General features: G+C 56.8%; 3 protein-coding genes, 1 long non-coding RNA gene, 1 other non-coding gene and 1 pseudogene across 11 annotated transcripts; 1 reads left to right on the top strand and 5 right to left on the bottom strand.

Annotated features, from left to right (window-relative positions):
- Nucleotides 1–84,489: 84,489 nt before the first annotated feature.
- LOC122094946 lies at nt 84,490–96,342 on the bottom strand. The gene is made up of 6 exons (XR_006144974.1): nt 96,303–96,342; nt 93,633–93,785; nt 93,448–93,546; nt 91,329–91,537; nt 90,929–91,086; nt 84,490–84,530 (listed from the first exon to the last, which is right to left on the bottom strand). It is a non-coding gene; the product is annotated as an uncharacterized LOC122094946 (long non-coding RNA).
- Nucleotides 96,343–110,339: 13,997 nt separating this feature from the next.
- Septin9 (septin 9) lies at nt 110,340–249,515 on the bottom strand. Of its 7 annotated transcripts, XM_042702655.1 has the most exons (12): nt 249,455–249,515; nt 235,108–235,164; nt 175,910–176,515; nt 119,744–119,935; nt 118,777–118,905; nt 118,270–118,351; nt 117,862–117,999; nt 115,480–115,597; nt 114,727–114,822; nt 114,478–114,574; nt 112,214–112,265; nt 110,340–112,035 (listed from the first exon to the last, which is right to left on the bottom strand). In XM_042702655.1, exons 1-12 carry the CDS (start codon nt 249,471–249,473, stop codon nt 111,900–111,902), a joined length of 1,722 nt encoding a protein of 573 aa, XP_042558589.1. In that variant the 5' UTR covers nt 249,474–249,515; the 3' UTR covers nt 110,340–111,899. The 7 variants fall into 7 exon arrangements, with proteins under 7 accessions (XP_042558589.1, XP_042558593.1, XP_042558592.1 ...); XM_042702659.1 differs by lacking the exon at nt 235,108–235,164 and having other exon boundaries at nt 249,455–249,501; XM_042702658.1 differs by lacking the exons at nt 235,108–235,164; nt 249,455–249,515 and adding an exon at nt 223,986–224,056.
- Nucleotides 249,516–281,986: 32,471 nt separating this feature from the next.
- Sec14l1 (SEC14 like lipid binding 1) lies at nt 281,987–319,168 on the bottom strand. Its single transcript, XM_042702662.1, has 17 exons — nt 319,042–319,168; nt 317,389–317,471; nt 298,771–298,920; nt 298,553–298,684; nt 297,253–297,381; nt 295,489–295,720; nt 294,171–294,280; nt 292,663–292,852; nt 290,669–290,757; nt 289,968–290,038; nt 289,173–289,344; nt 288,876–289,010; nt 286,999–287,133; nt 285,214–285,465; nt 283,914–284,092; nt 283,602–283,703; nt 281,987–282,227 (listed from the first exon to the last, which is right to left on the bottom strand). Exons 2-17 carry the CDS (start codon nt 317,449–317,451, stop codon nt 282,212–282,214), a joined length of 2,157 nt encoding a protein of 718 aa, XP_042558596.1. The 5' UTR covers nt 317,452–317,471; nt 319,042–319,168; the 3' UTR covers nt 281,987–282,211.
- A 31,704-nt stretch (nt 319,169–350,872) lies between these two features.
- LOC122094930 lies at nt 350,873–351,348 on the top strand (annotated as a pseudogene).
- A 3,681-nt stretch (nt 351,349–355,029) lies between these two features.
- Nucleotides 355,030–355,194, bottom strand: LOC122094978. Its single transcript, XR_006144982.1, has one exon.
- A 48,718-nt stretch (nt 355,195–403,912) lies between these two features.
- Nucleotides 403,913–451,320, bottom strand: Mgat5b (alpha-1,6-mannosylglycoprotein 6-beta-N-acetylglucosaminyltransferase B). Its single transcript, XM_042665449.1, has 18 exons — nt 451,253–451,320; nt 448,042–448,154; nt 440,351–440,495; nt 435,012–435,127; nt 434,353–434,426; nt 433,205–433,375; nt 432,191–432,355; nt 430,884–431,053; nt 420,159–420,290; nt 418,753–418,886; nt 413,909–414,039; nt 413,246–413,251; nt 408,657–408,812; nt 408,186–408,332; nt 407,930–408,046; nt 405,951–406,025; nt 404,597–404,853; nt 403,913–404,177 (listed from the first exon to the last, which is right to left on the bottom strand). The coding sequence occupies exons 1-18, from the start codon at nt 451,318–451,320 to the stop codon at nt 403,979–403,981; spliced, it is 2,376 nt and encodes a 791-aa protein (XP_042521383.1). The 3' UTR covers nt 403,913–403,978.
- Nucleotides 451,321–470,466: the final 19,146 nt, after the last annotated feature.

The following is a 470,466-nucleotide window of genomic DNA, read 5'->3' as shown; positions in this document are numbered from 1 at the left end:
GTGGAGGTGGAGGTGGAGGAGGTGGAGGTGGAGGTGGAGGAGGTGGAGGTGGAGGAGGTGGAGGTGGTGGAGGAGGTGGAGGAGGTGGAGGAGGTGGAGGTGGAGGAGGTGGAGGTGGAGGAGGTGGAGGTGGAGGTGGCGGAGGTGGAGGAGGTGGTGGAGGTGGTGGAAGAGGTGGAGGTGGAGGTGGAGGTGGAGGAGGTGGAGGAGGCGGAGGTGGAGGAGGTGCAGGTGGAGGAGGTGGAGGAGGTGGAGGTGGAGGAGGTGGAGGTGGAGGTGGAGGAGGTGGAGGTGGAGGAGGTGGAGGTGGAGGTGGAGATGGAGGAGGTGGAGGTGGAGGACGTGGAGGTGGAGGTGGAGGAGGTGGAGGATGTGGTGGTGGAGGAGGTGGAGGTGGAGGAGGTGGAGGTGGAGGAGGTGGAGGTGGAGGAGGTGGAGGTGGAGGTGGAGGTGGAGGAGGTGGAGGTGGAGGTGGAGGTGGAGGAGGTGGAGGTGGAGGAGGTGGAGGTGGAGGTGGAGGAGGTGGAGGAGGTGGAGGAGGTGGAGGTGGAGGTGGAGGAGGTGTAGGAGGTGGAGGTGGAGGTGGAGGAGGTGGAGGAGGTGGAGGATGTGGAGGTGGAGGAGGTGGAGGAGGGTGGGGTGGAGGAGGTGGTGGTGGAGGTGGTGGAGGTGGAGGTGGTGGTGGTGGAGGAGGTGGAGGTGGTGGAGGTGGAGGTGGAGGTGGTGGTGGAGGTGGAGGTGGAGGAGGGTGGAGGGGTGGAGGGGTGGGGAGGTGGAGGTGGAGGTGGGGTGGAGGAGGTGGAGGAGTGGAGGATGTGGGGTGGAGGGGTGGAGGGGTGGAGGTGGAGGTGGAGGTGGGGGGTGGAGGAGGTGGTGGGGTGGTGGGGTGGAGGAGGTGGTGGGGTGGTGGAGGTGGTGGGTGGGGTGGTGGGTGGGGGTGGGGTGGGGAGGGGGTGGAGGTGGAGGTGGGGGTGGTGGGGGAGGTGGGGGGGTGGTGGAGGTGGAGGAGGTGGACATGGAGGGGAGGTGGAGGTGGAGGAGGTGGAGGAGGGGGACATGGAGGGGACGTGGAGGTGCTGTTTGTGTCCAGATGTCTTCAAAGGGGCGGGGCCAGCAGCTCCTGGCTAGCTCCAGTCCTCTCTGCATGTTGCCTTGGCAACAGGAGGCAGGAAAACAGAACCTGTCAGATCGAAAATGTCAGTTATGGCCTTGCTGGAGAGCAGGAAGAGTGGGGAGAGGAGAGCAGGGAGACTGGACCTGGGGGCTCGAGGTGCTGCCCCACACCCCATGGAGGCTAGCCTCCTTTCATAAGGGGGGGCTGTCTCCAGAGAAGGGGGCTTCTGAGAAGTGGGGAGGGAGGGGGAGTGTGAGGAAGCCACACGTGGTTAGCAGCAGCTGCAGGCAGACCCCTTTTGCGGAGGCTCCTGTGGGGCATCCTGTGGGGCTGGACAGCAGGGAGACGTGTCCCCTGGAAACCACCAATGCCACGTCCTGGCTCCTGAGATTCTAGAATGTGTGCCTCCCACCCCGCTTGCTGATCAACGGCCCCTCCCCACCGAAAAGAAGGATTGCCCTGTAGAACGGAAGGAAGGAACGTTAATATTCATCAAAACAGGCCCCTCTCTGGAAGATGGGGAAGAGGGAACAAAGAAGGAGGCTACAGAACAGTCTGGAATATTGTAGCTAGACAAGCCGTCAGATCAGAGCAGTGATGCAGGGAGGAGGGGTGGCGAGCTCCGAGAGGAGGGCGGCGGGGCGAGCTGGCGTTGAGTGTGAGGATGTGTGTGTGAGAATGTGAGTGTGAGGATGTGTGTGTGAGGATGTGTGTGTGAGGATGTGTGTGTAAGGATGTGTGTGTGAGGATGAGTGCGCGTGGTGTGTGAGGATGTGTGTGTGAGAATGTGTGTGTGAGGATGTGTGTGTGAGAATGTGTGTGTGAGGATGTGTGTGTGAGAATGTGTGAGTTCGCGTGTGTGTGTGAGGATGTGTGTGTGAGGATGTGTGTGTGAGAATGTGTGTGTGAGGATGTGTGTGTGAGAATGTGTGTGTGAGGATGTGTGTGTGAGGATGTGTGTGTGAGGATGTGTGTGTGAGGATGTGAGTGTGAGGATGTGTGTGTGAGAATGTGTGTGAGGATGTGTGTGTGAGAATGTGTGAGTGCGCGTGTGTGTGTGAGAATGTGTGTGTGAGGATGTGTGTGTGAGGATGTGTGTGTGAGAATGTGTGTGTGAGAATGTGTGTGTGAGGATGTGTGTGAGGATGTGTGTGAGGATGTGAGTGTGAGGATGTGTGTGTGAGAATGTGTGTGAGGATGTGTGAGTGCACGTGTGTGTGAGGATGTGTGTGAGGATGTGTGTGAGGATGTGTGTGAGGATGTGTGTGAGGATGTGTGTGTGAGGATGTGTGTGTGAGGATGTGTGTGTGAGGATGTGTGTGAGGATGTGGTGTGGTGAGCGTGTGTGTGTGAGGATGTGTGTGTGAGAATGTGTGAGTGCGCGTGTGTGTGTGAGGATGTGAGTGGAGGATGTGTGTGTGAGGATGTGTGTGTGGATGTGTGAGAATGTGTGTGTGAGGATGTGTGTGTGAGAATGTGTGTGTGAGGATGTGTGTGAGGATGTGTGAGAATGTGTGTGAGGATGTGTGTGTGAGGATGGTGTGTGAGGATGTGTGTGTCGAGGAAGTGTGTGTGAGAATGTGTGTGTGGATGGGTGTGTGTGGATGTGTGTGTGGAGGTGTGTGGGAGTGTGGGTGTGTGTGTGGATGTGTGTGTGAGGATGTGTGTGTGAGAATGTGAGTGCGCGTGTGTGTGTGAGGATGTGTGTATGAGGATGTGTGTGAGGATGTGTGGTGAGGATATGTGTGTGAGGATGTGTGTGTGAGGATGTGTGTGTGAGCGTGTGTGTGTGAGGATGTGTGTGTGAGAATGTGTGAGAATGTGTGTGTGAGGCTGTGTGTGTGAGAATGGTGTGTGTGCGCGTGTGTGTGGGAGGATGTGAGTGTGAGGATGTGTGTGAGGATGTGAGTGTGAGGATGTTGTGTGTGAGGATGTGTGTGTGAGGATGTGGTGTGAGGTTGTGTGGGAGATGATGTGTGGTGTGGAGGGGTGGTGTGGGTGGTGATGTGGTGTGAGGATGTGTGTGTGAGGATGGTGTGAGGAATGTGTGTGTGAGGATGTGTGTGGAAGGTGTGTGGGTGTGGTGTGAGGAATGTGTGGGTGAGGATGTGTGTGGAGGGTGTGTGAGGTGGGTGGTGTGAGGATGTGTGTGTGAGGATGTGGGTGAGGAGTGGTGTGGATGTGTGTGTGGGATGTGTGGGGGGTGTGAGGATGTGTGTGTGAGGATGTGTGTGTGGGGGGATGTGTGTGTGGGTGGTGTGTGGGGGTGTGTGTGTGGGAGGGTGTGTGAGGGTGTGTGGGTGGGTGTGTGTGGGGATGTGGTGGTGTGAGGATGTGTGTGTGGGGATGTGTGGTGTGGGGTGTGTGTGAGGATGGTGTGGGATGTGGGGTGTGGGTGTGTGTTGAGGGGTGGTGTGTGTGGGATGTGTGTGTGGGGGTGTGTGGGTGGGGGTGTGAGGTGTGTGTGGTGGGGGTGTGTGGTGTGGGGGGGTGTGGGGGTGTGGGGTGGGTGGTGTGTGAGGTGTGAGGTGTGGGTGTGGGTGTGGGTGGGTGTGGTGTGGGGATGTGTGTGTGAGGATGTGTGTGTGAGGATGTGGTGTGGGGTGGTGTGATGTGGGTGAGGATGTGTGGTGTGGGAGGATGTGTGTGTGAGGATGTGTGTGAGCGTGTGTGTGTGTGCCTGTTGGGACACCGGCTCCCCAATCTCCTCTTGTCCTCAGAAATGTCTGCCAACGCTGCCCCCACCCTGATTTCCCCAGGGAACCCCAGCCCGTCCCTTGTCCCAGTGGACCTGAGAGAGCATGGGGGGAGGGAGGGGAGGGGGGAGGAGGGGAGGGGAGGGGGGAGGGGGAGGAGGGGAGGGGAGGAGGGTAGAGGGAGGAGGGGGAGGGGAGGGGGAGGAGGGGGACGGGGGAGGGGAGGGGGAGGGGGAGGAGAGGAGGGAGGAGGGGGAGGGGAGGGGGAGGGGGAGGGGGAGGAGGGGAGGGGGAGGGGGAGGAGGGGAGGGGGTGGGAGGAGGGGGTGGAGGGGGAGGGGGAGGAGGGGAGGGGGAGGGAGGAGGTGAGGGGGAGGGGGGAGGGGAGGGGGAGGGGGAAGGGGGGAGGGGAACGGGAGGGGGGAGGGGAGGGGAGGGGGGAGGGGAGGGGGAGGGGAGGGGGAGGGGGAAGGGGGGAGGGGAACGGGAGGGGGGAGGGGAGGGGAGGGGGGAGGGGAGGGGGAGGGGAGGGGCGAGGGGAGGGGGAGGGGGAGGAGGGGAGGGAGGAGGGGAGGGGGAGGGGGAGGAGAGGAGGGGGGAGGGGAGGAGGGGAGGGGAGGAGGGGAGGGGGAGGGGAGGAGGGGAGGGGGAGGGGAGGGAGGTGGGGGAGGGGAGGGGGAGGGGGAAGGGAAGGAGGGGAGGGGGAGGGGAGGGGGAGGGGGAGGGGCCGGCAACTGTCTGCACTCAGCAGCGCCACCTCCTTGCCCTTGAGTGCTAGTCAGATGGAGATGATCCCAAAGGCAGCGAGTGTGTGCACACAAGTGCTCACCTCTGTGTGTGTGTGTGTGTGTGTGTGTGTGTGTCCTGCTTCCTGTTCAGGCCTCCAGGGAGGCCCCGGGCCAGGATCCAGGGATCCAGGAGGCAGCGGTGCAGGTCATCTTGAGGTTGGTGCAGGAAGGGCCACTGAGGCACGCGGGGGACGGTGGGGGGGGGGGGTGTGCGCGGATCCTTGGCTGGCGGGTCTGAACAGGGCGCCCGGCTTCCCAGCTGGGGTGATGTTCCAGGGGCGGGGCGTGTAGAGGATCCTCAAGCCAGGGAGCGCCAGGTTTTGGGGCGTCCCCTGTGCCCTGGTTTCCCTGGCAACCTCAGGAACACACCTTCACACCCACTGCCCCCCCCCAGCCCCCAGGTCTTCCCAGGGGCCTGAGGTCTCAGGTGAAGGCAGCCAAGGGAGGGGCGGGGGGAGTGGAATCCAAACTCAGCTCCTCCTCTGCCTCTTGGCTGTAAGCCCATGACTCCCCCCTCTGTGCCTTTTCTTCCAGAATGTTCTGACAGGAACCCTTTCCCTCTTTTTTGTTTCCTGGGCCATGCTGCTTGGCCCGAAGGAAGACCCCAGATGGGGAGGGGATAAGGGGGGGCTTTCCAGAACCCCATGGGCTGTGGCACGGCCGGGCAGGAGCTCTGTAGCTGAGCGTGGAGTGGACCCAGGGGTTCAGCCGCTGCCCCCGACCCTGGTGTGAGGAGGAGGCAGCTCAGCCAGGGCCGTGGTACCATAAATCACCATAAATCACCACGCCTCCGCCACCGGGCGGCACACACCACACCGGCCTGCGCGGCAGGCTGGCCGCACCTTTGTTCTTGATTGACAATCACCTTGCCCGGGAAGTTCAGTGACAACCTGGCTACAATTACATCTCAGGCCGTGAGACGAGGGAGATAAAAAAGAAGAGTCATTATTTTATGACTAGGGTCTCTGGCAGTCGCGCAGGAGGTAATCTTCATTCCCACGACTCCTGAATTTTATTATTGTGTGAAGAGTCAACTCTCCATCATCCACGTGTGAGACCCAGAGAGGATTTTTATTCCCACAGCTGCTCAGTCTTATTATTTTATTATCACTGGTTTGATTTGTTCCTCTACCCACCCGCCCACCCACCCAAGCATATATAGATCTATATCTGTAACCACTCTTTTGAATTTGGGGAGTAAATGTCTATCTTCGCAATGCCGTTTCTCCCTTCTTCTGGGGGGAGGGTGGGGTCTCTGTTTTTCTTTAACACTTGAAAGAGCTACTTCAGTACATTCACTGCCCCTCCCTGCCCGTCCCCCCCCCCCCACCACCAACCTCATAGTTCCAGAACATTCTCATCACTCCTTTTGGAAACCTGTACTGAGGAAGCAGTTATAATGCATCTAGTCGGCCCCATTCTGCCTTCTGCTTCTAGATGTGGCTAGGCATTTGAGATGCACAGGATCATTCTGCATATGGCCTTTTGTGTCTTTCTCTCAGTGTAATGTTTCCACATTGTGGCATGTGACAATGTGATGGTCCCTTTTATGGCTGCATAATACTTCATTGATGGCTACAACACACTTTGTGTATCTACATCTGTTTGCAGGCATCTCTCGATTTGGGGGATGCTGCTGCTATGCACACCTATATACTTATTTTTCTACTTCCATTTTTGGAGGGAAGGAGCATCTATAGCTAGGAGTAGAGTTATTGAGTCATTTGTCAGACCAGTGGTGTTTGTTTGTTTGTTTTGTCAGTGGTGGGGCTTGAACTCAGGACCTGGGCACTGTTCCTGAGCTTCACTCAAGGCTAGCACTCTACCGCTTTGAACCACAGCTCTACTTCTTGTTTTCTGGTGGTTAATTGAAGATAGGAGTCTTATGGCATCTGATAATACAAAATAATATTTATCAAAATGAACTCCAGGAAATGGAAACGTGTGTGTGTGTGTGTGTGTGTGTGTGTGTGTGTGTGTGCGTGTGTGCGTGCTGTTTTTGTTTTCTTTCCGTTTTTGTTCTGTTTGTATGTCTTTGGGAGTGCAAGGGGAAGCACAGAAATAGAAAGACATAGGGTGAACAAATGTACACAGTACTCACTATGTTGAAAGGAACACAGCTTATGGGTGGGATGGGAGGGAAAAATTAGGAGAGAGCAGGGGAAGGGTGCCACTGCCCAAAAAGAAATGCATCTTCCCCTGACAACGGAATGGCCACCCTCTGTCCATCACCTTTATAACAGCAATAAGAAAAAGCTTTAAGAAGCCAACGAAGAAAAAAAGTTACAAAACAAAGTCTCGCAGACTTTCCTGCCCGGGCTGGCTTTGAACCATGATCCTCAGATCTCAGCCTCCTGAGCAGCTAGGATGACAGGGGCGAGCCGCCACCGCCCGCTAGTGTTCTGCTTTGTTTTAAATTGGGAGGAATGAATATCACTGAGGCACGCAGGCTGTTTCTCCTTTCACTGTCTGGTTGGCTTCTGGGTTCCAGTCCCTGGCGGCAGTGGACATGGGGTCCCAGCCACGGTCCGCCGCGCTCCGCTCTGCAGCCCCCGCCCCTCACCATCCATCCGCTCATCCGCCCTGTTTTTGCATCTAACCCAGTGAGACAGATAACAGGAGGTCCCAAAGGAGGAGGCCTGGCCTCCAGTTGCCGTGGCCCAGCCCTGAGCCCTGCTCAGACTTGATTGAACTGGGAATTTTGGGGTGGCCATCTCCCCTCTTTCTCCTTGGATTAGAATAATGTCCCTCTGGGCGCCGGTGGCTCACGCCTGTCATCCTAGCTACTCAGGAGGCTGAAATCTGAGGATCAAGGTTCAAAGCCAGCCTGGGCAGGAAAGTCTGTGAGACTTTTATCTCCAATGAACCACCAGAAAACCAGAAGTGGCGCTGTGGCTCACGTGGTAGAGTGCTCGCCTTGAGCTGAGGAGCCAAGGGACAGCGCCCAGGCCCAGAGTTCAAGGCCCACAACCGACAAAAAGAAAAAAAAAGTAATGTCCTGTTCTCAGTATCCCCAGTGACCCAGGCTTGGGTCTGGCTGCTGCCAGGTGGGGTCAACAGTGGGAGAGGCTTAGTCTTGCCCCGTGCCAGGGCGAGCGGGCGGAGCCTGGGCTGTCGCAGCTCTGGGCCCACTCACCCTTCTGTATTTCTGTGTGGCAGGTTGAGCTGAACTGTGCTTTTTATTTTATTCCCCCCTCCCCTTCTCTCCCTCTTTCTTTCTCTCTCTTTTGTTGTTGGTTGTGGGGCCTGAACTCTGGGCCTGGGCGCTGTCCCTCAGCTCTTCAGCTCAAGGTGAGCGCTCTACCACTTGAGTCACAGCGCCACTTCCAGCTTTCTCTGGTTATGTGGTGCTGAGGCATCGGACCCAGGGCCTCATGCATGCGAGGCGAGCGCTCTACCACTGAGCCACCTTCCCAGCCCTCTCTTTTATTTTTGTGCTGGTCCTGGGGCTTGAACTTAGGGCCTCACATTCTTGTTTGTTTGTTTTTTTGTTGTTGTTGTTCAAGCCTGATGCTTGACCACTTGAGGCAAACCTCTACTGCCTGCATTTTGTTGACTAATTGGAGATAAAGGTCTCACAGGCTTTTCTACCTGGGCTGGCTTTGAACCAGGATCCTCAGATCTCGGTTTCCTGAGTAGCTCGGATTACAGCTGTGAGCCACAGTGCCTGGCCTTGTCACATATTTTAAACTCAGGGAACAAAGCACTGGGTCTCCTGCCCTGTGGGCCTCCAGAGGGGCCCTGCTACACAGGACCTGGGTGTCTCTCCAAGGGCTGGGACACTGTCCTGGCTACATGGTGTTGGGTCTGCACTTGCTCCCTGGAAATGAGCTGTCCTGGGCCATGAGGCCCAATTCCTCCACACTTTCGGCTCCGCGGCTGTCACCTTCTCCCTCCTAGGGACCCAGGGAGCGAAGCAGCCAAGCCCGTAAATTACTGCACAAACCACTCCAAACAATAAAGGCAATTTTACTTATTGAACCATTAAATTTACATACTTAAATTAGACCCAACCAGGCTGTCTCCTGGGGATGTCTTTGGGGCCAGGCAAACAATGAGTTTTGGGGGAAGTGTCTCCACCTCTCCCATGAAATTAATGAGGTGCATGGACTTAATTACCATTACAACCATGTGTCTATTTAGCTAGTTAGCTCGGGATGCTTGGGAAGCTGGGCCCTTGGCCCTGGGCTGCCCTGCCAGCCACAGGGAGTCGGTGGGCATGGAAGGGCACGTGGCATTGTCACCCATGGACTCTCTCTACCTGGGGACGGGGCATTGAGGCCCCTCTGCGGGGTCCTTCGGCCTGGTGATCAGAGCTGACATCTGGAAGACACACAGAGCCCCCCTTCCTTGACCTCCACGTGGAGTGTGACACCCGCAGTGCTCTCCCAGGGCTGGCCCTGGGGTCCCACACAGCCCCTCCTCTACAGTTTGATGCTCAGCTCTGTCCTGGCCTCGAGTCTTCAATGTGCACCGGAGGAAGGGTGGCTGTGGTGGCACCCAGGAAGTTCCTGGCATGTGATGGATGGGCCGAGTGCAAACAGAACAGAATCCCCACCCCATCTCCAAACACGGGGGAGAAGTGCGGGACAATGACAGCGTTCGGGGACAGCCCGCAGCCTCCCTACCCCTTAGCAGGGCTAATCCTTCCCCTCCACATCCCCCGTACATTTCCTCTCGTTCATCCAGTCAACCAACCAAGTGAGGTGAATCAGGTCTCCTTTGTAGGTTGCCCATGTCCGGGTGTAAATTCCCCTCTAAGAGCCAAGTTCAGATGAGCAAGCGCAGATCTGGAAAGGAACACGAAGGAGCCACCTTTACCTCTTCCCGTATGCAAACAGGAGAACTGTGAACCCATGAATGGTCCCAGGCAGACACATCGCTAATAAGAAAAGGCACAATAGTAAAACGCTATAACAATAACAATAAACCAATAGCAAAAGAAGTAGGAAGTGAAGAGGTTTGAGTTTTTGTATTGATGTGTGTGTGTGTGTGTGTGTGCGTGTGTGCGCGTGTGCGCGTGCGTGCGCTGGTGTGTTGCTCGGTCCTGGGGCTTGAACTCAGAGCCTGAGCACTGTCCCTGAGTTCTTTGCCTTCCCTTTGCTTTTTTCTCAAGGCTAATTCTCTACCACTTCAACCACAGCTCCACTTCCAAGGTTTGAGTTTTTATTGCCGTTGTCTTGAATAAGGTTTATTTGGTCGTATGCTGATACAAATTCATTTGAAAAGTGGCAGGTTTCACCAGCAGTTTATGAAACTCGTGGACATTTATAATCAGATCTCACGGCAGGCTGGGCCGGTGGGAAAGGGGGGGGGGGGCAGGAATGCTCTGGCCCAGCCAGGAGAGCTTAGCAATGGTTCCACACCAACAGTTTTCTGGTTTGGATTGCTTTGTTGGTACTGGGGCTTGAACTTGAACTTAAGGCCTCAGGCCCACTAGGTCAGCTGAGCCATGCATCCAGCTATGCAGAGGTTTGTCTAACACCCAACAGCTCTATTTCCACACTGGAACATGAAGAGGAAGCCGCCACTCCACAGAGGTGCTGATGGCCGGGAGAGGGTCTTTGTCTCTGAGCCACCTGCCAGCCCCGCCCTTCTTCCTCCAGCCCTGGCACACTGGCGGAGTGAACATGGCCAGGTAGATGGTGGGCACACCCACCTTAGCGGGGTGCCAGCGAGAGGAGGGGGGACCCCATCTGGTCCTGGGATGGGCCAGCGGGCTGGGCCGAGGGCACTGGATGTTTACATTCTGGTTCAGCACCCTATTCTCAGTCCCCCTCCCCCCACCCCTGTGCCCCAGTGGCGGTGTCATTTCCGCAGACCCAGGTGGGAAGGAGAAGCTTCTAGAAGCCAGGCTGTCAACTCCACCTGATTTTTCTCATTTCATCGCTTACAAGCTTGTAGGATGCTGACATGATTAAGTTCTTCACCTGATTTATTAGCTCGGCGTGGGAGAGCCGCCGTATTATACTGTCGGACTAATCCAATTAGCAAAAATGTATTTATTTAATGGAATATTAGCTACGTGCCATCCCGCACCAAGCAGCGTCCCAGCCCTCTCGGCTCCCCAGGGCCCCCGGAGCCCTCTCCCCCCACAAGGGCTTCTGTGGACATGGAAGGGGCGTGGGCAGCGTGCGGGGCCCCGCCAGGGCTGGGGGAGGCCCAGCCCAGCCGGCGCCTGGGGTTCGGTCGGTCCTGAGGCCGGATGAGAAGCCAGGCCGGTTCGCCAGGCCCCGTTTCCACCGCTGCCGTTTGCTCCTTGCTCTGTAGATCTCAGGCAGGCTCCTGTACTATGTGTGCACCCCGATTTCTGTGTTATAAGAACCCGGGAGGAACCCAGTTGGGCGCTGGACCGAGGGGAGGCTGGTGCCTTTGCTCGGAGCGTCCCACCTCTGCTGCTAAGGACGGGCCCGCGTGGGCCCTGGCTTCCTGGAGCCTTTCGAGTCGTGCCCACGCCCCTCCCTTCCCTTCTGTCTTCTTATGCCCCGCTGCATGAGGGGGTCTCCCTCCCCTAGCCCATCTCAGCTCCTCCATGGGAGCCAGTGCACCCCCAATGGCTGTTCTTCTCCCCTGGTTCAGTGTGGGCGCTTGGAGCAAAGATCCACTGAGAGGAGCTGACGTCTCTGCTGCGGGGGGGAGGGTGTGATTTAGATGAAGAAGTGTCCAGAAGAGCAGGAACTCCATGGAGGGCGCCCAGGCCTGGCTTCAGAGAAGGAGAGGAAGACGCTGTGATCTCAGCTCTAAATGCAAGGGCCCTGAGGAGACCTGGCCCATCCCGTCGTCATGGTTGCCAGCCTCCATCCTGTATTTCACACACCCTGGCTGCGGGCGCCCAGCCCCCCACCCCTGTGGCAGGCAGGGTGGAAGTTATGTTTTTATTTATTTATATTTGTGATACTGGGGGTGGAACTCACACCTCTCAGTCCTCTGACTTTTAGTTTGTTTTTCAGATAGGGTCTCAAGATACCTTTGTCCAGGCTAGTCTTGAACTGTGATCCCCTCCTTTTTTTTTTTTTTTTTTTGCCAGTCGTGGGGCCTGAACTCTGGGCCTGGGCGTTGTCCCTCAGCTCTTCAGCTCAAGGCTAGCGCTCTACCACTTGTGCCACAGAGCCACTTCCGGTTTTTTTCCTTTTGCTTATGTGGTGTTGAGGAATCGAACCCAGGGCCTCATGCATGCAAGGCAAGCGCTCTACCACTGAGCCACCTTCCCAGTCCCGTGGTCCACTCTCTCTGCCTCCCTGGTAGATGGGGTTACAGTGTACACCATCACACCTGACCGGATTTTGAGATTGGGCTCTGGTTATTCTCTCCCCTCTCCCTAGGCTGCCCTCAGAGTAGGATCCTCCCACCTCCGCCCCCAAGTAACTGGGATTATAGGCATGACCTAATATGCCCAGACCCTCTTTTGAGAGATTTAACAGCAATAATCCCAGCACAAACTCTCCGTTTCCTAGTCACAAAAGCCTGCATTGTTTTTTACACTGGGCCTGCAGATTCCAGGTCTATCTCAGCCCCAGAGAGCAGTTGTGAGCTCCCCATTTCACAGATGAAGAAATGAGGGACGGGGTCAGGAAGACCCCAGGATTAGTGAGTCCATCAGTCCAGGCGTCATTGCTGGGCTGGAATGCTCCCCCTCCCCCGCCCTGTCCCCCAGTGTCACCCTCTCCCCAGGGAGGGTGAGAGCCGGTGGGTGTCCACGCCGTCATTCACGTCATCCCCTCTCCGTGTGGAGTTCATAAAGGACATCTCAGGCCAAGTGACAAGGGTCCTTGCTCCTGGCGTCCTCCTCTCCCTCGATTTCTCTCTCTTCCCAGGTACCTGGGAGCCAGCACAGCTCAGGAGGGGGGCGCACACACCTGTCTCCCCAGATTGCCAATTTGGGGTGCCCAGATCCCGGTGGACCCCCCTTCTTTCCCACTAGAGCTCTCGGTCCCCCTATGGGACTGAGCTGTCTGCGCTCCCCGCCCACACTAATAGCTGCTGCTGTGTTGCCTTCCGGTGAATGGCAGGTGCGCAGCCGCCGGCAGCCGGTGGCCCCGGGCCTCCCCCTCCCCCCCCCCAGCCTGCCAAGCAGCCGCCCCAGGCGACTGAAATCCTAATAGGTTCCTCTGCCTGCATGGGTTCTGACACCAGCTTTCTTCTTCCTCCCCATGGCTCCCCTTATAACTCTGTTATTGTCATTGATTTTGACTAAAAGGGGGAGAAAATCATCCTGCTGGGACGATTAGCATTGTGGCGATTAGCGCTCCGGCAGCAGAGCTGGGCAGAGCTGGGCTGAGGGCCTAGCGTGGGGGCGGGGCCGGGGTCCCCAGGGGCGACCTGCATCTCCTGCCCCCCTCTCTGTCTAGTCTTGGGGGCAGGGGGGGGGCAGAGGGCTTCCCTTCCCACTCTGGAGGGAGCGGTGAGGTCCTAGGGCCAGTCTTGAACCGTCATCTCCTCTTTCTGCCTCCCTGGTAGATGAGGTTACAGGTGTACACCATCACACCTGACCCGATTTTGAGACTGGGGTCTGGTTAATTCTCTCCCCTCTCCCTAGGCTGCCCTCAGAGCAAGAACCTCCCACCTCCGCCTCCCAAGTAGCTGGGATTATAGGCATGACTTAATATGCCCAGCCCCTCTTTTGAGAGACTTAACAGCAGTAATCCTGCCTTCTCCTTCTTCCCACCCTTTTTGCCAGGTTGTCTCAGGACAGCTGCCCAGAGGCCGGCACTTCCTGACACCCTAGGGTGCTGTTACAGCCTCAGCCAGGACGCACACCCCAAGTGCAAGTCTAGGCCGGCAGAGCGGGGGGGGGGGGGGGGGGGCGTGCTCTGGGCTCTTGCTCTGGGCCATTGCTCTGGGCATCCATAGCTGTGCTGAGGCCTTGAGCCTGGGTGGCGGTGCCCTGGCCCCGGGGCTGAGAGCAGACGCTCAGGTTTAGCTACTTCAAAACCTGCCTTTATACTTTATGGACATGCTAGTTCTATGCTTTTTTGGGTGTGTTGTGGTACTTGTACTGGGGCTTGAACTCAGGGTCTGGGGGTGTGGTACTTGTACTGGGGCTTGAACTCAGGGTCTGGGGGTGTGGTACTTGTACTGGGGCTTGAACTCAGGGTCTGGGGGTGTGGTACTTGTACTGCGGCTTGAACTCAGGGCCTGAACACTCTCACTTGGCTTTTTCGCTCAAGCAGACTCTACCACTTGGGTCACAGCTCCATTTCTAGCATTTTGCTGGTTAATTGAAGTTGAGTCTCACTGACTTTTTTACCTGGCCTGACTTCAAACCTCAAACCTCAGATCTCAGCCTCCTGAGTAGCTAGGATCACAGGTGGGGGCACTGGCACCACACTTGTTTTATTCTTGAATTCCAGCGGTATCCTCTCCCTTCCCCTACTCTCCCCTTCCCTCCTTTCTTCCCTCTCTGCCCCCCTCCTCCCACCCCTCTCATTTGGCCTGTGGGTTCTGGGTTCGGCCCAGGCCTTGGTCTGGAATCCATCAGTAGCGCCCAGGTGGGCTCTGGTCAGATCTCCGCCCCTCCCCTGCAGGCACTGGTGTGGCCTCCCCTGGCTGGCAACTCAGAGCGAAGCGTGGCTCTTCTTGCAGGGTTTGCCCTGGAGCCAGGCAAAGCAGGTGAATTCCTGCATTTGCAATGCCCGACATGCGGGGGGGGGGGGGGGACTGGCAGGAGCGGCAGCTTCTGGCAGCTTCCCGGCCGTTGCCAGGCAGGACTGCATGCCCGCCCCTTCCTAGCAACAGGAGCCATGCCAGCACCCAGGGCCTGGTCCATTCCATCGCTGCCGGGGGAGGCAGCGCCTTGGGCCCAGTGCCATCCTGGCCAACCAGAAGCAGCTGCAGCTACTGAGCCTTGGCTCTCAGGTGGCGGCCGCTGCCTGCTGGGCAGTGCTCAGGGCATGGCGCTTGCTGCCTGCTGCGCCTAGGCCTCCCCTCCCCCAGGCCTGCTCTTGCTGCTCCTGACTCCTGCTGGCGCTGGGCTGGAGCCCTGACAGCAAATGTGCAGGAAACTGAGCACTGGAGAAATGGCCGCTCACCCAAGGACCTGGCTTGTTCAGTGCCCAGGACACCCAGCCCCTGGTTCAGAGCTAGGACATCCAGAACTGGGCACAGAACCTGGGACACACAGCACCCAGCACAGCACCTGGGTCACTCAGCACACGGCACAGCACCTGGCACCCAGGGGGGAAAAGAGCCCCTAGGGACACTGATGCCGGCTCTCCTGACGCCGCCTCTCACAGCACCGACAGCCTCCGATCTGCACCTTCCCATGGCAATTGGAACTTGGCTCTGCGGGGCTTTGCTGTGGGAAACAGCAGCAGCTGGTTGGTGGGGTGCAGGGAGTAAGGGCAGAATTCCAGAAAGTTCTGATGAACCATGGCCCAGGAAGCCCCATCCAACCAAGGCCTGGGGCTGGGGATGGAGGTGTCCCGGGGCAACGGCAGGAGCCCAGGTTCGGTGGGGTCACAGGCTTGGTCCAAACAGCTGTGTGCCCCGGGGCAGGCACTGGCCTCGGGCCGGGCAGCCTGGCCGCCGGAGCCCTGACTTGGTTGGGGACTCCGCTGCTGCAGGCGCTGTGCGGGGCCATCACACTCAGCCTCCCTCGCTCATTGTCGTTTCTGGTGAAACCCAAGCCCAGAGACCACGTGGCGTGGACACGGTGGCGTCTTCCTGGCCCCAGAGGGCCGAGGCCCTGGTGACCACCGAGCCCCAGGGCTGTCACACGAGGCTGGGAGAGGAGGGGGGCGTGGGCGTTGAATGAATGGCTATCAACACTGTCAGAAACTGAGGGTCAACACTGCCATGGACAAGGCCATTCTAGGGAGTGTTCTGGAACATACTACAACCTTGTGTCATGGGTACCTTGTGCCAAGTACCTGAGAATTTGCAAAAATGCTTTCGCATACATGATTATGATAATCATTACTAGTATTATGTGTGCTGGTAGTAGGACTTCAGTTCAGGGCCTCACATTCTTGCTCTGATTTTTCACTTAGGGCTGGTACTCTACCACTTGGGCCACACCTCCAGTCTGGCTTTTTGCTGGTTAATTGAAGACAAGATCTTTTGGATTTTCCTGCCTGGACCTTACCACTTCTGCTCTCAGCCTTTGGAGTAGCTAGGATTACAGCCACCAGAACCTGGCTACGTATTTTATTTGTTCTTTTCAACAGCCTGAGACTCTTTATCCCATTTTACAGTGCAAGTGAGTCTGGGAGGCAGGGCTTTGTCCAAACTCCCGGAACCAACAAGCGCGGTAAAGGTAAGGCTTGAACCTGAATCTGTGAGTTTGGAGGCCACAGGAACCCTCTCTGGGTCTTTTAGCATCCTATCCCCTGGCCAGGTGCCCATTGACAGTGAACTTGTAGCCTCCCAGGGAGAAACGGCAGGCAGAACTCACACCTTGACTTCTGGGGAGAATGATGCCCCTACCATCCATCCCTCACAGCCCCGGGGCGTGCTGGGAAAAGCCCCAGGTGTGGAGACTCTCCCCCACCCCCTACTCCCCATGGTGGCTCTAAAAAGAGAGCTATCCACCCTGGGAACATTCCCCAGGACTAATCGCTAAAAGGTCTAATTTTGGAGATAACCGCAGTTATAAACGTCTCATTACGTTAATTAAAGTCCCATCGATCACTGCCGGCGCTTTCCGGAAGCCAGGGGTTACCTCTGTGGCCAGCGAGGCAGGCACGCGCACACGCACCTCGGTTGCCAAGGAGAGATGGGAGGCTGGGGGACCTGAGCCGGGCTGGACTGGGGACAGCCAGACGCCATCAGGCAGGAGGTGACAGGGAAGCGGGGGATCAGAGCAGCCTCTGGAGAGGAGGCAGGATCAGGTACGGCCGCTGGGCAGGACCCAGCCAGAAGGCGGCCTTCCCGGGACCAGTTTGCTGTGCCCGAAAGGTCTCAAAACCACTAAGCAGGACTCCAGAGCCTCCCAGGTTGGGACAAGGCCAGCACAGAGGCACGTGACACTGGGAGGCGGGGAAGAACCTGCATCTGAGATCTGAGTCTGAGATCCCAGCAAACCAGGACGTCGCGGCTACTGACCCTGCCCAGAGGGCTGGGCTGCAGCCGGTCAGCCGGGGCGAACAGCGGCCTCTGCTGGACAGTCTTGAAATAGGGGAAAGGGCAGGTGGCTGAGGGCTCCAGTAGGAAGACCTGGACAGGGTGGGGTGGGCACAGATGTCAGCTGGGTTGGCCAACACCAAAACAAAACAAAACCAAAACCCACAAGTGGAGCTGTGGCTCAAGTGGTAGAGCGCTAGCCTTAAGCAAAAAAGTTCAGGGACAGAGCCCAGGCCCTGAGTTCAAGCCCCGGAACCAGGGCTGGGAAGGTGGCTCAGTGGTAGAGCGCTTGCCTTGCATGCCTGAGGCCCTGGGTTCAACTCCTCAGCACCCCATAAGCAGAAAAGAGCCAGAAGTGGCTCTGCGGCTCAAGTGCTAGTCTTGAGCTGAAGAGCTCAGGGACAATGCCCAGGCACAGAGTTCAGGCCCCATGACTGGCAAAGAAATAAATAAAAAAAAAAGAAAAGCCCTGGGACCAGCGTGTGAGCGCACACACACGCGCACACACACACACACACACACACACACACACACACGCACGCACGCAGGCACGCACGCACGCACGCATGTGCGCAGGCTGGAGAAGCGGGAGCCAGCGGGCTCTGTAGTACTGCTCCAGCCGGTCTAGTCCTCCGCCAGTCAGCCCCGGCCGCGTGGCACGGACACAGTTGCATGAAAGATTCAGGAGATAAATTTGAACAAGGATTAGTCTTTCCGAGCGGGCGCCCCTCCCCACTGGGCCATCCAAGTGCAAATAGACACCGGCATCTGCCGTTTCCAGTTTCCTCCTGAAATCAGCTCTGAGAGCAGAGGGCAGGGCTGGCGGAGCTCTGCTTCAGCGAGGTGGCTGGTGAAAGCGCACAGTCCACATCAGTTTGACCGGGCTCAGGGGTGTCCGGGTCCCTGGACACATCATTTCTGGGTGTGTCTAGAAGACATGCGTGTGTGTGTGTGTGTGTGTGTGTTGTGTGTGCGCGCGCGTGCGCATGTGCACGCGTGCATGCCAGTGCCAGGGTTTGAATTCCAGGCCTAGACTCTGTCCCTTAGCCTTTTCACTCAAGGCTGGTGCTCTACCACTTGAGCCACAGCTCCACTTCTGGATATTACTTGGAGATAAGAGTCTCATAGATTTTTCTGCCTAGGCTGGCTTTGAGCCTCAATCCTCAGCCTCCTGAGTAGCTGGATTATAGATGTGAGCCACCAGTGCCTGGCAGAGATTGGCTTTTGGGTAGAAAAAAATGAGTAAAGATCTATCCCTACCAAATCTCCTGAGGAGATTTGGAGGCAAAAGGGGAAGAAAGGACGAGTCTCCCCCCACCACCCCCCAGCCTTCCTCCCGCCTTGTCTCCGCCCTGGCACATGGGAGCTACTGATTTCAGGCCTCTGGACTCAGCTAGAACCTCACTGCCGGCGTCCAGGTTCTCATAGCACAGCATGCATAGCTGCGGCCTTTATCTCTATAAGCCCTGGAGCCAATTCCCAGAAGGTGGTCTGTCTGTCCATCCTCCATCTACCTCTCTCTTCCCTCTGTCCATCCTATCAGACAATATGGGGGCCGGAGTGTGGAGGGGACGGCAGAGGACGTGGGCTTTCCTGTTGCCGTTGGTAGCAGCCCAGGTAAGTCCTTATCTGTTTTTCCTCCGTGCCTCCATAGAAAGAGGCCCAGGTTGGCCCTAGGTAACCCTGACTCAACGTCAGGGATCCAGGAGCTGAGAACTGGCCAGGCTGACCCTCCCTGACCCCATCGGGTCTCCTCCCTTTTAGACAGATACATCAGCGAGATGAACGCGTTGATTCTGGACTAAGGTTTCCGGAGAAAGGCCAGGGAGATCCTCCTAACCCGAGACTCTAGAGAGCATGTATGTATGTATGTTGGGGAGACAGAATGCTTTATGAACAGAAATGTAGTACGTGTGTCTGCCTTTGGGGACCAGGCGGGCACAGGTGGGTGGGCCTGGGGTCATCTGGAGCCAGCTCTGTCAGGGACATCTGTAATCTTAGCACTCAGGAGGCAGAGGGAGGAGGATCTTGAGGTGAGGCCAGCCTGGACCACATGGTAAAGACTCTGTCTCTAACACAAAAACAAAACAAATAACAAAAGGCGACCTTGGGGCTCTGGGAGCTGTTGTCACACGGGGTGGGAGCCTGCTCAACTCCAGTTTCCCTAGAAGAGCCAGACATCCAGATTTGCACATGAAAGCTCTTGAGTTTTTTTTAATGTGAACATCCACTTTTGTTGTTGTTGGTGGTGGTGGTCATGGGGCTTGAACTCTGGGCCTGGGCACTGTCCTTCAGCTCTTCAGCTCAAGGCTAGCGCTCTACTACTTGAGCCACAGCACCACTTCTGGCCTTTTCTGTGTATGTGGTGCTGAGGAATTGAACCCAGGGCTTCATGCATGCGAGGCAAGCACTCTACCACTGAGCCACCTTCCCAGCCCTGAGCCATGATCTTCAGATCTCAGCCTGCTGAGTAGCTAGGATTACAGGTGTGAGCCACCGGCCCCCGGCCTGAATATCCACTTTTTAAAGTTTAAAAGCCCAGTACAGAGCAGCCAGAAGCATTTGTGAGCTGGTGTGAGCTGGCATCTCCTTTCTCACACGGTGTGCTCTAAATCGTGGCGGGAGGTGGGTGACGTTTGGGCGGTGGGAGGCGGTTGGGAGGTGGGCTCCAGCCTCTGCTTTCAGTGGATTCAGCCGTGGTTTCTCAGGGACCGCTGCCGTCCAGAGGAATTGGATTTCACTGTTCTGTTGCCTTTGATCCTCCGAAGTTGCCAGGCATCGCTACTATTTTATTTGCAGGCTCTGATGATGGGAGATTGGTTTTGAAAGCTGCGGTCTGAAGAGAGATGCTCCCTCTGGGTTGTTGTCAAGTCAATTTCCATGGTCTCCAGGACTGAAATGGAAAATACTGCACAGGGACCAAGCCACCGGGGAGGGAGAGGTCCCTGCGTTCCCAGGGCCTCGTAGGCTAGGGCGATCTGCTTACATTTGCTACACTAGGCTATAAGGCCATGAATTAGCTCTTTCAAGTGGGTGCTGTCACTCACCCACCATCTATCAATCTATCTAACCATCATCTATCCATCAATTTACCTAACTACCTAGAGATTCATCCATCTGCCTATCCAATCACCTATCCATCCATCCATCCATCCAACTACCCATCCATCTATCCATCCATCCATCCATCCATCCAACTACCCATCCATCTATCCATCCATCCATCCATCCATCCATCTGCCTATCCAATCACCCATCCATCTATCCATCCATCCATCCATCCATCATCCATCTACTTACCCACCCAGCTATTCACTTACCTATCTATCTACAGATCTACCCACCTACCCATCCATCTATCTACTCAACCATCCAACCAGCCAGCCATCCATCCATCCATCCATCTGCCTATCCAATCACCCATCCATCTATCCATCCATCCATCCATCCATCATCCATCTACTTACCCACCCAGCTATTCACTTACCTATCTATCTACAGATCTACCCACCTACCCATCCATCTATCTACTCAACCATCCAACCAGCCAGCCAGCCAGCCAGCCAGCCAGCCAGCCAGCCAGCCAGCCAGCCAGCCAGCCAGCCAGCCACGCATCTACCTAGTCATCTATACTCCACCTATTCATATGTGGATGCCATAAATGTTTATTTGGTCTTGGTCATGTGCCAGGGCTATGCTGGGTGGCAAAGGTGACTGTCCCCAGAGTCTGCATTCTTGCTCCCATTATTACATAATCATTACATAATCACCAATGGGCTATAGGGGATTGGCTTAGCAATTCATTTTTCGTCTTTTCTTTCCTTTTCTCTGCTTTTCTTTTTTTTGGGGGGGGTGGGGCTGGTCCTGGGGGCTTGAACTCAGGGCCTGGGTGCTCTCCTGAGCAGTTTTGCTCAAGGCTAACACTCTACCACTTAAGCCACATCTCTACTTCTGGCTTTTTCATGGTTAATTGGAGCTAAGAGTCTCAAGGACTTTCCTGCTTTCCTGGCTTTGAACCATGATCCTCAGAGCTCAGCCTCCTGAGTAGCTAGGATTCTAGGTGTGAACCACTAGTGCCAGGCTATAATTGGTATTTGAAACAAGCAGAAATAACAGCATTGCACCCCGTGCATCTGGGCCAGGGTTGGGGGCATGGTGCAGATACGTGGCTCTGGGATTTATTTACCCCAGAAGACCCGGTTTACAGACTGCTGTCTGAGCAGGAGCAATGCTTCCTGTCCAGTATCTGGAGAAATGCATCCTACTCAGACTGGCTTTGGCCCCTACCAGGGTTCTGTGTCCTCACCACCCTGGTCCAGCAGTGTCCCCAGAACCCCCCGTCCCATACACATAAACACCCAGAGCCCTGCTCTCAGGGAGCCCCAGGCCTCCGGTCCACTCTCAGAACATATTTGGACAGCAGTTCAGTGACTTGACTGGTTCTAAAGGGGAACTGGGGCTAGAGAGGAACCAGTCGCTCACCTCGGACGGGCCCGGCCAGCTCAAGCTCCCATGAGATGCCTCTGGACACAGTGCCCGGTGCAAATGTAGACCCAAGAAGCATGTCAGGATACACGAATGGTCATTGAGAGGAATTAGGGACGCCAAGGGATAAAGCTCTAATCTTTTAAAGAGCATGCCAGGCATTTCCACAGAGTACCCGGGATGTGATAGACGGGCCCACAGTATTGGGGGGGGTGCAGATTCACCCCCTTACCACCATCACCGGCCGGCTCTGAGCCAGTACCATATCTCTATGTCCTCCACCTTTGGTGTCTGTACCCATAGTCCCCTCACCCGGCCCATCTTGGCTCCCCAGCCTTGACCCAGGGCCTCCGCCCTCTCAAACCGGCCAACAGGCTTCAGGCTGTCCCTTTGAGCTGTGAAACATGGCATCCAGGGGGCTTTGACCTTCAGTCTCTGGCCACGGAGTGCTGCGGTGTGCCCCCTATTGGCCAACTGCAGCGTTACAAGGAGTCATTCTAACAGGAAACCCTTAGGAGGTTAGCTTCCCCAATGTGGCTCAGCGGGGGCTCAAGGGTGGGAGATAAAACCCCAGAGCAATAGCATGCCGCAGGGCCCTCCGGGAAACACCTCACCCTGTCCCGTGCTCACATGGAGATAGAATTCTCATGTCACCAGTTCATCATTTTAAAGTGTGTAGATGTATATTGAAGTTGGGTGTGGATGGCTCACACTTTTAATCCTAGCTCCTCAGGAGGCGGAGATCTGAGGATCGCAGTTCAAAGCCAGCCCAGGCAGGAAAATCTGTGAGACTCTTGTCTAACAATTAACCACTACAAAAGCTAAAAGCAGAGCTGTGGTTCAAGCGGTACTGCACCAGCCTCGGGCAAAGAAAACCTCAGGGACAGCGCCTAGGCTCTGAGTTCAAGCTCCAGCATGGGCAAGTGTGCGTGTGTACACACACACACACACACAAAGCGCGTTCAAGTATGTAAAGTCTGGTATAAGTTATAGTAGTCACAATGTAGTAGAGCCAGCACCCTGATTTCCAGAACATTCTTATCACCTCAAAGGGAAACCTGTTATCAATCACTCTCCGCCCCCCTCCCTAGCCTCTAGCATCAACCGTCCACGTTCTGTTCCCGTGGGTTTTTCCACTCCGGATGTCTCACATGAGTGGGTCCTGAGTCTCCGATGTCCTCTGTGACTGGCTCCTTTGTCCCCTGTCGTACACCCCCTTTCCCTGTGTCACAGAGCCCCGGGATGCGAGGGGACAGGTTCAAACTCACCCAGCCCGTCGGGGGGGAGGCACAGGACACAGAGCCACAACGTCACCTAGAAACAAAGACTGCAACAGACAAAACCTGTGGACCGACGCAGCCATCTTCTCGTTCGGTGGGCATTTACTGAGCCACTGCTGGGTGCACAGGCCGCCTGCGTGATGCTTCCTTTCTCTGGGCCTCTGGTCTGGTTGTTTCTAGGCTGAGGCCTGCGCACAAGGGCGAAGGCACCCTGGGAGGGCGGGCCTCAGCGGGCTGTAACCCTGGTGCTTTCTCCCATTCCCAAGGAAGGGGGGCGGGGACTGTAGCTCGGTCGCGGTCACCCGCCCTTTGTGGCTATGAGGTCTTGACTGCCATTTCCCGCATCTCCACTAACGCTACCAGGGACTGGCGCCTGGTGCCTGGAAGCCTAGCTACTTTTAAAGCTCAGGCCTGAGCCTCGTGGTTCAAAGCCTCCCTGGGCAGAGAAGACTGGGCAACAAAAACCAGAAGCGGAGGTGTGGCTCTAGTGGTAGAGCACCTACCCTGAGCCAAAAAAAAAAAAAAAAAAGCCCAGTAAGAGTGAAAGGCCCAGAGTTCTAGCCCCCTACCAGCACAAAACCAAACCAAACAGACGGGCGTGTGTTCCTGAATCCTGGTCCTGTGGGGTGCCCTGCGATGGACCAGCTCAGCCGGAGCACTGGGACTGACGGGACAGGGATCTCAGGATCTCAGGATAGGTGGGCAAGGAGTCAGCGAAGTGACAAACAGACACAGATTCAAAAGAGTTGCATCTGAGTGTGTCTTTATTGAGGAGAATTAACATTTTTATACAGTGTGTGATTGTGATATGGATTTTTTGTTTATTTAAGCACGTAAGCAATTTTTAAGAAAAGCAAAGCACTGATGGATTACATGAAAATTGATGACTATCCCACCAACTGTTTGAGCTAAGTGGTGGGAAACAAGTCTAGCATATAGTTTAATAGAATGCGTCATCTATTCAGCCTTTTTATGTTTAATAATTAACAAACCTAAGACAGGGCTGTACTTATACTGTACTCTTTTTATTTTTTCCATATATTTTCAAGTCCCTTTGAAACCATCCTAAAAACCACTTCCAGCTTGAGTCAGGCATTCTCTGTTTCCTATGGTTTTAATCCCAATATTTGTTCACATAAATTTCTAATTGTTATTTTAAATTATCTTATTGTTGCTTAAATAATAAACACCATAATGGTCTAGATCTACCTAATCTTTGCATAAAATCTAATAAGTTCCAAAATACGCTTTTTTTCTTTTACATTAATCCGTCTATTTTCATCTTTATAAGCTCCTGTATAAGGCAATGGTTCATCGGTCGGCTCAGGAAATGCAATGTCACTAACTTTATATTTTGTGGGAAACCACCATCTATTCCCTATACCGTAGGCTGGACCAAACTTAGTCATAACTGTTGGGGGAATCTTTCTTTTCCTTTTATTATCAGGTGTCCCTTTTTCTAGAACTCTCTGAGCTTCTGGAATAACTCCTTCTAACTTAGTTTAATTCATTAATTCTGCCTGTTGTAACATATCTGGAAATTTTAAGTTTCTATATTTACTATGAATGAGCTGCAAAATGGCTTGTGAAGTTGTAGGAGTTTCTGGAGGCAGCGTCACATCAGATGATAGATTGATTGGGGGCATTGCCCACATTTAGTCTTTATTATTTAGAGAAGCCGTCTCTATTGGACTGGAAAGATACAACGTGCTCTGTTCGCGGATCAATAGAAAAATAGCCAAAATGAGAATAAAGGCAACGAATGTACAGCCAAGAAGAACATAGTAAGCATAAAGGTCGAGGCTATAAAGGTGCAGCCAGGTGTATGGGAAGCCTTGAACCAACACCCCCTTCCTGCAGGCATGCTTCCTGGAAGCTCTTTGTCCAACGCCATCTCTCACACAGACTCCGCAGGCGGTGGCGTGGCAGTGTCCCACCCCACCACCCACTTACCTGTTTCCCCCTCCATGCCCTCCCCCCTCCGCATCCTCGCCCTCTGTGTCCTTCCTGCCTCCATGTCCCAGACTGGAGCGCTTGGGTCTCCGGCTTCCTCGGGGGACCCATTCTTCCAGATGCTCACGAACGCTGCTACCTGACAGCTCCTGGTTACAGCTGCATCTGCTGGTGGGGATAAATCACAGGCGCCATCAGACCAGCCGCAAGCAGCGCCCAGCCCGGAGCGGAGCGCGCGGCCGGCTGGGCCGGCCCACGTGGGCTCAGCAGCGCCGAGAGGCCCTACCTTGATGTTTGGAAGGGACGGGATAGTCTCGTTTTATTTATTTTTAATCAGCCATTTCAGCGGGTTCCCTCCACGGAGGCAGAGCCGGCGGACGCAGGCACAGTATTTATATTTAGCTTTTATTTGCCCAGGGAAGTCTTGGGAGATGCGGTATCTCGTTTGTAGAGACATCCCAGTGGCAACACTCCATTAGTCAGAGTGGAAATGAGCTCTGCGCAGACAATGAGAGGGGAGGGGAGGGGCGGGGAGGGCAGGGCCACCCTCAGGACTGGGGCGTCAGTTGCCTGCTGCAGGGCCCCGTCTCCAGCCTGCCCCCTGGACTCTGGAAGGCACAGCCAGGCTCTTCTGCAGCCCGCAGGGGCTGTCTGCTGGACTCCGCCAGGCTGCCCAGGCCTGCCCAGCGGCCCTCACCTGGCGTCTGGGAGCCACGGCTCCCTTCCCTGTCATCGACCCTGAATCTGACTGCTCCTCCTTTGTGCTGGTCTTTGAGCTTGAACTCAGGGCCAAGGCATTCTCCCTTAGTTTTTTCTCCTCAGGTCTGGCTTTCTACCACTTGAGCCACAGCAACTACTTCTAGCTTTTTTGGTGGTTAATTGGAGATAAGAGTCTCAAGAACCTTCCTGTCTGGGCTGGCTTCAAACTGCCATCCTGGGATCTCAATTTCTGAGTAGCTGGGATTGCAGGCATGAGCCACCACGCCCAGCCTGGCTGCTCCTTGGGGGAGGTTGCCTATGTCCAGGACACTCTGTGCTCTGTGTGCCCTAGGCAGGTTTCTGAGCAGGACTGGAGGCTTTACCTGCTCTCCTTGCCCACCTCTGCCCGCCACGCCGTGGCACCACCTCCCAGCCGGGACTTGGGGAGACCGTGGCCATTTGACCGCCATTTTCTTTTGAGCCTTCAAGCAGGCAGAGAACGGTTTCTGGGCGTCCAGCCGCAGCGGGGCAAGCCTGGCGGGGGGAGGGGGTGATGTGCAGACAAACACCGTCCCTGGTGCCCGCCGAGGCCAGTGTGCCACCCCTGCCCGTGGCCTGGCCGAGCGTGGAGAGACCTGGAGTTTGCTGGGGAAACAAGGGGAGAAGAGCGCACATGGAGGCGGCTCCTGAACGCCCAGCAAATGACAAGCTCTGGGGTTCACAAGTGTTCCCCCAAAGCCGCAGAGAGCATCATGGGGGGTTCACGTCCACCCACAGTGTCATTTACATATGGCCTGGCCTCGGGCTTAGCCCTCATTAACAAACACGCAGGCAAACACTGAGGCAGCCGATGTCATTTCTAACTACATACTGTTACCCAGGCGACGGCTTTGGCTCACTCAGTAAAGAAGGCTCACCGGCTTCCTGCGGCCATTAGGAACTAGAAGTGGGGGGGGGGGGGAGGAGGGAGGGCGCCCTCTGGAAAGCACACCTCTCCATTTAAGTTGGGGTTCAACATTCAACTGGTTTGCCCGTCTAGGTTCTGGGAGCCAAGGTGAGGCACCTCAGAGCAATTTAGTTCTTTTTGTGAAATTATTTGTTTATTATGCCAGTACTTGGGGCTTGGGTCCTGTCTTTCTTTTTTTTTTTTCCCATTCCTGGGGCCTGAACTCTGGCCCTGGGTGCTGTCCCTGAGCTTCTTTTGCCCAGGCTAGCACTCTACCACTTGAGCCACAGTGCCACTTTTGACTTTTTCTGCTTATGTGGTACTAAGGAATCGAACCCAGGGCTTCATGCATGTGAAGCAAGCACTCTATCACTGAGCCACCTTCCCAGCCACATTCTTTTTTTCTTTCACTCAAGGCTAGCACTCTAACACTTGAGCCCAGCTCCACCTTTAGCTTATTTTTTTTTTGGGGTCCAGTCGTGGGGCCTGAACTCTGGGCCTGGGCGCTGTCCCTCAGCTCTTCAGCTCAAGGCTAGGCTCTTCCACTTGATCCACAGCGCCACTTCCGGCTTTTTTCTTTTTGATTATGTGGTGCTGAAGAATTGAACCCAGGGCCTCAGGCATGCAAGGCAAGCGCTCTACCACTGAGCCACCTTCCCAGCCCCAGCTTATTTTTTTTTTTTAAGTGGTTAATTGGAGTTAAAAAGTGTCCCAGGGACTTTTCTGCTCAGGTTGGCTTTGAACCATGATCCTCAGATCTCATCCTCCTGAATAGTGAGAATGACAGGCACCGGCGCCCAGCTCGGGGCAATTTCTGAAGCTCTTGCTGGCAGAATGAATCTCTCTACTCCGCTCCAGCCATGGGATTGGGGATGGGTAATTTCCTTCTGGAAGTTACGCATCTCTTGAGGTTAGGGGCAGAGCCCCGTCCTGGCCTACGCAGTCTTCCTGCTGTGGGGGCCTCTTTCTAGGCATACAGGCAGGGCAGAGGGGGGTTATGCCTGCTCCGAGGGATGGAGGTCCGGGAATGGCACCTGGGAAGACTTGTGGGCTCTGGGCTCCCTCCTGCCTTGGGCACAGGCTCCTCCCTGAGTCCTCAGAGCACACACATCTTATCGCTTTCTATAGTTGTAAAGGGAGAAGGTCACTCTAGCAGGGAGGGACAGTGGGGGAGCTCTCCAGGGGTACCCCAAAGTCCAGGCCTTGCTTGCAAGGTGCCAGCGTGGGAGACCTTGAATCTTCTTCCCCTGCGCATGACATCTGGAGAGGGACCTGCGGGCGCCCGCTGAGCTGGACCCCTGGCCTGCCTCTCTCTGCCTGCGGCTCTGAAAGCCGGATTTGGAGTAGCATCCTGGACAAGCCAGGTGGTTCTAGCCCAGGGTCAGGGTGGTTTGCTCTGCTGCTGACAACAACACTGGTGTGTGGTGTTTTGCAGGTGTGGGTGGCCCTTCAGATGCAGGTGTGCAGGGCAGGGGGAGGGTGCTGTCCACAGGGAAGGAGCCAGTCCCAGCCCCTGAGGCTGATAACCTGTTGTCGGGCTGGCACCGACCAAGGCCCTCTCATGGCAATTGCTTGTATTCCAAGTGCCCACTTCGAATGCTTTCCTCTGCATCTTGTCTCCAGAATGACTCACTGGGTGCTTTCATTCCATTTTTCAAGTGAGCCAAAGGAGGCTTGGGATGGTTAGCCACCGGGCCAGGACCAGCAGGGCAGAATTCAGCTCCACCTCGGACCCGGAAGCTCTTTCTTTCCCACCTCTGACCCGGAAGTTCTTTCTCATCCCTGGCCTGGAAGCCCTCTCTTTCCCATTTCCTATCCCTGAATCTCCTTCTTTCTTCTTCTGGGCAGAGGAATGGGAAGGGGTGGTGCCAGATGCTCTGGGCGGGGCCTGCCCTGCCCAGCCCCTGGGGGGTGGGGAGGAAGAGGGCTGGATGGAGGATGAATGGGACGTTTTCTGGCACTGTCGAGTCTGTAGGCAACGCCACCCAATCACGGCGCTGAGATGTGCTCTCTGCTTCCATCCATGCCCTCACCGGGTTCCTAGGGCCACCAAGGGGAAAGGAGACACATTATTTGACCTTAATTCCCCAGAAGCCCTTCTAGCTATTTGCTGGGTGTGAGTTTGCAGAGCGGCCGACACGTTGGTTCCACAGCAGGAACTCCCATCCGTCACAGCGCCAGGCTGAGGATGCTGTGATTTAGCAAAGGAGAGAAAAAGCAGATAAGGCTGTTTAGCCCGGAAGAGACCGAAGGCAATCACAAACATCCCTTGAGCGAGAGAGTGTCTTCGGTTTAGAGGCCATGTGCTGGTTCCTTGCCGTAATTGGATATTAGAGCTGCTTTCCCTTACAGGGAGTCAGGTCGGGGGAGACAGGAGACGCTGTTACTTGGCTGGGTTGTTCTCTGCTGGGAGCCCTGATGGAGCGCCATTGAACTGAGCTGCATCGGGAAGGTCTTTCAAGTGGGCCAGCATGAGGCAGGGCCCACGAAGTGGCCAGGGCTTTACCGCTTCAGGACTGGCTTGTCCGCATGGCTGGCCAGGGGTGGAAAGCCAGACATTCCGGATTCCTCCTTGGGCTGTAGGTCTCCAGCTGGCTGTCTGCTCTGGCCCAGTTCCTGCTCTTCCAAACTGGGGCTCCCCTCCCCCTTCCCCCTGGACCTTTCTGTGGTGTCTCCAGCTTGGACTTAAGGGCCAGTAGGAGGCAGGTCCCGAGATCCTGGTGGGAGTGGAGGCCGGAGCCTGGTGTGGGCGTGGGAAGGCAGAGTTGACCGTCGCCTGGTGCGTCCGGCTGGGGTCTCCCGAGTGGCCTCTCCCCCGCTCCCGAATGGAAACCACGGAAGGCGATCCAAGCCAGGTGAGGGGAAAACAGCTGGGGCAACTTCGAACCAGCGGCCGCTCTGCTCCTGGGCAAGTCAAGGCTGGAAGAGGTGATGTCAGGGGAACTCTGAAGAGCGCCCCGAGGCGCGGGGCCCTGAGCTCAGCTCTGGCGCTGTCTGGGGCAGGGGCATGGAGCATTCTGCCTCCAGGATCAATGGGAGCCAAGGTGCCAGGCCTCACCCACCCGCCACAGCCTTCCCTCCTTCCCACCAACCCTTGTCACGGCCCCTGGGCCTGAGCAGGGAGCCCACCCCCACCCAAACCCTGGGCTCAGACACCCCATAAAGACTGGACTGCAGGCAAACCCCTGGGGTCCTCACTATCTCCGCCCACCCCTCCCAGCAGGGGAGTGGGGCAGTGTGCCTAGCTCAGCATGAGCTTGGGTAACAAGCAGGCTGCTGTTGCTCCAAAGCATTGACCTCCAGCTGTGACCTACGGGGGGGGGGGGGGAGTGGGGGGGGGGAAGCACACATTCCCCGTCTCCCCATTTCCAGCTCTTGGGCCCCCATGTGGCGATGCTGGGCCGGGGGCGATGTGTTCTGCCCTGGGTTGGGGAGGGGGGTAGTGCGCTGGCGCGGGCACCGGGTGCCTGCAGTGCTGTCACGGCCCATTCCAAGCTGCCACGGTGGCACAGGACAAATGGCCGAGCTGGCCCTGTGTGTGTGGATGCGAGCGGGGCCTGCGGTCCTGGCACACTCCCCCATGAGGCCTTCCCCTCCTCCAGGCCCCTGTCCAGGCCCCGAGCCGTGCCATGTGCACCCCGGGGCCTTTGTTCTACTTCCAGGTGCTGAGGGTGAGAAGCAGCGAATTGTCCGTCATGGAGGATGGAGCAGGCCCAGGGCAGAGGTGAGCTCCGTCTGTGACGCCCACCCCTGCTTTCTAGAACTTTCCCTACAAGGAGAGAGGAGCTGGGAATTGTCCCTCCTGAGGATGGGTAGATTGAGGAGACGTGGGGTTTCAGTGCTTGGGTTTTGGGGCCTCCAAGCTCTGGGCTCCATGTCCCCAGGAAGCACTGTGTTAGGGATCCCCGATCCCTGTGCTTAGTCCCCAGTTCCCAGTGAAACTTAGGCACAGGAGCCTACGGAAATGAAAGCGAGCCTTGCCTTGGAATAAAGCGCGCAGTCTGGGCCTGGCTGACAGGAGGCGCCTTGCATTTTTCCCCAGGCAGCAGATGCTCTAGTGGGAATGGGGGGGGGGGGGGAGAAATGGGGAGGGGGGGGAGGTCTGGGCTGTGGGAGGAGGGGGTGCTGAGGGCTGGAAGGAGGGGGCTGGGATTTGCCTCTCAGACGCCCAGCCACCACAAGGAACCTTGATGAGCGCCCTGCCAGTGCTCAGCAACGCGACCCAGAAAATGCCACACCGTCATGTATTTTTAATTCACCGTCTCCTCGCTGCATAACGAGGGCGAAGATCACAGGGTTTGACTGGCATTCATGAGGGGCCTCCGAGGGGGGCTCGGGCGGGCGGGCGGGCAGGGAAGGCTGAGCACCCGGCTGCCGCCGCCATCTGCCCCTCCCATCTCGTCTGGGGGGGGGCCGATCCTTTCTCCCCACAAACCCCAGCTTGACTCTGGTTCCATGGTTGGCCTGGGGTGGGGGACTCTGATCAAAACAACCCCGGTATGGGCCGAGCACAAGGCCAGGGCTGTGGCTCACGGCAAGGCTGACTCGGAACTTGCGATGTGTGCTCCCGCTGAGGGCAGGGAGGGGCGGGGCAGGGTGTGTCATCAAGCTCCCCAAAGCGGCAGCGCCAGGGCAGAAGAAGAGGGTCAGGGGCTTTGTGGGCGAGGAGCAGAGAGCTGAATTGGGGGACTGTGTCTTCCGAAGGCTGGATTACGATATCAGTGGAAGGTGAGGATTCCCTACCTCTCTACCCCCGCTGCCACACAAAGAGAAAGCCAGGGCACACCCACTGCCACAGAAAACAGGAAAACCATCACCATAAAAGCGAAGACACTCGGGAGCGTTTTGGCATAAAGTATACAAGTAAGAAATGAAGGCGGCCTGAACATGGGTCTCTATAATGTCTTGGGCAAGAATGTCCTTCTAACGTGTGGTCTTACAATGGCACCCTGACTTAACATTCTGTGACTGTGCATTCATTCATTCATTCAACAAGCATTTCTTGAGCGTTGGCTCTACTGGGTATTCAAATGTTGATATGGCTGGATGCAGTGGCCTGGCACCTTGAAGGCACTTGGGAGGCAGACACGGGAGGATCATGGTTTGAGGCCAGTCTAGGCATAAAGAACTCCATCTCACTCAACGGCTGGAGCGGCAAAGCACACCTCTTACCCCAGCTATGGGGAAGCAGAATGGCGGGGTTCAGTGGTGAGCTCTTGTCATGCCCAAAGACAAGTGGGATTGTAGTCCAAGTCAGCCCTGACATAAGTGAGATCCTACTTTAAAGACCAGTATACCACCAGGTGCCAGTGGCTCACACCTGTCATCCTAGCTACTCAGGAGGCTGAGATCTGAGGATCATGGTTCAAAGCCAGCCCGGGCAGGAAAGTCTGTGAGACTCTTATCTCTAATTAACCACCAGAAAACCAGAAGTGGTGCTGTGGCTCAGGGACTGCGCCCAGGCCCAGAGTTCAAGCCCCAGGACTGACCAAAAAACAAAACAAAACAAAAAAACAGTTCAAGTTAGATACGAATGGCTCATGCCTGGCCTATAATCCTAGCTACTTGGGAGGCTGAAGTCTGAGGATCATGGTTCAAAGCCAGCCCGGGCAGGAAAGTCCGTGAGACTCCTATCTCAGAAGTGGCGCTGTGGCTCAAGTGGTAGAGTGCTAGCCTTGAGCAAAAGCAGCTCAGAGACAGTGCCCAGGACCGGAGCTCAAGCTCTAGGACTGGCACACACACATACACACACTCACGCACGCACATACACAAAATAAACCAATTCAGAAAGAAGCTGGAGGTGTGGTTCAAGGGGTCGAGTGCCTGCCTAGCAAGTGGACAACCCTAGTTCAATCCCCAGGGCAAACAACACTGACACCCACATGTGTGCGCCTCTTGGGTGTGGCCACGTGATCAGAGAAGCTCAACTCTCATCGCAGGAGGCATGATGAGGCCATGAGCCCAGATCAGGACTGCAGGGAGGCTGGGCGTGATCCGTCAGCTCCCCCCAATCCCCCCACCCCTCCTGCTCCTCCTCCCCCTCCCCCCCCCTCCCGGCCCCAGCCCAGAACAACCATCAGTGAGCACTGACTGAGGAAGTGGACAAGAAGGACAAAAGGAGTTCCCGGGGAAACCTGTGAGCTGGACTCCCGAGTCATAGTTTTATTGGAGTTTCATTACGGAGGCACTGTTGATTAATCATGGGCCACGTGACTGAACTTGACCCGCCCCCTCTCTGGACCTTGGCTGGACCCATAGTTCCTACCTGATAACCCCATGTCTGGTGTTCCTGGTGACCAGGTGGCCGCTCCCTCCCCAGGCTAAGAACCTAGTGCTGGTCACGTGGACTGTGTGAGCCACAAAAACCACAAAATATCCCTGTCACTCAGGAAGTCCCACGGAGTTTGAAGTCTTGTGTCAGGAGTCGGGGGCAGAGACCCGATGACGTCTTTTATTTTTGCCACGGAGAGGGCATCCACCACCATGTTGCCAAGAATGGACTGAAGCAGGAAGAGAGACCGGGCAGCTGACTGAGAGACCTGCAGCTGACCATTGGGGGGGAGTGAACCAGAGCTCAAGCAAAAGTCTTTGCTCTTCACTTCGAAGAGGCTCCACGGTCTCATGTGAAGAGGTCCGGACAAGCTGAGCGCTGGTGGCTCACACCTGTAATCCTAGCCTCTCAGGAGGCTGAGATCTGAGGATTGCAGTTGAAGCCAGCTCAGGCAGAAAAGTCCATGAGACTCTTATCTCCAATTAACCAGCTAAAAAGCCAGAATTGAGTTGTGGTACAAGCATTAGAAAAAAAAACAAAAAAACACCTAAGGGATAGCTCCCAGACCCTGAGATCAAGTCCTAATACTTGTGTGCATGCGTGCGCATACACATACACACACATACACACACAAAGACACAAGGAAATGTAAATCTAGCAATGTATTTTACTTAACCCAGTATAATCTGACATTTTATCATTTAAACATACAGAATCCTTATGGAGTTTTAATTAGTGAGATCACCTTTGATTCTTACAAAGTCTCTGGAATCCAGTGTGGATTTCACTTGAACTAGCTTCCTGTCAGATGCTTCCAGGCCTTCCAGGCGGGGCTGCAACTGTGTGGAGTTGGCAGGTGGCTCCCCTTTGTCTGTTTCCAGGGGGGACCCGCTGCCCCCATCCCGGCTGAGCTAGCGTCTCTGCTCAAGTGCCCTCCACACCCCAGACGTCCCCGTGCCCCCCTCAAGCTGTGGAGAGCCACTTCAGCTCTGCATATTAGCCAGGATTGTTTCCCTAGCGGGATGCTTCGGGGCCCTGGGCTTTGCTGGTGCTAGAGAGGCCCCCTCTCAGGGCTCCAGAGCTCCTCCACATGGCACAAGACCTGCCTGGGACCCGCCATTCAAACATTCCAGCCACCCCAGAGCCCACTTGCCCCCAGCTCATTCTTTCTCCCAGCCACCAGCCACCTGCCCAAACCTCTCCAGGACCATGCCCGCCCAGGTTCGCCAGGGACAGCTCTGCCTGCTCTAGAAGGGGCAGAAATGATCCAAACTAGCCAGTCCTATGCCCGTTTACCCCCACTTCACCCATCCCTTCCCCAGAAGCCACCCCCTACCTGCTCTCTGTATGGCTCCCCCGTGTGGCCCTGTGTGGGACAGCATGGCCTCCACTCGAGAACCGTCAGTAACCAATGTCTTCTCTCATCTGTTGTGCCACTACTGGAGCTGGAACTCAGGGCCTGGGTGCCATCCCTTGGCTTTTCCACTCAAGACTGGCACTCTACCACTTGGACCACGGCTCCGCTTTCTGCTTCTTGCTGGTTAATTGGAGGTAAGAGTCTTTGGGATTTGCCTGCCCGGCTGACTGAACCATCCTTCAGCCTCAGCCTCCTGAGTAGCTAGGATTCCAGGTGTGAGCGGCTCCCTCCGCTTTCCCATCAACGCATGGTCATTTAGAGCACTCCCTCTTTGGATCTGGGGGCCACTGGCATGTGTTATTAACCCAATCAGTGGCTAACTTGGCCCTAGTGGCAGGGGCCCTGCCTGCAGTCCTCTACAGACCTGCCTCAGAGGTGGGGAGGGGGGGTGGGGTGGGAAATAGACCCCAGTCAGCCTTGGGTCCTGGAGTCTGAGAAGAGTGATGGTGCGTGGCCTGCAGTCACAGTCACGGTCCACGAGCCTGCTGGGGTCAGAGGCCACAGACACCCCAGGCCCAGTGGGAGAGCCGTTGCGCCCACTGAGCTCCAGGAGGCTGCCCGAAGGTGCCCGACCTTGTGAAAAATCAATGCCCTTCTTGTTTGTGTCTCCTGAAATATCTCACCAGCGATGAAAGATTTCCTTCCCCAGGTGACAACATATTTTATGACTAAGCACGGTGCACGGGGGGGGGGGGGGTCCCTCCAGTGGCTTCAGACACAGCCCGACATGCTTTCCTGTTGTTCCTGACGAGCCTCACCGCACTCAGGGCCCGCTCCTGCCCTGTGGGAAATCGGAATGGAGTTTCACACCACCCATGCCGGGTGGGGGCTGGCAGGGCCCAGTGTGGGTCCTCAACTGTCAGAGCTGATGCCAGGGTCCCGGCCTGCCCCTCCTTCCCTCCCTCCCACCCTCCCTGCCTCTATTCTGCCCTGACCTCCTCCCCTTCCTCCTCCCTGCTCACCAGCACTGGGCAGCCTGTCGCACGAGGGACAGACACTCCCTGGTGCTCATTTTAACTCAGCCCCGGTTTGTCATTTTAACTCAGCCCCGGGTTTGTGGGCAGCACTGGGGGAGCTGTGCTGTCCATGCTCACCACGCCCCGCCTTGCACACAAGAGCAGAGCCCGAGCCAGGGGTCCAGCCCCGAGCAGGGCCAAACGCAGCTGCTCTCCCTGTGGCGGAACTGAGGGGAGCAGGGTGCAGCCAGCCAGCCCTGCAGCAGGAGGGATCCAGGCCGAGCTCCAGGCCATGCTTTGCTGTTCAATATTAGATGGGCCCAAGGGGTTGGTCCCTACCCGCAGGCGGACCCCCCTCTGCACCCCTAGATCCTAGGGGGCAGAGGCAGACTCCTCCTTCAAGATCCTGTGTCCTGACTGTAGGGTTCAGGGAGAATGAGAGGACCCTGTTTGCCCCTCGCTGTTGTCTTTCTTTGTTCTATTATTATTATTATTATTAATTATTGGTACTGCTCCTGGGGCTTGAATTCAGGGCCTGGGTGCTGTCCCTGAGCTTTTCTTTGCTCAAGGCGAGCACTCTACCACTTGAATCCCAGCACCACTTCCCTCTTTTTGGTGGTTCATTAGAGATGAGTCTCATAGTCTTTTCTCCCCAGGCTGGCTTTGAACCTTAATCCTCAGATCTCAGCCTCCAGAGCAGCTAGGATAGCAGGTGTGAGCCACTAGTGCCAGCTTCTCTGTTTTCCGAGTGGCTGCCTGTGAGTTCCTCTTCCTCTGTCTATCTGGCTGATGTGAGGGGGAGGGGTGGGATTGCTTACCTCCTAACCACAGCCTCGCTGGGGAGGTCGGGGTGTCTCCCCCCAGGCCCACCTCGGGGTTGTGATCATGCAGACGCCTTGGCTCTGTTTCAGAGGTAGGGCTGGGCCTGGGAATCACCTCCCCTGGCCCCTCCCCAGCTCTAGCTTGCAAGGGTGTGGGGGGGGGCAGCTGGTGGGGGGACTGTGGGAGGAACCTGGAGTCTTCATCCGCCACCACCAGCCCCCCCCACCCCCCCACCCCCCCCCCCCCCCGCCGGCCCTGATCTTCCCAAGACGTGCTTGAGCCCAGCCAGATCCTGGGAGCAGCCAGCCAGCAGTGACTCAGTGTGTCCTCATTCACATGTGAATCCCGATGGGGCCTGTCCTGTCACCCTGCCAGCCAGGCTTTCCCCGGACACGAGGGGGCTCTGCCCCTCCCCCATGCCCAGCACGGGGGGGGGGGGAGGGGAGGGGCAGGCCTTCCAGGAGGCTCATCTCTACCCTGCAGACTGGCACGTGCCAGGACACTGGCTCCTGGTCTTGGCAGAAGCTCATGGCATTGCCACCGCTGAGTTAATTAGGGAGAGGGGCGGCAGGCGGGGGTGAAATTGGCAAGCAGAGAGGCAAGCAGAGAGGCGAGACATGCCACGTGCCTGGTCCTGGGAGGGTGGAAGATGGGCAGAGCCAGCTGCCCTGCCTGCACCTGTAATTCAGCAGATGGGATGTCTGTGCCCATGGCTCCCCCACCCCACACCCGCTTTCTCAGGCCCCTCCAGGAGGAGGGGGACCAGGCCCATGATGGGGGACCCTCAGAGCACTGTTGCCCCCACAGAAGTCACTAGATCTATGGTGGTTCATTGGAGATCAGAGTCTCAGGAACTTTCCTTCCCTGGCTGGCTTCAGACAGCGATCCTCGGATCTCAGCCTCCTGAGCAGCTGGGAGTATGGGCGAGAGCCACCAGGGTCAAGCTTCACAGACAACAAGCAATGGAAATGTCGGGATGTCGGGGTGTCGTGTAGGAATAAGGACACTGACTCCAAGGGAGCTGAGCAAGGCAAGGTTTACTTCTGCAGAAAAGTAAGCAAGCATGCAGGCTCGGCTGGCCACCCAGGTTTTATCCCTAAACTGTTAGTAATGCCCTTTGTTCTGATTGGTCAGAACTTAGGTTCACAATCTTGCACGATTGACTGGTTTGAAAGGGGTTAAAGGTTTATCCAAGCTGGACACTGGCGGCTCACGACTGTAATCCTAATTGCTCAGGATCACGGTTTGAAGTGAGCCTGGGCAGAAAACTCTGTGAGACTCTTATCTCCAATTAACCACCCTAAAACCAGAAGTGGAGCTGTGGCTCAAAGTGGTAAATCACTAGTCTTGAACAAAGGAGCTCAGGGACAGCGCCCAGGCCTTGAGTTCAAGCCCCAGGACCAACCAAAAACAGAAAATAAAGGTTATCCAAACAATTAACCAAAACCAGGACACCTGGCCAAAGCAGGAACTTGTCAGAAAAACAATTCTTCCTCAGCTGCTACTCTACCACTTGAGCCACGCCTCTAGCCCCTACAAAAACAATTCTTACAAGAGAATGTGGCTTCTTGTAAGATGGCAGCTCTCCTTAGGGACAGTGCTTCTGTCATGCAGCCATTTGACAGGAAAGATTCCTACACAGCAGCAAGAAGGGCACGGGGGAGAGGCAATGGAAATAAATAAAGGGAGGAGTCCCCGTCCAACCGTGATGTCGGGTAAGCCAGAAAACAGGCCTCCGAGCCTGGGGGTCGGGTGGGGGGCAGGCTCAGTGTGGGCCCTCCCCTCTGGCCCCTGAGCTACAGTTTGTTCATGGTGAAATCAGAGAATCCTCTCGGTCCCGCCCCAGCCTCTCAAGGGCTCCGGCTCCCAGCTGCATCTGATGACCGGCCGCCGCGGCGGGACACGTGTGAACAATTAGGTTTCTGGGATTCTGGACCCAGAAGTCAGGCCCCACGATGGGAAGCAGGGCGTCCACTTCGCTCTCTCTTTGTAGAAGGGAGGCGGGCAGGGGACAAAGCTGGCCAATGGTGAGAAGACCCTGGGGATTTGTACCAGGCGGTGGAGGGCTCTGGTTGTCCCCAGAACCTTCTCTGGTGGCATCTCCTGCCCTTTCCCGCTTCCCATTGTTCAGGAGCCGGCAGAGCCTCTTTCCTGGCCTCCTCAGGAGGTAGAGAGGTCTTCGGGGAGGGGCACGGAGGGGTTCTGGGGGTGGCGTGGGGGGCAGGGGCTGCCCTCCCCCCCATGCCAAGCTTGTATTGGGATCCACTGTTTTTATTTTTGAAAGCCAAAACCGCTAGCTTGGCACGCTCCCCCTCCATTATCCTTAGGCCATTTGGTGGTTGTTGCTATGGAGACCACAAGCAAATGGCATGCAAATCAACACAGCAATAACAACGGGGGAAGGGCAGGGAGGAGGGGGAGGGGAGAGCAGGAAATGCCTCTGCCCTCAGCAGCACCCATTAGAGCCCAGACTGCAAGAAAAGCCTCTGGGCGGGTCTGGCAGGGTTCAAAGAGGTTCCAGGCCGGAGCCCAGGGGGCAGAGGCAGGGATGGCAGGGGCAGGCTAGTTCTCTGAGGGAATGGGCAGGGGAAAAATGCAAGCATGAGCCATCCAGTGGATACTGGCGGGAGGGAACTGGTCCCTGAGGCTTGCCTCTTGCCCAGGCCGAAGGCCTTCAGGGCCAGGTGACATCTGGCCTAAGGCTACCTCGGGACAAGCATGGCGGATGACCCCTCCAAAGCTGGACCCCAGGGCTGGAGCCAGGCTCTTCCTCTCCCGCCCCTTGGAAACTGACTTAGCTCCAAGCCCCTGGCACCTCCTGCGTCTCCTCCCTCTCCTCCAATAAGCAGAGACAGCTGAATACTCACCTCCTTTTTTTGCTGTTTTTGGTGGGTTGTGGGGCTTGAACTCTGGGCCTGAGTGCTGTCCTTCATCTCTTCAGCTCAGGACAAGCGCTCTACCACTTGAGCCACAGCACCACTTCTGGTTTTCTGGTGGTTAATTGCTGGTAGCTCACGGACTTTCCTGCCTGGGCTGGCTTTGAACTGCCATCTTCAGATCTCAGCCTCCTGAGTAGCTAGGATGACAGGCGTGAGCCACCAGTGCCTGGTTCAGCTTAATTTTTAAGAAGAAAAACCACAGCCAAATACATGCAATTGGGCTTCTTGATTGAATAAGGACTGAGTGCAGGGAGGGAGATTTGGGGGCCTCTCCATTTTTCCTAGCGGTTTCCCCAGGTAGTTTGATCAAATCCCGCCCTCCCCCCACCCTATACACACACACTGGATTCCACAAAACTGAGCTGTGGCCTGACACCAGGGATTTAGGGCCAAGGTCACAGTCCCAGTACACCAAGGAAAGAGAGCCAGCAGTGGTGAAGAGCAGAGAGCGATGTAATCTGCATGGCCACGCGGGAAAGAGCAGAGAAAGGGGTTCAGGGGCCCCGTGTTCATCTGCCAGGAGGTGGCAGGAACTCAGATGTTGTAGAAGGGCAAGGAAGGGGGAGGTGGGGGACGTGTGGCTCACAGAGCGGCCATCTTGCTCAGGTGTGGGGCGGGGTCTGGTTGACAGTTGCCTCAGCTCTGTTCTGCAAGGGGTCTGGTTGTTGTTGTTGTTGTTTTGTCAGTCCTGGGGCTTGAACTAGGCCCCGGGCGCTGTCCCTCAGCTCTTCAGCTCAAGGCTAGCGCTCTACCACTTGAGCCACAGCGCCACTTCCGGCTTTTCCTGCATATGTGGTACTAAGGAATCGAACCCAGGGCTCTATGCATGCTAGGCACGCGCTCTACCACTGAGCCACCTTCCCAGCCCTGCAAGGGCTTCTGAAAAAAATGTTGTTATGGATGCCCTCACTGGAGGGGGCAGCAGGGGAGTGTGGAGTGGGGTGATTGCTCCTGCTCAGGGGTGCAGCCCCGGGGGGGAGGGGAAGCCCTATCCCTGGTGCCACTGCTTGTGGGTGGTTTTGGCCCATGTCACAACGTTGTCTGTCGATCAGCCCTGACGTCCCCGGAATCCACAGCGGCTCCGGAGGAGAGAGTTAAAGCGGTAGACATGGTGGAGGCGGGCAGGACAAAGGGAAGGAGGTAGGCTGGTGACTGGTGGCCTGCGTCGGGCCTGCGTGATCAGATGATCCGGGTGAAATGTCCCCCGGGGTAAGACCACGGCAGCTGGTGAGAATCGGGGTGGCTCTGCCAGCCGCGTTTGGGTAAAACCCCTCCCTATGCTTTCTTCTGTACCCTGCTCTTCATCTCTTGCACCCCTCCATGGTCCTGCTCCAAGCTCTTCACACCACAGCCAGCCGAGGGAGCGCGGTGGTTTCCCTGGCTGGGTCCTGCTGATCCAGGGCTGCTCAGCCAGAGAGGCCGGCGGATGCGTTGCCTTCCAGTCTCATCCTTCTCCTGGTATGTGAGCACTGAGGAACCCCAGAATCTAGGCAGTTTGGGCATGCTAAGGGCAGCCACAGAAGAGTTTGATCTTCACTGCTTGCCCTGCAAATGTGCGTGTATTAAAAACTTGGTCTAAGCCAGGCGCCAGTGGCTCACACCTGTAATCCTAGCCACTCAGGAGGCTGAGATCTGAGGATCGCCGTTCAAAGCCAGCCAGGGCAGGAAAGTCCATGAGACTCTTATCTCCAATTAAGCCTGGAAAAATACCAGAAGCAGACCTGTGGCTCAAGTGGGTAGAGCTCTACCCTTGAGCACAAAACCTCAAAGACAGTTCTCAGGCCCTGAGTTCAAGTCCCAGCACTGACAACAAAACAAAAAAGCAAATCTTGGTCCCTTGGGCGGGGCGGGGGAGGGGACCTTTCAGGGCTGTGGGGCTTAATGAGAAGTCATTAGCTTATGGAGGTGTGGTCTGAAAGGGGACAGCAGGACCCCAGCCTCCTCTTCGCTATCTTCTTTTGCTTCTTGGCTACGAGGTAACTTTGCTCCACCATGGGCTCCTGACATGATGAGCAACCGCACCTCAAAACAATGGGGCCAGTGGATCATGGCTGAAGTCCCCCCACGGAGCTGAAATAAGCCTTTCTCTCTCCTTTTGAGTGTTAATTTTTCATCGTTACAATAAAGGCGACGTACACAGGGTTGCAGGTACATAAGTCAGGTTATGAGTACCTTTCTTGTTGGACGTCAGCCCTTCCCTCGCCCACCCACAACTTGTAAAGTTCGTTTTCAATGTGGCGTCCAGTGAGGCCCGCTGCTCATCCGTGCACCCTTTGTCCCTCCACTTCTGTGTCCCCCAAGGACAGATAAATGAACAAACTAAACAAAAAGAAAAAAAAACCTCCTTTGTTTCCATTTCCTGGAGTTCATTTTGATAATTATAATAATTAAAATTATTATTATTTTGTCAGTCATGGGCTTGAACTCTGGGCCTGGGTGCTGTCCCTGAGCTTTTTTGCTCAAGGCTAGCTCTCTACCACTTTGAGCTACAGAACTACTTCCTGTTTTGGGGTGGTTAATTGGAGATAAGAGTCGCACAGACTTTCCTGCCCGGGCTGGCTTTGAACTGGGATCCTCACATCTCAGCCTCCTGAGCGGCTAGGATCACAGGCGTGAGCCTGTGGCAGCGTGCCTTTGTGTTCCTCCCCTAAGACTATCTGCCTTTGTGAAGCTTTTGTCCTTATAAGTGGTCTGTTTTGCACACTTTGTTATAGTCGTGGAAGGCGGACTGAACAGGCCTCTCAGCTTGAGTGTCTGGGACACAACCCCTACTGAAAATCGAGATTCCCCAACACCAAAAGCTCCACAGGCCCAGAGCCTGGAATCCTGGCGGCAACTCCAGACAAATGGCTCCGGGTAGACACGGAGCTGCCGGGCTGAGGCTGACGTGCCAGGCGGAAGAGAAAGGGCCCTGTGGATGAAGCATGACCGGGAGAGGAAGGATCACCCACTCGGGGGCTGCCCCTCTCTCTGGGGACAGGAGCACAAAGATGCCTTCTGTCAGCCCGTTGCTTACTTGGCAAGAGACTGGTGGTCTAGGCCACGTGTGCCAAGAGCAGCACAGCAGAGGCGTGGGACACGTTGGAACAGGGCTGGTTCCAAGTTCGCGTGTTCTAGCTGGGAACAGAGGTGGCCGGATCATTGAGGGGCAGGACACAAGCAGCACGTAGACCCCAGGAGACGCTGCCTCATGCGGGCGGGGATAGGGTGGTCTCCGGAGACCACCGACCTCGTTCAGATCCTGTTTTTCAGACAGGACAGAACTTAAAGCATCAGCTGGGAGCCAGATCTGACCTGGAGGGGCCCCGTCACCAGCTCTCATGACTGCCATTGCCGTTTGACTCAGTAGCGCAGGAGATGGAGACCAAACGGCAGGCATTTGCCCAAAGGCGCCGAGCTGGATGAGGGCGTTTGAACTCAGGCCCCGCTACGCCAGGGTCTCAGTCTTGTGCTGTCCTTGCTTCCTTGCTCCTGGGATTGATGTCCTAGTCTAGGCTGGATAGGGGAGAGGCCTTCACTTCTGGGTAGTTGGCACACTTGTGTGTGTGTGTGTGTGAGAGAGAGAGAGAGAGAGAGAGAGAGTCTTGGGACTTGAACTCAGGGCCTGGGTGCTGTCCCTGAGCTTTTGTGCTCAAGGCTAGCACTCTTGAGCCACAGCTCTACTTCTGGCTTTTTGCTAGCTCACTGCAGAAAAGAGCCTCACAGACTTTCCTGCCTGGGCTGGCTTTGAACTGCGATCCTCAGATCTCAGCCTCCTGAGTAGCTAGGATGACAGGCATGAGCCACCAGTGACTGGTGCCATTGTTGAATCTTTTATATACTTTCTAGCACATTCTAAGTCTGTGGAATCCTGCAAGGTACCCCCCTGGGCACACAGAAGGGTTGCTGCTGTGGAAGGTTCGGTGCTAGGTGAGCAGAGCAGCAGGACCGGCCTCAAGTCCAGGACGGGGCACCCTCCTGCTGTAGAACACACGCGTGCACCTCCTCGCCCAAGGACACCATCCGCATTGGGAAATGTATTGTCAACACACTGAATGCATTAAGTAAGTGTGAATGTGTTTCTCCATTTCTATTAATGAAAGACATATGTACCTGCCAATCAGAGCTCGCAAGCAGCACCCAGACCCCCTGGGCAGAGCTGAGACCAGCCAGCTGAGACTTAGCCAGACTTACCCCCTCAACATCAAACACTCCTGTATCCTCACTAAGTACCAGGCACTGCCGAAGATACTCAGGGCACTCGGGGAACAGAACAAAGACTCTAGAGCTGGTGTTCCGGGTGGGGGTGGGGGGTGGGGAAAGGGGACGGGGGGGGGGGGTGAGCAGGGGGGGAGACAGAGGAGACCAAAGAAACTCATCATACATATGCATGGGACGCGGTGTCAGGCAGGCCGACAGCTCTGTGGACAGGAAACAAAGCAAGGTGAACATCAAGGTTAAAGGTTACTATAGAAAGGTTTTTCTCTGATCATGTCCCTGATCTTAATAGACTCGGGAGTGTCAAAGGGTGCAAAGGTGATCACGGGATTGATAATGCAGCTCTCCTGGGAACTGGCAGCAGGTGAGACAGGCTCCCTCTGCAGGGACACAACAATCGCAGACGGGCACACGACGCCGGGTCAGGCTGACCTGGATGGGGCACGGCCAGAATAACCCAGAGGGAAAGATGAGAACTAGGACAGAAAATAGAATTAATTCCTCATGCTTATTCCGAAGGATTGCTGGAGGCTCCTGGGACTCCTTTATTGAGGAAGAGGGTGGGGGTGGGGCTTGGGGCTCTCAGTGAGCCAGGGTGCTGTGATTGATTAGTTATGTCTGGCCTGGTCAGGGTGGTGGAAACTCATGATTTGGGCTACATTATTGGGCTCTCAGTGAGCCAGGGTTCTGTGATTGATTAGTTATATCTGCCATGGTCAGGGTGGTGGAAACTCATGATTTGGTCTGCATTATTTACTTGGAGAAAAGTGGAAGGACCCAAACAGAGCAGTCCCAGATAATACTGACTCAGGGCTGAGTGAGGAGGAAAAGCAGGAGATGATACTGGAAACAAGACTTAGATTGAGCTGGAAGGAATGTAAAAGATTAAGGGCCAAGACACAGCCCCTGCAGGAGGCCAGCTGCCCAAGACTCAGTCCTTTGCAGGAGCCTTTGCCACGGTAGGCTGGGGCAAGCTGTCTGCTCAGGGCATTATGGAGGAGAGGTGTCTGAAAGGAGTGGTTCTGTAGCTATTCCTCATCTCCCAGTGACCATGCCCACAGCAGGTGATGGAGTGGTCCGGTGCCCAATTGTGGCCCAGCTGTCACCCACAAAAAGCACTGGTGTCCTTCGTGCACGGGGCAAGGGGACTCCCTGTGAGGGGCAACTAGGCCGTATCCGATCCTGTTTTGCCCTTGTCTCTTGGTGGCCTGGACCTTGTGGTCCACAAGTGTCCCCTGCCAGTGTCCAGTGGTCTGGACAGGCCTCGTCCACACTTCCCTCCTGTGCACTGACCCCAGGCATCAGAGCACAGACAATTGCAGGTGCCCAAGCTCTGTGATCTCCTGTCCGACCTCAGCCTCCGGAGGGCCGGCCTCTGTTGGCTAACTTTGGGAGGGGCCGCGGTGGGGGGGGGGGGCCAGTGCTGAGGTCTTCCATCAGCTTCTTTCTGGTGCCATCCTCCCTGCCTCCAGGTGGCACATGGCCCGGCCCGGCCCAGCCCAGGGCTCCCGGCAGCCTCATGCCCATCCTCTGGGCTTTGGCGGTCCAGATGCCTTTTCCCTGGTTGCTCTTGAACCACCCTGGCAGCTCCCTGGCATAAGGCCTCCCAGCAATATCTCTGCTCAGTGAGGCTGCGGCTCAGGGAGGGAGGGGGGCCTTCCCCTCCATCTCAGAGATCTCTCCAGCTCGCTCTCCTCCTCACCTCTGCTCTTCTCCTCCCTACACTCCCTTCCACCTCCTGGAATCTAAAAAGAAAATAATAATAAAAAAGCTCTTCTTGGGCCGCCGGACCTCCCTCCTGACGGTTAAGAGCCTTATATTAAATGATGATCCAGCATCTCGCCGCTTACAGCCGCTGCCGCCGCTGCCTGTGGGCTTCAGAGCTCCTCACACAGCCCAGTCCCTGGCTGCGCTCCCTTGGATAAATCTCCCCACGCTGGATTCCCACAGATCCCACCGCAGGGCCTTTGTGGTGCATTCTTTGTTTGAAATGTGGCGATGTACCTGGTGCCAGCCTGTCCACCTCTGCATAGTAAATCCCTGCAGCTTCCTGGAAGAGAAAAGGAGAGGACAGTGGAGGCATTGACTGACGCCTGACGCCCCCCCCCCCCGCTGTCCCCCCCCCCCGCTGTCCCCCCCCCGCCCCTCCATCCCCCATCCTTCCCTCCCCCTCACCTCACCCAGAGCCCTTGCTACAACTTCCTTTGTTCTAGCTGTCTGCCACGTCCATGACCACCTGCTAAGACACCACTGAGCAGACTTGATAATTTGATGAAATCAAAAGAGGCCCTCAGTGCCCTCCCCCAAGCAGGGTCGTGTGGGTGAATGGTGGAAGGTTCTAGAAGAAGGCTGCCAATATGCGGGGGGGGGGGGGGGCAGGCGGCTTCCCTCCTCTCCACCCTTGGAGCACTACGGTTTGCTGTTCAGCCTGGATACAAGTTGGAGCCCATCTGGCCTGGGGGACGTGGCTCTACCCCGTGGATTCCTTCCATTCTCTATCTCCAGCATGGGCAGCTTCTCGGGCTCCAAATTCATGCCTGCCCTGCCCCCGAGGGTGGGACCTGATCTGGAGGCGTAGTTAAAGCAGGATGGAGGTGAGATCACCTGGGTCCAGGGACAGACAGGAGGAAGACACACAAAGGAGATGGAGCAGCGAGCGATGCGTCCACAAGCCGAGGGCGCCAGGGCCGCGGCACGGCCGGAGCTGGGCGGTGGCAGCCCTCCGTGGAGTGCCAGGGCCGCGGGCATGGCCGGAGCTGGGCAGTGGCAGCCCTCCGTGGAGCCCCGGGAGGCACTTGCCTTGCCCTCACCCTTCTGTCTTCCAGGACTGCAAGAAGTTGCCTGCAGTTCAGGGCTGCTCAGTTTGGGGTGCTGTGCTGTGGTACCCCCGGGGGAGTTGCCCACCCCCCTGTCCGGCAGCGGCGGCCACGGCACTTGGTCACCCTGTACCCAGGACGGCTCTGAGGACCCGGGAGAGGCCGGTCTGCAGGGGCGTCGCTGCCGGAGCTCCGTGAGCGGGTAGGGGGCAGGCCGGCCCGCGGTCCGCGGCCCTCCCGCAGACCTCTGTGTCTGCTCTCAGTCTCCCGATTGGTCTTCTCATCTGGGCTTTCTAAGGCACAGGCATGAATGGTTTTGCTGTTGGTAAATGGACGAACCATGTTCCAATGACTAAGTGCACCACCTGTGTGACACCAAACAGGGTGTGGAGCATTAACACACGCTGCCCATCCACCCTCACCCAGCCGGGGAGGGACAAGCTGACCTGCCCCAGGCCACTCAGGCCGGAAGTGGAAGAGCTCAGGCTCCAGCCCCAGAGCCTTCGCCAGGAGCCTAGCTTCTTGTCCATCACACGATCCTGCCTCAAAGAAGGACAAACAAGGGACAAGTGGATGAGCAGACAGGGGGATGCTGGCATCTATGGACAGATGAAGGGTGAGAGGGGTGGATGGGTAAATGGAGGGAGGAAGGAGAGGTGGATGGATAGATAAGTGGGTGGAGGGACCAACAGATGGATGAGAAGGGCTGAAAGATGGAAAGGTTAAGTTGTAGGTGGATGAACGGTGAGTGGGGGAAGGGGCAGGTAGATGGGTGGATAGATAGGTAGATGGATGAATGGATGGAGGGATGGATGGATGGACAAATGAATGGGTGGCTGGCTGGATTCATGGATAGATTGATAATGGCTGGATAGAGGCAGGGAGGAAGAGATAAAGAGAGGGAGGAATGAGTAGATGGATGAGTGGGTGGGGGGGAGGGGGGCCGGAGTGATGGGAGGACAGATGGGGGGTAGGAGGGGGGTGGGATGGGGGACAGGGACCCCCATGCATCTCCTTCCATGAGCCGAGCTTCCGGCAGAGACAAACTTCCCTGGAAAAGCAGTGTTGTTGGGTTGTGGGTCCCAAATCACTGCCTCCTCGCGTTACACGTGAGGCGCGAAGAGGCTCTCGGTTACCTGGAGATTTATGGTGCCCAAGGCAACACATTTGCATAAAACGTTTCCCTCCCGCAGCTCCGTCCGACCTGCACAGCACACTGGGATCCCAGTAGCGTTCCTCCGTTCCTCCGGAGAGAGACAATAGGCGGCCACGTTGCTGGGGCTCTGCGTCTCGATTAACAAGCGCGCCAGAATGCATCGCTGAAATCAGCCGGTGGAAACGGCACGTGCCCCCCCCCCCGCCCCCACAATCACACACACACACACACACACACACACACACACACACACACACACACACACACACACACACAGCTCTCTAGCTTTCCCCAGCCATCACGCTATCTCCTGGGTGCCAACGCGTTGCTGTAAGTGGAGAAGAGAGCCTGTGATGTCTGGGGTTCCCTGCTGGTCTCGGGGTGGCAGGGCCCTGAGGGGTTCCAGAATTCACACTCTTGGCCCCGTGTGGTGTGCTGGGAATGTCTTCATGGGGGGGGGGGAAGCTCCTGGCTCTGGCTGGACGGACAGAAGAGGAGACTAAAGGGTGCACTGCAGATTTGTCCCCAGCCATCCCGCCAGAGGGGACCTCAGTCACGGGAGGGGGTGCTACCCTCAAAAGTGTCTCCCTGTACCCCCAAAGCCCTGGGATCTTAGCTGCTCGGGAGGCTGTGATCGGAGGATGGCAGTTCAAAGCCAGCCCAGGCAGAAAAATCCACGCGACTCTTCGATTGACCAACACAAGGGCAGAAGTGGAGGTGTGACTCAGGTGGGAGAGCTCTAGGTGTGAGTGAGAAGGGAGAGCCCTGAGTCCAAGCCTCGGTACCAGCACCGAAAACAAACAATCAAATACAGCAAATAAAAGCCATCACACAGCGCCTTTCATCACCCGGCTGGGGACACGGAGGCCGGGAGGCAGCTCAGCCTGTCCTGACAGGGAAGCTGGGCTGGGGCTCGCTGCTCCCCATGAGGACACACATGGAGAACAGCAATTCAATCTTTACACCCTCGCAGCTCCCAGACTGGTCCGAAGGCTGGCGGCGGCAGCGCTGGGCTGGGCATGCAGGTTCCCAGGTGCCAGCCTGCCCCCGAGGGGGCAGACCCCAGTGCTGTGCATTTCCCCAAGCCCTCTGGGTATCTCTGAGGGAGCCTAAGGCTTGAGAACCTTTACTTGAAGGACATTTGAGCCCAGAATTTCCCTTTTTCCCCCTTGCAGTTTCTAATTGCTTACTGCAAGGGTGTAGGAAAGCAATTGATTTTTTTAATGTTTCTATTAGTTCTAATAATTTGTCAGCTGATTGTATTGGATATTCTAGGTAGGAGAGACTACTGTCCGCAGCTAATGACAGATTTGACTGGTCCTTTCCAATTCCCCTGCACCCTCTACTTCTTTCCTTTTTCTCTGCTAGTCCTTCCTGAGTGATAATGGGCTCTGTTCTGCTCTGACCAATAGCTCTCAGACACGCATTTGAAGAGGCCCAGGCAGGAACATTGTAACTACACTACAAGAGCCAGACCCCATGAGATGCAAAATTACCGCCAGCATTAGACTGGTTAGCTAAACCAAGGCCTAACTGAAGCATTGGAATACTATGCAGCCAGTAAGAAGGCTGCACAGAGCCCAATATTCTGGTATCAAATATGTCAGCTGAATGCTCTTTGCATGGGAAGGAAGGAAGGAAGGGAAGGAAGAAAGGAATGGTAAGAAAGAAAGGAAGGAGGGAGGGAAGAAGGAAGGAATGGAGGAAGAAGGAAAGAAGGGAGGGAGGGAGGAAGAAAGGAAGGAGAACCATATGTGTAATATAACGTTATACAAACCTATTTGATCACCTGTGTGATCAAACCTTCTGGAAGGTTACACAAGAAACTCCCAGAAGTTGCTTCTGAGATGGGGACTTGGGAGATGATGGCAAGAAGTTCCTCTCGTCTCTTTTCTTTTTAGAGCCTCACATGTTACTTTTTCAGAAAAGAAGTACGTTTTTCTCTGCTGCACCAGGCCCCTGTGCCGGCGGCACCCCGGGGTCCCCGAGTCTGGGGTGAAGGGCTGAGGGGAAGGTGGCTGGATACAGGGCACCAGGCCCCTGTGCCGGCGGCACCCCGGGGTCCCCGAGTCTGGCGTGAAGGGCTGAGGGGAAGGTGGCTGGATACAGGGCACTGGCTGGCGCCATCTCTCTGGTAGCGGCTCCTGCATCCAGGTGGGGTGACGGAGTAGGAGCTGGAGTGGGGCGTGGGGTGTGGGGAGTGGGGCGTGGGGTGTGGGGCGTGGGGCGTGGGGCGTGGGGCGTGGGGCGTGGGGTGTGGGGCGTGGGGCGTGGGGCGTGAGGTGTGAGGACGCGTTCCGTCTTCCTCCCTCAGCCAGCCAAGTGTTCTCTTCCCAGAACCACAGCGCAGACCCCGCCCCGCCCCAGGGAGGCGCCTGTCTAACAGTTTGTCTCCCACAGCCCAACGAAGAGCATCATCTCCGATCAGGGGCTGGTTTTATGCACACCTGCACATGTACACACACACATGCACATACGCACACGCACATACATGCACATCATTAAACATGGCTACTGTGTATCGATGCACCAAACATACACAAAACAGTAAGAATAACCACGGTGTGAAGTTACATAGCCAAGCCGGGTTGGAATGAGCACTTGCAGACAAGCTGGGCTGTTCTCTGGAACATGTCTCTTGATAGATCCACAATGAAATTCGGCCTTGAACTCGGGGCCTGGCGCTGCCCCTCAGCTCTTCAGCTCAAGGCTAGCGCTCTGCCACTTGAGCCACAGCACCACTTCTGGTTTTAGGTGGCTCCCTGGAGATTTATAGACTTTCCTGCTTCAGACTTGGGTCCTCGGCTCTCAGCCCCCCAGGAGCTGGGCGACAGGTGTGAGCGCAGGTGCGGGCTGCGAGTTGCTTTTTAAACGGTCACACACAGCTTTCTTCAAAGGGGACCTCACGCTGATGGACCCGCCCTTCCTTCAGAGCACGCACACATGCACACGTGTACGGGTACGTATGTTCACATCGCATGTTCACTGGGTGTGTGTTCCCTATGTGTGTATTTGCCGAGCGTGTGTTCACCATGAGTGTGTGTTCACTACCTTGCTCCTCTCTCCCCTGCAGTGTCGGCCTGGGAACAGGCCCTTACCTAGAACATTCTGGGGCAGAGGAGGGCAGCTTACCGGAGGAGGGAGGGCGGCAGGACACAGGAGTGGGGGGCAGGGTGGGGGGTGGCATCCCACCTGGATGTGTCCCCCCCAAAGCCGGCAGGCGGCAGGCAGCTGTGGAGAGCGGGCAGGCTCTGCCCCGAAGCCCACCCAGACTTCAGCCTAGGGAGGCCGAGGAGCCCTGGCTGGGGAGGACTGTGAGCCAAGAGCCCCAGCCTTCCTTGGTAGCCAGACCCGCTCCCTCCCTCCCCTCCCCTCCCTCTCCCCCTCCCCCTCCCCATTCCTGCTCCCTCCCCTCTCCCTTCCTCCCTTCTCCCTCCCTCCCCCTGGCATGGGCCTGACTCCCAGCTCAGTCTAGGCCTCCTCACCACAGGAGGCCTCACCTCAGGTGCAGGTCGGGAGGCCTTCCCACCAAGCGGGAGGCTGGGAAAGTGAGTCCTGAGCCAGTTTATCCAGCCGCGTCCTTAGGCAGGCGCTGACCGCAGCGCGGACTGTACCTGGCAAAGGAAGAGGTTGGGACCGGTCTGTCTGTCCATCTGTCCTGCCAAAGGACAGGGGCCTACCTTCAGGATGGGCCCAGCAGGGGACCCCAGAACCTGGGGAATTCCAGGCAGGAGGCCCCAGGCTGTGTTCTCAATCCTGCCTGAGGGAATGTGGAAGACAGGAGAGGAAGAGAGAGAGAGAGAGAGAGAGAGAGAGACCCACACACTCCCTCAAAAACCCCACATAAGTCCAGATGGCTCCTCACCAGAATCACAGTGCAAGGAACAGCGTTAGGAAAAGTCCCTCGGGCAAAAGGAAAATACCAGATGGGAATCTGGGTCTAAATGAAGGAACAAAGACATCATTACTGCTGCGTAAGTGAGTCAACAGGAAGTTCTTCTTTAATATTTCTGTTTTTAAAATTATTTACTTTCTTATTACAAAATGATGTACAGAGTGATCACAATCGCACGCGTCAGGTCACCAGCACATCTTCTGGATGGTGTCTTCCCTTCCCGCAGTCTCCTTTTAAAAATGTTTTTCTACTCTTACGGTTTGAATTGAGGGTTTTACAATACAGGTAGGAGAAAAGCGTATGTTAGCGAAAGCACGAAAGTAGAGGAAGAGCAGGGGGAATTCGTGAATCTCTAAAGTCCATAAATACATAGCGTGTGTAATGTGAACACAGGCTGCGGAAAAGACACACGTTGGAAACGCTGGAATGACTAGAGGGAAGCAAGGAAGTGGCAGAGATAAAACTCAGTCATGAAGCAATGCAGGCAAGACAAGTAAAAAGCAAAGAAAGAAGACAGAATAAACAGGAAAGAGACAGTAGGTTTGAATAACAATAATCACCTCAAATGTCTTGAATGCTCCAGTCAAAAGACAAAGACTGTCTTATTGATTAAAAGAGGGAGTTGACATGATTATTATTATTATCATCTATAAGAGACCCACTTTATATATATATATATATATATATATATATATATATATATATTATATAGCAATATATAGCATTGTGTATGCTGAGTGATCCTGGGGCTTGAACCCAGGGCCTGGGTACTGTCCCTGAACTTTTTTATTCAAGGCTAGGGCTCTACCACTTTGAATCACAGCTCTACTTCTGGTTTTCCGGCGGTTTATTGGAGATAAGGTCTCACAGACTTTCTACCTGGGCAGGCTTTGAACTGTGATCCTGAGATCTCAGCCTCCTTAATAGCTAGGATGACAGGCGTGAGCCACTGGGACACACACACATGCACACACACACACATTTTTAAGTGACATGGAAGTCCATGAGGGGTATAACTCTTCCTATAGGCGCTGGATCTGTTGGGGCTGATAGTATTTTCCAGTTCAGAACTGCAAAAGAGACCATGAAGGGAGACAGAAGGTTGCTCTGTTTTACCCCTGTCCTTACAAAAGGAGAAGGTCACTTCAGGGAGGGCATCAGGGCAGAGGCTGGGATGGAGGCTGGCGTCCATTGCAGCTGGCCACCCAGCTGCAGAGGTAGGGGACTCAGAGGTGACCTCATGCAGGAGCTCCGCCCAGGGCCCAGGGTCCTGGGAAAGTTCTCCATGGCTTCCTCCCAGAGCCAGAGTCTTCCACCAGCAGGCGCTTCCTCTGGGGCATTGGCGAAGGATGATTGACGGCGGGGAATCCTTGTTGCGCGATCAGCCGTAATTATTTTAATTCAAGCATACTCCCTTATAGGACTGACATTGTAAGTGCTGTTTTCTAGAACAAATCGCTGTCAGAGCTGTCAACCAGAGATGCTTACTCTTTTACATCATGATGATATTTAATTTCAACTCTGCGCTTTCTTTTCCTCAGCGAGCAGTGTTCAAGACCATTTCTTCCACTTCCATATGGAAAAGTTAGAGCCAAAAAAGATAAGAAGGAGGAAGAAGTCATGTGTTCACCCTGAAGAAATGATTGCCTCGAAGGTAAGAAGGGAGGAGGAAAAGGAAGAGGAGGAGGAAGAGGAGGAGGAAGGAGGAGGAGAAAAAGAAAAGGAAGGGAAGGAGAGGGTCAGGCTGGGAGAAGGAGAGAGAAAATTTAGACAAAAGAACAAAAGGAAGGAGATAGAAGAAACCAAGATTCCCCAATTCTGGGGCTGGGAAGGTGGCTCAGTGGTAGAGCGCTTGCCTTGCATGCCTGAGGCCCTGGGTTCAATTCCTCAGCACCACATAAGCAAAAAGAAGAAAGCCGGAAGTAGTGCTGTGGCTCAAGTGGTAGCTAGCCTTGAGCTGAAGAGCTGAGGGACAGCGCCCAGGCCCAGAGTTCAGGCCCCACGACCGGACCCCCCCCCCCCCAAAAAAAAAAAAACCCTTGAGCCAGGCACTGGTGGCTCTCGCTTGTAATCCTAGCTACTCAGGAGGCTGAGATCTGAGGATCACAGTTCAAGGCCAGCCCTGGCAGAAAAGTCCGTGAGACTCTTATCTCCAATAAACCACCAGAAGTCAGAAGTGGCGCTGTGGCTCAAGTGGTAGAGTGTGTGCCTAGAGCTGGAGAGCTCAGGGACAGCGTCCAGGCCCAGAGTTTGAGCCCCACCACCAGAAAATAAAAAACCCAACAACAACAACAACCCCTAAGCTTCTTTTGCCCACCAAGTACTTGGAGGAGAAAGAGCCCAAGAGCTAGCGTCAGGGTCTGGTTAATCTCCGGTCCGCTGAGTTCGGTTTGTGAGGACTGCACGGGGAGGCGATGAATAGACAGATGTCCTGCGCCCTCCGAACCCCTCAGGCCTTCCTCAGCTGCGTTTCCCCTCAAGACCAGCAGCTCCAGGCTCACGGTTCACTGGGCTGCTCTTGCTTTTTTTTAGGTAAATGTTTATTTTGAAATGGTTTAAAAGGAAGAAAAGTTGCAAGAATAGCACCAGGAATCCCCAACCGGTATGCTTTACCTGAAATCTGTCCTAAGCCTGCTTCTCTCCCTCCCTTCTTCCCTCCCTTCCTTCCTCCCTCCCTTCCTCCCTCCCTTCCTCCCTCCCTTCCTCCCTCCCTCCCATCGAAGTTTGGTGCCACGCCCCTGACTCTCCCCAAGGGTGTGCTAAATGAACCTCTGGTCTTCCTGCCGTTGTCTAGCCCCTGGTATTTCATCATAGCAATGACAAAGCCGGCAGGGTGCTCTGCCAGATGGACGTGGTGTGGCACCCCGGGGAAGGAGAGGAGTGTGATGGACAGGCCGAGTCGGACAGGTGTCAGCTCCCCGGGGAGCATCCACCGGCTCACCTGAGCCTCCTGCTGGGAGCTGGGGCTGGGATTCCTCCCTCCTGGCACCCCTCCCTCCCTTCCCCTTCAGGATGTGGAGGGGGGAAATGGCTGCCTGTGAGGTGTCCTCTTTCTGACTAACCATCCTAAGGAGCTACTGTGTGTTCCTGCGCCCTGGCAAATCATCCAATGCAATGTGGGACCCGGGGAGCCCTCCCTTTGGAGCCAAGTTGGGCGGAAGTATGGGGACCCTGGCTGTTCGGTTCCTGTGGGTGGCATCTGAAGACTTGCGTTCAGGGACCCCCTCCCATGCCAGTGCTGGGCACTTGCGAGGGGGACAGCTCCTCCCCACCCCACTCTGAAGGCACACAGGGCCGGGCGGCTGGTCCCGCGTGGTTCTGTCGTCCAGTCTGGCTGATCTCAGGCCTGACTCCCGGCTCTCTCACAGACTTTTGCTTTCAGCACTGGGCCCTGCTCTGAATCTTCAAGCTCCCTCCTGCTCGACGTGCATGCCCTGTCCTTCTTGCTTTCATTATTTTATTTAATTGCCACTTGAATATGGTCTCTTTCTTTTGCCTGGGATAACCTTGGACCAAGATCCTCCTACCTCTGCCTCCAGGGCTATCTCTTCAAACTACAATCCCCACCCCCAAGGAAATAGAAAATGGGGCTCAACATCACAATGGCCCCAGGCAGCATGGCTAGGCAGGGGCAAGGCAAGAGGCAGCCCTGACTCTGGGAGAGAGAAGAGGAGGGAAGGGAAGGGAAGAACTTCCTCCTCCATCCCTTCCTCCTTCTTAAGCTCCATGCATGCCTTCTTCACGGGGCTGAGCTCCTGAGCTACAGCCTCAGGGATGTGGCCATCCAAGGGGGGCTCCCCAGAGACGCCCCTCACTGCAGGGTCCAAGGGAGCCCTCAGCCGCAGCACCCAAATAGATCTTGTGGGAGATGTGACCGTTTGTCACCTCGATGGAGCAGGCGATACGCACCGTAGCAAACACCGTAATGACTAATTTCAAACATTTATTACAATTCTTGGGAGACTCGAAAGCTGTCCCTGCTCTTGATTTTAATAAATGCAGTCTTGAAGCAGCAGCTTATCAAAGTGACACAAATTGTGTGGTAAATAGATTACGGCACAGCTGAAACGCTGGAAAATGAGATCAGAAACGCTCCTCTCCCACGTAAGGCTCTCTGAGACCGGCTCCTCTCCCTTGTAAGGCTCTCTGAGACCCGCAGCCCCAGCCGCAGCGCCGCGTGCTGGGCCGCACGGCAGGGGGCGGAGGGGCCGCAGCCCGGGTGGCTTGAGGAAGGAGACTCAGGGCCCCGTGAGCAGGATGGCCGCTGGCTCTGAAAGAGGATCCCACACATCCACCCCAGGGGGCCACGCGGAGGCAGGCAAACACAGGAGAAAGATTATTATAAGGTTTATTAGAGGGAGCTCATGGCCTTGGTCCCCATCCAGCTAGCTGGAGGGCCTGGGGGACAGGCAGTGAGGTGGGTGGGAGCCCAGGTGGGTCTGGGTGGAGAGAGGGAGGGGCCAGCTGCAGGGCGGAACTCCAGGAATGGGAGGGGGCCCAGGTGTGGGTGAGCATAAAACAACAGGCTCACACCTGTAATCCTAGCTACCCAGGAAGCTGCGATCTGAGGACTGAGGTTTGAAGCCAGCCCAGGCAGAAAAGTCTGTGAGGCTTTTTTTTATTTCAGTTGTGAGACTTGAACTGGGGGCCTGGGTGCTGTCCCTGAGCTCTTTTTGCTCCAGGCCTAGTGCTCTTACACTTTGAGCCACCGCTGGACCTCTGGGTTTTGAGTTGTCATTGGAGATAAGAGTCTCATGGGGACTTTTCTGGCCAGATTGGCTTTGAACTGCGATCCTCAGGTCTCAGCCTGCTGAATATCGAGGATGACAGGCGTGAGTCACCAGCGCCCAGCTCTATGAGACTCTCATCTCCAGTGACCCACCAAAAAGCCAGAAATGGAGCTGTGGCTCAAGAGGTAAGGTATCAGCCTTGAGCAAATAAAGCTCAGGGACAGCACCCAAGCCCAAAGACTGAGTGACTTCTCCCTAGTTCAGAAAGTGGAGGCTCCTGGGAGGCGTCTTTCCACAGCCTCTCCATGTCCGTTCCTGTACCAGGCGGTGTACGAGGGCCACTCGGATGTGGCCCTGATGACTGGGACCGAGAGGACATGGAGCCTGGCCACCTGTCCTCAGCCTGGCCGCCGTGGGCCCAGCCTGGAGGGTGCTTCCGGCCTGCGTACTTAAACCAGGGCCTCGCTTTGCCCAGATTTCCAGGCCCTGTGTCCTCGCTCTGCTTCACTTCCTCTGAGACACAGCGACCAGGGAAAGCCCCGTGCACCCAGAAAAGGTAAGGAGCGGGGTGGGGGTGGGAGGGAGAGGGAGAAGGATGGAGGGGGGGGGCACTGCCTGCCTTAATCCCAAACCAATGGCTGGTCCAAGGCCCCCAGAGACTCAGAGGAGTTGCCACTTCTGGGGTGTGGTGTGTTGAGAACCAGTCCTATGTGTTGTCACTAAGCAGGTGACAAAGAAAATGTATCATCCTGGCAGCTTCGTGGCTGCTTTGGGGAGAGCCAGGGCTCTCTGAACTCTCCCTGTCAGGATTCCAGGAGGTGAGATGCAGCCCTGATCCTCACTGATAGCTAACTGCCAGTGTCTCACACACACACACACGCATGCACGCACGCACGCACGCACGCACGCACGCACGCACGCACGCACGCACGCACACACACACACACTTCACTGCCAATGAATATTTAGATGAAAGCACAGTGCATCTGTTTGTGTGCAGCCCCGTTTCCCGATCAGAAGCCTCCTCTCCCCACCCCCACCCCCTGCATTGACTGGTTGCAGCTTCTCAGTGACTTGCCTCCTCTGAGTTTGGGGAGGTGAACCGTTAGAGCCCAGCACCCGCCTCCCGCAGGTCACCTGCCACGCTGGATGGACGTGCAGACACTGGCAGAGAGCCAGGGGCGTGGCCTTGCTAAGAAACATCGGTTTGGTGGCTCTGGGGAGTGATTCCCGTTTTGTTTTCTTAAATAGACATTGAATTCTGCAATGAAATCATTTATTATTTAAACCCAAGTTAATACATGTTGAGTTGTGTTATTTATTATAGGCTAACTATTCATTGGGCTCTTCAAATTAGACATCAAACCTCTACCAAATTAAGTGGAAATAACTTAGTGGTGGAGAGTGACAGAAGTCGGCTCCAGAAGCTATTTTGTTGTTGGTGGTGGTGGTGTTGGTGGTGGGGCTTGAACTCCAGGCCGGGGTGCTGTCCCTCAGCTCTTTAGCTCAAGGAGAGTGCTCTACCACTTGAGCCACAGCATCACTTGCAATTTTCTGAGGGCTTTATTGGAGATAAGAGCCTCATGGACTGTCCTGTCTGGGGCTGGCTTTGAACCAGGATCCTCAGATCTCAGCATCCCGAGTAGCGAGGAGGATAGGCATGAGCCACCAGGGCAGCTGGAAGCTATTCTTTTAGTCAAAAGGGCACAAGGCCAGGCACAGGCGGGCTAGGAGAGCGGGGAGGCCGGAGGAGTTCATTCAGCACGGACCTCACAGCTCTGAGCTGGGCTTTAGGCCAGGCCTCTGTTGCTAAGTTCCAGCCCACTGCTGGGAACACACCACGCGTGTCTGCTCTGTGATCCTCGAAGGTCAGAAGGCCTTCTGCAGCGAGGCTGGAAGGCAGCTGGACAGAGATGGGGTGAACACAGGAGCCCTGCAGAGGGAACCCGGGGTGCCCAGAGGAGAGCAGGGGGTTGAATGCCAGGGGAAGGGGAAAGGCAGGTGGGGGACAGGTAGCGACACAGCTCAGACCTGCTGCACTGGTTGAGGAGCTGGACACCCTCCCAGCCCCCACAGAGCCCCTTCTCCCCATGCCTGTCTTGGGCTGAACACTTAGGCCCTCCCCCCCCAAAAAGAGATGCTACATCCATAGCCCCTAACCTAAGCTTGGGACCCTGTGTGGGCAAGGCCCCTCTGCCCATGTAAAGATGAAGGATCCCAGCTCCATCATCTGGGATGACCTGAATAGACTCTGAATCCGTGACAAGTCCTTAGACGATCTAGAAGGGGATCGAGATGGAGAGGAGGCTCTAGAAGGGGATCGAGATGGAGAGGAGGCGGCGGTGGGTGGAGAGGGAGGCGGAGGCGGAAGGTGGCAGCCGTCCCGCAGGAGAGCCCGGCCCATGGCATCAGATAGCCTGGTCTCCAGAGCGGAAACCAAGAGCCACATTCCCTGGGTGCATCTCCAGCGCCCATGGCTCTGGCTCCACAGGGGCTCCCGGTTGGGCTGAGGGTCTTGCACCTCCTTTGGGGGGATGGCTCCCCCACTCCGGCCAGGCCATGTCTCCCCTTCTGCCCTCTCCTCCTCCGGCATCCTGGTCTCGGCTGGCCTCTGTCTCCCGACTCCCCACCCCATCATGCCACTCGCCCTCTGCCTTCCAGAGCAAGCGCAAAGCGGACCTCCTGTGGCCAGGGGCACGTGTCCACACCCCCACGAGCCGCCCGTGTGCCCCGCGCCTGCCCCCTCTGAATGCCAGGCCCCCCTCCCCGGCCCGGAGGAGGCACGCATGAAGAGGCACACGAGGTCTTCGTGTATACCCCGCTGCAGTAACAGGAATCCGTCAGCCGGGAGATTCACTGTCAATGGAGGCTGAGGGGAGGGCTTGGCTGGGGCCTCTGCTCTGTGGCTGAGGAGCAACGCTTCTTTTCTTCCTCAGGATCCTACTGATGCCGTAAGAAACCAGCTCCCCCCCAAGACCTTAATCCAGTCATGGCAGGCTGAGGACCCAGGTCCCTCTTACAGGCCCTCCCCGCAGGACAGTCACAGTGGCTACTCAAATGTCCGCGTGGGCCGAGCGCTGGAGGCTCACGCCTATAGTCCTAGCTATTCAGGAGGCTGAGATCTGAGGATTGCAGTTTGAATTCAGACTGGGCAAAAGAGTCCATTAGACTCTTATTCCAATTAACCCTCAAAAGGCTAGAAGCAGAGGTGTGGCTCAAGTGGTAGAGCGCCCTGAGTTTAAGCTCCAGAACTGGTGTGCTTGGGTGTGCGTGTGCACACCCATGCACACACACTTTGGAGGGAGCATGCAGACCACAGTGCCATTTATAAGCTCAAATACGAGTTCACAGCCGCTACCTTCATCACCAAGAAAGGCTCATGAGCTTCCACAGTCTGAGATCCAGAACATTCCCTGCCATTCCCCACCAAACCAAGCACTATAATTCTCACTGCTATGCCAGGAGACACCAGGAGACTTGGAGATACCACAGTGACCTCTGACCCCTTTTTCCTTCCCACTTCCTCTCTTCTTCCTCCTCCTTCTCCTCTACTTCCTTACTTCTTCATGGAAATCCCTCAGCTTCTTTCCCACCCACTCAAGGCTGCGTTTGGAGCCAGGCCCAGGCAGTCTTAGGTAGATGCTGGTGGACTGATGAAGGACTGGGAGGCTGACACGGGCTGGTTGCCATGGCAACCGGCTCCGCTGAGCAGTGAGGGGTATCCAGGACTCTGAGACCCACTGCTGGGCACCGGAGGGAGGAGGCTGTTGACAATGATTACCTGTGAACTTCTCCTTAGGGAGCCCCCAAAGACAGGGCTACCTTACCAGGCAGCCTACCTGTGAATCTGGCTCGACCCCAGGAGAGACTGGAACTGATCACCAGCGGGAGGAAAGGTTGGAAATAGCCCAAGTCCCACAGGAGGCAAGAGGGGCTCGGAGGGGAGGGGACAGGCTGGGTCACCCCATGAGGAGGGAGAAAGTCTCTGCCCTGGCACCGGTGCCCCACTGCTCTGCACCCACACCCGACTCAGGGAGAGGAGCAGCCTGGAATGGCTCCTGCCTCCCGTCCCCCCAGGCCACCGCCCGGCCTTTCTCTGCATTACCTGGGGGCACCTGTGCTCTGTTGGGTGCGGCTGGCACGCTTTGTGGGCAACAGGAGGGGTACTGTGGTTATTTCCAGGTGGTCCCCGCCCTGCCCCTGCCACGTACACACCGCACACACCCCTGTCATCCCTGCTCTCCTGCCTTCCCTTCTTGCGGTGCTGTGATAAGGAGTGTGGATTGTGGCTGGCCCTCCCAGACGGGGCCTAGGCCATGGGGGAGCAGGGGGAGGGATTGAAGACCCCCTCACTCCGCCTGCCCAGCCATGGCTCAGGGATACCCCAGCCCCTCAGGCTCCGAAGGAACTGTCCCGTCCTGGCATTCCCCAGCAGCCCGCCCACCCTCCCTCCTACCTCAAGGCTGGCCTACGGCTTCCGCAGGCCTCCCTCCCGCCTCCCGGATGAGTGCGATGTGAACTCTTCAGAGGTCATCCTCCGGTGTCTCCTCCATTCCTGGTCACATGGCCAGCCCTGGGCTGGACACGGGCGAGCAGACCGCGCCAGCGTGCCCAGGACAAGGCAGTGGGTGGGATCTTTGCATTCGTTAAAGACCTAGGGAAGAGATCATTCCAGATGCCCAAGTAGCCCCCAAATCTCATGATGGCAGCCTTGGGGAGGGCAAAAGGCAGAGGGCAAAGCTTCTGTGGTGAAAGCAGCCTAGAACCAGACAGCCAGTCCACTCCAAGAGACGCCGCTGGCTGGCGAGAGGGGCTCTGGCAACCCTGAGCCATAGAAAGGATTTTATAAAAGATACAAGAGATCCCTTCTATCCAGGGAGGTAGAGAGTCTTCCAACTGGAAGATGACAGCTGATTCAGACATCCAACCAATAACCAGGCCGCAGATGTGTAAATCCTAATACAGCACAAGCGATATGAACGCACAAAACAATGCGACTCATCTACAAGTAATCCCTCAATAAAGGACTAGCGCACACGAAGCAGATGAACCTCCCAACAATAAGCTCAAAAGAAACATGATAAGAATGATCAATAAAATGCAAGAGTATATGTAGAAGCACCAGGACGCATTCAAAGAGAATGCACATAAACAGCCAAAGAACCCACAGAGAATTAAACGAAGCACCTGAATGAAATAAGAAACACAATACAGGATATGATAAAAAGAGAATCCAATAAAGGTAGAGCAACACTGGGAGAGAAAGAATCAGATTGAAATTGTGGAAATGAAAAGCTCAATAACCCAAGGAAAAAGCTCAGTTGAAAGACTTACCAACAGAATGGAATGAGATTCAAATAGAGAGCTGGGCACCAGTGGCTCAGGCCTGCAATCCCAGCTACTCAGGAGGCTGAGATCTGAGGATCATGGTTTGAAGCTGTCTGGTCAGAAAAGTCCATGAGAGTCTTATCTCCAATTAAGCACAAAAAAAGTCAGAAGTTGAGCTGTGACTCAGGTGGTAGTCTTGAGCAAAAAAGGCTCAGGAACAACACTCAGGACCCAAGTTTAAGCTCCAGGACTAGAAAAAAATGTGTCAGGGATCAAAGAGATAGTAGAGGAATTAGATCAATTAAAGGCAAACAAAACAAAAAACTATGAAGAAAATACAAATGGAACATGTAAGAAGATCTTTGGGACACCATCAAAAGACCAGACCTACAAACCATGAGTATAGAAGAAGGAGCACAGATAGGAACTAAAGGTATAGGTACAACAACATAATAGCAGCCATGTGTCTCTAATCTTGAGAAAAAGAGGTACAAGGGTACCAAGGTACCAGGTACAAGGGGCTTCCAAAACACCCAACAGGCTAGATCAGAAAAGAAAAGCCCCTAGACATATGATAGTTAAAACACCAAACACACAGAGCAAAGAAAGAATATTGAAAGAGGGACTGGTGAGGGAATCTAAGGAGCAGGAGGCAGGAAAAGAGGGTTCTTGGGGTGAAGAGAATCAAAGTGTGTGTGTAGATAGATAGGAATATATATATGTGTGAATGTGTGTGTAGATAGATATGAATGTGTGTGTGTGTGTGTGTGTGTGTGTGTGTGTGTGTAGTGCCAGTCTGGAATGAAATAGCTAAGGAACAATGCCTAAGCCCTGAGTTCAAGCCCTAGTACTGGCACACATGTATGAGTGTGTGCACACACACACACACACAGAATTATTATACAATCGGTTCGTGAAGAAGAGTCGACACAAAGCAGGAAGCCTCTCAGAGTAAGACATACCACATGGAACTTACTTTGGTTTTAACTGGGTTATCAGACGTACAGGTCCAGAGCAATGACTACGCACACATGGGTCTAGGCAGGTGTACTCCGGGCATCTGCACCAAGACTTGAAGATCGACCCATTAGGAAGGCCGCTAGTTGACAGCTGCCAACAATGAATCTCGCTGCAAGAAGAAACAGAGTCAGAGTCACAGGGCTCTGTGCTTGTTTTGCTCTAAGACAGCTTTAGCCGGACGCACAGGGCCGGCCTTTACCAGGTCTGCATACGCACAAAGCAGGGAGGGGTGCTTTAAAGGAATGCAGGTGAAGCTGGGTGCTGGTGGCTCACGCCTGTAATCCTAGCTACTCACGAGGCTGAGATCTGAGGATCGTGGTTCAAAGCCAGCCCAGGCAGGAGAGACCGTGAGACTCCTATCTCCAATAAACCACCAGAAAACCGGAAGTGGTGCTGTAGCTCAAGTGGTAGAGCGCTCGCCTTGAACTGAAGAGCTGAGGGACAGCGCCCAGGCCCAGAGTTCAAGCCCCATGACCGACAAAAAAAAAAAAAAGGAATGCGGGTGGAGGCAAGGATCAACATTAGCAAACAAGAGGCCGCAGGGTGCTAAAAGTAGATGGCTGGAATCTCTTTGTGCCTCATGGCGAGGTGCCGAGGTGCGGAAGCCTGAGCTAGGGGAAGGGGGCTGTGTGAGAGTTCTCACACCACCTACAGGCACAGATTCACAGGGAGAGCAGCTCAGGGGAAAGGCATGCCACCAGCCAGCGCACATCTGGGACTAAAGCGCAGGAGACACAGGAGGCTGTTCTGGGAGAGGCAGCCTTGAGGGGAGTGGGAACCCCCAGGCAAGGAGAGGGTCTGTGTGGAGGAGCCCCGGTGGGGAGGCCAGGCCAGCGAGCATGGGGGAGGGTGGACGGGGGACTCCTTATGGCCATGGGGGGCTCTGATGGCACTATGGCGGGGGGGAAGCAAATGGCCCTTGTTAACCCAGAGTGACCGTGGATGCCTGGCCTCCTAGGGAGGTGGTAGAGATAAATCCTGTCCAAGGAAAAATGAATCTCGCCTGCCACAGAGACGCAGAGAGGCTTGACCACCACTGGCTGCTGGCCAGTCCTGACGCAGAGGCCACGGTAATGGGCGTCAGGGATGGGCTCTGGGGTGAGGGGAGCCTAGGGGTCCCCAGGAAGCATGGATGGGTGTGAACTGGAGGAGAAGCAGGCAGGGCCAGAACGGGGGAGCGGAGGCTGCGCAGGAAGATCACTTGGGCACAAGGGAGGGGCTCAGGCCGTGGAGCGGGTCAGACAGGAGGGGCACTGCCAGCAGGGGGCCCGGGCGGGGCGTAGGAGCGGCCCTGGTGTGGGGGCTTGCTGGGCTGTCGCTGGGCAGTGAGGCCCTCCTCACCGCCAGCCCCATCTCTGCCCCAGTGTGGGGACAATGAGGGGACAACGGGAAAGCTAAGAGTCCCTCCGCCAGGGCAGAGCCAAGAGGAAGCAGAAGTCCCCCCCACCTCACTGCGCCCCAGACCCCAGGAAGCTGGGGAGGACTTGGGGTCCACCTCCTGTAGGGGGATTCCGGTGAATGTTTCAAAGCGCAGATGACAAGGTTTCTCCTGAAGGGGGCGCTGTTCTCTCTCAAGGACTAGGGTGGGGATGGGACCCTGACAGCCAGCAGAGGGCTCTGAGGATGGCTGGTCCTGCGGGCCACCTGTGGGGATGCCACGGAGCCTCTACACCACCCAAAGAACCAAAGACCCGTTCAGCTGGCTGGAGTTAAAGGAGCTTCACGACGACCAAGTCCAGAATGTTCTACACCTCGGAACCCATGTGTACAACCACGTCCTCAGGAGCGGCTCCATCTCAGCTCCGGTTTCCCCATGTTGGTTCACACAGGCAGATTCCAGCCGCCCTGCCTGCGAGGCTTTCTCCAAGACCGGGAGCCTGGAACCCGCCCCCCCCCCCCCCCCCTGCTGGCCAGGTCTGCCCCGCACCATCTCTGGAGCAGGGAGGGGTGTGTGAGAGCAGATGTTGGCCACACGGATATGGAACTTGAGCCGGAAAACAAAACCACAAGTTCCTGTCGAAGAGCTACAGTTCTGTCACTTTCTGATGTGTGCTTTCTGCACAAGAACCAGAGATAGAAGCACAACCAAAACTGGTCACCCCGTGGCTGGTTGGACTTTAGAAGTGTGCGACTCACACTTGTCCTCCCAGCTACTCCAGAGGTTGTGATCTGAGGATGACGGTTCAAAGCCAGCCCCAGCAGAAAAGTCCACGAGACTCATTTCCAGTTAACCAGCAAAAAGCTGGAAGTAGAGTGCTAGCCTTGAGAGAAAAACATAAGCAAGAGTGTGAGATCCTGAGTTCAAGTCCCAGTCCTAATGCATGTGCACAGACATGTGCAGGCATGTGTGTGCGTGCGTGTGTGTGTGTGCACGTGCACACACACACACACACACAATAGAGCACGAGATTTCCTGCACTCTCCTTCTAATTACATTCTGATCAGACCTGATATTCGAGTTAGTCTGGGTCCCTTGATGTCTCATCCGCTACCAGGAAGGAGCAATGCCTGGAGCATGCTGAGTGGTGAGGGGTGAGGGGTGAGGGGTGAAGGGGTGAGAGGTGAAGGGGTGAGGGGTGAAGGGTGGACTCGCGTGTATTCAACGCCACCCTTCAAAACAATTCCATGAAGAGACCAGAACTAGGGCTGGGAAGGTGGCTCAGTAGTAGAGCGCTTGCCTTGCATGCCTGAGGCCCTGGGTTTGATTCTTCAGCACCACATAAGCAAAAGGGAAAAAGCCGGAAGTGGTACTGTGGCTCAAGTGGTAGAGCGCTAGCCTTGAGCTGAAGAGCTGAGGGACAGCGCCCAGGCCCAGAGTTCAGGCCCCACGACTGACAAGAGAGAGAGAAAGGGAGAGGGAGAGAGGGAGGGGGGAGCAAGAGAGAGAGGGAGAGGGAAAGAGGGAGAGAGGGAAAGAGGGAGAGAGGGGCCAGAATCCCTGGAGTGTTTGGGGCTAAATGCCGTTTTGAAGTTCTTGGGAAAGGTTTGTATTTCTTTAGAAAAGGTGAAAGGTCTTGGGCAGAGGAGAGCCTTATGAATGTTTCAGAGTCTCTCTCTCTCTCTCTCTCTCTCTCTCTCTCTCTCTCTCTCTCTCTCTCTCTCTCTCTCTCTCTCTCTCTCTCTCACTTAGGGGAAGCAAACTTTTACAAATGGTTGACAGAAGCAAATGGATTGCATTTTGGCCCAGTCCATGCCCAAGCAGAGACTCAGCCTGTTCAAAGACTGAGCTGCTGCCTGGAGACCTGATTTAACATCCTAAAGCTCCTGAACCAATGCTACTCCATTTTGAGTTTCTTCCCTGACACCTCCCACCAGACTAAACTGAGCTCCAGGCAGAGTCCATGCCTGAGCTCCCCCCTCTCCGTGGTGAGTTCTCCACCGCCCTGGACTGCCCTGCCACAGGACCGAGGCCCCCACACGGCTGGACAGGCAGCCAGCCTGAAGCCAGCCTCCTCAGTCCACCGGTGCACCAGGAGCTTCCGCTACCCACTCTGTCCTTTTAATTCTGGCACTCTGTGACAGATTTGACAGGGAGGCCTCAGGGGAAGCCTGTGATTAAAAGAAGAAGGAGAAGAAGAAAAGTTGTGAAGATTTCATTATAACTGTGAGACCTTGCACTCTGCATAGCAGTTGGCACTCAAGTGTTCCCATTTGCAAGGTTCTCCTGGCCATCTCTGCAGGGTACAGGGTCAGCCAGCTGGGGGGGGGGGGGGGGGTTGTGTGCTGGTGTGTGTGTGTGTGTGTGTGTGTGTGCGCGTGCGTGCGTGCGTGTGTGCACACATGTTTGCAACAATCACCAACCTCCAGAGAGGGGGTGGAGAGAACTCCCCACTTGCACAAAGGAAGCTGCTGCCATACGGCAGGGCCTTGGCCATCTTCTGCTCTTGGGGTCACCCCTCCCCAGTCCTTGGCCTGCCTTGCTGGTCTGTGCTAGCAGGCGTCCATGGTGAAGTCAGCGCCTTCCCCCCACCGGGCGGGCCGTGCTTCCCGGCACCTCTAGGAAGAGGTGGGGCAGGGCAGGAGACGGAGCTCTGCCGCTCACACCTGCCAACAGCCCAATACAAATGGGACACGCGGCGTTGCAGCGAGTGGCCCTGGTTGTGACACACACACAAATCTCTTCCCGCACTGGTCCGCCTCGCCAGCCCCCCCCCCCCCCCACGCCTCTCCTCTCCCGGTGGCGGGAGCTGATTTATATCCTTGATAGAAAGCTTCCGTCCTGAGCTGCCTTTCCCCTGTGCCGGAGCAATGGATGCTGGGATGTGGAAGGCCTGTCGGTCAGAGATCCGGTGGCCTGGAGAACTTGGACCTCGTGGCTGGCTCACCTGTGAGGTCAGCACTAACCCCAGGTAGCGAGTGTCACCGTGGCAGGACAGAGGTCACCACGGACAATCTCTGGGTTATTCCATTAATAAGAAAGACCTAGGAGCAAGGGTGTTTAATAAGGGGCATTTAATAAGCCAAGGGTGGAGATGAACGAGGCTCCTACCGGCTAGATAGCAGCGCACTGAGACCCCCGCCCCATGCTCCTCCTAGAAGCGGGCTGGGGACACAGATGGCCCGGCCCTGGTACAGTACCTGAGATGGCGTCAGAGGCCAGGGGAGGCTGTGGATGATGAGATCAGACAGGAGACAAAGGAGGCCTGGGAGGAAGGCTCGGCCTCCACAAGGCACCCTAGGAACGGTGTAGACACTTGCTCACCTGAGGTCTTAAAGCCCCAGAAACCCAGATCAGAACAAGTCTGAAGTCCAACGTGTCTCCATTTAACAGACGGGAAAACTGAGGCATGCGGATATTGCAGACAGGAGGGCCCGTAGGCTGGACACTGATCCTCCGGTCTTCAGATGGACTGGACCACTCAGGAAGATGCCCCCCTTCTCTCCATGCTGGGGGGCCACCCCAGTAAGAGAGGTGTTCAAACACGGGGGTCATGTCCAGGACCCAAGGCCTGACTCCTCCCTCAGTGGCACTAGGCAGCCACCTTCGGGGGCCTGAAATCCCCACTGCTGTCTAAATCACCCCAGGAGCGGCCACCTTCTGGAAAGGAGACTGGGGAACCAGAAACCCCAAATTAAAGACGGGGCCACAAAGGTGTCCACCTTCTCCAAAGCCCAGAAATGGCATCAGAACCAGGCAGCTTCCCAGAGCTCAGGGAGAAGCTTCCAGAACCAGAGCTTGGGGAGCCTTCTTTGGTGGTAAGCTGAGCCCCACCTGTGCTGGCTCCTCGGGCTTGTTCTCAGCTCGGAGCCCTTAGCTTCTTTTCGGGTGGGAAGCCACTTAAAAAGCTTTCTGGATTTCCAATTGCTCTGACCGGACAACATTCTTAGGAGTTAAGCAATGAATCCAAACACACATGGATTCAATTTCCTCCAAACTGAAATGGCTTCAAGCCCAAGGGAGACAAACACTTGGGCAGGGGGAGGGGGAGCCCCTCCTGGACTGTGGGAAATCCCCCCCTGCAGAGCAGAGCCCCCTTCTCAGCCAAGGCGGGGGAGGGGGGTCCCCCTCCCCCACGCCCCCCAGGAGGGGGACACTAGCAGAGCTGCAGGCTCTCTCGCTCTCTCCGTGCAGAGGGCTCTTCCGCTTTCCCGGAGGCAGAGGCAGAGGTTTGCTGCAGAGCAAATGCTTTCCAGCCCCTGCAGAGTTTTAAAACTTGGCCTCAACTTGGGAGCCCAGAGCCTTCAGAGTCACGCCGAGGCCTTCCAATGACCTCCCCAAACAGAGGAAATGAAAGACAGGCCAGGGCTTACATGCAGCTCCCCGGTCAGATGGGATGGCAGCCGCTCGGCGTCCCGAGGAAGGGAAAAGAACCGAGAGCCGCCTGCCCCTGCTAGGGAACCGAACCTTAGCTCCCAGTGGAAAGAGGCGGGTGGGGAGGACACGCTGAAGGAAGCTGCAGTAGTTTAGGAAGTTCAATGCATCTGGAGAATTAGATTTAAATATATATACATATGTATGTATATATATATATATATATATACAAAACAAAACAATGTGCAATGCCACACAGCTTACTGTATACATTGTAAGAAACAAAATGCTACAACCCTTGCTGTACACATTGTAACACACAAGATGCAGCAATAACTGCTACAATCCTTTATAGCCAACAGGAAATACTACAGCACTTGCTGTAAACATTGTAACAAACATGATGTGCTTGGATACTCAGCAGCATACAATGTAGCAAACATGAAATGCCACAGTACTTACTAGCAATACCTTGTGACAGTTATGGAGCTTGTTAGTATAACATCTGATTTATTAGTAAACACTAACACATAGTTTTATATGGCAAAAGTAGGTGTGCTTATTATTTTTCAGCGAGCATCATCTCTACAACTTTTATTTCCTCTTTTCAGAATGAAAAACACGTACATACCGCAGGGCCCCATCCTATGCCGTCCCCGAAGAATTCACTGTAGGGGGAAAAAAAAGACCATCCCATCCTATCGTTGACCAATCGTTTGCTTGTGCCTGTTTGCTGAGATTTATTCTCTCATTAATCACTGCCCTCTCTTCATTCATGTTAAGTATAAAATTGATTAGGAAAGATCCCCATCGTGGTTTTAAAAAAAATAATTAGCTGCTACATCATGTTGCCCACAGTGGGACAGAAAGGAGTGATTAAATTAGGAATATTAAAACCCCATTAATCTGCACTCAACTTAAGCGCTGCGTGTTCATCTCGCGGTGGCGCTTATTATTTCTGACACTGAAAGATCTTCGAATTACCAGCTGCAACAAGGTCACCCGTTGAAATATGTCAGGTCGGCCATTAGTCAGCGTAGAACAGGCGATCAGAACAGAGGGCTGCCCGTGTGTCAGGGAGACCATCCCTCGGGAATCTCGTTCCAGAAGCAGCCGCCACACCTAGCGGGGTCGTCACAGCTCGGATCCACGCCCTCTCTGTCACCGCCCTGTGTCTGTCACCTGTGGTGTCAGGCATCTTGGCTTTATTCTCTGGGTAGGCTTTCTCTGCTGCAGCTCCAGCAGGGCCTCCTCCTTCCCCTTTTCTTCTCCTCTCCCCTCCTCCCGCTCATCTGCAGGGTCTCCAATCCATCCCCTCTCTCCTGCACGTGATTCGTTCGGACAGGCTGGTGTCAGCTGTGGATACTGGCATGTGCCCAGCCCTCTTTGAGCTCCTTCCGCTTGGTATCTCCCATGGTCCATCAACACCCTGGCGAGGTGGCCAGCTCTGGTATCATTTGAGGGGTGAGAGAGTCTATTGAAGTCTAGGTCCAGAACCTCTGCTAAGGTCACACACCTGGAGAGTGGAAGAACGCATACTCAGCCCCCCACATGTTAGTCCCGAAGGGGCTGCCCACCCCCTCCCTCGCTCTGATGCTTCTGACGCTGGCTTGGCCCTGGAGTCCACAAGGCTGCCTTTGAGAGGATGGATGCTGAGGGCAAAGGTAAGCAGATGCCTGGTAGAGCATCCCACGTGGCTGCATGGTTCACACATCTAGTTGGCAGCAGTGTTAAGCCACCTGCTCCTTCCCTGTCGGCTGAGGAGGGTCAGCATCTCCTCAGAGCTGGCCCTGCCCCCTGCCGCTGTCACCAGCAGCCAAAACTTATCATTCTCATCTTTTTCTTTAGACTAAAAATTTAGGAGCAGGGGGCATGGCTCAGTGGTAGAGTCCTTTCCCTGGCCTATACAAGGCCCCACATGTGAGCCTTAGCATCACCCTCCCCCACAAAGTGTATACTTAGCTTATCTCTGCCTCTAGTCAAGGAGGTGTCTCCCATAGGTAAGGAACAGCATTGAAGAGAGAACGTGGGTCTCGTTGAGGACAAGATATCGAGTCCACACTGGTGAGAGACAGGACTCCTGTCAGGCCTGAGCACTGTGGTGGGGCAAGGGCAGGGCTCACGCATGCTCTCCACAGCTCCTTCCTGAAGGAATGAAGCCAGAGAGCAGAAGCTGGAGGCTGAGTTTCGTTCAGAAAGGAGAGGGAGAGGGCTGGGAAGTTGGCTCAGTGGTAGAGCACTTGCCTTGCATGCCTGAGGCCCTGGGTTCGATTCCTCAGCACCACATAAGCAAAAAGAAAAAAGCTGGAAGTGGCACTGTGGCTCAAGTGGTAGGGCACTAGCCTTGAGCTGAAGAGCTGAGGGACAGTGCTCAGGCCCAGAGTTCAGGCCTCACAACCGGACCAAAAATAAAAAAATAAAAAATAAAAAGAAAGGAGAGGGAGAGATTCAAGCCTAAGGGTGCAGAGCAAGAGGAACAGGGCCTGGGAATCAAGCCATGGCCACAGGGCTTCAAGATGTAGGCCCTACAAGGCTTCAGCTGACCTTCAAACCGTCCCTCAGCTGCCAAGCTGGGCTGCTCACCACCCTCCCATGCTAGAAGCTTCTGTCTTTGTTGCCATGAGCACGGTCTGGTCTCCCCGGGGACTCTGCCTTTTGTAGGTGACTTGCATTAACCCTTCCCGAGATGAATTCTGTCCAGCTTGGACAGAAACCAGGCTTCCCAGTTCTTGTGCTGTGCAGTCGCGGGGGCAGGCCCGTGCCTCTCATGCCTCTGACTTCTCACCCACAGCTCCTGGTGGGTCCCAGTCGCGGGTCCTGTTTCCCCTGGGGCATGGCCCCCTTGGCTCACCGGGAGCCTGGATGTGCAGGTGCGCAGTGAAATCAAGGTGGGCTGGAGACCCCCGTGCCCCTCTAATGTCTCTTGCCCTCCTGGGCAGCTGGCTTGGCAACTGGCTTCTGGGGAAAATGGGCCTGAGGTCCTCCAGGGCAGGAGCATCCCGGCCCCACAGAAGGGCCTTTCTTCCTAAGCGACACCTGCAAGAGCCTCCGCTGCTTCCCGGCACACAGAGCGATGTTTCCCAGATGTGTCCTTGAGGGACAGGCCGGGAGAGGTGCACTCACACCGGTGCCACAGCTGGTCCACAACCACAGTCACCTGCCCACCGCACCCCACCCCAAGCAGGCCCGGGCCCTGAGCCAAGCAGGCCGGCCGGCCTGGGGCCCATCGCCCCTTCCTCAGTGATGGGAGGGAGCTTCCTCCATCCCTCCCCGCCTCCCCCAGCACACTCAGGCGCAGCTTTGTCTGTGTCTGGGCCGTGGCCCTGGCCCGCAAGGGCTCAGCTGGATTCCTCAAACACTGAAGATGAAACCCTGTGAAACCAGCACACACACTCCTACTTCATCACAGAAGCTATTCACAGAGGCCGGGGCCCGACCCTCAGGCCTCCCAGGAACTACCAAGGAATCGTCACAGCCGGAGCATGCGACATGCTGAGCGAGATGCGCAGTTCCCATCGCGGTGCAGAGCACGGGCGCGCCAGCGTTAGCGCGAGCTCTCCAGGAGGAAGCCTCGGACTCCCTTCGCAGCTGGCATTCGCCATGCGTGGTAGTGCACACTCGGAGTTCCAGCACTAGGAAGACTGAGGTGGTAGGATCGGAAGTTCCTGGTCAGCCCCTTGATTACATAGCAAGATGCTCTTCTCTTCCCCCCTCCCCTGAAAAAAGGAAACAAAGGATTAAGGTGGAGAGAAAGAAAGAGAGAGAGAGAGATACACACTAGCATTGCTCATTCTGGGGTTCAGGCTTCAAGAAGGGGGAGAGATGGATGCTTGAGCATTTTATTTCATTTTATTCTAAGTCATTGTACAAAAGGGTTTCAATTCAGCATGTCCGTTTGTGAGTCCCACGCGTCCTGACCAGTGTCGCCCTTCATCATCCTCCCTCACCCCCTCAACCCACCATCCCCTCCAGTGCTCTCGTTCCATTTGAGCATCTTAAATGGTCTGTTGGTCATTAAATTCATTAGCATAAAATATTCTAGGGAAAAAGTATTGGATTGTGACTTCCGGACATTGAAAGAGAAACAAGTTGCATTTAAAAGTTCTCCATAGCCAGGCATCCATGGCTCACGCCTGTCATCCTAGCAACTCAGAAGGCTGAGATCTGAGGATCGAGGTTCAAAGCCAGCCTGGGCAGGAAAGTCTGTGAGACTCTTATCTCCAATAAACTACCAGAAAACTGGAAGTGGCGCTGTGGCTCAAGTAGTAGAGCGCTCGCCTTGAGCTGAAGAGCTGAGGGACAGCGCCCAGGCCCAGAGTTCAGGCCCCACAACTGACAAAAAAAGGAAAAGGAAAAGGAAAGGGAAGGGAAGGGAAGGGAAGGGGAGGGGAGGGAAGGAGAGGAAAGGCTCTTCATGATGGGACCAGCCCCTGGACAAAGCCTGGTGAAGAGGAGAGGGCACCCGTCACCCCTCCCCCCTCCCCAGCCCAGGCCCTGGAGCTCAGTCCTGGCTCTGACCACAGCATGCGCAGGAAAGGGGAGGCCAGGGTGAGACCCGACAAGGGAGCCCCTCCTTCTGCCTGAGGCACAGCACCAGCCAAAGGCAGCAAGGAAATAACACCGGTTTGCAGCTAGCTCTTGACTGTGACCAGGGTTGAGAAGTCAATGGGTCCATTTTCTCAGCAAAAGGGTGATAGGCTAAGAGCCTGGGAGCGCCCTCATCTCCCGCCGAGCAAGCCCAGCAGAGATGCCCCAGCCAGCGGGGGCTGTGGGAAGAGGAAGGCAGAGACCATAGGGACTGCCTGCTGCAGGACCTTAAAGAAGAGTCACCCGGCCTGGAAAATGCCTGGTAGGGGAAGGGCAGTGCGTGCTGAGCACGAAGGCCTGTCTCTACCCAAGGTTCCAGCTGGGTCCCCTCCCAGAGCAACCTCAGACAAGCCCCGCGGCTGGGTGCCCTCAGCCCCCACTCTGGTTGGCTTGGGCCTCGGATCTCACAACTGTGAAACGGGGCGATGATTCTTCTTCCTGAAGGTTACTGTGAGAAGTGGATTTGGTCTACAGCAGGTGCTCAATAAATGCTCATTGAGCCTGGATCTCACCTTGCTTGTATTCTTCACATGCCTGGGGGTTTTCAATTCTGTTAAATTTAAATGTGTGCTGGCATACTTTGTGAAGATTAAGGTCCCTTTAGGAATAAGAAAAGAGATTGATGGGGAAAATTGGCCTCGAAGAAGGGTGGGTCAGTGGTGAAGCACTTCCTTCACCGACACAGGGCCCTGGTTTCCATCCTCGGCATTGTGAAGTCGATCTCGCAGCACAGAGGAGGGTTTGGGGAGGCCAAACAGCGGTCCCACCGATGTGGTTGCATTAGGGCCCTTGAGAGGGGATTATCCCAGATCATCTGCGTGGACACCAAACGCCTTTCCCAGTGTCCTTGTAAGACAAATGTCCAGGGAACTATGAAGCAGCCAGGAGAAGGCCACCAACTGTGGCCACAGAGACTGGAATGAGGTGTGTCAGGACCACGGAAGCTGAGAAAGCCTGGAAGGCTCTCGCCCTTTCCCAGAATTCTGGTCAACACCCTGATTTCAGTTGTTAATTTTGGGGTGTCTATCAGCTGTACAATAGGGTTTTGTTGTGAGATTTCCACTCAGCAGCACACAAGGTATTTAGAAGGCTCAAGGCACCTGTCTAGGAAAGGTTAACTTTCCTCCATCTATGCTTCTCTAAATGCTCAGTACCTCACACCACCCAAATCATGTTGCTGTTATAAAATTGCAGTGTTTTCACCTAAAGGGAGAGAGAAACACACACAGAGACAGAGAGACAGAGACAGTCTGGGGTGATCACACTAATTACAGAGTCTTTCTGGCATGAGAGGGTGTTTATTTCTTGTAGCTTTTGTTGGCAGGCTTTTGATTCGATGTCAAGCATCTCTAAGTAGAGTATATCACTCACTGGGGGAAAGGTATCTTAATTTGAAAAAAAGTGAACTGTGTATACTCTATATACAATGTTTAATTTTACCATCTTAATAACTCTCCTATAATTGCGTCTTACGTTTTGGAACTAATACAGTTGAGATTCCCAAACACCAGGTCTCTTCCTAGGTTCTATGTGCTTGAATATCTTGCAGGTACTTTTTTTTTTTTGGCAGTACTGAGAGTTGAACTCAGGGCCTTATGATTGCTAGGCAAGCGCTCCGCCACTGGAGCCACATGCCCAGCCCAAGGCTGGTACTTTCTTTTAGAAGACTATGCATATTGAGAGTAATTGTTGAAAGCTTTGTGGCAACTGCTCTCCTCCTATTGTCTTTGTAACATTTGGCTCTTTCTTAATTCTCACTGCTTATCTACTCATCTAGTGAGATTCTTTCCTGTATTCTCACGATTTACTTTCCTCTTCTGTGAGTAGGATTCCTTTGAGTATCTTCTCTAGTGCTGGTGTGGAGATCATGCATTCCTTCACTTTTTGGTTTTGTCATCTCGGTTTTGCCTTTAATCATGAAGGACAACTTTAGTGGACACAGTAATCTGGGGGGAGTTTTTTCTTACGAGATGTGAAAGCCATCCTTTCATGCCTTCTTTAATGTTTCTGCTGAATCATCTGCAGATACTGCAGCTTCCGCTACTCTTTTCTGTTCTGTATACTTAATGTTTTCATTTTTTGCCAGTCGTGGGGCCTGAACTCTAAGCCTGGGCGCTGCCCCTCAGCTCTTCAGCTCAAGGCTAGTGCTCTACCCCTTGAGCCACAGCGCCACTTTGGCTTTTTCTGCTTTTGTGGTACTGAGGAATCGAACTCAGGGCCTCGTGCATGCAAGGCAAGCACTTGACCACTCAGCCACCTTCCCAGCCCCAGTATACTTAATGTTTTAACTATAACATGAGAGGTCTCATCCACCTGAAGTTTTAAAAGCTTCCTGGATGACAATGTCTCTTTCATAATTTGGGAGATTTTCTATTTTATTGAATGTTTTCTGTGCCTTTGTACTGTGCCTCGGCCTCCTGTGCCAACAATTCAGAGGTTCTGCCTTTTAATGGGCGTCCCAGAGGGAAGGCAAGTTCCTCTCATATTTAAAAAAACTTTTATTTTTATCCCAATGCTCTAATTCACCTACCTTGTCTTCAAGCCCTTATATTTTAATCTTCATCTTGATCAGTGGATCAAGTCATTGTTTTTGTTTTGTTGTTGGTCATGGGGCTTGAACTCGGGCCTGGGCACTGTCCCTGAGCTCTTCTGGTGGTTAATTGGAGATAAGAGTCTCAGACTTTCCTGCCCAGGCTGGCTTTGAACTGCAATCCTCAGATCTGCCTCCTAAGTAGCTAGGATGATGGGTGTGAGCCACCAGCGCCCGGCTTTCAAGTTGTTGTTATAATCATTCTTTTGAATTCTTTGAGTTTATCCACTTCTCTATCATCAATAACTTTTGGTGGAGTTATTTTGTGTGCATGTGTGTGTGTGCATGTGCATGTGTGTGTGCACCCATGCATGTGTGTTTTCTAGTGTTTCATAGGATTCTGCATTGGAATTTGTGCATCTGAGGCCAAGTCATTGTTTGAAGGTTTTGAAGGTAGTCATTCAGTTGGAGTGTTCTCAAGCTCTGTTTCCATAGTAATCCTTAGGTGATGGGCTTTCTCTTCTCACCAGAAAGGCTGAGTCCAGTGACCACCGTACCTGTTACTGCCTGACTGCCCTCCCCCACTGAATGACCTTCTCAGCAGACCCACACAAACCCCACATTCTCCCCTCTTATAGCCAGCTCCCGCCCTGACACGATGGCTGTGTGATCCACATTGATCCTTATTTTCAGGTCTTAAACAAGAGTCCTCTTCTCAAGATGGCAGCTGGCGACAGCTCTAGAGATATGAGGCGTAACAACACGTCTTCCCATCCCCAGCCTTCCAGCCACACCCCTGCCCTGGGTTTAAGGCCTGCTGTGGCTGGGTCACCAGGCCCATCTGGCTTATCTTCTGGTTTTGACTTCAAATCCCCCCAACTCCCACCCTTAGGAAGCCAGGGCTAGGGGTTGTGGACTTTTCTGCCTTTCTCTGTTGCCAGTGTCTCTTGGTTTTAAATCTGTCTTTTTCCATCTTCATGATTTGTCATACTCTTCAGAATGGAGTGTCTCCTTTGCTGGCCTGACTCTTCTCATTCTCAGAGTCGAATCAAGAACACTTCTACTCTGCCATCTTGGCTTCCAGAACCTTTATTTCAGACTTTGGGCTCAAGAATGATGAGAGAGTAAATGTGTGTTGTTTTAAGCCACTCTGGTTGTGGTCATTTGTCCCAGCAGCAAAGGAAGCTAACGCAAAGGTGGACATGCTCACAGCCTGGTGCCAGTGGCTCAAGCCTGTCATCTTAGCTATTCAGGAGGCTGAGATTTGAGGATTGTGATTCAAAGCCAGCCCAGGCAGGAAAGTCTCCAGTGAGACTCCTATCTCCAACGAGCCACTCAAAAGTAAGTAGAGGAGCTGTGGCTCAAAGTGGTAGAGCACTAACCTTGAGCCAAAGAGCTCAGCCCTAACTAGCACTCAGGTCCTGAGTTTGAGCCCTATGACTGACAAAAGAAACAAAAACAAAAACAAACAGGAGGCAGCTCCAAAACCCTCAAGAAGGGGCATGAGTCCATTTTTTCCATCTCTGCCAATGCCCCCCATCCCCACCCAGACAGGTCAAGGCCCTATCTGCCAATGGGCCCTCAAATCTGCGGGCCTCCAGCCCTGTGACCTCATCACCTGATGGACCAGAGGAGCAGGCCTTGGAAAAACTGATCCATCACCAGTCCCCTGGGACTCTCCAGCTGTGGGTGTGGCTTCCCATTGTGGGTGTGGCTCCCAGCTGTGGGTGTGGCTTCCAGTTATGGGTGTGGCTTCCAGCTGTGGGTGGGGTTTCCAGTTGTGGGTGTGGCTTCCAGCTGTGGGTGGGGTTTCCAGTTGTGGGTGTGGCTTCCAGCTGTGGGTGGGGCTTTCTGCTGTGGGTGGGGCTTCCAGCTGTGGGCGGGACTCCCAGTTGTGGTGGGGCTCAGCTATTTGGCTTCCTGAGTCCAGGTAAGACCAAGGTGTGGAGCTACCAGAGCCCATTGTGGAACAAGGCCATCCCTGGGGATGGAGCGAACACGGAGGAGAGCAGTGGAGACACACAGACGCCTGCTTGAGCACCAGAATTCAGCCATGCCTCAGGTGCTAGTGGATTTTTCTTCTTTCTTTTCTTTCTGTGGTTTTGGACTCAGAGCTTTACACTTCCTGGCAGATGTTCTGCTACTTGAGATGCACCTGCAGTCCTTATTTCTCTGGCTATCTTTGAGATAGGGTCTCCCTTTTTGCCCCAAGCCAGCCCAGACTGTCATCTACCTTTTTCCACTTTCCATTGTAGCTGGGATGACAGATGGAAACCACCATGTCCACTTTTTTTCTGTGGAGATGGGGTCTTGCAAACCTTTTGCCTAGCTAGCCTTGGATTGCGATTCTCCTGGATCTCTGCCTCCCAGATAGCTACTTGCAGGCATGAGTTTCTTCCTCTGTTTCAGTTTGGGACGTGTTCCTGGGGCAGCAGAAGCCTCCTGCATCACCTCAGTCTCCTCCACAAGACCTGGGAGGAGCCAGGACCAGAGGCCAGCCACGGCTTTATTCCAAAGCTTCTGCTCTCCCTCCAGGTCTGTTGGTTCTCTGCCTCGTGCCACAGATCCTAAGGGGACCCTGCCTCCTCCTCTCCACCTGCTCCAAGTACAGGTTCAGGGTTCGTATGGGTAACTGTGGGGCTTTGGCTCTTGCTGCACGGGCTGGGTGATGCTGGGGTGGAGGGACCAGGCATCATCATTGGGGGGTACCCACCAAGGCCTGCATGCCTCACCCGAGAGCCAGCCATGGAGTGGATTCCAGGTTTCCAGCCCGCCTGCTGCCCCTGTCCAGAAGCTGGCAGGACATGCTTGTTACTGCAGCTGGGGCTGAGTCAGGTGGCTGTGACAGCTGCCTGCCAAGTTCCTCTCATGGAGGGCTGGCGGGGAGCGCCTGCAAGCGGATCCGAGCCTTCCACCAGTGGGCGCACAGGGCTGAGGCCGACGCGCACGCGGCGGGCGCCCTGTCCTCTGCCTCTGCCTCCTGACGCCAGCAGGTGCACAGGGGAGGAACTTGGGGACAGAGCTGGGACCGTTGTCTTAGAAAGAGCCACAGGGCAGGCCACGGGGTCCCCTGAGCTTCTGAGCCGCGGGAGGAGCATGACGGCGGCAGGCGCAAGGATCCCCAGTGGTGTGACACCCCAAAGACTGGCAGGGCCCCAAGACAGCGCATGCGCAGAGTAGCACGGAGGAAGCGAGGCGCCGCCTCCGGACCCGCCGGCCACGAAGTGCGCTGTGACCTCGTGAACCCACCACCTTCTCAGCCTCCAACTCAACCTCCTGCTTTCAGCCCAGCTCCGAGGGCTTTGGTTCCATGACAAGGAACTCTGGGAAATGCAGATCTTTAGAGAGCAGCTGCTGGCTCTCTAAGGCTTGCTCTCGGGTGGGAACTCTTAGGGGTCTCTGTTTGGCTGATTGTTCCGATCACAATAAGGAGCTGGGCTTTTAAATGATCTGACCTTTGACCGTAATCTTGGATCTATCAGAGTAAAGGTAGACATCGAGACCAAGACTCATGTTCAAAAAGGGACCATTTACTTCTCAGCAAAGAGAAGAGGAAATAAAAGGGAAAGTATGGTCAAGTTATTAAAACTCTTTCAATGATGTTTTCAAGCATTAGAGAAGGTGGATAGTAGCTGGGCCCTGGTGGCTCACACCTGTGATCCTAGCTACTCGGGAGGCTGAGATCTGAGGACTGCAATTTGAAACCAGTAGAATGGTAGAGCACAGCTGTGAGTGGAAAAGTTGAGTGAGAGTCAGAGACCCTGAGTTCAAACCCCAGTACTGGCAAAAAGGAAAAGCTACTCAGGAGGCTGGAATCCTGAGGACTGTGGTTCAAAGCCAGCCCAGGCAGAAAAAATCTGTGAGCCTCTTACCTCCAATGAACCACCAACAAAACTGGAAGTGGAGCTGTGGCTCAAGGGGTTGAGCACTAGCCTTGAGCACAAAGTTCAGGGACAATGCCCAGGCCCTAGAATAAAAACAAACAAACAAAAAGGTGTTGTGCTGGTGGCCCATACCTGTAATCCCAGCTATTCAGGAAGCTGATATTCAAGGATCACATTTTGAAGCTAGGCCAGGCAGGAAAGTCCGTGAGACTCAACTCCAAAATAAACTACTCAGAAAAAGCTGTAAGTGGTGCTGTGGCTCAAGTGGTAGGGCGTTAGCTTTGAGCACAAAGAAGCTCAGGGACAGGGCCCAGGCCGTGAGTTCAAGCCCCAAGACTGGCACAAAAGGAAGAAGAGGAGAAGGAGGAGGAGGAAGAGGAGAAAGGAAGGAAGAAAGGAGAAAGAAGAAAAGGAGGAGGAGAAAGAAAGGAAGAAGAGGAAGGAGGAGGAGGAAGGAAGGAGAGGGAAAAGGAGGTGGGGAGGAGGAGAAGGAGAAGGTAGAGGAGAAGGAGAAGCAGCAGCCACTGAGTTGTGGAAGCTTAGGGGAGGCCTAGCGTCCAGACAGTGGTGACCCCATTACCGGATCTTGCCTGACACCTGCACCCATCACCAAATCACAGACTTCCCCCAGAGCCAGGGTCCCTTCCCCCACTGCCTGCAGCACTGAAGTTTCTAGATCAAGCTCTTTATTAACCCCAGGCTGGGGGTGGGGTGGGCTGGGTGGGCAGCGCTGCGCAGCAAGGAGAGCCTCATTGGCCTCTTCATCTCTCCCCTCTCCCCACCCCCCAAATCCACCTCAAGCCCGTGGCATTTGCAGAGCCTATTTTTCCTGAGGGCTCCTTAATCCCTGCAGAATATTAAGGCTGCATTACTTTATCTTTGGTTACATTCACTTCCATTTTCCTTATGAGTAAGTATTTGGCTAAAAATTAATATAGTGAAGTTGAGAAGAATCTAATGATGGTGGGATGTGGAGGGGGGGAGAGTAATTTCATCTCTGGCTGCATGGACCCCCGAATACAGCGGGGTTAATGTAATTAACTTTTCCATCGGAGCCCGGGCTGTGTACACACACGGCATCTCCCCACTGGAAACGAGATTAGATTTTATTACTCTATATATCCTGCTTATCTTCACGGCGTCTCCAATATTAGTTCCCACAGTGACTTCAAGGCTCTGAGCAAAACCATCTGGTATGGAGCCCGTGCCGTTTATTTAAGGATTTAATTAAATGCTCTAAACGGAGAGCTTCCCCGAATTAACGTTTTAAATGTGACTTATTGCAGGTTTAATATTGTCTTAATGCCAACCTGGGAAGCTCCAGCTCCAGGTTGTTGACGTTCAAATTGAATTCGTTGGGGGTGGCTCCAAGGGGACCCATTAATTAATCTAAACACCTAATGGGGATTGGTTCTGACTTTTGATGAAGATTATTTACTGAGACAATTGGCAATGAATAAAGAGTCACAGTAGGCAAATGCTTAATTGAATTCCGAAAAGTCTCATTGCGTTGAATATCGGGGATGTATCGTGTAAAAGAAGCTTTGAAATTCCATAAAAGGGGCCATCATTCAATCTTCTTAGCTGGGCATTAATGACGGAGTGAACGGGTAATTACATTTTCCTGGGTAATTTGCTGCTTGCAAAAGGAAAGACAACAGGTCTGGCTGGCTAATCTCGCTAATCACGTCCTTGGAAAGAAAAAAAAAAACCATAAACTTGGTCCTCGGCTGGTGTGAAGCAGCAGGACGGCTCAGTGCCACGCTGGGCTTCGCACGCACACACACATTCACACGCGTGCACCCCCCACACTGGGCTTCGCACGCACACACACATTCACACGCGTGCACACCCCCACACACACATGCACACATGCCCCTTCCACCATTTGGAACTGGCCTCCCTGAGAAAGCTGTGCCCCCCTCCCAGCCCCCTCCCTGGGTCAGGGCTGGAACCCCACTTGACTACGTGGGCGCCGGCGTGCTAGTCCCTCAGCTAGGGCCACGTGTTGCGCTGAGCAGAACAGCGGTTGCGTGTGCACCCCCGATCGCGGGGGAACTGTGAGTCTCAGGAGATGGATGCGGTGACGTGCCCCACGGGGCCCACTCTGGGCCCTGCTCCCCCCACTCCACGGGCAGGAATGCGGATGTTGTTTTTTTTCCACTCTGCTTCCCCCTCCTCCCCACCCCGAAGAGCACCTACTACTTACTTGTGCCTATGAAGGGGGGGGCTGGGCGCCCCATCTGCATTCCGCATGCGTCTTTGCCTGATGCCACTCACTCCACAGCGACCTTGGATTCCAACGAAGGCAGGAGTGGTGCACGAGGCATTTATGAAGAAAGGATCAAAGCTACGCCTCGGGAACAGCAGAGCCTGGAGGAGAGCCCCCCTCCCTCGGCCCCCCAGTAAGGACAAGTCCCCGTCCCTCCAAGGCTGTCCCCCGGAGCAGGGGTGTGACCTGATCCCCTCCAGCAATGGCCTTCAGAGAGAGCCAAGACTGGACCTCAGGTCACCCAGAGCCCCGCCTGACCGATGCCGGGCAGCTGGCGACTGGCAGACCACCAGCGGGACATGCGCGTGGGAGCAGGCACAGGCACCCCCACACACACCCCACCATGCTGGGTCCATGCAAACCGGTGTCTCCCTGCCCTCGGTCCCCGGCTCTCACACCCAGGCTTTGTTTTCATGGAAGCTACCTCTGGAATCCAGCAAAGCCAGCCCTACAGTTATGTCAACCACCAGGGACGCTGAGACAGAGGATCATCCATGAGATGAGGCCATCTCCAGCTACACAGACTCCTCCTGACACACATACACACACACACACACACACACACACACACATACACACGCACATGCACACACACATACACGCACACTCATCCTGACTCCCCCTCCCCCCACAACTCCAAATGTTTTTTTTTTTTTTTGGTTTTTGGGTTTTTTTCTGTCGGTCGTGGGACTTGAACTCTGGGCCTGGGCGCTGTCCCTCAGCTCTTCAGCTCAAGGCTAGCGCTCTACCACTTGAGCCACAGCGCCACTTCTGGTTTTCTGGTGGTTCCTTGGAGAAAGTCTCATGGACTTTCCTGCCCGGGGTGGCTTTGAACTGCGATCCTCAGATCTCAGCCTTCTGAGTAGCTCCAAATGTATTTTTTTTTATAATCAATTGAGGGGCTGGGAAGGTGGCTCAGTGGTAGAGCGCTTGCCTTAAGCTGAAGAGCTGAGGGTCAGCGCCCAGGCCCAGAGTTCAGGCCTCATGACCAGACCCCCCACACACACAAAAAAATCAATTGAAGTTAAAGCATTTGCAAAAAATGGATAGGCAAGTGTCTTGTTCCTGCTAATCTCAGGACCCCGCTCCTTTTCGCGCCTGCTATGCCCCCGTCATGCTCCATTGCTGACTCCGCAGAATGGCCTGTGCTCTGCCTGTCTGTGTGGCTAACTGGGTGGGCCCTCGGGTGTGAAAGGGTTCCGACCTGAGGTGCAGGGCTGGGCATGCGGCATCCAGTCCCAGCTGCTTTAAGAGACTGAGAGTCACGTGGGCTGTCTGTCCCAGGGCACTCCCCACCAGACTTGATTACATTTTAATCATTCATAATAGTGTGCATTTATTGCTGTCATAATTCAAAGTGACCTTCCCTGACACATGCTTAACACTGCAATTCACAGGCACAACTAGGAAAATCTGCTTCTAATAGTAATTATTCAGAACAAAAAGGCGGCTGGGAATGTGGCTCTGTGGTAGAATGCTTGCCTAGCATGCATGAAGTCCTGGGTTCCACATACACAGAAAAAGCCAGAAGTGATGCTGTGGTTCAAGTGGTAGAGGGCTAGCCTTGAGCAAAAGAAGCTCAGGGGCAGTGCCCAGGCCCTGAGTTCAAGCCCCAAGACTGGGAAAAAAAATGAAGCAAATCAGGCTTGGGATGCTATGTGTCCGATGAAACAGATCTACATCTAAAGTTACCTAAGACTGATTCTTTTTAATAGTGTTGAAGCAAAGCCACATGCTGGGGACATCCAGTGACCCCAGTGACCCCAGGACACTGCGCTCTGGGTCTCAGTTCAATGCCAGCCTAGATGGAAAAGTCCACAAGACTCCATCCCCCAAATAACCAGCTGAAAGCCAGACCGGAGGCATGGCTCAAGTGGTGGAATGCCGGCCAAGCCGGCACAAAGCCAAACTCAAACCCCAGGACTGAAAGAACCAAAACGATCCATGAACTCCAAGTGGATCTGATGAGTGAGTGGGATGGAAAGGGGGTGCCTCTCCCCACTTGGGGTGGGGGAGAGCCAGAGCACTGGCCCCCAGCGCCGCTCTGCAGTAAAATCTTCAAAACACAGATCCAGTTTTGTGCATGCAACTCCTTACTGGTCGCCATGGTGACAGGAGAAGGCTTGGGCCTGGGACAGCCCAGCCAGCGGCCGCCGGCTCAGTGGAGGGTCCGGGCTGCTTTTGGGAGCAGCAGGTGGAGAGGTGGAATAAGGGAGCCTCGGCCCCGGTGTGTGTGATTTCTTTTTATTTTATTTTATTTTATTTGTGAACATACTGTACAGAGGGGTTACAATTACATGGGCAGGATAATGCGTACATTTCTTACCAAGCATTGCAGCCTCCTCCTTTGTTTACCCTTCACATCCCTTCCCAGCTTCCCCCCTAACCCCCCAGTCCCAATCTTCTCCCCCCCCCCCCGCCCCCGCCCCGCCCCGAAGTTGTAAAGCTCGTTTTGGACATGACAACTTGTACTTCTCATTGTTGCAACAGGTCCACCTGTATCCTTAAACGACTTGTTTTTCCCCATCTCCTCCACAAGTTATACTGACATCAAATATAGTGAAAGCAGGGGTTATACTGTGGGGGAGGGACATACAAAGCAACAAAGAAATAATCTTATAAATGCATTAGAAACACATGCATGAAAGAAAGAAACATTAAAATACATATCTAAGGGTTCATTTTCCTAACATCACATTATCTGTCCTTTTCCGCTTGACACATACATATACTAGTTATTGCAAATAAGGGAAACCATGGGGCCTATGTTTCTTTGGGCCTGGCTTACTTCGCTTAATATAATTTTTTCCAAGTCTTTCCATTTCCTAACAAATAGGGCAATGTCATTCTTTCTAATGGAGGCATAGAATTCCATTGTGTATATATACCACATTTTCTTGATCCATTCATCTACTGAGGGGCATCTGGGTTGGTTCCATATCTTATCTATGGTAATTAATGCTGCAATAAACATAGTTGTGCTGGTAGCTTTAGTGTGGTCTTGTTTGTAAACATTTGGGTAAATGCCCAAAAGTGGGATTGCTGGGTCATAGGGGAGTTCTATGTGGAGTCTTTTGAGGAACCTCCATACTGCTTTCCAAAGTGGTTGAACAAGTTTACATTCCCACCAACAATGAAGTAAGGTTCCCTTCTGTCCACATCCCCTCCAGCATGTGTTGTTGTTAGAGTTCTTGATTTTTGCTGTTCTAACTGGAGTGAGGTGGTATCTCAATGTTGTTTTGATTTGCATTTCTTTTATGGCTAGGGATGTTGAGCATTTCTTCATGTGTCTATTGGCCATCCTTCTTTCTTCTTCAGAGAAGTTTCTCTTTAAGTCTTTCGCCCACTTGTTTATTGGGCAGTTGTTTCTTTGAGGATTTGTTGTTGGGGGATTTAATTTTTTGAGTTCCAAGTATATTTTAGATATGAGACCTTTGTCCGTTGTATGGCTAGTAAAGATCTTCTCCCAATCCGTGGGCTTTCTATTGATCTTGCTAGCTATGTCCTTTGCCATGCAGAAGCTCTGCAACTTTATGCAATCCCATTTGTCCAACCTTTCTTTGATTTGTTGTGTTTCCGGGTCTCTATTCAGAAAATTTCAGCCTGAGCCAAGGAGACCTAGGGTTTCTCCTATTCCATCCTGTAATGTTTTCAGAGTGTCTGCTTTGACTTCGAGGTCTTTGATCCATTTGGAGTTGATTCTGGTGCAGGGTGATATATAAGGATCTAGCTTTAGTTTTCTACAAGTCGTTAACCAATTTTGCCAGCACCATTTACTGAAGAGGCTGTCTTTGTTCCATTCTATTGTTTTAGCTCCCTTATCGAAGATTAGATGGCTATAGGTCTGTAGGTTCATTTCTGGGTTTTCAATTCTACTCCATTGGTCCTGAGGTCTGTTCTTATGCCAATACCAAGCTGTTTTGATTACTCCTCCAACTCTTCAATGAAATTGAAAGAGAAAGTTCACTACCGAACACATTCTATGAAGCCATCATAACCCTCATCCCAAAACCAGGCAGGGACTCACCAAAGAAAGAGAACTATAGACCCATTTCTTTGATGAACATTGATGCAAAACTACTCAACAAAATATTGGCCAACCGACTTCAACAATTCACCCAAAAAATCATACACCATGATCAAACAGGATTCATTTCAGGGATGCAAAGCTGGTTCAATATACGCAAATCAATATTATTCATCACATCATCAGGAGCAAGAGTAAGAACCACATGGTTATCTCAATAGATGCAGAAAAAGCATTCGACAAGATCCAACACCCCTTTATGATGAAGGTTTTGGAAAAATTAGGAATCCATGGAACATTCCTCAATACAATAAAGGCTGTATATGACAAACCTACAGCCAGCATCATACTCAATGGTGAAAAACTAAAGCTATTTCCTCTTAACTCAGAAACAAGACAAGGATGTCCACTCTCTCCACTTCTCTTCAATCTAGTATTAGAATGCCTAGCTACAGCAATAAGACAAGATGCAGACATAAAGGGGATCCAAATAGGGAAAGAAGAAATAAAACTTTCCCTCTTTGCAGACGACATGATCTTGTATTTAAAGAATCCCATAGACTCCACTCCCAAATTACTCAAGCTGATTCAAAACTTTGGCAAAGTAGCAGGGTATAAAATTAACCCCCAAAATCAATGGCCTTTCTGTATGCCAACAAGGAGAAAAATGTGACTGAAATTAGGAAAGCAACTCCATTTGTAATAGCCCCACAAAAAATAAAATACCTAGGAATTAACCAAAGAAGTGAAGGACCTCTATGATGAAAACTTTAAAATCTTGAAGAAAAGGAAATCAACACAGAACTTAAAAAGTGGCAAAACCTCCCATGCTCCTGGATTGGAAAGATTAACATCGTGAAAATGGCAATACTTCCCACGGTGTGTGTGATTTCTAACAACCTGTCTGACAAGTAGGAAACCAAGTGAGAGCCCGGGACAGGGGGACACCGCCCCTCCCCCCCATGTCAGAGCCAGGTGGGGCGGCTGGGACGCCCCCTGCGGGCAGGAGCAGCTGCGGGCGTGGGTGGTGCCACACACCAGGGCCACAGGGACGGCAGGCCACTGCCAAGGCAGGATCTCTTTGGGATGTGAGTGGGTGTGATCACCCCTCAATGCCCAGATGTGCTTCCTCTCCTGGTCCAGCAGCCCCTGCGGGGCTCCTCCCACTGCCTGTCAATCACATATAATAAGGAATAGAGAGAATCATACACCAATGTCCTGCACTGGAGCCTTCACAAACATCCACGAAAGAGCAGCGCCCCAAAACTCTGGAAGATGATTGAAGCCAGGCAGTTCTGCCCACTCAGCCGCCCTCGGTCCCCTTGGGTCTGACCCCCCACCCCCGAAGGCAGAGCCCAGTGCCATCAAGCCACATTGTCACCGAGCGATGGAAGGATGGGTGGTGGGACCCCAGAGCCAACGGAGTCCCTGGCCAGCACCAGGCTGATGCTGCGCGCGCTTCCCAGGGGTTTTCTGTTGGACAAATGAGGCTTGGCATCCTCAGAATGAGATTATTTCAGAATTTACTGTGGCCTGGAGGCAGTGAGGAATGACAGCGGCTCAGACACAGGGGAAAGCCACAAGTGCGCGCAGAGGCAGCGCCCACCCCGGCGCACGCGGCCCATCCCCAGCAGGGCCCCAGCGTGACACCGAAATGTGCCCACGGAACCACAAAACACAAATGACCAGGACCTGGGAAGGTGGCTCCGTGGTAGAGTGTTTGCCTCACACGCACAAGGTCCTGGGTTCAGCACCACATAAGCAGAAAAAGCCGGAAGTGGCGCTGTGGCTCAAAGTGGTAGAGCGCTAGCCTTGAGCTGAAGAGCTGAGGGACAGTGCCTAGGCCCAGAGTTCAAGCCCCATGGCTGACAAAAACAAAAACAAAATGACCATGGGACCAGTGAAAAGACATGATTATGAATCCAATGGAAATGTGACCATAGAACCAATGGGAACCATGGCCACAATACCAGTGGAAAACATAGCCATGGAACCAAAGAGAGAACGAAAAACATGACCACAGACCAGTGAAAAACTTTGCCAGTCTTCATCACCCCAAATTAAGGCAGCAAGACTATACAACAAAAGGACTAATCAGAGATGCAAGTGCTCAAAGACCAGAGGAAGATGTTTGTGAAATACTCCAGAAAAGTGAGAAGATAAATAACAAAACTACAGCTGTTAGCCAGGCTCTGGTGGCTGGTGGCTCATGCCTGTAATCCTAGCTATTCAGGAGCCTGAGGCCTGAGGATAGCGGTTCAAAACCAGCCTGGGCAGGAAAAGTCTGTGAGACATTTATCTCCCATGAACCACAAAAAACCAGAAGTGGAGCTGTGATTCAAGTGGTAGAGCACCAGCCTTGAGCAAAAGAGCTCAGCCCCAGGATAGGAAAAAAAGAAAAGAATAGATAGATCGAGATAGATAGATAGATAGATAGATAGATAGAGATAGATACAGATATAGATCCCTGAGGTGATCAGACAGCAAGCCTGCTAGACGGGGATGAAGAGCTGCGCACAGAGCTGGGAAGTCACTCCAAACTCTACCGGCTGTGTCCGGTGAAACTCCCTCGAACCTTGCTGGCCACAGACGCTCACCTTGGGTAAAGACCTTTATCATCGCGCTATTGAGCTTGGGATGCACAGGATGTGAGTTAGGGGGCTCGGCGGGGATGTGGTGGGCAGGGGGAAGGGGGGGTTAGTGGTGTCCGGCACGCTCACCCAGCCCGCTTGTCAACCACGTTGTAGGGGGGACCCCCCACTCACAGGGTCATGGGTATTTCCCCCCCTCAAAGCGCACAGCCCTGCCCGGGGGTGGGAGCCCGCCAGCATGCTCTGTGAGCTCGGCACTGCCCGCCGGCCTCTCCCCCTTCCCCGCCACCCCCCACCCCGCTCCTGGAGTCTATTTCACTCCATTTCCCTGGCTGCCAACCTTCAAAATGCCGAGCGAGCGAGCAAGCGAGCGAGCGCTCCACCTGCCCTGGGGGAAGTAATTTTGTCTCTTAGCCCTGAATGTCACCACAGAAACCCTCTCCGGGCCGGCTGCTGACTGACTGGCTTCTCCTTCAGCTTCAAAGGCAAAGAGGGCACCCCCACCCCCGACCCCCCCTCCACGGAGCGCCGGCCGGCTTTGGTGTTAAAATCCCACGCTGCCATTGCCCAGCCTGAAAGAGACGCGGGAGGCGATTGATCCACACGCAGAGCTTAGCTCTGAGGAAGCTGCGCAGTAAACATTTTGTGCAGCTGTTTTTATTTTTTTTAATGTGGGTGCTGAGGTCCAAGGAAAGGGAAAAATGCTCACATGATGACCTGAGCTGCAGAAAAGGCAGGGCAGAGTCTAGTTTCAAGTGTGTAAAAAAAGGGAATTTAGACAATTGGGAAAGACTATCCGTATTTCAGACAGAGAGAAAGCGGAGACAATTGATTTACTTCTTTGAACGTTTCCATTTTTCCCAGTTTGCACAATCCTTGAGTGACACACAATCAAAAAGTGTTTAAAAAAGAAAGCACAGCCTGGCGCCAGTGGCTCACGCCTGTCATACTAGCGACTCAGGAGGCTGAGATCTGAGGATCATGGTTCAAAGCCAGCCCGGGCAGGAAAAGCCATGAAACTCATTTCCAATGAACCACCAGAAAACCAGAAGTGGTGCTGTGGCTCAAGTGGTAGAGCGCTAGCCTTGAGCTAAAGATCTGAGGGACAGCGCCCAGGCCCAGAGTTTAAGCCCCACAACTGACAAAAGAAAGGGCAGGGGGAGAAGAAGGAGGAGGAGGAGGAAGAGGAGGATGATGATGGTGAGGATGACGACGGTGGTGGGCAGAGAAAGGATTACATGGCAGCCATGAGAAGGCAGCACTTGGGTGGATCTCCAGCTGTCTCCAAGGGCAGCTTTACTGGGTGGAGGGGAAAGCCCTGTGCTGATCACTAAGCAGTCCAGGCCCCGGGCATGGGTCCCCGGGGTCGGAGGTGGTCTGGGGACCACCGTGTCAGGAGGGGCTGGGGAGGGTGGGTGGGAGTGTCCCGGCTGGTTGTCATCTCAGCCCTGGTTCCCAAGGGTTCCAGAGCGAGCTGGTTCCATGAGTGGATGGGTGAGGCCTGCTCCAGCGGCTCCTGGGGGGGGGGGGGGAGAGGGGGTCTGTGCAGCCAGGCTCCTCTGTACCTTCAGGGTGAAGTCACAGACCCCACCTGGCTTTCCTGGAACACAAGGCCATTGCAAAGCCACACAGACACAGAGCCACGAAGCTCCTCTCCCTGCTCTCTTAGAATTCGGGAGCCCAGGAAAGCAGTTTCTAAGAAGCCACCTCAGGATGGGGGTGGGGAGCAGGACAGACAGGATCTGGGGACCAGAAGGAAAATCACCCAGGCGCTGGTGGCTCACGTGAGCCTGTCATCCTAGCTCCTCAAGAGGCTGAGATCTGAGGACGGCAGTTCAAAGCCAGCCTGGGCAGGAAAGTCTGAGAAATTCTTATCACCAGTCAACAACCAAAACTGGAAGTGGCACTGTGGCTCAAAGTGGTAGAGCGCTAGCCTTGAACACAAAGGCTCAGAGACAGCGCCCAGGCCCTGAGTTCAAGTCCCATGACTGGGGGGCGGGGGTACAGAGGGAAGAAGGAGAGCTAGCACCCTCCAACCCCAGGCCTGGAACTGCGAGCTTGGACAGGGCCTTCCTCCCTGCTGAAGCAGACGCTCGCCGGGCTGCAGCGTGGGGAGAACCCCAAGTTGTGCATTCGCACCCAGCCTGGCGGCAACACTGCACTGCCACTGGGGATTGTGGCAGAAGCACCCGGCTCCCCGTGGGCGGGACGGGGCGCAGCCTGGGCCCCTGGTCCTCCTGGGGAAAGCTGTCCCTCACAGGGAAGGAGCCAGCCTTTGTCCGGGCAACGACTGGGCTTTGTTCCTCAGAGATGGAGCCACTTCCAGCCCGGCCCCCGGGCTTGCTCGTAAGCACCAGGGGATTTTGAGAGGGTGCAGAGGCCTGGGCCAGGGATTTGCTCAGGGAGTTTATCATAGGGAAAATGAGGTGCGGGGGGGGGGGGGGGGGGGGGGGGGAAACGGCGAGCATCAGTGGAGATCAGTAAATTATTCACACATCTTCTTCCACTCCAGAAAGCTTGCCAACAAACACCCTGAGATTTCCCCCATCCATTTTTAAAGAAGACCAAAAAAAAAAAAAAAAAAAAGGAGGAGAAAAATATCGTAAGGTTTAATTAAGAAATTAAGCCGTCCCCTTCCTAAATACTGCATTCTGCATTCATGGCCTCCAGGAAAGAAAGGGGGAAGGGAAGCGCCTAACCAACCACTCGAGGAAAGCGCTTCTCATGATCTGCAAAATCTGATGCCCAAAATAGCCCCGCGGTTGCCTGGGCAACCAGTACGGACTCCCCCCTCCCCCCCCCCCCCCCCCAGCGCCGGCTCCCTTTGCATATCGCTGAGTATTTCTATCATGTCTTTCCAGGCGGAGTTCATAAACACGGCGGCATAATGCAGCACCTTATCACTGCTGACTTACAGCCCAGCTGCGCCCGGGGAGATAGCGGGCGGCAGGCAAATACAATTTCATGCGGCGGGGCCAGCGGATTGATTGGGTGCCCTTCAGAGGCGCTGCCACTTGGTGAAGTCAGCCCCGGATTCAGAAAGAAAGTTGGTCTCGCCCTCCTTGTGCTGGCTGTGGACGATCGGTGCAGGGTTCATGCCCGGGAGTCTCATTAGGGCTGGAACAATTTTGCCCTGAGACAGGGATTAAACCACCACACCCCGCAGCTTGTCCCCCCCCCACACGCCCTCCTCTCCCCAGTCTAAGTGCCTGCTGGGCCTTCTTGAATTAATTACCCTCCCTTCCCGAGGATGGACTCGAGCTGGGGAGGGGCGGAGGCAGGGCGGGCAGATTTTTCTCATCTTTGCCTGGCTCTTCTAGGTTGTTTTGGGTTTGGGTTTTGGTGTTTTGAGGGGGGGTAATGCATTGAGGGGTTCATGCAGGAAGACAGGGCACTCAGCCTGGCTTTGGAGAGCCCCTTCTGTCCAGAGAGGAATGTGTTGTTGTTTCGATTGTTTTATGCTGGTCCTGGGCCGGAGTGCCGTTCCTGAGCCTGCTTTGCTCAGTCTCTCCTTGCTGCAGTCTGGAGGCTGACTGTCCCCCAAGACCCTGTCAAGGGTCTGGTCCCCAGGCAGGCTGCTGAGAGGCGCCGGGGACCCAGCCCTGTCCTCCTCCTTTTTTCCTTCCTGCACCATGTTCTCCATCTCAAGTTCCTGGTCATCACCCCAGCAGAAGCCCAAAACCACGAGCCAAACACAAACCACGAGCCAAACACAAACCTTTTCTCTTGGTAACTTGTCTCAGGCATTTTGTTTCCGTCATGGAAAGCTGACAGAAAGGCTGCCCCAAGAAGCACTGCTCTCCGTCACCCCTTCCACAACGGCTGCCAAATCCCAGTCTGCCTTGTTTTGGTGGGTTTCCGTCTTCTGGATATCCCCTATAAATGGAACCACACAATCCGTGACTGGTTTGTTTTTTCACTTAGCATAATGTGTTGACGTTTATCCACATTGTATCATATATCAACACTTTTCCCCCCTTTTTAATGGCTAAAGAGTATTCCATTGTATTTATATAACACAATTTATTTCTCTATTTGTCCACTAACAGGCATCTGGGGTTTTTTTCCAGAACATTCATAAAATATCAGTATTCAACTGTTTTCCAAATGGGCCATACCATTTCGCTCATACCAGCAACCCACGAGGGCTCCATTTTCTCCACATCCTGTCCTCGGTTATCGGTGTTGATTCTTGGCAGGCGTTCAGTGGTTTTTGTTATGGTGCTGACTCACATTTCCCTAAGGACCGCAGGCCTGTGCAACTTTCCCTGAGCGTGGGGCCCCTGGAGCACTGGGATGTGGCCTTGCTTTACTCTCTTGGCCCTCCCTGCAAAGAAGGACACATCTTCCAGAAAGATCTTCACCCACAGGGCCAAGCAGTGGGACACCTGGGCCCCACTGAGAGAGAATTTATACCTCTGTCCTCAGCTCTTTCTGGCTGTGGAGCAGAGAGAGAAAACTGCAATAGAAACCCAAAGGTTTCTCTGCTGTTGCAGAAGCAAACTTTGTGTGTGCACACATGCATGTGTGCACATGTACATGTGTAGGTGTGTGTGCACACGTGCCAGTACTGTGGCTTGAACTCAGGGCCTGGGCATGATCCCATAGCTTTTTTGGCCCAAAGCTGGTGCTCTACCACACATCCACTTCTGGCATTTTGGTGGCTAATTGGACATAAGATTCTCACGGACTTTCCTGCCTGGTGTGGCTTCAAACCACAATCTTGAGCTCTCAGCTTCTTGAGTCATGCCAGGATTACTGGCATGAGCCACGGAGCTCCTGCTACCATCTGAAGTCTCCCTGCCCCGGCATCTCCCCCAGGAGAAGGGTCAGTGGGAAAGTTCTTTTTATTTTCCTTGCTAGCTGAAGGAAGTCTGAGTAAATCCTATTTGTTTTCCTCCTCTGGGAACATTTCCGAGAAAAGCCAAACAAGACGGGCTTTGTGTTGCAGGGACAATGAGGATCTTTGGAGGACAGAAAGTTCACCATTATTTCTCCCTCCTCTAAAACCTTACACCCTGTCACCATAAAGCATCTCTGCGGCTGTCAGATGATCGGGTCCCATGATCTATGGGAGCATTACGCGGAAGAAAATGGTGCTGAAAAATGACAGGGTGGCCCTGGGCCTCGGCCCCGTGGGCCTTCTCCACGCCGTATTTCAGTCCTCCCATGCCAAACACCTGTGTGTCCTCCTCCATGTGACCAACCCAGTCAGCGCGTGAGCAGACGCGGCCACACCGCCCTCTGTCCTGGAGAAGAGGCAGAGGGGCGCCGCTGCCCCCCTCAACCATCCCCGCAAAAGACCGGAAGTGAGGGGCTGTGACCATGAGAAGATGGGGAACCAGCACAGAAAAAGCCTCCTCTATGTCTGCCTCTCGTCACACTAAAACCGACTCCCCTCTGCCCACCGTCCCCGGGTGCTGCCCCAAAAAGGGTCGCACCCCCTGAGACCCGCTTACCAGTGAGGACTCAGCCCCCAGGGCGCCCCGCAGCCAGCTTAAGAGCCCTGGTGCCTAGATCTCACCTCCCACTGGTAAAAGCCAGCCGCAGGGGGCATGCCTGGTGGTCCACAGTCTTGAAACCATCATGAAGAATGCCTTGCTTCTCAATACGGTAGTGCACACCTGCAATCCCAGCCACTCAGGAAGCTAAAAGGCAGGGGGAGGGAGAGGGACCGCAGGCTCAAAGTCAACCGGGCCAATAGAGCAAAATACACTGGCAAATGCACAGCCGAGCAAAGGCGCCCCAATCTTCACATCCCAGGGTGCCACCTGCGGCCGGCTGGATGTCTGGGGTGGGGTGGGGTGGGGTGGGATGTTTCCTTTCTCTACAGATGTTAAAAACATAGAACAGCTGTTGGATAACAGTGGCTTACACCTATAATCCTAGTTATTCAGGAGGCTGAGATCTGAGGATTGAGGTTCGAAGCCAGCCCAGACAGGAAAGTCCATGAGACTCAGACATACATACCTCCAGTTAACCAGCAAAAAGCCAGAAGTAAAGGCTGGACCAAGTGGTATAGCACCCACTTTGAGTGAAAAAGCTAAGGGACAGTGCCAAAGCCCTGAGTGCAAGCCCCAAGACTGGTATCGACACACACAAAGATCCCCCCCCCCCCACGCGCTGCATAAAACACTTGGAAAGAACAAATAATTCCCACGCAAACAGCAAAAGGAAAGGCAATTTTCATCAGCGGCAAACCCATAAATCTTGATATGTTTTATGAATCTCACTTACATTTCCTGTCCGACTTGTGCATAAAGCTTCTCCAGATTTATACAAGCCAACTGCGTAAGTCATCCCCTTCCCAAGCGAGCTCTCTATCTTGATGACCTTCTGGAAACCAATGACGGCCTTTCTGTTGTTATCCATAATTGGAAAAGCACCGGAGATAAGAAAATTTATGACAATAAATGATCTACCTGGGCAAAGCCATAAAGAAGCCGGGGTGTCTGGAAGAAGGGCTGAGGGAGGAAGGCGTCTTCACCCCGTTTATCAAATGTTATCTCCGCCAGCCAGGTTTCCCACAGTTCCTGACACCCGTGGCCGGGGCGTGTGCAGGCCAGTCCTGGACCCTGCCAATGAAGGTCAAAAGAGACACAGTCTTCCCCACCACCTGACTCCTTTTCTTCATCGATTCCGGCTCTTTCAATGGCGTTGAAGATGAGCGAAACGCCGGGTGCCGAGGGCTCATGGCTGTAATCCTAGCTACTCAGGAGGCTGAGATGTGAGGATCACAGCTTAAAGCCGAATCTGGGCAGGAAAGCCCAGGAGACTCTCATCTCCAATGAAGCACCAAAAAGGCAGAAGGGAAGCTGTGGCTCAAGGGGTGGAGTGCTAGCCTTGAACAAAAAAAAACCACCTCGGGGGTAGTACTGCCCATGCTCTGGGTTCAAGCCGCAGCCCTGGCACAAACTAAATCAAATCAAATCTCACCAGATCTCTCCCAGACCTTCAGCCCCTCCCCTGCCTTTTCCAAGCCCTGAGAGGGAATCCAGCCTCCTGCTACTGGAGCTCACGGCCCTGCAACCGGGCCCAGCCACCGCCCGGGCCCCGGGGCCTTGCTCTGTCCCTCGCACACACCAAGCCTGGCCCCATCTTGAGGTCTTTGCATTTGCCTGGAAGTTTCCTCACAGTAGTGACTCTTAGTGACTGCAATTTCAGTGGAGATGTCACCGAGAGGCGCGCCTGCCTGGACTCCTTCATAAAGCAGCCCCGGCCTCTGCTATTTTCTCTCTCTCTCTCTCCCCCTCCCTCTTGCTCTCTCTTTCACACCCAGCTCTGTTACAGAAGCTGGCACACCGTAGGCAACTGGGGTGGAGGGGGAGGAAGGAGGTTTGGGGGGAGGGGTTGACCCTCCGCTGACTTTGGGGAGCAGCTCTCGCAGCTGAAGGCACCTCCCACTATGGCCTCAGTGGAGGACAAGCAGGAAATGAGCTTCTGGGGATGGGGGGAGAGAATGTGGGGACCTGGAATGGGGGTGAGGACATTTCCTGCCACTGTGCTTTCTACCCGAGGCCTGCGTGAAGTCCAGACCCAGGGAGGCAGGGCCCCTCCCCCTGCCCCTCCCCCCACTGGCCCTGGAGAGCCCAGAACTGGACATGGGCCTTCCTCCAGGGAGTCTGGCCCCATCTCACGGGCTGCTCGCCCCTCCCCTCCCCACGGAGCTGCAGGCCCAGGACAGCCTCAAGCATGGCTGTCTGCTCAACAGCCACCTTGGCAGAGGAGACATGGCTTTTCCAGAGACTCGCAGCCTCCTCTAGCCTGTGGAGGTACACTCCCCCACCCTTGGGGAGCCAGGACTTGGGAGGCCTACAAGTGGGGAGCTCTGCCATGAACTTGACCTCTCTGAGGTGTGGGGGGCGGGATGCAGGGGAACTTTTCATTTCCATGGCAACACTGGGGAAAGGCCTGAGCCAGTGCCAGCACCCCAGCCCCGGCCCCCAGGATGGAGCCTGGTCAGGCTGCCCTGGAGCAGTGGGCTGGGGGCCTGGTGCCCCAGGGGAGGGGGGGAGGAGGCTGGGTCCTGGGGAAGGTCCCCCAAGTGGCCAGCAATGCCCCCCCCCCCCGCAGTCAGCAGCAGACTGCACCACGCTGCCCTCTCCACCCCTCCTGCCTGCCACAATGAGCATGCCGTTGCGTCTTTCACTCAAGGAATCAATTTGGAATTTGAGCTAATGGGCACGTGGTGGGTGCCAGCAAAATGTGGTTGGATCTTTAACAGAGCTGAATAGGGTACTGGGCAGATGCCAAGGGAACACCAGTGTGCTGTTCCCTCCCCCTCTTCCCTTCTCCTCCCTTCCTTTCCTCTCCTTTCTGTAGTCTCTTCTTTCCCTCTTTCTCCACCTCTTCTCTCTCCCTCCCTTCCTGTCTCCTGTGTCTCTCCCTTGCTATTCCTTTCTCTATGTTCCTCTCCCCACCCCCCACCCCCCAGGATCTTAGGTGCTGGAGTGCTGGACACTCGGCCTCTGGTAAGACACAAGCCCACAGTCCCAGCTGGCCCCTCCCGTCCTGCGCCACTGGGCTCAGAACCACCTCCACAACCCAACTCTCTCCTCCCTCATCCGTCCCCACAACCCCTGGTGTGCACCTGCCAAGGAATCTCCCAAGCCCCCACGGATGGTGGCTGTAAATGTTGAGTGCCACTTCACAGAGCTGCAAACCGAGGGTCTGACCCATCTCAGAGCCCAATCCAAGGGCAAGCCTGCCCAGTCCATCTGGCAGAAGAGTTTCTATGGATATAATATGTGGCAAGCTGCAGAGTGGGTGCAAGGCCCATCTAAAAAACACAGTGAAAAAAACAAAATGCAGAAGCCAAGCTCACCACTGTAATCCTAGCTACTCAGGAGGCAGAGCTCTGAGGATAATGGTTCAAAACCAGCGTGGGCAGGAAAGGTCTGTGTGACTCTTATCTCCATGAGCCACCAAAGAAAAACAGCCAGAAGTGGAGCTTTGGCTCAAGTGGTGGAGTGCCAGCCTTGAGAAAAACAACAACAAAAACAAAACTCAGGGGCAATGCCCAGGTCCTGAGTTCAAGCCCCAGGATTGGAGAAAAAAAAAAGGAAATGAGGCCTAAATGGCAGCATGCTTACCTCGCTTGTGCAAGGCCCTGGGTTCAATCCTCAATACCTCAGCAAAGAAAAAAGAAAGTGGAAGGCAAGGCCCCAGGGCAGGGCAGGGCAGGGCAGGGCAGCCCCCATCTCAGATTGAGGGTCTCTAAGGGCCTCAGGAGCCTGGCTCAGTTCCGGGCTCAGTTGAAGCATGTGATCTGGGCTAAGCCAATCAGTGGGGCTTCCCACCCCCTTTCCACAGTGATTGGCTCAAGGGCAGGCACCCCGACCAATCCCGATAAGGCCTGTGCCCTCCTCAGCAGGGAGAACAAAGAGACCCTCTCACGGCCCTGGCCGGGCCTGGGAGCGGCCGGCCCGCCGGAGCCCTGCTGTGCGCGTGCAAACACGCGTGTGTGCACACACATGCGCGCACGCACACACACACGTAGATGCCGGCTGGGTCCTGGCGAGGCAGGAGGGCGCCCCGGGAAGGAAGGCCCGTCACCCAATCTGTCCTTCCAGGCTGGGGGCTCCGCGCCCCGTTCCCATCTGCACACCGCCGCAGGGCAGCCTCCGCGAGGGCCCATCCCGGCTTCGCAGGTGGGGAGCTGGGCGCAGGAGCGCGGGTCTGCGTCCCCGGCTCCCACCACGCACGGAGAGCCGGGTGCGGGCACACGCGGCCCACCCCCGTGCCCGAGATCCCCCCCTTCGAAGCCCGGAGCCGTTCACGGGCATCGAAGCCGAAGCCAGAGGGGTCTTGGTCCTGTCCAGGGACCAAGGCAGGGACCAGCAAGATTGTGCTTGTGCGGGCTGGGAATTTTGGTGGCTCCCAGGTCACAGGTCACCAGGTATCCCAGGTAGCAGGTCACTAAGTATCCATTAAGCAGAGAATCTCCAAAGGAATGAGAACCATCAGTTTGTTTTCCACAAAGGAAAGGACACTTTTTCAGAAGTGCTGGGACAACCGTCTTCTATACCTGCTACTTTATTAAAAATGGACTCCCTGAGGCTGGGTGTAGTGGCTCATGCTACTTGGGAAACTGAGAGGGAGAGGCCCGTGGTTCTAAACTAACCCTGGCAAAAAGTTAGTGAGACCTCACCTCCTATCAACTCACAAGCCAGGCATGGGATCTTGGGCCTGTAATCTGGCTATGTGAGAGGCATTGATAAGAGGAATCCTGCCCTAAGTGCGCGCGCACACACACATATACACAACTCACAAGACACTACCCCCCAAAATAACTAAATGCAGCCGGGCGCTGGTGGCTCACACCTGTAATCCTCGCTACTCAGAAGGCTGAGCTCTGAGGATCGCAGTTCAGTGAGTTGCAGTTGGACTTCCCCTCTGCCACCGTCGTCACAGACGGCAGGCAGAAGCTCTGGGTGTGGAAGTTGCTTGACTTTATCCCCGATTCCATGATGCTCCCTGCTGTGTGGGCCTAGAGGCTGGGGGAGGCATCACGGAGACCCCATCCAGGCTGAAAGGCCCCGCAGGGATGTGATTTGTGACTGCTCAGGTGAAAGGTGGAGGGGAGGAGGGGCGGGGCTAAGCCAAGGTGGCCCAGCAGGGGGAAGAGCGGAGGCTGGCCGGGTGCCAGGTGCCATGTCAGCAGCCTGCCACCACCGCCTGCTGGGGGGGGGGTGAGCCGAGGGGCAGAGGGCTGGGGTCGGCCGTGAGGGACCATCCAGGCTTAAAAGCACCTGACCTGGTGACCCCTCCACTGCAAACTAAAAGGCCCTCTGACCCTGAGGACCCAAAAACACACACACACACCCCCAAACACATACACACATATACACACATACACCCCCCAAACACACACACATATACACACATACACCCCCCAAACACACACATATGCACATACACACACCCCAAACACACCTACACATATACACCCCCAAACACACACGTATACACACATACACCCCCCAAACACATACATATACACACATACACCCCCACATACAGATATACACCCCCCACATCCACATCCATATCCACATCCACAGTCACACACACACACACACACACACACACACACACAAGGTACGAAGCTGGGGGGGGGCAGAGCCCACGCCAGCTTCCCAGCCAATGAGACAGCCCGGCTGGCACCCATTTGGCCTAGCCAACCTCCCTGCCTTAAACCAGTCAGCTGATGTGCATTTCTTCAAGGGCCCTGGCACCCGTGTCCCACAAGGAAGCAGGCGAGGGGACAGGAGGAGGGGCTGGACCTCACCGTGAGGAAGGCAGGGCACAGGTGACCTGCCGGGTCATCGCAGGAAGGGAGGGGCTGGCGGAGGGCAGGGGAAGGCCACGACCTGGCCCGGCTGGTGGACAGGCCTGCCTTGGCCACCCACCTGGCAGCAGGCGCTGGGCACAGGCCAGGTCACAGTGCTGGCGGCCAGGACTGAAGCTGTGGGTGGGTCCTGGCAGGGAAGGCTGTGTACAGAGCCTGTCTGAAGGGATGCAGTGCACCCTGTCTACAGAGACGTTAGGCTGGTGCACACAAGCCTGGGGGTCCCCAGCTCTGTCTCTGGTGACCAGTGGGGAGCCCCCCTCCTGCCCTGGAACAGGAGTCACATAGGAAAGGATCCCAACCATGAGATGCCATCTTGAATTAGCGGGCAAAAAGCGGACCTGGAGGCATGGCTCAAGTGATAGAGCACCAGCCAAGCAAGCAAGCCGAGCACACATGAGGCCCCCAGTTCTCACAACAGGGGGCTTGGCCAGGCTAAAATGGGAGCCTCAGGCAAGGAAAGTAACCAGAAGTCGCATTTTCCAGAATGCAAGCAACATCAGTGGACTTACCCTGGGACTCAGGACTTCTGGAAGGAATTCGTCCCTCCCAGCAGCACCCCCTCCTGTAGCTGTGGAGAACTGCAGCCCGAGGCCTGCAGAGCCCCGGATGCTGGGTACCTGCCCTCCCAGCCCACTCCTGTTATGCCCACAGCCAGTGCTCAGGGATGACCCTAAGGACACCCTTTACCATCAGACCCCATTTCCTCCTTCCAATTCCACCAACGGGGTTCCTCCAGTGAGTCCTCAGAGGTGGGCCGGGCCAGCGTGGTCCCCCTCCTCCCAGGCTGAGTCTCCATGCCCCCCCCCCCCATGCCCAGGTCTCCTCCACACCTGCCGTGGCTTCCCCGGACACTGTCAGGGCCTGGACGGCACCTCAGCCCAGCTCCAGAGCACAGACATCTGCCTTAGGTTAAGTTGGGAGAATAGAGGCAGAAGTAAAAAAAAAAGAAAGAAAAAGCATAAATGTTCCCACGCCGCAGGTGTGACAAGAGGTGCTCAGCTCCTGGGATTGCTCCGGTGAGGCCTTGCTCCACCTGGCAGGTGCCCAGCCTCCTGTCCCTCCTCCCGGCTCCCAAGACGGAAGCAGAGCGACCGCAGGAGAGACCGGCCCAGGACAAAGGACACGGTACAAAGTGGAGGCCAGGAGGCTCTGCGGGCTGCTGACCTTCCCACACCGAAGGGTGGTTATCTGCGTTCTCAGGACGCAAACCCCTTACACCTGCAAGGAAAATCCCGCCCGCCATCCTCTGCTCCCAGCCACGCCCTCCTCTGCCCTCAGCCCCGCCCTCTTCTGCTCCCAGCCCCGCCCTCCTCGGCTCCCAGCCCCGCCCTCCTCTGCCCTCAGCCCCGCCCTCCTCTGCTCTCAGCCCCGCCCTCCTCTGCTCCCAGCCATGCCCTCCTCTGCTCTCAGCCCCGCCCTCTCTGCTCCCAGCCCCACCCTCCTCTGCCCTCAGCCCCGCCCTCCTCGGCTCCCAGCCCCGCCCTCCTCTGCCCTCAGCCCCGCCCTCCTCTGCTCTCAGCCCCGCCCTCCTCTGCTCCCAGCCACGCCCTCCTCTGCCCTCAGCCCTGCCCTCCTCTGCCCTCAGCCCCGCCCTCCTCTGCTCTCAGCCCCGCCCTCCTCTGCTCCCAGCCACGCCCTCCTCTGCCCTCAGCCCCTCCCTCCTAGGCTCCCAGCCCCGCCCTCCTCTGCTCTCAGCCCTGCCCTCCTCTCTCTCAGCCCCGCCCTCCTCTCTCCCAGCCCCGCCCTCCTCTCTCCCAGCCCCGCCCTCCTCTGCTCTCAGCCCCGCCCTCCTCGGCTCCCAGCCCCGCCCTCCTTGGCTCCCAGCCCCTCCCTCCTCTGCGCTCAGCCCCGCCCTCCTCGGCTCCCAGCCCCGCCCTCCTCGGCTCCCAGCCCCGCCCTCCTCTCTGCCCTCAGCCCCGCCCTCCTCGGCCCCCAGCCCCGCCCTCCTTGGCTCCCAGCCCCTCCCTCCTCTGCGCTCAGCCCCGCCCTCCTCTGCCCTCAGCCCCGCCCTCCTCGGCTCCCAGCCCCGCCCTCCTCGGCTCCCAGCCCCGCCCTCCTACGCTCCCAGCCCCGCCCTCTTACGCTCCCAGCCCCGCCCTCCTCGGCTCCCAGCCCCGCCCTCCTCTGCCCTCAGCCCCGCCCTCCTCTGCCCTCAGCCCCGCCCTCCTCGGCTCCCAGCCCCGCCCTCCTCTGCCCCCAGCCCCGCCCTCCTCTGCCCTCAGCCCCGCCCTCCTCGGCTCCCAGCCCCGCCCTCCTCGGCTCCCAGCCCCGCCCTCCTCTCTGTCCTCAGCCCCGCCCTCCTCGGCTCCCAGCCCCGCCCTCCTCTGCCCTCAGCCCCGCCCTCCTCGGCTCCCAGCCCCGCCCTCCTCGGCCCTCAGCCCCGCCCTCCTCGGCTCCCAGCCCCGCCCTCCTCGGCTCCCAGCCCCGCCCTCCTCGGCTCCCAGCCCCGCCCTCCTCGGCTCCCAGCCCCTCCCTCCTCTCTGCCCTCAGCCCCGCCCTCTTCTGCCCCCAGCCCCGCCCTCCTCTCAGCCCCGCCCTCCTCGGCTCCCAGCCCCGCCCTCCTCGGCTCCCAGCCCCGCCCTCCTCGGCCCCCTGCCGCTGGCTCCCGGGCTGGGGACCCAGGGTTTGGGGACATACTTTTTTGCCACAGCCCGAGCACTGCAGCCACCTTGGGAGCCAGAGCCATATGTCACCTGGGCGCAACCCGAGTCCCGCGTCTGTGGGGCCTGCACTGGGGCAGGTGCTCCAGAACACTCCGGGAGATGGAGGTCCACCGACCCGTGGAGAAAGGACCGACTGAGAGGCGCGGCGGGAGGACGCTCCCCCGGGGCATGCCGGGAGCGGGGGCGGGGCCTCCCCCTCCCCGGCGCGAGTTCGAGCCCCGCAGCAGCCACAGCAACGCGCGGCCACTGTCCTGGCGAGACCATCAGTGAGGACGGGGCGGGCAGCCCAGTGCCCGCCCCCCTTTCCTTTCTCGTGTTTTCTTTTTGTGCCACTGCGTGCCAAAGGCCTGTGGAAAAGAGTTAATTACCGGCCCTCGCTGCGGACTGATGCGTGCTCCAACACGCGGCTGTCATTCCCTGTCAGCACGGCTGATTTACAGCAGGGCTTAATTACATTCTCCGAGCATTCTTCAGCCTCTCCAAAGACAACACCCCAGCAGCCCCGGGTGTTTAAAATGTCACCTACCGAGACATATCACCTCTCTCTAAACAAACAGGACAGTGAACAAACCTGGGCTAATTACAGTGGCTTCGTTATTTGTTTGTATGTTTTAATATTTAATTGCTTTCATGTTCATCCAATTACCAAGCAACGGCAAATAGAAATGAACTTTTTATCAGTGTGTTCCCAGCTCCGCTAATAAGCAGGCCGGGCTCCTGTGCAGCGAAAACGGCCTCGTCGAGAGGATCAGAGGCCTCTGCTCAGCTCAGTGCACAGGCCATTCAATTAAGGGGGAGCCCAGCCGCTCCCACCTGTCCTGGGCTGAGCTCCCAGCTTGCAGAGCCCAGAGCCGCCCGGCACTGCAGCGCTCCTCGCGCTAGGCTGCCTCCCAGTGGCCACCCAGTGTCCCCAGTTCCTTCTGCCACCCTCTTGGGTCTCAGGAGGCAGCACGACGTTCTCTATAAGCTGCTGCCTTCCCTACAGCTTCAAGGGTCTGCAGCTCATTTTTCAGAGATTCTGGAGCCTTCTGCCAAACTCCCTGAGGACCTGTGGAAGGTGTGCCCTTACAGGCCAGGCACCACCCTCTAGTAAGGCTGTGGGAATGAATGACTTGGCAGATTCTGAGGGACCCCCTCTCCACCCCCCTCCCGGGACCCTCAAAGACAGCCACCTCACGGTGCCCTCCATCCCGCCCACCGCACGCTTGCGTCCTGAGTCCATCCCCGGAACCTCCCAGAAGCTCGGCAGAATTGTACAAAGAGATGAAGCGACTCAGGAGGCTGAGGTCGGAGGATCATGGTTTGAAGGCGGCCCAGGCAGCGAAGTCCAAGAGACTTTCATTGCCAATTAACCAGCAAAAAGCTGGATGTGGAAATGTGGTTCCCATGGTAGACTGCCAGACTTAGCAGGAAAAACAAGAGCATGAGGTCCCGAGTTCAAACCCTGGTAACCAGCACCAGAGAGAGAGAGACAGAGAGAGAGAAAGAGAGAGAGAGACAGACAGACAGACAGACAGGACAGAGAGAGAGAGCGTGCACCCTTAGACTATCTGGTCATCCTCAGACCCACGTATTCTAACTCCAGCCCTAATTCCACAGCCTCATGAGAAGTTGGCTTAAACCATTCAACTTTCCAAAAATAAAAATAATCTTTCTGTGGGCTTTGGTCTTATCTCCCGGGCTCAGCTGTAAGCTCCTCCAGGGTGGTGGGGGGGGGGCTGAGAAGTGAGCAGGGGCCGCCCGGGGCCGGCTGGTCTGTCGAGGGGCCCTGACTGGCCTGGCCTTCGAGGAGTCTGTTTTTCCAGGGCTTGGAGTGTCCATCCCATCACAACACCCCGCAGCACGTCTCTCTTGCTGGGTATTGGGGTTACAAAGGCGAAAAGGGGACAACCACAGAGCCAAGGTCTGCCCTTGGGTGCCCACAAATATCTGCCAGTCAGTGTTGGGGTGTGTGAGGACAGAAGGCAGGGCACAGGGCACCCCAGCGGGGCCCCTGGTCCGAGGAGCTGCCTGCCCAGGGAACTGGCAGTGGAAAAAAGACAAAATTTCTGTGTTTTTTTTTTTTTTTTTCAATTAGCGCAGAATAAGGAGGCCCTTTGGAAAAATCCTTCCTAGAGGCCCAGGCTTTATGCAAATGAGTCCTAACAAGAAAGAGACGCTAATTGGTCCCAGCAGAGGCCGGGGGCAGCAGGGGTGGCCTACTCGCGAGCTGACTGCATCCGGGCCGAGGCCAGCACAGGCTGTCAGCCCCCCTTGCCTCACTCGCTGGAAATTTCCACCTTCAATCTCAGAGTGATAACCAGGGGTGTGGCAGGAGGCGGGGCCCCACAGCCGGCTGGACCTCAGGAGCTGCGGCGGCTGGCAGCCCGGCCCAGGTGGGCCCTGTGGAGGGCCCACTACCTCTGCAGGAGGGGATTTGCTCAGTACCTTGCCACCAGAACCTACCGGAGCCAGGAGGGCGGCGGGGCCAGGGCCAGGCCTGCCCTGGAGTGAACAGAGGGAAATCAGCAGGCAGGGCCCACGTGAAGAGCCAGGCCCAGACAAGGGCCAGTTCGTGGCTCAGCTAGTCTGGGGCAGCAGGAAATGAGTACGGAGTACAGAGCTTACAACTGGAAGGGACAAGGGAGAAGCCAGTCCAGGCAGTGAGGAGGCCCGAGAGCCCCTGCCCAGAAGGCAGGGTGCATCCTGAGGGTGGAGGAGAGGCACGGTGCCTAGCAGGAAGTCTATGCTCAGGAAATGCTGTTGACTGAGCGTGCAGGTACCGAGCACGCGGGTACTGAGCACCTGCAGGATTGCCTGCAGGAGGTTTGCTGGGCTCCTGATCTGATCTGGAATGTTCCGCGCACTAAGGCTGTCTAGTAGAGGACACTAGAGTTCTGATAGCTTGCACCTCCCCCCAAAACATCCCAGGGACGTTTCTGGTCTGAAATATTCTTCCGCAGCCCTGTCATTCCCCCTTCAGGAAGCAACCCAGAAGACCGGGTGCAATGATCGCAACCAATTCAAGAGATGGGCCCCGGATGGGCCGGGCGCGGCAGCTCATGCCTGTAACCTCAATCTCATGGGATAGAGAGAGGGGAGAATCATGGCTCCAGGTCAGCCTTGGGCAAAAAAAATTATTGAGACCCTATTTCAACCAACTAGCTGGGTATGGAGATTCATGTCTGTAATCCAGCTACTCAGAAAGTGGAGGTAGGAGGATTTGAGGTATGAGGTCAATATAATGATACTGCAGCTTCTTTATTAATGAATCGTAAAAACCATGGTCACTGGTTCAAAAACCACCCTCATCTCACACCTGTCATCCCAGCTACTCAGGAGGAAGAGCTCTGAGAGTCATGGGTTGAAACCAGCCTGGGAAAGAAAGTCCATGAGACTCTGGTCTCCAATTAACCAGCAAAAACCTAGAAGTGAAGCTGTGGCTCAAGTAGTATAACACCAGGCTTTAGTGCAAAAGCTAAGGGTCAGTGTGAAGTCCTGAGTTCAAGCACTGGCACAAAAGCAACAACCAACCAACAACAACAAGAAGCCCAGGTGCGTGTTCGCACCGTCTGCAGCCGCTTGGGCACGCCCGTGCAGCCCCAGCCCCATCTGTGCTTAGAGGAAATGCTCCGTCTCAGGAAATGGCTCTTGACAGTGAGAACTCAATTTGTCTCAAGTTCTGGGACTTCCTGAATTCTTTTTTTTTGGGTCCAGTTGTGGGGCCTGAACTCTGGGCCTGGGTGCTGTCCCTCAGCTCTTCAGCTCAAGGCTAGTGCTCTACCACTGAGCCACAGTGCCACTTCCGGCTTTTTTTTCTTTTTGCTTATGTGGTGCTGAGGAATCGAACCCAGGGCCTCAGGCATGCAAGGCAAGCGCTCTACCACTGAGCCACCTTCCCAGCCCGACTTCCTGAATTCTTGACCCTGATGGGGTCACGGACTCGGGGTTTGCAGCCTCAGCTGGTGGGGTCCTCATTGCTTCTCAGTGAATGGTGGCTGGGGCTGCAGGCATGACTCCAGGATGGACCTGCGGCCTCCAGGGGAACCCCCAGCCGCCTCTCAGCCGCACCCCCCCCAGCCACCCCTCAGCCGCACCCCCCCCCAGCCGCCTCTCAGCCGCACCCCCCCCAGCCGGAGGGGGTGTCTGCCTCGTGGCACATGCTCGCCATGCATGCTCATGGGACATGCTTGTGATGGGTGTGATGCTTGTGATGCTCATGATGCATGCTCACGGTGCACGCTCGTGGGGCACGCTTGTGGTACATACTTGTGCACACTCATGGTGCATGCTTGTGGTACATACTGATGTGTACTTGGTGCACACTCATGACACACACTTGTGATGCACACTTGTGCACACTGATGCTTGTGCACAATCATGATAAACACTCATGGTGCACACTTGTGCACGCTGATACTTACTCATGGTGCACTCATGGCACAGTTGTGCACTTTTGCACACTGATGCTTGCTCATGGTGCACAATCTTGATGCACACTCGTGGCGCACACTTGTGGCGCACACCTGTGCACAAAGATGCTTGTTCATGGTGCACAATCATGATGCACTCGTGGAGCATGCTTGTGGTGCATTGATGCTTGCTCATGGTACACACTCCTGATGCACACTCCTGATGTACACTCATGGTGTACACTGGTGATGCACACTCACGATGCACACTCATGGTGCACGCTTGTGGTGCATGCTCATGGCACATCTCCTGCAGAGGCTTCCAGACAATGGAATGGGGTCTGAGTCCTTGGGCTCCCCTCTCCTTCCAGATGGCAGAGCCAGCTCTCAGCAGGTCCCTTTGAGAGGAAAGGTCACCACAGCACATTCAAGCATGCACAGTGACTGAAGGAAAAGAGGGCCACACCCCTGGCGGGGGATGGGAAGGAGCCAGGTCACCAAGGCCATAGGCCATGGCAGAATGCAGCCCTGACTGGGCGATCTCCTGGGCGCGGCTGTCGGGGGCTGGAGCTAGCAGAGGCGATATTACAAATGATGCGATCTGATTACACTAATTACTAATAATGGCCCCAGCCAGGAACCCAACCACAAGTCAATTCATTTTAAAAGCTGTATAATAATGTTTAGGATAAGGAATTAATTTTTATAGCCACTAGAGCAATTGAACTTCCACTGCAACACAGATTTATTACAAATTGAATTTTCCCCTCAAGTGGTTAATGTAAAGAGTGTGTGGGTAGAGCTGGGGGGAGGGGGAGCCCCTGGTCTTGCTCCCCCCCACTGACACCAGTGGTGGGGGCTTGGAGGCGTGTGTGCACATGGGCGCATGCACCTCGCGCTCCCCAAGGCACACGCGGCTCCCCGGGCCTCCCCCCTCCCATTCCAGGTGTGGCCTTGACCTCGGAGGTTGGGTGGGGCTGGGCGCCCCACTGTCTGGAAGAAAAGGCGGGGGACCCGAGTTCTCTTCTGCAAGTCCGCCACACTGTGAAGGGACTTCTCGGTGGCTCCGCCCCTGCCCTGCCAATGTCACCCACCCTGCTGTCTGATGTGACGCACCTGCTCTGGGACTCTGTCAGCTTTTGGCCAAGTTGGGCCTGGCATCAGGCCAGGGAGTGGAGCACCCAGACTTGGACGTTTTTTGTTTTGGGGTTGGCACCAGGGCTTGGACTTGGGGCCTGGGTCTGTCCCTCAGCTTTTTTACTTGGGACTGGTGCTCCATCATTTGAGCCACAGGCCTACTTTCAGGTTTTTGTTGTTGTTGTTGTTTTGTTTTTTGCTGGTTCATTGGAGACAGGAGTGGCATGAACGTTCCTGCCCGGGCTGGCTTTGAACCGCGATCCTCACATCTCGGCCACCAGAGTAGCTAGGATGACAGGCGTGAGCCACTGGCGCCTGGCAAAATCAAATTTTTAAATGAACGACAGGGTAACTGCACAAAGATAGAGGATTCTGGATGTTATACTAACCTTTGGGGTCTGGGAGTGAAGCCCCACATCACCCCCCTCCCTCCTGGGGGCCCCACTGCCGCCGAGGGAAGGGCGGCAAATGCCAACCTCAGAGCCTGGAGGAGAAACTATTCAACTGCCTATTTGTTCCGAGAGAGAAAGAGTACAATGAATGACTAGAAAGCCCCTAAATTACAAGTGTGGGTTACAGTAATTGCTAAATTACAGAGCTCCAACTTTATTAGATACCCCCTCCCAGCATCGGAGGCTTCCGGGACTGCCTTGAACCGACACCAGCATTGAGGATGAGCCGGGTGCGCAGCAGCAGCAGCAGGATCTGCGGGGAATGGAAGCCAGGACTTGGCATTGGGGGCCAGGACCCCGGGATCAATGGGGGCCCGGACCCAGGAGTAATTTCCCGGGGAAGCACCATGCAGCATCGTGAGCAGGAGCTGGACAGACGGAGGTATTGGTGGGTGTTGAATTTGGGGGAACAAAGTTGAGGCTTAAAAGTTGGCTTTGGCCCATGGATTTGGAGTTTTTTCCAGGTCGACTTAGTGCGCGGGCACAGGCAGAGCGCCCTCTGTTGAGGGACGGTGTTCCGGCCACAAGCTCCACCTGAGCCTTGGAAACAAGAGCCCCCCCTTCCTTAAATGGCTGCCCGCCAGGAAGTGACCCCGCCTGCCCCTGCCATCCCACCCGGGGGGACCTCATCCTGCCCTTAAAGGGAGTGAGTCGGTGGCTCACGCCTGTCATCCTAGCCAACCAGGAGACTGAGATCTAAGGATTGCCGTTGAACGCCAGCCCAGGCAGACACATCCCAGAGACTCACCTCCAAAGACTCAGAAAAAAAAGCCAGAAGGGGAGCTGTGGCTCAAGTGGCAGAGCACCAGCCTTGGGGGTGGGGGTGGGGGAATGGGAGGCTCCGTGTTCAAACAGAGCCCTAACTCCCGGTGCCTCCCCATCTCCAGCCCGCCACCCCCACCGCAGCGCAGCAGGCTCAGCCAGGCGGGTGGAAGCCTCCTGGCGGGCGCGCGCTCAGGCCTCCACAGTGGGGCCTCTCCTGGACCCGGAGTCGGGACAGAACTAAGCGCTGTGCCTTCAGGCTGGACGGATGCCTTGCTGCTGGGTATCCCCGAGGGGCACAGCCATGGTCTGTCCACGAAGCCACTGCCCTGTGGGGTCTCGGGTTTCTCCAGTGGAACGGGGCTCTGATGATGGGATTACTCAGGGAGATGTTAGAGGCCGCGGCAGCGTTCTATGAGCTGGTGCAATGGGCCTGTGCCGGGGGAGTGGGAGGGGGAGGAGGGGGGAGCAGGTGGCGGCGGCCCGCACAGTGGTGGGTAATGAGCGGCTCCCTGGCAGCGAGCGCTCTCCAAGTAATTAGTTTTTAAACCAGGCAGACGGTTCAAGAACCACTTACTCGGGGCAGCTTTAATTATTTCTGCTCCCGTCTCCTGAAGATTACAACGTTCTCTGAGAGGGGGAGGGGAGGTGTGCCCTAGCTGGGCAGTCTGTGGTCATTCAGCTGACACTGGTCTGCAGCCCAGGGGAACTTGCTGGAAGCTGGGGCAGGTATAGCTAGCTGGGCAGGGCCCCCAAGACACATGCTAGGCTGGCCAGGCTTGCAGCCCTGACGGTCCAGCATCAGGCTGGGGATGGGTTCAAGCGGCAGCACACCTGCCCCGAGTTCAAATCCCAGTACTTACCCCCCCCCCCCACAGAGTCCAGACCTGGAAAAGAGACAGCAAGGCCACTTTTCAGGGCTAAAGGATAAAGAAAATTCTAGAACCTGGTACAGGTGGGTGCCAGCTCCAGGGGCCCCCCAGCACAGCTCAGAACCCACCGTGCTGTGGGCTTGTCATCATGTGAACGTGGAATTTTACGCCCGGGCCCACAGGTGGATCCAGGGTGTGACAGAGCTGAAAGGGGACTGGAAGCTGCCGGAGGAGGAGCCGCAGGAGCAAGTCCCGGGGCCTGTCCCGGACAGTGACTTTCCCATGGCCCACCGGCCCCCCCTTTTCTGCTCCCTCTCCCCTCCCCCTCCTGCTTTCTCTCCCTCCCTCTCTCTGCTTCCTTGCTGCCATTGGGCGAGCAGCTTCTCTCTTCCTCCAGCCTTGGCACCTGACACTGGCCCCTCTCCCTCCGTCCCCCCGACTCCGCTAGAGGCTCCTCCATGCCATCTGGGAGGGAGACCTCCTGACCCTTATCTGAACCCATGTTCAGGAGATGCGGGCTGCAAGGCTGTGTCTCTGCGAAGAGCATCTGGGATGGCAGGGTCATACAGGGTCACAGGAAGGCTTGGCTCCAGGCCCATGGTTCTCAGGGACAGCACGCAAATCCCCCGAAGGGGGCCCTGCCCTCCAGAGACCTGCTGCAGGAGGGAGGGAGGAGAGGAGGAACAGGGCCCTCCTGACTCCTGACCCTGGACTTCGGCCTGCAGATCTGTCAGTTTAAGGACCCAGAACTCCCACCCCCACCCCCCCGCCAGGCTGTCCGGCCATGCCTCTAGAACCCACATTGTCTAGAGGCGATTTCTTCTCCCTGGATGGAACCAAACACTGACTCTTTTGTAGGGCTCCACATAGGAAGACTACTTTTGTGCTGGTTCTAGAGCTTCAACTCAGCGCCTGGGTGCTGTCCTTAGCTCCCCCCCGCCCCCCAGGATGGTGCTCTACCATTTGAGCCACAGCTCCACTTCCAGCTTTTTGGTGGTTAATTGGAGTCTGTTTCCTGCCTAGGCTGGCTTCAAACTACAATCCTCCATCTCAGCCTCCTGAGTAGCTAGGATGACAGGCGTGAGCCACCGGTGCTTGGCTTTGACATACGAAGTCTTAAAAATTTCAAAAAGAAAAATAACTTTCCAGGTTCCATGACTTACAAGGTTGCTCACAGCGCCTCCTTGTGGAGACTCTGGAAATCCACCCCGGCTTCTCAGGAGTCCCAAACCCCAGGACGTGCTCCCAGCAGCTGAACCACCTCCCCAGCTGCCAGCCCCCTCCCCACCCCGTGCCCCTTCCTTTAAGAAATGCTCTGAGCCACTGGTCCCCGAGAAGTTCTTATTTTTGCATTTTGTTTTGCCATTCTTGGGGCTCAAACTCGGGGCCTGGATGCTGTCCCTGAGCGTCTTTTCCGCAAGGCTAGCGCTCTACCCGGGCTTGGGGCACGAGCCGCCCTCCTCCTCGGGGTCACAGACGCCCTCCGTGCGGGCCGGAGATTGCATCAGAAACTTTTATTTCAGGAAATACGTTTCAACACGGTTGTCATTTATACAAAAAGACGAATTCTCAGGAGGCACATAGCAAAGGCCATCATGGGTCAGCCGGTGAAGGGGAGCTTTCAAACTCTGGGTTCAGAGAGGGGCGCAGAGCCATCCCAACCTGGGATGCTGTGCCCCCCCTCTCCCGGGACCCCCGGACTGGGCCCTGGTGCTGGACACTTCATTCAAAGTCTTGGTTTTGGCAAAACAAAACAAAACATGGCAAGTTGGCAAGTAAACTGTTGAGCTGAGGGTGGGGCGGGTCTCGCCAAGCTCGGGTGGGGATGGCTGCCACCCAACGCAGGAACACACGCGCACACACGCCGGCACGCACCCCCCCACGCCTCCCACCATCCGCGCGGGCTCCCGGGGTCGGGACACACATGCCCGGTGGAGGCGGGGCAGAGGCCGGAGGGAAGGAAGTGATGGCAGCTGGGGGGGTCTCCCTGGGGCGCAGGCGCCAGGGTGTCATCACCACCCTGCTGCACGCCAGCCCTTGGTCCTCCCGCCCCGGGGGTCTGGCCCGAGGGCACAGGAGACCGCAGGCGGTGGGCCGGTGGGCCGCTCCCGCATGCGGACACGCTTCTGGAGGTGGCGAGACTCAGCGTCAGAGTAACCAACATCTCCGGCCAAACCAAAGACCAGACAGACGGACAGACCTCCCTCCCCCACATCCAGGTAGGGCAGGTCCCCCCCCCCGTGCCCCATCTTCCTTCCAGCACCTTTCCCTGCCTTTCTCCTTCAACTCCTCCACCAGAAGCGCTTGCTCGGGCTTTCCCAAGACTCAGGGTGGGGAGGGGCCCTCTCTGAACCTCTATCACCCAGAACCGTGCGTCTGGAGGTGGGGGGGGGGTGATGACGAGTCCCTCCCTGCAGTCTGTCCCTGTTTCTGGCTGGGGGAGGGGGAGGGGTCCGCAGCGCGCATGCGCGCTGACGGCTAGGATAAAGGCACTTTCTGCTTCAGTACGGCTTCCGGGCGGGGCCGGCGGGCCTGGCCCGTCCAAGCCATCGTGGAAACTGGGTTGTGTAATTTTCTAGCCTCCCCTTGGGAGCAGTGAGCGAGGGGCTCTCTGAGTTGTGGCCCATGCCATGGGGGGGAGTGGGGGGCTCCAGGTTTACCTGGCTGGGCCCCATCCTTCCCGGGCACTGCCTACAGGACGGAGGGGCCTGGTCCCTGCAAGTCGGAACGTGGGGTGGCAGGGGACACAGACAAGCTTTCTGGCTCCCGGGGAGGGGGGGGGAGTGGGTGGAGGGTCAGATTCCCGGGTCCTTTCCTCCAGCCACTGTCCAGCCTCTCCAGTCCTGGGCGAGGCCCGGCGGAGCCCTGCCCGGCCCACGCCACAGCCGGAGAGCTGTGGCACTGACACACTGAGGAGGTGTCTCCACGTGGAACCTGGCTGCGTGGGGCGGGTCGGAGGAGAACACGTGGAAGAAGTGATATAAAATAAGACGGGGCGGGGGGCGGGCCTGGGGGGGACTGGAAGGAGTCGGGGGCAGGGTCCTGGGCGCGGGTGGCATCTACATCTCCTGGGCCTCTGGCTCTTTCTCGTCCACGCCGTTGGCCATGGTGCTGTGACCCTCGTTGAGCCGCTTCACGCGGTACGCTTCGAAGTGGATGCTGCTGGTGATGTCCTTGATATTCTGCATGTGCGTCCTGGGCCAGGCAGGCTGGGCGTCGGTGGTGCGGCCTGGCCTCCCGGGCCTCCGCACACCCGCACGGGCTCGCGTGGCCTCCCTCACCCCGCGCCCTCTCTACGGTCAGCCTGGGGCTGCCCAGGGCCTCTGCCTGCTCCCCGGCCTCCCACCACTCAGGGGCTCCGGCCCGGACTCACCTGATGAGGAGGTCCCGCAGGTAGGCAAACTCACAGTGCATGGTGTTCTCCACTGCGGGCAGGGGACAGAGGGCGTCAGCATCCGGCTGATGATGATGCCCTCACCCCACCCTGGTCTTCCCCTCCCATGTCCAGCAATCCCAGGCCCAAGAGCCGCTTCCCAGGACAGCTCCCGGGGGGGGGGGGGGGGGGGGGCGGAGGCCCTGGCGGCCCCACCCTGCGCTGGGCGGAGGGGCACGGGATGGCGGGACAAACTCAGCTTCTGGGCGCTGTAAGATTTTGGTTCTTTTTTCCTCCCATCTGAGACTGGGACTCGAACTCCCTATCTGATGCTACACACTTGTTGGCAGAATGCTTCCAGCCCCTGTGGAAGGTTTTGGCCTAGCAGCTAAGAACCGGGGTGCAGAGGAGAGCCCTGGGAGGGGAGGGGGAGGGTCGGCCAGGCGGTCCAGCAGAGACCCGAGGCGGGGTGGGCTGCGGAGCCAGGACTGATGTGGTGATTTACAGAAAGCCCAGGCTCTCTGCTCTTATCCCCCACGGCTCTGCCCTGCCACACGCGTGCTCGGGCTCACAGGAGACAAACAGAGACCATGCAAGTGGTCCTTGACCCCCAAAACCAGCACAGCTCAACGTGACACTGTCGAAGGAAGCGTGCACATGGCCGCCGGGGCGGTGCGGGCAGACAACTCAGGACAGGGCACGTCCTGCTGTGTTCTGTGCCTCCCTGGCGTGCAGGCCTGTGACCCACAGAAGACCTCCCTGCGGGGGGCGTGGGGGGGTACGGGGCAGGGCAGGCACACCCCGGGCGCTCTGGGATAGCCGCAGATAACTACGAGCGTTCCTCCGCTGCAGATGTGAGCGGAACGTGGGGAAGGCGGGGTGTATGTCCGGTGGAGATGGAGCGATGCCCTCATGTGACTTAGGGCAGCACCCTCGGGGGATTCGAGGACAGGAAACGGGTGCAGTGGCGCTCACCAAGAGGGAACCAACAGCAACGCAGAACCCCCTAGCGCTCAGACCTGACGGGCGATCGGGCCCCCAAAGGCCAGGTCCCTGGTCGGGGGCACACACGGGGCAACCCTGGCATGAACTCATCAAGCTCTGGGAGGCGCCCGGGGTCCTTATGAAAGGCTGCCGGATGGGAGACCCCCAGCAAACATCCTCACAGGTTCCCTGGGGTGCTGCGAAGGCTGCAGGCTGGTCCTGTGAATTTCCCAACTATTTCCTCCTGACACCTGCCATTCCCCAATTGGCCACCAGGGAGCAGTATATGCACGTCGATGTGGATCCACCTCCCCCCACCCCTTAACCCCGAATTCTCAACCTCCAAATCATGTCTTTCACACAAAGGTGCTGAAATGCAATATCTGGGATGGGGAACACGGGAGGAGGAGAATCAGGGAGGGGCCGGAGGGAGCGGAGCCTAGGGGAAGCCGGCCTGACTCGGCGCAAACAAAGACCCACTTGTACAGCCAGCAGCCCTGGCCCAGGGCACATTACAGGAGAGGCCGCGCACTGGAAAACACCGCCAGGTGATTCAGACAGCCTCTGGCTGCACCCCACCTGGTGACACCCACACAGTGGGCACAGCAGGGGCGGGGCTGCGGGAGCACCCCAAAAAGGCCTGTGCACCGCTTCACATTCTCATCCAGCTGCAAACGCCCAACTCCTAACTCAAGAGGCTGAGCCTATTAAGAGGGAGGAGGGCCCCGGCATCTGGGGAGAGGGGTGGAAACCTCCAGAATTAAATTGAGATCCTCCATATGGAGCGCGCGCCCTGAGCTCGCGGCCCAGCCAGCGCTGGCTGCCTTGGGAAGCCCTACCTGTCTATGGGATTTCCCCACTTTGCTGGAACCATCCATGGTGGACACTGAGGCCCAAACTCCGACTCTCAACTCTGTGCTTTCTCCACTCTGCCTTTCAGCCAAGCTGTTCCCCAAGGACCCAGTTAGTCCCCGGCCCGCTCTGTCCTTTCCTCCTGCCGTCTCACCCTAGGCGCTGCCGATCCAACCCTAGGCGCTGCCACCAGAGGGGGCCCATCTGGGCCCGGAGCAGACTCAGCTCACCCCTGACCTGTGTGGCTGGGACTTTCTTTGAAGTGTTTGCATAGTGAAGGATTTCCAAGCTGGCCACCCTGAGCTTGGGCAGGTCCCACATCAACACCCCTGTCGGAGGGGAGGCTCCGAGTGCAGCCTGGGGGCCCCACGGTCTAGGGCCACAGGGGTGACTGGCTTGTCATCCGATCTCTGGGCCCCGGCCGGTACCTTCGATGGTGCCCCACTTGGTCTTCCTCCCCAGGATTCTCTTGCCGTTCACTTGGTACTCGTGGTCGCTGCCCACCACGGCAAATGGAATCATCTCCTGGGAGGGGACAGCGGGTGCGTGTCACGGGCCGGGAAAGGCCCAGCCCTTCCCCGAGCCCTGGGGACCCTGGGAGGAGTGGGGGAAGACACCCCGCCCTCCGTGTGCACCACCCGCCCGGGATGTGGGAACGGCACCAGCTGAGCGCGTACCCGGAACTTCTCGTTCACCAGCCGGTCCTCGGAGTCCTCGTCGAACTCCTTCTGGGGGTACACGTCGATGCCGTTGGAGAGCAGGTCCGCCGTGATCTGGGGAGGGAGGGGAGATGCGGGCCGCCCCCGTGAGGTGCTCTGCCCGCCGCCAGCACTAGGCCAGCAGGGGTCGGCCACCTGGGGCCCAGGCCCAAGGCTGCCCCCAGAGACCCCAGACCCTGACAGCCCTGGGAAGCAGGGGCAGCTGCAGATCTGTCCACCCGAGATGCTGGAGAACCCCAAGGAGCTCTGGCCCCCGTCCTGGGTGTCCTGTCCAGCTCATCACAGCCGCACCCCCCACTCCCAAAGGTTGCTGAGTTCTTCGTTTCTGGACCCTTTTTGTAGTAGCCTCCAAGGTCAGCATGGGCCCCTCCCCTCCTATAGTGGCGAGGGAGGGGGTAACTGCCATAGAATAGCCCCCCCACCCCCGCCATGGCCGCCCTGGCACTTCCCCTCCAATGGACACTTTGCTGTGCGTCTGACCACGCCTCCCTAAGCATGCGGGAGCCCCCCCCCCCCCTCCACTGGCCCTCAGAGCTTGTGGAATCCAAGGGCTTCCCTCACACCCACTGGGCGGGAGCCCAGACTCCTCCATTAAAAGTTTCCAGATGGTTCAGAAGTAGGGCACTGTCAGGACAAAGTAGCCCAGGCTGGCCACAGCTTGTCTCCAGGGTCCCGAGAGGCAGGGACAGTGGGGAGGCCCCAGCCCCCTACCCGCTGTTTGAAGTAGGCCCTCTCCTCCAGGGTCAGCGTGTCGGCCTTGGCGATGACAGGGACAATGTTGACCACCTTGCTCAGGCGCTTCATGAACTCGATGTCCAGGGGCCTGAGGCTGAAAGGGCGCAAGGTGACACCACTCAGGCTGGGGTCCTGGGGTGACAGGACTCAGGCTGGGGTCCTGGGGTGACACGACTCAGGCTGGGGTCCTGGGGTGACGGGACTCAGGCCGGGGTCCTGGGGTGACACGACTCAGGCCGGGGTCCTGGGGTGACACGACTCAGGCTGGGGTCCTGGGGTGACACCACTCAGGCTGGGGTCCTGGGGTGACACCACTCAGGCTGGGGTCCTGGGGTGACACCACTCAGGCTGGGGTCTTGGGGTGACGGGACTCGGGCTGGGGCCCTGGGGTGATGGGACTCAGGCTGGGGCCCTGGGGTGACACAACTCAGGCTGGGGTCCTGGGGTGACACCACTCAGGCTGGGGTCCTGGGGTGACACGACTCAGGCTGGGGTCCTGGGGTGATACCACTCAGGCTGGGGTCCTGGGGTGACACCACTCAGGCTGGGGTCTTGGGGTGACGGGACTCGGGCTGGGGCCCTGGGGTGATGGGACTCAGGCTGGGGCCCTGGGGTGACACAACTCAGGCTGGGGTCCTGGGGTGACACCACTCAGGCTGGGGTCCTGGGGTGACACGACTCAGGCTGGGGTCCTGGGGTGACACGACTCAGGCCGGGGTCCTGGGGTGACACGACTCAGGCCGGGGTCCTGGGGTGACACCACTCAGGCTGGGGTCCTGGGGTGACACGACTCAGGCCGGGGTCCTGGGGTGACACGACTCAGGCTGGGGTCCTGGGGTGACACGACTCAGACTGGGGTCCTGAGGTGATGGGACTCAGGCCGGGGTCCTGGGGTGATGGGACTCAGGCTGGGGCCCTGGGGTGATGGGACTGAGGCTGGGATGTAGGGGTACTGGGACTCAGGCTGGAATGTGGGGTGGGGTCCTGTCCAGGGCCCACGCCTGGTGGATGCTGGCAGTGACAGTTATTATGGTCAAGCACTGGCCGAGTGGGTAGTGGGGGGGCTTTCAGGGGCCTCAGACAGAGCAGTACCAGTAAGCTGAGGCGTGCGTGTGTGTGCGTGTGTGCGCGTGCACGCACACGCGTCCAGGGCAAGGCCAGCTAGCTCTAGGCACCCTGTCTACCACCTGTCCTTCCCATGCCCACACATGAGGTAAGCCTCGATTCTGATGCCATCTTGCTTTGACTGGCTGGGACAGGAAAAGAATGGGGGCCCCCAAGACAGGCTGGTGGCTCCCCAGCAAGCCTGGGGTCTGACATGGGCAGTGGAGGAGAGGCCGGTGGAGCCTGACAGAGTGGAGTGTCTGTCCTGCTGGGAAAGCGCGCTTCCAGGCAGAAGCCTCAGCAAAGCTGGCCAAGGCCCACCCATCCCCTGGGACTGGGCGCTGGGGGCGGAAGCCAGGCCCAGGGCCCAGCGGGGTCCTAGCCCAGAGGGTTAGCTCTGGGGAACCACCCTTGGCTAGCCCAGCCGGCGCCACATCAGGGCTCTGTCTCCCTCTGCCGGCCCTCAGCCTCGGCAGAGCTTGGGAATGGCCCGCGGGTGGCCACAGGACCCTAGAGCAGCAGCTCTGCCTTGAGGAGGCCCCATGGCAGGACTCACAGCATCCTGTCTCTGGTGGACTCCTGCTGTCCCCCGTGGGAACCCCACCTCACTGTTAGCCCAACAGACCACCAGCAGCTGCTGCCCTGGGCCTCAGGAAGAGGTGGCCAGCAGGGGGGCAGAAAGGGCCCTAAATCCTGAGGACACACAGGATTCCTAGGGAGCTGCGGACTGACTGGGAGGGAGGAGACACCCCTCCGTGCCTCGCCCCCACACCTGGGCAGGGCATCCAGGGCAGGGCTCTGGGTGCCACTTCAGGGTGGACAGGATGAGAAGACAGTGCCGGACGAGTCAGTCTCGGCCTGCAGCAGCTGTTGCTGAGCCAGGCCAGGCCACTGTTCCCCCTGCCTTCTTCCAAGTAGTCCAAGGGACCAGGGTGGGAGGGTGGTGAGTGGGCGTGGCCAATGAGGTGTGGCTATGTAGTGGGCATGACCACTGAGTGGGTGTGGCTATGCATGGGAGTGGCCACTGTGTAGGCGTGGCTATGGACTGGGCAGGGCATGGCTACAGAGTGGGCGGGGCAGTGGCTCTGGACGGATGTCAAGTAGCTGAGGCTGGCCTCCAGGGGCGTCTCACTCACTTCACTTAATGGCCGCACCCCCCACCCAGCTCCCCACGGCTGGACCCGTGAGGACCATCCCGGGGGTGGTGGAACCCCAGAACCCTTCCCCAGGACCAGGGCCCTGGAGGGGACCTACGAGTGGCCGGTGGCGGGGATAAAGTAGAGGCAGCAGTGGACGCGCGTGTCTGGGATCCGCCTCTTCCGGTTGATGTTGACCTCCTCCTGCAGGTACCTCTCATACTGGTCGTTGATGAATTTCATGATGGGCTGCCAGCTGTGTGGAGAGACCCTGCTCAGCCTCACATGGGACCCTCTGCCTTCATCCCCTTTACCCCAGGTCAAATCCCAGAACTCGGGCAGATGCTTGGCGCTCGGCTCCCAACTTCCCCATGCTGACCTCTGACCTGGGGGCCGGGGCTCGATTGCTATGGTGATTCCACTTTGAGTCTTTGGCGCTCAAGGCACAAGGCTTTAGCAGCACATGGGGCCCAAGTCCCTCTGGTTAGGTGCCCTCCACCCTCCGCCAGCTCCCAGAGCCACTCACCAGTTCTCATTGTTGATGTGGTCTCCGAAGCCGGGCGTGTCGATGACCGTCAGCTTCATGCGAACACCCTTCTCCTCAATATCTGAATAACCCAGAGCACTGGAGTCAGAGGCGCGTCCCAGGGGAGGAAACCATCTGCCCATGGAGCCCAGGGGTCACCACCAGCATGTCCCCTTCCATGGTTCCTGGTGGTATCTATGGGGGCACATGCTAGAGGGCTGGAACCAATCATCCCCCAAGACTTATGATGTCCAGGGGATCCCAGTGAAGTCCTAGACTGCCCTGACCAAGCTGGGCTCCCTTTGTTCTGTGGAAGAAAGGGCCTCACTGCCCAGTCCCCGCCTCCCTGAGAGGCCCCACAGCCCAGTCCAACCCCCAATGCCCAGTCTCCACCCCTACAGCTCAGTCTCCACCCTCAATGTTCAGGCCCCGCCCCACAACCCAGTCTCCACCCTCAATGTCCAGGCCCCGCCCCCACAGCCTAGGCCCCATCCCCGGGGTGCTGACCGTGGGTGATGGACTTGATCTCAATGGTCTTGGGGATGCGCTCCTCAGAAGAGGGCTGCACTGACTTCCGGCTGATTTTCGACTTGAAGAGAGTATTGATTAACGTGGACTTCCCTAAGCCGCTCTGCCCTGAGGACAGAACAGAGGAAGGCTGCTTGGTGAGCGGTTGGTAGGCAAGGCTACAGCGATGCCCAGGCTCACGCCGCGCCGCGCAGGCCGTCAGTGCTGGTGAACTTGCTCAGGGGCTCTGCCTCTGGCCGTGGGTCCAGTGACACAGAGAAGAGACAGCTGGGCGCCAGTGCCTAGCCCAGCTTGGCCACGGAGGCTGAGGGAGGCTCCGAGACACGAGGCCCTGGTGGGAGCAGCAGGCGTGGGCTGTGCCTACAGACCCAGCTTTGAGCCTGGGCTGTGGGTGAACACATGTGCCCAGACCCCTCCTACCACCCCGTAGAGCAGCCTGGGAGTTCAAATTAGATGACGGAGCATTTGCTCCTGAAGCATGAGTTACCATGAGGACCACCCGGGCCCGGGGCTGGGTCCCAAGGCCAGCAGGTGCTTCTACCATGGTGACACCGGGCCACAACAGCCACCAGGAGAGGGACGAAGTCTCCAGGGGCACCTGCCAGGCAGGCAGCTGAGCGAGGCATCCAGGAGGCCGCCAGCCAGGCCTGCTGGGGGTTCGGGCTGAGCTCCTTCGGGCCGAGGGCCACAGTGGAAGGAAGGAGGAGCTCGGCAAACACCATGGTCCAGGCAGGCGTCGCTGGTCACAGCTCGGGCCTGCTCACCCAGGGGATGCCAGGGGTTCTACCGCAGCGGGGCCCCTCTGCGGAGCCGTGGCCCTCCAGGGGGCGCACGGATGCTCACGTGCGTTCACGCTCTCACCCGTTTTACAGAGGAGAGGCTGCCCCTCGGCACTGGCGGGGGGGGGGGGGGGGGACGGCGCGGAGGACAGCTCCTGGGGACTCACCAACCACCATGATGTTGAACTCGAAGCCCTGCTTCATGGCCTTCCTGCGCATCTGCTCCAGGATGGAGTCGATGCCCACGTAGCCGAAGTCCACCGGGGCCTTCTCATTCCGTGGCGCGGGCGCCTGCTTGAGCATGGCGTCTCGGGGGGTGTCCGCCATGTCGCCCACACAGCTGGGAGCCGCTTCGGAGGCTGGGGAAAGAGGAGCAGCGGTTCAGGGTGTGACAGAGCCCCAGGGTGCCCTCAAACATCCACATCGCCGTCAGATGGAGAAGCTGAGGTCCAAGCAGCTCGTCCAAGAAACCCATGGGGAAGGCAGGCCCAGGGCCACGGCGGCCTCGGGCAAACCACATCCCGAGCCACGCTGCGCCGGCTCTAATCACCTTCTCTGCCAGCAATGCCTGCCCGGACCTCTCTCCTCCCTGGCTCCAGGCGGGCTGAGAACACTTGAACCCGCCTTCCCTCCGCTCCCCATCCACAGGGCCAGGCAGGCAAGGAGAGCGCTGGGCCGGGCCGGGCGGCTGACTACCCAGTCCACCCTGCCCCCCATCCACAGCCCAGCCCAGCTTCTGCTTTCAGGTCTGCAGACTGGGGTGAACTTCCGGTACCTGAGGCTTCCGTGAGCATCAGAGCAGAGCCTCGGCCCCTCCCCTGGGTCACACGTGTGGGTCAGAGGCTGGGGTGGCCAGAGAGGAGCCCCAAGCAATACCACTGGACACCCTCAGCACTGCGGCCCAACACAGGGTCTCAAGGCTTCTTCCACTGGGGTCTGGCTGGGACCTGGGGCCCCACAGGGACCAGCCAGGGGCCAGCTGCCACCCCCACCTGCGCTGGTGTGGACGTACAAACGCCCCACCACGGAGCCACACACTACTTTGACCCCAAAGCTGCCCTTGCCAGCCCGTAGTGCCTGGCCTTGGCAGCGCCAGCAGGCTCAGGGTCTTCCCTGGTCCACAGGGCACCAAGAAGGCCCCCCTCATTCTCCAGCGCCCTGCTGGAGCGACCTGCACAGGTACCAAGTGCCTCTTCAGACACCTGCTGGGCAGAGGTGCAGGGGAGGGGAAGGGCGGGGAGGGGGCAGCGTGGGCACCCAGCCTTCCAGGCCTCCCACCGAAGAGGCCCCAGGCAGGATTGGGTTAAACTGCTCTTCTTCCTGGACAGATACCACACTTGGGGGTCCCCCAGCCAACAGGTGGAGCCCTGATGGCCCTGGTCGAACCCTGTGCTCGCTCCTCTTCGTTCTGCTACATTGGGGTGACCGGTGAGAATCGAGATTTCCCCCCTCCCCCAGGCCCAAGGTGAGGGACAGAAGGAGGAAGACAAAATTGCAGGAAAGGGGGCAGAAGCACTATGCCCGGCCACCTACTCCCCAGCCGCTCCACATGGAGCGCAAACAACCCCACTTCCCGGAACCCAGGGCCAATAAAACAACAACCAGCAAATACCCATGCCAGGAATTGATTGCCAGGAGGAGCCCCAGCTCTGGGCGCCAGGCTGCCAACCCCGCCCCCACCCAGCCCCGCCCCACCCAGCCCGGGGACACTCAGCCCTGCAAGGCAGCAAAAGCAGGGGCTCTGCTCCCTGCTCAGAAATATCCTCCCCAGCTTCCAGCATCTTTAAATAAACAAAGACGCAGTGTTGCAGCTGGCCGAGGAGCTGTGGCTTTGAGGCCCCGCTTCCTGGAGCCAGACAGGGGCCCTGCCTTACAGGGCAGCGGTTCAGCCCTCACCCATGTGACTGAAAATTGCTTCCATCTGTCTGTGGGTCTGGGAGCCATTTTGCCCCATGCTGGAGCCCACCCCACCCTTCCCCCCTCCCCTCCCCCCAGGTGAGGCAGGAAGGTCCGCAGGGGCTCCAGGCGGGCCCTCTGCGGGCACCAACCAAACATCCCACCCACCACGTGCCCCGCAGAAGCCACCATCAAAGCACATGGACGTTCCTTCCTTGCTAGAAGTGACCCAAGGTTTCTAGCTCCTCACACGCTCCTGCAGGCCCCTCCTCTGGGAGCCTGCCCAGCCCTGCAATCAGGACCCATCACCCAGAAAATCACCCGGGGCCTAGCCAGCCCCCACCCCCCCATGCCGAGGCAGCCGGAAACGATGCCGGAACCCACCCACGCCCTGCCTCCTCGCAGGCCCGCGTCCGCCACCGGCCACAGGCAGCTTGTAAGAAAAACATGATCACCTTAACCATCTCAACGTAGACTTTTGGGGAGGGGGGAGGTCAGGCAGACACAGGCTGTGGTGCAACCAACTTCTAGAATGTTCTGAGCCTGCAAAAGTACAGCCCTGTGCCCAGCCTGCTTCCCGTGTCTGAGTCTGACCACGCCGGGGCCCTCCGAGGCGGGATCGTACAGTACTTGCACTTCTGTGCCTGCCTATTGTGTCTCTTAGCACAGCGCCTCACGCTTCATCCGCAGGGGAGCCTGTGCCAGGATTTCCTTCCTTTTCAAGGCTGAATAATATTCCTTAAAATCAGCATAAGAACGTTTTATTTATCCATCCGTCTGTCCATGCACGTCGAGGCTGCTTCCTCCTGTAGACTTGTCTGTAGCGTGACCACCAACGCGCACAAGCTGAGACCTGCTTCTTTTCTTTGTTTTGTAGGTTAGGTTAGCCTAGATTTTTTTTTTTTTTTTTAATTTGGTGCCAGTGCTGGGGCTTGAACTCAGGGTCTGAGCGCTGCCCTGAGTGGGCTTTCTTTGCTCAAGGGGAGTGCTCCGCCACTTGAGCCACGGGCACCCTTTCGTCTTTTTTGGTGCTTAACTGGAGATGAGTCTCATTAACCTTCCTGCCCAGGCTGGCTTTCAACTGAGATCCTCAGGCCTCAGCCTCCTGAGCAGCCAGGATTATAGGCCTGAGCCACCGGTGCCCACTGGCTTGGAGCTTTTGATCTTCCTGCCTCAGCCTCCTGAGTGGCGGAATTACAGGTGTGCACCACCATGCCCAGCAGTGTCTGGGCATAGCCATTTTTAACTTCCGAGGCACTGCCGGTATGCTCACATTGGGCTTCAGAGTGCTGGAGACTAAGCTGTCAAATGAGAGACCCCCATTTTTTTTTTTACTTAATTTTCACTCATTTAAACTTAAATAGCTACGCATCCCCAGCAAGAACTCTGCTAGATGGTGCTAAATCCTGCCCCAACCCCATCTGTGACAAACAAGGTTGGGATCCAGGCAATGATTTACCCCCCAGCGCAGTCAGGTCAACAAGAGGCCCCCATAGACCCCACCAAGACGGCAAACACACACAACCTGGGATACTTGATGCGCACCATGTTCCCCCTGGGCAGATCCTGAGCTCCGGGCCGGGTCTCCCTGCCTGGGTCCAGGCAGCGCATCTCCTGATACCCCAAGCCCCTCACGGACCTACTTGAAGCCCCCACTGCGACTGGCTCTGCTCTCAGGGCGTTTCTGACTCCAAAGTCAACAAGCAGTAGATACAAACATCTAAGGCCAGGCACCAGGACGCCCGTCTACAGTCCCGGTGCTTGGAAGGCTGAGGTAAGACTCCCAGGCCAGCCAGTGATACTTGGTTCAAAAAAACTGACCAGAACTGTGTAAAGCACCCATTCACACGCACAGGTGAGTGTGTGAGGCACCCTGACACCGCACACGCCCTTCCCCCAGGACCGCAGCTCGGAGCGAAGGAAGGGATGAAGGTCAGCGTGGGTCAGCCTCGAAGTCACGACATTGAGAGAAGAGAGCGGCCAGAGCACCATGCCACGGGCGCGTGCATGCCAAGAGCACCACGCCACGGGCGCGCGCATGCCAAGAGCACCACGCCACGGGCGCGCGCATGCCAAGAGCACCACGCCACGGGCGCGCGCATGCCAAGAGCACCACGCCACGGGCGCGCGCATGCCAAGAGCACCACGCCACCGATGCGTGCATGCCAAGAGCACCACGCCACGGGCGCGCGCATGCCAAGAGCACCACGCCACGGGCGCGTGCATGCCAAGAGCACCACGCCACGGGCGCGCACATGCCAAGAGCACCACGCCACGGGCGCGCGCATGCCAAGAGTACCAACCACACCACCGACGTGTGCATGCCAAGAGCACCACGCCACCGATGCGTGCATGCCAAGAGCACCACGCCACGGGCGCGCGCATGCCAAGAGCACCACGCCACGGGCGCGCGCATGCCAAGAGCACCAACCACGCCACCGATGCGTGCATGCCAAGAGCACCACGCCACGGGCGCACGCATGCCAAGAGCACCACGCCACGGGCGCGCGCATGCCAAGAGCACCATGCCACCGATGCGTGCATGCCAAGAGCACCACGCCACGGGCATGCGCATGCCAAGAGCACCACGCCACGGGCGCGCGCATGCCAAGAGCACCACGCCACGGGCGCGTGCATGCCAAGAGCACCACGCCACGGGCGCGTGCATGCCAAGAGCACCACGCCACGGGCGCGCGCATGCCAAGAGTACCAACCACACCACCGACGTGTGCATGCCAAGAGCACCACGCCACCGACGCGTGCATGCCAAGAGCACCACGCCACGGGCGCGCGCATGCCAAGAGCACCACGCCACGGGCGCGCGCATGCCAAGAGCACCAACCACGCCACCGATGCGTGCATGCCAAGAGCACCACGCCACGGGCGCGCGCATGCCAAGAGCACCATGCCACCGATGCGTGCATGCCAAGAGCACCACGCCACGGGCATGCGCATGCCAAGAGCACCACGCCACGGGCATGCGCATGCCAAGAGCACCACGCCACGGGCGCGTGCATGCCAAGAGCACCACGCCACGGGCGCGTGCATGCCAAGAGCACCACGCCACGGGCGCGTGCATGCCAAGAGCACCACGCCACGGGCACGCGCATGCCAAGAGCACCACGCCACGGGCGCGCGCATGCGACACGCCCACCCCTGACAAGTCCACATTTTTTGTGGGGGGTGGGGGGGCTGGTGGGAGGGGGAGATTGTGTAATGAGTATGGAGTTTCCTTTGGGAGTGATGGATGGAAACGTTCTAGAATTGGAGGCGACGGCGACCCAGCACTGTGAATGAACGCAGAGCTGGATAATCTGGGCGGCAGAATGGAGGGGCGGGAGGAGGCGGCAGCTTCCGGCCTTCCTCGGCTGGGGTCTGGAGGACCTCTGGCGGCGTGGCCTGGCAGTGGCGGTGTCCTGGGTGCTGTGGGAGGCCCGGTGTGTGTCCACAGCTCGCTTTGGCCCTCTCTGTGGCTTCCTCTCTGCCTTGTGTCCAGGGCTGAGGGGTAGCAAGGGGAGAGGCCCGCTCCACCCTGGGCAGGCTGCTGCCGCCCCGCTGTGACAGACCAGGTGCCCACCCAGAGCCCACTCGGAGCGGGAGACAGCAATGGGGTGTGATGCATTTCGGGATGCTCACACTTCATCCCGGCCTCGGGGTGACCTCAGTCTGCCAGGTAGGACTGGCTTGGCGGACTAGACCTGGAAACCCCAGGCCCAAACCCACAAGCCCCTCACCCCCCTTTCCTGCTGCCCTGCATGGGGGTGGGGGGGAGATGAGCCCATGCCACCTCCCGGCCACCGCACTGCCCCCTGGGAAGCCCTGCGGGGCAATGGCCAGTGGCCTCGGAGCCACAGCCCAACAGCTCCCAGTTCCAAGAGACAGCCAGGCGGTGCCAGTGCCAGCCAGACCTGCACCCCAGGGCAAACCCAGTGTCATCCCCACATCTCCCCAACACAAGGCCCGCCCAGTTTCAAGCCACAGGAGGCGGAGCCATCTTCTTTACTCATGGGGCCAGGTCAGCCTGTCCCTGCAGCCCCAAGCGCGGCCCAAGTTCCACATGGGGGATGGGGGGGGGGGGCTTAAAAGCAGGGGCAGCTGAGCCCTAAGGACTGAGTCGTCTGTTCCCATAAACATCAGCTGTTCCCAGACCCCTGTGAAGGGCTGTGTGTGTGTGTATGTGTGTGTGCGTGTGTGTGTGTGTGTGTGTGTGTGTGTGTGTCATGGACTTTCCTCCTCAGGCTGGCTTCGAACCTTGATCTTCTGAGCGAAGCCTCCTGAGGAGCTAAAATTCCCGGTGGGAGCCGCTGGTGCCAGGCTTGCAGAGGGCTTCTTACAGTGGGTGAGTGGCCATGGAAGAGACGTGAGGAGCCCAGCCAAGGCCTCACGGGCATCACCACCGCCAGACACAGCAAGTGCCACCCTTAACCCCCTCACAGAGGAGCAAACTGGGGGGGAGGGGCATCTTTCACCAGCAAAGATCAATTGAACCTGGGCTCAGGACCGGGCACGTTGGGTCCTCCAGCACCTCAGAAAGCTGGATGGAAGCGTGATTTCCCGCAGCTATACCCCAGGAGGGGCCCTTGGGTGTGGAAGGCTCCGCTGGTCCCCAGCTGCCCCAGGGAGGCAGGGACCCGGCCCAGCTGGCAGCGCCTCTCACAAGGACTTAGTACTTTTATTTCCAGGAAGACCCAAGGTTGGCTGAGCCCTCTACCAGCTGCTGGGCCCTGTCCTGGGGCCTGGATCCATGTACCCCCAGGATCCCCTGGTGCAGGCACGGGCCAGGCCCCATGTCCCAAAACAAAGAGACCCAGCAGCTTGGGGCCTGCCCCCATGATTCACACCCTGTGTGGACAACACCCCACAGCTGGAGACCCCCCAGGAGGGACTGAGAAAATCCACAATGAGCTCAAAGATGACTCCCTGCTTCCGGCATGCACGAGTGGGTGGAGGGAGAGGAGGCTGCAGCTTAAGAAACAGGCAGAGAATGGGGCCCATACAGAGCTGCAAACCAGACGCGTGTGTGCGTGCGTGCATGGACGTGCATGCGCATGCAGAGGGCTGGGACAAGATGCTAAAGACCTAACTATAACAATAGGTAGAAAAGGACTCTGGGGTCCCTCGGAGTAGGACTGCAATGCTGATTTCTTCTACAATTCATCAAGCAAAACAGTGACATTCTAGAAGTGAAACCAGGTGACTAGAAACCTTGATGCACAGTGAGTGGCAGCCACCAGCCGCGCCCTGCAGCGAGGTAGCCCTCCACCGTAAGGAGCCCTGGGGCTGACTCAGCCACACAATGTTCTTGGGTCATTGTCGCCTTTTAGAAGCTGACAAAAGGTGGGCTCAGGTCACAGCTCAAGCGGCAGAGCATCTGCCTAGCAGAGACAAGGCCCTGGGTTCAAACCCCACTTACCCCCACCCCCACAGAGCACTATTAGAAGCTGATTAAAACACAGCTCATACATGTACCCACATATACATGTGTACAAACTCATGAACACAAACACGCCTCTCTGGACAATTGGAGGAAGCAATGAACCCCTGGAGCCCAACGTAAGGAAATAATTTGGTCTCATGAGGTCCTAATCAGGGTGTCCTGACTCGTTAGCAAGACACACAGAAGCAGCCCTGGTTAGCAGTTAGCGCTGGGGTGAGTCACGTGTCGACAGCCACGGGGTGAGGAAGGCGAAGAGCAGGAGGAAAAGGAGGGAAAGGGTTGGGGCCACCGGCTCCACAGGCTCACAGAAATGCAGAGTCATTCTCTCTCACTAAGCTGTGAGCCCACCCAGGCTCCTGGACTCCGCATTAATGCCACAGGACTCTGGGACCTCCTGTTCTCTTCTAAACGGAAACAAAGCAGGTGCTGGTGGCTTCCGCCTGTCATCCCAGCTGCTCAGGAGGCTGAGATCTGAGGACGGTGGTTCAAAGCCAGCCCAGGCAGGAAAGTCTGAAACTCTGATCTCCAATTAACTAACAAAAGAGCCAGAAGTGGAGCTATGGTTCAAATGGTATAACACCAACCTTGAGCAAGAAAGCTAAGCAACAGCACTCAAGCTTGACTTCAAGCTGCAGTTTGGGCGTTAAAAAAGAAAAAGAAAAGAAAGAGAAGGACTCTAAACTAGTGCATCTTGCAAATTTGCACGGGCCTGTTTCAAGAACCGAAATTTCAAAGTGCGTGCAGCTCATCTAATTTAATAAGGAACTCCAAATCAAATTACACTTCACACTTTGTTCCGGGCAGGAAGTGTCTCGGAGGGGTCTGGTTAAGAACGAAGATGCCAGAAATCTGAGACTTTGCCCTCCCGCCCAAAACTGCTTAGAAACTCAACACAATGGCTGCAGGACTGCACACACAGAGAGCTGCGCTGGCCTCGCGTGCTGGCCGGCGGGGAGGGGGTGGGGGGCAGCTGTGAATGTGGCCTCTCGGTGGGCTGCTCTCCGAGGCTGGGACCAGGGAGGTCCAGAGCGGTGAGGGTCACTCCCCACCCCTTCCTCCACCCATTCAATCAGGGAACTGAGACACCCTGAAGGCCGGGCAGGGTCCCCACTCTGGCCGCCAGCCAAGCCCTCCCCCACCATCCTGGTGAGGAATATCAAGGAGCCCCGCCATTCTGCCAACAGGGGCTTCGATGGGCCCCGGTCGGCAAAGACAAACTTGGATGGGGTCCAAGGCGTGCCCGGCCCCCCCTTCTGTTCTTCATTTGCGGCCCCTCCCCCCCTGCCTGGCTGCCCAGACCTATTGAGACACCCGTCTTTGTTTAAAGCAGGCCCCAACCTGCCCCGCCCACCCTCCAACGCGGGGCAGAGCTCCTCCGCCTCCCAGGGGCCCACCGGCCGGGCCGGGCCTCACTCGCCGGGTTTCCTGTTCCAGCCCCCGCCGGCCTGGCCCGGGCCCTGCGGCCACTCCCCCGTCAAGGCGGGCAGCAGCTGCAGCTCCAAAGCAACCTCCAGACCCAGCTGCTCCGCCCCGCCCCGCCCCGCCCCGCCCCGCCGCGCCCCGCCCCTGCCCGGTCCAGAGCAGCCGCTGGAGCAGAGGTTGGTTCATTCTTGGCAAAGATCAGCTGGGCGGGATGGGAGCAGGGAGGAATCCCCTCTGCACAGGGCTGTCCCTCTCAGGGGAGGGGACAGGCCCGCCCCCTCTCCCCGCCGGCTCCTATCAGCCTGGCTAGCAGCAGGTACACACCAGAGCTGGGGGCGCAATGGACAGAGGCTCCCGGAACTTACACAACCCACAACCATCCGATAACAAGCAGATGAGGACCGTGGGGCGCAGCAGCCCTCCCCCCACCCCAGGAATCTGTGCGAAGGGCCTTCCCCGCAGCAATCAAGCAGGAGTGTGCATGTGGGTCAGAACTCAGGCTGCAGAAGGTTCCTGGTGCCTAGGTCCTGTCATCCAGGCGGAGGGGGGAGGGGGGAGGGAGAAGAGATGACACATTCCTCCACTATGACAGGAGCCTGAGCAAAGGATCCCCAGGGAGGGGGAAACACCCCGACTGTGTCTTGGGGTCCAGGAGGGAAGAGTAGGGAGGGATGGCTCATCTCCAGCCTTCTCTGGGCCAGGGCCAGGCTCAGGGCCAATGTGTGAGCCACCAGCATCGTCCAGCCCCATGCGACCCCACTGCCCCGGGGCTCTGGCTCCTAGCCGCCCCCTCACAGCTCCCTGCTTAGAATCCAGCGCACCCAAAAGCCCTCACCAAGTGCCACCCAGGCCCAGCTCACTGAGGGAGCCCAGGCAGGGTCCCTTGGAATCCAGGGTGGTAAGCCATGCACAGGGCCTCACACCTGTCATCCTAGCTACATATGAGGGTGAGATCTGAGGATCATAGTTCAAAGCCAGCCCAGGCAGAAAAGTCCATGAGACTCTTATGTCCAATGAACCAGCAACAAAGCAGGATTCGAAGCTGTGGCTCAAATGGCCTTGAGTGGCCCTGAGTTCAAACCTCAGAACCAAAAATAAAATCATGAATGAATGAGAACACAAATGATCTGAGGGTGGGTAGCTGGATGGGTGAGTGCTGGTGGGTGGATGGGTGAGTGCTGGTGGGTGGATGGGTGGATGGGCAGGTGGGTGGATGGGTGAGTGCTGGTGGGTGGATGGGTGAGTGCTGGTGGGTGGATGGGTGAGTGCTGGTGGGTGGATGGGTGGATGGGCAGGTGGGTGGATGGGTGGATGGGCAGGTGGGTGGATGGGTGAGTGCTGGTGGGTGGATGGGCAGGTGGGTGGATGGGCAGGTGGGTGGATGGGTGGATGGGCAGGTGGGTGGATGGGCAGGTGGGTGGATAGGTGGATGGGCAGGTGGGTAGATGGGTGGATGGGTGAGTGCTGGTGGGTGGATGGGTGAGTGCTGGTGGGTGGATGGGTGGATGGGCAGGTGGGTGTATGGGTGAGTGCTGGTGGGTGGATGGGTGAGTGCTGGTGGGTGGATGGGCAGGTGGGTGGATGGGCAGGTGGGTGTATGGGTGGATGGGCAGGTGGGTGGATGGGCAGGTGGATGGATGGGTGGATGGGCAGGTGGGTGGATGGGCAGGTGGGTGGATGGGTGGATGGGCAGGTGGGTAGATGGGTGGATGGGTGAGTGCTGGTGGGTGGATGGGTGAGTGCTGGTGGGTGGATGGGTGGATGGGCAGGTGGGTGGATGGGCAGGTGGGTGGATGGGTGAGTGCTGGTGGGTGGATGGGTGGATGGGCAGGTGGGTGGATGGGCAGGTGGGTGGATGGGTGAGTGCTGGTGGGTGGATGGGTGAGTGCTGGTGGGTGGATGGGTGGATGGGCAGGTGGGCGGATGACATGGATGGGGGGCTGGGCAGCGTAGCCCGGGCCTCTCACCCTCTCGCTGTCCCCAGGTTCGCGCCCTGTGTGGACAGCTGCTTGGCCACCCCGAGTACTTCCCTCACCTCTGCAGCACTGCCCAGAGATGCTGCCTGTAGACGGGCAGCAAGCCCCGAGACCAGCCTGACACCTGAGCAGGGGCGCGAAGCTTCCTTGCGCCTTTGGACTTGGGTCTGACAGATACAGCCTCCTAGCCTCCAGCGAGCAGAGGACACAGGACAGCCCCCCCCCCCTCCGGCCTGACCACCCGGCCTGACCACCCGGCCCTCCCTCCCAAAGGCTCTGGCTGGCTCCTGTATGCGTCTGCGCTGCCCCCCCCCTTCCCTGTCTCTGCTGGCTCCTCCCCTCTCCATCTGCCCAGCCAGCCCCGCGGCCCTCAGTGGGCACAGCCCCACTGCTCACTTCACCACTTTCCCTGGCCTTCGTGCCAACTTCCCACCCAGACTCGCACACCAGTACCAGCCGGACAGCGCCGGGGGTCCAGGCTGGGCATCTGGGGCAACTGTCCTGCTCAAGCCTGGACACACCACCTCGAATCAGACACCAGGACCCAGCCCATTTGCCCCCCACTCTGTCCCCCACTTTCACACAGGGCTCTCCAGCCACTGGGGATCATAGGGCTGTCCACTCTCCAGGGCCCCGGCAAGCTGTGCTGCCACCCGCAGTGAACCGTCACGTCCCCGTCCCCAAGGCACCAAGGGACGGTGTGACCCTCCAACTGACCCGTCCTTCCCCACGGAACGCGATGGCCCCAAATCTGTCTTACCATAGGCATCTGAGAGACCCCGCGGGAGCTCAGAACCTCTCTGTGCTGCCATGTTCTCGCGTGTCAAACTGCCACGGGTGGCCTTGGATCGAACACGGCACAGGCCAGCTCTCGGGCTGCGTCTGCGCGGGGCGGGGCGAGGCCTCTGTCGGTGTCGCTCTCCTCGGCTCACCGGCCCTCCCTGGCCAGCCACCCCAGCCCCCTCTCAGAGTCTCCTAGCCAGAACGTTCTCTCCCTTGGCTGTCTTTCCAGGGCCAGGCTGCTAATCCACACCGGGCCCTCCGTTCTGTTCTACGTGAGCCAGGAGACACTCAGCCTCCCCTACCACTCTGCCGGGAGCTCCTGGATGAATGAATGGCCGGCCTGCTGTGCTGTCCCCAGCCCCTCTTCCTCTCCCAGGGCACCTTGGGGGCAGCCCCCCCTCCCGTAGTGCCAGGGCCAGTGCCACCTGGCCTCTCCCGGGGCCACTTTCCCAGAGCATGGGTGTGCATGCGCCCACGTGGAGGCCCTATCAACAATCCCCGGATCCAGCAGCAGCAGGAGGCACACAGCATGAAGGCCGGGGAAGGAGGCCAGGGGAAGGATGGCAGAGCTTTCTGGCCAGCCTGTGCGGACCCACGTGGGGAGCTGCTCTTCAGGGGGAAGAGCAGGTAGAGTGGAGGGGCAGGCTGGCCCGTAGCTGTACCCCAATCCACACACACACACACTCAGCACCAGTGCAGGGCCAGCAGCAGGAAGCCGCTCCCATGCTGGGGGCGGAGGAGGGGGCCCTCCCACAGGAGCACGTGTGGGTGACGCACGCGGCTGAGATGGACCTGAGGATGCGACGCGGTGCGTGACACGCCTGCGGCCCTGTGGAACCCCAGATCCACAAGCACCCCGACTCCCCGGGGCAGCACCCCGCCGCACAGCTCCGTTACTGTCTGGATGCCCCCGGCAATGGCGGTGTCTTGGCAGCCAGGCCGGCTGGTGGGACGAGGCCAGGAGTGACTTGCAGCAACCCCAGACTGCCACATGAGGAAGTGGGGGCTCCTACCGCTGAGGGGCACCCGTCCACCTATGCCTCTTCCACACATGCCCCCGAGCCCCTCTCCCTCCGCCTCCCCCCAGGCCGGGCTGACCTGCTGTGGAACCCTCCGGACCTCTGCAGGCAGCATCCACTGGAGGCTTGATTTTGAAGCCAGCACCGGAACCTGGAGCCGGTGGGAGGGCGGGAGAGGTTCCCCTCCCAGGCCCTCTACGGGGGGAGGGGGAGAGGGGTCGCATTCACATGGTAATTTAGCGGAGGATGCGGGGAGAGGGCCTGGAAGCCTTCCTGGGACAGGGCCCAGTGGGCCTTCCAAGTTGGCTCGGGGCAGTGTCCCTGGACGCGGCAGCGGGGAGCACTGAGAAACCCCATCCCCACCCACCCCTGCTGGGGACCAGTCGGGCTGTACCCCATGTCCTCTCTCACAGGCAGCATCAATGGGGGCCTGCCTGTCTCCTGCAGTGTCTAGACCCCACCCCCCCCACCCCGTGGTGGGACATCACTGCTAAACCCGCCTGTTCCCACCAACCCGCCACTCAGGATCCAGGACCTGATGACCGGATCCGCCAGCCCTTAACCCTGGTGTTTCAAGGCGCAACACAAGCGCCTCCTTAGACCTAGGGGAAAACTAACCCTGAAGCGGGATGCCAGCAATGAGCACACATCCACACAAAAACCTGCACAGCCACGCTCACCACGGTCCAAACAAAGCCTGCCACCTGGCAAGTGTGTTTTATCCCCACCATGGAATATTATCAACTACGAAAAAGAATGAATGGGTAAGGGGGTGGGGGGGAAGGATAGGAAGGGACGGGAATGGTAAACAAAGGAGGAGGCCACAATGCTTGATAAGAAATGTTCTCATTATCTTGCCCATGTAATTGTAACTCCTCTGTACAGTATTTTCACAATAATAAAAAAGAACAACGACAAAAAAAGAAAGAGAAAGAAAGAAACATCAGCAGAGATGTGACTGGATGGTGGAGCCTGTGCCTAGCACGCAGGAGGCTTCCCTCCCGCTGGATCCAAGCAGGACACAAAAGCAAAAGGAGAGGAGGGGCAAAGGAGAGAATGAAGGAGAGGGAGGGGAGAAGAGGATGGAAGGAAGAGGAGGAGAATGAAGTTCTAGCATATGCTACAATGGATAAGCCTCGAAATGTACTAAGAACTCAGGGCATGAGTGCTATTCTTGGCCTCTCTGTGCTCAAGGCTAGCGCTCTACCACTTGAGCCACAGCGCCACTTCCAACTTTTTCTGTGTATGTGGTACTAAGGAACCGAACCTGGGGCTTCACGCATGCTAGGCAAGCGCTCTACCACTGAGCCACCTTCCCAGTCAACTCCTCAATAACTTTTATCACACTATCTTGTGACAACTGCTCTATTTTCTTTCCTTTTGGAAGTATTGGGGTTTAAACTCAAAGCCTTATGTTTGCTTTCATTTGAGCCACATTCTCTGGTCCATTTTTGCTGTGTGTGTGTGTGTGTGTGTGTGTGTGTGTGTGTGTGTGTGTGCGCGCACGCACACGTGCTGAGGCTTAAACTCACTTTGAACTGTAAACCTCAGATCGCAGCCTCCAGAGTAGCTAGGATTACAGGTGTGAGCTACTGGTGTCCAGCAGCTATTACCATTTTTTAATAGGGTCTCACTCTTCCCTCTTTTTCCCACAGGCCGGGACTTCAATCCTCCTGTTTACGCTTCCTTTGTAGTTGTGATGACACGCATGCACCACCACACCCAGTTGTTTTTTTTTTATTGGTTGAAATGGGGAGTGGGGTTTTCCTGAACCTTCTGCCCAGGCTGGCTTTGAACTAGGATCCTCCCCAGAAGCTAAGATCACAAGTCTAAGCAACCAGTGCCCCATTGTAATTGTTTTATTATTAATGCTGACCTCTTACTGCACCCAACTTATAAATGAAACTTTGGCAGAGATATGCATACGTAGTTTAAAACATTAAAGAAGCACAGTCTAATGGGGCTCAGGGCCCACAGAACATCCTGGAACAACCTCCCCAGAGATCAGGGGAGGGAGGGCCACTACGTCCACACGCCTTCCACTGCCTGAAGAACTCCGGCTTCATGACTGTGCAAGCACCTCTGGGCTGAACACTTCAAAAGAGCGAAGGCTGTAATGCATGGGCTACCTCTCATAAAGCAAGGATCAAAAACAGTAAAAACCAAAGGCTGGGCACGTCTCCCCAGAGCGGGGGCCGTGCGCTCCTCCCCGGGCCGGGCCTGCCCGCAGCCCCCACCCGCACCCCAGCGCAGGCCCAGGCTGCGTGCGGTGTACCCCCACCCCTGCGGCAGCAAGTCTCCTCACGGCCCGTGGGGACCCCTGGGAACTTAGGTCAAGGTCAGGGGATGGCACTATTGGCGTGGCTAAGCAGAATCCAGAAAGATCCCACTGCTGCACCTAAGGCCTGCGGGAGCGGGGATGAGGACAGCCGGCCCCCCAAGATGCCCCAGGCATCCGAAGCACCTGCTCCTGCTGAGCCCCAGGGCTGGGGCCTTCCCCCCAGGCGGCAGCCCAGCTGGGGCGGCCGAGGCTCTCTCCCCGTGTCCCAACCCCAAAAACACGCCAAACCCTAACAGCACCTGGCGGGAGCCTGCCTGAAAACCAGCCACAAGCCAGGTGTTGGTGCCTCTTGTCTATAATTGCAGCTACTATGGAGCCTGAGATCTGAGGATTGTAGTTCAAAGCCAGCCAGGACAGACAAATCCAAGAAGAGATTCCTATCTCCAACTAACCAGCAAAAAGCTGCAAGTGGAGCTGGGTTCATATGGTAGAGCTCCAGCCTTGAGCAAAAAAGCCAACCAAGAGTTAAGCCCTGAGGGGCTGGGAAGGTGGCTCAGTGCTAGAGCGCTTGCCTTGCATGCATGAGGCCCTGGGTTCAATTCCTCAGCACCATATAAGCAAAAAAAAAAAGCCGGAAGTGGTGCTGTGGCTCAAGTGGTAGAGCGCTAGTCTTGAGCTGAAGAGCTGAGGGACAGTGCCCATGCCCAGAGTTCAGGCCCCACGACCGGACCCCAAAACAAAACAAAACAAAGTTAAGCCCTGAGTTCAAGCCCCAGTATCAGCACAAGAGAGAGAGGGAGAGGGAGATGGAGAGAAGGAGAGGGAGAGGGAGAGAGGGAAGGAAGGAGGGAGGAGGGAAAGAAGGAAGGAAAAAAGAAAAGAAAGACAAGACATAGACACTGGAAAGAAAGAAGTGAGGGAGGAAGGGAGAGAGGGAGGGAGGGAGGAGGGAGGGGGAAGGAAGGAAGGAAGGGAGGAAGGAAGGAAGGAGGGGGGGGGAGAATGAGCCAGGTGCCAGTGGCTCACGCCTGTCATCCTAGCTACTCAGGAGGCTAAGATCTAAGGATTGCAGTTCAAAGCCAGCCCAGGTAGGAACATCCCTTAAGACTCTTATCTCCAGTTAACCACCAGAAGACTGGAAGTGGTGCTATGATCCCAGTGGTAGAGCACTCACCTTGAGCCGGAATGCTCAGAGAAAGCGCCCAGGCTGAGTTCAAGCCCCACAACTGACAATAAAATAAAATAAAATAAAATAAAATAAAATAAAATAGAGGAAGGGAGGAAGGGAGAGAGGGAGGGAGGGAGGGAGGGAGGGAGGGAGGGAGGGAGGAAGGAAGGAAGGAAGGAAGGAAGGAAAGAAGGCAGGAAGGAAAGAAGGCAGGCAGGCAGGCAGACACAAAGACAAGGAAACAGAGGACCAGGCCCCATTCTGTCAGGGCCACACACACAGCCCTACGCAGAGGCCCCGGGCTGCTCAAGGCTCTGTGCCCACTTGAGCGCTTTTTCTCAGTGCTGTCTGGTGCGGGCTAGCTTCCCTGAGTTTCCTGAGAAGCCCAGGGTGTGCTAGGCAGGAGCGTGGGGGTGCTCAATGAGTTCCTTCCACCACATTCATTCTCTAACCAACTATGCAAAATAAATACACCCTTTTCAATCTTTTTTTTTTTTTTTTTTGTCGGTCGTGGGGCTTGAACTCTGGGCCTGGGCGCTGTCCCTCAGCTCTTCAGCTCAAGGCGAGCGCTCTACCACTTGAGCTACAGTGCCACTTCCGGTTTTCTGGTGGTTTATTGGAGATAGGAGTCTCACGGTCTCTCCTGCCCGGGCTGGCTTTGAACCGCGATCCTCAGATCTCAGCCTCCTGAGTAGCTAGGATTACAGGCGTGAGCCACCAGCGCCCGGCCCCTTTTCAATCTTTTACAAGAGTAGAAACTACTGACGGAACACGGCCTCAGTTTCCATCTCTGTCAAATGGCAGCAAGAGCCTGACCCCAATGTGCATCTAAAAGGGGGTCCCTGGAGGCCAGCTGGGGGCTCAAGCCTATACGAGCAGTGACTTGGGAGGCAGAGTTTGGGAGGATCTCCCTTTGGAGGCCTGTTGGAGCAAATAAGGTAAAATGAATGAGATCCTGTCTCTGGGCGTCGTGGTGTGCACCTGTGAGCCCAGCTATGGGCAGGTACAGGTAGGGTAATGGTCCTAAAAGCTGGTCCAGGCAAAAGTGAGACCCTATCTACACAAAGACCCACAGACAACATGGCTGGTCACGCAGGCCTCCCCCGGCAGCGCAGGTGAGCACCGGCGTCTACCCTTGCAGGGGGCGCCTGCCCTGTGGCTCGCTGTGCCAGCCTGGTGCCATTCTGCCAGCCGCAAACAACAGCCATTCTCAATGGGCCACTGTCCCCCCATCGTCTGTCTTGGGCCGCCCCGGCGGCCAGCAACGGGTGGCATTTCCCTCAGCTCAGCAAACTACACGCAGAAGACACCCCTCCTGCCCCGTGACCCTCTACTCACGCGGGGGGGCTCTGCGGGCTGGAGAGCTGCGGGTCCGGCCCCCCTGCCCTGGGACGTCCGAGTCCATGGGTCGGGGGAGCAATTCCTGGGGACCTCGAGGCTGGCCTCCACAAACGCACAAGGCGTTAGGGTAAGAGTCGTGAACGTGTGCTTACATAAGGCTGACCGAGCTCCGCAATGAAACATTAACCAAGCAGCAAGCAGGAGCCCAGGACGTCCAGGGCCTGGGACCCGGAGATCGATAAGCCACAAACCTGACAGGGTCCTAGCAAGAGACAGACAGACAGACAGACAGACAGACAGACAGACAGACAGACAGACAGGCTGCTCTCCAATGTCCTTGCCCTCCAGGGCCCCCAGGCTTCCCAGGAGCACATTCACCACCCTGCTCCCAACGCCTTGAAGGGTCAGAAAGTCCTAGCTCCCGGGCACGGGCACCTGGACCCAGGCCTGGCAGCGAGATAAGATACAGATCTGGGAGGGCAGGGGCGGGCCGCCCACATTCCTCCAGGGACACAAGCAAGGACAACCACCCTCATGACCGGCCTGCTGGCCACATTGCTGGCACCAGCAGGGCAAGGGCTGGAGACTGGGGGGGAGGGGGCGCGGGCACGGGAGGGGGTAGAGAGCCGGGTCGGGTGGTGGAGGGAGGGGCCGTGCCCTGACAGTGCGCCGGGCAGGGGCTGGTGTCCTATATTGGCATTGGCCTCACGTGCCCACCTGGAGCTGGGCACCAGAGAACTGGCATCTCTCCCTGTACCCCCTGAACTCAGCTTCAGGAGGATACTGGGAAATCTGGGGGGCTCTGTCCAATATCTACCTACTGCGCCCGAACTAACATTCACAGATCACGGTAACTGCCCAGCAAGGCTGGTACCCTTCAGGCCCTCTGCATTGAACTGCATCCAACCCCCAACCAGACTACAGCCTACCGGTACGTGGGGTGCTACAGGAGCGGGAGTCACACTGGGCACCCACACGGTGCAGAGCCTCCTTCGGGTCCTCGCAGCTCAGCTGATTCCCAATACAGATAAAAGAACAGAGAGTCAGATGTCGGTGGCTCACCCCTGTCATCCTAGCTACTCAGGAGGCTGAGATCTGAGGATCGTGGTTCAAAGCCAGTCTGGGCAGGAAAATACATGAGACATTTGTCTCCAATGAACCACCAAAAAGGTGCAAGTGCGGCTGTGGCTCAAATGATAAGAGCTCCAGCCTGGAACAGAAATGCTAAGAGGTAGCAGTGCCCAGGCCACAAGTTGAAGTCCCAGTCCCGCAAGTCTGACACAGTCTCCCCACCTGGTGCTGAGAAGCCGGGACGCCGGGACCGGGGCTCCCTCCTTCTCTCCTGGGGCAGTGGGAGTGGGAGGAAGGCTTGGCCCACCTTCCCAGGGGTGGACAGCGCAGCCACGGCTGGCCTGTACTGAGACCGGCAGGTGGATTCCTTGCAGGACGGACCCAGCGCTGACTCCCTCGGAGGCCCAGCTGGGAACACTCCCAGGCCCACAGGGCTGGGGAGGCAGGTCCCTGCCTGTCCACCGCCCAGACAGGGCTCAGTGAACAAGTCAAAGCTCTGCTCTGCTCTGCAAGGCAGGAGTCTGGGAATGGAGCCCGTGCCAAGGGCCGAGAGTCCCGCTAGGAGCCCCTCCCTGCGGCAGGCAGACACCTCGAGGAGAATCCCAGGCACTTCCCCACGGCCCGGCCGGGCCCGGCCAGCACCAGGACCTATGCCAGGGTGACAGAAGGTCGCAGGGTCACCACGGCCCACCCAGCCGGACGGTGGCACTGGGCATCTGCCTCCACCCTTGTGCAGAGAGCGACAGAAACAGAGATAGGCAGAGACAAAGAGCTGGAGACAGACGGAGAGAGAGAGGGAGGGAGGGAGAGAGGGAGGAAGAGAAGGAGAGGAAGCCCACAAACTTCCGGGGTGGTGTGGGAAAGCGTGTAGGGGGGAACTGGAGGCGGAAGTTCGGCGGCAGTGCCTGGCTTCCTGGAGGACCTCTGACCTGCGGGCCAGTGCCGTGGGCCCTCGCAGGACGGCTCTTTCTCTTCAGTGCACGGACCTCAGGCCTGCAGAGGGGCCCTGTGTGAGCAGAGCAGCCGGACACCACAGGACGCGGGAGGCTGAGCGCTGGGAGGGGCTCTGGCTGCCCCATGGGCAGCGGCTCAGGCAAAGGACTTTGTCTACCTCACGGCCAAAGGGCAGAGGATCCGCAGCTCAGACAGCTACCCAGGCCCAGGGAGGTCCCTGTTTGACTTGGTGAGGCGGGGATGGTCCCCCAGGATCCGCCCTGGCCCCTGTGCCCCAGCTCCTGCCCCTGCCATCACCACAAAGATGGCCCACCAAGAGCGGGGGACAGGCTACAATCCATACAAGACTGCGGCAGGCATCCCAGCCAGCATGACTGGGCACAGGGAGGTGGACCCGGCCCCCAAAGACGACACAGAAAAGGTGCATCATGGCAGACGCCAGGACCCCTGCCTGTAATCCCAGCTACTCAGGAGGCTGAGATCTGGGGGCCGGCCTGGGCAGCAAAGGCCATGAGACACTCATCTCTGATTCATCACCAAAAAGGCGGGAAGTGGAGCATAAAATCTCAGGGGCAGCGCCCCGACCCTGAGTTCAGGCCCCAGGACCAGCGCATGCACACACTGTACACACTGTACACACACACACACACACACACACACACACACACACACACACACACACACACACACGGTGAATTACATGGGGGCCATTTTCCTTGGCCACTTTGGGACAAAGGAGCGGATGACACTTTCCCACAGGGTACTTGGGTGGAGCTGGCTGCCCCCGTCCCTGGAAGTTAGAGCATATTTCCTCAGAAGGAGCTCCAGGCTGGTGCGCATCAATGAGGTACAGCCTGAATGAGGGGGACCAGCACCGCGGGGAGGGAATGGGGCCTTCCCCCCTCCTCCTCTGTCCCGCACATCCCTTGGGTCCTGGGCCTCAGAGCCCCCTCTCCAGGGACCGACCCACGGCTTCCGGGTGCTACATTTTTCTCAAGGAAAGGAATTTCGTGCTTCCCTTGGGGAGCAGAGATGCTCCCCGACCTCTGACAGAAGGCAGGCAGCTTTCCTGTCAGGAAGGGAGGGTGGGAGACTGGGGCTCCGAGCAACAGATTGGAAACTGAGTCGAGAGCAGATGGCGTGGCCTCTGTGCCTCCCTGCCGGAGGACCACATTCCAAACGCGGTGCAGGACGCAGCAGGAGTTCACTTAGTCCTGGCTTCTGCAAAACCCTTAGAAGATAAGTTCCAGGAGTGATCTCAGACAGGACCTGGGCTCCAGGACCTGGCTGCACACATAGAGCACGCGCGTACACACACACAGACACACAGACACACACACTCTACACAAATGCATACCAGCCCCCACCCCAGCCGGCACATCCCAGAGCCCGAGCAGACCTGCAGCCCACTGCCCGGGGAGGGAACTGGGTTAAGCCCCCAGACCAGGCTGCGGCGGCGGCGGTGCGCCCAGCCTCCCGCCCCTGCGGGGCTGCTGCCCTCTCCTCGGCTCCCACGGCCCCTGGAAGTCAGGAAAGCCCCTCCGAAGGGTGCCAGGTCCGGCCACTCCCGCCAGGAGGGGGGCAGCGGCTCTGCGGAGTTGGCCAAATATTTACAAAGAGATAGCTGTGGTCGCACAAAGCCCCTTTCTTCCGCGGCGAGACTGGAAATCTGGTCCCCGCGTGGAGGACACCGCGGCCACACCACCCCTCTTCCTGGGGACTCATGGCTGCCCGGCCGGCCCTGGCGGGGCGGGGCGGCCACCGGTGCCCTCCGGGCGGCCGGGCCACCTGAGGGGCCCCCCCGGAGCCGGCCGTGCAAGGCTGGAAGAACAAAGAGGGAGCAGGACTCACCCGGCAGGCAGCGGAGAGTCGGCTGGAGGCAGAGCGCGGCCCGCCCACCGGGTCACATGGCTCGGGGCCGAGCAGCGAGGATCAAAGGGGCTTTGTGGCCGGGGAACAAGGAGCCTCCCAGAGCGCCCGCAGAGGTAGGAGGGCCCACGGGAGCCCAGGAGGGGGATCGGCGGGACGGGCTCGCAGGGGCAGGGCGGGGGGAGCGGGAGGTGGGGGAGGGGCTCCCGCTGCCGACGCAGGGGAGGGGGGAGGGGACTTCCTCCTACACAACACCAAGGAGCCACCCCCAAGAAGCGAGCCACGGGGTCCCGGGGAAAAGCACCGTGCGGGCCTGGCCGCGTCCACGTGTGGCCACCGTCCCCCCCCTTACGCAGGGTGGCAGTGGCGTGACACCGTGCCCCCCCACGTGCCTGCCCCACCCGGCCACATCCTGTGCCCTCCGCTCACAGCATCTATCCCTGAGCTCCGGGGGACTCCCCAGTCCCTGCCGCCCAAGGTGCCCAGGGGGCCAGCGAGAGGCAGCCCTGACCAGAGAGAAAGAAGAGCTGGGAGGAAGGGCAGGGCGGGCCCAAGGCCGGCTCACCCCAAAGCCTCTCCTCCGGGACTCTGGGCGCTCCCTCCCCTCCCCTGCCCTGCAGGCCTCTGGGGGGTGCTGGGACCCTCCGAGGGTGAGCAGGGGAGCCCTGGCTCTGCCTGACCCCTCAGTCCCGCCCAGGCAGAGGCTCACACCCCGCCGGGAGTGCCAGGGGTGAGGCGTGCGAGGGGCAGGGCCTTGGGTGACGGGACACCAGGAAAGGACGTCACTGGCAGCGGCTGACATCGGTCTCTGGGCCTCAAGCAGGGCTACATAATCCCAGCCTAGCCCCAAGAGCCTCACCATTCCCAGCCCTGGCCCAGGGGCCTCGACTCCCACCCACGTGCGGGGGGAGGGGGACGTGGTCAAGGCGTGGCACCCCGCACCAGCCTAGCTCCAGAACCCGTGGCCCCCATCATGCAGCCCCTTTGGAATCTTTAGAATGGGTGCCACCAGCGCCAGGGCTCCGGCCCGGGAGAGCTGCCCTCCCTCCCAAAGCCCTCCCAGGTACCGGGCCCCCTGGAGGACGGAGTTTGAGGACAGCTCAAGCAAAACCCAAGAGCTCAGCTCACGGGATGAAGCTCAAGCGGTAGAGCGCTTTTTGCCCAGCATGTGTGAGGCCCCAGGGGCTTTTCCCCAGTCTACCCCTCCTTCTTGGGCCCAGACAGGCAGCTCGAGGAACCAGCCAACAGCCAAAGGATGCTGGGAGGGATGTCAGCCTCCCTCTCATCAGGGCTGCCCTGGAGCCTCAGACCCGAGGTCTCCGGGTCGCCTCCTGGGAGGCACGGGAGATCCCTTGATCTCTCCTCCTCTCTCCTCTTGCTCTCAGACTTGCCCTTTTCACCCCCCCCCCATCTTTCTGGATGCACAGACCACATTCCCAAAATGCACCTCACCTGGTCCAGCAAGCCCACCCTTCCCCGCCCTCCTCCTCCAGATTCCTGGCACAGGATGGCCCGTGCCCCTCTCAGCAGATGCTTGCTGGGCCAAAGGAGGCTGCATCCCTCTGCTTCCCAGCCAGGCCAGACCTTTCACATGACACGCTGTCCTCAGGTGCCTGGGGGGGGGTCTGCCATCCAGCCCCCCAGCCTTAGGGAAGAGGCCTCACAACTGCCCAAGTGCCCCTCCAGCAACAGACACAAGCCCCAAGTGGGACCTTAGATTTTCCTAGACACCACACTGAAAACCCTAAGAAGAATCAGGTGGCATTCACAGTGATAGAATTTTAATCAGCCCAATAAGAGCCAAAAGGTTGTGATGACATGTACCACGTAACTAGCATAAACATGTCAAGGGATAGCCTTTCTGTGGAAAGACTCCAAAATCCAGAGTGTGTGTGCGTGTGTGTGTGTGTGCATGTGTGTGTGTGTGTGTGTGTGTGTGTGTGTGTGTCTCTTTACTGGAGCTTGAACTCAAGGCCTGGGCATTGTCCTCCAGCTTTTTCGATCAAGGCCAATACTCCACTGCTTGAGCCTCACCTCCACTTGGGGCTTCTTGATGTTAAGACCCTTGCAGATTTTCCTGCCTGGGCTGGTTTCAAATGGCCATCCTCTAGATCTCAGCCTCCTCAGTAGCTGGGACTACAGGCGTGAGCCAGCAGCACCTGGCCGGTTACCCTTACAGCACCTCTCAGCCGGGACCAACCCCGTGTGCGGTGACCAGCCTGCGGCCAGTGGCGGCTGTGCCAGGCACTAAGGCCTCCGCGGGCATTTCCTCCCAAGCTCCTCCATGCCAACGGGGGCAACGCCCTTCTCGGAGACCCTCACTCACATCCAGTACCCAGTCCACAAGGCCCAGGCAGAGGTGGACAGCACAAAACTCGGTGAGACTTGCACTGACCACAAGAGGCACAGAGTCCCCGAGTGCCAGCGCGGTCCCCACCCCGGGACTTTTCTCCCAAGTTCCCGTCAAAGGACACAGTTTCCCTGAAGGAGTGACTACGCCGGCCAAGCGCCGTAACACTGTGCCAAGCTCACCAGCCCCGGAGCCCGCCCCAGCCCCTCCCTTCTCTCTCACGTTGGCCTTTGGGCGGCAGGGCGGGCTGCACCCAGAGCCACTGGCAGACACGGGCCTGTGGCCGGCGGGCAGGTGGCTGAATGTCCGAATGTCCCCTGTCCGTCGCAGGAGGGCTCTGACTCGGGGCCTGGGAAGTTACTCGGGGGAAATGCAGAGAGAGTAAAAACTGGGGGCGTTCAAGCCAAGACCCCAGGAAGGAGGGAGGAGGGGAGAGGGTGGCAGACACCCAGGCTCCTTCAACTCCTGCCCTTCCGGAGGCTTCTGCTGCGGGCCCACAGCTTTCCAGCAGCCAACTCATCACGCCATGTTTATTTATTGTGAAGTCACATGGAATTGCACTTTAAAGAGGAATTTATAGAGTCCGAAAGCAGAGGTGGCTGCCGGCCAGGAGGGGAGGGCGGGGCGCGGGGCTTCCGCTCCCAGGGGATCCAGAGGGCGCCACGTCCGGAAGGAAGGAAGGAAGGAAGGAAAAGGAAGTCTAACTAACCAGCAAAAAGCTACAAGTGGAGCCGTGGCTCAAGTGGTCGCACACCAGCCTGAGGGAAAGAGACAGTAGTGCCCAGGTCCTGAGTTCAAGCCCCAGTACCAGCACACAAAAGGGGGGGTTGCGATAAAGGTGGGCAGCGGCGCTGGAGAGCAGGGACCCGTGGGAGCCCGGCAGCCCCCTTGGGGCGTCCCTCCCGCGCCCAGCCGACAGGAAGAAGGCACTGCGCAGGCTCGGTGACTGCAGGAAGTTCCGGACACCACGAGCTCTGCCCACAGCACCGCACCCACATGGCTTCCACACACGCGTGTGTGCACACACACTCACCTGCCTCCCCCGCTCCACACCCTGACCACCGCGAGGCCAGGCTGTGGGTTCAAGTTCCCCTCGCACTCCCCACCCACTCTCCCAGGCCCAGAGCGGCCCCCAGGGAAGGAGGGAGGGCAGGGCTGCAGCGGCCGGGGCCGGTGGCCCTGCCACAGTAGGCTGCATCTTTCTTCCCGTCCCTTCTCTCGGGGTCTAGGAGCGAGCTTCTTTCCCGGACCCCCCTCCGCCCACACCCACTCCGTCTCTGGGCAGCACGACCTCTGGGGCCCTGTCCAGTCATTCCCCCCGTACCCCAATGACCCCTCCTCACCAGGTGCCCCCCCCCCGCACCAGCTCCCCCCGCCTCACCCTGTCCTCTGCTCCCAGGGCTCCTCATCTCCCTGACTCCCAATCTTGGGGTGACCCCCCAGCTTGCTGCTGACAGGCCATGGCCCCTTCACCCCTGGAGCTCCACATTTGGGGCCTCCCATGCCGGGCCTCAGCCCCTTCCTCCCAGCCTGCAAGTCACCTTCGGTTGTGGCGACTCTATGGTCCCTCCCTGCTGCCACGTCCCGGCCGCCTGCCCACACGACCCTGCCACCGGCCCGCCTGGCCTGCGCAGACCCAGAAGCCCCTGGGCTCCGATGGAGATGGAGCTCCTCCCCGGCTGCCAGGACCCCGCACGCACCCTCCCCCCGTCCCGCGTCCTCACCAGGACCCCCACACGCCCCCCCCCGTCCTGCGTCCTCCCCGGGACCCCCACACGCCCCCCCCCCCGTCCTGCGTCCTCCCTGGCTGTCAGGACCCCGCACACCCCCTGTCCCGCGTCCCCACCGGGAGCCCCGCACGCCCCCCGTCCCGCGTCCTTCCCGGGACCCCCGCACGCCCCCCGTCCTGCGTCCTCACCGGGACCCCCGCACGCCCCCCGTCCCGCATCCTCCCCGGGACCCCCCGCACGCCCCCCGTCCCGCGTCCTCACCGGGACCCCCACACGCCCCCCCCCCGTCCCGCGTCCTCCCCGGCTGCCAGGACCCCGCACACCCCCTGTCCCGCGTCCTCACCGGGACCCCCGCACGCCCCCAGTCCCGTGTCCTTCCCGGGACCCCCCGCACGCCCCCAGTCCCGTGTCCTCACCGGGACCCCCACACGCCCCCCGTCCCGCATCCTTCCCGGGACCCCCGCACGCCCCCCCGTCCTTCCTGGGACCCCCCGCACGCCCCCCGTCCCGCGTCCTTCCCGGGACCCCTGCACGCCCCCCCCCCCCCCGTCCCGCGTCCTCACCAGGACCCCCGCACGCGCCCCGTCCCGCGTCCTTCCCGGGACCCCTGCACGCCCCCCCCCCGTCCCGCGTCCTCACCAGGACCCCCGCACGCCCCCCCCAGGTGTGCGTCCTCATTATCCCCCATCTTACAGAAGCCCCAGGCCTGTTTCAGCTCGGCCCTGTCCCCCAACCCACCTCCATGGCTGGTGCCACCCCCCTCCCAGTGGACTGGGGAAGAGGCAGCTGACGACTCCTCCCACATCTCCACGGCAACAGACCACAAGGAGGTGAACCTCAGGGCGCCCCACTTCCCCCAGCCCGTGTCAGGGAGCACACAGCACTTCACAGCTCTTCTTTCTTCATGGGCCCAGCCAGGCACGATGGGGCATGCCTGTAATCCCAGCCCTCAGGAGGCTGAGGCAAACAGGGTTAAACAGGGAAGCTCTGTCTCCAAAACCAAGAGACCAACATACAAGGCTACCAGTACCCCCAAGAGCCTGGGTTCGAAGCCAGGCACACGATCTGCAGGTGACTGTGGTGTTACTCGCACATGACCACCTGGCAGATGGGCTCCCGCGGCGCACCTCCCAGCGGGCACACCTCCAGCAGTGTCCCCGGGCCGCTGGCTCCCCACGGGCCCTGTCCCCCAGGCCCTGCCTCCTCCCCACTCTCTCAGGCCCAGGCTCCAACCTCTGGGCTGACACAAATCAAGGCCCAAACAAGACAGTCAGAGCCAAGTTCATTTCCACAACAACCCCGCCAGGCCCCAGGTCCTCAGCGAGCAGCTACATCTACAGCAACGCATCCAACACTTCCCCAGGTTGGTGGCTGAGGAAATGTCTTCAGATCTTATCTATTGATTGATTTTTGCAATCTGGGGGTTTGAACTTGGGGCCTCATGCTTGCTGGGCTGGCGTGACACTGCTGAGCTGTTTTTCATTCACTATTATTATTATTTTGGTTGGTCATGGGGCTTAAACTCTGGGCCTGGGCACTGTCCCTCAGCTTTTCAGCTCAAGGCTAGCACTCTACCACTTGAGCCACAGTGCTACTTCCGGCTTTTTCTGCTTATGTGAATCTGAGGAATCGAACCCGGGCCTCGTGCATGTGAGGCAAGTGCTCTACCCCTGAGCCACCTTCCCGGCCCCCACTCATTAGTAGGGAGGGGCCACAAGTCTGAGCTGCGATCTGCCTACTTTTAGGGAGTAGGCTTTCCCTGATCCTCTGATCCCAGCTTCCCACGTGGTTAGGGGCCCAGCCATGGGCAAAGGAAAGGACCTTAGGAACTTTTTGGCCCAGGCTGGCCTCAAACTATGATCCTCCCATTCTCAACGCAGATGATAACTGTGAGCCCCTGGTGCCCAGCATTAGGGGACTCTTGCTGTGTAGAGTTTCAAAATATAACCAACAAAACCCTGTTTGATTTCCTGAGTGATCTTTAGCTAGTCCTAGAACTCTGGCTGTGGAAACCCTTTGCCTGGAAGGCCTAACCATGGTCTGCATGCAACACCATTTAGAAAACTCTGGCTTAGCCCCACAGACCGATGGTCTTGCTGTGGACCACACCCCAGCCTGCCAGGCAGGACTAGGGAACCCCAGAGGTAGGAGGGCTTGTTGGGGGAAGGGGGGGCGGGGAGGAGGGCGCCCACAGATCATGGGATGGCGCTTTGAGATCCAAATTCCTAAATTACCAGGAGATCAAAGAATGGTCACTGCTGCACAGTTTACAAAGGCAAACCAAAACAATAAACAAAAACCTGGCAATTACCCAATGGCCAATAAATATTGCACAGCAATAAAAATAAGCAATGCAGGAGCGCAGCATAAACGAATTTCAGACTCAGACATAAAAAGCTGCCAGGCACCAGTGGCTCACACCTATCATCCTAGCTACTCAGGAGGCTGAGATCTGAGGATCATGGTTCAAAGCCAGCCCTGGCAGGGAAGTCCCTGAGACTCTTATCTCCAAATGAACCAGCAAAAAGCCAGAAGTGAAGCTGAAGCTCAAGTGGTAGAGCACTGGTCTTGAGCAAGAAAGCTCAGGGACAGCACCTAGGCCCCAAGTTCAAATCCCAGGACTTGAAAGTAAAAGGCTGCAAAATAAGGACGCTTACTCCGGAAGCCGTGCTAGGTATATAGTTTCATGTTGTACAAAATGACACAGATTACAGAGGAAGGTGCTTTAGAGAGCTGGGAGGCATGTGTAAGCATAGCGAGTGAAAACGCAAGCTGGGGCTAGGAGGAGGAAATGCACCACCGGTACCTGCTGTCTGCCATCTGCACTGATGATTATTTTTAAAAATTCAAAAGGCAGCTGGGCATGGTGACTCACACCTGTAATCCAACCCTACCTGGTCGGCAGGGAAGATTGAGGTGAAAAAAGTTAGCGAGACCTTCATCTCAACTCGTAAAAGCTGGGCATGGTGGTTCACACCTATCATCCCAGTCACATGGGAAGTGTAAATGGATTTGTGGTCTGGGCCAGCAGGACATAAGCCTGAGACCCTGTTGGAAAACAACTAAACAGGGTGGAGGCAGGGCTTATGCGGTGGAGTGCCTGTCAAGCAAACGCCAAATCTCAAGTTCAAACCCCAGTGCTGCCAAAGGAACCAACAAAATACTGCAAGAGCAGATGAGCCGACATGCCGGTGCATGCCTGTAATCCCAGCGCTCAGCAGGCAGCAGGATGGCAAACTGGAGGCCAGCCTGGGCTCCAGGGTGAGGCCCTCTCCCCAGACCAAGCAACAACCATGACAGCAAGCTCCGGGAAGTGCGGCCCTCCCCTGCCCTGCAGTGTGAGGAGCAGTGAGGTGGGGCTGGGAAGGTGGCTCAGTGGTAGAGCGCTTGCCTTGCATGCCTGAGGCCCTGGGTTCAATCCCTGAGCACCACATAAGCAGAAAAAGCCGGAAGTGGCGCTGTGGCTCAAGAGGTGGAGCGTTAGCCTTGAGCAAAAGAAGCTCAGCGACAGCACCCAGGCCTTGAATTCAGGCCCCACGACCGACAAAAAAAAACAACAAAAGTGAAGTTTCTGTGGTCACGTGGCTGTGTGACCTGGGAGACGGGCCATGACCACCGAGCCTCAGTTTACCTCACCAGCCCTCTCTAGAAGAATCCCATGGATTAACATACAAACATTGAAAGCTCACGCTACTATAATCCCAGCTACTCAGGAGGCTGAGATCTGAAGATCGAGGTTCAAAGCCAGCCCGGGCAGGAAACTCTAATCTCCAATAAGCCAGTAGAAAACCAGAAGTGGTGCTGTGGCTCAAGCGGTAGAGCGCTTATTTTGAGCTGAAGAGCGCAGGGACAGCGCCCAGGCCTAGAGTCCAAGCCCCACGACCAACAAAAACAAAAAACAAAAAGCCTTTGAAAAGCATGCAAGCAAGGGCTCTGGGCAGCCTCGGGGCTGCTCTCCTGCCTTGGCTCGGCTCTCCCAGCGGAGTCTCGGTCTCAGCCCTGGGGCGTGACGCCTTTCAAGCTTGGCTGTCCAGATGCAACCATCAGCCTGGGATTGGCTGTCAGTGTGTGTGGGGGGGCGCAAACAGGAGAGAGCAGAACAGACACTGTCAGACGACATGAGCAGCCGCCCAAGCGCCCCCTCCTTCTGCCCACCCAGACCCAGCCCATGGAAAGGAGCTGGCTTTTGTCTTGGTGCTGTTGGGGGTGGAACCCAGGGCCTCATGCATGCTAGGCAAGGGTTCTACCACTGAGCCCTGCCCAGCCCAGCCCAGCCCAGCCCTGCCCTGCCCAGCCCTGCCCAGCCCTGCCCTGCCCTGCCCAGCCCTGCCCAGCCCAGCCCAGCCCAGCCCAGCCCAGCCCAGCCTAGCCCTGCCCTGCCCAGCCCAGCCCAGCCCCGCCCAGCCCCGCCCCGCCCAGCCCAGCCCCGCCCAGCCCCGCCAAGCCCAGCCCAGCCCAGCCCTGCCCTGCCCTGCCCAGCCCTGCCCAGCCCTGCCCTGCCCTGCCCTGCCCAGCCCAGCCCAGCCCAGCCCTGCCCAGCCCTGCCCTGCCCTGCCCAGCCCAGCCCAGCCCTGCCCTGCCCTGCCCTGCCCTGCCCTGCCCAGCCCAGCCCAGCCCAGCCCAGCCCTGCCCTGCCCAGCCCTGCCCTGCCCAGCCCTGCCCAGCCCTGCCCTGCCCTGCCCAGCCCAGCCCAGCCCAGCCCAGCCCAGCCCTGCCCAGCCCAGCCCTGCCCTGCCCTGCCCTGACCAGCCCTGCCCAGCCCAGCCCTGCCCTGCCCAGCCCTGCCCAGCCCAGCCCAGCCCAGCCCAGCCCTGCCCTGCCCTGACCAGCCCTGCCCAGCCCAGCCCTGCCCTGCCCAGCCCTGCCCAGCCCTGCCCAGCCCAGCCCTGCCCTGGGCAAACATTTTTTTTTCTGTGTGCCCCAGTCCTAGGGCCTGAACTCATGGCCCAGATGCTGACCCTGAACACTAGCGCCCCACCACGAGCCCCACCTCCACTTTAGGCTTTTTGCTGGTTAACTGAAGACAAAAGTCACACAGACTTCCCTGCCCGGGCTGGCTTTGAACTGAGACCTTGGAGATCTCAGCCTCCTGAGTAGCTAGGATGACAGCGTGAGTCACCTAGCCCAGGCAAGTTTCTGAACCTGCAGGTGGGCATGCAGTCTCTCATCTGCATAAGTGGGGGGTCAGCGAGGTCAGTAGCTCTGGGGGCCCAGCGGGGGTCCCCAGCCTCCGTGCTCTGGGCTGGGGGAGGCATGCGCAGTGGGGACAGGGAGCTATCGGCCCGCCCTCTCAATGGAAGCGAGTGGAAACTGCTCTCTGCCCACGAGCCACCTGTGTCGGCCGCATCCACAAGATCTGGCACATTCTCTCCAGAAAGTTCCGCGATGGAATAAATACCACAAACCTTTCTGTGCCAGCCGCAGGCCTGCAGCGGGCTGGTGGCTTTGCACACGCCTGTCACAGGCCCCGAGGGCCGGGCACGGCCGCCCTGGGTGGGGGGGGGTCCTTCACAGACATGGGGCGGCGGCTTGGCTCTGGGGACAGGGACAAGGAAGGCCCAGATGGCAGGAATGGGTAAAGTCCTGCAGCCGGGGGGGGGGGGGGGGGGGGGTGGAGGCGGCGGGCGGGCGGGCGGCATGGAAGGGCAGCCCCTAGCACTTGCTGCAGCCCCGGATCTTAGGACCGCAGCAGTTTGGGGTCCCCCCCAGGAGAGGAGAATGCTTAGGGTAAGATGCTGCGAGCCTGCTGGCAGCTCCCTGCAGGAAGGACCCTGGCCACTCCACTTCCGTTTCCTCACAAGGCCTGACAACGCTGAGTCACAAAAAGGAAGCAGATGCACCAGCCCACACGCCCACCTGCCCCGTGGAAGGGGGAACAGTTGTGTTCCGCTCCCCAAGCTGTGAGGGTCTAGAGACACCCGGAACCACCCAGGGCCGGGCCCCGCCCTCCTGCCCTGCTGAGGATGCGTACTTGTGTTGGAGATGCCAGGCTACTCAGACCTCTGGGCCAGCACAAGGTGCTAGCGGCTCATCCCGGAGGCTCTGGGCGGCGTCTGCTCCCCAGCTCCTTGGCCTGTCCCAACCTCTCCCCAGCCTCTGCTGGGCGCTGTGCTGGGGCGCTGGGCCCTGGGGACAACTGGACTAATCTGTCCATTTGTTTACTTCTGGCAGTACTGGGTGTTGAACTCACAGCCCCCCCCCCCGCCCCCCACGCGCTTGCTGGGCAGGTGCCCCACCGCACAGGCCATGCCTCCAGCCCCTCTGAGTGGTGATGGCCGGGTCAGGGCTGACTCCGTGGCCTGGCCTAGGATCCCCTTCCACACATCACTGAGGATGCTGTGCGTCTCCCGCGGGGCTGGGCTAGCAGGCGTGCGTCTCTGCACCCAGCCATGGAGCTGAGATGGAGACTCACAAATTTTTATGCCCAGGCTAGCCTCCTCCCCGTTCTGTCATGGGGTGAGCCACCACTCCCGGCAAATCTGCCTATTTTAAAGCCAGCTGATGCCGAGTGCTGGTGGCTCACGCCTGTCATCCTCGCTACTCAGGAGGCTAAGATCTGAGGATTGCAGTTCAAAGCCAGGCTGGGCAGGAAAGTCCATGAGACTCTTATCTCCAATGAACCACCACAAAATGGGAAGTGGCCTTGTGGCTCAAGTGGTAGAGCACTCGCCTCGAGCTGAAGAACTGAGGGACAGCACCCAGGCCCAGAGTTCAAGCCCCGAGACTGACAAAATAAAATAAGATAAATGCAGCTGATGCACAAGGCAAATGCCATCTGCAAGCTCAGAGCCGCAGGCACCTGGGGAACAGGCTTCGGACTCGCTCCCCCAGCTCTAAAGACACGGCCATCACAGACCCGACTCTGTCCACCCCTCTGGCCCTCACCTAGATGGCAGGGTGGAGGGGACGCAGGCCCCGACACGGCCAGTGGGGGTTCACACCGCCGCTGTCTGTGACGTGTGCGGTGCCCTGAGAGAGGCACTGGCCGCGAGGTGCTCGGAGCCGCGCCCGGCGCAGACCCCGGCCACCGGACGCTCGCACGAGACCCACGCGCCAAGCCGCGTGAGCCACGGGAGATGGCACTGCCGCCACTTCCCGGACGTCCAGCACACGCTGGGGATGTCCGGTGCCACCTGGGCCCCGGGCGGGCGGACGCCACCCCGCGACCCCGCACCTGCCCGGAGCTCGGGACAGCGTCTCCAGACACCGAGTCTCCCCTGGCTTGGCACCCAGCTGCCCTGCAAGCCGGGGCCTGGGCAGCGTGGGACAGCCTGGAGACCTCCTTCCCTGGAGAAGAGGGGCTCCAGCCCGGGACCAGCTCATGGGGCTTGGTGGGTGGGCGGGGCTCTGGCTCTGGCTCTGGGTGGAGCCTCCCAGGCCTCCTTTCTCCCGGGCTTGCGGCTCTCCCCACCCGCGCTGCTGGGTCTGCGCTCTGGTCCGGCCAGCCGCTGCCTCGGCCTGCTGGGATTTCTTGGCTGCACTGTGGGAGGGGCGGGAGACCTGGGGGAAGCCTGGGGCCTCTCCTCCAGGGGACCCTAGGTGACCAGCTCACCCTGGGAGGGGCCTCGGTGGCTCTTGATCGCCCCAGGACCAGGCCAGTGGCTGGGAGGCTGTGGTTGGGGAGGCCAGCGCCCCCTTCCCTCCAGGGCAGAGTCCCGGCTGAGGCTCTGGGGCCGGGCAGTCCTGGCTCAGGGAAAGGGGAAGCGAGTCCTCCCCTCCCCCAGCAGTGGGGGTGGGAGAGGAAGGGGCCGGGCCTGACCCCCACCCCCACTCTGTCCCCGGGACAACGCCAGGCCCTGGCTTTGCCAAATCCCAGTAATGAATCCCACACCCTCCCCCCCCAGCACAGCTGGCCGGCAGAAGTTGCTGGAATGGAGCAGAGGTGCCGCTGCCCAGCCCTCCACCCACAGCCCCTTCCTCAGCAGATAAGGCTTCTCTGTTCCGGCTGAGGAGGCTCCAAGGAGAGGATGCGCATTAACCCCTTCCCACCCGGGCGGCCTGCAGCCCGGGGTTGGGGCCTGGGGCCTCGGGTCATGCGCAGGCTGCAGCTCCTGAAGCAGCCCACAGGAGGCAACCAGGGCACCCATCACCACGCCGCCGTCTGGCTGCCACTGTCAGGCCTCCCGCAGACCCGGCCCTGCGGATCTCCCCGCCGGCGGCTCTGCAGGCAGCGAGGAGGGCAGAGGGCGGAGGGTGAAGGCTCATCGGGCAGGTGAGTCACCCCGGGAGGCGGCAGCCCGGGACCGCTCCTCATCTTCCGCGAACCCTGAGCCCATGGGGGGCGCTGCGTGAGGCTGGCCTGTTCGGAAAGGCGCCGTCGAGGGCGGGCAGCCAGGGCTGGCAGAGCCCAGGGAAGAGGCTGCAACCCAAAGCCCTGGCCGCTGCGTGCCTCCAAGCAGCCTGCGCAGCCTCTCTGCGCCCGGGTTGTATCAGAGTCCGTGTGGCGGGGAGGCCCGGGGAGCCCGGCACGCATCGCCTCTGCCACTGTGGCCGCCGTGGCCCTGTGGTGCGACCCTGGACCCTGTAGCCCACCGAGGGTCTCGGGCACGGCCACCTGGCCTGTCCAGCCAGAGGGGAAAGCAGGCTGCCCTCAATCCGTGGCCCGCGTGGTGCCCCGGGGACCCGGAGAGGCACAGAGAGGTTAGAGGAGGCGCTCAGGTCACACAGCAGCCCTCGCCACAGAACCAGGTTCCACAGAAACTTCTACAGAAAGCCACCAGGGGAAGCGGCCTCCTGTCTCCTCCTACCCCCCAGCCCCACCACACAGGGGACCCTCGGGAGGGCAAAGGACTTCATTAGCACCAGGCCATGTGCAGGGGGGAGGAGGGGCAGGGGCAGGAAACAACACTGTGGGCTGGGATCCGGGGGATGGAAGGGCAGGGGTGGCTAGCTCAGGGGGGCGGGGCCTGGCCCGGATGACGGACATGACACCCACGGGACACACCGCGGTCAGCGGTCAGCGCTGTCCCTCAGCCGTCTTGCTGACCACTTGAACTGCAGCTGTTGCACTTTTGGTTTTTTGTGATCAATGGAAGAGTCTCATGGGCTTTCCTGCCCAGGCTGGCTTTGAACCACGATCCTCAGGTCTCAGCCTCCTGAGTAGCTGGGATGACAGGCGTGAGCCTCGGGCGGGCAGCTGGCTAGCATCTCATTTTGTGTAGGAGGAAATTCTCCTGCATTTGGGGGCCGCCGGGAGCTGGGTTTCTATAGCAAAGCCCGAGCATCTGCCAGAGCGTGGAGGGGCTGGGCAGCGTGGGCCTTTCTGGACGCGAGGATGCGGGGCCGGCCAGGGGCTGCGCCAGGGCCACGCTCCCGGGAGAGGACCCTGGGCACGCCACCCCCGGGAGGCAGGAACTGCGGTCTGGCCTAGAGCTCCCGCTACGATGGCTTCCAGAAAAAGCATTCCATTCCTGTTGCTGTCAGGGTCCTGAGGTGCCAGGATATTCTAGAAGGGCAACTCCAGCACAAGCTGGCAGGAGCTAGGGCATGGAGACCCTATGACAGCACACCACACATCCTGCAGTCCCCCCCGTCCCCTCCGGTTCTCCCATCTCCTTCTCCATCGGCACATCAGGAAATGGCTCAGAGAGGTTAAGACGCCTGCCTCGATCACGGGGCAAACTTCACATTCTGCCCCGCCCCTTCTGTCTCCAGCGCCCGGGTCCGGCCGGCGCTGAGAGGCCTCGGAAAGCCCATCAGTGAATGGGTGCCCTCCGTGGAGGGAGGGCAGCGGGCCTCGGTCCTCCTGCCCAGGTGACCACGGCGGGCGGGGTAGAACCTCCCTGGCCAGTGGGCTCTAAGCCAGGTGCTCATTGGCATGCACGCACGCGCATGCGCATGCGCACAGAGCAGACGTGGCCAGAGTGTGGTCTCCAGACAGGAAGGTAGTCACGCCCTTAGCTGAGGCTGCACCGTCAGTGAGGAGCTGGCTGGGTTGCAGCCGGGCCTCAGTGCTCTCCACCCAGGCCTGGCTCACACCTGCCACGCGGGGCCATTCCCTGGCCACCAGTCCAGCTTCTGCTGCAAACCCCAGCCCGTCCCCAACTCCACGAGAGCCCTTCAAATGGCTTTGTCTGCCGGTTGTAGGTCTTGAACTCAGGGCCTGGGCGCTGTCCCTCAGCTCTTCTCAAGGCTCGCGCTCTACCGAGTTGAGCCGTAGCGCCACTTCTGGTTTCTGCTGGTTCTTTGGATATGAGTTTCATGGACTTTCCTGCCCAGGCTGGCTTTGAACTGGGATCCTCGGATCTCAGCCTCTTAAGTGGCTAGGATTCCAGGCGTGAGCCGCTGGCGCCCGGCTCCCCAGTGGCTTGAGCGCCCCACCCCCCACCCCAGGCAGTTTGTCCCCGTCCCCTCGCAGTCTCGCGCAGGGGCGCAGCACGAGAATGTGGTGGGTGGTACATGCCAGGGGAAGTATTTGAGCTGGATCTTAAAAATTAAAAAGACAGCTGGGCGCCAGTGGCTCACGCCTGTCATCCTAGCTACTCAGGAGGCTGAGATCTGAGGATCACAGTTCAAAGCCAGCCCCGGCAGGAATGTCCATGAGATTCTTATCTCCAATGAACCACTCAGAAAACCAGAAGTGAGCTGTGGCTCAAGTAGTAGAGCGCTCATCTTGAGCTGAAGAGGTGAGGGGCAGAGCCCAGGCCCTGAGTTCAAGCCCCAATACCAGCAACAAGGGGGAAAAAAGTCACCATGAACGGCCGGAAGTGTTTCATGGGGAAGGACGGCAGCCATGCTCGGCAGCCCGGGCTCGGGGAGGGGATGGGTGGCTCCTAGGGGCCTGGGCGGGGCGGGGCCGGGGCTGGAGTCTCTGGGCCGTTCCTTCTCCAGAGCTGGGGAGGCCCGCCGCTCCACTGCCTCCAATGCTGGCCGCAGGGAGCGCAGGTTCAGCCAGCGTTTGCATCAACATGCTCCCCTTTATCCCTGGCCTGGTGGGGCCCCCACCTCAGGCAGGGCAACCCCAGGAAAAACGCTGGCCAGGAGGAACCTGCGGAGAAGAGGAGCCCCTTCCGGAGACAGCGGAGTAAAAGTGCCACGGAGCCAAGTCCTCCCCAGGAACCAGGGCCTTGCTGGCTGGGGAGTCCCACTGCAGGGCCATTGTCCTCCAGCTGTGGGAGGGGCTGGGCTGGGGCTGGGGCGGGGGTGGGGCAGGGGGTGGACTGGGGCTGGGGCTGGGCTGAGGATGGGGATGGGACTGGGGCTGGGGCTGGGGCTGGGGTTGGGGCAGGGGCTGGGGCTGGGGGGAGGTTGTCAGCTTCACAGCGGAGGCCCTGGGCTGTGGTGGGGCGTGGCTACCCGCTGTCCACTGTCCTGATGGCTGGCAGCACTAATGACCCTGGGGGGTCCGGGCAGGACAGAGCTGGGGCTCCTCAATCTGCCTGTGGTGTTCACATGGGGCAGGGATCACTGGCCCCTCTTTCTAGACCAGGAAGCTAGTGGTTCCAGAAGGTTCCTGGGGGTGCCCTGTGTACAGGTGGGCACGCAGGGACCAGGGCTGAGTCCCCCTCTCTCTGTGAGGTCCATGTGCACATGGGGGGGGGAAGGGGGAGGGCCCTGATTGCTCGGCTGGGGCCTGGCCACCCACCCCACCCGCGCCATCTGGGCCATTCCACTCCGGCTTCCCTGCCAGTGCCCGCGGGGACGCTGTGGATGTGCAGCCGGCAGGGGTCAGGCGTCCAGCATGAGGGAGGCCTGGCACTGCCTGGCACCTGCGGTGTTCCCACAAGTCTGTCTCACTGTGCAGCCCGGGCAGGCCTTGGGCCTGTGATCCTCCCTCTGCGGGCTCCAAAGTGCAGGTATTACAGGTGTGCGCCACCCCACCCATCCCTCCTCCGCTTCTGAACCGCCTCCCCCTCCCCTGCGGCCAGCGCTCTCCCCCAGCTTGGCCGTGAGGACAGAAGCAGTCCCCCGCACACGAACGGGTCCCCAGAGAAGCTTCACGCTCCTGCCTCATGGCCCTACAGCCCCACGGCCCCACGGCGGAGGGGGCCCCTCCATGGGACTCCCACAACCCAGCCATGCCCAGAGCCAGGCCGCCCGGCACGGACCTCAGCAACTCCCAGCTACAGCAATGCCACAGCTGTATCAACCTAACACCACGCACAGACCCGGCACCCCCTCCAGGAAGCCTTCCCTGACTGCTCCACATAGGCTGGGCCGGCTGGCCCTCTGTGCTCCCCAGGCCTCGGCCGGGCACCAGGCCCCTGTCCTTGGGTTGTGGGGAACCCATTGGGCCTTGCGGAAAGTCCCGGAGCCTGGGCTGCACGGTGCTGCAGAGCAGCTGACCAGGCCAGGCCTGAAGGCCACGGCGGGAAAGCGGCTAGGAAAGAGACCTCCCAGGAAGGAACACGAGGCCGACACCCTGGGGGGGCTGCGAACCAGCCTGCCTGTCCTTGGAGCAAGATGGGGGTGTGGGGGGGCATGGCGGCCACCCCCGCACAACCCTGTGACCCCACAGAGCAGGCTCCATGCCAAGTGACTGACTCTCCACTCGGGCGCCGTGTGCTGCCGCTGCACACCTCCAGAGGGCGCTCTTCCCACACGCCGCCACTAGGGCTGGGGAGCCACAGGTCCTTGCCAGCAAACACGAGGCACAAGACGGGGGGGGGGGCGGGGGGTGCACTTAGACATTAGACTCAGGATCTGTTTTGGAAGCAGCTACAGGTCCTGAAAATGTATAGGAAGATTCCTAAACAGAGCCAGGCAGCTGGGCCAGCAGGAGACAGCGGGCCGGGCCTGAAAGCAGCCTCAGAAGGTGACCCCCTCCTCCCAGGGCCACCCCCGGCCGGGCTGACTCCTGTCCCTCGCTTCCCAGACCCTGGCACAGAGCCCAGCAGAGTCTCTCCCCTCTCCAGAGGAAAACCTGGGCCCCCCTCCCACGTCCTCCCTCCTGGGCCACACAGCCCTCAAAGAACTGCAAGCTGCAGGGCTGCAACCTGCAGATATACACACAGACTCTGCTCATGCACAGCCAGCATGCAGGATTGCTGAGGGCTGGCTGGCTGGTTGGATGGATGGATGGATGGATGGATGGATGGATGGATGGGTGTGTGGGTGGGTGGGTGGATAGATGGGTGGCTGGCTGGCTGGCTGGCTGGATGGATGGATGGGTGTGGGGGTGGCTGGCTGGCCGGATGGGATACTCAGTCTACTAAGGACATGGAAGAGGATAAACGGTAATATAGGAGATAAATATGATCAATGTACATCATGTGCTCACATGGAAATGTCATAATGAATCTATTATTTGTACAAGCAATAGATACTAACTAAAAAACCTGATAGCTTAAAAATATATTATGGGATTGATTAATTTTTTTAAAAAATGGATGGATGGGCTGGGAAGGTGGCTCAGTGGTAGAGCGCTTGCCTTGTAATGCATGAGGCCCTGGGTTCAATTCCTCAGCACTACATAAGAAAAAAGCCAGAAGTGGTGCTGTGGCTCAAGTGGTAGAGCGCTAGCCTTGAGCTGAAGAGCTGAGGGACAGCGCCCAGGCCCAGAGTTCAGGCCCCACGACTGGACCCAAAAAAAAAAAAAATTAATTAATTAATTAATTAATTAATTAAAAAAAATGGATGGATGATGGATAGAAGGATGGATGGGTGGATATATAGATTATGAATGATGGATGGAGAGATGATGGATAGTTAAACAAGGGATAGATGGATGGACAAGGGCTGGATAAACAATGGATGGACAGATGATGGATAGATGGATAAAGAATGGGTGGCTAGGGGCTGGGAAGGTGGCTCAGTGGTAGAGCGCTTGCCTTGCATGCATGAGGCCCTGGGTTCCATTCCTCAGCACCACATAAGCAGAGAAAAAAAAGCCGGCAGTGGTGCTGTGGCTCAAGTGGTAGAGCACTAGCCTTGAGCTGAAGAGCTGAGAGACAGCGCCCAGACCCAGAGTTCAAAAAAAAAAAAAGAAGACCCCAAAAAAAAAAAGAATGGGTGGCTGAATGATGGATGGATAAATGGGTAGATGGATGGATGGATAATGGATGGATGAAGAATGGCTGGATGATGAATGCCTGATGGACGGATGGAGGCTGGATGATGGAGAGACAGGCAGGTGGATGGGAAAGGCAATGGGGGTCTAAGAGAGCATGCGTGCGCAGGGCTCTGGAGGCAGGGGGCACGAGGCTCCTCCTTTCACAGGAGGCAGAGCAGAAGGCAATGGAGGAGTCCCTGGTGCTGAGGCTCAGGCCCTGAGTGGCCGTCACAGCGCCCCCCGGGGCGTGTGTATGGAGAGGAGGCTGGCAGAGGCTCCTACCAGGCATATGCAGCTGGTGACAGCATGTCCTCTGCTGGCTGGCCAGGCTGCGGGGTGCCTCTGAACGCACACATCCCAGGCCATGGGCCCTGGGCCCCCCACGCCTCCCAGCACGGCACGCGGCTACCTGGGTGATGTCACATGGCCCCCGCTGCACCCCTGAGCTGTGGGGGCAGGGCAGGGCTCTGGGCTCCGCAGGAGGGGACCCCACACCCACCTGGGCGCCCAGCCTGCGAAGCTGGCCGCACTTCCGGTGCAGCTAGCAGTTGGTGGGAGCCGCTCCCTGCACACACCTACCCCCCCCCCCCGCAAACCAGCACGACCGCCCACACCGCTGCCCGAGTCACGTGGTTGGGTCAGGGGGGCGCCAGGGACAGCTGGGGTGGGGGGACTGGAGGGAGAGTCCCCCCCCCCGTGCCCACGGCAGGAGTTCCATGCGCAGCCCTTGGGCCTGGCTACCCAAAGCCTTGGTGGGCAGGGGGCTCAGCTTCCCCCTCCCACTCCCCTCTGCGTCTGAGTCCACGCAAGCTCTACGCCTGCCCTCGGCACCCTGGAGTCGCAGCCACTCGTAGGATTCCTCAGCGAGCCCTCGGGGTAGAAGACTAGCGGCGGAGCAGCGGAGTGACATGCCGCCAAGCCGCAGGAACACAGTAGCAGGAGCGGAGCGGCGGGCCCTGCCCCACTGTCGCAGCCATTGCCAGCAGGGACCCCAAGGATCCCCAAGGGAGCAGACATGCCCAGAGGTCCACGCTCAGGGACAGCTGGAGGGGGGGACTTGAAGGGCAAGATGTTAGGCCAAGCAGGCTGGATGCCCACCCTGCCCCTGGCCCTCTCCCACCCACCTCGAGAAACACAGGGGTGGATGTCACCGAGGGAACTGAGGAGCCCAACCACAGGCCAGACCCCTCGCACAGACCCACAAGCCCCGAGTGTGGCACCGGAGGCCCTCGCCTGGAATCCCGAGGATCACGATTTGAAGCCATCCTGGGCAGGAAAGGCCATGAGACTCTCATCGCTAGTTAACCACCAAACAGATGGAAGTGGAACTGTGGCAGAGCACCAGCCTTGAGCAAAGAAAGCTCAACGGACAGTCCCCAGGCCCTGAGTTCAAGCCCTAGGACTGGCAGCAAAAAAGAAAGAAAGAAAAACAGAAAAAAAAAGCAAGGGAGAGAGGAGTGAGGGAAACAAGGGAGAGAAAAGGAGAGAAAGAACAGGAAAAAAAGGAGGGGAGAGGAAAGGAGGGGAGAGGAAAGGAGGGGAGAGGAAGGGAGGGAAGGGGAGAAGCCCAGGCCTTGGCTCCGGCCAGCTTGGTCTGAACCAGGTTGGCCACCCCCGCTGCGCAGCCTGGGACCCGTCATTCCATCTCTGCCTACAATCATCGCAGGAACTATTTTCGAGAGTTTCGAGCCCAGTGCCGGGATATACAGTAAGTGGTCATTTATGATTAATGAAAAACTAATAAAGCTGGGAGTGGAATGACTGCTTCCCTACGCTGTCCCAAAATGGAAACACATCTGTCAGGCCTTGGAGCGCTGAGCGGAGCCGGGGCAGGCTCCCAGGCGGGCCGTGGGCCCGTGGCCATTCTCCCAGTGACCTCACAGCTGGCACCTGCTTCCCAAACACGGTTTGACTTTCCAGATCTTTCCTCCCCTCTCTCTGACCTCCCCCCACACACTTTCTTACTCACTCTCTCCTTTCATTTCTGCTCAAAACACAAATGGTGGGAGCCAAATGTGTCAGCTGGCTGGCTGAAGCGCGTCTCTGGAGCGGGGAGGGACACCAGGCGGGGGCCGGGGACAGGAAGCACTCAGCACAAGCCACGTGGTCTCAGGGTGCAGTGGGGAGAGGCGCTGGGACGGGGCACGGCCCCGGCGACCCTTGCTCCCGTTACCTCCTGATGACTCCATCTCCCGAGCAGAGGTTTCTCTTCATTGTGTCTTTCCTGAGGCTTGAACTCAGGGCCTGGGTGCTGCAGTGTCCCTTAGGGTTGTTTTGTTTTTGTGTTTGTTTTTGGCTTCAGTCTGGTGCTCTACCACTTGAACCACAGCTCCACTTCTGGCTTTTTGGGGGTTAGAGATAAGAGTCTCAAGGCTTTCTTGTCCAGGCTGGCTTTGAACCACCAGTGCTGGTGGGGGAGGGGGGGAGTCCCTGCTTTTAGGAGAGCTGGGAGTGGGGGACAGTGAGGTTCACAGTGCTTCCTCTGGGGCAAGAGGCATCCCTGGAGGCTGCCGGGTAAAGAGAGGTGGCCCTCATCAGAGACCAGAGAGAGAGAGAGAGAGAGAAAGAGAGAGAGAAAGAATGCACACAGGGCCCGGGCGCTGGGAACAGAGTCAGAACATCCAGACACACCCTGAAAACAAAGTCCAGGGAGGTGGAAGGAAGCCACGGGTGAGGGTGTCGGGCAGACGCGGCAGCAACAGGAACTTGCAGTGACAGTGCACCCCCCCCCAGGGCCTCCCTGGGAAGGGGGGGGTCTCAGCTCCTCACCCGCCTTCCCCTGGGACCCCGGACTTGGGGACCGGGGCCTGGCATGAAGGGAAAAAGGCTTCCTAGTTCTCCCAGCCTTTTTCTCGCACCCCAACCACAGGCAGCTCTGGAGACGGGCCCTGGGCCCAGAGCCTGGAACTGAGGCCCAGAATGGAGCAGTTCCCTCCCTGTCCCCTGGGGCACCCTGACCGGCTGACCCTCCCAGGAAACCATGCCGGCCATGGCTACTGTCCTGGCCTGAGGCGGTGGACACAGCCCACCTGCTGGCCCACCGAGGGCCAGGCTGGGGCTCAGGCGACCAGGCAGAGCTGGCACCATGCAGGGCCACGCACATGGAGCAGGCCGGCCCAGCCCGGCCTCGATCCTGCCGGTCCCCATGGAGGGCTGTGCCACAGGGCCTTCCAGGCACCCTGGCATGGATGCCAGTCCCAGGGAAGAAGGCAGCGGCAGCGGGGCTGGCACCGGTGGCTCACGCCTGTCATCCTAGCTACTCAGAAGGCTGAGATCTGAGGATTGTGGTTCAGTGCCAGCCTGGGCAGGAAAAGTCCAGGAGATTCTTATCTCCCATGAACCACCAGAAAACCGTAAGTGGCGCTGTGGCTCAAGTGGTAGAGCGCTCACCTTGAGCTGAAGAGCTGAGGGACAGCGCCCAGGCCCAGAGATCAAGCCCCATGACCAACAAAAGGGGAAGGAGGGGGAGGGGGGGGGGGAGAGGAGAGGGAGGAGGTGGAGGCGGGGGGGGGGGGGGGAGGGAGGGGCATGGAGCCTGGACACTCCCTCCTTCCCTCCTCCTCCTCTCCATACCAGGCTTAGCCCAATCAATCTGACTGCAAGCCTCATCCAGCTCGAAGCAGAGCGGCCGGTAAGGTAGGAGGGTTTGAGGGGCCTGTCTACCTTTTCCTCTTAGCAGAGGTCCCGGCAAGCAGAGGGACACCAGGGCCCCTTCTTCCAAGGGGGGCTTTTAGCTTGGTATAATCTCACAGCCAAGGAAAGAAGCAGGAGGCAAGCAGAGTCCTGAGCGCCTGCCCGGTCCCTGCCAGGGCTCCTGGCACCGGTCTCGGTGGCTGTGGGTCAGGATCGGCGCTGCCCACCCTGCTGCCTCAGTGCAACACAGCCGCAGAGGCCAGACTCCCCCAGGGAGCAGGGGCCAGACCCAGACCCAGGGCTGTGGTGACCCAGGTTAAGTGACTAGACCCCCCTGGGCAGGACACAGGGGAGCCAGTGGTGCTAGGATGGTCAGGTTCTAACCTCAAACACCTCCCCCCCCCACGCCAAAGAGAAGGGTTTAGAGGACCTAGAGGGGCCAAGAAGCACCCGGTTTTGAATGTGACAGGAACAATCAGACCCCAGGGCCAGGCAGCCAAGACAGAGGAGGGGAGGAGGAAGCCAGAGGCCTCCAGGGAGGGACAGGTGCAGGGGAGGGGGAGCTGACCTGTCCACTCAGACCCCGAGCGCGCCCTCCAGTGAGGGACCCCTCCCCCGTGGGGAGTCAGATGCCCGCTGCCGGGGGAGCCGTGCCCGTGAGCTGGCAGGAGACACCCGGGCATCCGTGTAGAGCAGACAGGCACCCTGCCTGGCATGGCCAGCCCAGCCCCTGCCGCCCAGGCTTTGCCCCGCTGCCCAGCGCCGGGCTACGGTGCTCCCGGCTGGCCCCGCCAGGAGAGGCCGAAATCTCAGCTCTGCCCTGAGCCTGAGCCTGCCACTGGCCAACGCTGGACACTCCCGGGAGTCCAAGGCTGGGCCCCACCCCCCGAGCCACAGGGGTCTCTAGGATGACGGCCCCACCATGAAGAGCCATGCGGTCTGCCCCCACAGGGCTGGGGGGGGGGGCACTCTGCCATTCCAGGGGGCTGAGGGGAATGGGGGAGGGGCTCCCCCAACAGAGACAGGCTCCTCCCCAGCTTCACCCCACACTGAAAACCACGGTACCCCCCCCCACAATGCCCAGCTGGCCAGTTACCTGGGCCCTGGGGGCCTGAGGGTCCGGAAGACCTGAAATCCAGGCGGCGGAGGGAGCTGGGGAAGCGGGCTGGGGAAGCGGCGTGGAACGGAGGTAACCGGAGCCGCAGCCGCAGCCGCAGCAGCATGAGTCAGCGAGGGCGGCAGGGAGCCCCGGACAGGCCGGGGAGGGGGTGTCTTTCTCAGAGACCCCCACCATGGAACACAGACCCTCTCCTTCCTCCAGGACTGCAGAGTAGACTCCAGCCCTGCCCGGCCCTGCCGGGGAGCAGGCATTGCAGGGGTCTCTGGTGTCCCCCAAGCTGGGCTCCTAAGCGCGTAAGAACCCCCCTCACCGGAGGGGGCACAGAGACATGGGCGGAGCCCCCCATGCCCAGCACGGAAGGAATGGAGTTCGGGAAGAGCTGGAAGCTGTATGTTGTAAGAGCGGCTGGGGGGGGGGGGGGATGCTCCACAGCTCAGGCCCCTCGCGTCCCTCGGGGTCTGCCCAGGAAGCCTCAGCAGACAGAGGGACAGCCGAGAGGAAGCAGCCTGGAGACCCCGGCCTTCCGTGGGGACGGCCAGCACCTGCTGCACACCAAGGGCACGCGCGACCACGGTGCATCAGGACGCCTGCCTCCTTCCGTCCAGCCTCCCGGACAGCTCAGCAGACCGCTGCTCAGGTGAGGAAACTGCGGCATCACAGGTGAGCGGGCCTGGCTTCGGACCAGTCCCCGTGGGGGGCAGAATTCAGATGCAGCGGGTCTCACTCCCTTGGAACACCCTGGGGGGGTGGGGTGCTGTTACTGTTCTCGGGGTTCACAGGAGGAAGCCAGGATAGCTAACAGCCAGGGGGCCCCAGAGCCTTGAAGGGAGCCGGTGACGGGGTGAGGCGCAAAATGCACCATCAATGGCTTGAGGTGGGGGCCCCGCCTCATCTTGGTCCTGCAGGCCCAGCGACCAGCACATGGGCCGTGAAGACTCCTGAGACCTGAAACCTGGGGTCCCGTGTGTGCAGCGTGGGCACCCATGGTGGGTGCTCAGGGCCCTCGGCGAGTGCCCTACAAGAAGGGCATCAACGGTGCTTTTTGTTTTTGTTTTGCATACTATCCAGAGGCTTGAACTCAGGGGCCTGGTCGCCGTCCTGAGCTTTTTCACCCAAGGCTAGTGCTCTACCACTTGAGCCACAGCTCCGTTTCTGGCTTTTTGCTGGTTAATTGAAGAGAAGCATCTCACACACCAGCCGTCCATCTGGGCTGACTCTGAATCATGACCCCAGATGTCGGCCTCTTATAGGTATCTTGGATTACAGGCATGAGCTGCCAGCACCTGACCGGCACCTGTGCGTGAAGAGGCACAGGATGGAGGGGCTTTCCTCCCGGGCGCCCAGCCCATGCCGGCCCAGCTCCGGGGGAGGCTGGCTCCAGGCAGCCCCCTCATGCACACGTGACCCCGCCACACCCTCAGCTGGCAGTCCCCCACCCCATCAGCACCTGTCAGAAGGGCCCAGGGTCCACGGCCCCCTTTTTAGTCCCCTGCTCCCACCGGGTCGTGTCTCTGTGGGACGCAAGTGCACGCGCACGCACACACACACACACACACACACACACACACCAGCCAGCCAGCCAGCCAGCCAGCCCAGGTCACACACTGCACAGGGTAGCGCCCAGACAGCACAGGTTGCTAAGGGCCTCCAAGCGGCTTCTGGGTGCCCTCATCATGAGAGTTCCTTCCTTCCTGCCCTGCACCACCTGCCACGAGCCCCGGCCTCAGCCTCTCAAGTTCAAAGCCAAACTCATTAACACCTCAATCCTCAACCCTCTCTGGCAGGACAGGACTAGAGCTAGGGTAAGGCATGCGTGGGCCAGGCTGGAACCTGTCTCTGAAGTCTGCTGTTGGATCATCATGCAAGTTTTCTGGCCTAACTTCAGTTTTTAAAAATAGTGCATGAAGCCAGGAGTTGGTGACTCATGCCTGTAATCCTAGCTCCTCAGGAGGCTGAGATCCAGAGGATTACAGTTTGAAGGCAGCCCAGGAAGAAAAGCCATGAGACTCTTAGTTCCAATTAACCAGCAAAGAGCCAGGCTAGAAACATGGCTAAATGGGCCCTGGTGGTTCATGCCTATAATCCTAGCTACTCAGGAGATCCAAGGATCATGGTTCAAAGCCAGCCCAGGCAGGAAACTCCATGAGACTCTTATCTCCAATAAACCACTATAAAACCGGAAATGGTATTGTGGCTCACATGGTAGAGTGCTGGCCTTGAGCTGAAGAGTGCAGGGACAGCACCCAAGCCCAGAGTTCAAGCCCCACGACCGACAAAAAAAGAAAAGAAAGAAAGAAGGCTCAAATGGTAGAGCACCAGCCATGAGCAGAAAAGCTCAAGGCCCTGAGTTCTGGCCCTGGTACCTGCGTAAAACAAACTACTGGGATCTTCTTGTTTCTCATGAGGTGAGCTGTCCCCCCACCCCGCCAAGTGTTCCACCGGGATGTACACAGGCCACTGCCCAAGCCACAGTCCAGCAAGTCTCTCCTCCTCACCAGCTGCTATTCCACTGCATCCAGTCATGGTAAGCTAACTTACTGCCTCACATCCACAGATACACTCAATCGTGTATGAGTAGACAACCTATTATCTTAAGATTAACAAACTTACCAGTCTACACTGTAAAACAACAACAACAACAAAAATCACAAAAGCCAGGCATAGTGGCACACATCTATAATCCCAGCACAGTGGAGGCTGAGGCAGAAAGATCAAGGGTTGGAGGTCAGCTTGGATATATAAAGAGACCTAGCAAGGCTTAGGCCACCAGTTCAAATCCTGTACTGCCAAACAATCAAACAAACACACAACAAAACCTAGACAAGATTTCAAATAAGCAGCCCAGGGGAGAGCAGACAGGCAGTGGGGGGGCGGGGGGGGGGGGGAAGAAGGGGGGAAGGGGTGGCAGAACTCAGCTACAGGGCTGGCAGTGTGAGGCAGCGGGACCCACCGTGGTTTTCTGTACGGCAACAAATGCTCATTCCCAGGAATAGTTGTGTTTAACATGTTCACTCCTCTGGATACAGTTTTCAAGTACTGTATATATTTCCCCCTCTTGATTCATTGGACAAAGGAGTACTGAGCCAGGAAACAAGCACTGCGGGCTCAGAGCTCTTCCTGTAAAAGTGACTGGGCCCTGCTCATGGTCCTCACATCTCTGTCGGGTCATTGCTTCTGAACTTCTTCCTCTGGCCCACTCTGCGCCTGCATGCGCCTGCGTAGCACTGTAGTTGCTAAGCAGGTGTTCTATCCCTTGAGCCACACCTCCAGCCCTTTTTGCTTTATTTTTCAAATAGGGTGTCTTTTTTGCCAGGATCAGCCTGGACAATGGTCCTGCTGTTTATGCAGCCCGCATGGCTGGGCGGGGATGACAGATGAACCACCACACACAGCTTGTGACAAATTGAGAAGGGGAGGGACTCTCACACTTTGGGCCTGGCCTGGCCTTGAACTGTGTGATCCTCCAAATCTCAGTCTCCTCAGCCAGAAAAGAAATTGAAGAAGAAGTTAAAAAGCCTCCTCTAGCCCCAAGAACTCACAGTCCCAATTGGGGGGGGGGGGGGGGGAGAGATGGTTAGTTTTTAAAGCATTACATGCCCACAAAAGTATCATGTTGTCACTGATAGATCCTTAAAAGTTTTAAAAAGAGATGACAAGTATGGCTGTGAGAATGTTCCAGAACAGAGGAAAAATGAAACACATCCAGCAGTTTTTGCTGGGCCAGCACAGCACTGTCACAAAACTGATAAAAATAGCAGACGCACACACCCTACAGGCTACGAAACACGCTCACGACACACATCCCTGAAAAGCCGCAGAGCCCCAACTCCAGGCCAAAACCAAAATGAATTCCAATGGATTAATGATTTCAGTACACGAAAATAAAACCACAGAAGTACCAGAAGAAAACACAGGGCGCCACGGTGCTGGAATGCAGCGCGACCCACATTTCTGAAGCAACACGTGAAAGCAGAAACGCGAAGACAAAAGCCTTAAATCTCTTCTGTGAGGAAGCAAACGCCATAAAAGAAAAGGCCAAGACTGGAAACCAAACCTTCGCACCAGTCAGACAAAAGTGTACAAAGAACTCTTACAAATAATGAGGAGAAGAAGTCCGATAAGAGAAGGCCGGACAGCCCAAGGGAGCGGAGACCGTGGCCGCTGATGACCTGTAAACATTATGAAAGGCTACTCTGCAGAGTCCCGATGCTGAGTGCTGTGTTGAAGGCCTGCTCCCCGGTGGGGGGGGGGGGGGGGACGCCTCAGGGGACAGGCCTTGCAAGAGGGGCCTTAGGTCATTGGTTCCTCACCAGCAGCTCCTTCTTTCCTTTTTTTTTTTTTGCCAGGCTTGGGGCTTGAACTCAGGGCGCCGTCCCTCAGCTTCTTTTAGCACAAGGCGAGTGCTCTACCACTTGAGCCACAGTACCACTTCCGCCTTTTCTGACTAGTTAGTAAGAGGGTAAGAGTCTTAAGGACATTCCTGCCTAGGCTGGCTTTGAACTTCAATCCTCAGACCTCATCCTCTTGAGTAGCTAGGATTATAGGTGCCGGGGCCCATTCTTTCCTCTTCATAACCGCCTTGGGCAGTACCAACAGAATCCCATACTAAAGAAGACAAATCTCAGAGCCCTCAGCCAGCGGCTCAGCCCGGGTGAGGGGCTCTGGCAGGAGCTCCTGTGGCCGGGTCAGAGGTCAGAGGCAGCCCGGATGCAGGTGCAAACTTCTCAGCTGAGAGCTAGCCCCAGTCACAGGACACAGGCACCAGTGGGCGGATGCTCCCGCGGCTGCTGCTTCTTTTTGCTTGTTTGTTGGTTTGGGGGGGGGGGGGGCGGTTGGGAGAGAGGAGGCCTGGCCACACAGCCCAGGTTGAGCTCCGCAGCTTCCTGAGATTACGAGCAAGTGCCACCACATCCCACCAGAGCTAGAGCACCATGAAAAGCTAGACAAGAATAACAGAGACATCTTTATTGTCCACAGGAATGTGCTACTGATGTGGCATGCATGAGGCTCTAGGTTCAAATCCCACCACTGTTAGAACAAAAAAAAAAGAGAAAGTGAACGTGCTGAATCTATAATGCTAAACACAAAGAGGCCGCGTGGTGTTACTAAATGCAAGGAATGAGAAACTAGATGCAAAAGGCTCTATATGCCTGTATATTTACACAGCCCCGCCCCCTTCCTTCCTCTCCCCCTCTCCCTCCTCCTTACAGGAAGGAAGAACAGGACACAGTGACCAGGGTCTGGACGCCAGGCAGTTACAGAAGGTCCTGGCCGGAGACTTGAACAAGGCGTGTGTCCTTTGTTACGGAGGGCGGTGCCTGCCTTCCATCCCTGGGCGCCTCTCACCCACAGCCCCGGGCCAGCACCTGGCAGCCTGTGCCAGTGGCTGCTTCCATTCCGATGACACTATGTGAGAGGAATCACACTTGCTTCTGACCAGGAGGAAATGGGCAGTGGGTGGGTGACTGGGCCTGGCACGGGCGGGCAGCCCGGGGTTGCTGGGCAGGCTGAGGTCTGGGCTGGGGAGCTCGGGAGTCTGAGCCAGGGGCAGGCCCACCCTGAGCTGGGGAACGGTTTGTCCACAGAAGTGAGGCTCAGCCACGGGGTGACCCCTGGATCTCACTGCAGGAGAGGAGGGGTCTCCCCGGCAGCACGGGCAGAGGCCAAGAATGAAGCCCTGCTTTAACCCCTTCCTGGGCTACTTGGAGCAGAGTCCCGTCCTGGGCCGGCTGGCCACACATGGCATGTGAGTCCTTGGGACAGGGGACCTCACCCATCACACCCACGGCAAGCCCAGGCCCCCTGCGGGCCTCGGGGGGACGCACAGGGCCAGCGTGTGCCTCCTGGCACCGGCCCAAGCCCTCCCGTCGGGCTGGAGTCTGGTCAGGGGCTGCGCACTCAGGGAGCCGGCTGGACGTCGAGGGCCTCCTCTAGACTGAATGCGGCCTCTGTCCCCGCCACACAGAGCCAGGCTGTCTGGCCTGGGCTGCCCGGCCCCAGCCCCGCCCCGCCCCGCCCCACCCCGCCCCAGCGGGTGGCCACTGGCTCCCAGCAGCTGTCCTGGACAGGGAGGCTGTGGCTGCGGGCACAGCTCCCACCGCAGCTGTCCCGGCTTCCCGGGCTGAGCCCCAGGGAGGCCCACTCAATGCCAGGTGTCTGCCCCTCACCCCCAGCCTCCATCCTGGGTCCGGCCGGGTGGTCAGGGCCCCAGCCCGTGAAGCCCCCGCCCCCCTGCAGCTGTGCGCCACATCTATTTAAGGCCTGCTGCAGCTCCCGGCTTCCGACCCAGCACCCAGCTTGACAGACAGCGAGGCCGCTGGTGGGCCCCCGAGACAGGGTCTGTCCCCGCTGCCCCCCGCCGTGCCCACCTTGAAGGAGGTCCACCTGGCTGGCCTCTCCTCCCCGTCGGGGCTTCCTGTCCTCCCAGCTGCACGGGTGGGGGGCTCCAGGGTCAGCTCAGAAGGGGGACGGGTGGGTAGGAAGCTCTGCTTCCCCAGCTGGAAGCTGGAGGTCTCCGGGGCAGGTGAGGAAAACCAAGGGGCTCAGACCACCGCCAGCACCCCTGTCCCTCCTGCGTGTCCAGGACACACACACACACACACATACACGCAGAGCTCCACACACAGGAGTGTGCGTGTGCCAGCCACGTGCCCACAGGCAGACCCCAGGAGGAGCTCCCACATACAAGCCAGCCTCCACCTCAGGCCTGGTGTGTGGGGAGGGACAACAAAGCTGGGTGGCCCTGGGGTGGGCATGGCCACAGGGTCCCCAAACCACGTGGGGGGGCATCCTTTACTGCAGGGGCTGCCTAGGGTCTCTGGGGGCCTGGGGTGGGCTCCCTGGCATCAAGCCCTCACCAGGCTGGGCCTGGCACCGACTCCCTGCGCAGGGCCTCTCCCGGCGCTGAGTCCTCTCCAGGGGCCCTGAGTGCTCGTGGAGCCCAGCAGCTCCTACGTGTCCGCCTGGAGCTCCTTCCCGCTCCGCCCTCTGCCCCTGGTCCAGCCCAGTGCAGGCAGTGCGCTGGAGGCAGCAGGGCGCCATGCCACACCACCATGCCTGCGCTATGAGCAGCCCGTTGCCCAGACCCCCAAAGACGCACCTGCCCCTGTCCTGTTGGTCCCCCAGTGGCTGAGCTAGACCCAGAAGAGACCAGCCGTCCTGGGCAGCAGCCCCAACCCACCCAGCTTCGGAACTGAGGCCAGGAGGAGGGCAGAGAGGCTCCTGGGCGGGGCCTGGCCACACCAAGAGCTCCAGGCCCTGGCAACTCCCGGGAAGGCAGGGCACCAGCCCACGGGCACGAATGCCACTTTACAAGGACGCCCAGGGAGACGGCGGCTGCTGCTGCAGAGTGAGGTGCTGTGGGGAAGGGGCAGCCCACCCTCCCCAGAGGCTGCGGCCACACCCAGAGACCGCAGACACCAACGGCCCACCCCACAACACCAGCTCAGAGACCCCGGGACTCCTCAGAGACCCTGGGGCTCCTCCCCTTCCCTCCTTCCAGGCGCCCCTCCCCAGCAAACACCCATCCAGTGTACCCTTGGAGAGCACTACACCTCCACCCCACCCCTGGCAGAGCCGACACCACAGCATTTGAGCACGTGCCCGGTTTGGGGGTTTGGGGTCCCTGTGTCAGCCTACAATGCACCAGAAGGCCATCCGCTCACAGGCCACTCCTCCAACTTCAGTTTGTGGATCTTGCTGGGCCCAGGCCACGCACGGAACTGGAGATGCCGAGGCCCCACCTGAGCAGTGCAACCACCACATCCGGCTCCAACGCGAGTCTCCGACTGCTTTGCTTCAGGACCAGACCCTACCCTCAAGGGGCTCCAGGGGTAATGGAAGAACTCAAAAGAACACACCCAACTGCAGTAGTGAAGCCTTATGGGTAAATTTGGGTTTCTTCCTAGTTTTTCTTAAACATAAAAAAAAAAGTCCACCAGAAGCAAGATGGTTGATACACAAACAATGAAAATCCCCCGCCAAACCCAGGTTTAGTAGGCAAAAGCTACAAATCGGCTCAGGAGTCAGAGAAAATGAAGGCACTTCCAGCTCACAGGAAGGTTGTATAGGGGGTTTGAGGGATAGGCAGGAGTTCATCAACACTGATGTGAAGCAGGGCGGGCAGGGCGGGCAGGGCGGGCAGGGCAGGGCAGGGCAGGGCAGGGCAGGCAGGGCAGGGTGGGCAGGGAGGGCAGGGTGGGCAGGGCGGGCAGGGCAGGGCAGGGTGGGCAGGCAGGGCGGGCAGGGCAGGGCAGGGCAGAGGGCAGGGCGGGCAGGGCAGGGTGGGCAGGGCAGGCAGGGCAGGGTGGGCAGGGCAGGCAGGGCAGGGCAGGGCAGAGGGCAGGGCGGGCAGGGCAGGGCAGGGCAGGGCAGAGGGCAGGGCAGGCAGGGCAGGGTGGGCAGGGTGGGCAGGGCGGGCAGGGCAGGGTGGGCAGGGTGGGCAGGGCAGGGTGGGCAAGGCAGGCAGGGCAGGGCAGGGTGGGCAGGGCAGGGTGGGCAGGGCAGGCAGGGCAGAGGGCAGGGCAGGCAGGGCAGAGGGCAGGGCGGGCAGGCAGGGCAGGGTGGGCAGGGCAGGGTGGGCAGGGCAGGCAGGGCAGGGCAGGGTGGGCAGGGCAGGGTGGGCAGGGCAGGCAGGGCAGAGGGCAGGGCGGGCAGGGCAGAGGGCAGGGCGGGCAGGGCAGAGGGCAGGGCAGGCAGGGCAGGGCAGGGCAGGCAGGGCAGAGGGCAGGGCGGGCAGGGCAGAGGGCAGGGCGGGCAGGGCGGGCAGGGCAGGGCAGGGCAGGGCAGGCAGGGCAGGGCAGGGTGGGCAGGGCAGGGTGGGCAGGGCAGGCAGGGCAGAGGGCAGGGCGGGCAGGGCAGAGGGCAGGGTGGGCAGGGCAGAGGGCAGGGCGGGCAGGCAGGGCAGGGTGGGCAGGGAGGGCAGGGCAGAGGGCAGGGCGGGCAGGGAGGGCAGGGCAGGGTGGGCAGGGTGGGCAGGGAGGGCAGGGCAGAGGGCAGGGCGGGCAGGGAGGGCAGGGCAGGGTGGGCAGGGTGGGCAGGGCAGGACAGGGCAGGGCAGGGCAGAGGGCAGGGCGGGCAGGGTGGGCAGGGAGGGCAGGGTGGGCAGGGAGGGCAGGGCAGAGGGCAGGGTGGGCAGGGAGGGCAGGGCAGGGCAGGGCAGAGGGCAGGGCGGGCAGGGTGGGCAGGCAGGGCAGGGCGGGCAGGCAGGGCAGGGCAGGGAGGGCAGGGCAGAGGGCAGGGTGGGCAGGGAGGGCAGGGCAGAGGGCAGGGTGGGCAGGGTGGGCAGGGCAGGGTGGGCAGGGAGGGCAGGGCAGAGGGCAGGGCGGGCAGGGTGGGCAGGGCAGGCAGGGTGGGCAGGGCAGGGTGGGCAGGGAGGGCAGGGCAGAGGGCAGGGTGGGCAGGGCAGGGCAGGGCAGGGCAGAGGGCAGGGCAGGCAGGGCAGGGCAGGGTGGGCAGGGCAGGGTGGGCAGGGCAGGGCGGGCAGGGAGGGCAGGGCAGGGTGGGCAGGGCGGGCAGGGAGGGCAGGGCAGGGTGGGCAGGGCAGGGTGGGCAGGGCAGGCAGGGCAGGGCAGGGCGGGCAGGGCAGGGCGGGCAGGGCAGGGTGGGCAGGGCAGGCAGGGCAGGGCAGGGCGGGCAGGGCAGAGGGCAGGGCGGGCAGGGAGGGCAGGGCAGAGGGCAGGGCGGGCAGGGCAGGGTGGGCAGGGCAGGGCAGGGCAGGGCAGGCAGGGCAGGGCAGGGCAGGGCAGGCAGGGCAGGGCAGGCAGGGCAGGCAGGGCAGGGCAGGGCAGGGCAGGCAGGGCAGGCAGGGCGGGCAGAGGGCAGGGCAGGGCAGGGTGGGCAGGGCAGGGTGGGCAAGGCAGGCAGGGCAGGGCAGGGCGGGCAGGGCAGGGCAGGGCGGGCAGAGGGCAGGGCAGGGCAGGGTGGGCAGGGTGGGCAGGGTGGGCAAGGCAGGCAGGGCAGGGCAGGGCGGGCAGGGCGGGCAGGGCGAGGGCTTGGAGGAAGGTGTGGAGACAGAGAAGAGCGCACAGGCAGAGGAGGAAGGGTGAGGCCGGAGGGCCAGGCAGAGCCCGGCAGGCCCGGGAGAGAATGCATCTCCTGAGGCTGGGAGCAACTCTGGAGGCAGAAGCTGAGAGGCCAGTGTCCACAAGGAGCCCCTCGCTCCCCGTCCCCCCATACCAGCCAGACCACGGGCACAAGGGACAAGATGGCCACACAGGGATCCAAGCAGGGACGTCCAGCCCAGCCACCATCAAAGGGGCAGAGCGGATGGACAGCAGGGCCCGCAGGAAAGATGGTCAGGAAGTGACGGAGGAGACTGGCCGTGTGTGGAGCCGTGGCCCTCAGAGGGGACCCCCTCCCCCCAGCACTGCCATGCCATCTGGAAACGCGGCCCAGGGGAAGGCCCTGGCTCTCTGCCCTCCCCCTCCAGGACTCCGGGGGCGGGACTTCCCGTGTGGCCCCAGGGATCACCCACCCACCCACAGAAATCCCACGGCCGAGCGCAGCCTCCCTCACCGCTTGTCTTCCCATCCCCCACCCAGACTCCCTAGTGCTCCTGAGCTGGTCCTCCAGGCCTGCTGCCTCCACGGTGGCCACGGTCCGGCCCCCTCCAGAGAACAGGGCCCATAGGACAGACTCCTGGCAAAGGTGGGGCTGAGCTGTGCCCCGCCCACAGGCTCCTACCCGCTCCCCCCAGAGTCAGCTGTCTTCAGAGCCTGGGGTCCCCTTCACTCAGCGAGCGTGAACACCTCGTCCCGAGAGGGGCTGCATCCGGCACACACCAGAGCTTCTGAGCCAACGCCAGGCACCCGGCAGTACCCTGCGGCCTGCAGCCCCGGCACCACATATGGGGGGCGCCTGTGCAGACTCCCGGGGTCCCTGGCTGCACAGTAAGGAGCCCAGATCTCAGCCAGCTGAGTCACCCTGCTCAGGTGCTCCCCGAGTGGACACCAGCAGGAGACCCCAAGCCCAGCTCCACCCCTCCCCAAGTGCACCAGCCATGGAGAAGCAAGGAAAACCAAAAGAATTGAAAGCAGGGCTTACAGGACCGTATTGCAACCCATTCACATTCTACACAAGAGGCAGTGGAGTATTACACAGTCTTTAAAAAGGAAGTTCAAGCTGGGGCACTGGTGGCTCTGGCTTATAATCCCAGCTACTCAGGAGGCTGAGATCTGAGGATCTCAGTTCAAAGCCAGCCCAGGCAGGAACACCTGTCTGTGAAATTCTTTTTTTTTTTTTTTGTCGGCCGTGGGGCTTGAACTCTGGGCCTGGGCGCTGTCCCTCAGCTCTTCAGCTCAAGGCGAGCGCTCTACCACTTCAGCTACAGCGCCACTTCCGGTTTTCTGGTGGTTTATTGGAGATAGGAGTCTCACGGTCTCTCCTGCCCGGGCTGGCTTTGAACCGCGATCCTCAGATCTCAGCCTCCTGAGTAGCTAGGATTACAGGCGTGAGCCACCAGCGCCCGGCCTGTCTGTGAAATTCTTATCTCCAATAAACCATTAGAAAACTGGAAGTGGCGCTGTGGCTCAAGTGGTAGAGTACTCGCCTTGAGCTGAAGAGCTGAGGGACAGCTCCCAGGCCCAGAGTTCAAGTCCCACACGCTGTAACACCAGGAAGCCCCGGAGTGAACCCCAAGGTCATCGTGCTCGGTGAGACACCCCAGTCCATGTGCTTCTACTTACACGAGGTCCCTGGGCTGTCACATGGGGACAGGAAGCAGGGTGGGGCTGCAGGGTCCGGGGCGGAGGGATGGGGACTGGTTTATGGGGGCAGAGTTCCTGTCTGGAATGTGGAAAGTTCTGGACATGGATGGTGGTGACCACATAACCACGAGAGGTGTGCGGTGCCAATGAGCTCTAGCTAGAAAACGGTGAACACAGTCCACTGCACGCAACGTGGACAGGTAATAAAAGTAGAATAACCCGCTTCTTGGCGGCGTCCAACAACCACTGCCGAGTCCTGAGCCCTGCCCCTGGGGTCAGCTCAGCTTCCAAGGTCCTGCAGCTCAGCCTGCGAGGCTGGCAGCAGGCTTGGGGGACGGGGTGTGCATGCCTCCGAGAAGGCCGCAGTGCCCCTTAGTCCCCCCCTCCCCGGCAGAGGGCACGGTGTGGCCAGCACTGACCAAGAGGCCAGGAATCGCAGATACCGTTTCCAGCTGTCTGCTGCCGTCCCCTCCCTGTGCCCGTGCCTCTGTCTACCACCCTGCATTTTGGGGCGCTTCTGTCTCCCCCACTGCGTCACCCCCTCCCACCCCTGCAGCCCTTGAAGCCCCCAGGGCTTCCTCTACTCACGCTCCGGGTGCCTGGGCGGGCCCTCGGCGGCAGGGAGCTTGGGCTCCAGCTGGCTCTGCAGCTGGGACGTGGGGAGCTCGGAACTCTCCAGGGTCTGTGGCGGGAGGGGAGAGGCGGGCGCCTCGGCTGGCTTGGGCATCTGGATCTCCATCCGCTTCGGGGCTGCGTCGACGGCGGCGGGTGCCTCCATCCTGCGGTGGGCTGACTCCTGGGCCTTGACCAGGGTGATCTCCGTCCTGCGAGGGGTCGGCTCTGGCGTCTTGTGGCCCAGCCCTTCGGCCCTCTTGAGGCCAAATCGGGAGGGGCCGGCGGCCCCAGCATTCTCCACCTGCTTGGAGGAGATGTCGATGGAGAGCTCGGTGCGTCGAGACACGGGCTCGGGGGCCTTGGAGCCGGGGAGGTCCACCCTCCGCAGGGACGCCTTGGGCGAGCGCTGGCTCAGGGAGTCTACATGGCGGCCCGCGGGGTCCGAGTTCTTCACACCCAGGTCTTGGAACTTGTGGGTGGAGCTGGCCACCGTGGAGCGGAGAAGGGGAGTCTGGACTCTCCGGGGTGGGGTGGAGTTGGGCGGCTCGACTTCCTCCACCTCAAACGATCTCTTCAAGGCTGAAAGATAGGGAGCGGGACGTGGTGAGCGGTGAGGGGCAGGGGGTGAGCCAGGGACGGGCCACACGGGGCTGGTGGAGGCACGGAGGGCAGGAAGCTGGTAAGGTTTCTCCTCCTCCTCCTATCTCTCCCTTTCCCTCTCTCTCTCTCTCACACACACACACACACACACACACGCACACACGCAGACACCATGGGCCACTGCGCACCCCACCAGGACAAGGCCTACGCTTGAAGATTCACGCAGAAAAGGCAGCCGGGCCATGGCCCCCACAGCAGAGCCTGGGGTGACCGGGCCTCACCCCACGGCCTCCCCACCAGAAGCATGGCACTGCCAGACTGAACACCAGTGCCAAGGCTCTACCCTCTCCTGGCACTTCGTCTCCATCAGGCGCGGGGCCCTGACTCCCCGCCCCGACTCCCACCCGTGGCCCCGCAGCCACCTGGGCAGGGCCTGCTCCCCCCGCCCATCCCCCGTCCCTGCGCCAAATGAGAACCAGCTGTTGGGGCACCGAGTACGCGCGCGCACCACAGGAAGGGGCCCACGTAGCGGGAGCACTTAACAACTCCTTCCTGGGGGGGACCCAGTGTCTTGGCCCCCCACCTTCCCGGCTCACCAGAACCCTGGGCTTCATGGCCCGCCCCCAACAGTAGATTGGGAGATGCTTTGGGGCGGAGCCTGGCGCAGTGGTCTTTCCCATCAAGGCAAACGGCGCTCATCTGTGAAGCAGCAAAGCGTCCTTTAGGGGCAGACAGCCGGAAGGGTGGGGCCGGGGACAGAGGCAGAGGAAGCCCAGGTCCCCAAGCCGGGCGCCCGAACCCCTAGCTTCCCACCCAAGGCACTCGTGAGGGAACCTGCTCCAGCCCAGGCACCCCTCCTTCCTGGTGGACACAGAAGGAACAAAGGCCTGGGCCACGTGGCCCAAATGCCCCAGGAAGCCCAGGAAGAGGCGGTGAATGGCAGCAGGGTGTCAGTGTGTCTGGGTCCCCTGCCAGGGGTCGCTCGGCTCTCACCACCCTGCAGACACGGGCGCCCGCAGTGCCGACCTCTCACCTCTCAACACAGCATAGAAGCCGGGCACCCGTGGCTCACACCGTCATCCTAGCTACTCAGGAGGCTGAGATCTGAGGATCACAGTTCAAAGCCAGCCCAGGCAGAAAAGTCCAATAAACTCAGGAAAAGCTAGAAGGGGTGCTGTGGCTCAAGTGGTAGCATGCTAACTTTGAGCACGAAGAGGCTCAATGAGGACAGGCCCCAGGCCCCGGGTTCAAGTCCCAGGACTGGTACCAAAAAAAAAAAAGGGCCAAGAAAGAAGGTCCATAGTTCAAGTCCTCCTATGAGAAAGGGGGGGCACTCTAGACATCTGGATTTTTCTGCACCTCCAGATTACTAAACACTAGCTGCCCTATGGTAAGGCAAACCCTAGCAAAACGCCAGGCGGTGCAGTAGTTGAAAGCCGCACCCACAGGCTTTACTCAACAAAGCCACGGAGTCCTGAGCCAGGAAGCCGGGGAGGGGTCCCACTGGGCCCAGGCTGGCAGAGCTGCGGAGCCCAAGGACCCTGTGCACGTCTACTGACCTCAACGCCCAAAGCTCAGTGTCCAGAGCCGGGTCTTCCCATGGTCCCCAGATTGCCAAGGCAATCTCCCCACCCCCGCTTTACATCCTCAGCCCCAAGTCTGGCCCCCAACAGCACGCCTGTCCAGGGGCCTCTAGGAGGGGTCTTCCTCCTGCCCACCCTTGGAACAGGTGTTTGTTCCTCACAGCCAGGTGGGAGACCAGACCCTGGACACGGGTTTGCCCCAAGGGCTCCTCTTGGTTCCCGAGAGCCCCTCCCTTTGCGAGCACCCCTCAGCTGCCAACCAGAAACCAAAAGCAAAGTGTGTCCCACCGAGCCACGGCGGCAGCTCCAGCGCAGACCTGGCCGCCAGCTCCGGCCAATCTCTGGTGTGCAGACCGCTCCAGAAATGGAGACCAGGCCTCTCCACACACACGCCTTCCTCCAGCGGTGTGCCCAGCACAGGCTCACCCCTCCTCCCCCACACACACCCATGCCAGTCCCCCCCAGAACACCTGGTCTCTGTCCACGCTTCCCATCTCTGCACGGCACGGAGGAACAGTGTCTGTTTAGAGGCACCTGGGGATACTGGCCGTGGAATAAGACTGGCAGCTGTCTAAGGCAGGTGGCCCAAGGGATGGCCTCTCCCAGGGACTCTGTGAGGAGCACCCACTGGGAGCACTGAGTATCTCCTCCTGGTTGTATGCACATGCGCACTGCAGGAGATCCTCTTGACTCACAGAGGTAGGCAAAGGACGCCGGCAAGGGCAAGACCGTCCGGGAACCCCCACTTTGTACCTGAGGGACCTGTGAGCACCGCGAAAGGTCAGGCAAGGACACCCAGCTGGCGCTGTAAACTCGGGAAACACAGAGGCAGGCCGCACTGCAGGTCTGGCCCCCTGCCCCGGGAGCTCACCCTCCCTCAGGTCCCTCCCAAGCCATATCTGAGCCACGTCTGCCTCCCTAAGGCCTCCTCAATTTGTACCACAAGCCCCAAGACAAATCCTGTAAGTTCTGGCCCACTTCTGGGAATGTATTCTGGAGTGGAAAAATGAGACGTACAGAAAGATTTATGTTCTCGGATACTTGCATCAGTGCTAGCATTGCAACACTGGAACTAATCCCCGCGTGCACACAGGCCCCTAACCCCAGATGCCGAGGCCCTGCAGCCATCAAAACCACATTTTGGAGAGAGGAGAACTGCTGAGAATATTTAAGTAAAAATAGCAGGATATAAAAAAAAATTCCTAATTTCATGTCATGTCACACACGCATGTGCAGTTTACACATACACCCCGCTCACACCCAGCCAAAAATGACTCCAGACGAAGTCACACTGTATATTCTTCATTAGATCTTCCTGCCACATTCCCATAGACCAGCACCAAATGTGGGTGGCTAGGATTTTCAGACACTAAAACAGTTGCGCTGTGTGTGTGTGTGTGTGTGTGTGTGTGTGTGTGTGTTTATGTGTCCATACTGGGTCTTGAACTCGGGGCCTGGATGCTGTCCCTGAGCTTTTTCCTCTCAAGACTGGCACTCTACCATTTGAGCCACGTCTCCACTTTTGGCTTCTTGGTGGTTGAGTCTCATGGACTTTCCTGCCCGAGCTGGTGTGGAACTGAGATTCTTAGATCTCAGCCTCCTGAGTAGCTAGGACTCCAGGCGTTAGCCAGAGCCTGGCTGACAGTTGTACTTTTGTAAGGGAGCTGTGCGGCCAGCAGGCTTGGATGCCCTTCCAGGCTGGACACACCCACTCCCGGCCCACTTCCTTAAAGTACCTACATCTCCCAGACCCTCCCAGGCTCCATGAAGAGTGCAGAGCCGCCCTCCTTCCAGATGCAAACCTTCCCAGAGCCTGTGGGGAGGGAGGGGTCTGGGGGCTGAGTGGGGAGCAGCCAGGATCTGGGCCTGTTTAGGGAGGAATGTGCCGGCACAAGGGACCATTGTTCAGGCCCAGCTCTGACCACAGGCTGCGGGAGCCTCTCCCTGCTCCAGACACCAGACGGAAAGCACTTCCTGGTTCGGGGAGGAGCTGCAAAGGCCTTGCCCCAGCTGGGGACAACTGTCTTGCACAGCAATGTCAGAGACCAAGGTCAAAAGCAGCCCACACACCCCAGCCCCACAGGAAGAAGCTGCTGGGATTCTGAGCCCAGGCTCCAGGATGCTTCCCCTGGCAAGATGAAGCAGCAGCTGGGGGGGGGGGGGGGTTGGGGGCCCAGGAAACGGGGAAGATGACGTAAGCAAGGAGGGAGCAACTGCCTGTAGCGGCCCTGCGCTGAGGGGAAAGCCCACCCACAGGCTGCACCACACAACCTGCCGGGCGACTGCCGAGTACACTCCAGAGACCAGGCGGCCGTCCGGTCCATCTCAATGGAGAGCTGGCCTGGCCTGGACCCTGCTCTGATCAGTGGGGAGGGGCGGAGGCAGGACCCTCCGCAGAGCTGCGGAGGGGCTGCCTGGGGACTTCAAACCCTCCTACCATTCCCAGAGCACCAGCAAGCAGGGAGAAGAGATCTACATCACACTGCCTGATTGTTACGAACACATACAGCGGCTGGCTCATGCCTGCGGTCCCAGCTACTCAGGAGGCTGAGATCAGAGGAGGGAGGTTCAACCAGCCCAGGCAGGAAAGCCCATGAGATTTTGATCTCCAATTAACCAGCAAAAAGCCGGAAGTGGAGCTGTGGGTCAAGTGGCAGGGAGCCAACCCTGAACAACAAAACTGAGAGACAGCAGCCAGGCCCCGAGTTCAAGTCCCATGCACAGGCATGCACGCACACGTATGCACAAACACACAATGACACCTCCCTCAAAGACCAGGCTGGGATGCTCTGAATCCTCTAGGACAGGTCTAGAGGCCTGGATTCCGGTCAGGGGCTTGGGCAGGGAGGCCAAGCAGGGGCAGCTGAGAGGCATTCGCCTTTCAGAGCTGAAGGTGGCCGGGGTTGTAGCACCCTACCATAGTCCGGAACCTGTCACAGACCATGCCTCTTATGCTGGGCTGGCAGCAAGCGACCCCCCCCTGGACAGGGATGGTGCCGGGGAGCTTCTGAGTCCCCCCCACGCTGCCCAGCTCCTCGGCCATGGTGCTGGCAGTTCTTCCGTGCCCACATAACCACCCTCTGCAGAGCCCAGGGTCCCTGGAAGGCCGGCAGCAGGCATCACAGGGCTTCTGCGGGCCTCCTTCCTGGGACGAGGCCACGGTGGCCACACCGGCCTCACCAAGGCTAAGAAAACCAGCTGACCTTCAGTGACCCAGCTCTGCCTCCACCCACGGCCTTTCCTGAAGGCCACGCCTGCCTGTAGAAGGCCGGAAGGAGATAACACAGCAGGCCTTCCTCACACTGGGGTGTCCACACCCCAGCCCTGCCCCCCCCCCCCGCCATGGTGGGACAACTTTGGGGACAGGATGAGTTCCAGCCTTCAATAGATCCCATCAGGTCTCCAGGCAGGGCTCCTAGATGGCTTTTGGTACCCGGGACCACCCCCAGCCCCCCCCGCTCCCCCCCCCCCCCGCAGGACAGGGGTCTGGCAGCCCTCAACCCTCACTGTGTGAGAACAAGCAAGCAAGCAGCCAGGCAATGGGGTGCAGCTGCGGTCAACAGCTGGTTCTTAGGATCTCTTCTCTGTTGTTCCTGGAGATGGAACCCAGGGCCTCAGGCATAGGAGTCAAGTGCCCTGCACTGAGCGGTACTGCCAGCCCTGCTCCCATTCCCCGAGCCCATCAGCCCCTTTCTCCCTGGGAAGCTCTCGAACAGCCTGGAAGCAAGGTCATAGGTACTAGTCCCCACCAGCCACATCTCCATGGAATCCTTCCAGAATTGGCAGATTGGTACTCACTCCAGGTTGGCCAAATATAGAGGGGTGAACAGCACCACAGCCCTACTTCTAAGTCCTACGTCCCGAGGACTGGGCCCGGCCTGCCTGTACAGGACCTCTGTAATGCACCAAGCAAGGGCCTGAGCTGAGGCCCAGCCCCTGGGACTGGCTGGAAGCGCATAAAGACACCAACACGAGCAGAGAGCCACGTGTGGACAGACAGATGCCAGCATCCGGGAGCCGGGAGAGGCTCAGGACAGCCTGTCCCACAGAGGGCTCCACAGGGTACGGCCCTCGCCCACCTCGATGTTGGACTCCTAGATTCCACCACGGTAGGAGAACACGTCGTCCTGAGCACCACCACCCGCCCCTGCCCACTGTGCGTAGGGTGTGATGCATAGCCTTAGACACAAATGCACGGAGCAGAGAAGGGAGAGAGGAGGGATCAGAGGCCTGGCGAGTGAGACCCTGGGTTCCAGCCAGCGCCCTGAAAACAGTTAAAGAGGAGAGGAGGGCGGGAGAGGGGAGAGGAGGGCGGGAGAGGGGAGGGGAGAGCAGGGGAGCGGAGGGGAGGGTGTCTTGAGCCTGCCACACTGCCCTGGAAGGGCCTCCGCCGCCGGCCAGACCGTCCTTAGCCCCGGACCTCAACACAGGCTTCCACCCGCCTTCGGGACAGCAAGCACCTTGCCCCAGAGGCCCCAGGGCTCCCTGCCACACACACTCACACAGACACACTCATACACGGACACTCGCTAAGCACCCCTCCATCCCGCCTACCTGGGGCAAAGTGTAATCACTACACTGCCCCAGAAGGTAGGAAGTGGACGCCCTGCCTTACAGGGGGGTACCCCAACTTGAAGTCTTGGGGGACCACACTTAAGGTCAGAGAGCCCATCCGACAGCCCCAGGCAGCCTCTCCTCACCAAGCCTCTCCACCCAGGGCCAGAGGCTATGCTACAGGGGTGAGGGCCCTCCTCCTGCTGCCCAGCCCCTCCCCTCCCCACTCCAGCCCTGGTCCTGGCATCCCAGGGTGGCCTCGGGAAGGCTTTAAAGCCACTCTGAGACACTCAGTAAATGATGATGGAGGAACACGGCCACCTCACCAGGCTCGGGCGGCTCACGCCTGTAACCCTAGCTACTCAGGAGGCTGAGATCTGAGGATCGTGGTTCAAAGCCAGCTGGGCAGAAAAGTCCATGAAACTCCTTTATCTCTAATGAGGCAGCAAAAATACAGACGCGGAGCTGTGGCTCAAAGTGGTAGAGCGCTAGCCCTGGGAGAAAAAGCTCAGAGAGAGTGCCCAAGGCCTGAGTTCAAGTCCCACAACCGACCCCAAAAAAACCCAAATCATGGATACCTGTCACGATGCGTCCACTGCCATCTGTCACTATCGGCTGGGGGTGGGGTGCGCATCTCTGCCAACCTCTAACCATAGTGGCAGCAGGGGAAATGGGCTCAGCGGTTGAGGGCAGATGGAAGGAAGAACTTCCTGGCTGGCTGGGGACAGGATTCCCAGGGCTCAGGGGTAGCTGGGGAGGCAAAAAGGCAACTCTTTGTGCAGCTCTCCCTGTAAGCTGGAGGGAATGGGGGAGGCGGGCTGGGGGGGGCCTCCTCAGGTCAAAGGTTCCCTGATAAATAGCAGTTGATGAAGGCAGGGGGAGGTGGTGATGACTTCAAAAACAACCCCGCAGCCCCCAGCGCAGGGACCTCAAAGGAGAGGCATCCCAGGACCAGGCCTGCTTTCCTGAGCTTTAATCCACCCACATCCTTCGGGCAGCCCAGACACTCCGCCTGGGTCGTGGGGGGGAGGGGGGGGACAGGAACTGCATTTCCCCTCCAGGTCTAAGCACAGGTTCCCCCACACACACACAGGGTTCCCTAGTGGTCCTCCCCCTCCCGCCAATAACATTAGACCACAGCTCCCTGCACCCCGCTCTTCCTGGCCAGATCCTTAATACAGAGACCAGCAGCCCAGCCTGGGCCCCACGGAGGCAGAGAAGACTCCCCCTCCCACCCCACTAGGGGTAATTGTGTGAAAAGCACACACACACACACACCAGCACCAGAGGCCACTCAGTCCAGGTGGAGCCCGCCATTAATCAAGCCAGCCAGAGACATTGGAACGCCAGGAGGGCCTCTCTGCCCCTCAGCCAATATGAGCCATGGCCTAATTACAGGGAACAGTGACCCCAGAGGGCAGAGGGCAGAGGGCAAGCTCTGGCAGAGCAGCACCCAGAAGCCAGGCCCTCGCCAGGCCTCCTTGGGCCGTGTGGGGGCGGGGGAGGGGCCCTCTGGTGAACTAGCCAGACCCAAAGCTCCAGCCAGACCTGCCCAGCCCAGGTCCTGCTGGACCTATCCAGGAAGGGGCTCAGTGGGGTTCCATGAGAAAGGGGAACCACTGTGTAGAGAGGCCATGGCTAGACCCTGAGAAGATTCTAGAAGGGTCTGTCAGGGACCGAGGGTCCTTGCCTGAGCTGGGCTGGGGAAGGCATGCTGCCGAGTCCTCCTCAGCTCTCAGCTCTGTCCCGTCACCCCCAGCAGATGGGTGGGGGTACCATCTGGGCCCACCCACTTTGGGCCTAGACCAAATTGGGGGGGGGGCAGGGGACCAAATCCAGGTTCCCTTGGGCGTCAGCTTCCTCCCCCAGACCTGGGGAGAGGAGACAGGCCACGAAGCCAGCGGCCACTCCAGCCACACTTTTGGAATGGCCAGGCTTAGTTTTCTGGTCCTCACCAGGGCTGCCCGAGGCCTGGAACTGCCCTGGAGGTCAGCGGCGTGCCCACGGAGCGGTAGCCTGCATTGCTATGTCCGGCCCTGACAGTCACACCTGGCAATGTCACCTTGTGGCTCCATCCTGGCTTTAGGGCAAGCTCTAAATCCAATGACAAGTGTCCTTACGAGAGGCAGGGACTCAGAAAGGGAGGGCACAGGGAGGGGGCAGAGGGACATGTCTATGCCCAAGAGACACCAAGACGTCACAGGCCAGCCTAGTGGGGACCAGGGAGGCCCGGAGCTGAGTCCACAGCCTGGCCCACAGACCCCACAGACAGGAGAGGGTTGGGGCAGAAGCCCCAAGCCCCCAGCGTTCCGTCACGGCAATCTGAGCCAACCCACAGCGCGTGCCTCCCCCATGGCCTCAGGTCCCAACCCCAGCGCGCCGCGCGCACTTCTTCCCGCGCCTCGCACGCTCCCCTTACCTGTGACCCCCGCCCCCGCCCGCCCAGCGTCCACGCGGCCAACAGTGCGTTCCTTTCTCTCTGTGTGGTTTTCTGAGCTTCTGGGTGCTCAGCTTTAGGGAAATGCTCCTGGGGAGGGGGACACTGTTCTTCAGCACCCACAGAGGGTGACCCACCTTTGCTACACTTTTATTTTTTTGGGGGTGGGGTGGGGTGCTGTACTGGGCTTGGACTCAGCCTGTGCACCGACCCTTCCCTTTCTTGCTCAATGGTGGCACTCTACTACTTAAGCCACAGCTTTACTTCCAGCATTTTGCTGGGTAATTGGAGATAAAAATCTCACAGCCTTTCCTGCCTGGGCTGGCTTGGAACTCTCAACGCTCACCTCTCAGCCTGGGTGGCTAGGATTACAGGCGAGGGCCACCCGTGCCCAGCTGTGCCTGGCGCCAGGCGCCTGGGTGGGTGGAGGGTTTGGTCACCCCCTCGCCCGCCGTGCTCCGGTGGACAGGTCCCTGCCTGTCCCGGACCGCAGCCTTTCTGTTTGGGACAGAGAAAGAGAACCGGAGGTGTTATTTACAATAAGTGCAAACACTGGGTGCCAGAGGACGCAGGTGTGACCAGCCACCAGCCCAGAGCGGGCAATTCAGCCCCTTAACCTCTGACCTGCCTGCTGGCCTCAGGCAGGGGCACCTGCCAACCAGGGGACCTGCCAATCAGCGCCCGTGTCCTCGCGGTGGAGGGCGGCAGTGATTGGGCCCTTCCCACCTCCAGCAGGCGCAGGGGCCTGGGGCAGGAAGAGAACCAAGTCCTTACCCCTCACCCCAGGGTCCACCAGGGAGCCACTGTCCCCGCAGGGACCTGGCCTGCCAGCCTCAAATCAGGGATAGAGAGAGAAACTGGACTGCACATGGGAGTCATGTTTTCCTCAAGTAAAAATGAACGCTTGGCTAAGCTGTCCTCTGCACAGGGCTCCCTTGGGAAGGCTGAGGAGCAGGAGGGGGTGGGGCTGCCAGCCTGGCGCTCCACAATCCCCCGGGGCCAGGCTGAAAGGTCCCTTCACCCCGGGCAGGGCCTCCGAGGTCCACCACCACCTCGGATGCGTCCTTACTTCTGGCCTCGACCCCTGCGCTGGCCACGTTCCTTGCGGGCCAAAACGACAAAGGCCATCCCCAGCACCCCGTAATTTAGGACGCCCCACTTTGTTACAAGCCCGGGGACAGGGGTCACTTCCCCAGCCTCTGTTTTCTTGTCTCTCAGAGAGGATGGGAGGTTTGGATGGGTGTTGTTTTTCTTTTTGACAATGAACTTTAAAGAATAATATCCATTGCTCTTTCCCCCCAGCTGTGAGTACACCACAGGCACAATACAGAGACTGTGGAAAAAAACACAGAAAAACAATGATGGAAACAAATCTACAGACCCGCAACCCAGATAGCCATTCTCTGTATACTGACCAGCGCCTCCTTGCTCTTCTAACCAACCTGTCTACGTATTTTGTGTGTGTGTGCGTGCGTGCGCGCATGTATCAGAACTGGGACTGGAACTCAGGGCCTGCCTCATGATCTCCCTTACCTTTTTCATTCAAAGCTAGTGCTCTACCACTTGAGCCACAGCTCCACTTCTGGCTTTTGCTGGTTAATTCGAGGTGAGCCTCACAGACTTTCCTGCCCAGGGGGCTTCGAACCTCAATCATCAGATCACAGTCTCTGGAGTAACTAGGATTAGAAGCCACCGGCACCCAGAAATATCTATGCTTTGTTTTTTGTTTTTTTTTGGTCAGTTATGGAGCTTGAACTCAGGGCCTGGGCACTGTCCCTGAACCTCTCTGTGCTCAAGGCAAGCTTGAGCTACAGCGCCACTTCTGGTTTTTGAGTGGTTAATTGGAGATAAGAGTCTCACAGGAACTTTTCTGCCTGCACTGGCTTAGAACCACGACCCTCAGATCTCAGCCTCCTGAGTAGCTAGGATTACAGGTGTGGGCCACAGGTGCCCGGCTTACCTAAGCACTTTTAAAGCAGGCTGGACCTGCGTTGGGCTTGCTCTGTGGAATATTACACAGCTGGGGTCCCACATACCCCTAAGCCCCATCTCTAGAGTCCTCTCCAGTCCTAAACACCAGGTTCCAAATTGTCCACACCTCAGCCTCTTCTCCAGAATTATTTCAAGAGCTTGTTTAAAAAAACTAGACTGCTGAGCCAGGTGCTGGTGGCTCACACCTGTAATCCTAGCTACTCAGGAGGCTGAGAGCTGTGCACCACAGTTCAAAACCAGCCCAGGCAGTAAAACCCGTGAGAGACTCTTATTATCAATGAACCACCAGAAAACCAGAAGTGGCGCTATGGCTCAAAGTGGTAGAGTGCTCAACTTGAGCAAAAGAGTTCAGGGACAGCACCTAGGCCTGAGTTCAAGCCCCACGACCAATAAACAAACTAGATTGCTGGTTCCCTCTTCCGGGTGGTTCTGAGGGCACCCAAGGGTGGTTGTGAGGGGCGGCACGTGTGGTCTCCAGCTCTCAGGTGGCCTTAAAGGCATCTACTACCGGGAACCCTGCAGGGAGAAAGCCCAAGGGCTGCCCAGCCCCGCAGCAGCCCAGCCAGGCCCTGGAGGAGAAGACCATGTAGATCTTGGCTAGCTGCAGCGCTGCCTACAAAGGGGACATGTCTGTCACAAGGTCCTGCCCAAGGCCTACACTGTGTCAGCACTGGAGAAGGAAGGTTCCACAGCCCAGGGCAAACTCGTCGCATGTACTCACTCAGGTCCCTGCTCCAGGAAACGCTCGGGAGAAGGAAGGGACGGGCCTGCGCCAGCCCATGCCAGCCCACAGACGTGTTCCCCACCCCCATCCGCTGACTGTCCCTCTGCCAGACAGCGAAGTCTCTGCTCTGGGTCACAGCCAAGCAGTTGTCACCTACCATGACAACTGCCCCCAGGGCGGGGGCGGCGGGGGCTGGGCTCGGCCAGTGCCCTGCTCCAGGCCTGGCCCTGTACCTAGCAGGTGTGGGAGGCCACGAAGGACCCAGAGAGGGCCCGTGGCACTGAATCTGCAAGAGCCAATGTTCACACGACCTGGTAGCAAGCAGTACCCCGTGTCCCCATTTTCTAGCTGGGAAAGCAAAGCACACAGAGGCTGATGACTCAACGCACACCACAGCATGGGGGAGAAGCCAGGCTGCCCAAGGGACAGTAGTTCATGCTAGCTTCTCAGGAAGCAGAGCTCAGGAGGACTGCAGTTCAAGGCTTGCCCTGGCAAAAAGACCCCATCTCAACCAGCAGCTAAGCAGAGTACCACCTGCCTGACCTACCAGTTATCGGGGAGGCTGACATCAGAAGGGACACTCCCTAGAGTTCAGGCCCTCCTACCAGACAAAAAAATAAATAAATGAAACAAGTCATCAGACCAAAAAGAGGGACGGAGGTGTGGCTCTACTAGAAGAGTACCTGCCTAGTGAGCTCAAAGCCCTGAGTTCAAACCCCAGTACTCCCAAAAGAAGAGTGAAATAGCCTTCTGCAGGCGCACGTGCCAGGCTCCCACAGCCCAGAGCTCTGCCACATCCTTGCACATCCCTTCCCATCCCCCAGCCTCGCGCCGCCAGCTGCAGGCCAACAGGGCTGGGCTGGGGCAGGGCTGCCCACCGGACGCCAGCTGCCCCACCTTCACAGACAAGGACCCTGATTCGGCCCTCACACCCCAGCAGGACCTGCCTTTGGGGGAAGGGGAGGGGAGGGGACATCAGCCTGCTGCCTGCCAGCCTGCGCTCGGCAACGAGGAAGAGCACCCGGCATGTGAAGTAAGTGTACAGTCAAAGGAAATGGTTATTTTTTTTTAAATCAGCACAGATAGGCTTTGCGCAGTCCGGAGAGGCCCCGGAGCGCGGGGAACAGCTGGATGGGCTGGGACTTGGGTCAGAGACAAAGAATGCGCAGAGAGGGGAGGCAAAGCCCAGCAGCGGGCTCCAGGGCAGCTGTGTGCAGGAGCCTGGGCTCAGAGGTAAATGTGCGCGCCCCACCCCCAAGCCAGCCTGACCTCCCAGCAGCCGCTGCCAGCCCAGGTGGGGGAGGGGGTACTGCCAGCCTGCACGCGGGTGGCGGGCGGGGGGGGGGGGGCGTCCTTCCGGGGTCCATCCAGACTATTCCCCAGGGCCCGGGGTTTCCCCAGGCAGACCTGGGGTAAGAGGCCTGGCAGGGAGTAGAAGAGATCTGCTCTCTCCATCCTCTGCTTTTGAATGGGGTCTGCAAAGATGCAAATAAATTATGCCTCTCTTCCTGCCCCCATGGGTGGCCAGAGATTTCTCTTTCAGTCGTTTAGAAGAAGACAAAGGGCAAAGACAAGGTCTGGTGGCTCACGCCTGTCATCCTAGCTACTCAGGAGGCTGAGATCTGAGGATCAGGATTTGAAGCCAGCCCAGGCAGGAAAGTCCATGAGACTCGTATCTTCACTAAACCACTCAGAAAAAGCCATGGCGCTGTAGTTCAAGTGGTAGAGCTCTAGCCTTGAGCAAAAAGAAGCTCAGGGACAGTGTCCAGGCCCTGAGTTCAAGCCCCAGGACTGGCAGAAGAAAAGAAGGGAAGAGGAGGGAGAGAAGAGAGAGATGGAGATGGAGAGGGAGAGGGAGAGGGAGAAGGAGAGGGAGAGGAAGAGGGAGAGGGAGAGGGAGAGGGGAAGAAAAGCAAAGCGGCCTGCGGAGGTTACCTGGAGATGGTCAGGCAGCTCTTGGTGCACACCTCCAGCTGTCCCCCGTCTCTGGGCCTTCCTACAGGGGAAGACCCTGACAGCCGCACCTCTTCATGCTACCCTCTCCCTCAATAGGAGCAGCCCCCCACCCCCGCCCAGTGCAGAGGGCACCATGCCAGGTCTGGGCACAGAGGGACTCATGCATACAACAAGTCTGCAGAAATGCAGAAGTTGGCACTTTGTTTGCATTAAAGGAACAACCCCAAATCCTGCTCACTGTGAGCGCTCTCCTTGGCCTGCCTGTCTACAGCGGGGGAACAAGACCCCTCGGGGCCTGGTCTGGAGCCAGAAAGACTTGTCAGGATTTTACTCTGGATGCCATCGGTCTCTAGGGGACCGGGACAGGCGCCTGGCCACCCACATGGAAAACAGGCCTCCTCACCGGGCAGGGGCACACGGGCTGCAAAGCCTGGGTCCACCCGACTACAGGCCACTGCTGGCGGGACCAGGCGGGGGCAGAGAGGACAGAGAGGAGGCCCATCTTTTTTTTTTTTTTTTTTGGTCGGTCGTGGGGCTTGAACTCTGGGCCTGGGCGCTGTCCCTCAGCTCTTCTGCTCAAGGCAGGTGCTCTACCACTTGAGTCATGGCCCCACTTCCAGTTCATTGGAGATAAGAGTCTCATGGACTTTCCTGCCCGGGCTGGCTTTGAATCATGATCCTCAGATCTCAGCCTCCTGTAGCTAGGATGACAGGCGTGAGCCACCAGCGCCCAGCTAAGGAGGCCCATCTCAGCCAACTCCCCAAGCCTCCAGTGGGGGGCGGGGGGGGGATGGAGTGTCTGTGTCCCAGGAGGCTCCTCCTTTCATTCCCAGAAGGACCCTCAGCTGCAGCCTCCCCCACAGAGAGATGCCCAGGAACCCCAGGCACTGCCCTGGCCCATCACCGGAGCAACTAGGCTCTCAGAAGGGTCTAGAAAGCTCTTCTTACCACCAGCCTGGGGCTAGAAAATCAGGAAGCTGCCACAAGCTGCCAGCAGTCTGTGCCTGGCCTCTTGGCGGGGAAGCTCTAGGAAGGGGGCCAGGGACGGGGAGACAACTCCCAGGAATCTCCTGAGTCCTGGACACAGCCCGCTTCCTCCCTCATCTGACAGGAGCCCATGTGGGGTGACAGCTCGCCTAGTACCAAGGGGCCGCCCGACCTGTGTCATTCCCTCCCGGAGGCAGGTGGGGCAGGAACAAGGCCCCGGGGTTCAAGGCACAGGCCCCTGGCCCTGGGGCACAGGAAGCTCCAGGCTGGGCCAGGACGCACACAGCGGGCACTTTCACCCAGGCCCCTTCAGACTCTGGATTTGAGGTGGGAGACTCCAGGGGAGGTTGCAGGAGGAGATCTCTTGGGAAGCGGATGGTAGGAGAGGGAAGTGGCTGGGCGCAGCCTCATCCAGCAGCCCAGGCCTGGACCCCTGCCGAGTGTGTGTACCCCAAGCAAGAGGAGGGCACAGGCCATGTTTATATCTCCCCACTCTGTCTGTACCTCTGGGCACTGGCAACATTTTCTACAAAAAAAAAAAAAATGACAACAAACTTGAAGTTTCTAGAATTGCCTGTTGGACTGGTCTGAATGGAGCCTCAGGGCTGTGTCCAGACCAGATTCAACAGCCGGAGCCCAGAAATGTCCCACAGGCTCCTGGGGGCGTCCTGAGGCCAGCTGGCTGGAGGGATGACAAATCCTTAGGCTTTTGCAACTCTGTTCCAGAAAATTCCGGACTTTGGGTCTCATAAGCAACTCGGAGAGCCTCCAAATTTGGAAGAAACCAAGAGGGCTTTAGAAAGGGGAGGGGAGGGGAGGGGAGGGGAGGGGAGGGGAGGGGAGGGGAGGGGAGGGGAGAAAGAAAGAGGAAAGAGGGGAGGAGGGAAAGAGGGAAGAGGGAGGGAGAGAAGGGGAAGGGGAGGAGGGAGGGAATGAAGGAAGGAAGGGAAGGAGGGAGGGAGAGAAGGAAGTTTGGTTTCAACCTCTAAACAAGCATCCTTCAGTGCCCCTGGCTGCCCAGTGCCCCTGAGTCCTGACCACCCACTCTTCTTTGCTGGAGGACCACCTCACCCACCACACGCAGACATGCACAGCCCAGCCACGCACGGCCAGCCCAGGTGTGTGAGTGCAGACACACAGCACACGGGGTAGGAGGTGTTGGGGTCTAAGGGGGCTCCCAAGTCCGGCCTGGCAGGAAGGTGGGGCTCTGTCCTGGGTGTTGAAGCCAACACAGATCTCCAGAGCATCAGCCTCTCCCCCAGCAGGGAGAGGGAGGGGCAGCAGCGAGGAGACAATGGAAAGAAGGGGAAACATGGGTGCCGGGATGAACCCCATAGAGTACTTTGTCTCGATTGGAGCCGCCTCTGACCCCTAGGACAGGTAAGACGGCGGGGGTGGGGAGAGGAGGAAAGCCCAGGGCTGCCGGGCACCAGGACGTCAGGCCAGGGCAGGTGGCGGGTGAGCAGGCCAGACACTGGCTGGGGGGGGGGGGCAGCCTGACCCCACATGGCTGTCCTCTTCACAACCCTCCTTCCAACACCACCTGTGCCTAGCGCTGAGTGGGCAGCGGCTCCCCCCCCCCCCACTAGGCTCTGCAGGCCCCTACGGGGGGGGGGGGGGGGTGTCAGGGTTCACAGCAGACAGGCCCAGGAGCCTGTTTTGGATAGTGTGTGCATGCATGCGTACATCTACCTACATTTGAAGGCCAGTACCTGGGCTTAGTCAACCTAGCATTCTTCCTTGTCTTTTTAGCTTAAAGACTGGCACTCCACCCCTTGAGTCACAGCTCCATTTCCAGCTTTTTGCTGGTTAACGGGAGACGTCCCAGCCCAGGCTGGCTTTGAGTCATGACCTCGGACCTCAGCCTCATGAATGGCTAGGGTGACAGGCGTGAGCTGGCAGGGACTTCACCACCGCCTTCCTGACCGTGGGACCGTTGCAGCTCGCAGCCAGCTCTGCTCCGTGCACGGCTCCACACTCGCAAAGCTCTGCTGCACAAAGATGCTTGGGCTACACCCCCCCCTAAACACACACTCACACAAGCACCCCGCTTCCACACTGCCGGCTCCGCTACTGTCTTCATGGTCCAGTCACCCGCACGTGCCCGGTGGCTGCTGGCGCTTGACCCTGGAAAACGACACAGCCCACCCACTGTGACACCAGGCGGAGGCTGGGGAGAGCTGTCGGAGGGAACAACCTCCCAGGGAGGGGAACCCCAAACCCCACATGGTGCCAGCCGCCAGGCAGAGAAAACACCTTCTAGGCAAGATGTCTGCCGGGTCGGAGGAAGGGGCTCCTGACAGCTTTGCCTGGAAGGAAGCCGGGCATCTGTCCACGCCAGAGGAAGCTCCGGGCAGGCTCTGCGCATGCGCCAAGTCCCTGCCTAGCCTTGTCCCTGCAGTGAGTCAGAACCTGCCTGCCCCGTGCAGAGACCCAGCTCCAACCGCCGCAGCCCTGAGCGACAGGCTCCGTGTTCAGTGCTCCTGTCGGGATCTCACCAAACCTGACAACCTGATGGGGAGCCCACTTAACCCAGGAGGAAACAGGAGGAGGCTGGGGGTGCACTGGGGAGTTCCCCTGACCACACTGCTTTCAAATGACAGGGCGGACCACCTCACAACTATCCCCCAACCTCCTTCAGAACTATCCTGGAAAGCCACATGCCCCCCCACAAACAGTGCCAACTGAGGTCACCCTGAGGGGCTGAGGCTGCCCCCCCCCACTGGGATTTCTGGCCCAGATGACCTCAGTCCAGCTGCAGGCTGGTCACATGCTGGAGACTCGGCCCTCTCCATCAGAAGCGCTTGCTCACAGTGGGAGCGACTGGCCGGCCTCTGCTGCCCTCCAGACCCTCAGAGAGCAAGTCAGCCAGGCCAGGAACTGGGTCCCGAGGGAGCCCTGCCCACTCAGCCAGAGTGTTTACCACCCGCCCCAGAGGCTCCCGCTGCAGGAAGGAGGTATTCCAGGAGCATGAGTGCTGGCTGCAAGACAGGACTGCCTAGATCTGTGGCCACCTTGGAGCAACAAGCCTTACCCTGAAGGGGGGGAAAAAATGGCGCTCGGCACCAGCCGTTGGCAGCACACCGTTCCTTCTCACCCAAGATCCCCTCCCCCACCCGCTCAGCCAGCTGGCGGGCTCCACCACTGCCCCCAGGACACAGCTCAAAGGCTTCTTTGGGGGACAGCAGGATGTGGAGTGTTCTGGAGAAAGGCAATGTCACCAGCTTCTGGGATCCCAGAGTCCGGGTTGTAGGACAGATCTGTTTCAACAAACATCAAGGACTTTTTGAATTCTTTCTGAGCACACAAATCTGGTTACAACAAACTCCGCAGAAGAAAGTAGGCCAACAGCTGGCCCTTGGAAGCGCTTTTGTTACAGAGACCCGGGGCGTAATCGTGTTTGCGATAATAGATTTGGCCTGTATTCGCAAAAGGACACACCGTCCAGCTAGCCCTGGCTGCCTTCCAGAAGGGAGACAGAAGAAGGGGTCACCCTGCTTGCTACCCCATCGTGACAGAATGACCTCTGTGTGGAGGGGGAGGAAATCACTGAGCTCTAAACGCCACATCGGCAAAATACAAGATAATTCCCTCGCCCCAACACCTTCCTGGAGAGGAAGGCAAAGGCGGGATGCAGGAAACTCGTGTCCCTGGGGAAGCCTGCCACCTTCTCCAGCTCCTGGGAGTCACAGTGGGGACCGTGGGCCCGACAGGCTGAACTCCCTCTCCCGCAGCCCCTCAGCTCTGGGCAGGGAGGGGACGGGGAAGGAGAGAAACAGGAAATTAGAAGGAAAGAGAAGGCTGCTGCCCAGAGTAAGGACAGCTGTGCCCAGGATTGCAGGGGCACTAGTGGAATTTGCACACCCACTACACACACTCACACACACACAGCCACCCATCTGCTCTGCAGGGAATGCTGCTTTGGCTTGGGGAAACCACACCAAGCTGAGCCAGATCAATTTTCCCTGCCTTACAAGGCACACTCCTCTGCTCTAGACATGGCTGCTAAGCTCCGAACCGCCCAGAAACGCTCCAGCGTGTCCTTTACCCCACAGGCCTGCACTGGTGGCCGGCTCGGAGCTCACCCTACTCCCCTAGGTCCCCTAGGATGTCTCAGCCTCTGCTCCGTGATGGCCACCTAGCCACAGCCTCATGAACACCATGGGCCACTGAGGTGGCCGCTGTGGACCTCGTGCTTGCCGCACACCCCCCTTCCCCACCTACCTGGGGAGGCCGAGTGGACAGGCCCCAGACCAGCCTCACAGAGGGAGGCCAGGGCTCCTCCAACTCTGCCTCCAGCTGCTTCCCACAGAGCGTCCACACCGACCCCCTGGCCGGCCTGGCCCTCCCTGGCCTCAACCTGTCCCCTCTGGTCACTGTAAACTGACCTGTCCTCACATGGCAGAACCCTAATGAGCCTGCTCACGCTGTCCCCTCCCGCCGCTGCGCGCCGCCTGCCCTGCCTCCCTCCTTCCCACAGTCAAATTCCTACTTTCTTTCTTTCCCTCAAGGGCCGCCTCCCCCATCCCATCTTCTCCTATGAGCCCGCAGTGACCTTTTCCCCAGCCCTGAGTTGAAGTCGCCAGTTCCTATCGCCCAAGGCTGGGCTGGACGGAACACTCCCCTCAGTCCCCGGCTGCCGGGCCCAGGCCCAATCAGGCGTCCAATTGTCCAAGGTTGTCTGGCCCTCCCTGCACAACCAACCCACAGACTCTTGGACCCCAAGGTCCAAGAGTGGTGGGGAGAGAGGACTTCCCGGGAGGCCCCCTGGGGTCAGCCTGAGGACCACACACACCCCCAACCACTTGAACACGTTCATGAACCCAAATATCATTCCCACTTGGGCTGCCTGGAGGCTCCAAGGCTCAGCTGACCCCGCGGGTGAACTTTTAAGGACACAAAGAGGAGACTAATGATCACAGGGGAACAGGAGCTCCAGACCCCAGGATGGAAAATCTCCCCAAAGTGGAGTAGTAGTCAGCTGTCACAACAGCATGCTGGCTTGCATGCGCTCGGGCTCTCTCTCTTTCTCTCTCTTCCCCCCCTTTGTGAGACCATTGTCCTGGGTGAAGTTTGAGGGTCAAGAAGCTGGTTGAGGAGGCGGTGCCAGGCCGGGTGTGAATGGAGTTCCACGCAGAAACATCCCCTCACCCCCTGCCAGGCAGGAAACTGCCGCCCTGGGGGTGCAGCCTGGGCCTAACTGCTAAGACCAACAGAAGCCCCAAACCCAGCGTCCACTCCTGACAAAGGACTGGGAACAAGACTCCTGAGTCTTTCTCCAGAAATTCTCCACCAGCTCCTGAAATCCCACCACCAGCTCCTCTCCATCAGCTGGGAAATGAAAGACAACAGAGACAGACCTGAACTCAAAAGGCCTGGGAAAGAGAGAAAATAAGAGCCCAGGACCTGAAGGGGGCAGTGTCCCTCTCCATCAGCTCTGGCAGGAAAGGGATCTGATTGGTGGCTTTGCCAAGGGGACACTGGGGACCACAGAGAGGCCCCAGAGAAGAGAGGAGTACGGGGCCACCTAGATGCCCCGGTCTGGGGCTCACGCCTGTAATCCTGGCAACTCAGGAGATCTGAGGAGTTAGAGCCAGCCCAGGCAGGAAAGTCTGTGGGACTCTCCAATTAACCGGCAAAAAGCTGGAAGTGGCGCTGTGGCTCTAGGGGTAGAGCGCCAGCCTTGGGCTATGAAGCAGAGGGGCCAAGCGGACACCCCATGGGCACAAAAGGGGTGGGGGAGAGGGGAGGGGGAGAAGAGGAGGGAAGAAGATGGCGAAACAGAGCAAAACAAACATGGGGAGACCCAGGGTAGGCATGCACCCCAAGTGATGGGGGCCCCCAGGTCACCCCAGCTCTGCAGACCCAGAATACCAACCCCCCTTCCCCGCCCCTCCCCCCGGGTCCGGGACGGTACGGACAGAAAGTGCTGGAGTCCGGAGGGATGCTCCGAGGCTTTGTGCAGCCGGAGCCACCACCTAGACGGGCGGTCGCCGCCGAGTCCTCGGGGCCCGGCGCAGGACGCTGGGGTCCGGCGGCCTCTCCCCACCGCGGCCCGGCGCGCAGCGGGGCCCAGCGGGGCCCAGCCCGGCCGCGGCGCCCTGGGGGCGGGGCGGGGAGAGCGGACGGACAGACGGACGGACGGACGGGCGGGGCCATTGTGTGCGCCTCGCTGGGGACCGGGGCCGCGCCCGGGCACGCGGTCCCGCGGAAGCCCCCGCGCACTCGGTGAGGGCGGACGCGGCCCCGCTCTCGGGCCCGGGGCGGGCGAGGCCCGCGTGGCCGGCCGGGGAGGGACGCGCTCCGCCCCGCGCGGGGCCCGGCGGAGGGCGCAGGCAGCGGCGGCGTCCGGGCCGCGAGCCCGGGGAGGCGGCGGCGGGCCCCGCGAACACCGATAACAACAAAAGGGAGGGAGGGGGCCGGCGGCGCGCGGGCCCGCGGAGGGCCCCGGCCCGGCCCGGCCGGCCCGCCGCCCGCACCCACCTTCGAAGTCCGAGATGATCCCGTCCAGCTGCGCGTTGACCGCGGGGTCAGACATGGTGGCGCGGGCGGCGGGGAGCGGCCGCGGCCGGGCCGGCCCTGCGCTGCCCACGGAGCGAGCTGGGAGCCCGAGCCCCTCGGCCCCAGGATCCGCTGAATGAATGGGGGAGGAAGGCGGGCGCCGGCCCGCCCCGCGCGGCCCCCGCCCCGCGCCCGCCTCCCGGGCGGATCAGGTTCCCGCACCCGCCGCCCGGCCTCCCCGACTCCCCCACTGGCTGCGCCGCCCGCCCGTCAAGGCCGGGGCCCGGGCGGGGCGGGGGGGCTGGGGCCGGCGCGCGGCCACCGAGGGGACCCGAGCCCCGGGCACACACGCGACCCGCGCGGCCCGGCCCGGCCGCCGCCCTCGCCCCTCCCCCGAGCCCGCCGCGGCCAGATGCGGGCGGATGTGGAGGCCGGGCCTCGGCGGGGCGGGCGCGGGACCGGGCCTCGGCGGAGGGGGGCTGGCGGGCCTCCCGCGGCCCGGCCCCGCGGGGGACTTGGGACCCCGGGCCGGACGGTGGACACGCCCACCGGGCCCCAGGCACCCCGGAGCCCCCTTTCTCATCCACCCGGAGACCATCCAGGACGGGCGGGCAGCGCGGACCCCTCCCGCTGCGAGCGCGGTCACCAGCGCACCCACCCCTCAAGGATCCCAGTGGGGCCGGGGTGAAGGGTGAGATGCTGGGGCCTGGCCGCCAGGCGGGCTCCAGGGTCTCCCCAGGAGAGGGCCCTCTGCTTACGGGCTTTTCAAGTTGCTGGAGTCCAGTGAGTCCTTCCTTTTTAAGAAACGCAGTCCTTCCTGCCCGCCCGCCCGCCCTCATGCTTTGGATAGTTTGAACTATTTTCAACCAAGCGAGTGTGTGGGCCTGGGGGTTGCAAAGCCACAGCCATTGCAGATGCCAGGGAGCTGCGGGGGGGGGGGAGGGGGGCTCCCTGGCATCCCCAGGTACCTGGCCCGTCCACCTGCCTACTCCTGAGCCCGCAGCCCAGAGCCCTGGGAAGACGCCGGCCTCTGGGACAGCCTCCAGCCCGGGCAGCCGCTCTCTGGCACTGTAAAGAGCACCTGGCGAGGGTGGGCACAGCCCTGCGATTGTCCCGCCCAGAGCGGGCAGGCGGGGTGTCCACCACAGATCAGCGGGGAGGGGGGGGGGTGTTGTTCTGTGCCCAGTGGAGACGCCCAGCCCAGGCAGGGTGCAGCCTCTCCGCAGTGCCCTCGTGGGACTACGGAGGACAATGGGGCAGGAGGGCGCCAGCTTCTCCAGCCAGAAAATGCCCCCTGCCGGAGCTGCTCAAGCCCGCCAACCCCCCTCCCGCCGTCCGCACCGCTGGCCACATTAGCAGGCCTGGGGACCTCCTGGATCTCCTGAGCCTCCTAGGGAAAGCCACCGCAGGCTTGGCCCGACTCCCAGCAGGAAGTTCACCCTTCTGTCTAACCAAGCTCTAATTGTACATCACCTCTCTCTCTCTCTCTCTCTCTCCCCCCCCCCACCCCGGAGGAATGAATGAGAAACAGCAGGGCATCTCCCTGTGTCACAGTGATGTCTACAAACCCCAGGTCCATCAGTCCACCACCACTAGGCCCTCTCCCTGTGAGCCCAAATCACCCCCCCCCACACCCCCCTCCCCGCAGCCAACCTCTCTCTGGACTGGGTCCTCACTGGGGGTCTGGGCTTATTCCTAAGGCCGGATGGTCACAGGATGGCCGGGGCCTCCCCAGCCCCTTCTCCTCAGAGCTCAGGCTGGACAGCCAGCCTTTGGCAGGAACACTAGGCAGGTGAGGAGCCGAAAGAGGAATCGGCCTTAAGTTTGGGCAGAGAAAGAGAACCGGAGGCCCCCGCTCTGTGGTAGAGCACGGGGAGAAGACCAGTCAGCAGTGGACCCAGCCAAAGAGCCAGGTGAGCCACGAGGGACAACTAAGGGACACTGGCACCACCACGAGACCCAGGGCGGGACCAGTGATGCCCCCATCAAGACAGTCCCGGCGGACCTCAGGATGCCCCCCGACTTGGGTGTAAGGGTCTTTGCAGCTGTGACTAGGTCAAGACTTGGAGGTGAGAGTCCTGGATTAGCGTGGGCCCCAATCTCAGCCCAGAAAAGACGGGACAGCGGTGAGGAGAAAAAGAGCCTGGCTCACCGGAAGCAGAGGCTGCGGCCGCCAGCCAGGGCAAGGGTGGCCCGGGGCAGAGGCAGGGAAGGCCCCTCCCTGGAGCCGGCGAGGGGTCACTCCACAGACACCGGCCAGATCTGTGGCCTCGGATCTGGGAGCGAGGCCAGGCCTGAGGTTTTCGGCCCGCCATCGTGGGGTGGTTGGTGACGCTGCCCCAGGAAATATGCAAAGCCAGGGTTCCAGCTGGACCAACTCCGTCAGAGGTCTGATCTCAAAGATATCTAGGAGGCCACTTGTCCAACATGGCTGACGTGGTCTGGCTGTCCCTGGAGAGGAGGCCAGGCTGCAAGCTGAATAGAGAAGCAGGGATGGGCAGGTAGGAAGGGGTGAAGGCAGCCTCGGCCAGGCCTCTGTGGGAAAGAAAAGGAGAGGCTGGACCAGAACCCATGGCACCAAGCCTGGGAAAGAGGGCAGAGGAGGGGCTGGGCGGGAACACAGCAGCACCCTGGCCCTGCATGGGAGGCCCAGGTTGGGGGGGGGGGAGGGGCGCCAGGAAGCCCAGCAGGCCACGAGGCAGCGCAGCTCAGCAATGGCCGGGCTGGGAACAGGGAGGAAGGACAGTGGCTCTCTGCCCGCCGGGCATGGCCGGGCCTTTGGTCGCTTCTCAAGCAGAGGACAGGGAGGGGCTCGTAGCAGGGCCTCCCTGGGTCGGTGGGCTGCTGGGCCTGCCGCAGCCCCTCACCAGCCCCCCCCACTACTGCTCACCTGTCACTCAAGCCAAACAGCCCCACCCATCACTCTTACATCCTGCCTCTCGCCCACCCAGCATGCGGCCCATCCACTGGTCTCTACCCCTGGCGTCCGCAGAGCTCCTTCTGTATTCTGGCTACCGTCTAACCACCAGCAACCCCGCGGTAAAAATAATACCAGCGCCAGATGGGGAGCGTTTGCATGTTCCCTTGGGGTGGACACTCCCAGTCTGAAATACTCTTTTCACATCACCAGTGGGCATGTTTGACCTGGAAGCTAAGCCAGCCTGCGCTCACCGTCGCCAATGCCACGCTCCTGTGAGCATGGCACAACCCGGAGCAGCCCTGCCAAAGCGAGCTGCCCCCCACGCGTGAGACCCCGAGGTCCACGCAGCGTGGGTGGGCGGGCACAAGCACCAGCTAAATATAGTCTGAAGGAAAGAAAAAACATCCCAGGAAGTGAGAAGGTGGTTTGGTTTTAAGTGTAACTAAGTGATATAACATGCACGTGTAGTATGCTATTTTGATTCTGTTCCCTTTTTTTTGACTGGACTGGGATTGGAACTCACGGCCTTGTGTCTGCCAGGCAGCTGCAGTAATACTATGGCACCTCTCCAGGCCCTTTTTTAATTTTTTTATCCTTCCTTCCTTTTTCTTTTTGTGCCAGTCCTGTGTGCTAGTTCCTAAACTTTTATGTGCAAGGCTTTTGTGCTCTTCCCCTTTGAGCCAACAGTTCCACTTGCAGCTTTTCTGGTGGTTAATTGGAGATAAGAGTCTCCTGAGAGCCAGGTGTTAGGGGCTCACACCTGTCATCCTGGCTACTCAGGAGGCTGCGATCTGAGGATCGCAGTTCAAAGCCAGCCCGGGCAGGAGAGACCGTGAGACTCCTATCTCCAATAAACCACCAGAAAAATCAGAAATGGTGCTGTGGCTCAAGTGGTAGAGCTCTTACCTTGAGCTGAAGAGCTCAGGGACAGTGCCCAGGCCCAGAGTTCAAGCCCCACAACTGACTGGGGAAAAAAAAAAGTCTGCTGGGCTCTCCTACCCAGGCTGACTTTGAGGTTTCTCACGCATGCCGACCGTGAGCGTCCCTTGTCCAGACTCTGCCTCCTTCCTTGGCCTCCTCCATCTACTCAGCCCATCAGCCTCCTTCCTGCTCTTTCCATTGCCTCCTGCCCCAGGACATTTGCATCAGCTCTTCCCTCTGCCTGGACAGCTCCCTGCCCCCTTCCCTGTGCCAGTACCTTGTTTATCATTAAGAACTGAACTATCAGAGTGCCCATCCCAGAGTCCCCCAGGGGCCCCGGGACACAGTGGCTTTCTCACCTGCAGGCACACAGCAAAGCCCCCCGCCCCACCCCCATTCTGTTTGGCCCTCTGCGATGACATAGCAGGATCTCCGGACTCACAATGGGGGAAGGGTCCGAAGGAGCTGGGTGGACCTGGGCCAGCCATGTCCTGCTCAGGCCGCGCCCGGCTGCGGTCACTGCTGTCAGAGCCCTGAGTCCCCTGCAGGCCTCAGCCTCCGAACCCCCCCACGGCCTGATGGTCCGCCCAGCCCGCCACCCCATCTGCCCTCTGGCATCAGCCTGCCACGCACGGCGGCCAGGGGTCCGCTTCAAAGGAGGCCTCTGCTCCCCGACCCTCCCAGGTACTCATGGGACATAGACAGCAAACCCTAACCACAGCGCCGGGCGCGTGGCTCCCAGGCCGGGGGTTTTCTAAACAAAGCATTTCTCTTCTGGATTCAGAGTTTGGAGTCACCAAGGAGGCTCCAAGCCCTGGAGTCTGTGACGGCTGTGCTCCCGCTCCAAGCCCCCCACCCCCGCCCTGTACCGGGCACTGCCGGGGTCCAAGCCTCACGCCTGGGTCCTGGGTTGGATGACAGCCATGGGCGCTTGGAAAATGCATAAGCCCCAGGGGACTCTGGGAAGGAGGGGGGCGCACAGAGGAGGGGGGGCAGGTGGAGAATGGACCCTCCCAGGGGCTCCTGGCTCAGGGGTCCGTGGGTATCACGTGTTCACAGCCATCCAATGAGCTTTGACTGCTGAGAACTCACGTCTGGAGGCCACTCTGGCCTCCGCTGTAACCCTCGAGCCTCCTCCCCTGGCTCACGCTCCCTCCTGGCACACCTCTTTCCCTCCATTCCCACAACCCGCCACCCGAGACAAGATGCAGCCATGGCCGGGGTGGAAGACCCCACCTAGCACCTCAACCAGCACTGGCACCGGAGATGGGAGGAGGAGTGGGGGAATGGCACCAGCACCCCACCACTGCCAGGGGCGGGGAGGCTGCCCCCCCCGGGCCGCAGAGATGGGCCAGCCTGGCACAGACCCAGCCTCGGCCCGCAGCCTGCCCGCCAGCTCTGCCAGCCTGGAGGCCGCAGTCACCCGCACGGCCAGGACAGAGACAGGCTGTTCCCAGGGCGCGCAGGGCGCTGGCCGCCCTGCCAGTCCCCCCAGCATGCCCCCGCTCTGGGGAGGCTGGGGCTGGGCACAGCTTGGCACTGCTGCAGTGTGGGGACCGGGGCTGAGTCACCAGCCTGCGGCCTCCACGTCAGCAGTGCGGGGACCAACAGGGAAGAAAGCACTTGTTCTGAAAGTACCACCATGGCCCAGGAGACATCACCCCCAGGGAGCTCCCCCCCAACCCCCGCCATGCCCAGCTGTGTTGGTGGCCACTGTGCTAGCTGTGGAGACTCAGCAGGTGGACAGCAAGGGGCTCAGGCGGGCACAGAGGCCAGGGAAATGGAGGACAGGAAGGACACACACACACACACTCTTGAACACTCCTGGTGAATGCCACCGTCTCTGGTTAGTGGGAATGGCTGAACTGGGACAGAGGCGGGGCGCGGCTCCGGGTTGCGCACCTGCCGAGCACGCACAAGAGCACGGCTTCCGTCACCAGTGATGCGCAGAGCCAGCCAGGAAGGACAGGACTGCAGTAAAGAGCGAGATGGGAGCCAGGAAGAGGAAGCGGGAGGCTGCCGCCCGTGGGGCTGGGCGTCCACTTTGCTCTGCGCAGCACGGTGGTGAGGGGGAGACACAGACTCTGGGGCCCTCAATGTCCGCGGTGGAGACCCTGGCGATCCCCAGTCAGGACTCCCAGGGCTGAGCAGTGCCCTGGAAGACGCTGGCTCTTGGCAGACGCCGTCCCGGGGCCCCAGCAACTGGGCCCGTGCTGCCCAAGGTGGCCTGCAGGGAAAGGTGGAGGTGGAGAACTTGTGGATACAGCTGGATTCAGGAGCTACGCTAGTCACTCAGCCAGGACCCTGGCTCACGCCTGTCATCCTACCTACTCAGGAGGCTGAGATCTGAGGATCGAAGTTCAAAGCCAGCCCGGGAAGGAAAGTCTGTGAGACTCTGATCTCCAATGAACCACCAGAAAACCAGATGTGGCGCTGTGGCTCAAGTGGCAGAGCATGTGCCTTGAGCTGAAGAGCTGAGGGACAGTGCCCAGGCCCTGAGTTCAAGCAAAGGAAGAAGCCAAGGGGAAGTCCACAGGAATGGAGAGGCCAGCGAGGAGCCTTCGCGCCATCTCCATGGAGGGGAGAGCGTTCCGACCACTCCTCAGGTCCTGGCCTGCTGCCTAGGGGAACGGAACGCTCCCGTGCCGCCTCCCTGGCCGTGTCTCCCCTGCCCCAAATGGGGCCGGAAGCAGCAGGCCGCCATCTTCCCTGGCTTGACGCGGGTGACCTCAGCCCCCGTGGGCCCGCTGCCAGCGCCCGGGGCCTCCTGCCCCGGCGTGAGTCACCGGCCGATGACTCGGCCCAGACAGGGCACTCGCCAGGCGCTGGCCAGCTCTGCCAGGCCATGTAAGATGAAGGACAAGCAAGAAGGGCGAAGGGCCCGGGACACAGGCTGGGGGACCTGCACAGCCCCTCGCGGGTCTCCACCGGGGACCCAAAACCCCAGGGGAGCCCCCGGCTGCTTCTCGGTTCCTGAGGACCCGGTGGCCCAGCGGGGACCTGTTGGGTCAGTCACGAAGGAGGCTGGTGCCCGCAGGGAGCTGAAGAGCCACCTCCTGTGACATGGGCCAGGAAGGACATAAGCAGGAGAGGCCAGGGCCTCGGGGGACCTGTGATCACCTCTGCCCTTGCGGGGTGGCCAGCAAGAGGCTCTGGTTTGCTTGCTTTTCATCAACAACAAGCATGCGTTGTGGGCATAGCTGCAGGGGCAGATGGAGCCCCAGCCTGGCCGGTGCCACGGAAAGATGGGACAAAACGACACGAAATGCACAGCTTCCCCGCCCCCCAGTGGAAGGACTGTGACTTCAGGGCTGCCCAACCCCCTCCCCGGGGACTCCGGTCCCCCTGACACCCACTCCAAGCTGATGGCGGGAAGGCCTTTCCAGCGCAGACCAGACCTGCCACCTCCCGCTCGTGGCCTCGGTGCCTGTCACCTGCTGAGCACAGCGCGTGGCCCTGGCGTCCCAGCCACGGTGACGCCCTCTCCCACTCCTCCCTGCCCTCAGCCCTGCCCTCCGCCTGGCAGAACCCATCTCCTCCTCCCTTCCTGGCTGTCTTCCTTCTTCAGGCCCTAGCTCCAGTATGGCTTCTTCCAGGAAGCCTTCCTCCTCCTCCTCTGGTCCTTCCCCAGTTCTCCCAGGCCCGGGTGGGGGCCCGTGTCCCCAGCCTCGGTCCCCCGGCCTGGGTCCCCTGCCGTACCACCCAAGTGGCAGCCCAGGGCCACCTGTGAGTGTGTGAACACTTGAGCTGAATGCAAAGAAAAACCACAAGAAGCTGGACAGGTTGGGTCCCAGCTGAAATCCCGGCCTCTCGGGAGGTAGAGACCAGGAGGAGAATGGCGCAAGGCATTTGAACAACAACAGCAAAAGTTCTCCAGGCTCCACATCAACCAATAAAAAGCCAGGCAGGGGGTGCAGGCCCGCCCTCTCCGCCGTGCGGGCGGCAGGGATAGGAGGACAGCGGCCCAGGCCGGCCCAGGCGCAAAGCCAGACTAGCAGAAATGTAACAAAGGCAGAAAGGACCAGAGATTTAGCTGAAGTGGTAGAGCCCTGAGTTCAAACCCCAGAACTGCCAAGAATGAAGGAAGGAAAGAAGGAAAGGAAAGCTGACGCAGACGGGTCACAATGTAACTGGGAATGAGACACCCGGCGCTGAGGCTCCTTGTTCCCCCCCCCCCCCCCGCCATGGGATGGAGAAGGGGGTGGGGGGGCGTGGTGCAGGACGGCTGCAGCAGGGAGGCAGCAGCTGTGAGCACCCCGCCCTGCCCAGGGCTGGTCCGGCGGCCAGCCCAGCCCCATGGGCCCCTCCACACCCCACTCTCCAGCTCTGGACCTTCCTCACCTTCAGGAACAGCATGGGAGCCCCCCCCCCCCCTAGGGACCAGCCCTTAACCTGCCCCACAGCCCTACAGGTTTTCCCAACCTCCCTGCTCACGGCTACACCCTCAGTGCTAAGCAGGAGGAGGGTCCTGCCGCTCAGACAATGACCCCAGACAAAGCAAGGCCCCCCAGAGCAGCCACGCACTGTCCAAGGCAGGCAGCAACCGCGTAGCAAAGTCACATTTGCACCAGCCGCTAGTGCCTGGCTTTGTTCTGATATCTGAAATGGAAAACGAAGGGTCCAGGGCTGGGCACCAGTGGCTCACGCCTGTCATCCTAGCTACTGAGAAGGCTGAGATCTGAGGATCATGGTTCAAAGCCAGCCTGGGCAGGAAAGGCCATGAGACTCTTAGCTCCAATTAGTCATCAGAAAACCACAAGAGGCACTGTGGCTCAATGTGGTAGAGCACTTGCCTTGAGCAAAAGAGTTCAGGGACAGCGTCCAGGTCCTGAGTTCAAACCCCACACCCGACAAAATTAAATAATGGTCTAGGCTTAATAGGGTGAATAGTGTGGCTCAATTGGTAAAATGCCTGCCTAGCAAATGTAAGGCCACAAGTTCAAATCCCAATACTGCACAAAACAAGCTAACGTGAGGCAGGGAGACCAGCAAGAATTGCTCAGGGAAGGCACAGACCTTGAGAGGCGGGGAGTGAGGGTCAGATGTGAGCGGGGCAGGCGTGTCCGGGCAGGGGTGCGATGCCCAGACTGGGCTCCGCATGGGTCCTGTGATGCAGACCTTGTGTGGCCACTGGCCAGGACCCAGGGCAGCTCCCTGCACCTCTCTAGGCTGCTCCCTGTCCAGGTGCACCCTGGGAACTATGCTTCCCAGACTAGGTCTCTTATCACAACTTTCTAGAGCAGCCAGCATGAACAGGAGCCTGGCGCGTGGCAGCATTCAGATCTAAAACACACAACACCACCATTGTATAGGTGTGAAATGCCTTACCAAGGGTTTGTTGGGTTTGTGGGTGGACAGTGGAGCCAGGATCAGAACTTGGGGGTTCCAAATGTCCCCACAGCGCTGTGGCTCCATCGCAGTACCCATCTCCCAGGACTGGGTGGAGAGTCGGCCGGAAGCTTTCAAAGTATGGAAATCGCTGCCTGCGAGCACAGAAGCCCCCAGGATGAGACGGCAAAGTCTTCAGACAGGCCCAGAAACTACAACTGAAGCCAGGCACCAGGGACGCATGCCTGTAATCCCAGCTGCTCAGGAGGCAGCCGCCTGAGGATCACAGGTAGGAAAGTTTGTGAGAGTCGTATCTCCAATTAGCCACTCAACAGCAACAACCGGAAGCAGAGCTATGGCTCAAGTGGCCAAATGCTAGCTAGCCGGGAGCAAAAAGCTCAGAGATGGAGCCCAGGCCTAAGATCAAGTTCAGGCCTGGCAAGGAAAAAAGGTCACAGAGGGAGGAAAGGAGGGAAAGATGGAGGACGGACAGAGCGCGGATAAAGCAGTGGTGGTTGGTGTTCCTGGTGGATCCTCATGACCTTCGGAACCGTAACGACGGGAATTACAATGGCTTCAACTCGGCTGTGTGTGTGAACGTGCTGGCGGTGAGGGAAGGGGGCACAGACAGCGGCTGTCGGCGCCGGAGCGGGCTGTGCCCACAGCGCGGCACCCACTGGGCAGACCGTGGAGGAGAGTTCTCGCTCTTCTCCAATCCTCGCACACCTACTGAGCATGCGCCCCCAGCACACCGTCCCTCCCGCTCGCCACTCCCCCCCCACACACCTGGCCTGGAAGACTCTCCCTCGAGCCCTGGCACAGTGCCCAGCCCATGTGGACAGTCGTGTCAGCCGTGCCCGGACCTGATGGGACCCGGCGACCCCCTGATGACGGATCAACGGCTCCTCAGCTACGCTCCGGGGCCTCCACGGATGTCCTGAGTCGGAAACACTGCGCACACCTCCGTAGCTTCCGCTGCGGCTCCTTCCCCGGTCCCCAGCTTGGCCCGCGTGGTGGGGCTGTGTCCACAAGGCCGCCAGGAGCCCACCGAGGGCTGAGGTGCTGTTGGCCCCCAGCCCAGCCGCCCCCCTGCACCTGAAGCCCCACCTAGAGAGCCAGCCTCGACCATGGAGAGAAAGGACAGGGAAACGGGGGGGGGGTGCTCCCCTGGGGCCCACTGCACCCCTGCTCCCCAGGCCCCTCCGTCTGTCACTGAATCCGCCCACACGCGCACTCTGAGGTCATTCCTCTCCAGCAGCGAGGGTCTGGGCCACCCCGGGTTCCACAGCACACGGCGGCACCCCGAGTCTCTCCCAGGTGTCTAAACACAGAGCTGGCACTGGAGGCTGAGGGGGTGTCCTTGCCTGCACCCCAGGGATGGACGGAGGAGCCCTGCACAGTGACAGGAGTGCCGTCCCTCACAGCACCAAGAGGCCACGATGCAGCCCGGCCTCCTCCATCTGGCCTCCTCAGGCCCAAGCAGGGGTCTCAGCTCCCCCCACCTCCACGGCGTGGCTGTCGGGCGGGGACGATGCCCTGGCCATGGAGCAAAGGTGAGCTGAGCTACTAGAACTTTTACAGCCGCCGCCGCCACCTCCTCCTCCTCTTTCATTGGTTGTGGGGCTTGAACTCTGGGTCTGGGCGCTGTCCCTCAGCTCTTCAGCTCAAGGCTAGCACTCTACCACTTGAGCCACAGCGCCACTTCCAGTTTTCTGGTGGTTAAGGGCTGGCTTTGAATCATGATCCTCAGATCACAGCCTCCTGAGTAGCTACAATGACGGCCATAAACCACCGGCGCCAGTAAGCTGCTTTTCTTCTGAAGGTGGAAACCCAGAACCCTGGGCGGGAGGGAACTTCCCCTGCTGAGCCTTGCTCAGGTGTGACTTCTGTCCTCCCGTGGAAGCCCTGGTGCGGGGCTGAGCAGGAGACGCAGCCCTGGGGCACAGACGCCCATGGGGGCCGCAGGCCCAGGCCCGTGCCGCAGTGGGGGAGGGGGCATCGCACGGAACCCCACCCAGGTCTTCGCACACGCGTGGCTGACAATCACCAGCACGCCTGTGCGGAGGGACCTGGCGCAGGGCTGGACGGCACTGGGCGCTGGAATCCCCAGCTGCTGCCGCTGCCCGCGGTGACACCGGCTGAGCAGGGAGGGGAGCCACAGGGACGGGGTCACGCCCCGCAGAGGGACACACCAGACCCAGGGCGGAAACGGCGGAAAGGGCGGCTCCATGGGGGCCGCGGGCACGCGCGCAGCCTCGGGAGTCCCTGCCAAGCCATGGGCTCAACGCTTTATGGAGTGGAGGGGCGCAGATCACCCCAATAACAGAGCCCCTCGGAATCTCCCTGGGACCTTCCCGGCCTGGGGCGGTCCTCGTGAGACACCATCTGCCGGGCACCGGCCCTCGGTGTCCCCAACAGGTGTGTGATACCACCGGGAGGGCAGGAACTAGCGGCGGGAGCCCCGGGCCCTCGGCTGGAGCATGTGTCACTCCCCTGACAGCTGCGGGGGGGGGGGGGGGGGGGGAGGGCAGTGCAGAGCAGCTCCACAGGCTGGGGGGCGGCAGACACCTGGCCAGTGACCCCCCAGAAAGTGTGGGTTCTCCCTCTAGCCAAGAGGGGGCTCCAAGCGGGGCCTTGAATAAACCCAGCTCCCGGGAGCTGAGCCAGACCAGAGGGTGAGGCTGCTAGAACCTTCCTCGGTGCCAGAGCTTCATGTGAGGGGGAAACTATACTGTGGAGTAAGAGCTACACATGCATGTGCGTGCACATGTGTGTGTGCACGTGTGGGTACATGTAAGGGAAGTCTCGCAGGCCTTGGGCGGATCTTTCCCCTCTAGACCTCAGCTTTCTGGTCTACAGAACGAAGACATTTTCCAATTCACAGTCATCATTGGTACTGGGAAGAGCTTAGAACTGCATCTGGCATGAGACAAAACCTTTAAGAATCATGTGCCAGTAGCTCACACCCGTCATCCTAGCTACTCAGGAGGATGACCTGAGGATCATGGTTCAAAGCCAGCCCGGGCAGGAAAGTCTGTGAGACTCTTATCTCCAATGAACCAGCCAAAAGCCAGAAGTGGGGATATGGCCCAAATGGTAGAGCACCAGCCTTGAGCAAAAAGGTTCAGGGGCAGTGCCAAGCCCCAGTCCGTGTACACACACACACACACACACACACACACACACACACACACACACACACAGAACTGTGAGCGCAGCTGGCCGGTGTGGCTGGCGCTCCGGGCTCCATTCTGCTGCAATCCCTTGGAGGGAGCAGCAGCAGCTGCCCAGGCTGTGGCAGGCGCCCAGGGCAGGGTGGGGGGGACTCAGCCCCGGACATCAGAGGCCACAGGTGCTTCTGTTGCTCTTTTTCTGCGTGTGCATGCGTGTGTAACACATGCCACACACGCATTCCACCATCTGCGCATGCTTTTCCCAAACCTTGGTGACCATGTTTCAACGCCACGCCTGGCCTCGGGCTGTGGGCTGGAATCAGGGGCAGCTTCCAGCGGCCCAAACCACAAGGGCAGAGGGCCGGGTGGGACGGAGCCCCTGTCATCCCTTTCCTGAAGGCCAGGTGTGCTGTGAGCGGCCCAAGCCCCCCTGCTCCCCTGTGGGCATCGGTCTCCAACACCCCTGGGGTAGGTGGGGATGGAGGCCCCTGCCCGAACCCCGAGGTTCACGCTCGCGTGACCCTTGCTCCGACCCTTTGGGTGTGGCCCACGTAGGGCTCTGTCCCCCGTCACGGGCTGAAAACCCCAGGAAAATCCTTGCCCGTGTAACCCATCCCCACTTTCTAGTACTTTCCTTCCAAGGAGCTGGTGCTGGGCTGGTTCTCCCTCCAAACGACAAATCCTCCAGCCACGTGGCCGCAGGGAGGGCGGCTCCCAGCTCCCAGGTCCTCCTCACTGGGGCTGCGCGGTGCTGGGCCCCGCCCATGCCCACGCCTTCCCACGGCCCCTCCCACGCCCCCGAGTCCTGGGGCTACCCTCCCTCTCTCTGGGCCCTCCCTTAGGACTGAGCCCTGTGAAGGGCATCCACAGGGGCACTGCACCCCTCCAAACCGCACACAGGGAACTCTGGGGGTGTGGTCAGGTTGTCCCGTTCCCACACGCCGCCCAAGGCCGCTGGACGCAGAGCTTGCTTACGACGCACCCCAATTGTACATGTCACTCCAACGAAGCTCATTCACTTTTTCCTTGCTTTTTGAGGGATCACTTGCCGTAATTATTATTGTTACTGTTATTTTCTGGTACTGGGGCTTGAACTAAGGCCCTGGGCCCTGGCCTTAGCTTTTTTGCTCAAGGCTAGCACTTTGAGCCACAGCACCACTTCCAGCATCTTATGAGTACTTAACCGGAGATAAGGGTCTCACAGACTTTCCTGCCTAGGCTGGCTTTGAACCGAGATCCTCAGATCTCAGCCTCCGGAGCAGCTAGGGTGACAGGCGTGAGCCACCAGAGTCCAGCAGGATGCAGGTTTTAAGTAACAGGTGTCCCCAGTCCACTTCGTGGCCAGTCCCGGGGCAGCCGGGAGGGTCAGCGGGCTGCCTATTGTCCCAGGCTCTTGGCTTGGAACCTTCTTGGCCTCCTGGTCTTGGCCTGCCAGGGGCTGAGGGGGGACCGCGCGGTCTCTGAGGTCAGCCTTCCCACTGTGACGGCTTGTGAGGAAGAGGGTGTGAACGGGAGCATGTCAGGTCCTGACCCTCAGCGACCCCAGGATGCACCTCACCCCCGCTCCCCCCTCCCCCAGCCAAAGACCAGAGCCACTCAGCCCGACCTCCGCTGCCCGGACACCAGGTGACACCTGCTCCTCCGATCCCACCGTCCCTGCGATCCCACCGACATGGCCTGCCCCATGCCCCTGCCCTGAATGACTCACCACACAAATGTGGCTCTGGGCCAAAGGTGGGGCTCACACTTTCCCAGAGCCGGTTTCCTGCCAGGCCTAGGTACAGCCCACAGGGGTGCTGGCCCCTGGCTGCATTGCCAGTGTGTGTGTGTGTGTGCGTCTGAGTGTGCGTGTGCACCCATGCACTAGCAGGCCTGGGTGCTCCCCAGAGCAGGGCAGGGACCTGCTGGTCAGGAAGACAGCTCCGTGCACCCACACACGCGCACGCACGGGCACGCTCTGCTCTGCGCCCCCCCCATCCCTTCCTCTCATCCCGTGGGGCCCCGGGCTTCGGGAAACAGGTCAGGACCGGGGATATTTGTTCCAGAGCTGTCCCAGAGCCCAGCTCACCTCCATCGGCCCTCGGAGCGTGGGAGGGAGGCGTGGGTCCCCACATCCTCTGTTCCCAGCCTGGCCTGCCCCACTTCCTCCCTCCTCCCCCTTCCACCCTGGTAATGCCGCTGCTGCTGACCCCAACTCTGCACGGGGTATGAATCATTTCCTCCACAGAGGGTGCATGGGCATGCACACTGTGCGCAAATGCGCACACACACAGGCTTCAAGCAACCAGCTTTCTCCTGGCTGGAGCACACACCAGGGCCACACAGAGCCGGGCGCCCGGCAGGGCCCCTCGTGGGTCTGGTCTCACTCCCCTCCCTCTTGGCAGCTGGGCCCACAGCCTGGGATGGGCAGGGGGAGCGGGGGCTTGGCCTGCCCAGGCTGTCCATGGTTACAGACTGTAGATGAGACAGACCTGCTACCAGGAAGGGGAAAAGGCAGCCGTGGCACCCAGGGGTGGCGGAACGAGCCCCTGCCAGCTGGGGGTCATGCGCTGGTCTAGCCGACCACCCACACCGCGGCCCTCAGGACCAGGACCTGAACCTCGCTGCCCTCTATGAAGGAGGCAAGTGAAGCCTGTGGGTCTGACATGGACCCAGCGCGTTCAGACAGGGAGATCGGGGCCGCTGGTCCCACCACCGGTCGCCAGCTCAGGAGCGTCAGGAAGCAGCTGCTGCTAGGCTGGTTCTCCCGGGGCTACAGGTGACTCTGGGGCAAATATGTCAAAAACAGCGGCCCCAGGGCCTAGCAGTGGCGAGAGGAGCGGAGCCAAGCACTGGGTTTCTGGGATTGAGGCCTTTCCCCAGAGGGCAGCCAAGGAGCAAACAAACCTGGGTAACAACTCCCTAGGCAGGCGGAGGACGGCGGCTCCGCGGGGATACTGCTTGAACGCCCTCTCATCGGAAGCCATGGAGACGAGCCACAGACACCCCACATCCTTTTTACTTTTGGTACAAGGATGGGTTTGAACTCAGAGCTGGAGCATTGTGCTTTAGTTTCTAGTCATTGGGTTTCTGGTTTTTTTTTTTTGCTTAAGGCTGGTGATCTACCCCTTGAGCCACAGCTCCACTTCTGGCTGTTTTGGTGCTTCATTGGAGAATAAAAGTCTCCTAACTTTCCTGTCCAACCTGGCTTTGCATCATGATCCTCTGATCTCCAACTCCTGAATGGCTACAACTACAGGCATGAGCCACCGGTGCCTGGCAAACCAATTATACATATGGCAAATCAATTATACACATATATATATATATATATATATATACACATATACACACATGCATGTAATATGTATACATACATAGTGTGAGCCAGTCTATTTTGTTCTTTAAGAAAAAACTTTTGGAGCTGGGAAGGTGGCTCAGTGGTAGAGCGCTTGCCTTGCATGCCTGAGGCCCTGGGTTCGATTCCTCAGCACCACCTAAGCAAAAAGAAAAAAGCCGGAAGTGGCGCTGTGGCTCAAGGGGTAGAGCGCTAGCCTTGAGCTGAAGAGCTGAGGGACAGCGCCCAGGCCCAGAGTTCAGGCCCCACGACTGGACCCAAAAAAGAAAAAAAGAAAAAAAAAGAAAAAACTTTGGTGTTAATTTTCTGTAAACGGTATGATTTTTTTCTTCGTTTTCTTTTTGGCCCAGACTGGACTTGCGCTCACATCTCCCTGCCTCAGCCTCCTGTGTCAGGGATTACTGCTGTGCACTACCACAGCTGCTAGGAAATGGCATTTTGCAGGATCCTGTTAAGTCCCATCAATGCGCACAGGAGCCCGTGGGGCTTTTCATGCGCGCACCGAGGGCTCCGGGTCTCCCCCAGCCCACCTGCCAGGCCCTAACCTTATCAAGCTGTAAATCACTTTAGAGCGCCAAGTTTTGACCTTATTTTTTTTTCTCAATTTCCACTTCCTTGATTTCTGTCCTGATCCCGTCACTTCCTTCCTTCCACCTCCGTGGGCGTCTCGGGCAGGAAACGGCAGCCGCACCGTCCTCTCAACAGCAACTGGGAACGCAGTGCGTTCTGGGTTTTCTTCTGCCCACTTGGGCCTCAGCCCAGAACAAACCGCGAGCCGGCCCAGAGCCACCCAAAGGGTCCAGTTGATCCGGGGGCCATGACTGAACCAATCAGGACTAAATAATATCTCCACAGAACCCCCAAAGGACAGCCCCGCCCAGCACCACAAAATACAAATGAAAAAGCCAGCCCAGGAAGGAAAAATCTGCGACTCTTATGACTCTTACTGCAACTTTAACCACCAAAAAGCCAGGAGTGGAGCTGTGGCTCAAGTGGTAGAACCCTGACCCTGAGCACACAAGCTACAGGCTACCTCCCAGGCCTGAGTTTAAGCCCCAGAACTGGCACACAACACACACATGCACACACGCACACACACATGCAAACACACACGTGTACATTAGAAATTTTGTCTGGGGTCAGCCTCAGATTTTGATCTTCATACTTCCAAATTAAAAAAAAAAGCACAAACCAATAGGAAGCGTGAGTGTCAGTGTGTGTCTGAAGTTATTTTTGCTTGTTTTGAGACAGAGTCACACTATATAACCCAGCTGGCCTTCAGCTCATAGTTTTTAGCTTCAGCCTCTCAAAGGCTGGGATTACAGACATGCACTACCATGCCCAGCTTCATTCAACTCATTTTCAACAAAAAGTGCCCAAATCAATCCAATGGAGAAAAGTCTTTCCAGTAAATGGACAGAGAGCCAGATACACCTAAAACAATGGTTAAAAGCCCAGTGCTGTGGCTTACTCCTGTCATCCTACCACTCGGGAGGCTGAGATCTGAGGATCATGGTTTGAAGCCAGCCAGGGCAGGAAAGTCTCTGTGAGTGAAAGACTTTTTTTTATTTTTGGGTCCGGTTGTGGGGCCTGAACTCTGGGCCTGGGCGCTGTCCCTCAGCTCTTCAGCTCAAGGCTAGCGCTCTACCACTTGAGCCACAGCGCCATTTCCGGCTTTTTTCTTTTTTTGCTTATGTGGTGCTGAGGAATGGAACCCAGGGCCTCAGCCATGCAAGGCAAGCGCTCTACCACTGAGCCACCTTCCCAGCCCTGAGTGAAAGCTCCAATAAACCACTCAGAGAAAGCCAGAAGTGGCACTGTGGCTTAAGTGCACTAGCCTTGAGCACAAAGAGGCTCAAGGACAGCATACAGGCCCTGAGTTCAAGCCCCAGGTCAGGCAAGACAAACAACAACAACACGAAATCCTGATCCTCTCACAACCTCATAAAAGCTGAGACCATACACTGACTAGAGGAAAATACGGAAAGTCTCTTTGCAGCTTGGTATAAGCAAAGGCTTCTTACAAAGAACACAAAGTGGTAGGTGCCGGTGGCTCACTCCTGTAATCCCAGCTACTCAGGAGGCTGAGAACTGAGGATCACGGTTCAAAGCCAGTCCAGACAGGAAAATTCGTGACATTCTTACCACACACACACACACACACACACACACACACACTCTCTGTAGCTGACAAAAGACCCCTGTCCAGCTAGAATTATCAAGGCGTCCAAGTTAGTTTAAAATGAGCAACAGATTTGAAAAGACACTTTGCAAAGAAGAAACCCAAGAATAGCCTGTAAGTCTGTGAACACGTACTCACTACGTAGCAATGCAGATCCGAGTGTCACATCCAGCTGCTACGCGCCCACAGAATGACTGAAAGCTGAGTGCTACAGTACCCAACGTTAGCAAGGCATACAGATACAGATGGGAGGAGGTCTGCACCACTGGAGGACTGCGGGGTACCCCCCCGGCCACTGTGAAGCTCAGCCTGTTCCTTATAGAACCGAAGCTGGACTTCCGGAGTCTCCCCAACTCTTCTGTCATTTACCCAGGAAAGATCAGCGTCCCAGTGCGAGGAAGTTCATCACGGCGCTTTATTCTTGGAGACTTGTGAGCAGGCAAGGAAATTGCAGGGCCTGGTGGCTCACGCCTGTAATCCCAGCCACTCAGGAGATGGATGGAAATCGGGGATCAAGGTTTAAAGTCAGCCCGGTGTGTGTATGTGTGGGGGGGGGGCAGTTAGAAAGACCACATCTCAATCAATAATATCCAAGTATGGTGACACAGCCCTGTAGTCCCAGCTAAGGGGGAGACAGAAGTAGGAGAATCTCAGTCCGGGCGAAAACATCTGAAAATAAGTAGCTAAGGGAAAAAAAAAAGCAACTGGGGGCCAGGGAGTGTGGCTTAAGAGGTAGAGAGCCTGCCTAGCAAGTGAAGGCCCTGAGTTCAAACCTCAGTGCCACCAAATACATATGCTTAGAGATGGCTGCCCACACCTAGCACCTGCGAATCTCAGGGCCCAGCCACCAGACGGCAGGCGGGAGTTTTTGTTTTTGTTTTTGGTCGGTCATGGGGCTTGAACTCTGGGCCTGGGCGCTGTCCCTCAGCTCTTCAGCTCAAGGCGAGCGCTCTACCACTTGAGCTACAGCACCACTTCCGGTTTTCTGGTGGTTTATTGGAGATAGGAGTCTCACGGTCTCTCCTGCCCGGGCTGGCTTTGAACCGCGATCCTCAGATCTCAGCCTCCTGAGTAGCTAGAATGACAGGCGTGAGCCACCAGCGCCCTGCTCGGCAGGCGGGAGTGAAACGCATCTGTCATCTCTGTCATACCTGAGAAGGTTTAAGTGGGGAGGCCCTGCCCTCTCTTCTCCCGAGCCTCCAGCTCCCACTGCCCCGATGGATCCCGGAGGCCGGCAGGCCGCCTGCGCCACGGAAGGAAGTTCCCTCTGCCCCTTCCTTTCTCTCCCACTTGCTTCCCCTCTCCCCATTTCCTTCTCTGCAGGGAGAGCCTCTGGCCTCAGTCAGGGAAGTCGCCAGGCCAGGCGGCGAGCTCTTGAAGGCCTGCACTGCCCCCTGCTGGACAGAGAGATCTCGGCACCCGCCCCTTCTGCTCTGGGGCATCGACACGCCCCCTTCGAGGGCACCGGGCGCCCCGCCGGTGATCGGGGTGCTGACGTGTGGGGGCTGCCCGTACTCACAGACAAGGAGAGCCCCAGCCCTTCCTCTCCTCCGGACGGGGCGCCGCCAGGCCCCGACACCGAAGATGCTTCCGATGCTCCTGAAGCTGACATTTGTTACGGGTGGACAGCCGCCGTGAGCAGCACAGCACGGGGGGAGGGGGGCCGGAGGCGAGGGCGGTGGCCGGAAGTGGCCACAGAAAGCGAGGCCGCCGCAAGGTGCGCTCCAGGGCAGCGCTCGGTGCCGCTCCCCAGGAGCCGGACTCTGCCCACCGCGTGGTCTGCAGGGACACAGCCCCCCCACTGAGTCAAGAGGCTCCTGAGCAGAAATGCAGCCTAGTTCAGCACACCAAGGCTGTGCAAAGGCCTGGCTGGGACCCGAAGGGCAAGCCCCGAAACTCAGGAGGCGACAGGGGGACCCCCCCCCAGCAGGCGTCGGGAGGCCCCTCCTTCCCGCACCAACTCCACCATGCGGGGTTCTCTGCTCCCGGACAGGCAGCAGGCTCAGAGCAGGCAGGGTAGACTCGCGGGGAGGTGGCCACCCCTCTGGGGACCCCCGGAAGTCCCTGGCCACGCCCCACCCTCTGGGCACGGTGGCAGGAGGAGGTCCCAGCCCCGAAGAAGAGGCACAGCAGGGGATTAGGACGGCGGTGTGATCGTGGGTAGAGGGGCCGACTCCCCAGAGACCAGCGCCCACCCCCCCCAGTCAGCGCCCAAGGCTGGGGAGACACGGGGAACCCCGTGGGCAGATGCAAAGCCCAGGTCCCAGACCCCAGCTCTGGCTCCGGACGGGGACCCGGCCAGGCACCGCGGTGACACTCCAGCAGACCCAGAGCCGGGTCCCTCCTCCTCTGCCCGTGCCCCCGGCTCTCCTCCCAGCTCCTGGCCACCGCCGCCGCCGCCGCCGCCGCCGGGCGCCCAGCCACGCGCACACACTGCAGCCAGGACCTGTGACGCCACAAGGGCTCGGTCCTGAAGGAGGAGGGCAGGCTGGCTGTGGCCGGGGCTGGCCGTGGCCGGGGCTGGCCGGGGCTGGGGCTGGCCGTGGCCGGGGCTGGCCGTAGCCGGGGCTGGCCGTGGCTGGGGCTGGCTGGGGCTGACGTCCACGTTAGCGTCCAGTGGCTTCCTTCTTCAACCACCCAGGTCTACCTAGCAATCAAAGCGCCTTCCCCTGCCCTGCGGGCAGGGCCTCCAGAGGCTGCTGCCGTCCTGCGGTTTCACCAGTCAGAGGTAAAGCCCAGCCTCCCTCATCTGGACTGTGGAAGGCTCTGCCCACTCACACCTTCCTTAGGCGATGACCTCAGGACCTTTGCACTTGCTTTTTCTATTTGCTTGCATACTTTCCCCCTGCAATCTGGGCTGGTCAGGCCTTTGTAGCCACTGAACTCAAACTCAACGTCATCTTCCCTCCAAGGAGGGCCACACACACCTAGCCACAGACACAACTCCATAGGAATCATACAAAGCCACTGACGCCCAGGGCAGACCTCAGCCCAGCGGCCTGGTACTGAGTCTTTCCTGCGTCTCGGTGTGGGCCAGGAGCCTGGGGTGCCGGCCCAGAGCAGGACCTCCATGGACGTTCAGCAACCCACTCGGGGTTGTTAGGCCTAACAATGCCAGCTGGGCTCCAAGCAGACACCAGGAGAGTGGCTATGTAGTTGCTGGCAGGGGCAGAGCTCATAAAGCGGGGAGCACTGGGCAAGGAGCTCCTGCCCACAACCAGCCCGCCGGGGGCCGGTCCAGTCCAGCGGAGCAGCCTTTCAGAGTCCATGGCGACGCCTCGGGGCCAGGGTCTCGCGTGACCCCGCGGCGGGCTGCCCTGCCGACGCCGCCTCTGCTCCACTTCCCTCTGTGGCTGGAGAAAACTGAGGGAGAGCCGGGCGCGGCGGCTCACGCCTGGGTCCCAGCCACCCAGGAGGCTGAGATCTGAGGACTGCGGTTCAAAGCCAGCCCAGGCAGGAAAAGTCCAGGAGTCTCATCTCCCATGAACCACCAGAAAGCCAGAAGTGGCGCTGTGGCTCAAGCGGTAGAGCGCTCGCCTTGAGCTGAAGAGCTGAGGGACAGCGCCCAGACCCCGAGTTCAAGCCCCACGACCGGCCAAAAAGAAAAAGAAAAAAGACCGCCGAGGGCGGTGGGTGGAGGGGTGTGGGGTGGAGGGGTGTGGGATGGAGGGGTGTGGGATGGAGGGGTGTGGGGTGGAGGGGTGTGGGGTGGAGGGGCGTCAGGTGCACATCCCACCAGCAGTCCATGTGGCTTTCCTGAGTTCGGAGCACAGCCCAAACAGAGACCACGGCTAGGAGGCGCCACCCCCCCCCCCCCCCCGCTCCGCCCATGCTGGGGACCCGGGGCCATCTCAGCCTCTGGAGCCTCTCCGGGTCGCCCAGACTCCCTGTAAGGGTAGGCTTTGGCCCAAGGTGGCCCCACAGCCGCCCCATCCCCCCTCCTACGGTAGAAGGGCGAGGGGGGGGGGCTGCAATCCAGGCCGAGAGGGCCAGTGCAGCTGGCCGGGCCGGAGGAGGACGGAAGGGCCCGGTGTGGACTGGGCCAGGACTCCCACTGGAGACGGGTGCCATTGACCGCTGAATGTGCCACGTGCTCGGAACGGCCCATGCGCACTGTGCATGCGGCCAGGTCTGTGTTCTGCACATTTTACCAGAGGGCTTAATTTTTTGTTTGGGGCTTTGCGGGTGTTTTAACTCAGGAGTCTCCCACTTGCTCACACTTGGTGCTCTACCCCCTTGGACCACACCTCCAGCCCAGCTTTTTGCTGGTTAATTGGAGATGGGGTCTTTAGGACTTTTCTGTTCAGGCTGGCTTCAAGTAGAGATCCTCTGCATCTCAGCCTCCTGAGTAGCAGCGTATTTGATATATTTAGTGAGGGTTATTATTTTCGGGGTCTAGCTTTCCACTGGTTATTTTGAAGATGGGGTCTTGTGAGTATTTCTGCTTCGGCCGGTCTTGAACTGATTCCCTCAGCAGCGAGCTAGGGCTGCGGGCATCAGCTACTGAGCCTCGCTACTTTATCACAGCTTTTTAAAAGAGTCCCAAGTCCAGGACAGAGCCTGGGGTACCCCAGGTTCCTCTAGTAGAGAACACCCCCAAACACCAGGGGCGCCCCCGTCCCCTACCGCACGGCTTAGGACAGCTTGTTAACACATAGGAATAGGACGCTACATTATTCTTAGGGGATCATACTCAGGAATAGATTCTTGTGTGTGTGTGTGTGTGTGCGAATCCTGGGACTTGAACTCAGGGCCTCAGCTCTGTTCCTGAGCTTGTTTGCTCAAGGCTGGTGCTCTACCATCTGTGCCACAGCTCCAGCTCTGGCATTTTGTGGTTATTTGATGATGAAGAGTCTCATGGGGTTTCCTTCCCTGGGCTGGGTTTGAACCACGATCCTCACGGCTCAGCCTCCCGAGGCCCGGACAGAAATAGATCGTTCAACTGAAAACTTCCCGGGCAGACCTGATGTGGGAAAGCATCATGCTGCCCGGGTGTCCCCAGGCCCACTGTGCCCCCAGCCGGGTCCCCGTCCCCTTTACCCCCCTCCCTTCTCCCGCCACACCCCTCCAGGTAGCTGAGCGGCCCACTGGGGCGGTGGGGGCCTGGGAAGGCTTAGGGTAGGGGGGAAGATGCCGGGTGGCGGGGGAGACAGCACGCACTGCCCCTGGGGCTCCATTGGAGCTGAACCCCTAACCTCTCACTAAGGCCAAACAATGCGTGGAAAGGCCAAGGGCCCACACTGGGCCAGTGGGGTGGGGGGGTCCCCCAAATCCTGCCTGCCTGGAGCTTGCAAAGGTGACCCTCACTGGAAGAAGGTCTTTGCTCTGATGAATGCTGAGAGGCGATCGCTCCGTGCGCTGGATCACAAGCGCTTCCTGAGCGGTGGCGGGACGTCAGGGGCAGTGGGAGGTCCCCGGGCCACACGGAGGAGACACCGGGGCGCGTGGCCATCAGCCACAGTGCAGAAATGACCACAGCCACCAGACGCCCGAGAGAGCTTGGGACAGGCCATCAGCCTGCCAGCACCCCGGCCCAGACAGCAGCTTCTAGAACACGAAGAGACAGCCAGGACAGGAAGGAGGGTGAGCAAACACCAGGCCAGCCAGGAGCCCAGGGACCAGGAAAGGCTGAATGGACAGTGACTGAGATTGGGGCGCGGGCGAGCTCTCCCATCGCGTGGCCGAGGCTGCCCCCCCACCCGGCCCCGGGGTGGAGCTGGACCCTGCTCTGAGCCTCACTGCATCACCCCAGTCTGGCTGGGTCCCACCCAGTGCCAAGGCAGCTGGGGGGGGTCCGGACCCCAGGGCCTGTGACAGAGCTCTGACTCTCCGTTCCCGTTCCTGGCGGTGCTCTGCCCACAGCCCCCGCCCTCCCCAGCCCAGCCCAGCCAGCAGCTGCTCCCAGTGGAAAGTTCCTTCTTGAAGATTCTCAGTCTGCTCACTCCGCTCTTGGAACAAGATAAAACTGCTTCATTCGTACAAAGCCACAAAGCCAGTCCTGAGTAACAACAACAACAAAGCCAGGCCCTTGGGCTAGAGGACAGGCCTCCGGGCCTCCCCGGCCTGCTCTGACTCACACCACCCTGCGGACAGGCCAGAGCGCCCCGGGGGCGGGGGGGGGGGGGGTTGGAGGGTGGACCCCAGAGGGCCAGAGAGGAACAGGGACCAGGAAGAAGACAAGAGAACTCAGTTCAAAGTTGTCCCTTCCCAAAGCTAGCCAACGCCTCCCCTCCTGCCACGCCCACTGGGCAGCGGGCCGGGCAGTGGGGCGGACAGCGGGCCGGGCCTCCCTCATTCACCAGCCCCTGCCCGCTGGGCAGGCCAGCCACACCCAGAGACTGGCGGAGGGGGCGCGTGGCCTGCCAGGCCTCCATCTGAGTCCCCAGCCTCCCACCCAACAGAACACGGGAGGGGCGGGGAGGGGGGCTGTACACGGAGGCACGGCAGGACTCAGGATCTCAGGCCACAGAAGGAGGGGGGAGGGGACACGGCGGGTGGGGGGTGGGGGAGGCGCAGGTACAGTCCGCTCACTCTGCAGATGAGGAAATGGAGGCTCAGGACACAGAGTGATCAGGCTGGGATCACCCAGTCTGCTAGGACAAGAGCTTCCCCCTGGGGCTGGGAGCTGAGTTACAATGAACCCCAATTAACGGAGCCCGGGGGAGGGACTCACCCAAGCTGCTGGGACTCTTCCCAGTACAGCTGGTTCATAACGGAGTTTTAGAGGAAATGTTCATAGGGAAGCACCAGTCACGCTGGTGTCCTGGTGCATGCCTCTAATCCCAGGACTTAAGAGGCCGAGGAAGGAGGCTCGGGAGTTTGAGGCCAGCCTGGGCTGTAAGGGGAGAATAACAAGGGTTGGAGGTGTGGCTCTAGTGGTGGGTAGAGATCGCCTCTGACACTGGAGGCCTGGCTTCCATTTGCAACGTGCAAAGAAGGGAGAAAGGGGGAGAGAGGGAGGGAAGAGGGAGGGAGGAAGAGAGCGAGGAAGACAGGAAGAGAGGGAGGGAGGGAGAGAGGGAGGGAGGGAGGGAGAGAGGGAGGGAGGGAGGGAGGGAGGGAGGGAGAGAGGGAGGGAGGGAGGGAGGGAGAGAGGGAGGGAGGGAGGGAGGGAGGAAGAGAGGGAGGAAGAGAGGGAGGGAGGGAGGGAGAGAGGGAGGGAGGGAGGGAGGAAGAGAGGGAGGGAGGGAGGGAGGGAGGGAGGGAGGAAGAGAGGGAGGGAGGGAGGGAGGGAGAGAGGGAGGGAGGGAGGAAGAGAGGGAGGGAGGGAGGGAGGGAGGGAGGGAGGGAGGGAGGGAGGGGTAGACTCAATCTTTCACCCTGCCCATCCTAAAACAAGGTCCCCACGTCTTCCCTTGCTGTGCTGTTCTCTCCAGTAAGGATGACAACCATCAGGTTGATCGCGATGGCCTGGAATTGGTGGTCCGCAAAGGCTGTTTTGTTTGGTATACGAAAAACTCATGGGCTGGGCGCTGGTGGCTCACGCCTGTCATCCTAGCTACTCAGGAGGCTGAGTTCTGCGGATCACAGTTCAAAGCCTGGGCAGGAAAGTGCGTGAGACTCTTATCTCCAATGAACCTCCAGAAAACCGGAAGCGGCTCTGTGACTCAAGTGGTAGAGCACTAGCGAAAGAGCTGAAGGACAGCACCCAGGCCCTGAGTTCAAGCCCCATGACTGACCAACCAACCAACCAACCAACAAAAGCTCATAGACTTGAATTCAAGTCCCAAGTCCGGGCTCCAACCCCGCAGGGAGCACCCCTCCCTGGGCGCCCTGCTGCCCACCCACCCTCCTTGAGACGGGCTGGAGTCCGGCCCAAGGCTGGGGCCCTAGCTGGCCTAAGTAAGCAAATGAAGGCCGGACCCCCGCTCCACAGAGATCTGGCCAGCCGGACCGCTGGTGGGCCTGGGAGGCGGTTCACGCCCAGGACAGCTCCCCTGGCGCTGTCCAGGGGCCGCTTCTCAGCACCCTCTTCCCTGAAGCCCCAGCAGACCTGACTTGGGGAACCCCAAGTGCCATCATCACACCCGGTGACTGGAGTCGCCTCTTGTCCTGTTACTGGGTAGCCTGTAGGGCCCATCCGCAGCGTGTGGGGGGTGCTTCTCAATGGACCCCCAGTTAGGCCGGGGATCCTAGGAGCCCACGCATGGCTCACGGGCATCACATTCCCCCAGTCCCCGCCCTGAGGACACCCAATCACAGCAATGACCAGCAGCGGGCGCGTGGTCTGGGACAGAGGAGTGGGGAAAGGGGTTTCTCACGCAGGTCGCTAGGGGGGGTGGGGGAGTCTTTCCTCTCCAGGGATCAGGGTCTGGATCAGCTCTGAGGGGGTTTCAGAATGAATGGGTGTACACGCATGCGCACACCGCTTTGCCTCCCCAGCGGCCCAACTCTATCATCAGCCGCCTAGGAATGCTAGGGCAGGGAGCAGCCGGCCGAGCACGCCTTAAAGACAGACAAAAACCCCACAGCACGGTGGACGCACGAGCCAGGCTACCCCCCCCCCAGCCCCAAGCCTGAGGCACAGGGTCCCCGCACCCACCCAAACCCAGCCTTTGAAGGGGGAGGGGGTCATCTTAACACCCCTGCGGTCGCAGAGGCAATGACAACTTTGCAAAATGACAGAGACACAGCCCAGGGCGCGGAGAGGCGAGTTTAAATAAAAGCCAGACTCTGGGGCTTCGTGTGTGCAGTCACATTCCATCCGACCCACTGACAACAGCCCAAAGGAGAAGAAATCTGTCTACAGAAAACTTTAAAAAAAAAGGAGTCAGGGAGACCCTGGGGTGCTGCCTTCCCGAGGCTCCGAGCTGGGTTCGGGGGTCGGGGAGACGGAGCCAGGCCGTCCGCCTACCTGTGATCCGGTCTCTCTCCATTCCTCCGGTTATAACTATTTAGCAGCAGGCGGAGTCCGGCGCCCCGTCCACCGACGTCCCCTTCACACCCGCGTCGCCCTCCCTCCCTCTGCCTCCTCCTCCAAGAAACAGAAAACCACTCTTGGCCTTGTGTAATTTCTTCAATCTGTTGCAATCACGAATGCATCCACATTACCACATTTCCATGTGCTTGTCATATGTGTGAGCGAGCGCCGCACTGAAGCCGCGTTGTCTCTTCAAGCCAGGAGAGAACAGGGAGCAAAAGGAGAGACTTGGAAGAAAGTTGGAGAGAGGGTGCGGGCGGGTCTTTCAGGAACCGGGTCCCCGCCACGTGCCAGGACCGGCCGCCTGGGCCTGGGCCTCCCGAGCCAGCGCGCGGTGGCTTCAGGGTCCAGCGTGCAGCTTCCGGCGGGCGGGCGGCGGCGCGGCCTCTCTCCACCCCCTCCGCCCCCGCTGCCTGCCCGGCGCTCTGGCTTCTCCCTTTTAATATTCCCTTGGAGATGTTTAACTTAGGCTCTTGGAAACCAACTTGCAGAGTCAAATTCCTGGCGGCTTCCAGAGCCTTCCCTCTCCCTCCGGCCAGCCAGGCTGGGAGGCTGCGATTTCCGATTTCCTCGGGTTGTAAGCGTTTCACAAGCCTAGTTCCTGAGCTCCGGCCTCGCCTCTCCTCTGCCTCCCTGGCCCGGCCCTCGCCCAGCACTCAGACTCTCCCAGGCAGGAGGGCTCAGAGGTGGAGGAGCCCTGACACCTGCCCAGGTGGAACCCTGCCGTCCCCCCACCTCCCCAGTCCCTGTGTAGCTGCCTGGTCTCTGAAGAAAATGCTGTCTCTCCTCCCCAGCCTCCTCTCCCCAGCCTCCCGCCAGCAGGCTGGAAGATTTCCATCTCCCACACATGAGTCAGTGTGTCTCACGGTCCCCGGGGAGGGACCCTGTCCCTGGCTGTGATTTCCCCAGACTCAGCGCCTGCTCTTTGGGAACTGGCTGGGGGAGGAGGGGGAACCTGGTGCTACTTCCGGCTGCCCACCCGGCCACAGGGGTCCCCACGGGCGCCAGTGACCACAGAGGAGCTAGGAGGGCTACAGCGAGGGTCCCGGGAAGTGTGTGTTATGGGAGGGGGGGCTGGCCTCAAGGGGTGGGCAGAGATGGGCTGTGCTGTGCCATCTCTAGTTAGACAAAATGTGTATTCCTCCCAGTGCCACCACTCGGGCTGTTTATGAGAATGACTGATTTTCAGCTTCTCTTGAGACAGAAGCAGCCGCGCTGCCCACACCGGGAGGCCTTCCTGCCCAGGGCCAGCCCCGGCCTGCCTGCCACCCTGCTCGGGTCCCCATCCCCATCCTGGATGACACTTCCTGCTCCCGGGAGGACTGGCGGACCGGCCGTGAGTCATCACAGCCGCGGGGCTCAGTCAGCCACAGGACCAAGACGCAGGCCCGCCACATCCTCCCAGCTCTGCCCCCACCCTGCCCGGGCCGGGACCCAAACCTACCCCTCAGGCGGCAAAATTCTTGTTGGGGTGTGTGGGGACAACACCTGGGGGGGGGGCAGAGCATAGTCCCAGGGGGCCGCTGCGCAGCGAGAGAAGGGGACAGTGCCCGCTGAGGAGGGACCCGGCTCTCAGGCATGGGGGGGGGGACCCGGCTCTCAGGCATGGGGGGGGGACCCGGCTCTCAGGCATGGGGGGGGGACCCGGCTCTCAGGCATGGGGGGGGGGACCCGGCTCTCAGGCATGGGGGGGGGGACCCGGCTCTCAGGCATGGGGGGGGGACCCGGCTCTCAGGCATGGGGGGGGGGACCCGGCTCTCAGGCATGGGGGGGGACCCGGCTCTCAGGCATGGGGGGGGGGGGACCCGGCTCTCAGGCATGGGGGGGGGACCCGGCTCTCAGGCATGGGGGGGGGGCATCGGGCATGCGATTAAGTGAAAGACCTTGAGCTACTGGGATGACCCGGGGCCCAGGGAGGCCATGGAGGCAATCATCTCCGGTAACCTGGAAGGGAGACACACACTCACACAAACACACTCACACACACACACACACAAGGACAGGCAAGGACAGAGCAGTGATGTGGCCCCAAGCCAGCAACACCTGGCTCCCCAGAAGCCGGTGGTCAGGCAACAGACCTGGGAGCCGCTGCGGGCGGAGCGTGCAGCCCTGCACACACTGGGACTCCCAGCCAGGGGTGCTGAGTTCTGACGTGTGGCCTCCAGCTGGGAGAAGGTAACTGGGCCATGTGGGCCGTCTGTTAGGACAGCCTCGGGGTGCGGGCGCGGGGTTCTGGGCTCTCTTGGGGCCGCCGCTCACCACAACTGCTCCGTCATCCGACGTCTTTCCAAAACACACATCGTGGCAGACTCTGAGTGCTGAGAGCCACAGGTGTTGGTTCATTTCTTTACTCTCTCTTCTGACATTGAGAAAGGACTGCAGGCGGTTTTTCCTCACTACCAATGCAGTGTCTGTCCGCTGTGTTGTTTGGAAAGCACAGAGAACACAGGAGACCCACACAGGGCTCCCAGGGTGGTGGCAGGGCAGGCGGGCCGGCCAGGGACCAGCGCCTCCTGCAGGCCTCACCCCCGGCTTGACCGTCCTTTGTCCCAGCTGAGTCTGGCTCGAGCCTGGCTCAAGCTCCACTTCCCCGCCATGCCTAAAACTCCAGGCACTGCAGCCCAAGCGAGGGGCAATTTGAAATCGAAAACCTGGCCACGGTGCCTGGTGCCAGTGAGGCCTGTGTTAGTCATTAGCCAGGGATGACATGGGGGCAGGGGGGGTGGGCAAGGCCCCCGGCTCACGCCCGTCATCCTAGCTACTCAGGAGGCTAAGATCTGAGGATTGCGGTTCAAAGCCAGCCAGGGGAGGAGAGTCTGTGAGACCCTTATCTCCAATAAACTACCCAACCAGCCAGAAGTGGAGGTGCGGATCAAGTGGTAGAGTGCTAGCCTTCAGCTCAGGCGCATAAGCAGATCACATGTACTGGCTGGCAGGCGTGACCAGCTGTTTCTGAAGAGGACGGAGGCTGTGGTCACAGGCAAGCAGGACCCCAAGTCTGTGCCAACCCGGAGCCTCAGCGCCCACCCCAGCCTGCCCATACCCTGGCCCAGTCCCAGCACCCCCTTCTTGTCCTTAGGGTGGCACTCTGCCCCTCACCCACACTGACCCGCGGCGCAACCCACACACCCAGGACCCCACCACAGCGCCACCCCGCGGCAGAGGGGCTTCACCCGTGAAGCAGCCAAGGAAGAGCGAGCACCACACTCTCTACACGCAACCTGGACAAGGCTTTGCTTCAGAATGCACCGCGGCCTGGTCCGCTGAGAGCGCCCGCCCACCCACCCGCCTGCCCGCCCGCCAGCCCACCCACCCGCCCGCGGGAGTCAAGGCGCTGGGGGTTGGGTCAGCCGCTCCAGGCCCCAGGCCAGAACCGCAGCACCCCACGAATGGCCTTTGCACAACCTGGTGCCCAGCTGGGAGGTGGCAGAACACTGCCAGGTGACCCAGTGGCCCACGATGCCGTCCAGGGCTGGAAGTGAAGTGTCCTGCACGGGTCTCAAAGGGCAGCAGGAACCCCGAGAAGGGGGAGGTCGTGGGGCCGCAAGGCCTTGCTCCTGGGGTGCTCCTGGGGCACTCCTGGGGCGGTTCGTGAGGGGAGGGAGGAGGGCTCTTGGTGGCCAGAACGCTTCCAGGCTCTGGGCGCAGACTTGCTGCCACCACGGTGTCCTCCCTGAGTGTGGCCGCTCAGGAGCCTCCACAAGGCCGTCAGGCCGCCGGAGCAAACAAGCTCGCTTTAAAAATGAGTTTTCCTGCCTGGGTATGGTGGCTTACACCTGTAATTCCATCCTCTCAGGAGGTTAAGATCTGAGTATCCCAGTTCAAAACCAGCCTGGGCAGGAAAGCCGGTGAGATCCTTATCTGCACTGAACCACCAAAAAATCAAAAGTGGAGCTGTGGCTCAGGTGGTAGAACGGCAGCTTTGAATACAAAAGCTAAGGGAGGGGCTGGGAAGGCAGCTCAGCGGCAGAGCGCTCGCCTCACATGCACGAGGCCCTGGGCTCGATTCCTCAGCACCACATAAGCAGAAAAAGCCAGAAGTGGTGCTGTGGCTCAAGTGGTAGAGCCCTCAACTTGAGCTGAAGAGCTGAGGGGCAGCGCCCAGGCCCAGAGTTCAGGCCCCACAACTGACAAAAAAAAAAAGCTAAGGGATAACACCCAGGCCCTGAGTTCAAGCCCCAGTCCTGGCGTGTGCACACATACACAAAAATAACGGTAATAATAATAATGGTAACAACAACAAAGTATTTTTCTAAATGGGCTGTGGTGGGCATGTCTGTAATCCCGGCAGAGGACGGAGTCAGGAGGACGGCGACCTCAGGCCAGCCTGGGCTATGCTGCAGTACCTTGTCTCAAGATAACTAAGAAATGAAGGCCGCTCCTGCCCGCTCCCTGCTCGTGCGGCCTCCGCTTCTGAAGCGGCTTGCCTCATCTCTCTAGGAACAAAGGACCTCTGTGCCCGGCCTGCGGTGGAGGCTGCGCCGTGGCTGCCGTCCGAAGCCCTCCAGGTTGGCCCTAGCCCAGGCTGCTCACCCGCCTGGGGCCACAGCATGCCTTTCTGGAATCTTCTCTGCTGCACCTCAAGATTCCTAAGTCCATTCAGGCCAGCTCCTCTCTGACCGGGACTGAGGCAGGGTCCGGTGGAGCTATCGGCCCGGCCCACCCTGCTCGGGGACCTTTCACGTTGGCCTGGAAGGCATCCAGGACTTGGGTCCCACCTTGAAGGCCCTCGGCCCTCACATAAAGCCGTCTGTCCACGGACGGAGCCGCTAGGTCACTCCTACAGGGGTCCTGGGCAGGAGAGGCGGGCCGGGGACCCGTGGGGGGCAGCGGCTTTATGGCGTGCACTCCAGCATCCTGCCTGCTGGGTCGGTGCCCAATAAATGTTCAGCAATGAACTTGAGACTCTGATGCGCAGACAACACAAGCCAGCCCCGCCCCCACCCCCTTCCACAACTGACTCCCCAGGAAGGCAGCTAGCTGCCAGGCCTGGTGCCAGCCTACAACCCCAGGGGGAGAGGGTGGAGGCAGAAGGAGCTTGAGTCAGGGCCAGGCTGGGGTACATAGTGAGGCTGTGGCTCAAACCCAATTCCTTTTGGGGTGTGTGTGTGGGAGGAATCCTGGGATTTGAACTCAGGACCTTGTGCTTGCTAGGAAAGGGCTCTATCCCTGAGCCATTCCTCTAACCCTTTTTACATGTGTTTAAAATATCTATCTAGCCGGGCGCCAGTAGCTCACGCCTGTCATCCTAGCTACTCAGGAGGCTGAGATCTGAGGATCTAGGTTCAAAGCCAGCCTGGGCAGGAAAGTCTATGAGACTCTCATCTCTAATAAACTACCAGAAAACTGGAAGTGGTGCTGTGGCTAAAGTGGTAGAGTGGTCTCGCCTTGAGCTGAAGAGCTGAGGGACAGCACCCAGGCCCAGAGTTCAAGCCTCAAAACTGACAAAAATAAATAAATAAAAATCTATCTATCCGCAGTCACCCATCTATCCATCCATCCATCCATCCACCTATCCATCCACCCATGGTCTCTACTTCCTCGGATGACCTGAACTACGATCCTCCTGTGTATGCCCCCCATGTGGTTGAGGCGAGCCCAGCCACTGTACTTTATGAGCAGCTGGAATGAGAGGTATATGCTACCAATATTCAGATATTGGTTGAGAAGGAGTCTCAAGGATTTTTGTGGCCTGGCCTAGATTCAAACAGCCCTGCCCCCCCGCCCCCCCACCTCCCAAATAGCTACAGCTGTATCCAGCCAAAGTTATTTTTGCTCTTTTGGTAGTACTAGGGGTTGAATTCAGGACCTTGCACTTACAGGCAGGTCCTCTCCCTCTTGAGCCATATCCCTACCTTTTTTTAACTTTGCTTTTTTAATTAATGAGTTTTTTTTACAGAGGAGTTACAATTACATGAGCAAGGAAATGAGTACATTTCTTATCAAGCATTGTTGCCTCCTCCTTTGTTTCCCCTTCCCATCCCTGCCCTTCCATCGTCCCCCTACCCCACCCCCTTAACTTTATTTTTGAAGCAGGGTCTCACCGTGATGCCTGGGCTGGCCTGGACCTCAATCCTCCCATTTATACTTCCCAGGTACATACCACCACACCCAGATTTTTATTGGTTGAAATGGGGTTGTGAGAATTTTTTGCCTAGGCTGACCTCAAATCCTGATCCTCCCCACCCCTACCTCCCACATAGCTGGAATTACAGGCATGAGCCACTACATCTAGCAAAAAGAAAAAGGGAAATGTCATGAATGCCCTGTGGCTGCACAGCTGCCTTGCCCTTCCTCCCTGGAGACACTACATTCCTCACCAATTTCTTCCCCCAGAAGGCACGGAGACAGAACGGAAAGGGGGCTGACACTTGCATTTTAAATTAGCTTTGGGGCCATCCCTCCACATTTCTCCTATCAAATCTGATGTGACCACGCATAGGACCAACCGCCCGCCCTCAGAGTGCCAGGAGCACCCAGCCTGCCCCCGGCCCAGGTCGCACACCAGACACAATAACCAGGGCGGCGTGTTGGAGGGGCCGGGTGGGTGGGGCTGAAGGGATGCTGCGCCGCAGCTGGGACCAGGAGGGTGGAGAGGATGCGCTGTCCCCTCCCCGCAGACAGCCTGGAAGTATGGTCACCAGCTGCGGAGGCCCGACACTTGGAAGGAGCAGGAAACAGAGGCTTGAGGCTGGAGAAGGGAGGCCGGCAGGCCGGGGAGCGACCAGAGCGGGTGCTCAGATGTAGTCCCATCAGGAGACAAGGCTGGGGACTGGGCAAATGCCTCTGATCGTGGCTGTGTGCAGAGGTGGGGGCGATGGGGGACCCCACCGCAGGGAACCACAGTGGAACAAGGGTCTGGGAGAGAAGGTGGCCAGGCCCCAGGCAGCGCATCCATCTGAGAGCTACTGGAGGGCGATGCGTGGTGGAGATCAGCGCTACCTGCTGGCCTTGGGGTGCAAGGTAGAGTTTAGGACCTGGGTAGGCGGCAAGCTGAGGCTGCAGAGGCACGGGGGGGGGGGGGTGGGGGGGGGGACAAGCGGACACCCGGATGTGGGGGAGGAAGGAGCCAGCTGGGGGCCAGCGGACCCCTGGGGCAAAGCCTTCTAGAGAGAAGATTCTTCCACCACCAACCACCTCCACGCCACACACGTCTGCCCACATGCCTGGCACAGAGGAAGGAGCGAGAGATGCGCATGCCCCGAGCATCTGCTTGTGCCTAGGCGGCCCGGTGTGTGCGCGCCCGCCCGCCCCCTGGCACCGTGGCCGCCCGGGAGGTCACCAGCGGGGCTCCGGCCAGGCCTGAGCAAGAGAGGCTGTGCCTGAGGCTCTGGGAGAGGAGCAGGGGCTCCGGCCCAGGACACCGCGTTTTAGGGGGACACTCGGGAGGGGGCTGAGGAGTCCTGTAACAAAGACCCAGCGCTCCAGGCTCAGCTCAGCAACACGCGCTTCTCCCCCAGCTCTGGGGGGTCACAAGTACAAATCCACGGTGTCAGCAGAGCCGTGCTCTATCCAAGCTCTGGGCAGGGCCCCCACAGGCCTATTCCCTCCTGGCCTCTTCCTGGGGCTTCTCGTAGCTTCTCTGTCCTCTCCTCCTCTTAGCAGGACCCTTTCCAACCCAAAATGGCCTGGTCCTGAGTTCTTAACGCTAACATCCTTGCAAAGACCCCACTTGCAGGCCAGGTCATTCGCCGAGCCTCAGGGTGAACGTGAATTGGGGTGGGGGTGGGGGCTGGGGGTGGCGGGGGCTGGGATGAGGTCACAGATCCCAGAGGTACTGGAAGAAAAGCAGGACGAGACACACCGGAAGTGGCACAGAAGGAAGAGGCTCCAGGGATCTGGGCCCCAGAGAGGGAAGCACAGAGCCTCTGTGGGAACAGGGCAGAGGTCGGCCCAGCCTGCCGTCCCGGCTGCTGGGGCCACAGCAAGAGGCGAGCGTGGGAGGAGAGCCTGGAAGGTTCTCAGAAGGGCACAGGCCCGGAGGACCCACCCAGAGGTCCCAGGGGAGGTTGGAACAGAGGAAAGCCCCCGTCGCAGCCCACCTGCAGGCGGAGGGAGCACACTCACACACAGAGCAAGCCCGACGGTGGGAGGACCCCAATTACGCAACTTTGAGTGTATACAAAGGAGTTCCCACACAGACGCACCACAGACACACTGACGAGGGGCAGCGCAGCCCGGAAGCTGGGCTCTGGCTTTATCATCTGCACTAGATGTTTTTGTTTTTTGTCAGTCCTGGGGCTTGAACCCTGGGCCTGGGCGCTGTCTCTCAGCTCTTTAGCTCAAGGTGAGCGCTCTACCACCTGAACCACAGCACCACTTCCAGTTTTCTGAGTGGTTTATTGGCGATAAGAGTCTCATGGACTTTTCTTCCCGGGCTGGCTTTGAACCTCGATCCTCAGATCTCAGCCTCCTGAGTAGCTAGGATGACAGGCCTGAGCCACCAGCGCCCGGCTTTGTTATTCATGTGTATGTGTGTGTGTGCGTGTATGTGTGCATGTGTGTGCACGTGTATATGTATGTGTGCGTGTATTGTGTGTACATGTGTGTGCACGCTTGTGCGTGTATGTGCATGTGCGTGCGTGCGTGCGTATATGTGTGTGTGCATGTGTGTGTGTGCGTGTGTGTGCGTGTGTGTATGTGTGTGCGTGTGTGCGTGCTTGCATGTGTGTGTGTGTGTGTGTGTGTGTGCGCGTGCATGTGTGTGTGTGTGTGTGTGTACCAGTACTAGGGTCTGAACTCAGGTCCTCCAGCTCTTGCTGGCCTTCTCACTCAATGCAGGTGCTCTACCACTTGAGCCACACCTTCACTTCCAGCTTTTTGGTGACTAAGTGGAGATCAGAATCTCATGGCTCTCTTTGCTGAGGCTGGCATTGAACCTTGATCATCAGAATCTCAGCTTCCTGAATAGCTGACAGGCATGAGCAGTTGGTAACTAGCTATTCCTTTTTTTGTTGTTGTTGGTGGTGGTAGTGGTGGGGCTTGAACTCAGCTCTGGAGGTGCTGTCCCTCAGCTTTTTTGCTCAAGGCTAGTGCTCTACTACTTTGGGCCACAGCTCCACTTCCAGTTTTCTGATGGATAATTAGAGGTAGGCATCTCACAAACTTCCCTGCCTGGGCTGGCTCTGAACTGTGATCCTCACATCTCAGCCTCCTAGTAGCTAGGTGTGAGCCACTGGTGCATGGCTAATTTTTTTATTTTAATAGGAAGCTAGAAAGTGAGTGATTGCATCCAAGATTGGCGGCGGGTATTGTGTGAGCCAAGGGTTAGGCCAGACCCAAACACAAGGAAGAAGGGAAGTTGAGGGCAGAGACAGGGTCCAGGGCACGTGGCACAGGCGGGCAGGGGCAGGGTGCTCTGTGGGGACTCGGGACAGGGCAGCTGGGATCAGGGAAGGACCCTCTGCTCTGCGGGTGGCGGCAGCAGGGGCCGGCGGGGGAGGGAGGCCCGCAGAGGACCGCCTGTGTCAGCAGCCAGCCCCATGGGAAGCCCAGATCACCAGCTTGCAGCTTTGTGCTTCCGCAAATTATGCCCTAGACTGCCAAGTGCTGACGGCACAGAACCGCTGGTCGGAGCACAGGAAGCAACAGGCGGAACGAGACCCCATCCACGCTATCCCCCAAAGCGCTGGGGACCCCTGCCCATCTCACGAAGGCCAGCCGGCAGGAAGAGATCAAAAGGCAGCAATTATCCATTACAAAGGAAAGGGCCCTGAGAAAAGGCACCCAGACAAGACAGGGGTGGCGGTGGCAGGGCTGGCCGGCGGTGAGTGGCCCCCGCGTGGCTGCGCTGGGCAGAGACCCCTTAACCAGGGCTGCTGAGTCGTCCAGAAGCTGGGGGGCCTCCAGCCAGGGCGGCACCGCCTCCTCCCACACCCAGACGCCTCCTCCACCACAGTGGCCGCACACACACTCTCGGGATGTCCCAGGGCCCTCCCTCCAGCCACGCCCACACCACAGCACCCTTGCCCTGCCCTGGGCCAGGCCACACCCCAGGGCGGGCCGCTTGTAGCCCCGGAGCTGTGAGCATTTGGGGTATGGAATTCTGGAGCCCTGGGTTGCCAGCGTGGGGTCTAGAACTCTCCATCTTATTGCTACTAACCACGGGTCAATACCAAGTGACAACGAATAGAAAATAAATTCTATGCAAATGGATGAATGAATCCAATGGGCGTGGCTAGCAGCCACTGTCCCCAGTACAGCAGAGGAGCCGCTCTGGCCAGCAGCAGCCACCGAACACACCACGCCAGTCTAGAGGGGACTGGACACGGGGGACCGCCGTGCCCCTGTGGGCTCTGCCCCGGGGAGGAGGCAGCCGGGTGGGGAGCAGAGTGGGGTATCTGGACACCAGCGCTGCCGATTCATGGGTGATTTCTGTGTGTATGTCTGTCACTTCCTCCTCCTCTAGACGACACAGCCCCTGCTTGTCAGGACGGCGAGTCCCGGCTGTACCTCTACGTCTGGCGTCCTCTCTGAATAGAGGCCAAGAAATGGGAACGGGGGAGCTGGAGATGGCCGCCTGGGGTCCGGCTGGGCTGGAGATGCCCGGGGGGGGGGGGGGGGGGGGGGGGGAGTCGTGCAGGCTCAGGCCAGGGATCAAGGGAGGGGCCTGAGCCAGACCCCGTGGTGGGAAGGGCTTTTCCCAGGCCCCAGAGTGCCGATGCCTGCTGCTGATGGGGAATCTTTATTTCCCCTCCGCATGCCCCCAGCGAAGCGCAGAAGCACAGCCACAAGTCCACGCTTTAATCCCGGACAGTGTCCCAGGTTTGGAACTGGCCACAGAGGTCTATGGAGACTGAATGGCCACACAAGCAGCCCGCCCACCGTCACAGACACTCTGCTGTGACCCTCCTACTCCCCCAGCCCAGCCCGAGCCTCCTCACTGAGTCCACCTCCTCCTCCCTCCCTGCGCCACGCCCGGATGTCTCTCCGGTGGAGCCGCGCGGCAGGCCTGGCAGCTGCCCGGGTGGGACCCAGCCCTGATGGGGAGCCCCCAGCAAGGCTGGCACCCCAGAGGCCGGACCGCGAGGGGGCTGAGGCCCATCACGCCTCTTACCTGGGCTGGCCAGATCGCCAAGCCTCCGGAGCCGGCCGCTGGATGTCCTCGTGACTCCTAAAGACAGAGACAACAGGGAGAGGTCACACGACGTCACCCGGACGCTCCCTCCACACGCGCGGTCAGCACGGGTGTCCTCACTCCCGTCCCTGCCACATCACCCCGGCCTGGCAGCCACCTGGGGCACCGAGCGGTGACGCCACCACCTGGTGCCCGGATGAATCCTCGCACAATCCCCCCACGCCCTCCCACCCCTTCTGCAGATAAGAGAGCTGAGTCTCGGCAGACGGGAACCTAGCCCGCGGGCACAACACGGTGCTGCAGCTGAGCCTCGCTTTCTCGCTGAAGATGAAGAGAGGCTGGCACCGTGCCTGCACAGCCACCCCTTCTAGACCCGACTTCTTTCTCTACGCCAGAGTCTACAGCACCCGGCAGCCCTGTCCCAGCCCCGTCGCTCCCAGGGCTGAGGAGAGCTGGACTGGATTGGGAAGGTGGCTGGAGCTTTTCTCTTTCCGCCCCACATCAGCGCGGCTGGGTGCTGCAAGCAGCCTCTGCCACACACGCACAAATACACACACACGCACCCCAGGCCAGCCCCTGCCCTCGAGAGGCTGGTAGCCGGCAAGTCCCAACCCCAGGCCATCTGCACAGTGCTAAGCCAAGCAAACTGCAGAGGCTGCCAGAGGAGCAGACCCAGGAACCATGCCTGGACCATGCCACACAGACATCCTTCAGAAAACTAGAGACACCCAAACCCGCCCAGCCAGGACTTCCTCATTGCCCCATCCATAGCTCGGCGCGGTCTCAGGCTAGCCCGACACGTCTGCATAGCGTCTACCCCAGCGGCTGGTCAAGGGGGATGGTTTCCCCTTCACGGGATCCTGCAAAGTCTTGCAGCACACATTCACCCTTCATTCCTTCCATCCTCTTCCTACCATCCATCCATCCGGCCATCCATCCTCTGTCCATCTGTCCTCTATTTATCCATCATCCGTTTATCCATCCACCCACCTATTCTTCCAGCCAGCCATCTGTCCAGCCACTAGCTAGCTGGCCACTCACCCATCTACCCACCCTCCCATCCATCCAACCATCTATCTACCCACCCTCCCATCCATCCATCTATCTACCCACCCACCCATCCATCCAACCATCTATCTACCCACCCACCCGTGCAGCCATTTATCCAGCCAGCCAGACACACACTCACACACCCAACCAATACCCATCCATTTATCTGTCTATCCATCCATCACCCATCTATCCACATCACCCACCCAACTATCCATCCGTCTATCCAGCCCTCCACCCACCCCCCCATCTATCCAGCCATCTGCCCACCCACCCACCCCACCATGTATCCATCCGTCTATCCAGCCATCTGCCCAGCCACCATCCACTCACACGTGTGCCCACTCACCCATCCATCTCCCAAGCCCATGGGTAGACCAGCCAGCTGGAGGAGGAAGCAGCCGGTCTTGTTCCCAAGGCTGTGAAGCAGGTGTTCTGCACACCTGCCTTCTTGTGCCGCTCACCAGGTGCTCCGCAGCTCTCTCTCCACACACAGGAGAGGGAGAATGGGAACTGCATTAGGGGACGGGTCAGTTCTAAGCCTGGGTCTCCTGATACTGAGAAAAAGGCCCCAAGAAGGGCCCTAGTTTTAGCTGAGCACATATTATTATACAAAGCAGCACTGAGAAACCACACCGCAGGTGGCTCTGGGGAATGAGCACCAGGTTGGAGAGCAGGGTCTTCAATGGTGCAAGCAGCAAGCCGCACAGCTGAGCCTCGAAGAAGACGGGGTGGTTATGCAGTTGCCCTGGCTCCCCGTCAAGCTCTGACAATGGATTGGCACCATCCCATGCATGCCCCTGAGGCCCAGCCACCATCCTGTGAGTGCTCCCGAGGCCCAGCCACCATCCCGTGAGTGCTCCCGAGGCCCAGCCACCATCCCATGAGTGCGCCCGAGGCCCAGCTACCATCCTGTGAGTGCGCCTGAGGCCCAGCCACCATCCCATGAGTGCGCCTGAGGCCCAGCCACCATCCCGTGAGTGCTCCCCAGGCCCAGCCACCATCCCATGAGTGCGCCCGAGGCCCAGCTACCATCCTGTGAGTGCTCCCGAGGCCCAGCCACCATCCCATGAGTGCGCCCGAGGCCCAGCTACCATCCCGTGAGTGTGCCTGAGGCCCAGCCACCATCCCGTGAGTGCTCCCGAGGCCCAGCCACCATCCCGTGAGTGCTCCCAAGGCTTATCCATCATCCCATGAGTGCTCCTGAGGCCCAGCCACCATCCCGTGAGTGCTCCTGAGGCTCATCCGTCATCCCAGGAGTGCTCCTGAGACTCAGCCACCATCCCTTGAGTGCTCCCAAGGCTCAGCCACCATCCCATGAGTGCTCCCACGGCTTAGCCACCATCCCTTGAGTGCTCCCGGGATTCAGCCACCATCCTGTGAGTGCTCCCAGGGCTCAGCCATCATCCTATGAGTGCTCCTGGGGCTCAGCTAACATCCCGTGAGTGCTCCTGGGACTCAGCCACCATCCCGTGAGTGCTCCCTGGGCTTAGCCACCATCCCGTGAGTGCTCCCAGGGCTTAGCCATCATCCTATGAGTGCTCCTGCTCCTGGGACTCAGCCATCATCCTGTGCCTCCTCCTGGGGCTGGGCCACTAGTCCCAGGAGGCTGGTGGTCCCTCCCCATCTCAGATGGCAAAGGGGGGCAGGGCTGAGAGCCCAGCAGCGGGGGGGGGGGGGGGGGGTGACGGGATCTTCCAGCGCAGCTCCAGCCCACCGCCGTCCCTCCCCCGCGCACGGGCTGGCAGCCCCTCTCCTGGCCGCTGAGCAGGGAAGGCCCCGCGGGGAAGCCCAGGGGGCTCTGGGCCAGCCCAGCTGGTCAGGGGCTGCACACAGCCGGTCAGGAGCTGGGCACAGCCATTGACAGGAGAAGAACGTCTCAGGGGCCCAGGACCCAGAGCCCCCTTAAGGCCAGAAGGGGGTGCTGGGGTGTGGCTCAGTGGCTGCCGGGGGCTGGAAGCAGGGGTGGAGGCGGCCCTGCTCCGGAGGCTGCGGGGCAGAGCAGCCACAGGGGCACCCCAATCCCAGCTCACCTGGCCGCTCTCAGCACCCTCCCCCGGGCGCAATGCAGGGACGGGCACTGCCTGAGCTGCCTGGCACCGGCCACAGTCGCTGCTCCCAAAATGGAAATCCTGAGGGAGGGAGGCCGGGTGGGCAGCGAAGACCGGGCCAAACCTTCCGGTGCCCGACTCGGACTCAAAACACCCGGAGGGGAGAGAGGCTGAGAGCGGCGCTGCAGTCTAGGACGAGCCCTGGGCCGGGAAGGGGCTCGAGCGAGGAGGCCCCGGACCTCACCCCACAGGCCTCCCTCCAAGGCGTCTAACGACCCCACATTCCAGTTGAGAACTGAGTTATTTTTATATGATTTAAAATAAAACACGTCTGGAAGGAGCGGCGCTGGTGTGAAGCCTGCAGTCTGGAGGGATCCTGGAGCCAACGACCGGAGGTCTCCACAACAGAGGCCGGGGAGGCCGGGCTCAAACCCAGAGCTCCTGGGAGCCAGCGCAGACCCCACTGTCTAACCCCAGACCCTGGTCAGCCCAGGGGGGAGGGCAGACGTGGTGAAAGGGGAGTTGGAAAGTTTTCACCTTCAATGGTGCGTGTTTGAGGCTGGGTGCCAAGGACACATGCATGGCTGAGAGCAGGAAGACCAGACTCGACATGCACGTGAGACCCTCTCTCAGCCAAGAGCTGGATGTAGTGGTACATGCCTGCCGTCCTAGCTGTGGGAGAGGCTGAGGTGGCGGGATCTGCGTTTGAAGCCAGCCTAGGCAGAAAGGTCTGAGAGACCCCATCTCAGTGGAAGAAACAGCACATGGTGGTGCACACTTGTCATCCCAGCAACAAGAGAAAACCTAAAGTAGGGGGTTACAGTCCAGGTGCACACCCAGCAGGAAGTGATCCTATCATAAAAGTAGCCAGTACAATGGGGTGGACGTGTGGCTCAAGCGGCAGGGCACCAGTGGAGCCAGCAAGCTGAGCCAGTGAGAGGCCCTGAGTTCAAACCCCACTACAGAGAAAGAAGGAAAGAAAGGTGGGGAGTGGAGAGGGGGAGGAGGAGAGGGAGAGAAAAGAGAGAGAGAGAAGGGGGGAGAATCTGGATGCTAGTGGCTCACACCTTTAATCCTACCAACACCTTAATCCTTTCCTACCTGGGCAGGAAAGCCAGGAAGACTCTTATCTCCAATTCACTACCAAAAAAAGCCTGAAGTGGTGCTGTGGCTCTCAATCCCAGCCGAGATAGAGGGGAAAAAAAGCTCAGGGACAGCGCCCAGACCCTGAAAAGAAAAGAGAAAGGAAGGAAGGCAGGGAGGGAGGGAGGGAGGAAGGGAAGGAAAGAGAAGGGAAGGGAAGGGAAGGGAAGGGAAGGGAAGGGAAGGGAAGGGAAGGGAAGGGAAGGGAAGGGAGTGAGAAAGGAAGGGAGGGAGAGAAGGAAGGAAGGAAGGAAGCAAGCAAGCAAGCAAGCAAACTGTGGTAGAGTGCTAGCATAGAGCAAAAAGGAAGCAAGCAAGCAAGCAAGCCAGGTGTCAGTGGCTCACATCTGAAATCCTAGCTACTCAGGAGGCTGAGATCTGAGGACTCAGATCACAATTCAAAGCCAGCCAGGACAGGAAAGCCTGTGAGACTCTTATCTCCAATTAACCACCAGAAAACTGGAAGTGGCGCTGTGGCTCAAGTGGTAGAGCGCTCACCTTGAAGTAAAGAACTGAAGGACGGTGCCCAGGCCCAGAGTTCAAGCCCCACAAGGGACAAAAAAAAAAAAAAAAAAGGAAAGTAGAAAAGGGAGAGGAGAGAAATGGGGAGGGAAAGAAGGGGAGGGGAGGGGAGAGGAAGGGAGGGGAGCAGAGAGGGCCAGGTGCCACAGCTCAAGCCTGTAATCCTATTTGTAAGGTGGAGATCAGGATACTGAAGTTCAGGGATAGCCTGGGCAGAAGACATTCACGAGACTCTATCCTAATCAAAGTCTGGGTGTGGTGGCCCACACCTGTTACTCCAGCCTCGGGGGACATACGTGGTGCTCATACACACACCAGTACTGGGGTTTGATGCAGGTCCTAGGCACTGTCCCTGAGCTTTTCCACTCAAGGTGGGCACTCTACCATCTGAGCCACAGCTCCATTTCTGGCTTTTTGGTAGTTAATTGGAGATGAAGTCTCGTAGACTTTCATGTCCCAGGCTGGCTTCAAACCGTGATCCCTCAACTCTCAGCCTCCTGGGGAGCTAGGATTACAGGCGTGAGCTACTGGCACCCAGCTGGAGAAATGTTTAACGGGAGAGGAAAGAGTAAATGAGGTTACACATTATAAGCACCTAGCATACATAGTGTCTGGCCCAAAATAAACACTCAGCAAGTGATGCTGTGATTCAGTGAATTACTGTAATGACATTGGGCATGGCCAGTGCCGTCACCGCCAGCCGGTCACAGCATGGTCAGCCTGTCACAGCATGGTCAGCTGTCACGGCATGGTCAGCTGGTCTACCTGTGGCTGCCAGTGCTGACGCACCTCAGTCAAATGCGAGTTATAGTTGGCGGCCCAGGCGCTGCCATGCCCAGACAGCCCCGAGGAGTCAGTGTAGAGGGGTCCCCTGGCCAGCACCAGACAGCAGGAAAGACATCATCAGGAAGGGCCGATGTTCCAGGCGTGCCCAGGTGACTACGGTGCCCTCCGGTCCCTCTGCAAGGCTCCACCCCGCGGGGACCCCACTGGGCACCGTGGCCTCATGGAGACCCTCCCTGCTGGTGCCCACCGCTCACTGGGGACTGCGAGACGGGGCACCGTGACCCACCCCGGGCACACAGTGCGGCACACGGCTGCGACACAACCCCACGCCACCCGGCTGCTGTCCTCACCCGCCCGGGCTCTGAGCGCGCGTCCAGGGCTGCGGCAGCTTTGCTGCCTCCATTGGATGAGGACGTGAGTTCCTTGAAGCGGGCCCCACTCCCCTGGCCTCCTCCTGCCCTCCTGCCACCCTCTGGGCCTCTGCATTCAGCGGCCCTGGGCCGGACAGACATGTGGCGTGGCTGGTGTGGGCTAAAGTTTACGGCGCTCCCAGTGATTTCCATGCGGAGCCCGGCAGCGGTCTGCATCAGAGTAGAAACTCGGGCAGATCCAGCCCCACCTCTGGCTCCATCCAAAACCATCAGACACGAGTGAGTGTGTCCCCGCAGTGCCTGGTGCAGGGAGAGCGTGCGCAGCCGGGAGAGGCAGGATTTGAACCGCACGCCAGATGCACAGCTCCAGCAAAGGGGCCCATCTCTGGGGGAGGGGGGAGCACAGAGACAGCCCTTCCACACAGTCAAAAACAGACCACTGCCAGGCACCGCTGGCCCACACTTGCAATCCTAGCTACTCAGGAGGAGGCTGAGACCCGAGGATCACGGTTCGAAGCCAACCAGGGCAAGAAAGTCCTCATACCCAATTAACCGCCAGAACGCCAAAAATGGAGCTGTGGCTCAAGTGGCAGAGAGCTAGCCTTGAGCAAAAGTTCAGGGACAGCAGCCAGGCCCTGCGTTCAAGCGCCATCGTGTGCACACACACGCGCACACACACATGCACGCGCACGCACACACACACACACACACACACACACACACACACAAACTCTTTCTCTGAGCAGAAGTTCGGACAGTGATGTAGCAGACTGATTAGAAGCGCTCCACAGGCCGCTGGGCATGCCTGGGCTCACATCAGGTGCAACTTGTCAGGAGTCTGTCAGACACCTTGTATTCAAACACTGTTTTGTAGAATGGGAATATCTTCATACAATTACTTAAAGACAATAATAAAAAAATGTTAAAAAACAAGCTGGTGAGAAGTCTTGGGTGCTCAGGGCACGCGTTGGTGGCACTGCCACGAACCGTGCTGACCTCATGTTTTAGGCATCCCGCTGCCAAAATAAGAAATAAACTCTGGTGACCCTGGGTTAATTTTCTATTTGCGCAATAGAAAATAATATTACACAGCCTGGCAGGGAGGTGCACGCATGTAATCCCAGCATGTGGGAGGCTGAGGCAGTGAGTTCAAGGCAGCCTGGGTTATGCAGTGAGAGGAAAGGAAGAAGGGAGGGAGGGAGGGAGGGAGGGAGAGAGAGAGGGAGGGAGGGATTAAGAAAAATAAAGAAGGAAAGAGAAACAAAGAGGAAATCAGAAAGAGAAAGAAAACAAGCAAGAAGAAAGAAAAAAGAAGAGAAGGTAGGAATGATATTACATGGTCTTCTTAAAGTGGAAAAAAAAAAAGAAACAGTAAAAAATAATTGGAAAAAATGTTACTCCGCCGACAGGACAGGTAGTTGCTGGGTAGTTTTTGGGATTTTATGATGCTTATAATAGTGGACAGCTGTTTAAAATTTTCAATGCTGAGGGCTTGAGGGCGTAGCCGGGGCGCCTGCCAAGCTGAGCGCGGCCCTGGGTTCAATCCTCAGCACCATCCAAAAACAAAAAAGATCATTTAGAACAACAAATTATAACGTTTCCTCACTCTCCTCCCCCAGTGCCAGCAAGGAAGCCAGGAGTTGGCACACGCCAGGCAGACATCCCTAGCAGGAGCTTCACCCCTGGCCTCCACACACAAATCCTTGAAGAACCGACTAAGCCCCCGCACCCTGGATTTGCGCTGCGACCTCCTCTGTCCATCATCTGTATAAACAATCCCTTACTTAATTCCTTGTGCTGGAAACCGGTTCTCCCGTGGGTTCTCCTTCCCTCTCACCGTGTGGTCCGTCCCCACCGGACAGCCACTAACAGGCCACAGTACGGGCCTTTGATCCGTTCTGCTCCATGGACACCATGCACCAAAGAGGTGACAGTTTCACCCACCCTCCATGAACCAGCAGCTTACAACCTAGGATGTACCATAGAGATGGGAGAGGCGCTAGAGAGAGAGGCTCTTGGAAAACTGGCTAACAAGGAAGGGAAGAGGACTGAGAGGAAGAAAACAGCCACAGTGCTGACTGGCCCCAGGAACTGGAAGATTCCAGAAGAAACCGCTGGAAAGTGACCAGGCAACAGGAGAGTGAACGCCATGGGGTCAGGTCAGATGAGGCAGCCAGTCACCTGGGTTGACTGGCTGGTCTCCAGGATTACCGTCAGCCAGGAAGCAGTTACCTTGTGGGGCAGGGAGGCCCCTACAGGGATAAAGGGGAGACGGGGCAGGGGGCCCCAGACAGAGCTGGGCATCGCTGGCCATTGCTGGCCCGTCACAGCAGGTAGGCAGAGAGGCAAGCGGACAGCTTTCCAGCAAGCGGCCCCGGGGTTTCTTCCGTGACCCAACAGGCTGACAAATAGCGTTGGCATTTTCCATTCACTGTATCTCTGAATAAAACGCTGGGGTGGCCTTGGGGGACCCTAGGAATGCTAGAGAAAAGTCTCACCTCGGGCAATGTTTTGGGGTTAACGACTTGAAGAAACACACACACAAAGTGTCACTGTAAGTGTGATCTAAGACAGAAAGACAGCCCAAGAGGCACATGGTGACAGTATGTTGCTTTAAGAAGCAAGCTTCAGGACTGGAGCAGGTTCCCAGCCAGCCCCGCCCCGCAGCTCAACCCCACCCACCTTCACAGGGTCTGCGCCAATGAGCACGCCCACCTTTCTGGGAAGACAGCACTGTTAGCAGACCCTTTACAGAAACTGGGGGAAGATAGGAAGTAAGTTACGGGAGCTCTACCCACTCCACGCCAGGGATTAGATTTCAAGTGAATAGAATAGAATGAAACACATTTTTTCCTACGGTGCCAATGGCGGGCTTGAACTCAGGGCCTGGGTGCTGTCTATGAGCTTTATTTGCTCAAGACTAGCACTCTACAACCTGAGCCACAGCTCCACCTCTGGCTTTTTGCTGGTTAATCAGAGATGAGAGGCTTACAGACTCCCCATGCCCAGGCTGGCTTTGAACCGAGATCCTCAGATCTCAGCCTCCTGAGTAGCTGGGATTACAGGCGCGAGCCAGTGGTGCCCAGCAAACATGCAGAACACAATTTCCTCACAGAATACAATTCTGAAATCACGTTCTAGACCTCTGACAATTCAATCATCACCTGGGCTTGCAGGAACAAGTCCTGGCGGGAACTCAGAAAGGAAATGTTACTACGGAACCATTGCTGGATTTACCTTGGTTGCCTTTCAATTTCTACATGGCATTGTTTGGCAAAAAAAGGATCAACACAGAAGTAACACAGCCAAAAATAGCAATAGGAAAGAAGAGATGCCTTGTGTTTCCCCGTGTGTGTGTGTGTGTGTGTGTGTGTGTGTGTGTGTGTGTGAGAGAGAGAGAGAGAGAGAGAGAGAGAGAGAGGGAGGGAAAGAGAGAGAGAATTACAGAGCCTGGCAGTAAAGTGTTAAGCCCCAGCTACCAGGAAACTCTATCCACATTGACTCACTCATAGCTGAGGTTTGCCACACCTTGGAAAGCCGGGAGGCAGCGCGATGCCAATCTTGGCAAGAAGTCACCACCCTGTCCCTCCCCTTCCCCCAGGAGGCCAGCCACTGCGTACACTTGGCTGCTCCACTGCCTGGTGCCTCTACCCAGCAGCCCTCCCCCCATATGCTCATAGGGCCAAAGTCACAACACTTGTTAGTGAATTTCTGCCACAGCCCGGGAAATCTATCTATTTTGTCAGCCAGATCCTTAGCCAGTTGTGAGATGAAAGGGTTGGACTGAACCCACTTCCAAGCGGCTTGGGTTACGTGCGCGTTACTCCTCCACCGCCGCTGGGGTCCGACCCTGGTGGAAACCGGAGCTTGAATGGATGGGAGGCCGGGAGGGGAGGCCCCAGGATGCAGATCACAGAATCTGTAGCACAAGGCCGGGCAGCCTGCCAGCTCACCCCCGCCCAGCCCTTCCTGGTAGTCGTGCTCACCTGCAGCCCGGCTTGGCCCCGGGCAGAGTTACCACCATTCCCCAACATGCTTGGCCCCAACTTGCTTCGCCTGGCAAAGAGCAGGTGCCCGGGCATCCTGCTCCACCCAGTGGGGGGACCAGGGTCCCATCAAGGCCTCCCCAGAAGACACGAAGAGAACAATGGAACCAACCTGGGCGGGCCTGGAGCCACGTCCACCACCGGGATGCCACGCCCACCTGGGCTCCTTCTCTGACACCCTACGCCAGGGCAAGATGCGGGGAGCCAGATCTGAGGCTCCAGGAAGGACTTTGGGCCTCTTCACCCCTTGGCCTGGCACTCTAAGGGCCTGGGGGCCATTGGGGCTTCAAGGCTGACCCGTGACCTGAGCCCCTGCCAGAGAAGCAGGCAGCCAGGGTCCAGAGTCCAGCCTGGGACCCGGGGCCAGCCTGGGACCCGGGGCCAGCCTGGGACCCGGGGTCAGCCTGGGACCTGGGGCCAGCCTGGGACCTGGGGTGAGGATCGTCTTCCCTCCCTGCGGTTCCGTCCTGAGGCCTCCCTGCCACCAGCAGTCACGCTTCAGAGAACCAGGTCAGATTAGGCTGGAACAAAGCTCAGTTGTTGCTGAGAAGCCAGGAGGCCACGGATAAGCAAGACGCCAGGGGACCAGCCCCTGCCGCTGCTCGGCTCAGTGGCCTCTTCACCAGGCTGCAAAACCCCAGGGCCTAGGGTGGAGGCCAGGGAGATATACAGAGGTCAAGACGGCTGGGAGCAGATGGCCACTCTATACCGGGGACCCGAGGCCAGCGGGTGCCCAAAGCTGCCAGGGTGCAGCCGGAACAGAGCCTGGCACCAGAAGTACCTGGTAGACTTTTCTAGAATGAACGATCACCTCCATGTGGAGAAATGAAACTGACTACCAGGAGCCTCGGGAGACAGGGCCCTCCCAGCCCCACCGCCAGGGTTCCGGGGCCAGGGAAGGGATGGAGGTGATGGGACCTGCCATGGGACACGTGGCTGCCACGGAGGAGGCTGGGCACCCTGCAGGCCGGCAGCCGCCACCTCTCCATGCCTGCCATCACAGCAGCTCCCCACTCAGGGCCCGGCACCCAAGGCGGACTCCCTCACCTCCAGTGGTTGCCATAGAGACCTCGGCCTCCTCTCTAGTGTCCCAGGTCACTCCACACAACAGCGCTGTCATCTCCTGTGCATTATGCAGGGCTCCTCCCATCCCCCCCCCATAAGTCCCTGGCCAGGACATTCTCATGGTTAACAAGCCCAACACACAGAGGTGCAGGAACCGCCAGTCACTCCTCTTCCGAGAGCTCCTGGAGCTTCTCTCTGGAGCCTCAGAACCATCATCCCTGTCCCTGTGGAGGATCCTCTGCTAGCACGTCAGGGGCCTGCCCTGGGGTGCACTGGCTCTTCTTTATCAACAGCATCTTAAGCAAACTGCAGAGCCCATGCAACACGGCCCAAGGACAAACAGGAGGAAACCAGCCTCCAGACCCTGCCCAGGTGGGGGCCCTGGGGTGGCCTGGGACAGGAAGGACAATGTAGGAGGGCGGCCCACTGACTCAGTGTGGTGAGAACCCCGCTGCTAACACCCGTCCAGACCTGCACCTGTGGCTCATCCCAAATCCAGCTGGATTCAGACTCAACGGGTAGCAATCCCAACGTCCCTCTGCTCCCATTCGGGCCTGAAACGGCCCAAGGTGGGCTGACTCCTATTCAGCTGCATTGCCAGATTCAACGAAATCTCCCAGAAGCCCCCAGGGCAGGCCAGAAAGCCACTAGTGGGTGAGCGGGCCATGGTGGTCTGGGGTGAGCAAGCAGGGTGGGGAGGCCGGCTGGCCGCCCATGCCCTGAGCCTGCCTTCCTCCTACCACGCCACGCTGGCAGGAGCTGGCCTAGCCTCGGCTCGGGCGACTCTCATGACAGGGGATGCGGGGTGGCATGAGTCCTTCTCCTGAATGCGCTGTGCAAACAAGCTGGGGCGTGAGGGGACAAGAGGCAGCAAGCATGGGCTCAGAGCCGCACAGGGGCCTTCGCTGAAGAGGAAGAGCCTGTCAGCGTCTTCCGGGGCTCACCATGCGGGGGGGGGGGGGGGGGGGGGGGAGGGGGAGGGGGGAGGGAGAGAACTCTGATGGTTCTGAGGATCTTGAGGGCTGTGCTGGCTCTTCCCAGGCCGCTCTGCGCAGCCTCCTTCCTGCCCGGGCCTCCAGCAGGAGCTTGACTGTCACCCCACACCCCAGGAAGATCCCCAGACATGTTGTCACCCCTGATCTGGTCACTGGAAGAAAATGCTATGCAACCCCAGGTGCTGGGAGAAACCCCGAACGCAGAGCTGGAAAGAACAGCCTGCAGGGCCAGGCCGAGGGAGGCCAGCGCAGGCCCTGCCCACCCTGGACGGACACAGTGGCCTCCTCGGTCTGCCTACCACCAGGCAGGTCATGCCCAGAGCCTGCTCGCATATGGACTCAGTCTGGCAAATGAGACACCTGGGATTGACTGCCTCAGCAAGGTGGATTTTTTGCTGTTGTTGATCATGGGGCTTGAACTCTGGGCCTGGGCGCTGTCCCTCAGCTCTTCAGCTCAAGGTGAGCACTCTAGCACTTGAGCCACAGCACCACTTCCAGTTTTCTGGTGGTTTATTAGAGATAAGAGTCTCACGGACTTTCCTGCCTGGGCTGGCTTGGAACCGCGATCCTCAGCTCTCAGTCTCCTGAGTAGCTAGGATAACAGGCGTGAGCCACTGGCTCTGGGATGTAATACCAAGAGCTGGGTGGGCTCCAGGCTCCAGCCCTTAACCACTAGGCCGCTAGCTCACTGCTCTTCACCCCACTGCAGACACAGGAAGTGCACCCAGGAAGAGCGCAGGGCCGAGCAGGGCTGCCTCACCAAGACCCCAAGTGTCCCTGGACTGTGCAGCTCGCTGCCCGACCTGCGCCTTGCCCACAAGCCCCTGCCCCTCCTTGGGGGGAGGGGAGAACAAGCTGGTGGCCCCCAGCAGTCGCTATGGTCGGGGAGGATGCAGGCCTCCACCAGCAAGAACTTCTGTGCTCTGGGGCTCTGGCCTGTGTGCCACACACAGGGCCCGCTGCGTGGACCTGCAGGGCCCCACGGCCCGACGCCACCCCACTCCTTACGTCTCTCAGCAAACAGCGTGACAAGCCTTCGGTGTATTTTCTAGCCTGTGCACAGGCCGGAGGGCTGATCCCACTCCAGCTAGGAAAGAAAAAACTGAACAGCTTCCCGGCTGCCCTTGAACTTTCAGACAATGGAGAGATTTTTTAACATTCCTTGCTACTTTCTTTAATTCTGTGGCACTGGTGGCAGCTCAGGGGCCCAAGAAACTGAGGCAAGTGTCCCCCCCCAGAACAGGAGGTGAAGGGGCCCGCCAGCCCCACACCACGCCACAGGGCAGCCCCCCACCCCAGGCACAGCGGGTGGACACCAAACTGGAGCAAGTCCAGGCCTCCCTCTGCCCACCCGGGAGCCGGGGCTCTGCCCCTTTAGGTAAACAGAGGAAGCGAGGGAGCCTCATACCAGAGCCGGCTCCCACGCTCCCCACAAACTCTGCTTCTACCTACTGCCTCACTCACAAAGCTTTCCTTGGGAGGGGAGGGGGTACGGACAGAACAACTGCCCCCTCCCCTCCGACCTTCAGCCTGCTTCCGGCCCCCCTCCCCCGGGGTGGCGGCCGCAGGGCCAGGCCGGGAAAGCCCACGGCCGGCCGCCGTGCCCGGCCACCCCGGGCCTCTGGAGCGGCCCGGGCCGCCCCTCCCGCACGCGGCCGGCCCCGGCGCGCCCCGCGGCCCGGAGGAGGTGGACGGTAACTCTAAGCTTCTGACCCAGAAAGTGATTTCAGGGCAGTGCTGGCCGGTCCTCGTTGGACGAGGTGCTTCCTCTTGATCCCCGAGGCAGAGGCATGGCCCCCGGGGCCACTTGTCCCCCAAGGAAGCCCCCGAGGCTCAACCCATTCACCAGGCCGCGCAGGCGCAGCACGGGGCAGCGGAGGGCACCGTCAATGTTGGAGGACAGCGGGAGGGCAGATCCTGCCAAAGGGAAAGAAGGGGGGAGATGGGGACCCCCTCGCCGGCCCGGGCCTCCCTGGGCCGTCTGGGCAGGGGAACCGCAGGACGCCCCGGGGCCGGGACGCCGGGCGCCGACGGCACCCTGGGGCCCCGCGGGACGAACCCGAGCTGCCGAGCCCTGGCGCCCCCCGATGGCTTCGTGCCCGGCCTGGGCAGAGAGACTAGGCGGCTCCCGCCAAGGAATAACGCCGCAGTCGGACCCGCCTCTGCGCCCCGCGCCCCGACTCCCGGGCAAGGACGGACGACCCGGACCGGGGCCGGAGCTCCACGCACAGCGAGCGCCCGCGCAGCCCCGGTGGCCGCGACCTCCCCGGCCGCCCGCGCCCGGCCGCGGCGCCCACCTGAGTACGACTTCTTCATGGCGCCGCCCGGACTGCCGCTCCCTCCGAAGACCGTGTGCGGCGGGGGCCGCGGGGCGCGGGCGCCCAGGTCGCCGCCCGCAGCCGCCGCGGTGGGCGGGAGGAGGCGGCCCCGCCCCGTCGAGGTGCCCGCCGCGCCCGCCCCCGGCGCCCCGGCCGCGCGGCCCCGGGCTGACCCCGGGCCGGGAGGGGGCGGCCCCGGGGTCCCGCCGCGGGGGGTCGCGTCGGGGGCCGCCCCGCGCCTCCCGGCCCCCCCCCCCCCCGCGCCGGTGGTTCCGTCCGCGGGAGTCCACGCGGGGCGGGGCGGGGCCAGGTGGAGGCCGCGGGAGGAAACTCCGGGAGCCGCCCGGGGGCGCAGACCGGGCCGGGGTGGGGACCTGGGCGGAGGCGCCCGAGGGGCGGGGCGGCGGCGCGAACCCCGCCAGCGCCCGCGTCGGGAGCGCAGGTGCGCACAGGCCGGCCGGGCGAAGCCCACGCGGGGGACGGGAGGGAGGAGCCTGCGGGCCGGCCGCGCTCCACACCGGGTCTCTGCCTGCCGGAAACGCGCCTCCCGAGAGCTGGAGGCGCCCCCCACTCCCGCCTGTGTCCTGGGGGGACCCACCCCGCGCGCCCCGAGGCCCTCGGCCCCGCCTCCCAGGCAGCCTGCCCCACCGCAGCCCCCCCCTCCCCAGTCCCGGGGCGACCCCCTCCGCCCCGCGGGGCTCTGGGGGCCGGGGCGGGGAGCGCATAGCCCATCACTGCCCTGACCGGCACCCGGGTCACCAGGCACCGGCCGCACGGAGGAGGAGAGCAACAGCAACGAGGGGTTCGGAGGAGGGCACAGTTAGCCACTGTCACGTGACTGGACGCTGCCCTCCCCCCCACCAGACACAACTTCTCCAAAACAGGGGAGCTGAGCTGAGCGGGCGACACAGTCCCCTCCTCCAGGCTCAAGCTCATTACACACTTTCGCTCTTTTAGTAAATGGCCACAGGCTATCTAGTGCTATCAGAACTGGAGGCAGGGTCTCGCTCTGGCCTAGAACCCTCCATCCTCCTGCCTCATCTTCCCCAGTGCTGGGACCACAGCCCCGCACCCCCGGCTCTGCGCCATTCCGTTTTGAAAAAAACTTGTCTTTCAAACACTCAGTTCCTCTGCTGTGATTTGCGATGGGTCACGGAATGTCTGCACGTCTCGCTTTTCACGTGGAGATTATAGTACTTTACCTATCTTGCAAGGCTGGGGTTATGATTATGAAAATACAAAGTGTCTGTGCTACTTTAACTAAAAACCCAAAACACATCTTGGCGTGGACCTGGGTGGGCAGAATCCTTGGGTGGCTCAGCTGGAAAGGGCTCCAGGAAAGAGAACACAAGCCTGGAGGACGCGGCCTCCACAGGGCGACAGAAGTTGGCAGAACTGTGGAATAGCTGGCAGGAATACGCAGGGCGCTCAGGGGTCGGCAGCTTCCAGGAGGAAGTGTGAAGGTGCCACGGGCTCGTTCTGCCCATTATAAAAGAGGAGAGATGACCCAGGACAGGCAATTCAGTCCTCCAGCAGGACAGAGGAGGAAAAGCAAAAGGCTAGCGCAGTCTTTGGGGCCAGCAAAGGATTCCTACAGAGCTTCAGGACTGTAAGATCAGAGAAGATGGGGGAGGTGGAGCTCACTTGTAATCCTAGCACTTGTGAGGTGGAGGACGAGGGTTCAGCCAGGCTACACAGCGAGACCCTGGGTAAAACAGTAAAGATGGACGAAGACATTCTGAGTGTTCCCACAGTGGGCACCTCCCCCCACAGCCAGTGGAGACAAAACTCAAGACCAGTAGGATGCACACCCGGCTTCTAACTGGCTCCACAGGTGCCACGCAAAAGACTTTCTGAAGATGGACAGGTGGAACACTGGAGGGAGAAGAAGAAATGTTTGGGAATTCTCTGTGTGCTTCTATCAACCTAGGACTGCTCTCCCCCAACGCCATGTTTCTGCTATTACTGTGATGGCTCTGGGCTTGAACTCAGGACTGCTCCCCCAACGCCGTGTTTCTGCTATTACTGTGATGGCTCTGGGCTTGAACTCAGGACTGCTCCCCCAACGCCGTGTTTCTGCTATTACTGTGATGGCTCTGGGCTTGAACTCAGGACTGCTCTCCCAACACTGTGTTTCTGCTATTACTGTGATGGCTCTGGGCTTGAACTCAGGCGTGGGCACTGCCCCTCAGCTCTCTCACTCAATGTTGGTGCTCTACCACTTGAGTCACAACTCGCTTCCTCCTTTTTGCTATCATCGAAGTGTCTCACAGACTTTCCTACCCCAGCTGGCTTTGACTCGTGATCCTCAGATCTCAGCCTGCTGAAGAGCTACAGGTGCCCTGCTTAAAGTTTATTTTTTATACCCAGTTTTGTGAGGGGTTTTTGTTGTTGTTGTGGAACAGAATGGGTTTAAGTGGACATGTTTAAAAGTCCCAGGCTCTGGGAGGAATCAGATTCTGGCCCTGATGGGGTGAAGCCAGGACGCTGTGAAAGAGGCTTTTCAGCAGGTGAAGGCGGCGGCGGCTGGGAAGGCCGCAGTGGCCGGCTCAGTTGTCCTGTGAAAGAGGAAGTGTGGCTCGGGATAGGGCGGAGGAACTCCCCCAGCTCCTGACATCTCTGCCCCAGGACCTGACACGTGACTGGATACTGGTCCCAGGCCCAGCCCCCTGTGTGTGGGTGACTGTGGAGGTTTACAAACAAACATGGCCACAGCAAGGCCTCCCTTCCCCCAGGATGCTCTGGCACTGCATGAAGGCCCTCCCCCATCTACAGGACCCAGGTCCCCTCTCTTTGAGTGGGGGGTAGGGAGGGGTGTCAAGGTCTGGTCACGACCAAGAAAAGCAGCCTCTTCTGAGGCTACATCAGATAGGCCTGGTGCTGCTCCTTTGGGACCCTCAAACTCAGAACCTTGAGCAAGTCTCTCCTGAGGCCACAGAGGCCTCCTGATGCCCCACGGAGGCCAGTGCACATGGGAAGTGTACCAGCTAGCTGTTGCTGTGTAACAAGTCACACAAACCTAGTGGTTTCACACCATACACCCATCCCTCTCAGGTGTCTATGGCGGGGTCCAGGCTGGCTCCTGCCTCTGGGTTTCCACAGTCCCAGCTGCAGCGCAGGCCAAGGCTGAGCTCTCATCTGCAGGCTCCATGAGGAAGATCTGTCTCCAAGCTTAAAGGTAAGGGTAGACTTGTTCTTTGAAGGCCAAGACCTCTTTTTCCAGTCAGTTAGAGCCAAGTTCCCTGGCAGGCAGGAGGTCCTCCTCCACCAACACCAAAGCCAGCGAGGGAGCTGCTGACAAGGCAGAACTGGCCATCTCCCGCCACGGGGCTGCCTTACTCCATTTTGTGTTGCTTCAACAGAATGCCAGGACTGTGCTGCAGGAGGAAAGCAGGTCTCTCACTTTCTCTCTCTCCTCTCTCTCTTCTATCCTGGGGCGTGAACTCAGGGCCTGGGTACTATCTCTGAGCTTTTTTGCTCAAGGTTGCACTCTACCACGTGAGCCACAGCACCACGTCCAGTTTTCTGGTGGTTCATTGAAGAGAAGAGTCTCACAGACTTTCTTGCCCAGGCTGGCTTTGAACTGTGATCCTCTGATCTCAGCCTCCTGAGTAGTAGGAAGACAGGCGTGAGCCACTAACACCTGGCTGAGGAAAAGAGGTTTCTCTGGCTGCAGTTCTACTGTCCAGCATCCGGGAGAGTGTCTCACAACATAGTAGAGAGTGCAAGGCAATGGAGAAGAAGCGCTAGAAGGGGCACACTTCCAGGCTGGAGGCCTGAGTTCAGCACAAGGCCCTGAGTTCAAGTCCCACCTCCACCAGAGAAACAAGAAACAACGGGGCTTATGTTACTATTACCAGTGTGTGGGAGCTGGGCATCCTGCTCCACACTCGGTGCAGTGTGTGAGGAGCCATTCTGGGGAACGGCTGCTCCCCAAGAGACTGCTCATCTCTTGGGGCCCTACCACCCCCCCAACACCACTGAATCAGAGACCCCTGGGGACACAGCCACCCAAGCCGCAGAACTGACTGAGGGAGGGCACCCATGCGGAGTTCTGTGCCTAGGAGGAGGCTGCATGGGGCCACAAGCAGGGGCAGCAGAGGCCGCTGGACCCTCAGAAGCCACGCCCCCGGGGAAAGGCCGCTGGGCACCTTAGAAGCCATGCCCCCAGGGAAAGGTCACTGGGCACCTCAGAAGCCACGCCTCCCAGGGAAGGCTGCTGGCCCCTCAGAAGCCATGCCCCTGGGGAAAGGTCACTGGGCACCTCAGAAGCCACGCCCCTGGGGAAAGGTCAATGGGCACCTCAGAAGCCACGCCCCCATGAAGCCAATGGGCACCTGGGAAGCCATGTCCCCCGGGAAGGCCAGGTCAGAGCCCTGGCAGAGCAGGTGGTGCTTGGTGCCTGAGCCGCCAGCAGAGCACCTGGGCTAGTCCCCAGCCAGCCCCCCACATCGCGTGTCAGCCAGCCCCCACTGGATGTGCTCGGCCTTCCGGGTCCGGACCAGTCCGTGGGGGAGCAGCCCTGAGCACCTCCCAGCAGCCCCTTCTCAGCCGGCTGGGCCCAGCGTCTCTGCTGCTGACACCCTCTGCCTCTGGCCATCCCGGGGCCTGGCCCTCGGGGACTGAGGCCTTGCTGCTTTGTGGAGCTGTGCAAAGGCCGGGTTCTGGAGAGGCACTGGGCTCAGTGGATGTGGCCCCACACCACCGACCCACAGCGCTGGAAGTTCCTACCCAGAGCTGCGAAACTCCCGCACGCCCCCTCCTAATGATCTGTTTCCAGTGGCTGATTCCTCTGGTATTTCCTGAATATTTCCCTCTCGTACCCACGGGCCCAGTGGACAGTACTTTTGCTTTGATAGGGAAGACAGACGGTGACCACACAATCACCTAGGACAGGGCCTCAAAGTGACGGTGGCCTCAAAGACACAAAGGGGCACAGCAGAGGACACACCGCATGCCCCGGTCAGGCGGAAGCACAGGATTAGACAGGGAAAACAAGTGGACGTGTGGAAGACTGCAGGCAGAGGACAGGCCATGCAGAGCCCAGAACTAGGTAGAAAGAAAAGGGAACAGGGCTAAATTCCTTCCCACACAAGAAGCTGCCTCCCCCCACTCCTGCTGCCCCCAGCCCCTGGGAGGCTGAAGTCCAGAAAACTGGACCAGGAGGCTTTGTAGGCATTTTAAAGACTTGGGCTCTTATCCTAAGAAGAAGCCAGGTGCCAGTGGCTCGTGCCTGTCATTCTAGCTACTCAGGAGGCTGAGATCTGAGAATTGTGGTTCAAAGCCAGCCTGGGCAGGAAAGTCTGGGGAGGGGAGGGGGGGGTAGATCAGCAGGTCGGCATTTGGGAAGCATGGATGTAGAAGACCCTCCAAGCCCACTGGGGACCACAATCCAGGGGACTGAGCTGGGGGCCGGGGGGGGGGGGGGAGAAGCTGACCCAGACCACGATGGAAGAGGTGGAGACAGGAACTGGTGTGGGGCTGTAGAGCTAAGATCACTGGTCCCTGGGGATGGGTGGGGTCTGGGGTCTGGATGAGGGGGACCAGGTGTCAGGATGAGGAGGCGTGCAGGGGAGCAGCTGGGTGGCAGGGAGGGTCACCATGGGACAGGCTGACAGGTGGATGAGACTCTCACTCTGCGAGAACCTTTGGGGTACGGTGGGACTGGCTGTGGAGGGACTGGGCTGTCCAGGGCTGGACCAGATACAAGTGGCCAGGGCCTCCAGCCACAGGTATGCATGCAGCCCGCACCGGACCCGAACAGCGGCCCCAGTGCACACATGCACAGGGAGAGGTAGATAATCGCTGTCTTCCAAATGCAGGGATCACCCCCAACTTGAGAGGGACCCTGGCTGCACCAGAATCTTGTCTTGTTTGATCCCCTTCTGAGCCCTGATGCGTTTGCTCACTGGCTAGCACTCTACCCACGGAGCCTCACCTCCAACCCTTGCACCAGTGCAACCCAGTGTTTGCTTTCAAGCAGGGATTGTTTTTCTTTCAGGGAGACGGGGATGAAACCCAGAGCTCTGTCCCGGCGAGGGCAAGCGTGGTGCCCTGAACTAAGACATGAGAAGTTCACCTCCATGAGTATGTGTTGCAGTGGGGGAGGGGCCTCAGACTGGATCTGAACCTCGGTCCTCCTGCCTCAGCCTCCCAGGTGCTGAGTCTGCCAGGGTGGAAGTCATTCCTGAGCCCCAGCAAGTGAGTGTGCTCAGCAAGGCGCATGCGCACGCACATGCACACTCTCTCCTATAGCGGGCAAAAAGCTACCACTGACCTTTGGCCGACTCTCTGTCGGTCACTTCCTGCTGGCCCGGCCTCTCCCGTCTGTCTCCCTCTGGCCCCTCCCTCCAGGAGGTGGAGCCTGTGTGTTTCAGGGAAAAGGTCACTCCAGGGCAGGCAGGAAGGAAAAAGCTGACCTCCTTGAAGATCCTTCACTAAAGGGGAAGCTAGGGGTCCCCCCCAAAACAGCAGCCCTCTTAACTGCTTTGATTCAGCCATCTCATTGACTCATGCTTCTCCTGGGCCTGTCTGCTGGTCTCTATCCACCTCAGGGCCTCTGCACCCCACCCTTTCCCCTGGCATGCCCTTCCTCACCTCTAAGCTCTCTGCTGAGGAGCTTTTCCTCCTCTCACCTAGCCTGACCTCGGTGTTGGAATCTCATAGGAAGCTTAACTAATACACAATGTTGGGGCTGGGAAGGTGGCTCAGTGGTAGAGCGCTTGCCTTGCATGCAAGAGGCCCTGGGTTCGATTCCTCAGCACCACATAAGCAAAAAGAAAAAAGCCGGAAGTGGCGCTGTGGCTCAAGTGGTAGAGTGCTAGCCTTGAGCTGAAGAGCTTGAGGGACAGCACCCAGGCTCAGAGTTCAGGCCCCATGACCGGATCCCCCCAAAAAAGAAAGTATACAATGTCTATAGACGAAACTTTTTTTTTTTCTGCCAGTTCTGGGGCTTGAACTCAGGGCCTGGGCACTGTCCCTGAGCTTCTTTTGCTCAAGCCTAGCACTCTACTACTTGAACCACAGCTTCACCTCTGGCTTTTTCTGTGTATGTGGTGCTGAGGAACGGAACCCAGGGCTTCAAGCATGCTAGGCAGGCACTCTACCGCCGAGCCACCTTCCCAGCCTCAGTTGGAACTTTTAGCATGTTGCCTGGGCTGAGATCCTGCCTGGCAGATTTCTGGGTTGGGACCTCAATTCTGTCACAGGTCAGCCCTTTGCTCTCCGACACACCTCCTCCCCATCGGAGCCTCAGTTGCCCCCTGCTCCTGCACCCGGCAGAGGCGCACGTGCTGGAAGGGCTGGGCAGCATCCCTGGTGCACAGGCAGCAAAGACATGAAGATGGAGGAAGAGTGTCTCGAGGGGAGGCCGCCACAGGCAAGGCCAGGCCGGCCGACTAGCAGCCAGCAGCCCTGTCTGGTCTCCGCACTGCTGCTTTCATTAAGATGTAAACAAACGCCAGGCCTGCCAGGCAGGTGGGCGCGTGCGCAGGGAGGCCTGGGAAGCAGGCCGGGGCCCTGAGGGGCGGCAGGAGTTAGCGTCAGGCAGCTGTGGCCTGCGTGGCCCCCGCCAGTGTGGCCCCGGGTCTCCTGGCACTCTATGCCCGGGGCGTGGCACGTTGTGCGGTGCCCCTGCGGGTGGCCCGCCAGCTGCATCCAGGCCGCCCCGGAACCTGAAACCTCTCTGTGGTTAAGCACCGAGTAGGTTCCGTGTCGCTAAACATACGTTATCTGGAATTCAAGTTTGACCTGGTCAGCTGTAATTGCACTTGCTAAACCTGGAAACGCTGCGGTCCAGGGACTCCCAGACCTGGCCCTGCCCAGGGTCCCAATGCCAGTCTGAGGGTGAGCCAGCCCGTGACACGTTCTCACCTGTCTGGCATCCTGCCGTGAGCAAGGCTCATGCTGAGGGTGCTGTGCCCATTTGCTGGTTCGATCTTGGCATCTGAGGCCAGCCCAGGCGACACAGGACACCCCAACTCATAACAAAACTCAGAACTAGCAGACTGCAAGTGGCTCACGCCTGCAATCCCAGCTACTCAGGAGGCTGAGATCTGAGGATCGCAGTTCAAAGCCAGCCTGGTCAGGAAAGCCTGGAAGATACATATCTCCAATTAACCAGCAAAAAGCCAGAAATAGAGGCATGACTTAAATGGGAGAGCACCAGCCTTAAGCAAAACAACCTAAGCGACAGCATCTATACCGATTCAAGCCCCCAAACCCAAAACCAGCAACCTCACTTGCGGAGACTCTCTGCATGTTTTGTTTTGCTTTGTGTTTTTAAAAACTGGACATGAAACTGAAATGTCCAGGGAAGTGGATGGCTGCCGGGACAGGGAGCGCCAGGGCCTCGGGCTCAGGGCCTGAAGTGGCTCCAGTCCCTCCTCTCCCCAGAGGGGCTCCCGGGGCCTGGCGGTCCCTCTGCGCCTGCCCCTTCCTAGTCCTGGGAAATTTCCCTTCACTTCCATGATCTTTAGTTCCTTCCATGCGATGCAGTTAAGCCTCTGCCCCATGGGCTGCCCATGACCTCAAAGAGGGACCCGGTGCCCACGTGTGTAGAGCTGGCGCTCTGTGTGCTTATAATCGGTGCATTTTTCTGTGTCAATGTTATAATTCAATAAGATGGTTTATTAGTGGTTAATAATTAACTTCAATTAGCAGAGAGGCTTCCATAGAGGAAGGCTAATGGAATTTATCTTGCAGGGAAGTTTTATTACCTCCCCTTATAAATGGGAAGAGGAATTTATTTGCTGTCTGTGCACAGCTGGCCCAGTCCGGCACTGAGGGGAAAATGCATTCATCGGAGCTGGCCTTGCGGTTTGTTGGATGGGGTTTTATTTTTCAGAATTAACCTTCAACCTCATGACATTCTAGAATGCTAAAACATTACCCCAGTTTTCTACTTTTAATAGGCTATCAATAAAAGAAAAACTTTAAAGCATGAAAAGATGGCATTTGAAAGTTCATATTTCAAGACATCCCACAGAGCCAAGACATAAAGTTGAAAATGAAAAGCTGCATCCATATGCGGGAGGCATGCTTTTCACCATCATGTGACAGACATGGACAGAGAAGCCGGGGCCAGGGCTGGTGGTTGACGCCTATAAATCTTGCTACTCGGGAGGCTGAGATGTGAGGAGCACAGTTCAAAGCCATCTCAGGCAGAAAAGCCTGTGAGACTCCTATCTCCAAATAATCACCAAAAAGCTGGAGGTGTGGCTCAAGTCCTAGAGTGCCAGCCGTGAGCAAAAACAAAGCTAAGGAGGAGCGTGAGGCCCCGAGTTCTGGCCCCAATACTGGCATAAGTTTAAAAAAAAGGGGGGGGGCCAAGGGCTGGAAGCAAACTATGCAGAGGCTCTGAGATGAGGTGGGGGAGGACATCAGCACTCAGCGCCCCGTGTCTGCAGCGCCCCTCAGCAGGTGGCCTCATCTACCCGGGGTTTGGACTGGGGTGGGCGGAGGGAGGAGACAGGTAAGAGGATAGATAGGTCTGCTTAGCATGAATCTGCAGAGCTGGCGGAGCGGTCAGGCGGCAGAGCCCCACTCTGCACACACAAGCCCCGAGTTCCTCCCCACTACCTCCCCCCACCAAAAAAGGAACACAGCAAAAGCTGCCCCTGCAGCCGAGCGCAGCACCCGGGCCTGCGAGGCGAGCGGAGACCACCAGGGCGCGCCACTGTGCGGATATGAGGCCTCCTGGTGTAAAAATCTGAAAGTGACCGTCATAAAAATATGTAGGAATCATCCAAGAAAATAAGCCATTGGGAAACCTCAACTGACTTGAGGGAAATCAAAACAGGTGGTCCCGAAGGAACTGCCACTAGAAATTCTGCGAGTCTCACGTGTGATTGCTGACATGTGAAAGGCAATGGCGCGGGCCGGCCGCCGGGGAGGCGGGGACTTCGCTGGCTGACAGGACAGAGGGGAGCCCAGGGCTAGGCAGAACAGAGGAAAGTCCAATGTGGAGGGCAGGCAGGTAGGCAGGCAGGCAGGCAGGCAGACTGCAAGATAGACGGATCTGCTTTGAAGGACATCAGCTATAATTTCTCACCAACTGAACACAGGAGTCCACAGACACAAAGGACCGCAGAGGAGGACACCAGCGCCTCCTGGAGGCTGTGGAGGAAAACCTCGCCGCATCTGAGGACAGGGAGAAACTCTGGGCCAGGTGCTCATGCCCTCCCCTGTGATCTTACCTACTTTCTACTCCGGAGGCTGAGATGAGAGAATCGCAGTTCTATGACGGACCCGGCAGAAAAGTTTGAGAGACTCCATTGACAAGTATCCAGCCAGAAGAAGGGCTGGAGGTATGGCTCAAGTGGTAGAATGCCAGCCTGAAGAGAAAAAGCCAAGAAGAGCTCAAGACCCTGTTGTCCAGAGCTGTTAGCTCAGGAGAAGAACAATGGAGTTCAGGAGATTGGGTTGGGAGCTCCAATTTCATGCCTAACTTTTGCTTCTACAACCAATCACTTGATTTATATAGTTCCATATTCATTTTTAACATTTTGTCAGTCATGGGGATTGAACTCTGGGCCTGGGCACTGTCCCTCAGCTCTTCAGTTCAAGATGAATGCTCTACCACTTGAGCCACAGCACCACTTCTAGTTTTCTGGTGTTTTAGTGGAGATAAGAGTTTCACAGACTTTCCTGCCTGGGCTGGCTTTGAACCGTGATCCTCAGATCTCAGACTCCTGAGTAGCTAGGATTACAGACGTGAGCCACCCACACCAGGCTGTAATTCCTTATTTTTGTGAGACTTTTTTCTTCTTCAGTAATGGGGTTTGAACTCAGAGCTCACTTAGCATCTGGTGTTCTACCTCTTGAACCACACTTCTAGCCGTGATTATTTTAGAGATGAGTCTTGCAGACTTTTCTGCTCGGGCTGGCTTTGAGTGTGACCCTGCCGATCTCAGCCTCTTACATATTACATGTGAGTCACGGGTGCCTTTGCTTTGTTTTGTTTTGAGACAGAGTCTCCCTGTGTAGCCCAAGCTGGCACTGAACTTGGGCTGCTCCTCCCACAGCCTCCCAGTTGCTGGGGTTATAGGTATAATTATGGGATGTTGCTGATCATGGATATTGCTAACATTTACTGGATGGGGAAAGAAGGTCAGAAGCAAACATGACAAGACATTCATGGTCCTCTGCGGGGGACCCAGGTGCTGTCCACCTGGAGGGATGCGGGTTTTGGTTCCTGATTTGAGGTCTTTCAGGGTCCTGGGCCCAGGGAGGGCAGGGAGGCGGGGCTTGTTCTGTCCTGCGCACAGGCGGAGCACAAGGCCCACGCAGACGCTGTGCCGAGGTACTGAGCCAAACCACCCTACACCTGGGCGAGGTGTGGCCTTGCTCGAGAGGGCACACCGAAGGCACACTGCTGTTTCCAAGACAAGGCGGGCAGCCGCTCGGGAGAGGCCGCAGCAGCCCGAGGCCTCAGGACAGGACCCGCCACGATGAGCTGCTGCTCATCTCCAACACCAAACGCTCAGCTCCTCCACTGTCAGATGGGATGCGGGACCCATTGCCGGTGGCTTCGTGGACAGGAAAGGGCCCAGTGGGGCTCAGCTCCAGGAAGAGGAGTTCTGAGGCTGCCGCTGGGATGGGACAAGTCACCGGCAAGCGCTGGCGGGGCGGATGGACGTCCGTGAGGCAACAGGGACACCGGTGTGGCCGACCCCGAGCGCAGGACTTCAACAATGAAAACCTGGTTTGGACCAGAACGCGATTAGAGAAGTTGTTCAAAGAAGGCAAGGAACTGAGTGGAACACAAAGTAGTGACAGAGGTGGAAGGAATGAGTTAAATACAGGAGGCGCAAACAAGAGGAAGTGACGGGATCGGAGTGATGGAGGGGAGGAGGGGATGGATGCAGAGGTGATGGAGGTGATGGATGAGGAGATGGTAGATGAAGGGGGGGAGGGGAGGGGGGAGGGGAGGAGAGGAGGGGAGGGGGAGGGGGAGGGGAGGAGGAGGAGGAGAGGAGGGGGAGGAGGAGGAGGAGGAAGAGGAGGAGGGGGAGGAGGAGGAGAGGAGGAGGAGGGGGAGGAGGAGGAGAGGAGGAGAGGAGGGGAAGGGGGAGGGGAGGAGGAGAGGAGGAGGAGAGGAGGAGAGGAGGGGGAGGGGAAGGGGGAGGGGAGGAGGAGGAGAGGAGGGGGAGGGGAGGGGAGGAGGAGGCGGCGGAGGTGGCAGATGAAGAGGTGATGGATGAGGAGATGGTAGATCAAGAGTTGGGGAGGAGGAGGAGAAAGAAGATGAGGAGGAGGGGGAGGAGGGGGAGGAGGGGGAGGAGGGGGAGGAGGGGGAGGAGGAGGAGGAAGAGGAGGAAGAGGAGGCGGCGGCGGCGGCGGCGGCAAATGAAGAAGTGATGGATGAGGAAGGGGTGGATGAGGAAGGGGTGGATGAGGAAGGGGTGGATGAGGAAGGGGTGGATGAGGAAGGGGTGGATGGAGGTGTCACGTAGCTGCTCCAGGATGTATCTTAAACTCAGCCCTACGCGGCTCCCAGGGCCTGTGCTCAGAAGTTTTGTGTTCTCTGCTTGGTTAGGTGCACTGGGTACCTTGTCTGGACTGCGCAGGCGCACTGGGGAGGTACACTGGGTACCTTGTCTGGACTGCGCAGGCGCACTGGGGCCCCAATGAGGTACACTGGGTACCTTGTCTGGACTGCGCAGGCGCACTGGGGAGGTGCACTGGGTACCTTGTCTGGACTGCGCAGGCGCACTGGGGAGGTACACTGGGTACCTTGTCTGGACTGCACAGGTGTACTGAGGGTCTCCCTTCCTGAGGCATTGGGAGTCGCTGGTCATAGATGGCCAGCAGTTCCTGGTGAGGGGCGAGGGAATGAGGGAGCCCCTCTTTTTCACCTGGCCTCCAAATTTCAACACTTACTCCAGGGGGAGGCCTCCTGGACAGGGTCTGCCCTGGTGAGCGGCGGGTGCCACGGCTCCCGTCAGTGCCTGGGCCAGGCAGCAGCTCACGGGCTTCTGCCGGCCTGAAGTGACTCCATCCTCAGTCTGTAGCTCCCCTGGAGATGGGGACGCTGGGGGAAGGAGGGAGGGTAGCGTCGGAGGCCACACAAGAGGACCAAGAGTTCAAAGTCAGAGGAACCCTGTCTAGAAAACAAAATTCAAGTCAAAGGCCCAAGATGTGTCTGTGGGTCCAATCCCCAGCCCTTAAAAAAAAGTCACAGCAAAAAAAAGCATTAAAAAAGGTAATCAAAGAACTGTAAGAATCCAGCCAGCCCTGGGGCCCCACCAGGTCCGGGAAGAGGTGGGGGGCAGCAAGGCTGGGGTGACAAGTCAGCATCCCACAAAATGTCCCTGCCATGTCTGAGGTGTGCTTCCATCTATGAGATCCAGCCCAGCGCAGCACCCTCTGTGGGGGGACGTGGCCAGGCCCTGCAATGCCAGCGCCCTCCAGTCTGGCTCCTCCACAGCTCGCAGCCACCTTGCAATCAGCTAGGAACCATGCGGCTGGGCAGCAGCACCTGCCCTCCAGTGGTGGGACCCAGGAGGGCGTCTGGGCTGAGGTCCTTTTAGGCTGGGGAAGGGAAAGGGTAGCTCTGCAGCTCACGAGAGCTGAGCAGTGGGTTCTGGGCCTCAGTGAGCTTGCAGAGCAGCCTCGTTGGACAGGAGGTCACTGTCAAAAGCTCAGAGTTCGGCAAAGATGCTGATGTCCACAGCAGGTGTCTCCAGGGCACCAGGTGGCTCTTTCTAGGACACACCTAGGAAAGTGCCGTCCAGCTCTGCCAGTGGCAGGTGGGCTGACAGTCCAGGTAGGAGATACACAGCTCCAGCAGGTGGCGCTGTCGTCTTGCAAACAAGGCTCGTCCTTGGGGCCAGCGCTAGCCGGTGTGGACCAAGGCAAGGCTCTGGAGGGGGACCATGTGGGAGCACCCTTCCTTGAGGTCTCCTTGCCAGGAATTTCCCATTGTCACAGTTGTCTCCACAGCAACCCTGTGTCAATCAGGGTTCCACACTCCAATCACTCAGGCCAACCCCCAGTGCTGTCTCACCACACCTGGGCCATTGAATGGGCCATGCATGCACATGCAAGCACACACGCACATGTGTATGTCATGTGTGTAAATGTACACACATGCACATGCATCGTGCACACATGTGCACTTGTGTCTGGTCACATGTATTCTCATATACTTGTGAAGTGCATGTGTGTATACATGTAACACAGATATACACATGCCTGCTCACATACACACAGGAATACAGGCATGTGGACATGTACACTTTGGCTGGCACTCCAGCACAGACCCCTGGGCAGCTTTTCATCCCATACTCCTGGGCCAGCACCACAACCCAGACATCTAGCCAGCACCCTACTCCCGGCCCGGCCCCTGAGCTGCGGCCTCCATTAGCTGCCCACATCTGAAGTCCTAGGTCTAACAGGAACAGTCTGGGCACAGAATGTCTGCAGGGACTGGCAGGTTGTCAAAGAAAGCAGGATGAGGCAGTCACCAACAGGGGGACACAGCTTTAGCAGTGGACAGGGCCAGCTTCACTCCAGGATAACCTCAGAACCCCCAAGGGGTTCTGCAAGATGGCTGCAAGACACTCAGGCTCCAAAGTCCAACCTGTGTCTAAGCAGACCTGCTTCAGACCTCATGTGTACTCCTGAGCCATAGGTGAAAGAGAGTGAGCAGCAACCAGAGAAAGCAGATGAATCAGAGGCTGGCACTCCAAAAGTCACTGGCCCGGTCTCTCCCACAGTCAGGGCCAGAAGAACTAAAAGGGGTGTCTTAGCTGGCTTTGTGTTGTTTAACAACATATAAGGAGTTAGGTAACAAGCACTTGGATAGAGTGCTAAGGACTAAACCACAGCAGAAGACATGGCATTAATCCCTTCTGATGACAGTGCCTCATGATCAGGCCAGCTCTGTGTAATGGTTCTACAAGACCCCTTGGAGGACATTCCCAGCCCTACTCGAACCACAGCATGGTGTCATTCAGTGACAGAAGGGTCGCAATAGATGGATCCTTGTTGGAGGCAGGGAAAGTCATGTAGGGAATGAAGAGGTAACTGAGTATGGACAGCCATGAAGTGACATAAAAGAATTACTGTGATTGTTGCTTTGTATGTCCCTCCCCCACAGTATAACCCATGCTTTCACTGTATTTGATGTCGGTATAATTTGTGGGGGGAAGGGGAAAAACAAATCGTTTAAATAGGGATACAGGTGGACCCACTGCAACAATGAGATGTACAAGTTGTTATGTTGAAAACGAACTTTACAAATTTGGTGGGGGGGGGGGAAGCGGGGAAGATTGGGTGGGGGGGCAGGGGGAGGATGGGAAGAGATGGGAAGGGGAAACAAAGGAGGAGGCTACAATGCTTGATAAGAAATGTACTCATTATCTTGCCCATGTAATTATAACCCCTCTGTACAGTATTTTCACAATAAAAAAAAAGAAATACATTTTTTTAAAATTAAAAAAAAATAATTACTGTGAGCTTTGTCCGCTGCTGTGGTGACATGGGTAAATTAAGGACATGGCACTTTAAAAAACCAACAACAAAAACAGCATGCTGGATGCTGGCGGCTCACACCTGTAATCCTAGTTACTCAGGAGGCTGAGATCTGAGAGTGGAAGGTCAAAGTCAGCCCACGCAGGAAAGTCTATGAGACTCTTATCCCCAATTTCCCCCAAAAGCCTTAAGTGGAGCTTTGGTTCAAAAGGTAGAGTGCTAGCCTTGTGCAAAAGCAGCTCATGGACAGTGGCAACACCCTGAGTTCAAGTCCCAGGACCAGCAGACCCCAACCCCCCCCACCAAAAAAAAAAGCCTGAAAAATACTTAAGGAGAAATGTCACAGCAACAGACATCTACCTTAAAATAACTTAGGAAAGAAAACAATCCAGGTGAAGCAACTATGTCAGAACATCAGCAACTGTCCCCACAGCTGACAGATCCGCTCTCGTGCTGCTCGCTGGACTCTTCCGTAGGGTTGGAGTTTGAACTAACAGCGTTTGCTGCCCTTTAATGCAATCATGCACTCATCCCAGAGGGGAGGCGCGCGTGGGGCCGCCCACCCGTGTGCAGTCGGGGCGTAGCTGCCTCTGCCTCTCCTGAGGGCACGGAGGGGCCTGAACCTCACCCTGCGGGAGGACGAAGCGCTTGGTCGCTCCAGCTCCTCCACGGGGATCTGAGATGGCATACACAGGGGCTCAGGCCTCCAAGCAGCCCAGAAGATTCTGGAGCTTGGGGGAAGGCCCCAGAAGCCTCCACGAACGTGGGTTTGCAAGTGCACACACGAGGCGCCTATCCTGAAAATGGAAGTCCAGCTCAGCTCAGACCACGAAGCCCCCGGGGCCGCCCCTGCCCCAGGAGGACGAGCGGGTTTCCCGGGGCGCAGGCCGAGCCAGGCCCCGGTTCCGCTCGCGTACCACCGCGCCGCGCTCCTTACCGGCTGAGGGCCGCGGCCCAGGTCGCAGTGCCCCTGCAGACTGCCCGGAGCGGCTCCATTTTGTTCTGGTCAGCTGCTTCTGATCCCAGCAGAGGCCCGGCCCACCCCATGGCCTCCAGCGACGCAGCAAGCCCTGGCCGCCACGTTTGTCCAGTCAGGCTGACGGTGCCTGATTGGACTAAGGGCTGATCACATGACTGGGGCAGAGCCAATCAGACTCCGTCTCCAGTTGCTTAGCAAGCCCTGGCAGCCACTCCCAGACTAACGGCTTCTGATTGGACCAGGGGTGGTCATGTGACTGGAGCAGAGCCAATCCGATTCCCAAGCCCAGGAAAGCGTGGTTAAGTGGAGAACGTTCTGGAAGTCCTGCTTGATCTCGGGGCCACTGCTCACCTCACCACGTGGGTGGGGCGGAGAAGCCAGGGACTGCGAAGGGACAGGAGAGGTGCTTTAAGGGACAGGCCTGTGGGGCGTGGCGCGCCTCTCCGGGCGGGGGAGTCGCTGGCGGCCCACTCGGCACCGATGAGAAGCTGCCCGAGCCCGGGCCCACGCCTGGCACCGCAGCGACTCGGGAGCCCGCGACCCGAGGATCGTGTCCAAAGCCAGCCTGGGCAGCTGTGGCCCAAGTGGTATGGCGCCAGCAGTGTCATCCCAGCTTCCCAGAAGGTTGAGATCTGAGGACCGCAGTTCAAAGCCAGCCCAGGCAGGAAAGTCCGCGAGACTCCTCTCCAATCAACCACCAGAAAACTGGAAGTGGCGCCGTGGCTCAAGTGGTAGAGCGCTCGCCTTGGGCTGAAGGGCTGAGAGATAGCACCCAGGCCCAGAGTTCAAGCCCCAGGACTAATAAAAAAAGTAAGACTGGATGTGTGGCTGAAATGGTAGAGTGCTTGCCTACCAAGTGGGAGGCCCTGAGTCTGAAACCCCAGGACCAGCACAAAAAGAAAAAACAAATCTGGGTAATTTCTTAACTGTAAAATTTTAAATGTGAATCCGTTTTGTATATTCAGGGATAAATAGTTTACAGTAATTATTTTACTTGGTCAGTGTAATGGTTTGAATTCAAGGCTTTGTGTTTGCTAGGAGAGCAGTCTACCCCTTGAGCCATAGCTCTACTTCGGGCTTTTTGATGTTCATTGTTAGGAGCCAGGCGCTGGTGGCTCACACCTGTAATCCTAGCTACTCAGGAGGGTGAGATCTGAGGATCACTGTTCAAAGCCAGCCCAGGCAGGAAAGCCTGTAAGATTCTTATCTCCAATGAACCACCAGAAAACCAGAAGTAGTGTTGTGGCTCGAATGGTAGAGTGCTAGCCTTGAGCTGAAGAGCTGAGGGATAGTGCCCAGGCCCAGAGTTCAAGCTCTGTGACCGACAAAAAGAAAAAAAAAAGAAAATGCCAAATAACTTAGAAAGGCCCTGATCTCAAGACCCAGTACTTGGCAGAAAGGAAGGAAGGAAGGAAGGAAGGAAGGAAGGAAGGAAGGAAGGAAAGAGGGTGGGGAGGGAGGGGCTGGGAAGGGGCCTTAGTGGTAGAGTGCTTGCCTAGTATGCATGAAGCCCTGGGTTCCATTCCTCAGTACCACATACACAGAAAAAGCCGGACGTGGAGCTGTAGCTCAAGTGGTAGAGCACTAGCTTTGAGCACCTAGAGGCTCAAGGACAGTGCCCAGGCCCTGAGTTCAAGCTCCAGGACTGGCAAAAAAAAGAAAGAGGGGGGGGGGAGGGACAGGCAGACCCAGCACATTTTTTTTTACTGTTAGTATATGCATATGCGTTTATTATTGCAACTACCATCAGTGCCATAGCTTCAAACAACCCACATTCATTGCTTCTATTTCTAGAGGGTTCTCTGAGAGGACCCTGGCTTTTCTAGCACGCTGTGGCTGGCTGCAACCACCTTGGTCCACCCATGCCTGGAACACAGAACCCATCACACCACTGACTGCACCCTTGCGAGGGAAACAGGGCTTCTCAACTGTCACTGGCATTTGTGCCAGGTCCTTCTTTGGCACAGACGTCTCTACCTGCTGGACACCATTGGAATAGCACCCTACCCCCACAGCCTACACACACATAGAATTGTGACCACCAACTGCCTCCAGGGAATTCTGACGGGCATGAAGTGTGTTTGGGGCAGAATCCGTAGGAGCACAGAAGAGAAGAGAGGAAAGGGCCATGACTGGGGCCACAAGTCTAGCCACTGGTGAGTCTAGGTACTCCATACCACCAGGTCCTGAGCAATCAGGGTAGGGCCAGGCCTGTGGCTGCCCAGTTGTGAGGATGGCCAGGTTCAGGCGCTCCAAACTGAAGCTGGGCTCTGGGGAGCCTCCAGGGGCTTCTTGTGCTGGGCTCTCCCATCCAGCAGCCTGTCCAGGACACAAGGCTGCTTGTGCCCAGCTCTCCCTTGATGACCATGGCGGCTGCGCTGTTGTCTTTTCCACCTGATCCCTTCTGCTAAGACACAGCAGGCCTCTCATTGGCTGTGGGAAGCTGAGGCCATGGCCACAGGTTACACACCTGAATCCCAGCTCCAGCGAGGCCTGGGCGGGAAGAGAGGATTTCGAGTTTGAGGCTAGTCTGTGTGACACAGTGAGACCCTATCTTGAAAATAAAAGAAACCAGGAGCAGGTGGCTCATGCTTGTAATTATACTACTCAGGAGCTGAGATCTAAGGATTGAGGTTCAAAGCCAGCCCAGGTAGGAAAATCTGCAAACCTCATCTCTAATTAACCAGCAAAAAGCCAGAAGTGGAGGTGTAGCTGAAGTGGTAGAGCACCAGCCTTGAGTGAAAAAGCTAAGGGACAGCACTCAACTCCTGAATGCAAGTCCCAATGTCAGAAAAAAGAAAAGACACAGGGAAAAGGGAGAGACAGAAATGAAAGAAAAGCTGAAACGGCAGCTAGCTGGGTAGGAGCCCCTCCTGAGGACCCCTGGATCCAGCCGGTGGTTCCAGGCACAGCCAAAAACTGTGGTAATTACTTCCAGGAAGAGTCACAGAAAGGGCCCCCAGTCAGCCTGGGCTCGCCATCGTCGTCATCATCATCATCATCACCACCATCATCACTTTTGTCTTCCTCATCACAGCACCTAACACTCGTGCAATACTTCCCGCGTGTGCACCAGGCTCAGGGCTGAGTGCTCTCTGCCAGCGAGTGAACGTGACCCTTGTGCAGACCTAAAGAGGGGTGAGCAGGTCCCCAGCATCGTGCAGTTCTTCATTGGGCAGAGCTGAGGACAGGAGTGTTTGGCCCAGCAGCGGCCTCAGGGGAGACAACCGCGCTGGGCCCCATGCTTTTGCCATGTTCAGCAGAACTCACAGCAATCTGCAGTCAAAAGACAGCCCTGGGCCCTGACCCTCAAGAGGGTCCTGAGAGGCGCTGGGAGGGGAGAAGAACTCCATCTGCTTGGCCAGATGCATCCCTATGGAGGCAGGAGGAAGGGCTGAAAATAGCAGCAGTGTGCTGCCCATTTGCATGTAATTTCCCTCTGATTTGCATATTCAGTGCCAGATCCACTAACTATAGAATTATAAAATCAAATGCATGAACAGATTCGTGTACCCTTCTAGCTAGTACTGACACATTCAATCCTTAAGGTTCTTTAGGAACCACAGCTCATGCATTCATGTGCCTGTGCGCACACGTGCACACACAGTTCTCTCTGGAACTCCTGAAGAAATGTGTTCATGCTTTAAGAAAATTCCCTACTGTGTGTCACTTTCCTTATCAAACAAAATTGGGAAGTCATCACGAGAGAAATCTGGTATTATGAAAGGATTGATTACTGGAGGTTCTTCTCAACACGTGTGTGTGTGTGTGTGTGTGTGTGTGTGTGTGTGTGTGTGTGTGTGTGTGTGTGTGTGTGTGTGTGTGTGTGTGTGTGTGTACTGGTCCTGGGACTTGAACTCACAGCCCAAGTGATTACCCTGAGCTTTTATACCCAAGGCTGGCACTTGAGTCACAACTCACTTCTGGCTAATTGGGAGACGAGTCTCACAGACTGGTTTCAAACCAGAGTCTTCAGATCTCAGCCTCGGAGTAGCTAAGGTTACAGGTGTGAGCCCTGGCACCTAGCTCAGAAAGCAATATTCTTTAAAAAAAAATAATTTTATTGCTGGGTGCTGGTGGCTCAAGCCTGTAATCCTAGCTACTCAGGAGGCTGAGATCTGAAGATTGCAGTTCAAAGCCGGCCCAGGCAGGAAAAGCTGTGAGACTTATCTCCAATAAACCCACCAGAAAACCAGAAGTGGTGCTGTGGCTGAAGTGGTAGAGCACTTGCCTTGAGCTGAAGAGCTGAGGGGCAGCGCCCAGGCCCAGAGTTCAGGCCCCACAATTGACAAAAAAAAAAAATTAATTGTAAGGGTGATGACAAAAGGGTTTACAGTTACATAAGTAAGGTGATGAGTACATCATTTCTTGTTAAACATTGTTACCTCTTGTTTTCTCCCACTTTGCCTCCAGAAATATTATACCCCCCCCCCCCCCCACCACAAGGCTTGTATTCAGGGCCTGAGTGTTATTCCTGAGGTTTTTTTCACTCAAGGCTAGCATTCTACCTCTTTGAGTCACAGCATCACTTTCCAGTTTCCTGGTGGTTAACAGAAGATAAAGAGCCTCAGGGCTGCCCAGGCTGGCTTTGAACCGTGATCCTCAGATCCCAGCCTGCTGGGTAGCTAAGATTACAGGTGTGAGTTACTAGTGACGTTCTTTTAATAAAACCCTGCCTGCCTCTTTCAAGTCTGAAGTGGGCATCACACCTGGAAATGCTCACCCCAAACCGCCTTGGCCAAAACCACGGGAGAGGCTATCAGCAGAGCAGTCCCATTTTTCTCTAGGTTGCATTTTCTCTCCAGCTTTCTCTTGTGATTTTCCAAACCACCAGAGGTCCTGAGAGGCAGCTGAAGTGTTTAAAAATGAGACAATAAAAATAAATCGCTTATGTGCAGAAGTCACCCAGTAGTTCTCTGAAGTCCCAGCTCAGCTGACTAAATGCTGACACAGAGCCGCTGATGGCAGGACCCACCAGGCACCAGCAGCCTTGATGTGCAGACTTCAAGAACAAACACCACATCACCCCAGGGCACAAGAAACACTGCCCCCTGGTGATGGGTAGACGCCTGAGCTCCCTGGCCCGAGTGTAGGAGTCATCCCTGTGATACTAATTGACCTCAAGCCGCCCAGCTGGCCCCCTCCTCTCGGGAATCTGCTGGCATCCACTTTCCTAAATCCTTCCTACCTGGAACCCAGCGTCTGTTTCTACCCATTCCTCGGGGGTGTGGGGGAGGCTGGCCGCCAGCTTTGTCATACATTCGCAATCTCTGGATCCAGAGAACCACTTAGGATTAATTACGCCCTACCGCCCTCATGGGACACTCAGCAACGGATGCACCAGAATTTCATCATAAGAAGATAAAACCACGGGCGTGCCAGGAGGAAGCGGAGGAGAATTTAACTTGGAGCTGTCTTTTCTAACAAGACGTAAAACCCAGGCGCTATTAAGTGGGAGAAAAAAGAAAAAGCAGTAGTTTTGTCTTGTAAAGATGAAAAACATCTGTGGGTGGCCAAGGGTGGTGATGGGAAGCAGACATGGCAACTTCAGCCCATCTAGAGCTCAAGATAGAGGCTGGTATGCTGGTCAAGAACCAGGACTGGCAGGGCCTGGCTCCCATCCTCAGCCGCTCACCTCTGACCTCTTCCCTGCAGAGGTCAGGATAAGCTCTGGGAGGGTGACATCTCCCAGGCAGAACACAGTCCCAAGAGATTCTCTTCTGTCTCAGGCTAAAGCCATGTGAGTCAGGCTGCCATTCAGAGCGCAGCTTCTGCACCAGGGACTCACTGGTCCACCCTGAGCCTTGAACCTCCTAGCCTCCTCTGATCACTGAGATGGGAAATAAGAAATGGAGTGTTACCAGGCGCTGGTGGTTCACGCCTGTAATCCTAACTCCGGAGACGTGGAAGATGGTGGTTTGAGGTCAGTCCAGGTAGAAAATCCCACGAGGGTCCATCTTCAAAATAACCAGCAAAAGGCCATGCTGGAAGTGGGGGCATCAAGTGGCGGAGCGCCAGCAGAACAAGCGCAGGGCTCTGAGTTCAAACGCCAGCACAACTTTAAAAAAGAAGAAGAAAGAAATGAAATGGAGGCGGTGTTTGTCCAAGCTAGAATTTGCATTTGTGTTCATACAGAAGTGAAAAAACACAACCTACAATCTGTAGCTTGTCTGTCTGAGAGCACGGAGGTCTGTGGAAGCACAAGAGGCTTGGGAAACACAATATAACCAGGCCTCTGCCTCCCCCGCTCTTCCAGCCATGGAGAGCACTTTCGGAAAAGAATCGCACCTGCTCTGAACACACACAAGGACGTGGTTCTGGTCCTGATTCCCTCTAAGTACAGCAGAGCAACTACATGAAGTGACATTTGCCTTGTAGCTGCCTAAAGCTAGCTGGGAGGTTTGGGAACTGGCAGGGTTCAGAAGCAGCGCCCCTCCCAGGATCTCAGGGCTCAGGAAGGCCCAGCTGAAGTGTTAGGAGGAAGTGAACGAGGAGAGGTGACAGGTGGTGCTTTGGGTGCTTTGGGTACTCACTCCGTATGAGTTCCTGGTCCCAGCTGGAAGGCGCTGACTCCCGGGGCCGCTCAGTGGCGAGTTCTCGCTGCGTGGCCAGTCGGGAGGCAGGCCCGCTGAGGGTGGCCGGCTGCCCTGGGGCGGCACTTCCTCTCGCTGCTTCGTGGCTGCAGGTGAGCTGCCAGCGGTCACACGTGCTGCTGCCAGGACGTCCTGTTCCCGCTCAGGCCCCCAGCCCCCGGCCTGCGGAATATAACCAAAGACACCTTTCTCTCCTTGCTTTGCTCTTCTCCTTTAATCACAGCACAAACACAGGCATTTCTATGATATCTTTATTTTTTTTTTTTTGTCGGTCATGGGACTTGAACTCTGGGCCTGGGCGCTGTTCCTCAGCTCTTCAGCTCAAGGCGAGTGCTCTACCACTTGAGCTACAGCGCCACTTCTGGTTTTCTGGTGGTTTATTGGAGATAGGAGTCTCACAGTCTCTCCTGCCCGGGCTGGCTTTGAACCGTGATCCTCAGATCTCAGCCTCCTGAGTAGCTAGGATTACAGGCGTGAGCCACCAGCGCCCGGCTCTATGATATCTTTATATGCGCAGATACAAGACACATATCTGGCAAAGGATTAGGCCCTGAGTCCACCACCCCCCCCCCCCCACACACACACACACTCCTAAACTGCAAAAAGTAAAGAAATCCCTCGCTGCCAGGGACTCTCCGCCACAGACCTGTCTGGCCCGGGCTCATAAAACCCCCGACCTCCCTGCCACCTTGCTGCCTGGCTAGTGGCTCATCTGTGTGTTGAGGGGACCTCATCAACACTGCAGCCCTTTCACCCATCCAACCTGCAGCCCACTGGCAGAGGACATGGCTCCTCTGCTCCCACTTGGGCATGGCCGGGCTGGGCCACCGTGGAGACCCATGTCGCCCTGCCTGGGGTCCCGGTGACCCAGCATGGAAGGCAAGGAATCATTTCTAGCCAAGAGCCCAGTTGGCCTCTTCTGGTTCTCTTCTTACCCTTCCCCACGGCGTCCACCGCAGCGGCTGGCACTGCCGGATGGTTTCACACTGCCGGGGTGTGGCTGTGGGTCCATCGCCACACCCCAGTGCCAAAGCAGACACTCAGCAAAACGCAGTGGGGAGGAGTCTTCTGCGCGAGCAGTCCAGTGTGAACAGTGAGCCAACAAGGCCCGCCTGCCTCTCATTCACCGGCCCACACTCTCACTCTGAGCAAACAGCAACTGTGTCTGCTCTTCTCAACTAACAAACAAAGAGGCAGGATCCTGCCTGGCTGTGGCATCCTAAGGCCACCTGGGCACAGCAGACAAGGCGCGGCGAAGGGCCTGCCACACATCCTGGCAGGGCTAACCTGGGGCCTCCGCGTCTTTTCACCTGCTCCGCTCCCGCCAGCCTGCCTCCCCGCACTCCGGGGAGGGCCTGACACACACGCCAGCGTCACACGTCACGCGGCTGTGGGAAAGCGCGTGCACGCGCATGCGGGGCCCAGAGGAATGGGAAGAAACACATGCTGCCATCCCACGAGGTCACCTGGGAAAAGCTTCCTGGGTTCTTTCTGCACAGGGCACCGGATGGGCAAAGGTAGCCTGGTCGCCGCCATGTTGGCCATCAGTGATCACCAAACCTAAGTCCTTTTGTCAATAATGACGCACCTCCAGGCAAGAGATGAGCTCAGACTCCACCCGGAGGCCGGGCCTCCAGAGGCAGCACGGGAGAGGCCACTTCCTGTGTCAGTGAGCTCCTCTTACCTGAGGCCTCGAACCTGGGAATAACCAGAGCACTCGGGATCCAGCGGGCACCCTGGAGGGCTGATGGGACTGCAGTGTCCTGGTGCCTAGCACGGCAGGGGCGGGGGCAGTGGCCCTGGGACACCCTTGGCTCAGGCTGGCAGGCAGAGCTGCGAGGGACAGGCACCCCTCATAGCCCTGCCCCCCAGGACTCCCTGACCAGTGCTCCCCTCCCAGTCCTGATCCTCCCAGGGCTGGTCTGTGGATGGAGGCAGAGTCTCAGACAAGATGGAGCAGGTGTGGAACGGGGACTCTGTGGACACCTCTCGGGACCGCCTCTGCCAGCCCCAACTCCAGGGCACAGGCTAGCAGCCCACAGCACCCCAGCCGCCAGTCCCTTCCAGCCTCACCCATAGTGAGTCTACCCATAGCAAACCTTCCAGAAGCAGACTTCCAGCTCCTCTGACGCTCAGACTAGGCTGAGGTGGCCGCTCCCTGCAGGAAGCAGTGGGTCTGCGGCTTCCGGGAAGGCAGAGTCCTCAGCCCCACGCGGCCTCGGCCTCCTCTCCCTCTCCTTGCTTACAGCTAGCCCGCGCTCTGGGGCCGACCCTTCCTCCGCAGGGAAGCCCAGGAACTGAGCCTGCAGCACCCCACTGTGTGAAGAGCCCTGGGGTCCATCCTTCCTCCAGATTCTGGGCGGTGGGCGGGCGGGGGCACCGCTGGCAGGTCCCGGCCCGTCCCTCTGTGAGGGCAGGGGGGAGTGCTGCACCTTTCTTTCCTTGCCTTCTCAGGGATCCTTTTCAGTCTCTCCGTCCCTCCCTCCCTTCCTTCCTTCCTTCCTTCCTTCCTTCCTTCCTTCCTTCCTTCCTTCCTTCCTTCCTTCCTTCCTTCCTCCCTCCCCCCTCCCTCCCTCCCTCCCTTCCTTCCTTCTTCCCTCCCTTCCTCCCTTCCTTCCTTCTTCCCTCCCTTCCTCCCTTCCTTTCTGTGATGGTACTGGGAATTGAACCAGGGACTCATGTTTGCTAGGCAGGCACTCTACTACTTGAGTCATACCTCCAGCTGCTTTTTTTTTTGCTAGTCCTGGGGGCTTAAACTCAGGGCCTGGACACTGTTCCTAAGCATCTCTGTGCTCAAAGCTAGCGCTCTACCACATGAGCCACAGCAACCACTGCTGGCTTCTTCTGTGTATGTGGTGCTGAGGAATCGAACCCAGGGCTCCATGCCTGCTAGGCAAGCACTCTACCACAAAGCCACCTTCCCAGCCTGCCTCCAGCCTTGTTTAAGGTCTGCTCTTGGCTGTGTGCCCGGGCTAGTTTCAGCTGTGGTTCTACTTGTGTTTCCCTGTTGTTGCTGGGAGTGAGAGCTATGTGTCACTGTGCCCAGCCCTGGTGCGTCCCCTGTAGCTGGAATGTCAGGAGGGTGCTATGGTACCAGCCATTGAGTGAGCCTCCCTAACTTGTATATAGGCTGGCCTTGAACTGTGATTCCCCCAAATAGCTAGACTAGCTATGATCCAACTATGATCCTCTCAAAGAGCTGGACTGTGGGCTTGTGTCACCATGCCTGGCCTGTTTTAGTTTTTTTTTTAAGACAGAAGAAAACAAAATGAGTCCCACGCATAGCCTGGAACTTGGCACTGGCACTCATAAACATGCTTGCTACATGGCTGTGGGTGTAGGGACCCCGGAACACAGCCCCCCCATCCCCCCCGGGCACATCACCAATCGTCTGCCAGGCCTAGGCCCTGCGTGTTGCTCATTTAGACTCCATGGGGATTTCTGGTAGTTTTCTTTCTCTTCCTGTGCCAGGCTGCCTTGAAGCCCCGCTGGGCCGAGTCACGAGAACAGACATCTCAGCTTGGTGAGCTGTGCCCTCCACAGAGGTTGGTAAGAGCTGCATACGGGGGGCTGACCTGGGGAAGGGGAGAGAGGAGGAGCCAGAAGGACTGGCCGCAGCTCGCCCTGGCCCGCCCCCTCCCTCTGCACCGGAACTTCAAATCTGGCACTCACCCCAGGTGGCGTGCCCGCTTCCTTCCGGGCACTCGGGGACTGGCAGGCTGTCTGGTGGCGTTTCAGCGCCACACTCTCTCGTCACCTCTCGTCCTTTCCTGGAGAGGGAAGGAAGCAGAAGAAAGCTATATCTGGCCCTTAACTTCTCCCTCAGGCCTTGCCTGCCATGGGTAATGCATCTCCTTTCCCGGGGCACCCCCTGGAAGGCGTATGGCAGCGGGGGGCACCCCCGGGCTCTCTCCTGCTAAGCCACAAGGCCGGGCGCAGCTCCTGTGGCTGATGGGGAGCTGTGCTGAGCCTCCATTTGAAAAGCCCTGGGGACACAACGCCCTGACAGCGGAACACGGCCCTGGGCCTCCATGCCGGGGGTCCCGCCTGACAGCTGCCAAGTCAGCCTTGGCCCTTCCTGTGCCCTGATGACAAGTGGAGGCTGGGGGGTCCTGTGGCTGCAGCCCAGTGCCTGCTAGCCAGCTCCTGGTGCGTACCCACGCCCCGAGGGCGCCCCTGCCCCAGGCTGAAGACGTAGGCATGGCACTTCCCAGGCTCTCGGGGCACTGGCACAGCCAGTTTGCTTTGTTCCCCACCTGGGTAAGGCCAAGGATGGGGAAGAGGCATAGATGCAAACACAACCCAGGCTGAGTACTGGCGGCTCACACCTTCACCTAGCTACTCAGGAGGCTGAGATCTGAGGATCAAGGTTCAAAGCCAGCCTAGGCAGTAAAAGCTAGTCTCTTATCTCTAGTTAACCACCAGAAAGCTCGAAGTGGGGCTGTGGTTCAAAGTGGTAGAGTGCTAGCCTTGAGCAAAAAGCTCAGGGACAGCACCTTCACCTTGATTTCAAGCCCCATGACCAACCAACCACCACCACCAACAAAAACCCGCCATCCATACCCCAACACACCACAACATGCTGAGGACAGGGTCTCAGATGAAGTAGGTTGGTTTTTGGAAAAGTCAAAGGTTTTGCAAGTACATGATTTTGGAGCGCGCGCACACACACACACACACACACAGCCATCCTTTGCTTTGGAGTTCAGCTGAAATGTTTTATAATGTGATATGGTCATGCAAACACCAGTGTAACTTACATGCATGCACATGTACACACACACACACACACACACACACACACACACAAACTTGGACAAAAGAGGTCAGTCCAGACAGAGGTTGGTCCCTCCATGTGGCCTTTCGATGCTGGTTCTGATGGTGAAACATGACCATCATGTTACAGCAAATGCTTCTACCTTTAAGGTTCAGTAAATACATAAACTGGCAACATACTCTTTTACTACGTGATCGCCTATTGCACTGCAGGAGCCACAGACTCTCAGGCCACCCCGTGGGCAGTGCTGTATGCCCACCTCAGCGGGCACGGGCGTGAGATGCTCTGTATTGAGGTGGTTAAGATAGATACTACAGATGGTGAAAGCAGCTCCTCTCTGCTGCCAGAGATGGGACCGAGGGCCATTACGATCCTATGGGCCCACATCCACATGTGGTTCATGACTGACAGACATGGAGGGAAAGGGGGAGGGTTGGGGAGAGGGAGGGAGGCCAGGAGAGAGGGAGATAGCGGCCTTATTGTGAGGAATTGGCTCGTGCAGAGGCTGACAAGTCCCAAGTTCTGCAGTAGGTCTGCTGGAGACCCAGGAGAGCTAGCAGGCTTCAGGCCAAAGGTTCAAGGCCCCAGACAGGACAAATGCAGCATTCTGGTTTGAAGGCGACACAGGCAGGGGATTCCTCTTTCTCTAGGAAAGGTCTCTTTGTTGTATGAATGGAGGCCCCCACACCAGGGAGGGCCCTGCGTTACTCCATCTGCTGATTTAAGGGTTGAACTCATCCAGAAGCATCTTTGGAAGCACTGGATGTGAGAGCTGAGATTCCCGATAAGAATCAACTTACAGAGAGGAAGACGTCCTTTGGTTCAACCTTGGGAGTTCCAGCCTATAATGAGGGTCCCTGCTGCCACTGGCCTGTGGTCATAGAGACGAAGAATACAAATCTACCCCTTGACAGCTGGGCAGCAGCAGAGAAGAGGCGGCCACCATGAACCCCCTTAATCCCTCAGGCTCCCAATGACCTAAAGACCTCCCGCTAGCCCTACTCCCACTAGCACAACCCTGGGGCCAAGCCTTTAGCTCCTGGGCCTTCAAGAGTTCATTCAGACCCAAACTGCCACACAGTGTTTGAACAAATATCTGGGAACAACGCTGTGGCTGTCACGTGGACACATCAAATCCAAGCCCTGCTCAGCTGACCTGGGTAGGCATGAGGGCTGGAACATTCTCCCCACAGCTCTACTCCAAGCCCAGTGCTGAAGAAACAAGGACCTTGCCATCCTCTAGCACCAAGAGCCTTGGCCTGGTGTCAGGAGGCGTGAGCCAGCACTGGGGCGAAGGCCTCCTGGCCAGGACCACCTCTCACAGCTCTGTCAGGCTGACCTTTGGTTCTGGCCTTGCTGTAGCATTAGGAGACCACTGGTCACAGGTGCCTCTCAAAGGTCAGAGGTAGAGCCGGGCAGCCAGGCTGGGTAACTTTGTAGTCTGAACTAAACACACCCTTGGTGGAAACTGGAGACTCTGGGAAGGAAGCTGGGGTCAGGACGGGCCTTCTGTCCCCTGCAGTCACTGGCTGGTCCTCACGCCAGCCTCTGCCCCACTCTGCTCCCCATCCCCCATCTCTGACTTGACATGGACACACAGTGGCTGGTACACAAACGTGGTGATAGCTCCTGTTCCTCTGTCTCTGTCAAACTGCCCTTGGGTGACTGGTTGTGGAGCCCAAAGGCTCAAGATGGGGTGGGTTAGGGTACAGGACTTCTGGGTGGGGTCAGGCAGTCCCGGAAGGGCGGGCCAATTCCCTCCTGGGAATGAGATGAGCACAGGGATGGCCCAGAGCCTGGCTGCATCTCCACCCTGCGCTCTGCCACAGCCCCCGGGGGCACTCACCAGCAGCTCCTGCAGGCCAGCCCTGCCCAAGGCACCTGCGTTTGGGGTTTGGAGGGAAGAAAACCTGCATTTCCAGATAAAGAGCAGGCATTACCGTCCTTTAAGGCATTTAAATCCTTAACTAAACATACACAAACCCCCTGAACAATCACAAACCTTTTTATTGTAACGTAAAGATATAGAAAACTGGGAGCTGGTGGTTCATGCCTGTTTTCCTACCCAGGAGGTTGAGATCTGAGAATCACAGTTCAAAGCCGGCCTGGGTGGGAAAGTTTGTGAGACTTTTTTCTCCAATGAATCACCAGAACGCTTCCTTGTTTTAAAGCTGGTTTTATTGCCCAAATGTGCAACTCCTAAGTTCAGTCTTGTCCATTTGTGTTTTTTGGGGGTGGTGCTGGGGTTGCTTCCAGGCAAGCCCTCTACCACTTGGGCCATGCCAGGACCTCCCTAATTAAATGTGGAGGCAGAGACCTCCACAGCTCATGGCTTCAAAGTTAGTCTTCCAAATCAAAGTTGAGATGGGGGGGGGGGAGAATGTGGTTCAGTCAGTAGAATGCCAGCCAATGAGTGAAAGTGTCAGGTACTGAGTTCAAGTCCTGGTCTCAAACCTAAAATAAAAAGTTGAGATCAGGTTGCTCCTGGTTAACCTCCTCCTGGCTGTGTCCACACAGGACAGGCGGGGGGGGGGGGGGGGGGGGAGGGGGGAGGAGGGAAGGCTAGAATTTGATTATCTCAGATGTGCTTTTTTTATCACATTACCATAGCAACATTCTCAGGACAACAAGGTGAATGCTGCCTAGTAGTTACTGATGCTCCCATCCGTTCCCCATGGTGCAGAGCAGCATGGGACATGACCATGCCTGGCTGTGTGTCCCCTTCCATTTCTGGTCTTCGTCCTCCAGGCCTGGGTGTCCCAGTGGGTATCTCTCAGTGCATCTCCATCTGCCATCACTTGCCCGATCATGGCACAATGAAAACCTCACCAGTGTCCTTTCCTGCCTTGAAGAAATCTTTTTTGGTCGGTCATGGGGCTTGAACTCTGGGCCTGGGCGCTGTCTCTCAGCTCTTCAGCTCAAGGTGAGTGCTCTACCACCTGAGCCACAGCACCACTTCCGGTTTTCTGGTACACTATTGGAGATTTGAGTCTCACAGCCTTTCCTGCCAGGGCTGGTTTTGAACCATGATCCTCAGAACTCAGCCTCCTGAGTAGCTAGGATTACAGGTGTGAGCCACTGTCAACTGGCTAAATCTTAATTACTTCAACTTCATCTGGTCTGAGCCCAATCCTCCTAAGTCTCACTGTTTCTCTGTCGATGACCCAAGGGTTTTTGTTTTTTCCTTCATTTTTATTTATTCTGGTCCTAGGGCTTGAACTCAAGGCTTTATACACGTGCCTGGCTTTTTGCTCAAGACTGGCACTCTATTATTTAAGCCACAGCTGTACTTCTGGGATTTTGCTGGTTATTTGAGGGTAAGTCTCTCCGATTTGTCTGTCTGGGCTGCCTTTGAATTGGGATCCTCAGATTCAGCCTTGCAAGTAGCTAGGATTACGGGTATGAGCCACTGGCCCCAGGATCCATGGATTTTCTTTCATAAAAACATCCAGCACATTCACTGAGCTGTTTCCCGATTGCGTGGTCCTTGCTCACGTTCACCACCTTCTGTTGTCACTTTTTTCATCTCAATCCCTGAAGTGACTTTCTGGTTCATTTCTAATTTTTGAGTCTCAGCTCATTTGTTTTCTTCCTTCTCACTTAGTGCTTTTCCTAAACATGAAATCCAACAGCTCATCCTTCTTTCCTGTTTGTTTCATGTCCTTTAGCTCATGTTTAAAATCCCATGTTTAATGTAGGGCTGTTTGCCAGACATCCTTTCACTTCAGGGGCCTTGTCTCTCAGCTTCTTGTAGATTAACTTGGATCTTTTCTGACCCTCGGATGGATGTAATTATTCCCAATACAAGGTCTAGGCAGCCTAGGCTGGCCTCCACTCAGGATCGGCCCCAGCCTCAGCATCCCCGGTGCTGGGAATACAGGCGTGTGCCACCTCACTCTGCCTTTCAATCTATTTCGAAACCTTCCAATGAAGCAGGCTCAAGAATGAGTCTCTAACTTCCTGAGGTCCTTCTGTAGTCGAGCTTAACCCAGCTCATTCATTACTTCTGGTGCAGCCCCGTACCCCAGCTGCGCTCACCCCTGCTCCCTGGCCCCAGTCCATTTTGGAGGATGGTAATCAGATGCCAGCCCTGGGCAAACAGGGAGAGCCTAGCGGAAGAGTAACTATGGTCTGCCCTGGGCAGCACAGAGAGCTGGAGTCTGGGTGAGGTCCTTCCTCCCTCTTGCAGCCGCTGAGAGGGGCCTGGGTAGAAATGGAATCACCAGGCTCCACAGGTTTTGTTTTCCAAGACGCTAGATGAAATGGATGCCCTGGTTATTACAGAGTGCCAGGCGTGTGGAAGGACATTGTTCTCAAAAGCCTGCGCCTCTCCTCTATCCTCTCAAGGGAGATGTGGACCAAGAAGGAAAAGACACCACTTTCTTAAACAGTCACATTTATTATTGTAACAATAAAAAAATCTTTTAAAGACTATCCGCATTGTATTACCAAGAGTGAGGTAATATGTTTACAAAACATTTACAGAATTTGATATGCAAACAATGAGCTGAGGGAGGAAGTGAGTGAAGACTCTGGTCGTGAGGGAGAAGCCCAGAATCATTAGTACTGAGAAGGGGCGGCGCGCAGGCTAGGTGACATCCCAGCAGGCCGCGCAGGCTAGGTGACATCCCAGCAGGCCATGGGCCCCTCCTGGGAGGACGGCAGCCAGGGTGGCCGGAGGGGGGGGGGGGGGGCGGGCAGCACTCGGGAGAACCCTGGAGGCCATAAATAGCAGTCAAGTGCTTTCAACTCTCAGACGGGCCCAGCTCTTTGGGACTAGAACAGTGCCACTTCGGAATCAACTTAAAAAGGACAGATCTTCAGTCTGGGGGTGGGGACATGGCTGCAATTCACATAGTTCTAGAAACATCTCTGGGCACATGTGGAGTGGAGCATTTTCTTGGAAGTTGTCAGCAAAATCGCCATCTGAGACACAGAGAAAGACAGAGAGAAACAGAGAAAGAGAGAGAAAGAGAGAGAGAGAGAGCAGGGGCCACCTTCAGGTCCTGAGAACTGGGAGTCAGAAGCCCTGACTGGAAGCAGCGGTGAGATGTTAAGTACCCTCAGTACTTTCTGGAAACAAGGCCTTGTGCCTGTGGGGTTCGCCCCTCAAAGGAAATGCAGTCAGACCAGGCAGGCAGGCAGGCAGGCAGGCAGGCAGGCAGGGGGGCCCCCACCAGGTGAGGGCTGCTCAGCTTCTCCCGGTGGGACACAGTGCCTCCACACTTCCCATGCCCATGCCCGGGCCCGCGTGCGCGCGCGCACACACACACACACACATGGGACTTGCCACACACCTCTACGAGTCCCTACCACACACAAAACCACACATGGCATGCTTTTATCATAGAGAGCAGTTATGGGCAACTCCTAGGTGGGTTTGCAGATACTCTGCTTTTCCCCTAAAATGAGGGTGTACCGAGCAGCAGTCTTTGCGGCTGCCTCCGCGGAGACTTCATTTCTACTGCTCCCCTCCCAGCACCCCACGGCTACAGGCACCCCCCTTCCCCACACACACGTCCACCACGTCCGCTGACCAAGACCAGGGCTGGCGCGAGGCTCCAGGCTGCTGGCTGGCAGACCTGCAAGTGCGACACGCCAGTTCCACGGGGCCCGCAGGGAGCCGAGCGCAGCGAGCAAGAGCCAGGGCGTGTGCATAGCTGTCTGTGGGCGGGAGGAAACCTCAGGAGAGGAGGGACCAAGTCCCCACCCCAGCCCAGGACAGACAGGCCTGCTCTGACAACTATCAGAAGACTTGGAAAGGAGGAAGGAGGAAGTAATGTTTAATGATGGCGGCGTTTCCCGGAGTGGTGACGTCCCGAGCCCCTCCGGAACCACCAGCGCCCCCTAAGAACGGGGAGAGTGCTCCCTGAGGGCTGCGGTGGAGCTGCCTGCGGGGGGCGGGGCGGGGTAGCCACACCGCTCCTCCTTGAGCGCTCAGGAAGTCACCCACTAGTGGACAAGGTGCAGCTGGTTGAAAAATTTTTTGCATCAACATCTGAGACAAAGTGAACCTAACTGGTTTAGAAACTACTTTTCTTCCAAGAGAGCCCTTGTGCTCTGTGTTGATTTTGTGCGCGCTGCATACAAAATCTATGGCTATCGAGTTAGTCGGGGTGAGATGAAAACCACCTGTGGAGACAGTTGGGTCAGTAACTACGTTTACATCAGGAGCACTACGGCTATCTAGAGGGGGAGGAGTGTGCACAAGGTGGCCAGGGAGGAGCGCGGCTGGCGGGCGGGCGGTGGCGGAGGCGCGGCTGTCCCCTCTGCGCACAGGCCCAGGCTTCGCAGCACTACCTGGAAATCATGGAGCTGGAGTGCGACTGGCTGGAGGAGGTGGTGGCGGCGCTCAGCTGGGAGAACCCGCTGTGGCTGGACTCCAGACTGGTCATTGAGCCTCTGCAGACGGCACAGGGAGGGGACGAGGTGTTGAGGCCCAGCCTGGAGCCTCCCACCTGCCCACACTGCCTCAGCAGCACCTCAGGACTTGGAGACTGGAGAGGTGAACCCGCCTCCCCCGGGCACTGCGCCCCGCAGAGTCACAGCCAGCGAAGGAGCTCCCCAAGTGCCCCCCACCACCTGAGGCCTGGAGTCACACCCCAGGCGCACCTGAAGTCCTCGGAGCCGATGACCTCCGTGTAGTACATGACTTTGCACTTGTGAGAGGAGACCTGCAGAGAGGCCAGCACGTCATCCACCCGGGGCAGGTTGGTGGCGGCGCAGGCCGGCGTGCCATGGAACCGCCACTGCAGGATGTAGAAGCCCGGCCACCTGGTCACATGGGAGCCCTGGAACAAGGAAGGCCGTAGAGCTGACAAAGGGCCACGTGGTGTCCCTGGGCGTAACATGGCAGTGACTTCTGACCATCTTGATGGGATTAAGGATGGCTCATTGTTGGTGAGACACTGACATCATGCCGTTTACTGAGGGTATGTCCTATGAAGGGCACGGGGACACCCCGGTATCTGTCACTCTTAAGAACCTTCAGCCTCAGCTGGGCACCCACCAGTGGCTCACACCTGTAATACTAGCTATTCTGGACACTAAGATCTGAGAGGATCACGGTTCAAAGCCAGTCCAAACAAACAAAGATAGAAGTGGAGCTGTGAATCAAGTGGGAGAGCACTAACCTTGCTCAAGAAAGCTCATGGACAGTGCCCAGCCCTGAGTTCAATCAAGCCCCAAGACTGGCACAAAAACAAAACAAAACCTTCAGCCTTATAAGCCACTCTCCCAGGGATAAAGGCCACGAGGTAGCAGGTGTGTGGCAGGAAGGGGCCGTTCAGGTCAGCAGGCCAGGTTCCACATTCTCCACCACACTGCTAGTCACCTCCTCTTAGAGCCCTGGCCAAAGGGATGTTGATCCTGTAGACAACTTTCCCCATAATTCTGGCTTCAAGACTGAGATGGCTTAAAACAGTCTCTAATTGTGAAGTGGGATGAAAACATTTCCTTTCTGTCTGCCTCTTGGACCACTAAAACAGCCAGACTTGTTCTGGAGAGCCCTAAGAGCAAAACTGCGTGTGTGCTGTGCAGGCCAGAGATGGCAGCCAGCCAGCCACCCATCCGCATCCGATGAGCAGGAGGCAGCACCGGAGTGGCGTGGTGCCCCGGTGCACCTTGACATAGTCAGCAGCTCCTCTGAGGACACATGGACACACAGCCGAGAGCCAGCCCTCCGCACGCCTGCAGCCCCCTCCTTCTGCTGACACAGTGCTCTGCTGAGGCTTCTGGGAAAACGCATGCACTTCAGGTGAGCTCTAGGCTCAGTCTCCAACCTTTCACTAGGTGCATCCTGGTCCCAGGCCTCTCGGTAGACTCCTTTTCCCCTAAGACTTTGATTGTAAGAAGCAGGCCTGTCTACACCCTGCACTGGCCGTAGTGCCCAGAATCCCAGGCGTGTAATTACCTGCACGCTTTCTCCTTCTTTGCAGATCAGAGGCGACTCCACCATGCTGTAGTCTCGGCCCAGTTGCCAGACTTTGTCTATGAGCTGCACGTTGTTCCCGCCTGGAGAAGTGATGCTGTGGGCCCCCAGGGAATCCTTTTTGGGAGGCTGTGGCGCCCTCTTGGAGTGATAGATATTAAAGACAATGTCCCCTTTGCATACGTCAAAATCCCAAGTGATCACTGAGGAGGCATCCACAATCTGAATGAGGATCTGGAAAAAGAGACCTTATCAGCCCACCAACCCGCACTCCGAAGCCCAGGCCAGTGCTAGACATTAACAAGCCCTGTTGGGGGGGTCTGTGGCCCACCCATGCGCTGCGAAGGGGGCGGGGTCATCAGCCAGTGCCCATAATCCTCCGTCAACCAACAGTTCCTGCTAGGAGGCAAGGTGAGCTGGGTGAGCTCCCTGCTTTTGGGGAAAAGATTCCCACTCTACCATGCTTACAGCATTCAAAACCATCGTCTGTCCAGGCATTTCAAACCCTGTGAGACTGGCCGTGGAGTGTGGTGGGCTGCTTGGGCCCAGGAGGGGAAGCTAGGTAAATAGCAAGTGGAGACCCAGGCCAGGGGAGTGGGGGTGGGAGAAGCCCATGGGGTGGGTGGCTGCCCTGGGTGCTGAGCCCCGAGGGAGCTTCCTGGAAGGAAGATGGTCAAAGTCTCAGACTCCAAAGACCAGTCAAGGGGACTGAGAGGGAAAAACTAGCTGGAGGAGGCCCTTGCAGTCACTACGCCTCAGCTGCTCCCCAAGGGGCTCTGGGGGGCCGGCTACCCATCACCTCCTTCAGCTCCACCCCAGCCACAGTACCACAGCACGGGCCACCTCCGCATCTCCCCAGCTAGCACATTAAGCACAGCAGGAGGCATGAGTGGCACAGCAGTGGTTGTCAAGGGCAGATCTGTCTGTGCTGAGGCCTGTGTCCTGCCGTGGCCAAGCTCTCTCCTCTCTGAAGGCACCATGGACCCTCCGCTGGCCCTCACGGAGCTGGAGGATGACCCGGGACAGGCCCTTTCCCTTGATTCCTGAGGCAGAGCTGGCGTGACCCACAGAGATCACCAGGCCCTAAGCTCCTAGAACAAAGGCAGGGTGGACAGCTGCCTGCAGACCACGAACTGGAGCTTTTCCCTCCCCTGCTGCCCGAAGTGACCCTGCGCTGTCACCCGCTCTGCACGGAAGGCACCATCCTGCCAGCAATGCTGGGCCACGTATGCCTGGAGCCAAGCACAGGGCAGTCAGCGTGCGCAGACGCTGGCCAGGCTCCAGGACAGATGTGTGGCAGACGCCAAGCAGGACACGCCTGCTTCTGCACCACGTGGCCCTAACTTCACAATAACCAACCTCGTCAAGAAAAAAAATCAGCCTGCGAAGCTGTTCTCTATAACCCTAAATAAACCACACTCAGGGCTTGACACCCCCCTACTCCACCAACAGATACACACACATAACCTCACATACACTCCCACACATACACACTCACTCCCACATTCACACACGCGCGCGCACACACACACACACACACACACACACTAGCTCTTCATATCCTCAAGTATCTCCAGTGAAGAGGAAGTGAGGGGCGAGTGTCCTCCTAGGCCTCTGACCGCACTGCCATGCTGTATTCCAGGGCGCGGTCCTCCACATTCGCAGGAGGCCACATTCAATACCCTGTATGTTACTGCCCTATGGACTAAGGCCAGAGCCACGGGTGGCCCGCCCCGCTGCTGCAAGCTGGGGCCCCTCCGCAGGTACCTCGTGTGGGGCTCCTTTGAACACGCTTGCAGACTGGTAGATGGTCTCCGTCCAGAGCTTCAGGTCCTCGTTCTCCAGCTCCTCTGCGGTCCTGTACAGAGACTTGGGGACCAGTCCACCCTCTGGCACTTCACACTGGAAACAGAGACACAGGGAGAGCCTGGCGGATGGAACCCTCACAGCCGCAGAGCAAAGGCGCACGCTGGCCAGGCATCAGGTACTCTGAACTACTTAGCGAAATGTTTTTAAAACCACTTCAATACATGTTTTCCTTTGAATAATCAGGACAAGTTGAAGCTGGTTTACCACAAGCTTCTCACTAATGTATATGAGGCACTGGGCTGAATTAGTAAGGATGGTTTGTGTAAGAATTGAAAGAATTTATATTGCTCTGTAACGGAAGAGCATTATGTCAGGAGACGCATTTTATTCCCAACAGCTAGGCATCATTCCCCTGTGAAATCACAGCCAGGCCTGAGACACCACACAGTGGCACAGCGCCTGACCAGCAGCGCAGGCCCCAAGCTCTAACACATAAAACTTCCTGTCACTTGTTTGGAACAGGCTAAGTAGAATCAGAATTTGTATGTACTGTAAATTTTCTAATGACCTTGATACAATGACTACATACTCAAGCTCATAAAAGCCCAAGTCCCTGTATTCTCTGCTCTGGAGACAGCCACAGAGCAAGCCCTACAGCCGTGCAGAGTTCACAGAATGTGGCCCCAGAGAACTGCCTGACCCAGGTCAAATGCCCTCTAGGAAAGCAGCGGACCACAAAGTAAAACACAGTTGAGATGGCTTGACTAGGCTAAACCTCCCGACACTGAGGCACCGAGCCCCGCTCCAGCCCCGCTCCTCAGGGATTTATCATCACGGGACAAATCCTTTTGAGAGAGGATTCAATGCTCAATTTTGTTTTTCTGCCAATCTTGGGGCTTAAACTCAGGGCCTGGGCACTGTCCCTGAACTCTTCTTGTTCAAGGCTAGAGCTCTACTTCTTGAGCCACTGCTCCACCTCCGGCTCTTTTTGGTGGTTAGTTGGAGATAAATCTCAGACTTTATTGTACATGCTCCTAAGAAGCTCAGATTTTGGGGCTGGGAAGGTGGCTCAGTGGTAGAGTGCTTGCCTTGCATGAATGAGGCACCACATAAGCAAAAAGAAAAAAGCCGGAAGTGGCGCTGCGGCTCAAGTGCCAGAGCACCTGCCTGTCAAGTGCCGTGGGAAGGAGGCCCCCTCATTTCCTGCTGCTTCACAGGCCACTGTTTGCAATGGAGCAAATCACAGAGACCTCTTCTACCTCCTTATGTTAAATACTCCTAATTAAAACACACACACACACACACACACACACACACTAACACTGGGTGTGAGCTCACACCTATAATCCTAGCTACTCAGGAGATATGAGATCTAGAGGACGGTAATTTGGGGCAAGCCTCTCCTTCCAAAAAAAAAAAAAAAAAGGATAGCAAGACCCCAGTTCAACAAACAGATCAGGTGTGGTGGTTCTCTCAATTGCCCATAGGTAGGAAAATCAAGGTCTCAGGCTTGCTCCAGGTAAAAATACACAGGAGAACCTACCTAAAGCAAAAGGTGGTAAGAGCACTTAACTAGCAAGGGGCGGGGGGAGGTGTGAGACCCCGAGTTCATAGCCTCTCATTCATTCAGGCATGCAGATAAAGCAAGTCACATCTGTATCTGGTTCTAAAGCAAATTCTCATCAGCACTTAACACTAAGCAATGTGCCATGTCCACAATGACCTAAATCAACGACGAAACACCAAATAACCACCCATTCTGAAAATCACTGTGCAAGCCAACACAGACCTTTCCCACTGCACAAACAGGGGCGACTCCCTGCCCCGATACATACCATGCACTCCCCACTCAGGAAGTCTGGAATGATCTCTTTATCGATGTAATCCAGCAGGCCTCCAGGACCCTGGTAGTCATTGCCCGCATAAATGAGGAATTTCCTTCGGGTGTTGTCATCTATGAACGGACTAACCTGTAGCAATCCAAAAAGAGTGCGTGGTTTGGTTCTCCGAGGTGACGGTTACGGACGTGGCCTCGCCAGGGCCTTGCTGGGGTGCACCTGCTCTGCGGGGCGCGAGGACGCTCCGATCTACATTCCCAATGGCACCCTGTGGCAGCAAATACCCAAACCCACCAGTGTCCAGAGGACTGGGAAGACCCTGGGGGCGCGGAGGATGAGGAGGCGGCCCAGCGTCTCGGGGTAGTTGGCCTCTACCACCTCGATGATCCGCAGCAGGGCTTTGACCCCTGGCCTCCACAGGTGGCGCATGTTCAGCCCTTCCAGGTCCACCAGGCAGGTCCACGAGCTGTGGGAAGAGCAGAGCCGGCCCCACTCAGCAGGCAGCATGTGGCCAGCTGTGTCCCACGCCTCATGTCTTTCTCCTGCCACACAAGTCATTTACAGTCCTTTCTGAGTAAATACTGGTTTTTCAAAGGCCAGCGATGAGCTCTCATTTCGACACTTTATGACACACGTAAGCTCACCCTAAGCTACAGTACTGGAGAAAAGCCCTCGAGACCACTCCGTGACCAGCAGGCACAATGCGCTGTCCCTGGTACACACCAGGTGTGAAGTGCAGTAAGTGCTCACACATCTTCCTGGGTGGAGCACTGGGTGAGGAGCTGAGGACTCTGACCCTCCCACCGGTGCCTGACACCAATCACTGCCACTCTCAGACCGCCTGTCGCAGCCAGAAGCAAGGCACAGGACGCAGACAGCAACCTGCAAACCCCTGTAGACCTGGGCTCGCGGCAGCCACCAGCGACTGCCACTTCGGGGGACGAGAACGCTGACACCCAGCAGCTCCCCTGTGCCAGCTTCTCTAGTCACCTTCTAGAACACCTTGGAATAGCAAAAGACCAGGTACCAACTAGAAAGACTGAATTCAGCTTCTGTAAGATGAAAGGAAAAATACAACCTTCCACCCACCTGATAGGTCGTCCAAAGACTTTGGTATTTTCTTCACATCGCCTCAGACCTTCTTCGTTTATGGAGAGAACCTGTGCACAGAAGGCCGCACCAACGGCCAGGAGGAGTCGGCTCCACGGAGGACCGTGAGCAGAGCCCGCCACAGGCAAGGCTCGCAGAGCAGCATCCGCTCCGTCTCCTGACATGCCCGCACGCCTACCCCTCTCCAGCACAGGAGACGGTGCCATGGCAAAGGGGCTATGTCGAGTCACGGGTGAGCAGGGACTGCACGTGCGGGGGAGGGGGGGCGTGGGCACGCCGTTCCGATGCCTGCAGGAGGGCAGCCTCATAGCAGCTACCAGGGCAGATCAGGAGAGCAGCAGCCATAGCCCGCACGTGTGCACACAGACATGGAAATACACACTGCTGGGAGCCCCTTACGGTACACAACAAAGTGTATGTGAGGGTGGTGGACTTCAGATGCATCTTTAGGGTTTTGTTTGTCTGGAAAGCGAAGGCTGGGACTAGAGGAGGGGGCGTGGTCAGGATGGGCTGCAGGAAGAGGTGCCAGGGCAGAGCTGCAGCAGGGCGGCGGGGAGCCGATGGAGTGCCGCTCAGAACTTCTTACACACAGGGCTACATTTCCTCTCTAAGCGCAAGTGAAGCATGCTTATCCCAGCGGCCAGAGGAGCGAGCGAGAGAGCGTGCAGCCAAGCACTTACGTATCGCAGCAGGGCTTCCTCTCCGAGGGCTCGCACCAAGCCTTTGGTGTCCATCTGCCCCAGCCTGAGAACATAGAGAGGCCGCCCGTCTGCAGGAGGGAGGAAAGCGATCAGGACATGGCCCTGTCCCTGCTGTGAGGCAGAGGACACACTTTCAAGTCCTTGTACAGTGGCCCAGGGTGCATCTTAGAAGTGCCAGGCAAGGCCCTAGCTCCATCCCAGCATCATCCAAGCAAACATGCCCGTGAACATGTGGTGAGGTTATGGCATTTTCAAAAAAGGCATTAAAAAAAAAAGGAGGCGACTGCTGAGCAGCCGAGTGGGGCCCTGGGGTAGGCTGAGCAGGAGCCACAGCACCAGCCGCACATGTGGGTCGTGTCTTGCTGGCAGGGCAGTCTAGCGAATGGCGCCTCACAGGACCATCATGGAGGTGACTCTGAGAAGACCTCAGCGGCCAGGGTGCACCCTGCGCTCAGCACATCCTGAGCCCTGTCGCTCCGGGCCAGACAGAAGCAGAGATGGGCGGGGCCAGCTCCAAAACACAAACCAGGCCTGGTGTGCTGCTAATGGCAGACAAACAGAATCAGCCAGCAGGGCGCTGGCACCTGAGAATGCTACCTGAGGATCTGACCTACAGCTAGCTGCATAAAGCAAAATGTCACTTGGAATTCTGTAGAAATGTCAATTCATGTAAGTTTCCTTTGATATTTAATAGAACACGTTTGTCAATAACTTACTAGCAACCTTTCTTCCCCTCCACCAGTTGGGTCACAAAGTAGAATAAATAGAAAAATGGCGGAGCATCAAGGTCTGAGGCCCGCCAGGGCTACACACACCCTACCTCAAACAAAAACAAAACAAAAATCACACTAACACTCAATACATCTCTCTCTCTCTCTCTCTCCCTCCCTTCCTTCCTTTCCTGATAATAGGAGGGCCTTGTGTTTGTTCAGCCATGCCTCTAGCCTCTAGCCTTGCTTCTTGCTGGTTATTTTGGAGATAAAGATTCATGAACTTCTCTGCTTTGAGCCCTGATCCTCCAGATTTCAGCCCTGAATAGCTAGGATTACAGGCATAAACCCCTGGTACCTGGCCAATACACATCATTTTCAAGAACTAAATAAAGTTGCAATTGATCTGGAGAGGTACAAGCGATTAACTGAAGAGAACAAGATGGATGGGCTCAGCCAGGCTTGGAAAAACTCGTTCAAAGGTGGAAGAGCAGGTTTCGAGGAGATCCTGTCTCCTCTCCAGGAACAGCAGGGACAGCCCTTGACAAGGCAGATTTTTCTGGAAGGCCTGGGTAGAGCTTCACTTCAGGGAGGTATGCCAGGATCTACCTTTTGTTTACTCAAGTTCTCCATTGTTTTGAGGTAGAAAACCTGGCTGGACATTTTCTAGCTACAAGAGTCTAAGTCACTGAAGTTCTTTTACTGAGAAGCTTCAGAACCAAACATTCGGGGGGGGGGGGGGGGGGGAGGGGGGGAAGGGGTAGGGATGGTGGTGATGGTATATGTGTGTGTTAGTCCTGGGGCTTGAGTTCTGGGAGTCTTGGCACTGTCCCTGAGCTCTTCTGCTCAAGGCTAGAACTCTACTACTTGAGCCACATATCACTTCCGGTTTTCTAGTGGTTTATTGGAGGTAAGAGTCTCATGGACTTCCTTGCGGGGGCTGGCTTTGAACCAAGATCCTCAGATCTCGGCCTCCTGAGTATCTAGGATTACAGGTGTGAGCCACGAGTGCCTGGCAACATTCAGTTTTTTAAAAGCCATACTAGACTTCACCTAAGAAAAGTAAGCCATGGTGACCGAGTCACAAGGAGAAATCAAAGGGTTCAGGCCCCTTCTGGGCTGTCCAGGCTGGCACAAGCGCCTGTGGAGGGCCTGTCTCCCCAGCTGTCCATGCTGGTCAGACCGAGAGGGGCCCGCCTAACCAGAGCAGGGGCCTCAGATGCTTAGGTACAGGAGGCTGGAGGGGTGTCAGGAGCACACTACCTTTGTCATGGTGGTGCCAGCCTCCCGCGTAGTAGTCCTGAAGGACCTGGGGTGGGGTCCAGGTGTCTAGGATGTAGTCTACCTGATGCTGCTTCCGCCACGTTAGGGACTGGCACATGATCTCTCTGGCTTTGTCGATATTAAAATCTCGAGCACGTAGGAACCGAAGAATATGCTCATCCTTAGGGATCTAGGAAGAGGAAAAGAGGTTTCTAAGCAGTGGTAAGGGGGGTTACTAAGGGAAAACACCAAGTTGCTAAGAGAAAAAAAAGTCTAAAACTCCCACCTCCTGCCATCAGTAATAGTGATTAAAATTAGCTTTCCTTAGGGCTAGAGTGTAGCTCAGTAGTGGAATGCTTACTTATCTAGCATGTACAAGGCCCTGCATTCATCTCAGGAAGAAATAAAAATAATGTGTGTATGCACACATACATGCACACACATACATATGTATATATTTATATCTGTTTATCTGTGACTATATTCCTCCAAAAAATCATGGCTGACGCTGTACAATTCCAGCATCTAGGTATGGATCTTCTTTTTGGTACTCAAGACTCGGTCTCAGCACAGTGAAGCTGAGGCACACCTATCAAGGGCTTTTATCCTAACCCTGACCTGAGTGAGCGGCCAAGATCCCCACTTCTCCATGCACACCGCATACCAGAGCCCGGCTTGGGCAGCATGGTGTGCCGCTGCCCAGACGGACCTCCTCTGATCCCACCGCTGTCCACCAAGAGGTCCTCCTCTCTGAATAAGAACAAAGCCCATCCTGTGCTCAGGTCTCTGCAGTGGTCCACACACTCAACTCATGCCAGAGCAGGACCATTAGCCTCTGCTCCTGGCAACACTATGCCGCTGGCTTCATCTCCCCCAGAAAGCAGAAGTTACACAGGCATGGTTAAGAATGTGGGGGCAAGCATCCAAATCTGCCCCAACTCCCCACAGTGCTCTACTGCCTCAGCCACTTTCAGGGCTGGCAGGAGAAAGCCATGTGGACGTGTGGTCAAGACAGGGTAGGTCAGAGCCACCTTGCTGTGGCTGTCTTCCTAACAGCTGCCATTAATGCACTCAGGTGTTCAGTTTCTAGGAAGCCAGACTGGACAAGCTAAAGACAGGCTGGCCACATGAATGCCTGGTTGTCCTGCACTAGGGAGCATGCACAACTTGCTGGACACCCATAAAGGTCACCGCTTCCTTATGGGCTGCGATTTCACCCCAAGCCTCAGAATCAAAGCTCAGATATTTCTCCTCTATGTGATCTTGAGCTCTTTCAAACTTCCAACAGGAAAATGAGGGAATCCTTGGATACAAGATTGCGTTGTAACTCCATATTTACTTGTCTCTAAACTGCACCATTCTCTTAAAGCTTAGAAAACTACAATTCCTTGTACAGGAAGGACACCTCCCAGCCACGCAGACAGATCACTGACAGACTGGCTGTCAGGCGTGATTATGCAGCCCATGGGACACCAACACCGCCCTGCCACACACAAGGCCACACTCACCTTGCCCTTGTGGGTCTCCTGGAGCCACTGGCGGAGTCTGATGAGGCAGCTTTCCTGGAGTGGAGTCAGATCACCCAGGTATCTCTTGATGTAGTCCGCATCCAGTTTATCTGCAAGGGAAGATGCATGGCAAGATTTACAACAAAGACCACTGGGTTCTGTGGCCCCTAAGGTCCTCTTGGTGAAGTTAGCAGAGCATGTGCCCCGGGGTGCCAGATTTGAGCAGCTGCCCTGGCAAACTTCAGTGACTGGCCTTAGATGAGATCACTGATAATCTACAGGCAAGCTTTCCAACTCAATTACCTTCCTCTGATTACCATCAAGTCTCCTTTACCTGAAAAACCTCAGCGTTGTTCATGATAGGACAGCAGCTACAGTGAATATCTAGTGAGGTTTTCTCTATGCAAAAGTAACATCAAGGGAAGGGTGAGCTGGCACAACAAATACAAGTAAATGTAACGAAGAAAAACTCACAAGGTGAATATTCAACATAAACCCTGAACCCGGCTAACTGTTGAAGGTGAACAAATGGCTAGCAGCAGAGCACCACGTAGAGAAAGAGGAATACTGGTGCCATAAGTTTCTGAGTGACTGACAGAATTCATGTTTTCATATTGTGTACTTTTTCAGAATATTCTACAAGGGTATCACTCAATTAACAAAGTATAGCCAGGGGAGAGTGGCTTATGCCTGTAATCATAACTACTGAGATCTGGAGGGTCAAGATTCAAAGCCAGTCAGAGCACAAAGGTCACATCTCCAACCAACTAGTGAAAAACCAGGCTGGAGGCACAGCTCTAGTGGTAGAGCACCAGTCGAGCAAATATGAGGCTACAGTTCAAACTCCAGTAGCAGAAGAAAGCATCAAATGTGCTCCTTCTGTGGAACAAGTGGAGAGTTGTGTGACAGACAGAAGCAGCCCCTGCCGCGGCCTCTTCCTGCAAGTCACTCTGTTTTTCTGTCCTTAGTTCACCAAATCAAAACTGAGGGTCCTTAGCACATCAGCACATCCCATCTAAAAAGAGCGGTTATGAATGGGTCCTCATTCGCAGGTTGGTCAGGACAGGGCTGGCTTCACAGGGAGTGTAGTGTCTAAAGATGACTGAAGTCTGTGCGGCTGGATTACTGCCTTAGCTTCACTAAAGGTCACTCTTTGGTCTCAATGCAAGACTAACCAAGTTATATATGGGAGAGAAGAGAAGGGAAGAAGATAGATAGATCATGGTTCAAGGCAGAGGCAGACAAGGCAAAAGGTTAGTGAAACCAGAACCCCACGATTCCCTTGGTGCTGGAGGAATGAAATGTCTCTCACACCTACCGTCAGGTGTCCCCACCACAGGCTCGGGCGCCCCAGTTGGGTTACTGAGGGCCTCGCCACCCAGGCCCTCGAGGGTAGCATCTGGGACAATGACAGTCGTGGACACTGCTAGATTCTTGCTCAATGACAGCGTCTCTTTGGAAGGCCCGAGGGAAGGTGGCGTCCAGCGAGGGACATGCGTGATACCTTCATCTTCTAGCTGACGAAGGTAGTATTCGATGATTTCTTTCCCCTTTAAGACGAAACCAATCACAAGCTAAGGCACAGTCAAACATGCAAATCACTCATCCCTCACCAGCTCATAAGGCCCTGTCAGAAACTGAATTCTGTGATGTGGTGTTCCTACGGTCCAAGTACTCAGGACCATGAGGCAGCAGGATTCCTAGACCCTGAATCCAGGGCCACCTGGACAGCGGTGAGACCTGTCTCTACAAAACTAAAATAAAATTGAACTTTGACACACAAAAGTTATTGGAGTCAGGCACTGGCGGCTCGTACCAGTAATCCTAGCTGCTCAAGAGGCTGAGAGCTGAGGATCACGGTTCAAAGCCAGCCCAGGCAAGAAAGTCCATGAGACTCTTATCTGCAAGTAAGCACCAAAAGAGCTAGAAGAAGAACTATGGCTCAAGGGGTAGAGCGCCACCCTTGAGTGAAAAAGCTCAGGAGCAACACCCAGGTCCTGAGTTCAAAACCCCAATACTGGCACACACAAAAAAGTTATTTTATTTCATCCTCTCCAAAAGTTTAGGGAATACTGCAGAGAGGGAATTCTTGTATGGCTACTTTTCGTATTAGTACTGAGGCTCGAACTCAGAGCATTGAGCTCTCACTTGGCTTTTTAACTTAATGCTGGAGCTCTACCATTTGAGCCACACCTCCACTTCTAGATTTTGCTGGTTAATTGGATTTTTTTTTTTGCCAGTCCTGGGGCTTGAACTCTCGACCGGGGCGCTGTCCCTGAGCTCTTTTTTGCTCAAGGCTAACACTCTACCCCTTGAGCCACAGCACCACTTCTGGCTTTTTCTAAGAATTAATGGAGATAAAGAGTATCACAAACTTTCCTGCCCTGGCTGTGATCCTCAGATCTCAGTTTCCTGAGTAGCTAGGATTACAGGTATAAGCCACCCACAAGTGCCCAGTAGATATGGTCGTTTTAAAACACTGAGAAGGGCTGGGAAGGTGGCTCAGTGGTAGAGCGCTTGACTTGCATGCCTGAGGCCCTGGATTCGATTCCTCAGCACCACATAAGCAAAAAGAAAAAAGCCGGAAGTGGTGGTGTGGCTCAAGTGGTAGAGTGCTAGCCTTGAGCTGAAGAGCTGAGGGACAGCGCCCAGGCCCAGAGTTCAGGCCCCAGGACCGGACCCAAAAATAAATAAATAAAAATAAATAAAAATAAAACACTGAGAAATCAAACAAGCCTTCCAAAGGCGTGCACCATCCCAGGCGAACACTTCTCCATCCCCATCCCTAAGAGCCAAGGAGCTCAGTTCAAAGGCTGGGGATCCTGTGTCCACCTTTGGAGGATCTCAGCACAATGGTTCCTCCCCTCAGCAAACCTGGAGGGCAAACCTGAGGGTGCTGTGAGCTGGCTGCCGCTGCCTCACCCGACCTCCACTGCTGCCCTTGCCACCAGCACCAGGTAACCCCTTCAGGCTGAAGCAGCAGCCCGAGCAGGCAGGGGGATCCCTGACTTCCAAATCACACCACGCCCAGAGCTCCTCCAAGCCCTGCCTCTCCCTTTGCTCTAGGAGCCCACAGACTCACTTTCTTAATGTTGCTGGTATACTGTTTCATTGCGATTTTTTCCACTGTACTTTCAAAACCAAAAAAGGATTTAATATCTAAACTTGCAGACTGCTCAAAACAAGTCCAGTCTTCATTCTCGGGGTGAACCTGCAGAGAGAGAAAAGAGCTCCACCAACACACTCAACACTAAGACCTACTTCACACCGTTCATCCTCCAACTGGGAACCCAGAGAAACTTTCCTACCAGTGCTGCCATGGGGAAAACAGCAGGCAGGATTACAGAGGGGTTGAAAGCCATGACAGGTCCCAAAAGTGACTACAAAAGCAGCCTTGGTTTTCACTCCCTCAGCTGGTGCATGGAGCTGGGTCCTCGCCTAGGGAAAAGCAAGAGCACCGCCTGGGGCAGGTGACAGCCTAACCATCAGCCACGGAGCACCACGGGAAGGGAGGACTGGGGGCGGGGCAGGCTGCTGCAGTCACTAGAGTGGCCACGGCAGGCATTAGTGGGCTAAGGCTGAGGAGGGAACGAAGAAGTCCTTGGGGAAGCTGCCTGTGTCTGGGGCAGCAAGACAGTCAAAAAGCCTTGGGCACAGTGAAGGGACAGCAACAATGTGAGTAGGAGAGAGGGAAGGGAGGCTCAGAAGCCGCTGAAGGGGAGAGCTAGGAGGCGGGGCTATTCTAATGAGCTGCCAGGAGCTGTGCCAATCAGAGGAAGCAATACAGACGGGAAGACAGAGACTGTCAGCACTAATCTTTTGGCTTCGTTTATATTTTTGTGGTACTAGGGGTTGAACTCAGGGCCTCTATCACTGGTCTCTACTCTTAAAGAAACACAGTATTGCCGGGCGCCGGTGGCTCACACCTGTAATCCTAGCTACTCAGGAGGCTGAGATCTGAGAATCGAGGTTCAAAGCCAGCCCGGGCAGGAAAGACCGTGAGACTCCTATCGCCAATAAACCACTAGAAAACCGGAAGTGGCGCTGTAGCTCAAGTGGTAGAGCGCTCGCCTTGAGCTGAAGAGCTGAGGGACAGCGCCCAGGCCCAGAGTTCAAGCCCCATGACCAACAAAAAAAAGAAAAGAAACACAGTATCTTAGTCTTTCAAATACATTTCTAAAGTATTAGGGTCGGAGGAGAAGAAGTCATCTTTAAAACCAAATCAAGGCATCCTTGGCTGACTTGGTTGTTAAGAGCAACCACACTGTGCTCCAGCCACAGCTGCTACCTCCTTCCAGCACCCGACAGCAGTGATGCCGGTGTCACAGCAGCGGCATGGTGCTGCGAGGCCCCAGCGGCCCAGGGTGGGGGTGGCCACTCACCGTGTAGCAGCAGTGCTCATTAATGATGACCCGGTTAGAAAATGTTTCATTGTGGGCCTCAATGTGCAAAGTACGTTCCCGAGAATTCAGGGAGTTTTTCTGGACAAAATAGACATAATCGACTCCTGCGATCTGTAATGAAGAAGTACAGAGGAAAGGCTTTTATCAACACCTCCGGTCCGGCAGAAGCTATAAGACGGCCACTCTTCCTCACTCACCTTCTTCAGTAGCCTGGGGGCATCTATGTCCAGCTTGCAGCGCCTCTCAATGACGTGAATAGCCCCATCTTCACTTTTGAATTCACTCACAGTGTCACTGTCCACGAACATTGGGATCAAAGGACAGGTAGGGAACCTCCTCTCATAGGCCTATGGTCAAAAGAACATAGACAGGAAGGAAGAGTGGGCCTGGCTCTTCTCTGGAGAAAGGAGCGGTTCTCCATGCATGCCCGCTCACCCGCAGCTTCCATTAGAAAGGAAAGCTACCTCATGTTCATGGAACAAAGACTCAACTGTAGAGGGGCACTGGTGGCTCACCCCTGTAATCCTAGCTACTGAGGATCGTGGTTCAAAGCCAGCCCCCTGGCAGGAAAGTCTGTGAGATTCTTTTTTTTTTTTTTTGTCTTTTCTTTTTCGGTACTGGGGATCGAACCCAGGACGTTGCACTTGCTAGGCAAGCGCTTTGCCACTGAGCTACATCCCAGCCCAGTCTGTGAGATTCTTATCTCCAGTTAATTATCAAAAAGCCAAATGTGGCACTGTGGCTGCTAGCCTTGAGCAAAAAAGCTCAGAGTCAATGCCCAGGCTCTGACTTCAAACCCCACAACCAGTATCTTCTCCTTCTCCCGAAAAAGACAACTTTAGAGGATGTCCTCTCTGCTCAACTGGATGCACAGGCCTAACACAATTCCCACCAACCTCCCGGCAAGATGCAGGCAAGAAAGACTGCAAAGAGTTGATAGAACTGGTGCTCTCCTACTTGAACCTCTAAGCTCTGGTTTTCGCTGGTTAGCCAGAGATGGAATCTCCAAGTCTTTTCTTTGAGCCACAATCTTTCGATATCAGCACACTGAGTAACTAAGATTACAGGAATGAGCCATCAGTGCCTGACTAAAAGCATTCTTGTTTTATTAAAAACAATATAGGTAAGCCCTAGTTCTAACCCACTGGAAGAGCCTGGACGCAATGAGTTGTGGTAAGGCAAACTCGACATGCAGATCTCTGAAGCATTTCTTTACACAGAGAACTGACATGAACATGTATGTCGAAAGGACACCGGGAAGCAGCCCAAAAGGACCCCAGCCACCAGTCTGAACACCAGAAAGAAAGACGAGGTATAGCATTATAAACCACAGTGCTACTAAGAAAAGTGGCCAGGGAGAAAGTGTGTCAGCGAGGGAGCTCCCTGACACTGTGTCAGGGAGGAATGTCAGGATGAGGTAAGGCCTCTGCACAGCCAGGAATGTGGTCAGGAAGCCGCTCGGACAGAGGTCTGCAATGGACCCCATTCCAGAGCAGAGTCGGTCTCCAAGTAGTATCCTGCAGTCAAGAGTCACCATGGTGCCCGTATGATGGAAAGATCTAGTAGGCACCACCTACTAGAATGCCTGGACTTGGGGCCAGTAAGGACACAGTCTGGCAATATGCCTGCACTGGGAGGTGGGCGGGGCCAGAGAGGGCTCTCCAGCCCTCTGCACATGCAGCCAACCTCGAAACTATTCATGGGGAAAGCAGAAGAAATATTCTGATTACAAACTGCATTACACACACCCAGCTTGAACTCAACAGAAAAAAACTGTGTCAGAAAAGAGCCTAGAATAGAGGCCTCTGAGGAGACAGGCTGCCCGGTACAAGGAGGCCTTAGCTGCTGGGCAGGAATGGCCACAGCCACCCAGAACCTGGAGAGAGACCTAGTGTTCCCTATTAAGTGAGATGAGCACATCATAGTGGCGTTCCTTGGCTGGTCACTGCAGTGCGCGAGCAGCTGGTCCTAGGCAAGCACACTTTGGAGCTCAGGGAAAGTGTCATGACTGTACATACACTTGCTTTCAGATGTTCCTACCCCACCCCCCCCAAAAAAAAATGACAGCAGCTGGTAGCTCACACAAGTAACCCTAGCTACTCAGGAGGCTGAGATCTGAGGATCATGGTTTGAAACCAGCCTGGCAGCAAAGTCTCTTGGGAGACTCTTATCTCCAATTAGCCACCAATAAACTAGAAGTGGAGCTGTAGCTCAAAGTGATAGAGTGGCAGCCTTGAACAGAAAAATTCAGAGATAGATAGCACCTAGGCCCCGAGTTCAAGCCCGATATCTGACTCTGTGTGTGTGTGTGTGTGTGTGTGTGTGTGTGTGTGTGTGTGTGTATGTGTGTGTGTGTGTGTGTGTGTTGTTTGTCTGGGTGAAATGTATTTGAGTATTCACTCTTCTAGCACTTTTTTTTTAGTGGAAATCTTCTAAAATACAAAGTTGGAGAAACCATTTAACAACAACCAAAAAAAACAGCTTTAGCTGGGTGCTGGTGGCTCATGCCTATAATCCTATCTACTCAGGAGGCTGAGATCTGAGAATGGCAGTTCAAAGCCAGAACAGGCAGGAAAGTCAATGAGACTCTAATCCCAATAAACCACTCAGAAAAGTGGAAGTGGCGCTGTGGCTCAAGTGGCAGAGCGCTAGCCTTGAGCTGAAGAGCTGAGGGACAGCACCCAGGCCCAGAGTTCAAGCCCCACAACCAACCAAAAAAAATTTTTTTTAAAAAGCAGCTTTAGAGGGGAGATATGCTCCTATTACACAAAGCTACAGTATACATATATTGGCACAAATCAGGAAGCCAGGTTTGGAGTGGAGGCTCCGTGTAACATGTACTTAGCATATGCAAGGCCCTGGGTTCGAACCGCTGCTCCCCCCCGTCCCCCAGCCAGCCCAACAACTCCTCTCACTAGGTTCAAACCACTGCCAGAAGAGCAGCAACAAGTCCCCCACACCAAAAAGAGAAGGGTGGGGAGGAAGAGAGGGGAAGCCAACCCACATTCTCCTGCATGTGACAGATTAAACAAAGCTTCCACATTTGTACGTAAAAATGTATACACACACTGGTTTGCCGGAAGCTTACAGCAGAAGCGATGGTTTTCCCCAGATTCCCACTAGCCTTCAGCCAGCAACACAGGTTTTCACTAGGCTGTGACCCTGACTCTTGCCCAAGATCCACATCAGCAGGCCTTCATTTGGCTCTGAACAAGGAAGAGGACGCAGACCACCACTCAACTCTTGCCAGGTTCAAGCCACAGCCAGAAGAGCAGCAGCAGTCCCGTGGTCTTCTCCTTTCCCCCAAGGACTGTGCAAAGTGATCCAGTGATCCAGTCATGCCCAGCATTGACCAACACTGATAGCAAGAGGCTGAACAAAACAAACCTTCCAGAAGTAATTTCTTCTAAGAGGTCTGCTTTTAAAGGAACTTACTTTTATAAGAAAACTACTGTAGTCATTTGCTCACTCCTTATGTTTAACACAGCAATTGTTCCAACAATAAAAACAACACTGGGCCTAATCAGCCTGCTCCCCTTTGTGCTCCCCTCCTCCAGAAAGCGAAAGCCGCCTCCTTCCGGGGAGTGCTCTTTCCAGCTCTTCCTCCCACCTCCCCACCCACTCTCCCCTTTCAAAAGATCTCTCTCGGAGCCTGCAATTTAGAAGCAGGCAGCAGCGCTTTGAGCTCTTAACCAACCTTTGAATGCAATTTTGACATATTAAAAGCTCGTACCTTGCTAAAGAAAACGATATTTTGGGGAAAGCAATTCAACTTGACAATTACCAAGCTGAATGCTGCAAAATGCAGAAAACCCATTTGGAAGACCCTGCTATGTTCAGACCTATGGTCAGCCGTACAAGAGATATGACCCTCAAACTGACTCATGAACAGAGCTGCTTTGCAGTGGCAGCAGCTGTGACTATATGATGCCTTAGCCTCTCTAAGAACACATACTCAGCACAGTTAGAAAATCCCAGAGCTCGAGGATTTACCATCAAAACAAGGACGGAAAGAGGCCACACTCAGGCCCTGTGACCAGAGGAAGATGCAGGAACGTGGCCTAGGAAGGTGAGCCCTGAAACTCCCAAGTGTGCACCACAGTAGAGAAGATGGCGGAATGTGACGATGACTTTGGGCCATGGGGTCAGGCCTGGCCAGCTGGCTAAAGCAAGCTCCTCCTGAGGAGAAAGGGGTTTGCAGAGGAGAAGAAGCAGCCAGGAAAGAACTGAGTCCCATCAGTACTTCACAGGCTCAAACTAGGAGGACCGAGCGGCTCAGTAGTTGAGCTACTATGACAAACACAAAGAGTTGTGCTCAACAGAAAAATCATCACCTGAAGGGGTAAACGATTAGCAAGTCTGCATTTTGCTAAATGGCAGATCCTACTTTAGCTATGATGTACTAAGGTTACAGACAGAGCTCCCTTTCTTCTGGCGGAATCAACAATTAACTCCTCAGCTAAAATCTTGGCTGGACAACATCTTTTAGACATTTGCATGTGACAAACATTGATGAGGCTCATGCCTGTAATCCCAGCTACTCCAGGCTGAGATCTCAGGATCACAGTCAGTATGAAGCCAGCCAGTGCTGGTGAGATTCTTATCTACAATTAAGGATGGGGGACACCACAAGAAAAAAAACAAAAACAAACAAACCTGAAGTAGAAGTGTGGCTGAAGTGGTGAGTGCCAGCCTTGAGTGGAAAAAGCCAAGCAGGAGTGGGAGGACCTATGTTCAAACCTCAACACACACAGACACACACACACACACACCACCCAGAACATTTTATCTTGAAGTATTTGTAATGTATTTCTCTTCAAAACTTCCCAGGCAAGATCACCAAGACTCTTGTAAACACTAACAGACTGCTGATAGGATTTCTGAGCTTTCAAATATAATTCAGACCATAACTGAGTATGTTTCATTAATTAAAATGAGAAAAATGAGTGTGTCAGCTCATTTTTTTAACCTCTCAAGACACACTGGGACCCCGGGCTTTAAATCTAGTTTACGGTCCAGAAGACTAAACAATGTCAGTTATCTGGAATATTCCTGGTGAGCCTCTCTAGTGGTGCCTGGCTGTAGGCACTGGCTTGGGACTCTATGTTTAGAGGCACTAAAAAAAACAGAATCTATTAAACAGGCACCAGATTAAACTTATGTGTTAACCAGCCTAAAATGATGATTATCTCTTCATGGCCTGAAAAATACAAGATGTAAGTTTATAATTAGCCAACTATTTTTTTTTCAGGAACTAGATGTAAATGTCAGCATACAGGTCTTCCTTCTGTAAGGGAAAGGCAAATGGAAGATAAAGACAGAAAATGATCTTATTTCCATGTGAACATACAGTAGTTATCTAAGTATACCCGGGTTGGTTAATAGAAGCCCCCAGGGCAAGTGTGACTGCAGTGGGGAAGAGTTTTCACACAATCATTGGAGAAGGGCAGGGGTGGGACAAGCAGATGTTCTGGGAGAGTTCTCATTATAGGAAGCTTGACACCACCCGCTCCAAGCTGATGGCATTAACAGCTCCCACAGCTACTCTCCACAGAAACTTGAATGAGGAACTGGGCTCCATGGATGGGGAGGAGGGGGAAGAACACCTACCATTCTCAGGACAGTAGACCGACTTCCGGGACAGCCTTGCACAATTCTGCACCAACGACCACCCCAGCACCCGGGCTCCTGCTGACTGTTTTACATCCCTGTTCCTGCCCCCAGGCCCACCCTTCCTGGCGAATCATCATCAAGCCACTCTCTGGGCATTGTCATTTTGAGCGGAAGACAATCACTGGGGAGCAGATGGCAGAGCAAATAAGAGCCTGAGCTCTCCTGTTTTTGGACCTAGACCCAAACCCAGCTGCAGCACCCAGTAGCATAGCTCCAGTTCCAGAGAACAGGAAGTGCGAGAGGGGGTTTCAAGATGAGGCTGGGAAGTGTTCTTGCCAGCAGGGAACCTAAACAGACCAGCGGAGAGGAAGGAGGTTAAGGAACAAGAAAGAAGTCTATTAAATAAGCAAAGACTCCCTGTCTGCGTGGTGGGGTAGGGACTGCGGGGAACAGGGAGCAGGGCGGTCACCCCACCACTCAAGGACTGTCCCTTGGCAAGCAGCTTCCACCCCACGTTTCCCTTCTGTGAAGTGGGATAAAACCTTGTCTACTCTCAAAGTAAGGCTGAGCAATCAATACAATACTGGCTCGTGGCACCTGCTAACTGCTGCTCCTGTTGTTACACCTTGTAGGTGGTCTTCATGTGTTTTTGTTGTTGTTGTCATTGTGTTTATTTTTGTCCTGTCTGTCACACAGGAGTCCAGGTCAGGCAACCATCCCTCAGATCAGAGCCCAAAGAAATGCCTTGGCCAGCGGCAGCACTAGTGAGCTCACGCCACAAGGGAGCTTCGTCAGTTTTCCAGGAAACAGCAGACCCCAGAGACAGCCTGTTGACCTGTTTTAGTCATGTGCTGCCCTTAGGACATAGGGCCCTTCTTTGCCCTGTTGGTGCACTAAGATTCTCATACTAGATCGTTTTAAACCTGTGGAGGACACGGGTAGCTCTCACCTATAATCCTAGCTACTCAAGAGGCTGAGATCTGATGATCGCAGTTCAAAGCCAGCCCACACAGGAAAGTCCCTGAGACTCTTATCTCCAATAACACCCCCCGCCCATCAAAACCCGGAAGTGGCCCTGTGGCTCAAGTGGTAGAGCGCTAGCCTTGAGCTGAAGAGCTGAGGGACAGCACCCAGGCCCAGAGTTCAAGCCCCACAGCCGACTAAATAAATAAAATAAATAAAATAAAAATAAAGCCATGAGCCAGGAAGACCTCAAGCCAGCCAGGCCTCAGGCTTTTTTTTTTTCTCTCTCCCTAAAGTTACCAACATGACATTGTAGTTGTAGTTGAGGGTCTCAGCATCATTTATAAAGCATTCTAAATTGTTCACGATCATGAGACTCCACAGACTTTCTTAGCTTGGTGTGCTGTCCAGTAACAACACACTCTGTGTCACTTGCAGGAAGTCGCCAAGGAGGAGGACTGGGGGGTGGAGGGGGCGGGCAGGGCACAGCACTACACTGGTTGCGGAGGGCTGCCTCCTGTGTCTGACATTGAGACAAAACCCTGGGCGTGGGAAGGTGGCTCAGTAGTAGAGTGCTTGCCTTGCATGCATGCGGCCCTGGGTTCGATTCCTCAGCACCACATAAGCAGAAAAAGCCGGAAGTGGTGCTGTGGCTCAAGTGGTAGAACACTAGCCTTAAACTGAAGAGCTGAGGGACAGCGCCTAGGCTGAGAGTTCAGGCCCCACAACTGACCAAAAAAAAAAAGGCAACCCTGGGCGTGGACAGTGGAAGGGTTGCTCCCTCCCACCCCCAACCTCTGGTAGCTTCCCACACTAGCTGGGATTCATGCAAAACCCAACTCAGGCCTGGCTGCTCTGGATTCATATAAGTAAAGCAAATCCTTGGGACCTAGAGAAGTAATTTACACTGAGTGTCATGTTTCATCCCCTTCGAAAAAGACATTTCCTGAACTGTAAGTGTGGCTGGTTATTTCCATGAGCAGGACGTGCTGACTGGCTGTTCTGATTATGTCATTTAAACAGTTGTACAAACAAGGGGAGGCCCAGCACCATGGCCTGGGCCTGCAGCCCAGACACTCAGGATCCCTTGAGCAGAGGTGCTTAAGGTTAGCCTAGAGCACCACAGCGAGACCTGGGTCATGACAATAAAATGCAAAGTAACTAACACATCCAGTGGGACAGACAACTGCTGGGAGCCTGGAACGTGGAGGTCCCTCTACAGCGGCAGGCCGGGCCTCGCCTCCACTGCCTTGCTCTATTTAAATCCTCATCTGCACGGCTCCAGCTCAGCTCTGTCAAGTGGCTTGGGTTATCCTTGGCTCAAAACATTATGTGCATGCTAATTCCACCCCTACTCTTTTTTCTATTTGCTGCCTACCACCAAAATGGCAGTATCTGGTCCCGACAAAATAAACATAAAGGCAAACCACTGCTGTCTGATAATGCTTAACATTCATAAAGGACATCCACAGAGTTCCGAAGTTTTTATGTAGCTTCTCCCTTATCAAAATAAAATTACAGAGCCAGAAGCTAGTGGCTCACACCAGTAATCCTAACTACTCAGGAGGCTGAGATTTGAGGATCACAGTTTGAAACCAACCCAGGCAGGAAAGTCTGTGAGACTCTTATCTCCAATTAACTATTCAGAAAAAGCAGAAGTAGGGCTGTGGAACAAGTGGTAGAGTACTAGCCTTGAGCCAAAGAAGTTCAGGGACAGCACCCAGGCCGAGTTCAAGCCCCAGGACTGACAAAAATAAAAATAACTGAATGAATGAATGAAATTACATTAACCGACCTGTTAGAAAATGAAGACACTAGCTAGAAAAAAAATAGGGATCTTTATGTTACTCAAGATCCCTTTTATCGGGGTTGGGAAAGTGGCTCAGTGGTAGAGCACTTGCCTTGCATGCATGAGGCCCTGGGTTCAATTCCTCAGTACCACATAAGCAAAAAGAAGCTGGAAGTGGCACTGTGGCTCAAGTGGTAGAGCGCTAGCCTTGAGCTGAAGAGCTGGGGGACAGCACCCAGGCCCAGAGTCCAGGCCCCACGACCGGACCAAAAAAAAAAAAGATCCCTTTTGTCTTTCAATAAATCTCGAAAGTCTGAGGTCTACATGCCACAGTTACTGAAGCCCAAGGCTGAAAGAATGTCTGCAGTGTCTGCTAGTTCCCCTTCTCAGTTTCCACGTGTACTTAGCGTAACTGCATGATACTAAAGGGACCCAAGGGAATCCAAAAAGCTATTCCTAATCCATAAAATGTACGGTTTAATAAAGAACAAACTGGGCATAAATATATCTCTGACAATAAAATAGCAGTTTTGCCTATTTCTTCAAATCAAGCGGACTTGGCAGAGTTGTTTTACTTTCTGTAGTGTAAAGATAGCTCGTGGACTTCAGAAGAGCATTTGGTGTTCCAGGGAATTGCAGCTGTCAGCTTTCAAAGATGCCATGTGTGTGCCCACATGAAAGAATGCAATGAGCTATGGGAATGTTATCTGGCCTCCTGAAGCAGAACAAAGCTCCACAGCGTCAGCAGGCTGACAGGAGGAGTTGCTCTAATCCATCAGGAAAAGCTATCAAATGACTATCAAATGACAAAAAGTTATCAAATGACTCTTCTACAAGTTGTGCACCACAGACCTTGAAGAGTTTATGATTTAAAACATTCTCAGAAGAACAAACAAAAAGATAATCAGGAATCACATCTTGAACGCCGAACAGGCAGGCAGGGCCATCTGTAGCATTCTCTTTCTCCTCCACTGTCATTCCCAAACCTCATCTCTCCCTTCACCTGAGTGGCAGGCTCCCCAGCAGGGCTGAGTACTGGAGACACATGCCTGTAATCCTTACTGCATGGAAGGCAGACATTAGGAAGATTCTGGTTCTAGACAAAAAGTGTGCAAGACTCCAGCTCAAAAGAAAAAGCTGGATGTAGTGGTGTAAGCCTGTTACCTCAGCTACCGTAGGAACTGTAAAACAGGAGGTTCACAGTTCTAAACCAGCCTGGGGGAGAGTGAGATGCTACTGCAAAAAAAACTGAAGCTGGGTGCCAGTGGCTCATGCCTGTCATCCTAGCTACTCAGGAGGCTGAGATCTGAGGATCTCGGTTCAAAGCCAGCCTGGGCAGGAAAGTCTATGAGACTCTTAACTCCAATAAACCACCAGAAAACCAGAAATGGTGCTGTGGCTAAAGTGGTAGAACACTACCCTTGAGATGATGATCTGAGGGACAGCGCCCAGACCCAGATTCAAGCCCCTCGACCGACCAAAAAAAAAAAAAAAAAAAAAAGAGCTAAAGGTGGGACTCAAGCGGCAGAGCACCTGGCTATCTGAGTTAAGTCAGCAGATCAGTGGCAGGGCACACTCCTAACACACAGGGAGCCCAATTCATTTGCTGGGTTCGTGTGAAAGGGCCTAAGCCAGCGGGCTCTCCAATCAGAGCAGGCATCAGAACCTCAGAATCACCTCAGAGCCAGGAAACCTCAGTGGCTAGGCTGGGCCCTTCTGGAGCGATCCCATTCAGCAAAGAATCACAACTCAGAATGGCTGGGATTTGCATTGGAAACCAACTCTGAGCTAATAAAACTAGGACAAGAGAACAAGGGCTTGGGGAAGTGCTTTCTGAAGACTAAGGCACAGATCCTGTAACATCAACACTCCTAAAGTCATTTTACTTCTTCATATATGTACCTGTAGTTGTGGTTCTGGCCTTGGTTTTTAATACATATAGGTATGAAACTGGAAACAGAATATATTTTACCATTAGGGCTGCCTGAAGTCACAAAATAACGTATTCATAAAGTAAAAGAATTGCTTAAAAAATAGCCCATCCAGCTGAAATCCAGGAATCTTCGGGAGGAAATTCGAACTCAGTCTGCTATGGGTCTGGAAGTGCCAGTGAGGTATGCAGGCCCAGCGCTTTGGGTTTACAGGAATCTGCCAGGCAGTGTCACTGGGGAAGAAAGAGCTGGGGGGCGGGGGTGATTTCTCCAACAGTATCAACTACTAAGTAAACACCAGAAAATGCAAAACCTACAACTTGAGGTGCCCAAACAGCAAAACTAGAGGGAGAGTCCATCTGACCTCAGAAGATAGAACGTGGGACAAAGAAAGGTCAGAAGAAAGAGCTGAACACTAGAGAGGAAGGGAGCCAAGCACACAACCAACTTAACAAACATGTTAAGACATTTACTAACTGGACCTTAGCAATAACTTGAATCTTGCCAAACAGGGAAGTATAGATCCATGAAATGCCCAGGCAGCAGATTTACAATTTTTCTTAGCTGGCCATAGTGGTGCACGCCTGGGTATCAGAAGGCTGAGGCAGAAGGACCACAGTTCCATAAGTTTTTTTTTCTTTCTTATAAACAAAGAAACAAAAATAGACTGGTAGTCCTAACATCAGATTGTCCCTTTCGGAAGAATTACAACGCAGTATGTTATAGGACATTTAAAACAATACCACTGGAAATACACAAAAGCTGTTTTACGCTATGGGTTAAGTCAAGAAAAAGAAATCAATACTAAGGGCTGTCCACCCAATCCCTCTTTAATAGACAGATTCTCAAGGGAGCTCCCCCTCCCCCCACCCCACAGGCCATTGAGGCTCTGAAGATAGAGAAGGGTAAAGGTCAATGAACAGCACACCACACCAGCCACTCAGCCTCCAGCCACACTTCTGCCAAGATTTCTGTACACACCACACAGAAACCTGTCAATAACTCATTCCACTCAGCACAAAGCGGGCTGGCTCAAGTCAGTGGGTTAAAAAGAAACTATAAATAGAATGGCCCAGTTTAATTTGAGACAAATACTCTGCACCTTCTTTGTAGCCCCAAATTTCCTCAAATCATTATGGGAACAAAAGGGGAGCAAGCTGCTTTTAACCCTTAGTATCATCTCCATAGCAAGTTTCAGCAGAGCTGGGTGAAGTCACTGCAGAGGCAGCCTTCTGCTGTAAGCAACAATTAAACCAGCAGAAGAGAGAGGTGCCCGCAGGACCAGTGACCTGGATTCTCCGGCAGATCAATGGCAGGAAAGAACCAGAAGGAAAGGGAGAAGGGCAGAGCCAGGCAAGGATTTAAAAAACAAAGTAACCATAGACGCAGAATCCACACCATTTCTAAAATGACATTTTCTTCTGAGATAACTGAGAAAACCTGAACATTTCATGTGGTATGAGATACTATCAAGGAATCATTAATATTTTAATGTGATGAGGCTTAAAAAGAAAAACACTCTTTAATAGAGAAGCATGGAATATTTATCAATGAAAAGATACCAGCAATCTGCTTTAAATGGGGGGTGGAGAGGATGGAAAATTATTGCAAGATGACAGTATCAAAAATGAGTGGTGGGCACATGGCATGACTGTACAATTCTCCACTTGGGTAAGCCTGGGATTTTCCATGACGCCAGGTTTGGGTTTCTGTGGAATTTTTTTCAAACAGAAACAGGTAAGTGAGAGAGGTGAGAGCCAACTCAAGCGCGGAGGCCGTCCCTGCGCACCCGCCGCCTGCCCCGCGGCTGCCGTGGGGGAGCGGGGACAGGGACAGGCTCGGCTTGCTCTGAGCAGTGTGTGCCGAAAGCAGATCACAACTGTCCATTTTTAACTGCAAGTAAATCTGACTAGACTCCCCAGCTTCTATGAAATGCAGGGGGCACACACGGCACACAAAACCTTCACACATGACAGGAACACAGGCCTCACCAAAATGACCCACCAGGATCCTCAGGGTTCACCTAGAGATCCTCTGCTGCCAGACTTTTAGCCAGCCTCTGTGCCAATGAAGAGGGCTGATTCATTTGAATGGGCATGGTGGTGTACTTCTACAATCCCAGCGTCTAAAGGAGAATAGGGAGGACGCAGACGTAGAGGGTGGCCTGGCCTACCCAGCAGGGACCGTATAGGACTACGGCACAGGAGGCTCCAGACAGAACACAACCTTGGTGAATGAAAAAGGCATATTTCACCTAACTGCCAGAATTTGGAAAGCAGAGTCAAAAGGCCCAAGAATGAAGTCCAGGGGGAGCGACGTGAGATGAGATGAAAGGCGGAATGAGAACATTTCTGAGGAGCTGAGCTAAAGCTTGAAACCTGACATGCATAGGATTTGAGTTAAGCAAGGAGGGCTGGGAAGGGACAAGGTGGGGCAGCTTCCCAGACTAAGAGGCCCCTGTCCCTCAAGCTGTGCCCCTCTGCCCCACCCACTGGCCACCTATCTGGACCGGGCCCTGGGGATGGGGGTTTAGGAGTAGGGGTTGGAGTTGGGGTGGCAAGACCACCCCTAGCCCTCAGGCCTCCGCAGGCACGTACTGCCCACATTTGTACAAAGGCATCATTTCGCTGTGCATGAGGGTCAGGGAGGGCGTGGCCATCATTAGGCTCCACCTCACCTGCTCACCACCTGCAGAGCGCGTCAGCACCTCCCAGCCACTCAGTTGGTAGCCAGCAGGATTTGTACCTAGTCCCTTTATCCTCCCGGTCACTCACTGCTAGTCTTAGAAGAAAGACAAGACACATCGGAAAGCAATGAGAACCCAGCTAGAAGAGCCAGAGACAAGAGAAAGAGAGACCATTACACTGAATGAAATCAGCCACGCCCCAAAAGCCTATGTGGAATCTAGGTATGAAGTCATCAAAGAAATAATGTAAAAGGGGAGAGTGTTGGGGGGACTAGCATGAAGAGGAGAGGAAAACCAGAGGGCACTGTGGTGCAGAGGATCAAAGTCTATTACAGACTTAGGTCTGAGACCCACCAAATACTGTTTCTCAAAGGCCAGGAGAGCAGAGAGGGGACTAAGGAAATCTAACAGAGGGTGAACTAGCTCAAAAGTATGCATCTACGGGAGTTTCACAGGAGACCCTCTTATTAATGAATCCTTAAAGGGGCTGGGGGGCTGGGAATGCGGCCTAGTGGTACAGTGCTCGCCTAGCATGCACAAAGCCCTGGGTTTGATTCCTTATTACACAGAAAAGGCCAGAAGTGGTGCTGTGGCGCAAGTGGTAGAGAAGTAGCCTTAGCACAGGCTCAGTGACACTGGATTGGCAAAAAAAAAAAAAAAAGGGGGGGTGGAGGGGGACTGGGATAAATTGGGTTTAGTGGGGCATTAACCAACAACCGTCCACAGCAAATCAGTTCTTCAGTTTTCAACCAAGGAAAGGATGAAGCTTTCTTTGTTTTTTGGTGTTTTTTTGCCAGTCCTGAGGCTTGAACTCTGGGCCTGGGCACTGTCCCTGAGCTTCTTTTGCTCAAGGTGAGCACCCTACCACTTGATCCACAGCGCCACTTTCTGCTTTTCTGAGTAGTTTACCAGAGATAACTTTATAGAGTTTCCTGCCTGGGCTAGCTTAGAATCACCATCCTCAGATCTCAGCCTCCTGAGTAGCTAGGATTATAGGCAAGAGCCATGGACACCCGGCAAGCATGGAGTGTTAAATGCAAAAGCACATTGCTTCAGTTGCAATTATAGTGCTTACCAACAGAGTTTTGCATAATTTCTGAGGACAAAAATAATTAGCCAACTTCCTTCCAAGTGAGCTTGCTCACTTGCGAGGAACTGGTGAACTGAAAGTGCTTGAAGGATCACAGCACATTGCTTCTTCTCCATAGAAAACACATTCCCATGCCTGAAACTCTGTTGCAAGGTCTGCATTTCCACCAAGCCCATTCACACTCCAGGTTCCTATGAGCCAACAAAATCCACTGGCCACACCTCTGCACACCCATGTGCTGCTCCCTATAAGGACCAAGAGAGTGACCGACAAGTCTCTACCCTGAGGGACATGTGAAGAAAGCAAGCACAATGACACACTAAGGTCCTCAGTAATATTAAGAACCTGTTGGAAGTCCCAAGGTGTGGCTCAGGGACAGCGCAGATGCCTGGGATACACAAAGACCTTGGTTTGTCCCCCAGCGAAGGGAGAGACATGAGGCCTGCTTTGGGAGCCACAGGGAGGGGGCAAGACGGGAAGAACAAGCATGGAGGAGACAGATGGGAAGAGACAAGCAAGTGTGGCAAGGAAGTAGGAAAAGCTGTGGCACAACAGGGCAGAACAGAACAGAACAGACTGCAGCACTCACAATGGGAAGTTCATCTGACTGACAGAGCGAGGTGAAAGGAGGGAAGACACAGGTTGGATGGGCCTTAAGAACTGACTAGATGGGAGAGTAAGGGAGCAGGCTGTGGGGCGAGGGGAGGAAAAGGATTAAGTAGCCCCCTTGGAGAAGAGGACTCCAGGTGGACGGGTGGTGGCTGGGAGAGAAAGGAACAGGACTGGGGAAGCTGAAGCAGGTGTGTGCGTAGGGAGGAGATGAGGGGCCTGTGGGGAACGCAGGGCGCTGCGATGGAGGGGAAGGCCTCACGTGTGCCAGGCAGAAACAAGACTCAGCAAGGCCGTCAGTGCTGAGATGTACACGTGTCCCAACTGGCTAGAGCGACAGCTGTCCTTGGCCGAGAAGAGTTCAGGAGCCCAAGCCATGGCCACATGGGGCAGGGCTTCCTCTGAAAATATCTTAAGATTTATACTATTTGAGGTTTTTTTGTTGTTTCTGTTTTTGTGCCGTCTCGGGGCTTGAACTCAGGGCCTAGGCACTATTTCTAAGCTTCTTTTGTTCAAGATAGCATTCTACCACTTGAGCCAAAGTTCTACTTTTAGTTTTTTTTTTTTTTGAGGGGGGGTAATTTACTGGAAATAAGTTTCACAGACTTTCCTACTCAGCCTCCTGAGTAGCTACAATTACAGGCGTGAGCCACACGTGCCCAGATATTTTAGGTTCTTTTAAGACAAGGTCTCCCTATGTAGCCCCGGCTAGTCTTACCTCATGATCGTCTGGCCTCTGCTTTTCAGATGCTGGGATTATAGGTGTGTGTTAACAAACCAAGCAAAGCTTTAAAACTTGTGTTTTATCCCAGAAATTTCAAGATAAAACACTCCACGCCTCAAGCCTGATCTGAGATCCTGAGCTGTGGTGTCCCAGCAGTGCCCAGTGAGAGTCAACCCTTCAAGTACAGTCGGCGGGGCATCCTGTGTTGACCCATTTCTCCTCCCTACTTGCCAATGTGTCTGGCCAATACCAGATCCGAAGAGCTTCCAAGACACCAGAATCAGCAAGAATCTGCTCCTGGCCACTAACTGCTTGGTCTGAACCCCAGGTTCCTCCCTCTCTGGGGGAACGGGGGGTGGAGTTTACCAAACCCCCATGCTTCCAAGGGCTGTAAATCTCCACTTCATTCCGCTTCCAAATGAGCTAATGACATCTTAAACATGATTATCAACCCTCAAATAAATGGTAAATTTTCATTAACTCATCTAATGCAATTAACATGCTTGATCCTCCATTTGCCTATTTGCATTGGGCACATTCCATCTCCATCCTTTTCTGGCTACCCTAGATTACAACTGGACTCTTGGTTAAAACAAACCAACAAGAACATTGGACAAGTTCCGTTTAATGGAGTCCTTGTGCTTGTGAGATTAAGACGCACCTGTCAACTCGCCCTCACCGGCCACCTGCCAAACCCTCCTTGGGCCCCCGTGAGCCCCATGATTACTGCCCAGCACGCATTCATTTTTGAAGGCTGGCAGGGACATTCCAGCTGAAGCTACAGCTCTGCCTGCCTTGCCTGCATGCCTTCCTCACGCTGACTGGTGAATAAATGGAACACTATTACAGGAGGGTTTCTCCTTTGTGAAACAGAATGACACAAAGTCAGTCCTGAGGATGGTACACCACACAGCCAGCCAGAAACGAGGGGCAAGTGACTATATAAAATCTTAACAGTATAACAAACATTCTAGTTTTAAGAAGAAAGGAAATAATGTATTTCAAATTTAGACTGAAAGAAGTAAAAATATTTTCTAGCAATTCGAAAAGTTGACCACTGTCTAAAACAGCAGTTTACAAATGGTTTGATTGTGTAAGAAGGGGGAGGAAACGCCTCTGACTTTGAATTTTCAATCTGCAAATTCATGCACAAAATTTGCAAACTAAACCTCACAGTTTTAAACACACAGTAAAATAAGGGAGATGAGGAAGTCTGACCACTAGACAAAACTTCATGAAATGCAGGTGTCTGGAGAAGAGACCAACCTGTGCCCCAATTATCAGGCTTACACCAAGCTTTCTAAACCATACTTAATTAAGGTTTCAGAAAACATAACCCACCCCCATCCTGGTGCCCCCCCCCACACACCTGCAGACATTCCAACAAGGGCCCAACACCCCCATGCAGATGTCCCAGGGAAGAAAACTGGTCCAAGTTTTTCTCAAGAATACAAGGCAGGAAATATGACAAGAACTGGTCACTGAAAGAACGCAACAAGATATGCCACAACTGTGAGCTAGAGCCAGAGGAGCTGTGGCCAGCAGAGAAAGCATGTGAGCTGGAGCCACAGGCAGGAGAGAGAAAGGCTGCAGTGGCTCTGGCAGATGGAGGCGGCAGGGTCCCCTGAGGTGAAGTTCCAGGGACAACTGTTGCTGAGTGTCCCAGAGCTGCCAGGAGCCTCCCTCTGTGCCAGGCTCCAGCCTGTCCCGGCCGGAACTCCCAAACCCGGTGATTCCCACCACACCACGGGGGCTGACACTAACAAGACTCCCTTTCACTCCTGCTGCAGCACAGGCAGCAGCGGTACGCGGTGGAAAAGTGCCCTGCTCTTAGTTCTTCTCAGGACGACTGGACAGCCGGGCTGGAGCAAGCCCTCAGCGCAAATAGGACAGGGAGAAGGCCTGGGGGACATTCTAGGGGATGAATGAAAATGTCTGTATAGGCAGAGGTGTGGGTGACAACTAATCAAACCATACAGCTAATCAAACTGTACAACTGTGTGACCATTTCACTGCAAATTAACATCTTGATTTTTTATGGGAAAAAAAAACAACAACAACACAAAACTTCACCTGTAGAGGAGTTGAGTTTTGATTTTGCTCAAGACCAAGTGGATCTACTCTCACAAACATAATACTAAGCAGAAAAACCCAAACAAAAAAAGCACATGGATTCCGTTGCTACAAAGAACAGAAAAAGGAAACAATCACCTAAACAAGATAGCAGTCAGATATGGTGGCATACTCCTGTAATTCTAGCCAGAGTTCAAGGCCAGACTGGGCAACACAGTGCAACCTTGTCTCAACATAATTTAAACAAACAAAAACAAGAGCTGTTAATATTAGCTCAGAGGTACAGTGCTTGCCTAGCCTGGGCAAAACTGTGTTCAATCCCCAGTATAGGCAAAAAAAGACAGGAAGGGAGGGAGGGAAGGAGGGCGAAAGAAACCTCCAAGCCAGTGGTTCCCTTTGAGAGGTGGGGAGCAGGGACCGATGGGAGCAGAGCACCCCATCCTGGGCTGTGTTATGTCCTGCCTCCTGAGCTTGGCACCACTAACATATTTGCTTCAGATAGATACGTTTTCCATCACGCCTTAAAGCAACAGAAAAGAAGAGAAGAGGTATCCTGCACTAATCTAAAAGTAACTGGATAAGTTTTATCTTTTATATCTAAAAGGATGGTTATTGTAAACTAAATTCTTGAGGTAGATAACAGAAGCAGACCAGTCTCTCCCGCATACAGAATTCTAACAGGACTCACATGTGAAAGGAGGGAGCACTCATTCAAGAGTCACTAAACAGGGCTGGGAAGGTGGCCCAGTGGTAGAGTGCTTGCCTTGCATGCATGAGGCCCTGGGTTCAATTCCTCAGTACCACTTAAGCAGAAAAGGCTGGAATTGGCACTGTGGCTCAAGTGGTAGATGCTAGCCTTAAGCTGAAGAGCTGAGAGACAGTGCCTAGGCCCAGAGTTCAGGCCCCACAAAAAAAAAGAGTCACTAACAATACAACCCTCCACCCTCCCCGCCTGCCAGCACCTGAGCACCTGAAGCCCCACAGCATCCCCTCTGCCTAAGGAGCAGCAGAGGAAAGAACCGGGCTCTCCCTCCCTCACCACTCCAACAAACAAAAACACAGCAAAATCCACAGGAAGTGTTTAGTCAGATCCTCACTTCTGTGTTTTCAAAGGAAGAACGAATGCCGATTCATTCTAAAGTACATCTCTTTTTTTTTTAAGTGTCTATTTTGATTTTCAGAGACTTCTGTTTTAGAAACATCTTATAGACACTAGATATAGTTCATAATCGTAAAGACAGAATAAGCAACGAGAGTGAATGTTAAGTTTATAGATCATGAAATTCTAATAATGACAAAAACAAGCCAATGAGTAAGCTGAAATGTAAAATACTTACAGCCATAATTAATTCGAAGGGGTGTTTATACACCCGCACTGGTGACTGGTACTTCTGCACCATGATTGTGCCTCCTCTCACACCTGCAAACACATGCACAAGTGTCAAGGAAAAACATGAGGTCTGTATTAACATTTCATGCTCCATTCTAAGGGTAAAAAAGGGCAACAGGTCATAATTCCATACATACAAAAGCCAACAGGGCAGAGAGAGGTGTGAGACCCTAAGGCAGAAAAAAAGAGGCCCACTCTCCCTTCTGGCAGCGGCCTGGCTAGGCAAGGAAACGCCAGGACCGGCGATCGACCATGTTCTCTCCAACAACTTCTAGTGGGAGCCAAGGAAACACTGGTGACATGTTTCAACACGAATCCCCGGGGGTCACAAAAATAAAAACGGGGGGGAATACTACTGTATCTCAAATTACTGGAGACTCCTCAACAGCCAAGTCTGAAAAGGAACTTTGCCGCTTCCTGTTTTCTCACTGTGTGCACTACAGTTTCAGGGGCGGGTCTGCGCCCGGCGGCCAGGCCAGGCGCCCGGCTCACGGGGGCTTCCTGGAATCTCCAGCCTCCGGCAGCTGTGGCCGCTGCCAGGGGCTAAGGACACCCTCAAACCTGCGCTGCGGGGGGGCGGGGGGGCTCCTGCCCGCTCGCTCCGCAGTCTGGGCGGCCTCTTCTCAAGACACACCGGTGTCTCGCGTCCCCCGTGACTCTTCCCACGCCTGTTTTAGAGCGAGGAGGCCACCAAACAAGTCCGTGGGTGAGCCCACCCGGCCCGCCCGGGATTGAGAACGCTCCTCCATGCGAGGGGACCCTCAGGGGTGCAGAGCTGCGCGAAGTTCAGCTGTGAACCAAAGTTGGGGAGATGTGCTTCACCCGCGCCGCACCTGCGCCCTGTGTGCGCGCGCGCGCGCGAGTTCACACGCGGGAGTGTGTGCGTGGCACCCCTCCCCGAGAGCGGGGTGTGCGGGCAGGCTGCGGGGGGAGGACCCCCTTTAGGCCGGATCTGCGAATCGGGGTTCGGGACACTCCAATTCGAAAGCCAGGCGCCGGCCTCGGGAGTTCCCCGAACTCCAGCCCAAGCCCGGGCCGAGGAGCTCCGGGGCGGGAGGCGCCCGGGGCGCCGGGACCGCGTTCCATTCCCTCCTGCAAACCTTCCCGCGCCGACGCCGGCGGGGATGGCGGGCATCGAACCGTCGCTTTAAAGTTGACCGGGGAAGAGGTTCTCGTTCCGCCACCTCCCAGGGCGAAGGAGGGGGTGGGGAGCCGAGGCCCCGGAGGGCGCGCCGCGGCCCGGACCCCGCGGCGTGGACTCGGGGTTCGCGGGACGGGGGTGGGGGGGCCGCGCCGGCGCGGAGCCAACCGCCGGCTCCGGCCGGGCGCACGCCCAGCGCCCCGGGGCGGCCGGGCCGGGCGGCCGCGGCGGCTCCGCCGTCCGGTCCGGGGCTCGGACCAGCCCGGGGGGCCTGGCCCGACCCGGCGCTCCCCGCGGGCCGGGGCGCCGAGCCGAGGGCTCCGGGCGGCCGAGGCGGGGCCGGGGGCGCGGGCCCGCGCGGGGTCCCGGCCGAGGGGCTCCCGAGCGCGCCCCGAGCCGCGGGCGGACGAGGCGGGGTCCGGGCCGCGCTCCGAGCCCGCCGCGGCGACGCGCTCTTACCTCTAGTCAGAAAGGCCGGGTCGGGGACGCGGGGCGGCGGGGGACGCTCATGCCGGCGCCTCCGCGGGGACGGCGCCGTTCCACAGCTCCGCCGAGCGGCGGCCGCCGGTTCCGGGGAGGGGGGCTGGGGCGGGAGGGACGCGGGGCGCGGCGAGGGCTCGAGTGGTTGTTACGGGTGACGGGGAGGGCGGGGCCGAGCGCCGGAAGGGGCGCGCGTGCGCGGACGCGGCAGAGGGGCGGGGGCGGGGCTGGGGCTGGAGACGGTTGCTAGGGAGGGGGAGGGGGGATGACAACTAGCCCGGCCGGAATCGCGCAGGCGCCAGATCGAAAGCGATGGGCGTGGGAGGAGCTAGGGAAGACGTCGAACTTGACGCACCCAGCCACCGATGGCTCCGCCCTGTTTTGCGTCATGGGGCGTGGCGCGGCGGAGGGGGCGTGGCACGGCGGGGGCGTGGCAGGGGTCCACGAATAGCTGGCGAAGGAGGCGTCAGGCACGCCGTGGGCCGCGAGCCGGGGTTGGGGTGATTCCGCGGGCGCCTGGACCGGGGAGAACGAGCGTCCTTCCCGCCTCGGCCTTGCAGCTGCTGGGCTGGAGCCGCGCCCGCCCCGCGGCCTGCCTCCTAGCCTCCTCCCCCCTGGTTGCCCCCTCCGAAGCAGCCCGCACCCCCGCGGTGCCCCGACCACCTTCTCGGGGAGTCACGCCGTGGAGGCCGGGCTGGGGCGGGGGGCGGGCCGGGCCGCACGTGGGCCGTCACTGGGCTGTGAACTTCGTGGAGATCCAGGTTTAAAACGCAGTGTGAAACACGCCGAGACGGGGAGGGGTCCTCGGAGGGGTACGCGGGGCCCCCGCCGCTGGCCCGCGCGCACCGTGTCGGTCTCGGTGTCCGTCCGTCCGTCCGTCCGCCCGCGCCGCGGTTGTTCCCGCCTTCGGAGCGGACCCTGCTGGGGCGTGGGGGCCGCTGTGGTGGAGCCTCCTTCAGGGCCACTCACTACTTGATCACGCCTTACTTTCTAACCCAAACCGTCGTTTTCCGGCTCTCCATCACCCCCCCCCCCCCTTCGCCTTGGCTAGACTGAGTGTAAGGAGCGGAATTGCACGCTGAAAAGACGCAGGTCGGAGGGAAAGAGCCTTCCGTCAGGGAAAAGGGGGCCCTGGGGGAAAGGGCCTTGAAAAACAAGTCATCCTTATCAGACACTTCTAACCGCCGCCGCCACCGCCTCTGTCTGGGAGCCAGTGATGGACAGCAGGCCCAGGACACCACGGGAAACCACTGCCGCGCTTATTTCATCAAATAAATGTGAGAGGGAAAACGAGCTAGCAAAAAGTTTATAGACTGATTAGAAGAGATTGGGTTAAAAGAATTTGTAACTGGCAGGGCTGGGAAGGAAGGTGGCTCAGTGGCAGAGCGCTTGCCTTGCATGCCTGAGGCCCTGGGTTCGATTCCTCAGCATCACATAAGCAGAAAAAGCCGGAAGTGGTGCTGTGGCTCATGTGATAGAGCGCTCGCCTTGAGCTGAAGACCTGAGAGACAGCCCAGAGTTCAGGGCCCTCTACCAACAACAGCAACAACAAAAAAGAATTTGTAGCTGGCCCAGGTGGCTCTTGCCTGTCATCCTAGCTCCTCCAGAGGCTGAGTTCTGAGAATCACAGTTCAAAGCCAGCCAGGGAAGAAAGTCTGTGCCACTCCTGTGGCTTAAGTGATAAAGTGCTAGCCTTGAGCAAAAAGCAACTCAGGGACAGCACCCAGGCCCTGAGCTCAAGCCCCAGGACCTGCAAAAACAAAAAAAGGAAGAATTTGTAGTCTTTTTTACTGTGTATACTATCCTTCAATTAAGCATCTTAAACAAAAATAGATAAATCATAAGCCAATAACGATATGCAAATTTTATTTCCATCTTGATTTAAATAAGATAGTAAAAATAACTTAAAAAGGAAAATTTGAACACTATTTGAACATACAATGTAAGGAATTATTAATAATTTTTAGGTGGGATGATGGAATTATGTCTAATACTTTTATGCTGTGATCAGGACCTCTCCCTTTTGATCTCAAACTTGAGCCATGCCTCCAGTCCAGCTTCTTGCTGATTAATTGAAGTTTTGAATACTTTTCAGACACCAGGATGGCTTTGAACCATGAGCCTCATATCTCAGTCTGGTTTGGCTGCCGGTGATCAAAAGCCCAAAAGTGTCAAGGAATAGAAGTTGAGATCCCTTTGTGAAAGAGGTCCAGGGCTGGTAGACACTGTGATCATCCTTAATTGCTGATGCCCAGTTACACCAAAGATCCTTTTTTTTTTTTGGGGGGGGGGGACATTAAAGGGACTGGATCCAAGTGTGTGTTTTCAGGTTTGAGAGTCTTAGCTCCAGTGCTTAAGGCAGTTTCACTGCTCCAATCTCATAGAATGTTTGTTTCATAATGGTTTAACCTCGGTGGATCTAACAAAGTAGAGCCAGTCTTAATATGTTAATATGTAAACAGTTGTTTGATAAGTGGGCTATTTGCCTGGAAAAGCGACCTGTCATCCTGAGGGGGTTACTTGCCAAGAGGAGAAATCTTTTGTTAGAACAAAGTCTTCAAGAGTTTCCTCAAGCAAACAGTCAAGCTAGATACTAGTTTACAATTTAATCTTCCTGAAGGAGAATGTCCTGGATCAAATCGACGTGTGTTGACACAGGAGGTCTTAGATCTCAGGGCTGGCCGTTGAGCTGTGAGATGTCTCCTTCCTCATTGCTCTGTCTGCCGTTATCACCAGGTCTCTTTTATCTCCAGCCAGGCAACATAGTGAAGATCAAACAACCCGCCTTGAAGACATTTTCCTTTGGAGGCCCTGCAGTACTGGTGGCACACACCTGTAATCCTAGCCACCCAAGAGGCTGAGATCCCACGATCACAGTTTGAAGTCTGCCAGGGCAGGAAAGTCTGTGAGACTCTTATCTCCAATGAAGGAGCAAAACACTGGAAGTAGAACTGTGGCTCAAGTGGTTGAGTGCTAGTGTTGATCAAAAGAGCTCAGGGACAGTACCCTGATCTGAGTTCAAGCCCCACACTGGCACACACACACACACACACACACACACACACACACACACAAAATGCAAATAAGCTGGGCACCAGTGGCTCACGCCTGTAATCCTAGCCACTCAGGAGGCTGAGAAAATCCGTGAGATTTTTTTTTTTTTTTTGATCTGGTGTGGAGCTTGAACTCTGGACCTGGGAGCTGTCCCTGAGCTCTTCAGCTCAAGACGAGTCCTCTATCACTTGAGCCACAGCACCACTTCCAGTTTTCTGGTGGTTTTTATTGGAGATAAGAGTTTCACAGACTTTCCTGCCTGGGCTGGCTTTGAACCACAAGCCTCAGATCTCAGCCTCCTAGTAGCTAAGATTACAGGTGTGAGCCACCAGTGCCAGGCCATGAGATTCTTATCTCCAATTAACCACAGAAAAAGCCAGAAGTGGCTCTGTGGCTCAAGTGATAGAGTGTTCACCTTGAGCAAAAAAGGCACCTAGGCCTAGAGTTCAATCCCTGGGACAGGAAAAAAATTTAAAAAAATAAATAAAAACCACAGTGGGATTAAATCCTTGATCAATAATAATGTTAAGCTGCCAGCAGCAGCCATTCTCTGCTTCTTTCTTCTTAACAGAACTCATCATTTTCAGCAGGGTGAGTGGCCACTTGAAAGACAAGATGCTTCCCATGTCTCTTGAAGTGTGTCCTGTGACTCAAATTCTAACCCATGGAATGTGAAGAAAGTATGTGTGTGCACACGCACACATGCAGGTGCACATAAACACACTCCCAGGGGTACACTAAGTCATCAGTCACCTCCTGGATATACTCTTCTCCCACCATTTGTCATTTGTTTCTCTTCCATGAGGCCTTCCTCAACAGTCAGGCTAGTGTCATGTCTCCATCCTGAATTACAGCATTTTTCTTCTGGCATAGATCCCTCTCCTTTCATGCTAATTTTTTTTTTCCTTTCTTCTTTTCTTTTTTGTGGAACTCAGTTCAAACTTCCCCTTGTGCTTACTAGACAGTTTCTCAATTTTCAAACATTCACACTGTATCTTAGCAACTCAATTACAAACTGGTGCTGGTGGAATTGTGGCTCAAGGGGTAGAACATTAAACTTAGGCGAAAAACAAACTCAGGGACACCACCTAGGCCTGATGGCATCTTCCCCAGCAGGATTAACCTGAGGTGGTGAAACTATTACTGGTTTCTAGGCCGTGTCTATTCCATTGCTCTTAGCACGATGTTAGCAGTCCTCTAAACCTAAGCATGACATAAGAGGATTGGGGATAGAGACGGGACAGTCACTGCAGAGAAGACTAAAGGGAGGGGAGAGACAAAACCAAAAATAGTAGCTTCCACCTGGCGTTAGGCTCATGACTGTCATCCTAGCTACTCAGGAGGCTGAGATCTGAGGATGGCAGTTCAAAGCCAGATGGGGCAAGAAAGTCCATAAGACTCTTTATCTCCAATAAACTACTTAGAAAAAACTGGAAGTGACACTGTGACTCACATAGTAGAGAGCTATACTGGAACCTTTATGGACAGTGCCCAGGCCCAGACCCTAGACTGGTAAAAATAATAATAATAATAATACAGTAGCTTCCTGCTGGGCACCAGTAGCTCATACCTATAATCCTAGTTACTCTGGAGGCTGAGATCTGGAGGCTTAGGGTTCAAGGCCAGCCAGGAAAGAAAATTCCTTGAGAGTCCACTTCCAAAATAATCAGCATGAAGTAAGGCTAGAGGTGTGGTTCAAGGAGTAGAATGCCAGCTAAGCAAGCAAGCCCAATCTTTTACCCTCACCCCTCCACACACTCAGCCAAAGAAGCAAGAGATAAGCATGAACAATTCCTCCATGGTGCTCCATTTCAAGGTTATCTCGGTTGTACTGGGAGACTCAGAGCATGAAGTTCTCGCTCTGGTATCCTACCTACCCTGAGATTCAGGTTTTGTTTCCCCTTCCGGAAGAGACCCATTCCCACATGGTGGCAAAGGAGTTAAAGGCAACTTTGCAAAGCAGGATAGTCTCCTGACACAGTCTGTCTGGCAAAGTTTACTGCCTGGAAAAGTACCGAAAATGTAGGTTACCCTACAGGCACAATTTCCTAATGGAGCTCTGGCCATAAGCCAATGGCCTTGAGCTAATACATTGCATCATTCACAAGCTGTGAAAACGTTGGGCCAAGAAGCCAGATCTGCACAAAGTATTACACAGCCTCAACCATTCCTTAAACCTTTCCTTCCAGTCTGGAGTCACGGCTCACGGTAACCCCGTTCTCATTTGTTTGGTCTGGGGGTACTCCCCGATGATGGGCAGAATTCTACCACAAAAACAAACCAGCTCACTCTCCAGATCAAAACAATGCTGACCATAGTATGAAATGTGAGCTTCAAGGTCCACTATTAATCTTGTCCTGGACTGTCCTTCCTTTCCATCTTTGTTCTTTCCTTTGTTAATTCAATACTTGGTTGATGTAAGCACTTTTATGATACTTAAAAGCAGAGTATTAGCTGGAAGCCAGGGCTCATACCTGTAATCCTAGGCTACTCAGGAGGCTGAGATCTGAGCGTCATGGTTCGAAACCAGCCAGGGCAGACAATTCAGAGAGACTCTTATCTTCAATGAACCAGCACAAAGCTGGAAGTGGAGCTATGGCTCAGGTGGTAGAGAGCCAACTTTGAGTGAGAAAGCTAAGGGATAGAACCCAGGCCCTGAGTTCGAGCCCCAGGAGACAGACAGACATGACAGACACACACACACACACACACACACACACACACACACACAGCCCATCCAGTTCTATAGCAGCCACGATGGCTCCTCCCAGAACCCTCCTCTGAACACACTTTGGTCACTCATTTTCTTCTACTTTTCAGAGCACCTGGCATTTTCTAGAACCTGTTAAATATCAGTTGAATGGAACAGAATCAGGCTTCTGTTCAGCGTGCATCAAGGCCCCCCCCCCATCATGTGACCTGGGTGGAGGCACCGTGGTCACCACACTGTCACCCACACCCCAGCTGCAGCCCCCGCCCCTGCCACGGGGCACCAAGCCAACACATGGAGCGGCTCGGCTTCCACTTGAGAAGAGGAGATTTCAGACCACAAAGCAGGACCCCAGGCCTTTCCACCTCCAGCTCAGAGAAGTGAACATCACCAGCCTGGTCACACTTCCTGCTGGTTGGTTTTGCACAATGGAGGGAGTCCTGCCTTGGCCTGCTTTGATCCTGTGGCGCCTTTACTGAAGTCCAGCGATGAGGCCGGGCTGTGCCGGGGCTGTGCTGGGGAGGCTCCTAAACTGGGGTTGGGGGATGGGGGCTTGCTGCTTCAAATTGGCCTCGAGGAAGGAAGAAGAGAGCTCTGGTCTGCAAGGTATGCACACACACATCAAAAGCCACTTCAGCGGGTCCTGGGTGAGGAATTCAACAAAGTCTCCTATGTGCCAGGAGCTACAAGGAGGCGTGCTCACTAGGAAGGCCACCTTCGTCCCTTCCTGGGCAGCCAGCACGGGACCCCTACAGGGGACATCACGCCACAGCTCTCCACTTGAGATGTGTAAAAAGGACAACTACTCCGGCCCCAAATCTACTTGTTTCCGTTTAGTGTTTGATTTCTGTAGCCATCCTGACTGCCATCCTGCAGCCAGCCATCCTACATCTCTGCCCCAAGCAAATTCTGGCGTGTGCGTGCGTGTGCGTGTGTGTGTGTGTGTGTGTCTGTGTGTGTGTCTGTGTCTGTGTGTCTGTGTGTGTCTGTGTGTCTGTGTTTGTGTCTGTGTCTGTGTCTGTGTCTGTGTGTGTCGGTGTGTCTGGGTGTGTGATGTTGTACTGTGTTAGACTTAGCCTGGGCCCTGTCCCTGAGCTCTTTTGCTCAAGGGTAGTGGTCTACTACTTGAGCCACAGCTCCACTTCTGGCTTTTCAGTAGTTAATTGCAGATAAGATTATCATAGGGGCTGGGAAGGTGGCTCAGTGGTAGAGCACTTGCCTTGCAATGCATGAGGCCCTGGGTTTGATTCCTCAGCACCACATAAGCAAAAAGAAAAAAGCCAGAAGTGGTGCTGTGGCTCAAGTGGTAGAGCGCTAGCCTTGAGCTGAAGAGCTGAGGGACAGCGCCCAGGCCCAGAGTTCAGGCCCCACAACTGGACCCAAAAAAAAAAAAAAAAGTTATTATAGACTTTCCTACCAGGCTGGCTTTGGACCAAGATCCTTAGATCTCAGCCTTCTGAGTTGCTTGGGTTACAGATGTGAGCCACCAGCACTGGCCCCAAGCAAGTCCTGACATACCTGCTCACTTCACACCTTCCTGGCAATGTCCCTTCTCTTCCTTTCCAACCCAAGCAGGGCCTGTGCACCCAACTGAGCCTGCTTTATAGCCCAAAGTCGCTTTGATGTTTCTCTCCTCCAGACAAAAACAGAATAATTTAGTTGAATGTTGATGGGATTTGATGTCAGACAACACATCTCATGGGGTAGTTAAACTTGGATAAGAAAATGTTTGTGAAAACACATTGTAAATACTTCCCACAGCCAGGCATCTCCAGCTCACTTCACAATGTTCTGTGCACGTAGGTTATTATTATCATCCTACCCCCTTCTAGCTGGCTACTAGTGCCATCTTTATATTTAGATTAAACTCTCCTCCTGTCTTAAATGTTCCCACACACAGAAAAATAATGTGAACATTATTCAAAAGACCAAAGGGAACAAAAATAGGATTAAAAGACCTAACCTAGAGCCAGGCACTGGTACTCATGCCTGTAATCCTAGCTCCTCTGGAGGCTGAGATCTGGTGATCACAGTTGAAAGCTGGCCTTGAGACTCTTATCTCCAATTAAATACCAAAAGAAGCCAGAAATGAAGGTATGTGTGGCTCAAGTGATAGAATGCTAGCCTTGAGTGAAAAAGCTAAGAGATAGTTCCCAGGGCCTTGAGTTCAAGTCTAAGTTCTGGCACTACCCTCTCAAAAGAAAAGCTCACCCAAACTAGCTACACACTGGTGGCTCATGCCTGTCATCCTAGTAACACAGGAAGCTAAGATCAGAAAGATCACAGGTCAGCCCAAGCAGAAACGTCTAGGAGACTCTCAAGAGAAAAACTGGCCATAGTGGTGCTCACCTATCATCCCAGCTACTGCTGGAAGTAAGAAAAATAGGAGGATCAATGTCCAGGCACCACAAAAAAAAAAAAAACGGTTGGAGTAGGGGAGGTCATAGATCCATGGTTAGAATATCTGCTTGCAAGCACAAGCTCTGAGTTAAAAAAAAAAAAATGGGGCTGGGAAGGGGGCTCAGTGGTAGAGTGCTTGCCTTGCATGCATGAGGCACTGGGTTCCATTCCTCAGCACCACATAAGCAGAAAAAGCCAGAAGTGGCGCTGTGGCTCAAATGGTAGAGTGCTAGCCTTGAGCTGAAGAGCTGAGGGACAGCGCCCAGGCCCAGAGTTCAGGCCCCATGACCGACCTAAAAAAAAAAAGAAAACAAAACCATGGCTGGGTACCAGTAATTCATACCTGTAACTATGGCTACTCAGGAGGCTGAGATCTGAGGATCATGGTTCAAAGCCAGCCCCGGCAGGAAAGTCCTGAGACTCCTATCTCTAGTAAACCACCAGAAAACTGGAAGTGGTGCTGTGACTCAAGTGGTAGAGTGCTAGCCTTGCATGCATGAGGCCCTGGGTTCCCTTCCTCAGCACCACATAAGCAGAAAAAGCCGGAAGTGGAGCTGTGGCTCAAATGGTAGAGCGGTAGCCTTGAGCTGAAAAGCTGAGGGACAGCGCCGGGGCCCAGAGTTCAGGCCCCATGACTGGCAAAAAAAAAAAAAAGATTAATCTTCATTTATATGGGTTTTAATACAGACAGGCTGAAAAACGTCAAGGGTCTCTCTTAGTAAAACTCCTTCTCTGTGGACCAGAAGCATGTGGAGACACAGTCATCTGGCGTGGCAGGTCATGCCAGTCTCCAATCTCCCCAAGGTCAGAAAGCTCACACAAGTTCAAAATGCTAGATCGTAAATGTATAACCAGTCTTCCAGGGCCTTCCGTGCCAGCTCCGCTGCCCACGGTGGCTCACGTGGGGTGACCCTCAGCTTCCTGCTGGACGATAGTGGGGGGCTCCATCTACCTCAGCAATGTATAACCACACTGACGTAAAACGTGACCTACCTGCACACCCCCAGGATCCAAGGACTCACTTCCAACTTCCCCCTGCCCAGAAGGGAGCTCAGGCTGGCACACTGGTCTCCTGCGGCCGACCTCACGCACACCCAGGGCCGGGTGGCTTGACACAACAGATATAAACCCTCCCAAGGAGGCAGAACCAGCTTCTTCCTGCCAGTCTTTGGGAGAAGGGACCTCATGGCGTCAGGCAGTCCTTGGCTTGTGGCCACACCACTGCAGTCTCAGCTCTGCCTTCTCTCCCCGTGGCTCTCCATGTGTCAAAGCCCTCTTCCCAGGCTGGGCTCTGGTGGCTTGTGCCTGTAATCCTTGCTACTCAGGAGGCTGAGATCCGACCATCCCAGCTTGAAGCCAGCCAGGACAAGGAAGTAGTGAGACTTATCTCCAATAAACTACCAAAAAAAAAAAAAGCTGGAAGTGGAGCTGTGGCTCACATGGTAGAGTGCTAGCCTTGAGCACAAAAGCTCAGGGACAGCGCCCAATCCCTGAGTTCAAATTCCCGGACTGGCACCAAAAAAAAAAAAACAGAGCAACAACAACAACAAAAAATCTCTAAGATTTAGGACCCGTCCTAAATCCCCAACAGCCGCATCTGTAGATCCTTCATTTGTAGCATCCGAGAAGCTATTTTCAGCTAAAGGCGCCTTCCCACATCCCACGTTTGGAGGAGGTGGACACATTTTTCTGGGGCCAACATGGAACCCTCCTTGACTCCCTAGAACAGAGCTGGAGGTGCCCGGGGAGAGGGGGCATCAGCCCTTTCAAGCAGCAGTGGGTGAAGTTGGGGGGCTTCTGCACCCTGGCCCACTCATGCTGGTCCGCCTGCCACTGGCTTCCAGGAGCACAGCCAGGCTGGCCACTCAGAAAGAGCCTGGGACAAGGACACGCTGCCCTTGGAGGTAGAGGCCGGGCTCTGCTCAAAGGCTCAGTGTGCATGGGGCATGGGGCGGGACGGGACGGGAGCTTGGCACGCAGCTAGGGGCCAGCGAGGGGAGGGCTGGGGGAGGGGAACACTCAGGACCCACGGTGATGCTGGCAATCTGAGCTGGTGACCCGCCCAGGGACACTGAGGCACAGGTGTTTAATCCCCACAGAGAATACAGAGCATGGGGGCCTGCTTCATATCCCCCTCATGACCTCTAACTACAGGACCCCGTTTAGTTTAATTCATAAAAGAGGGTGTCAGGGTCACCCAGGGGAGGGACTGCCGCTCCCTCTCGCTCACCCAGCACATGTGAGCAGAGGCTGGGGTGGCGATGGAGAATTCTGGCAAGCTCTTTCTATTGACTCAGTGGGGTTTTTTGTTTTGTTTTTCTTTCTGTTCCTTCCTCGGCTTTAGCTCTACTGGCCCAGGTGTTGGGGTGCGAAGCCCAACCCCCCACCAGTACAGAAGGCACATGGCACCATCAGGTGGCCGCCAGCTGAAGCCAGTCCCCAGGGAGTACCTGACAGGTGCAGTCCCTGTACATCTGCACACCCTCCACTAAGCAAGGTGGACAAAGAACGGATCTGGGCTTAAACGATTTCCATATGGTTCAGGAGTAGCCACTGGATTGGCCCAATTCATAAACTCCTCATGTAGCAAGTAGCAGTAATCTATGTGACTCCTTAGTGAGAGATTTATGTTGTCCTTGGAGCATGCCTCCAGCCCTCTCTTGCTTGCTCTTCCTCCTCCTTCCCCCTTCCTCTTTCTGGGTCTGTGTCTGTGTGCACACGCGCATGCACTGGTGTTGGGACTTGAACTCAGGACCCGGGCACAATCCTTTAGCTTTTTAGCTCAAGGTTTCCACTCTACCATTTGAGCTATACCTCTACTTGTTGGTTATATGGAGATAGGAGTTTCATGGACTTTCCTCTCAGGCTGGCTTTGAATCTCCATCCTCTGATCTCAGCCTCCTGAGTAGCTAGGATTACAGGTGTGAGCCACCCATATCCAGATCTTTTTCCTTTCTTTTTTTTTTTTGGTCCAGTCGTGGGGCCTGAACTCTGGGCCTGGGCGCTGTCCCTCAGCTCTTCAGCTCAAGGCTAGCGCTCTACCACTTGAGCCACAGCAGCACTTCTGGCTTTTTCTGCTTATGTGGTGCTGAGGAATCGAACCCAGGCCTCATGCACGCAAGGCAAGCGCTCTACCACTGAGCCACCTTCCCAGCCCATCCTTTCTTTTTTTTTCTTGTTTGATATCACTTTTAATCTATCTATATTTAATTTTTACTTATTATTATAAAGGCGATAAACAGAAGGGCTGCAGTTACGTAAGTCAGGTAAAGAATACGTTTCCTTTAGGACCATATCACCCCTTCCCTTGCTCACTCCCAGTTTTTCCCTCTTTTTCCTTTTTGTTAAATCCACTTATTCTCACGTTCTAGTAGCAAAGGCTACTACTCGATTTGAATCTCAATAAAAAGCTTATTCTGACAGAACACATGGAACCTACCATCTCCAACCTCCTTACTTTAAAGTAAGCCAAGCTATTCAGGAGGCTGAGAACTGAGGATCATAGTTCCACGCCAGCCTGGGCAGGAAATTGGAGATTCTTATCTCCAATTAACCATCAACAAATCAGAAGTGGAACTGTGGCTCAAATGGTAGAACACCAGCCATGAGCAGGCCCTGAGTTCAAGCCTTCATACTGATACAAAAATAATAAAATAATTTAAAATAATAATAATTATATGTGCTACAGCAGAAACACAAGCTGCTGTGTCATACAGAAATCGCATCTCTTTCCAAGGCCAGGACTTTAGGCTCCACCCTCCTGAGTATGAGGGGTTCTGAAAAGACAGCAAAAAGCCGGCCTCTCTGGAGGTGTGGCTCAGCTGAAGGTTTCAAGTTCAAACCCTAATACCGCCAAAACAAGCCCACCCCAAAGGCGGCCCATTGCTATGCCCGGGAGCCACTGTGCGATTCCCAAGCTGCCCTGGCACAGGAGGTCCTTGGGTATGCTGCTGCTCCCGCGTGCAGGGGGCCAGCTTCCTCGCCGCACTTCCTGCAAGGCCTCTTCAATGCCTCATTGTACTTCCCAGAGTCAGGATTCTCTGTTCGCTGTAGCCAGAAGCAGTGTGTGCACACTACTCCTTTTAGAAACATGCTTCATACAGAAAGAAACACCAAGAAGGAGAAAATAGAAGTCAACCCCATCTTGATGCCCGCGGACAAAAGCAATTCGCCTGATTTTTTTAATAAAACCAAACACACACTCAAAACCCAACCCTCAAATAGCACCATGCTTGAACGTTCGAGGTGAATAGCTCCTGTAATCCCACCTCCTCCCGACAGACTGGACGATCGCAGTCTGTCATCTGTTCTGGGAATTTTCCCCTGGTGTGTCAGATTTCGTAATGGAGGTCGGGTCCCTTCCAGTGACTGCCATAACCATTTCTGGTGTGTGTACAAGGTTCAGAGTTTTGAACTCAGGACCTAGGCCTACTGTCCCTTATTTGCTCGAGGCTGCTGCTTTGATCCACAGCTCTGCTTCTGGCATTTTGGTAGCTAACTGGAGATAAAAGTCTCATGGATTGTCTTGCCTGGGCTAGCTTTGAACCATAATACTCAGATCTTAGTTTGCTGAGTTGCTAAGGTTACAGACGTGACCCATGGAGCCTGGCTTAGGTCTTTATTCATCATGTGCCTATTTTTTCCGTCTTTAAACTGAGAATCCTAATTCCTGCTAGAGTCGTTGCAAGGGTTAGAGACTGTGTATGTGCTACGGCATCAACCAGGAATGGCCGCTACTCAAAACCATGTGCCAGCTTCCCTTATTTCTTCCGGACTTTCCCACCGTTCCCTGAAGTCCTATTTCCCTGCCCCCTGCTGCCTTTGCCTGGTGTCAGCCGAGGGCGCTTAGTTACAGACAACAGGATGGACTCCAGCCATCTTGTGCCAGGGGAGGTTATGAAGAGATGCAGAGCAAATGCATTGTGGGAAAGCCAGAGACATCAGCACTGGACAGGCTCCAGGGACAACCAAGTCACTGTATTACACAGAAGGCGTGGCTCACCCGGGCAGCTGCCCAATCAGGATTCAGATGCCTCCGTCCCTCTCCAAGAACAAAGTCCTGGGCCCCAAATCAACATCAACAAAAGCATGTCCCATTCATTGCCTGCCCGCTCCTTACGTAAGTCAGTTCTGAGACAGTCTCCTGAAGAAACACGTGATCCTCTCAATCACACATCTGAACCCCAGCTGGCTTCCTATTTCTACACTGTAAAGTAATTTCTTTTCTTTTCTTTTCTTTTCTTTTCAGTTATGGGGCTTGATCTAAGCCTGGGCGCTGTCTCTCAGCTCTTCAGCTCAAAAGGAGCTCTCTACCACTTTAGCCACAGCGCCACTTCTGGTTTTATGGTGGTTCATTGGAGATAAGAGTCTCACAGACTCTCCTGCCCGGCTGGCACTGAACCACAATCCTCAGATCTCAGCCTCCTGAGTACAGGCATGGGCCACCGGCACGTCATGGCTGTGGTTTCTTATTAAGATAAATGTGGAGCCTGGCGTGTAATCCTAGCTATTCAAGAGGCTGAGATCTGAGGATCACAGTTTGAAGCCAGCCTAGGCAGAAAAGCCCAAGAAACTCTAATCTCCAATTAACTAACAAAAAGCCAGAAGTAGAAGTGTGTCTCAAATAGTAGTGCCAGCTATGAACAACTACAACAAAAATGAGCTTTCAAGGCCTTGAGTTCAAGACCTAGTACTGGCAAAAAAGAAAAAAAGGAGAGACAATTCAAGAACTCTGGGGTCGTGGCTGGGGATGTGCTTCAGTGGGAGATGACTTGTCAGCCCCGTGTTGATTCTCATCATGGTCAAAGAAACCAAGAGGCTCCAAGCAGGCCTGGAACTTGGGGAGCAGACTGTGCTGTGCATGCGCGCTGTGCGGGTGCACCCTGTCCTCACCTGTCAGAGTTGGCACCGTGAGGGGTGCCGCGTGAAGCCCTGGGGAGTCTCAGCAGGGAGCAGCAAAGGCGGTGATCACGCAGTGCATTCCCCGGGGTGGGGGTGGGGGGCTGTGTGCCTCACATTTTAAGGAGATGCTTGTCAGACCTAATCTGTAATCAGTGACCTCCCACGCAGCGAAACTAACGATCCGGAATCATTTCTAGTGAGAGGAAGGTAATTTTCAGTCAAGGCAAAGGGAGAGGGAAGGTCAGTCCAAGGTCAGATTCCTGAAGTTGCTGCTGATGGCGTAAGCGCCTGCCTTTTCCCTGACATGGGGTCAGGGTGCCCTCATTTTGTCTAATAATCACAGCCTTTGTGGGAGTGGGTAGAGCCTGGAGGTGTCAGCACTGCGTGGTTTACGCACGTTCCATTCGTACTGGACCTGCCGGAGCGTGCAGAGCCCTCGGGACCAGCCACACTGCCGTCCTGCCCATCCATGGGGACACCACCCATTACCCACTATGATGCCACAGGCTGGGTTTTGCATACACTCAGCATCAATTATCTCATTAAACACTGCTCGCTTATCTTGTGGGTCAGCTGAGGAAAGGATTGCTTCTCGCCCGTCCTGCCAGAGAGCTTGGGTCCTCAAGGTCAGCCAGACTGCGGGCCTCAGGACGGCGTCTGCACCACGACGCCCCGCAGCTCACCCTCCCTCTCCCCCAAAGCAGCAGCTTTGCTTTGCACACAGAACCCTCCCCGCAGCACTGGCCGGCAGAGGTTTCCTTTCCTTTGCTTTTTTTCTTTTTTTGTGCTGGTCCTGGGGCTCGAACTCAGGGTTGGATGCTGTCCTTGAGCTATTTTTTTTTTCCCCTCAAAGCCAGTGCTCTACCACTTGAGCCACAGCTTCACTTCCAGATTTTTTGTGGTTAAATTGGGGATAAGAGTCTCACAGTCTTTCCTGCTTGGGCTGATTTGAACCACAATCCTCAGATCTCAGCCCCCCAAGTAGCTAGGATTCCAGATGTGAGCACTTGGGCCCAGCTCTTTTCTTTTCTTTCCTTCCTTCCTTCCTTCCTTCCTTCCTTCCTTCCTTCCTTCCTTCCTTCCTTCCTCCCTTCCTTCCTTCCTTCCTTCCTTCCTTCCTTCCTTCCTTCCTTCCTTCCTTTCTTCCTCCCTCCCTCCCTCCCATTCCTTCCTTCCTCTCTCCCTTCCCTTCCCTTCCCTTCCCTTCTTTGTTGGCCAAGGATCTTGAACTCTGGGCTGGGCGCTGTCCCTCAGCTCTTCAGCTCAAGGTGAGCACTTTACCACTTGAGCCACAGCGCCACTTCCAGTTTTCTGGTGGCTTGTTGGAGATGAGTCTCATGGCCTTTTCTGCCCAGGCTGGCTTTGAACCATGATCCTCAGATCTCAGCCTCCTGAGTAGCTAGGATTACAAGCATGAGCCACTGGCGCCCGGCTTCTTTTCTTTCTTTTAGGTATGTATTCATTTTGTGCTAAGGCTGGGGCTTGGGTGCCGGCTTCAGCTTTTTCAGGGCTAGTGCTCCCCTACTCGAGCCACATCTCCACTTTGGGTAGCTCACTGGAGATAATAATCTCCCAGACTTCCCATCCAGGCTGCCTTCAAACCATGATCCTCAGATCTCAGCCTTCTGAATAGCTAGGGTTACAGGCATGAGCCACTGCTGCCTGGCAAGTTTGCTTTTCTGGATGTGAGATTGGCCTTGCTTAAAAAGTCAGCAGAGGGCGGAGAATGTGGCTTAGTGATAGAGTACTTGCCTAGCATACACAAAACCCTGGGTTCAATTCTCAGTACCACATACACAGAAAAGGCTGGAAGTGGCACTGTGGCTCAAGTGGTAGAACGCTAGCCTTGAGCAAAAGCAGCTCAGGGACAGCGCCCAGTGTTCAAGCCCCATGACTGGGGGGGATAAAAGTCAGCTGAGCCAGGGCTGCCTTCATCTTGATGCGGGGTGGTGCGATGATTCATGGGAGGTGCTGGCTGCGTCTCCCTCATCTTGAGCCCCTAGGATTACCCTGCCAGTCAGAGCCGGAGCTCCCTGCAGCATGAGACGGCGCCCTGTGCTGCCCCCAGTGCGAGTAGCAGCTATATATAATCAGGCAGAGGGCTGCCTGTGTGCCCACGTGCACGTCAGCAGGATCACGGGAAGGAGGCATAATTATACCCTTGACGTGGGGAAGGCTGAGTCCCAGGCTCTTGTGGTGTGAAGTGGTGTTCTGGGTGGGGGAAGGGGGCAGATGGAAAGCCTCTGCATCGTTGTCTCCTTTGGACTCCGTGGTGCCAGGAGTGTGTGGCATGACAGACGCGTGTCCATCATCACAGGCAACGCTTGAGAACACCCGCAGCACAATCCTGTGCTGGGTGGAGATTGGAAGCCGCGTTAATTAATCACATTCCTCCCTCACCCTCCTGTATAATGAGAGCAACATACCACCCGGCTGGCCCAAGACAGCCTCAGTTTACGCCCAGTGACTGAAAGTAATTATTAGTGATGCCCCTTTTCTCTCTGGGAAGGGACTTGGGTGGGTATCAATTTTAAGATGACTGATAATCCTGGAGGAGGAGGGGGGGAGGAGGAGGAGGAGAGAGCCAAGCCAGGTAGCCACAGACTCCCTTGAGAAACCACCAAGGTCAGATTGGGCGCCAGGGCCTCTTATCTGTCATTTCAGCCTCAGGAAGCTGAGATCTGAGGATCTCAGTTCTAGGCAGACAAATCAGAGACTCTTATCTCCAATTAATGAGCCAAAAGCCAAAAGTGGAGGTGTGCATCAAGTGGTAGAATGCCAGCCAGCCTTGAGTGTTCAAGGCCCAGTACACACACACACACACAGTGCATTAAGAGACAAGAAGAATCGATTTAGAAGCACCCTTTCTGAGCATCCTGAAGAGCCATCTGCCACCTTCACCTCCGTGGCTCTAGGCACCCCATTCCCTCAGCTGTGGGGCACTGACACGGCCAGATGGACTTGCTGGATTACCCAGCATGCCCAGATCAGAAAAAAACCACAGGATTCCTGCTATCCAGTTGACTTGAAGCTGACCCAGATGACACGCAGGCTTGTGGCTGACCCCGCCCGCCCCCCCAAGCCTTTGGCCTCCAGTCTGGGGTTCAAAGGAACCTGAGTTCCAGTCCTGCACAGGAGGCCTGGCCATCTGTCAGGCCAGTCTTGCTTTTTGGGGTCGTCTCCTGCTGAGTGCTACTGCGGTCATTTTGAAAGGACAAAGCATTCACAACTTCTCCCTCAGGGGTGAGAATGGAGAGGGGAAGACAGAATCCCCGGAGACCTCAAAGCATCCCAACCAAGCCCTCTCCCCCCACCCCCACCCAACTCCATCATCACAAAAGACTTTCTCACCCCTCAGCGCTACCCATTGTTTCTTCCTGCAGAGTCAATGCCAGTCAATACTTCGCTGGTCGGAAGTGGCGCTGTAGCTCAAGTGGTAGAGTGCTCGCCTTGAGCTGAAGGACAGCGCCCAGGCCCAGAGTTCAAGCCCCACGGCCGACCAAAAAAAAAAATACTTCGCTGGTGACAAGACAACCGGCGTGGAGAAAGTTCTCACTTCAGCCTTGATGGGGACTTACTCTATAACTCATCTGCTCTGCCTGAAGGCCCGGGGGGCCTCTGGATCACCCTCCAGCTGTCGAACCATCCCTTCTGCCTGTGCACAGAGCTCATTAGGTGAAAATGGCGGTGGGGTCTGGGCAGGCCCCCCAAGCACCTCCTCCCATAGATGACTTGCGTACAGAGCCCTTACTGCAGAAAGTAGGGAGAGACAAAACTGCAGGTGGACCTACTTAACAGACACCAGAGACAACTAGTTATGCAAATGAAAGGATGCTTCTGAGTTAATTTGGTAAACAGGGGGGTGTTGGGTGTGGTGGTACACACCTGCAATCCCAGCACTTAGTAAGTGTAGGCCGGGAGTTCCAAACTTTGAGGCTAGCCTAGACTACACAGGGAGACTCTTTCAAAAGCCCAATGGCTGCTGGGCGCTGGTGGCTCACACCTGTAGTCCTGGCTACTCAGGAGGCTGAGATCTGAAGTTTGAGGGTCAAAACCAGCCCAGGCAGGAAAGTCTGTGATAATCTTTGTCTTCCATTAATCAACAAAAAGCTGAAAGTGAAGCTGTGACTCAAGCAGTAGAGTGCTAGCTTTGATTAGTTGTTGAATTCTTTTTTTTTTTTTTGTCGGTCGTGGGGCTTGAACTCTGGGCTTGGGCGCTGTCCCTCAGCTCTTCAGCTCAAGGCGAGCGCTCTACCACTTGAGCTGAAGAGCTGAGGGACAGCGCCCAGGCCCAGAGTTCAAGCCCCACGACCGACAAAAAAAAAAAGAAAGGAAAGATAGAGCCCAGGCCCTGAGTTCAAGTCCTAGTACACCCCGACCCCCTTGCCCCCCCCCTCCCACATTCTAGATCAAAAGCTTTGAGGTTTTTCACAGGTGTACATCTGTGTTCGTTGTCAGACTTGCAAAGCACAGTATGCAAACCAGGATGGAAATGTGAGGTCTCAGCCTTTCCCCACCCAGGAGGCTGAGTTACCATCCGCCCACGCCGGGCACCACCCTGAGCCTCCTCCACCTGGAAAGCCTTTCCCTCCGGTCTCGGCCTCCTGAGCCCCTGCATGATTCATGCTCCTCTGCAATTCACCCAGATCCAAAGTTGAGCCTACCGACTCCCTCCTGACAGACGCGTGCTGTCTGGCTCCAGCTACGCAGCGTCCAGAACATTCCACTTTTCTTGGGAATACCTTAAATCACGTCCATATGTTCCAGCAATGAAACCACTCCAAATGTTTCCATTTTTTTCTTGCCTTTGTTCTTTTTTGTTTTTGGTGGTGCTGCGATTGAACTCAAGAGCCTTCAAACCCTTGAAACCCTGAATTTTTGTGAGTTTTAAACATAGGAAAGCCAAATGCCTTCCTTCTTTTCTTTCTTACAGGTCCTGGGGCTCAAACTCTGGGCCTGGGTGCTATCTCTGAGCTTCTTTGTGCTCAAGGCTAGCGCTCTACCACTTGAACCATAGTTCTACTTCTGGCTTTTTCTCATTAGTTCATTGCAGCTAGAGTCTCGTAAACTTTCCTGTCCAGGCTGGCTTTGAACCACAATCCTGAGATCTGAGCTCATGAGTAGCTAGGACTGTAGTTGTGAGCCACTGGCGTCTGGCTCCAAATGCCTTCACATCTTTTCTTTTCTCTTCCACATCCTGCGATGACTTCAAAGTCAGTGTGACAAGGAGCATTTAAACGCCAGGGCCCCTGCTTTGCCCTGCCAAGCGTGAATGGCTTGGAAAACGTCTCCCCCGGCCTCTCTCGGTGCTGAATTTGGTCCTTTCCATTTAGGAAGCAGTGATTTATGTCCTGTGTTTGGAAAGCTGGAGAACAACACACTGGTGTGCTTCCAACATCACCAGGGTTACCAGAGCAGTAAATGTGCCTTTTTCTGGAGCCAGGTAGCATCATCAAGAGGTGACAGCCACTCAGAATGAAGGCCTGGGACCCCCATTGCCCCCACATGGCCAAATAAAGGATCTGATCCCCACCCAGGGCCTAGACAAGTAGCACCATTGATGAGAGATGCGGTGGCAAAAGGTAAACCGAGCGGGCCCCAGTCTTCACCCAAACACGCTCGGGCTCGCTGCCTGAGGCCGGCAAAGGAGAGACGCCATTGCGCTGGCAAACGGTGGGCACCAGGCCCAGGGAGGAGGAGGGGGACAGTTTTCTAGAATGGTGATTGAACTAGGTGACTGCAAGCAAAACAAAAATACAGTTCTGTCCCCAAGAACAGAGCAGAGACCTGCGTCCCTGGCACCCAGGGGGTTGGGGACAAGGCCGTGGCACTGATGTCCCTGTGAAGTCTGGGTCTGAAGGGAAGGGACGGGCAGACAGGACCTCGCTGCGGGTGATGCTGGGGCATGCTCCCGTCCACTCGGGAGCCCTGAGCTGGATTCCCCGCAGCCGCACGCAGCGGGCAGCACTGGCTCTCATGCCTTCTGGGTTCTGGGTGGGGGGAGGGAGGGGGGAGGGGGAAGATCAGAGCCTGGACTCAGCAGAGGCCGGAGCAGCTGTGCATGAAGGGGAAACAGTGACCACCGAACCTTCGCTTTGTCTTGGGTTGATTTGAACTCAAGGCACTGAGAAGACACGGAGTGTAAGGCGCTGGCCGGCCGGAGTTGCATTCTGTCGATTTCTCAGAGGGAGGGAGAGCTCAGTCAGCACGGGTGACTCCATTCTGGTTTTTAAGTCTGGTCTGTTGGAACCAGTGTCGGAGCTTCTCCACAGCAGCGGCCCTCTCTCATTTTTGCTTCACAGCCTCTGAAGATGGCTCCTAAACGCTGGAGCCTGTCACTCTGTCACAAGGCAAAGGGAAATTCAGGTTGGAATGAAGGTTCCCGGGGCCGAGGACATGGCAGTGGTAGAGCACTCGCCTGGCAAATGCAGGGCCCTGAGTTCAGACTCAGCACCGCTGAGACAGAAGACCGGGGAAGACGGGAAGGGGCGGGTTCAGGTCCTGGCTTGGGAGGATGGTGAAACCCCAGGTCCTGCTACGCCTTGGCTCTGGTGGAGACCTCCCTTAGACGTACCTTCGTGCTACCTTGTAAGCCAGCGCACATCTGTCGCTGCGATTTCTGAGGACACCACTGGAAACAAATAGAGCGCCCATCCAGGTCTTTTGCTCTGTATACTGACTTCTGCATATTATTTCTCTGAATAAACTGTGACGGAGGGTTAGCATACCCAGAGAAAAGCACACATCTGGGCTTGGGGTTCAGTTCAGCTTTACAGTATGTACTTGGCATATGTGGAGCCCTGGGTTTGAGCCCAAGACTCCTCCCTGCAAACACGTAGTAGAGGGAGAAAGAAGAGGAAAAGAGAAAGAGGAGCAGGAAGAGGCAGCACCCATCATCAGCGCTAGAATATTGCAGAGAGGGGCTGGGAAGGTGGCTCAGTGGTAGAGCGCTTGCCTAGCATGCATGAGACCCTGGGTTCGATTCCTCAGCACCATATAAGCAGAAAAAGCCGGAAGTGGTGCTGTGGCTCAAGTGGTAGAGCGCTCACCTTGAGTTGAAGAGCTGAGGGACAGTGCCCAGGCCCAGAGTTCAGGCCCCACAACCAGCAAAAAAAAAAAAAAAAAGAGTATCTCGGAGAACACACACCTGTGTGTGGCCCACAACGCTCCCCAGGGACCCGCCTGTCCTGTTTTCAGTCACCCCTTTCCAAACAGGAATTGTACTTTTGTGCTGGTTCTGAGGCTTGAGCTCAGGGCCTGGGCACTGTCTCTTAGCTTTTTCATTCAAGGCTAGTGTTCTATAGCTTGAGCCACAGTTCCACTTCCAACTTTTTGGTGGTTAAACAGAAGGTAAGAGTTTCATGGACTTTCCTGCCTGGGCTGGGTTGAACCTTGATCCTCAGATCTCAGCCTCCTGAGTAGCTAGGGTGACAGGCGTGAGCCACCAGCGTCAGGCTATACTGGATGATTGTGAGAATTATATATGCAAGAGGCATCCGGTTTCCTTGGTTCAAGGTACTCATCTTCCCCAGTAGACAATCCCCAATGTAGGCCACTGGCTGGCAGGGTCAAGTACCATGCTGGGTTCCACACACAGCCATAGCAGGACCACAGCTCCAAAGGTCCTGAGGACTGGGACCGTGGGAGTAGTCCTCTTCCTTCCTGTCCCAGAGTCCGGGCCATGTCCTGTCCCGGCACTCTGGGAGTCCGAAGGCACTTCCTGTGCGGCTCCACGGGGCAGCCTGGTTTGTTCCACGGAAAGTCACCATCCGGTTGCAGTTCTCAGACAGGAACTCTAATGCATTCCTTGGAAGACAAAGAATGTTTCTCAGTAGAAGCCAAGTAAACAAGTGCACGCCTGGATTCCGGGTAACAGGACAGAGTGGAGAGCTGGGCAGCGAGCCTGTGGCTGGAGCCAACTACTGTGCTAGTTGCACACAGAAGATGGAATTAAGGAACTCAGGGGACCCGAAGTGTTCCAAGGAAAACATGTGTGAGCTCACATATCACCAGGAGTTATAAGGTACTTCCCCAAACAGGCATAGCAACATTTTACCTTTCCTCCCGAGACGCGGCTCTGTGTGTGTGTGTGTGCGCGTGCGTGTGCATGTGCATGTACACGTGCATGCACACACACTAGTTTTGAACTCAGGGCCTTGCATTTGCTAGGCAAGATACTCTACCACTTGAGCCATAAAGCCAACCAATTTTGCTTTTTTTAAAAAATACAGACTTGGGCTGGGAAGGTGGCTCAGTGGTAGAGTGCTTGCCTTGCATGCATGAGGCCCTGGGTTCCATTCCTCAGCACCACATAAGCAGAAAAAGCTGGAAGTGGCACTGTGGCTCAAGTGGTAGAGCGCTCGTCTTGAGCTGAAGAGCTGAGGGACAGCACTCAGGCCCAGAGTTCAAACCCCACTACTGAACAAAAAACAAAAAAAAAACAGACTTGAAGCAAGGCACCAGTGGCTCACACTTATAATCCTAGCTACTTAGGTCTGAGGATTGAAGTTTCAAGCTAGCCTAGATAGGAAAATCTGAGAGGCTCTTATCTCCACTAAACTACCAAAATAGCCAGAAGTTGGGCTGTTGCTCGTGTGCTAGAGCTCTTGCTTTGAGCCAAATCTGCTAAGGACAGTATCCAGGCCCAGAGTTTAAGCCTCAGAACTGGTGTGTGTGTGTGTAAGCGCATGCATGTGCACGTGCACGCGTGGACACACACACACACACACACACACACACACACACAGTCTTCTGTTAATGTTCAGGGGCAGCCTGGACCCAAAATCCTCCTATTTGTGCTTCCATGATAGCACCACTGTCCCGCCTCTTTGTTTTGTTTTGCTGGTCCTGGGGCTTGAACTCAGGGCCTGGGCACTATCTCTAAGCCTCTTTTTGCTCAAGGCTAGTGCCTTACCACTTGAGCCAGTGTCACTTGTGGCTTTTTCTGAGTAGTTTATTGGAGATGGGAGTCTCATGGACTTTACTGCCTGGGCTGGCTTCAAACCACGAGCCTCAAGTCTCAGCCTCCTCAGTAGCTAGGATGACAGGCGTGAGCCGCCAGCGCCCAGCTTCACCTCTTTTGTTGCTATTACACTTTTTTGTTGTCTGAAGTTCATCTGAGTGTTCTCTGAAACATGGGCAGAGACGAAAGCCTTTGCATGTTGCTGCAGACTGCACCCAGGGTTTATGCACACTGGGCAAATGCTCCTTTATTGAATCACCCCTACCCCAGCTGGTGGGCATGATTTATTTCAGGCCTCCTAGGTTCCAAACGGTTTGCAAATGCTACATACATCTCATACCTGCCATTTTACCTAGGGGCATGGGCTCAGCCAGGGGCAGTGTCTGAGGCCCCAACATTCCCGGCTAGTGCTGGCTTTGTCCTTTGCAAACACTGTGTCCAACTTGGGCTCTGTGCTAGGCACCAGGGCCAAGGGGTAAACAAGACCCTCACCGCTGCCTGGAGTGGTCTAACTGAGAGGAGATCAAGGAAAAAAAAGTAGTGCATTGCAAACCAAACAAAAACCTACCTTCCGGTTGCCCTGAGGGCCACAGGACATGGCAGGAGGCTGGGTCTGCCACAAGGAAAGTCGACAGGCGGTCAGAGATTTAGCTGATCTGTTGTGGTAGGCCCCAGAGGACCTGGGGTGCTGAAGCCAAGCCAAACTAAGCTGTTATCTGACCTTCAGAGAAATTGACAGCGAGAGATACGATGCAGATCCCAAAGATGCAGTTTGACCTTTAGGGAGCAAGCAACTAGGATCTGAGGGGTTCCTCTCCACCTTCTTCAACCTCTTTCTAGCTACAGATACTCACTGCCCACAGCTCACAGGCTGGCAGGCCCCTCATCATTTCTGGTTCTGGTACCCTGAGCTGCACAATTCGTGATCTCCTCCTTTGCTCAAATAATCTGCTAACACTAATTTTGTCAAGAGTTTTCATCAGAACTTCTCTGGAAAAGAACCCACAAGATGGTAGAAAGCAGCCAGAAAGGCAGGCAGTGCCATGGACAAGTCAGGTTTGAGAGGGCTCCTGCAAAGACTATAGGTAGCCGGACATTGGTGGCTCGCACCTGTCTTTCTAGCTTACATGGAAGGCTAAGATCAGGAGGATTGAGGTTCCAGGCCAGACTGAGTAGGAAAGTCCGAGAGACTCCATCTCACAGAAAAGCTGGTGTACACCTGTTGTTCTGGCAATGGTGGAAAGTAAAAAGTAAGTGGCTCGTAGTTTAGGTGCACACCCAGCAGCAAGAGAAACCATGTCCCAAAAATAACCAGAGCAAGCGGGGCATTGGTGGCTCAAACCTGGAATCCTACTCAGGAGGCTGAGATCTGAGGATCACAGTTTGAAGCCGGACCAGACAGAAAACTCCCCTTGAGACTCTTTTTTTTTTGGTCCGGTCATGGGGCCTGAACTCTGGGCCTGGGCGCTGTCCCTCAGCTCTTCAGCTCAAGGCTAGCACTCTACCACTTGAGCCACAGCGCCACTTCCGGCTTTTTTCTTTTTGCTTATGTGGTGCTGGGGAATCGAACCCAGGGCCTCAGGCATGCAAGGCAAGCGCTCTACCACTGAGCCACCTTCCCAGCCTCCCCCTTCAGACTCTTATCTCCAATTAACCACTCAAAAACCGCAAGTGGTGCTGTGGTTCAAGTGGTAGAGCGCTAGCTTTGAGCACAAAGAGGCTCAGGGACAATGCCCAGGCCGAGTTCGAGCTCCACAACCAACACAGAGATAAATGAATAACCATTGCTCAGTGAGACACCACCTGCCTAGCAAGGTTGAGTCCTTGAGTTCAAATCCTAGTAGTGAATAGGGAGTGAAAAGGCCTGGGTAGAGCCAGGTGTAGAGAAACGGATGGAGAGCTGAGACCCTCAGCCTGGATGGCCTCATTCCTGAGAGCCTCTAGGAGGCGCTGTGCCCGGCTCTCACCGAGGCTGGACCCGAGTTGAGTCCTGGGGAAGGAGAAGCTGCTTTAGCAGGCACTAGTCTGGCTGAGGAGTGCAGACAAGCGGAACGCTAACGTCCAGTGGGAGGAGCATGATAAGCAAATGAGTGGGCGGGGCATCGTGTGGCTCTTCTAAATCTGATCCTCAAAACTGTGCAGAAAAAAACGCCGGTAGGGGCATTTCTTAACCTCTCCCCTTTCCCCCTGAGGGGCAGGTAAGATCCACTCAGCACCCCCACCTCCTCCTATTTAGGGGAACAACGTAAGCCACTCAGGCCTGGATGGCTGCCAGCAGTGGGAACCCTCCAGGCCCCTCAGGCCAAAATCTCAAAGATCATTTAGGTTCCACTGAGTTACAGCTGCCAGCTAAAGTATAAAATGAACCCATTAGAGTTTAGATCTCAGAAACATGTTTTAAATATAGGTGCGCCTCCTGCCACATTTAGGACTGAAAGCTACAAGAATTATTCATCGTTCATCTGAAATGCAAATCTAGCTGCACGTCTTGTACTTTCATTTGCTAAATCTGACGTCCCTACATTGAGTGTCTGTCTAAAGCTTTCCCCAAACCACCTCCCCACAGGGCCTACTTCCAAGTCCACCACCCTGCCCCCGTCCCTCCCCTCTCCCCTTTCCTGTCTGGCAGAAAGAGTTAGTTTTTATTTTTGCTTGAATCCTGGGCCTTTGCAGTGTCCTTGAACTTTTGTGCTCAAGGCTAGCGCTCTACCATTTGAGCCACAGCTCCACTTCTGGAGTTTTTGGTGGCTAGTGGGAGATAAAGAGTCTTGTGGAACTTTCCTGCCTGGGCTGAGCTGGCTTCCATCCTCAATCTTCAGATCTCAGCCTCCGGAGTAGCTAGGATTGCAGGCGTGAGCACCCAGCTATTCACGAATTTTTTTTTTTTTTTTTTTTTTTGGGTCCGGTCGTGGGGCCTGAACTCTGAGCCTGGGCACTGTCCCTCAGCTCTTCAGCTCAAGGCTAGTGCTCTACCACTTGAGCCACAGTGCCACTTCCAGCTTTTTTCTTATGTGGTGCTGAGGAATCGAACCCAGGGCCTTGAGCATGCAAGGCAAGCGCTCTACCACTGAGCCACCTTCCCAGCCCCCTATTCACGAATTTTAATCTCCCTGACTCCTCAGCTTTTGCCTGATCTCAGGAAGTCATTTTCAGTTCTCTTTTGATGCTGGGAACTGACCCCAGGGCTGTGTTGCATCCCCAGCCTCTCTCATGGGAAGAGTTTAGGAATGTCTCACTGTGTGTGGGCGCTGGAGATGGAACACAGGGCAGAATGCATGTTAAGCAGGCAGTCTGCCCACCAGCCCCCTCCACTGCTCCCTGCCTCTTGCTTTTTGCTCTTCTGAGGAGTCCACACCCTTTGGCAAACATGGCCAACATTTTTGTTGTTGTTGGTTGTAGGGTTTGAACTCTGGGCCTGGGCACTGACCCTCAGCTCTTCAGCTCAAGGCAAACGCTCTGCCACTGGAGCCACAGCGCCACTTCTGGTTTTCTGGTGGTTTATTGGATAGTCTCACAGACTTTCCTACCTGGGCTGGCTTTGAACCATGATCCTCAGATCTCAGCCTCCTGAGTAGCTAGGATTATAAGCGTGAGCCACTGGCTCCTGGTATGGCCCACATTTTTATCTCACAAATAAGGAAATGGAGACTGGGGTTCTTCTGTAGCATGGGGCTGCTTACTCAGGCCTGCAGCAAAACCACAAGCTGAACCATTGGTCAGTCTGGTGAAAACCCCACACAGGCTGGTACTGCCCAGAGCTCCTCCCCAGCGCCCAGTGACACAGGTCTATACAAAAGCCCTACCTTTCCTGGAAGCCATTGCTCCCAGGCTCAGTGACACCACCGTCGTTCCGGCCCAGGGTATAATTAGGTACACCTACTCTGTGACCTTGTTTGTGCCCGGTGTGGTGCATGGGACAGGGCTGGACTTCCTGTCGGGAATGCTCAGTCCCTGCTTGACAGGCAGCTAATGTCCTTTCCAGCAGGTGGGCCCAGCAGAGGTTTGGGGTGACTTTGACAGACTCGGCTTTCCTTATTTGATTCAGGGACTCTGAGAAATGGTCTACACAGCTGTCTCCAAGGAAGCTACTGCTTTGCTAATCACATGTGTAGAGAGACACAAATTCAAACGCAAAGGAGAATGTGAGAAGAGCCTTCCTTACTCCCACTCTGTCCTTTTCAGACATGTGTGTGTGTGTGTGTGTGTGTGTGTGTGTGTGTGCGCGCCTGCACATCAGTACCGGGTCTTGAACTCCAGGCCTGCCTGGGCACTCAAGGCTGCTCTCTACCACTTGGAGCAATAGCTCCACTTCTGGTTTTCTGGAAATTAGAGATAGGAGTCTCACAGACTTTCCTGTCCCAGCTGGCTTTGGATCATGATCCTCAGTGCTCAGCCTTCTGAGTAACGAGGCTGACAAAGCTGAGTGATGGTCTAGGTGGTGAAGACATTTCCCCTAGGCTCACCACTCAGAGCCACCTCTGAAGTGTGTCACCCAGGAAGAAGCCGTCTCCTGGGAAGACAAGGGCCCAACTTCAGCTGTCACCGGCCCTGTGACACACCGCACAGGCCTGGCCACCCGGCCCGCAGCGGGGAGTTTCTGTCTCTGCAGTTCCTTCCGTGGCCCGTGAGGCTCCATTCACGTTTGATGCTTACGCAGTCATGAAGTGTCTTCTTCCTCCCTGACCTTTGTGGAGAGGTTTTCTGGGCCAGGAGGAGACCTTGGTGTTTGTTCTGCTTCCCCAACACTTGGGTCTTACCAAGAAAGCAGCAGGATGTCTGTCCACCCGCTCATCTCTGCTTCTCACTGAACTGCAAACAAGCCGCCCAGAGAACCACGGTGCTGGCTGATAACCCAGATTTTTTTATGTTTTCCTATTATATACCTTCATTTGAGAAATGAGCTTCTGGGTTGTGTTGGGGCCAGGCCCCTTGCACCTAAGTCTGTGAGGGAACTTTCCACACTCTTATCATGGAATTGTCTAGAAAGCTCCCTTTCATGCATCTAAGATGAAAGCAGGTGGGTCAATGCATCCTGTGGTGATACTGAATACAGTACAGGTAGGCTGGAAGGCCACTTGGAGATGGGGGAGAGCCACCAGGTCAGAGCAAGCCCAGCCAGGGAAAACACAGAATAACCAAGGAAGAGACCCAGGAGGAACTTCCTGCTGGTGGTGGCAGGAGTATGAGCATTTAACGCTTGAGCACGGCTGCAACAGAAGAGGGAGACTGGGGCCATGCGCAGCAGAGAGGAAGCCAACCGCGGAGGACCAGGGGGTGGAAACAGCCCCTCCGGCCTCTCCTCAGACAGCTCTGCACGGGAGAAACAGGAAAGACCAAACAAATCAAGTGAAGCCTTTGTTTTGTTTTGATAGTAACTCTTGGTGCGGAAAGGGCACAGGGTTACGGGACGGAGCCAGAACACCAGTTGTCATATGGGAAGTGGATGGTGAGATGGAGAAGCCATGTTCTGAGGCTGAATTGGGAGTCCTTATTAGAAAGCCAGAGACCGCAAGCAGACACATGTCCCGCCAAACCTGCAGCCTTGAATGTACTTAATACCATTTGGAAACTGAGCCATGAGGGTAGTAAGGAAAGAGCAGAAGCTAGACAGGCGCCGGTGGCTCACGCCTGTAATCCTAGCTACTCGGGAGGCTGAGATCTGAGGATCGCAGTTCAAGGCCAGCCCGGGCAGGAAAGTCCGTGAGACTCTTATCTCCAATAAACCACTAGAAAACCGAAAGTGGCGCTGTAGCTCAAGTGGTAGAGTGCTCGCCTTGAGCTGAAAAGCCCAAGGACAGCGCCCAAGCCCAGAGTTCAAGCCCCACAACTGACACACACACAAAGAAAGAGCAGAGGCTGGGCACTAGTGGCTCACACCTGTAATCCTAGCTATTCAAGAGGCCAAGACCTGAGGATCATGGCTTGAAGACAGTCTGGGCAGGAAAGTCCATGAGACTCCTATCTCCAATAAACTACTCAGAAGAAGCCTGAAGTGGGGTTGTGGCTCAAGTGGTAGAGCACCAGCCTTGAGCACGGAGGCTCAGGGACAGTGCCAGACCGAGAGTTCAAGCCCCAGAACAAACAAAGCAGAGCAGAAACACCATCCTAACAAAGCAGATCACCTCTAATGGAGAGCTGAAGAGGGCCGCCAGGGTGAGCCGAGGCGTCAGGAGACAGGAGGCACGGGAGTGGCGGCAGCGGCGCTGGGCCACACAGGCCCATGGCCAGGGGCAGGGCCACGGGGAACTCGAGGCCTGGCAGGCCCACCCCTGCTTCTAGGAATTCTGGCACATTATCACCTGGGGACGGGACTTCACCTCAGTTTTCGGAAAGTCCCCACCATCCACCAAGATGCCAAGATGGTGCCAGTCAGACCCACTACCCACATTTCACAGCAAAGGTGCCAGAAAAGCACTCAGCTCCTGCGAGCTTTGCCCAAAACTCAACTGGAGAAAAGATGGCCACCAAGTCCCCAGAGGAAATCCACAGGAGCCGGGCACAAGGGCTCACAGCTGTAATCCTAGCTACTAGAGAGGGTGAGATTGTTGGGATCGCAGTTCAAGGGCAACCTGGGGAAGAAAAAAGTTTTTGACACCTCTTCTCAAGGAAGAGATGGATGTGGTGGCACATGAGCTATCCTAGCGACTGGGAAGCCTAACATAGGAGGACGGGCAGGGAGCTACACTGTCTCCAAGATAACCAGCAAGAGTAAGAGCTACATGTGCAGTGGTAAGCGTGTCTGCTCAGGAAGCTTGAGGCCCTGAGTTCAAATCCCAGTACTGCAAAGTAAAGAATAAAGAAGTCAGCCTTGGGGGGAAGTGGAGGGAAGAGGGGCCCTGCTGGAAGAGCAGTCCTGCTTTGATCAATTACGCTAATGTATGTAAATGTTTTGCCCAGGGTGGCTGCAGGCGAACATTGCATAACCATTACATAATTCCATAGCTGACAGTTGGGGACAAGTGACCTTCCCATGACTTTAATCATATTTGCAAGAACACAACTAGTTTTCTGCTGTAGCTGCACAACTGATCTGGAAGAAAAAAAACCAAAAACAGAACAAGTAATTGTCTTATGTGACCCATGCAAAGCCTGAACAGGCTTCTACTTGTAAAGATTATACAAGAATGTATTTTTTATTGTGGTAGTCCTGCTAGCAACTTAAACAGTGATTCAAATGACACAAACAAATGTCCTCTTTGTTGAAAAGCCAAGTGGGCGTAGTGTGTGTGTCACCGTCAAGGAGCTGGTATGGAGTGGGAATGAGTGAAAAGGTACGAGGACCGCACAGGAGTTGGAGACGGCGGCAGGGGGCTCTGGCTGTCTTCCCTCAGTTGTCCCAGGATCTGTCCCTGCCCCATCCACACTGCTGGTCCCACGTCACTCACCTTGCTGCCAAGAGGGAGGTCCTACAGTGGCCAAGACAGTGCCTCCCATGCACGCCCATGCATCCATGCGCGCACATGCGCACACGCGTGCACTTGTGCCAGGTCTCAGCGGGGTATCTGTTCCCACGGAAACAAGAAAGGCTTCCACTGGAAGCTCTCCAAGGTGTGCTGAGGAAAAGCTCACCCCCTCACACATACAGTTTTCAACCCATTAGGACCTACAAGGTATAGCCTGGCTCCCTCTAAAACCCTTCTTGTTAGACCTGTACGGTGATGTCTATAATCACAGCTACCTGGAAAGCAGAGACAGGAAGGAGGAGGCTGCTCCAAGGATTGGTGCCTCTTTTGCCTGTGTCTCCATGACCGTAGGACCTTGATAAAGGTTGCCACCTTGCTAGGCATTTCCTGGACACTCCCCCATGCCCCCAACTGCCAACGGCACTGGCCTCGCTTCCTTAGCCTGGTTCAGAATTCACGTGCTGGCTGGTACCCACCACACTGGACTCCTTACCAACACAAAAGAACTTTCTTAACAAGTATCCCATCAGCTGGCATGAGGAGGAGCTTGGCCCCTGCTATGGGAGCGGAAGGGAGGGGCTCAGCAGCCTGGGGACAAGACAAGCCCCCCAGGAGCCTCGCATGGGGACCAAGAGCCCACTGCAGCCTAGTCCCATATCCCATTTTGTAGGAAGTTACAGAAGCCCTGAAGGATTACGCCCTCTAGTGGGCAGAGAGAGTAGTTCAGGGTCTTCCCGCCATAGCTTACTCTACAGTGCAACTTTCACATCTTTGGTGTCCCCCACTGACCCTGAACGTTTTACAAGGAACAGACTCTTAGAAAGACGGCTCCACCCACTTCAGTCCTCTTACATAATCCGGAGGAACGAAATGTCAGAGGCCAGGCCTACCTAGGACACAGAATGTACTGTTTCGTTTTGGTTTTGGCATTAGTGAGCCCTCTAGGGTCCTCCAGCTCCTTTGTTTTGTAGATAACGTCTCCAGGCTGGGCTGGCAGCTCAGACCGACACCCTCCTGGTCCACAGCCTCCTGAGTAGCTGGGATTCCAGGCATGTACCACCACCATCGTGCCCAGATACTGCAGCTCTTTTTTTTTTTGCGGGGGTGGGGGAGGGGGAGGGGAGAGAGGGAATATGACCTTGGGACCTTATGCATGCCTCAATCTGTGATCCTCTAGATTTCAGCCTCCTGTCCTGTGTAATGAGACTTTCATGTGTGAGCCACCAGCTTTACTACAACTATCTTTTTTTGTTGTTGTTGGTTGTAGGGCTTGGACTCTGGGCCTGGGTGCTGTCCTTCAGCTCAAGGCTAGTGCTCTACCACTTGAGCCACAGCACCATTTCTGGTTTTCTGGTGGTTTATTGGAGATAAAGAGTCTTACGCAGGCTTTCTGTCCGACATCTTGACGAAGCCACAGCGGTCTCTCCCGCTCTCCAGGCCTTGCGATGCTGCCCAAGGATGACAAGAAGAAGAAAGATGCCAGGAAGTCGGCCAAGAAAGACAAGGACCCAGTAAACAAGTCTGGGGCAAGGCCAAGAAGAGGTCCAAAGGCAAAGTTCGGGATAAGCTCCACAACCTCGTCCTCTGTAAGGAAGTTCCGAACTGTAAGCTCATGACCCCTGCTGTGGTTTCTGAGAGGCTGAAGATTCGTGGCTCCCTGGCCAGGGCAGCCCTTCAGGAGCTGCTTAGTCAAGGACTTATCAAGTTAGTCTCAAAGCACAGAGCTCAAGTAATTTACTCTAGAAATACTAAAGGTGGAGATGCCCCCGCTGCTTGTGAAGATGCATGAACAGATCCAATCAGCTGTACATTTGGAAAAATAAAACTTTATTACACCAAAAAAAAAAAAAAAAAAAGTCTCACGCCTTTCCTGCCAGGGTTGGCTTTGAATCGAGATGCTCAGAACTTAGCCTCCTAAGTAGCTAGGATTGATTACAGGCATGAGCCACCTGCACCCAGCTTAACTACAGCTATCTTAAAACACGCATGTGTTCTCTGGGGTAAAGGAGTTACCCCATCGAGGCTGGTAGGGGTAGAGTCCATGAAGAAGCAGGAGAGGGAAGGGCAGAGCTGGTAGCTGAGGACTATTTACAAGTTCCTCGGGGTTCCCCGAGGGGGGCTTGACTTCCATCCTTTTATCTGAGGGTCCCTAGTACTGTGTGGGTGTAATAAAGACACAGCATGGCAGAGATAGTTAAGAAGCCATTGGAGCCGGGCTGGTGACTCACGCCTGTAATCCTAGCTACTGAGGAGGCTGAGATCTGAGGATCACCATTCAAAGCCAGCCCACGCAGAAAAGTCCGTGAGACTCTCATCTCCAATTAACCATTAGAAAATCAGAAGTGGTGTTGTGGCTCAAGCGGTAGTGCTTGCCTTGACAGCAAAAAAAAAAAAAAAAAAGAAGCCATTGGGGCAGCCCTTCAGCAGATGCAAAGGGGGTGGCCTGGTCATCACTGCACATCCCAGCCAGCCAGAGGCTCCTCCAGCTGTCGGAAGGGCTGGCCAGCCTCCATGACTTTCTATAAGTAGAGTGCATGCCACAAACCATCTGCCTCTGCTGAGGGGCCTAGGACCTAATGACCTGATTATAACGCCAAGCCAATGGAACAAGCTCAGAAACCTCGGGCCTGGAGCCAGGTAAGAACGCCACATTCGGCAGGCAGGAAAAACACCAGCCCCTAGAATGAATCAGGACCTGGCCACCAAAGCTGTCCATCCTAGAAACTGTGATCCATGCTTATTTATTTTCAATGTCTGTCACATCTTAATGTGAAGTTAGGCACTTTGCACAAATCCTTGCGGGGGAGGGGAACCTCTACAGAGAAAGGCAATTTGGGCATTACTTAAACATCCCTATGGGCCACACAAGACTATCCACACGGGCAGACGGCTGCATGAGAAGCATGTGTCCCGGCATGCACCCAAAGATTTTTCAGCCTTACACAGGCCGTTCCCCTCCTTGTGGAGACCGGCAAGTGAGGACGAGGGTCGGTGCTCCTACAATGATCCAGTGTAATGTGGAAAGGCAAAAACGGATCCCTTGATGACAAGCAGGCCCCTTCCTGGTGGCATTAGCACCCCCAGGATTCCTCCAGAGAATCTCAGCCGAAAACAAGGTAAACAGGTATTTGGCCAGAATGTATCTGGGTTCCTGGAGACCCCAACACAGTCATCGCTCAACAGCTCACATTCCTGTAGTGCCTGCCCCACCCACAGCTCCCACAGAGCTGTTCAAATGGTTTTGCATGTCACCCTCCAAAGATGGCAGCCACACCCACCCTCTTGTGGGTCTCTAGGCAAGAAACTCTAGAGTGGGAAGAAAGCCAGCATCAGTGGCCCACATCTGTAATCCTAGATACTCAGGATGGTGGGATCTGAAAATTGCAGTTTGAAGCCAACCCAAGCAAGAAAGTTCATGAGACTCCATCTTCAATAAACTACTAAAAACTCCAGAAGCTGAACTGCAGCTCAAATTGTTAGGAGAGCACTAGCCTTGAGCAAAAGCTGCTCAGGGACAGCACCCAGGTCCTGAGTTCAAGCCCCAAGACTGGCACAAAAATAAGAGTAGGAACAGACTCCTTAGGGTTAGATTCTGTTTATTTATAAAAAAGCATGTGGGTAAGAATTAAACCAGACAGGGCTGGGAAAGTGGTTCAGTGGTAGTGCTTGCCTTGCATGCATGAGGCCCTGGGTTCAATTCCTCATCATCACATAAGCAAAAAAAGCCAGAAGTGACGCTGTGGCTCAAATGGTAGAGCGCTAGCCTTGAGCTGAGAGACAGTGCCCAGGCTCAGAGTTCAGGCCCCACAACTGACAAAAAAAAAAACCAAACAGACCTGGAAGGTCTAGGCCAAAGCATTGACATTTCCAGACACCAGGGTAGTAGGACTTCTCCAGCACATACAGACCTCCGGGCAAACTGACCTGTAAAAAAGGTACATTCCATCAGTTTTCATTCCACACTACCAAGGGCCAACATGGGAAACTATCGGCACAGGAAACACTCTGCCAATCACAGTCCACCTTTTACCTGGATGTCACAGGCAAGGTACTCTAGGATCCTGCCCTGTGAGAGAACCCTTCTACCCACCCCTGGTCTTCCCCAGTCTATAGGCTTGTCTGAGCTCAGGAATAGTCACATGCTTGAACATCACGGCTCAAAAACTTTCTGCTGTCTCAATAAATGTGACCTCAGCCATGGACAGCCCTCAGAACCCAGCCCCATGAAGGCCTGCCCAGCCTCACTCTCTCCTGCCACTGCTCCTCAGCCAACAGCCTTTACCCCTCAGGGGGCACCCTGTTACCCCACCACACTTACTGATGACAACTACAACAGGTTCTAAGACCTTAATACCCACCAAGGACCACTCTTCTTTTTTTTTTTTGTTGGTTGTGGGGTTGAACTCTGGGACTAGGCACTGTCCCTCAGCTCTTCAGCTCAAGGTGAGTGCTCTACCACTTGAACCACAGCGCCACGTCCGGTTTTCTGTGGTTTATTGCAGGTAAGAGTCTCACAGAAGCACGGCGCTGGTGGCTCACGCCTGTAATCCTAGCTACTCGGGAGGCTGAGATCTGAGGATAGTGGTTCAAAGCCAGCCCAGGCAGGAAGCTCAGTGAAACTTTTATCTCCAAAAAAAGACAAGATCCTGGGCTGGTAAGGTGGCTTAGTATAGATTCTTCTAGAGTACAGGCAGGCAATGAGAGGGCGGTGGGGTGCTGAGTCCCATAAAGAGGTCACTGCTTCCTTGATGGCTGCTGGAGCTGACCACCTAAGACAGAGTCCATTCCCTGGTGTTCTAAACACCTAATACACACACACATAAGCCACTCCTACCACTGCAAAAAGCTCTGTTGGATAAAATCAGTATGTTTAAACCCCAAGATAATATCCCATTACTCTTAAACCAAAATCCTCCCGAGTCACCCTTCCTTAGACGGCACCCCAGACAGTGCTGTTCCACACTGCCCTGGGCTTGCTACCTGGGCACAACGGGGTTGCTCCAGCGGCCACCCTTGCTGGGCCGCTGGGGGTGTTTGCACATGTACAGCTTTCCAGAGCTTTCCAGTCTCCCTCAGGCTTCTGGTGACACATACTCTTACTGGACTGTGCTTTTTGTCAAAGCACTTACTTCAGCTTAAATTACACCCGCTACAGTCTGACTGTTTCCTGCTGAACACTGCTACTCTGTGAGAACCACAGCCGCGACTGTTCTGTTGAAGAGTGACCCTAACGCTTGCCACGGGGCCTACCTAGACCATCAGCAAATGTTTGCTTAACCAATGATACCAATGTAGCTTTACATTGTGTGTGTGTGTGTGTGTGTGCGCGTGCATAGGTTAACACTGGGGCGTACACTGAGGGCCTGCGCTGTCCCTCAGTTGTTTTTTGCTCCAGGCTAGCGTTCTACCACTTGAGCCACAGCACCACTTCCAGCTTTTTGGGGGTTAACTGGAAGTGTCCTGGGGTCGATGCCCGGGCTGGCGTGGAGCCGCGATCCTCGGAGCTCAGCCCCCCGAGTGGCTGGGATCCCGGCGCGGCCTGTTCGCAGTATCATACATGATCACCAAACGGCTGCCAGAGTGCTCACACCTGGTACTGCACACGCGCGCCCGGGGGCCGCCTGGGGTTACTCTAGGTCAGGGTCGGGCTTCCGGGTACGGGGCTGCGGCGCAGCCACACCGGAAGCCGTTCACCGGACCACCGGCCCGCGCCCACGCCCCGGCCCGCGCCCCAGCCTACCTGGGTCCCCGCGCCCCCCGCGCCCCCCGCGCCCCGGCCTACCTGGGTCCCCGCGCCCGCCCCCCGCGCCCCCCGCCCCGCCCTACCTGGGTCCCCGCGCCCGCCGCGCGCCCCCCCCGCCCCGCCCTACCTGGGTCCCCGCGCCCCCCGCGCCCCCCGCCCCGCCCTACCTGGGTCCCCGCGCCCCCCGCGCCCCCCGCGCCCCGCCCTACCTGGGTCCCCGCGCCCCCCGCGCCCCCCGCGCCCGCCCCCCGCGCCCCCCGCCCCGCCCTACCTGGGTCCCCGCGCGCGCTCGGGGCCGCGCCGCCGTCGCCGTGGGGCCCGGGTCACCCGAGGGGCTCTAGCCTGCCACACTGGTCCACGCGCCCCGCGCCACCCCGGCCCCTCCGCGCTGGCGCCGCGCGGCCTCGGGCGGAAGCGGCACCCGTTTCCGGCCGGAAGTGAGGGCCTACCATCGAGACGGCGGCTAGAGGGTCGCCGCCAACTTTCCACCTGAGTCCTCCGAGATGGTCTTAAAGGGGCCGCGGCCTGCGAGGTATGGCTCAGCGGGGTGGAGGGTAGAGGGGGTCCCAAGGGGCGGAGGCGGAAGGGGCGTCCTGTTGAACGGCCTGCTAGGGGCCTGGTGCCGAGCGAGAGTTGCCCCGACCTCCTCGTGCAGCCCCTGAAGGCCACAGAGCCTGTGATCGCTTTAGTTATTTTAGCAGAAAAGAAATCTGGGGCTCCAGAGACGCCAAGTTACTGTCCCAGGAGCAGCCAGCCGGGAAGTGGCAGAGGCGGCTTCAAACACAAGTCATTCTGCCCCAAATCCAATGCCCCCCCCCCCGCCCCCCGCCCCAGGTGGAAGGAAGGACAAAGCAGCTGGAGCTAACAAGGCACCCAATGCACAGAGCTCTGTGGCCCGAGCAGACAGCGGGAGTGCTGCCCTGGGTCTGACCCTCCACCGGGAAGGGACTTGCTGTGATAATGACAGGCCCAGGGAGATGTAAGATCGCCCCTCTGTCTGCTTACAGGTCACCTGCTCCACTTCTGGCCCAGTGAGCTGGCTCCATTGCCTTGAGCCTCACGATGTGTGGCAGAGGAGACGGTCATTTTGGGGGCCAGGAAGGAGGGAGGAGGAGGAGAGGAGAGACAGGGCACCCCTCCCCCCTCCAGGATCCACTCCCTTCAACTAGGTTGCACTGCTCCTGCTATAACCACCCAATTGTGACTGCACCAACGGATTGCTCCATTGATGAGGTTGGAGCGCTCATGATCCAATCAGCTCCCAAAGCCCCTCCTAGGGCCGCTGCTGCTGCTGCCCTGGGGACTTGGACTTGGGGGACGTTTTAGATCCAAACCATTATACCAGACTCCTATGAGTGGTTTTTGTCTGTGGCTTGGGGCCTCTGGGCCCCAAGTTCCTAAGTGGCTACCAGGGCAAGGCCTCATTCATGCACCCCAGATTCCAAGTGTGCAACTCTGCAAAGGAGTCCGTGGCCCAGCTTGGAGGCAGACCCAAGCCACCCCAGGGCTGGGAATGTGTGTTATTAGAGAATCTTTCTGAATCAATCATTAGGATTAGATTAAATGAAAACAGAGCGAGGCATAAGTGGCTCACACCTGTAATCCTAGTTGCTCAGGAGCCTGAGATCGGAGAATCAACCAAAACTAGCCCAGGCAGACAGATCCAAAAGACTTCACTAACAAACAGCTGGAGGGGAGATTTGGCTCAAGTGGTAGAATACCAGCCTTAAGAAAGCTAAGCAAGGGGCTGGGAAGGTGGCTCAGTGGTAGAGCGCTTGCCTTGCATGCGTGAGGCCCTGGGTTCGATTCCTCACCACCATATAAGCAAAAAGGAAAAAAGCTGGAAGTGGCGCTGTGGCTCAAGTGGTAGAGCACTAGCCTTGAGCTGAAGAGCTGAGGGACAGCGCCCAGGCCCAGAATTCAAGCCCCACGACCTACGGAAAAAAAAGAAAGCTAAGCAAGAGTATTAGGCTCACCGGGTGCCAGTGTTCACACCTGTAATCCTAGAGATTAGCCAGCCTGGGCAGGAAAGTCCGTGAGACTTTTTTTGTTGTTGTTGTTGGTCGTGGGGCCTGAACTCTGAGCATGGGCACTGTCCCACAGCTCTTCAGCTCAAGGCTAGCGCTCTACCACTTGAGCCACAGTGCCAATTCCGGCTTTTTCCACCTATGTGGTGCTGAGGAATCAAATCCAAGGTTTCATGTATGCAAAGCAAGCATTCTACCACTGAGCCACCTTCCCAGACCTCCCCAAGACTCTTATCTCCAATAAATTACTCAGAGAAGGCTGGAAGTAGTGCTGTGACTCAAGGGGTAAAGTATTAGCTTTGAGCACAAAGAGGCTCAGGGACAGCGCCCAGGTCCTGAGTACAAGCCCCAGGACCAGCAAAAATAAAGTAGTAGGTACACACACACACACACACACACACACACAGAGCAGATACTACATAGATTTGATTTTAGTATAAAATAAAGAAAAACCTCCCCCACGGTATAACCCCTGCTTTCACTGTATTTGATGTTGGTATAATTTGTGGAGGGGAAGGAAAAAAAACCAAATCATTTAAATAGGGATACAGGTGGACACATTGCAGCAATGAGATGTACAGTCGTTATGTCGAAAAAACGAACTTTACAACTTTGGCGGGGGAGGGGGAGGGATGGGCAGGGATGGGAAGGGGAAACAAAGGAGGAGGCAACAATGCTTGAAAAGAAATATACTCGGGGCTGGGAAGGTGGCTCAGTGGTAGAGCGCTTGCCTTGCATGCATGAGGCCCTGGGTTCGATTCCTCAGCACCACATAAGCAAAAAGATAAAAGCCGGAAGTGGCGCTGTGGGTCAAGTGGTAGAGCGCTAGCCTTGAGCTGAAGAGCTGAGGGACAGCGCCCAGGCCCAGAGCTCAGGCCCCATGACCCGACCCGAAAGTAATGTACTCATTATCTTGCCCATGTAATTGTAACCCCTCTGTACGGTATTTTCACAATAAAATAAATAAATAAAAAATAAAGTTCACCAGTCTTTGGATGCAAAATGAAGGCTGTGTGTGCGTGTGCGTGTGTGTGTGCGGGTGTGTGTGTGCGCGCGTGTGCGTCTGTGTCAGGCTGTGCGTGTGTGCGCGCGCGTGTGTGCGTGTGTGCGCGCGTGTGTGTGCGTGTGTGTCTGTGTATGTGTGTGTCTGTGTGTGTGTGTGTGCGTGTGTGCGTGCGCGCATGTGCGTCTGTGTCAGGCTGTGCGTGTGTGCGCGCGTGTGTGCGTGTGTGTCTGTGTACGTGTGTGTTTGTGTGTGTGTGCGTGTGTGCGTGCGTGTGTGTGCGTGTGTGTGTTTGTAGTCAGCTCCACATCTGAGTGACACTCCAAGTCCTAAGGTCTTTTATTTTCAGTCTGTCTGTCTGTCTTCCAGACACACTCCAGCAAGGTAAGAAAGAAGTCCCGTGGGTTTCCACCATCCTCCCCGCCCCCCTCTTCAGAGCTCTTCTGCTCACACCCTGTTCAGCAAGTTTCAGTATGTCTGCAGTATTTAACCCAGGGTGTTGTCTGGGGGTGGGAGCAGCAATTCTGTTTTGTTTCCCCCTCTTTTACCAGTTTACATAATAACTGAATTGTGCGCTCCTAGAACAAGTTCAACTGGCACTAACAGGTTTGAGAACAGCCTGAGTGGCTTCGGGCTGGCACTGCAGTCACGTGATGGCGCAGACGTTGAGGCCCTCTGAGAAGAGCCTCCAGCCTGCGTGCCCTGGACCACACAGACCACCCCGATCCCCCTCAGCTGGGAGGGAGGCCGAAGCCCTGGACCACACAGACCACCCCGATCCCCCTCAGCTGGGAGGGAGGCCGAAGCCCTGGACCACACAGACCACCACCGATCCCCCTCAGCTGGGAGGGAGGCCGAAGCCCAGGAGCTGGACATCTTGTTAAGAGAGTTTTCTGTTTGCTGCTGCTGTTGTTTTCAGTACTGGGATTTGAACTTAGGGCTTTGCACTTGAGTTACACCTTTAGCCCTGTTTTTCACAGTTTTTTTCCCCCTTGGTACTGGGGCTTGAAGTCTGGGGCTGTGCTTGAGGCTAGTGTTCTACCACTTGAGCCACAGTTCCACTTCTGTGGAGGTTAATTGGAGATAAGTGTCTCACGGACTTTCTTTCCCAGGCTGATTTCAGCCACCTGCGTGGCTAGGGTTAGAGGAGTAAACCACCAGCACCTGCCTTTCATTGGTATTTATTTATTTTTGTCAGGCCTGGGGCTTGAGTTCTGGGCCTAGGTGCTTTGATGCATAAGGCTAGTGGCTAGCCCTCTACCACCTAAGCCACTGCCCCACTTCTGGCTTTTTGTGGTTAATTATTGATAAAAGTCTCACGGACTTTCCTGCCCACACTAGCTTTGAACTGCGATCCTCAGACGTCAGCCTCCTGAGGAGCTAGCATCTGGTGCCCAACTCTGAGACACACAGTTCTCAGAGTTGGCAGGAGCAGAAGCAGGGATGATGCTCCACCAGTGCCCTCTAGTGGTGAGGATGCGTGGTGCATCCGGGCTCCTCCAGCCCTCCCTCCTCCCAGTCTTATGGGAGCGGGGAGGAGCTGGAGGCATTTTGGTCCCACATCTCATCGCTGGGCAGACACTGGCCTAGCCTCAGACCCTGCCAGCCAGCTTGTCGCTGTCACCAGAGAGAACTGAATATGCGCGTTCCTGGGACAGGTTTGACAGATCCCTGGGGGCTGTAGCTGCCACCTGGGGATTTCCCTTTTTGGAGTAGTTCTGGGGTTTGAACTCAGGGCCTCACATTTGCTAGGTGGGTGCCTTCACGCTTGAGCCACGCCCTCTGCCCTCAGGCTTCCCGCTGTTTCTCTCTGTTAGCCTTGAACTTCAAAGCCTAGGCTCCTGTTTCAAAACACCCCTAGAGCCTGAGAATGAGCGTGGTTGATTTGCTCCTGTGGTTGATTGAGACAGGGCTTCCCAAGTAGTCCCGGAGTCCCTTGAACTCACAACCCCCTGCCTTCATCTCCCAAGAGCTGGGATTACAGTTGTGAGCTACTAAACTCAGCGGTGCTGGGCTTTGTTTGTTGTTGTTTTTAATAGGTTCAGAAAGGGTAAGTCATCTAGCGGATGAGAAATGGGGAAGATTTTTCAACTTCTAGCTCCCTGACCTCCCAGATAGACTACTGCCCATTGCAGGGGCCAAACCCTACATTGGGCCCTGCTTCTTATCTGGCCTGCTCTCCACTGGCTTTCTGGTCTATCATCTTAATCAAGGAGAACCAGCAGAAGCTGGCCTATCAATAATGGTTGGGGGCATTTGCCCAGGCCATCTCCCTGAGGCTGCTGTGGTTGGGGAAGGTGGGAAGTTGGGGGGTGGGAATGGGCAGAAATGCCCTTGTTTGCTTTTCCCAGGCTGAACCAAGGCAGCTGATAGCAAAACTGTTCCTTAAATTTCCTGTCACCGTGGAGCTTAAATACCTATCCCTGGATCTATGTTGTGTGTGTGTCGGGGGGAGCATTTACCACAGCCCCAGAGCCCCCACATCCTGACCACAAGCTTCTGAGCCGCCAGCTGGCTCCTGGCTGTCACGGCTCACACCTGTCATCCTAGCTACTCAGGAGGTGCACAGGAGAGTCCGGGACATGCTGATCTCCACATGAGCCGCAAGAAAGCCGGAAGTGGAGCTCCACCTGAGGGTGATGGGAATGACAGCCTTTTCCTGGGGTCCCAGTTAATGTCCAGAAGAATGGTAGTGGCGGAGCCAGGTGCCCCCCTCCCCGCCCTTCCCCTGGTCTCTTCCACACAGCGGCTCAGCTACTGCCATAGGCACCCCTGCCACCTGACGCCCTCCTCTGGACGGAGGTTGGTAGCAGGCCTTCTGGGAGGGAGCGCTGCGGGAACCTCTTCTCTCTAAGGTCCCCAGCCTCTGCCATTTTGGTACAGCAATGGTAAAGGAGTCCTCTGAGCAGTGCTCTGCACTGTATCACACATCAGAATCCAAACTGGGTTCCAATTCCAGGGGTGCCACCCACCAGCCAGCCACCTGCCCTGTGTGCCACGCAGGGAGACACGGCGAAGGGCAGGCGGAGGAGACATGGTGTCTGCAGGCTCCCGGCGTGGGTTCTCTGGGGATGGGGCAGGGGGAGCAGATGTGTGGCTCAAGGAAGCACACCAGCACGGGTGGGGCCTGGGAGGCCTTTGTCGTCCCTGGAGGAGTTCGGGACAGGCGGCTGTCCCTTCCTGGCTTGAGGAGAACAAGTCAGACGCCAGGACTCAGGAGGCCGCTGCGGCTGGGCGGGGTTGCTTCCTTTGGAGCAGTGCCGGCCTACAGGACCTCTGCCTTTGGTCTCAAGATGCCAGGGGGGAGGGGGAGGGAGGGAGGGGTCAACCCTGCCCTAACCCAGAGGCGATCGCAAGTGGACCGCAGGGTGCTGCCAAGTGCGGGGCCCGCAGCTGTGATACCACAGCTACCAGGAGCCCGTGTGCTGTGAGCTCACAGCCAGGGGCGGGGCAGAGGCCCCCGGTGGGCGGGGCCTTTGTCCTGCTAGCCAACCAGGCTCTTTCTTTTTTGTTTTTTTTGTCGGTCGTGGGGCCTGAACTCTGGGCCTGGGCGCTGTCCCTCAGCTCTTCAACTCAAGGCGAGCGCTCTACCACTTGAGCTACAGCGCCACTTCCAACCAGGCTCTTTCTTGTGTTTGCTGTCTTAGGGACTGGAGGCATTGGGGTCCAAGCCTGTAATCGTAGCCACAAAGATCCAGGGATCGTGGTTCTAGACCAGCCTGAGCAAAAACAAAACAAAACAAAAAAAGAGAGAGAGAGAGATTGTGAGTGTAATGTCCATCTCAAGCAATGGCTGGCTGTGTTGTGTAGACCTGCCACCTAGGGATGGACACATACACACACACACACACACACAGGTTCCAACCCCAGTTTCCATCCTGGCTGTCATCGTCCCCAGCTTTCCAGCTGCCTTGGGGCGGGGGTGATGTTGTGCAGTGACAGTTGGTGACTCTCACCCACCTGACCTTTATCAGCAAGGACATTCGTCCAGGAAATGGTGGTTTCCTCGGGAGCACCACGGTAAAGGCCAGTGTCCCTAGGGTTCGGAGCCCAGGGAGCCCGGAAGCCGGTGACCCGAGGCCACCCATGCTGTCCACCCACCGTGCCTGCTGTGTGGATTTTCAGCAGACCCTGGAAGTTACACGCCTTGCCTGGCTCTGCCAGTGCTCCTGGATCATTCCCACATCCTGCTCTTCTGCAGCACCGACAGTCACAAACTGCACGCTGCGTCGGCGCTTTCTGAGTCTTTTCTTCCCCTCTCCCATCAGTTTCCTGGCCAGGGTGCGCGATTGTATGATGGCCGGAAGTCTCAGCTCAGGCTGCAGGGCCTGGTCACCCCGAGGCCATTCACCCCTCCCTGCTTTGAGCCTCCTCAGTCCCCGCGGCAGGTACTAAGCAGGGCCGCCTAGTTCACAGCCTGCATGCACCCTGCGGCCAGTCTGTCCTGTCCCATTTCTGTTCATCTTTCTGGTGCGTCCTCCGTCTGTGAAGTCTGTGCCCCGGGTGGCTGTCCTGATTCACGCAGATGGAGCCGAGTTGACCCCACCGCCAGCCGGGGGCCGGTTCCAGCTGCCCCAGAGCTGTGAGTGAGTCAGAGGAAATGTCAGCCCGTGACTCAGGCCTGTGATCCCAGCTACCCAGGAGGCTGAGATCTGAGGATTGTGATTCAGGAAAGTCCCTGAGATTCTTATCTCCAGTTAATCACCAAAAAGCCGGAAGTAAAAGTGGTAGAGCGCTAGCCTTGAGCAAAAGAGCTCAGGGACAGTCCAGAGTTCAAGCTCCAGTCCTACCTGGCACACACGTGCACACACGTGTACACACACACACACACACACACCCTGATTCTACCATTGGAGCAGGACTCAGGAGAAAGTGACACTAGAGGTATTTTGTCCGCCTCTAAGGTCCTGGGTGCTCAGACGACCCCTGGGCCAACTGTCACCATGACTTAACAAATCACCCAGTTTGGGGGTGGCAGCTGTGACCCAAAGGCAGGGAAAGGTCCTCCACCAGGCCCCCCAGTCCCATGGTGGAAAGATTCAAAGGGAGCGTCTTAAGCCAGAGCCACACGCTGGCCTGCAGAAGGGCACTTGTTATGAGGTGAATGAAAGTACAGCCCTTAGCACGGACCGGGTAATTGAGCCTGGGACTGAATGAGGCTGCAGGTAGCCTGCAGCCTCTGGGAGACAGGAGGATGGGACCCAGGTGGCAGGCAGATCTGGTTGTCCGTGTCTCTGCATCTCCCACCTGTTTTTCTTTTGAGCCATGTTGGTTCCCATGTCTGGGTTTGCTTCGGGGCTCTGAGAGCTTGCGCTGGGGCCTAATCCAAAACCCCACTCTTCTGGGTGGCATGGTTTATGGGGTCTAAGACCCATGGAGAGTTGGACAAATGTTTATCCCCTAGTTTTCTCTCAAGACAGGGAGCCACAGAACAACGAGGAACAGGAAACATGGAAGGGCTTTTTGTTTCTGGAAATTGGAACCGTGTTCCAGATAGAAAGGTGTCTTGAGAGTGAGAATAAGACAGAGAGAAAATTGCTGTGGTGGTGTTCGGGGCTGTGAGTGTTGCTTATCTTCCCAGGCCTGGTCGGTGTTTGCTGCTGATTAAGGCAATCCTGAATTCCGAACAAAAGCTGTCTCGAAAATATGTTCTCAGAACAGGAGCCCATTTTTTTTTTTTTTTGGTTGTTGTTCAAATGTTTCATTTCATGGTTTACACAACACACACACACACACACACACACACGCACGCACGCACACGGACACACGGATGTTTTCCATCCCACGATGCCGCTGGAGGGACAAAACAAAACGTGGCTGCGTCTCTCACTCGTCCAATGGCTCCACCTTCTGTGAAGCCTTAACTGCACTTCTCACCCAGCGCCGGTGGCTCACGCCTGTCATCCCAGGCTGAGGTCTGAGGATCATGGTTCAAAGCCAGCCTGGGCAGGAAAGTCTGTGACACTTTTACCTCCAATCAACCACCAGAAAACTGGAAGTGGTGCTGTGGCTCGAGTGGTAGAATCCTCACCTTGAGCAAAAGAGGCTCAGGGACAGTGCCCAGGCCCTGAGTTCAAGCCCCAGGACTGGCCAATAATAATGATAATAATAATAATAAATAAAAATAAAGTGGCAAGGACAGCAAGGATTGTCACCAACGTCAGAAGCCAGAGGAGGCCAGCCCTCCCCTCCGCTCCGTCACCAAAGCCTCTAGCAGGAGCCAGCCCTGCGGGCACCTCGTTGCTCAACGTCAGCCTCCCAGAAGCATGAGACAATACGTATCGTTTCTCTAAGCCACACGACCTGGGCATCTGTTGTGCTAGTCGGGATTCAAACACAGACCCCCCCACCCGCCAGGCCTTCACATTGGTGGCTGCGGGCAGGCCGGGGGCAGCGCCAGCGTCCAGGTGTGCTGCAGGGTCCAGGGTCCGAGCAAGCCCCCACCCCCTGATTCCTCAGAGAGTCAGCCTGACCTCTGGCTATTGCTCACCTGCCAGGCGGGCCCCTGGGTCCTCCTCTCCCCTGGATTCCTGGTGAGAGGAAGGTGAGCACCTTTCGGATGTGGGGAGCCCAGAGTCGGCCCCAAATACACAGTCCCTGACATCCTCTTTGCTTTCTGCCCGCCCTTCCCTGCAGGGAGATCTGTGGCCACTAGATGGCGGCTAAAGGCCAGGCTGGCTAGGTCAGCCTCCCAGAGCCGAGGGCAGGGGGCGCTGGGTGGGGGGGTGAGGGTGGGCAGGGGGTGCAGAAGCCCCTGGGGGGGGCAGGAGCAGACCTTTGGAGGCGCTGAGGGAGGGCAGTAAGGCAGGGAGACTAAAGGTGGGTTTGTGGTCTGGATGACAGGGTTTTTTTTGGGTGCTGGTCCTGGGCTTGAACTCAGGGTCTGGGCACCGTCCCTGAGCTTTTTGTTTTGCTCAAGTCTAGCGCTGTACCCCTTGAGCCATAGCACCACTGCTGAATTTTTTATGATTCTGTGGAGGGAAGAGTCTCACAGACTTTCTGCCCAGACTGGCTTTGAACCACGATCCTCAGACTCAGCCTCCTGAGCAGCTAGGATGACAGGCGTGAGCCATAGGTGCCCAGCTTTTTTTTTGTACTGGTACTGGGGTTTGGACTCAAGGCCTAGAAGCTTCCCCTTCGCTTTTGTGGTCAAGGCTAGTGCTCTACCACTTGAGCCACACCTCTACTTCCTCCTCTTCCTCCTGATTTTGTAGTTAGTTTGAGATTAGAGCCTCACAGACTTCCCTGCTGGGGCTGGCTTTGAACTGGGATCCTGAGTGGCGAGGATTACAGGCGTGAGTCACCAGTCCCTTCTCAGGTATCCCAGGACCTGTTGCCCCAGAGCCAGGAGCAAGGCCTGAGGGTCCAAGTTCAGGGCTTTTCTGTACAAAGGGCCCTCAGTAGCCCAGAGGGAAAAGCAGGGGCCCAGAAGACACGCCCGACCAAAGCAATCCGCAGCCCCACATAAAGACTCTTAATCCGGCAGTCTTCTGTAGCACACAGACTGCATGGAAAATGGAAGTTGCTTAAAAATAATGACTTGGCTTTATGCTGAGTTAAAGGAGCCAGACACAAAAGAGAATATTCTGTGTGATTCTATTTCTATGAAGTTCCAGAATAGGCCAGGCTAATCAGCGGTGGCAGAGACTGGAACAGTGTTGGTGAGGGTGGAGGACTGGCTGAGGAGCTTTCTGGGGTGAAGCCTTCATTCTGTATTTTGACAGGGGTGTGGGAAATACTGGGATAGGCACTTGTCAAAACCCGCCAAATTGTCTACTTAACATCCAAACATTTTGCCAGGCCTGGCAGATCATGCCTGTAATCTTACCGATGAAGGAGGCAGAGATCAGAGGATCTTGGTCAGAGGACAGTTGGGGCAAAAACCACAAAACTTGAGACCCTACCACACACACAAAAAAGCCTAGATACAAAAGGTTCTGGGGGTGTAGTTCAAGTAGTAGAATGCTTGCAAGGCCCTGAGTTCAAATTCCAGTACCTAAAACACAAAACAAAAAATAAAACTTATCATATGGTCTACTCAAGAGACGTGACTTTTGCTAGGCATGGTGGCATCTGCCTGTAATCCCAGCTCCCCAGCACGTGGAGATAGGAGGATCATGGTCCAAGGTCAGCTTAGGCCAAAGCACAAGACCCTATCAGAACAACTAAGCGTGTTAGAGGTGTGGCTCAAGCGGTAGAGCGCCCTCTAGTGTGTGTATCCTAACCCCGGTTCCACCAAAAAATGACAAAGATACGTACGTTTCAAGTGAGGAAGGTTACAAGCAAGAAAGATGCTTCTGAGGCTGTTCAGAAGAAATGACTGGGCATTGTGAACAGCCCTCAGCTGGTGGAAGAGAGCAGTTTCTCTCCAGCATCTTTGGGCCTCACCTCAGCAGGGGAGATGGGGTGACTGGCGTCTGCCACCCCTCCCATCCCCAATAGGTCCTGGAGTCTGGCTGGAGAGAGGTGTTGGGCGCTGGCGTTGGGTGGGTCTGTCTGGGGCAGGGGCCGTTCGTCCGCCGCAGTGTGAGGGTGTGTGTCTGGGGGGGGGTGGGGGGAGCTGGTCTGCCCGGGGTCCTTCCCAGCGTGCTGTGTCTAGGATCCCCTGGGGTTAGTGGGGGGCTGGGGGGCCTTGCTAGTCTGCCTGGCTGGGGACATCAAGGGGGCTCCCAAGGATGGGGTGTGAAAGATTCCTGGTGCACCGGGAGTCTGGTTCTCACTGCTGAGGAGTGGAGGCACAGGACAGGCCTCGGCCCCCGGCAGGCTGCCTGCTAGGGAGGGCTGGGTGAGAATCCTCCTCCTCCTCCTCCTCCTCCTCCTCTACCTCTTCCTCCTCCACCTTCTCTTCCTCCTCCTCCTCCTCCTCCTCCCCCCCTCCCTCCTCCTCCTTCCTCTGCCTTCCTCCTCTTCTTGCTTTTCCTCCTCTTCCTCCTCTTCCTCTTCCACCCCCTCCGCCTTCTCTTCTCTCTTCCTACTTTTTTTTTTTTTGGGGGGGGGGGTCTGGTCGTGGGGCCTGAACTCTGGGCCTGGGCGCTGTCCCTCAGCTCTTCAGCTCAAGGAGAGCGCTCTGCCACTTGAGCCACAGCGCCACTTCTGGCTTTTTGCTTATGTGGTGCTGAAGAATCGAACCCAGGGCCTCAGGCATGCAAGGCAAGCGCTCTACCACTGAGCCACCTTCCCAGCCCTCTCTTCCTACTTTTCCCCCTCCTCCTCCTTTCTCTTCCTTTCTCCTCCTCCTCTTCCTTCCTCTTTCTCCTCCTTCCTATTCCTTTTCCTCCTCCTCTTCTTCCTCTCCATCCTCTTCTTCTTCTTCTTTCTCCTCCTTTTCCTCCTCCTCCCATCCTCCTCCCCTAGCTACCCAGGAGGCTGAGATCATGGTTCAAAGCCAGCTGGAGCAAGAAAGTCCACGAGCCTTACCTCCAATAAACTACTCAGAAAAAGCCGGAAGTGGAGCATTGGCTCCAGTGGTAGAGCGCCAGCCTTGAGCAAAAGAGCTTAGGCCTGGGGTTGGGTGCAGAATTCCTCCTGCACCGATGGAGCCGGGAGGATGCGCAGGACGGTACTCTGGGCTCTTGCTTCCTTCCTTGTAATTTTGTATGTTGCCAATTTTCCCCAGTGAAATGGCAGGAGGATTAAGTGAGTTAAGGCGGCTGAGAGCCGCGGGGCTGGTGCCCAGCGGGCGGGCGGGCACCACGGGTGATGTCTGCGCCTCACCAGGCCGGGCTCTGCTTCCACCGCAACCTGCGTTTTATTTTATTGCTGGGTGTGTTGGCCCTGGGCTTGACCTCGAGGCCTCGTTCTCTCTCTCTCTCTCTTCCCTCATTTCCAGTTCTTTTTGTTTTGGCTGGTTCATTGGAGATCGGAATCTCACAGACTTTCCTTCCCGGGCTGGCTTTGAACCGTGATCCTCGCATCTCAGCCTCCTGAGTTGTTAGGATGACAGGCGTGAGCCACGGCGCCCCCCAGGGAACCTGAGCTGGGCGATCAGCTCCGCCCGCACGCGTGGCGGTGCGTGGTGCCGGTTTCCCCAGGGAGAACCACACGGCCTGTGCACATCAGCCTAGGCCTTTGGTCCCATCTCACAGATGATGGAGCCGGGGAGACCGGGGCGGCCGGTGCCTTACCTGTGAACTCCAGCCTGGTCCACAGGTGAGGGGCTGCGTTCTTCACCTGCTCAGATGGCTACACACAGCTCCTGGGTCCAGTGCCCCCCGCAGGCAGTGGGGAACAGGGCTTTGGCTCCGGAGCTTTGTGGGCCAGTGTTACCCTGTCCAGTGGGTCTGGGTTCTGGTTTTCCCAAGGCTGAGGAGTGACCATGCACTGGAGCGGCCAGCAGAGGCCCTGGGCGGGGCCTCTTGGAGAGGGTGCCCCTCCCATGAGTGGCTAGGTGCGTGGCCTGGGCTGGGTGTCAGGCTGGCCTCGGATATCTGATGGGAGTTTTCTAGCCTGACAATGAACACTTTCACTTCACAGGCCTTGGTGGGGCTCGGGTGTGCTAATGGCAGCAGCTTTATTTATTTATTGTTGGTTATGGGGCTTGAACTCTGGGTCTGGGCGCTGTCCCTCAGCTCTTTAGCTCAAGGCTAGCACTCTACCACGTGAACCACAGCTCCATTTCTGGCTTTCTAGTGGTTTATTAGAGATAAGACTCTCATGGGGGGGGGGGAGGCTGGGAAGGTGGTTCAGTAGTAGAGTGCTTGCCTTGCATACATAAGGGCCTGGGTTTGATTCCTCAAGTGGTAGAGCGCTAGCCTTGAGCTGAAGAGCTGAGGGACAGCGCCCAGGCCCAGAGTTCAGGCCCCACAACTGACCAAAAAACAGTCCCAGGTCCCAGGTATGCAGCAGGACAGGACCCATTAAATCACCAGCAGTGCAGGGGCTAATTAAACGCTCTGCTACTCGGGACCAGCCGCTGTGGGGGGAAGTGGAGTCAGAAGGTCCCCTGGGTCTGAGTAAAGCCTTTGAATCCCCACCGCTCCCACCCTTTTTTTGGGCTGCGTTCCCCCAGCCTGAACCTCACTTAGGAAGAGAGAAAGACGAGCGGACTTCATCCTTCCCTGATTTCCACGTGAAGACCCACGCGGTGTGGATGATCACACAATCACTTCAGCGAATTGCAGAAGAGAGCAAGAGCCTTGAGGTGATTTCCGTGTGTGTGTGTGTGTGTGTGTGTGTGTGTGTGTGTGTATTTTGTCCCAGTGGACGGCTTGTGGCAGCTTGGGGATGGGGAGAGAGTCATTATTGATGTCAGGGTTGTCTGTCATCTCCTGATTCTTCTCAGCAGTTCTGAAGAAGTTTGCTTGGTCAGGCTTGGAAAATCGATCCACTGCTCCCCCCTTCTTCTCCTTCTGCAAACACCCAGAATGTTCCTTCATGCTGCTGAAGTGAATGGCTGCTCCGCCATTCCGGTCCCCCACATGCCCTCTCTCCCTCCACCGCACGGTGGGTCTCCGTTTATTGATTTGCGTCCCTGGAAGAAAGGGGTTCGAAACTTGTTATTCGAAAACCAGGGATCTGGTGCCGGGCATGGTGTGGTGGGCACCCATGACCAAAGCGCTCCGGAGGCTGAGACAGGAGGATCAGGTGTTGGAGGCCAGCCTGCCATAGAAAGATACTGTTTCCAGAAGCAGAAGCAAGCCTGGCACAGTGCATGTTCTATAACCCTACTTGGGAGGCAGAGGTGAGGAGGATAGGGGTTTGAGGCCAGCCTAGGCAGAAAGGGCATGATGCCCCATCTCAACCAATACACGGCTGGTGTTGTGTTGTTCACCCCTTATCCCAGCTACTTGGGAAGAGTAAACAGGAAAAACAAAAAGCAGAAAGGGTTGTGGGGTCTGGCTCAAGTGATAGAGCACCTGCCTAGCATGTATGAGGTCCTGAGTTTAAATCCCAGTACCACCCTGTTGGGTCTCCAGACGGACGGAAGGGGTCTGAGGAAAGGTAAGTGCGAAGTGCGGCCGCTCGCCCATTTCCCAGCCTCCCTTAGCCCCGGAGTCAAACCAAGCAGGAACTCATTTATTAACACGGAGCATCCCCCTTTTTAAAGCAAAAGACTGCGTAAGAGGGGAGGAAATGGAACCAACCAATCACTGAAAGGCCACACCTTATCGTGCACCCAAGCTTCCATGAGTTGTTTACACACTGAACCTAAACAAATCCGGCTCTGCCCACTCAACTTCCTCTCAGGGCCATCTTTGCTACCTGTGTTCCCCACAGATTTCCCCACACCTCCCAAAGCAAAAACCCTGCAAAACAAACCAGACCAGAAAGCCAGTGCTTTGCCACCTCTGCCCGACGTCTGCCTTTGCTGTCCTGACTTCTTCATGTGTCCTGGACCTGTTTCCTCTGCCCACTCCTGTTTATCCCGTCTGCTTCCCTCCCATCCCAATGAGGAATTGTCAGTAGCTGCCTTGATTAGAGTCCAGCAGGCGTTGCAGACGGCTGGCCAGGAAGAGCTGAGAGACAAGTCCTGAGCCCGATCGCACGGTCCATCCGCCTTGGGTGCACACTGGCCGTTCAGCCCAGAGCTCCGAGCCCAAGACAGGGTGTGGGCTGTGGGGGTTGCCACAGGGCCTGGGAACTTCCTTCTCAACAAACAAGCTGCAGGGCGATGGATCAATTACAACACACGGAAACACACCACACACTTGTCTGGTTCCGATTCGAATACATTTGCAACTTTGGGTTACATTTGGATATCGACTGCATATTTGGCATTAGGAGAAAGCAGCTTTCTTGCAATTGGGGTGCTGAGTGTTTTTGGAGGGTCTTTCTCTCCTGCAGGAGCATACTGACATACGCATGGATAAGATGGAGGACCGGTGCCTTACAATCTGATGGACAGGCTGTGATGAATTCACTGATGATAATAATTATTTATTATTATTATTTTTTGGGTCAGTACTAGGGCTCAAACTCAGGGCCTGGGCGCTGTCCCTGAGCTTCTTTGGCCATTTCTGGCTTTTCTGCGTAGTTTATTGGAGATAAGAGTCTCATGGACTTTCCTGTCCAGGCTGGCTTTGAACTGTGATCCTCAGATCTTAGCTATCTCAGTAGCTAGGCTTACAGGTATGAGCTACCCAATTATAAACATATGGATATTTATCCCAGCTGGCCTCTGCACAGCCCAGTGAAACTGTCTGCAGTAGGAGGGCTTTTAAGTGAGTTTGTGGCTTTGAGCCAGGGTGTGGCATGAAACCCCTCGGGAGGCCTGGCAGTTGCAAGCCCCTCTGCTCTCCATGGCGCCCCTGACCTCACATGCCTCTGGTCCTAAGGATGATTGGGAGAGTTTCCGGTTGCCTGGTGATGGCCGGCAGCAAATCAATACCCAGTTGTGTAGCGCAGTGATTGAATATTGATTATCTGGGTGATTTGATGAACATTTTCCTCTCCCGCTGTGTCACAGCACAGGGGGTGAAAGCAGGGACAGGACGTTGCACGGAAGAGCTGGAGTGAGCAGAGGAGCGGCGCGAGGAACAAGAGAACGTTCCAGATGTGTACATCTGTGTACGCAGCCCTTGAGCTTACATAAGGACAGTCTTGATTCAGCACCTGAGCTCAACAGCGCCCCTGGTGGCCGGAGTGTGTGTCCTGCGCTGCATTCCCTGGGAGTGCTGGGATGGTCTCTCACCAGCTGGACGATGCCTCTAGCCAGTCTGTCCTGTTCAGGAGGCCTGGGCCAGGGCCTCAGCCATGAGCCTGGCATTGTCCACTGGGCTCCCGTGGCTGGGCATCTTCGCTCTACATATAACCACACGGGGCAGGAATAAAGGGGCCAGGCACACCTGTAATTCTAGCTACTCAGAGAGCTGAGATCTGAGGATCACGGTTCAAAGCCAGGGTGGGCTTAGGAAAGTCCATTAGATTCTTGCCACCAATAGACTACTCAGAATACACCAGAAGTGGCGCTGTGGCTCAAGTGGTAGAGTGCTACCCTTGAGCAAAAGAAGCTCAGGGACAGTGCCCAGGCCTGAGTTCATGCCCCAGGAACAGCACGCACGCATGTACACTCTTTTGGTGCTGATTATGATCAGAATAGGTTCTTGCTTTATACCCAGGCCAGCCTGGACTGTGATCCTCCTGTTTGCACTTCCCTTTATCATTGGATGACAAGTGTGACACTGTGCCCAGACATTGTACTTCCCTCATAACAGACAAAGCAGAGGAGCATCACCATGCATAGCCATTGGCCTGGGATGTGAGCTTATTTGCCAGCCTGGCCTCCAACTGTGATCCCCTGTTCTCTGCCTCTCAAGTAGCTAGGATTTGAGGCTAATATTATCTTCAACAGAAAATCCAGGAGGGCTGCAGAAGATTAAGAGTCCCTCATCCTTGAGTTAGCCAGCTATCACTGTGTAACATATAACAAGGGCATTCACTGGTTGCTCATTGGTCTGAGCTGGCACAGGTTTGATCTAGCTTATTGGGGGCCCAGCTAAAGTCATGCACAAGCTGTAATGGGGTTCAGAGCTTCTTTGTGGTCATCCATCCCTGTTGGACCCGGAGTTACTCAGGGAGCACTTCACAGATGATGGCAGGTGGATGGGCCAGGGGCCCAGCCCCTCGCACAAACACAGGTCGGCCCATGGCGCATACTGCCTCCTCTCATCTCCGCCAACCTGCTCTTGGCCAGAGCAAGTCCCAAGGTCAAACTCCGGGCAATGGGAGCCGGGTGTCCTTGGACCACGGTGCACAGCTAGTATTTGTTCAATGATAACTCAGTGGTGTGTAGCTCCAGTCCACCAAAGAGAGCTGTCTTTGAGCCAAAAGAGTCTGGTGAGAAACATTGCTGTAGAGAAACCCAGCAGCTCACATGCCACTGGTTCCGACCATCAGCGTCTGGGGCAGTGGAGAACGAAGTGCCCAGGAAGAGAGAGCTCAGAGTATGTTTATTACATAATTAATACCCAGTACCACCCTGGGCGAGGAATGAGTTTAACCTCGAGCTATGGCTAAGCTCCAAGATGCCTCCCCCTCTCCCCTCACCTCTGCTTTTGTAAGTTCAAATTGTCCTGTGGCTTTCTTTGCTTTTTCACTTAAAAAAGTTATTATATAAGTGATGTACAGAGGGGTTACAGTTGCATAAGCCAGGTAACACATGCATTTCCGTGTGGACAATGTCACCCCTTTCCTCGGTCTCTCCCAGTTTTTCCCCCTGTCCCCACCCACATGGTGTTTAGTTCATAATCCACTGCTGCATTTGTTCACCTTTGTCCCTCCGTTTCTGTGGCCCCCTTACCCTCCCAAAGTCAGATAAACAGACAAACGAGACCTAAAAAACGTGCCGGTTTCCATTTTCTGGAATTCATGTCAATAAATACTATACGATCGGAGGCATAGAGGCGTTGCGCTTCTGTGTTGCTCCTTTGGCCTCATTGTGTGTGAATGTCTATAGCCCTTCTTAGGGAGGTTATGGGAAATAACAAAAGGGGGCATTCTAAGAGGTAGATAACAGGAATCAGGCAGCATCGACTCATCACCGAGGGAAGTACTTACAGGGACTTGTAATTTTTTGGCGGGGAGGCGGGGAGCGGTCGGTCCTAAGGCTTGAACTCAGGGCCTGGGTGCTATCCCCGGGCTCTTTTTGCTCAAAGCTAGCACTCTACTACTTGAGCCACAACTCCACTTCCAGTTTTCTTAGATGGTTAACTGGAGATAAGAATCTTGGATTTTCCTGCCCGGGCTGGCTTTGAACCACGATCCTCAGATCTCAGCTTCCTGAGTGGCTAGGATGACAGGCGTGAGCCCCCGGTGCCCGGCTTTCCAGAGACCTTTGACAGGATGACTGCAGAAGGCCAAACACTCCTAATCCCACATTGTCACTTCGACATAGGATAGACAGTCATACCACCACCGTTCCCACTGACATTATTCTCACTCCAAGCACGCCATCAAATCTCCTGCAGCCATCCACGGTGGGCTCCCACAGCATACTGGCACTGTACTTGTGCGACTGGGACCCTCCTGGGACCCTCCTTCCCTCCATGGGTCCCTGAGGGTGGTAGGGAGCAGATAATGGCACCGGCAACTTCCGGTGTCATGGGGAAAAGGGAGAATGTATAAACACTGCAAATATATATATATGCATGGCGCTCTTTTAAGCTGAGCTGTTTTGCAGCATTGAAAGTTCCCCTCCCTCCCCCCCGCCCCCCCCCCCCCCCCGCTCTGTGCACCTCTCCCTCTATTTATAGACTCCTGAGGGGGGGTTGGGGTAAGGAAGGCCTCCATCCCCGCCAGGCAAAGAAGGCAAAAGGATTGTCACATCTGTCAAAGGGAGGTTGGCGTGTTTGCACAGAAATCTCTGGTGCGTGATGAAGGCTGAGAAGAGCAAAGAGAGATGGGAATTAAAACACGGGCGGACCAGTTACTAAATACGATGTTTTGGGGGAGATGTTCGTGGCTGTTTAAATCCAGAGCCTGGCACAGTTCTGTCTTCGTCACCTAGTGACAGCGCGGCGCTCCGGCTGGGAGCTGGCACAGGCCAGCAGGAAGCAAATGCAGATCCATTCACAGATTTCTAGGTTGGCACCAAGAGCAGGCAGGCCCGGGGAGCAGCAGGCCCAACCTCAAAGAGAGGGAGAAACTCCCCTTCCTCCCTGGCACGGAAGAGGTGAGCAAAGATGCCCTCGGGCCCAGCACCCTGTCTTCTGCCTGCTGCCATACTCTTTCTCCAAATGCAGGGTCCGTGGCTGGTAATGGTGATCAAGGACTTTCTAGATGGAGGAAAAATTAAGAAGAAGCCAGAAATAAAATAAAATACAACAACAGTCCCTGGCTATATCCACCACTACTGCCATAATAATGCGGTGTGACAAACATCACAAAGCACTGTGGGGTGTGTGTGTGTGTGTGTGTGTGTGTGTGTGTGTGTGTGTGTGTGTGTGTGTGAGAGAGAGAGAGAGAGAGAGAGAGAGAGAAAGAATGTAGTGGGACCTTAACTCAGGGCTTGAGTGCTGTCCCTTAGCGTTTTTGTTCAAGGTTAGCACTCTATCACTTGGGACATAGCTTCACATCCTGCTTTTTGGTGTTTAATTGGAAATAATGGGTCTCACAGGCTTTCCTGCTTGGGCTGGCTTTGAACCACAAACCTCAGATCTCAGCCTCCTGAGTAGCTAGGATGACAGGTGTGAGCCACCAGCGCCTGGCCTATCTTTTAATGTTTAATGTATTTCTTAGAAGTGGAGCTGTGGCTCCAGGGGTAGAGTGCCACCCTTGAGCAAAAATGCTTAGGGACAGCACCCAGGATCTGAGTTCAGTTCCCAGTATTCCCCTCCCCACAAAATATGTAGTGTGTCTCTCAATAGTCAGCAGTGGGTGGCCAGGAAGGGATGGGAACCTTGGCCTGATGTCTTATTACCGAGAACTCTTCTGTCCTCAAGGGCAAGGACTGTGTGGCTGACCTTGATTGGCCAATGGGAACGGGCCTAGGAAATGCACGTGAACATCCTGGCTCTGCCCCCTCCCTCCCTCCCCAAGGCTCCTCTCCAAACTCCCCAGGCCCTCCTGAGACCAAAGTCAGCACCCAATCAGTGCTGGCAACCTGGGGCCGTCCGCTTCCTGCCTCCCGTCAGAGCCTGGACTGAGTTCGGAATTCTAGATTAAACACTTGGAGACCACCTGAGCTTGGGCAAAGACCTCCCCAGCATCCCACTCCCCAGACCATCCCAAGAGCACCCCAGATGCAGCCAGCCCCTCCTCTTAGGTCCCTGTTTAACCTTTCTATACATTAACTTGCACAATGCCACACCAGAGCCGTCCTGTTCTGGTCTGTGACCTGACACGCCGACGACGCCATGCTCCCCTCCGAGGACCTTTTCCTGTACTGTAACTGATTAAAATACAGCGGGCTCCCGGAGAAGGCGGGTGCGGTGCTGTGGCCGGCTGCGGGCGGGCGGAGACACCCAGAGATCATGAATAATGCTGGTCGATGGACAAACTGGGACCGCACGGCTGCTGTCCGGGCTGGGCATGGGGTGAATCCTGCTACATGGCTGGGCCCCCCTGCAGCTGCCTTCTGCCAGGCTTGGCTGCTACCATCCTCCCTCTCCTCCCCCTCCCCCTTCCCCTCCTCCCCCTCCTCCCCCTCCTCCTCCTCCCCCTTCTCCCCCTCCTCTCCTTCCTCTCTCCTCCTTTTTGCAAACTTTTTATTTGTCTGAAGTTCCATTCCTGCCTCTTCCTCCCATAGTTCCTTGCAAACTGAGATGGCTATTTCTGCTGGAGCCCCCTGTTGGAGGGGGCCCTGCCGAGCTCCATGTCTGTGGGCTCCATCTATCCATGTGCACACACGTGGCAGACACAGACCGGTACAGACACAGCAGAGTGCGGGCCCCGGGCACCCACTGCACCCCAGGCTGTGAATGGCCATGCCCATGGTCAGAGGAGTAGGTCCAAGGCCCGTCTCCCCTGCTACTTGGCCACGTGCACGCCTCCACACCTCATCCAACACTGAGAGAGCTGTGACTCATACCTGTCATCCTAGCTACTCAGGAGGCTGAGATCTGAGGATCAGGGTTCAAAACCAGCTGGAGCAGGAAAGTCTGTGAGATGCTTATCTCCAATGAACCACCAGAAAACCCAAAGTGGCGCTGTGGCTCAAGTGGTAGAACACCAACCTTGAGCCAAAAAGCTGAGAAATCCCAGGCTCTGAGTTCAAGCCTTAGTACTGACATGAGAGAAAGAGAAAGAGAGAGAGAGAGAGAGACAGAGAGAGACAGAGAGAGAGAATGTGCACTATTAAGTGGATCACATACATGTCCTGGGCTTAGCACTGCCCCATGCAAGGACCAGAGGCCATGGGAAGGAATGACCAGCTACGTGGGAGCTCAGAGGGGGTGACACGGAAGTTAAATCAGGACACAGGATGGACGCCCTGGGGCCGGCCATGTCCACAGCAGACAGACGGCTGCTGGGCCGGAGGGCTGGATGGGCATCTGGAGGGCCAGCAGCCAGTGCTCAATGGCCCCCAGTGCCAGCCGAGGCTGTGGGGTGGTGGGGAGCCCTCCTCTGCCCAGCGCTGCCCCCATGTGTCTCCACTCAGAGCAGACCCCGAGTACAGAGATGCCCGCATCCAGAGACGACTCCCCAAACCTCAGGCCTGGCGCGGCGGCCTCGGGTCCCTTGGGAGACCCCTCACGTCCTGAGCTGCTTGTCTCTGCTTCCTGCATCCAGGGTGCCCCCGCCCCCCCCCCCCAAACAAGCCATCACCACCCCATCCGCTTTCAGAGGAGCCAAACCGAGGAAGACAGGGCAGTGTTCCCCACAGGGCCCTGACCACGCTGCTCTCCCCAAGCCAGAGCTCGGGAAGAGGAGAATCGGGACGCACAGCTCCTCGGGGGCCCCTGCGGGCACTATCTGGGGAGTGAGAAGGGAGCAATTTCAGTCCAGGCTGTCTGGGAGAGGAATCAGCCCTGTGCTTCCCTGGGTGCCTTCCTAGTGCCAAACCCACCAGAAAGCACCCGTGTGCCAGAGCTGCGCACTATGGTAAGGCAGATGACTTCCAGGACAGACTCTGGTTCTGCATCAGCTATGGTGATGCTGCGTAACAAATAGCTCTCCATACCGAACGCTTCCTGTTTCTCATAGGGAATCTATGGCTAGGTATGGCTCAGACGAGCTCCCCAGGAGCTGGAACCTGGCCCTGTCTGGATCCAAGGCCGCCATCATTGAGTTCCACCTCTCCATCCATGTCTTCTAGGCTGGGGTTCACCGCGGGTCCCCTCCAGTCCGCTCCAGGGGTTTGAGGAGAAGGTCTGAGGGTCCCCACCCCCTTACTTCCACAGTACAAAGCTAGTAGCCCTGGGCGCCAGCCGCTGGGGCTGGCCCTGGAGGGAAGGGGTGTGAGGGAGCCCCCTGGGTGAGTCTCAGCACGGGGTCCCCGCTGGAAGCTGCACCCCGCCCCCTCTCCCCAGCCCTGCGCCGCCCGTCCAGGTCACTCGGCATCTCCCGTGCTCCGAACGTCACTCGGAGCCTTCAAAGGTTCATCGAGTTAGAAAGCCACTCGAGCCGACGGGCGAGCATGCTTTTGTCCGGCTTTTTATATAAGCCGGCGGCTAAATGGGGAACACGTCTTTGCGCGGACCATCTGTCTCCATCTGAGCTTTGAAAACTCTGGTCACCTCGCAGCGCTCCTGTGTCAGACTGAAAAGAAGCCAGCCGGCAGGGCAGGAAGCGCCGCCGCGCTGACAGCTCTGCGAATCGCAGCCGCCTTCCTTCCGGCCGCAGCTGCCTGGGCTCGGGCTGCCCTGGGCGGGGGAGCTGGGGGGGGTCAGAGTCATTTGTGAGGGTGAGCAGCCTTCCCCCCGCTCTGCGCCCCAGCTCCTCCCCAGCTGGCTGCACTGATCATGCCTGCCTGGCTTCACCGCTGTCTCGCACATGGCTCTCACCGTGGCTGAGCAAGGTGGGGGGAGACAGTGAGGTCACCCTGAGCGGCGCCCTCCTCCCCCTCCCCTCGATGAAGTGTGCTCAAAAGCACTTCAGCACTACAGAGACCCGAGGGTACGGGGCAGACTGGGGTGCATGGCCGATGGGGAGCAGGCTCTGAGTACAGGGGTGCAACCATGGAAGGAGGTGACCCCAAGATCAAAGAACACTGCGGAGCAAGGGCAGCTCAGGCTGGACTGGGTGCTCTTTTTTGTTAACTTCTATGACCTTTTTCTTGGGCTTATACTATTCTTACAGTATCAGGAAGGGCCCAAGAGGAACGCAGAAGACGCTCTCAAGAAGCAGGACGTGTGAATCAAGCGGGAGAGCACCAGCTGGGGGGGGGGAGCCAAGGGACCGTGTGAGCCCTGGCTTCAACCTCCCCCCCCCTCACACACACACACCAAAAATACCAAGCTCTAGTGGCTCACGCCTGTAATCCTAGCTACTCAGGAGGCTGAGATCTGAGGATCCAGGTTCAAAGCCAGCCCAATCAGGAAAGTCCATGAGACTCATCTCCAATTAACTACCAAAAAAGCCAGAAGTAGAGCTGTGGCTCAAGTGATAGAGCACTAGCCTTGACTAAAGAAGCTCAGAGAAAGCGCCCAGGCCCTGAGTTCAAACTCCAGGGACAGCACCAAAAATCAATCAATCAATCAAATGACTTAAGCTTTCTACCTCCAAGAGTTGCTGTGTAAAGGGTCAGGGCTGGCAGGGGGAGATAAAGGGATGTAGGGGAAGGCTGGATCCAGCGCCTGGCTGCCTAGTGCAAAGTCTCTCCTTCCATTTGTTCTGGAAGCAGCCAGAAATTTGAGCAGGCAAATTCTGTTTGACTAGCAAAATTCATTTAGAAGCCGTCCAGCAGTGCACAATTCAACCCCTTGCCTTAGTAAGACAGAGCCAGGATCCAATTCGTGTAAATTGGGATGGATTGGGAAGACAGGCCACCTGCTGTCCTCCTTCTGATTAGGAGATGGCTGTGGAGTTGAGGGACGGCGCCAGCCCCGTGCAGGTGTGGCCGCTAAGACGCTAAGACTTGGTGGGTGGCACTGGTCTCTCGCAGCTCCGTGATTAGTGCTCTTTCTCTCGTACAAAGCTCCTTGAGGGAGTCCAGTCCCAGGGGTTCAGTCGTGTTCGCTGCTGAGACGCTGCTGCTAGGGCTGGTGGTCTGAGAGGAGGCTGGTCCCCCTCCCCTCCCCACGCCCCACGTCTCTCAGCCCCCGTGCCTCGGTCTCCCCAGCTGTAAAATGGGCACCATGCAGCCCCAGCTCTGCGGGGCTCTTGCGAGCGAGCACCTTGCCCACTCAATCGCTGTCGACATCTTCACCCCGCACCTGGCTCCCCGGGAAGCTGTACATAAATGTGTGTTAAACTGTACTCATTCATTATTCATTCCCTCATTACTTATTAACATGACCCCATTCTTTCACTCTTCATACGCGGTCTCTTATTATCTCATTTATTATTATTCATTTATGCCGCGGGCGCCACACACCCGTGGAAGGCCCAGCCCTGACTCCAATAACCAGACACAGTGAAGAACCAGGCCGCCCCGCTGCCCCACCCAGGGGGGGCTGGGGCAGGGGCCACATGCGCATAGTAGGTCTGTACCACCAGGCAGTCATGTTGGTATCTGCACGTAGCTAGGTCTGCGCCGCCCAGTAGGGGTTGTGGTCGCTCTGCTAACCTCACATCGTAGGCCCGCACCACCCAGGGAGGGCTGTGGCCACTTCGTTAGCCACACACAGTAGGTCTGCACCGCCCAGTCAGGGTTGCAGTAATCGCACTGAGATCGCTCTGTGGCTGAGGGACAGGCCGGTGTGAGCTTGGCACTGCCCATCCCAAGGCCATGAGGCGGGGGTGGGGGTGGGGTGGGGTGCCCTGGGGGGTCATTAGGTCATGAGTGGGTGAGCGCCCTCTGCAGGAGACCCCCGACTGCTCCCCAGCGCCCCCGCGAGGACAAGCCACCACAGAGCCGCCCTGGGTGACCTCCCATCAGCCCCTGCGGCCGTGAGGGGTGGACGCCGCTTGCTTAAAGCCCTTCCACCCAGTTATCGCAGGACTGAGGCACCCCCAAACCCAGGAGGCGTGCCGTCAGGGAGCCCAGGGTGAGGAGGGGCGCCGGGCCTGGCCAGGGCTGAGGCTGAGGTGCCGAGACGCAGTGGGCTACTTGAGATGAGTCAGGCCCACTGTGGAGGCCGGGGCTGGGGGGGGGTGGCAGTGGGGGTCCTTCTCACATGCTCTGGAGGGGCCCTGAGCCCCCAGCCCATCACAGGCCTGCTGGGCAGTGGGAAGCCGGGTGCAGCGGAGCCCCACAGGCTGGCTCCCCAGTCTCGGAGAGGCAGAATGGGGAGATTCTGACACTGGCAGGGAGGAGGGGCCCCCGGCTGTGCAGAGGCTGCACCCCTCTGGACAAGGCTGGGCCGAAGCCCAGGGAGTTGGCGTTGGGGGCGCTGGGGCCGGGCTGCTGCTTCTGGAGGAGGGGCCGGGGCTGGAGTGGGTTTGGGAGCTGCCCGGCCCGTGAGCACTGTTGCTGAGCTTTTGTGCTCAAGGCTAGCACTCTACTGTTTTAACCACAGCGCCACTTCCAGTTTTCTGGTAGTTAAACGGAGCGAAGAGTCGCACGGACTTTCCTGCCCGGGCTGGCTTTGGAGTGTGATCCTCAGATCTCAGCCTCCTGTGTAGCTAGGAGGACAGGTGTGAGCCACCGGCCGCCCAGCCTTAGTGATTTTCTAGCATGAGCCTGGTGTGTCGTGCGGGGGGCCTGTCCCCAGCGCGCCTGGCCTGCCCCCTCCGCCTTGCACCGTCAGGAGAAGGAAGCAGCAGCCAGGCTGGCATCAGAGCACCTACAGCGATCACTATAGGGTTAGTCTGCGCGGCCGGGCCTGTGGAGCCCTGGCCTAAGAGAGGGCAAGGCCCTGGGTTCATTCCCCAGCCCTGGAACCTAGCATTGCAGAGGGCTGAGCAGAGCAGCATCTGACAGTAACCAGAAAGGAGGGTAAGCAGGAGGCGGCCGTGCCGGGGCTGGCCAAGAGGGGGCGCCCGGCTGCTCCTTTAGCTCCTCTTTTGTTCTGTCCAGGCAGGTGAAGAGAAGGAACTCAGGACCCCAGGGGCCTTGATTATTGTCCAGGTTTCCTCAGAGCCTCATCCTTGCTAGGCAGGTGCTCTGCCACTTGAGCCCTGCCCCCAGCCCTTTCTACTTCCTTTTTCCTCTGGAATAAATAAATAAAGCCTGGATGGACTCTTCCTACCCATGCTTCTCCCCTGGCTGGGATGAAAACACCCCCCACCCCACCCATCTTTATTTGTGGAGATGAGGTCTTGATAGATTTGTGCCCGGGCTGGCCTTGAACCCCAGGCCTCTGCTTCCTAAGTAGCTCCAATTTCAGGCTGGAGCCATGACTCCTATCTTCTTCCAGGTTTCTTTATTGTGCTTTTATATTTGCACATTTTCAAGCTCTGTGCTGTCTTTCAAAGGCTTCCCTTCCATTGCGCTAATTCTTTGGTGTCCAGAACTCTGCTATACATCTCATAGCCTTGATTTATAATTTCGGCAAAGATATTTTTTCACATCTAGATTAATCTGGCAATCTTTCAGGTCTGCTTTCCCTCCTTTCAATATGTCCTTTCTTTAAGACTTGGATCCCATGCTTTACTCCCATATCTTTTAAAATATGTTTTAACCAGGTTCTGGGTGTGGCTCAGCACTAGAGTGACCACCTAAGCAAGGGCAAGGCCCTGAGTTCAAACCCCTGCCCCACAAGGCCAAGCAGGTAAGTCAGACATCATGGTAATTTCTGTTCTGGTAATTTCTTTCATGGTGCTTGCTTCCAGTCTACGTTTTGTAATCTTTTTGGCTGGGAGCTTATTTAAATGGTGCAGCTCTGCCCCTGAGGATCCTGTATGCCCTTGTTTGTGGAATTATCTCCTCAGAGCGGTTCTGGATCTTCTCAACCTTCTTGAGCTTCTCAACCTTTAGAGGGGTGGGAAAATCACATTCTTCTTCAGGCCTAGGTCTGAGGATCTATCTATCTATCTATCTATCATCTATCTTTTTATAATCTATCTACCATTTATCTATCCTTATACTTGTGAGGTAGGGTTTCACTGTCTTGTCCAGGCTTGAATTCTCAATCTTTTTGCCTTTGCCTCCTGAGTGCTGGGATTACAGGCATGAACCACCAAGTCCAACCTTGTGGGGTTTTGGTGTCTGACATGTGGTTAATTTGCTTTTCCATCCAAGTTCCTAGGTCCCTGCCCCACAGTGGGATTTGTCTAGCTCCCTTTACTTCACCTTTGGGGTGATGTTCTGCTTTAAGCTGGGGCTCCATTCCGGTCACTTCACCTCTAGTGAGCGGCAGGTGCCTGCCTCTGACTTTCCCATTAGAACCTCAGTCCCCTTTATCCAAAGATGGTTGGGAGTGGTAGTGCCCACTTGTAATCCCAGCACTTGGGAGGTAAGGCAGAAAGACTGTGAGTCAGTCCTAGGCTATCTTGGGCTAGATGGTGACATCCTATCTTAAAAAGAAAGAAAGAAATCTTTAAAAATTAAAAGAAAGTTGATTGCTTGAGCATGTTCATTCTCTCCTTCTCTCTTTTTCTACCTCCCTGTCTTGTGAGACGGGATCTGACAGCCTAGCTCCAGCTGGCCTGCAGCTTACAACCACCCTGCCTCACCCTTACCTACTGCTGGGATTACAGGCTTGCGTCACCAAGCCCAGCCCTTCCCTCCCTCCCTATCTATCTATCTATCTATCTATCTATCTATCTATCTATCTATCTATCTATCTATCTATCTATCTATCTATCTTTCTATCTATCTATCTATCTATCTATCTATCTATCTATCTATCTATCTATCTATCTATCTATCTCCCTCCCTCCCTCCCTCCCTCCCTCCCTTCCTTCTTCCTTCCTTCAGCATGAATATTAGTCTCAAAGCCAGGTGGTGGTGCTGGCGCAGTCTGCTCTGCTCGTTTTGGTGTTTGGAGGGAGGAGGCAAGAGCCTGGGGTTGTCAGGTGCCCTTCCGGCCAAACTCCTATATTAACGCAACTTCAAGGTGTCCTCTTCTCTAGACGTAGCTAAAATCTTCTCAGGGAGAGGAGCTGACGCTTTAGCCTTGCAGACACGCGCTGCACAACCCTGGAGTGTGCTTTCCTAGGGATGTGGCCGCCGTCTCCCTTGGAGCCATGACCTTCAACTGAGCATGCTCAGTAACACCCACTTTAGTTCAGCGCCCCCAAATGCTGTCCCGTAGGCACATGTATGGGCTCCCCACATACCGCCACCCCGTGCTTCCTTCGCATTGGCCAGGGTCTGAACAGAGTTCCATCATGGCGGATGTCTTTTGAAATAAAGATACCGGGTCTAATCAATGCCATTTGGCCACCTGGTGGACGATAGGGAATTGGGTTTAATGGCGCCATCTTGTCATCATGGTGGAGAAAGGCAAAGTCCCACCTCCCAGGTGCTGGGCGTGCCTGAATTCCTAGAGGCAGGGCGGGGATTTGGACAATAGGTCATTGGACCTGCCAGTCTTGAGTGTGAACTCGCAAGCTCCCTGTGACTCCAGCCCCTGACCAGGACCCGATTTAGGCTCTGCCCAGCTCAGACGCCATTACACCACGCCGCGGTGTCCCACTTCAGCTCTTCATTGGAGTTGATCTGCTCTGTGGCTCTTGTTTTTGTCCTCTCTCTCCGTTTTCTAACAGTGTGAAGTGTCCTTGAGCGGCTGCAGGTCTTTGAAACCACCTGTGCTTGCCGGCTGTCCAATAAAGACTCCCAATTCAACCTCTCTAACTGTGGCCTCTCTGTTTCTCACCCACCAAGTTCCCATACGAAGCCTTGGACTGCTGGAGCCCTCTGCCCTTCCGTCACCTGCACACACACGGGCAAGTTTCCAAGTGCCCTGATCCAGAGCAGGCCAAGATGGAGAAAGGCCTGGCAGCTGAACAGACTGGAGGGCCTATGAGGTATATCCGACTGCGGGGGGGGGGGGGGGGCACCTGATTGGGAGTCAGGGAAAAGCCTACATAACTGACACCTGCTGGCTGACTTGAGGCCACCCCAGGTCTGACTCCAACTCTAGCATGACTGCACCCACCAAGCTGGAGGACTGCCCCCTGCAGTCCGTCCTGCGGGCTTTCTGGACTCTGGAGGTCAGGGGAAAGGGATGCTGGAGGAAGAAGCTTCACAGAAAACAAACAAAATTCTTTTAAGCGCTGGGGACAAGGCATCCATCTCTGGGGACAGAAGGGACAGCCGCCACGGTGCAGAATCACCGCTGAGTAATTGCTCAGTGCTTCAAGGCGGAGACCGGCGGGCTCTTCCGATCATATTTCATGTGAGAGATATTGAGCTCTCATCCCGAAGAAGAAATATGATCGTTAAACAGGCGGCTAATGGCGTGCCATTTATCTGATAGCAAATGGGAGAGGCTCATTAAACTGACCAGCCCAGCCTGCCTTCAAAGGAAAATGCAAAATTAGCCACGAAGGGCAGAAAGAGGAAGGAGCTCATTTTATAAATGGGGGGCAGAGGGGGGTACGGAAGCCTTGGAGGGAAGGATCAGGAAGGTGGCTTGCTTTTCTCCTCCTTTAAAGAACACTTTGCCTTTACAGCACACATTCTTGAAAGGGCTCTCGAATAACTGTATGTGAGCATCCCCCAACACCAGCAACTCCCCTGGTTAAATCCTTAACCTCCCCCCCCCAAATACACACACAAAGAAAGCCACTGTGCCACACCTGTTAATCAAGCCAAGCTCTGAGTAATTAGAGAATCAAGAACAATCTCACCCAGCAAGGGAGAGCCGGCACCTCTGGCCCTGTATGCAAATGTATGCAGATTTGCAGGTTTCCCAGTGCATCCTGGTAGGTGTCCAGCTGCTGGGCCCAAGACAAGGCAGGGCTGGCTTCAGACTGCAGTTCAGAGTTGGGGGTGCTGGGAGGATTGGGAGTGGGAGGGAGGATTCGGTTCAGATGGGGTGAGGGGTGGGGGGAAGGCACCAGGCCACTTCCCAGCGCAGCCTAGGGCTTCGCTTTCAACGACTGAAACCCTGATGGATGCACTGGGAGGGAAAAAACAAAACCAAAAGGAGTCTAAGTGGTTTTTAGACTCTGACCAAGCGAACGCTCCTGAGCCATGGCTTGTTCTGCACAACAGCCTCTTTGGTGTGGCTTCTCGGCTAGCATCACACAGGATGTGTGATCACAAGACCTCCGCTGACGCTCAGGTCCCTGCGGCACTCCCTGAACAAGGTTTGCTTTTTGCTCCTGCACCATGTCCACCGTGGGCCCGTTACAGTCTGCAGCGATGGAAGGGATGCGGCCACAAGCCAAGGGCACCGGGGCGGCTGCCTCAGTACCCGGAAGCCCAGAGCATTTCACAGCTACACCTGAAAGTTAAGGGTGGACTACAAGTCCAAAGGGAAAGGAAGGTCCTGGCTCATGCCTGGGTGTGGGCGGAGGCCCAGGTGACCCCCGCTCTCCCAGGGTCCTGCCTCCACAGCTGCAGAAGCATGCAATCCTCTCCGTCCTGTTGCTCCACCCAGGCTGCCCCAGGAAGTGGGCCCAGATCTTGTCTTTCTGCTGGGAAATGAGCCCAGGTTGGTGGGGCAGCCTCTGTCCAGGCCATCAGCACTCACTCTTCCCAAGGTGGGGAAATCTAAGCAGGACAGAGTGGCTTTTTTCATAGCTAGCCTGTGGTCCAGGGCACGACAGGCATCGAAACCAACGGCTTCTGGCACTCTGGCGCAGAGGTCGGCCGGCTGGAGATTGCGTGGGCCTCGGGGCCACATCGGAGCTACATCCCGATTCTTCACTCCTGTTTCGTTTTCCTTTTCTATCATTCTATTTTCTTTTTTCTTGTTGGTAGCAGCTGGTCTGAGAGCTTGTACTCAAGGCCTAGGCACTGTCCCTGAGGGCTTTGTTGTGGTTTGTTTGTTGCCAGTCCTGGGGCTTGAACTCAGAGCCTGGGCACTGTCCCTGAGTTTCTTCTGCTCAAGGCTTGCTTTCCATCTCAGCTGGGTCCGTTCTTTTCTCCACCTTCCTCCTGGGGGACGGATGCCTCTCTGTGAGCCCTTCCACCCCAATAGACTCCCTTTTTGGGGGGGGGTCTCCTAGATTTTCTGCTTTTGAGCCATGTCTGTTCCAAGAAGGGAGTTGGGCAGAGGCAACTTGGAACCAGAGAGTGGGGGAGTCGGAAAAGAATAACAGAAACCTTCATTATCTGGGAAGGCTCTGGAAGGCTCTGGTGGACCACGGTGGCTGGAGTTGTGTGTGTGTGTGTGTGGGGGGTTCTACAGAGCCTACCCACGCTACCTCAGGGGAACTGGGCTACTTTCCTTAATGAACGGCCACCCCTTCCTGCTTCGCTGGCATCCGGCTGACAATCGAGCTGTTCTGGAAACAAAGCCCCATCCAGAGGTGCTGGGGCTTCTGGCAATTTCCTCCTTCTCTCCCCTTGTCTGGAGGAGTTCACTGGGATGCGCTGCCAATAAATTCCATCCTGTGTGTGTGTGTGTGGGGGGGGGGAGGTGTTGCCATAGCAATCGGGGGCGGGACATGGCTATTAATTTGTACAAGAACAAGGATGGATGTCACTGACCCTCAGTGGGGAAGGCCGGAACGACCATTGTCAGCCACCTTTCCTCCCACGGTCTCCGGGCAGCGGAGGAGACAATCCTGGGTGCTCAGGCCACGTGCAGAGCTAAGAAACTGTCAAGACCTGGTGTGTGTGTGGGGGGGGACCCCCGTTTTACAGGTGTGCTCCCTGCTCCAGCTCCTTTCCAAACAGGCTTGCGTGATCACCCCCTTTCCGCTCTCCTGGGACAGCGCACCTGTTGGGGCTGCAGAAACACATCCGCCACAAAGCACAGCACAGCCGCAGAGGCCTGGGGAGAGCGAGAGGCCCCGCGGCAGCAAACGCTGGGGGGATTTTCCTTTGCTGTGAGGATGAGGCAGAATTAAAAGGCGAGAAGAAGCAGCTGGGGTTGCTGCTGGGTGCTGGAGGGACGGGGAGGGAAGGAGGGTTCTCCTGAGATACAAGGCAGAGGGGAGCAGAAGGAAGGTGCCCCTTCCATGGAAGCCCCATTCTGTGTGTGTGTGGTGTGCATGCATGCGTGTGTGCGCATGTGCATACCGAGGCTGGATGTGGGGTGGCTCACTCTGAGGCAAGGAAAGAATGGGTAGAAGCAAACCAGTCTAAGCCGGGGTGCTGGTGGCTCACACCTGTAATCCTAGCTACTCAGGAGGCTGAGATCTGAGGATCCCGGTTCAAAGCCAGCCCAGGCAGGAGAGACCGTGAGACTCCTATCTCCAATAAACCACCAGAAAACCGGAAGTGGCGCTGTAGCTCAAGTGGTAGAGCGCTCGCCTTGAGCTGAAGAGCTGAGGGACAGCGCCCAGGCCCAGAGTTCAAGCCCCACAACCGACAAAAAAAAAAAAAAAAAGCAAACCAGCCTAGGTGGCCGGGGAGAGGCTGGAAAGAGACCATGAGGACAGGGAAAGGGGGGCTTAGTGAGCCCCAAGGCTCAGATGACCTGCAGTCACCCAGCGGAGGTCACTTGACAAGGGTGCTAGCGGCTTCCCGGGACCAAGGGCAGAGGGCCTTTCCCCTGTGGAGGGCCTAGAAGACGCAGCTCGCTGGGAGTCCGTGGCACGGAGTCTTCAGCTCCACCAGCGGCCGAAGACTGAGCACACCGGCTGTGATTCTAGCTGCTCAGAGGCCGAGATCTCAGGATCAATGCCAGCCCCGGCAGGAAAGCGTGTGACACTCTAGTCTCCAAGTAGCCACCAAAATACAACAACAACAACAACAACGGAAGTGGAATTATGGCTCAAAGAGGAGAGCACTAAGCCTTGAGCAAAGTAGCTCAAGGTCAGTGCCCAGGTCCTGAGTTCAAATCCCCAGGAACAGCACTTAAAAAAAAAAAAAAGGAAGCGGGGAGAGAAGGGAGGGAAGAAGAGGGAGAGGGATTTGCGTTATAACTTTTTTTTTTTTTTTTGCCATACCCAAATTTTGCTTTTTAATGACTGGAAATAGAATTCAACTTAGAAAAGCACACTCCCAGATTCTTTTTATTTTTGCCAGTTCTGGGGCTTGAACTCAGGGCCTAGGCACTGTCCCTGAGCTTCTTTTGCTCAAGGCTAGCACTCTACCACTTGAGCCACAGCACCACTTCCAGCCTTTTCTGTATATGTGGTACTGAGGAATCGAACCCAGGGCCTCATGCATGCTAGGCAAGTACTCTACCACTGAGCCACCTTCCCAGCCCTGCGCTGGGTGAAGCCGGGCCTCTGTAGATCTCATTATAGGAGGGTGGAGGCTGAAGCTGTTGGAGGCTTACCTGTCAGACAGCCGCCCCGAGGCGGGTTGTCCCCCCCCACACACACCCATGATTCCTCCCTGGTTTTCTAAAACCCTGGCGATGATGACTGTGATATTAATGGGCATATATTTTTGCAGGATTCTCTATTTCTGCTCATGAGATTTTATTCTTTTCAATAAAGGACCGTTGATGGGTGCGTGCGAGAGTGGCACTTAACGTTTATGGCCGCTCCGAGCTGCTTCTGCTCCGAGTCGGCTGCCATTAGCTGGAGTCATGGGGGTGTTTTAGGGGGGACCACAGCATCCTGTGCAGAGGACCGAAACAGCTGAATCCCCCAGCGGGGTAGAGCTGGATTGAAGAGGGTATGTCTGGCTGTGTGTGTGCGCATGTGTGCATGTGTGTGCCTGTGTGTGCGCATGTGTGCATGTGTGCGTGTGTGTGTGTGTGTGTGTGTGTGTGTGTGTGTGTGTGTGTGGTTAACTGGAGATCAAGTCTCAGGGACTTTCCTGCCTAGTCCTGAACCTCAATCCTCAGATCTCAGCCTCCTGAGTAGCTGGGATTATAGGCGTGAGCCACCAGTGCCGGCTGACTTCTCATGTTGGCCGCCCTGGCAGGGATGAAACAGTTCCTCTGTACCTGGGAATCTGAGTCCCTCACTGTCCGCTGAGGCCTGGGACAGACCCCTTGGTCCCCGGGGCCAGCAGAGCCCTGCTGGCGCCCAGGGCAAGGCAGGCTGCCTCGGCTTCTTTAAGGACTGTCCTCTGGTCCCTCTGTAGGGAGCGGAGTCACACCCATGCTCAGCACAGGCCCAGCTGGGAACTCCTGGGGGAGGAAGGGTCGGGGCTCCTGGGTCCCTCTGGGCACGAAACGCAGTCAGGGAACGCAGTGTGGGGACGTGGCCCCCGGTTTGAGCCCCAGTCTCCCGGCCGATGCAGGTGGGTGAATGCAACATGGGAACGGACAGCCGTGCGGTGCTGGAAACTGCAGGTGGCACTGGGGGGCTGGTGGCACTTGTGTGTGCGCATGAACACGGGCAGGGGCACAGCTCCGTGACAGGGTGCTTGCCAGGCACGCAGGGGCGGTGGGTTCAATCCCGGCCCTGCCAGACAAATAAAACAAAAGTTAAAAGAGCGAGGGAGAGGGATAGAGGGGTGAGCTGGGCTGGAACGGTTTATAGACAAATGTGGAAATGCAACAGTGACTTCCCCTCTGTGTGACTAATATGAGAGAGAGAGGGAAAGAAAGGGACAAAGAAAGGAAGGAAGGAAGGAAGGAAGGAAGGGAGAGAGGGAAGGAGGGAGGGAGGGAGGAAAAGAAGGAAGGAGGGAAGGGAGGGAGGGAGGAAGGACAGACAGGAGAGAGGGAGGGAGGGAGGGAGGGAAAGAGGGAGGTGAGGGAGGGAGGGAGGGAAGAAGTGGCAGAGCTCATGGGAAGGTTAAAGATCAAGATGTGGTAGTGGAAGTGGCACTGTGGCTCAAAGTGGTAGAGCGCTAGCCTTAAGCACCGAAGCTCAGAACAGCACCCAGACCCTGAGTACAAGCCGATGTTCTCCAGAACCTTGAATCCCAAGGTTTTCCAGAACTCTCCAAGCCCACAAAAAAATACTGCTTCCTCACTGCTAAGGGCTGGTGCCCCCGCCCCCACCCCGGCCCCCTTCGCTTGAAGACAAGTGGAGACGTGGCCCTCCAAGCCGGCGTACGCCCTTCCAGGAAATGCCCTTCAGCCCTCTTGTTTCTCCCCGTTCCTCCCCAGACCCAGCTTCCCCAAAGCCAGAGAGAAAACCGAAAACCATCCTTCTGGTTTGAACTCAGAGCCTGGGCGCTGTCCTTGAGCATTTTCAGTCAAGGCTGAGCCACACCTCCACTTCCAGCTTTTTTGGTGAATTGGAAATAAGTGTCACAGCGAGGAAGAAGCGGGAAGCCACTGTCCCGGCGAGGCCTGCTGACCCCTCTCTCTTTCCTCGGACTCTTTGCCCTGACCACAGTTCTGCCCCGCTGCCCAGGATTCCCGGAACGTGAGCACAGAAACAGCAGCTCACACACGTCTCCAGGGCCTCTACCCAAAAGCAAGTGTGGCACAGACAGCCGGGCCATCTGCTGCCATTTTCCTCCGGGACATCATGGCAGCTGACTTCAGCAGACTCCAACACTGAACCTTCAGCGTCTGAACCTCCCTGAGCTATGAAGCACCTACGTACATCGATGACATTTACACGCAGACGGCAGGCATTCAGAGACCACTGGGAACGGGAAGGCTTTCTGGATTGTCATAGTGTAGCCATGGAAATGTGCAGTCCATGCACTGGTGAAGGAGGGAAGCGTGGCCCAGGTGCTGGGGTGCTGTCAGATCCTGCGGTGGGGGGGGGGGGGCGGGGGCCCACAGAGATGCGCTTTGGCTGAGATCACTGCTCTCAGCCAGCCAGCGGCTGAGGAAGGCCCGCTGTGGCTCAAGTGGTTGAGCACCTTCCATGCAAGCTCAAGGCCCTGAGCTCAAATTTATTACCTCAAAAAGAATATTTATGCACATCCATAGACAAGCATGGTAGTGCCCACCTGTAATCCCATCACTTGGCCCCTTGGAAAGTGGGAGCAGAAGCTCGGATACTTAACTGACCTGGACTCAGAATCCTCCTGCTGTAGCCTCCAGATCGCTGGAACTACAGGCGTGAGCCACAATGCCCAGCTAGTTTGTGGGTACAACTAACTTCAGTGGTACGGCTAAGATTTCCTCTTATCTCTTCCGGGCTCTAGGAACACGGGACGTGTAAGATGTGGGCTTTGGTGAGAATCTAATATGGTTGCCCCCTGAAAGGCAGCCGGTTGTCTGCTCAGCTGGCTTTGAACCATGATCCTCAGATCTCCACCTCCGGAGTAGCTAGGGTGACAGGTGGGAGTCTCCAGCACCTGGCTCATACGTACATTTTAGACTCTGGCTTGTCTGCGCCTCTGGGCACGGGTCCTGGAGGGCCATGTCCCTCTCTCGTGGTCCAAGGGGGAGTGGACATGGCTGGAGACGATAGCATTGGGCCCAGTGCAGTCTGGAATTTCTATCATGTTTGGACCCCATACTGCAGTGTTTCTGGGGCCCTGGGTAGAGGGGTTTGGGGCTCCTCCCATCCGAGGAAGTGTCCCAAAGAGACCTGGAGATGGGGGTTTAACTGTAGTGAGGGCCCTAAGGGTGGAGCCCTAACCCCATAGGACGGTGGCCCTATTACAGGAAGGGATTGCCTCCACCCCTCCCCTCCCCCGCCTTCCCCTCTCTACTCCTCTCTGTTCCCTCCCCAGGGAGGGTGTGAGAAAGCAGCAGGCTGCCGGCCAGGAGAGACCACCACAAACTCAGCCTCCAGAACCCTAAGAAACCTCACGTGTACACATATAGAATATTATATATATATATATATATATATATATATATATTCCTCTTGTTCACTTTGTTGGGGTCACCCAAGCAGACGAATGCCCAGACATGGCTAAAGGACATTTGTAGATGGGTAGAGAGATTGGGCTCAGGTGGACATTGCAAGACTGCCCCCCCCTCCCCTCCCCCCCCTCCCCCCCTCCCCTCCCCCCCACCCCCACCCCTGCCTACACAGTGTGCGTGCTTGTTTGATTTTGTTTCGTGTCCCGACTTTATGAAGAGACCATGCACTAGGGTGAAAATCAAGGGGTGCAGAGAGCCTGCTGGCTCATCAGCCCTCCTCTCCTTCCCCCTCCCTCTCCCCTCCTCCCCTCCTTCCCTTTCATCCTCCACCCTCCCAGGTGTCCCCTTAAAGTCGCTTCTGACTTTTGTCTTCCTGGTGGTTCTCTTGGAAACCGTAGATAAGGCAATACATGGCTAGTTCTTGCTGCTTCCATTTTATCTAAAAGCTCCTGGGAAACACGGGCGTGAACGCTGAGCGTTTAGCTCCTTCCTCCTCCTTTCCCCCGTGTGTCTGGAAATTGGAAAGCTGTGGCTGCTATGGCTCTGGGTCTTTGGAACCTTTTAACCAGAACCCAGGAAGCCTTCAGTGCCCCGGCATGGCTTCCACAGCATTAACGAGGCGCAGCACCCGCGCTCCCAACATTCGCCCGGCTTCCACAACCACACTGGCAAAGGTCCTGCACACAGAGTCTGTCCCTGAGCTCCAACCACGGCTCTGCTTGGTTCTCATGGCTTAAAAAGGACAGGGGATATGTATCTGGATGCTTTTTGCCTGCCTTTAATCTACTAGCGCCACTTCCGGCTTCTTCTGTGTATGTGGTACTGAAGAATCAAACCCAGGGCTTCATGCTGCTATAAGCCCTCTAACCACATTCCCAGTCCAAGGAGACTACTTTTAACATCAAAAGTTCTCTTTTCTTACTTTGACTCAATGGCTTAACATGCTACTTAGCCTCATTTGAGTTAGGGTGCTAATTTTCTTATATAATTGTGTTTTTTCCTGGAGCTTCTAATTGCTCTGTGTGTGTGTGGTGTGTGTGTGTGTGTGTGTGTGTTGTGTGTGTGGTGTGTGTGGGGTGTGTGTGGTGTGTGTGTGTGGTGTGTGTGCGTGTGTGGTGTGTGTGTGTGGTGTGTGTGTGTGTGTGATGTGTGTGGTGTGTGTGTGTGTGCGTGTGTGGTGTGTGTGGTGTGTGTGTATATGTGTGTGGTGTGTGCGTGTGTATGGTGTATGTGGTGTGTGTGTGTGGTGTGTGTGTGTATGTGTGGTGTGTGTATGTGTGTGTGGTGTGTGTGTATGGTGTGTGTGGTGTGTGTGTGGTGTGTGTGTGTGGTGTGCGTGTGTATGTGTGTGGTGTGTGTGGTGTGTATGTGTGTGTATGGTGTGTGTGGTGTGTGTGTGGTGTGTATGTGTGTGGTGTGTGTGGTGTGTATGTGTGTGGTGTGTGTGGTGTGTGTGTATGTGGTGTGATGTGTGTATGTGGTGTGTGTGTGTATGGTGTGTGTGGTGTGTATGTGTGTATGGTGTGTGTGGTGTGTGTGTGTGTGGTGTGTGTGTGTGGTGTGCGTGTGTATGTGTGTGGTGTGTGTGTGTATGTGTGTGTGGTGTGTGTGCGTGTCGATGGCATTGATGGGAACAGGAAACAATTTACCCTTAGGTCTCACTGTTCAAGGCAGAACAGGACTTCCCTCATCCCCAGCGCCACTTCCGGCCTTTGCTGAGTAGCTTATTGGAGAGAAGAGTCTCATCGACTTTCCTGCCCAGGTTGGCTTTAAACTGCAATCCTCAGATCTCAGCCTCCTGAGTAGCTAGGATGACAGGCGTGAGCCACTGGCGCCTGGCTTGAGTTCCTGTTTTGTGGCTGGAATACCTTCTCTAATTCCTTCAAACATATTCACTGGAATGTTTAGATGCTACCTTTTCTGTTCCATGAACCATTCCTGCTCTCCAGAGCCAGCATTTCCCGCATTTCCTGGTTCTTCTCTGCTTCGGGGCTTCTCAGAGCCTTCCCCGCGGTCACACGCGAGAGGAGGCTGGGGACCGCGCGGCGGCTGCTGCTGTGTACTGGGCCTTCCAGTCTGTTTGGGGAGGGGGTGGGCAAGCTTCAGGGAAGGAGGAGCTACCCGGTGCCCCCCCCTCCCCAAGCTGGGTGTGCGGGACTCTGCCATCTTCCTCAGTTCCACAGTGACGGCGGGGGCCACACTGCCCGCAGGCCCTTCCAGGGTGCAGCTGGGGTGGAGGGAGAAACGCCACCTGTGCAGTTGTTTCCTGGACAGACCTCCCATCGCCCCCCCCCCCGTAGCCATGGTAACCCCATCAGCTCAGTCTCCCTGGCCCTGCCCCTCGCTCTGCTGGTCACTGTCCCCTCGCTCTGCTGTCTGCGGGGCCCATCACCGGCTCTCCTGGGCTGCAGCCGCACCCGCCACCCTCAGCCTCTCCTCTGGGGATTGGCCAGCACCCCTTCGCCCCCACCCCCACCCCCAGCCTCCTCAGCGTCAGCTTTGGGCGGCAGGTGTTTCCCTGCACACGTGTCCATTTACGCCCGTGGGAACTGGGGAGACGGTTCTCTTAGGCTCTTCTCCAGAATGGTGGGTGCTGGGTGTTCGTTTGGCTCACGGCTCAGGAGCCTGGGAGGGGCCAAGATGGAGGCCAGGCGGAGCTTCTAGAAACTCAGCCACATTTGCTACAGGAAAATTGTATCCCTGACCCCTGGTTGGCGGGGGTGGGGGGGGATGGTGAAGGAGGTAGGGGGGTGGGGGGGAGCCAGGGGCCCCTGGCCAGCCACCGCTCAGGGAGGGGCAGCAGCCCGCTCCTCTCCCCCCTCCCCAGAGCCTCCCCTGGGGCCTCTTGCTCTGGCAGCCTTGGGAGGAAGGGGAAATCCAGCAGGCGGCGCATCCCTGGGTCCCCGGGACCCCAGGGCCCGAGGCAGGGCCACAGCCTTCCCCACCGGGGCTGCGGGGGAGCAGAGCAATGGCTTCTGTACCCTGAAGACTTGCCACGGCCCAGCACCAGAGCCCGGTTCTGCAGACCCCTCTCCGGGAGGGATGGGCAGTCAGGTTCCCCAGCTAGGGAGCGGCAGGGCGACCGCAGTGGGAAAGCTGCTCAGCAGTGACCTCACCTCCGCCACTGCCTCGGGCCTGAGGGCCCGGCCCGGCCACACGCCTGAGCTCAGGCCTCCAGAAGCCGGTAACCCCGGCACCGCCAAGGCTGATGACTCAGGAATGGTCGGCTTTGGGCACTGCCACCCTAACTGGCTGGGAAAAAGTCACATCGCTGACACACCCTAACTGGCTCCCGACTGTCATCCTAGATACTCAGGAGGCTGAGATCTGAGGATCGGCTCAAAGCCAGCCCAGGCAGGAAAGTCCAGGAGACTCCTATCTCCAATCAAGCACCAGAAAACCGGAAGTAGTGCTGTGGCTCAAGTGGTAGAGCGCTCACCTTGAGCTGAAGAGCTGAGGGACAGCACCCAGGCCCAGAGTTCAGGCCCCACGACTGACTCTACCCCCATCCCCCAAAACAAAATCAAGCAACATAATGAGTACTGTATGTGTGCATGAAAATAGCACAATACAATTGTTAAAGGGAGGGGAGAAGAGAGAGGCGATGGGTAATGTGCATCGTGTGCATGTCTACCAATATCACAATAAAACTCCTTTGTATAACTAACATGCTTATTAAAAAATAATGCGAAATACAAGGGAAAGGGAAGGAGGGAGGGAAGAGTAAAGGGAGGAAAAGGAGGAGAGAGAGGAGGGAGGGAGAAAGGGAAGAGAGAGGGAAGGAAGGAGAGGAGGAAGAGGGAATGAGGAAAGGCAGGAAAGGGGGAAGACAGGGAAGGGAAAGGGAAGGAAGGGAAGGGAAGGGAAGGGAAGGGGAAGGGAAGGGAAGGGGAAGGGAAGGGGAAGGGGAAGGGAAGGGAAGGGAAGGGAAGGGGAAGGGGAAGGGGAAGGGGAAGGGGAAGGGGAAGGGAAGGGAAGGGAAGGGAAGGGAAGGGGAAGGGGAAGGGGAAGGGGAAGGGGAAGGGGAAGGGGAAGGGGAAGGGGAAGGGAAGGGAAGGGAAGGGAAGGGAAGGGAAGGGGAAGGGGAAGGGGAAGGGGAAGGGAAGGGGAAGGGGAAGGGGAAGGGAAGGGAAGGGAAGGGAAGGGAAGGGAAGGGAAGGGAAGGGAAGGGAAGGGAAGATCCATTTTGGTCAACACTGGTGGGCCTTGGGCTGTGTGCGTCTTCCCCCTGGGGACCCTTGCCTAGCTGGCTGGCTGGCTGGCCGGCCGGCTGGCTGGCTGGCTGGCTGGCCGGCTGGCTGGCTGGCTGTGGGGGGGGCTGTGGGGGCAGCAGCTGAGAGACCCCCAGGCGCAGAGCCTCATACATAAAACAGCCACCTTTTCCTTGGCAGCTAATCAGAGCCTCCAGCCTGGAGAGTGCAAATGAGGCCCAACAAGTAATTTCCCTTGGAAATGAGCTGGCGCCCGAGCTCCTTCTAATTCCTCCCTAGGCTGGGCCAGGCTCAGCCACCCAGCAGCCTCCGGGCAGCTCCAAGTCACCTGGAGGCCCCTGGGAGGTGGGCGAGGTGGGTGTCGGGTGCCCGGGAGCCCCACATTCCCCCTGGAAGAGGCTGGGGGGTGGGGAGGAGACGTCACTCCCAACAGTAATTCACAAGCTTTCCAGGCCAGTGCCCCAGAACCCCTGGCGGCAGAGTGTGCAGCTCTGGTGGTCTCTGCTGGAGTCCAGGACTGAGGACTGACTGAAGTCCAGGAGGCGCCCACCGAGGGAGGCCTTGGGCTGTGAAGGCCTTCAGACAGCAGCGCTCAGCCCCAGATAAGCCAGAACAGGAAACAAACAAACAAGAAACAACCCTCAGTTTCGTGTCTGGGTGCCTCAGTTTCCCCGAGTGTGTAGAGATAATCCACCGGAATCAGATGACACAGCGGCACGCAGTTACAAAGTGCTGGGGAGAGGCAGCCCCGGTGTGGCTACAATTCTGTCTGTGCCACGCGGGGCCCGCTGCCCAGGCGGCTTTCCTGTGGCTAGCTGGCCACTGGCCATGGGAGGTTGGCCTCGTTGCTTTTCCTTTTTCATCTGGCAGTAATGTTCTCCTTTTGCAGACTTCACTCTGGACCTGACTGGGAGCGCAGAGGTCACCAGCCCCTCAGACGTGGAATAGCGCCGGCAGCCCCAGACTGGGGAGCCAGCTTCCTACAGCCACATCTTCCGACATCCACCTAGCTGGGCAGCTCTGGGTAAGCACCTTAACCTCTCTGTGCCAACATTACAAACATTCCCACCACGGGACCGTGAGACATTGCTAAAGGATGAATTTTACAGAGGTAAAAACCATGGCTTCATCAACTATAAAATGAACATGGGTGGGAAGTTTGATTCCACTTAGTAATTCATGGGAGACCCAGCCAGACATGCCAGCCACATAATTTTCACAGGAGACTGTAAAGAATAACACGTATAGAGATGAATGGGGAGGATGGAACTGAATTTACAAACAGGCAAATCGGCCCCTGGGGCAGCAGGTGATAATCAAGGGCTCCAGCAGATGCAGCTCCCTATGTGTTCCTATGGACAAGAATAATCTGTATTATTATCGATTTTCTACAACTTACAGGATTGTGAAGTAGCTCAGAGGACACGTGGAGTGACCCCGAGCTTGTGTCGGAACACCCGACCGTCATGTCAGAAACATAAATCGACACACAGATCTTGTGAGCACTGTATACGTGTTTCTTTCCCCTCATGCTGCAGTCGGTGGAGGTGGGAGTGTGTCACGGAGTCTGCGCTGCAGGAACAAAATGCTCTGGGCTTTGCCAGGCCTCGTTTGGCTCACACTTGCAATCCTAGCTACCGAGGAGGCTGAAATCTGAGGATCCAAATTCGAAGTCAGCCAGGGCAGGAAAGTCCTAGCGGCTCTTACCTCCCTTTAACCCAGCAAAAAGCTGGAAGGGTGGCTGTGGTTCCAGTGGGAACGCACCAGCTCTCTTTGGCTCCACTAAGCTGAGCAGATCAGTTGGTTTTTCATGGGCAGCAAAAGGCCCCTGGCCAGGGCTCCCCGCGTCCTGCGGGGGGAGGGGGGGGCGGGGGAGCAAATCATGTCCCACGGGTGAGCCTGCCCCGCCCCTGCCCTTGTGGAAGAGGGGTTTCCAGAGCCCACCTAGGATGGGGGCCCCTCCAACTCTGCCAGGAGCCATCTGGGGGGGGCAATCCTCCCTTCCCTCAGGCCCCCCCCCAGCCAACTGAGCCCCCTGCTCTGAGTTCCGGAACCCTGCGGTGACTCTGGTCCTGAGTGGGGGAGAGAGAGGTCTGTCCCCTGTGGACCAGGCAGTGAGGACGGGGCTGGGCCTGGGGAGGCTCCCAGACTAGAGGCTGGGCCTCGGGCTCCCTTCCCTCCATGTTTCTCTCCAGCCTTCTCTGCTCACACCACTCCCTCACTGGTTACCCGAGCTCCTTAGAGATCCATTCATTTCTTTCGAATAATTAAAACCAGGAAATGAACCCTTCCGTCATCCTCAAATCAAGTTGCAGAGTGTGGGAGAGGCCTCCGGGGCTGGGGTCGGGGGTCAGCGCAGGGGGTATGACGGCCACAGCCATGCCACGGCTTGCACACCGCTGGCCCCGGTACCTCCCATTGATGGGTGTGTCAGGCAGCTGGCTGAGGCGAGGCACCGAACCTGAATGACCAGGTGTGCCCGCAGGGTTCGCAGCCCGCACTGCCCGCCCCACGCCCCTCTGAGATTAGCGACCTCACCAGCACTAAGTGCCCCGGGCGGGGATGAATCTCAACCCTGCACCTTTGGAAACGAAGGGTAGTCCTGGCCAGGGCTGTAAAATTCTTACCTCCTTCCAAGTCTTCCTCCTCCACCTCTGAACAGGCCTTTGCCGGGAGCCTCCAGCACCACCCACCTGCGGTTCCCACCTGAGCACGCCCCTCCCCTGGCTTAAACTCACCTGTCAGCCACCGCACCCCGTGGCTCCGCCCCCTATTAGCCCTATAAAGACTGACCGCCCCACCCCCACCAGCCCCCAGCTGTGCTTAGTTTGGAATAGAAACTCCTGGGAGCCCTCTGGCATAGTAAGTTGGAGTTTTCTTACTTCCAGTGTCTCCCTTGGTCTCTCTCCAATCTGTTTTTCCGTAACAATTGATGGGTGAGGCATAAGTAGACAGACTCGGAGCCTCAAAGGTCCAGCCAGCTGTTTGGAAGTTTCCAGGACTAGGGGATGAGCTTATTCCTTTCTGGGTGGGAGCCAACTTCATTTAAATTAAATAGACATTCAGGGTACCAAGAGGCCAAGAAGCTGGCCAAAGGGTTGGCTTTTCTTTTCTGGAAGAGAACCACCTCCAGATGGTCCCTGCCCCCGTCCCCCCTTCCAGCCACTTCAGAAGGGAGATTTTTTTTTTTTTTCTTCAAAGTGGTATTAATGGGGTTTGAACTCAGCATCTTGTGCTTGCTAAGCAAGCATGCCTCCAGCCCTTTTGTGCACTGGTTTGGTTGAAGTAGGTTTTTACTTCCTGCCTGGGCAATGTCTGCCACTTCCTGCTTATAGCTGGGATGACAGGCAGTTGCCACAGTGCCCAGCTGTTCATTGGGAAGGAGTTTGGCATGTACATTCAAGCTGGCCTCAAAGCTTGATCCTTCTGATCCTGGCCTCCCAAGCAACTAGCAGTACAAGCATGAGCCACCAGCATGAGCATGAGGAACCACCATGGTTGGTTTTCTTTCGGCAGTACTGAAGACTGAACTGAGAACTTTCCACTTGCAGGCAGGTGCTTCATTGCTTGAGCCTCTCCATCAGCCCCCTTTGCCCTGGTTATTGTACAGGCCTGGACTTTGATCCTCCTATTTGTGCTTCCCTTGTTTGCATGATAGATATGTATAATGGCCCACCATTCGTTGAGATGGAGTCCTCAGAACTTTTTCTTCCCACGGCCTGGGACTTCAATCCCCGATTCTCTAACTCCCAAGTAGCTAGGGTTACAGGCGTGAGCTACCAAGCAAGGACTTGCCCAGCAAGGAATTCCTCTTTATTCCGACTCCCCAGTGACTCATGTTCTCCTGCAGAGGACAACTGAAGAGGCAACAGGGAAAGGAAAAGCCGGGACGGGCTGGGAAGGCGGCTCCGTGGGAGAGCGCTCGCCAGCACGCATGAGGCCCTGGGTTCCAATCCTCAGCACCACACACACAGAGCAAGCCAGAAGTGGCGCTGTGGCTCAAGTGATAGAGTGCTAGCCTTGAGCAAAAGAAGCTCAGGGACAGCGCCCTGCCCTGAGTTCAAGCCCCGGGACTGGAAAAAGAAACAAAAATCAGGAGGCAAGAGGAGGGCCTGGAGAGAGCATGGGAAGCTGTGCTTAGAACAAGTCTCTACCTGCACGCACCCCGGGAAGCCGCTGTGTCCTAATCCCTAGGACTTGTGTCCGTGCAATATCACACCGAGATGTGGTTAACTGTGTGCTCTTGGCTGTGGTACCTACACACGCACTCGGCCTTGGCCTGGAGGTCTCTGAAAGGAGACACACACCCAAGCAGGTTGCCCTTCACAGCCAAAGAAAAATGTGCACAGGACCTCGAGACTTCCAAGACAGCCCGGGGCTTCCAGGGTCTGCAGGCTCGGCAAAGTTGGACCTGCCCGCGTGTCTTTGATTACATGAAGCCATTCCTTAAAATAAATCTCTCTCTGTACAGATACAGATCTTGTAGACATCTATCTACATATTTTTATAAATATATATGCACCCTGCATCTCCAGAGGATCCTGATTCATCCTCCTTGAGCAAGGGGGAATTAAAGGTGCGGGTGGAATTGACTGTGCTAATCAGCTGACCTCACGCAGTGAAGATACCCTGAGAACGCAACCAAGCCTCCACCAACCATGGCTGGTTGTGAAGATGGAGGGAGAGGCCACAAGCCCAGAGGGCAGAAGGTAGACAAGGCCAGGAGATGGATTTTCCTCAACATCAGGAGGATTCCAGTCTGGCCGACAGCTCTGACTTCTGGCCTCCAGACTGTAAGATAACAGTTGATATAAAAACTTCTGGGCTGTGGTCAATGGGAAATGAACAAAATCTCAGAGAAGCCAGCCACGCAGGGTATGGTGAGGTTCACAATCAGGATTCAAACCCAGACCTGTCCAATTCCGTTACCCTCTATCCTCACCCAGAAGAGAAGCTGCTCTTTAAATGTGGGTATCAGGGGAGGGCTGATGCCAGAGCCCTACTTCCGGCTGCTGGCTCACAGGACCCCCACAGGAAAGCTCTTTAGGGAACTGCAGACACCACTGGCAAGCAAAACAGCAGCTCTGAGCCGTGCTGGGCTCCCAGGAAGGAGGAGACCCCTAGCCCTGCGGCAGGATGCCACCCCCTACCCCCAACCTCACGGGTTGCTGAGCGGGGTAGAGCCCAGGGCCTGGGTTTAGAGCTCAGAGCCAGGTGACTGAGAAAGGCCGCAGGCTGAGATGCTCAGACACTGAGCTTTAGGCCCAACCATTCTACACAGCCAGAGGGTGCTCTACTGGCTCATCTGGCCAGTACCATCTTGCTGCCAAGTGGACAGTGCCATCCATCCCAGGAAGCGGGAAGACACACAATTGACCCCTCCCCCATTGAGAGCCCTTGGCTGGAAGGAAGCCTGTATTGGTGGGGTGCCTCAAACGCAGGACCATCTGAGGGTACAAGCACCTGCCAGTCACTTGGCTGGGTGGATGACTTCACCAAGCAGCTTTGAACGGCTCTCCCCTCCCACTGTGTAAGCTGTGTGACCTTGGCCAGTTGCTTAAACTCCTGGTGTCTCTGCTTTCTCAACCGGAAAATGCAGAGTTGATAGCACTTACCAGAATACATGAAGTGACAACTCATTTGTCAAATTCTCAGCCCAGTGCACCCCACCCTCAAGGGCAGTCAGCGGGAAAGCCACCGCTGGTCACTTGCTCTGTGCTTTGTCTCCCATGGCCGCAGCTGGCTGGAGGCCGGCAGGAGCCCAGCCCCAAAGGTTGTGGGGCCCAGCTCTCTACCTCTCATGCTGGGCCAGCCCTGGGGACTCCAGGAAGAGAAGAAGAGACCCGGTTGATCTTCTGCATCTCACATCCCAATAAAATATTTATTATTTCAAGAAATAAATCTTTAAAAAAAGAGAGAGAGAAAAGAGTATCTCTATTGCTTTCCCCCAACAGGCCAGGTCCTTGGGAAGGAGAGCCTTCTGGGGGCCGCAGGGCCCGGCCAGGCCTTCTGCCCCCCATCTCCCCCCCAGCCAGGGCTCAGCCCTCCTCCGTCGCGCAGGGCCCCCAGCTGCCTCCTGGGGGGGGAGGGTCCAGCCGGCCCGTTCTCACGTGGGCAGGCTGGGTGGCAGTGTTGGTGGAGGTCTGGCCAGAGCCCCACAGGCTCTGGGCGTGTGGAGCACCTGGGGCCGGGGAGGTGGGCTGAGGTTAGAGGAACCGGGAGGGGGGACAGGGGACGCACTACGGACGGCATGGAAGCTCCCTGGGCCTCGGGCAAGCGGAAACATCTCCAAGGGGCTCGGGAGGATGCGCCGTGGCCAGCCCGGCCTGCAAAGGATGAGGAGGGGGTGGGGCTGGGGGATCCAGAGCCTGACTTCTGGGGTGGAAGCCTCTTGGACGGGGCGGGGCCGAGGCCAAGGTGGAGGGGCGTGGCTAGGGCAGAGGGGCGTGGCCTACATGGGGAGGCGTGGCCGATTGGTGGAGCTAGGTGGAGGGGCGGGGCCAAGAACACGGCAGAGGGGCGGGGTTAGGGTGACGAGGCGGGGCCGACGTGGGGAGGCGTGGCTGGTAGGCCGGGGTAGGATGGAGGCCTACATGGGGAGGCGTGGCCTGTTGGCAGGGCTAGGGCGGAGGGGCGTGGCCTAGTGGGGAGGCGTGGCCGGCTGGCGGGGCTAGGGCGGAGGGGCGGGGCCTCGGCTGTGGACATTTCCGGCCCTCCCGCTCAGGCCCCTGGAGCGCAGGTCACGCCAGGGTGGGTTTCCAGAGCAGCCCGAATGCACAGTTGGAACAAGCAGGAGAGGAAGACAAGCCAGCTAGGGCCTGGGTGACCTCTGAACCCCAACTGCGGTCCCCAGCGCAGAGGGGCGCGGGAGCTAAGAGGAGGCCTGGCTCCCCCTTCCCTCTCTCGGTCCTCTAGGCCCGCTGCGCAGTAAGAGCCTCGCGTCCAGGTCCCCTCTGAGCAGGCAGGGCCCGGGCCCGCCCTGCGTGAACGGGGGCGCGAGGGGGGGGACACCGCCCCTGCTCGGCTCCTCCGGCAAGTCAGGGCCACCTGAGCCCCAGATCCGCCAGGGCCCTTTGTCCATCTGGTCGGGATCCCGCCTTGCACCGGTGGCTTCTGACCACCTGATGGGCGATGGAGCTCTGGGCGCCTGTCTTCTTCACCGCCAGGCCTGGGTGAGGACGAGGACCCTCCTGGGGTAGACTTGTGGTAGTGGAGGCCCCACGGCCTCCACTCCAGGGCCGGTTCCCGGCCCGGGAATCCCGGCTGGAGCTTGGAAGGTGCTGGTGCTTTTCCCGCGACCCTGGGCGGCGCAGGCAGGTAGATCCTGGAGGCCTCACAGGCAGCCCTGGCACAAGGCCACCTGGCCCTTGAGGAAGTCTCGGCAGGGGCAGAGCCGCTCGTACTTGGTGCTGGCGCCCGCGCAGCTGAAGAGCAGCGGCTCCTTCTGCAGGTAGCACTCCTGGCCGGGCTGGGCCAGGGCTGGGTACAGGTGGTGCATCTCGCTCTCCGTGCTGTCGCAGGGCACCTGCAGCCTGCCAGGGTGTCACCAGTGTCACCAGCATCACCAGACGCTGCTCCCAGCCCGGCACTACCACCCTGCCCCGTGACTGGGGACATCAGAGAGGAAGACAGCACCCTGGAGAGGTTGGGGCGCCCCGGAGCCCACAGGGGAGATGCTTTTGGCAGTTTGCACACCAGCCAGCAGAGGCCCACGGCCACAGAGTGGGGTGAAGGCAGGGTGGGGCATGGCGGGCATGGCTGGGGGACAACACCCCTGGCTGTCTGGGCTCTGCCTGGAGGGGAGGGGTGTGATGTGAATTCACCCCTTCTCCATCCTTCCTGACTGGAAAACATTGAATATCTCCAGCCGGGCTGGGGGATGGGGACTGAGGCTGGGGTTCAGGGAGTAGGGAAACCACAAGGGGGCCAGGCAAGAGGGGGCGCCACTCACTTGAGGAAGGCTTCCTGGCTGTTGAGGAAGGGGAAGAAGGAGGGCTCGCAGATCAGCCCATGGTCCAGGCAGGCATCGGTGCAGGCTTTCCCGGGAGCGGCCAGCCAGGCACGTAGAGAGTGTGGAGGGGGCCAGGCCCCGGAGACTGAGCTGGCATTCAGGGCCCACTCGAGGTGAGTGGCATTGGGGGCCAGCACAAAGAGGCTCTGTGCAGGGTGGGACCCTGGAGAAGCAGGGGCAGGGGCTGCACAAAAGTCCTGGCAGGAGGAGAGCAGAGTTAGGGGCGGGGACACACAGATGTCCCCAGCTCCTGCTGCGGGACCAGCCCTGAGGTTCCAGTAGTAGCCACTATTGGGCACTTGCAGAAAACCACACAGCCTCATGCATTGTTTCACTATGGCCTCCCACAGGACCCCCACAGGAACCCCCCCCCAAGTATCCTGCAGGGAGGAACGGAGGCTCAGAGGTCAGGGTAGCTGTTCAGGGCTGGGGAGCAGAGGTAGGCCTTGAACTCCAAGCTGTCTGCAAGATGTCTGCTCTGCTCTGCCTCAATGTTTGGATCAGGCTCAGGTCCTCTACCCATAAGCCCCATCCACAGTGGGGCCCGGGCCTTGGGATGACCCCCGGGCTCAGCTCCAGAGGCCCCAGGCCCCAGAACATGCTATTCTGTGAGTGTCATGGATTTGTCCCAAAGATGACTGGGCACAGGGAGAGCAGGGCAGGGCCAGGACTTGGATGGCAGGTAGGTCACCTCCAGCCTCCCTCCCCAGATCTCACTGTGTGGCATTCTGAGCCGGGAAGAGAGCAGCTTTGAACCCGCCTGCCATGCAAGCCTTTCTCCCTTCCCCAGGACAGAGACCTCACTGCCCACCTGACTCATCAGCTCATCCCAGGCAATGGGGCCTGGGGCAGGGGGACTCCTGTACGCCCCACTTATTCAGTTGCCAAACTTGTCTTGAGACAGAATCTCCCTATGTGACCCAGGCCAGCCTGGAACTTGTGCTCCTCTGCCTCAGCCTCCTGAGTTCTGAGATTGCAGGCATGCCCCTCTGTGCCCAGCTTGTTGCCGAATTGCTAAAGAATGAAACGTGTGCACTGCTGTGTTTCCGGGCCAAGGTGGGGGTGGGGCGGGGTCGGGGCTCTGAAGCGGGACCCCATCCCTGAGCACGCGTGTTCTCTGGGCTGACACACGTCTGCCTGTCTGCACCCCTTCGTGGGGTGTGGGGCCGAGCTGTTTTCTGGGTACCGTAGTTTGCTGACTGCATGCCGGGAACTGACCCAGCTGCAACTGGGGTCTGGGCGGTGTGGGGTGGAAACCTCTTGCTCCAAGGCAGGCAACAGAGCGCGCCCCCACCTGGTGCTGGATGTAGGCGTGGATCCGCTCCAGCATTCCCTGGCAGGTGTACTCATAGGGCAGGTAGGGGTCTACCTGTGGGAGAGACGGGCAGAAGCATGGGGCAGGGGGGAGCTGGTGCGGGGGTGCCCACCACACCAGGATGGGCGGAGAGCTGGTTGGCCCAGCCCAGGGAGTCAGCCACCCTGCTACCTGGCCCACTACTCAGGTGGGAGTGCTGTTGCTCAGTACTCCCTCCAGGGCGACTCAGGGACACACACTCAGGACCCAGGAAGTCCTGCACTCTGCGCACTGTGTGCTGGCCTCATCCTGCCCAGCTCTCTTGCAGCTTCTGGGCACCTCTCTCCTTTGTAGAGCCCAGCTCTCCTCAGGGGCTGAGGCGCCCCCTTTCCCTGGCCCAGCCCCTTCCCCTGGCCTGACCCCCTTCTCCCGCCCAGCCCCTTTCAGACCCCACTTCCTGTGACAGAACCACATTCATCAGTGGCTCCTGGAAGCCCAGCCTTCTTTCTTCCCATCCTAGGACCAGACTAGCACCCGAGTCCTCACTTCCCATTTCTCTTCTTTGCAGGCGACTGTGGGTACCTTGGGGTTGCCTGGCACTGAGTCCCTGGTGCCCAGCACCAGAAGCTCAGGAAATGATTATGGAGTAAAAAACACATCCTCAGCCCTGCCCGTGTCCTGCCCAAGACGTGGAGAATTTGAGGAGGGACCAAGGGCAGCTCCAAGTCAGACAGGACTAAATAACTCTTAGAAGTCACTGCCCCCAGAGCCAGGCATCAGTGGCTCACACCTGTAATCCTAGCTACGCAGGAGGCTGAAATCTGAGGATCACAGTTCAAAGCTGGCACAAGCAGGAAAGTCTGTGAAACTCTTATCTCCAATACACTACTTAGAAAAGGCCAGGAGTGGTGCTGTGGCTCAGGGACAGTGCCCAGGCCCAGAGTTCAAGACCCAGGACCAGTGAGAGAGAAAAAGAAAGAAAGAAAGAGGGTGGGGGGGAAGGAGGAAGGGAAGGAGGGAAGAAAGAAGGAAAGAAGGAAAAAAATCAACCACTGCTCCTTTACTTTGAACATAGCTCATGGCTGCACTGGAACTTAATTTTTTTCTCATTATAAAATATTTTAGCTGGAAGTGGCGCTGTAGCTCAAGTGGTAGAGCACTAGCCTTGAGCTGAAGAGCTGAGGGACAGCGCCTAGGCCCAGAGTTCAGGCCTCACGACCGACCAAAATAAATAAATTAATTAAAATATTTTCTCTAGTTATAAAATATTAATGATTTACAATGTATTTTACATTGTAAACTGATGTGTGTGTGTGTGTGTGTGTGTGTGTGTGTGTGTGTGTGTGTGTGTATGCGTGCTCACATGCTAGTACTTGGACTTGAACTCAAGGCTAGCGTGCTGTTCCTTAGCTCTTTTTGCTCAAGACTGGCCCTCTATCACTTGAGTCTCAGCTCCACTTTTGTTTTGTTTTCTGGTTAATTGGAGTTGTTAGTCTCAGGGACTTTCCTGCTTACGGCTGGCTTCAAACCTTGATCCCCAGATCCCAGCTTCCTGAGTAGCTAGAATTATAGGCATGAGCCACTGGTGCCCAGCAGGTATTTCATTCTGAAAAAAGAACGGTAACAACTCATTCCCAAACGAAGGCTGCATGCCATGTGTCTAACTGTCTCCTGCTGACACGGCAGCTCATGCCAGGGCAGGAGAGTTGAATCGTGGGATGCAGAAAGCCAGGAGGACAGAGAGAAGGGATGGTGGGAAGGCAGTGGACAGCATCTTCCCCCTGCTTTTTCATAACTGATCAGCCCCTTCCTGCCCCTTCCCCCTTCAGGCCCAGCACAGTGCCAGCTTGGAGGAGACGGATGAGGAGAGGGGCGGACTCCTTTGCCAAGCCAGGCCTGCAAGGCCGAGTGCTGGCTTCCATTTTCTAATATCTGATGAAACCCGGCAGTGGGTGGCGGTGACCGGGTCTGAGGCTCACCTGGGTCTTCATGATGGCCTTGATGGCCGCTTCAAACTCCTCCGAGTTGTTGTAATCCACGGTCCACACGTGGGGCTTGCCGATGAAGTTCTCTGCGTAGGGATGCTGGGAGAAGACCTGGTGAGGCAGACAGGTGTCTGCTTCTCCCTGTGCCTGGGCTGGGCGGGACTGAGGGAAGGCCCTCCCACCCGGGTGCCTCTTCTCCCCTGCCCCACACCTTGGAGTCCCCAGTCCCGGCTGGAACCCTGGCACTCACCTCCCTGGAGGTGGGTTTGCCTCGAAAGAACTCATGGTTGAGGGAGCTGTGCGGAGGGCTGAACCGGGACTGCAGGAAGATGCAGCCATTGGCGATGGCCTCCAGGGGAGCTGGGCCCTCGTAAGGGAAGCCGAACCCTATGAAAAGCTGAGACAGCCAGGTGGCACAAGGTCAGTCCGTGAGGGCTGGTCCAGCAGGCAAGGCTGGGGGGGGGGGAAGGGCACCCACAGGAAACCACGGAGACAGTAAAGATGGCCCAAACTATGGCAGGCCAGCAGACCCTTCTCTTCCATTCAAGGGCCTCCCTGCTGGCAGGATGCCTCATGAGTGCCCTGGGGTGGCAGGGCACGCTGAGGGAAACCGTGGAAGTGGCAGGCCGGCAGGCACCTGTGGGGTGGGACTAGGCAGGCGGCTGTGGCTGGCTGGCGGGCTAGGCAGGCGGCCGGGCTAGGGCAGGCAGCGGGGACTCACTTTGGCCTTGCGCAGCAGCTGCTGGAACTCCGGCTGTGGCAGGAGGCCGTGGTTCTTCACGAAGGCCGGGACCTCGGGCGGCCGCTGGCTGTCGTAGTACACAGTGCCATGGACCTCCATGTACTTGTTGAGGATGTTTAGGAATTTCTCCTTCCCCTGGAGGAGACGGAGGACGAGGTGAAGCCTCAAGCCGAGCTCAGAAGGCAAAGCTTGTAGAGCAGATAGCCCTGATCTGGGGGTGTGTGTGTCAGAAGCTGGGGCGCCGGGACCGTGGCACACTGTACGGTCCCTGGGGACACCTCTCCTCTGGTCTTCTGCAAGGCCTGGATGAGCCCGGAGGCTTTGGTTATTTTTAGTTGCGGAAGAACTGTTTTTCCAAAGGAGCCCAACAGCACCAGTGTTCAAATAGATCCAAGAGGAGCTGCTGGGCCTCCTCTTATCCCTGGTGACCACAGGACTACTGGGGAGTTGTGGGGCTCTCTGGAGCCCAGTGCGCTGTACACCCCTCCAAGCATCCACCCACTTATCCATCTATCCCTCCACTTAGCCATCTGCCCCTCTACCCGCCCACTCACCCATCCGTCCATATATCTATCAACCTACTTATTCATCCATCCACCCATCATCCATCTATCCATCCATCACCCATCCATTCATCTACCCACTTATCCATCTATCCATCTCCCTATCTACCCATCCAATTATCCAGCCACCCACCCACCCACCCATGTACTCATCAATCCATACACTCATCCATCCATCCATCCATCCATGCAGTCATCCATCCACCCACTTCTTTCATCTTTTTCAGGGGATCCTTGCATTAGTACTTTGGATTAAAAACCTACAGACTTATCTGGAAGAAAGACAGACCAGAACTAGAGTGGCTCTTGAAGGAACCTAATACATTTACGGTTGGTTCAATCACTGTAATTGTTTAAACTGACCAGGTGCACACACAAATATGTGTGCTTCTAGGGCCTTAGTAGCAGCCAAGAATAAAAAGAAATCCTCTCTGGAAACAAAAGGCATGATCTTCAAAATCAAATTATTTCTATAATTTAATCATATTGATTTTCCAGTACTCAAAAAAAATTAACCCATGAGATGCTACACAAAATCCCAGCAAGCTTTGCTGTAGATGTCAATTCTAAACTTCACTGGGAAATAACCAAAGACATGGAAAAGAAGAGCTAAGTTAGCAGACATGATGCCTGACCTCACGACCCATTCTACAACCACCAGGGTGCAGACAGTGTGCTCCTGCCATCGGGTTAACACGAGGGTGCAGACAGGGCCCCAGTGGCTCAAGCTGGTGATCTTAGCAACTCAGGAGACTAAGATCTGAGGATCATGGTTCAAAGTTAGCCCAGGCAGGAAAGTCCATTAGACTCTTATCTCCAACAAACCACCAAAAAGGCAGAAGTGGAGCTATGGCTCAAGCCCTGAGTTCAAGCCCGTGGCCAACAAGAAAAAAACAACAACATGACTTATAAAACTAGATTATGCAGTGAAAAAAGTCAAACCAAGCCGGGCACTGGTGACTCATGCCTGCAATACTAGCTACTCAGGAGGCTGAGACTTGAGGATCACAGTTCAAAGACAGGCCAGACAGGAAAGTCTGTGAAACTCTTATCTCCAACTAATCACAGAAAGAGCCCAAAGTGCTACTGTGGCTCAAGTGGTAGAGCACTAGTCTTGAGCAAAAAGCAGCTCAAGGGCAGTGCCCAGGCCCAGAGTTCAAGTCCTAGAACCAGGAGAAAAAAATCAAATCAAGTGTGCAAGGTGTGAAGGCCATGTTGCAGAATCTCCGTTCACGTTCCTCATCATTCCCATTAGCACCTGCTAAGTTTCTAGTACCTTCCTCAGGCCTTCATATGCAGGGTAACAACCTATGATTCCTTTTTTATTTTTATTGTTGCTAGTCCTGGTGCTTGAACTCAGTGCCTGGGCACTGTCTCGGAGCCCTTTCTTGCTCAAGGCTAACACTCTACCACTTGAGCCACAGTTTCTGGCTTTTTAGTCATTCATTGGAGATAAGAGTCTCACAGTTTTTCCTGCCTGAGCTGGCTTAAACCACTATTCTCAGATCTCAGCCTCCTGAATAGCTAGGATTACAGCATGAGCCATTGGCGCCCGGATATGAATTTTGTTTAAAATACACACACTCATAGGCATGTGTACCCACGCACACCAGTGGGTTCATATTCTAGGCCCCGGCCCCTCCATACCTAGGGTCACAGGTTCCAGGAGGCAGAATCCACTGAAACACAAAACGTACACAACAGACACAGTCCCTCATACTTCACATCGTCTCCATATTAAGTCTAGGGGATGACCAGGGAAAAGCTGTCCCATTTTTCAGTACAGAACACTTTTTTTTCGAATACTTCCTCCATCTGTAGTTGGTTAGATCTGTGGATGTGGAAGCCACAGATACAAATGGCTGACCAGGTGCAGAACACAGGTCACTTGATATAAGAGGGTAAGTTTCAAGTTTCTCTACTATATATTCAACCCACTATGTGTGTGTGTGTGTGTGAGAGAGAGAGAGAGAGAGAGACAGACAGACAGACAGACAGACAGACAGACAGACAGACAGAGCACTGGTCCTAGAACTTGAACTCAGGGCCTGGATGCTGTCCCTGAGCTCTTTTGTTCAAGGCTAGCATTCTACTACTTAAGCCATAACTTCCAGCTTTTTTTTTTTTTTGCCAGTTGTAAGGCTTGAACTCTGGGCCTGGGCGCTGTCCCTCAGCTCTTCAGCTCAAAGCAAGCACTCTACCACGTGAGCCACAGCGCTACTTATGTTTTCCGTGGTTAACTGGAGATAAGAGTCTCATGGACTTTCCTGCCCTGGCTGGCTTCAAACAGCAATCCTTAGATCTCAGCCTCCAGGGTAGTTAGGATTACAGGTGTGAGCACCAGCACCCTGCTCACTGTTTTTGACTGCACTGTTCTGGTAGACTCCTTCACATAGAAGAGCTGGTTGGGGACCTCTGGGTGGATTTCACTAGTTGCCTTGACGCAGAGACGTCTGTCTGGAATGCTTGCTATGAGAGATGGCGTGCCCAGAGCTGATGAAGTGGTCTCTCCTGCTGCCCTCAGTCTCCCCATGCTCCTCATCCTCACTCCTGTACCCAGGGATCTGTTCTCTAATAGAACAGCCCCTAAGCCATAGGTCCAGGCTGTTTCTGGGGGAACTCAGAAACACCGGCTCCGGATGCCCCGTTCGGCTCTGGCTGGGTAAGGACACTGGGTGGCCTCTCACCCGCCCTCTCTCTCTCCTCCCCTTGGGGCTCCCTGGTCCCTGAACAGCAGCCCGCATGTGTTGCAGGGTGCCCACCGCTGTAATTTTTCTCTTCATCCAGCCACCTCTGATTGCCTTCGGCTACAGACACAAGGCAAACATGTTTTCTGCAAAGTGGTTTCTTGGAGATGTCTTGCTGAGCAGGCCTTGCCAGGCTACCACGGAAGCCAGAGAGGGGACCTTTGCCTGGCCCAACGCCAGGGTCTCCGTATCTCTCTCCCCACATTTTTTTCCTCTCTTTCTTCTCTCCCCCCCCTTCAGTTTCCTGCTTCCTGGGTTTGTTTTTTTTTTGGTTGGTCATGGGGCTTGAACTCTGAGCCTGGGCGCTGTCCCTCAGCTCTTCAGCTCAAGGGGAGCATTCTACCACTTGAGCTACAGCTCCACTTCCAGTTTTTCTAGTAGTTTATTGGAGATAAGAGTCTCACAGACTTTCCTGCCCGGGCTGGCTTTGAACCATGATCCTCAGATCTCAGCATCCTGAGTAGCTAGGATGACAGGCGTGAGCAGTGTGTTCAGTGACCTCCTACTTTACCCTCCCCAGCCCAAGACTTCCAGCTCTCCCTCTCCCTCACCGATAGCCATCATGATGGACATCTGCAAGAATCATCTCTCATGCGGTGATGCCACCAATGGGCATTTATCCCAAAGATGACAGACAAGACACAGTGAAGACTTGCACATGCTCAGGGGTAACATGGTCATGGTGACAGTCACCACCACAGCAGTGGGAAGGCCAAGAAAGGGGGAGGGCACATGGGAGCACTAGACCCTGGCCTGCGCGCTGCCTCGATGCCCTCTATAAGATACACTCCCCCCCCAATCTCTCTTCTCTCCTTCTTCCACAGAGAGCCCAGGATGAGCCGGGCACAAGGCTGAGTCCTGTAAGCCCTGGTTCGACCACACGATGACTATCTAATGATCAAGAACACCATCTCTTGAATTCACTAATTTCTGAGTTTCCGGTGACATTTGGGTCTAACCCTGACCAGTAAATCAGAAGCAATTATTATATTAGATGGTCATGTAACTGGCCTGATGTGGGGCATAGGTACCACCGAGTCTCCTGTTAGCAGGTCTATTATTGACCTCTGTCCTTCTGAGCAGCTGCTCTGTGGCCATGCCAAACAGACTCCGACCAGTGGGAAGCTGCCTCTCCCCTCACAGAGAGTACCCCATCTCCCCACCTTGGTCCACCCAGGATGAGAACCGCCAAGGGAGACCCTCCCCTACCCAGCTGCCGTTGGAGAGGCCAAGGGCGCCAGACAAACGGTTTCCATACCTGTAGCTGCCTCATCGCCAGGGGAGCACAGGGAACAGAGGAGAGAGAGCCGGTTAGTGCCGGATCGTTAGCAGGCTTCACCCCGTGCAGGCTTTCCAGAGACCCCACTCTCCTCCCATGGACCCCCCCCATTCCCAAGCCCCTCTTCCGGAACTCCCCTCACTTAGACGGAGGGTTGGAAGGTCAGTCCTTCAACAAGTAATCATCTGAGTTGACTATAAACGGGGGCAGAGAGGGACAAGTGTGGGCTTCGGGGCTGGGGGGGTTCTTTAAATGGCAGTTGGGGACGCGGGGGACATTTTCAATCAATCGCACAGGGCACACAGAAGCTGGTTCTGGAAAGAGGTGCTGGGGACCTGGTACAAGGAGGGATCCAGCAGCTTTCTGCAGCTGAGCTGGCCCTGCCCTAGCGGGGGGGGGGGGGGGGGGGGGGGGGGGGGGGGGGGGCGCGGGGGGGGGCGGGGGGGCTGCGAGGGGCGTGGCCTGAACGGTGTGTGGGCGTGGTCCAAATGATACATCCGTAGTCTTGAGTGGCTGCACTGGTGGGGGCGTGGCCCTTACGGATGGGTGTGGTCACCGACAGTGGGCGTGGCCTCCCTGGCATGGGCGTGGCCTCCCTGGCATGGGCGTGGCGGGCACCTTGGTAGCCACGCCCATGCTCACCTTCCAGATACTGGCCTCCTTGCCATACACCACGGCCATGTTGCTGGCCTTGCCGCCTTTGATGAGCTGCTTCTCGGTCTCGTTGAGCTCCTCTGACACGAAGCCCATGAAGGAGTTGTCCGGGGTGTGCGCTGCAGCCCGACCACACGGAAGGGAAGGGGGTTACCAGATTGAGGAAACTGAGGCCCAGGGCCCACGTGACCCGGCCGGGACTTCACATGCCACCTGTAGTTCCATCTTGGGGGGCCTCCCTTCCTCAGTCCGGAGGGCGCCTTCCTCCAGCTCCATCCCCGTTACACCCCTGTCTCCCCTCTCTAGACCCACCCACTTCGGTTCATCCTACCAGGTGCTTCCTGTGCAGCACACCCCACACCCCGGAGCACCCCACAGACCTGCGTGGCCCTGAGCAGAGGGCTATGCTAGGGTCCCCCTCCCGCCCCCCGTCGCTCACCGCTCCCTTCCCCTGCCACCACACTCCTGGTGCATTATGTGCAGACTTTATATTACGTGTTTATCTGTTCTCGTCTTCCTGTCAGAAGAAAGAGAGGAAGGCGGCAACTCCCAGGTCCTTCTGGGTCCCCAGCATCATCGCAAGGGCCTTGGGCAGGGAGGACCCACGACATCTCTCAACACGTGTCTGCCTGGATGGCGTCTCCCTCCTCTCCTTGGCTGACAAACTCCTCAACTCCTAGTCTGCCGCAGAGCTGCCTGCGCTGTCCCCTCCTCCTAGAGGGCTCTTGGGATCCACAAGCCCTCGGGTTCCACCTGCTGTGTCGCAGCCTCTGCGACAGTGGAGGCCGTACACGGGCCTTCTGATCTGCCCCGGAATCCCACGTGTTTTATGTCCTCATCCCCTTCCCTCCTGGCTTGTGCCAAATCTACTCAGTCACAGCAGGAGTGAGGTCTTATGCCAGCAAGGCACCAAGTCCCTGTCCTCTAAGTGCTTAGACTTCAAATTAAGTATTTATTGAATCCAATTACACTGCGCCTACCAGTGTAGGCGCGGTGTACCACGGAAGAGATGCGGGGAGCAAGGGTTGAAATCAACCACATATTCTCCATTGCTCAGCACAATCTGGATGACAAACCCATTTCCCCACGTCAGGTGCCCGTCATCCACATTTTAACACTTCTCAGATTGGGACAAATGTGCTAATCACACGGGTAGATTCGGTGTGGTCATACCACCCCTGAAGGTCCGCAGGGAGTCCTGAGCTATGTCTGGGATATATTAGGAAAGGGGAGCCTGGCGCCGGTGGCTCAGGCTTGTAATCCTGGCTACTCAGGAGGCTGAGAGCTGAGGATCCCGGTTCAAAGCTAGTTCTGGCAGGAAAGTCTGTGAGATTCATATCTCCAATTAACTATTGAGAAACAGCCAGAAGTGGCCCTATGGATCAAGCTAGCCTGGAGCACAAAGAGACTCAGGGACGTGCCCAGGCCGAGTTCAAACCCCAGGACCAGCAAAAAAAAAAAGGGGGGGAGGGAGGCTGGTTACCATTCAAGTGCCCCACCCCTCCCCTAAAGTTCAGGATTCTTGGGTCTGAAAGAATCACTGTTAAGAATGGCCTTCACTGGTTAGAGAAACCACCCCTTCTCTAGCTGGGGGGCTGAGGCAAGGCCAGCTCTGCTGTCCAAAGAGGCTCCGCCCAACCCAGACAGAGGCCCCTGGAGGGCTCAGGTGCTCCCAGCCCATTGGCTGCCTCCCCACTCTCTCCCTCCCCTCTGGGGTGTGGCCACTAGCAGTAGGCCTGGTCTCCACGGCCCTCGCCTCTCTGTCTCTGCTGTTTCCCTGTCTTTTGGCCTGGCTGAAGAACCATCAGGAAATGCGTCTTCATTCCACCAACCCTACTGGAACAGACAGATTTAGAACACAATTAGCTGAACTACTGGGAGTGGGACAGGGAAAGATGGCAACCAATTAAAATCTCACTGGGACCATTAAGCAAGAAGCTCTGGGGACAGGGCAGGGGTAAGGCCTAGAGAGACCCAGGCAGCCAGTGTCTCGGTCCAACACCCCCCCCCAATCCTGCGTGCCCCCCCCCCCCACAACCCGTTAGCTCACTGGGGCAATCAGCCAGCTAGGCAGAAACAAAAAATGTGCAAGAAAATTCCTTCTCAGATTCTGAGTCATGAACACTGGTGAGCTCAGCTCTCGGTTCTCGCCGCACCCCCTTCCCCTCTGGGATTTATTCAACCAATTAACATTCTCTGAGGATCCACACAGGCTCCAGAAAGATGAAGACAAAAAGTCGTACTGGTGTTTTGTTTTTTAGAGAAAAAAAAAAACAAACGGGCTCATCATCCATCAGGGAAATAAGTACATACAGCAATCACTGATACACTTGAATAGAGGCCTTTACTCAGCTTGGTTTATGAATCGGTGGCTCACGCCTGTCATCTTAGCTACTCAGGAGGCTGAGAGCTGAGGATCGCCGTTTATAAAGCTAGCCGGGGTGTGTGTGACCTCCACTCCCGCCCCCCCCATCTGCAGTTGGCCAGGAAAACATGCCCCCACAGTAATGTTCTCAAACCTGGTGTTGGGTTCATGCTGTAACCCCAGCACCAGGGGGCTGAGGCAGGAGGGTTGTGAGTTTGAGGCCGGCCTGGGTTGCATGGTGAGACTTCTTGTCTCAAAACACATTTGCTTCTCCTCCATGACATGCTCTAGCACTAACATCTACAGTAAACCCTAAATGCAAGCTCCAGAACTTTCCTTGAAAGACCCTAGTCCTCTGCCCCCGGCCTCCCAGGACTGACTTACTGGCCTCCTATCCCACCCCTTTCCTTCTAGGTGTGCTCAGTACCCAAGGCTCCAGCTCGAGCTTTTCCTCACCCCCACCCAGAGAAGCCCCCTCCTTTCCCCTCTAAACCCTTTCCTTCCAAAACCCAGTCCCCTGTGACCCCCCTCCCACTCAGCACAGTGAGAAGCCTCCTGCAACCTTGCAACAGACGCTGAGGAGGAAGTCTGGTGCTCAGAAAGCTGTGTGACTTCAGGCAGAGTGCTCTACCTCTCTGAGCCGCAGTTTTCTCACAAACCTTCTCTACCTTCCCTACCCTTCTGGGAGCTAATCAAGCCATTACTCCGGCATTTCCATTAACACACACACACACACACACACACCGCTCCCACAGCCACACACACCTTCAATGCAGCCTAGAACCTAGAGGAGAATTAAAAAGAACAGTCTTGGCACTCAGAAGAGAGGCCCAGCGCTTGACAGGCTAAATAAAGATCATGTGCTTTTCTTCCCAGCAAGTGCCTGGAGACTCTGCTCAGAACCTACTTTGCTCTTAATTTAGATACAGTTCTAGCCAGGGTGTTTATCTGCCTTCCTGACCTAAAGCCTTCAAAGAACTGAAAATCTGATGTGCTGGCGGGGCGCTGCAAAGCGGAGGAGCTAACTGCGGAAAGTGACAGCTGCTGGACTGCAGCCGGAGCCGCGGGGCTCCGCACACCTCCTCCGGCCCTCGAGAACCGGCTCGCGCGCCAAGAAAAGGCCGGCTGAGCCGGGCACAATGGCTCACGCCTGCAGCCCTAGCTACTCAGGAGGCTGGATCTGAGGATTGAACCTAAGAGCCAGCCTAGGCCAGGCAAAACTGTGAGACTCTGAGCTCCAATTAACCAGCAAGAAGCTAGGAAGGGCTGGAGGTGTGGCTCAAGTGGTAGAGCATCAACCGTGAATGCAAAAGCTGAGAGCATGAAGTCCTGGGTTCAAGTCTAGTACCAGCGTGCGCGCGTGCGCACATAGACGCTAAGTCATTTTCAGTATGCTATACTTAAGTGGGTTGGTCAAGGCCAGGAACACCAGCTCATGCCTATAATCCCAGCTGCTAAGGAACCTGAGATCAGGAGGATCACAGTTCCAGGCCAGTTGGAGCAAAAAGCTATCAGCCAATATCTGAACGTGGTGGTAGATGGCTGTGGTCCCAGGTAAATGAGAAGCATAAACAGAAGGATCAAAGTCCAAGCCGGGCGCTGGTGGCTCACGCCTGTAATCCTAACTACTCAGGAGGCTGAGATCTGAGGATCGCGGTTCAAAGCCAGCCCGGGCAGGAGAGACCGTGAGACTCCTATCTCCAATAAACCACCAGAAAACCGGAAGTGGCGCTGTAGCTCAAGTGGTAGAGCGCTCGCCTTGAACTGAAGAGCTGAGGGACAGTGCCCAGGCCCAGAGTTCAAGCCCCACGACCAACAAAAAAAAAAAAAAAAAAGAAGGATCAAAGTCCAAAGCCAGGCCCAAGTAAAAACTCAAGACTCTATATATGAGAAATAATTAAAAGGACTGGGGGCACGGCTCAAGTGCCATAACATCTGCCTGGCAGGCCCTAAGTTCAAATCCGGGTACTGCCAGAAAACATTAAAAAGGTGCCTGTGTATTTCAGAGTCTCATTACAAATCACACGTGCCCGGCTCTCCAGCAGTCTGGCCTGAAGGCCTCTGTCTGTAGATTCTGCCCCAGACTCCGGCCACCCCGGCATGGGCCTCACTTCCCACTATCCCCAGTACTGGACCCTTCCTGAGGCCTCAAATTTCTAGAACCTTCTAGATATTTCCACATCGTCTTCACCACCTGTTCTGCTTAGAAAGCCATCACTCCCTTCACTCCTGCCCGTGTTTTCTGGCTCACTCCGGCAGCCCCTCCGTGACTGCCCTGTGAGTTCCCCCACCCGGCCCTATTCTGGGCAGCGTCTGTTGGGGGGCTTGCTGAAGGGATGGGGTACTGGGCCTGGCAGGCTGCATGCCCCCACCGATCCTGGGGGAAGGAGGCCCGGCCCCCTGCGTGCTCCCAGGCCCCCGGGGGCGGGGAGGGGGGCTCCCGCCTCCCGCCGTGCCCAGCACTCACGGAACATGGTCATAAACTGCTTGGGGTTCAGGTTCCAGTAGCCCCAGTTGGTCCGGTAGCCGTGCAGCGTCGCATACTCCTCGTGATTGTACGCTGGCTCCGTTCCGAAGGTGTCAATGACCCGGATCCGGCACCTGTCCCCGGGGACCGGGAACCAGGTCACACGTGTGTGTGTGGGTCCCTGGGGGGGGGGCTGTGCCCCCACCACGGGCACTGTGGCCAGAGAGGGCGGCTAGGTCAGGGCGGTGCCTGGGCTCAGACATGGCCGTCTGTGTGACCACAGCAAGGGCCTTAACCTCTCTGTGTCAGTGACCATCTGTCTCAGCCCAGACTCCCGGGGTGTCATGGCTCCACCATGGCCTTGGACCCCCTGATCCGTGCTCAGTAGTAGCCACTAGCCAGTGAGGGGGGAACTGCTAAGGGGTCCCCTGCCACCCTTGGGGTCCCCTGTGGGACTCTCGGGGTGGGGAGGGGCTGTCCCTGAGTGGAGGTAGTGGGAAGATGTGGGACACAGGTCTGGAATCCTCCGGCTCTGCCCCTTGCTCCTGTGGGATCGGCCACCCCAGAGTCCAGAACTCCCTCTACACTCCTGCGCATCCGGCCCTGGCTTGGCCTTTGAAGACACCCCCACAGGAAGCTGCTCGCCTCCCGCGTCCTTTGCTAGAACCCAGATCGCTGCCTCCAGTGTGCTGAAGTCAGCAGATTGGGGGGGGGGGGGGGGAGAGCACGCCGCGTGGAGATGGAGCTTTAATAATAAAAGCAATAAGGCTGCCTGTCACTTCTCCCCCCTAATAAAGTCACCAGGGCTAGTCAGTGGGACTGCAGGAAGCATAATGAATAGCAGGCTCTGGGCGAGATTCAACCCCAGCCAGCCAGCCACCCAGACACAGGCTGGGTGCAATGGGACAGGGCTTTCTCCAGCTGCAAGGGGGGATCAGGCGGGGTCCCCAGGCCGCCCGAGGTCTCCATGGAGAGGTCACAGCCTGGGGGGGGAAGGGTGCTGCCCCCCCGCCCCGCTCTGGGCTGGCGGTCTTCTAAGTTACCCCAAGGTAGGGCTGGATGAGAGGAAACGTGGGCTGAGCGGAGGACAGAGCAGGGCGGACTGGACGGACGAGGGCGGATGGGGACGAGGGCGGTGCTCTGCTGCAGAGGGGGGGAGGGGCCCCACCCTGCCCCGTCCTCCCCCTCCCCCACTGGTACTTTGTTTTTTGCCGGTTGTGGGGTCTGGGCACTGTCCCTCAGCTCTTCAGCTCAAGGCTAGCACTCTACCACTTGAGCCACAGCGCCACTTCCGGCTTTTTTCTTTTTGCTTATGTGGTGCTGAGGAATCAAACCCAAGGCCTCAGGCATGCGAGGCAAGCGCTCGACCACTGAGCCACCTCCCCAGCCCCTTTCCCAGGCCTCACCGGTACTTCTTGAAGGAGAGCCCCATGTGCTGCTTCATCTGCTGCAGGCCGTGGTAATCGGTGTAGATGAGGTCGAAGGGCAGTGGCATGGTGAGCGGGCAGCTCCCCCGGCCTGGCGGTACCCCTAAGTTACTGAGAGAAGAGTCCATCAGAGTCTGAGCCCCAGAAGCGCAATGCCCCATCAGCCAGCCCTCCCCTGGTGTGTGGAGGGAGGGGAGCTCAGGGCGGCTCCTGCAGGGCGGAGGGAGCCCTGGGCCCCTCCTGTCTAGCCTCCCAAACCCCACAGGGGGAGAGAAGCCTTCCACCACCACAACCCCAGCTCCATCTGCAGGGCAGGGTGGGCCAGAGAGCAGCGCGTGGGCCCTGGGCACACAGCTGTGAAGTCTGCCCCAAGGCCGGTGGCTTCCCAGCCCTCCTTGCCCGTGGCCTGGCTCACTGCGTTCAGCACACCCTCCTACACACGTGTTGGGTACCAGGCCTGAACCCCATGAGAGCCACGGGAGAGAGCACACGTAGGCGGGGGGGGGGGGGGGGGCGGCAGAAGATTCCTGCTGGAGGAGGGAGGGCCTCCAAAGGAGGGGAGGGAGCTACGGGAGCTGGGGTGAGGGGAGGTGGCATGGAGGGTGGGAGGGGAGGGGGGAAGAGGAGAGGGAAGAAGCACCCCCCCCCGGGGGGGGGCTGAATGCTTCCCCCTCCTCCAGGGTCCGGCAGTGCGGATCGCAGCTCAAGGCAGAGGCGGCTCTGACGAGGACTTGGATCCACTGGTGTCCAGGAGCCGCAGTGGACGAGATCCCATGGTTGTGTCCCGGAAATAACTCAGGCCAGGTGGAAAAGTACTGGGGGTTGGGGGGGAGCTGCGCTGTGGGCCCGGTGTGCGCATGCTCCCGGATTAGGGGGGGTTGCCGGTGCATCTGGAAGAGCTCCCCACATCTGCTCTCCCCATATTTTCTGGGCAGCGTGGGTCCATCTTCCTTGGTTGATCCCCCTCTCCCACCACGCCCCTGACCCCGGCCCGGTCCTGGGCCCTGGAGGACAGGCGGGTGGCCGCAGGGCATGCTCTCTTGGGAGACCTCTTGTTTTCCGTGGCCTCCATAGGCCCCACCGCTCTGTGTTGAACCCACACGCCATGCTGTGTGCATCCCACAGAGTTCAACTCATGCCATCTTAGCAGCCCCCCTGTGGATCCGGCCCTCCCCATCTTCCTCCCCTTGACAGGAAGCAGAGGGGCCAGTCATTCACCGGGGCTCACACAGCAGCAGGGAAGGAGCGGGCCTGGGGGTGGAGCCCAGGCAGTGGGGTCCCAGGACACACACTGCAGCCAACCCGGGCAGGTCCCCAACGTCTACACCCTCATCTCTGGTGCTTATGGCAAGTAAAACGCCTCTGACACAGGGTCCCGGAAGCCAGGCGCCACGCGCTGTTCCGCTGTTCCATGTGGGAATCCCTGAATCCACAGACCCGTGGCTAACCCTGCCCCTGGCTGACAGGCCCCGGATCTGCACACAACCTGCTCTTTGGTCCTCCAGACACCCCGATCCGATCCGATCACGCAGGCCTTTCGACACGGCGACCCTGCGAGTGTCTCCCTGGGGTGCAGAGCCTCTCCCAGGTTCCCCATGGCCTCCCGAACCCACACGTGACCGCTCTGGGAGGCCCAGGACCCTGTATGGGTGGGCCGGGAATGAGCAGGGGTGGGCAAGGCGGGGCTGGAGGAGGGACACGCATGCATCACTAAGATGAGGTTTTGTGCCAGGCCCTCGGGCAGGGAGGGAGGCCCCATCTCAACAGGGCGCCTGGCACCTGCATCTGGGAGTGGCCATGGCTGCACCTGCTCGGAAAGCAGTCAACATCTTGACAAAACCAGAATGCTTCAGCTTGGGGAGAAGAGCGTGAGCCAGGCCAGCTGCCATCCAGCTGAGGCGAACCGGACAGACACCTCCCGCTCTGCCTCCCAGAGAGCACGTCCGGCCAAAGTTCAGGAAAGTTCCTCTCAAATCCCTCCTCCACATGCTGTGCCATGGCCTGGAAGGTCTTCTCACGTCTAGATTCTCACACATAGCCTCCTCTTCCGGGAAGCCTTCCCTGGATGCCTCCCTCCTCAGTGTCCCCCCCCCCCCCCCCCCCCCCCCGCTCCCCTTTGCTCCATCTCCTTCTTGGACACGCCCGGACCCTGTCTTCAATCACCACCTCTCAATTACAGGCTCCTTGAGAGCAGGGCCGGGTCCCATTGGAGGTTTCAGGGCTGAGAGCAGAAGGTGATCGCAACCGTCTCTGCAGTGCTCGGGACGGGCTTCACAGCGCAGGGCCAACTCCAGGGAACTCCATAATGAACGGGCCAGCCGCTCTGCGCGCTGTGCGGTGAGTGACACGCAGCAGGGAGGAGGTACCCCTGTGTCTCCCTCCCAGGGGGTCCCCCGCCCTGGAGGGGCCAGGAGTTCCAGTTGCAGGTGACTTCTCTGCGTGAGGCCGCAGGGTCTCCCTGCTCACGGTACCAGAGAGCCGGCTGCACGCGCCGCGGCCCCGGCCGTTTATCACCTGTAATTCAGCTTTGCTCTCACGGGCAATCTTACACTAAGTGACGGGTGAGAACCGAAGAAAACACATCCCAACAAGCTCCAGCCAAAGCGGGCTGGGGAGGCCCCGCACATCCCACCCGGGGCTCCCTCCAGAGACTGCAAGCTCCTTGGACCAGGGCACGGCCCCTGTGGACCCTTCACCGGGGCAGGGTCACAGGGAGGACCACGGAGCCCCCCCAAGAACTGGTGAGGAGACCCTGGCCCACCGGAAGGACGAGAGATGATTCAAGGAAGACTTTCCAGACTGGGCTGGGTGAGGGGGCACATGCCTGGAATCCCAGCTTCAAGACAGGAGGGTCATCATCCCAGGCTGGCCAGGGCAAAACCACGAGATCTAGCAGGGTGCCAGTGGCTCCCGCCTGTAGTCCTATCTACTGAAGATCCCGGTTCGAAGCCAGCCACCCAAAAGCTGAACATAGAGCTGTGGCTCAAATGGTAGAGCCGCCAACTTTGAATGACAGCACAAAAGCTAAGCGAGAGCAAGCCCTAGTTTGGGCATAAAAAAAAATAATAATAAAGAGAAAAGGAAAAAAAGAAAATGCATCTGTCCTCAGCTAGGATCCGCCATGCTAAATTCTGCCACAAGGTAAAATTCCCGGGGGTCAGGACCTCCCCATTCAGTGGCCTTAGGCCCTTGCTGGACCTGGGGTCTGGGTAGCTTGCTCAGACCATGCTCTGCCCTCTCATCTGCGTGAAAAATTCCCTGGTTTTATTTCTCCCTGTGCCTTAGGTTTGTGGCTAGAAATCATCTCCCAGGTAGAGATCAAATCCTGAAACAAACTATTCTCTCTCTCTCTCTCACACACACACACACACAGCCCCCCTCTTCCCTCCTTTGTGTAGGAAGGACCTCATTAAAATGATTTCCTACAAAGTGCTCAAAGATCGGTGGCTCAGCGCTAAGGCACAGCCCCCCTCTCCCCCCCCCCCCCCCCCCCCCGCATCTCTGCACCTGCTTCTCCCTGCTGGGAACACACAGCTGGGACAGTCTCATGGTTCTGTGCCCCCATCCCCCGCCCCCCTCCTGAGCTTCATGAACACAGCCTCGGCCCACGGCCAGAGCAGGCCACTGTCGGTTCCTCAGAGCTCCACGGCAGGGAGGAAGGGCCTGGAGATTTACCTGCGCATGAATGAGCCGGCAGGCAGCTGGGGGTAGGGATGGCAGATGAGGAAGCAGCTCTGCTCTCCTCTAAGAGCATCCTGGACCAGCTGAGATCAGCTCCCCCAAGGAGGAGGAGTAAGTGGGTCAGAGGAGAGGGGGTGCCAAGGCAGCTGTGAGCACATCTACCCCCAACCCCTCTTAGCCACAGTGACCACAGGAATCAGCAAGGGAAATCGAGGGAGCCGTGTGTCTCCACCCTGGACCTCATCCAAGGCTGATGCTTTCTTGCCCAGCGTTCTCTCTCCTGGTAAGCAAGATCGGGGCTAAGAATAGGGCTGGGGCCCCCAGGAGAGCAGAGAAGAGCCTCGGACCCAGCCGGGCCCGGCTGCTGGAAGAAGGGAACGCTGCATCTGCTTGCAGACCAGAGGCTTTGTATCTATCACCCCTGCCTGGTGATGCCGTCACCCCCAAGGCTTCTCTCGTGCCCACACGGCGCCTGCCGTGGCCCGAGGGGAGCTCTGCAGCCCCTGGGCTGTCAGAACCGGCCAGGCCGGCCCCGCTCTTCTTCCCGGCTACTGGGCCTGGCATTGGCGGTTTTCTCCTTCCAGTTCACAGGGAATGTTGCATAGCAGCTCTGGCTGTTCTGTCCAGCTCCACAACCTTCTTTCGGAACCTGCCCTGCAAGGACTTTCACAAACACAGGAAGGGCTTTGTGGGAGATCTGGGCTGAAGCGATGATCCCTCTGGAGTTCCCTGAGGGGAACTGGGCAAGGGGCACTGGGTCAGTCTCAAAAGCCAAGGGAGCTGGGCGCTGGGGGCTCACGCCTGTCATCCTAGCGACTCAGGAGGCTGAGATCGGAGGATCACCGTTCAAAGCCTTTGGGCAAGGAAGCCTCTGAGACTTTTATCTCCCATGAACCACCAGAAAACCGGAAGTGTGGGCTGTGGCTCAAGTGGCAGAGCGCTGGCCTTGAGCTGAAGAGCTGAGGGAAAGTGCCCAGGCCCAGAGTTCAAGACGCACGACTGACAAATAATAATAATAATAATAATAAAGTAACCAACTCAAAGGGGGATGGAGGTGTGGCTCAAATGGTAAAGTGGTAGAGTGCCTAGCTAGTAAGTGTGAGGCCCTGAGTTCAATCCCTAGTAGTGCAAAAAGAAAAAAGAAAGAAAAGAATAAGAAATCCCAAGCACCCAGAAAACTGTATCGAGTGGATAAGATCAAATCCTAGCCTGGTACACTTGTCAGACAAGTTTTCCCTCCTGGTCCCCTTATTTCAATATTTCTCTCTCAAGTTCCCGTCATGTGGCACTTAAGTCAACTAATTTTCTACTAAACCCAATTTCACTCATGGATAGAGGGAGAGCTCAGTCATTTCTCCTCATGCCATGTACTATTAATGATGCTTGAAATTATGCAAATAAAATTGACGAGCCCAGCTGACTCTCTGAAGAGAGAAGGCAGAAGCTTTTCTTTCCAAGGTTCAAACGCCCACCATGAATGCCGCCATTGAGGGCCACATCTGGGGATGCGGCGGCGATGCGGGGGCCCGGGCTTGCTATCTCCTCCACGCGGGCCGGGCCGGGCGCATGAGGGGATGTCTGACATGGGGTTACTGCAGCCTTGTCGCGGGGCGTAGTACCCACACGCCACCTCCCTCCCGAGAAAGCCAGGTGTGGGGTCTGCCAGTTGCTCCAAACCTCCCTCCAGTGAGCCGGTTAATTAAAACACCAAAACACGAGGAACAGAGAAAAGCCAGCTCAGCCGTCCAGCCTTGTTGTGAGCCGGTGGCCAAGATACCTGCTGGCAACATCTGTGTAGGGACAACAAACGAACAAGCCATGTCTTTGTCCTGCCACCCCTCCCCCATCACCCCTTACCTCCCCCCCCCATGCCATCCTGTCTCAGCCAAGGGAGGGAGGGGCTTGGTCCAGAGGCTGAGTCTTCATCTCCTTCCTTCCTTCCTTTCTTCCTTCCCTCTCCCCCCCACTCTTTCTTGTTACTAGGGCTTGAACTCAGGGCCTTGGCACTGTCCCTTAGCTTCTACAATCAAGGCTGGCACTCAACCACATGAGCTACACTTCCACTTCTTGCTTTTTGGTGGTTAATTGGAGATAAGAGTCTCTTGGATTGGCTTCAAACCCCGATCCTCAGCTCTCAGCCTCCTGAGAAGCTAGGATCAAAGGTGTGAACCCCCGGGGCCTGGCTTTCCAGTTCTTGACCCTTGGTGCATACCAGAATCACAAGGAAGCAAGTATGAGGGTTGATCCTTGGGCTTGCCCCAGAACAATGAGATCAGAGATGCTCAAAGCCAGGCTCAAGCTCTGGGGGGAGTCTAAGGCTCATGAGGAAGTGGGTGGGGGGCGTGCTCTGTCCCAGCTGGAGTCCTGCCCCCCCTGGACATTTCCACATGGCTGCTGCTCTTAACCTTGGAGCTCTGGGGAGGGGTGGTTTTGTTGTTTTCTTCTTTTGGCTGTTTTTTTTTCACTGTATCTGCTAACAGATTTAGAAAGCACTTTTCTGGGCATGTCCCCCGAGGGGGCTGAGCTGTTTACACCGTTCTGCCCTGTCTGAGCACGAGGCTCATTCGCACATACACCACCCAGGGGACCAAGGGCCAGGGCATCTGAGCGCAGCCCCGGGCTGTCCACTTATCCAGCTGCCATGTCAGAGCCCAGGGGCCCCTCCCCGACCCCTGCTCCCCTGCTGCAGGAAGGGATGCCTTGGGGAAGATGGCTGGTTCCCTGTGACAGGTGGGGAGGGGTGTGTGTGCATGGGGATGCACATGCATGCATACACAGGGGCAGTGTACACACACACACACACCACTATGCCCGGATGTCCCCTTTGCCTCTCCCAGACCTGGGAGTGGGTCTGTGGTTTCAGCACCACATTGCGGACAGCTCCCATCGGGGCCCTGACAGCCCAGGTGACATTAGCCAGCAAAGATGGAGGGGCTGCTTCACAGTTGGCATCTCCTCTTGTAACCTGTGCCCACCTGCACCGTGTGGCCCTGTGTCCCCCCACTAGACATTCCCACTTTCTCCCCTTCCAAGCAGCCCCAGACTAGCCCACCCCAAGAATCACTCCAGCCACGTGGACTTCAGGAGTGGAAACTTTCAGACTGTACTGCATGTAAAGGCCCCTCCACAATACACCCCAGGCCCAGCCTCCTCCTCTCCCTGTTCACTCTGCCTGGGTTACTGGGGGGGGACCCCAGGAAGAACTGAACCAGCTGAGCAGGTGCCCAAGCCTGAGCCAGTGCCCCGGGATCGCAGATGTCCCCCCTCAGCACCTTCCTGGGTGCGCAGAGCCTGGGGACAGGATAAAGACCTTTCTACAAGAGACACTAGCCAGGGTCAGAGGTCGGCACCTGTCATCCTCATCTGAGGAGGAGTCTGAGATTGGATGATCATGATTCCTGTGCAGCCTGAGCTCAAAAGTCCCAGAGACTCCATCTCAAGCTGGTGTGGTGGTGCACGCCAGACATCCCAGATACTGGATGTGTAAAGTAGGAGGAAGATCACAGTTCAGAAGCACACTTATCTCGAAAACAAGCAACGCAACAAAAAGGGCCAGAGGCATGGCCCTGGTGGTAGAGTACCTGCCTTGCAAGCACAAGGCCCTGAGTTCAAATCCTAGTACTGCCAAAAAAATAAGTAAGAGTCAGGCTTTTATGCTTGTAATTCTGGCTACTCAGGAGGCTGAGATCTGAGGATCCTGATTTGAATCCAGCCCACTTACGAAAGTCTGGGAGACTCTTATCTCCAATTAATGACCAGAAAAGCTAGAATGGAGATATGGCTTAAGTAGGAAAGTATTAGCCTTGCGCAAAAAATCTCAGGGACAGCACCCAGATCCTGAGTTCAAGCCCCAGGATAGACAGGTAGATAGAGCAATGGAATATAACATTTGACTGCCTGCTCAGCCCCAGCGGGTGTCAGGAAAGGCAGGTTAGGGCTGGCAGACGTGTGGCGATCCCAACTCTGATGGGGATGTGGCACGCAGTGGAAGCCACACTGTCGGGGCCGTGAATGCCCAGTCATGTTGGAAAACAAGTTTGACATTGTCTGGTAACATTGGATTTTCACACAGTTCAAACCCCAGCTAGTATGCACATAATTCTATACCCCAGAGAAACCAGATCAATGGAGCCATTTGTCTCTCAGATGCATTCATTTAAAGGATTTGTCCCTGGGCAGTTGCACTAAATCACGGTGTGAGTTCAGCACCAACAATTCAGAGACAGCTCCCAGCCCGGGGACAAATCGTGCAATTGATCTGTGAAACCCTGGCATAGGAAACAAGTACATGAATATCCATGGCAGCACTCAGTGTTAAAATAATAATAATGATAAAGCAGGGAAAATACCCACCGCTGGGAAACACTAACAAACAATTATGTATATTCTGTTACAGTACAGATAATGTATATTCATGTAATATGATATAGTAGTGAAACAATTAAAAAACATAACACACAATAACATGGATGTGCCTCAGAAACAAAGCGAGTGAAAGAAGCATGTATCAGAGACTACATACAATAGATGCCATTCCCCCCCTTGGGTTGAAACTCAGGACCTCACAACCAGCTCATTGTTTGCTTTAGTTTGTTTTTGATACGCTCTCCCAGGGATAGCCTCAGACGACTGCTCTTTCAGAGCTGCTAGAACCACTTACCTATACCAGTATGCCTAGCTCAGGTTTTGAGACAGGATGCCTAGCTCAGGTTTTTTTTGTTTTTTTTTTTTTTTTTTTGTCGGTCGTGGGGCTTGAACTCTGGGCCTGGGCGCTGTCCTTCAGCTCTTCAGCTCAAGGCGAGCGCTCTACCACTTGAGCTACAGCGCCACTTCCGGTTTTCTGGTGGTTTATTGGAGATAGGAGTCTCACGGTCTCACCTGCCCGGGCTGGCTTTGAACCACGATCCTCAGATCTCAGCCTCCTGAGTAGCTAGGATTACAGGCGTGAGCCACCAGTGCCCGGCTCTAGCTCAGGTTTTGAGACAGGATCTTGCTAACTTTTGCCCAGACTGGCCTTGAACCTGATCCTCCTATCTCTGCCTCCCAAGTAGCTAGGATGACAAAAGTGCACCACCACCGCCAGCCCCAGCAGGAACTATTTTTACCAAGTTCCAAACCAAACTATAAAACAAGGTGCTACACTGTTCACAATAGCTAGGATATGAAAACAACCCAGATGCCCCACCACAGATGAATGGATCCAAAAATTGTGGTATCTATACACAATGGAATATTATGCAGCCATTAGAAATGACAAAATAATGGCATTTGCAGGGAAATGGATGGAGCTAGAAAGATCATGTTGAGCGAGATAAGCCAAGAGCAAAGAGACAAACGGTCTCCCTGATAAGTGGATGCTAAATCCAAAATGTTAGGTGATACGACAAAACTAACAGGACTTAAGAAACAAAGAACTCCCACTCATCTGGTTGAACCACTACTAAATATCCCCATGCTGCTGATCACATGTATGGTATATAACATGTATACATCGTTATATGTTATAGACTGTGATAGACAATTTGCTCCAGGAAAGTTAGAATGAACTTGTGACTTTAAATGAGCATCATTATTCTACAATACTGTGAAATTCAGGAAATTATGTAATCACTTAATCACAATCAAAAAAAAAAAAAAAAAGAACCTCGGGGAAGGTAGGGAGGGAGGGGATGGTAGGGGGAAAACAATGGAGGGGGTAACAATGCTCAATAGGAAGTGTACTCATTACCTTACCCATGTAACTGTAACCCTCTGTATAGTATCTTTACAATAAAAAAAAACAAGGTACTACAAAACCACCTATTGTCTTTGGAAAAACAAGTATGAGAAAAGCTGATTTTTTTTTTAAGAAACAAAGAAAAAACACAATTTGCGTTAGATGTTTCTCAGAGCGAGAGAGTAGGAGGCTGGGGGAGGGGCCGGTTAGGTGGACACGGGGCCTTGGTGATGGCTGGACATCACTACGCGTTTCGTATGTAGTTCCTCACACATCAGACCCTACGTAATACAAAAAAATAAATAGTTCCGCATCCTGGAGATATGAAAAGGTAAATTCACTCTCAAGCCAGGAGTTGGTGGCTCACACCTGTAATCCTAGGTAAGCAGGAGGCTGAGATCTGAGGATCGTAGAACCAGCCCAGAGAAGAAAACTCCATGGGACTCTCATCTCCAATTAGGTACCCAAAAGCTGGAAATGGAGGTGTGTCTCAAGTGGTAGAGCACCAGCCTTGAACAGAAAAGCTAAGCCAGAGTGTGAGGTAGTGAATTCAAGCCCTGGCACTGGGAAAAAAAAAAAATCTTGTAAAAAAGGCCCCAGTGGTTCATGCCTGTAATCCTAACTACTCAGGAGGCTGATTGGGAAAATCATGGTTCACAGCCAGCTTCAACAGAAGTCAGTGACACCATCTTAACAATAAGTGGTCAATATCTGGGCTAGAGGCATGGTGCATGTGGTAGAGTGCCAGCCAAGTAGACTGAGCAAACACAACGTCCCTAAGTCCCAAACCCTAGTACCACCAAAAACCAAAACAAACCAAAACAAACAGAAGCCACTGAACCTCAGTACCCCTCCCCTCGAGGCTTTCTGGCCTCAGTGTCTCCCCACGCATGGACTCCATGGGCTCCTAGCACTGTGGAGTCGCTGTCTCCACCACACCTGGCACCCTCCAGCAATTCCCAGGCCCAGAGAGAGAACAAGCCCAGGAAGAACACAGCTGCAGAACGGCCACTCCCCAATCCAGCCGCTGGGGATGGGGGGCAGAGGGGCCCCCGCGACGCCTGGCAGCTCAATCTTTCAGACCGATGGTCACACTCCACCTGCACACGGCTCCCAGGGCCCTCCAGGAGCCCACGGGAGGCAGATGGGCAGGTGGGGCGGGAACCAGGACCTGATCGAATGCTGTGAGGCTCCCAGGGTCCCTGAGCCGTGAGGTCCACAGGCAGAGCAGCCCGGCCCTGGGCGAATGGTCACCCTCCCCTCCCCTCCCCTCCTCTCCAGCGCCAGCATGGCCCACCAGGACTCACCTCTGCAGTTCCTTCAGGGACACCGTGATCCGCAGGCTGTGGCCCAGCACGTAGAGCGCAGCTAGAATGTCGGCCCACTGCACCATCTCCCCCAGCGGCCCCCCTTTCAGCACCCGCGGGCTGAACACGTCCCCCGACTCCTCCGTCAGGAAGCCGATGTGGACCAGGACCTAGCAAAGCAGGATGTGGGGGCTCAGCCGGGAAGAACACCAGCTCGCGGCCTCCCCTCTGCTGCCTCCTCCAGGGCAGCAGTGGTCTGGAGACCGCATGGCAGACGAGGCTCAGCCGGGCCTGCGCAGCGGTGCCACTGTGGTGCCCACCAGAGTGACCACATGGGGGGCACCAGGATACACAAGACTAAGGCAGTCACATGCTCTCCATGCTTACATTCCAGGAGGGAGAGGTGGCAACGGTAAACACAGACACGAGATAGTTTCATGAGATGGTAAGAGCTCTGAAAGAAACAGACAGGACGAGGGGCGTCACATAATTCCCCACTGCATGGATGGGATGGACAAAGGGATAGTAAATTGATTGCTGGGTGGATGATGGATGGATGGTCAAGTGGATGGTAGACAGATCAATGGATGGTAGATGGGTGAATGGATGGATGGTAGATGCATGAACAGATGGATGCACAGATGAAGAGGTGGAAGACTAATAAGGATGGATGGGTGGGTAGATGGATGTGGACGGATAGATGGATAACGGATGGTGGATGCATGATGGATGGATGGATAAATAGGCAGATAGATAGAAGGGCAGATAGGTGGACAGATGATGAATGGTGGATGGACAGATGATGGATGGATGAATAAACAGGCAGATAACAGAAGGGTGGATGGATGGACAGACCATAGATGGACAGATGATGAATAAATGGATGGATGGAGGGATGGATGGATGAATAGGCAGACGAATAGGAGGTGGAAGAGGGATGGATTATGGATGGACAGATAAGGGATGGACAGATGATTGGGTAAATAGGCAGATGACTGCAAGGGTAGATGGATGGTGGAAGGATAGTTGGATGGACTCTCTCAAGTGAGCCAAATTATCCCACACTTCCAGACACAAGCCATGAATTTTCTGCCTGACCAGAACAAGATGTGCAGAGAATGAGGATGGTCAGGACCTGGTCACTCTGCCTCCACCCTTCAAAGGGCCAGAAGCCCCGTTAACATCTATCCTGACCTGCCTGCCCTTCCCCAGCCAGGAGCAAAGAAATCCAGTACCACCTGTTTGAGGGCCCACCTGTGTCCCCTCAGAAGTCCCCCAGCCTCGACTTCCTGAGGGGAATGACATACCTGCTTCTGGTCCCTCTGGGTGCCCGCCAGCTTCCGTGTGAGGCGCTGAGCAGCTGCGGCCCACTGGCTGGTGAGCCGCCTGGTCCGCTTCTTCATGAAGATCAGGGACTCCTTCCCGCTGCCCATCAGCTCCAAGAGATGGGACAGGTTGCTCCGGAAGACTGCCTGGGGTGGGGGCATCCCGACCTCAGCTCTCAGGCTCCGCTGACCCCTCCCTCCCCTGTGGCCAGCAGGCCCCAGGATCCACAGCCACAGCTCTGGGGCTTGAACTCAGGACTAGGCACTGTCCCTGAGCTTCTTTTGCTCAAGGCTAGTGCTCTACCACATGAGTCACAGCGCCACTTCTGGCTTTTTCTGTGTATGTGGTACTGAGGAATCGAACCCAGGGCTTCATGCATGCTAGGAAGGCACTCTACCACTGAGCCACCTTCCCGGCCCATAGCTCTGCTTTTCCCCCAGCCAAGGTGGGGTGTCCTGGCCCAGCTCTGAGTAACCGTTACCCCCTGAGCCTCTCTAGGGAGGCCTTTGACTTAGTGCCTGGGGTCTCAACCAGGGTAAGGGGCAGTAGGGGCAGTGGTCGGGGCTGCAGAGGGGCTCCCCCGACGGGGGCCATGTTTTCCATATACCTCAGACCTGTGAACTCTACGTGCCCTCTATTAAACCCAATCCCATCAAGACAGCTGGGAGATGTAAGTACAAATAACAGGTCTAGCACACACAAAGCCCTCGGTTCATGACGCTGTTACTGTTACTCTAGCCCATGAAGGGGGCACCTGCGGGACCTCATCCTGCCCTCGAGCCCGGCCGCCCGGTGCAGCGCCCCACAGAAGGTGAGGCTGGCGCCTCCTGTCTGTCATCTGCTCCCCCAGCCTTGGGAAGAGCCGGGGCCCCACCCACGTCCATCGTGACCCTGCCACCCCCACCCCACCGCAGATCAAACGGGATCAAGGCGGGCTGGCGGTCCCACCCCCCGCCCCCACCTCGGCCCCTCACACACCTGCCTCCACGGCCTACCTGGACTCTGGGGAGGGGCTTGGGGGCCCTGCGGGCAGCCGTCTGATTCCTCCAGGGCAGCGGGGGGCAAAACCACTCGACCTCGCTGAGGTAGATGAGGAAGGAGCACTCGGTGCCGTCCACCCCGAAGAAGGCGTAGCAGGGGTCCGAGGTCCAGCGGGCCCGCATCCACTGCAGACAGGGCCAGGTCCGGGCAGGCAGCTAGCACCTCTCCCCCAGGGACCCTGACACCCCCACGCCAGGCCTGCCCAGCCACACACAGGTGAGGCAAGGAAGAGATCAGGGAAACTGAGGTAGGGAGCAGGTCTGAGGACCCCGGAGACGGGGAGGGTGTGGAGGAGCGGCAGGTGCCATGTCTGCCTGGTCTGTTATTCCCCATCCTTGGAGGCCAAGGGCAAGGCAGTCTCCAAGGAGGTGGGGCCGGGCCCAGGAAGCCAGCCCCTATGCAGGGGGTCCCCAGGAGGCTGTCAGCACTGCGGCCCACCCCCTCCAGGCTTGGGGAGCAGGCGGGGCTGGTTTGCTGCAAGGACAGACCTTATGCACCGGAAATGGCGCCCAGAGGCGGGGGCGGGGCCTGAGCCCCAGCTGCGGCCTGTGGGTGCCTGGCAAGGGGATGGGCTGCTGGGCAGCACGCGTGCTGACTGTTGAGTAACTCATTCGCCAGGTGCTGTAACCCTAGCTCCACAGGAGGCTGAGATCTGAGGAGCCTGGCTCCAAACCCGCCAGGGCTGACAAACCGGAGAGACTCTGATCTCCAATTAACCAGCAAAAAAGCCCGAAGCGGAGCCGCGGCTCACATGGTAGTGTTAGCCTTGAGTGAACAAGCTAAGGGACAGCACCCAGACTCTGAGCTCAAGCCCTGGACGTGGGGGCAAGGTGGCTCATTGGTTGGGGGAAAGTTCAGGATCCTCTGAAGGCAACTCACCCCAGGGGAATGGGAGGCGATGGCTGGGGAGACACCCCCACCCCTAAAGAGGCTCCATCTCTCTGAGGTCGGCCTCCACCAGCCAGTGCCTACGCTGGGGCTGTCCAGGCTGGCACTGAGACCCTGGCCGAGGACAGCCCAGCCAGGGCTTGGTCCAGAAACTGCCTAGGCACAGCCCCCGAGGAGTGGCGCACCCCACCCCGAGCCCCAGCCTAGGCCTCACCTCCACCTTCCCGGAGCAGTCAGGGAACTTGGGGTCGCTGGGTGCCTCGCACTGGTCCCGCCGGCCTTCCGACACTGCAGGGAGAGGTCAGCTGGGTCAGACCCGGGGCCAGGGAGGGCCGGGGAGGACCGAGGAGGGTTTTGGAGGGTTGCTGTAATGGGGCTTGAACTCAGGACCTGGGCGCTGTCCCTCAGCTCTTCAGCACAAGGCTGGCGCTCTACCACTTGAGCCACAGCACCACTTCTGGTTTTCTGGTGATTCACTGGATATAAAAGTCTCATGGACTTTCCTGCCCGGGCTGGCTTTGAACCACAATCCTCAGATCTCAGCCTTTTAAGTAGTTAGGATGACAGGCATGAGCCACCAGCGCCCGGCTCCCTCCACACTTCTTTTCTAAGCCCATACAGGAATGGGGGCGGGGAGGTGTCCCTAGGTTGGAGCTGCTCTCTTTTATCCCTCCCAGCCTCCTCCAGGTTCCAGGACCAGAGACTCATGATGGTCCTCAAGCCTCCGTCCCTCAGGCAGGCCAGAGTAGAGAGGACCGAGTGAGCTGCTGTGGAGCCATACGCCGCCCAACCTCCACCGGGCCCAGCGCACGGGCCTGGTGGGGTGGCAGCCTCCACTGGACCCAGCACACGGGCCTCGGGGGCCACACGCACCCTTGGTGTGCAGGAGCAGGCTGTGGCGCAGAATCTGGTCCACCTTCACGGCAATGTCAGACACATTCTGGGCGATGGCCTGGATCCGTTCCATGAGGCCCGCCCCAGCAGGCAGCCTGCGGGGAGAAGCCAGGGGTGAGCTGGGCGCCCAACTGGGTGACCTAGGGAGGGCGTGGCTATTCAGCAAAAGCCATGGGATTGGAGGGTGGCAGGACCGCAGGGGAGGGGCCTGCACCCAGTGCATGCAGGAGACAGCCACGCCCCCATCCTCGGATGACCATCGGCACTGAGCACCAGCATGGGGCGGGTCTGTGCCAAGGGCTGGGCCGGAGCTGCAGCAGGTGGAGGAATGCCCACTGCAGCCCACACAGGACCCTCTGAGAACCCCGGATGTCCAGCATCTCCCAGGCACAGCCAGCTGCTGAGTCTGTTTTTCTCTCCTACACTATAGCAGAATGAATTCTACTGCAGCAGCCTGCGGCCTTGCAAACTACTAAAACACCAGTAAACTCATGTTGGATTGTGTGTGTGTGTGTTTAACAGGGCTGGAGCACAGAGTCTGGCTACTATACCAGGCTGGTGTTCTACCACTTAAGCCCCAGCTCCACCTCCAGTTTTTTTTTTTTTTTTTTTTTTTGTCGGTCGTGGGGCTTGAACTCTGGGCCTGGGCACTGTCCCTCAGCTCTTCAGCTCAAGGCGAGCGCTCTACCACTTGAGCTACAGCGCCACTTCCGGTTTTCTGGTGGTTTATTGGAGATAGGAGTCTCACAGTCTCTCCTGCCTGGGCTGGCTTTGAACCGCGATCCTCAGATCTCAGCCTCCTGAGTAGCTAGGATTACAGGCGTGAGCCACCGGCGCCCGGCTTTGTTTTGTTTTTTGCTGGTTAATTGGGGATAAGAGTGTCACAGACATTTCTGAATTGAGATCCTCAGATCTCAGGCTCCTGAGCAGCTAGGGTTGCAGACGTGAGCCTCCAGCACCTGAGGCCTCCATGATCATCTTGCTGAGGCCCTGGTTTCATTCCATAGCTGTGCTCATGGCCAAAAAATTCAGGGCTGCCCTTGGCTGTCCGAGTTACTCAGAGATTTAGCGGACAGGCTGAGGGCCAGTCTCCAAGGCACACTTGTGGGAATTGGGGCCAATTACCTAGCTTCTCTCAGCTCAGGTGTCTATGCCTAAAGAGTCAGAAATCAGCTTAGCACTGGTGACTCACACCTGTAGTCCTAGCTACTCAGAAGGCTGAGATCTGAGGAACATGGTTCAAAGCCAGCCTGGGCAGGAAAGTCTCTAAGACTCTAATATTCAATTACCCACTAGAAAACTGGAAGTGGAGCTGTCAATCCAGTGGTAGAGTGCTAGCCTTGAGAAAAAGAACTCAGGGACATCGCCCAGGCCCAGAATTCAAGCTCCATGATTATCACCAACAAAAAGAATCAGAGTGCTGGGCGCTGGTGGCTCACGCCTGTAATCCTAGCTACTCAGGAGGCTGAGATCTGAGGATCGCGGTTCAAAGCCAGCCCGGGCAGGAGAGACCGTGAGACTCCTATCTCCAATAAACCACCAGAAAACCGGAAGTGGCGCTGTAGCTCAAGTGGTAGAGCGCTTGCCTTGAGCTGAAGAGCTGAGGGACAGCGCCCAGGCCCAGAGTTCAAGCCCCACGACCGACAAAAAAAAAAGAATCAGAGTTGCTGTAAGGATTCAATATGAGATTAAACGTCCAGATGTCAGCATACAGCAAGTGCTCAATAAATGCTTAACCCATTAAGCATTTGTTTTTGTTTTTCTTTTTCTGGCTCCCTACTTACAACAATCATCTCAAGTTTGGGGAGAGGATCAGCCATTTTTCCTACAATAGGCACTTTTTTTCCCCCATAAAACATTCGCTAGCACAGGCTTTAAATAGTGCAGACTGCATCTGTGGGATTTAACAAGTTCAACTAGTTTGAAACAGAATTATTGTTATTATACTGGACTTCGCATGTGTGTGGCACTTTCTATTCTCAAATAGTATACAATTAGGCTTCTTGTCCTTAGAAGTCTTTCTATAAATGACTACAGAAGTGGATGTGTTGGGGCTGGTATGAGCATGCACACCTGTAATCCCAGTCACTTAGGAGGCAGAGACAGGAGGTAATAAAAGCCAACCGCTCGCCTGGACAAGGCTGGTCTAAGATGCTATTTCAAACATAAACTAAAAGCAAATGATTGCGATGTGATTTGAGTGGGAGAGCCCAGATGGACAAGGGAAGAGAGCTGGCCGAGGAGTGACAGGGCGCAGCTGTCCAGAGAGGATGGGGGCAGGGAGAGCCAGAGCCACGGAGTCACCAAGAGGTTATGATCCCAGCACGGCTTCTCCAGGAGGTCTGCGGCACTCACGACTCTTTTAGAGGCCCGTGGAGATGTCTGACTTCCTTTTAAAATCAGAGGACAAAAACTTGCTGATGAGCCGGGTGCTTGTAGCTCACCCCTGTAACCCCAGCTCCTCAGGAGGCTGAGATCTAAGGATCCAGGTTCAAAGCCAGCCTGGGCAAGAAACTCTGGGAGACTCTAATCTGCAATTTGCCACCAAAAGCTGGAAGTAGGGACTGGGAAGGTGGCTCAGTGACAGAGTGCTTGCCTGGCATGCATGAAGCCCTGGGTTTGATTCCTCAGCACCACATAAACAGAAAAAGCCAGAACTGGCGCTGTGGCTCAAGTGGTAGAGCAAAGAAGCTCAGGAACAGCACCCAGGCCCTGAGTTCAAGCCCTAGGGCTGGGGGAACAAAAAAGCTGGAAAAAGAATGAAGGTTTGGGAAGGGGGGGGGGGAGACAAGGGGAAGTGGGCAGGCCGAGTGATCAAAGCGCACCACGGCCGCATCTGGACGTGTCAAAACGAAACCTAATCAAATGCATGGTACACAAAGCTGCTATTTTCGAGTGAAACCCCTTTGAACAAGTATCTGAAGATAATGAAAATTGAAATGCCAATTAATGCTAATAAAAGTGAAAAAAAATGAAGTCTGCACATGTTCAGTGTCAAAAAGAAAAACCCCACAAAACCCCAAAACAGCTTGTCTTCTCCCGGGCTGCACCCACAGTGGCTGTGACCTGCCCCCGACTCCAGCCGCCATCCACCTGCCTGAGCTCTGAGACGCTGTGACCCACAGGCCCCCAAACCATCCCCGAAGTCAGACTCTTCCTAGGATGGGTTCCTGACATGTCTGCCATTGTGTCTTCCCAGGACACAGAGTGGGAAACGGAGGCCTAGCTCATAGGGGACAGGGTTGGCTAGAAACAAGTGGAGTCTAACTTCTTCATGTGCAGACAGACGCTCAGCCCTGCGCCTCACTGAATGCTGCAAAGGGCCTGCCCCCACTCCCTCGTTCCCTCCTTTCCTTCCTTCCTCCTCCTTCCCTTTCTTTCTTCTGCAAGTACTTACTGAGCAGTCCCATGCGGCTGGTGTCCTTGCAGCCTGGAATGCAGCAGGAGCAAAGGCCGCGTCCCCTGCACCTGTGCTCCAACGTCAGAGCCAGGCAGCAAGGGTGCAGGGAATCAAACCACGGCATGTAGGATGGTGCTAAGGAGAGGTCTACAGGGACATCTGTGGGAGTGGGGTCTGGTCAGGAAAGGCCTCCTAGGATGCCACCTGAGCTTAGGAGAAGGGAGAAAGCTGGCTCTTCCATCTAGCCAGATCCAGGAAAAGATCGTTCTAAGCAGCTGAAAGAAAGCCAGTGCAAAGGCCCTGTGGCTAGCAGGAAACTCTATGGCTCCAGATACATCAGGGAAGCTGGGAACATACAGGAAAAGCCAGAGACCTGGGACCAATCATGTGGGGCCCACTAGGCCTCGAGCTCTTACCTGAATGAAAGAGGAGCTGGGGGGGGGGGGGCAGTGAGGAGGAATTTGACCTAATTATTGTTTCAACAAGATGCTGCGAGCTGCGGAAGTGAGGAGAGGTGGGACTCTCACCCGGGAGAATGTGCTGGAGGGGCCTAGGTGGTGAGAGAGCAGGGTGTGAGCAGGGCTGGGAATCCCGGCCTGGCACAATGGCTGTCTATGGTGGTCGGGGCCTTAATTTAGGCTAGGAGCCCAAGGCCCTGGCCCGGCTTGAGCTGGGAACTGGGGAGCCCAGGGCCTGCGGGGAGGGAGTTGGAGCTGTCAGAGTTCCCCAGCCAAGTCTTCAAATCACCAAGCTCTGAAGGCCCCGTCTTTAATCCCAGCCAAGCCAGCCGGGCTGGGAGACTGCTCGCAACCTCCACCCCCAGCCTCCTTCAGGCCCAGCCCACACTCCCCCTCCCTCAGCGTGGTCCTTCTCTGTGTCCTCCCAGACCGAGCCCCCGTTCCGTGTCCCGTGTCCCCCTCCCCACGGGCCCCCGAGGCTCAGCCCCGGCTGGGCAGACCCAGAACGTGAGCACAGGCGGCCTCCGCTGGAAGACTCAGAGACGGTTTCCACGGGGCTTGAGAATGCACAGCCCGAGGCTGGCCACCACCAACCCGCCTCCCGCATCAGCTCTGCCTAGGCTAAAACAGCAAAAGATGCTCTCCCCCGAGGACCCATCAGCACCCCCCCACACCCCCGTGGAAGCTTCCAGAAGGGCAGAGGAGGAAGATGGAGGTTCTTCCTCCTCAGCCACAGACGGGAGCCCAAGGCTGGCAAACAGAGTGGGCTAGCACGGCGCAGGGCGCTGGCTCCAGGCTAGCCCTCTGGGTGCCAGCCCACCCACCCCCAGGGCAGCGTCCCTGGGATTCAGGCCCGGCCAGCGCGTCCACGCGTGTGTGCATGCGTGCGCGCGTGCGCGCGCGTGCGCTCACGCCCTCACCTGTCCGCGGCCGCGCACGCCTCGCCGGCTCGCTGCGGCGCCGGCTCGCTGCCGTTCCCCAGCCGGGCCAGCGCATCCACGCGTGCGTGCGTGCGTGCGTGTGCCTGCGCGCGCGCTCACGCCCTCACCTGTCCGCGGCCGCGCACGCCTCGCCGGCTCGCTGCGGCTCGCTGCCGTTCCCCAGCCGGGCCAGCGCGTCCACGCGTGCGTGCGTGTGCGTGCGTGCGTGCGCGTGCGCGCGCGCTCACGCCCTCACCTGTCCGCGGCCGCGCACGCCTCGCCGGCTCGCTGCGGCGCCGGCTCGCTGCCGTTCCCCAGCCGGGCCAGCGCGTCCACGCGTGCGTGCGTGCCTGCGTGTGCGTGCGTGCGTGCGCGTGCGCGCGCGCTCACGCCCTCACCTGTCCGCGGCCGCGCACGCCTCGCCGGCTCGCTGCGGCGCCGGCTCGCTGCCGTTCCCCAGCCGGGCCAGCGCGTCCACGCGTGCGTGCGTGCCTGCGTGTGCGTGCGTGCGTGTGCCTGCGCGCGCGCTCACGCCCTCACCTGTCCGCGGCCGCGCACGCCTCGCCGGCTCGCTGCGGCTCGCTGCCGTTCCCCAGCCGGGCCAGCGCGTCCACGCGCCTGGCCATCAGCTCCAGCAGCTCGCTCATCTTGCGGAGGACGCCGCGGGACTCGGGGCCGCCGGGCACTGTGGGCACAGCGTGGCACGGTCAGCGTGGCCCCAGCCCCACTCTGGTCTTCCCCTTCCCCCTTCTCCCCCCCAACGCCCCTTCCCGGCCAGGGATGGGGTGAGTGGGCCTGTCCCCCAACACCCCCAGCGCAGAGCCCCTCTGCGGCGGGAGACTCTAGGCCAGCCCTGCTCCCTGCCCGCTGGGCCGCCCTGGGAACTCTGGCCACCTCTCTGGGCCTGGGTTTCATGTGCTGAAAACAGAGTTGTGGGCATAATGGCTCAGGGGCCTGGGTCCAGGAAGCCTCTCCTTTCCTTTCCTCTCCTCTCCTCTCCTGCCCTGCCCTCCCCTCCCCCGCCCTGCCCTCCCCTGCCCTCCCCTCCCCCGCCCTGCCCTCCCCTCCCTTGCCCTGCCCTCCCCTGCCCTCCCTTCCCCTGCCCTGCCCTCCCCTGCCCTCCCTTCCCCTGCCCTGCCCTCCCCTGCCCTCCCTTCCCCTGCCCTGCCCTCCCCTGCCCTCCCTTCCCCTGCCCTGCCCTCCCCTGCCCTCCCTTCCCCTGCCCTGCCCTCCCCTGCCCTCCCCTCCCCTCCCCTGCCCTGCCCTCCCCTGCCCTGCCCTCCCCTCCCCTCCCCTGCCCTGCCCTCCCCTCCCCTGCCCTCCCCTCCCCTGCCCTCCCTTCCCCTGCCCTGCCCTCCCCTGCCCTCCCTTCCCCTGCCCTGCCCTCCCCTGCCCTCCCCTCCCCTCCCCTGCCCTGCCCTCCCCTGCCCTCCCCTCCCCTCCCCTGCCCTGCCCTCCCCTCCCCTGCCCTCCCTTCCCCTGCCCTGCCCTCCCCTGCCCTCCCTTCCCCTGCCCTGCCCTCCCCTGCCCTCCCCTCCCCTCCCCTGCCCTGCCCTGCCCTCCCCTGCCCTCCCTTCCCCTGCCCTGCCCTGCCCTCCCCTCCCCTGCCCTCCCTTCCCCTGCCCTGCCCTCCCCTGCCCTCCCTTCCCCTGCCCTGCCCTCCCCTCCCCTCCCCTCCCCTGCCCTGCCCTCCCCTGCCCTGCCCTCCCCTGCCCTCCCTTCCCCTGCCCTGCCCTGCCCTGCCCTCCCCTCCCCTGCCCTGCCCTCCCCTGCCCTCCCTTCCCCTGCCCTGCCCTCCCCTGCCCTCCCCTCCCCTCCCCTGCCCTGCCCTGCCCTCCCCTGCCCTCCCTTCCCCTGCCCTGCCCTCCCCTGCCCTCCCTTCCCCTGCCCTGCCCTCCCCTGCCCTCCCCTCCCCTCCCCTGCCCTGCCCTCCCCTGCCCTGCCCTCCCCTCCCTTGCCCTGCCCTCCCCTGCCCTCCCTTCCCCTGCCCTGCCCTGCCCTCCCCTGCCCTCCCCTCCCCTGCCCTGCCCTGCCCTCCCCTGCCCTCCCTTCCCCTGCCCTGCCCTGCCCTGCCCTCCCCTGCCCTGCCCTCCCCTGCCCTCCCTTCCCCTGCCCTGCCCTCCCCTGCCCTCCCCTCCCCTCCCCTGCCCTGCCCTGCCCTCCCCTGCCCTCCCTTCCCCTGCCCTGCCCTCCCCTGCCCTCCCCTCCCCTGCCCTGCCCTCCCCTCCCCTGCCCTTTCCTTCCTCCCTCTCTCCCTCCCTCCCTTCCTTCCTTCCTTCCTCCCTCTCCCTCCTCCTTCCTCTTTCCCTTTCTCTCTCCCTCTTTCCCTCCTCCTTTCTTTTCTTTTTCCCTCCCTCCTCTTTTTCCCTTTCTCCCTCCCTCACTCCCTCCCTCTTTCCCTCCCTTCCTTCCTTCCTACTTTTTCCTTTCTTGCAAGTGCTGGAGTTTAAGCTCAAAGTCACACACTTGCTAGACAGGGCCTTTACCACTTGAACCATACTACCAGCCCCATTTTGCTTTAGTCCTTTTTTTCCCTTTTCCTGGTGGTAGGGCTTGAACTCTGGGCCTGAGCCCACTGTCCCTGAGCTCCTTTGCTCCAGGTGAGTGCTCTACCACTTGAGCCCAGCTCCACTTCTGGGTTTTTCTGTGATTAATTGGAGTTTCATGTACTTTCTTGCCCAGGCTGGCTTTGAACCATGATCCTCAGATCTCAGGCTCCTGAGTAGCTCACAGGTGTGGCTGCTGCTTTAGTTGCTTTTTTGTTTTGTTTTTTAAGCAGGATCTTACTTGTTTTGCCCAAGACTGCAACCCTTCTACCTCTGCTTCACAGCTACCTGGCTGGCAGGCCTCACTGTTATGTTTAGCTTGTTTGTTGAGCTGCGGTCTCCCTAATTTATGTACCCAATCCTTCTGATTTTTGCCTCACAAGGAGCTGGGATTACAGGAATGAGCCACCACAGGGGCTTAGACCAGTTTCTAAAACAATGGTCCAATATTGTGCTCTGCAACCGAACCTCCCAGCCAGGCTGCTAGCATTCAGATTCCCAGGCCTCCGCTTAAACTTGCTGATTTGAAACTCTGGGGTATGGGGCCCCTGGGGCCTGAGGTTGGTGTACCCCCATGCCAGCCCTGTGCCCAGTGGGGAGTCTGCCCCCAAGTGAGTCCTGTGCCCAGTGGGGGGGTCTGCCTTCTGGGAGTCAGAGCTGCTGCCTCCTGCCTCCACTCCTCCCCTTCTCTGTCCTCATCCTGCTCCTCCAGACCATTCTGTAGAAAACCCTGAGTGTGAGCCGGGCACTGGTGGCTCACACCTGGAATCCTCAGGAGGCTGAGATCTGAGGATCTTGTTTCAAAGCCAGCCTGGGCAAGAATGTCTGTGAGAATCTTACCTCCACTAAAACTACTAGAAAACCAGAAGTGGTACTGTGGTTCAAGTGGGCAGAGCGCTAGCCTTGGGCTGAAGAGCTGAGGGACAGCGCCCAGGCCCAGAGTTCAAGCCCCATGACCAACCAAAAAAAGAAAAGGAAAAGAAAAGAAAGACAAGAAAAGAAATCCCTGTGTGTAAATAGGATTGAGGTCCAGGCTGTCCAGAGCAAAAATCAAGACCCCATCTCAAAAATATCAGAGCAGAGAAGGGCTGGGGTGTGGCTCAAACAGTCCAGCGCTTGCCTGGCATGTGTAAGCGCAAGGCCCTGAGTTCAAACCCTACCAAATGAAGGAAGGAAGGAAGGAAAGGAGAGAAGGAAGGGAGGGGGGAAGGGAGGGGGGAGGGAAGGAGCCAGAACACCCCGGCAGGCTTCAGGGGACAGACAAGGCTAAAGGCCAGGACACCTGGCCCACCTGCAGCCAACACCCGCCAGATGGCAAGAGAGAAGTTCCTAGATCCTGAGACAGGAAGAGGAGGGGGCGGGCAGAGAGGGCACTGGGCGTGGGCACTGGGCGTGGGCACTGGGCGTGCCCTGAGTCACCAGGCTGTCCCTGACACCCGACTCTAGCCCCCTCCCTCTCCCCCTCAGGGGCCCTCACCACCAGCTTCCCTGAACCCACAGGACATAAGACACCGCGCGGCTTTGCTCCCCTGACAGCTGAGCCTGCCCAAGGGGCCGGGAGGGGAGGGGTGGGAGGGCTGCAGGAGCCTGGCACAGTACCAGCAGGAAAGAGAGCCAGGCCCTCCATAAAGAGACGGGACAGCAGGTGCGATGTGGGCGGGGCGAGGACTGGAAGGCCCCGGGGATTCGGGCTGGAGCTAGGGCCTGCAAGGCCAGGCACGGTGGTGTACACCTGTAAGCCCAGCTACCTCTGGAGGTGAGGACAGAGGGGACTGAAATGTAAGCTCAGCAGAAGGAAAGTTCCAGATTCTGTGCTTCCTAACTAAAGTAACTAAAGGAAAAAGGGCTGAGGGTGTGGCTCAAGTGGTACCTGCCTAGAAATGGAGAGGTCCTGAGTTCAAACCCAAAGAAGGAAGGAAAGGGAGGAGGGAGGGAAGGAAGAAGAGGAGGGAGAAAGGGAGGACAGGAGGAAAAGAGGGTCCTGTTTCTATACCTCTAAGTACCAGAAACAGGCAAATCCCTTTCCCAATCCTCTCCTCTCCGAACACCTAGCAGATTTGAATCAGTGGGGCCAGGAGATCCCACTGCTGTGCCATTGCCTTGAATAAAGAAAATTTGGGGTCTCTCTGGCCACCCGCCCCTCCCCATCTCCCGTGCAATCAGGCAATCGATCAAGCAAGACAGAAAGGGCCAGTAGAACTGCGCCCCAGAAAACAGGTAGCCTGGGCCTCTCTCCAAGCCCAGGCCAACCTTCCTGTGCACCCCCCCCACCTCCTGCACCTGTCCTGGGACTGGAACAGGCTGCCCCCACCCTCCCAGACCCATCGCCAACAGCCAAAGGTCCAGCAGCGGGAATGGGTGCCGAGGAAGAAGCCAGCCAGCCAGGTGGGCCCGACGCCTGACAATCAGAGCCGAGCTGGAGCAGCAGGCTGACATCACCCCTCATTCTGGGCATCCGCTGAACTGCGGGTCCCAGGCTCACATCTCAGCCTCCATACAGGTTCCTCCCTTCCACATCTCCCATGCAAATGAGGGAAGCTGCGTACCAGGAAATAAATGCATGCTCACATTTGGAGACGGGGATTTTGCGTGTGTGCGTGTGTGCGTGCGTGCGTGTGTGTGTGGGGGGGGGGGGTTCTAGGGCTTGCACTCAGGGCCTGGGCACTGTCCCTGAGCTTTTTTGCTCAAAGCTAATGCTCTACCCTGTAAGCCACAGCTCCACTTCTGGCTTTTTGCTGGTTCATTGCAGATAAGAGTCCCAGCCGGGCTTTGAACTGTGATCCTCAGATCTCAGCCTAAGTAGCTAGGATTCCGGGTGTGAGCCGCCAACACTTGAATAGCTAGGGTGATAGGTTACGCCACCAGCACCTGGCGAGGGACGGGGGGTGTTTATTCCTGCAGAGGCCTTCTCCTCCCGATGTTCTCTCCGTGGCTCTGTCCCTTCCACCCTCGGCTCTACCCTTTACAGCTGGTTCCATAAACTGCCAGGGAGCAGAGACCTCCCTGCTCTCAGGGAAAGCTCTGGGACGCACAGCTGGAGGAGAAGGCACATCTGGCCCTCTGCACAATGTGGCTGCCACAGCCGCACCGGACCCAGCTGAGGCTGCAGAGTTCTGGGCTCTGGACAGTTCAATCAATCCCTGGCCAGGGCCAGCCTGGTCCAGGGAACACCAGGCAGACGCCGGCAGCTAGAAGCAAGGGCCTGAAGCCTCCAGGCCTCTCCCCAGAGAAGTTCCTGGCTGCTATTTCAAGACAAGACAGAGAGCTGGGGAGAGCCGGGAACTGAGATTACAAGCTCCAAGCAGCTAGCGCTAAACAACTTTGCAGAAAGGAAGGGGCTGGGGGGAGGGCAGCCGCAAGAAGGAAAGAAGCTAGACCTCCTCCTAATTCCTGTTCAGCCCCACTTTCCTAGTTCTTAACATGTGTAAGCGAGTGCACTTCACCAGCCCAGAGCCTGGGCGCCAGTGGCTCCTGTCAATCATCCTAGCTACTCAAGAGACCGAGGTCTGAGGATCCAGGTTCAAAGCCAGCCTGGGCAGTCAAGCCAATGAGACTCTTATTTCCAATTAGCCATTCAAAACTGCCAGAAGTGGAGGTGTGGCTCAAGTGGTAGAGTGCCCATCGTGAGCAGAAAATCTAAGGGACAGCACCCAGGTCCTGAGCCTTGGGATAGGGCTTTGTGCGTACACACACACACACACACACACACACACACACACACGCCAGGCCAGAGGCCATGGTAGGAGAAGAGCACATGCCTTGTCCCCCTCCCCCGACCCCTGCAACCACCCCAGGGAGATGCAGAACCACAGAACCACAGCCCAGCACATACCCCTCCCCCCTTACACCATTAGTCTGGCTTCTCAGACCTCTGACCTTTCAGGAAGTCCAGGTTCCTGGGGGTCACGGTCCACCCCCCCCTCCAGCCCAGCATGGCCCTGTCCAGGGGTGGCATTGGAGAGCCTGGGCATGTGCACCTGACCTTCCCACCACCCATGCCCGCCTCTCCTGGCCTCCGTGGCCAGCATCCCTGCATCTGTGCACTCTTCCACCCCCTCCACCCCCCTCTATACCCCCCACCCCCACCCCCTCCACCCTCTCCACCCCCCTCCACCCCCCTCCCACCCCCCTCTACCCTCTCCACCTCCTCCACCCCCTCCACACCCCACACCCCTATACCCCCTCCCCTTTCTCCTCCCACCCCCCTCCACCCCCTCCACCCCCTCCACCCTCTCCACCCCCTCCCACCCCCCTCCCACCTCCTCCACCCCCTCCACACCCCTATACCCCCTCCCCTTTCTCCTCCCACCCCCTCCACCCTCTCCACCCCCTCCACCCCCTCCACCCCATTTCTCGCAGCCCCAACCCGTCAGGCTCAGCACAGCCCCCCCCCCCCCCAAGGGCGGGTGGAGACCCTGTTCTGCCAGGCATGCCTGGAGACATCACCCCTGCTCCCAGCAGCCCCTGGGACACCCGGTACCGCCCCCCTCATTGGAGAGGGCATGAAGGCACGCGCTCAAAGGCTGAGCGCTCGTGCCAGTCAGATGGATCCATTCACTGACACCGGCTCCAATGACTAACAAGTGTGCAATCCTTCTGGGAGCTTCTGCCCGTGCGAAGCTGGAGGAATGAATGGGTGATGACTAGCACCGCGCCGTGAGTGTGGCTCACCGCACCCACTCCACACTATAGCCTGGGCAACTGCAGACTACTGTCCACGGCCCACCACCCACCGGGAACAGGTGGAAGAGAGACTTCCAGGACGAGGGGGGGGGGCGAGGGGAGGCCATCTCACAAAGCCATGCAGCTCCGGGACTCTGGGACTCGGAGCCACTATGATTTCTGTATGAGACCAGCCATTCCATCCAACTCTGATGAGTTTTGTTTTGGTGCCAGTACTGAGGCTTGAACTCAGGGCCTGGTTACTCTCCCTGACCTTTTTTGCTCTGCTGCCAGAGTCACGCTGCCATTAATCAGAGATAAGAATCTCTTGGATTTGTTTACCTGGGCTGGCTTCAAACTAGGATCCTCAGACCTCAGCCTCCTGAGGAGCTGGGATTACAGGCGTGAGCCACTGGCACCTAGCCCTCTGAAAGGCTCTCTATTTTTCTCTCTGTGGCTGGCTGAAGGGATTCCATCAGTGTCACATGGCTAGTAGGGGATGAGCAGAGATGCAAACCCTAGGCTGGCTGGTCCCCAAAGCCCTGCTCTGAACCTCCACATCATGCCCTGCAAGCATCATGTGTGCAGGGAGCAAGAAAAAATCTATGCCCCTGAGCTCAAAAACAAGACCTGTGCACCTGCAGCCGGGCCTGTCCCTCACTGTGGCAGGGCCTGGGCCAAAGACACAGAATATGTACACTTCAAAGAGGGGGTGTCATACCAATGTCACCACCCCTGACACTCCAACTAGAGGAGTTCTACAACCCAAGGTGTGGCTCGAGAGTTTCAGCACCAGTGGAGCAAACATGCCAGCCAGTGCAATGCTGAGTTCAAACCCCAGTACCACAAACACACCGCATCTCCCCTCCGCCCAGGAGAGCCTGGATGAAGTCTGGCTGCACACACAGAGCCGCAGAGGCCTCCCTTCTCTGCCCCTCACCTCTGGGTGACCAGAAGCCCGGGATAGGGTCCCAGAAGCACCTCACCCCCACCCCGCAGCTTGTAAACACCTGCTTCCAGTACCTTCTGTACGGATGGTGAAGGGGGAATCTCCCAGGCGCCGGGTGGAGAACTGGCCTCCCAGAGACGTCATCAGGAAGCAGAGAGTGAAGAACCCGATGCCCAGGACAAAGAGCCTGCGGGGGAAGGGGGGGAGGAAGGGCAGGTCAGCTGGGCAGACCTCAACACGGCGCCCCCCAACCTGCAGGAGGGGCCCCCCAGGAGGGGCCGAGCGGTTCTTTAAGTATGTGGGATGAAGCTGGGCACTGGTGGCTCAGGCCTGTTAGCCTAGCTACTGAGGAGGCTAAGATCTGAGGATCATAGTTTGAAGGCAGCTGGGGCAGGAAAGTCCACGAGCCTCTTATTTCCAATTAACTAGTACAAAGCCGGAAGTGGAGCTATGGTTCAAGCGGTAGAGCACAACCATTGAGAGAAGAAGAAAAAAAGCTAAACCAGAGTGTGAGGTCCTGAATTCACACACACACACACACACACACACACACACACACACACACACACACACACACACACACACACGGAACCAGGGAAGGATGAATGACAGGATAGCAGAGGAACAGGAAGCAGAACTTGGGCCCAGGAGGCTCCCTCCTCCATAGGACAAAGTCAGGAGGCCACAGGGAGAGATCTGGACAGATCTAGCCTCAAGACAGAGCCTGCTCCTCCCAGCGTGGGCCCCAGACCGGCAGCAACGGATCATGAGAATTAGAGAATTAGAGGCGAAGTCTGACACCCCATACTGAGCCGGGCGCAGGGAGGTGGTGGGCAGTGTTTTCACACGCTCTCCTGTTGATTGCAATACATGCTGGAGTAGGAGACGCAACAGTAGGCCTGATGCCAGCCAGAGGGCAAGAAACCCATCCAGCCGAGACCCACCTGCCCCCATCCATCACTGGAGCCATCCCAGGTGCTGAGTGCACAGCCTGCCCAGGTCATCCATCACCAGCTCACCGTAACCCTTCCCGGTCTGGGCGCCCAGTCCAGGCACCCATCACTGCTGGATGAGCCTGCTGAGCCCTCCCTCTGCCCGACTGAGGGCTCCCAGCATGTTTTCAACTGGGCACGGAGGGCCATACAGGTGTGATGCTGGCCAAATGACCCCATTCCATTCCTTCCACACAATACTGGGGCCTGGACACTGGCCCTTGGCTTTGACACTCATGGCTGGTGCTCTACCACGTGAGACACACCCCTACTTCTACCTTTTTTGGGGGGGGAAGTCAGTCGTGGGGTTTGAACTCTGGGCCTGGGCACTATCCCTCAGCTCTTCAGCTCAAGGCAAGTGCTCTATCACTTCAGCCACAGCGCCACTTCTGTTTTTCTAGTGGTTTATTGGAAATAAGAGTCTCATAGACTTCCCTGCCTGGGCTGGCTCTGAACTGCGATCCTCAGATCTCAGCCTCCTGAGTAGCTAGGATGACAGGTGTGAGCCACCAGCACCTGACCAACATAAACTATTGATTATTTAACCAGGTACCTAGCATTGTGGTACCTGAGGGTATGGGGAAGGGGGAGCAGGGGACAGGAACAGACACACCCTCTAGTCTAGCCCCAAACTCCTGCGCCTAAATGCTCAGTCCGGGGCCCCAAACAGCGCAGAGCTGGGGGCAGGTAAGAGTGACAGATGGTCTCACACCTCACACCCATCAGAGGCCATGATGAGTTGGTAGAGCTGAGAGAGGGCACTCCCCTCCCCCCACAGGTGTGAGAGCCCCCCCCCAACATGCCAAAGATCCAACAGCCACACCCCGACTCCATCCCTGACTCTGGACGTGTAGGTATCCTTCTGCAAGACTTGCTTTATGCATTTTAATCTTCATTATTTGAAACTGGCAGAGCAGGGCTTAATTAAAATTTGGTCCATAAAGAAAACATAATTGCAGAAGAAAATAAAAAAAACACAACAAAATTTCCAGCCTAAGTTTAAAAGAAGCTGTCCGAGGTTAGCCGGGGAGCAGCGGGGCCAGAAGGTGGCTGGTCCGGGCTCCCGGGGGAGGGAGCGACTGCCCTCCGGTCCCTGGGGAGATGGGACATGGAGGGACACCACCTCCTCCCCCCCACTGAATTCCTCCCTGCCTGGGGGCAGGGCTCAGATCCAGAGGTTTCCCCTCCTCAAATTAAATCGGGGTGGTTCCTGGGTCAAGGCCGGAGCACCCTGGGGGGGGGGCTGTCACCCACCCACGGGGATCCCTGGGGACACAGCTCTTGGAGGGACTCCCCAGCCCGGGAGTCCCTTCTAGACCTGAAGCCCAGCACCTTCACCTCCCAGGGCTCAGGACCCCCCTTTTCACTCAAGTGAAAACGCTTTCGCCGTCGGAGCTTCGGTCCACCGCAGGGCACGCGTGGGACAAAGGCCGGGCCGCCGGGGCTCCGGGAAACCCAGCGGGACGGCCGCCCGGGCGCTGTCCGCGGTGCTGGAGGCCGCGCGGCGGGCCGGGGGCCTGGGATGGGGCGGGATGGGGCGGGAGCCGGGGGTCTGCCCCGCGGCACCCCGGGAAGCCGGGGGGGGGGGGACAGGGTTTCTCTGGAGGCGCAAGGCCCCTCCCAGGGTGCCCGGTTTGGGTCAGGGGTTCCCCACAGCCCGGGAGCCCCGCACACTCGGCGGCCCCAGGGTCCCCGGGCCCAGCCCCTCGGGCAGCCCAGCCCCGGGGTTGGCCACTGCTCCGCTGGGGCCCCACCTGTGGCCTGAGGGCTCCGTGCTCCCGCCCTCCGCCGTCCTCCCGTCCTCCCGCCCCCCCCCTCCGCCTGCTGCGCCCGGCCCGCGGGGCGGGGGGGTCGTGACCCCATCCCGGCGCCGCTCCCGGGGGACCCGGGTCTGCACCCGGCCGGGCAGAGGGCGGGGAAGGGGCCGGGCTCGGCGGGGGGGGGGGACGGCGGGTCGACGGGAGGGGGCGCCGCCCGGCACCCCGCGATAACTTTGCCGCCCGGGTGGGAAGCCCCGCGCGGGGGAGACGCCCCACGGGTCGGGACCGGGGCGGGGAGGGGGGGAGCCCTGGCTGGGCCGCTGCCCAGGCCCAGGCCACGGCCTCGGTCCTCCCGGAACCCCAATCCCACCTCGGCCACCCCGAGGCCGCCCCCAACCGGGGACACGTCTACATGACAGCCTTTCCTCCCCGGCCCCCCACCCAGCTCCGCCCCGGGTCCTGTCCGAGGACGGAGGCGCGAGCCTCCCACCCCCGCGGGGGAGCGGGGAGCCCCGGCGCGCGGGGAACTTTACCGGAAGGGTCTCAGGGTGACCAGGCATCGTCTGACCATTATCTTCCCGTCGGGGTGGACGGCGATCATCGTTCCAAACTTGTCTGGGCGAGGCGGGACGCCCCGCGGTGGGCCGAGGCCGGGCCGCGCGCGGAGGGGGCGCGGGGCGCGGGGCGCGGACCCCGCCGCGGGCGCAGCGGGTGGCGCGGCCTGGCGCCCGGCCCGGCGATCGCTGCGTCTCCGCCCTCCGCGCTTCACATCTTGGGGGTCGGGAGGCGGCGCGCCCCCAGACCGCCGGCCGCGCGTCTGGCTGCTCGGGCTGGCTGGCTGGGCGGGGCGCGGCGGGGGCTCCCCGCGGCGGGCGCCCACATCCCCGGCCCGCGCCCTCGGTGCCGGCTAGCGGCGGCCCCGGGCCCGCGCCGCGGCCCCCCGCACCTCCGGGCCGCGCCGACCGCTGGCCCCGCGCCGCGCCGCGCCCATGGCTCTCGCGGAGAGGCGCCCCGCGCCGCCCTCCCGCGCGCGCTCGCCCGTCCGCCCGGCCCGCGCTCCGGGGGCCCCGCGCGTCCGGCCCGGAGCGCCGCGCTACGCCCGGAGGCGCCGCATTGTTTCCTCGGAGGAGGCGGCGGCGGCGGCGGCGGCGGCGGCGGCGGCGGAGTGGCGGCCCGCGCGGCCCGGGAGCGGCCTGGCGCTTCCTCGGCGCGCCAGCGCCACCTGGTGGCTGAGCCCCGCTCGCGCGCCCTTCCCCGGGCCGGGCAGGCAGGGGGCGCGGGGCGCGCGCGGGGCCGAGGACCCTCTCCCCCCGGGACACGCGGCTTCCTAGGACGCCACCAGCCGGCCACGGAGAGCCAACGGCCGCGCCCGATCCTGCACAACGCAGAGGGCGTGGAGATCCGGGTCCCTGCCACCCCCAGGCTCTGCACCTGCTGCCTTACTCCACCCGCCCCACCCCGGGACACGCACTGTCGTGTCTGAGCCGCTCACCCATCTGTCTTCCTTGTTAGAGGCCCTCCGCTTGGGTGGAGGGCGGGGGGCGGGGGTCCTGGTACCTGGGGACACTGAGGCTTTAGCTTATTGGCAAGACTGGCACTCTACCATGTGAGCCACAGCTCCACGTCCAGCCTTTCAGTCGGTGGTGAATTGGAGATAGAGTCGCACAGACTTTCCTGTCCTGGGCTGGCTTCAAACCTCGATCCTCAGGTCTCAGCCTCCTGAGTAGCTAGGATGACAGATGCAATGCGTTCCCGAACATTCCCCAGTCACCTCAGACAGATTCAGTCTGTCTGGTATGTATACATGCATCATGTTTATCTTTTAGGTCATCTGAGAGGAAACATGTGACCTGCATCGTTCTGACTGTAACAAGGCCAGCCTGGGGTCCACAGGCCTGCTGGGCCTGGATTCTCCTATAACCAGCGGGTGAGGAATGGGCAAATCCACGACCAGAGTGCCAGGGAGTAGCTCGCTAAGGCTCCTAGCTCCAAAACGCACAGGAGGGAGTCTCGTGGCATCTCAGGGCCCTGCCTGCCCGCTCCCTGCCTTTCTAGACTTTGCAGATGTGTCTGCAGTTGCAAATCAAGAGGCTCCTACAAAAGAACCCATGTGAAACCTTCTGACTGCAGAGCACATCACGCAAGCTCAGCCCTCCGCATGGTGGCCCGCGACGCCCCACGCCCCCTGCGATGCACTGAGGCTTTGGGTGCTGTGTGTCATGTAGACACGGTGTCTCCCAGGGGCTCGCTCAGCACCTGGCAGAGCCTCAAAGGCAGACTGAGGAAGGAGCAAGCCCATTTTTCCTCCACTCCAGCTGCCTGGGAAGCCCCGCCCCTCTGCTGCCTGGCCACGCCCCCTCTTGGAGCCATTTCTCACTAGCAGTGACTCATGCTCCCTGCTTTTCCTGCTCCTCCATCACAAGTCACCTGCCCCCCCCCATTCAATTACCTCATTGTCTCGCTCCCTGCCAATGTGAAGCCGGTGATAAATTGGTGTTGGCAGATTAATGTGTTACTCCAGCTAGGTAACAAATTTGCATTGAACAAGGACAGGCTGACCGTGCCTTGGTCTCGGAAGAGTGACAGATGATGGCGGGAAGTCTGGGCACCGCGCAGGTTGGCTAAGGAAATGTTTGGGGGGCAGAGGTTCTCCGTTGGGCTCCTGAATCACGCCTGGTGCCTGGTTGCCCATCTGCCACACATTCCAGTAACCATTTAGTTTCTGGCTTTGAGTGTCAAAGCCACATCTGAGTGTGCCTGTCGCTGGCCAGCTTGGGGTGGGGGTGCTGTGGAGAGGCTGATCTAAGGGAAGGAGGTGGGGGTTCCCAGAAGACCTGGGGAGTCCAGGGAGGTGGTTTAACTCAGCCAGATTTTAGGTGGAAAAGGATGTCTCCCCTCCCCCTCCCCCCCCTTGCTGTCTTGTGTCTCCACATTGGGGTGGGAGGGAGGAGGAGTGGCGGGCTCGGGGCCAGCAGGGAGCCGGGGCGACGGCGTGGGTGATACTTTGCGTGCCAGATTGCCCAGCCGCCTGCTCATTTCCAAGCCTGCTTCCCCCTTGTCAGCCTCCTGGCTGCGTGCGGTCAGTCCATAGTCACCGGCCCCCTCCTCGTTCCTGCCGCACCGGGGACATCAGAAGTCTGACAGCACGCCACAGAGGAGGCACCCTCTCCGTGCCTCGGTTTCCCTACCCATGAATCAGGCTGTGTACAGCACCGCCCTGGTCGGAGGCACCGTGTGAAGCAGCGGCCTGTCGCCTGGCTCCTATGGCAGCCCCTGGCATCTGTGATTTTCGCCATGAGGGTCTTGCCACACTCCCTCTGTGTTCAGATTCCCGAGCGCACCTTCAGCTCTCTGCCTGAAGGCTTCCGTTGGATGCCTCTAGGAACCTTCTAGAACATGCCAGGACAAGAAGGGAGTGCCAGGGAGCTGGCGCCTCCGGGGGGGGGGGGTTCACCGAGCCACGGTTCCCCTGCCTGAGGTGCTCACCACGCCGGGATGCTCCTCCCAGAGGCCTCTTCTCCCCAGGCACATTTGTGGCAGGTGCTCTCCTAAAGCGCCTCGGAAACCAACGACTGCATTTGTGTTCCCACCTCAACTGGGGAGCCCAAGGGCCTCTGTCCTACAGACCTGGGCTGCGGTACCCCACAAGCTTCACCTGCAGAGCTGAGGCCACCTCGCTCTGACCCCATCTCTGGCGCGAGGCCTGAGTGCATTTGCTGTTTTTCGTCTGTTGGTTGCTTTTTGAGAAGTTATTTCAATTTTAAATTTTAATGTATGTATTTGTTGGTTGGTTGTGGGGTGCTGTCCTTAGCTCTTCAGCTCAAGGCCAGCACTCTACGGCTTGAGCCACAGCACTACTTCTGGTTTTCTGAGTGGCTTATTGGAGATAAGAGTCTCACAGACTTTCTTCCCTGGGCTGGCTTTGAACTATAATTCTCACATCTCAGCCTCCTGAGTAGCTAGGATTCTAGGCGTGAGCCACCAGCGCCCCAGGAGAAGCAAATTTTTTCATAGGTGTGTGTTAGTTTGTGACAGGGTCTCGCTGTGTAACGCAAGCAGACCTGAACTCCAAACTAACCTCAAACTCCTCCTCCTCCTGCCTCAGCCTCCCAAGTGCTGGGATTACAGGCATGTACCACCACACCCTGCTGAAGTGATTGGCCAGTACGGGGAACCACTGTGCTGTCTCCTGGGCACCCTGAAGTGGAATCTGAGGGCAGGAACTGGGGCACCCTTACTGGAGGACACATCCAAGAACGGGCATCAGGCTAGACCAGAGCTGGCCGCAGGCAGATCTGGTGAGCAGAGGAGATCGTTTGCCCAAGAAGATGGTGAAGGACCCCAGGAAGAGATGGGGGGTCTCAGAGCCCAAATGCCTGGAGGGTGGGCTGGGCAAGGCAGGGAGGCCACTGGAGTCCTTTCCTCCACCACCATAACGAACGTGGCTTAAAGCAACACAAGTCCATTCGGTGTGGTTCCGGAGGCCTGAGAGAAACCACCCAGGCTTCTCTCCCAGCTTCCGGCCAAGACCGGAAATTCCTGCGGTTCCTCGGTTCCACCTTCTGCTCCATCTTCACGTGGCCTTCTGAGAGAGTCCCTCAGTACCCAAAGTTCCCTCTCGCAAAAAGGACCCCTGTCATGTGACCCTAAAGCTCTAGGGCCTCATCTGATGTCATCTGCAGGGATTTATTTCCAAATAAGGTTATATTTTGACCAGGCCCCAGTGGCTCAAACCTGTAATCCTAGCTACTCAGGAGGCTGAGACCTGAGGATCAAGGTTCAAAGCTACATGTAAGACTATTAACTCCAATCAAGCCAGAAGTGGTGGTGTGACTCAAATGGTACAGCACCAATCTTAAGCAAAATAGCTGTGAGATTGTGAAGCCCTGAGTTCAAGACCCAGTACTGGCAGGCAGACACACACACACACACACACACACACACACACACACACACACACACACACACACACACACACACACACACACACACACACACACACACACACAGAGTTGCATTTTGAAGTTTTGGGAGGATTCCCCACCACCACCATCACAGGGGCCTTGTGGAAGAGGCCACAGTGGCCAGACACGGATGGGTCCCCAAGGACCCAGCTGGTGAGATCGCCACAGTTTTGTTATTTTTTTTGGTTGGTCGTGGGGCCTGAAGTCTGAACCTGAGCACTGTCCCTCAGCTCAAGGCTCAAGGCTCTACCACTTGAGCCACAGCGCCGCTTCGGGCTTTTTCTGCTTATGTGGTGCTGAGGAATTGAACCCAGGGCCTCAGGCATGTGAGGCAAGCACTCTACCGCTGAGCCACCTTCCCAGCCCCTCGCCACAGCTTTGTGTGACCACAGGTCTGGATTCTTCAGGAGCCAGGAACGTGGGCTGCTCCTCGTGTGAAGTTGCGTAAGTTAAAAATGTAGGCTCAATATTTTTAGAACATTGTACAAAAACAATAAAAGCCACTTGATGATGGCCTGCCATCTGGTTCCCGGATGGATGTCACTAGAAGGCAGAGCAGGGAGCCCACAGGCCCTGCAAGGCCAAATCCTCCTCATCCTCCTCCACCCCCAGGGCAAAGGCAGACACTGGGGATGCTCCTGGGAACAGGAAGGATGAGCTGCTCCCTGGGACCATCTGACCCTTCAGATTACACACACACACACACACACACACACATATCTACACACAGAGACCTGGGCTCTGCTACCAACTTTCCAGAGTTTCAGGGTTCCTCTCACAGATGGGACCTGACCCCAGAAGGAAAGAGCAGTTTGCAGTGTTTGAAATCCTCACTTAATAGGCTTGGCTGCAGCAGCAGACGGCGCATCGTGAGGCAATAGGCTATTGTCCTTTGCTGGAGTTCGGAGCATTAATAATGTCATAACAGCACTTACCGACACCACGCACAAATCCACAGCCAGGCAGGGCAGGCCCAGCCCGCACCCAAGCCAGGCGCCCAGAGCCCAAAATGGGGCTGGGGAGGGCAGACTTCCATGCGCATTCCATGCTGTTTCACATTTAGGCTAATGCACTGATTGAAAAGCAGCGTCTGGGGTTTATTTTTATTTATGCCAGAAGCTATTCTGCTACACAGCTTGTGGGAACAGAACGGAGCTATTGTACCTTAGCTGTTTCTGCCAGGGAATAAACAGCTGCGTGTGTGTGTGTGTGTGTGTGTGTGTGTCTGTGTGTCTGTGTGTCTGTGTGTGTGTGTCTGGGGATCAGGAGACCAGGCAAGCCACCCTCCTGGGTGAACCCCACTTAATAAATGAACCAAGGTGAAATGGTGCGTTCCTCACCATCCTGACATCCCATGGACTGAGAATCTACCAGATGTCTGAAAATGACTAAGAACTCTGAATGTGTCCCCTTTACTTTGCTAGTTAAGTTTGCATTTCAGGGCAATGTGTTTTTGCTACGCCTCTTTTTTTCTCAGCCAGGTGCTGGTGGCTCACACCTGTAATTTTAGCTATTCAGGAGGCTGAGATTTGAGGATCACTGTTTGAAGCTAATCTAGGCAGACAAATCTGAGAGACTCTTATCTCTAACCAGAAAAAAAAACCAGACGTGGAGGTGTGGCTCAAACAGTAGAGTATCAGCCATGAGTGGAAAAAGCTAAGCAAGAGCCCAATACCCTGAGTTCAAGTCTCAGTAATAGTACCCACCACAAACACACAAACACACAGACAGACAGACAGACAGACAGACACACACACACACACACACACCACCACCACCACCACTGGGTGTGATTCTTTGTTGCAGCAGCTCTAGGGAACTGGCACACCACCTTTTTCGAACTGGCAATGTCAAGCACTGTTTGGGTATGTCCTGTGCATCCACTTCACAGGTGAGGAAACAATTCAGAGAAGCAAAGCATTACACGCAAGGGTTCACTGCAGATCCAGTCCCCAACCAGACCTGCCCACCCAGCGCTGATGACATGGGGCAGGAATGGGAAGGCGGGCTCCTGGGAGCTCAGCACCTGGAGTCAGCCTCCTTCCCTCCCAGAGCGGATGGACAGCTTCACTGGGCACCCAGCACAGAGACAGCAGCGTGGGGCAAACACAATGCAGTGTGTCCCTACCACGGAATACTATTCAGCCTTAGAAGAGACTTCCTGCCAAGCTGTTGGTGCACACCTGGAATCCAGGCCCTGGAGAAGACGAGGCAGAAGGCGGGTGAGTTCAAGGCCAACTTGAGCTACACAGGGCTACACTGTGAGACCTTGAGAAGAAGAAAAATAGGAGTAAGAGGAGGAGGAGGTAGAAAAAAAAGAAGAGAATTTCTAACACATGCCTTGAAAGCATGCCAAGCTAAAGAAAAGGAAATAAAAGAATAGATACTGCATTTTTTTATTTGTATGATGTGTCTGGAACTGAGGATATATATAATTCAGTTAGAGAACTCCTACCTTGCATACTTGGGGACCTGGGTTCAATACCCAGCTCTGTAAAACAAGGGAGAATAAAAACAAAGGCAAAAGAAAAAAGATGCCAGGTGCCAGTGGCGCACGCCTGTAATGCCAGCTACGCAGGAGGCTGAGATCTGAGGATCCCAGTTCAAAGCCAGCCCTGGGCAGGAAAGTCCATGAGACTCTTATCTCCAATAAACTATCCAGAAAAAAAAAAACCAGAAATGGAGCTGTGGCTCAAGTGGAAGAGTGCTAGTCTTGAGCAAAAGAAGCTCAGGGACAGCGCCCAGGCCCTGAGTTCAAGCCCCAGGACTGGCAAAATAAGAAAGAGAGAAAGAAAGAAAGGAAGGAAGGAAGGAAGGAAGGAAGGAAGGAAGGAAGGAAGGAAGGAAGGAAGGAAGGAAGGAAGGAAGGAAGGAAGGAAAAAGATACATCCAGAATATGCAACTCTATGGAACCAGAAGTAGACAGATTGGTAGGTTCCAGGGTTTAGGGGCAGAGTACAAGAATGACTGTTAATGGGTATGGAATTCCTTTGGGTGGGGGGAGGGACAAGAACTAGAGAATCACAAACATAAATACACTAAAAACTTAGGACTATATTGAAAGCCACTGAATGGGACGTTCTATGAAGTACAGGGGAGCTGGGTTTTGAACCCCAGGCTCATTCATATTTAAGGACCTGGTGCACAGAGAGCCTCAGAATCCAGCACTGAATCAAAGCTGCTTCTCTGACAGGAGAGAAAACCAGATTCCCCCCCCCCCACCTCCATCACACACACACACACACACACACACACAGAGACACACAGAGACACACACACACAGACACACACACACACACACACACACACACACACACACACGGTAAAAGAGCCCTCCTTCTGTGACCTGCTAAACCTGCCCTGAGCCTGTGGCAGACTGTTTGGGGCACAAAGAACTTTTCTCTTGGAAGATGGGTCGGAAACCCTTCCTCTCTCCAGCTTCCTGTCTCCAAATGATGAATCTGGGTCTTAATTAAGTAGTCCGTGGCTGCTGCTTTAACTTGATAAATATAAACTGAAGCATGCTGATAAAGCCATCATCTTCTATCACAATGCTCGTTTGTGCTGAAAAGCTTTACTTCTTTTTTTCCTAAGTCAATTTTTAGGATAAACATGAATGGAGTCTTGTTCAGGAATCACTGAGAACACACTAGCTCCATGAGATGACCCTGGGGAAGGGGAGCGGGCCAGGGGGAAAAAAGAGACACCTTTCTAGGCGCCAGTGGCTCACACCTGTCTTCCTAGCCACTCAGGAAGCTGAGATCTGAGGATGTCAGTGCGAAGCCAGGAAAGTCTGTGAAGCTCTTATCTGCAGCTGACCACCAAAAAGCTGGAAGTGGAGCTGTGGCTTAAGTGGTAAAGTGCGAGCCTCGAGCAAAAAAGCTAAGGGATGGCATTCAGACCCTGAATTCAAGCCCAGTACTGAAGACAGACAGACAGACAGAGACAGAGAGAGCGCGCGAGAGAGCACATTCCAGGTACATACTGTCCCACACTCTCTTACAGAACCCCAATGTGCCCATCCCCAGTCTACTCTCCCTGTCCACCCTCCACCCCCCAACCCCTGGGGCCAGAGCGCTCTTCCGGGTTGCTAGGGCCGATAGCGTGGACATGCCGATATACCACAGCCAGGATGCCTGGAAGGCCAGGGATTTGCTGTGGTCAAGTGGTGGGAAGCCTGGGTTCTCTCAGGCTGTCCACCTCGGCTTGTAAGAACTTCCTGCAGCCTGCTTGCGCTGGCTGGGTCCTGGATGCCTGTGTGTGTGTGTGTGTGTGTGTGTGTGTGTACGAGTGTGTGCTGGTACTATGGTTTGAACTCAAGGTCTGGACACTGTCCCTTAGCTTTTTCTCTCAAGGCTAGTGTTCTACCATTTAAACACACCTCCCCTGCTGGCTTTTCGGAAGTTCACTGGAGATGAGTCCTATGGATGGTTTACCCAGGGTAGGCTTCGAACCTTGGTACTCTCAGATCTCGACTCTTTAAAGGACAGCAGTGTGGCTGGGTCAGGGCCCGTGCTAACGACCTCTTCACAGGCCCTGTCTCCCAATATGCTCATATTTGGAAATACCAGAGTTTAGAGTTTCAGTATTATGGCCTTGGCGAACAGGGTAGATATAATTCAACCCGTAACCCGCTACCCCAGCAGCAAAAGGGTTAATGTCTGAAGTGGCAATGGGGTGGGCAGCAGGGAGTGTCTGTATTAAGAAGATTATGGAGAAGGCTGCTCTGGGCCTCCGTTGTAATTAGAAAAATTATAGTCAAGGCTGAAAAGAGCTGCATCTCCTGCCTTGTAATTAGGGTGGGCTGCTGCAGGCTCCATGCAGGGACGGGGCTCTGAGAACGGGAGGAGCGGCTTCGGGCTCAGGACTGATCTGGGTAGAGCCCTGCGGGAATCTGGGCTGTGAACTGGAGGGGCTTGTTCCCAGTGAGGAGGGGGTCCCCGTCATTGTGAACCCCTCAGCTCCAAGCTCCAGGAGTTCTGGAGGAAGCCCCGATTTAAGGGATAGCCTTTAAGCCGCCCTAGTTAATTCATAGACCAAGGAGTGCTTCTCTGTAAAAACAAAAACAAAAACCAAGCAAAAACCCAGCAATAACAGTAGAACCATGCACCTGTGGCTCATGCCTATAATCCTTGCTCTTTAGGAGGCTGAGATCTAAGGAGTATGATTTGAAATCAGTCCTGGGCAGAAAAAATCTAAGACTCCGATCTCCAATTAACTCACTATGAAAAAGCCAGAAGTAGACCCATGGCTCAAACAGCAGAGTGCTAACCTCGAGCGATGAAGCTCAGGGACAGCACCTAAGCCCTGAGCTCAAGCCCTGGGACTGGCATGCATGCATGTACACACACACACACCACACACACACCACACACACACAACACACACAACACACAACACACACCACACACACACACACACACACCACACACCACACACACACACCACACACACACCACACACACACACACCACACACACACCACACACACACACCACACACACACAACACACACACACACCACACACACACACACCACACAACACACACACACACCACACACACACATACCACACACACACACACCACACACACACCACACACCACACACACACATACCACACACACACACCACACACCACACACACACCACACACACACCACACACAACACACACACACACACAACACACACACACAACACACACACCACACACACACCACACACACAACACACACACCATACACACAACCACACACACACACACACACCACACAATACACACCACACACACGCCCCACACACAACACACACACCACACACACACACACCACACACCACACGCACACACCCCCTACACACACCACACCCCCCCACACACACCACACACACACCACACACACACACCACACACACACACCACACACCCCCCCCCCACACACCACACACACACACCCTACACACACCACACACACACACACACACCACACACACACCACACACACACACCACACACACACACACCACACACACACACCACACACCCCACACACCACACACACACACCACACACACATACCACACACACACACCACACACCACACACACACACACACACACACCACACACCACACACACCACACACACACACCACACACCACACACCACACACACACACCACACCACACACCACACACACATACCACACACACACACACACACACCACACAACACACACACCACACACACACACCACACACACACACACACCACACACCACACACACACCACACACACACATACCACACACACACACACCACACACACACACCACACACACACACACACACACACACACCACACGCACACACCACACACACACACCACACGCACACACCCCCTACACACACCACACACACACACACACACATACCACACACCACACACACACCACACACCACACACACACCACACACCACACACCACACACACAACCACACACACACACCACACATACCACACACACACCACACACACACACACACCACACACACACCACACACACCACACACACACCACACACACACCACACACACACCACACACGCACGCACACACGCACGCACGCGCGCACACACACCACACACACCACACACACACACATACACACACCACACACACACCACACACACCACACACACACCACACACACACACATACACACACCACACACACCACACACGCACGCACACACACACGCACACGCACACACACACCACACACACACCACACACATGCACACACACCACACACACACACCACACACCACACACCACACACCACACACCACACACACACACATACACACACCACACACACACCACACACACCACACACACACCACACACACACACATACACACACCACACACACCACACACGCACGCACACACGCACGCACGCGCACACACACACCACACACACACCACACACATGCACACACACCACACACATGCACGCACACACACACACCACACACACACACACACACACCACACCACACACACACACACCCTGTCAAAATTCCTCCTACAATCAGAGGGGTAGCCTGCCCTCTGGCAGGGCTGGTGGCAGCGGGGGCAGCGGGGGGCGGGGGACCCCTTTGAGAATTCTGCAGGTTGAGAAGGACAGTCCAGGAAAAGCAGGAGAGGATCCCAAAGCAGCCAGGGTCTCAAGCCCAGGAGCCCCAGACAGAGAGGTCAGAGTGGCAGGCCTTCCCCCAAACAAGAGAGAAAGGGGGAGCAGGCCAGAATCCCAGGGTGCCCGGGAACTTGGGGTCCTCCTGGCTGCACGTGGAGTCACAGGGAGTGAGGAGGGCACTGAGGTCCAGGATGGGTGAGGTGGGGGGGGGGTGAAGGTCACGTTGGGGTTTGGGGACATGGGTAAGGAGCCCAGGGGAATCTGCTCTGCGCAGAAGGAAGAATGCAGAGATAACTAACTCCCTAGAGGGAAGACTGAGCAATGTGACTCCCGGAGTCCCTGTCTCAGAGATGGAGGAGGGCGCGGGTTAACAAGTGTTAGCGTCTTTGACTCCCACCTGTCTGTGGGCACCCAGTGGAAGAGGCAAGAAAGCAGCTGGAGCTAGGTCTGGGGGTGGGGGGAGGGGGCGGGCTCAGCGGAGGGCTGGGGATTGCAATGATGCCAGTCCTGGAGAGAGCGAGGAAAGGGGTCACTACTCTTTACCTGACTTCTATATAGTGGCAACCCCTCTGTACATCACCTTTCAAATAACAGTAACAATAAAAATTAAACAAATAAAGAAATGGCCAGGCACCGGTGGCTCACACCTGTCATCCTGGCTACTCAGGAGGCTGAGAGATGAGGTTCACGGTTCAAAGCCAGCCCAGGCAGGAAAGTCTGTGAGACTCTTATCTCCAATGAACCACCAGAAAACTGGAAGTGGTGCTGTGGCTTGAGCTGAATAGCTCAGGGATAGGGCCAGGCCCAGAATTCAAGACCCATGACCAACAAACAACAACAACAAATAGAATAGAAAAGAAAAGAAAGAAAGAAAAGAAATGATGCCAATCCTATATGGAAGCTATTGCTGAGATTTGCATTTAAGTTAACTAGAATGAACCAGCTCCACACTGGGGACTCAGGCCAGTAATCCTAGCTCCACAGGAGGCTAAGGTGTGAGGATCAGGGTATGAGGCCAGCCTCGGGCAGAAAAGTCTCTGAGACTCTTATCTCCAATTAACCACCAAAAAGCCAGAAGTGGAGCTGGGGCTCAAGTGACAGGGCGCGTGTGGCTCCCAGGAGCCTTTGGGCAGCCCTGGACCTCTGTTACTGCCCCGGGTCCAGGGGGGGCAGAAAAGAAGCAAGGATGCAGCCAGGTCCCATGCTAGCACTCTACCACTAAACCACCTTCCCAGCCCCTGAATCGCTCTAACATGTGACTTCATAGGAGCGATCTCTCTGCATTCTTGGGCTGTACATTGCTTACATAAAATGTATCAAAGTCTTTGTGCTGTGGAGAACCCCACTTTGAGAACTGCTGCCCTACACAAAGCCCCTGGCTTCAGGCAGGAGCTTGAGAAATGTGCTCCTCCCTTCCCATCCCTTGCAATCAGGGCTGGCCCCGGGGCTCCTGATAAGGGTCCAGAGGGGACCAGGCAGAGCTGGTCACTGAGGCTACAAGGCTGGCCTCAACCTAAGTCCAGGGCCAAGGATCAAGACCACAGAGACAGAGCGAGACAGCATGAGAGAAGACAGACTGACCCAGAAAAGTCAACTTTGATTTGTCCCCAAATTATCCACAAGTTAGCAAAGACTCCTCTAGAACATCCTCCCTCCCGATTCAAATCTATGCAGAGCCAGATGCCAGGCAGCAAGCTGGGCTGGAGACCAGGCCATTAGACCATTAGGATGAGCTTCCAAGCTCTCAGATGCCGCCATTTGCACAAACAAAACACACAGGTCGCCCACACAGTGAGAACGAGTCCTTCCCCTTTCTGTGCCCCTCCCACCCCAGCAACGCCAGCCAGCCAGGGACGCAAATAAGCACAATTCACTCAGTGCCCACGTGACTCCGTTTAACCACAGAGCCGGTGGCTCACACCTGTCATCCTAGCTACTCAGGGGGCTGAGGATCACGGTTCAAAGCCAGTTTGGGCAGGAAAGCCTGTGAGACTCTGATCTCCAATGAACCACCAGAAAACCAGAAGTGGCCCTGTGGTTCAAGCAGTAGAGTGCTTACCTTGAGCTGAAGAGCATAGGGACAGCACCCAAGCCCAGACTTCAAGCCCCACAACCGACAAAAAGAAAGAGATCAAAATAAAGAAAAAAGGAGAAAGAAATAAGAGGAAGGTAGAAAGGAAGGAAGGGAGGGAGGGAGGGAGAGGAGGAAAGAGGGAGGAAAGGAGGAAGAGAAGGAAGGAGGAGCTGAGGACTCACTCCTGAAATCCCAGCTACTCAGGAGGTTGAGATTCAAAGCCAGCCTGGGCAGAAAAGTTGGTAAGACTCTTGATCTTCTAGCACAGCATGCTTCTGGAAGAACTTGGGGTGCTCTCAAGATGTGCGGGACTCTCCCTCCCACAAAGGGCAGAAGATTATGGGGAGATGGAAATGGTGAAGCAGAAGCAACATCTGGCCAATGGTCCCAACCAGAAGTGGCCACTCTGGCACGCTCCCTTTAGTGAAATGGAACGGGACGATGTCCCCAGAACATTGCTCCGAAGGCTGTGGGTTCCGAGTCGCCGTAAGGCTGATCCTGTCCAGGAGCAGACAGTGAGTTGATTCCCACTCTCCCTGGCACTCTGCCTGCAGCAGCGGGAGGATTAGCCTGCTCTGTGGGAGCTGTTTGCACCAGCAGGAGATGCTAGAGCCGGTGGGTCAAAGGCCCTTGGCAGCCCAGGATAAGCAGGAGTCGTGAATTCATTTACACAGACCTGGCCTGGCTGCCTGACGGTAACGGAACACCTCCCTACCAGGCGAAGTCCCATCTGCCCAGCCACACCCAGGGCCAAACATCTTTTCATGTTGACATTTTATGGCTGGCATTTGCTTATACAGGCATATGCGTCTGTCCTCCCCCCCCCCCCCCATACACCTGCACCGACAGAGAAGACATCAGCAGGACCTGGTCCTCGCATTACTTGCTCCTGATGCTCCTTCTGCAATGTTTTTCTCATCCTGGTGGGCTGGTTCTAGACCCCAGGACAGTGACTCCACCATGGTACAGAGGCATCTGTGGCTCCTGTCCTGCTGCCTGAAGTCTTGCTCCAAGGGAAGCAGGCTCTCTGTTCAGCTGGGCCCTGAGATTTTCCAGCTTCCCAACACACTTTTAGAGGCAGATATGCCCGTGTCCTTGACCCACAGAAACTGGGAGATACAATCCTAGCTACTCAGGAGGCTGAGATCTGAAGATCACAGTTCAAAGCCAGCCTGGGCAGGGAAGTCCGGGAGACTCTTATCTCCAATTAACCTGCAAAAGTTGGAAGTGGAGTAGTGGCTCAAGTGGTAGAGCGCTAGTCTTGACTGAAAAAGTTAAACAAGAGCTCACTGCCCTGAGTTCAAGCCCCAGGTCCTGCGCACATACCACCACCACCACCACCACCACCACCACCACCACCACCATCTAGAATTAACATGGTGAAACTCCTTGATACAACTAATATGTGCTTAAAAGAAAAAGGGGAAAATGAAGCACAGAAAAGCTAAAACAGGCTCTGTGTGTGTGTGTGGGGGGGTATAAGTGGAGCTGGGAAAGGCCAACAGAGAAGGTTAAGAGATTCAATAGGGTTGAGGTTCTTTATATGTACGTATGAAAACAGGACAGTAAAAGCTGTTAGAAAATTTTTAAGGAGGGAAAAGCTGGGTGCCGATGGCTCACGCCTGCAATCGTTGCTACTCAGGAGGCTGACATCTGAGAATCAGGGTTGAAAACCAGCCTTTTCTAATGAACTACTCCAAAAAGCCAAAGTGGAGCTGTGGCTCAAGTGGTAAAGCACTAGCTTGGAGCACAAAAGCTCAGGGTCAGCCCCAGACCCTGAATTCAAGACCCAAGACCAGCACAAAAAAAAAAAAAAAAGGAAGGAGGGAGGATGAGAGAGATGGAGGGGTGGGTTGGACAGAATTTCCACAGTGAGATCCTCTAATATATGCAAATAAAAACACCTTTAGAAAAATCCCTGGCCCGGGGGCTCCCCTCCCCAACTCCGCAGGGGGTCTGTCTGTAATCAGACACTGCAAGGATTGCTTGGCTTTGCAGAAGCTGATGAATAATTCAGGAGAAATGCTTGCCCCTATTTTAATGAATCCACGTAGGATTCCGGTGGAGATGGGCAGTGGCTTGGCCAGGCCACAGCGGCACAGGCGTCCGGTTACCGGGCGTGGTGTGGGCTGGTTGAGAGTTCACAGGAAGACACTCCAACCACGCAGGAGGCCACAGGCTGAGCAGCAGCTCCTCCATCCACCCCTGCCCTGTCTCACCTGCTCACCTGCCCGCTCAAGGCCAGCCCATCCACACACTCCTGGACACCCCAGTCCCGGGCCAGGAGAAACAGAGATGGCCACTTGCACCCCACGACTGCTCTGCATGGCTGAGCCGCCATGGCGGAGCAGCTAAGCAGGCCACGACCTAGAGCAGCGGCACCTGGCTCCAACTACACACGCCCAGCGGGAACCCCAGACCCTCACCTGGGGCTGGTCGCAGGTGCTCTGATGTGCATGCGCAGAAGGGAGAGACGGCCCTTGCACAAACCACAGGAAGGAGAGTATGCAGAGATGGAAAGCAGAGAGAGGGTCTAGCCAGCACCCAATGTGGGTGGGTGGGAGGGGGCGAGGGGCAGACTTTTCTGGCCAGTGCAGGAGGAAGGTAACTGGGTGGATGGAGTTCAAGGACAGAGGCCTTGGATGGAAAGCCTTCAGTGTGCTTTAGGAATGTATAAGGGGCTGGAGGAGACCACAGATGTGAGAGGGGCCCATGGCCTTTAAAGGGGGAGGCGAAGGGGGAGGGGGAGAAGGGCAGCTGGGAAACACAGCTGAGCCGGGTACTAGTGACTCTGGCCTGTAATCCTAGCTACACAGGAGGCTGAGATTTGAGGGTTACAGTTCAAAGCCAGCCTGGGCAGGAAAATCTGTAAGATTCTTGTCTCCAATAAACCACCAAAATAAGGCACTGCGTGCAGGCCCTGAGTTCAGCTCCAATATTAGAAGGGGGGGGGGGGAGAGCGAGAGCAAGACCGAGAGCGAGAGCGAGAGCGAGAGAGAGAGAGAGAGAGAGAGAGAGAGAGAGAGAGAGAGAGAGAGAGAAGGGGGGGAGAGCATGTGCACAAGAGAGGTAGAAGGAAGGAAGGGAGGGAGGGAGGGAAAGGAAGTGAGAGAAAAAGAGGAAGAAGACAGGAAGAAAAAGAAAGGAATTGAAAAAAAGAAGAGAGGAAGAAAGGAAGGAAGGAAAGGAGAAAGAAAAATAAAGTCCCCTTTCAAGGTGAGAGTCATCGTGGATTTCTAATAAGAGCCAGGTCTCCAGAGTCCGATCTCCCTCCCTCACCCCCCTCCTTGCCAATTAAGGCCAGGTACTAGCCCCGCCCCTCCCCAGCCTGTGTTCCCGCAGCTCTCCACGGAGACCTCGGGAGGGAGGCAGATGGCTGGCGAGGCCATCGGCTCCCCCACAGAGCGCCCCAGGCCTCCCACTCCTTAGCAACGGCGCCCACCTGCTGCGGCTGGCCAGCCCCACTTTTTCACAGGCCTGTTGTGTGTTCTGCCCACTGCAAGTGCCGGGAGCCAAGAAACCCTGCGTTCTGGGAGCCGAGCCCAGGCCCAGGTCAGTGTGGAGGAAAGTGAAGTCTCTCAGCACCCTCCTGGGAGCACCCCCACATTTCCTCTCTTTTCATTGGCCTGGGCTCTCTATCTAACAGCATGGGAGCAAATTACAACAAGCCCAGAGGTCATGAAACATCAAGTCTGGCCCCAGGAACCCAACTACAAAGGATGAGGTAGAGAATGGTGGCTGTGCCTTCCCGGGACACTGTTCAGCTTCCACCATAAGCAGATCATCCCAGGGGAGAAAAGGCAGCCCCTGCCCCACACATGGGCAAGCAAAGCCCAGGCCAGGACATGGGGGAGGGGGGAGGGGGAGGAGGAGGAGGAGGAGGGAGGGAGAAGCATCTCAGAAAGGATGTACATAACCGTGGACAGCCGAGCTGGACCCTGGTGGCTCATGCCTGTAATCCCAGCCACTCAGGAGGCTAAGATCTGAGGATCATTGTTCACAAAACCGGCCCCAGCAGAAAAAAGACCATGAGATTCTAATTTCCACTTAACCACCAAAAAGCAGTAGAAGCCAGTAAGTAGAGTGCCAGCCTTGAGCAGAAAAGCCAAGCCAGAGTGCAGAGCCCACGACTTCAAGCCCAATACTGGCACCCAAAGCAAGACATAAAAAGAAACTCCACCAGACACTGACTCCCAGTCCTAGAGGCCAAAAGTCTGAAGCCAAAATGTGGACAGGGCCAGTTGTTTCCGAGGCTGTGGGGAGCACCTGCCCAGCCTCGCCAGCCGCAGGGGTGGCTGCATCCTGGACATCCCTTGGCATGTGGACACGTAGGTCCCATCTCTCCTCCATCTTCCTGTCAGTTTGTCTGTCTGGGGCTGAGCTGACGTTTAATTTGCATTTTAACTTACTACACAGATTCCTCTTTCCACCCAGGTCCTGGGCTTCATGTCACAAGAAAGAGGCATACAGTACAACCTCCACTTCCAAAACCCATCACAACCGGTGTGGTAATGTGCACCTGTAGTCCCAGCACTCCCCGTGGTTGAGACAGGAGGCTTCTGGGCTGCTTGGCAAGATTGGGTGGCAAATTAAGATTAGAAAGGAAAAAAGCAAGAGCAGGTCGCCCTCTGCAGGTCATGGGTGGCTATGCACCCTGGATCTGCCCCTAGACAGTGCTTTTGGTTTGTTTTCATGGCAGGCAGTGTGACTTCCACACTCTGGCTGAGGTCCCGGCTCCACCTGAAGGCTGCAGAGCCTTAGCTGAAATTTGTGTCCAGGTGTTTGGAACTCCTCCAAAGACATCAGCTAAGAGTTGTCCCTGATCACTTAGCCAGGGACACGGAAACAGTGGTAGGCTAGGGTCCAGCTATTATTTCTTGGCTAGGAACTTAGAACCCATTAAGTCCAAACCCTCATTTGCTTACGAGTTCGGTGCGGGGCACCAGTATAGCTCATACCTGTCATCCTAGCTACTCAGGAGGCTGAGACTTGAGGATCATGGGGCTGAGACTTGAGGATCATGGTTCGAAGCCAGCCTGGGCAGAAGAGTCCCCATGAGACTCTTACCTCCACTCAAAAAACTGGAAATGGTGCTGGAGCTCAAAGTGATGGAGCACTAGCCTTGAGCAAAAGAGCTCAGGGACAGCACCTAGGCCCTGAGTTCAAGCCCCACAACTGACCAAAAAGAGAGGGAAAAAAAGTCTCACAGACATTCCTTCCCCAGGCTGGCTTTGAACCCCAATCCTCAGATCTTAGCTTCCTGAGTGACTAGGATTACAGACATGCACCGCCAGTGCCCAGACTGCACCACACAGACAGCTGTCTCCGGGTGTCAGCAACTCCTAGCCATGAGACACACAAAGGACCCCGACACTTTGGTCCTGCATGTCACATGCCCGCTAACCTTCTCCCCAAACACCTATGTCTGCTGGTGTATTTGCCCAATGCAAGCACATAGAACTTCTTCAGTGCCTTGAACTATTTTTAAGTCTCATTTTTCTTTGCATGCAT

The sequence above is a fragment of the Dipodomys spectabilis genome, unplaced genomic scaffold, assembly GCF_019054845.1.
Source record: "Dipodomys spectabilis isolate Male_0828 unplaced genomic scaffold, ASM1905484v1 ptg000329l, whole genome shotgun sequence".
In the NCBI taxonomy this organism is placed as follows: Eukaryota; Metazoa; Chordata; class Mammalia; order Rodentia; family Heteromyidae; genus Dipodomys; species Dipodomys spectabilis.
The sequence above is the reverse complement of the archived record's forward strand: the minus strand, read 5'-3'. Positions and strand labels throughout refer to the sequence as shown.

Coding starts and splice junctions, on each gene's coding strand:
- Septin9 (XM_042702655.1), bottom strand. Junction 118,906..119,743: donor GTTCAACATCATGGTGGTTG/GTGAGTCCCCAG, acceptor TTCTGTCCTCAG/GGCAGAGCGGCTTAGGGAAG. Junction 112,266..114,477: donor CAAGTGGGGCACCATCGAAG/GTACCGGCCGGG, acceptor CCCTGCCCGCAG/TGGAGAACACCATGCACTGT.
- Sec14l1 (XM_042702662.1), bottom strand. CDS start 317,451: ATGGTGCAGAAGTACCAGTCACCAGTGCGGGTGTATAAACACCCCTTC. Junction 298,921..317,388: donor CCTTCGAATTAATTATGGCT/GTAAGTATTTTA, acceptor TTTTGACCATAG/GCCTATGAGAGGAGGTTCCC. Junction 290,758..292,662: donor CTGGCACCACCATGACAAAG/GTAGTGTGCTCC, acceptor TCCCTCCTGCAG/ACGGGCGGCCTCTCTATGTT.
- Mgat5b (XM_042665449.1), bottom strand. CDS start 451,320: ATGATCGCCGTCCACCCCGACGGGAAGATAATGGTCAGACGATGCCTG. Junction 434,427..435,011: donor CCTGCTCCTGCACACCAAGG/GTGCGTGTGGCC, acceptor CTCTCCCTGCAG/TGTCGGAAGGCCGGCGGGAC. Junction 408,047..408,185: donor GCAAACCCACCTCCAGGGAG/GTGAGTGCCAGG, acceptor CTGCCTCACCAG/GTCTTCTCCCAGCATCCCTA.